General features: G+C 47.8%; 8 protein-coding genes and 5 long non-coding RNA genes across 27 annotated transcripts in view; 3 read left to right on the plus strand and 10 right to left on the minus strand.

The window, feature by feature from the left end:
- LOC114001306 overlaps window positions 1-1,528 on the plus strand; it is a 1,640-nt gene extending 112 nt beyond the window's left edge. The window contains exons 1-4 of one of the 4 annotated variants that reach the window (XR_005562466.1): window positions 1-62; window positions 618-702; window positions 1,137-1,210; window positions 1,323-1,528. The exon at window positions 1-62 is cut by the window's left edge and continues 112 nt beyond it. This is a non-coding gene — a long non-coding RNA (uncharacterized LOC114001306). Of the gene's footprint in view, window positions 63-617; window positions 703-1,103; window positions 1,211-1,322 lie in introns of all 4 variants that reach the window. The other 3 variants (XR_005562468.1, XR_005562467.1, XR_003545506.2) reach the window with 3 other exon arrangements.
- A 22,433-nt stretch (window positions 1,529-23,961) lies between these two features.
- EDEM1 (ER degradation enhancing alpha-mannosidase like protein 1) lies at window positions 23,962-37,026 on the minus strand. The gene is made up of 12 exons (XM_027746436.2): window positions 36,662-37,026; window positions 35,853-35,925; window positions 34,361-34,464; window positions 33,393-33,564; window positions 32,069-32,252; window positions 31,409-31,583; window positions 30,721-30,841; window positions 30,114-30,284; window positions 29,436-29,509; window positions 28,658-28,754; window positions 27,734-27,919; window positions 23,962-26,811 (listed from the first exon to the last, which is right to left on the minus strand). The coding sequence occupies exons 1-12, from the start codon at window positions 37,024-37,026 to the stop codon at window positions 26,722-26,724; spliced, it is 1,812 nt and encodes a 603-aa protein (XP_027602237.1). The 3' UTR covers window positions 23,962-26,721.
- Window positions 37,027-38,211: 1,185 nt separating this feature from the next.
- On the minus strand, window positions 38,212-54,803 carry ARL8B (ADP ribosylation factor like GTPase 8B). Its single transcript, XM_027746417.1, has 7 exons — window positions 54,502-54,803; window positions 46,016-46,096; window positions 45,357-45,430; window positions 44,844-44,937; window positions 44,178-44,245; window positions 43,879-43,949; window positions 38,212-43,097 (listed from the first exon to the last, which is right to left on the minus strand). Exons 1-7 carry the CDS (start codon window positions 54,622-54,624, stop codon window positions 43,048-43,050), a joined length of 561 nt encoding a protein of 186 aa, XP_027602218.1. The 5' UTR covers window positions 54,625-54,803; the 3' UTR covers window positions 38,212-43,047.
- A 1,938-nt stretch (window positions 54,804-56,741) lies between these two features.
- Window positions 56,742-69,581, minus strand: LOC120322646. The gene is made up of 5 exons (XR_005562463.1): window positions 69,529-69,581; window positions 66,726-66,874; window positions 58,864-62,762; window positions 58,301-58,355; window positions 56,742-56,959 (listed from the first exon to the last, which is right to left on the minus strand). It is a non-coding gene; the product is annotated as an uncharacterized LOC120322646 (long non-coding RNA).
- A 4,376-nt stretch (window positions 69,582-73,957) lies between these two features.
- BHLHE40 (basic helix-loop-helix family member e40) lies at window positions 73,958-77,325 on the minus strand. Its single transcript, XM_027746438.2, has 5 exons — window positions 77,058-77,325; window positions 76,892-76,961; window positions 76,521-76,628; window positions 75,850-75,973; window positions 73,958-74,867 (listed from the first exon to the last, which is right to left on the minus strand). Exons 1-5 carry the CDS (start codon window positions 77,135-77,137, stop codon window positions 74,008-74,010), a joined length of 1,242 nt encoding a protein of 413 aa, XP_027602239.1. The 5' UTR covers window positions 77,138-77,325; the 3' UTR covers window positions 73,958-74,007.
- A 3,937-nt stretch (window positions 77,326-81,262) lies between these two features.
- LOC114001355 lies at window positions 81,263-83,771 on the minus strand. The gene is made up of 4 exons (XR_005562462.1): window positions 83,474-83,771; window positions 82,609-82,706; window positions 81,693-82,156; window positions 81,263-81,578 (listed from the first exon to the last, which is right to left on the minus strand). It is a non-coding gene; the product is annotated as an uncharacterized LOC114001355 (long non-coding RNA).
- Window positions 83,772-125,470: 41,699 nt separating this feature from the next.
- ITPR1 (inositol 1,4,5-trisphosphate receptor type 1) lies at window positions 125,471-289,226 on the minus strand. Of its 11 annotated transcripts, none has more exons than XM_039378490.1 (61): window positions 289,147-289,226; window positions 274,703-274,810; window positions 270,951-271,021; window positions 240,701-240,816; window positions 237,378-237,464; window positions 236,189-236,347; window positions 235,218-235,316; window positions 234,614-234,697; window positions 234,391-234,537; window positions 233,026-233,121; window positions 231,943-231,987; window positions 228,941-229,092; window positions 227,930-228,029; window positions 227,310-227,470; window positions 226,418-226,559; window positions 225,773-225,931; window positions 225,019-225,191; window positions 224,650-224,769; window positions 223,181-223,375; window positions 221,007-221,258; window positions 219,012-219,153; window positions 217,943-218,096; window positions 216,882-217,069; window positions 215,079-215,217; window positions 213,571-213,643; window positions 212,835-213,000; window positions 212,566-212,736; window positions 211,551-211,616; window positions 210,743-210,880; window positions 209,113-209,238; window positions 208,550-208,750; window positions 206,605-206,856; window positions 205,950-206,075; window positions 205,110-205,238; window positions 201,741-201,861; window positions 200,658-200,842; window positions 200,284-200,432; window positions 199,256-199,367; window positions 195,623-195,649; window positions 186,691-186,726; window positions 185,084-185,131; window positions 181,584-181,716; window positions 180,734-180,924; window positions 167,023-167,203; window positions 166,172-166,425; window positions 162,009-162,209; window positions 160,652-160,762; window positions 159,273-159,368; window positions 158,382-158,504; window positions 157,290-157,394; window positions 156,145-156,337; window positions 153,993-154,115; window positions 150,725-150,900; window positions 149,079-149,243; window positions 147,459-147,654; window positions 146,837-146,938; window positions 144,716-144,855; window positions 143,698-143,863; window positions 142,661-142,821; window positions 131,463-131,624; window positions 125,471-126,849 (listed from the first exon to the last, which is right to left on the minus strand). In XM_039378490.1, exons 2-61 carry the CDS (start codon window positions 274,792-274,794, stop codon window positions 126,760-126,762), a joined length of 8,268 nt encoding a protein of 2,755 aa, XP_039234424.1. In that variant the 5' UTR covers window positions 274,795-274,810; window positions 289,147-289,226; the 3' UTR covers window positions 125,471-126,759. The 11 variants fall into 11 exon arrangements, with proteins under 11 accessions (XP_039234424.1, XP_039234419.1, XP_039234425.1 ...); XM_039378485.1 differs by having other exon boundaries at window positions 185,084-185,134; XM_039378491.1 differs by lacking the exon at window positions 231,943-231,987.
- Window positions 289,227-291,449: 2,223 nt separating this feature from the next.
- LOC114001346 lies at window positions 291,450-294,013 on the minus strand. Of its 2 annotated transcripts, none has more exons than XR_005562464.1 (3): window positions 293,760-294,013; window positions 292,879-293,002; window positions 291,450-291,614 (listed from the first exon to the last, which is right to left on the minus strand). It is a non-coding gene; the product is annotated as an uncharacterized LOC114001346 (long non-coding RNA). The 2 variants fall into 2 exon arrangements; XR_005562465.1 differs by having other exon boundaries at window positions 291,450-291,744.
- A 178-nt stretch (window positions 294,014-294,191) lies between these two features.
- SUMF1 (sulfatase modifying factor 1) lies at window positions 294,192-318,844 on the plus strand. The gene is made up of 9 exons (XM_027746389.2): window positions 294,192-294,325; window positions 296,253-296,426; window positions 298,153-298,227; window positions 308,248-308,330; window positions 310,263-310,385; window positions 311,238-311,352; window positions 312,228-312,341; window positions 315,265-315,324; window positions 317,142-318,844. The coding sequence occupies exons 2-9, from the start codon at window positions 296,253-296,255 to the stop codon at window positions 317,250-317,252; spliced, it is 855 nt and encodes a 284-aa protein (XP_027602190.2). The 5' UTR covers window positions 294,192-294,325; the 3' UTR covers window positions 317,253-318,844.
- A 1,769-nt stretch (window positions 318,845-320,613) lies between these two features.
- On the minus strand, window positions 320,614-323,045 carry LOC114001323 (histone-lysine N-methyltransferase SETMAR). Its single transcript, XM_027746390.2, has 2 exons — window positions 322,968-323,045; window positions 320,614-321,841 (listed from the first exon to the last, which is right to left on the minus strand). The coding sequence occupies exons 1-2, from the start codon at window positions 323,043-323,045 to the stop codon at window positions 321,059-321,061; spliced, it is 861 nt and encodes a 286-aa protein (XP_027602191.1). The 3' UTR covers window positions 320,614-321,058.
- Window positions 323,046-323,205: 160 nt separating this feature from the next.
- On the plus strand, window positions 323,206-429,104 carry LOC120322647. Its single transcript, XM_039378501.1, has 5 exons — window positions 323,206-323,499; window positions 324,243-324,330; window positions 391,576-391,677; window positions 422,034-422,138; window positions 429,022-429,104. The coding sequence occupies exons 1-5, from the start codon at window positions 323,275-323,277 to the stop codon at window positions 429,102-429,104; spliced, it is 603 nt and encodes a 200-aa protein (XP_039234435.1). The 5' UTR covers window positions 323,206-323,274.
- Window positions 349,178-356,819, minus strand: LOC114001325. The gene is made up of 2 exons (XR_003545511.2): window positions 356,577-356,819; window positions 349,178-349,585 (listed from the first exon to the last, which is right to left on the minus strand). It is a non-coding gene; the product is annotated as an uncharacterized LOC114001325 (long non-coding RNA).
- On the minus strand, window positions 405,185-424,170 carry LRRN1 (leucine rich repeat neuronal 1). The gene is made up of 2 exons (XM_039378493.1): window positions 424,034-424,170; window positions 405,185-409,023 (listed from the first exon to the last, which is right to left on the minus strand). Exon 2 carries the CDS (start codon window positions 408,790-408,792, stop codon window positions 406,642-406,644), a length of 2,151 nt encoding a protein of 716 aa, XP_039234427.1. The 5' UTR covers window positions 408,793-409,023; window positions 424,034-424,170; the 3' UTR covers window positions 405,185-406,641.
- Window positions 429,105-532,635: the final 103,531 nt, after the last annotated feature.

The raw sequence follows: 532,635 nt of genomic DNA on the forward strand, positions 1-532,635 counted from the left end.
CTGCTGAGCTGCAGTGTGGAGAACAGGAGGAGAGGACAGGCAGGACTTCAGGTAGAGCTCAGGTGGGCTCAAGTCTGGGCTCAGCCACCCCCTCAGGCTTTTCCCTGGGGCTAGAACTCTACTTCTGCCTCATTTTCCATGGCTACCAGGGTAGTGAAGACACCTGAGCAGAGTTGTGAGCCAAAATGTTTGAGTTGTGAGAAACACAGCTCGATGCCAGCAGCCAACCTGCCCTGGGAGCCTCAGCTTCCACTGGGTTTATTCATTTCCAAGGCCTGCACATGCACATCTCAGTTATTCAGAGTGTGGGATGCCTATAAAATGTCAGCAAATCATTTAATGGCTGTGGAATCATAGAATGGTTTGGGTTGGAAGGGACCTTAAAGATCATCTAATATCATCTTAAAGATCATATAGTATCATCTAGTTATTATAAGCCACTTTTTATTACTGCCTCAGCAACTATCAATTCCATTTGGTAACATCAATTATATTAATAGAAGCGCCCTCGGTTTGCTCATTATAATTAAAGCAATGCCTAAACAACTCAGTTAAGAGGAAAATGCCTTTCTTATCCCAACTAAAGCTGGGCTAATATTTTGTCTCTCCCTTGGCAGATTACTAAACCACAGCAAAGCACACAAAGCTCATCACCAAAGTAGGAGTTGTGACAGGCACAGTTTTCCACTAATTTAAAACACAGTAAGCAATTGGAGTGAACAGAGACTTTACCTTTCCAAAGGCATTTTGCAGCCTCCCCCAGGTAGATCAAAACAAAGAGGGTTAAATAGGCCACCTGGGTGGTCATTGGCCACTGGTGGCTTTAACTGAGAATTTGGGGGCTACCCCAAATGGATCACATTTATGTTAAGGGAGCCTTTCTATTCTCTTTCTGGGGGACAGGTCAGAATGATGTTTTTTAAAAGAACTATTATGAAGGAAACAAGAAGTGCTGGTGGAAGTTGCAATGACCAAACCAAGCCAGGCTTACCCAGGCTTTGGGTTTTTCACATGTCATTAATTCTTCAGCTCCTCTCAGCCCTTCTTCACCCTGCCCTGGGGCAACAACTGTGCTTATCAGCTTTTTTAAAGTGCTTTAGTAGAGGTGAGACCAGCAGTTCATTTTGCCTCTGCAGCCAGAATTGAATTGCAGAATCCAGAGACAAACAGCTGGTGCTCCACACTCGGGGCACGGTATCCTCTCAAAAAGGTTTGTACTCCCTTTTCCCAAACACACAAAAACATTTTCTCCCACTCTATATCCTTCTGGTCGAGCCATTCTTGCCTTTTATCTAAGTTTCCAAACCCTTCACCCTCCCCAGGTCCCAGGGACCACAGCCTTGCAGGGCAACTGAACAAGAACAAAGCCAAGAAAACGAAGGCAGATCTTTCCTTCCACTTGCACAGATTTTGACATTATTAGAGCAAATCCCACGATGATGCAAGGAAAAAAATCAGTATTCTTCACCCGAGCATCAGCATCTTTACATTTTAAGAGCAATTAAAGGCGAAGCTGTCTGTGAGATCATCCCTTTATAAAGGAATTTTTACTGTGTGCTCTCATAGTGTTTGTGCAGAGCTGGGACAGCCAGAGATGTGGCTGTGCAGGGACAAACCCCTCTGCACGGGGACCTCCACAGGGGGCTCAAACAGCATTCTCAGTGTCCAGCAGAGCCCTGGAGCCCCCACCCCCCTCACGTTGCCTGCCCCTCCATCAGCTCCTCGGGCTTCCCTTGAAGACTTGGAGGAGCAGAGAACTCACCGGGGTGGCGGAGGCAGCGATCCCGTGGCCGTGGGGGCTGTCCCTGCTCTCCTGTGCCCATCACAGCACTGCTTCCTGCAGAGGGACGGGCCAGCAGCACATCTTCCACCTTCAGCTTTAATCACCTTCCATCAGCTGAGACTAGAAAGCTTCTTTAACCTATTTTGGGGCAAATAGCCCAAGAAACAGAAACTGCTGCACACAGACATCTCCCAGCTGGTTACATCAGGTGCAGAAACGGGCTGGAAAGAAAACTTCTCTCCCAGTTCCCCACTTTTCCTCATCCTCAATTGTGTGCAGTTGTAATTCCATTTGACCTGTGCCAGTGTAAAACCCACTTCCTTTATCTTTAAAGATATATCTTCCAGTTTATGCTGGTGGTGCTGATATTCATCTCAAATAACATCAGCAAGATGAATCCACCATGACTTTTCTTCCTCAAATATAGTATTCTTGTCAGCAGTAGAGAGCTTAAGTGTTCTTTCTTTCACACCTATTAGGTTGGAACAAGTTTTAAAAGCATAAATAACCTTCCCCATGACATAATGAAAGACCTTGTTACAGCCTGGGATTAATTTTTTCTAATCTATTTACAAGCAAAAAGGTCAAACTCAAACTTGACAGTGAGGAAGGGAGGCAGGATTCATTATCTCCAGAAAGACTCGAGAAAATGGATGAGCATAAACATATGATAGTTTTGGAGCTTGAATCCCTTTCCTGGCTTCTAATTAAAAATTATCCAGCAAAGCACTCCATTGCAAACACCATTAGCTACAGAAAGAAATGAAATTCCTAAGTACTAAGCAAAAATGTTTTGATCTCAACAATTTATTTATTTATTTTCAAGTCATCTGAACTGCTCAAAACTGTGTTCCATTTCTATTCCTTCTCCACGTAGAACTCTTTATTATCCTCTCATTATTAAAGGACCATCGAGACACAACCAAATAGAGAGCACAGTTTTCCATCAAGGTGCTCTCACAAACCTCATCTTGCTGTCCATGAATCCCATGGAATTCCCTCTTGCTGTGGTGCAGCTGTGACACTGGAGGCAAAGCTGGAGGAAGGACATTCCTCAGTAACAGCCTTGCTGTTACAAATCTGAACAATCTAAAAATGGTTGAACTGGTTGTAATTGGCCACCACGAAGAAGAGGGCTGTGAAAAGGGGACAAGCTCTACAATTCCAGCAACTGTTCTACCTGGATAGAGGGAAGCTTGCTGGTATCAGCCCGAATAATGTGGAATCCTTGAGACAGGACAGAGGGCTGGGGCAGAGGGAGGGGATGCTGCAACACACTCTTAGGTGGGTACCCAGAACGGGCATTTTTTGCCAAACAAAACTCATTCCAGAGATTTGAGGTGTCGGTCTGTTCAGCCTGGAGAAGAGTGAGGGAAGACCTCACTGCAGTTCCACCTTCCTGGGCAGGGGCAGAGGAGGGGCAGGGACTGAGCTCTGCTCTGGGGGGACCAGGGACAGCACCCAGGGAAGGGCTGGAGCTGTGTCAGGGCAGGGTCAGGTTGGATCTCAGGAGAAGGTTCTTCCCCCAGAGGGTGGTTGGCACTGCCCAGGCTCCCCAGGGCAGTGGGCACGGCCCCAAGGCTGCCAGAGCTCCAGGAGGGTTTGGATGATCCTCTGGGGCACAGGGGGTGACTCTTGGGGAGGGTCCTGTGCAGGGAGTTGGATCCTTGTGGGTCCGACCCTTCCAGCTCGGCACATTCCGTGCTCTGGGAAGGCTGTGCCGCCGCTCCGGCCGTGCCGTTCCTGGGGCTGTGCCTCCCTCTCCAGGCAGCCCCGGAGCTGCAGCGCTCCGGCCCTTCACCGCCCGCGCTCGGAGGGACCGGCTGGCTGTGCCGGGTCGGACGGGCTGCCCGTGGGGTGCTGCCATGGAACGGGCTCCCGGAGCCGTGCCGGGCCGGCCCAGCTGCCAGCCGCGGGATGCACGGGGTCACTCCCCACCGCCGGCATCGGAACCGGCTGGTTCTGACCTTTGTCGAGTCTCCGGGATGTTCCCCGGCAATGTCTCAGTCACTGTGTCCCCACGGTGTCCTCCCCAGTCCTGCTCTCCGGAGGGTGCAGGGCAGAGGCACAGCACCCACGGGAGGATGGGATATGAATCCTGCCAACACACCCCCCTCTGCACCAGAAATCAGGATTCTTTCCAAGTTTACCTTCCCAAAGAATTCCTTCCCAGGACAGGGATGTCACAGAACCATGGAATGGTTTGGTTTGGGAGGGACCTAAAGCCCATCCAGCTCCACCCCCTGCCATGGGCAGGGACACCTTCCACCAGCCCAGATTGCTCCAAGCCCCGTCCAACCTGGCCTTGGACACTTCCAGGGATCCAGGGGCAGCCACAGCTTCTCTGGGCAACCTGTGCCAGGGCCTCCCCACCCTCACAGGGAAGAATTGTTCCTAATATCCCATCTAAACCTACTCTCCTTCAGTTTGAAGCCATTCCCCCTTGTCCTGTCACTGCCTGCCCTTGTAATTATTTTCACTAACATAATACTTGCATTATTTGCACTGATGCTCCTTGAGTAGCTCTTTACCCTCCCCGGACATCCTAAGGAGTTCATGTACAGAGACAATACGTATTTATTCAGTGTGTTAACTGTATTTGTACATGTTTATTGCATTTACGTGTGCACTTAATGTATTTACTTAACTCTATGAAAAACAAGCCAGGAGATTTTTCGGTTTGTTTCCATCCTCACCAACTGTAAATAAACCCAGTCTGGTTAGGAACCCTGCACAGAGCACTGCTCCCATTAGCACTCAAACTAATGCTGCCAAAATTGATATTATCTTATTCCTGCCACAGGAATCACATGAAATTACGCTGCCTAACAAAGCAAGAAATAAATGCAGTAGGAAAATAACGTCCAGCAGTCCTGGAGTTATCAGTGCCACCTGTGCAGAACCAAGCACACCATTCCATACAATTCCTACTCTAAGAAATATGCAATATGCCACTTATTTTTATGAGATGTTTCTTACCAGTGTCAGGCTGTGGGCACTGGGAGCATGGAGGATGCACATGCACCTCAGTGAGCTGCATTCTGTGAGCAATCTGGGGAATCATATTCATATAGACCAGTTGCTTCTTATATTCTTTTTAATGCAAAGAAAGAATATTTCACTTGCTTGAGCAGCTGATCTTTGAAAAGGGTGGGAGAAGATGGCTCGGTCTCAGCTGAGTTTTGCCTGAGAAGTGGAAATAAGGACCATGAAGCAAGAAATCCAACAGCTCCAGGGAAGAGCTCAGGGAAATCAATCCCCCCTCAGCTGCCCGAGCACAGCCCATCGCTCACCCCCCCCCCTTCCTTCCCAAATCCACATCACTGCAAACATGGAACGTTTGGGGTAGCTGAACCTCACAGAGCAGACTGAAGACACTCAAACCCTTTTACAGACTGTGGGGATGTGCTTACATGGGACATCTCCCTCCTGCCTTCCTCGGGCTCTTACTCCCAGAGGATTGAAGTACCTGGAGAAAAAGAAGAGGAATTCAGCACTTAGTTCTCTTGCAGAAATGTTGGGGTTTATTCTAAATCACGTTGGGTTTCATTCTAAATAGCTCTTGCAATTCCTGAATGCTAAAGAAAGGAGGAGGAGTTAAAAAGAAAAACAGAGATCATGAGGACTTTTCTATCCCAGACTAAATAACCACGCAGGATTATGCAGGATTATGCACACTGTCTGAACTGAACAGGTTTCCTGCCTGGGGCAGGGAAGGAAAGGAAGGTGAAAAAACCTTCCTGCAGCACATGCAGTGGCATAAATCCGAGCAGCTTTTAGGTACAATCTGTCTTTTCAGGCTCCACACATCCCTGGAGTCTCGAGTGTGGCCCCACGGCCGCTTGGCTGGGCATGGAAACAGGTCTGGAACCAGAGAGCCAGATTTCTGGATCTGCTGCAGAAACTGTACTTTTGAAAACTTCATCCCTGCCGTGGGCATAATCAAGGGATAATTAGGACTTAGTGAAGCCTGCAACCTTTCTGCTCTGCTCTTTCTCTGTTTTTCATGAAAGGGAGAAGATAAGAGCCTGCACAGCATGCAAACCCTGTTCCTTTGTTTTTGTTATCACCCTGCTGACTCCTCTGTGCTTTCCCTATGAGGCTACAGACAAGGCTCCCCTCCACCTCCTCCCCACCCCCTTCCCAGAGCACAGGAAAACAGCAGCAGATTTCTCCTGGTTATCACTTTTTCACCGACATGATTATCAGAAGATGAGTCTCAGTAACTATTTGAAAGCATTTTCAAAAATCACTTTTAAGTAAGGTTTATGAAGCCTATAAAATTCCTTTCCAAAATTCAGGCACCCAGTTATGAAAACAAGCCTGAAATCACCTTTTATCATTATTTATGGCTTCATTTTTTTTAAGTTGCCAGCTCATTTTCTGACCTCTCTCCCATGCCAGCCAAGAGAACCCAGCCCAGCAAGAGGGACCAAATGCTGTGGGACTGAAGGGAGCAAGAGGAGCCAAAACCTCATCCCTGAACGTGTTCATCAGATTAATGGGGCATCATTACACCCCAGGCAATACACCTTTCCTTTCTGTCGGGTTTATCAGCTCCACTTGGTGGCAGAACATCCATTCTGGTGACTGAAGAAGTACCAGGGTGCAGGGAATGCCCAGGGCTGGGGACTCCCAACATCCAACCCCAAGGGCTGCAGCAGATACTGGGCTTTTGGAGCACAGAAACATCCTGGAGCAGAGCTCTGACCCAGCAGGTTGCCTCACTTTCCCCTGCCCTCTCCAGCAATCCTCAGCTATTCCAGGCTGTTAGGGTGGCTCTCACAGTGTTTAAATGTTTGGCTGTGTCCTCTGGATAATTATAATGAGCTACAGCCTCCCCAGAACCCCCCAGAAAATGTGATTCGACTTATCTGACTACAGCACTCATCCTCCCTCCTGGAATATGTACAAGGAGTAGGGAACTTGCCAAAACAGGGAGAAAAAAGGAGCCAGTTGTCCTTTTTGTCTCACCTTTCCATCCTTCTGCCTACCTGACACCCACAGGGAGGGAAAACCCCCTCCAGACCACAGCCCTGTGCCTGCAGCGACACATCTGCCATTTATTACCAATTAATTTAGTGTAAAGATCCTTTTGGACTTGAAAATACTGAATGTAAAGTGACTATAAATGTGATTTACCAACCTTTGATAAGCCTGAGCTCTCTGTACCCTCCAGTCACTTCTCCAAGAGCCGCTGCCATGACCTGATGGGAGCACAGGGTGAGGAGAGCACATGGACATTTTGCCCCCTGTGCTTTTCTTTGTGGCAGGGCTCGATTTTCACTTGCCTGAGATGGCTGCTCCATCTGCCAATCCAGAGATGGGATTGCCTCCCTCCCCTCAGCAGGGATGCTCAGAGCTGGCCAGTGGCCACCAGCCCTGGGGCTCAGCCCCTGCGAGGCACCAGCACCTCCCCAGCCTGAGGAGCTGTGCATCTTCCTCCCACCTCAGTGGAAGAACAATCTTTAAAAATCCTCCTGGGTGGGTGGTTGTGCTGTGGGAACGGGGCTCTGGAGGCACCAGAATCAGTGTCATCCCCCACAGGGATGTAATTCCAGCAGAGCTTCCCTCCCACCCAGGGAGGAAATTCAGAAACAACCACTCAGCTCACATCCAGAAACGGACCAGTGGGTTCTTCTGCTCCCAGGATGAGCTGGACTTGGGATTTTCCTGAAGGGAGCCTACAAGAGTGATGGAGAGGGACTATTTACAAGAGCACTCAGTGTAAGGAAAAGTGGGAAAGGTTTCAAACTGAAGGAGAGATTTAGATGGGATATTAGGAAAAATCCTTCCCTGTGAGGGTGGGGAGGCCCTGGCACAGGTTGCCCAGAGAAGCTGTGGCTGCCCCATCCCTGGAAGTGTCCAAGGCCAGGCTGGATGGGGCTTGGAGTAACCTGGGCTGGTGGAAGGTGTCCCTGCCCATGGCAGGGGCTGCTGGAATGGGATGAGCTTTAAGGTCTTTCCAACCCAAACCATTCTGTGAGTCTGTGGTTTTCCATGGCGTGCCCACTGCTGTTTGCCAGGACCCTGAGGGGACAAGAAAACATGGAAAATATGTGGGATGCCACAGAACCATCTCATACAGCAGAACTGAAATGGGGAATGATTTAGCTGGACAGGACAAAGAATGGCTGAAACATCTTTCTGCAGCAGCAGGAATCACCAAAGGACACATTAATGCCAGTAAAAACTAGAGTGTACAGTGGTGTAATCCATTATTATTATTGTTGTTATTATTATTATTATTATCATTATTACAAACACAGCATGGAGCTGGGGACAAGGATTCACTAATCACTAATGGATTGGGCTGACAAGGCCCTGCAAAGCAATTCCTCCCCAGCCCCTCTCCCCATCACCCTTGGGCAGCTGCACTGACTCCAGTACTGCAGCAGGAAGAGCATCACCACCAATCCATGACCTGTGGAGCACGGAATGTGTTTTCCCAAAACATCTGCGAGGCAGACAAACAACAAATTAACTTGCTGTAATTAAGGCTGATAATGTGATGATTTGAGCACAACCTTTGTAGAAGGGCACAAAGAGTCTCCCATCACTCATTAATGTTAATAAAGCAGTGGAGCTCTTCACTAAATGGGTGTCCATCAAGGCTGCTCTGCCAAATTGCTACACAAGGAGTCTTAATTAGTGTCTAGCAGGGCAGGTCATGCTACATGTGGGATATACAGTGATGAAAAGTTTGGGGTTAGGCATTAAAAATTGTATTGATATCAGAGACGAGATGAGAGTGGTTTCCATCCAGTTTGTCCCTCAAATCCAGATGGAAATGCCTGAGGTAACACCCCACAAACACCCCCAGAACAAATCCAGGGGGAAACTGCAGCTCAGAGGGATGGGAATTAACTGTGGGAGGGAGCAGAGCGAGGTTTTACAGAGGTGGCACCACCCATCCAGTGACCAAGCACAACCAACTCCAACCCTGGGCAAACAGCTGCTCAGATCCTGCAGGAAAAGCCTTTCCAGGAATTCTTTACATATGCCTTTGAAAAAAACCAAAGAGATGGGACTCTGTTTAGATGTGTCACAGAGCATTTTAGGAAGAGGATAGAAATCACCTGGACTTCTCCTGTATTTGCCACTCTGGGGAAGGTGCCCTGGCTCTGGTGGAGACCCCTCACTCCGACCAGGGGCTGAGCCATGAGGAGCAGGCAACCAACCATCAACACATTACACCTGTGGGAGCCAGGAGACCACCCAAACATGCTCTGAAACGATGCCAGCAAAGCAGAACTTCATCCATCACCCGGCTGGGTCCGAGGGCTCCTGCTGCCCTCCTCTGGGCAAGCCCTGGAACACGCTTGTCAGCAGAGCAAGGAGAACAGATGGTGTGAAAAAAGCCCTCTCTGAGGTGCTGTTTCACTGCCCAGTTCCTCGGGTTTGGTGCCCAATGGTTTGGCACCACGAGACTGAACTTTCCATTTACCTGCAGAACCCAACCAAAAACCATGGATTGCAGAAATCCAGAGCCCACCAAGAGACACTGTGACTACTTTGATTGATGGCAGGACCTTCTCTCCATTGCTCAGTTCTGTGGGACAAAGAGGTGACTTCAATGTGTTTCACGGGTGGATAACTGAGGAGAACTACCAAGTTATTAAAAACCCCTTCTCTGTGCCCAGGAGCCACCGAATTCCAGTCCTGGCCAGCACATCATGCCAGGGAAGCAGGATTGTGTTGTGAGACAGAAAAAAGGAACCCTTTAAATCAGGGCTGTGCTGTGGAGGAGTGCAGAGGGTTCATAAAACCTGATTTCCTCACAGGTAACTTTGGCTGGGTGAGCAGACCCGAGGTAGAGCAGACACTCCCCTGTCAGAGTGATCTAATATTTGTTACTCACCATTGCTCTCGTTTTCCTGTGGCATTTCAGTGCAGGGCCATGGTTATAAACAATAACGGGGCTTTATGGCCAAATGTCAGAGCTCTCTCACCTTCTTACTGCCAACGTTTCTATTTATCCACTGGAGAGGGAAGGAATTGGAGGTGGTGGCATTTCCAGCACAAACACAGCACTAAATTCACCTGAGAACCACCAGGCTGGAGTCAACGAGGGCTTTAAAGTAAGAACGAGGCAACAAGTCTGTTAAAAAAAACAAAATGAAATTAATTTTGTTCAGAATGAGAAGAAAGAAGTTCTATGGAAATTAAATAGGTTCATGGCCTGAGGTAGAAAACAAACCCCACCTTTAAAAGAGTGACGCGATGTATAAACCTAAAATATTATTTTAAATTATTATAATTATATTTTTCTGTGTTAATGTAATGGATACCTTACCCTAGAGGGCCCCTCAGAGGTCTAAACAAGCCAAGTTTTATTATCCTCTGTTTAGAATGGTAACAAGTCTCAATCTCTAATTTCACAGCAGAAACACGACCAAGGCCAAGAAATCCCTGCTGCCTGGAAGCCCTGGAGCATCTGGAGCTCCAGCTGCCTCCTGGGGCTGAGCCAGAAGGGGATCCCTGCTCCACAGGGCTGGGCTGCACAGCAGGGCACACCTTTGTCTAATTTAAAAGCAAACCAGACCTTGGCTGGTGGCTCAACCCTCTTTCCATCAGTGCTGGGATGCCCAATTCCTGGGCTGCACCCCGGCAGGAGGGAAGGACCCACGTGCTTTTCGCCCTGGAAAAAAACAGGAGAACATTTACAGATTCTAAATATTGTTTTCAATATTTCTATTCTTTCAGATATCTCTTTTCTGTGCAGGCTTTTCCCACCCCAGAGCCCAGGGAGTTCCCGGGAAGGGGTCTCAGCAGCTGCACCAGGAAGATGCTCCAGTGCATCCACTGATTTTGATGACCCCACATCCAGCACCACTGCCCATAACCAGAACATCCCCCACTAAAGCCACAGCAAACTCCTCCTTTGCTGCCTTTCATCCCAGCAAATTCCCAGGGACAGCCCAGACCCCCAAACCACCTCGGCTTCGGAACAGCCCCAGGCTGCGATGGAGAACACAGCCACTGGCAACCAGTTTGGGATCAGCAGCCTGACATCCATGGAGTTACACGCCCAGGAAGAACCCCCCTGAGCCACCTGCAGCAGGAATAGGTGCTCCACCCCCCACCAGGCACAGCTAATAAATATATTTATCTGTTTAGAAAAGCGAAATGAGTCTGTGAGCCTGTCCCGTGTCATTGCCCTCCCAGAGTGTTTCTCCAGATAAATATAAGGAAGTTGAAAGCTTTTCATCTTTGTAGCTTGTTAATAATCTAGATTTTTTTTTTAAGAAAAACTACTGAAAAATAAAAATCCCAGGGTCTCTGCAGGGTTTTGTTCTAAGGCTCACTTACTGCAGGAACATCCACACACAGCCCTCTGCTTTCCCCTGCTTTCAACTTTGTGAAGCATCTCTTGAGTAAGTTTGTTCATTATTATTAGGTTTCAAAATAATGTATGGAAAGAGGATTGTGGATGTAATAATTTATGGAAAGCAGGTCTGTGGTACAGATAAGATTTCTCTGTCTGTGGTGGTGACCCAACCTGCTTCTTCTCAGTGAAGGACAAGGGCTGGTGGCTCATCCCCATCTTTGGGGAAAAGCATCAAGTATTTATTGTAAAAGGTGGTAAAAAGAGAACTTTTATAAAAAAGCTAAAGTTTGATTTTTAACTCCTTTAAAAGCAGCTTGTCCCCCCAAAAAATTATCCAAACAAACAGGGCATAAAAGTAACTGTACTCATATCCATTTTGTCTTCAGGAAAGGACTCCTGAGGATATTAGCCTTGGACTGGGGATAGAAAACAGAGGGAAAACAGGTTTCCTCACCCCTTTAAGTGTACTTGCCTTCCACTATCACACATTGCTCCAAGCCCCGTCCAACCTGGCCTTGGACACTTTCCAGGGCTCAAAGGGTAAGGTTTGCAGGGTGAACATCTGTTTCCACCTTCAATTCATTCTCTGTGAGAGAAAAGGGCCTGGTCCTGCAATGACAAACACACTCAAACCACTCAGAAATGAATTTGTTTGGGCAAGTTAAACCATCTGCTATTAATGTGAGCGAACCAAGTTCCTGAAGTTACTCAGGAACCAGGCGGTGCAAATGATCCCAGTTTAACTGAGATGTTCCAGCAGAACTGTACAGTGGAGAGGGGCAGATTCCCCCCAGGTGAGAGGGGACACCTGTCCCCCCAGTGTGCCCAGCTGTGGGTGGGAGGGGGGTTATGGGCCTGCCCATGGATGCCCACCCCACATCTCTGGGAACCACCCACTGGGGGCTGATCAGGCCAGTTCTACTGAATTTTCAGTGTTACCAAAGTCTTGGTGGTTTGCATGGTTTGGCACCATCAGCAGTGAGCTGAGCCATGGAGAGCCAGGACCAGCCAGACCTGCTGGATGCTGCACCAGGAGATGCTCTGGGAAGGTCTGGAGGCTCCTCTCACCCCAGCCAGGACTTTGTGTGCTCAGAGCATTTTAAAACATGCACCTAAATACTACATTCCTGCAGAAAAGACAGACCTACATAATTATGTGTCCTCTGCACTGCCAGGCAATGTATATTACACAGTTTCAATGGAGAGTTCTGCTGTAAGTCCAGTTTTGAATTATTTTTTACTTCCTGGAAAGCACATACACCAGAAGTGAATAGAATAACCAATAAAAGATAAAAATTCTCATCTTCTTTCTTTTAAATTGAGGTTTACTTAAGTTACACAAATGCAGCATTTTAGCAGCACCTTTTACACTTCAAAGGATTTCTATGCTTATATGAAAACCTTGATCAGTGGGATTTATTATTTAACTAATTCCATTTGCAGGAATGAACCAGAGAGACAGCAGTCTCCATTGGCTGGGTTTTTCTCCATAATATGCTTTGTCTGGAAAGCAGAGGGAGGGAAACCATCAGTCACCAAGCCCTATAGGTCATTTTATCAACCTCAGAGCTTTGACTAAGTGTCAACATCCCACCCTGAGAAATGTAATTGATACAATTATTGATCAATCTACCAATTGTGGAATGGTTTGGGTGGGAAGGGACCTTAAAGCCCATCCAGTGCCACCCCCTGCCATGGGCAGGGACACCTTTCACCAGCCCAGGTTGCTCCAAGCCCCGTCCAGCCTGGCCTTGGACACTCCCAGGGATGGGGCAGCCACAGTTTGTGCTCTACATTCCCCACTTAGGGAAGCAAGTCCAGCTCACCTGGTTCATACCCAGCAATCCCACTGCGGGGTTGGGGTTGCAGATGTCACTGGTGGTGCCACAGCCTCCAGCATCCATGGCCAGCACTGGACAGTTTTGCTGTAATTATATATCTGAGAGAGTAAACCAAAGTCATAGAGTTGTTTATTATTTATACTAAGCTTTCTTTTTTTGTTGTTGTTTTTTTTTGTTTTGGTTTTGTTTTTTTGGTATAATGATATAAATCTCTAAAAAAACTAAATCAAAACCTACATAAGCCAGAACTTAACAGGGGTAGGTCAACGAAGCTCACCTTAGTGCAATGGATCTTACTGCACTTGTCAAGGCTTTTATTAACTTTAAAATGGCCTGTTGACCACAACATGACCTGCTAACTCACTTTCTCAAGCAGGTTGTCAAAAATGTCCCAGGGAATGAAGTGCTGAAGTTCCCTGGGTCTCAAGTCACCCCTTTGCTCCCTGTACACAATGAGGCTCCCCCTGTACTGGATCCCCCAAGAGTCACTTCTGATGAAACACCAACATTTAGTTGCCCCTGGGTCAGATCTTTCCTCTTGGGAAAGCGTCTCCAGGCAGGATTTGCCCTTGGAAAGGTGGTGCACTTGCAGAAGTCCTTCCCAACACTCCTCAGGAGGTGGCTGGTGCTCATTCCCTTAGTCATGAACAAATGTTTCCCCTGTCCTTGAGATCTTCCCATTAAATACACCCCTGTCTCTTGTAGAAAGCAAGCTTGACCTTTCCCATGGAATTAAGAGCCAATTTATTACATATTTTAAATTTATAATGAGATCAGAAGGGATAATGCTCAGATGACCTGGAGATCAGCCCAAGACACGGGAGATAATTGTTTCCTTAATTGCGACGCCTGAATTAAATTACTTTTGCACTCTGTGTACTCAGATGAGATGTAAAATGGGGTGTCAGAGCCCGTGGTCATTAATACTCCCCTGGCAGCTCCTGCAGGAACAGGGGAGCTCCCCTGGGGCTGCGGGTCAGGTGGTCACATCCCTGTCTGTGCTTCACTTTCTGCTCCCAACGCCTGCTCACGGCACAGCCACGTGTGCCAGGGCCACCAAACCCCAGCCTGGGGCAGCTGCATTCCACACTCCATTCCTAGGAATGAAATTTTATCCAGACTTTGCTCAGGTGAGGGAAAAAACCTCACACAGGTACAGTGAGAGGTGTTGGGAGAAGGACCAGAGGCTTCGCCCATCGCCCACCCTTGCTTAGGAAAGACAAATTTTAATTTAATTTGAGAGTGACACCTGGAGTCATTCATTTTTGCTTGGAAAACACACAGACTTCTTAAAAGCAGCCAACTGTTCTGTATCAGGGAAAACAAGCCCCACTGATTGTGGGGCAAGTTCTTTTCAGCAGCACAAATATCTCCCAGAGAAACCCCTAAATTATTTGGCACCCACGGGCACTCACCTGGTGGAAGCCACGTTTGCTTTGTGAAGTCTTGATAAATCCTTGTCTGAGGTTTCAAGGAGTGGGAAATCCAAGGAAACAGGCTGGCTGGGTGCTTGTGAATGATGCCAAGGGTCCTGCTGGGGCCCTCCCCACCCTCTGCAGCACGTGGGGCACTTGGTGATGTGTTTGTAGCACCCATGGACTGTTTATTAAACACGTGCACTTCTGTTTTGCAACTCTCCTGTTTACCCAGGGAGAGTTTAATAAACAAGGAGGGAGTAATTTACCACTGGAGAACAGACAGATCCCGCTGCTGAAACTCCTTCCTGGAAAACAGGACTCCGGGGGTCACAGCCACTGGTTTTCAATTCATCCTTTGAAAGCTGGATCTTGATCTTTGCAGGGATCCTCTCTCCAAACCGTGGTGAAAAACCAGAATTATCACACAGACTTGCAGGTACAAGCAAAGTGGTGTTTTGAACCCATCCCTACCAGGTGATTTGCTGATATTTGTTGGGCCAGCAGTGTCAAAATGAGAGGATTTGGCTCCATATGGAAATCAACCTCCAATCAATGTGCTTTAGTTCATGCAATTCCTAATGAGTTCATAAGCACAAGAGTAACTGGTGAGGATTATGGACCTGTACCTGACACCTCACAGCAGTGTTACAGTCACAGAGGTTGAATAACCTTTTAACACCAGCCCACTGCCACTGTCCTGGGAGAGGGAAGGACCTGCAAAGTCATTACTTTTAACCTGTTATTCCTATGGATCATTTGCACAAGGAACTGTTTGTCCTGGAAGGAACATCCTCTCCTCACCAGGGGCACCAGGACCACAGTCACCCTGGCAGCACTTCCATCACACCACGTGTTCCCCAGAGATTTCTCATAAATCCCTGGGGATAGGAATTACTTGGCTTCTTCCAAAAACTTGGCTTTCATTGACCAAACATCCTGAAGGTCAAACATCCACCTCTGAGACCTTTGGTTTCTGCTTTGCCTGCAGAGAAACAGCTGGACTGAGCTTCAAACCTGATGAGAACATTTTGGATCTGAGAATCCCAGAATGGTTTGGATTGGAAGGGACCTGACAGGCAGGAGCTTCACCTTTGCCCACAGCCCCCAGCACATGTTGCCATGAAAAGGTGGGAAACACACTGATATTGCTTGTTACACTGCTTTTTATACATTATTTATCAGTGGCTAAGGAATTGGGACTGTTAGAAACATCCACATTAATGTGGATGACATTAATTTTAAATAGCCCCTAATAGCTATCAGGTGGTTACAGAATTTATTATAAATAACTTACAGATTTGCTGAGTCCTCAGAGCTGCACAAACAATTGATCATTGAATAAAAACATTAATTTGAAGTGCAACTGCAAGTTATTAACCTGCATATGAAAACCTCTTTAAACCTTATAAGAAGGCCCAATTAAAGATAGAGAAGACATAACAGCCTGTCACTGTAGCTCCAGTGCAGGTGATTCAAGGAATAAAGAATGAGAAGATAACGTTAAAATGAATAATATATTAGCAACCTCTTGCATATTCCAGGTCCCAAGCTCACAGCCAAATGAAATCCATGGAATTGCATCAATTTACACCTTTGTGAGGGGGTTGACCCCAGACAGAGGCAAAGAACTTCACACCCGCGCTCCCGAGGCAGTGGGAGTGCTGGGGGGAAGGATAAGGTCAGGCAGAGCCTCAGGTGGGAGCTGAAATGCAACTTCCAGGTGGGAAGAGCTCCAGGGGGGTGACAGTTATGGGGGTGACAGTTATGGGGGTGACAGTTATGGGGGTGACAGCAGGGAGGTAACAGCCAGGGGGGTGTAAGTGGCTGTGAGAGGAAGACAAGGACAGTAATGAGGTAGAAGGACCAGTTCATCTTTCCTTATGCAACAGCACCTGGGCAAAGGAATAGGTAGGAAAAGAGCACTGGAAATACAGCCATGGAGGCTGCTCTGGAGGCAGCACAGTGTCCCCCCTCCATGGGCACAGCCTGGGCAGCCGCGGCACCAGGGGGCACAGGGACACCCCAGCCTGGGCTACCCCAGACACAAATGGGTTCCCTCCCTCCCTGCTGGGCTCATCCAGCTCAGCTCCTCTTTGGGAGGCAGCTGCAGCCCCCCATGGTCTCTGTTTCCTTGGCAGTGCCACCCAATGACCAGGAATGGGGTGGATCCAGTGGCACAGGAGCAGCCAGCAGGAGCAGGGCTGGAGGAGGAGTGAGACCCGAGGCTGGCATCACTCAGCACCTTTCTGTGGGATCCTACAGGCCAATCCCTGTCACCTCCTGGGTTTCCAGGGCTCTGAAGGTGCCCGTGGCACTGTGTGCACCCACAGCTCCCTCCCACACCTCACACTTCACAGATCCATTGAGCACACACCAAACCACAACCAAAGATCACCTGAACCGCCCTTTTGCAACTCAGAATTGCATTTTTGTTCATCTTCTGTAGGCAAAAGGTTTATTTTTATACACACAGTGGTGGGAGCACCCACAGACCTGCGTGTTCCACACTCCCACCCACGGGAGCTGATGAGAAACCACCCAGATGGAAACAAGATCACATCTTACAGCTAACTGGGTAAATGGTGTGCAAAACACGGAATAACAAACCTGCAAGCTGGCTACAAAGAAGGATTAACAGCAGGTAAATTGCAGGGTTTGTGGGAGGCTGATCAGGGAAAAAAGCACTTGGATAACTACCATTAAAACATCCCCAAAGCCTCGACCTGGAAGTCCAGCTTCAGTACAGGAGGGGGAAATCACAGCAGAAAACAACGTTGGTGTTGTAAAGAGTTTAGAAATCTGTTATAAATCAGATAAAAATGCTGAGATCCCCAGGAGATTACTATTTCCTCACTGACCACAGAGAGGAAATAATTGCTTTGGAGGAGGTCAGGGCGGAGCTCTTAAAAACCCACTGAGCAACATAAACCACATTAAAATGGACAGGGACACCTTCCACTAGCCCAGGTTGCTCCAAGCCCCGTCCAACCTGGCCTTGGACACTTCCAGGGATCCAGGGGCAGCCACAGCTTCTCTGGGCAACCTGTGCCAGGGCCTCCCCACCCTCACAGCCAGGAATTCCTTCCCAATATCCCACCTAACCCTGCCCTCTGGCAGCATGAGGCCATTCCCCCTTGTCCTGTCACCCCATCCCTTGTAAAGATGTGAGACTCCAAGTTCTCTCAGGGAGCAGCTTTAGGCACCCACATTTATTGTAACATCATCTAATTTTGGTCCACCTGTATTTGCAATGTCAAGGGAAAAAATTTTCTTTTTTCTAGAGATTTGAGTACTTTTTACCCCAGATATTCCCTTCACCACCAGCTGCTGTCCCTGGACATTCCCTTTAAATAAGTCTTGTGACTCCATGGAGGAGCAACTCCAGCCAAGTCTCCCAAGACACCAACTCCTTCATTGATCTCACTGCATTATAAATAATTTCCATAGAAACTGGAAATATTCCCTAAACCAACAGAGGCTCCCTTATTTCCAGCAATTATCTTAAGGTCTGATTTGCATTTTAAATGTCACCTGTATAAATTAAAACTGTTTACTGCTCACACTGTCATTATTTTGAGTCATCTGGCAACAGCCAGCTACAGACAGTCTTTGTTTCCTCCCGAAAGCTCCACGACAAGAACAGCCCCTGAAACACTCACTGGGGCTGCCTCCTCTGACACAGGTGCCTGGCTCCTTCTCCAGGCAGTTAAACATCCCATTTTCCCCTGAACTCACTAATTCTGCCAAGGAAACTATTCCAGAGCAGCACTCGGGGTGCATTTTGAAGCTGCTGCTGCAGATCCCGCAGCTGTTCTTCTCTCCTGAAGGGATGCCCAGGTAGCAACAGCCTCACTTATTTTCCAGCACTGCTTTGGATTCTCCTACACTCATTTTTTGAAAACTTCGAGCCATTTTTAGGTTATAAATAACGGTTTTTTTCCTTATACTAAACTTCAATGACAAACAGAACATCTCCCCATTGTTTCAGTAACAACAAAGTCCCTCAAAGACCAGAGAAGCTGGAACTGCAGGTCCTGACCACCTGCAAAGACCTCCTGCTAATTAGTCATTAATCACATCACCTGAGTCTCGTTATGTTGTTGGAACAACTTGCAACAATTTTCTTCAATTCTCACGCTGGTTTTTTCCATCCTTCAGACAAATTCTGGCAGTTGACCCCGACTACACTCGGGACTAGAAACTGGAGAGGAGCTGCTAAAATCACAATTCCTTCTGGGAAATTGAAAACTGAGAAGAGAAACCCACTTCCCTTAAATATTCGCCAACCAAACCTTTCAATTAAAACAAAGCAAAACAAAAAAAAAAGCAGAAAAATTGAAGCTCCAGGGAACCCTCCCACAAGGTCTGAGCCTCAGCACCCACCCTGAGACAAAACATTCCCGTTCCTGTCTCTCAAAAACAGCAGCTCATTTTCCATCCCTCTTCCCAGATGCAGCACACGTGGGCATGGGAGCCCCACAAGGTTACCAGCTGATGTCCTTCAGCATAATTGTCCAGGAAAATTGTTATTCTAAGGAAGTTTATGAAATTATTATTTTGTCCAACTTTCCAGTTCAGCTTCGAGATCAATCTGGGTGAACTAATTTCATCTCCCTAATGATTAAATGCTTCATATTAGTCTAACCCTGAGAAGGAGAGTTCAAGAAGGCTGGTTTTTTTCATTCCCTGCAATAATTAGATCTGGAGAATAATTCTGTACCTCCTTGCCTTTCTCCAAATTTATTGTTTCTTATAAAAGCTTTCCTGCCCCTCCTGTTGCCATCTGTCCTTATGGGCAAAGGCTGAGTTTAACTGTGCCCAGTAAAACCACGTGTGGATTTACAGACTGAATGCACCGGGAAAGCAGTGGAGAGCCAGGTTGGAGCTGGAGTGATTCACAGCAGTGCCACAAAGCCAGAAATCCTGGAATTTCAGCTCCATCCGAGCTATAACCACAAATGTTTTGACACCAGAGGGTGAAACACATAAAAAGAGAACCTCTGGATTTTTCCAGCATTAAAACCTACAAACTGCTCCTGCAACAATTCCCTGAACTTTTATCACAGTGAATCCCAGTGAAGCCCCTGGCCCTGGGCAGAAGGGGAAAGGCTCTGGAAACACTCCAAAAACAAATTTTTTTCCTGGAAAACCAAGCAGAGCCTTGTTTTATCCCATCCCTCCCATTACACGGGAGGCAGATTCACTTCATCCAGCACAAACCTGTTCCCAACCTGCTGGGACCAAAGGGACCACAAAACATGGACACAGGGAAGGGTTGGATGCATCCAGACTGTGAAAATTCTTCCAAATTGTGGGGTTTTCCTCAGTCCCTTTGGGATTGAGGCAGGTCTTGCCCCCACTGGAGCCTCCAGCTGCCCCAAGCTGGGCTTCCCAGGGTTCTCAGCCTCAGGACTGGAACCAGTTCTTCACCTCCAGGGAGAATTTTTTCCTATGAAAACAGGTATTCGGTGTCTCAGGCTGGACTTTTTTAACAACAATAATACAAAATGCCTGGAACAAATTGATTTTGCTGCTCCTGTATTTATTATGCAGGAAGAGTTGTCCCTAATTAGATAATATTAGATTTCTTGGCTCACATAAAGCGATTCAAAAGAAAGAGATTCGTTATTGATGGGACAAACCATACAAAGAAACAGAGCAGGGTTTAATAACGTGGAAAAATATCAAAGGCAGAAAGGGTTTAATTCTTAATAAGTAGATCCATAGGTTTCATTAACCAGCATTCAAGGGGTTTTTTTTAGGGTCACCTTTATTACCTAATTAATTAAAGCCTGACCAATAAGATAGATTAATCTAATGGAATCACATCTTGTATTAATAGCAATACTAATTAGTCACTGAGTGAAGCATTCCTCGTGTGCTGAGGAGAAATTTTTTCCAGTGCAAAGCTGGAGAGAACACTGGGAAAAGGAAGGGAAAGGGTGTTCCATCTCCACATTCCCAGGATGAGGGAGGCTATGGATAAACCAGGACTGCGCTGAGACACAGGGCATCCCGGACTATTTTAAAATCTCCAGTCACACACAAACTGCCTGAATTCCAATGAATCCCAGATTTGACATCACACCTCCTCTCCTCCTCCCTACCACACATTCCCAGCCGGGCCAGATGCTGGGACTCCAGGATGTTTTTAAGGAGAATCACTGGGAGCTGAGTCATTGCCCTCATCAAAGCATCAGGAGCTGCTTTAGAGTCTCTCTGGGCAACCTGGGCCAGGGCTTGAGAAGGAGGAGGAAGGTGGAAAAAGAAGGAGAAAAAAACAGAAGGGGGAAAAGGGGGAGAAAAGAAAAGGGGAAAAAAGAAGGGAGAAAAGGAGGGGGGGAAAGAGGGGGAAATAGGGGAAAAAAGAAGGGGAAAGAGAAGGCAAAGAGAAGGCAAAGAGAAGGCAAAGAGAAGGCAAAGAGAAGGCAAAGAGAAGGCAAAGAGAAGGCAAAGAGAAGGCAAAGAGAAGGGGAAAGAGAAGGCAAAGAGAAGGCAAAGAGAAGGCAAAGAGAAGGCAAAGAGAAGGCAAAGAGAAGGCAAAGAGAAGGCAAAGAGAAGGCAAAGAGAAGGCAAAGAGAAGGCAAAGAGAAGGCAAAGAGAAGGCAAAGAGAAGGCAAAGAGAAGGCAAAAGAGAAGGCAAAGAGAAGGCAGGGAAAAAAAAAGGAGGGAAGAAGGGAGGAAATTAAAAAAATAAAAAAAAAATAAAAATTAAAAAAAAAAAAAAAAAAAAAAAAAAAAAAAAAAAAAGAAAAAAACCAACCCCAACTCTTTGGATCTGATGTTCTGTTTTTTCTGTCACCAAATAAAGGGTGAATTATCCTTCCTGCTTCTCAGCAGGTGCCCCCCTGTGCATGGCAGCACCTGGCACTGCCCAAAAGCCCTTTGGTGTGCAGAAAGCTCTGCCATGGTGCATCCACGCACTCAACTGCAGGGATGGAAGCAAAAGGGAAGGTGAGGGAACCATTTGTAAATAAAAATTCAAAAAAGAAAATCTACTGCTGCCACATAATTTTTTTTCTCATTAAGCAGCGTCAGGAGCACGAGGGTATTTGATCTATTAAAAATGCTTATTTAAATACTCCTGCTAGAGTTAATTTTTCCTCCTGAAGGCTGCTTTCAAAAAAAAAATCCATCTCCTCTGCAACAGAGGAGGGAAAAGGCAATATTTTTGCAAACCGGAGCTTTGTATTCCAACTGAAGTTAAGGAAAGGCAGCTCCGTGACAAAACCACGTTGCTGGCACTGCACCACAACGTGGTGATGATGATTCATGGTGCCCTCCAAGAGCTATTAACGTTAGGAATTACTTACTCCACCAAATGAACATCATCAATAATTAATAGTATGCAGATTGCCATTATTGGAAAGCCTCTGGGCCTCACACAGCGAGTCATTTCAATTATTCAAAAGTATTAATAACGGAAAATAGTCTCTTTTTTTTCCTTTTAATTTTTTAATCTGTTTTTTACATTTTTAAAGCACCTGCCTTGAGTGTGCAAATGCCAAGGGAGCGCTGCCCACGATGCCCAAATGCCAAGGGAGTGCTCCCTGTGATCTCCACTCTCCCCAGGGCAGTGGGGCACTGGAGCTCTCCCAGTCACACCAATTGCTCTTCCCTCGCCCCAGTAAATCCACAGCTGATCACTAAGCCTGGCCTGGCTGGTCCCAGCTCTCCCAGTTCACCCAGTCACCACAGCAGCTCCAACACCCAGTGCCGCTGGGAGTGTTCCCAACTTATGCAGGAGGTTGGAGCATCTTCACCAGCTCCAGGCTGGGACATACAGGTGCTTTTTCCCCCTTCTCTGCACTACCTAAATAAAAAAATAACTGTCCAGAAAGCCACAGAGTGACTGTTTTAGAACCAGCCCTGCCACCCCCTCCTGGAAAACAGGAGCAACCGTCCCTGGGATGCCAAGTTGTGCTGGTGAGGGTGGAGCAGCTCCCCCAGGCTGTCCTACTCCATGGCCATGCCAAATGTAAGGCAACAGAAATCACATTCTCTTGGGGGTAAAAAAAAAAAAAGATGTTTTTCAGCAAAATTGCTCCAATCCAATGTTTTTATCATCAGTGTGAGGGACGTGGGGACAAAGGGGGACAAATGAGGCAGAAGGGGAAAAAAGCAGCTCCCAACTTGTCCATCTCTTTTAGGTGTGTGAATGATACAAGTGGTGATCAGTGAAACAAAATTTCTCTTTAAGAGCAGCTTTGACCAAGGATGAAGGCAAATAATCTCTAGGAATTAGAAGGGGTGATTTTTCTACGCTGGCAGGAGCACAGCTGGGAACACCCAGCTTTGCCTTCCCCACTCCTGCAGTGACACTTTGTAGCTCCCCCAGGGAATTATAAAACTGCATTTCCTCCACAAAGCCGTAAACCTGCGTTTCCCAGCGCTCCACCTTCAAGATGCTGCGGTTTTCCTGCTGCTGTGCCACAGGCAAAGCTCCAAACCGTGGCACAAGAGTGGTCTCTGGTGGAAGGACATTGGATCTACAGCACTGATCCCAACTCAAAGCCCTCAGCCCGAGCCACCACAAGGCTCTTCTGCTGGAACACCACGTCAGCCCCACGCATCATACCCTAAAAAGAGGGTTTTCAGGAACACTTTTGGACTTTAAAACCAAAAACGGAAGAGTGGCTTATTTTGGGGTAATTTTTTAAACGTGGAGAAACTTGGAGAAGCTGTCATCAAAGCACTCAGTCCCACTTCAGAGCTGCAACACACCAACCAACCTTCTGAGAGCAGATAAGGAAGCAAGAAAAGATCAGGAGTAACAGCAAATAGTAGCTCAGGGCAGTGACACCACTGCAAATGTGCAACCCCTGTGAAAACATGAGAGCTGTGGTTCTTCCCCCAAAGTCAGGGTATCAGAATTGGCACTTGGAAGTCTGAATGCAGCAGAAGTAGCACGAGATGATGGACAAAAATCTCACCTTCCAAAAATCCAGAGAAACTTTAAAAACACTGCAAAAATCTGACCACCAACGTTCCACAGACCTGTCCTTGGAACTCGGAGTTTGATCAAGACAGACACAGCAAAAGTCCTGTCAGCTTCAAGAACCTTTGGACCAGGACTATAAACCAGGAAACAACACAAGAGATAAAGTCAAACAGAGAACAAATGCAGGAGGGAAAAAGAGCCAAAGAAAAGCAGTAAAGTGATGTCAGACAGCTGTTTCCATGGTTCTGTTTGCAAGCACAACAAGCTGTGTTCCAGGGTATTTATCCATCAACTGGAAAGAGCCCAGCAAAGGTTCTCAGAATTCCCACCTGCAGCAGGTTGTTCATGGACTGGACAAAGCAGCATCAGGAACCACAGGCAGGTCAGGACCTACTCAGCCTCGGGTACCAACAGCTCGATGCTTCCAGAGTTCAGTGCATCCCACAGCAATCCCTGCTCTCAGCTGCCCCTCCAATCCTAATGCAGAGAAAGTGGAAAGGGGCAGGGGGAGAAGGAAGAGGCCTGTTGGAGCCATTCCTTGATCTAACCACATGAAAATCCAGCACACAGAAGGTACAGGGGAATCCCCTGCAAACACCATGATGGCCTTAGAGGAACTACCCTATAAAGACAAACACACATGAAAGTGGTCAAACACACTATTTTTTTAATGCAGATTTGTAAAATCTTAGCCAAGTTTTGAAAATTCAGGACATTTCATGAAAGCATATTTGGTCCTCTCAAAAATCTCCTGTCCTCCATTAAATACTTCACGGATAAACAATTAAGCATACATGGCACTTTTAATTAGGAAAACTTGATATTGCACATGATACCACAAAATACAAAAGCCTGTCTCAGCAAGTCATTCCAGCAGTGTTATCAATTTTGTTTGGATATCATTGACTTACACAAAAGTTTTCATTTTAGTGCATAACATGTGCCCTGCTACAGAGTAAAAACGGACCCAAGCATTTTTAAAACAAAGAGGAAGAAGTGGCTCCTGAAGGAACACAGAGCCTTTTACCACTTAGTCAGCACCAGCCTCCTTGAGGATAAAGACCATTCCTACTGAAAGATGACTGTCACATCACCTGGCAACACGAATTCCAAAGCAATGCCTAATGGGAAGCTGATCGTATTTGGCTGAAAGGCTGAAACATCTGCCTGTGCTGCTCCCATTCCACAGCCTCCTTTCACTCTTTCTGGCAATCAAACAAGGGAAAACACGATGGCAGAACAGTTGTGCAACTTCATCACAGTAGTGGAATTCTCTGAGGAAAACTCTGGAACAGATTCTGTGCATAACACTGGGCTGGACCCCTCCCCTGGGTCCTTCAGAAGGCACAAAACACTGAGAGGTGATGGGAAGGTGTAACACAGACACTCAGAGCTGAATTGGGAGTCAGGGACAAACCAAGACCTGAAAATGCCACCACCACACCCAGGGCATGTCCATCCTGGCATCCGCTACTCCATGATTTTAGCTGGCTGCTGTGAGATGCTGTGCTGGGCTTCCACACTACCAACACTTCTCATTCCAGAGCTGGATTACAAGTCCTGGCCCAGGAGAGGATTTCAGAGCCCAGACATCTCTGCCTCCTGCCTCCCTGGGCGGGCAGAAGTCCTTCCCTCCCTTTATCCATCCTCTGCACTCCCTTAGCCCTGCACAGACCTGAGTGCACACTGTGAGCACGGGGCAGGAACCAACACCCTGAGCCTCCCCCAACACCTCTTGGGATCACACCACCTTCAGTTCATGTGTTCCTTTGAAACAGGCAACTCAGACATTCCAGTGATATGTTTGCAAGTCCAATTCTCCAGGAGCTGGAATTGCCAGCTGCTCAAACATCGAGGCAACCCATTCTACTGCAACGTTTTGGGAAATTTTAACATATTTCCCTCTCCCCCCTCCAACTCTTCACCCCTTAAAACAACACAATAAGACTGAGAAGACTTGATTATTCAATTTTTTTTGCTTGAATGAAAGATTCAACTCTCATGGAATAGAAGATTCAACTCTCATGGAATAGAAGATCCTACAACCAAGTCCCTGAGATATGTCTGTATATTAAAAGATTCCAATAACCTCTCCAGCACAAACTTCATATTTATTAGAAATGTTTTGAATTGCAACACGTGGTTTATGAAAACCAATGCTGTTGTAAGAAGGTGAAAATACAGACCAAGTTCGTCCTTGTATTTAAGCTTCAATTTAAAAAATAATTAACCCAAAAGTAACATTCTGCTACTTCAACTGTAGTCAAAAGTTAAAAACATGTAAGCAACGGGGAACCACTGGAAAAAAACCTGTTATATTCAGAACAAGTTGTTTTGGCCTCAGTTTTTTGCCATCCCTCAATCTTTTAACTGCCTCCTTCCTGAAGGTTCACAGATGATATTTTTCCAGTATCTTATAATAAAAAAAAAGAAAAAGGGGGGGAAATCATCTCTTTGTAAGTGGCTTTGGGTTCCTTTGTATCTTGCAACCAGCTCATTAGAAATACTGTATCCATCTTCCTGAGGAAGCTCAGTTTCCCCTGCTAGTGAAGAAAACGTAAGGCACTAACACATCAATGCTGTCAGGAATGTGAAATAGTTTGTTCTTCATGTACTGTTACAGCAGTTCTTAGCAGCAGTCTCCTGAAAAGGCACTAAAACATGGCAAACAAGGAAACTTTGGGAACTTCTGCTCAGCTGAGTGCTCAGCTGCCTGAAAAGCTGAGTGGCTCTGCAATTTCCCCCTTCCCTCCCCCCATTCCCTTACAAAAAGGCACCTGGATTTGTTTTCTCACTGGTTTCTATAGCTACAGGCTCTTGCAACACTGCAAGTTCCACACAGCTGTATGAGGGATATCAGACTATACCAAGAGCTTTTTACACCACCACGAGTTATCTTTTCAAGACTAAATGGAGCATTTTTGTTTCAGCAAAACCCAGTGGGCTCCTACCTGAGTAGTACTTAAGGTTGTGTATTGCTAGTCAGAATAATTCTATAATTCAACTTGGTGTAAGAAATTGCACTTCCCCATTCCTTCCCCAACCCCGAGATCGCTTCAAATTAAATAGCAGACCCTTCTCCAGAGGGACATTTGTAATACAGCTACAAAGAGGTAGCTAAGTGGCACATGCCAATTTGCTTTCTTTTTCTTTTAAAACTTATTCAGCCTTCATTTGCAACAACATTTTTCATAGGAAGTCTTAAAACAAGAGATCTCTGTTCAGGTGGCCTGTGAGGTTACCACAGTTCAGAAGGTTGAACTCGATCTCCCTTCATGTCTAGAACTGACAACAAGCACAGGGGATACCCAGGAGACTCAGTGGATGCAGGTGAGTAGCTGAAGGGGGAGGAAAGTCTGCAGATAAATCCCACACTCCTCCTGATCAAGGTTTCTCTGGAGAGCCCCTCAGATCAGTCCCACCATCTGATCGATCTGTCTCATGTAGTTGCTCTTCAGTGGCAGCAGGTACCTCCTCTCGTCAGGAACTCTGTTACACTGTTGACAAAACCAGAGTATTCTTAAAAACTCCAATCCAAAACCAGGCAAGCCTACCCCTGCTGCAATCCTCTCAGCAGATTTCCTCCCAGTACAGAAAAATTGTAGCTCTTTTTGTCCCACCTTCCCCTCACTCTTCTCAAACTTCCATCGCAAACCCCATAAATGAGCAGCAAGTGTCTCCTCAGTGCAGGCTGCAGCTCCCAAACACACAGCACAGCTTGTTGTTCAACTGAGACCTCCTTCACTATGACAACTGTGAATGTTTAAAATAATGCTCTTTTTCTGGAGGACTGGGGGGAGGAGGAAAGGAACTCTCCCAGAACCTACCAGCAGGGATTTAAAAACATTGTTCTGTAACCTGGGCTAGTGGAGGGTGTCCCTGCCCACGGCAAGGGGTTGGACTGGAAGATCTTTAAGGTCCCTTCCATCCCAAAACATTCTGTCATTCTACAGTTAAAAACAGATCTCTTTTGGCTGGTGATTGGCACTGGGGCCATAGCTCTGTGCTCAGTTGAGGCCTGGCTAAGAAAGGTCACCTTTACAGGCCTCAAAACCACTCTGAGGAAATAAAAACTTCATTTAAATGACCTTCTGCTTTTCTCCCCAACAGCAATAGTGGAAAATTTTAAGGGTAAAGAAAAGGGGAAGGGAAAAATAACTGGAAATAAATTAACAAAGGAGAAAAAATTGCTGCAAAATATTCCAAAGGGAACAGGTTTCATCTTCAATATAATCACACACATGATCCCAACCCATTCACTCAGCTGCTGAAAGTGCTTTCCACAAGGGAGTTTCTTAGATATTTAACATTTATAAAGGAAACACTGCAGAGCTCTACAGTAACACTTCCAAATGGCTCTTTTTCTACTGCCTCACCCTTCCCCAGCCCCCCAACAGGACCAGCCTGTGCATTGCTTACGTTGGAGCTGAAGTTGCCTGCCTTCAACTCATTGGGTTTGGTTTTCTCTGCGCTGTCCTCTTCCCCAGGGAGGATGTCTTCCCACAGGGAGTTCCGAAAACGTTCATCCACAGACACAATGTGCCCCTCAGTAGTAAACATAAACTTATTTCCAGATTTATGCACTGGATTCTCTTCATCAAACAACTAAACAAGAGATGGGAGAGACAGGTATAGCATGTGTGCAACATCCTTCACATCCCAGAAACAAGTTAAAAACGCACACAAAAATAGGTTTTAGTGCTAAATAACGTTAGGGCAAATGGAAATAAATAGTCTCAATGCAAGGGAATGATTTTAGCAGCGAAAAATCAAAGGGGAGCAGAAGAAAAACTTCTCACGCAACTTAAACTGCCCTTATTTTTCTAAGCTGCTCTGTGCAGGCAGTTCTAGGCTGGCATCCACTGTTCCTGCTCAGTCACAGATTTATTTGGTTTTCTGCACTAAAGGAGATTCAGAACAGCTCAGGCAATGTCAGCCCAAATGCTTCCTCTTGTGACTGCCAAAGCCCAGTGGGGAGAAACCAGAGGCTGCTGTGAGGCAGGACAGCTACAAGCAGCCATTTGGCTCAGAGCTGAGCAGCACCTTCCTTCACTTTGCTCCCTCCTTCCAGTTTCCTCCCACACGACCTGCAGCTTCTCCAGGTTCAGGACACCACACCTGGGCAGCTGCCAACCCTCAGAGACTGGGGTGAGATCAGAGCTAGAGGAGCACACTGATACCCCCCAACAGCTAAACCCCTCCCTTCCCCAGAGCCTAGCAGCTTCTCATTAATGATGCCCTGCCTTGAGCCCAACTGTTTCTAATTAATAGTCAACAACCTCCTGCCTCCTCCCTCTGCCATGGTGGTGCACAGCAGCCTGGAAATGAAGAACATACACATACCAGGTACAAATATTTACAGGTTTCACTGAGAAAAAAGCTCTCCATTCGATCTTCCTTCGTCTTCTCTACCACGTGGTGCAACGTGGCATAGCCACACCTGCAAGATTTAACATTAGGCTGGGTTTAGTTCCCACCTATTCTGCTCTCAAAGTGCTCCCCAGATACTGCTTTACTTCAGACCACTCCAGCTGTCAGGGGTGAAGTTCAAATGAAACAAGTCTCTTGCACTCCCTGATTATTGGTTCTGGTGTTCTGATGGGTCTGTAATCATGTGAACCCCACTTAATTGCAAGGTTTTAATAGTCCAACAGTTAGTACACGTTTGTCTACAAAGTGAGTAAATTAATAATAATGAATTAAAAAAAAAAAATCACTGTCTTCCCTCTGAGTCTAAGCTCAGAAATGGAAGCTGCCTTAGAGGTCATCCCTCCAGTTTTGCTAAATACCATGGGGCCATGAGGTTAGAAATATTCTTGAAGGATCCATGGGAAAAATCCCAGCTACTATTTTCACCAGTTTTTAGCAACTGGTCATCAATAATACATTTTCAAAGGCACTTATAAAATTCTGAATGTAAAAGTTGCCACTGGACCATAATTGCACTTTCAGATGGGAAAGAAATAGTTGCCCAATAAATAAATCATCAGTTGTGGCTTTCATGGAGGGTTGGGTTTTCTGGTTTACCTACATGTGGCAGACTGGATTCTATATAATATTTGTATAATAAAATGTATATATATATAGCAGTGAGAGAAGACAAAGAACATTGAAGACTGACTTTGCTTTTGTATATTTTTCCAAACTCTGCAGAATATCCATTCCCACATGAAGGTAAAACGGGTTCTTTGTGGCCTAAATAAGGAAGACAGACAAGAGTTAGAGTCAGCAGTTTTGAAATCTTGTAAAAATAACACTTACAACAAAGGCCTCGTGGTACCAGAGTCTCGTGTATCACTGCAAACTTATCTTTACAGGAACATGACTTGGATTAGTCTGTGCAAGCTTCTCACATTTGCTCTAGTGCAAATCCTAGTAAAACCTGTAGTAAATCCAAACTCTTTGATAACTTTCTGGTAGCCAGTTATTGTAGTTTACTGCATCTTCTGCCAGCTGGAGACTGTGCCTGGACAGTATTGCAAGGAATGCTATTACATTTACTTTCACAATTTTGATAAAGAAGTCACAAGTCTCTGCCTTGTAAAACTCTGCCAGCAGCTTTTTGAAAAAGTTGTCTAGTCTCATTTTTGCCTGTCTTATAAAAAAGGCTATTTTTGAGGCAAACAGCACAACAACTACATTGCACAACAACCTGGTGCCTGAACAGAGACCTCCACATAACAGGCGGATCCAGAGGCACCAAATTTCATCTGGCTGGAGGTTAAGGGTGGAAAAAGTGCCTTCTAAACAAAACCATTTTTGCCAAACTGTGATTTGTAATGTCAGAGGAGTCAAGTACCTGATAGAGAAGATACGTGGACTCCACCAGCTCGGGCCTCAGAGGGTAGAAGGGAACGTCGGGCGCCTGCAGTTGCCAGTTGTACCTTTCTGGGAGAGCTCCATAACGTTTCCAGATGGCATAATAAAAAGCATGGAGACAAATAGCATCTTCCACATCTCCTATCAACACCTGGGTACAACAACAGCCATAAACATGCCTGTTAAAGCTGCAAGCCAGCAAATCGCTCTCTGCTCTGTATGAGAACGCGGCACAGAATTAAACACTCCCCTCATAAGAGACAAAAAAACCCCAACCCCCCCCAAAAAAGCACTAATGTATTAATTCCTTTGCAGCAAAAGCTTTAGCAGAGCTCAGCCTCACAGCACAGAATACAAATGCTGAGGTTAAATGAGAGAAGTGTAAAGTATCTCCAATCTAGCAGAGCACAGGCCAGGGCTGCCCACATTGTTATGCTGACGCAGAGGCTGAGCTGACACTTATCACAGCAGCCAGATGCAAACTCACAGATGGAAGCTCAGCTCAGAGCTGCTCCGACTCACTCCCAGCCCAGGATCAGAACAAGCTGAGATCCCTCTACCTGGTGTTGAACAGAATGGAAGCTTACCTGCAGCCCAGGAAAAAAGGCTTGCAGAGAGTCAATCCAGGTGTTCATGAGCTGGCCCGTGTACATGTTCACGTTCACGTACAGGGGAGGGTCACCCTCACCTTCATTGCAGGCCTCTCGACTGCCAGGAACAGGAAGGACATGTAAATACTCTCTATTCTAGAAGAACACAATGCATGTTCCACTTCACAGCTCTGCCACCAGCAAAGACAGAGCTTTGCTGGTGGCAAAGGAGCCACGGATTTACAGTGCTGGGCTCAAAGTAATTTTGAAAAGAATCAAAACATCAGTCATGCCCTCAGAAAAATTAATTCATAAAGGTATGCATATCAAATCCTAAAGTTTTGTCCGAAGAATCTCTATCAGAAAGAGCCAAACCAGCCAATTTAACACATCTCCTTTGCAGTGCCATAGCCTTCTCTCAGCCTAACATTTAAAAACTGGGACAGGAACCAGTTTAACTTCCCTGCACCCACAATGCTGCACAGATCAGCTGAGTAAGGAGTAAAAAGAGCATTACAATTTATTTCCACTCTGACTACCATGGAAATAAGGTTTTCTTTTTTAAAGAGAAAAAAAAGAGAACACAGATTTTCTAGGGCATGACACAAAGCATTATATCCAGTCTCTCACATCTTGCTGGAGTATTCACTGCTTAAGGAATGGATGCTGAGATGAAATAACATACCCTCTTCTTAAGTGGTTCTGGATGTTCCGATAGGCATCGTTGAACATCTCCAAGTCTTCCTTTTCTCCAAAGAGGATGTAGGACTTCAGCAGGTACTCATAGAATGAATCTGACCCTGCTCCCAATCCACTTTGCTTTCCAACCCAATGGCCAGTTTGGATATTCACAACATTTCCTTTCAGAAGAGACAAAAAAAGTTTAGCCTGCAGTTGCCCAGTACACCAGAGAAAGATCATCATGAGTCAAGACTTGGAAATATTACGTGTTCAGAAAGTATCGAGGAGGAAGGATCAAAGATTAACATCAAAGTGTTACAGTGGATTCAACCAAGGAACATCCACAAGTGCAGTTGTTTTAAGTACTTTTAGTCATCTGCCAATCTAAATTATATGAATGGGGATACAAATCAGCACCTTCAGTTTCACTACAAATTTATCTTTGAAAACCTGTGCCCTAGGGAGTCATTCAGAGACTATTTTTCTCACAAAGTGCCACTTGATCAACACAAACCACAAATACACAAGGAGAACATGACTGAAAAGCTACAGAGGAAGCAGATGGACAAAGCTGATGATATAGAAGAAACCTGTAGCCTGATGGCACGAGACTGAGGCAGGTTAAACATGGAGCCAGTCAATACAGCATCACCTCAGGGATTACCTAACAGTCCAGTGTTATTGCTCCTGAGGCTCCAGAGGGCCTTGACAGCTCTCCTGGCCACCCATTCAAACGTGGAGTCACCAAGCAGCCTGCTGAGGATCCCAAACTCCACCAGCAAGGACCCAGCTCCTGCTGTGCACGTCTCGTTGTGGCTGTCTGCAGGAACCCCCTTCTTCAGGTTCACCTGTGGGCAGGTACAGAGTGCTGAAGGGACAAGGCTGGACCTACTGCAGCTGTGCTCACATCCGCACTCTCAGATTTATTAGAAAGCCTTCTCACTAGTTTCTGCATAATATATAGCATGCAATGTGTACAGAGATAGGAAGGCAACATACTGGTGCTTGTTCAAAAAAGTTTCCTGTAGAATTCCTGAAATCCATCTTCCCACCTTATAACATCATGCTCAGAATGGGAAATCCTAATCTTCCTACTCTTAGACTTGCTAATTCTTCCAGATTTCAGTCCATTTTTTCATCCTTTCCACTATATATTCAGGTTTTTCAAGGGTGGTGCAAGCACTGCTCCCCCTCAGTTCGTGCTCTTGAAACCAAGGGCTTCCTCACTGAATGCTCCTCCACTTCCCCACAGAACACAACGTTGAAGGGAAGTTACACCACCTTCAACTGCTTTACCTGACTTAGAACAGAAGTGAAAATTCATGTTTCTACAGCCTGACAGGTCTGGAGGAAAAGCAGTACTGCTGTCCCCAGGAATTAAAAGCAGCCAGGCGAGTGCTAATTGTAGTTTTACAGTTTAGGGTTGTTCCATTAGAACTGACATCCCTCTCCTTGCCAACTGCCTCTGCTTAAAACAGGAGGATGCAGCATCCAAGAATACCACAGCGTTGAGTATTCAATGAGCATATTCAATAAAATTACAAATTCCAAGGCCCATATGACAAATATTTATTTATGAGTTTTATTGTAACACAATTGTCTCAGTAGCAAGTCACCAATAAAGTCACATTCCTCCACTCTTTGTCTTTACAGTGTTTCTTTTTAACTTTCTTAATGACAGTATTGTTTGTTGCTGTGTGACACAGGGAATGCTCCAGCCAAACAGCACAGAAACAAATGGTTCCTGACCCAGAGGGAACAATAAACAGAGTGAAAAATCAGCCTAAAGAAAACATTTACTACACATAAGGAGTAGCTGAAGTATTGCCAGTGTCACCAAAACTTAGGGCAGGTTCCCCTCATCACTTTGAAGTAACTCTGAAAAGGTTCAATACCCCAAGTGCACAAAAAGGGGCACAAATTCCAGTTGTTGGACAGGTGAATCACTGCTCTGAGCTGATTTCCTCAGGGGGGGTGTGCTCACTTACCCGAGGGTACGGGATCCCAGTTTTGGTGTTCTCAAAGGCTGGGAGCAGCCTCACAGCCAGGTCATGAGCCAAGTGCAGCAGCTCATTGTCGTAGTCCTTGATGGTCATATCACCAAAAGGCTGCTTGCTGTCTGTAATTATGATATGTGCAGACAGCAGGCTTCCCAAAACCCTACGGGAAAAGGAAAATGCACTTTTTTTAGTCTGATCTGAACCCAGTTGTTCAGCTAAACCCTTACAGGTGTCATGTTAAATAGAATTATTACTTTGTGCACCTTACAGGCACTACAGAAAATGATCTGGTTTTCCCCCCAGCACTAGTGAAAACATGTAGATTCATGCTGCTTGTCAGTCACACTATCCCAAAACCTGGTCCTGCAAAATTCACCTAACCCAGCAGTTCCTTGTAACAATATGCCAAGTGTATTTAGGAGTAAAGACCTCCCTGGTCCTGCAAATGGCAGGAAGGTTACTATATAAAGTGAGTATTCAGAAAAAAAGAAATCCTATCAGAAATAAAAACTGTTTAAGACACTCAGAAAATGAAACCATTTAAAATCAGACAGTATCTAAACCCATTTCCAAGGTAGACAGGCCCGTTTTTTCACGTGAAACGAAAGTGAAAGTGAGAAGTCCAAAAAAGGAAACAAAACCAGGGAAAACCCGTGGCAGGGTTGTTTGCTGTGCACAGATCTGAGTCTCTGCTACAGAGCAACAAGAAAAAAGCAGAGTCTGCAAGCCAAGCACAGGTGAGACAACCACTGTCTCACTGCTTCAGGTCACACTGACTCAGTAGAATTATGGAAGGATGGAATATTTTCTTAGAAGGTTAAGGAACAACTTACTGGATGAATAATTACAGAATGAAGTCCACCAAAGACATCCTTATCACTGATTTTACTTTGAATTACACACACCAAGTCTTTAACCTTGTTACTGTTTTAAAACTGAAACTTAGCACAATGTACCTGATTGTTGCCTCAAAAACTTGGACTGTTGAGTCTTTATCAAATGAAACTGTGTCAATCACCAACTTCACTGCCTTCTGGAATTCTGAGGAGTTTCCCATTACCTTTAACAGAAAAACAAAGCTGTTTTGTCTAATTGTTGCTTCAGAAGAGGGTTGGGGAAGAGAATAGCAAGTTCACATCTTAGACCAAGAGTCAGATTTAGCACAGGAGTGTCCAAACTGCCTGAACTATTCATTTAAGACTTAAGTTCAGCTGAAAACATAACACAACCTGCAGAACAATGAAGTCTGATTTGATGTTTATTTGATCAAAGGTGAGTCCAACTTTTCAGGCTTCTGACCCAGCACTGCTCATCCAGGGGCTCCCTCGGGCCAGTTTTCTACAGCAATTCATTTCCACTGCATCCAGAGACAGATGTAAATTCAGCCTGAGCTTCAAGGAAGCAGGAATGTGGAAAGAAAACACAGGTCCCTGCTTGGGTAAGTTCATGAAAAGGCTGGGTGTACAGGGACCAAAAGCATGTGCCAGCTCTCCCCATTACCCACTCCCAGTGGGAAAGCATCATGTGTTAGATCTGAGCAGATGAGGAGCAAAACAGGCTTCCCCCATGCAGAAGTTTCTCAAACACAAAAAACTCCAGGAACCATAAGGTTTAGATTTGAGAAAAAAAGGTTTGCAGTGCCCCAAAAGGCCACTGGCGACTGAGGACGGGAAGGCACTGTTCAGCCACACACCATCAGCCATGTAGCACAGATCCCAAAATATTGTTTCAGTTAAATATTCCCTCACTTCTGCTTTCAGTTCTGCTCAGCACTGCCACGTTCAAGCAACTGAGAGCTTCTCACTACTGCTGCCATCCCAGAGTAGCAATGGGCAGGGTTTAATAACTCAAAGCCACCCCCTGCACCACAGGAGAGACACACAAATCACATGGATCCAGCACATCAGTGAGCCCTGACACTCCAAAAGGCCCAAAACCTGCCTTGGCTGCAAAAATGAGACTAATGAAACCTAATGGGGTCTTCTAAATATGTATAAGGAGTTCAAGGAGGGGGCTCTTCCTCATGACACCACACCACTGGTACTCCTGACATAAAACTGAGTTCAGGCCCTCTCTGCCAAGCAAAACAACCAGAGCTCTTCCAGTCACCTTGAACAAGACAAACTCTCCTCCTGACGGATCTCTCAGCAGTGCACACCTGACCCAGTTCAAATCCACCTTTTCTGAGCACCAGAGTGATGGCAGTATCCCTAAAGAGCTCTCACCTGAGCCTTGAGGAAGAGCTCCAAAATTTCCTCTGTCTCTTTTGGAAATCCCTACTGACTCATCTCCAACTACTCTTTATTATCTATGTGTGACACTGCTGGCTCACGATCCAGCTGTTTGCTGCCACACACCCAGCACCCCCTGGCCAAGCCTTGGGGAGCACCCACAGCCCAGGCAGGTCCCAGGGGTGTCCCTGGCAGTCCCCCCAGCCCAAGGACTCACCGCCAGCGTGTCCAGCGCGTCGATCAGTGTCAGCGAGTAGTTCCCCAGCACATCGTTGATGTTGAGGTTGGAGCTGGAAGAGCAGAATCACAGAATCATAAGGGTTGGAAAGGACTTCTAGAGATCATCCAGCCCAACCCCCCTCCCAAGGCAGGGTCACCTGGAGCAGGTGACACGGGAATGCGTCCAGGTGGGTTTGGGATGTCTCCAGTGAAGGAGACTCCACACCCTCCCAGGGCAGCTGTTCCAGGGCTCTGACACCCTCCATGGAGAGAACTGCATTCCAGTACCTGAAGGGAGCCGACAAGAAAGACATAGAGGGACGTTTTACAAGAGCCTGGAGTGCCAGGACAAAGGGAAATGGCTCCACACTGACAGAGAATAGGCTTAGATTAGATACTACCCCGAAGTTCTTGTCTGGGAGGGTGGGGAGGCCCTGGCACAGGTTGGGCAGGGAAGCTGTGGCTGTCCCATCCCTGGAAGCGTCCAAGGCCAGGTTGGACGGGGCTTGGAGCAACCCGGGTTAGTGGAAGGTGTCCCTGCCCATGGCAGGGGGTGGGACTGGATGGGCTTCGAGGTCCCTCCCAACCCAAACCGCTCCGTGGTTCCCGCTGAGATGGGACTTCCCGTGTTCCCGTTAAACGTCCGCCACTGATCGCCCAGCGCTGGGAAGAGCCCGGCGCCGCCCCGACAGCCCTCGGGGGCATTCCTATGGATAAACGGATGTCCCAGCGCCCCGTCCCCCCCGACACCCCCGGCAGCCATTCCTATGGATACGTGGGCGCCCCAGCCCCGTCCCGGTCACTCACGGGTCCCCGCGGTCGGGCCCGCGGCCGCGGCAGTGCAGCGGGTCGAGCTCGTCCCGCGGGAAGGCGTGCTCCATGTAGCTGTCGTAGCCGAACACGAACATGCCGCGGGCCGCGTCCCGCAGGCGCGCCCGCAGCTGCGGGGGGAAGGCGCGGCTGTAGCGCCGCTCGTACTCATCGCCCCGCGCCGGCCCCCACAGCGGCGCCGCGCGGCCCGCGGGCAGGGCGGGCGCTGCGGAGCCGGGCCCGGGGCAGGGCGGGCGAGGGTGCAGGCCCAGCCCGCGGGCCAGCGCGGGGAGCAGCGCCAGCAGCGCCTGCAGCCCGAGCCGCGCCAGCAGCAGCCCCAGCACCACCGACCGCCATCGCATGGCCGCCCGCGCATGGCGCAACGGCACCGCCCGCGCGCCGCCGCGGCCCCTTTAAGAGCGGAAGGGAAACGCGGGCGGTGAGCCGTGAGAGGCCCGCCCCCGCCGCGCCGCTATTGGTGCAGACAGAGCGAAGGTGGGAGGGGCCGCCGGCGATTGGGCGAGAGGCGCGTCAATCAAGGGCGGTGCCGGGCGCGGTAAAGGGGCGGGGCGGGCGCAGGGCTGTCGTGGCACGGCCCGGGTCGGTGGTGGTTCCGCCTGGTAGCAGGGACAGGGCGGGGGCGCGACGGGGGCACAGGGCCGGCACGGCTGCCCCAGACAAGTATCCCCAGACAAGTGTCCTCAGACAAGTGTCCTCAGACAAGTGTCCCCAGACAAGCACAGCGTCCCAGGCCCAAGTGCCGGGTCCTGCCCCGGGATCACCCGAACCCCCGGGAGGTCCAGGCCGGGGCAGGGGGCTGGGAAGGCCCTGTGGGTGCCGTGGCAGCCGCTGGGCACGAGGCCGATGGCCCCCGGGGCTGTCCCGGCCATGGTGTGGCACAGCCCCCGGGCCCTGTGCTGGGCACGGCTGAGGCACCTCCAGGGCTGGGCCCTCAGACAAGACACGCTGAGGGGCTGCAGCGTGTCCAGGGAAGGGGCTGGAGCACCTCTGATGAAGCTGCTCTTGCAGCTCCTTTCCTCAATCCGTGGAATTCATGGATCTTTCAAATGTTATTCACATCCATTATTGACTCTAAAAATCAAGGAAAACTCCTCATCCTTGCCAAGTGTCCACACTCCAAGTTAATACACACAAGCAACTTACCAGCTTACTCCACTGAGACTTGTGAAAACCAAGCTTATCTTTTAAGTTTCACACACCACAACTTTTATCTTTCTCTACTCACATATTTGCTTTGTTTGTTAAATGATAGCTCAGGAACTTCAACCCTGTGGGTCTTTTCAGAGAGAAACACAAACGAGACCAACAAATGCTTCCAGCACTTAGAGCAAAAATAATCAGAAATGGGAATTTCACAGACTGAGCTCTCCAAGTTGCCCCCACGGAGCAGGAGGCTTATGGTCACTCTCTCAAGATGAAGTTCTGCAGTTAAAGCCACCAAATGTTTCCCACAGTTAAATAATGAGGCTTCACATATATTTCTAATAAAAGCAGCTGTCCTACTACAGATGAATATGCAAAAAAAATGGTTTTCAACAACACTTTATTGAAGCACTTCAAAATTATCACAATGATAGATGTTGCCTTTAACAGAATAAAACTTGTCATGTCGTAATTAAAAGGCACTAATCCTGGCACAAAGGTCTACTTACCCACCTTCCACTGTGAGGGAAATAAAAACATCAAGTATTTCACTTCTCCTTTTAAAGAGTATGTGCAAACCTGCTCCGAGTGCCATTCTGTGTTTGTCACTTGAGTGACACGCAAGAGAAAACCCCAATGTTTCACCAAGACACACTTTAACATCCAGCATCTGCAGCCCTAAAGCAACAGAGCCCTCATTGAAGGTTCATGATCTAGTGAGACAAGTTCTGCACTCACTTTTGGGGAATAAAAGCCCTGAAGCACATGAGTGTCAGGCACTCACACATCACTTCTCCTTTAACACGACTGACTGCTTTGCTGGCCATGTCATCTTAGAAATCTAGATAAAATAACCTGATTTACACTCCCTTTTTGAATTCACACTCGAGTCAGGGTCAGTGCAAGGGCAGGGCAGTGGGGAGCAGTGCTGGGCATGCTGCTGGAGGAAGCACAAAGCAAACCATGACATGCCATTGCACAGCCACAGCAATGACAAAATGAAACCTCAGGAAAGCTAAAAGCTCGATAATCCAGCTAAGCCATACTTCAGGTTATTAGAGATCCCTGCACAACATTCCTCTAATAAACAGAGAGACTGTTTAAGGCATTTTCTTTGGCCTTTCTTCTAGCAGAAAGTGAAGATTATGCAGTTTGATATGTCAGCATCCCAAAAGGACCATCTTTCCAACCTGTTTCCATCAAGATGCAAAGAGAAAACATAAAGCAATGAGAAACTAGACTATTCCACAGATCATGAAACAGCTCCACCTTTGGGCATCATTCCTGTTGCCAAGTGGTGGGACTGAATTGCTCTGTGCAGCTGCTCAGACCCTCAGCTGTACTCGGTGACAAGGAGAATTACCCTGCACTGTAATTGCACTTAGAGAAACCACCATCCACACAGAGCTGAGAGGACATGAACACTCCAAGGAAACGTTTCACACAGCCTGGAGCTGTGAGTGCCAACACAAACATTCCTAATCCAATCACTGCTGCTCCATGACCACTTGTACTGAATAAACCCAACACCAGGGACTGAGAGTTGATGGCTGGTGTAAATCACCAGGACACCAGACAATGCCGACACACCAGGGGCTCACAAAGGTAGGACTGCTGCCTAACTTCATGTATATTCACCACCAAAAGTTCTCTCTGGCTCAACATTTGCCTTTTCACAAGATGTGCATTTCTTATTTTGCCAACAGCCAAGGCCTCCATCAGAGGAGAGTCTCAGGATTATGGCTATTGATGTTAAGTACAGTAGTTTATGTTATCAAAATTCATCCCCCCAAAAGCAACTTTCGTTAGGAGAATGGGACATTTAATCAGCCTCTTTTTACTGTCCAGACTCACTACAGAGCCCAAGACATGTAATCATCATGAGATTTGATGACTAGAACAGAGCTCTAGCATCCAAACTCAGCAAACAGCACTGCTAATGCTCTACACCTCTGCTAGGACACACAAGATTTGACCTTGGCCATAACTGTGCCAGACGAGGGAGCAGTTTTTCCAGTCCAAGGCTGAAGGTGCTGAGAACAGCCTCCCTTCCCTGGAAAGACTCACCACACTTCCTGTGTCAAAGGGAAGGCAGTTGGGGAGTTAATCAAGCCCTGAAACAGGACCAGTGCAATCCTCTGCGCTGGAATCCAACAGCCACTCCGAGCTCTCCTTCCTGCCACGCGAGGAACCAAGGACATCTGGGAGAACAGTACAAGAATTAGCTGTGAAACCCAGGTGGGATTATTTTGTGAAGTAATTTTAGAGCACACACATCACAGGTGGCCCCTGTGGTTCTCCCTATTTACACATAGAAGTAGAAACTATTACTGAAATGCCACTGAAATCAAGCAAAGGGCTGTTGGCCAGTTCATACCACAGCTGATTTACTGAAGTGACTGGTTCTGGTATCAGACCAAGGTCAAAACCAGGGTGACAAAGCTTAGTGCACTAATCCTGTTCTCAGATTTGTGTCTAGAGGCATTTTGCTTTGACTGTGAACTCCAGGGAGCTGGTTTTGCATGCAGGAAACTCCCAAAGAAACACACACATGTTCTTTTTTTTACCCAACAGTTCACCAGTCCTTCCCACCAGCCAAGTTACATTGAAGGATGCTAAAAGACCTGCTCTCAGTACTAAAAACTAACCTGTTACAGTTCAGTAAGTTTGGAAGCTTATGTGGAGGCAAGCCCTGAAACAAGACATCCAATTTGTTACCATTAATTGGAAGATGATGACATACAGTCCTATAAATTATCAGTGACCTAAGAGACATTAATGCAACAAAAGCCTTTGGGAAGAACAGTCAATGAAACTCCAGATTACAATCACAGCAAAGACTTTGTTCCAGACCTCAGTCAACAAAAGCCTCACTTCCCACTGAGATAAGGATCTTTCTGCTTTAATTGGCAGTGAATGATCAGGCACTGCAAGATTTGACACTTGTGCTAGAAAAACAAAGGTTTTACTCTAGGCTTGACAAGAAAGAAGCTTGCAGACACATGCATGTCTCTCCTGAAAACAGAGCTCCAGAAGGCTGCCCCTACTTCTGACCCCTCAGCTGCCCAGTGCTTTTTATAAACATAAAAGAGCACTGACTTCTGCTGAGACTGACTAGCTGAGCTTGCTCAGGTAAGCTGAGCAAACCCCAGGCCTCAAAGGCAGCTTTATGAGCATTTCAGTGGAACAGTTGAGCCACAGAACCTAAATCAGCTCAGGTATTTACCAATCCTTCTTCCCCCACTGTCATCTCTGGGAGAGGAGACACACATCCCGTCATGTATTTCCATGAGTTCGGCCACATCAACTCAAGTCAGTCAGTTAAGTGTCAATACAACCCTCAAAACATAAGTTTATTGAATAAAGCTGAAGAGCAGTAAACCAACATATGCATCCACCTAAATAAAAAAATTCACGTATTTACAAAGTCCGGTAATTGTATAAGTTGTTCACATGCAGAGAGTAATGCACAGGTTAACAATTGGTAGTGTTTGGATGCCATAAACGCTGAAAGCAGTGAAGTATATAAACACCAAACACATCAAGTTTAGCTATAGGCCAGTTAACTAAACAGTGACCTGGTCCCCCACAAAGATTCACACGTTCTAGTTTAGGTTCCTTATTTTAGGCACAAGCAAGTTTGCTAAATAAAGGTAACTGTAGCAGTTCCTGGTGAACTCGGGACTACAGTAGCAAGATAATTTACCCTCTCCTCTACAGCACCAGAGTATGAATTAATTGAAATCATGCTTCAGAGAACTGAAAGGGGACAAAAAGTTAAAATGCAACTTCAGACTGAACGCAGGCAGCTTGTAGTGTCTGTGCAACAGTGCCAGAGGTGGTACAGAACAGTAAGGCCATGGCAGTCTGCATTAAAACTGGCTTGTCACAGCTGACAGGGACTAAGCAGGTTCCCAACCAAAGGCTCCCACGGGATGCAAACCACATTGAGGTGAGGAATCACACACAGTGTGAGGCAACACAGGCAGGTGTACCATGGATCTGCACACACGAGTAAAGCTACGCTGACACTGCTGGGTGAGCAAACCAGTCTTAACAAGTCTGTCCCTTTAAATAGGCTGAAGTCATTGAGAAAGTAAAGCTGCAAAAACATTGCAATCTTGAGTTTATACACACTTCCCTAAGCTGCAGGAGCTAGTCAAGAGACAGGATCGTTGGCTCTCTTGTGCTTTGACACAGTAGAACGTTTCATCTGGCATCTTACAGGCTTTGCACATGGTTACATCGAAAAGCAGGCAGGTCTAGAGTTGTCACAATAGCCCAGGTATTCCATAGCACCAGGTGAAACTGTGCCCAGCCATTCTATGAGCAGGAGAGACACTAGACAATTACACAGATAGTGTGCTACAGGGCAACAACCGCCTGGGTACAAGAACATCAGTAACTGGGGTCATGCAGCTGCTCACAATGCATGTTCTGGTTTCAGACAGAGACCACGAGTATCTGGAGATAGAAGAATGTATTTGAACAAAGCCTGATGTTCCTAGTAATTTGTTTTCATGCTGGAATACTCCAATTTTCAAAGGTTTACAGAACAGTCCATTCCCATCCCCCACACAAATGTTAAACAAAAGCAACAGAACGATTTTAAAAGATGACTCTTTCCTAATTCATCATGAGAGTTTTCTTTTTCAAGTGACAGGATCTCAGCTGTAGATTAGTGATGCTGATCTATGCCTTGTGCTCCCCTCTGCAAACAGTTTCCATTTCTCTGCTTACATACACACATCACATGCATTTGTGAGATAAATCAGTATCCCACAACTCACGCTTAAATGTTTTCTAACTACTGTATGTGGCATCTTACAGAATCTTAATGCTGTCAAGCATCAGCATCTTCAAGCCACTAAACACTAGAAATAAAACACTTGCTGAAAATCATATAAAAACCTGGCCCTGAAAAACCAGAACAGAGTGTACCATCGTAGTTAACATGGTAGAGATAATTTTTTTTAAAAAGCCCCCCCCACAACCCTCCCACCACAGATGGTTGTAAAATAAATATTTGTGCTGACTTTATCATGACAACTCTAGTTGTTTTGTGACAGAATAGGAATACAAGTCTTCAGCAGTGCACATGAGAAATGAACCGTGAAAAGGCAGATTCTTGATACAGGATTTTTGGGTAGTATCTCATTATGGAGGGAAGTGGACAATTGAGATTATGGCCAACTGGTACTGGAGATTCCAGGAAGACTTCAGCTTCTTCTAGATTTTGAATGCTGAATAAGCCACTGAAGCGTGATATCTACAGAGAGAGAGAAGAGACGTGTTCAAGTGCCTGCGTTTGTATAACTGGCATGGCTTTGGTACAGGAATATCCAAGCCCTTCTCTAGAGGATGGTCCAAGGTAGATCAACAGGATAATTTTTTGGAATGCTTGCTGTCTGTGCTTTGGTCCTGTAGCTGCCCAGCATCCTTCAAGTAACAAACAAAGTCACTGCTCCAGAAATCCTGGTTCCTCAGTCACCTACACCACTAGGAAAAGGACATCCCTTAATCCGATACTTCCCCATGGCTCCAATAATTTGCCTTTGAACTCCACAAGTTTTAAAGCATTTGCTGTCAGTGCCAGACAGATGAACTGTTTGGCTGCAGTGATTAGCAGATTCCACAGCACAAACAGCAAGGAAAGGTGATTATTTCAAGGAAATGACTTGAGGAAAAACTTGCTGCAAGTACTTGCCATCCTCCCCAAGTGAGAAAGAGGTGAGAGCACCTGATAAAGTATAAAATCATTTAGGCCAAGCTAATGGTGAGACTGGTCAGCTATTTCCTGCAACCTAACTAAAGAAAGGAGCACATTTCACAGGGACTGACATACGTTTCAGTAACTACAACCCTACAACTTTAATACCAGTCAAGCTTCCTCACTGCCATCAGGAGTTATGCTGAATTCACCCACTGCACTCACACATTTGATTCTCTGATTTCCTGAAGTCAGGAAACGTGTGTATCAGAAGTTGCAACCCCCCAGCCCATCCTCTGACAGCTCTTCATAAAGCTCAGCATTTTGGGTTAATAGTTACCTATATTATCTTTCTCTTTGCAAGAAATTGAGTAGCAGCAGATTTCTCTGTCCTGAATAGCAGCGAGGTTCCTAGGAAAGAGAGAACATTTCAGCATGAATTTCTCTTACACAGGGACTCTTACTGAGAACCTAAATGCTCCCCTTCACCTTCTCCACATAACTTGTTTCTGTACAATGTTGTTACCTCCTGTTGCTGGGTTTTCTGCTTTTAAATGCAAGCTTCCTGATTTAATAACAACCTTATGTACATGAAATTACTGAGTTAAAAAAATGTTTCTTAGGAAGGGTTAGACTTACATCTTTTCAATTAGCTGTTTCTCATCCAAAGCATTAGGAAGGTCTCTCTTATTTCCAAGTACTAGAACCTGAAATCCAGAGAAGGAAATGGTTGCAGCTTTGCTTCAGAAAAACAACAAAAAGACAAAACCCATGAACTCCACTTTAAAGGAGTCTCACAAACGGTCTGCACTTGCCTATTAAATATAATGGAATGAGATATTCACTATTAAACCAGATCAAAAAGGCAGCCTGACCTAGTCACGGGGAAAGAAGGGGTTCAAATAAACTGTTCTGTGCAAAGAGCAACCACAGAAACACATCAGCTGACAAAACTGAGAATAATCCCAGCAGACTTTCATCTGATATTCCCCAAACTTACTTTACACTTCTGTATTACACTCTGGTTAACCTTTAGACAAGAGCATCAACTCATACTGTGGAAACCTCTAAACTACTGTTTTAATTTTATTTCTTTTTTTTTTGTGGGCACTGAACAAAATAAGATCACTGAAAGATGGACTGAGGTCAACAGTTAGAGTTAAGGCACTGGGGGCAGGTGTGGTTCATGCCTACCCTGACCAGTAAGGTCGGGCCCTACAATTAAGAGTTCAAAGCAGACTTCAGAGTTGCTCAAGTTATGACATTCCTCAAGCATTTAATACTGTTTAAGGTGATAATACTTACAGGGATTCCTTGTAACTGTGGCTTATCTAGAAGGTTGTGCAGCTCATTTCGAGAGGCTTCTATTTTTTCACGATCTGCAGCATCTACCATGTAGCTTTAGAGAGAATTTCAGGTTAGGTCAGTGAGACTGAGCTCCCTCAGAAACATCAGTCTTTCCTTTACACTGTCAGGTTTGAGCACATTCAACAGGGCTTTAAACAAAGCCAGGGCTTCAGAGCAAAGAATGTGGTTCTTTAAAAGAAAAAATTCTCTAAGACCAGAGTAGAAGGAAGATGCTTTGAGTTAGACAGCACTGCCACCCAGTTCAGACAGGAAGGAGTTAGTACTCCAGATCAGAAAGATAAAAGAACAACCCATCCCGAGCCCTGAACTCAGGGGTAGAACAGGTCAATCTGGCTGCAGTACAGTCTCAGAATTACAAGGAGAACTAGGGAGTGAGGCATGCTCTGTTAGGAGGCTCACAGAGAAGAGCAGCACACTGGAGGTGAGTAGGAGCTGAGGGAAGGCACTTACACAATAGCATTAACTCCTCTGCAATATCGCTCCCACATGCTCCGGAACCGCGGCTGCCCTCCTATATCCCAGATCTTGAGGCGAGGGAAAAAGACAATTTAGCCATGCACTATTTTAAACGTGTCAGGCACAGATAAGACAAGAAATCAAAACACAGTTTCTCCTTTCTCCTTAACCAGCTGCTGGACCCCTCCCATGTTGAACCAGAACTAATCCCTTGTACAGCTGCTCGGATCTCACAGCCCACAGCAGGGGATGCAAACTAGAGCACCTTGCAGCAGCTGCAGGAACACACCTGGGGACTGAGGTTACACACTGAGGTACACAGGAAACTCTGATACATTGACTTAAAACTCTGCATCTGAGGTAAGCAACCCTGATGAGTAGAAAAGCAGTATCTCTGGGCCCTAAACACTCAGATTAAAGCCAGACAGCCTTATCACAAGATTGCTTTAACTAGTCCATGAACCTGGAAATCACACACAGATTCTCATTTAAGAAACTCCATAAATAAACATAAATGTCTTCTTAAGCTACTTGACAGATTTAGCTGAGCCTCTTCAGTTTTCTATATTTGTCCCAAGGCTGGAAGCAAAACAGAGCAAGCACGTACATTTTAAACTAGAAGCTGAAGACAACAGTCAACAAAGGCAACATACCTTTATTGTAACATTACCCTTTGTAACTTTCCTCATGTTGAAGCCCACGGTAGGAATCATATCTTCACTGAACTGACCCGACTGGAAAAAAAAGAAAGTTAAATCTGACGCAGCTGGTTTACATAGTAAAATATCACAAGCTTTTTCTAACCATTTGCCTTCCAACTGAAGGCTTCACAGCCAAGAAGTCCTAAATAGTATATCCATGTGTATTAAAGTCAGTCAAGTCATTTCTTACAAGCACTGAAATAATTGTTCAAGCCTTGAGGCAGTCAGGGTGCAAAGTTACCTGGGAGAAGTGCTTTGCACAGCTTAACAGATGGACAGCCAGGACAAGGACAGGAAAAGAACCATTCACCTACTTCTGCTGGAGCCAACTCAGGATCTCCCAGTTACCTGGGAGCTAGAAATATCCAGAAGCTCTCCCTCTAATGCAAGCTACTCCACAGACAGCATTCACAGTAATAAATCACCCACTGGAGGAAGCCTCCAACCCACAAGTATGGGGTAACTCCCTGAGGAGTGTTAGAAGGCTGCAAAGTGGAAGGACCTGCCGGGTCAGCTTCCTGCCAGCCTGCAGTGTCCAGCTTGTTCAGCACTGGGAAAGGCAATGAAATGCAGCTGGACAGTATTTGAGCCTGCTTCCACCAGGCATTCAGCATCACCCCAAGCTCTGGCAGAACTGCTGCAAACAGCATTGCATTAGAGAGGTTCCCCAGTGGCAGATGTTTTACCGTCTGTTACCCTTTTATCTGTAGCAGCTGGAGAGCCAAATTCCCAGGTTCCCAGCGATCTCCTGCAGCCAACCCAGGAGCCATAACAAGTGTTATCAACACCAGATTTCTGCCCTGCTCCCTCGGCTGTTTGGCACAAGGTGAATCACCACAGTGGCCATTATGAAGCTCACTACATCCATTATGTGTAATAGAACCAGACAGTCAACGAGATTGGAGAAAATTAAGGTCGATCCAAAAGCATTCAGTTGTTTAATTAGGGTGTGATATCACAGCAAAGTCTGCATCTCTCCCTGATCTTGCAGAGAGAGGCCACCCCGGGTTTAAAGCCCTTTGGGATCTCTGGAGCAAACATCACACACCCCAGTTAGGGCCCAACTGCCACCAGCTGCAAGTACCAACTAAGTGTGGCCAGGTGGCCAAGAAGGCCAGTAGCTCCTGGTTTGTATCAGGAGCGGGGTGGCCAGCAGGACCAGGGCTGCACAGAGGAGTTTGGATCAGGCTCCTGCAGCACTGCTCCTGAACACACTCTAACCTTTCTAACTCAGCAAGGTGCCCGGCTGGATGCCTGTCCATCAGCTCCCCATTCCCGAAATCCCCGTGTCCGAGCTGTCCATTCCATCACGTGCAGCTCAGCAGCTGGTGGTTGGCTGTGCTTCCACAGCTGATGCAGCTCAGTTTGGCTCCTGGAGCCAGTGTTGCCTCTGAAGGGTCACTTGCCAGGTTGCTCAAGCACCACGGCATTCCTGCCTCCACATTCCTGCCTCCACAGTCACACCCCACACCCACAACTCTTCTCCAAGCTCTCCCAAGCTCTCCCTGAACCTCCATCTCTGTGCTACTGCACATTACCACGTATGCTGCCAGCTATTCCCACTCAGATACTTCCAGATCCTTCACTCGAGAGCTGTTCCTATCAATAGGAACTCCAGGAATCTCCCAGACTGTGTTCCCTCTGCTGTGTTGTATTTCCAGCAGATATCTGGGAAGTTGAAGTGTCCTATGACAACAAGGCCTAGTGATTGTGAGACTTCTCCCAGCTGCTTAAGGAGTATTTTGGTGCCTCTTCTTCCTGGGTGGGGTGGTTTAGAACAGATTCCCACCAGGACATCTGCCTTGTTGGCCTTCTCCCCGATTCTTACCCATAAACAACCTTATCATGACCATCATCAAGCTCTACACAGTGCAAACACTCCTGACACACAAGCCTATCCCAAAGCCTCTCCTTTCCTGCCCATCCCTCTGCAGGGTTTATAGCTCTCCACTGCCATCCCACTAATTACAGCATGTTCAGTATCAAATTCTCTCGCTGCTCTTTTAGGATACAAATTCCTTCAGAGTGGATCAGCACCTCATTTACCACGTGTTTAATGTAACATTGCAGAAATTACTGTGACCCACCACAAGAAAGCTTTTACAGAATATTCTGGAAAGCTGCTGCACCTTATATTCCTTCCCAAGTACTCCCTACCCACGCTGCACATCCCAAAACTTGTTCTGACTTGCTTAAAACCTCCACTGCAGAGTCCTCAGTTACACTTGAGTTTCACTGTCTGTTCTCTGCTTTGCAGAGGGACAATCCAGCACTGCCATGAGCACACTGATCAACTCGGCCCTTCTCTTGGAAGGCCTCCCTCTGATGGGTGGGTGTTCCTCTGCTCACAGGCACTGTACCCAAAGAAAGCTACTGGCAGTCACCTTCTCTTTTCAGACAGGTCAAAAATTGGTTAAAATAATTGTAGAGGATTTAGCAAGCAGGCAGTGATCTCCTTTGATGGATTCTGCTACTGCATTCAGCTGGCTTGGCCCAGAAACAGTTCTCTAAACCCAGAATTTAGGGAGCTTTTGTTTACTACCTCTACAGAAGAAAAAAGCCAGGAATTCAGCTGCAACTTAGAGTATTCATATGCAAAAAGCTACTCACACAGCATAACCAAAGGAATATGCCTTTATTGGTAGGCAGTTTTGCTTGAATCACTTCCCTCCTAGAGCAGATTACTCAGCCCTATCACTGTGTGCTCACAATATGATGCTTTCTCCTTCTAAAACAGGCACCAGCTTTAAAACACATTTGATATGCACAGCAGTACTTTCAGTTCCTGATCACAAAGCCTTTGGCTGCTGTCACACACAGCAGCACTGCCCAAGAGTGGTGCTGACGAACCCAGAGGTGCCTTGTTTTCAGCACTTGTGCCCGTCCCACCAGGCAGACACTGCACTCCCTGCAGGGCTCCTGGCAGAGCAGCCCTGTGTCCCACGAGTGATTATGAATGAAGCCCAAGCTCCGAGGTCACACGGACCATACAGAGCTAACACAAACTGAAGGTCAGCAAACAAACTTAACTCCAGCCCCTGTGTGGGAGATAAGGAACAGGGAGACTAAACAGACTGAATTTCAGAGGCCTCATGCAGAAGGAACCCATGGGACTGATCCTTGAGCCTCCTGGTTTAAGAGATGCTCCCTTTTGGATACTCAAAGCTCCTGGAGAACCTAAACGTGATTTTAGTGCAACATGAACCCATTTATGTGGATGAGTACTTCTGTTGGATAAGGATTATTCAGAGCAGCAAAACTGCTTCCAGACTGAACTAAGTCCCTGCACTGTACTCCATAAATCAGTTTGGGTTCAGCTCACCTTGTATCCAGTACCAGCACTAATCCCCACAGACGCCACAGCAGCATCAGCTACAGGGACAGTTCATTTCCCAGAGGAAAACTTGGGACAAGAGTTTAACTTGCCATCACCTGACATTCCAGCACTGTAAAAGGGATGCAAGTTTAGTCTCTTTTGATACTTTGTTCATATTACAACACGCTGCTTACTAAACCTACTATTTCCAGTTGTCTTGAGTCAAAAAAACCAAAACAAACAAAACCACGCTCTGGCTACTTCATCTGCCTCCCCACAGCCATAAGACTCAATTTCCAGGGACCTACAGAATGACAGATTGGTTAGGGTTGGAAGGAACCTTTAAAACTATCCTCTTCCGCTCCCTGCCATGAGCAGGGACACCTTCCACTAGACCAGGATGCTCTGAGCCCTGTCCAGCCTGGCCTTGTCACCCAGACTGTCAGCACCAAGCCCCCTAAGCAGCTTGATTTTGATTCCACAGCCTGCACAAGGACATTCTTTCTATCATCAGAAAAGGTCAGGGCAGCCTTTAGTTTGCATCTCATAAAGCTGATGTGATTCATGACTGTTATAGGACCAATTTCTTCACATAGGCCTTGTTACTACACAGTAGAGATTGTTCTGTCTTTACTCATATTACTTTTCATCCAGCTAGAAGAGATCACAAACAACCTTAACCAACTAGGAGATAACATCAGTGGAGTATGGATTCCAGCCAGGACACTCCCAATCCACCTGAACCAGCATATTACATTAAACCCTGCTGTTCATCCCTAAATTTCTCTTTTTTTCACACTAAGAAAAAAACGCCACATCTCTCAGAAATCTCCTCTTTAAAAAATAATTTTAAAAACAGTGTAATTTTAGCATATCAAGCTACCCCTACACTAAGCCTCCTCTGCAACACTCATAGCCTCCACCAAGCAGTGCATCATAGATGGACAAATCAACTGTCTGTAGTCCAGTTTCCTTCTGGAAATACTTCAGTGTTCCAGCTACTTGTGACCAGTTCAGAAGCCTGACCTCTAGTTTAGAAGCTTCAATCCCTGTGATCTCACAGTCCCTTGAAAGGCTTCACAAGAGCACCTCCATGAATGATTGCTGCAGAAAGCAAAACAACAGTACATGACAAGAAAAGGCATTTTTAATTCTCCAACCCTATTCCATGGAATATTTAAAAGGACATGGACCACTTATCATGTAACTACCACAAAACAGGCATATTTCTCTCTAGAAGTCATTCATGTAAGAGCTCATTTCATGCCTCTGACAGTCCCAAAAACATCTTTATCGAGGTGTTACTACTTAGAGCTCTTCCATTTCTCACAGAATGCTCTGCAGGAACTCAGGACCACGATGGGAAAAGTAGATTCCAATTTCAGTCACCTGTTTCAGCCCACCTGGGGGTACAGCAAGCAGGACCTCAAAGACAGAGCATGAGTCATCTCCTGGTAGCTTTATTAGCTAATGAAGTGATGCAATGCATTTCAAGAGACTTCTGCCATTAAGGAACACAACACTTCAAAGTGTATCACCCTTCTCCCCTAGCTACTCTGTGTATGAAGTGACAACACATGGGATTTATGGCCTACCTGAGTGTTCCAGAAGGCACTAAAACAGCAGTGGAATTCTCTAGAACAACCTTTTTCCACACTTTGCCAATGTGGCTTCTTTAAGTCAAAGTTACTTATAATACTCATGAGGCCAGAGGGAAGTCACAGCTCCCAGCTGGCCAAAGGAACCTTTTGTTGAGAGGTGCTTCAGGAATTGCCTCTCTCTAGAAACCAAGGCCTCAGTCCAAGGCGTGTTGGATATTCCAAAGTTAAAAAAGCAAACCACACTAATTCAGGCTCTGATACAAATCCTACAAAGGGACCTTATTTACCCTGTCACCACAAACAGGCTGAGTTTGGCTCTTAAGCCTAACAACTGTATGGGAGGATCAGACTAATGAGCTTCAGTCTTCCCGTGCCAAACACCTGGATCGAGGAACAACCTACCAGGCTTCAAGCAAAACTTCTAAAAAAAGCCAGGAGATGCCACTCTTCCACGAAATACCCCTTTGAAAGGGAACAAGTGCCCCATTCTCCAGCAGCACATGCTGCCCAGGCTGGGAGCAGAGTCAGTTTACTCGAGTCATGTTTCAGTTGCGTCACGGGTCGAGGAGGAGCTGGGGCCCCTCCGTGCCTCCCCACACCAGCATGGCCAGCACTCCCAGCTCCACAGCCAGGCTGCAGAAAGGCTGGAACACCCACGAGCTGCAGACACGCAAACAGCACCAGATACTGCAGCCTCTGTAAATAATGGGCATTTCCAGCGCTCGGATAAGGAGCCGACAATTCCAGAGGCGATCCCGGGATGACAGGCAGTTTCTCCAAATAAGAGCCACAGGCCTTCCACATTAGGGAAATTAGGACCAGGAAGAAATGATATCCTCCCTTGTGAGCAAGTTTACTCACGCACATGGAAAACTTAGGCTTAATATCTAATTAGAGACAGTGACTAATGTGGAGCCTCAGCAAAGCAGAAACTGCATTAGCCACATCCAGCTATAACGAGATTGCACTGCTAAGGCTGGGTTTTAAACCTTCCTGTCAAACTGATCCCAGAATGGTTTGGGTTGGAAGGGACCTTCAAGCCCATCTACTTCAAGCCCCCTGCCATGGGCAGAAGCACCTTCACTAGACCAGGTCTAAGCTCCAACCTGGCCTTGGACACTTCCAGGGATGGGGCAGCCACAGCTTCTCTAGGCAACCTGTGCCAGGGCCTCCCCACCCTCACAGGGAAGGATTTATCCTTAATATCTAATCCAACTTCCCCATCTCTCAGTTCAAAGCCATTCCCCCTTGTCCTATCACTCCATGCCCTTGTTTGGTCTGATTACAAACCAAGTGCTTGTTTACACTGAAGGAATAAATATGGTCCAAACCCAGTACCAATCTAGAAGATTATTCTAGAACTGGACTGTCTGCCTCTCATGCAGCAGTCAGGCCTCCCACTTCAGCAGCAGTCAGGCCTTGCATCAAGCTTCCTTGGTTGAGTTTCCCTCTAGTTCCATATGCCTCACTTGATGGGCAAAGATTACATTAGAGATTTATATTGGATTAAACTCACTATTGTCGAGACTGGTAACAGCCCTATTAGACAGAACACAACCTTCTAAGCCATACCAAGTTCCTGATGTGCAATCCAGCTTTTAGAGGTATCCTACAGGACATCTTGCTGTGTCATTCCTTTCATTTTAGTTTTAAGGAATCCCAACAGCCTCATCCATCCAGACCATTAACAGGCCTGCAGAGAGCACTTATTCTTTTCGCGCGCTCGTTCCCAAATGCAGACTCTGAACTAAAGTCAGTCAGGGAAGCAACTACCAAGTTATCTCTGCATGCCATGGGCAGCAGTACTTCTCTAAAAAGCAATATTGCACTGATGACTGAAGCTTATGCTATTATTTTTTTAAAAATCAGTAATAAAACCCTGAGCAAGTCCCCTCTCTCTGTTTTTTGTAAAGAGTTCATAGATGTCCTAATTAAAAGCTTCAGAAACGCAAGTTGCTGCTTCCAAACCAAGCCAGCCAACGAGGCTGTGTCAGCACACACAACAGCTTCCCTATTTCACTGGGTTTTGCAAGGCTCTTTGAATGACAGTCAGATAAATGTCTGGGTGTGATCCTAACACATGGCTGAAACCTTGCAAAATTCAACCCCCGGCAAAGGAAGCTGGAAACTGATGTCAGCTTTACTTAGGAAAACTTCTACCACTTGAGACAACTCAGATGGACCAAACTGATGTGCAGCACTGCTGCAATTCTGAACTGCTCCACATATCTGCATAGCTTCACATGTAACTCCCTGAACATGTGCTGCTGGCACTACAGAGAGGCAAAGCAGTTCTTTGTCAAGTACCATCACCATGAGGACTCCAGCACACAAAAAACCTGCAGGGTAACCTCAGAGCCCCAAGCTGCAGGAACACTCCGAGCAGTATCAGCTCAGCAGCCAAAGACCGAGGTTGTTCAACAATTTCAGAGCTCCATGTTTAGAAATCAAAGCCCAGAAGTAGTGGCAGTGTGTGAAAGAACAGGCTTCTGGCACTCTTGGGTTAGTTCAGCAACTTTCACATAAAAACTAGCCAGAGAAAAGTGACCTTTGATGGGGGCAGACCCATTTCCCATGATTATCAAGGAGCCCACTGAGTGCTCACACCTGAGCTACACAAGACCTTGGTTACGTTTTGCCAGGGTGACCATCAGTGTACAAGGATGAATTTATTCAAGAGAATAGAAGTCCTTTTCCTATCCAGCAACTCACTCACCTGACACTTAAGTAAATACATTCATACAAATATTCCATAGTGTTATGGAGACAGCCTCAAAAAACCCCGAAAGACAAGCTGAAGGTCTTCTCCCTGTAAGGCTGGAGACATCAGCTCTCATTCCAGGGGCTCGGGACTCAGATCCCTCATGCTCCCTGCAAACCCAAAAGGCACCTCAGCTTCCCATTCCAGTCTCCCTACAAGGGCTCCCAAACTTGTCTCCTGGAATGTTCTCCATCACATATATCCACAGAGCAGGACGCTGGTGGAGCCAACTAAGCCATTTAGGTAAAGCTACTCTTTATCTCATTCAACAATGGAAAGCTTCGTGTAGGAGGAGTTCCACACCCTTCCTTCACTTGCTCCAGGCACACCACCAGATCAGCAGGCCCCAGTGCAGCACTTTGCTGCTCTCAGGTTTGTTAGGTGTACTTCTGAAGCAAGATGTACCTTGAGAGAAAGGAGATTATTTGATACAGGCTACAGCAATCAGCATAAGCAAACAACTGAGAGGAGAACCGTGAGAGGGTGACACCTCAAACCATTCAGGCTCACTGACACAGTCGAAGGGAGGAAGCAGCTGAGGACACACAATGTTATCTCCACATTCGCTAAGCCCAGCCACACCGACACACGGCTGTAGGGCCGTGCCCTGGTGTGGGATCCGTGTCCCATCAGCACGCGAAGGTTCCCGGAGGCACAGCGGCTCCCGGGGCTCCCATCCCACCCAGCGGGGCACACCCGCTGCCCCCCGCCCCATCCCGGGGCTCCGGGCCGGGATCAGCCCCTCCCGCCGCCCGCTCACCGCGATGACGTTCACGAAGGTGGTCTTGCCCGAGTACTGCAGCCCCACCAGCGTCAGCTCCATCTCCTCCTTCCAGAAGAGGGAGCGGAACCAGTCCAGCAGCCGGGACAGCAGCGCCAGCATCGTGGCGGCGGGCGGGCGGGCCGGGGGCGCTGCGGGCCGGGCCGGGGCGCTGCGGGCTGGGCCGGGCGCTGGCTGCGGCGGTCCGGGCTGTGCCGTGCGGAGCTGTGCGGTGCCGGTCCGGGCTGTGCCGTGCCGTGCGGGGCTGTGCCGTGCCGGGCCGGGCCGGTCCGGGACACCCGCGCTCGCCGCCCGGCTCCCCCCGCCGTCACGTGACCGCGCGGTCACCGGCACGGGCCGCGCGCCGCCGGCCCCGCCCCGCCCCGCAGCGCCCCCTGGCGGCCCCGTGCCCCGGGAGGACCGCGGGGGCGGGGCCGTCATGGCGGCCGTGAGGGAGGCGGGTACTGCGGCCGCCTCAGCACCGCATCGGGCAGGCGTGCCAGGGTGTCCGTCCGCACCCCGCGGAATCACAGCATCACTGAGGTTACCAATGACCGAACACCACCTTGTCATCCAGACCATGGCACTAAGTGCCATGTCCACTCTTTCCCTGAACACCTCTAGGGGTGGTGATTCCACCACCTCCCAGTCCATTCCAGTGTCTAATCACCCTTTGTGTGAGGAAATTCTTCTTGATGTCCAACCTGAACCTCCCGTGTGCAACTTAAGACAATGATCTCTCGTCCTCAGCCCACCATCATGGACAGGTGTGGGTGAAGGGGTGTGAACTCACACCCCACACCATCACAGCATCATTAAGGTTGGAAAAGACTTCCAAGACCATGGAGTCCACCCTGTGCCCAATCCCCACCTTGTCACCCAGCCCAGAGCACGGAGTGCCACGTCCAGTCCTTCCTTGGGCATCTCCAGGGACGGTGACTCCACCACCTCCCTGGGCAGACCCTTCCAGTGTCTACTCACCCTTTCTGTGAAGAAATTCCTCCTGATGTCCAACCCAAACCTGCCCAGACTGTGTCCTCCATCGTGGGTGGGTGAAGGGTGTTTCTGATGACACCCTCAGCCCCACCATCACGGTGAGTGCTGTGAGGGGGAGACTCGTCCCCTCAGGGCTGCTCCAATTCAGAGCCGCCCGCAAGCCCAATCCTGTCTTGCAGAGGACTAGGGATTAAAAAACATCAACCATAATATTTCCAGTTATTTGCTGAGTGTTTTTAAAGCAAGTGCAATACAAAACTTTTTGTGTGCTCATAGAACTGCCAGAACTGAAGGGAAAGCCCATTTTTAACCTCATTATTCCCAGTTATTCTCACATAACTAGATGTTCTTTAGAAGTTCCTACCAGGAATCCGTGCATTTTGCATGGACCTTTTTGGGTGATTTTCCAAGGATCCTGCTGCTGCACTGGTCAGGTCACTGTAACTGGTTAATTCCCAGCCACATTATGCCCAAATTTACAAATCGTGCTGCTCCAGCTCTCTGGGGAATTACACAGTGGTTTGTGCAGTGAGGGGCCAGGCAGGAGGGACACAAGCTGAGCAAATGGAGGTGGAGCTGAAAAAACATCATGAGAAGTCTACAGGATACCCAAAGAATATTTTCCATTCACTTGAAGCACAGTCTTTTTCTTCGGGATTTCTTATCATGTTGCTGTAAAACTTTCATTACTCAAATTAAGAGCTATGAATGGATATTAAACAGGATTTTTTTGATTGCCAGTGGGTTGGAAAACAGCTATTGTTCTGCACTGGTTCTCAAATTATTTTACAAATATTAAAGAGCTAAGATAATGCGTGAAGAATGGAGTGGGCTACCTGGATATGGACATCCCAACTCCAAGGGGGGTGGGAGAAGAAAGTTAAATAGTTTTATGGAGGCTGAATAATGAAGAGAGAGGGGCCAAGCAGCTCAGATGGTGCAGAATAATACCCAGGGAGGCAGTAGCATCAGCACCTGGGAATTTTGGGTTGTTTAGTATTACTTACATTTGCAAAAACCAGCAAATACAGCACCAGGTATAACCCAGAGCCAGCTGATGCTAATAGGCCTTTCCCTTTCTTTTTTCCAGAGGAATGCTACAACTTTGCTATCCTAGCCCCTGGCTAACAAAAATCACATGCAGGAACTGCTTTTAAAGACAGGCAGACTTTAAAATAGATATTTTGAAGATATTATGATATTATTTATTTATATGAGAAATTACATATTTAATTATCTGATAATATTATTTATTTTATCTTTAGAGTATAAATTTTAAAGATATTATGTATGCAGCTGGCAGACGCCTTTCTACTCCAGGATGGAGGGAGAGCAGCAGCACCTGCAGCTGATGAATTTGGGGAAGCCAAGCACAGTGTGCACACTCCTCCCGAGGTTCCATGCTGTTTCTGGGACACTTGCAAAGGCTTCTCCTTCTCCATCGCTGCCTGAAGGAAATCGTCTAAATCACACAGAAAAAAAGGTTATTTCTCTGAGCCAGAAAAATGGGTGATATAAATTTCCTCTTTAGTGAAACAGGCGTCAAAAAGCAACTAGAGTGGGATGGGTATAAGAACACCAGGACTGCACACTGGGGCATGACAGTCTGGAGGATGTGGATCCGCATCCCAAGGATCCCCAGTGCCCAGACTGGCCCTGGATCCCCCTGGCAGCTCCCTGGCCTTGGGAGAGCTGCACTAATTGGTTCTCCCTGCAGGGCCTTAGGCGGGAGGAATGGCAAGTGCTGCACACAGAAAATAAAGCCTGTTCCCACCCCTCTCCGGCTGACAGCATGCGGGGAAGGCGCTGCCTTCAAATGCCATGGCTCTGCCCCGCTGAAATTAGAAATTCCCAGCTTCCCAGTGGCAGGGAAGGCGGCTGTGCATGTGCTTTTCCACCCCAAAGCATGGCTTTCCTTTGTATCCATAAAAAGCCAACTAATATACTCCTTCCAATTAAGCTGTGATATGAACTGCACTTTGAAAGTTCTTAATCCATTCTCTGGTTCATTAACTCGGAAAATTTCATCCCCATGGTTAGCCCTATCAGAGAGGATGGAATGCCTGGCACCAATTAGTTCTAATAACGAGCTAAATTGTGCACAGATTTCTGAGTCTGTCATTAGTATGAGAAAATGGGACAGCTCCTCTCAGAATAGAGGATCTTACTGGACGTTCCTTTAATTTTTCTTTGGCGAACAACTCCTCCTGCAGACAAAGAAACTAATTGATTTGATGAGTTACAGACGCCTGCTGGGTGGCACCTCCCCTGCTGCCGAGCGAGGAGCCACAGCCAAAAAATAGTGTCAACATTACTCTGAGATGTTGCTCTCCTGCTTGCTCACGTTCCGTTGCTTTAAGGAGTGTCCTGTTTGTGCTGCCAGTTTGCTCAGACACTGATTTTCTTTCAGGGGTTGAACTGGAAATTTGTGAAATAAAGAGACTGTGGGTGCCTCCCAGGCCAGGAGGCTCCCTTGTCGAGCGAGAGAGAAGCTCTTGGATTTGGGGAAGCTGAGGAGCTGTGAGGACAAACCGGAGCCTTCCTGGGGGCTGTTTCTAGCTCCTCTTTTTCAAGGCCCACTTAAAATATTCTCAAAAGAAACAAAGGTAGATGATAGTGGTTGTGAGATACGTGTCATCCTTCTCTTACAAACACATAAAGGAAAGGGTAAAAGATTAGTGGTCACTTCTGAAGAGATGGACATTAAATAACTGATGGTTCCTAAACCTACCACAGCCTGTAACACAGTGTCTTCACGTCATTTTACTCAGGATTTTTGGTACTGCCACAGTTTAATACTCACTAAATAACCTGAAGAAGCAAAGGAAGGATTTCACCGTGTCTTCTTCATTGCTCTCCTGAAAAAAAATAAAAGTGTCGTGCTGTTAGTGCTTGAGCTAAACCAGAAATATCCCTTTGCCACTAAGAAGGAGACATGCCATGAAAACTAAAAGATAACTTATTTCCTCAGAGATGTTTGCATGCTGCCAGCATGCCCTAAAGTCCCGCCTCTTTTCTGCAGCCCAGGACAGCACCAAGTCTTTATCACAGTGGAGAGCAGAGGCAGAGAAGGGGAGAGAGGTGTCAGTGAGGGCAGCCCAGCCCTGCTTCCCCAGGGATGTGAGGCGGGCAGCAGCGTGACTCCTGACGTGAGCACACGGATCTCATTTCCCGGTGTCATGGGATCACGGGGTGACAGAACGGTTTGGGTGTAAGTCAGAGGGGTGCCTGCTTGAACCCTGGGTTTCCATATCTCTAAGAGTGCTGCCTGCAGGTGAACCCAGGTGAAAATCCTCATCTCGTGCCACTGAGGCGACCTGGTGTCAGGTTCCTCGGGAGGCATCGCCTTTCATGCACCTCCTTTACCTTCGAGCAGTGTAGCAGCCTGGAAACGTGGCAGCTCCTCAGTTGGCAAGCTGTGGATTGTCTGTCACTGCCAGGGAAAATATAAATGATCGCAGGCACTTTAGCATTTCGATTTCCTAGATGCTGGCAGACACTCCGCAGTGTGAGCTGCTGCATGCAAGTGATGACCTTCAGGAATGCTGGCGTCTCCCAGTGGCGAAGCAGCAGGAGCATGAATCAGCAGAAGGGAGCAGGGGGAAAAAAAAGATGGTTAAAAAGGAGCCTGCTGTTTGCAGTAAGTTTAAAAAAATTTCCTCCTGGTCCTCCAGTCAGATTTATTAGCAGCGACCTTGGCACTTGCAGAGCCCCCTGCGCAAAAGCCAGGCCCATGCTTGCAGATTTATTGCACAGTCGGGGCCTTCGCCAGCCCAGTCACCGCATTTCACCCCTGCTGTAATTTAGATTTTAAATCCAAAAGGAAACAAACCCATTCTTCCAGTCTAAGCACAAACAGCCTCCAAGTGAGGCTCTGAAAGACGAGCACAGAGCCCGAGGCTGTGCACAGGCACCTGTAGGACCAGAGGAAGCAGCACCGCAGGGGAATCCAGAGCAGGGACTTCTCAGGAGTCCTTGGTTAGACTGAGCCATGAGCCACCCACCCAGGGAGCAGGTGAGGGACGAGGAGAGGCATTTTCTCCAGCCTCTGGTTTGAAGTAGAGCTCCCTACGAGCTGTTTGGCAAGAACCAGACAGCACTGCAGCCCCTTCCTGGCAAATGCCACTGCCCATGGTTGCCATAAGTATTTCAGTCTCCCCAGTGTGTTTTGCACCTCATGCCCATCACCTGTGGCCCCTGGGCACCACCTGGGCTACAAAGCCTCTCTGAACCCAGTGTCAAAGCGCTGCCTTTGTCTGTGCAATTCTGTTTAGTAACAGTCACGGTTCTCTGCCAGCTGTGAGACCCTGCCACATCGTCAGGACCTGCCTGACCACACTGTCAGGTGCTGCCCCTGCCCCACTCGCCCATTCCCGTGATGGGGAGTGGGATTGTGCCTGGCACAAATGCGACATAGTCCCAATTTCTGCTCGGGGTCTGGCTGTCCCCAGCAAGAGCCCTCTCAGCACAGCCAGCAGCAGATGAACCCCCAGTACAGCCCAGGCTGGCTGCCACGATGTCCCTCCTGGGCCCTGGGGACCCTCGGGCCTCACTTGTGTTCTTTGCACATTTATTCCCGCTTTTTCTCCCCGGCCAGCGGGTGCTCTGCTGCCTTTGCTTGGATTTTCCAGCAGAGGGGGATGCAGCCTCACCGAAACCGTCCTCCTTGCCCAAAGCCTTCGAAGATGCCTTCACCTTCCTCCTCAGTCAGGACCTCCCCTGACCTGGCAGTGCCCGCACCCACACCCCAGCCCTCCCCGGGCACATGGGCACCGCGGGGGCCAGCAAATCTTGCTTTGAATTGCACAGAATAAATCCAAATCAGGGGATTTGATCAGTGCTGAGCTGTTCAAGAGACACGAACGAACACGAAGAGCAACACCATGTCCCACGTCAGCCCCAGCCTGCCCGGTGGGACCATCTTTGGGGCTTTGTCCCCAGTGTTGTCACAGACAAGGGGGAGAGAACTGCGTGGCCCTTTGAAATGAGGGGGGGGAGAGAGAGGGCTGCAGACCAGGTGCTGTGAAGTGAAGCACAGGGAGGTGAGAGTTTTCGCTCAGGTATCACTGATGCCCACGCTCCTGCCTTGTGGGGAGGGAGCATCCAACTTGCTCCAGGTGTGAGGGGCAAGTCCCAGGTGATGCTTTTGCCTTTAGTGGAGGAAGAAGCAACACATCCACAGGTACAAACAGCCTCCCATGAACCCAGTCAGTTGAGCTGCACTGATTTACCAGCCAAATACTCGACTTGTTGTCTCAGCACTTGGTAGGAGTCCTGAACCAAGCAGGGGGAACTTCATGTATGTTGATGCTGAAACCACTTCTTGCTCAGGAGCAGCAGGGAGCACCCAGCCCACTCTGCAGTCTCTCTTGCACTGGATTTTGGGTGCTCTGGTGTCTGTATTGTCCTTTGTCATCTCCTCTGGAAGTCATGTTCCATTTCACAGAGCAGGGCTGTCTCAGGGAGCTGGGCACCTCGCACGCTGTCATGTCAGAGAGCTGCACTTCAAGGCTATTTCCTATCAAAAGCTCCTTCTTCCAGCCACCCAGTTATTTTCTCCTTGGCTAAATCATCTGAAAATAGTCTGCAGCCATCCTAGTTCTTCCTGCTTTGTATGCATGAGCAGGAAAGAGAATTTAGGATTTTGCTGTAATGCCATACACAAAAGCCTGCTGGAGTGCATCACTTTGATTAGCTCTTATTCTACAACCAAGAAAACAGAAAAGAATAAAAATAAGGGAGAGCCCAGCATGTGGCTGCTGTGTCTTGCTGCTTCAAGGCTGCTCGAAAAATCTGCCTGGTTGCTCAGGGCCCTCATCAGTGGCATATTTGTGCATATTCCAATAATTGGTTGGTTTTTATCCTCTTAATAATAAGAGAGAGAAGGGCAGGAACACTGTAATGATTTGCTCACTAGCACATCCCAAAACTTTGACTCTGGCAATAAACCAGCCCCATGCCTGACCCCAAGGCCTCCCCTTGCTCGGTCACTTACTGCAGGCAGGTGACCCCTCTGACACCTCAGCACTCCACAGAGGGCACAGCAAAGCTTCCCAACCGCAAACAAGGCATCCTAGCTTGTGGAAGTCCAGGATGGAAAAATGTGATTTAGATCTGGGAATTAAATTAGCAAAAGGGATGAAAAAGAAGAAAAATACCTCACATCCAAGCACACATCTTTGGCAGAATTCATGGCTGGAAAAAAGTGTTGGGCTGTGAATTTTGCAGACAGCTCTGATGTGTGATGGAATGGACCGAACTCCTCGTTCTAAACTGCCTGAACTTTGAGGATTTGATGCAGATCCAGATTTTATATTTCCATTGGGGCCTTTCTCATTAAAACCAGAAGTAGAAGGATCTCGTTTCCCTGCAGAGGCTGTACCAGATATTAACCTGTCCCCTCTTCCTCTGTGCACTGGCCCCCTCCTCCTTATCCTCTCAGTTTTTGTGAGTCTTTGTCACAAGGCACTGACAAACCAAGTGGTCCTGGTTCTCAGACACAGAGCACTGCAGTTCTGAAAAACTGGGCTACAGAAGTCAGTGCAAGTCTCTGCATATGGATTTTTTTAAATAAACCTAATCCAAATAAAGCTCATCCGAAGCTGTGGGCATTCAAATCATGTCTAAAAACACAAGAACAGAGCAGAGACAGAATGTGACCGATGCTTCCCTGCTTCCCACCCAGCCAGGCGAGCACCAGTCATGAGACTCACACAGCTTAAATCCCACTGTTACACTTTCCCACCAGACAAATCCTACTTTATTAAACCAAAGTGCAAGGGAATTAGCAAAACCGCCTGTTTCCTTCACACTATAGTATATATAAGCAACCTAATCCATACGCCAAAGCTCCCACTGCTCTTAAAACCCCTCAGCTGGGAATTCCCGTCAGCAGCTCGCAGTCTCCCTCCTGTCAGCTCGGGATTACCTTTCCCTAACAGGGCACGGGAAGGAGAAAAACACGTGGGCACCTGCCAAATTCATCCCTGCGGCTCTGCTTCCACGGTGACCCCCGGCTGAGGGAGAACTGCGGGGATGGGCGCTGGGGCAAGGGGCGCACACCAGACTAATTAGTGCTCGGCTTTGCTCATTAAAGAGGCTCCTTTGGCTGACCTGACCAAATGCTTCCCGTTGTTTCAGTCTGTCCCACGGCTGCTGGGTCTGCTCAGCGGCCCGGGGAGGAGGGGGATTGATGAGCCAGGGAGGGATCTCCATCCCCTGCCTGCCCTGCCCGTCACCCCGCCTGGCAGGGGCAGCCCAAAACTCTGCGGAGAGAGAAAGGAAGTGCGAGTCAGTGCGAGGCCCGATGTTTCATTTACATGAGATAAGCGCCTTCATGTAGCAACTCGAAATCAAGGGTAATTGGCGGGGTTGGGAGGACGGTGTCTTTTGTTACACAAGGCGTAATGGGCCTCTTCGGAGGGAGCAGGAACCAGCCCTCCCGCGAGTGAATATTGCAGCCTGGAATAGTGATGTGCTACATCCTATTTCTCAGGAGGGAGGAAGGAAGGAAGGACACGTGAAAAGAAAATAGCAGTAAATGATCCCACTTCATCATTTTTTTTCCTGTAACCCTTCTGGCCTTACAAACAGGAACTTCATTTTAAACTAAAAATAAAGCATGATGCCTCTGTCGCAGTTGCGGTGGGTGTTCCCGAGGGCGCCGCTGGGCTCAGCCCGTTCCATATGCAGCCTGGGCAAGGCACGCTAGGAAAGTGCCTCCCTTTGCATTTGCTATATTTACATATCATCAGTTAGCAGGAGAACAGGATGTCCCAGGGGATCTGAAATAGGATATACCACACTCCAGCTCCTGGTCAGTTCAGCCACGGGCCAGGCCCGTATGACTGATCCTGGTCGCCTGTCAGCCCCTGCCCAGCAGGTGTTATCCATCCCCATTCCTGGCTGGCACACGGGCAGAGTGGCTGCGGCATCCCCAGCCTTCCTCAGACACGTGTGGCTGAGGCAGAGCAGAGCTGGGGAGGGGTGGAAAGCTCCTATTTCTCTTTCTACCACACTTTTTTTTTTTTTTTTTTTTTTTGCAAGGGCAGGGGAGATTTGTTCTGCTTTCAACAAAATCAGGTCTATATTCTCCTCTACACGTAGTTTTTCGTAGTAAACCCCCAGCAGCCATCAGGAGCCTTTCAGTACGAGGTGATGGAGCGCAGCAAGGCATATCCAGGCAGGAATGCCAGGGCAGGAGCAGAACCCCAGCACAGCTTCTCACAGGCCTTTGGAGGGTCTCACAGGGGTGTAATGAGCAGAGCTGGAGAGGGTGGGTGGGCAGATGAGGGGTGGATACCCCATTCTCTGCTAGAAGGGTGACACCTGGGACTGCAGCCCCTGCAAGGCACGAGCTGTCCTGTCGGAAGCACGCTGGGTGCCCTGCCTACCTCACCACCTTGGATTTAAATGCCTTTCTCACACGCTGGGCGTAGCTGCCAAGTATTGTGCCTTCAGTACATCACTCCACCTTGATTTCAAACCACTTCAGCTTGTGTTTGGGAGTGGTTTCCAAGCATTCAGCTCACCCATATCTTATCCACACTGGTTTCCTTTATGAGCTGCACCCAGCACAGGTCCAGAGCTTTAAATGCAAACCCAAACAAATATGTGGTAGCGCTTCCCATTCCCACTGGACTGGCCTGGAGTGGGAGTGCAATGAGTCAGGAGTACCATAAAGGAAAGTGAAATAGATCCACCCTGAGCAGATGATAGGATCAGGGCAGATTAGTAGCCTTGGATCAGATTCAAGGGTCAGCATAAATCTTTAATCTTTGCAAAGTCCTCGAGCCTCCCTCCCCTCACTGTCTCACATGCACACACACCAGGCATGACTAAACAGCTCTCTGTGGGGATGGCAGACGCTTCAGAAACTCCCGGCTGGTTTTGGTTTGCAAAATAAAACAATAAAGCTGCTCTCTGCTCTGTGAACATGAGAACTTCCCTAGGCAGGCAGGTCACCACTGGATGCTGTGGGTGCTGCCCTGTCACACCATGGCCACGGGGGCTGTGCCCACAGGGCACCTCCAGCCTGCCCTGATCCCACAGTCAGGCTGCAACACACTCAGCTGCTTAATGCATCGGGGAGAGCCAAGTGCAATCCCCACACTGGGCCTGATTAGGTCCCGACTACATGATCTGCCAGGACGTCATTACTTATTATTCCTCTGTATTTGCTCCCCACTGACGCTGTGCTCAGTGGCCATAATCTGGATAGTTCCCAGGCTTCACGTGGAGCTGCAAGTGGTTCACTCAGGGAAATGCCAGGCTGCCCTGGGGGCTGTCCCATGGGGATGCTCTGTGGGCAGTGGAGGGGCTGGAGGAGTGATGGGTACCAGCTTTGCACCCAACTGATGCGCTAAGGGAAAAGAAAGGAAAAAAAATATAGCAAAAAGCCCTGGCCTAGTTTTTGTTAGTTTTTGTTTCACTGTGCTGGGCTCAGGCTTGAAGGATGTGGTTTGGTGGTCAGCGCATAAGACAGCAAATGAAAAAAAAAAAATCCTTTGATTAAATCCAGATCAGGTCTATGCAAGCTCCTCCTACAGCCATCGGGAAATCACACGAGGGAAAACCCTGCCCACGGTTGCTGCCTGTGGCTGGGCACCGCAGGATGTGACCCAGGTCCCGTGGACGCCCTGTCCTGCTCCGAGGGGGCCTTTGTCCCACGGAGCGAGGCATCCCGTCCCAGCACCAGGAGCACTCATTCCCCACGGGGGCTCCAGGACATCTATCTCACTGTGCATTAGGCTCCATCTCAAGCTTTCTTGATAGATTTATAACAATTCAAGTCACTCTCACCACTGCTCTGTGCACAAAGGGCCAGGCGAGTTCTGTATAAGTGAATATTTATATATTCCCATAAACATTTTTAATGGGAAATTGCCTAATATGCCTTATTAGAGGGAAAGCACGAGCAGCTGGCCAGGGGCGCCTGGCAGAGCTGCTGATGGTGAATGTGCTGTTGCTGCTGCACCTCACAGCTCTAATTGTTTCAGGAATCCTTTGACTCATGTTCTGAGCAGCTCCAGGATCTGCACGAAGATCTGTCTTGTCAGTCTCCTTAAAAATACCTTTGCCTCGCTCCTGGGTTCAAAAAGCTTGTGCTGCAAATGCCTCCTGACCTCAAGTGCCCAAGGTGCTTGCCGGAGTCCGGCTGCAGCTGGAAAACCCCTGTGCTGTCCTGCCTCACCCGCACACGGCAGCTGGACCCGGCTCTGCCACAGCAGGTGCCCAGCTGCTGCAGGCCCTGGGGACAAGGACCTGCCATCAGCCACCCCTTGCCCCAGGCAAGGTCCTGCCAGGGCCTGGCCAGCCCCACACCTGCCCGTTCTGTCCTCCTGGCCGAGTTCTGTGTGCTTTCCCAGGGCTGCACAGACAGTGAGTCCCTGACACACTCTGCAGCACAGGGAAGCTGTCCCTGTGCTCGTGAGCTCCACTGAGGAGTTGGGGCACGGACCACGCAGGTCCTCGGCTCCCCCCGGGAACCGGGGATGTCACCGAGCACTGCAGTGCCAGCCTGCTCTGTTACTATGGGGACGAGCACTGCAGGGACAGCAGGAATAAATGTACAAAAATCCCCGGCAGCTTTGCTCCCAGGGTGCCATGACCTGCCCTCCCTCCCCACCCCTTGCCCTGCTCCGTAGCCTCCCACCCCTTTCGACACCCGGCTCCTTCCTATCTCGTCCCGATCTGCGAGGCTGACAACTCAGAGCTTACACACAGCTGTGGTTATGGCCGGAAACGCCTCACGGCCGAGGCGGCGTGCCCGCTGCCCTGCCCCACGGGATGGGCACCCGGCTGCCCCGGGAGCATCCCTCGGGAGCACCAGGGGCCTTGTGCTGGGGCACAGCACAGAGGCAGCGCAGGGTCTGTGCTCCCCACCAGCTCAGGCTTTGCCATGGCCGCGTCAGCACGGGATGCAAAGCACCCACGGGAGCAGAGCGAGTCAGGCGTCTCACACTCACTCCTTATTCACTGGGCTACGTGAGCCAACGGCAGAGGCTGAATTCCCCTGACCTTTGGACACTCATTTAAACCATGGAAAGGGTGACAGGCGGGCAGAGAAAACAGGCAACGGCCTGGCGAGATGGCAGCAGGTGCTGCTGTTGAAGCATCCACCCCAGGCTGGTCCCCGAGCTGGGGGTGTCCATCACCCCAGAGCCTTCCAGCACCCAGTGTACTCATGAGACAGCTCGTGAGACAGCTGTGTGCTGGTGGTCCCATACCTGCTCCTCCTGGAGAAAGCCACTGCTCCGATGGGAATGGGCCTGCAGAGGGATCAGGACCAGCTGTGCTGCCCGGAGGAGCCGCTGCTTGGCGAGGCTGGTGACAGCTTTCCCGAGGGCATCGTCTTAGAAAGCGGCTCTTGGGAGGCCTGGTGATTCAAGGGGAAAGCTCTGCAACACTCATTCTGGGAAGTTTCCATTTGAATTGCTGCAAAGAGCAGTTTTTCCATGATAAACAGATTGCTTCAGTTCCCCAGTAGCACTGGGGGGGTCACCACCACCCCCTCCCTCCACGGCCCTTCCCGCACGGGGCCCTGAGTCATCCTCCAGCCCAAGGCTGGGCCGCGGGGCCGGCGCAGTGGGGCTGGGGCAGCAGGGCCCGGCGGGGCGGCGATGCCATGTGCTCCCAGCAGCCTCCCACACCACAGGGGAATTCAGCCCCAGAGCAGCCGGCACCACTTTGAGGTCAAATGTTTGTCTGAAATCAAGAACCAGAGAAAACCCCTCCCCAGCCACCTCCTGACCAGCATGTGCAGAGCCAGGGCCCCTCTGAGGGTCCTGGGCTGGGACTGGGCTTCTTCATTCCTGAATGGGACTCTGACACTGGTGGGTCAAACACTTTGCGCACGCGATGCTTATGGGAACCCTGCCTCCTGCCAGCCACGTCCTCATGCCACCAGGTGCTCTGGATCAAGAGGGGCTGCCCAGCACCCCACATTTCACTGCACCCCCAGAGCAGCACCCCAGCCTTGGCCGACCTTTGGGAGCAAACGCCACCCGTCTCCTCCCTGGGTTGACACCAAAACCAGGTCGGGGGCTTTGCGTCCCTGCCAGCTCCAAGGCAAACATCTAAGCAGTAGAGATCAGCGAGGGAGAGGAATCCCACTCCCTGTGCCTCTCTAATCCTGGAATAATGCATCCCGTGAAGTGCAGGCTGGATCCGGTCCAGCAGTCACGGAAGGCAGTGACAGACCTCCCACTGCTTTCAATGGGAGCAGAGCGAGCTGGGGTTTAATCAGCGTGGTACCAGCAGCAATAGCTCGTCAGCCTGAGCGCTCCTGAATACATTAGAATGCGTTGCCTATGCCCATAGGTCACATTTCATCTCAAATCACACCAATTTCACAACACACGCACTAATTCCATGTGATAATCATCAGCAACCGCTTCCACTGGGGATGAAGCGTTGCCCTGCTGTGCCCCAATCGATAGCTGGAGTCAAAGCCTGCCAGCAGGTCCCATGGCAGTGGGAGGAGGGCACTGGGAAAGGCCCCCAACATGGCCATAACCTTATTAATGATTCGGCATCCAGAATAGAAATAAGAGTTAAATCTTCCCTAAGCTGCTCAGCCCCACACTGGTGTTGGATACATCCTCAGGCAGCAACACAAACACGAGCTCCGTGCACACCCCGTGACAGGGATAAGCAATATTTCAGCCCTAATAGTTTGCATATTCATCAGGACTTTCAAAGCAGAATAGATCTCGGCCTTTCCTTCAGCTGCCACTGCAACGAGGTGATCAGGGAGCAGCACCAGAGGAGGGGATGCCACTGTACTTCCAGTAGCACCAGGGGCTGAAGGAAGGATAGAGCTGTACAGCAGAGAAAAGCTAATTATTCCTCTTGTGTGACAGCTCAGGCAACCACAGACTGCAGCCACCATTCCTCGGCCGGAGCTGTTGTTAAGGAAACAATAAACTGGGATCCCATCCTGGGTACTGGAATAATGAGCAGAGGTCAGGAGAGCAGGTAAAATGGACCTCTGGGGACAAGCCCAAGGCTCAGCGGCCAACACAGCTCTGCCTCCTCAGCATTTTCGCCCTCACAGATGGACATGAGCAGTGCTGAGATGGCCGAGGGTCCGGCACCTCCAGCAAACACCCACCTGCCTGAGCCAGACCCGGCCTGAGCACTGGGCAGGGCTGCAGCCCCACAAGGGGGGAGAGTTGAGTGCCAGGAACAACCAAGACAAACTTTATCCAGGTCCCACCATCCCATGGGCAGCAGCACACACAAGAGGAGATGGGGATCTGCCTTTTATCTCCAGGCACTCCCTCAGCTGTGTGGTGTTACCCAGCCTGCCCCCTTTGCAGTTTTTAACTTGACACATGTGGTGAAAAACCCTTCCCTGGCAGAGCTTTCCCGTTTGGCCATTTCCAAAGGCACTGGATGTAATGGCAATAACTGACTCCATGGCGTGATGTGCCCGGGGCAAAAACACACCTGGGGAAAAGAGAAATGTCTAAGAAATAAATTATTCCAAAATAGGTAGAAATGTCAGCCTTCATTTCCAACCCCAGCACAGCACATGGTGCCCTGGGAGCGTGGGCATGAGAGCTCCATTGTTCCCAGTATTCCCAGTGGTGCAGAGGTGCTGCTTGCCCAGGGCCAGTAACTGAGTAGTCAATGAAGGGGCCAATTAGCAGCTCTCACCTGGCACCGAGAGGCATTTGGGTAGTTCTCAAAGTTCTCAAAGTGCCGTGAACTGCCAGGAGAAGGGCAGTGGGAAAGGTCTGGAACGCAGGGGAGCTCTGAGAGCCACGTCTCCTGGCTCGGGCAGCACGCCGGGAGTCAGGGTTACAAAACATGGACACCCCGTGTCACATACCGGGGTCAGTGTCACCGGCCCCGTGGGTAGGGTTACACCAGCTCAGCCCCGCAGAGGAACTGTGCCTGCAGCCCTGTGGAGATCATCCCACCCCTGCCCCCACTGCCCGGGCATTCCCAACCCTCCTCTTCCATCCCGAGCATCGCACCCAATGTCTAAAGGAAAAAAAAAAAAAAAAAAGACTTGCTCAAGACCTGCTGCTTTTTCCACGGTGAAGCAGAAACAGCAATTATCTGGTTCAGTCTGGTGCTGCTGGCCTGGAACATGCCATGACAACGTGTTTCTCGTTTCAAAGCCTCTTTTGTACTAGGACACAGTTCAAGGGATCTTGCAATGCCTGCATTTGTAAACACGCCGCACTTGCAGCTACACGCTCTGCAGATGAAAGCCAAGGCGGAGCACCAGGGCCCTCTCCCTGTGTCACGGCCGGGCACCGGGAGCTCCCCCTGCTCCCCCGCCGCAGCAGGACGTGCTGAATCAGGGCCTCGGCAGCCCCGGGGCTGGGCAACCATGCGTGGTCCTCAAAAGTCATGGCACGTTCAGAAAAATGGAGTCCTGGAAAAGGGAGGGGGAAAAAAATCACAGCAAAAAATGTGCGTCACTGCAGATTATTTTAGGCCTTGGTCCATGCATAATGCAAATAAGCAGCTCCCGGGGTACATGCCTGTAAAAACCATCCAGTCCCACAGCACTCGGTTATAGGAGCTTTCCAAACAGGTGGTGAAAAGCTAAAATTATGTGTCTGTGTGTCCTCACCGGGGTTAGGAAAGGCCCTGGCTCCCGGGAAGGCTCTTCCCCTGCCTCCACAGGGCTGGTATGAAACGGGACCGAGACATTAAAAAATTCAGGAGCGTTTCTTTCCTTTTGAGGCAATCCTGGGCTCCCTCTCACCAAACCACGCTCAGCACCCCCACGGCACCCTTTGATCTGCCTGAACCCGCTGCCCCCTCGCACCCGCTCTTCACACACCCTGACTTTATATTTTTGCTTTTTCTAAAAATCGTTGTATCCTCCTCGCCTGACTTCAAGGAGTCGCTCGGGAAGCCCTATTTATGGGTTGAAATGCTGCTGAAAGAGTTATTGCCGTGTTATTCAGCTGTTGTGCCAAGCCTGCATGGGGATCGGGTTTCTGCTGAAAGGGTGCCAGGCACGTCTTTTTCCAGGAACCAGCAGCCGTATTTAGCCTCCGGCTGCACATGAAAGACTGCAGTCGGAAACGTGACATTGTGTCAACATTTGAGGCAGGTCAGAGCTGGGTGAGACCATGAAAACAAGTCCAGGGAACTCTGCACACCCCGCCGGGGCTGCCCGGCGCTGGCGCCGTGCCGGGGGTCGCCCCTCCATCGCCCTCCTCCCTGGATGCCCCCTTGGCTCCGGGATGCAGCGCCGGGCTCTGCCCGCGGGGAGTGCGCAGGGCAGGGGCTGTTCGGGGTCCCCGCCCGGTGCCACCACAGGGGCAGCCCCTGCCCCACGACGTGGCCGGTGCCTGCTCTGCCCCACAGAACTCACCTGTCCCGCTGGCACCCCGCCAGGGCAGCAGAGAAAATCCCTGGCCCGTAATTATCCTTTGCTTCCTGGATAAATGTTCTCTCTTCCACTCTTTTTTTACAATTCTCCCCCCCCCCCCCAACCCCCCCTCCATAACTGAAGATCTGGGGTTGCTGTGAGTCCTCCCACCATGGGACAAAGTGGATCAGGAGATGGAGACCGAAGGGGAGTAAGAGCTGTGAAAAGGAGCCAGAAATCCAGCGGGTCCTGAGGCTGGAGGTGCCCTGTGCTGAGCACCAAATGGGGGTTACTACAGTTGCCTTCAGTGAGATCAATATTTAGGCCTAATTAAAACAAACACAGCATGAACGCCAGGAAGTGTAAAGGCCCCAAACACATTAAGCAGCCCAGCACTTTTTTCTAGTATTACTTAAGCTAACATTTCTTTGAGCTAATTCTAACCACAGTCTAACAGCAGCCCCTGGGCGCCTGCCTCTCTCTGCAGGGTCCCAGAGGTGCTGCAGCCCAGGACTGAGCAAAGCTGGACCAGTTGGGCCCTTAAACACTCCCCACGTTTTGTGCTTCATCTGTGAAAACCCAAAATCCCCCCCTGAAGTGCCTGTGCCCCATCCCCACAGAGGCAGCACTGCCAGGAAACCGAGTCCTCCCACCCATCCCTTCGCTTCTCCCATCTTGTGCCTTTGGGAGAGGTTTGGGATCAATAACATCTTGTGCAGAGGCCATATGTGGCTCATACCCCCAGCCCTTGCAGCAGCAGTGAGTGAAGGCACGGGGCTGCTCCACCACCTGCTGAAAGTCCCAAACCAGGGACACCCGGGACATGTGGAGGTAGCAGGGATTGCTCCCAGCCACGGCAGGACCTGGCCCTTGCACCCCTCAGCCTCAAGGGGCCGGTGGGCACCGTCCTGGCAGTCCTGTGGCAGCTCTGACACAGGCTGAGGGCACTGGTAAAGCAAAACCAGTTTGCAACAAGCCCATTTTCCACCAGGTACCAGGCAAAGCCTGTGGAGACGCTACATCCTCCATGGCGAGGGGCTGCCTCCTCCCCATGGAGCTTGGGGCCCAGGAGCCAAATGCCAGACACAGGGAGCACAACGTGACATCAGGAGAGAGCAGGAAAGCCAGCCAGGCTCTCCTGGCACCTCCTGCGGGTTGGAAGCAAAAAAAATCCCTGGAGGTGCCAAGGGAGTTAAAATAAATAAATATCTCTGGTGACAGGGGTAATGGGACCCTGAGCTCCTTCGGGCACCCACGGCAGAGGAGACATGGGGGCAGCAAGGAGAGTCCTGCTCCCCCCTGCACCCCGAAATCCCCACTTCTGCCTGCACCCCGAGATCCTGCTCCCCTCTGCACCATCCCATTGCCATCCACTGCTGGACCAGACCACATAGAATGACCCTGCTCAAATATTTCAAAGCACAGGAGGCAAACCCTTATCTTCCACAGGAAAAGAATTATTTTATTAAGCATTTTTAAACAACTACTTAACATTTACTCAAGATAAAAATATGTACAATATCCCACCTTGAAGGCAACTCCAAAATATAAACACTGTACCTCTCCCGAGAGAAAAACGGAATATTCTTCTCTTAAAAAAAAAAAAAAAAGACAACCCAGAAACAAGAATACATTCATATTTCTCACTTCTTTATGCTCAAGTAGTTATACAAATAATAAACATCTGAAACGTTTTACCTTTTAATATATTTATATAATATATATATATTTATAACAGGATTTTACAAATAAAGGCAACAACTGTTTACCAAAAAAACCAAAAAAACAACAACAAAATAAACGTTAGAACACAATCTGCAATCAAGCATAGTGCATCTCAACAGCTGGTGCAATGGGAGGGCGACAGGAGGATCCAGACAACGGGGTTCTGGTCACCAGTTCTCAAAACCAGTCAGAAAAAAACCACCAAAGAGCACTGCCTTTTGCAGTGAAGTTTGGGTTTTTTTCCTTAAAAAAAAGGCTAAATGGGAGATGATGTTCCTCTGCAGAGAAAGCCCCTTGCAGTTTAACAGTGTCACCAGCCAACCCCTCTCTCTCTAACACAGGGATGTGAGCCAGGGTTTGCCAAGGAGACTGAGGAATTCAGATGCTCAAACCCCGCCGGGATCGGACTCCTCTGAAAATCCCAGCCTTTTCATTTTCCAAAGGCACTGACAGGGGCACATTCAGCAGGGATTGTGCTGCCCACTCCAGCTGAACTGCTCCCTCTGGCACAGAGCTCCCCCCTGGCCCAGCCAGGAGCAGCTGGGCCGGGAAAACCTGGAGATTCCCGACAGACCCTGTGAGACTGTACAGCAGCAGTGGGAGAGGCCGGAGTCAGGTGCAACAAGCCAAGTGATCCATGGGATATTTCCTCCCCAACCCGGCCCAAAGTAGCAGCTCAAGTTACAGGAAGGGGCGCAGGTTAATTGATTTATTAGATGTATGCCATGGAAAGCTCCAAGCAGCAGCTACCTTTTATTTCTGAAAAACAGATAAATGCATCAGCAAAGAGAAACCCATCTTAGGTCTACCTGACCCTGCATGACCAAGCAGTGACCACTGCCCTGCTCCTCCTGGTGCCACTGCCACCACCACAGTGACCACTGCTCTGCTCCTCCTACACTCCTGGTGGCATTGCCACCACCACCACACCACGCCTGGGGTCACTCAGACACTGGTGACCAGTGGAGCACCCACCAGTCCAGCTGGAACTGGACAGGGAGCCGTTGCCTTGGGAGCCGTTCAGGGAAGTACCGTGTTTCACGTCCAGGTATTCTGGATGTGCAGACCCTCAAACCAAGTCTGCCCAATGGAATATTTTTTCACAGCTTTGCAGTACAGTCGCAGCTGACCGAGTCAACTGTTGCTCTGTAGATGTGGAGAGGGAAGAAGGGCAGGGGTAAAGCACAAACCCCTTCTTTTTACTTTTTAATCTTTTGGAAGAAGTTGTGAATCGCGGAGCTGGGCACATCCTTCATCCTTCTCCAAGCTACCTGACAAGTCAGAGAAAAGGGGATTTAGCTTCCTATGTGCAGTGAACCTTATCCCCACACCTCAGTCCAGCCAATATAGAAAAGGGAAACAGTCTCAAACTAAAAAAAAAAAAAAAAAAAAAAAAAAAAAAAAAAAAAAAGAAAAAAGAAAAAAAACCAGTCACACTGTGCTTAGTCTTTGGTTTCCAAGTTCAAAGGAGGAATCTGCTTCAAAGCTTGCAGCAGAGCTGAGGAGTCGATGGGGGAATGGGCCGGGACAGGAGAAGGGAGTCTCTGGGGCATCAGCAGAGGGGGGGAGATTTTGTCGGGGCTCATGAAGCCCGTGAGTGCTGCGGCAGAGGCCGGGAGGCTGGGGTACAGCACGGGCACCGAGGCCGGGTACCAGCACTTCTCCAGCATGGGCAGGTAGGCGGTGGCGGACGGCGGGATCAGGTAGAAAGGCAGGCACAGGGGAGGCTGGTGAGCGTGGGGGCCCAGGAAGCTGCTGGAAGAGCCCATCATGTCGCTGCCAAAAGGGCCCTCGTCCTCCGGCGACTCCAGCCTGCTCCTTTTGGCCGGCGGGTCCTCAGTCTCTTGCTTAATAGAGCTTATTCTCTCCTGCACGGCGTACTTGAGGTCGGTATCCTTTTTGAAATAGGGCTGCTCGGGTTTGGAGTCACTTTTCTCCAGCTCCCCCCCGTACCCGCTGTCCGTGTCCGTGTCGCTGCCGCTCTGCTCCCCGCTGGAGTGAGCGAATGTCCGCTGGATCACGGGCACGCAGTTCTTCCCGTGGCCCTCGCCCGCCGTGCTCAAGGGCACGGGCTTCTCCTTCAGGTCCACCATTTTGGGGGGGATGTCCCCGGCCTTGCGGGCGGCCCCGCCCTGCAGCACCTCGCTGGCCATGCGGTGCAGGTGGCTGACCAGCTGCGACGACTTCAGCTCCTTGCCGTTCTCGTGCTTCGCCAGGTATTGCAGCATTTCCTTGGCACACATCTGGAAACCCGATCGAAACATTTCCTGGCTGGAATCAAGGTTTCTCGATGACAGGTCACCTAAGGGAACATTAACAGAAAGAAATTAAAAATTAACAACATGCTAAATAGTTCCACTTCCATTTCTGAGGAGGACCGGAGATGATATTGAACCTGGGGTACAGCACAGCCAGAGGGGACTGCGATGGTCAACCTGGACTCTAGGAACAGAAATCCTGGGATTCCTGCAAAAATGGACATTTTCACTGGAACATCCACCTGTCCACTTTTACATAACAACTTTAAGCTTATTTTTCATTCTGTATTTACTGTAAAATCCACCTTCAACAGGTGCTGGAGTACAGAGCACAGGAGTGAGTCAAGCTGTGCCTTCCCCAGGAACCACCCCTGGGACCTCAGGGTGCACCTCACCCTGCACCTCCGGGCAGGGAGCTCCGGGAGCTGCTCCACCAGCAGCTCCACCAGCCCCGGGCAGCTCCACCACCCTCCCTGTGGCTGCCGGGGCAGGGACGGCTCCCCCAAAAACTCAGTTTTACTTTATCAGATTCACGTGAGTGCCACATGTGAAAACAGGAGGAGGAAGTATATCTAAAGCTGATAAGCTGAAACACCGAGTCCCTTCTGTGTGCAGAGCACAGGCCAGCTCAGTTATTTAGAAACTTAAAAAAGGTGTGTACAAAAAGCAGATTTGTTTTCAGAAAAAAACACCCAAACAAACCCAACTGGGTTATGTAAAGCTCATGAACACAAACGGGAAGATTTAGGTAGCTTTGGAGAGAACCTCACAGCAAACCTGGGCTTTAACTACAACTACTTAAAACCCAATTTGATTGCAAACAACCCCACAGGGCACTGACTGCCGTGAGAAATGCATCTTTTTTTGCAACAGCTCGTAAGTAAAGCCAGAGAAAATGACAGCGATGAAAGGCCAGAGCTCCTGCCTCCTCCCTTCCCAGGAACGAGGTGTCACAACCGCGTTTCACAGCCTCCCCAGAGAGTCCCTCACACACAGGGGCTCACACGGTGCCGCAGGAACACTCACCTGCCTGCAAACCGTTCTGCAGAGCGATGATCTTCTGCTGCTGCTGCTCGATGAGATTGGTCAGTGCCTTCACGTGCTTCAAGGTGAGCTCCAGCACCACAGCCTTCTCCAGGTGACCTAAGGTCTGGGAGCACAGGGACAGGTTGGCGCCTGCTGCGGGGTTGGACATGCAGGCAGCAGCCTGTGGGGTTGCCGGAGCCCTCCCAGGAGCCGAGGGAGGACGGGCACGGTGTGATCCTGAGCAGTGCAGGACTATAACCGACAACATTCCAGGAAATAAGTTAAAAAGCGGGCTCCGGGAAAGGCTCTCACAGAACCCTATGGGTATTTTCGGACCAGCCGCATAGCTCAGGAGAAGGCTTTTATTTATCCGTTCTGCTGCCCCTGCTGGCACCGTGACTTGAGCCCGGGAGAGCCCTGGGGAGCCCGGCCGGGGGCTCCTCTCGCCCGGCAGCGAGGGGGGGTGTCCGGCGGGCGGTTCCCGTAGGGACCCACACTCATAGAGCCACCCGAGAACATCCCTCCCGAGAAAGTTTGGGATGCGCTTACAGCCCGTCCGGGTGTGCAGCACCACGGAGCGAAAACACAACCCTCCCCAAATCCGCGGCGAAACGGCAGCAGAGCCCCGTCCATCCCCCGGCCCCGGCGCTCCGCCCGCCGCTCGCACCTACCGTGAGCTTGAGGTGCTCGGGCAGCAGGTCCTTCAGCTGCGCGATGCACTCGTTGATCCTGTCGCGCCTCTTCTTCTCGATCAGCCGGTGCGGCAGCTTGTAGGTCTCCTGCGGGGCCGGGGGCAGCGGGTCAGCGGGGGGAGAGCCCGCACGGCCCCGCTCCCGCTGCTCCTCCCGCCCCGTGTGTCCCGGGGAGCGGCCGATTCCCATTCCCGCTGCTCCTCCCGCCCCGTGTGTCCCGGGGAGCGGCCGAGCCCCCGCCCCGGGAGCGCTGTCACTGCCACTGCCGGGGCGCGCACTCCCCGGTTTATCCCGCTAACCCACAATTTTACCTTATCACCCCCCAATTTACCCGTCCGCCCTCAACTTACCTTGTTGTCCTCGCTCCTCTTCAGCCCCCTCCGGGGCTTGTACACCTGGTACATGTGCGCGAAGTCCAGCCTGCACGGGGGAAAGCAGAGCAGCGCGTTACCCCCTGCCCGGAGCCGCTCCCCCCGCCCGGCCGGACACCCCGGACCCCCCGGACCCCCCGCTTACCCCGGCAGGTCCGCGCCGTCCAGGGCGGGCAGTTTGCCCAGGCAGGCGGGCGGGGGCTGCGCGCTGGGGATGCGCTCCATGGCGGGGGCGCGGGCGGTGCGGGGCACGCTCAGGGGCTGCGGGCGATGCCGGCGCCGCTGCTCCTGCTCCTGCTCCTGCTCATGCCGCGCCCGCAACGCGCGGGCTGAGGAGCGGCGGGGCGGCCGCGGGCCGGGTTAAATGCGGGCGAGTGGGTGGACGGGAGCGACGTGCGGAGCCCTGTGACCGCCGGCACGTCTGGCGGCCCCGGCGCCCCCGCCCCGCCGTCACATGAGCCTCACGTGGCGGCGGCGCGGGGGGAGGCGGGGCCGCCCGGACCGGCCCCCCCGCCCGCACGTGTGTCCCGGCGCGGCGGCACCGCCGCTCCTGTCCCGGTGTCCCCGCCGCTCCCGCTGTCCCGGCGGCACCGCCGCTCCTGTCCCGGTGTCCCCGCCGCTCCCGCTGTCCCGGTGTCCCCGCCGCTCCCGCTGTCCCGGCGGCACCGCTCCCCGCAGGCGGCAGCCGCGGTGCCAGCGCTCCCACCGTGTGCGCTGAGATCGGGATAAAATAAATCATTCCCCAAAGCGACAGAGGCGCAAACACGGACCCGGGGAAACCGGCGGCTGCGGAAGTTTGGAAGTGTGGGGAAAAAAATAACTGAGAGTCACTAAAATGTGGCTCTGGGGAAATGTCGGTGCTGCGGGGAAGTTTAGGGCTGGTGGGATCCCATCACTGGAAGTGTTCAGGGCCAGGTTGGACAGAGCTTGGAGCAACTTGTTCTAGTGGAAGGTGTCCCTGCCCGTGGCACAGGGGTGGAATGAGATGGGCTTTAAGGTCCTTTCCAGCCCAAACCATTCTGTGATTCTATGAGGAATTTTCAGGAGGAAATCCTTCCCTGTGAGGCTGGGGAGGCCCTGGCACAGGTTGCCCAGAGAAGCTGTGCCTGCCCCTGGATCCCTGGAAGTGTCCAAGGCCAGGTTGGACGGGGCTTGGGGCAACCTGGGCTAGTGGAAGGTGTCCCTGCCCATGGCAGGGGGCGGCACTGGATGGGCTTTAAGGTTCCTTCCAACCCAACCCATTCCATGATTTCCCATGCTTGCACCAAGGATCTGCAGCTGGTGGACACTGTTGCAAAACCCTGAGTGATGATAATGGTGTGTGAGTACCTGCCAAGGCAAAGCTCTCCTGAAGGGCCGTGGTCACTTCCCTGCTGAATGCTGAGCAAGTAGAGGCAGGCTCATCTGATAAAGGGTGCACTTACCCAGATAAGGAAATAGCAGAACTCCAGCCCAGAGCCACTGCTATCGCCTGGAGAGTCCTGGCCTGCTCCACCTCGGGAGGAATCCGAGGGCAGCAGGTACTATGTGAGAGCACAAAGATTTTATGCAGGCATTAACAGCGCAGCACTGTACCAGTGACACAGAGCTCCCTGAAAGCAGATGCTTGGGTTGTCCCACTCAGTGTGGTCTTCTCGGTGTTTGGCAGCTGAGCCTGCAAACCTGGTGATTATGGCCAGGATTATGGAATCACAGACTGTTTGTGTTGGAAGGGACCTCAAAGACCATCTAGTTCCAACCCCCTGCTATGGGCAGGACCTGCTCACCAATCTTGAGAGTCGCTGTGGTGCTGCAGCCCCACCACAGAGGAGGGGACGTGGGGACTGAAAATGGAGCACTGAGTACCAAAGGATCACAGCTCTGGGCTGTGAGCCTCTCACAGCAGAGCTCGTCTTTCCTTCAGGCACTGAAAAATTCAGCAGTAAACATCAGAAACATGGGAGTGCTGTGTTTGTCCCTGATGCAGCTCAGGGGACCATAACCAGCCTCAGTAACGAGCCCTGGATCAGACAGTTCGTTCTCTCTCTGCCCTGAAGACCTAAGCTGTTATTTTCCAAACAAAGGGTGAAAAAAACATGAACAATTTTTCATCTGTCCCATCACTGACCCTCTGTCCAAGGCAACAGAAATAATTAGAGCTTGCTGAAGCTGATTGCTAATGAAAAATGAGGTTTGGGGCCAACCTGCTCTTCATCTGAAGTTCGGGCTCTGAGAGTACGTGGACAGCTTCATGCCCGTGGATTGTCTGACTCCTGCATGCTCTTTGAGATATTCGGTACATTCCTGCAGTGGGTGGTGAGCCACAGATCAGGGTCAGAGGTAATCCCCAATTATTTAGCCCTTTTACTGTTCTCGTGCTTGCCAAACAATTCTCCATATCAGGATTTGCTCATGACCTTAAGGGACGTTGCCAAGGATTTAGGAGTCCCCCTAAAAGGAGGATCCAAATGAAGTTATTGCATTCTTGCGCATCAAGTTAGATTGCTCGAGAGTTGAGTTACATTTTCCTGGGGATCAGTTTTCAGAAGCGAGGGCTGATGCAATCATCAATTTGCCTTCTCGCTTGTGTTTGCTGAATTATTTCTGTGTGGAGGGTTCCTTTACAACGTATGATTCAGGCAGTAGCAAAATGTTTAGAAAGGCTGAATTTCCTGAAGGCACTGGTGCAGCGGGTCTCCCGAGCACTCCTCCAGAAGGGCTGGGAGTCACAGGACCGCGGCAGCGCGTGGCCAAGGGGATTTGCAGTTATTTACAGAGGCAGGAGAACACGAGGGGCTGGGGGCTGCTTTGAGGGTGGGCTGGAGATCCGAGCCCCAGGATCTGCCCCTTCCCTGGGACTGTCCCCTTCTGACCACAGCGATTTGGGGGAAACGTTCCGAAAATCCCTGGCACCGCCGTCTGATCGCAGCCTATGTGGGCAGCGCCGGGAGTTAACAGATGGGTTGTGGATTCGAGCTTACGATAAGGTTACTGAGGGTGGTTTTGTTTTAAAATGTCTCTTACTTAATATATCCATGAAGGCCAGGCATGTGCCTGTGGCCTGTAATCAAATCGCTGACTCTCCCTCTCTCTCATTTCCAGCAATCCCGTTTCGGGTTACTGGCACCGGAGGTGAAAGAACAGCCACGGCCCGGCCGGGCTGGACGCTGTGCCGGGCAGGATGCACTCAGCCCTCCATCCTGACACCCACTGCTCTCTGCAGTGGGAGTCTTTCAAGGAGCAGGGGAGCAGGGTGCTCTCCTGAGCTCAGTAAACGTGACGGCTCTTCTTCCGAGCCCGGCAGCTCTCCAGCTGCAGCACCCAGCTCTGGGATGGGTGGGAGGCAGTGGGTGCTGTCAGCCAGGGGAGACAGTGCCTCTGTCAAACACCCCCCACCATGGGGTCTGTGGTCCTGCAGTGTGTGGGTCGGTGTGGGATGTATCCAGCCAGGAGCTCCCAGGAGACCTGCTCGTCCCATTTCCCGTAGCGTCCAAGGCGGGCTCAGGGTGTCCCGCCCCCCTCAGCTGAAGGCTGAGTCCCGAGGGACATGTGGGACCTCACCGTGCAGAGCCTGAGGAGCAGCTTGACGCCCAGCAAGGCTCTGGTAGCTGCAGAAGTCTGAGTTCAGTGTGAAGCCTGGTGGTTTCAGCTGTGCCTGTGACTCACTGTCGATAGCACAGCTGACCGCGCTCGCTGCAGGATCACCCGTGAGTCGGGAGGAGAGATTTAATATTGCAAATATGTGCACCCATCGCTGCTTAATTACATTGGTTTAGGCTGCCACGGGCTCTGCTTGGATAAAGCACTGGGAAAACCCAGCGAGAGCTGTTGTCTCTGTGCCCTCCCTCCGGCACGACCCTGGAGCACTGCCGGGCACGTGAGAGCTGCGGGAATGACGCTGGCATCGCTCAGCGAAACTCGCCTGAGGACTATTCAAATGAAAGCCATTCCCCTCTTTGAGAAGGGATGTTTGCCAGCACCCAGTGCAGCAGTGGGAGGAATATGTAGGTGGAAACTATTTGGAAGTGGCAAAATTTGTGGACATTAATAAGAGACTTTAGCCCACTTTGATACTGTGTTTAATAAAACATGCCGGCTTCCTGGTGACATCCTGCCCTGCCAAGCCCGGGCAGCCTGGAGCTCACGCTGTTTAACCAGTTCCCTGCTGGCTGGTTGCACCATCTCGTGAGAAAGAACCCCGGGCGAGCACACCCGGCACACCCCGGGGCTGCGCCGGCACCGAGCACGGCCCAGCCTCCGTCTGCACACGGCCTGGACAGGGAATAGGGAATGGGGGGCTGGAAGGGACCTTAAAGGTTATCCAGCTCCAACCCCCTGCCATGGGCAGGGACACCTTCCACTAGCCCAGGTTGCTCCAAGCCCCGTCCAACCTGGCCTTGGACACTCCCAGGGATGGGGAGTCCACAACCTAAGAGCCATTTCAGAGGTGACATCCGGGTGCTGCGCTGGCTGGGTGGTCTCTGCAGAGCTCAGGAGGAGCAGGGGATGGTGAGGGCTGATCCACTGTTTGAGGGGCTGGGAGGAGCAGGAGTCTCTTTGCCTGGTGACGCGTTGTCTGGTGGCTGCTCTGCACAGAGGGATCTGATCACATCTCTCCTCCTGCCTCACATCAAACAGTGAGTCAGCGCTGGAGCCCCATCAGATGTCTCTGCTTCGCCTTTCATATCTGGAAAGCAGAGAGGATGATGCTCTGAGTATGCAAAGCAAGGAAAGCAGGGTGCTTTCAGATCTGCCCCGTGGAAAATACCACGGTATTTATTCTGCACTGGCACCCACGTACCCCAGCAGGAATCAGCACCACCGGGGCTCAGAGTCTGGGGAGATGTTGATCTTTCTGGGGGATGCAGGTAACAACAGCCACGGGGCCAAACTGCATCACCTCTGAGTCAAATATTAACATAGAAAATACTCTGAACTTGCTAACTGGGTTAAAAAAATTAACACACACCCCTAAAAATAATAATAATAAAATAAAGAAGAAGAGCCCGAGAGTGTGTTCTTCCTGCAGTTCATGTCAGGACATGGATGAGTCCTCTCGCCTTGACCTCTGAACCCCAAGGCTCTGGATGTGGCACTTGGGGACATGGTTTAGGGCTGGCTATGGTGGTTCTGAGTTGATGGTTGGACTGGATGATCTTGAAGGTCTCTTCCAGCCTTGATGATTCTGTGGTTCTGTGTGGTTCTGGGAGGGGGCACATGGGGAGCCCAGCTGGACTTCTGCCAGGATGCCACCGACTCCTGTGGCTGGAGATAAGAGAGAACAAGCCTGAGTGCTGCACGTGGACTTGCTCATCCCAGCCTGGTGTTTGTGTGTTCCTATGGGATCAAGTACCTGCTTGCAAGTGTGTGGGATGCCCCATGGCTGGCCAAGGGCTGCAGTTGTCTGCGTTAACCAGGGTCTGCTTAAGGCAGGTGGATGTCTGGTTGGGAGAGGAAAAGGGATCATTGGCACTCCAACTCATCAGGACTTAATTAACATTTGGCCCCTTCCAATAAATGGATGCAAAGAAAATGAAGTCAGAAGGGGAAGTGCAGGTGCACAAGCTCATTCGCACCAGGCCAGACAAATCATACACATTGTTTCCTAGTCAGGCAGACTTAAAAAACCCTTGGACACAAATATCATTCAGCTCTGGGGCAGTCTGGAGCAGCCGTGGGAGAATGCAACCCGTCATTTTCTAAATAAGAAGCCAAACCTCTGAATCCAGATCCTCCTCCTCCCAAAGTCCCGGTCTGATCCCATGTGCATCACGAGCCAGATGTGGCTTGGGCATTACTGCTGCTGCAAATTCAGCTGAAATAAGCACAAACAGGAATTAAATGGAATAGGAAATATTCACGGTGGATTTGTGCCTAATCAAGATTACACACAGCTCTGCTGACTGTGCTCCTCTGGCAGGGAGCCGGACCCCTCCTGGATCCCTCCAGGATCCCTCCCTGACACACAGAGCCACCTAAACTGCACCTCGGGTGGAACATGCCCGTATTTGGGGAGAAAATACAGCCCACTAGGACAGAGAGAAAGGCAAAGGACACCCAAGGCATCCCTACGAGCAGTAGTAGTTGACAGGAATGTCTCTCATAGTGCCCTTCCCTCTGTATCAGCAGGGATCTGGCTGAGAAGTCCTGGAGCAAACCACAACTGAGGGTGTTGTTGTCTTCCCCAAATACTTTCTCTAATGAGGTTTTTAAATAGTTTTGCCCCGCCTACACTGGCAGCCAGAGCACTTTCATCTCCAGGTGAATGGGAACCGAGGTGGGACTCAGCTGTCTGCCGGGAGGATCATTTCCATATTGCAGGAGGCGGGAGGAGAACCCGCGCAGGGGCAGGGAACGCTCCGGCTCCTCTCGGAGCTCATCCCGGCACAAATATTCACCTCGTGCACCGCTGTTTGAAATGCAAAGAGCTCCCCGGCAGTGTGGGCCGGCGGGACAGGGGGTGCCTCTCGGTTACACCCTCACGCCGATGAGAACGGCCAGGAGCCAGCAGGTACCCGCTGGAAAAATGAGGTTTGTGAGCAGGACTCAATTTGTTACAACCTGCTCCGAGTAACCACACACCTTTCGTTCTTAGGTGGCAAAGATCACGTCTATCCCAGAGGGTTCGTGGTGGGTGTGGAAGTACTTTCCAGAGAAGCGCCTCTCGCCCCCTCCCCAGCGCTGGCTGCCGGCGGAGCGGCGCTGACGTCGCTGGAGGCGAGTGCTCGCCCACCCGCTCTCAGCAGCCGGGAGAGCCCGAGACTCACAGAATCACCGAGGCTGGAAAAGACCTTCAAGATCATTAAGATCACCCTGTGCCCGGTGTCCACCTTGTGCCCCAGCCCAGAGCACTGACTGCCACGTCCAGTCCTTCCTTTGGCACCTCCAGAGATGGGGACTCCACCACCTCCCTGGGTAGCCTGACAGCCTTTTCCAGGAAGAAATTCCTCCTGATGTCCAGCCTGACCCTCCCCTGGCACAGCTTGAGGCCACGTCCTCTCATCCTGTCACTAGTTCCTGGGAAAACAGGCCGACGCCCCCCTGGCTCCACCCTCCTGTCAGGGAGTTACTGAGAATGAGAAGGTCCCCCCTGAGCCTCCTTCTCTCCAAACTTGTCTCCACAGAGTTGTCTCCCATGGGGATCATGAAACTATAGAATAGCCTGAGTTGGAAGGGACCCACAAGGATCATCCCGTCCAGCTCCTGGCCCTGCACAGGAGGACACCCCAAGAATCCCACCAGAGTAGGCACCGTGTTGGCCTCACACAGCTGCTCTGCGGGGCTGAGTGTGGGGTCTGACAGGTCAGACAGGGCTCTGAGCACTTCTTCTAAGGGAAAAGGAATAATTTCATCCCAAAATATCCATGTGGGCTATATCTCAATCATCTGGGGAAATAGAAACGGCCACACAAGCTCATTACAACTGTCCCTTCTCATTTTATAAACTGCATGTCCGTGGGATGGAAATAAAGTCCCAGCCCTGGACAGCTGTGAACATCTGCAGCTGCTGCCCAGATGTGGTTGCCTGGAGCCTGTGCAGAGGTTTCAGGGGAAAACCCCCATCTGCCTCTCACAGAACACCAAAACAGAGGACAGAGGTTTCGCTTCATAAACCTCGACCAAGGAGACATTAAGTGCCTTTGATCTCCAGATAGAAAGATGATCTTTTGATTTCAGATTATGAAAAGGAATAACCATCTGCTAAGGAACAGCTCCGGACCCACGTTTTATTGAGGCCAGATGGTGTCCAGGGTTCCTACGTATGAATTCAATTAGCTGCTTGTGTCTGCGTCAGTGAGTCTGTATCCACCCAGTCATGTTTTTGGAACAAATATTGTAATATTCCCATGGATCCTCCAGACAGTGGGAGGTGTTTCCTTCACTGTGAAGGTTTTGGGAAGTGATGACTTTGTCTCATTTTCATCTTGCCCTCTTCTGCATTTCTAGTCCCTTGGTTCTCAAGGCTCAGGGCTTTCCCTGGATCTCTGAGCCAGCTGTGCTGAGTAAAGACATCCCTGATTCCAGTTTGCCCATCAGGGCTGACATTTCGGCCCCAGGGAACCTCTGCCATGCACCTCTCCTACCCTGGGACTGAGTTTACAGGGTTATTTGGAATATAATCCAAATATTATATTCCTAAGACAGACCTGCTCCAATCTCCTTTCCACAGTGCTTACCAGGGGTTTACTCAGGGCTTACCTCTGCTGAGGGTAAGGTACCTCTTGCCACCACCTTGCAATCTGGAAGGGTGGCACGATGGGAAGGCCTTTCCCAGGATGCAGAGGGTGGGAATGACCAGTTGCCTGACCAGCCACCACCCCCGGCATGGACAGACTTCCTGCCCGGACAGCCTGGCTCTGCAGAACCCAATTAGCTCCTCTCATCTTTCCAATCTAATAATCTGGAACTCCCTGTTGTTTTTTTTATAAAGGTGTGGCTCAGCACCACATGATACACTCAACAAGCTGCATATTTGCACTGATTTCCCTCTTTACAGTGTTGGAAGTGGGGGAACTCTGTTGTGGGAATGGGCTGAGCAGCAGCCCCGAGAGCAGCAGGTTGTGATTCATGGCTGGAAGGGCCTCACTCACAACTCACACCTTCCTCTGCATCCTGGGAACTCACCTGCACAAGAGACAGCCTTGCAAAAGGCCCCTGAGTAGGAAGTATCCTCAGCAAAGGGACCTCGCAACTTGTTGTTTTTTCTTGACTTTCTGGGGAGGGAAGGGGCTGTGAAGCTAAATTGTTATTTATAGACACATTTCTCCCAAGGTTTCCTTTTCCCCTCCTCTTTCTGTGCACACACAAGTGCACACAGACGCTGCAGGTCTCACCACCCCCAGGCCTGGCTCAGGGGCTGGAGTCAGGGTCTGCCACTGCCCACAGTCTTTGTTTCAGGGTCTCTCACCCGTGACCTGTGTTTGACTCTGGTTTCACATCACGGGGAATGCTGGAAGGTCCATCCGCTCCCTGCCTTTCCAGCCATGGAATCCATGGTCCATCTGGGCACGCTCTGGCTGCTGTGCCTGGGAATCCCCGAGGGGCAGCTTTCCGGGCTGGCCCTGCTGCTCCCGCTGCACGGCTGTGATTAGAGCCTTATTACCAAATTACAGGATTATAAGCATAATAGCGCACAGAGAAACTACTCATGTCCAATGATTTCTCCTGTTAAAAATGAAATACAAGCCCTTTAGCAGATGGGTTCCTAAAGAAGAGCTCTGAAGGAGCAGCCATGAGGGAAGAGCTGCAGAGAGGAGGGATGAGAAAATAGAGCAGGTTCTCATTAGGGTGCAATGCGTGTGATAATTACTTGAGGAAGCATGAGGGAAGGCAGGGCTCATTTCATCCTGGATCCCACAGTGACTGCAGGCTCCCTGTGTGCAGCTGCTGCAAACCTGGAACACGATTTTGCAGCTCTGCCCAACCCAAGTATCCCTGGCTCCTTCCTTCCCAGGAATTCTCAGGAACCCTTATCTGATCCAACACGCCACTCGGGGATTTTCCTTCCCCTTGATGCTGAACTGCTCGATAAAGCAGTTATTGCTCCAAAACCAGGATTCCAGGCAGCTGGAATCATAAGTCATAAACACAGATTACTAAACTTCACACTGTACTCGTCACCTTCCATTGAAAAACTCCTGCTCATCCCACCATGCCATTCCCACAGATCCTGGATTTCCATCCTCACACTGTGTCTTACTCAAGAGACCCACCAAAGCTCCTTGGATCTGCTGGCAGGTCCTTTGGGATTCCCTTACCACAGCAGGTGGCAGCTTTTGGGCTCCCAAACCTCGAAGCAGAACCTTCCAGAAACGCTAAATCCACCCACCCCTCCCCTCTGCCATCACACGTTACCAACGTCACCCATTTCAAACCATTTTGAGGAAGGTTAAGAGTTGGCTGGTTGTAGCCAAAGCTGTGACTAATATTTTTGGGGGAAAGTACTTTATGTCAAAACAAGTGAGTAGTGAAGTGGAGACATGTGGTGCAGAGATGTGGGAAGGAGGGAGGGGCTTTTTGGTGCCAAATTTCCCTGTTCCCTAAAGGGAGAACCCAAGTTGCCTTATTTCTTCATGTAGAATGAGACAGAGAAGGAAAACTTCCTGCTTTATTTCTTTTAGAACCTCATATTTCTAGAAAGCTGCTGAATCACCCCCTTTATGATATGTCGTCATGGAAAAGGGTCCCTTGGCTTGCACTGGTGGCCTGGGCCAACCCCCCCTGTGGGCTCCAGAGCTGTTGGAGCCATCGGAGCCCCTCACAGTCACCCCCAGAGCCCAGCCCAGCGCAGGCTGGAGCTGCCACTGCCCCAGAACAATCCCTTTTCCTCATGGCTCCTTCCCACAGCCAGAGGCTGCAGCTTTCAGGCTTTCCAAGCCTTTTTCCCAGCCACAGCAAGGTGTGCAGGCACCTGGAAAAGCAGTCAGTGGGCTCCATCCCCAGGGAGAGCCGATGCATCCAGGCTCATTCCTTACAAGCCAGAGTCAGGTGTGTTCTACGGAAACATGTGGGCTCTGTGACTTTGTCAGTGAAATATAACCAATTAGTTTTAGTCATTTAGAGCAGGCAAAGGACTCAGCCCACAAAACTGCTTTGCTTCCCAAAGTTATTCAAGCCCTATGGAGCCACATACATTTGCTTATTAACGAAGTGACTGTGCTGGCCGAGCCTCCTCCCGCCCTCCGGAGCCGAGTGTGGTGTGGGAAGAGGCAGAGCCCTTCATGTCCCGGTGCCTGCGGAGGCTCAGCTGCAGAGCTCATTTCCTATTTACATCCCCAAAAAGCCCAGTTCAGCACAGGCTGCTGCCTCTGCAGCCAGCAAGGTGCGTTCTGCAGGTGTGGGTGGGTGATTCACCCACAGGTTATCTGCGTCCTCCGGCTCCCGGTGCTTCCCCAGCCCAGGCAATTCCAAGCACACCCAAATAAAGTCCCAAATCAGTCCTGTCTGGCCTCACCCTCTTTCTCAGCAGAGGGTTTGGATGGTTTCCACGTCTCATTTTGCCTTCCTCCCAGAGGAAGTCCGCCCTACAAGCAACTCCCTGTGAAGGCCTGAGCCAGAAGGTCAGACCTCGCCTGCTGTCCTGCTCTCCTGATTTCTCCTGATGAGAGTAACAACCTCCAAGTCTCTCCTACATCCCAGATGGGTTTTCCTCTTCCCCATACACAGCATTCCCTTCCCGGAGCAGCCCAGTTACCTCCTCCTGCCCCCATTAACCCCTCTCAGCCCTGACACTCCCTGCTCTCAGTGGCACAGCCTGGATGGTGGGAGTCCCAGGTGAGCTCTGGAGCTGGGGGGGTCACTGGGGGGCTAATACCTGTCCCCACTGATAACTACAGTGAGACAGCAGGGAATGAGGAACTGCACGTGGAAGTGAAACCTCCCATGGCATCCCCCTTTTAGCAGGGCCTGTTGTGACATGACAAGGGGGAATGGCTTCCCACTGTCAGAGGGCAGGGTTAGATGGGATACTGGGAAGGAATTCCTCCCTGGGAGGGTGGGGAGGCCCTGGCCCAGGTTGCCCAGAGAAGCTGTGCCTGCCCCTGGATCCCTGGAAGTGTCCAAGGCCAGGTTGGACGGGGCTTGGAGCAACCTGGGCTGGTGGAAGGTGTCCCTGCCCATGGCAAGAGGTTGGAATGAGATGATCTTTAAGGCCCCTTCCAACCCAAACTATTCCATGATTCTATAAACAGCTGCCTGAAGCCTGTCAATTTTGGCTACTCTTTCAAAACTCATCGGAAATACTAAAATACACTGATTTTGGTTTGCCATCCCTGGGGAACAGTGGTATTGTTCCCAGCCAGCAGTGAGGAGCTGTCAGGATGCCCAGACCATGACATGACTGGCTCAACGCCTCTGACAACCCCAGTTTCACTGGAAATGACAGGGCTGGGCTGGACATCCCGGTGCTGTGGCTTTGCCAGGCTCCAGCCCTCTCAGTGCAAATGTGCAGCAAAAGGCACTTCCTGGAGATGGATATTTTACAAAATGAATGTTATCACTGCCAGCTGACCACGACCAGGACTCATTCCAGATAATCTTCACAGAGAGGTACAGGGACCTCAGGAACAACCCACCTGAGCAGAGGTTGCTCCATTAATCACTTTGGCTACAACCCAGCGTCACCAAACCGAGCGAGGTTTGAGGTTCACTTCTCCATCTGAGACTCCGTGTCACAACTGTGACTGAATACTGTGCTGAAATGCAGCTGCCGGAATTATGGAGGTGGAAGACCTTTATTTAGCCCAATCTTCCATCGTGAAACCTCCCCCAGACTTCCAGCAACCCCCTGCCAGAGCGCTGAGTAACAGGACCGGCGCAGCTGCCTGCCGTGACCTCCCCCGAGCCGCTGAGCCGTCTGTATTTTGGAGACCAAACTATTTCCATCAGAAAGTAACTTCCTCAGAAACTTAGTGGGAGATCTTTGGTTTAGTTTTCTTATGGTTGTTTTTTGTTTTTGTTTTGTTGGGTTTTTTTTAATGCAGATAAATTCTGTTTGTTTGCACAGAAAACTCCAAAACCTCCTTTATCCATGAAACGATCTGGAAGCACGTCCTGCCCTCGCTCCAGCGCTCCCGGCTCTCCCTGGGCCAGCCATGGCTGGCGTTTTAGGCATCACTTAGCAACGCCCATGAGCAAGAGTTTGTGCTGTGCCGGGGTCACCACACCCACCACCACATCACACATCCACACAGCCAACTTTCCAGATAAATGAAATTAAAAAAAAGAAAAAAAAAATCAACTCTTTTGGCGTCTCATTCCCACTACTCAAACGGTACCGATTTGGGGTGGAAATTCCCTGGCAGGAGCTTCTATTTCCATTCTGTGTGTTGTTGAGAAACGTGGTGAGGAGGGTTTTGGGAGATGAGCTGGGGTGTGCCAGAGCTGCAGCCTCACCCTGGACTCGCTCGGTCTCCTCAAACACAACCCCAGCACGCTGGGCACTGACGGGACCCTGTTGAGGTGCTCGTTGTTGCTGAGCTGCAGGTAATGGTGATCCCTGCTCTCCTGGACAGGGATGCCACGGAGCTGTGCTGGTGCCACCAGGGCTGGCGGGAGGTGATGGACAGGTCACATCCCCAGTGGGACACTGGTGACCCACCATCCCTTGCCACCCCTGTCCTGTCCTGTTTCTTTCCAATTGCAAGACACGGAAACCCCTGGAGCCTGACCCAGCAATGTAGTGAGGACAGCTGGGGAGGAGAGCAGTGACTCAGAGGAGGGGGTTCCAGGTCAGCACCCCTGTTTCCGGGGGAGTGGGATGGGGAAGCGGAGTGAGTGGGCACCGTGTCCAGTGGGCACACAGAGGCACTGCTGGGATGGCTTCCAGAGGAGATTTGGAAAGAAATGCTCATCCTCGTGTCTCTCACGAGGGCGTGTGACGTGGGTGTGTACATATGTACGTCTGTCCAGCTGCCCCCTCCCTCAGCATTCAGCATATAAAGGTTTTCCTTACTTTTATTGCCGGTACTATCCCTCAATCGTTGTATTTTAGCTCCATGGACAATTTCTGTATCAAATTCTCTGCTCTGGGACTTTTTAGGATGAAAAGTCTGTGTAAGTTTAAAACTATCTCTCAGTGCCATTAAAATTACGTATAAATAATATAACCCCTTCAATTCTGGAAACTCATCTTGATGCAGGACTTAATCTTTACCTGTCCCTGGCCAAGCACAGTCTCGTGCTCCACCAGGATGTCTGAGCACCTGCACTGAAGTGACACCACACCACAGTTCTGCTGTTGGGCTGATGACTGATGGGTTTTCACTGCTTGGGTAAATTAAGGAAAGAAGTGAAATAGTGAAATGAATAGAAGCAAACCCACAGCTTCGTCAGAACTGCATTACCCCCCTTCCATCAAAAATGTGATTTCTGCAGCCTGGATGGCAATGCCTCGTCACTTCAGTGTCACATTATGGCCCACGACACCCAGAAAACCACAGCAGTACAAATCCTGTGCTGTTCCCTGCCTCCCTTCCCCAAGGCAAAGAATTAGGAACAGCGAAAACAAAATCATGGGACTGAAATAATAAGAATTAAAAAAGAAAAGAAAGCAATCACAAGACTGGTGGTTTGGAGCCGGGTGGTGTAGGGGGGAAGCCCACAGCCACTGCCCCATGGACAGCACACACACCCCTCTGCCACACTGGCACCTCTGCTCAGGCTCCCACCACCTTGACACACCACACAGAACCTCCTCAGCTGGGATTTCTCCCTCCTTTCTGCCCTTTTCCAGCTCCTCAAGTCTGCTACTGAAAAGAAGGCACAGAGGAGCCAATCTGATTTACTGAATTTTATCCTTTTTTTGACCCTATAAGGAAACATCCTTTCCCCCCCATGAACGTTTCAAACCCTGCACATTTTGGGAACGAAAGCTCCTCTGTGTGTCTACAGCTACAGAGAGACTTTGAGTCCCCACCTGCCACTCTGGGACTGATGCAGGCAGGAGAGCGAGCGAGTCGACTCCTATTTCCCAGGAGACGGTTCAGCCAGATTTAGGAAAAGCTGAGCAGTCTCCTGTGCCAGGCCCCATGGCAGATGCTGGGGGAAGGCAGGGATGGAGCTCAGAGCCTGTGCTGAGGCTCGTTGCCAGCGATGCAGCACAGAGCCCGTGCTCGGCAGCGTGCGCAGACACCGCGCTCGGCTCTCCCGGGGACCCAAACCCTCCGGGTCTGCACCCAAATGTGTGAGCTGGGGTCCCCTCACCCTGGGCTGTGTGGGGAAGAGAGACCTTGCCTGGTAGTCCTGTCACTCCCCAGTGACTATGGAGGGACCTCCATCAACCTTTCCCTTGCCCCGTGGCCTCTACGTCAGAGGACAAGCTTGGCCAGGTGTGTTGTCCACTTCATCACCACAGCTGGAGTCAGGGAAAGGGACGGGGTGACACCTCAGCCCAAACACACCTCACCTCTAGGGCAGGGTTTTATGGTGGGACAAGCACTGGCCTTGCTTGGGATGCACGTGGAGACTGACTATTCATACCTACTTCACCTCCCTCCCTCTGTTGCCCCTTATCCATTGGTCCTGAGGGCCATTTTCCAAAACTGCAGGCTAAGGCCACTAAATGCTCCTTGGTTCCATCACAGCAGAGTTCATCACAGGCAAATTATTTTGCTAAATGCCTTGAGCAGTTATTCCCTCCACAAGAACAGCACAAAGAACCCCAAATACTCTGCAGTAGAAGGAACCTGCACATTCCCGGAGCGCCTCTGCCTCCAGAGGTGTCAGGACTCTTCACTCACATTGGCAAATCAAAGTCTGCAGTAACCCAGATCTCCTGACTCCTGGTCTTGTGCCTTGATCACAAGATGATCTTTCCCTCTGCAAGAGCACCGGGAGCAAGGGATGAAACACCACTTGTGTTGCCCAACACCTCCCCCACGGACATGCTCCACTTAGACCTTGGTACGTGGAGAAGAGCCAAAACCCAGGGCAACAACGCACACGCTGCCCAGGCAGCCTGTGTGGGGCTCTGCCATGAGCTCCATCACCAGCTCGGAGCCACCAAGAGCTCTCACTCCCATCCTGGTAATCCCTGATATTTGCAGCACAGATTTGGGACTGAGGTGAAGCTCAGGCAGGCAAGTCTGCACCGTGAGCAATACCAGCTTTGGCCTTGGGAAGTCTTGTTTTAGGGGAAAAAACCCAAGATAACATCCTAGAAACTAAACACAACCTTCTGTGTTCCCTATTTTATTTCCTCTGAGGCCCGCGAGGCCTTTCTGCATTCTTGAACAAATGCAGTGCCCCAAATTAATTTATATGAAAACTGACCCCAGCCTACGGTCAGGATTCAGTATCAGGATAAGTTGTACTCAGTGGAGCATCTTTATAAAATGAAACCTGGTGGATTCGTCTCTCCAGGATATTCCTGTTTCCTGTCCCGCCCCAGAGCCCACTCGGAGGCTTTTCACTGGCTGCAGTGGACTTTGGATCAGATCGGCCAAACAGGGTGGTGATTCAAACTGCAAACTGCAGCAGACCAGTCAGCCCCAGGTCCTTAGGGGTCCTTAGGCACTAAACTGGGGCCAAACTGGTGAGAACTGGGGAGCCCAGCCCCGCTGTCCCTCCTCTGTGGATCCCAGCCCTGGTGCTGCACAGGCACGAGCTCTGCTCCTCAGGGACCAGAGATGCTCAGGCTCTCTGAGTGCCACAGACACACCTGCTCCTTCTTTGGTTTTAAGTTCTAAACTGTCCCAACAAAAAATAAAGATCTATGGGGGCAGAAGCAAAGGCAAGGAATGTGTTGTTGGTAGGGATGCTCCGGGTCAGGTGCTCACTTTGCCTGTATTTACACGCTTTGGGGATTCATTCCCTGCCTTGCAGAACTGCTTCCATGCAGTGTTAATATTTCCCAAGCATCCTGGAGCTCACTCCACATTCTTTCTCATTAGTGAAGTGACTTTTTCTTTCTGCAATCAATAATGACCCTCATTGTCTAGATCATCCAGAACTAGATAATTTGATATATAATAAAATTTGATCATTTCAAAATATAAATGTTTTGTTGATCGCATTTTTACTGATCCAAACTGAACTGTCTCCTTAGGAGACAGACACCACAGCCTTGCATTACCCTACTCTCTCCCCCTCGGCTTGACCCATTTTTCCCTCTCTTTTCAGTGGAATCAAACCCTGCAACTAACCTTTAAGGGTTCCTTAGTCTTTATTTTGTTCCTATTAACCTTCTGTTTCTCTGGATAATTCTGCAGCCAAGAGTAGGTGTGACTCCCACGGCACAAGTCTCGCTGTGCTGTTGACTCATGTGCTGTGCTCGCTCAGCCAGCTCCTGTGATGGGGAGGCTTATGCAACGTAGCGAGGTCTCCCAGAGCATATGCTCTTACTCGAGCTGTGAGATCTCGGCGTGTTCCCTCTGCTGGATGAGCCCCACGGTGCTGGTGGGACACCAGCCGCGGGCACACGCGGTGCCACGAGCCCTCCCCGTGCCCTGAGCACGCACACGAGTCACCAGGCCCCCGCAGAGCCCACGGGAGAGGTGCTTTGGACACATCCCCCCTCCCCTCTAGACCTGAAAAGCACAGAGGTGCTGCTTGGCTCTGCTTGGTGGTCCTGCAGGACGCTGCCCTGCCAGGCTCCGGCAGCTCCCAGCGAGGAGCCCTCCCCGGTTTGTTAAAGGCCACTCGGTTCCATACTGAGATTATATAAAGTGAACTTAACAGACGGTCAGATTTGGCCTGTCATGTTGGGAGGGCTCTCACACAGATTTTTTTTTAGGAGGGAAACTAGCAAGACATGTGGTGAAAAACACCCTATAGCTTGTAACTCCTGTTTCTGAGATCCAGCCATCTGTTCCCATGAACTTCAAGTGAGAAGCAGCCACCATTTTGAAGAGAGACACTTAAAAAAGTGAGAGGATCCAGCCCTCGATTCCTTGGGCAGAAACCAGCCCCCTGCCCATCTGAAAGGCCAGTGCAGGAACTGCAAACCTCTCTGGGTAAGATCATATCCCTGCAGGGGTAAGCGACAGCTGGGCTGATGGCTACAAAATTAATAGAGCCACAGGATGGTTTGGGTTGGAAGGGACATTAAAGTTCATCCAGTGCCACCCCCTGCCATGGGCAGGGACACCTCCCACTAGTCCAGGTTGCTCCAAGCCCTGTCCAACCTGGCCTTGGACATTTCCAGGAATGGGGCAGCCCCAGCTTCTCTGGGCAACCCGTGCCAGGACCTCACCATCCTCACCTCCCTCAGTTAGGGAAAGATTTCTCCCTGATATCTAATTTAATCCCTGCTTGTCCTATCACCACCTGCCCGTGTAAATTCCTGATGCTTTGACCTCCGTGCAGGAGGGAGCGAACCGGGGTGGATGTGGGGGACACCAAGCCCCCGAGTGGGGCCCCGGGACCGGCAGCAGGCAGGACACACCGGGATCCCCGGCAGGCAGCTGGGGCCGAGCGAGCCAGGGCTGCGCAGGTCAGAGCAGCCTCTGCTATTTCCTGCACATCTCGCTGCCACCCAGCCCATAAACTCACAGGATTCATAAATACAGAAATAAAACCTCCTTGAAAGCCCCGCTACAGAAAGGAAAAACCCCTCTCCTGCTGCCCAGCCCGCTTGGTTTCGGAGCGAGGTGTTCCCACAGCAAGGCTGAAACACCAGGTTTGGGGCGAGGTGTCACCACGTCACCGCGGCCCTTCACTGGAACTGCTGTGAAAGGCGGCTGAAACATTAACCTGGGCTCGCCGTGGCACCTTTCCCACCAGGAGATGAAAGCCAGCAGCTGCTGATATGGAAACCAACTGTTGGAGCCGCCGAGCACTGACACATGCGAGCGCGGAGCCACCGGCTCCTGCAAACGTGCTGCAGGAAATGACTAAACATTTAGTGCTTGTTATTGAGCAGGATTCCTGGAGACACGTAGGTGGTGTGGACAGCGTGGTATGTGCATTAAAGTGCAATTTAGGTCAATGATTCTTTGAAAGGACCATTCTTCCTTTCTCCCCCCCTCCTTTCTCCCTTCAGGGACGTTCACTATTCAAAGATTAACTTTTCCAGTTCTCTTTTCCAAACAGTTCCCATCAGCACAAAATAAAATTAAAAAGGGGGAAAAGACAGTAGGAATTACCCTGCTTTAATATTGAAATCTCTCTGCAGTTTTTTCCCATTTTATCTATTTTTAATGCTAAAAAAGAATTCCGAAGAAGCTTTAGAGGCAAGAGCGCGTGTTCAGACAAAACCAATCGTATTTCACGAGGTGTCTGAGACTCACTTTTTAACAGGTGAACCCAAAATGAGAGCCAACCCCGGGGAGACCGGCCAGATCGGGGCTGTGGGAAGTGTCAGCACAGCTCCAGCTCATGCTGTGGCGTGCCAGGGCTGCGATCCACCTTTTCCATGGACCCTCCGGTGCCCAGCGGTTCCTGAAGCACCTCCAAGAATGTGAGGCGGTGCCTCCAGCACTGCCCCAGCACACAGGGACCTCATCAGCAAACACAAATATTCTCCAAAAGCTGCTAAAAGCTCTGCTGCATAAATTCAGCATTATCTCATCGATCATATTCACGTTACTGCAAGAGGAACTGGTGCATCCACCACACTCTTGGAGCCAGAGGCTCCCTGCCCTCCTGGGAGACACGGAGACCCAGGGGAATGCCACAGGGCTGCCATGGAAAACCACTGCATCTCCTGCACTGGGAGCAGAGCCATGAGACCCCCAGATATCTCCTCACCATGGAGGGACCCTGAGACTGTTTTCAGTGGGAGCCAGAGAAATCCAACCTGGAACTGGTGGTAAATCTGCAGCAGGGCTGGGGAAGAGAGCTGGGTTTGCCAGAGGACAGGCCTCTAATGCCAAGAGAAAAGGTCTCTTTGCTAAAGAAAGATGAATAAATTATTGATGGTGATGCAATTTCCTGCAGTGAGAAATTCCGAAGACCCTTTCCAAGCAGGAATGAGAGCAGGCAGAACACTGGTCTTCTCAGGACACCTACTTTTTTTCCTCCATCCAAGGACCAGCTAAACAAATCCCAAGAAAGCTCATTTGTATCCATTTAATTATTTAATCAATAGCTCTGCTTTCAAAGCTCCTCCTCACTCGCTCCAGCAAAGCCTGGTGTCCCGCAGATCCTGGGATATCCAGGGGACAGCAAAGCTTGTTAGGTGGGGATTGTTATGGGAGGAAACCTAAATAAAATTCAGTTTAAAAGGCACGAAATTAAATAGTCAGAGCAAGGGGAAACAACAGCTGGAAGGCTTTCTGAGGCTGACCCGTGTGTTTGGGTACAACAGCTGGCTTTGAGGAGGGCAAGTGCGCGGCTGGGATGGACAGGTTATCCCAATGTCCTTCCAAAAGCTCCAAGGGTCCTGCAGCTGCCAAGCAGGCAGTGAGCAGGGCAGGCAGGAGGGAGCTGGGTGGATCATCTCCTGGCCAGGACATCACCTCCAGCAGCCTCATGCCCCGGGCATGAACTCGCCCCCTCCTGACCCCACAGATCCCAACACCAGTTGAGTCATCCTGACATTTAACGGCGCAGACTGGCCGGCTGCTCCTGGCTGTTGTTGAACCAGGAGAGGGATCACAACAAAACATAAATCCCAATAATTTTTAAAAGCTTTTTACTTTCTTTTGCAAGTCTCTTCCCCAAGTGTTTCCCGCATTTGGAGTGAGGGAATGGCTGTGGCTGACTCTGAGGTGCTGCCAATGGTGACCAGGCAGTGCTTGTGTATCAGGGAATGTTTTCTGGGAAGAATCTTTCAAATCATTGGAAAATCTCAGCTGAACTTGAGATGTGTCTCTGGAGGCTCCCATCAGCTGGGATGCACATTCCCTTGGTTAGGGGGCCCACAAGAGACTGTGAGAGGGAATTTGGACAAGGGCCTGGAGTGACTGGACAAGGAGGAATGGCTTCCCACTGCCAGATGGCAGGGATAGATGGGATACTGGGAAGGAATTCTTCCCTGAGAGGGTGGTGAGGCCCTGGCAGAGGTTGCCCAGAGAAGCTGGGGCTTCCCCATCCCTGGAAGTGTCCAAGGCCAGGTTGGACAGGGTTTGGAGCAACCTGGGCTAGTGGAAGGTGTCCCTGCCCATGGCAGGGGTGGAATGGGATGAGCTTTAAAGTCCCTCCCAACCCAAACCATTTTGTGATTCTGTGGAGTCAGGATGGGTCAGACCTATGGTAAAGGGATTGTACTTGTGCATGAACCACAGTTTCAATGGAACTTCCTCGTGGCAATGGACTACATTGGGTGTGAATCTCACAGGAGAGTCAAGGGGCATGAAAACCCACAGTAATATGCAAAAGCCCTCAAAACAAGCCCTTTGATGATACAAAACATAACACACAACTGTCATTAGTTTTCTCATGTCTGATATTTCCTTCCCCACCTCTCCCTTGCTCCCTAGTTTTGGTTTGCTCCTGATTCATATTGCTCCTGAGGTTGGGAACAGACAGTGGCACCACCAACCTCTCAACAGCAAGCTTTTCCTTGGCCAATTTTCCAGCACTGCCTCCCAAGGCCATTTGTTCTGAGGTATAAAGCCTTTTTTTTCTCTGGGAATTGATCTGGCAATGCTTTCAGGACTGCTGCCAGGGAAAGAGTGTCCCTATTGCTCCTTCATTACCATCACAGCTACCAGGACCTTTGCTGCCTGTCTCGGGATCTTGGCTGCAGTTCCCGAGCCTGAACAGTCTTTCCAAATGCAGGGAATTCCCTTTGTATAAAGGGAGAGGGACATTCACAGGAAAGCTCTGACTGCCATTCCTCAAATGTATTCCTTCATGTCCCTCCAGGCAGCCACAAACACCACCAAAGCCAGTCAGCACCTCTGTGCTGGCTCCATCAGGCTTCAAGCCTGCCCAGGATATGAAGGTCAATAAAACCCCCAGTTTTACAAGTGCAGATGCAGAAATCACCTTGCACCAAAATCAAAATACAGGAGATCTTCACTTTTTTTTCCTCTTAACCCACTTAAAGGCCTTATACAGAGAAAAAAGCATTACTGGAGAGAAAAAAAGATGTGCAAATACTGAGTATCATCAAAATAGGAGCAGCTCACACAAACGTGGTAAGGAAAAGGAGCTCCTCCATTACTCCTCCTAGGACAGGAGAAGCAGTGGGGATCACTGCAGAGTTCCTGCTCCCGGCAGCTCCTCACCCTGGTGTCTGGATCAGAGGAGCAGCAGCTCTCTCTCATCTGCTCTGTCACCACTCTGACCTTTCCCAACCACCGCTCAGTATCTTGCCTGTCACTGCCACGTACTTTTCACTCCAGACACTCTCTCTGGAGCAGTTATTACTCAGAGACATAATTGCTTAGTGCTCCCTCAAGTCACAGACACAAGACATCAGAAGACATCTAAGACTCCTGCTTCCCTGAGACCCCAAAGCAAGAAGACAAAGAATGCCTTTTCCTAGGAAAACTTCAAGAAAAATCATAGCTGTGCTACTTGATTAAATCACAAAACCGTCTCGATTCCATATTTTAAACAAGGATGACTTTGCAATAAGAATTATGTTGCCCTTTTGCAATGCATCAGCTAAACACCTCAAGTTTGGGGTTCACAGAATCACCTAGGTTGGGAAAGACTTCCAAGATCATCGAGTCCAACCTTTAAGCCTTGGTTTGGGCCCAGGGGTGGTGTGGTGTGGAGCTCACGTGCTTCCCAGTAACTGTGCTTGACCACATGACTCAGCAGCACGGATCCCACGCTTCCCAGCCCCGCTCAGCGCTCCACACACAGATCTTTGCTTTCATCTAAGAAACATAACATGGGTGGGATCTGTTTACACTGGGTGGAAGGATGTACGAGAGCCAAGCCGGGGACCGCAAGTGTTAGAAATTGGCAGAAAGGGCAGCAGCTGTTATGATGCAAAAGTACATATTTGCCTGAAGACTCTGGCTAGAAAACCATCAGAGAAATCCAGACTGATTCATGCTCTGCACCCTTCCCAGATGACTTCCGCCGGCCACGCCAGCTCCTGCAGCGGCCGGAGCCCAGCCGGAGCCTCGGGCCAGCTGTGCCACGCGGGCCATCGGCCCACACCACGGCTGGGACAGGCACTGTCCGTGCCAATTAAACACGGGCTGCTGGGCCAGAGAGATTTCTCTTTAATCAAAGTACAGCAGTGAAGTCAGATATTAAACGATGGTTTAACTACAGCATCAACAGCTGAATCACAGCGGCTGAGCAAGCAACCAGTGCCAGACAGTCCCTGCTCCCCCGGTGCCTGGTGAGCCCCAGGGGAGCAGGTGAAACCAGGCAGGAAGGCTCAGGGCTCCAGCACCTGCACTGCCAAACCCACCCAGCGACAGTCCCGTGGCAGGGCCAGGAGAGAAATGCCCACGTACTCCCTATTTGCAAGTGGGAGTAAAACACTCTAAGCCTCATCTCTGTGACTTGATGCAGAACAAACCTCCTCGTTTGAGGGACAAATGTCAGGGAAGTGGGAGAAGTTGCCCTTCAAGATGTGAAGTCTTGGAAATGTGGGCTGAAGTTTGAGCTCATCAGGAGACTCCACAAGTTAATTTACAGTCTCTAAGCACGCCCCTCCCTCACCCTTCCGAGGATGAGGAAAAGACAGAGAAACACTTCCCTGGGGTTTCTTTGAGGTTCCACTTCAGGTTTCTCTGTTTGCATGTGATATTAAATGAACATAAAATAGTGCCTGAAGAAGCTTTCACCATCATCTGTCCTGGTTTCGGCTGAGGCAGAGTTAATTTTCTTCCCAGTCACTGGTACAGGGCTGTGCTTTGGATTTAGGATGAGAATAATGCTGATAACACACTGATGGTTTAGCTGTTGCTGAGCAGTGCTTACATTAAGTCAACAGCTTTTCAGCTTCTCACCCCAAAATAATTTCCCCTAAAATGTTCATAAAGATGACAGTTAGCACGGATTGATGGGGTTTCCCAAGATTTGCAATTGTGGCTGCCACATCTCAACTCTCAGTGAAAGGTGTTTTTTCCCCCCACTAGCCATACATTCCAGTATTTCTTTGCTAGCAGCAACACTTTTGGGGGGCTTCTAATTCTACCCAGCAGTATTCTCAGAATCAAGCACCAGTCCTAGATATATCATATTGACCAGCAGTTCTTGCAGAGAAATAGCAGCAAGCCTCTCGGAATGTCCTGCCTCTACAGAAATGAATGGGAAAGACTCCTTGGGAATATTTGGTTTGAGTAAAACCTGCCCTAGGGTGACTTGCTCTGTTCTGTTGGTGGCAGAACGACCTGTGGAGCTCCGTGTGTGACAGCAGCAGGTTGAGCAAGACCACCCCGGCACGAGGGGTGAATTTTATGCCCATGTTGTGTTCCCAAGGTATCCTCATTCCCTTCAAGTCAGGAGCAGAATTTGGGGGAACTGGCTGCTATTTGCTGGGGGGCGGCAGCCTGTTTTTTCCCACAGTGCTCACAACAAGGCCTCTACTCACAGTAACGTCAGCAAACTCACCCAGCCAGGACTGAACGCCTGAGCATGTTGCTCAACCACACCACAGGCAACAAAGCCATCAGCTGACAAACCCTCCAGCACAGCCCTCTGAGCAGGATGGGAGAGGGCCAAACACCAGTGCCATCAGCAGCTGAACCACTTGGCAGCTGCTCTGCCTTCCCTATCTGATGGGGTTTGCCTGCACAGCTCGCACAGACCTCCCCAGACCACCCGTGTGTGGAGAACCACCTCACCCCTCTGAGGGCTCCAGCACCAGCACTGGGGCTGAAAAGCTCTGGTTCTAGGCTTAGTTGTCTGGAGGGACATACTGCCAGCAGGGCAGGGGACCCCTGGCACAGCTGCCCTGGTCTCCTCCACCAGTGAGGAGCTCCGTGCCCCACAGCCACCACATCCCCCAGCACGAGGCTGCCTGACTGCAGAAAGCAAGTGCTTGAGAATCCAATCACTGAGGGTACCACGTGCACATTCCCACATAACCATGGCCCTTTGGGTTGTGCCCTATGGAATTTGGATGAATTGCAATAAGGAGTCCAATGCACAATAAAGAAATGCAAGAATTTCCCTGCTTTTGTCTCCCTCCTCCTTTTCAGTTTTGCATCAGCTTTTTCCCCTCTCCTGCATTAATTTCAAACTCCCTCCCTTTCCCTGCAATTACAGCACAGAACCTCCCAGCAATGCAGTGATTTCTCTCCAGCCTGAGTATACTGCCCACACTGGATTTATGCTGTGTTTGTTTATTTGATGGCCCAGTTAGGAAACTTGGAGTGGGAACTGTGCACGGGATACACATGGATCACAGCAAGACCTGGCAAGAGCACCTGGGAACTCTCTGGCCTCCAACCAGTGCAGCGTCAGGCCATGCTGCATTCACAAGGAAAACAAGACAATATCACTGCCATTCTCTGTGAGAAAAATCACCCATTTCAACAAGACTACAGACAGAGCTGGGTGACCAGTGCCCGGCCTCAGGCCACTGACAGCCACAAGGTTCCCAGCCCTGGTTTCTCCATGGGCTGCAGCCCTCAGCACCAAACTTCACTTTCTTCATGTCTGTCTCATTGCTGTGAAAACTGCAGCACAGAATCAGAGAATCCTAAAACAGTTTGGGTTGGAAGGGATATTAATGCTCATCCAATCTCAGCCCTGCCATGGGCAGGGACACCTTCCACCAGCCCAGGTTGCTCCAAGCCCCGTCCAGCCTGGCCTTGGACACTTCCAGGGATCCAGGGGCAGGCACAGCTTCTCTGGGCAACCTGTGCCAGGGCCTCCCCACCCTCTGAGTAAAGAATTTCTTCCAAACATCTAATCTAAACCATCAAGGATGCTGGTTCCATGTCTCCAACCTTTGTAACTAGTCTGTAGTTAATCACATCCACCTCACAGGCTTTGCTAGTGCTGACAGTCCTGCTCCTCCACTTTCTGTCCCTTCTGTCACAACAAACTGTTTGGATGCTGTAGGAAGCATCAAGGACATTTCTCTTAGTTTTATATAAACAGAAACTCCTGTGGGACTCTCTGCCTGGTTTAGTTTTGTTTTACATGACACAGAGCAGCACAACCAACAGAGAAGAACACAGAATCTGGCCCACAGGTATGAAAATCTGCCATGAAGGAGAGTCTCCATCAACCCTCCCTGCTCTGAGTTCAGGTGCTGGCCAGGCAGGCACAAGAAGAGGTTTCTCCTCTGGCCACCACCCAGCATTAAAGAAAAGCCAAACCCAAGCACCTGGTTCCTACCACACTCGTACCATTTCTGCTCCCACCTCCAAGGCCCACGACTTACTTTGATGCTATTCCGAAATCTCCTTCTCCCAGCTCCAAACCAAGACTTGAAATTATTAGAGGGAGTAATGCCTCTCAGGGCAGAATGCAAATTTAAAACACTTGTCCCAAATAACAGGAGGTAGTAATTAGGTTCCTGCACTTCCCAAGCAGCATCCCTGAGCTACACCCTTTCGTGCTCTGCTCCACTGATGAAGGACATGTGCTGTGCCATGCTGTTAAAACACAGACTGGTTTTCCTTATCTGTGTCATAAATCAGCTGCTCTCTTTTAATTTTCCTCCTTCCCTCTGTCCTGTGGTCTCTGAGCTTTGCTCTCTGCATGTTTCAACCTTTTGCTTCTTGTTGCTGTCCTTTATCCTGGTCCTACTTTTTTTTTCCTTTTCCCCTCAAGGTGCCTGCTTCCTTAAATAGTTCCCTCTCTCTTACTCCTTCCTCCCTTTCCTTAACATCTTCTCTTTCTCACAGTTACCCACTGTCTCCTTCCTCTTCCCCGGGCTTTCCTGCAAGGCCAATTTGCATTCTTTCTCAATCACATCAAACAGGAGATTTCAATTTAGCAGCAATCAGGGAAACACCTCAGACATCCACATGGCATCAAAGCCTTCTGCCACCTCCGTTCCCAAAATCCCACTGAACTCTTGGTTTGTGAAGCAGAAGCTTGGATTCACCTTACAAGGAGGTGATGCTGCCATCACCCCCTGGCACTGAGCCATTCCCAAAGCCACCCCTCTGCTCCGGGTGACTGTGTCTGGTCTGACCATACACACATCATCCCACATCTCTTCAGGCCAGGAAGGGCAGCTCTGCTGCTCTTGCCATGCAAAAAAAATGAAGTGAAAGATGCTGATTGCCAGAGGATGAGGCTGAGCTTATGGCTGCAGCAGGACCAGATGCCTGAGGCAAAATAACAGGGACACTGGTTCCTTGCCCAGCTCGTGCCTGTGCCCTCAGGAAGGACAGAAAGCTAAAGAAGACAAGTCTTTGCGTGGCTTTTCGGAAGTAAATACGTTCATTATAATCTGGTTACAATTCCTTACAAATACACATTAAGGTTAGCTCTGGAATCAGGGAATGGTCATGGATCTCCTCAAGCACAGGATTTGTGTTTAAGAAACTCCATTGTTACAGTAAATCTACAAAGAAAGTGTCCAGCTGGGGTAGTGCTGCTACAAGAGCCTCCAGTTCACATTGTTCATCCCCACTGCCATGTTAAAGACCAGCTGAAACTGAAATTCCAGGTAAAATATGTCAACCTAGAAACAGATGTTTTCAAAAAGGCAGATGGAAGCACACTGAGTATGGTTCTACATATCACTTTTTCACTCTCAAATTCTTTAAGGTAGAATTTACAGGGAAAACCATCTCCAGACCCTCTAAATAAAGTCTCAGCCAAGGGTTCATGTGCTGAGAAAGCAGAGGGGAAGCAGCCTGGTGCCAATTAAACCCACCCAAAGGTCCAGAACTTGTTCTGCAGGCCGGCCAGAAAATTCGCTGGAATGATGTATCAGTTGCTATGTTTTTTTTAAGTTTTCTAATTAATCTGGACATTTACTTGGTCTGACTTTTGAGACGCTCGCCTGCACTTTGATCCTTCTGCAGCCACCAGGACAGCTGGAAAACAGCTTTGTTTTAAGCTGAAAGCAGAGCTTTTGGGTCCTCACCCATCAAGTGTAGGGGCTCTGGACGTGCCACGAGCCTTGCAAAGCCAGGACGGTGCTCCTACAGCAAAGGTGGGAAGATCCATGTGCCAAGGATGTGCCATCACTGCCGGTACTGGGGGCAATGAGCTGTGTCAGCCTTATCCTGTGCTGGATGGAAGGGTAATGGTGGAGAGGGCTGCTCTGCACCCTGGAGCGAGGAGGGGGCATGGGGACACGTGGGGCAGCACTCCAGTCTCAGCTGCAGCTGCAGGGGGGGTCTGAGGGACGCTTGTTCCAAGAGTCCCTGACACATGCCTACTCCAGGACCGGCAACCTCCTCCCACCCAGCCCAGGGCTGATTTCACATCCTTCCAGCCCGGCATCCCTTCCCAAAGCTGCGGGAAGTGCTGTAACGCAGCTGCTACAGCGGTGCTTCCCGACATGCGGCCAGCCCGCTGCCCAGTCCCTCCTGGTGGCTCCCCGTGTGGAATCGTGGCCAGAGGCCCGTGTCCGCTGTGCCCCCGGGGCCCCCCGCCGGCCCCGAGCCCCAGCTGAACAGCGAGCGCACGGGAGCAGCGCCGGCACCTCCGGCAGGAAACACAGCGCAGAACTCGCTCTATTTTAGTCCCGTCAAGGGTCTTCTTGGAAGCGAGGCAGAGCCCGGCTGCGCAGAGTTAAGAATGAATCCCTATTTTTAGCCTGTCCTGGGTGAGGTAAGTGCGCGTGAGTCAGACGCCGGCGTGGGATGTTGCATAAGCCGGGCCTGCGCCGCAGCTCCCGGCGCACGGGGGTGCGAGGAGGAGGATGGAGGGAGCCTTCCCTCGCCGCTTCCTGGCATTGTCGTTTCAAGACAGACCCTTCACGGTATTTAAATGCAGGGTTCTTTCTTCCCTTCCCCCCCCCCCCCGAAAAATTTAATTAGAAACAGCAGTAGGCTGGTTATGTAATGTGATTAATTGCAGCATTAGAGTGAAAAAATATAGGGCATACAGGTCTTAAAGATTCACATGCAAAGTCATGTGTGGGAGTGAGAGAGACAAGGGTGAAACACAAGACTTATCTGTTTGATTAGGTGCTTTTCACGGGGCAGTGATTTATTCCCCGAGTGATTTCGTCAGAGGAATCTGCAGATAGCTAAAGCAAAAAAAAAAAAAAAAAAAAAAAGGAGCAAATAAACATCCAGGAGACAAGGGACCAAAAGTGCTTTCACAGCACCTCTAAAGGTTAGTGCTGTACCTGTGAGCAGGACCTGCCCCTTAATAGTGCTCACTCACACCAATAAAAAGGAGGTTTTCCACTGAGTCATGATGAAGAGCTGCAGACGCACGCAGACACTGCAGCGAACTTTCACTATGCTGGAACTTTATCCGACGCAATATGTGAAGCTTCAGGATGAGTTTTTTTTCCCCTGCCTTTTGTGAGCCTCTCTGCAGGGAAGCCCCGGAGCCCAGGCTGGCATTCCCTCCCACCGGTGACCTCCAAACCGCCGGCGCTGGCGGGCGCAGCGCTGCAAATGGTGCTGCTGTTGATTAAATCCAACCCAGTTCAATAGTGGCAAGAAGTCACCGCCGTGTTTGATTGCTCAAGTGTCCTATATGTCCATGTCTCCGTTGCAAAACAGCAGCTGTCTGGGTCTGACTGAGCAGCCCCACCACAAAAAGGAGCCTGGCGAGGCTGAGTGAGTGCTGCTGCGACTCGAGGAGGCATATCTGGCTGGATTTTAGCATTGCAGTTTTTCAGAGTGAAAGAACTGCTGTTAATATTCATGGAAGGGAAGATGAAAAAGCACCGGAGAAGGGAGCTCGTGGCAGGGTACCAAGGATGTCTCAGCAGGTTTTATCCTGTGCTCTTGCTGGGAAGAGGAAGGTTCACAGCCTAAGTGCGGCTGTTCTTACACTATAGATATTCTCCAGGATTGCCTTAATGCCAGCTACCCCTAAACTCAAATCAGAGGCTCCGGTGAATGAAGTATTAATTTAAGGCAGCCTGAGCTCCCTCTGAAGTGAAGGCTCTCCCCTTGGTGAGCTCAGTCTAGTTCCACAAAGCTTAATTCCTGGTAGCCTTAGCTGTAAAGCCACGGTTGGAAACTCAAAAACCTCTAGACTTGATCTCTCCTGAATAAAACTTCATTTGCTACAGCCGTGCAATGATTTCCGAGGCTTTGGATTTGTCAAGCCGCAAAATGCCAAGATTAATTTAAAAACAGCTTTAAAATTACCTCAGGCTTGTGTCTTGTTTCTTGCTTTACTAATAAGAAAAACACTAAATGATTCATATTAGAAAATAGATTTCAACAGTCTTCTCAGGCAGGCCCGGTGCTCACTCGGAGTCGAGGCACCCTGAGTGATAAACACAGAAATTCCCTCCCACAAGGCTTCCAGTCTTACTGGAGCCATAATCTAGGGCGAGTGAACTGGCCAAGAAGTCCCAAGCCACAAGCTGGGTTGTGCAGCTCCATGGCATTGCAATATTCCTCAGCTGCTCTCCTGCACTGCTAAAGCCTTCCTCCCCCTGCACAGGGTAGCCAAGCACAGAACACAGCTGTGGAGTCAGCATTTGACTTCATCTGTCCCAGTGCATGTGTTAGGTATCACTTGAGCACATTTCCTTCTGCAGGACCTGTTTGTACAAAATTATCAGGCCAGATCCTGAAGATGCTGCTCGCTGAAACTTTCCCTGGAACCATTTTCCAGTGGAAAGTTTTTCGTCTCTTAGAAACTGGACAAAGCAAAACTGTTCAGGTCTGTCAGTGCTATCTCAGTGCACAGTAAAATATCTCTTGAAGAAATCAAGATCAAAGCTCGTACAATTAGAGACAAACCAAAAGCAAGGGCACCTTTACTGAAGCTCATTAAAAACATCCTTTGTACTGTTCTCCTGCGTGGCACCCAAAGTCTCACGAATGTGGTCTAATGAGAATGCAGTGAGGGTTTTTTTCCTTCGGTATTTTCCTTTTCCATAGTTAGCAAATGTCATAGTTTAATTAAGGGATGTCAAAGGCACAGAGCGCTGCCCCGAGATAATCGTACCCTGCTGCTAAATAAATGCTGAGGTGAAGACAAGCAGGAACAGCCACCGTGCAAACGTGAAATCATCAAGAGAGGACAGAGTCCAAAAATGGAACTGACAACCCTTCACTTAGAGAGGTGGGAGATGCTTTTGCCACCTTTGGAATGGGCCCCTCCGCCTGCATCCCCATCACAGCCGACTCCTCTCCTGCCTGTTCTTGCTCCCACGTTGTCCCTTGCAGGAAGGTTCACTCCCGAGTGTCTCCCAGGTGTCTTCAGCACCAGGTACACGCTGCTGCCACAGCCCTGTTGGAGCAGCCAGGGACAGGCAGGAACACTGGCTCCCGGCTCCCAGCGCTGCCACCCCTCTGCTGGGAGCCCTTTGCCAAACCCGTGCTGAAGTCTTGACCTCCAGCCTTTCAAATCATCACAAAGGCTCCTGCTGGCTTCCTTCAGGCCTTACCAACAGCCTTTAATTTAGTCTTTAAAAGCATGCAGGTCTTGATTTATCAATATTTACCAAAGCCCTTCCAGTCTTTGGCTCTTTGATTTTACAACCTTTTATGATTCTGGCTAGATAAAGTTTTCTTTTCCTGAAAAACAACCTAACCAACTGTCTGCTCCTCTCTCTTGCTGTGTGAGCTTGCTCTCATGGGACGGTTGTCTCCCTCTCCTTTCCCTTTTCCACTATTGATCTGATCCTTCCAGCAGCAGTTTTGAGCTAACAGCTGTCTCTGTGCTGTGCCCTCCGATGAATCCATGACCTGCAAACCATCCTTATTTCTTGCTTGTCATCCTTGTCTGGGTTCATTCATGGGTGACTTCATAGAACATTTTTTTAGAGGGGTGGTCTATGCATTATTTCACCAATTAATCCCATTTCTCAGCTTCTGTGGAGAGAAGACGGTACAATATCTTATGGATTCCCTGTCTCTTCAAAATTATCTCAAAATTAATATACAGTTACTGTATTTCCAGCAAGTATTTTCTTTTAATAGAAAACGTGCCCTAAAAATAGCACTCTGTAGAAGTTCATCAACACAAAGTGCTCTGAAGATGGCTGGGCAGGGCTCAGGTCCCTATTAGGTCTCAATCTCTATTCCTGATGAGGAGATCATCAGCCATGCAGAAATAAAAGAAAACATCTTTGTGGAATCACAACACCTCCTACAACTCCCTCTCAGCACTCCAGACAATGCCAGCATGGGGTTACAGCATTTCCAGACTCCACAGGGCAAGCAAGATGGATAATTTTTCTTGGATCCTGACTGATTTCTCACTGCATTATTAACAAACAGATGTATTATGTAAACTTTATTTGACCCACTGGTGAGGTTCTTCAAGTGGGACCACCCCACAGAGGTCCCTGGGCGAGGGGTTCATTAAGCGATTGTGCACAACAAAGAGGAGCCAAATTAATTCCTTCACACTGAAAACCAGCATGTCTTCTGAGCCAGGAAACAAAAGGATTTCCATGGCATTCCTCGACAAAACTATCAATCATTTCATTTCCGTGAAACCAGCTTCATAAAATATTCTGTGGTTTTACCAATAAACTGTGATTAAACCAAGCCCCCATACTGCTTAATTGCACTTATTAGCAAGCCAATTGTCTGTCAGATTTATTTTGTTATGTGAGCCACGCTCATCAGAAAGAGCATGAGATTTTTAATCAAATCTGTGATACTCGCCACAAGACAGACTTTTGAAGGGCACAACTTTACCCAAACAAGAACATTCATCATCTCTGGGCACAGAGGAGAGATGGCTGTATCTTGGTATATATCTGGTTGTATAAAGATTTATCTCCTCCATCATGCTCTGACTATAATGTATCTGCAGACCTGCTTGATGGACCTTCAGGTGAGCCCGAGGCTGACCTGAAGCAGCATCTCAGGTTCCTGCCCGGGTGGGGGGAGTCACAACACACAGCCAACCCCAGCACATAAATCCTTGACAGAAACGCAGATTTACAGCCACAACAAGTAGGACTTTTAGCAGAGTGCTGGGAATACTCAACCCAAGACTTAATGTGGGGAGTATCTCAGTAAGAACGGCTTCCCTGACACACCAACTGCTTCCACGGAGGACGTGCCACGGCAGGCAGCTTTCCGAAGGCACCCATCCCTTCTGTGATGCTCCACAGGGCTCTGTGGGCACCTCATCTCCCAGGGAGACATTGAATGTGCCTGCTGTTACCATGGCTTTGTGAGACCTTAAGCAACCACACTGTGCTCACCAGGAAATGGTGCCATCGGTGCAGGCACTGCTCGGTGCTGAGCCCAGCCCGACGTGGCAGGACCACTGCTCTGTGCAGCCTCCACACCCTGCCACGGCACATCCCAGCACGGCCTCTCTCCATGTCCTCCCTTACTCATACGCCTCTAGTAACATTTAGGATCAGAAATTCAAGTTAACTCTTCCCTAAAAGTCTGCATGGCAGATTCAATTCCACAGTTAGTTAGACCCAAGATTAATTTAACCCGCTTTTCGTTTCAGTGGGGTTACTCAAAGACAGTTTTCAGTGGAATACGAGCCCTCAGCTTGAAACAAATGCCTTGTGTTTGCTGACAAGGAGGTGAGTGAACCATGAGACTAAGGAAACCCCATTTCTTGCAAACCCAGGAGAGTTCCACTCGCAAGAGTTTGGGTCCCGCAAAGCCACAAGGATTGTAAATGTCACAAAGTCAAGCACTTCAGTATCACTCTGCCTCCATGGGTCTTTCCCTCCCTCCCTGGTGTGAACACGCCCATGCCCAAAGACTGTCACTGTGCTTCTTTCCCAGCTGGGACAGCTGGATGGCTCACTACCTGTTCCACCAAAATTCGGCTCCACAGCTTGGTCTGCTCTGTGAAATGTGCCTGGTCCAGCACAGAGGTGCTTGGTGGGCTCACGGACACGGGCAGAGGTCACGACAGCGTTGGCTCCCTGGCAGACGTGTTCTCTGTTGGACTCTGGCCTCGCTCCCCGCTGGCACACAACCCCTGTCACTGTTGGATGGTGCCTGTCATTAAGATTTCTTAGGTCACAAAAACGCCATGATTGAACTTTCCTTCCAGACATTTATCTTAATATCCCACATGCATCTTTAACATGCCACCCTGTTCTTATTGCTTCCACGAATGTTCCAGACAGGACTGGTACACTGATCACAAAGGTTGTCCAGCACTTCCCACCGTAAACTCCCTGTTTTAAGTTGATTATAACTTTGAAAAGCTTCACTGGTTCTCTCAATCAAAGAAACAGGCGGGCAGGGATATTTTATCCACGCTAAAACAATTCTACAGTTGTTTTTTGTGGAAAAGTCGGATGCCAACATGCCTTGCACCCAAAGCCTGGCAGTGGAGGGATGGCTGAGCTCTGCCATTTTAACAACACAATCTGCCTGATGAGCTGATAACTGCTAAGCTTCTGAGAAGCTGCAGCTTGCTCACTTCTCAGCAGAGGTTTGCTAGATGCTCCCAGCTAAATTCTCCAAGGATTTCATCCGTGTGAGGGCCAGCAGGCTCTACTCTGCAACTGCAGATGGGCTGGGCTCAGTCCAGGCACTTGGACTGAAGATGGGACATTTAAACTCCTTGTGTTCCCGGGGACCCTTGGGGGTGGAAGCTTCCCCAGCTGAGCAGCAGGAGGACAAAAATCTCCACTTGCATTTGAGAAACTGCCATTTGTTTTACCATAAACTCATTTTTTTCAGAAACTGGTAGAGAATGGTAGGGCTAGAAGGGAGACTGGGAGCCAGGCAAGGATGTAAGAACAAGCAGCCATGAGAGGTGAAGGCAGAGGAACAGCCTGAAGGACAGAGTCCTGATGTCCCCAAGACCAGTGTCTGGCAGTTCCCTTTTAGAGCTTGGACCAACTCTCACTGCTCCTCCACCATCTGCAGGTGTCCATGAAACCTCCTGGCACAGTGCAGATGAGCATGGCAAAACGTGCCCCAGAGCTGGGCTGGGGGCACGTGGGGCTTTTACAGCCTCAGGCCACACTAAATAGCAAAGGTAAAGCAGAACACTGATCCTTATTCATTAAGGAGCACCATCCACTCTGCTTGCCGGCGAGACAGGGCTCTGTGCAAAAAGCGGGAGATGAATATCTAATAAGATTTCTAATCCATGCCCAGAGATAAGCCAAATTAATTTTGCACAGGCATCTCTTTTCAGTCCTGGATTTGGCAGCCACAGAATTGGCCTTTGAGGAGTGTTTCGTGTCTGTACATTAATCATCTGGGGCTTCACAGCGTCAGCTGTGGTACAGGTGGGGACAATAATGACCAAGGAGCCATTTGTGTGTGGAAAAAAACAAATGGTGGAGACAGCAGGACAGCGAGGTACCACAGGTGGGTGAAGGAGGGTCACCAATCACACCTGGAGGTAATTTGAAGGTTATGTGGAGATCTCCAATATTGGAACCCCCCAATATCTGAAGGGGGCCTACAAGGAAGCTGGAGAGAGACTCTTCATCAGGAACTGTAGTGACAGGGCAAGGAGTAATGGGTAAAAATTGAGGGAGGGGAAATTTAGGTTAGATATTAGGAAGAAATTCTTCCCTGTGAGGTTGTGTGGGTGCAAAGAAGGAAATTTTACATCCATTTTACGCCATTTCTCAGAATTTCCAGAGCAGGACGCTCTTACATCAGCAGGAATGTTGCCTGGGCCAAACATCCACCATGTGTCCTTCAGGTGAGGAATTCACACAATTTCTGTGGAAAGCTGAGGGGGAGGGTGGTGAGATGAGGGAGCTGAAGGGTCCGTGAGGGTTTACACGGTGTGTGAGGGGAGGGATCCCCTCCTGCGGGTCCGGGAGGGATCGCACAGTATGTGAGGGATGGTTTTCTCTCCCGCGGGTCCGGCAGGGATCGCACGGTGTGTGAGGGATGGTTTTCTCTCCCGCGGGTCCGTGAGGGATCGCACGGTGTGTGCCAGCCCCAGCCGCCCCTGAGGCGGCCCCGCGGGCGGCGGTGCCGGCGCTGAGGGCGGGCCGGAGCCCCGAGCGTGCCGGGCCATGCGGAGCGGAACGTGACGGGGCCGGCCCGCGGGGGGAGCGGGGGAAGCGCCGCCTCCCCGCCCGTCCCGATCCCTGTCCCCGCACGGGGCCGGGCAGGCGGCCAAGGCGTGTCGCTGGCGGGCGGGCGGCCAGCGCTCCCTCCCTCCCTCCGTCCGTCCCCCGCGGGCACGGCCCGTGTCCGCCCGCCTTCCTGCCGCCCCCGCCGCCGCCTGGCAGCCGCCCCGCGGGGGTTTCCAGCCCCGCCGCCTCTCCCAGCCCGGGGGCAAAAAGAGGAGACCCCCCCCCCCCCCAAACAAGGAGCTGGGTCCGCCCCGGGGTCCCAAAGGGCTTTGGGCTGACCCCCGTTCGACGGGGTGGGGAAGGGGGTGCAGCCCCCCAGCAGCCGGGCAGGGACCAGCTGCTTCTCATCGCCGCCCGTCCCTCGGGCCCGCTGCGAGCCGGGCTGTTCTCACCCGGTTCAGGATAAAATATAAACACAGCACTGCCAGGTTTTATAAGTCGAACCCCAGGACTGTCTCATGGGCAGCGGGCAGAGGAGAAATGTCCCCCCGCGTCCCCGTCCGGAGCCCGGGCTCCCCGCACGGCCGCGAACGTGCCCGCTGTGCTGAGCCTGGCACGGCGCTGAGCTTCGAGTACAGTCGTGCCGAGTGTGTTATTTTGGAAATGTTGAGCTCACCTTTTGCTAAGCACATTCCCCAGAGACTTCGGGAGGTGCAGCAGGCATTTAAAATAGAAGAACATGTGAGACCTTGTTCTCTCCAAAAGGCCTAAGCGTGCGCTTGCATAATATTCAAGTGTTATCCCCGTAATTGCATTAGATTTTACTTTTCACAATAATAATAAAAAAGTTCAGCTAGAACTTCAGTTTGCAGAAACTAATACTGCTTTTTAACATTTTATAGATAATCTGCTTTTAAAAAAAATAGCTTATTCGTGAGAAGCTCTGTTTCTCAGGCTGTTACCTTGCAGTTTATTATTTATCAGTGCAGAACTGCAGTTACTTGAGATCTGACTGATCTACTTGACTCGGGCTTGCAAAGATGATGTGATTTTCCAGACTTTTTGTAGTGGGACTTATATATCTGGAAGCCAGTGGGAGATTTATGGCTGTAACATCACGTCTGATGTGTCAGTGCCATTAGTGGCATTCCAGGCTGGTCTTAGAGGCAGCTTCTGCCACACTTGATGCATTATCGTGGTTCAGCAGGAATTGGTAATTTAGCACAATCGATGTCTTGCTTCCTTGAAGAAAGAAACCTTTCATGGTTTTTAATTCAGTGCCTCCTAATCTGCTGCAGGTGTTGTATTTCTCCAATATAAGCCTGCAAGTTGTTCCATCTCTTAAATAAAATATTCTTAATATATAAGTGATGCCTTATGTAAACCTCCTTGAGCCCTGTCAGTGCACAGCAAAAGTGTCTGACACAGTCTCTCTTAAAAACAGTATGAAATGTAGTTCAAATTTCTTCGTGTTTGTTCCAGTAATGAGGGAAAAGCAATGATGGTTAACAAGAACCAAGAGAAAAATCCCCAGCACAGTCATTTTTTAAATCAAACAGAGAGGTTGTGCCAAGCCAAGAGGGAAAAGATTTTCTACCGTATTTTCACATGACTCTGGGATATCGAGGGGGTTGAAGGAACTGCTGCTGCCCTTCCTTGCACCAGAACCATCAGTGGGTTAAACGTGGGCATACCTGGGCAGGTGTCCTGGCTGGATGCATGAAGGCGTCTGTGCTGGGAGCTGCTCCTGCATCCCGGTGTCCCCTCTGTGCAGTCAAGCCTCCAGGGGGCTGGCCAGTGCCTGGATGTGCTACACAGGGGGACTGCATCCATAATTATATCCATAAATACATCCATAACTATTAATAACTGATTCTGTAAGAAAATAGAGCTGGTGGAGATGAGTTTATATCAATTTTTCTCCCTAGCAGCAATTAAAACTTCCATGGAGGCAAGCAGAGGTTTGGGAAGATATTTATATGTATTTTAAAATATATATTATATTCAATTATATAATGAAAATTACATAGTATATATAACTGTTATATATTAATATACTTATAGAAATATAAAACATGATAAAGGAAGTTTAGTGCAACGTGGGGCTTCTTACTTCAAGAGAAAATGTTGAAGTGTTATCAGCAAATGGTTACTGCAAGTACCAGCGACTTTGCCAAATGTGTTTTGGTGACTGTACCAGCTTTCCTACTTGATGGCCGCTTTTTATAATACATGTGTTTTCTGGGAGCAAAGCTGGCTGCTCCTGCAGTAGAGGACACAGAAGGCAGCGAGGCAGAACTGGCAGCGCTGTGCTCACCCTCACCCTGACCTTCGCTCTGCGGTACCCGGCGCCTTCCAGCCAACAACGTGACTAATAGTGAGCAATCCTACACGGCCAGAACAAACCAGGCTGGGGATGTACAAAGGATCCGAAACTCCTGCTCTAGAGCTGCTGGCAGCTAGAGAAAACAACCTATTAGAATCTACTAATTGCCCAGAAAGTGGATCAGTGCTGCGTCTTCGTAATGAACTTGCAGCTTTTTCCGTAGTACAGGAGAAGGGAAACCCAAATCCCAGCAGTGCTGGTGCAGAGGTGATAGTAATATGGAGAAACCTGGTAAAAGTCTCTTAACATCCTATGCCAGGAATCTCCCTTCCCACCAAAACATGTGGAAAAGAAATTGGTAGTACAGGAATGGAGAAGGACAAAAAAGGTCTATGAAATAATTGGCCATTTCGTATTTAAATCACTTCTCTGCAGCTTCTGTGCAAAGTGTGAGCCAGATGCGAATCAACACTGCTGAGTCATGGCCAGTGTGGGGGGGGGGGAAAAAGGTTATTTAAAATGGGACCCAAAAACTAATGTGAGGGAGAGAAAAAAAATCATCCTGAGCTTTTGAGTTTGGAATTTGAATCACTCCTTCACAACAGTCCCAGGGTACAGTTAGGGGATGTCAGTATATATATAGGGGACATCTTGATATATAGCATATCAAGATAAGAAATGCTTAAACAATTTAAACACTTAAAAAGCCAAAATTATTGTAAATAGCAGAAAAGAAATAGTAAAAACATTTTTCATCTCAGCATCTTAGAAGAGCTTACCAAAAAAGTCTCCAACTTCTTAAAATCAAAAGTACAGCAGAGTAGATGAGAAAATCTGAATAGTAGTGAAACCAGCTATCGGCTCTAGGGATGTTTTATATAAAATAAGAATGTTTCAATGAAAAGGATATGATTATCTAAGCCATTCTGGGTTCCTTTCTCTAAATATTTTGGGGTTCATCCTGCAGAGGTTCTGGTTTAAGATTAAGACAGACATAGACTGCAAGGTTTATCTTCTCCCTGTTTTTTCCCAGTACTGAGGACACAGGATGGTGTTTGTGGCTCCGGGGAGAAAATCTGCTTTGCTGCTCCAGGAAAACAACACTTAGCTTTCCATGCCATTCCCCCTGCCCGTCTCTGGGAGCGGCGTGGCCACTTTCCAAGGTGGGGAGGCTGGGGCTAGCTCAGCCAAGGGCTTTGGTGCAGGGATGGATTGGGAGTGAGGGTTATCACTGCCCTCTGTGGCTCTGTCTCTCAGGAGGGGGACAAAGTCCTCCTCGTCACTCAGGCGTCACTCCACACTTATCTTCAAAGGCCGGTGGTTACGGAGCTGTAACAGGGCAGAGGGAGAGAGGTGGGAAGGAGGACTTTGGGCTGAACCATGGCCACACCAGCCAGCGTTGAAGTTGGGGTGCTCAGGGAGCCTTGGCCAGCTCCCTTGAACTGGCATGAACATTCTGGCTGTTGGTCCCTGGCACAGCTCTTCACTTGAATTCCCGTCCTGGTTGTTCTGGTGGCTGGGGTTTAGAAATCTGATTGAAGACAATCTTTATCTGGGTTGTTTCTTGCCAATCACATCCTTCCACTCGGGCATTTTCCCACCTTCCCCTCTTAGTTTCGGCGAGGCCACCTGAGGAGAAGCATCCCTGGCCAGGTTTGGGCAATGACTGACTCTGAGTGGGTGTCAGGAGAAAAACCCCTGAGCATTCAAGTGAAGGGCAGGAGCGCCAGCTGTAGTAGGGTTTATATTCTACCGATCATGGGACTTTGGGTCGTTTCCTATCTGTTTTTCAGTAACATGTCTGGCGGTTATAAAATGAGCAGTATTTATCTGACCTGGGAGGCAGAGACGTTACCTCATTGTCACGGGGTCAGTGGCAATTAGACTGCAAAGCCCAGCCAAGCAGTGCCTCTGGGTACAATAGTCTGTGGCAGCTTAACCTTTACGGTCAGCGCTGCTGCGTGGGGACAGCCCGGCAGGGCCCCGCTGAGCCAGGCTGCCACTGGAATGGCCACAGCAGAGAAGGCCCTTTCCTCCCCAAACCCCTCCCGGGCGGCTGACACACACTTACCTGTGTGTATGGCAAAAGACTGCAATATATTCATTTAGGCAGGATGGATGGGTTAGTGGCTTGTATCGACTCAGCCTCGATTTTGAGTTAAAAATTAAGTTCATCCCCAAGAAGGTGTAAGTAAGGACTGAGTGTAACGCAAGTACAGTAACTTATAGACGTCACTCATCCCATATTTACCGTAAACACGGTGTCCAAAGGTGAGGAGCCAGGTCAGCAGCTGTGCACAGCGTCACCAGCTCGAGGGGAGAGGCAGCCGAATTTCACCTGCCCCTGGAGAAGGTGGCAGTGACAGTGGGGAGCGGTGAAGGGGCTGGAACTGCTCCTGCGGCCGTGCTGTGCCCTCCAGGGCATTTAGAACTGAAACCAGGTGCTTTTGCTTTCTGGAGGTGGCAACCTTATGTTTCCGGTCTGTTAACGTGAGTTATTTGTCACACACAGTTCCTGTTTGTGGGCGACACGCTTGAATCACAAGCCCAAACCCAACTCTGAATTTAAGGGCCATTCCCTTGCAGGTAGCAGCACATTTAATAGTCACCCCAAACGAGCCACCGGCTGGAGGATGCTGGTCACCAGCTTCCCACCGTTAGTCATTAGTGCCTGAAGGGGTTTGTCGGCCAGGCGGGCAGGATGCTGTGGGAATGCAGGGGAATGCACGCCAGGATGCTGCGGGAATGCACGCAGGAGGAGCTGTGCCTCAGCCTGGCTGCCTGCCACGAGGGCTTTCCTCCTCCACGGTGTCACCAGGCCCTCTGATTCATGCTGTCTGCCCAGCCTGTTCTTGCACAAGTTCAAGCACCACCTCTGGGGTTTTTTTTTTTGGTTCAGGAAAATGTAACGTTCTGCCTCTTCATTTTTCCACTGTATAAAATTTGGGGTTTGGCACAGGCTGAGGTAATCCTGCACTTCCAAAGAGAGAAGCTGGCAGAGAGGGGAGGGGGTAGCACTGTAGGTATTTTACAAGCATGTAATCATCCCTTTTGCTTTACAATTCCAGTTGCTCAGAATTAGGGTGAGGATGTGAATAAGGAGCAAGGCTTTCCCCTCCCGCCCTGTCAGGCTGAGCGCTATACCCACAGAAAGATGAGGAACTAGGCCCAGAAAAGCTCTGAAAACCAACAATCTGAGTGTTTCAGTTCTTACCTTGTAGGCAGCAACTCAGGCCCCGAGTTTGGGGTCTTGGTTCCTAGACAGGCAATGGGGTGGTTGTATTTGGGAGGCAGGAGAGCCTCTGGCAGAGGGACGCAGCCTCTGGTCAGCATGGAACACGCTTCCAACTACTTTTGTCCATGCTGGAATGAGAACTGGGAGCTCTGCCCAGGGATGAGGTGGAAAGCAAACCGCAGCACACGCTGGGCAGCAGCGTGGAGGAGCCACACAGCACTCCCAAAATGGGAACCAGGAGCAATGCCCTCTCTTGCCCAGGGAAGATTTTAATCTAGTTCTTCCAGAGAAAAGCTCTAACTAGCAAGATATCCCTGAGATAGGAGCTCCTTCATTCCTCCTTGGCTGTGCCCTCCTTTGAACCCTGTGACACTGCCCTGCTCCCCAGGTGAGCCTTGCTGTCTGAGCCTGCTGCAGGCAACAGCCGAGGGCTTTCATTCAGTATTCCCTGAAACAGCAACTGCACACAGGTCTGCTCCCTGGAGTGCTACCAGAGCACTCATTGCCCTCTTCAGTCCAGTAAATGCTACCAGATGCAAAGCAGAACAGTTTCAGGAGAAGGTGGTGGCATCTTGTGGAAATGACTGAGGTTTCATAGAATCATGGAATCACAGAATTGTTTGGGTCATTGAGTCCAACCATTACCAAGCAAACCCACCACTAACCCATGTCCCCAAGTGCCTCATCTACACATCTGTTAAGTCCCTCCAGGGATGGTGACTCCACCACTGCCCTGGGCAGCCTGTTCCAGTGTTGAGGACTAGCAGCTGGTAGAGCATTCCCTTAGTAAATGGATAGTTTTATTTGGGATGGTACAAGCCAGGCCCCCTCCTTCAGGGCCATCCATCCATCCATCCATTCACCCACCCACCCACTTGTTTTATGCAGAAAATCTTCACAGGGCCATGAAGAAACTTAGGAGTGGCCATGACTGCACTGACATCAAAGGACTGTGAAGAACCTGCATTTCTACCTCTCTTCCCAACATTTACATTGAGCAGGTTTTGGAGGCCACCATTTCCTTCTATTCCTCCCACTTCCTAATTTTAGGGAAAAAAACCAGAGCAAGCTCTGGTTGCCAACCACAAACACACACCTTTGGGAGAAAGGCTCCTGACGCAGCAGAGCAGGATGTCTGGGAGCACGTTCAGGATGAGCCCATCAGCAGCATTTCCCTGTGGATGACTCATCCTGCCCGGCCAGCCCTGCCTGTTTGAGGTTTTCCGTGGCTCTAATCCTGCCTTCTTCCAGACGTGGAGCAGCTGTAGGTTTGGGGGTGTCTTCAGGGTGAGTCTGGATTTCTAAGCATCTGCATTTTGGGTTTAAATAGTTTAATCTTCTTGTCAGCTCTAGATCTAAGTGGACACAATCCAGGTTGCTCCCTGCAGAAGTCTCCTGACCATCAAGGTGACCTTTCATGCTGGAATGAGATTCAGTGGCAGCAAAAATTCAAATTAAAGGCAATAAGTACATTTATCAGTAAAGCCAGTCAGTCACGGGGACACATTGCAAAGGTCTACACCAAACTTACCATCACGTGGAAATGTTCTTCTTGAAGATGGGGGGCAGTTTTCCCACCAGTTTGGTGTTGGACACTGGGGAGATATTCCATGACTTGGATCCTGCAGGTGATTGTGCTACTGCACAACCTCAAGGTGCACCAGGGGAGGTTCAGATTAGATATTAGGGAAATTTTTTCATGGAAAGGGTTCATGAACAGGCTTCCCAGGGAAGTGAAGGAGTCACCACCCCTGGAAGTGTTTCAAAAACACATGTGGATATGGCACTTGGGAACAGGGTTTAGTGGTGAACATGGTGGTGATTCTGGGTCAATGGCTGGACTTGAGGATCTTAAAGGTCTTTTCTGACCTTAACGATTCCATGATTCTACTTGATTATAGTGGTTTATGAATAATGAATCATCCTGCGATTAAACTGATATGAAAACTCCCATGGTGTGCAAACACAGGCAAACTGCAGGTTTTGACTCCTTTTGGGGTTGCCAACACCGAGGGGATGGAATTTTCTTCCTGTCATTTAACTGCACACGATGTTTGCACTCATCATTCATAAGGAAAAGTTCCTTACAGACTTAACAGATTGTGTTTCCATCTCTGTTGCGTAAAAACAGTGTTATGGACACAAGGGAAATGGAAATCATAACACAGCATCTCCACTATTTTAAGAGTCATATTGGAACACATGGAACAGATATGGAATTCTACTCTGTGCTGCCTTCACATTCAGTGTTCTGTGTATTTACTTAGTGCTAGAAAAGGAAAGTGAAAACAAACCTGTGTCCTCAATAAGGCCAAGGAACAGGCTTTGCTCCTGCCCATCCCCTTGGGATCAGGCGCCATTTCCAGGCAGGGGAAGGGCTCTGGGCAAGCGAGAGCTGCAAAGTCATCCCTGAGATGAGACAACAGAGTGAAAGGGGAGAAAAAGGGCCGAGTGTCAGGGTGAGGAGAGCCAGCTGAGGAGCACTAATGGGAGAGAAAGCTGTGAGACAGGTCTGAGCGATGATAGTGCTTCTGGAGGGAAGGGCTGACTGGAAATGGGTCTGGCTGTTCCTGCTCCGTGGTGCTCCCGGGGAAGCACCTGCCTTGAGGCAATTTATCCTCCCATCAGCTTGTTTTCACACAGACTGCAAATGCATCCTGGCATCATGACTCCAGCCAGGCACAGAGGGCTCTTCCCATCTCGTGAAGTTTCAGGTGAAATTTCAGGCCTTTTTCCTGTGTTGCACTGGCTCAAACTGCTCCCATTTGTCCCACGGAGACCTGAGTGCAGGGAGAAGAGGCTCCAGCTGCCAGAGCTGACCTTCAGCAGCAGCTCCAGGCAGCTGGGGACCATGGAGCACGTGCCATCACTGTATCCTTGTCACAATCACAGGATCACAGAATCTTCAGGGTTGGAAGGGACCTCTGGAGATGATCCAGTCCAACCCCCTGGAGCAGGTGACACAGGTTAGTTTGGAATGTCTCCAGAGCAGGAGACTCCCTGGGCAGCTGTTGCAGTGCTCTCCACCCTCCACGGAGAGTTCTTCATGTTGAGGTGGAACTTGTTGTGCTTTAGTTCATGGCCACTGCTCCTTGTCCTGTCCCTGGGCACCACCAAAAAGTGTCTGGAGCCATCCTCCTGATACCCCTTGGTGCTATTTGTATGGACTGATGAGATTCCTTCTCAGTCTCCTCTTCAGCAAGTCCTTGTGTAGGTGTGGGTGTTTCCCTACCAGCAGTTAAGCTCTAAATCAAATGGAGTCTCTGGGGTTTGTTTCTGAAAACTTCTCTTTTGTGCATTCCCAGAGTTACTTTGACTCAGTCCTGAGTTACTCTCATTTTTTTCCCCTCTAGCCTTACATAATTTCATTTCCAAGTGTCCCACTCACGCAGGTACTGCATCTCCCGTGTGCACATCAGGATTTGTGTGTGACTAAGCACATTAGCAGTGGCGTTTGATGGCATCTCTAGAGCACTGCTCCAGAGCTGTCTTTCCTTCCTCTGTTTGTCTCCGCTTAGAAGAAAAAAAGGGGTTCAAACACTGTATGCTGACAAGACTTGGCGACTGTGGATGGCAGGAGGGGTACGAGCTCAGCGCAGCCAAGGACTGGAAAGATATTTGTCACTGCAGATTTTGCTTGTCATATGCAGAGATGACATGCAGATCTCCCTCTGACAGATTGATAGTCATTCCGAGATGCATCCACCCACAAAAACCACAGACATGCTTCTTGACTCAAATCTTGACTTTAACCACAACTTTGTGATGCAAAACTGGTGGAGTTTTTGGTACTTTTTGTTAAAAATGAAATCTTTATAGGGGTTTTCCAGCATCCTTGCTAGTTACTAAAAACAAACCAACATCAGCCTACTGGATGGGACAACTCAGTTTACTCGTGGGTGGTTTTGACATTCAGCTCATTAACATGTTTAGTCTGAAAGAAGGTTGGAAAGGTAGTAAATAAAAAATTGGACACAGAAGTACAGCATCTCTCCAGAAGTTACTCCTTATGTCTCAGTTACAATGCCAGTTTCATGTAGACGGAGTCTTTGTCCTGGTTTTACTCCAAATATCAACAGCTCTTCCTGCCCAAGGTCAAAGCCTGGCACCAGGGGTCAGTGTGTTTGTGGCAGCACATGCCCCCTGCTCAGTGTAAAGGTTACGCCCTGCGCTCTTCAGGCCAGGAAATTCTCAGCTCAGGACGGAACTTCCACGGCGGCGTGTGAGAACCTGGGCACGCTGGCTCACGGCCAGGCAGTCTCCAGGGAAAACAAGGAGCCACCCCAGTCTGTCAGCAGGAGCTTACGGCCCCTTTGTGTCCATGTGGGAGCAGGTACTTGAGGTGGAACTTGTTCTGGCTGTTCTGGCATGGGTGGGCTCCGCGGACACCCCCGTGGGACCTCGCCTGGGGCAGTCCTGTGTGACGTGCTCTGGGACGAGCAGGGGGGTTGGACCAGGCGACCCAGTGTGACCCCGTCCAACCTGACCCGGTCTGTGATCCCATGCCTGCCTGGAAGACGAGCCCGTGGGTCTGCAGAGCACAGAGAACACACACGGCAACGTCTTCAGCTGCTTATGTTGGAAACGTGAAAAGGAAAGTACTCCAAATAAGTTTCTCTTGTTCGGAAATACAATGGGCAATTTAAAAACCCCTATTAAGCTTGTGTGTAGGAGCATTTCCCATTCGGGGAGACGACTGGAATTGTTCTATGGAGCTGTATTACGACTCCCCCGAGGTGGATCAATCAGGACCCCATTATGTGCCGAGGTCTCCATCACACGCGCCCCACGGCGCGTCCCCGCCGCGAGCGCGGAGCCTGCAATCCCCGTCCTTTGTCCTGCCCTCCGCCAATTTGCTGCAGAATTGAGGCCGAGGCTGGGATTTGCCATTGTGGCGGTGCCGGGCCGTGCTTTCAGAGCAGTTATTTGCATTGCCTTGATTAGCATGTCACCTGCTTCATTAGCGGAGAAAATGCTCCTCCACAGAGCCAGCCCTTCATGCAAATTGGAGAATGCATGGAGATCCTTCCCCTACAGGACTTTCCATTATTAGCAGAATTGGTAGATTCGGTTTGTTCCTTCCTCTTTGGAAGGTCACTTTCATTTCCACCTCCAAATGAAAGTTCTTATTTAAAAGACAAAGTCGTCGTCTTCCCAAACTTTAACAGTCCTGCTTAATGAAACCTGATGCCAAAGCCAAACTCCAGGTGTGTGCAAGGCAGGTCCTCAGCTTCAATCTAATCCTTACACCAACTGCCACCTGTCACCAAATCATTAATGACGTCAGGGATGCATTTTTAGAGCCAAAAAGTTCCCTCCTGTGCAGGACCTAAACTTTCAGGGCTCACCTGAGCAGTTCCTTCTCACATCCTCAGCAAACATTGCCTCTGCTCTGAAAGCACATGGGACATCACCTTTTCTTACTCTGTCCCTGTTTTCCAGACTACACAGTCACAGTTCTTCACAAACCACCTTTTCCCAAATCCGGACGCCCTTCTTGCTTTCCCTTGGACATGCACACACCATTTCACTGAAGGTGGGACCAGGTCTCCAGAAGGGCTTTGGGGGCACAAGCCAGAGCAGAACAGGCACTTTCTCTACTTATCCACACCCTGCCCTACACCCAGGAATGAGCCACCTTCATCCACAGCAGCTCCCCCTCTCTGGTGTCCCCTGGATCTTCTCTGGGGGTGCTGCCCAACCAGTTCCCCTTGCTCTCCACCGTCACTGGCACCAAGAGGAGCTGGTTCCTCCTGGCCTCCCCAGCACGTGGGCTCTGCCTCGAGAGCACAGCCGCTCCTGGGCCCTGGCTGTGGTCTGCAAGTGCTGCTTTTGTTCCTCGAAATTGCCTTGTGATATTTGTAGCCATTCCACCCTGTTAACAGCACACACCAAACTGACACTGCGGGAGGACTCCCCTGTCTGCTGTCCCTGACGTGCCACTGCAAACCTCTCTGCAGAGATGGACAGTGAGAACTATGTGCCATATCTTACAGCATCTCCAGAGGTGATGCTCCCTCTCCTGAGCTTAAAGAAACTACAGGTATCATTACAGATGCCTATCTCATGTTTTGGAGGGTTTTTTCACTTCAGAGTCACACAACTGTGAATAAGGCTTTTTGTGATGTCGATACTCAGCTTTTGTGGAAAAGAATACCCCAGTGTGGAAATTAAACAGATCCCTCACACAGCTTTTCTTTGAGATCAGGAAGTTGCCATGAGGTGCCAGATCTCCATCCAGAATGGGAAAGTCCTGACACAGCCCTGACCTCGGAAGCTGCAGGGTCAGAACCACCACCAAACCGAGGGGGTTTCTGGCCGTTCCTCGCCTCTGCTGCCACGATGGGCAGAGGAGTTCAGCCAGAAAGAAAAGTCCAAGAGAGTACTGAAAACCAAAGAGTGCAAGAAGAAAGAGGAAAAATGTGATAGTTATGTGTGAAATGTCATTGCAATAAAGACTCTGCAGAAGCAAAGGACCTGTCAGTGGGCAGAGGGGAAGAAGACACAGTCGCCTTCCTCTGCTGAGCAGCTGACACGGCTCTGCTCGGGCCAGGGCTGCAGTGTGACCACAGATACCGTCTGTGCCACCCCCCCAGAGCCAACCCACCTGCCCTACACGAGTGCATCCCACTGCCAGGGCGGTGGCCGTGCTCTGCTTCACTCACCACTGCAGCTGCACCAGAGGCACAAAACCTCCCTCTTTGCATCTCCCCACCCGTGCAAACACCAGGTTCCACCCCACTGCTTGTCACAGGGATCACTGGGCAGGCCAGGGCTGTGCCTCGCTGAGGCACCAGGGCCTTTTGCCTTTTTAAGGTAAAGATGAGGCAATAGTGCACATTCCTTTGGGATCCCTCTCGGGCTGTGCACAGCCACCTCCCTCTCACCTGACCGCTGGGCACTGCGGGAACCTGACAAATCTGTGTGTGTCTGCTCATCCCTGGATGGCAGGAAGGGAAGAAGTGAGTCAGATACGTGTCTCTGCTGCTCAGGGAAAATGAAATCTTGTTCCTCCATTGCACAACCCCGGTGGCAGCTGCATCCGTCACGCTCCCTCTGCATACACCTTGCTGCAGAGGGAAGACAGATTTACCAGGAGATATATATGGAAATACATGTGATTAAGAAGGCCCAATCTCTCTGATAAATCTCTGGCTCGGAGACGGCTGGTCAGGCTGCCCTCCTTCCCTTCCCTCCCGCCGCCTCCCGTGCCCTCATCCTGAGCTTTCCTGATGACCCGTGGTAGGGACACGCACCCACCTCAGACAGTTGTGTGCACTTACCAGATTAAAGATGATTAATTGTACCAGGTAGTTCCTGCTACATCTTAATCAAATAGACATAATCAGCAACACTCCTGTGCACACCATACTTGGAGCTGGCAGGTTTTTTAACTCTCTCAGACTCCAGCCTGAGGACCACAAGCCTAAACTATCAGTGTGAGGTATCCCCAGCCGGGGTGACCGCAGGTGAGGTTCCCTGGGTGCCAGTGCCCCTTGCTGCTGGAGGAGGAAGGACTCACTCTGGTTTTAAAATAATCAACCTCTGCCCCTGTGGGCTCTGGGAAAAGCCCCGTCCTTACCTGCCAGGCCCCCGCGACGCGTGGGAAGCGCGACAGCCACCGCCACACACCTCCTCGGAGGGACACAAACCACCAGCAGCCTCTGACCGTAGAGTATTTTGCATCATTTATTTAAATACCTATATTTATGCATTTACAAATTTTCATAGCTCTGTCTGTAGCTTTTTTTCTTTCCTTTTTTTTTTTTTTGTAGACAGTATTGCAAGAAGTCAGCTTCTGTAAAATGAGGTCCATGTATAAAACTATGCAACAGATTGGAGGAAAAAAAAAAACCAAAACAACAACCCGACAAGTTTCCTTTCACACTCTGGAGAATCAGAAACCAAAGTAAGTGACTGAATGGAAAGGGAAAGGGAGAGGAAGGGGTGGGACAGACCAGCCTCAAACCAGTGGCTCTCACACAAGCATTACACACGTCAGTGCTCAGCTACAGGACACGTTTCAGTCGGTGCAATGCCTGTTTGCTAAAGCTTTAGCAGGCACGTAGGTCTCTAATGAAAAAATAGAAGGAAAGGATCCTACACACTGAGAATGCAAAGCCTGGACAGCCTCAGGATCGGTTTTGGGAGACTGCACCGACTTGCCAGCAGTGCATCCTCATCCCAAACTTCATTTTGCATAAAAAGTTCCCTTTAAGAAATCTTAGCATTTAAAAAACCCGGTGTCTGAGCTCTTCTAGCCTCAGTACTCTAAAGAAGTCTCTTGAAAAATACCTCCTCTGCTTTCCTCATTTGGAAGCTTCAAAATAATGTTTTGCTTTACCTGATACCAATTGAACAACTCACGGAGTCCCAGCGTTATCTCTGGGAGGAAGAGGCAACAGATATGGCATTGCAAGATATTTACACACATGGTACAAAAATGTCCAAGGGTATGAAAAATCACCAGTTACACAATTTTGCAGCAGCCTCATTTACACCTGTAATTTTATACCATTTATTACATTGTACTAACACACCAGATCCAAAGATGTGCACTCCCTTTAGGACATTCAGGAGTTCCAAATATATTGTGATTGCATAATTCATATTGCACAATTGTATAAAAACATAAATACTAGCTATTCTATTTTTTCTTTTAAATACAAAATACATGTCACATAGTCAAATAATCTTTTCAAGTGCAATTCAGGTGCTCTCTTTAGTCCTTCCAAGAAAAAGGCAATTTTGATAGTTTTGGCACAAAGTTTAACCTCTGTCCCGTGCCAGCAGTTCTAATTACACTCCGTACGCCCCAAGCTGGATAGAGTAGCAGTCATATACATACAGTATAAAACCAGGGTATTTACAGGATGCACAGAAGGTACAGGGAGCAGCCTCGTGTGGGCCCGGAGCTGGGGGATGCTTTGGGTGTCGGGGAGGGGCCGGGACCCCCTGGCCTAGGCCGGCTGCTGCTGCAGGTTCACATTCATGGGCGGGGGGTGGCCGAGGAGGCCGATGCGCTGCTTCTGCTTCCTCTGCTCCGTCATCTGGAAAATTAACAAGTTTGCTCATTAGGCCCCGGCGCTTCCTGTGTGTCAGCTCGTCCAAGGGCCGGCCCTGCCTGTCGGGGTTGCACTGCTAACGGAGCAGGGGCAGCTCCAGCCCTGTGCCCCCTCGGGATGGCCGGGAGCCCAGCCCTGGGCCTGGCTACTGTTCTGCAAGGGAAGGGCCCGGGAGCCCGGCAGCCAGCGGGAATTAGTGCGCAGAGCAGAAACCTCCCCCGTTAGAAATTCCTTGTAACCGGTCCAGCAGCCGAGGCAGACGAGACGGAGAGGGCGGAAAAAAGGGGCGAGCCCTCCAGTCAGGCTGGGAATACCCTTGCCTTTGCTGGAATAGACTTCAGCGCTCCCAGTCTCATCCGGAGCGAGCCAACATCCCTCCCTATCTGCCAAAAGCCAAGGCAGGACTTAACCACCTCACTGCCAGGCAGCCCCACCTTCATCACTGCTTCCCAGCAGATAGAATGTTCCTCTGATCAGGGCAACCAGGAATGGAAAATGGTTTAGGTTTGTTATTACTGATCTTGAGAAATGGTCACAATCCAATGCTCCACTCTGGTTTTTTAAAAGTTTGGGAGGTTCCTGACAACTTACATAAGCCGACGGGCCATGTAAGGAACAGCTCCGGAGGGAACAGCTGGATCACTGCACAGCTGGATCACTGCACAGCTGGATCACTGCACAGCTGGATCACTGCACAGCTGGATCACTGCACAGCTCCTGCTGTGACCACTGCTTGGCTGCAGCAGTATGGGAGGGGATGCCTTGTCCCTGGACCCCCGAGGGCACAGGGCTCCCCCAGAGCCCTGACCCCCACAGGGCTCAACACCCCACAGCACGTGATCCATGGTGGAATGGAGGCAGCGTGCACCAACAGCCACACTCACATCCCACTCCTGCTGCTCCTCCCCTTGGGCTGAGGGTGCCCAGCAATTGCTTCTCCTGCAACATCTACATCCACCATCTAATTTTTCAGTTTTATGATACTTAATGACAAATGTCAGCCCATGTAACTGCTTGTGGCAATAACTCCAGGAGAAGGGACATGGTGTGAGCACGTTTGGTTCACCTGTAACACACTTAGAGTCACAAATCTTTAAGGTTGGAAAAGACCTTTGAGACTATTGAGTCCAACCATCAACCCAGCACCACCACCGTGTTTGCCACTGAACCACTTGAGTGTATTTAAAACCCCCACTCTCAGCATTGGTGGATAGTTTCCCATCTGGTGCAGGGTATCCTGGCATGCCAGGTGCCTGACCTCGGGTCTGGAGACCATTGTGAGGAATGGAATTGGTCCAAACAGGCAGTTCTGGGCAACCTCCAAAAGGTCCCTGCATGTGCGCAGGCTGGGCAACGCTGTGCACCCCACGGCTCTCACTCTGTGTCCACTGACACTCATTTAACCACCAGGGAAAGGGCAGAAATACCTTAATTCCTCCTAAGACCATAATTAAACTTGACCTCAGCCCAGCACCTTGCTCGCTGCCTGACCCCAGGGGAGGCAGAGCTGGTATTTTCCCTTTCCAGCAGGATGACCGCAGCCTCCCGGGGCCAGGTCGCTCCTGCCGCTCCCCTGCACCACACTTCTGGAGTTCTCTTGCCACAAAAGGCTTCCAAGGCTTCACAGGGAACAGAAACAGGAGGAGAGGGACCTTCCCATTGCTCCCTGGAGACACACAGGCTACTCCCTGCTGAACCTTCAACCATTCCTAAGATAACTCACAAGCGGGAATGCAAAGAGGCCACGAGGACTTGGTTCAAAATGCCCATTTACATTAATTAGCTTCACTGAGCAAACCAAGAGTCAGCACTTCACACCACCAATAAAGTAATTCAGAGGACACACGGAATGAAAATGGAAAGAAAAGAGAATAATGAAAAGGGACTGTAGCGGTTATTTTTCATGCTGTAGAAAAGGGACAATGCACCCTGATGCAGCTGTTTGTAGATGTGGCTTTAAAAAAAGGGAAGAATAAAGCAACCAAGCATAAATAAGAGGGAGAAATGCAATTGTACTGTTAATGCAGAACATTATTAATGCTGCACAACACATATGCTTGTGTGGAGGGCACAGGGCAGCGGGAGGGAGCAAGTTACTGCCATCACATTTACCTGGAGAGTGAATCTCTTGCAAAAGCTTTCCAGTGACAGCACACCTGGGCTAACAGGCAATAAAAGCCACACACAGTGTATCTCCAGGGAGCTGCCAGCCCCTGGAATAGTGCTGATGGGATCAAAACACAGCCCCAGGGGCCTGGGGTTCATCTGGGCCGAGCTGGACTCCCCGATAACGCCTGTGACTGCACAGGGGCCACGGCCCCAATCCAAAGGTCACGGGTGAGCTGGAGCGACCTGCAGGCACAGGGCACAGGTGAGGGGCACGAAAGGATCCCAGCTGGACTCCACGTGCCCACGGTGCTGCTCCAGCCCGAGTCACAGCTGTGCTGCCACAGCTCAGGGCTCCCGGGGGTGGGGGGGCCGTGCCCAGCCAGGTCGGAGTCCAGGAGCGATGCCTCACACCTTCCGACACCGGAGCCGCACCGGGGAGGATTTCTGGGTGATTACATCTAATCCCCTGCTGCTGCAGACAATTCCGGGGTAATCTTTTTGCACAGAATTAAAGCGATCAGGATTTTAATGGCTCTGGGTGCACCCTGGGAGAGCAGGCGGGCTGGAGCTCCGGTTCTGACAATTACAGTCTCCAGGAACCTAACGAGCTTGAAGAACAAATGAATGAGAGGTTTTCCCTTTATTTAATTACAAGAAAATAAATACAAATAAAAGTTCCCTGAGTTAGTTCCTTTTCCTGGAGACAGTTCCTGATCAGGAGGAGGGATATACTGGCTTTGGCACATAATTGGAGCATCCTGCATCTTCAGCAGGGCTCTCAATAATGGTACTTAGGGGAATTCCTAAAAGCTATCACCACATTAACGAAGCTGGTTTCCTCTCTTGCTTTTACAGTCAAATAGCTCTCTAAAAGCTAAACCCTTCATTCTTATTTTCACAAAGAGCGAGAAGGGGTTTTAGTGCTTGGTCAGCCAAGAGGGCTGCAAGCTTCAGAAATAAATGTGTCGTGAGCCAGCGCTGGCTGCGGCCGGTGGAAAGACTCCTGGTGACTGCAGACCACTTTGAGTCAGACCCTTCAGCAGGGAGACACAAGACACATGTTTCAAGATAATTGCTTCCAGGCAAAACAGCAAAACCACTGCCCGGCAAGTACTAAAGCCCAGACAAAAGAGCAACTGCCTCTGCCCTCCATCCTCAGACCAACTGGAGCAAGGGGCTCTGTGGCACAGTGCCTGAGAACTAATTACAGCCCAGAGCAGCGAGGCTGTCTGCTCCCAGTCCCACATGTTAATCCCTTCCTTGTGCTCCACGGGGTGTTCGGGAAAAGGGCCCAGCTCCGTCCCCACTGCAGAGTGTGATCGGAAGGCAGGGAGCTGGGATCTGTCAGCACTGCCTTCCAGAGACTCATTCTCCCTGAAGATAACTGGCTTATGGAGCACCCCAGCCAGCCCGAGCAGAGATGGAAAGCAGGGGCTGGATCAGCACTGGCAGAGCCATGCCAGCTGTGCCACAGCAGGCAGGGCACATCTGAGGAGATAATGCCCAAAGCTGCCTGGCCTTTCCTGCCCTGGGCAGCTCCATCGACTGCCCCAGGTGCAAGTCAGCAATTAATCTTATCCAGTGCTGATACCTGTATAAATGTAACTAATTGAACCATCTGGCTCAGGTTATTAATGCACAAAGATAAGCAGCCACCACAAACAGCTCCCGCCAGCGCAGGCAACAGCATTTTCCCTGTTCCTCCCCGTTAAGCTGCAATCCCTACGGACAACACGAGCTCAAGCCCTGCTGCCTCTGTGGCTCTGACAAAGCCATCGCTGGGCTTGGGCTGGGAACCAGCCCCATGATGCCCAGCCAAGCCAGGAGTAAACACAAGTCCTCAAAGCCCTGCTGCAGAAAACCTGCTGCACCAAAAAAACACCCCGAGGTCTGTGGAGCACTCACATGTTACGCAGCAGCAACACATGGTGCAATGCAAAACATCTCGTGGGGATGTCTATGCTGCAGGCTGGAGTGTGGCAGCAGCCAAATCACATCTGCAGTGGCAGTGACAGCACAGAGGGACCAGCACCAGTAACCACTCGAGCGCTTCTCCAGTTTCTCGGTGGGTTTTGAGGTCCGTGCAGTGACACAGCCCCTGTATCGGTATCACACCCTCTGACTGACAGGAGCCTGATAAGTCCTCGGGTTAAAACCCCAAACAACAACAACAACAACACACACAGAGGCTCCCTGCCCCAGCCAGGACTGATTTAAATACATCAGTGGTGATTTTTTCAAGGCAAGTTTTCCCTCTGTGGAGGTGCCCACTTTGGAACACGCTGGTTGGGTCAGCACCAGGCAGGTCAGCTGGGGCACGGGGCACTGGAGGGACATTTGGTTTGTTCACTTCTTTCCTAAGTTACTTTAAACAAGTTGTCCCTGGGGTGTGCAGAAGCTGTGGAGCTGTGAAACACCCCTCGGTGTGAGAGGCTGGCAGAGCTGTGTCCTGCCCCCAGGGATGTGAGGCCGCCCATCCGCTCCCTTACCTGATCCTTCAGCTCTGACAGCTGGCCAGAGAGGTTGGTCACGAGCTTCATGGTGGACTCCAACTTCTCCTGCAAATTCCTCAGCTCGTTCTGCTCTCCTTCTGAGTCACTGCTCACCAGGGACATGGCCCGCATCCGGGGGAACCAGTCCAGGTTTCTCTCCTAGGAATCAACAGCAGGTCACAGTTAGTGTTTACCAGGTGAAAACCTGCACCCCAGAGAGTGCAGGGCTGACACAGACAGAGCTCTAATGACACACGGGGCCATTCCTTGGATACACAGCTCTGCAGTTTCTGAGTTAACTGCATTTGCATCTTACTGGAAAGTTTGCAAAATCGCCTGCTTGGGGCAACGAGGCGCTGCAGCCACGACTGCTGGAAATTAGGGCTGCTCAGTGCCAGCTTCTCCTCCCAGCAACTCACCCCCCAGCCCTTTCCCCTTCACAGACACTTCAGTATAAATACACTAACTCTGGATATTAAATCAGCCCAGATTTCACGTCTGGACAAGCATTTCCCACTGCTAGAAATCCACTGCCACCTTGTAATCTTTTCATTTGTGTTTATGGAACATTTTCTGCTAATAAAGCTGGTGCGCTTTTTTGGTCAAGCAAAGCTTGGTTGTGCTTTCTGATGAAAGAAACCTTGTTCTTCCTGGAAATGCTTCCATGTTTGAAATACTTCCCTTTTAATGAAAAAGAAAATCATAATCTGACTGGTTCAGGCTAAAACAGATACGTCACAATGTATCGCTTATAGTAAAGTTTTCATTCATCCATACTAATATTCTAATATTTCACTTTGCAGTTACTGTTGGGAATGTCAGTGGACACACACTCAGTTTGATGGGCATGTACAGAGGCTCACACATGCACTGTGTACATGCCAGAGACGTTAAAAATAAAAGCAGGAGCGGAACAGAAAGCCACAAGAGAGGAGGAGGGGTGCACACCGCGCCTTGACACCTTACAGTTCAACAGCAAACTGGTTTCCCATCTAGTCTGGTTCTCCTCCCACGCTGGAGATATGCTCTGAAATGGAAGCTAAACTGGGGCTGGCTGAGATAAGGCTGTGTGTGGTCTCACAGGTGACACTGCAACAGCTGGTGAGGCTTTAAAGAAAGCAGAGCTGCTGATGGGCGACTGCAGTGACACCATGGGATGCTGGTAACCAAAAATAATCCCCATCGCTGAGTAACGGCGACCAAAGTTCACCCCACTGCGCTGGACAGGCTCTTTGCTGGGCTCAGCTGATTTTTAGGGCATGGTAAACTCTGGCTTTTTGCCATTCCCAGCCTAAATCTCCAGCTTGAACCCACTCCCTCCCCTGTGCTCCCCCATTCCCAGGAGCATCCATCCTGCTTAAAGCAGGGCTGTGCACCTCTCCACAGAGCTACAGTCACATCCCCTCTGCAATTCAGATGCAATGCCAAGACTCATCAGCTTAAATTAGCTGCTTCTGATGTGCCTGGAGTTTCCTCTTGCTGGGATGAGAAGGCAGAAAGCAGGCCCTTTCCCATGCAGGCACCACAGCATCCCCACGTGATACAGAACTGCCAGCAGGGCTGTTTGCTCCTGATCTCTGTTTACAGGGCAGATGGTTTCTGCTAATAAAAGAAAAAAAACTATGTACCAAAAAAATATGCCTTTATCAAGACAAGTGCCAAAATATTTTGGACTTTAGGGAATGCCAGTCCCACAATTAAGGTTTAATAGTAGGAACCGGCAACATTTCACTGCTTTCTTCCAGCTGTAGTAAAACCCTCATTAGGGAGGAGAGGGCAGCTCAGCACTCGTGCTTGGGTCCAGCAGCTCCCCACCCAGGGAAAACAAATTAAACCAACTGTTCTCAGCCCTCTGTTCCTCCAGGCTGGGGGTTTTCGAGGACAAAACAAATTAGACTAAAATGCAATTTGTATTTGTAGGTTTGCCTGGACCCTCAGGCCCATGTCCTGAGGTTTCTAGGCAGACATGAGAACCCTGAAGTGCCTTTCTTGCTCCAGAAATATTATTATTCTCTTCCTTCCCAAAAAGGTGAGCTTTCCAAGGCCATCCCCAGAGCACTCCCAGGCCCCATCCTCAAGAATGATGAAGGGGGTGAGGGGAGCATCAACCTTCCCTACCTGCAGTGTGTTGTTAACAAATACCCAAGCACTTTCAGGGTTACTTTGCAATATAAGCGAATGCTGCTGCAGAGGCTGCGACTCGATCGTTCCAGGCCCCGGAGGAGCTGGGCAGTCTCAGCTGGGGAACTCAAACCACCACCCACAGCTCCTGCAGGCTCCTCACAGGTTTCAGACTCTGGGTTTCTGAAAGCCCCAGCTCTCAAAGTTGGTAAATCTTGGCTTTGATTTGGAAAACCAACAAAGCACCTCTCTAGTTCTCACGGCAGTGGTCAAAGATTGAAACCAAAACTCCATGTGAACTCCGAGGGCTGAGGAAGGAGAATGCTGACGAAAAGGAGACACAGCCCTCCTGGTCCCCTGCTGAGATGGAGAACAGGGCTCACCGTTCACTTGGAACTGGCAATACCCCTGGCTAAGTGCTGATCCACCTGTGGAAGAGTTAATGGGGCACCTGGAAAGTCCCTGTGCAGAGACAGAGTGACAGTGACAGGCCTAGGGAAGGACCTGGACATCACTCTGCCTACCCATGTCATTGGGCTGTGTGTGATCTGCTTCCCCATTCCCATTCCACGTAAGTCATCAGCACCACTCAAACCCAGTATTTATCTGGACATGTCCAGCTGCCACCCAGCAAGAAATAAGGGAGTGTCCCCTCACATGGCCTGGGAAAACACCCTGTGTGAGGGGCCATGGGGACAGGGGTGCAGGTAACGCTGGCCCAGTGCTGCTGCCCTTGGCGGTGCCGGGACCCTCTGGAGAGGGCAGCAGGGAAGCTGCCTGCACACAGGGGCACACCTCCTCCTGCACACACTATCCTGCAATCCCACCACTCCATGGGAAACCTTCAGCCTGTTCTTCAGCCTCCCCCAGCCCTGCAGAGAGGAGCTGGATGTGACCAACCTGCTGACACAGAGTGCGGTCTGAACACCCGTCCCTGGCCCTGCTGGGGGGTCTGGGGTTGTTTTCTTATGACCAAACAAACACTGATGCCTGAAGCAGAGCTGGTGCAAACAGAACTGGGCAGGAATGCTGGGAGGTCAGGGGCTGTCCATCCCCCAGCACTGCCCCGGACAACGATGCCATCCAAGGGTCAATCAAAGATTTATATCTCACAGTCCAGTTTCTGCTGAACTTCAGCTCAACACCCACGGGGCGCCTTTAAAGACACAGCGCCACGACCCTCGCGGCAGCTCTGGAAGCGTTTCAGAGGCACCAAGTGAGCCGTGAAGGGAAGGGCTGCCCCGTGATCCCCGAGGGGCTGCTGGCACCCACACAGCGATGCTGTTCTGCACTGTCTGCTGCGCTCCTGCCGGGGCTCCTGGTGTGCCAGGCTCCCTCTTCCCGGTACCGGCAGCTCCCGCCGCAGCAGCCGGAGCGAGCGGAGCCGCTGCCGGAAGCCCCTGACCGCAAGGGCTGGGTTTCGGGTTAGCTCTTTTCTAGGTAAAGTTGGAAAAGTCCCTCGTGTAAAGCAAATATCGCTCAGTCTCAAACACGGGGGTGATGCTGACCGTCCACGCCTGGAAATGTGAAAAAGAGGAAGCGGTGCTGCATGATGCACATGCGATTCATTCTGAGAAGTGCTGGCTCCTCCCGGCTTCTGCCGAAGAGTTGGTTCTAGGAAAGGCTCTGAGGCAACCTCAGCGTGAGCCGTGCCAGGAGAGCACCAGCCCTGCTCCCGGGGCACGGGACGGTGCTCACAGCAGGGATTGGGGCTCACCCCGCTGCCGGCGCCCCGAGGACTCGCTGCTCCTCTCCCGGGTCTCTATTTACCCAGCTATCCCTGTGCATAACAGTTATGGGGTGCTAAGGGCTAACTCAATGCTCTCCAAAATAAATCCCTACAGCTGCCAGCAGAAGGCTGCCCAGCAGCATCATTTACAGAATCACAGGATCATTCAGGGTGGAAAAGACCTCCAAGATCGAGTCCAGCCTGTGACCCATCCCCACCTTGTCAACCATGCCAGAGCACTGAGTGCCTCATCCAGTTGTTTCTTGAACACAAGCAGGGGAAGGTGAGAGCAGCAAATTTCAGTTTCTGTCATGTGAAGTTAAAAATCAGACCCACACATCTAATAAACAGCTTTGTGAAGCAGTTTGAAAATTAATCTGTTTGTTTGTGGTGAGATGGGAATCCTCCTGGGTCTTTTCTGTCCTTCCTGGAAAAAGCCCCACGTCAGGTTCTTTCTCTGCTGCAAAGGGCTCACCATCACTTCTTCCACACTGAGCTGCACTTCTTCCCTCTGCATAAAAACCAGCACTTGACACTGTCCCTCTGTCCCTCCTCCACACTCAGAGCCTTTTCAACTCCTCACACGCTCCGTGTCATTAACCAGGAGGCTGATGACACAGGGTTTATGGTGTACCAACCTCCTCTGCACTGGTGCCACAGGTTAAATACCTAAGTGCCACTTATACTGGTGCAGAGCAGGGAACCTGGAGACAGACACCATTCCCAAGTGGAGGATGACTGTCCCTGCACGAAGTGATCCTCCCTGGCCATCCCTGGGAGTTCTGCTGCAGGTGACTCACTCGAGCTGAGCCAAGCACCACCCAGCCTGAGGGGCTGCAGGGCACGGCCCTGCTGGGGATCCCTGAAGCTGGGGATCCTGACTCCTGCTGGAAGGACAAGGCCACCTCTCCACACCAACCCCCTCTGGGTGTTTGGATCCCCGCTTGGGGTGGGCCATGTTACACCACCACATTCCAGGGGCTCACGGCTGCGGCACTGCCGGGAGGGAGGCGGCAGCGGTGACTCAGGACAGCTCAGCCCAGCCCGGGACACTCCTGGGCACACACGGCCCCCCGGGGCTCTCTGGTCCCACCCAGCCCCACAGACCCAGCGGTTCGTGTTCCCCAGTGTGTCACCCTCGATGGTTTCCCCTCTCCCAGGCAGGCGCTGGCAGAGCTCCAGGAGCGAGGACACGGCACCCACCCTGCCAGCTGTTTGGGACCCACCCAAACCCCAGCACATCATGCTAACATCCCATTCCCCACATCTAGCCCCAAGCTTTCCTCCTGCTTTCATCCATCCAGGCCCTTTTCTTCCACACGTTCAGCCAAAGGGAAACCTTTGCCTGGTCAGTGGGGATGCCCAAGATTCCCAGCATGGATACCGGGTGGTTTATCAGGGAAAACCAAGCACTGGGCCAATGTGAGGTTACTGCCAGCATCCTGCAGCCCACCACAGGGCAGCCAGCTCACATACCTCCCAAGAATCTCAGGCTGGTTTGGGTTGGAAGGGACCTTAAAGATCATCTCATTCCACCCCCTGCCCTGGGCAGGGACACCTTCCACTAGCCCAGGGTGCTCCAAGCCCCGTCCAACCTGGCCTTGGACATTTCCAGGGATCCAGGGGCAGCCACAGCTCCTCTGGGCACCCTGTGCCAGTGCTGGGGAAGATGAGGTTGACCAACCATTTCTCCCTGTGCAGCTCCTGGTTTGCACCTTAACCATGATTCCAAGGGTGGAACAAGTTCTTTCGCTATCTGAACAAGAAGCTCAGCCCGTGCCTATGACACAGTGTTTCCAGCAGCCCAGGGCCTGCTGCCAAACACACCTCTTGGCTCTTCCGTGGCTCTGCCATTATTTGTTGATTAACCCTGTAATTATATTGGCTAACTCTGCCTAGATATCTCAAGATGCAGCTTGTTGGGAGGACACCACCAAGTTCAGCACTGTCAGCTCCAGTTCACATCCTGACCTTCTCAGTCCTCCTCCTCCCCTCCCAGTCTGCACCAGCATCACTGTGACGGGGAGCCCCAAACCCCCAGTTTCCTCATCTATAACAGTTATTTGCACGGGCTGTTCTCTACTGGTTTGCAAAGTATTGATATGACAAATCTTTCCTATTTGACTTTGCCCCCAGGTACAGGATTTCCAGGCACAAATGTCAGATGAACATAACTAAGTTTTAACACTTTCTCGGACTCTAATTTCATGTGTATGCATCTGTCACCAGTGCTGGAATCATTAAGCCCCTTTTGAAATGTCCCAGTTGTGAAGCATCATGGCCTGCCCTTGTCATGCCTGCAGGTGCTGCAGTCCAAACCCAGTCCTGGCCACCTCCTGCTGAATTCTATTTCATGGAGAGTCTGGGACAGTCACCCTGCAAAGCCATCATGACCTGAGCCTCCTGTAGGTGCTGAATCCCACACTCTTGCTGGGTTTCAGAGCACAGTGACTGTCAGGGCCAATGATTAACTCCTTAGGAGAGGTTTCAACTCCAACTTGCACTTCTGGAAGGACATATTGACACTGACTGATGGAACCTTGTCTTTGATTACCAGGAAGCTCTGCCTTGGCACAAGTCACACTCAAACCAGGAATCAGAAGCACTTTCCATTACAGCACAGACCTCAAGAGACAAGGAAAAAAGCCCAACAATATAGTTAAATCTCTAGGTTTTTACACAGAGGCGAATTAGGGCACAAAAGGAAGTCTGTAGCCTTCATTTCCATTCCAAATTTCTTGAAGGATATCTCTGCCATCACTCCTATTTGTAAATGGTTCATTTTCAAATGACAACACAATCCAGACGGGACTCAGCACCCTCGCTCTGCATCTTGGAACTTGGGCAACCCTCACACCTCTGCCTCATTTTTGTAATAAAGGGTGTTAATGACACAGATCCTGCCTGGATTAAAAACCTGTGGAAACTGCAGGAGCTCGGCAGGAAGCTTTGTGCTGGAAACTTTTCCAAAGCAGCCTTTATTTTTTAATAAGCACATCTGTGTCACAAAGCCCCCGACAGTGGCTCGAACCCACGCGGATCAAGGTGCAGCTCAGGGTATGCAAGAGCTGGGCATGCAAATATTTGTCTGTGCTGTGACAGCCCGTGCAGCTGCCTGCAGACAGCTTAGGAATGCACACAAAACCCAAGTGCCTGTGTGGTTTTCTATGTATCGAGCTGCAGAGTGAGAAATTTTACATATTCTAAATGCCTGCACACAGCTGGTTGTGGCAGAGCTCTGCCAAGGCCCTGGTGACAGCTGTGCTGGCCAGGCTGCCACAGCCACTGCAGGCAAAGGCAGAAAACTCCAGGAGGAATTCTCAAGACAGGCTGGGAAGATAAGCCCTTTAAATGAACTAATCTGCAGGGAGTTGCAGCGAGTTCACATTAGTCATCTGGGTGTGGATGTCAATGTCTGGCCAAGGCGATAAGTGGATCCCCCCTCCCACACACAGGGTGTTATTCAGACATCACCTGATCTTCCCTGGTGACTACAAAGCCACAGGAATCGGGGGCCTTTGTTCCTGGGAAACACAGGAGGCACTGGGCTGCCAGCTCTGCAGCACCATCAGCATCCTTCCCACATAAACACCCCTCACAGGACATGGATTCATCCTGATGTCCCACTGCCTGCAGTGCCCATCTGGAGGGATGAAGCCAGGTGGGAAGTTCAGTCAGGAGAGCTTTATAAACACCGGGAATTAAAGAGCATCTCTGCTACCAAGAGATGTTTTCTCACATCCTGCAGCACTGCCTGTGCTATTAAATCCATATTAGGAGGTGGCTTGAGGATGCATTTCAAAGGGGAGCTGCTCCATGCCAAGCTGCTGAAACCCATTTGCCATCTCCTGACATGCACGAGGTTCCAGGGAAGGGAACTGCAGGGCAGGGATGAGTCAGGGCAGCAGCTCGGGTGTGACCACACGCTCAGCTTCCCCAGCAGCCCCATTCCCCCCTGCACTGCTCCAGTGACTCCCAGCAAAGATTCCTAAGATATCCCGAGTTTTACACAGTCTATCACAGCAGGCACATGCTCACCTTGCTGATGAAAGGGAATATTATCCCTATTTACGGGGGAAAAGCTGGCAGTGAATTCCAGCCTCCGATCACAGCCTGGACGTGCAGCTACAAGCCCAGGGCAGCCCAGCCCACACACACGGGACCAAAGCAAACCATCCCGAGCTCACAGACCCACCAACACACCCACCCTGGCACCAGAACATCGTGGCACTGGGAGCTCCGGGGCTGCAAGGTCACAGCCACACACCAGCACTGTCAGTGCAGTGCATCAGATTCTGTTTTACACAATCCCAGAACCCCAGAATGGTTTGGGTTGGAAGGGACCTTAAAGCACATCCAGTCCCACCTCCTGCCACGGGCAGGGACACCTTCCACTAGCCCAGGTTGCTCAGGTCAGATCACTGCTTTTTTTTTTTTCTAGTTTTGATTTTTTGGTCAGTCTTGCAGTGCTCAAAATGCTTCTGAAGATTCAACTCTGTTTTTAAGTGTACCTGTTGACTTCTTTCCACATGCTGTGTATTAACTTAATGAGCTTCTGTCCATGAAGAAATAAAAAATTCATTAAAGAATTGTAGTTAATCATTGATTTTCAAGGCTACAATTTCTTTTCATGTGTGGTCAGGCTCCTGCAGGGTGCAGGGTGAACACTATGAGCCTGATCCAGCTCTGCCATATCCAGTACAGTGGGAATCCTCCAAACTGCCTTTCTACACACATTATTTTTAGTCAAGAAAACATCAAAATTCAAGATCACTCAAAGCTCCTGAATATTCACTAACCTCCATAAATGAAGTTGTCCAGGATTCTTCTGATACCACAATGCTTAAAATATTTTTAAAGCACTGTACAAGCAGCACTGGATGCAACTCACAAACTGATGGTGGATATAATTTTAGTCTCCTAAATTCTTCATTTTTTTTACTCTTCTGTGGTGTTGGAACAACCCACAAATACTAAATGGCAAAGGAAATTTTTTGAATTCTATTTTTAATTTTTTTTTCTTTCAATTGTTAAAGGGCATAAATCCAAGAGTTTTCTCAAGATATTTTGTTGGGAGTCAGAGCACAGGTGAAACACTTGAGGTGTGTTGTGCCATCACAGGATATGATCTGGGCATGTGATGTTTCCTACCCTCAACTCCTAAAAATGGGCATAAACTGCAGCTGAGCGATGGTCCCACCTGACAGCCCATGGCAAAGCCATGCCCCATCTTTGTCATTATCCAAGATGTTACAGTGCCACCTTCAGTCTGAAATACGGGAAGAAAATCCCTTTAAAACCCAGTCATGCCCTAAGGAGGCTTTCCAAGAGAATCTGGTGGCTGGGGACATGACCCAACCACAGGTTCCCATTGGATCCCATCACTTCCACAGGTGAATCTCAACCTTGGGAATCATGCACATATTTAAGGCTTTTCCTTGGCCTGTCCTTCTGGATTCATGGGACTTTGCCCAGAGAGGCTGAGGTTGTGGACTCGCCATCCCTGCAAGTGCCCAAGGCCAGGTTGGACGGGGCTTGGAGCAACCTGGGCTGGTGGAAGGTGCCCCTGCCCATGGCAGGGGGTGGAATTGGATGATCCTGAGGGTCCCTTCTAACCCAAACCATTCTGGGATTTTATGAAGACAGAAGGCTTGAGTACCATATGGACCAGGCCCCAAGCCACCCCTAAATACATCTTAAACAGAAGAAAACATTTCTGACTCTTACAGGAGGATTTGAAACAGGTCTGGTACAGAAACAGATTCATCATGTTTTACACCCAGATTTTCTAGGGCAGAAAAGAATGTTTTTAATGTTAAAGGATAATGGAAAGAAATTGCTCTCAATTTGCAGAATAAGATTTGCTAAATCACTCCTAAGGAATACAAGGACTGCTGAGAACTCTGGAGTCAGGACACAGCTCCCTGAGCCCTGGACATGCTGGGGCTGTGTCGTGACTGACCACTGAAGTGCAAACCAAATTCCCTTCCTATTCCACACCCCACCCATTCAACAGCACCTGGGGAGACCCTGCTGTCAGTTCTCCACTGAAAACTGGCTCATGAAATGCAAAAAACCCACCAGCTACAGACACACTCCAAACCTCCACCTAGAGCACATGGTTACATCAAACTGCATCTGCATGAGACACTTGGGCTATGCATAATTTATCCCTATTCCCATCCACACAGTAATTAGCCCTTGCTGACACTTAATGAATGGGAACTCTGATAAAAGTTCTCCAGTTTTTTGTGTTTCATGCAAACATATTCAATGACTAATTTTTGGCTCTTATCTAATTTGAACTGTATCTGAAGTAATCTGAAATAATAAATTGGCAGTTAATTGAAACTTTTTTTAAAACTAGTTTTAACAGCAGCAAAAACCACAACACAAAATTGTCTTTTCTAAGCAAAAAACCACAACACAAAATTGTTTTTTCTAAGCAAAAACACTTCAGAAGTGCAGTGCTTCCCCCTTGAAGTCATGCATGCTGTGGGGGGATAAAGAAAGGGAGCAATATAATCAGCCAGGCTGGAAGGCAGCAGTGATGCACTTGGTTATCTCACTGTGCTAATCCTCTATCAGGTGACTGCTCACAAGATTTCTTTAAGCCCTCATTACTGAGGCAGGAATCCAGAACTAGGACGGACACTTTGGTGACCCCAAAATAACGTGTTTGACCTGCCCGAGGTCTCGGGGGGATTTACAGCCCGGCCGGGACACGACGGGTCGCCCACTCAAAGCCTGCTGGGACCTCTGGTAGGAGAGCTAAAGGCAAGTCAGAAAAGTGTTCTGCTCTTAAAAAAATCACTCCTTGAAATGCTATAAATCAAACAGCTTTTGCTCCCCAGCCAAAAGACACACAAATTAGTGATTGGGGTTTCGGATCTAATTCCACGAGCTCTGAACCCGCAGCTTGGCAGAGACAAGGCTTTTAATTCTCTCATTAAAAGCTCTTCCAATTGTGTAAATATTAATTGTAGTTCTTTCCAATAATAAGCTCAAATCATATGACAATAAATCCTACAAGTCAGTTGGAGGTATTTAAACCAGGATAGGTTATAACCTGTTTGTTGTGCTTCAGACACTTCCATCAGGCTGAAAATACTCTCCCTAAATGTGGATTTAAGACAGAACAGCTTCTCTTCACCCGATTTAAAACCAGGGAGGCTACCTGGCTGTCACTACTCACTGTCACCTGCTCCAGCACACACAGACTGTTTTGGAGGTTGGGAAGTCACAGGTACAGTGACAAAATAAATCCAACATAGAGCACTACACCTACCACATATTCCAGCAGATCGGGCTAATCTATTAGAAAACAGCAAAACTGCAAACTCACCTTGATCATTTCTGCCACGTAACTCTCTGGTCCTGTGTATTCTGTGGAATCTTTGACTTTCACTAACACAATAAAGCACAGATAGTGCCACATGTTGTGCTCCTCTTTGATGTGCTCTTCAAACGTGACTGTCTTGTTGTCAAACTTATCTCTCTCCAAACCTACGAGAGGGACACACGTACAACCCTCAGTGTTGCCCAGCTGGGGACCAGCAAAAGGAGCTCTAAAGGACAAAGCTCATTTCTACAGGCTGCTACACTTGTTAAAGTCACAACCATTCTGGAATGGACACTGAATAACAGGGATAAACTCTGACAAATGCCCAGGAAGAGAAGAGGGGAAGGAGAAGAGAAAGGGAAGGAGAAGAGAAAGGGAAGGAGAAGAGAAAGGGAAGGAGAAGAGAAAGGGAAGGAGAAGAGAAAGGGAAGGAGAAGAGAAAGGGAAGGAGAAGAGAAAGGGAAGGAGAAGAGAAAGGGAAGGAGAAGAGAAAGGGAAGGAGAAAGAAGGTATAACAAGTACTGCTCATATTTATTATATGTAACAGAAAAATGTTGGTTAAAAAAGGTAGCAGCCCTGTATGCAACCACTTTGTGGTTTTGATAACACATCTCCTATTTTTAGGCAAACTGATAGCAAAAGCAATGTTTGCTTTGCAGCATCTTCCAAAGGTTCCCCCTTGCCAGCTGTGTTATGCAACATGGCAGGACCATGTCAGTCAACCACAGCACCTTCATTCCCAATCTCCTGACCGGAAAAACTTTCACAGGACAGGCACCACTCAAATCAACCCTGTTCCAATAGGAAACTATTCTTTGAGGCAGAGGAGGAACAGAAAGTAAAGATTTGAGGAAAAATGGTATCCTGAGCATTCCTTAGCTCTTTCTGCTGCCAAGCTCCAGTGCACGTGGTACCCAAGGACTGGCTGGGAAATGCAATGAGGAACAGCCAGTAATTCCAGACTTTTTTCCTGTGAGTTTGCAGCTATCCCTGACTCACACAGAGTAACCCCTTATTCTTAAGTGTGTCTCCACACTTACCACAAATAAAGCAAGTAGTTTTTAGAATTTCTTCCTTCTTCTGTTTTTCACTCCTTAAATCAGCAAAAGTGTCAATGATCACCCCAAAAATCAGGTTGAGGACAATAATGATGACCATGAAGAAGAACAAGAGATCATATATCACTCTAGCAGCAAAGAGAGGTTCCTGCAAGACAGAAACTTTAATTATTACCAACTCAAATAGGTGCCCACCTAACCCCTACCACTGCACTACCCCACACCCCCTCCCCTCAGAGGATCCATTGCTGATGCTCTCCAAGGGTAACTCACAACTCAAACCATTAAGTGAAACTAAAATGCAAAGCCACTAAAGAAAAACCAAATTAATCAACTACCAGTGTGGGATCTCTACAAAGCTGCTCTTCCTGTGTCCAAGTTTTTGGACTGCTCTCATTTTCACAAGAGGAAAAACTCTTCTCACACATGGAAATTTGTTCTCACCCCTCCCTGAAGCCCATCCAAATTATATCCTTATATTACCTGCTGTATATCAACAGAGCATCAGTGTGGACCATAATGTATTTTACTGGAATTTAACACCATTCACTGAATTTGCTCAGTCCCTTGTCCTCTCATCCATTCCATTTGACACATGACCTTTCCCTAGGGATGCTCCCACAGAAACTCGTGCCACTGGCATCTAGCAGCTACCACAGCATTTCCATCTGCTGCCTCTCACAAGCTTCTACCTCTTCCTTCAGCTCCTGAACTCCCAAAGCACAGACTGGTGGCTGCCCCATTTCTGTTCTTTTGGGCCCCGCTCTGGACAGCTCACAAGCTAAAGAATCCCTAAAATAGAATGGGTAGAAGCTTGTATGAACTGGCTGCTGTTCCATCTGATCCCACGGAGATGTAACCACGTTACAAAGACGAGCGTGGTCCCTCCTCGTCACTGTTCCTACATGTGTTTCAAGGCAGTGTACACACATTTTCCCCAGCAGAAGATCCCAGCCCTACACGGTTATCACTCTTCCACCCCCAGCCAGTGCTAATTTACCTCTTTGGAAGGTTTCCTGAGCACATCACCTACTCCACCCCCGCTCCTGAGCCCGTGACTCAGTACAGTAACAATGCACATCAGCAGTGTCTCGCACGTATGCTCCTTGTTCTCTTCCTCCATTTCTTCAGTGAGCACTTCTGTGAGCACAGCAAGCAAAGACACGTTGCAAAGCCCAGATTAGCTCTAAATCATTCTCTCCATTCTTTGCTGGGTATGCTCTCTACCCCCTCAGACTGCCAGCCCCTGTTGCAAACCCCTGGGGTTCCCCCAGAGCATCCCAGAACGGGTGGGGTTGGAAGGGACCTCTGGAGATCATCAGTGCCACCCCCTGCCAAGGCAGGACCACCTGGAGCAGGTGACACAGGTGGGTTTGGAATGTCTCCAGAGGGGGAGACTCCTCGACCTCCCTGGGCAGCTGTTGCAGTGCTCTCCACCCTCCATGGACAGAAGTTCTTCCTCAGGTTGAGGTGGAACTTCTCGTGCTGAAGTTCATGGCCATTGCTCCTTGTCCTGTCACTGGGCACCACAGAAAAGAGTCTGGAGCCATCCTCCTGATACCCCTTGGGGACATTTATATGGGTAGATGAGATCCCCTCTAAGTCTTCTCTAGACTGAACAGTCTCTCCTCATTAGAGATGCTCCAGACCCCTCATCATCTTTGTGGCCTCTGCTAGACCCCCTCCAGAGCCACCATGGGAGCAGATCTCATCCCTGCCCTCCTCTCCCCACCACTAGTTTTCTTTTGTGCTTGAACTGCTGCCTGTGACTTGGTTAAATCTCTCTTCCCATCCCTGTTCTCATGCACAGCTCAGATCACCAGATGCCTGTTTATACAGAATCCAAGCTTTTTGACAGCTCAGAGGACAAAGTGTTGCCTCTTCCACTCTCCCTTGGTGCCTGACAGATTGCACAGCCTTTGGGCTGCACTCAAAATGGCAACTTCCACTCAGAGCTTTCAAATGGCTAAAATATCACTGCTTGTGGAAACAGCATTTTGCTAGAAAAGCAACACACTTTTTTTGACCTTCTCTTCACTTGGCTGAAGGCTCCAATTTCACAGTTTCACTTGCAGAACTGCTAGAATTAAAATTCCCAAACCTCATATACTCTCCCTGTACCCATAAAAGCCTCATGACCTTCATTTCATCACAGAAATGCTCAGGAGCAGATCCCACCTTCCCACAGCCAGCCTTGGAAAGGCCCAAACCCCTGTGCAATCCTGAAAGAGCCAAAACCCAAGAGCAGTGGCCAAAGATGGGGCATCATGAACATCCCTGGCCACACAAGACTCTGGTACCAGGTTGATTATTTGTGATATAAAAACATCTCTGGAGCTTTCCTTCCTGCAGCCAGAGTATAGGAGATGAATAAAGCAGCTTTTCTTGTATCCAGGCTGAATTTTAGTTTCTCAAAGAGGACAGTGGAGCAAAGCAGAGCCCTCTCCTCCTGTGAGCAGGGGCTCGTGGCCATGGCTGACCTTCGATGGCCATGCAGGAGCTCCACTTCTGACAGAAACAGTTGTGCCCTGTCTGCCCCTCCCAGCCAGCACTGTAAATCTCCAACAAGGAAATAACATTTTCTAGGAAATAAAACTGAAATATTTCAATACCCAAGTAATATCTCACTTTTTTGATCTCCAAACCCCCCAAACCTATCCTGTCTACTTAATCCATTGAGTACTTCCTGATATGATATTAAAAACAGTTTCCTTAGTTTGCCAGATAGAATAATGCTGCCAATAAACCATATTTCACAGGGCATTATCCTCTGAGATCACATTTAATAGCCTAATGTTTTAAAATAATAAACTTTGCAAAGAGGCAAACTTTATCGCTTCCTTCTCCAATTGATGGAGAAAATTAAAGAGTATGGCAGTGTTTTATAAAGTCTGGTTTGCTCCTAAGTTTCTCTGGTTTAATCACTTAATGTAACAAATGTTATTTATGCTGTTGGCCTAAATTAATGATATTTCAAGTTCGTCTCATGATAGCTTTGTTTCCAAATTTATTACATAGGATTTTGTAAATAATTTTTTTTTTTTTTAAATTGAAGGTGTTTAACTGGAAAAAAAAGTGAAAATTCAGGGTTTGAGTTAGGAATTCCAGAGTGGACACTCACGGTCTGAAGGAATGATGGAAGAGCAGTTTTCACTGCTCCCTGCTTTGCAGACATCTGAATAGAGGAACTCGCCAGTCATGGTCTCACCTGGCTCTGTGCGATCTAAAACCAGAAAATGGGCAATCAAATGGGTGGTTTGACATCTTGACTTCTCAGATACCAAGGTACCTCTTCATATTCAGTGTGTAATTACGAGGCATTTAGAGCAGCGTATTGTCCTTGAGTTTAGAAGGGCACAGGACTTTGATTTACACATTTAATGCTTTTAAATTCAACCATAAAAGCATTTTTATTTCACAGAATCCCAGAATCACTGAGATCACCGAAGAAAGATCACCAAGCCCACCCTGTGCCTGATGCCCACCTTGTCCCCAGCCCAGAGCACTGAGTGCCATGTCCAGTCCTTCCTTAGGCACCTCCAGGGGTGGGGACTCCAAACCTCCCTGGGCAGCCCCTGCCAAGGCCTGACCACCCTTTCCAGGGAGAAATTCCTCCTGCTGTCCAACCTGACCCTCCCCTGGCACAGCCTGAGGCTGTTTCCCCTTGTCCCGTCAATGCCCCAGGAACAACAGCCCGTTACTTTCTGCAACATAACCCATGGAAACGAGCCACTGGCACCGACCTGGCAGCAAGGTTTCATTAGGGAGCTTGTCCACTTCCAGGATGAAGTCATCTTTGAAGAAGAGGTACCCCACGATGGAGAACAGGTAGACCAGGATGAGGGCCAGCACGGCAGTGAGGATGATGGAGCGCCCGTTGCGGGTGACGCTCTTGATGACGTTGAGCAAAGTCTCTTCCCGGTACACCAGGTCAAAGAGCTGGGGGCAACCAACAACAGCACGGGTAGCACCATCACCACTGCTGGCACCATGTGCTGGCATTTCTTGTGCTGTGTGCACTTTGAAAAACGAGGGGTGGAGGCAGCTGTGCCTCCTCTTCATCAGCACTGCGTGGGCTCCAGGCCTGAGCAGCAGCTTGGGAAGAAGCCCCTGCCTGCTGAGGGCAGGTGTTTCTGCTTCAGTGCTAAACACACAAAGCTGCCAACACAGGCTGTTATTACCTTTTTTATAGATACCTGCCTCATCACAGTCTCAAAACAGCTCATTTCAAATTGCCATTAGTTTTAGTTTATTGAGCGTATAATTGCATAATATCTTTCCCCCAAATTCTGTATTTAAATTTCTCTGCTGACATGTCCTTAATTTTTCACTGCTCTGGGTCGGGGACAACTCACAGCAGAGCCCAGGCAGGTTGTGGCTAAGCTGGTTGACAATGACAGAACAGGTATTTGTTAAATTGAACACGAACACAGAAAATACCCAGTTCAGGTACCAGAGGATGTGGCAAACACCCAACAAAGAGCCAAAAATAGCGTGTTCTGAATGGGATTTAAGGTTTGCCTCAACAATGACACATTTTCTCCACCAACACTAGATCTACTCCTTCAGTGCTTATTCTTAGCAGCATTGTGCTGTGCAGGATGAATTCCACCCCAAACAGGAGAAATCTCTGCCAGGATCCCTGTCCATAGTGTCAGGGCTGGAGGCTGGATACAACCTAAGTTATCCAGCTGCTCAAAAAGCAGGGATGCTGCTACAGTTATTGCTAATAACACAGTAAAGCATCTTAAAGACTCTGTGTCTCTTCCTCATAGCATGGTAACTTCAAGAGTGCCTCCTGTTCCACCAACATTTCTATTTTCCTCTTGAGAAGAACGAAAAGGTCTTTGTTTGCCGGTACAAATCACAGAATGGTTGGGCTGGAAGGGACCTCAAAGCCCATCCAGTCCCACCCCCTGCCATGGCCAGGGACACCTTCCACTAGCCCAGGTTGCTCCAAGCCCTGTCCAACCTGGCCTTGGACACTTCCAGGGATGGGGCAGCCACAGTTTCTCAGGGCAACCTGTGCCAGGGCCTCACCACTGTCACAGGGAGGAATTTCTTCAATATATCTAAGCTCAATCTCTCCTCTCTTAGTTTAAAACCATCCCCCTTGTCCTGTCAGTATGTGTTCCTGCAAAAAGTCACACACCAGGAAGAAGGAATGTGGCAGGAATCCCAGAGTCTCCCACCATAACTTCTCCCAAGGAAAACCTCCCATGTATGGCTCTTCCCAGTGCCTGCACAGCAGCTTCCCAGCAGCAAAGCAGAAAGTTTTTATGTGACATATCTGGATGTGCCAGAGATGGGACTTCACAAACACACAGACAGGAAAACATTCCCAGGGCCAAGTGAACACCTACCAGGAGGCTGTAAAAGAACTCGTGCACGAAGAGCCCCAGGGCACAGATCAGCAGGTACAGCAGGTGATAGAGGAACTCCACATCCATGATCATAGCCTTGTATCCTCGAGTGAAGGTCCCACAGTTACCCACAAAACTCATCAGAAAAATGATTTTATTACAAACCTAAGGAAGAACAAACCGTAAATTAGTTACAACATGTGGCTTTTCGGGAAAAATATGCAGTTTTTCCAGGCTGGAGATAACTCCAGGATGGTACCAACAAACAGTGTTTCCCACATCAGTATAACCTGCTCCCTGTGGTGTTTTCTGCCCAGCTGAGACCAAGCCCAAACTCAAACTACACATGTCCAGTACAAACTGTGCCCTGGCTGCTCTCCCCAGCTTGGTGTCAAAGGGCATCAAGACTAAGACAAAGAAGAAAGTAAAAGGTTCTAAGGACTGGAGCAGGTGCTCCAGATTCCCTCAGCAATTCCCTCTGGGATAACACACCCAGAAGTCCTCCTGTGTGCCATCAACACCAAGAAATGCTGCCTTAACTTACTGGGAACCTGCTAAATGCCACAATTACCAGTAACCACCCCCATCCCCCTCATACACATCCCCGACTGGGAGGGGCCTGGCACTCGGGGGCGTGTTGGAAGACAAGAAATGCTACTAAAAGATGCACTCAAAGCTGGGCAGTTGGTTAATAAAAACAAGGGCTTTGAAAAGATGCATCTTTGCAGAGTTGCTGCTGACTCAGCCAGAGAAACCCCTTCAGGCTTCCTCGCCACGAGAGACCACAAGTATCCGGGTTTGGGCACTCATGAAGCTGTGGTGGCTCAGCTCACACAGGACTGCAGCAGAACTGCTGTGTGGCAGGTCCTGCTGGCACATGGGCTGGAGCCAGGCCTTGGGCACATCACCCAGTTGTTTAGGTTGGAAAAGACCTCCAAGCATTGAGCCCATCCTGTGCCCCATCCCCACCTTGTCCCCAGCCCAGAGCACTGAGTGCCACGGCCAGGCCTTCCTTGGGCACCTCCAGAGGTGGGGACTCCAAACCTCCCTGGGCAGCCCCTTCCAAGGCCTGACCACCCTTTCCAAGGAGAAATTCCTCCTGATGTCCAACCTGACCCTCCCCTGGCACAGCCTGAGGCCGTTCCCTCTCCTCCTGTCCCTTGTTCCCTGGGAGCAGAGCCCAACCCCCCCCCGGCTCCCCCCTCCTGTCAGGGAGTTGCAGAGCCAGAAGGTCCCCCCTGAGCCTCCTTTTCTCCAGGCTGAGCCCCCCCAGCTCTCTCAGCCACTCCTATGAGATACAATGCAGCATTTAGTGAATCTCACACAACCCCATAAACTCTGCAGCTCAGTCCATGAACAGATACAAGCTTGGGTAAATAACTGTGTGCTTTAGCTCACAGACTCCCTGTTTCCGGCTGGGGTGAGAGCTGTTTCTAGACTGAGCAAAACCTTAGAGCTCTGCCTCCATCCTGGGGAACCAGCATTAAATGAACAACAGCAAAGCACTTCTGGTAGGAAGAGCCCGAAGAGGGAATTACTCCTCCCACCAGTCCCAGCACAATGTCCCAGGCTATTTTTGCCACGCACAGGTAAGGAACCCTTACATAAGGTGCAAGAGAACATCAAAAAGCCCACTCAGTTCTTACGTTGAATGCACCCAGAAGAAATAAAGTAGGTTGTAAACCAACTGAAAATATCAGCCGCAATATGGTGGAGGCGATGAGGGCGCGGATGCCGTGGGGCTTGGGGAGGGCGATGACGATGGCCAGGGAGATCAGCATGGCTGTCCACAGCAGCCCGGACAGGTGGGGCTCCAGGGTGCCTGGGGGGGGAAACAAACCCATTTCAACACCTCTATAACCAAACTAACCAAGTAAGTGCCATTTATGTCATATTTGGTGGGGCATCCTCCAGCCTCGTGTGCAGCCATCCTTGATTCCAAACTAGCGAGTGGAACATCTGAGCCCAATGCCTGCAGCAGCTTTTAATTACAAACTTGTTACTCAGTTATTATGTAAATGATACGTATTATAGGATTCCTCATTCTCGTGTTCATCACTGGTACACCTGAATGCTGAGAGACCTTTTGCAGACGTGTTCCGCAGAGGCCCTGCCTGGGCAGGTGAGGATGGAGCCGACGCTCCTCCGGGTCTGGAGCCACAGAAGAGTCTCCTGAAATCCTTTTGGTCAAACCCTCGTACTAGTTTTTGTCATCTCTTGCTATTCCTGGTTCTATTTCGACTGTCCCATGAGACTGGCTGCTTACATAACATCGAGCCCGTGTTCTAAAAATACACTTCCCTGAAAGAGCCGTAAAAAATGTTCAGCCAAAAATACCATTTACCCTGGGTTTATGCAGAATAAGACACTTCTTTCTTAAAACTGACATAATTTTTGTCTTCAAGCAACCTGTTCCTCAACAGACAGAAAGGCCAGACCCCCCAAATTTCACAGCACCCTGCAGCCCTTCTGCAAACATGTACTCAGAGAACTTATGTCTTACTGGCAGGATCCTCACTAAGGGCTTTATCCTCCCCCTCCCAAATTCAGGCAGCTTAGGAAATATTACTCTCATCTGACTACCACGAGCAGCCATTTAATTTTGTTCCAAATCACTGTAGATTAATAAAGACAGCAGAGGATAGATGGAAATTAAAACTTAATAAGCGTAAAGTTGAGCAGCTGTTTCTGCTGCCTGAAGGGAGCCTGGGATCCCGGAGCAGCGCTGCCACCGGAGCTGTCACACAGCACAAGGTGCAGAGCCTGGCATGGACTCACCCGAGCGGGAACAGCAACAGCACGGAGAGGGGAGAGAGGAAAACGGGAGGCAGCTCGGTTAGGAATGACTTAGGAATTGCCAGGAGGGGCAGATCCTGAAGGATCTCACATACACAGGTGTCTGAGCATCCCAGCTATTACACAGCTTGGGAATATATTTGCTGTCACGAGTTGCAGCAGTTCCCAGCAGGCCTGAAGAAATGCCTGGAGCTCATGAAGTCCTCAGGTGTTGCCTGAACACCCACCCAGGGCTGGCCTGGAACTCCAGGCTGTCCAGCAAGGACAATGCCAGGACTTCAGCAGGACCCAGGTCACTTCCAGGACAGAGCAGGGCTCAGGGCACAGGCTCCTCTCTCCTTCCCAGGGGCAGAGAGAGGCTGGGAACAGGCTGGGAGCAACGTCCTTGCCCTTGGCACCTGAAGCCAAGGGCTGGTCAGTCACCAACTGTCTGCACCCAACCCGACACCAAAGCCTTGCTGGGAGCACGGGGGGTCATGACACGACCGCAGGCAGGAGGAACGTGCAGCCAGTAGGAAGTTCTCCCTGTCTCTGGAATTCTCACCATTCCAGTACCGAATTCCAGGCATCCAGTTTTGTTTCTGCTCCTCAAGTCAGAAGTTTTACAGCTTCTGCTACTGTCAGATGCTCATCAGCTGCTCAGTTCACCGTGTCTGAGCAACTCAAGACACTGACAACTTCCCCCAAACAGTCTGTTTGGAAGAGTCTTTTTTTTTTTAACCTAAATATAAGATACACATGTATTTATTTTACTTTTTTTATTCTAACTAGTAGAGGAAGAGATTTTATCATAATGTTGCCTGACAAAGAATTTCAAAAATGTAGGGTAGGGCACTTCCAAAATGCCAATGATCCCCCCAAGTCTTGCAATTTGTAATCTCAACAAACTCATTTAACCAGCAGCTTTCTCGGCAGCCACAAATAAAGACCTTTTAACTTGTGATCTTCGAAAGCAGAGAGAGAAAATTCAGTTGCTCTTTGGGCTTGTTGAAACCTTCCAGGCAGAAGGGATCTGGGCACCCCCACTCTGCTGATGGTAGCACAGCCTAGTGGCACTGATGGCAGAAGGTAAAACTATTCTCTTCCCCCTCTCAAGAACACAGGACTTTGGTCTAAAAGATCCTTCTGACAGGCTTTATCAGGATGCAAACCCTCTAAACACAAGGAAAAAGCTCCCACCTGGACATTCCCCTTACACCAATACACACGATACAGATTCACTACAATATTTGAGTATTTCTCCAGATTTCCCAATTCCTGATGACACAACTCCAGCCCTCGACCTGCCCTGGGGTGCAGCTGCTGGGAGAGGCTGGATCTAGGGATGAGCAGCTGGATCTCATCAGGATTTACTGTGCTGGCTCCAAGAGCCACCAGTGTCACACAAACCCCCGGGCTGGATCAGAGGCAACTTCCACAGGACCTGTTGCAGCGGGACTGTGAAATCCCACAGGAGCCACACGTGTTATCCCATAACTTGTGTCAGCAATGCTGCAAGCCCTGCTGCTGCCCACTCATGGCAAGGGAGCTCAGAGCAGCAGGTTGGTCCTGAGCCAGGGGACATGGAGGCTCCTCGTTCCCTATGGGAAACCTCTGCCCTCCATGCTCCTGGGGGTGAGGGAATGCTGGAGTTGGGCTCTTTTTCCATATGCTCCATCGATTTCTAATGGCACAAGGCAGGTCACTTCACCCCTGTACACCTCCCCTGCCAACACAGGGTAATGTCACCCACCCCCAGCACTCAGAGGCCTCAGAGAACCACGAAAACTGTGTGGAAAATGTCATTAATGAAATGCAAGCTCAAGGAAAACAACAAATATAACATTTTGCCTATTTTTAGTTCAATACTTAATTGCAGAACTTTAAACCAAAGTAGAACATTCAAGTAATTAAAGGTGGATGTTTGTCTTGGATAATTTTTTCCCCTAGGAAAAAGCACGGCTCTGTATTTTCCCTACAAATGCCTCAAGAAAGAGTAACAACAGCACAATTTAAATTGAGGCAATTAAAAAAGCCAATTTCTGTTCCCCTATTCCCACTGAAGCAAACAGTGAGGCACAGAGTTTGGCTCATTGTACCTTCTTTGTTCACGTATTTTTGTATGTTAAATACTGGTACCTCCTCGAATTCCTTTGAAGGGATAGAAAAATGCCACGAGCAGGTTCATGAGGACAGCCAGGTTAAAGGAAATGCTGCTCCAGAAGGACATGTTCCGAGCACACCAGTACAGGAAAGGCTGAGCTGCAAAAGAGAAAAACAATTCTTTTAAATGGAGGGTTAAAAAAAAAAAGTCTATATAGAAAATTATCTCCACCAAAACTTCAGTTTCTTTTCAGTTTGCCCGAAAGCACAGCATCAATAGTAATAAACTTCAGAACAAGCCATGAATATTACTTGATTATTCTTCATCTTGGGGGGAACTTCAAGTTTCCTAGATGGTGTTTTAAGGCAAAGGATTCATGGTTTAGCAGTGGCCAGAGAACAAGTTCAGAAATTGCAGAGACCAAGGACTTCAGGCTTCCCCTAATAATATACTTTGTACTCAGTCACCCCAAGAACAATTAGGAGGAGGAAAATGAAGGGTGAGGTTCAGCCCCATCCCTCTGTGTTCTGCTGCTGCCAGCAGCTCACCTGCACGAGACATTGCCCTCCTAAAAATGTATTTTTTGCTGGTAACAGCCCAGAATAGCCCCAGAATGATCACAGGCTGGAGCTCTCTGACCCTCCCTCTGCCCGGGGGCAAAGGACCCAGCACACCTGCAGAGAGCTCCATGTACAGTCCAACAGCTGCACACTGAAATTCTTCATGTTACACAGACATACTTTTCAAAAAAAACTCCTGATTTGAATAATCCCTGCACAACCAAGAGGCAGAAAGCAAAAAGATTCTTTGTCTGAAGTGGTCGTGGACTGTAAGTTGACAAGGAAGGCAAGAAGCTGCCTTGCAGTAATTCCCTCTGCATCCAGGCAAAATCCCCCTGATTACTGCACAGCAAATTGTGTCCTCCTGAAATCTAGAGCAGTGGAAAAAATCTATTAAAAATGCTCTCAAAGAAGAGATAGAACTGTTTTCCCTCCTTGGAAGGAGGCAGAGTGTTTAGGTATCAGAGAGCAAAGAAAAAGCTCAAAGCAGAATTCAGAAACAAGCTGAAATAAAAATCTAACAGAATATATGGATGATGCTGAAGTTGCCAATTTGTTTAGGATGGCATATATTCCCCTATTTCTTGCAGACCTCTTAGGTGATTTTAGGCAGCACTCCCACATGTGCCCTAGGAGGAGATTCCAGACCAGTCTGTGCTCTTAGACTAAAACCTGGAGTTGAGCTGATGCACAGGAGGAGAACAGCAGTGGTATCAGATGGCAGGAGCTGACTGGAGCAGGAAGTTACTGCCTTATCTCACAATTTAGAGGGTCACTGCTGGCAAATTCTGACCACTCACCACTGCCCACTGAGGCTGAGCCTCAGCTGCAACATTTGGCCCTCAGTAAAACAAGAAATGAGCTTTTAAAAAGAAAAAAAAACCCAAAGCAAATGAGTTAGAAAGTTTATGGGGGACGTGGTGGCAGTGCATGAATTAAAATATCATTAAAAAGGATTTCCTAGCTGCCAATGGGAATCTCAGAGGGAAATCAGTGCTTGAAAATGCTTGCTTTCAGATATTTTATCATCACAGGGCTGGGAGTGACTTATTAGCCTGTCAGTCAATTCCTTGCCCAAAGAAAGAACCAGTTCTACTTCACTGTCACTGGGAAATGCATGTTTAACCTGTTCTTAAACAGCTCCATTGCTGGAGATGCCAAAGTCCATAGAATCATTAAGGCTGGAAAAGACCTTTAAGATCATCGACTCCAACTTTGCTGCATCACCCATCCTCCCCCCTCCCTGGAACACGTGGGAATTCAGCACAGGGAAGGAGAATGGGCCACTGTTCCCTTCAGCTGCGTCCTCTCCCTTTCTCCCTGCCACATTCTCATTTAAGCAAAGCCTCCACAGATTTGTTCCTTCCCACTGGATCTTAAAAAAGACGACCTGTGCTCCTTCCTCCTGCTCTCCCCTGGATCCCCTCCAGAGGGTCCATATTGCTCCAGCATTCATTGCCTACATCACAGCATCTTGCCATCATGCAGAGGAGTAGCTCTTACAAACAATTATCGAGGTTGGTGCCACACTGGGAACCATCTGTTACCCAGCCAACGTTTCCGACCCCCAAACCCCGACCCCAGAGTTCCGCTGGCACCGCTCCCCGCGACCACGACACCGACCCACCTCGCAGCTTCTTCTGCCAGTTCATCTCGTTGAAGAGGTCCTCTGATTTTAGGAAGAAGTCATTGATCTTGCTGCCCTGCTCGTCCCTCTCTGTGGTGTAGTAAATCCGCAGCTTGGACTCCTTGGTGAGGAACTCGCAGATGCTGGGCACGGGGAAGACGATCTGCTCCATGGTACGGTCCGACCTGACAATCTGAACAGCAGCCCCATGAGTCCTGCCTTGCTCTTAAGTACTTGTATTTCTTGAGTTTCTGCCTTTTTTTCTCCCCTTTGAAACATGCAGAAACTTGGACAAATTTCTGTACAACAGCAGCCCGACAGAGGTTTCAGTTAATTTACCTTTCAAAGCAGGCCTACATTTAGCCCCAAGGCTAATTTCTATGCCATGGTCTAATCCCAGTATACTGGTCTGAGCTGGGATTTCCAAGGGGCCCAGTGGATCCTGCACCAAAGCTGGGATGGATTTCAGAGCAATGTGGTTGCCCAGTTCAATAATATTGGTAAATTTTAGCCACAAGGAAGTATGAGGAATAACAGTTATATCTGCATTGTTTACTAGAGAGTTTTGTGAAGTCATATAACCACAGAATGGTTTGAGTTGGATGGACCTTAAAGCCCATCCAGTGCCACCCCCTGCCATGGGCAGGGACACCTTCCACTAGCCCAGGTTGCTCCAAGCCCTGTCCAACCTGGCCTTGGACACTTCCAGGGATGGGGCAGGCACAGCTTCTCTGGGAAATCTCCCTGTTCATGAGAATTTTACTTTTACAAAGCTCTTAGATGGTACATGAGGCCAAATTGCCATCAGAATCCAGAAAGAGTGGCAAAAGCTCTGACAAACTTCATGGATTCAGCAACAGCACCGGCCAAATTGTAACAGAAGTGAAGCCACACTTGTGCTGCCAAGAGAGCTCTGCTCAGCTCCATCCCAGAGCCCACACACGACAGCTCAGGAACAGCTCCCCCCGCCGCTGCCAGAACACCGAGGGAAGAACTAAATGCAGGGATATTCTGTGTCAGGGATGGCAGTCCACACACAGGTACCAGTGCAGCCACACTGTCACGTGTGATGTCCAAGGGTTAACTGCACTGCTTCTCTCCCCAGGGGCTCATCCCACTCCCGGCAGGCTCCGGGTTCCCCGTACCTCGATCTGTGCCGTGTGCTTGGCGTAGAACTCCAGAGCCTCATCCCCCTCGATCTGACCTCCCGGCTTCAGCATGTTCTGCAGCTCTTTGTTGTGACGAGCCAACTAAAATAAAGGAATGCACAGGGAGTGGGAGACACCAGATGTCTCTCTGTGATATTAAATTTCTGATTTTTGGCATAAAAAAAGAAATAGTACACAGTCAGCTGCTAGGAAAGGGCAAAGTTGACAGAAGGCTTGTTCTGTTCCAACCAGACACCCTGCAGCTCTATTTTGGGAGCAAGTCAGAATGATTCAAATATGTATTTTTTTAATACCAGTGTTGTATTCCTCTTTTCCCCACCCTCTCCTACCCTTTGCCTGGCTTGGGAATCTTTCTGAACGTTCACATTCGGTCTATCCTTCTCCACCCACCCTAACCCAAAGGGGTGCTCATCACCCAAAGATCCAGGCAGGGACAAAGAGAAAATCTGCATCAACTGAACAGCAGATGCACAGAGAAGTGCTCCAAAAATGCTGCTGGATGCTCCAAATCCATCCTGTAGCACAGTGATGGGCTGTCTGCTCAGATGCCACAGGAACAAGAAGTCTCTAATGCAGTAAGAGATGCAGCATCAATGTATTAAGTAGATTTAGATATGTTTTTCTCCCCTTTGGTTTTTTACCTTTCAGACACACATTTTCTCAACACAAAGGCCCTGCTTGGCTCCAGCAGAGTGTGGCAAGGACTAAGATTTCTGCTCACACTTTAATTGATCAGTGAGGAGAATTTCTTTGGGAGTATAAAGTAACCTTTGATACAGCTCAAAAATAATACATTGCTGCTCAGTGCTGCCAAGAATGGAGTCACACGTCTTCAAAACTCAGTCCAGAGCCTGCCTGCTCCCCATTATAAAAGAAAATTTCCCAAATTTTCTTGTATTACAGAATTTTTGTTTCTGATTAAGGATTGGGATTTGCTCTGATAAGAAGGGAACGTGCAGTGAGTTTGTCCCAGAGATGAGCCATAAAAACAGTTCCAGGGAAAAGCAGACTCTGGCTATTCCCAGTTTGTGACTCATGGTGCTACAAAACCTGCAGGTGAAACTCTACCTGATGAGCCAAGATATAAATGTTGTGTCCCACGTTCCTTGGAGATGCTGCAACATCTTCCCCATTCTCTCCATCCTCAAATTCCACTTCTCCCTGCAGATAAGCCTTCTTGATCACTTCCACCTAGAAAAGGACACAGAGGCCACTGAAGAGGAGGCTCAGGCAAAGGGTGGAAGAGGGTCAAGGGGAGCAGAGCATGGACATGTCTCTTAACATCCAGGATAAACAGGCCTGACCTCAGCTTCAGCCCAGCTCACTGACACAAGAAACTAAGCTTTTGGTTCCCCCTCTTCTGGGCCACCCTCTCCTCGAGCTCTGTCACCTCCTGACCTCTGGCCACAGCTCCGAGCTCTGACACATCAGCAGTGCTCCAGCTGTACTTGGCACCTCCTGGTTGTGTTTGCACCAGGTAATACATTACCCAGCCCCAAACCCTGCCACGGTCTACTGGACAGCTCTAAGGCACAAGAAATTTTCATTTCTCTGTCCCCTGTGCAAATAACTTCCACGTGTGGATACCTGCTCTAGTGGAAGGTGTCCCTGCCCATGGCAGGGGGTGGAACAAGGTGAGCTTTAAAGTCCTTTCCAACCCAAACCATTCTGTGATGATTCTATGATTCCAAAGTGTCAGATGATGCTCCTTCCCTGCCTTACACAGGATGCTGAATCTCTCCTCCACAGCACTTGCCTAATCACTTGTGATACCTGGGAACTGGGCTGAGCCATTCCCTGTGGATACTGTGCTCGTGCAACCAGTCCCTTGAAAGGCTTTCCAGTTGCCAGTGAGCTCCTGCAGCATCTCTGGGGTGGACACGGCCATCCCAGCGTCCCCAGTGCTGGAGCACCTGGCTTGAATGGAGTCAGGAGCTTGGGAGTGACCCAGGGACTCACCAGCTCCTTGGGCCTCATGTTGTAGAGGATCCTCTCGGCGTTCTCGCTGTCGTGCCTGCTCTCCATGATGGCCAAGAGCAGCTTCGAAGCATTGTTCTGAGGGAAAGACAACAATCACTGCCAGGAGCCAAAAAATGAGGGTACCCAGCTGGAGTGCCACCACGCCCAGTGCCAAGAAGGGCTTCAGAACCTGGGTGCTACCTGGGTGAGTCACAGGAAAGTATAATTGTCCCAGCCAGCCACCACAAGGCTCCTACAGCCTCACCTTGCCAACCTCCCTCTCCTCTAATTATTGCCCTATGCAACTTAATAGGATTTTTTACCAGTTTATTTCCAAAATCCTACTTATCGAGAGACACCAAATTAACCCAAGACAAGGTTTAAGATTTCTAAAATGCTGCTGTTTCAAGCTCGTGTTACTTTGTTTTGTTTTAAGGATGCTGCAGCATCACCACAAGCTCTGAGCTCCCAAGTGGTGCAGCACAGCTTTGCTGAAGATGCTGCTGATTAAATCAAGGGCCAGGCAGGGCTGAAGTCACAGACATGCTGTGCTGCTTTTAACTGAGCTCACTCTGCAGCCTCCTCACGCCAAGAAAACACAGGGAGGAAATGGGAAACTACCACAAGGCACCAGACTACTTTAATACGAACAATTAAGATTAAAATCCATCATGCCTGACAATAAAACCCAATAAAAGTATTTAATTTTGAAGTATAATGCTAATTGAGTCTAAAAGCATTTTTTATTTACAATAATAAAAACCCCACATTACCCATAATAATGGTGTGAGTCGGCAACGGAAAACAAGGAGACACTGCAGTGTAAGGCAGGGCAATAAGTCAGAAAGGAAATATTTCTCAAGCATAGGCTGAAGCAAGAGTGCTCTGGGACTGCTGTTGCTAGAAGGGAACCTGTTCCTCTATTTTGAAACCAGCACCAGGGCTAATTATTTCAGCATTAATATGAACAGCCCTAAAGAACTGTTGATGATTTAACATCAACTGATTAAACAACAACAATAAAGTATTAGCAAACTAGTTGTAACACGAGAAATTTCACTTCCACTGTGCATGCAGAAGCTCAGCAACAACAGAAAAGTTTTCATCAGCTTTAAATTTTTAACAGAAAATTATTTTAGGATTCCTCAGCATATCCAGACTGCCTGCATTCCCCACGTGAGAACTGGTGGCTCCATGTCATCATTTAAAAGATGAAATACCTGTGACAAACAATCTTTGGGCACTGCCTCCAGCTCTTTGAAGTACATAGTTTTTTGGCACTTAGGAATATTGGGATATAATAAACACCCACATAATTCCAACAATAAAATTATGTTTCATCTTACTGTGAATGTGAATTGCACAAAACATTCACTTGCCTTCAGTTCCAACACGAGGTCCATCCTCTTCTTTCCCAGAGGGTTGATGTCATTGAGAATTAAAGCTGTGATGATGTCAATGCCATTGGACTCGTGAGTAGCAATGCAGTTCTGGCCAAAGAAAATTCATCAGACTTCACTAATTGTCTACACCACAAACACAGCCCGGGCTGGTGACCCCGCCAGAACAGCAGAGTCCCCTCTGTCATCACCTCCAGATGGATAAACTGGACAGAAAGCTCCAGGCAGTGGAACAACAAAAGATTAAGGTATTTTCTTTCAAGCTTTTCCTCTCCTCAGCCATGGTCCTGCTGGAACCCCTCGACCTCAGGAAGCCCCACAGCTGATAAACGAGGCATTTCCATCCCAGAGTGCCAGGCTGGATGCGCAGCTACGGAAGAATCTGTTTTACTGAGATTAGGGAGAGCTTGCTTTATTTGAGGTGTGCCAATCAACACCTACTTCAGCCCTGTCTACCCAAAGAATGGGATTTTCCGGAACCTTCTGCTTACCCTTGAACCCTGCTTGTGGAATGATCTGGAACTAAAATGTTCCAACAACAGCAGCTTGCTGGCCTCAAAATCCAGAGCCCTGCTCTGTCATCGAGCTCCACACCTACATCTAAAGGGTTTTAGTCCACCTGGTTGATATAAAGGACACTCTCATGACCCGGTATTCACACCCTCACGTGTTCTCTCACAGACATGTGATTTCATCTGACCATTGTCACCTCCACTGTGTCTAGCTTTGTTCTAAACTCCTTTGGAGCACTCAAAGAAAAGGCATTTCTAAGGACTGATATACTCAAAGACTTTTTGAAAAGTCATATCCAGTCTTTATGGACAATACTGTGGTTCAAATAGCATGGAAATGGAGAAAACAAGCAGAAAGTGGCACAGGTTGCCCAGAGAAGCTGTGGCTGCCCCAGCCCTGGGAGTGTCTAAGGCCAGGGTGGGGTGTGGAGCAACCTGGGATAGTGGAAAGTGTCTCTGCCCATGGCAGAGTTTGGAACCAGATGGTCTTTAAAGTCCCTTCAACCCAAAGAATTCTGTGAGATTCTATGAAATACAAAAATTCCCCACTTTCCTTGTCTGTCAAATCTAATAAAACAGCTTAAATCCCAGCAAAGCAGAAATATCTCTACTGCTTTGAGAGGTTTGACTCCTCAGAGGAGGCCCTGAGAAAGGGAAGTTGATTATGATGGGTTTATAAAGAAAAAAAAAAATCCCCCAACCTGTAGGGCAAGTCAAGTGGGCAGCATTACAAGATAACACCAGTCTGGCAGACAGAGCCAAGCCCAGCAGAGCTGGGGCTCAGGGGGGAAGGGGGATGCTTTTCCCAGCTCTGGATGTGTTACCTGGTTCTCATGGCAGGGCCCCTGGCAGTACTCAGTCAAACTCTCCAGGGTCTGGTTGATGAGGGCCACGTTCTTCTCATTGATGTACAGCCCCAGCAGCCCAAGCCCCCCAGTTGTGCTCCCACAGATACAGTCCAGGAACTGCAGTGTCTCACACACCAGGTTGTAGTTTGTCTTGTTGTTCTGGCAGCGTAGGAAGTTCTGTGGGGAGAGTGACAAAGCCATAAGGGAAGGGGAAAAAAGGCATCCAAACTGCTGTTTGGTTGATAGTGTTTATTAAGTTCATCATCCCTAACTGCACTGCATGGTGGATTGCTCTAGGTTCACTGTACAAGCAGTTTAAGCCTATTCCAGGGCTTATTTTCAATGTGCTGCTCTCTTGAGCAGCTTTTTGGCTTCCCATTGTACAGAAGCCAAGCAGCAATAAACTGAGTGCATCCAATAAACAGTGCATCCATTAGAGGCTGAAACCCAACACGGAGCAGGCCCTTCACTGCGGATCACAAAGCTCTCCTGAGCCTGGAAGGTTCCCTCTGCCTGCTCCATTTCACTGCTAACCATCACTCAAGGCCCTCTCCTCCCCAGACCTCTTTCCAGGGGGGGAGCAGAAATCCCTGGCTGTGGCCTCACAGCAGCTCCACCTGTTCAAAAGGCACCTGACTGCACACCTTGAAGGAAGGAGCCTTGAAACACCATCCTCTCCACTGCATTTCTTCCCACATAATTACTGTAATTCCTGCTTGAAGCTGCTGATTAGGAGCAGCTCCTCTAATGAAATGCCAGATGTATCGGTGTGGATTTAACAGGTTTCTGCCCTCCTGTATTCCAAATGAAAAAACCCAACCAAATCCAACCAAAACCAAAGGACACTTAATGAACACCAGTTTCCCAGTGACTTGGACGTTGTCATTGCATTGCCAGCAGTGCTGCAAAGATGGACAGCCACTACCACTTTCTTTTCCTTGATGTTTCAGCAGGAAAACTCTTATTCTAGCAGGTAATTCTCTTAATTCTAGCAGGTAGCAACACTTCCAAGGTGAAAAACCCCTCAGAGGAACAAGAGACGTGGACTATGGAACCAGCAGGGTCTTTTCTGCCAGCCCAGAGAAGCCCTGGTCCCTGCCTGCCTCTGGTGTCTGCATCAGACTAGTCAGTCTTTTAAGGCAAACAGAGGGAGAAACTGCAGATTCAATGGAAGGCAAAGCTAAAAAAGGAAAATGCTGTCTATGAATGCAGACTAAAGGTGACAGTGATTCAGCACATTTCAGCTGATTGCTCATTTAATATCCTGACTTCTGATTAACTTATCAGAATGTAGAAAGGTTGATGCTACAGAAATCAGAGCTTGTGTCTTCCCTCCAGGAAAAAAATAAAAGATAATACTGAAAGTGATGAAATAAAATGTTCCCTGGCTGCAGCACAGCATTTGCTCTGCTTACAGCTGGGTTTGTACCTTAGCTGCTTGATCCACGGTCAGTAAACACAAAGGAGGGAGGAGGAATGAGGCACAAGAACAGTAGGACACTGTTAGATGGGCTAAAACAAGGAGAAAGAAAAAACTAGAAAACAAGACCCTGCTGCACTGTGAGAAACTGCCCCAGGGAGTGTCTGCTGCTGTCCCAGCCAGTACAGAGAGAGCTCTTCATTTTCTGTCCTCCAGAGCATCTCACAGGCTACAGAGTGGGAACACAGAGTACTGAATGGGCCATCCCACTGCTTTCCATGGGAATGATCCTGAGGGATGGACCATCTGAAAGACCCTGCACTCAGAATGAGGAGCCACAGAGATGCAGGTTCGGCTGGAACGTGTGGAAAATATGCATCAACTCATTCCTCCCAGTCCTTGCATTCATCTGAAGAAGGTATTGCAGCTCCTCCAGCCCCATGGAGAGAGCTGAAGGGAACAGCACCCTGTCTGGAGCTGTGTGTGGGAAGGGAAGCAGTGAGGGACACAGCAGGCACAGCACTGCAGCTGCTGGAGCAGATCCCTCCTCCTCCAAACACAGCAGCTCTCACGACCTGCCTTCCCCTGGGTTTGCACAGCAGCTCCTCACAGCTGCCAACAGCCTGGAAAGGCTTGGGGTGCCCGGCCCACACTGGCACCAGGCAGGTGATCCCAATTCACTGCCCATTCCAATGTAACCTGGCCAATTCTGGGAGAAGCACAGCTTCCAGAAGAGTCTTTCCTTATTCCTTCAGGCAAGGAATCCTTTAGTATTATTGTAAGGAGCTCAGCTACATACAGTAGCTGCAGACATCAAGAGTTTGGAGGATCAGACATCCTGCTTCTCCTTTGGGGCTGAAGGAGAAGGACAAGCCTCAAAGCAGTTAGAAGATTAGACTGGAAAAATTGTTCCACCTTTCCTTTAAAACAAAATAAAAAATCCTTTTTTCTCCCCAAGCTGACTACAACTACCTGCTGCTTGGGAAAGCTGATTGTTCAGGAGGGGGGAGAGCTCAGGCCAAGTTTCTGCACTGGCTTGACTTCAGCTCTACTCCTATAGCTGTGGGGCCTCGCCAAGGGCAGCACAGATCCCGTACATGTGGTTTGGAGCTGTGCCACAGGAACTGCTGCCTCTGACATCCCAATGGCACCAAAACCTCTGACAACACACACATCAAACAGCTTTTCTTCTTCAAAATGAGAGACACGCTGCTGTGTGTAACCTGGGCACTGACAAATGCTCCCGAGCAGCAGGCTGGGAGCACAGGGACGTCTCCCGGCTGGGATCCCACGTGCTCCAGCAGGGCATTCCCGAACAGAGGAAGCGACTTGGCAGGGCTGCAGAGCTCTCACACAGGGTCCCCACTGCTGCCGTGTGGGGAACAATGTGCAATCAAGGCAATTATTCCTCTTTATGAGGGCATTTAGCACATTGCACGGCGCCTCATCAGCTCCTCGGTTCCAGCCCAGCAGCAGTGGCTGCGCTGAACAAAAATCATCTTAATTGCAGCCCCTCTGTGGGCAGAAATCTGCTCTCATGTGGAGGCACGTGCTGGGGTACAGGGCCTGGGCTCGCTGCTTAAAATTGTGCAAACACACCCCAGGGCATCACAGCTGAGGCTGCCAGGACCTTTGGAGACTGCCTATTCCAATGCCACTCATGGGGCAGCTGGAGCAGAGCCTGGCCCTGTCCTCTCCACATCCCATGTCAGGTATTTGTACACACAGTGAGACATCCCAAGTTCTCTTCCTCTCTAGCAGAAGCCCTGGTACAGGGTGCCCAGAAAAGCTGTGGCTGCCCCATCCCTGAAGGGTTGGCTCAAGGCCAGGTTGGATGGGGCTTGGAGCAACCTGGGCTAGTGGAAGGTGTCCCTGGCCGTCAGATGCTCCAGTCCCTTGGTCATCTCTGAGCCTCCCTGCTGGACTCAGGAGTGCAGGACCGAACCCAGCATTCCACATGGAGTCTGGGGCATCCAGCTTGTTTAGATGCATGTCCAGCTTGTTTAGATGTTTCCTATCCCAATTCTCCTACACCAAGGGGGATTCTTCCTTGCTCCACACCTCACCACTGGTCTTGGGCACGTAGGGTTGCTGAAGGTCAGCCTTACCCATAAATAGCAGGATGTAGGTGGCACTGAGCACCCTGACCTTCTCCCTGTCCTTCGTCACCAGGGTCTCTGCCCATTTCCAGCAGATCCATGCTCTCCCCCTGCTCTGAACACAACCTAGAAACCCTTCTCATTGCCCTTCGTGTCCCTCAGCAGATTAAACTCCAGCTGAGGCTTTCCTGACATCATCCCCATGTGTCCAACTCTAGACATGTGAACAGACCCATGAAAACCCAGGAGAACCTGTTCACTGGAAAGAAGCATATACTCAAGGGCTGCTTTATTTTCCTACATGACTTTGTTTTTTCTTTCCTTCCCCTCTCAAAAGCAGATCAGTAGCTTTACAGCAGGAGACCTGCTTGTTATAAGCACATACTTTAAAAAAAAAACCCCACGAGTGTTGGTCCCATCACCTAATTATAGACATTGAAAAGACCAGTGAGCCCTGGATAACTGAACTTCTTCGTATCAGTCCGGCAAGGTATAAATACTTTTTTTGGGATTAACTTCAAGGCCAAAGAAAATAGTTGGTCACGTGACCCATTTAAAAAGGCACAGGATTAGGGAGAGAAATGGGACCTGAGCACACCTGCCCAGGCGCCAGGCGGTACCTGCAGATCCCGGTTGTGGTTTTCACAGAGCAGCTGCAGGAACCGCAGGATGGGCTGCATGATGGAGATGACAGCACTCATCTCCAGGTCATCCTTGCTCTTGTCTGCTGCAGCCTGGGCCCCCTCCCCTGCCGAGTAGTGCTCCTCGGGGTCGGCCTCCCTGCGGTACGTGTTGTACGCCTTGCGCGTGGCCGCAGACGCCTCCAGCAGCTGATCCCGGACCTCCTCCGTGATCTGGGTCATGGGCTCCCTCACTACAACACACAAGAGCAGACCTTCTTTATGGAAACTGAATCAAGGGGACCACAGCATCTCTGCACACGTTCCCCCTACAGCTTCACAGGCAGGCCAGCTCTTCACCAGCAGCCCTTTGGTGAGTACGTTTAGTGTGCTGTGAGGGTCTCGTGTCACACTCTGCACCTTGTATGCCAACCACAGTAATGTTATAAACTGGGTATTAATTGGTTAGGGCACACACAGTCTAGCTCTACTAGGAGTTACAATAAGAGGACCTGCTTTAGAAGAAAATTAGGATTTCTCCAGGTATTGTCAGAGAAGGCACTGACCACAACCCACAGTCCAGGGTCGTTACTAGGGATCAGATTTGGGCAGCTTGTCACGAGAGACAAGGCAGCAGAGTCTCATCTCAAACATTTTCATCGTTTCAATAGCACAACCTCCCAAATGGATGAAGAGGGGATGAAGCTCTTGAAATCCCAAGCCAGGGCGCCACTGATCTCTGAACTTTGCTGTGTGGGATCAGAGATCAGAGTATTATTGCATCAGCTGAAACGAGTTCAAAACACACTTCACTCCCTTGTCACTTCAGAAAGGGAACGACTGGGGATTACCTCTTTTCCTGTTGGGTACATCTCTGTCTGAGTCTTCATCTTTCTTTTTGTTTCCTAAGTCACTGGTGTTGACTGTGACAGTTGCCTTGATTTCTTGCTGTGCCACTTTCATGCGATCATAAAAAACCTTAAAGAACTTCTCGGATTTCTTGTCTTCCGTCAGTCGGCAGAAGAAGGAATGCTACGAGAGAAAATGAACAGGATCTGCAGCTGAATCCAGATTATCCCACCTTTCGGCACTGACTGGCATCCTGGAGGAACTGGAGGTTAATTAGTTGTCAGTAAACTGAAACCCAGAGCAATGGAAACTCGTACTTTATTGTTAAGGAAGCCCCAGTGTCTCAGCTTTGTTAACTCCCTTATTAACAACTTCAAATACATTATTAAAGAGAAGTGAGGGCAATAAATCACACCAGCCCTGACAGATTTGGGCAGCACACCTCTCTCAACAAGGGGACTAAGGTAAGTACCATGAATGAAGGTAAGGAAGGTGGAATTTCCTATAATTTGATTCTCAGTTCAGAAATAAAAGGGTATGAGCAAAATACAGAGGAAAAAGAACTGTCTTGCCTTCCCACCCTCAAATCCAAGGGACTGTGAGTCATAACACGCCACAGCCAATGTTAATCACAGTCCAAAAATGTACAAACAGGGCGATGGCGTGAGGGACATCTCGTGCTGAGCTTCCACTGCCCTGCCTGCAGCAGGCTCCTTAAAACTCCTTTTAATTCCCACTCTAATATATCATAAGTGACAGAAAAACTCCAAGCACGGACTACTTTTAAGAAGGTTTATTACTCTTCTCCTTCCCATATGTGCACAGAGACAGAAAGTTCTTCCTAAGATCGAGGGGAATACAAATCATGTACAGGTCAAGCAGGAGCCAACACAGTGAGTGATCAGACAACTCTTGATGAAACCAATATGGTGTTACATAAATCAGGACCAGAGCTTAAACACGACTGAAGGATGAACTTGTAAGTGGGTCACCTTATGCAGAGCATTATGAAATTAGTTAGCATTCTGCAGCGGCTCGCCATCCAACAGCTTTACACGATGAATAGGAATGAAGCCTGATTTATTGAGAAAACAAATTAAAATGGGAATGGCAGTATCTCCTGCCCGCTCTGCTCCGAGCGGAGCACACGAGGCCGGGGCTGCCTTTGATCACTCCCCAGCAGCTGCACGGGAACACACCGAGTGACTTTGAACGCTCCGAGCTGTGTCTTTGATTACAGGCAGAGGAGGAGTGGGGCTATTTAAAGAACTTGGTCAATACCCACAACACCCCTCCCACCACTGTGACATCTTCCCCCTGCCCACAACAGCTCAGGTGAACTCCTGGTTGTTCTCACTTCTAGTGATTACCAGAGGAGGGAAAGGAGCAGAACCCAGCACAGGCCTCCCACATCCACTAAAACCAGTCACACCAGTACCCCCCTCCTGACACCCATTCAAAGAGCCCAGTAAAACAGAGCTCCCAGAGACCTGCAGGACTTGCCCTTTGCCCAAACAGTGCTGGGCCTGTGACATGTCAGAAGATGATCTGGGTGCCCGATCCATTTAATAGCATTTGTACAACTATTCTCTAATCCAAGACTTCATATCAGAAATTTTAATGTTTTATCATCATGTTTGCTCATGGTTTTAAACTAAAAAAAAGGTCAAACTAGATTAGATATACCGAAGGAATTCTTCCCAGTGAGGGTGGGGAGGCCCTGGCACAGGTTGCCCAGAGAAGCTGTGGCTGCCCCATCCCTGGGAGTGTCCAAGGCCAGGTTGGACAGGGCTTGGAGCAACCTGGGCTAGTGGAAGGTGTCCCTGGTGGAACTGGATGAACTTTAAGATCCCTTCTAACCCAAACCAATCTGGGATTCTATGATCCTATAAAATACACTCAAATAAAAAAACATCCTTGGCCTGAATAAGTTCACTTATCCATATTTTTTATTTTTCATTCTAAACTGGTTTTTAGACCTGACCAGACCCAATGAACAGAAGATTGTCAAATTACAATCAGAACTAAGAGATGCATTAACTGGTTTCCCTGTGCTGCTGACCAGTAACCAAACCCCCAGATAACTGCCAAGCCTAAACTGTCTGTTACTTGGTGGCTACGAGGACAGACAGAGGAAGACTTTGCACCTAAGGTGCATCTTAGAAATTTTACTCTACCAGTATTAAACATAATACTACTACTTTACAGACAGACCAGCATAGACCATGGGCTCTGGAAAGGGCAATCACTCTAAAACATCCCGTTATTTGCTCATCAGGCAGTGCTGGGGGTCACCTGCTGTCACCTGGCTGCACATCCCCACAGCCCAGACAGGAGTTACCCTGTGATGAAGCTATGGTGAAGGAAAAGCTTTTTTTAATGAACCACACTAAGGAAATACCTTGTATGAGAGTAATTATTGCTGACAGACTCAATTTTTGTCATCCTTTCAAGCTTCTTTACTGACTTTCCACTGCGCTTCAGAGAAAAAACCCAAATGAAAGGAGCATTTCCAGTAAAGCTTTTAGTGCATGCTGTGCATACACTCAAGGGGTGTCACAAAATGATTGTTTCAGTTTAGGTCAGGATGCCTAACACCTTCACACATATGAATCAACCACATGCCAGCTATCAAAGATACTGTATTTTAAGAGGTGTGATCTCACAAGTTGCGCTTGAGCAGGTAACGGGTGGTGATAATTATGACAGAAATCCTAAAATTTTATTTACAGATATAGCCTCAAAGCAAAAAGTGGAAAAGTCTCCCTTTTTAAAATGGAAATGGAGTGGCCATTTTAGAGCACCGTCTGCTGGGGTCCTGCTTGCACACAGACACCCTGCAACCACAGCAAGGCTGCTGAAAGAGCAAGTGTGGAGGAACAGCCAACCTCCACACTCGTACGGGTGTTTGAAGAACAGAGCTCCCAACGTGCCCCTGACATCAGCCATCCCTGAGCAGTCAGTCACCACCAGGCTGGGGCTTGGGATCTCCTAAAAACCTACTGCAGGGCAGGGAATTGTGATCCATAACATCCACATGGGGCTGTGTCTGGCTGGCCCAGTATGAGGCACCAGAGGAGAAGCTGCCTGAAAGGTAAGTGGAGATAAAAGCTCCATCTCATACCTCAGACACTGGCAGCAAAAGCTGGAGACAGATTTGTGACAAGGGTCTGGGGGGACAGGACAAGGGGGAATGGCTTCCCACTGCCAGAGGGCAGGGATAGATGGGGTATTGAGAAGGAATTCTTCCCTGTGAGGGTGGGGAGGCCCTGGCACAGGATCCCAGAGAAGCTGTGGCTGCCCCTGAATCCCTGGAAGTGTCCAAGGCCAGGTTGGATGGGGCTTGGAGTAACCTGGGCTAGTGGAAGGTGTCCCTGCCCATGGCAGTTGGGTGGAAATAGGTCCCTCCCAACCCAAACCAATCTGGGATTCCTGGAGTGCTAAAATCATGTAATATGAAACCACTTTACTTCAACCTTGTTTTGTTAATGACTGTGACAAGTCACTTCCATTGAACAAGTGCCATGACACAGCAGCCCATGAGGTTTTCCCCAGGAACTCCAGGTTCAGCAGACAGCTTTACAAGTCCACACACCTCAACAAAACACAACAGATCTCTAGTGCACATCGACCAGCCAAGTGAATAAACCACAACTGCTCGGAGGTGACAATATCTGAGATAATGTGATGGCCACTAATTACACAGCCACCAAACTAAACTGAAAACCACCTGCATGTGACACGCACAAGGGTCTAACAGGACAGCTACGCTCACCATGGGCAAGGACATCACCACAGAGCTCTCCATCACCTTCAAAGATGGAGCAACCACCACCTGCACAAACTCACTCATTGTTTCAAGGGGACGGAAGGAGAAGAACCAGCACAGCACCATGTCTGCAAAGCCAGTCACACCATTCCTCCTCCTGACATCCAAAGTGATCTAAAATAAACTGAAGGCCAAGTTTAAATTGCAGCACACTGACCAGCCACAGCCTGGCCCACCCTGGAGCACCAGCAGCCCCTCACTCTCCCTCATCAACTCAGCCAAAGCTGTGCTTAAGTCATGCGTTTTTTTGAGAAAAGCATCTGGTCTTTCTTTAGAAGGCAAAGATGATGAACTATGTCTGACTATAGGCTATTCCAGTGGTAAATAACTGTTAGAAACATGTGATTAAGCTCCTTTTTATGTCACTAACTTCCAGTCATTGGTATTTTTTTGTGTCTCTTCTGTAGTTATTCCCAGGAATTTGGTCTCCGATCCCCTTCTAACTATTTACATACTCTGTGAAATGTTTACCTAATGTTTCTTGCTAAACTGAAAACACTATTTTTGCTTGCTGGCTTTTCATTTCAGCTTTAATATCATTTTCTGTGGTGGTTATTTTTTGGCATGTTCTTAAATATTGCAGATCATTAACAAGCTGGATTGCAGAAGCACATTTAAAAAAAAATAAATCAGCAAAGAACTGGCACGTTTCCTAGCATTAGCATTTCATTCCAAGACCTTTGACATATGTAATATACATAATTTCCAGTGATGAGTGAAAGAGAAGCTCAGCTCACTCCCCAGCGGTTCAGGGGAGGGGGATTACAGAGGTAGGATAACCAAGGGCAGGGACAAATGCTCCTTAGTGTGATTCCTGTACCAGCAATCGGTAAAAAAATGGATTTTAACCAGCAGAACTGGCATCTGTCCTCAGGAGAACAAAGCCATAAACCCCAGCAGCCCGGTACCTTTGTGTAAGGTGCACAGAGTACAGACTCAGGTGACCAATCCACTATAAATATAACTAATCCACAATAAATTCAATGATGAGTGAGTTTGTGCCCAGTGTAGGATTATTAAATGGGAAAAAAACCAGGAACCAGCTGAAGGCAGCTTATTTCTAGCTCTTGCCTTTGAAAGCCTGGCCCAGTTTGACCTGTGTGCTGTGTCACCTTTACTGGGAGCACCTTTCCCTGTGCTGTAACCTGGGTCTGCCCCGACGTCACTACTGTTTTGCCGGCCAAGAAAAGGAACAACTGTTGGATTACTTTGTAGGAACAGCTTGACTTTCTGCCCCAGACACTAATTCCAGGCTGGCCTGTCGGAAGGATCATGTGAGAAACAGAACCCAAACCTATCAGCAAGTGCTGGGTTTAAGCAGCAGCATCTGCTCAGCTGTGTTTCCTCCCAAGAAGGGGTGGCCTGACTCGAGGCGAGCCCTTGGCTGCCGATCCCACACGGAGAACGCGGAGCACGGAGCGCTTTTGGGACCGCGCCCTCTCAAAGCTGTTTCACCACACCACAGCACTAAGCCCTGCCAGACCATCCTACAGATCCCGCAGAATTCCCCAGGAGAACAAATATTTGATTACCAAGGAATAAGGAAAAGCAAAGCCCCAGTGAACACCTTGCCAATTAAAGCAGACTGTTGTCATGTCCTTCCCCATCTCCCTAATGCCAGGGAACAGAAAATACCCCGCGAGCTTGGCGAGCCAGGGAGATTTCAGAGAGGAAAGTCCCTCCAGAGAGAGAAGAAAGATCAGTGATCTGGCTTCAACTCAGGACATTTTATTCCAACATTAGAGAGGAATTCTTACAGGGACCTCAGTTTGCTCGGGGTATCCAGCCAGGCTGTTAGCACCAATGCAAAACTTGTGTGCTACTTCATCTCTGCAGGAAGAGTTTTCCACCCCCAGACTAGTTCTTAGAGCTGGACTACTTCAAAAAAGCCACATTTTAAGGGGAACTGCACTAACACAAGCACTGAATTAAGCACAAATGCCAACCCTCTACATTCTGCCTAAACATATTGCAAGGGCTTCCACTGCAGAAAATTCCAACCTAACTTTGCTTTCTCTCCCTCCTCATTTATTTGTTTAAAATATCACTAATCCCTCTCTCTTGAAATCTCTCATACGTCCTGGCTCGCTGAAGATCCCTCACTCTGGGTGTGAGTGATGGATATCATTAGTCTTGCACAGTTTAAGGAAATTGCAGCTGAAATACTTCACGCTGAACATACTTCACAGTTTGAAATAAATCCATAAGGAAAATCTGCCAGAACACCTCAATTGCCTGCATTTTTTTGCAAACTGTAAAATAAACTTCATCCCAAAAGCAGAAGGAGGACTTCCCAGCTCTGTTTTCCACAAATAAGACAAAACTCTCTCTGCCATGGGCATCCACACACCATCCCGCATGGCTCTGGAGGTTCGGGTCCACCTTATGGGGTGTGTTTTTTTGGTGGGTATGAGGGTACAAAACCTGACCTGTGGAAATGCTCATCTGTCCCCACCAGCTGTAAACGAAGCAGCAGCAGAACTACAGCAGGAAGAGCCTTTATATCCTATATGTTCTCCTACTGCAACACCCAAACTCTTGATGCAATTTGAAGTCATTTCACAGAGGGAAGCAAGAACAAGCCTCCAGAGATACGGTTCCCTCATGCCCTTCCAGAGCCAGTACAACCCCCAGGAGCACAAGGTGACATGGGATGATCCCCAGGATGTGAAGGCACACTGGGGAACCACAAGTACCAGTGTGACTGTGGGTTTGGGGTTTGTGCTCACAGATGGCCTCGGAGCGTGGGAGCCTCGGGGCCTGCCCTGCTGTCAGCAGGGAGCCTGATTTGGGTTCCTCTGCCCCCAGTGGGAACAGCTCCGCCGGGTCACTCGGCTCATCCGCAGGGCAGGAGCGCGGATCCCACTTCCCCACCGAGCCGGTGAGCACTGTGTAGGTGTGAGAAACAGGGAAGTCTGCAGACTCCCCAAAAGAAAAAAAAAAAGTGTAAGATCTTGTTGAGAGACAGAGGAATTAAAGAAAACCATAGCAACAAGTCAGTCCACCTACCCAAACCACCCACCCACCACCAGTTTCATTTGCTGACGCACTTCAAAAACAAGCTGGCTCCAACCCGCTCTGGAAGGTGAGCAAGCCCTGAGAGCTCATTAAATTCCCTTCTCAGCTACTCTTGTGTGCCTGCAGCTAGTGAGCAAGTGGGATATAAATAGAAGTTATATAACAGCGCTTTGTTGATTCCTGTGCTTACCAAAAAAAAAAAAAAAGGCAGCATGACCTTGTTTTGCTGAATAGCTTTGCCTCTGCCTGCTCAGGGAGGACTTTAATCCTGCTAGGGATCATCTTAAAAGTTTAGGTTGGACCTGGATACCACAGAGAGGAATAGGGAGAATTAGTGATTTGTGTCCCTGCTCCTTGCAGGACCAGGATCATGGTAGAATGCTGAGAGGATTGACACACAGGAGGTGGTACCAACAACCATGAACAACACAAGGGCACCAAGACTGGAGAGCAAGACACAGCTGAACCCTGAGGTAGCACCTCTCCTTTTTTTCACCTACACTGCTCAGTCACACAGATGGGCACCTCAAAATCCAAGCATAAAACCTTCCTTTGGGCAAAAAGACTGGAAGATGCTCTGCTACAGGAATCCTGATGGCCCAAATATACTTCAGAAAGCAGCATCAGCTGTAGCTCAAGTAGAAAGTCCAGGTGGTACTGTTATCATCTCACCTTTGTATCTCCCTGCCCTCACTGACAATGAAATCACCTCTGCAGGAAGGACTCCTCACACTGCATTATTAATGGGCCTTGTTTGTTTTGAACCTGGTGGTATCTAACACCTGTGGGAGACTGAGACTTCCCTGTGCTAACTGTATTAAAATATATGTGAAGGAGATGGAGCTCCCACAGGCTTGGCATCCTGAGTCTCCTCCTGTGGAGCAGCAGAGCATCAGGGCAGAGGTTTCCTCAGCACTGACTTCATGGCTAGTGCAGGTCCTGTGCCTTGTTTGGAAGACAACTGCAGTGTCAAGGACGTCAGGATTTGCAGAAGGTTTCATTACAGAGAGGGCTCTTTCAGCAAAGGACACAGCTGATCTTTATGATGCAGGTCCTTACCAACTCTGGCTTTTTATGTCATGTTCTGAAGTAACACTCAAAATGTCAAAATAATTATGATGTACTTTAAATTGAGCAAAACTCATTTAAATGGTGAAAGACACAGGTAATTGCTTAACACGTGCTAAAAGCTTCCTGGTTGGGCAGTAGTTTCCTAAACAGGTATCATTAAAACAATATAAAAAAGATGTCAACTGTATCATCAACTGTATCAAAGAATTCTGGTTGCTATAAATAAACAGAAAATTTAAAATTTGTTTCAAAAAAAAATTTTGTTTTATCAATGACCAAAAGTTCTCAAGTGCTATTTACAAAAGTTTAGTGACCCAAAGATATTCTTGCCTCCGAAGCCTTTACCATCACACACAATTGTCCGTGCTCGCCAATATCTGTCACTGCTGCAAATCTTCCAAGTAATAAATGTGATTTAAAAGGTCCAAGCCACAAAGGCTAAAGCACCATCGTGTCACTAAACCTACATTTCATCCCCCTAATACTTCTGTGACATTTTGCAAAGCTTTACCCCCATTTTGCAGGGCAATTGCAGCCACAGAGAAAAAGAAACAAAGTGTCTGGGCAACCAAATAGGACATTTTTGTGCTGGTATTTCACAGCCAACACAACAGTGAGCTCAAGGACACAAACTGGTCTCAAAGTCTTTGCTCCCTCCAACCCAAGGGCTGTAGCTGACCTGTACCACTGGCTGGTACCTCCTCAGCTCACTGGGCTTCCGTGGGGCTCCTAAGTGCCAGAAACACAGACAAGGACCGGACAGCTCTGGATTCAATTCCTTTTGTGCGGCAATCCTGTAGTTACTTAATAACTATCCACCATCTCTGGACAGCCTGAGGAACAGAAAAGGAGACCACAGTTCACCATGGTGGCGTTTCCTCACTGGTGGCAACGCATGAGGAGAAACGTTGACTGAGTCCAAGTCCATGTATGGCACAAGCCAGAGCTGGAGACAGGAGAGCTGTGTTAGTTCAGTGCAGCCTCTCCTCCCAAACCTGGCTGCTGGGGCTTCTGTACCTTGCTTCTTCCAAGCCCCTCGTTGTACCTGTTTGATGGGCAGCACAGCCCCCAGCCCTGTCAGGCACACAAAACACTCAGCTCATGGGTGCAGGCTGAACCAAAGAGCTCTGGAAGTTTAAGCAACCTGAAGCCACAAGGCTTTTTGCACAAAAGGAGCTTCACACACTGATGAGCTCCAAGCCACAATTCCACACTACACAGATTCACTGTTGCCATGCGGTGACAGAGACACAACTGCAGTCCACCACCACCAGCTCCTTGGTGCTATCTCCAGTCAGGGTGGCCCCTGGTCCTCACCCCACACTCAGCTGCTGCGGGACAGAGTGCTGTGTGCACTCTCCTCTGTGCAGAAGCTGTGACTTGCTTCAGCAGCAAAAGCCACTTCTTCCCTGAAAAATAATCACCTTTTCCCTTGGGTGCTGAGTCCCATCACCTCATTCCCTGTGTCTGCAGCCCACCTTGGGAAGAACTATGGATAAGGAAAACGAAGGCACCACTGCCCTTGAAGGGGCAGACGTGCCTCACGCCACTTTGGGGCAGTGCTTAAAAAACGCCTGCAACAAAACTAATGTCACCAACCTCATTTTACCTTCCCCGGCTGAAAATATCAACATGTGCGTGTGGGAAATTTGTCACGCAAGCTGACTTTGGAGAAGATCCCTAATTAAAGGAGCAGGGTCTCCATGGAGAGGTGTTACGTAAGGGACTCCACTTGCCATTAACTTCCACCGACCAAGGAAACCCGAAACCCCGCGGAGGTGAGGCAGAGTAACGGCGCATGGAATTTTTATTTAGCAGATGAGAGACAAGTGTTACAGGACAAGTCCTCAGCAATCTCCTCCGCTGTCAGTCATTTGCCAAGGTTGCTTTAGCAGAGCAGAGCTCCCTGTGCTGCCGCGTGTGCAGGGAATGGACCGAGTTTTATCCCTTCCCGAGGAGACGCAGTTCCACAAGCAAGGCACCTGCCATGCCAGCTCGGGCACAGGGAACCCAAACCAGCACCCCAGGGACAGGTGCCTCCCTGGATGCAGGGCATGCTCCCCCTCGGAGGAGAGCGTGGGGCATCCTCCCAGGGCTGCTCCGTGCAGAACCGCTGACTGCAGCGCTCCCGAGGTGGATGCTGAGGGTTATATAAATTAATAAAGGGGTTGATGTAATTTGCAGTTCAGTGAGCTGCACTGTTTGTCAGGTTAATTTGTTGGCTGGTGCTGACCCCGAGGTTCCACCTCTGCCTCTGTGTCCGTATAAATGAGGGCAGGCTTCCCACCGAGACCCAGGGCTCCCGCTGAGCCACAAGCTCACGGGACACAGCCATGACAATGCCACCACCAGCCCTGCTACCAAAGAACCTGACAGGGTTTTTAAGTGAATTCCAAAAACTAAAACCCAGAAAGTTTCCATCCAGAGAGGCCTAAGTGGGCAAAGACCTTCCCAGAACAGCTCATTTGCCACATTTACCCCTCTAGCAGAACACAGTGGCGTGGGATTCACTGTGCCACATACCAGCTCAGCCTCCTTCCTAAGGGAAACCAGGAATATTTTTTTCTTGTCCTGCTTCTCCCCCACATTAATCTTCTTAACAATACAATAAAAATCCCTCCTGCCAACTAGAATAAGGAACATCTTTAGATTTGCTTTCTTGCAAGAGTTGGCAACCACCTACTTTGCCTACCCTTAATATTGGCCCTGCCTCTACCTAATGAAACAGCAACACCTATTCCAGTTATCCCTTCCCAGCATCATGGGGATCTGTTCTCCCACTGAAGCTCATGGGAGTTACCCGGGAACTCCCATTATTAACCATATTACAATCATCATGTGCAAGTTCCTGTGTGTTGGTACAAACCCTCTGCTTCACTTCAGGCCGAATTAATTTCCCGTGTGAAAACCTGGAGTTAAGAAAATGCCATGCAGGGGTGACACATTTCTGGCCTTGCTGCCAAAAAGCCTTTTTTACATAACCTGTCCCTATCCCACCAGCTTCCTATTTTCAAAGGCCTGTAGACAGAAGTAATTGAAGTTCATTAAAAATTATTCAAACTGAGCACAGAATGAACTTGTTCAGAATACTATAAATCAAAAGCCGCTAATAATAGGGGAAAAAAAATCATGAAATGAAGATAAACTGCGTTAGACCTCAAAGAAAAGTTGGCTGGTTTGGCTAGGTCAACTTTCACAATGACAAATGGACGTGATGCAAAACGAACACAGTTATTAGTCCAAAGACTGAAGATGACTCTTCCACTGGTAGTTACTGGAAGCTGCTGAAAAACTTCAGCAAATCTACTCTGCAGGTTGCAGAGTCTGCCAAGCCCTACCTACCTACTCTGCAGAATTTACCAAAAGAACACAGATTAGAGAAAGATCAGGATAAAAGACACAAAGTATTGGGTTCATTTTTGTAAGTGCATCTAGTTTCCATAAGCAGACAAATGTTGCAGTGTATTTTGTAAGAATGAAATCCTACTAAGTGGGAGACCATCCCTTTGCTGCCCTCAGTAGATCTCGACTGTGCTGTAGCCAAAAGCTGCTGCCTAAAAAACATCAGCTTTGCAGACTAGCAAGTGCCCACAGAGCTCTCCTGAAAGCTGGGCTGCACCAGAGCCCTCTGCACAGAGCACATCAGCCACTCTTCCTACGTGGAGACAGCAAAGCTGGATTACCTGAGTTCACCGTCTCAGGATACCAGTCTGACTTGGCCATCACATCATTCAGCAATTACTTGGGAGATACAGACCCAAACTGATGATTTTACTAAAGAGCAAGCCTCCACCTTTTCTTTGATTCCCAGCTGTTCTCCCAGAAGTTAAGCTTTGTGGTTGGTGTTTTTCCCATTGAAGTTCTACTCACTTGGCTCTCATGACTAAAACCCTACTGAGAGATCAGAGTGCTGAGTACAGGCTGTTCCCAACTGCCATTGCCGTCATCCCCACAGGCCCTGACTGTGCCGAAGCCACTGCGAGGCACCAGAAAACACTCTCCCCACCACCAGCAGTTTAACCAATGCAGAGGGAAGCCAGGGAAACATGTCTGAGCGCTGATAAACCCTCTTTTTTGCCTTTTGCTGTCAAGCCCGTGGAGCGTTCCAGCACAGAATATCTGCATCCCAACCGCTCCACGGGATATTTTCAATAACATCTATGTGTGCTTTGCATGCATGAGTAAGAGCTCCTGGGTGTGTCCGAGCCCTCAGAGCTCCCAGCATTAGCTGTAGGCACCACGAGTCATTTGGTTCCTAAAACATTTTGTACTTAAAAGCAGCCCACACTACACCAGAGCCCCCTCCCAGCCCGTCCTGCCGCACCGGAGCACGTACACGCACCGAGTGAGTGCTGGCTGCCCAGAGCACGTCCTAAAGATACCTGCCAAGCACTTATTCCTGAGTGGGAAAGCACGGAAAATAGTTCCTCTGGTTTGTGGAAGCACCACGTATGTATACAGGCTGGAGAGCAGCAGAGCCTGGCAGGAGTGTGTGGTGCGGAGGCGTCACACGCTGCTCCGAGCATCCCCTGCCAACGGCTCCTTGCTGACCACAGGGTTATTGTACAGCCTCCCAGCTACGGACAGCAAATGCAAACCAAACCATCTCCTTTTCTGGTGGAAAAGACGTCTTTGGAGGCAGACTGCAGGTTTCCCTGTTTGTTCTGACCGGGCGAACTATGGAATCTGCTCCCAACACGGGTTCGTGCTCAGTGGGAGGTGACTTTGCTCAGTCCATCCGTGCTGGGGTCCAGCACAAGCAAAGGATCTCACCACATCAGGCTGGTGCAGTTTGTTTTTCCTTCCAGCATGACAGTGTGAGGTTACCTGAGGCTCCCTGAGAGCTGGGAATATGAAAGCTCAGCTTCCTTTACATTAGAGAAGAGCAGGAAATTTAAAGGAGTGACTGTCCCCAAGGAATGTTAATCCTGTCCTTGCAGTTTAAGGTGACGTAGGATTTTCAACACTCAATTCCCACTTTGTCTTCTACGAAGAAGCTTCACTTCAGAGCATAGACACAGGGGAAAAAAAAGGGGTACTGATTACAGGGACAAGCAAAGGAGCCCAAAGACATTCCCTGTCCTCTCAAGGGAAGTTTGCATGGACACAAGAGGTGCTGCTGTAGGGATCTAGTGTGTGTTTTAACCTCAGTGATCAATTATAACCAGTCAGGATTCAGCCCCACAGACAGTCTGCAAACACAGCACATGCAGAGCCAAAAGAGTAAGATACCACATGTACAATCATCTTTACAAGCATGTTTTTCTGCAATAAGGTTTTACTTTCTCTTTGGAAGAATAATGTACAAGCTTGTTGTTGTGTATTCATTACAATCCACACCAGGCACAATTTTCATTTAGGGAAATCAAATCCTTATTGAAAACACAAAAATGAAGACCAGCAAGACTGCAGGAGAACAGCAGTGGTCTGGAGTTTACCATACACTTATTTCAAATTCCAGTCTGAAATCTAACACCTCGTTGTAAAAGTCTGAGCACACTGCAGTTGCTTAAACTTATTTGTAAGAGCAGTCAGTAACTTACCTACAAAGCTGTTTTATTAGACATTCCTCTATACTGCCCTGGGGAACACCTCAGTTACCCAATGCCCATGCAAGCATTTAATAAGTTGACTTTTGCATGGTAGACACTAATATTTCCCAAAATTACAGGTCAAAGATCCTTTAGTCATTTCCCCTCCCATCTCCTTAAACTCCTCAAGTTTCCTGGATTCCATAATAACACTTCCCTTCCCAACATGGTACAGTCATGAGAAGAAGTTTTCCGTTTCCTTACCTGTATCGTGGTGTTCCCACCTTCCAGCAGGGCAATGGCTAACAGGATGCTCTCATGGAAGACTCTGTCGCTGGTGGCATTCATGATGAGATCTATGACCAGGTTGGATGCACCTTCTTTATCCAGATGACACTGGACATCTGCCAAACTCATCTCCCCTCTGCTCATTGAACTCGATCCGGAGCTTCCTCCTATAAAGGTGATCATGAGAAACAGGCTGAGATTGACCCCACGCTGATGGCACCTCTCTTCAAGGCCAGGTTGGACAGGGCTTGGAGCAACCTGGTCTAGTGGAAGGTGTCCCTGCCATGGCAGGGGGTTGGAACGAGGTGGGCGTTAAGGCCTCTTCCAACCCAGACCAGTCTGGGATTCCATGACTATTGACTTTTTGGCAGTGGTCTCAAATTAAATAAACTGCACTTTATAACTGACTTCAAACACAATTTTCCCTCATCCTACCCCTCAGTCTCTCTGGAATACCATGAAATGGTTTTGTTCCAGATACGGTTAATAATCTGACATCCTTATAAGCACATTCCTCATATATTAATTAAATTGATCGGGATTTCTGAGTACATTTATTCAAAGCAACATCACAAACTTTAAGCCAACCCAAGGCAGTCTCTGGAAAGCATAAAAAGCTGTCTGCTTCATTTTGCTGCCTCAAAGGCAGTCATCCATGTGGACGGCTTCCTTGGTTTTGGGAGTTCATAGAGGAGGACAGTGAGGGGGGGTGGATTTTAAAAATCCCTGTTTCATGTGTAAGGTGCCGATTTGTGGGGCAGACACAGCCACAGACCACGGGGCAGGGCAGAGCACAGGCCCCACGAGGAGCAGCAGCAGGTCCTACCTCCCGCCCCGGCCTTGCCGGTGCCGCCAGCGGACAAGGGCCCGTTGCCGAAGGTGGTCAGGCTCTCCCGCCGTCCCGCAGGCCGCACGTTGCCATAGTAACGGTTGACCAACACTTGCCTGAGCGCCTCACCCTTGATTAAAGAGGAGAATGAAATCATGATGTGAGCTTCAGGAACGAACAAACAAACCACTGCTGTTATTGTTTGCCTTCTTGTGGTGAGGGGGGGGGAACCGAAACCCTGGAGATTGGGAAAAATCCACCGAGTAACTCCCGCTGTGCTCGGGCAGGCTGGGACACCGGGGGGTCTCATGGGGCTCAAGTGAGATTACGGGTTCCCAGCACAGGAACAGCTCCAGGTCAGGTTTTGTGTAGAGCTCTCTAGATAGATTTTGTTCTCAAAGAGGTTGTTTTGTTTTTTTTTAAATTAAGTTCTACTGTCTTGGTCTTAAATGTAAAAAAGTTGCGTCTGTACAGTACCAACACAAAATTAAGAGGTGGATTAGCGCAAGAGGAACATTAGAAATGATGCTGTGAGGAGCAATCCCATCTTCCCACACCTATCCCATTTTGCCATTTCACCAGCTTTACAGGGATGTGCTCCTTTCTCCCTCCATCAGCAGCTGCTGAGCGGAAACCCGAGCGATCCCGCTGAATCCCAGCCCTTTGTTCCCTGCTGGCAGCTGCCCCAGCCGCCGCTCACGCCAGCAGTCAGCATCCAAGCACATGAGCCCTGGACTCCACAGGGCACCAGTCCTCAGATAACCCCAAATCCCGGGAGCGCCCGGAACGTCCCCCCCGCATGAGCCGCTGCGTCAGCCCAGAGCAAACCACCTCCCAGGGCAAACAACCCACGGGCCCTGCACTGCTCCCGCTCCAGTCCTTACAGGAATTCCCAGGAATTCGGGGAACTGGACAAAGCAACGAGCAGCACACAAACACCACACCGGGATTAACGGGTTTTTATAAGGTCTTTGTGCACAAAGGAAAACTGGGGATTATTGTAACCGGGAGCTGCTGCTGATGGCAGTGTGGTCACAGCAGCACCACCCTGGACAGTGCTTGACAGGGGAGGGAGGGGCTTTTTTGGGGATTCAATACATAAATAATAATTAAAAAAAAAAAAATCTAGCCAAGAATAATTTCATATTAAAAATATGTCAGGAAGAACTAAAGTATCTTATCTTTATCTCCACTCGCAAAACACACGCTTGTCACTGATTTTCAACTGTATTTCAAATGAAATTAGTTGTCTGACTACAGAGTCAAGATGTCATTTAATATATTACCTGACATAAAAATAAAGTCTTACTTTTTAAACTTTCACAAGAGGCCTTTAAAACACAAATAAGTAAATGGAGCAACATAAATGTGCATTAATGGGCTCATACAGAACTCCAGCACTGCTGCAGTCACACTGCTTTCATGCAAAGCTGGCACTCACGAAGGTAACTTCAGGAAATCCTTAAACCACCCCCCCAAAAAAAAGAAAAAGACAAAAACCTGTCTGGAAATTAAGTTCTTTACCAAATTTCAGGTATCACTTCCAAAGGGAGAAGCTCGACATGTGCCTGGAGCTGGTGAGGGATCACTGCCCTCCCTGCAGGGCTGGGGCTCAAACTGGGGCTCAAACTGGGGCTCCCACCACCTGCTCCTTGTCACCACAATTCAGCACCTTAAAAATTGTTCCTATGGATTATTAGTGTGAAAGCTGCAGCATGGGAGCTGCATTTTATGGGATCAGATGGGGAGGGAGCAAGTGCCAGGGAGACAGGTTGTAAAATAAACACGAGGAGAGCATTCCAATCAGCTGCTTCCAAAAGTCCCAAAAAAACAGAAAAAAAAGGAAAATTCCTGTGGAAGCAACAGTACAAGGAGATGAGCACTCTTCCAAGGGGCATACGCTTCCCATCACCGCTTGGGCCAAAGAGTGAACATGTAGGAGAGGCAAGAGACAGTTCAGGAGCTCCAGCAAATTCCTACCCCGGAGGAGCGCCTGTGACTGACAGCGACATTCGAGCGTTGGGTACACGATGTAGAGCTTTATCCATCCCCCTGCTCCCAGTCTGGCAGGTAAGGAAGGCAACATGACAGAACAAGGCCAAGCCAGACAAAAAAAACCCCTGAACTACACCTTCCCTCTACACATGTCCCGATTAGAAAGGAAACTTGATACCCACATGAGCCCTACGACAAAATGAAGTTACAAGGGAGTTCTCACATTACCTTTTCCCTCTGCTGTTGAACTAATTGTCAGTCATCATATCAACTGGCATTTAAACCAGTCATTTTTACTACTTACTACAGAGATAACACACATCCATCCACAAGAAGGGCTGCTCACTGAACTCCACCTCCTCCTGAATTCAGGGGGGTAACTAAAGCTCCTGGAGTTGTGTCCAGATTTTCCTTCTGGCCCATTGTGGAGCAGAAGGTGACTTCTATTCCATGATCAAAATAGTTGGGGTGAGTGGAGACACCTGACCAAGAGGACCTCTGGTGCCTGCAGGAGTTGTGTATCCAAAACAAGACAAAAATCACCGGAAAATACAGGTAGGAATAGGTGTCAAGCAGTTGCTTCTAGTCTGAGAACGTGCTCATCCATGGGTTTGGAGGGCTGGCAATACACAGTCACCAGCATCTCAAATTCTATCTGGGAAAAAAAGCTTTGCTTCCTCCAGATTTATGCAAACCCACCATGTTAGCTAATGAAATATCAGTATGTGATCAAAGTAGAGGGGAGAAGAAAAAAAAATCAGTGGTATTTAAGAAATGTTCCAATTAATTCAGCTGCAATGCTTGGCTCCAGAACAGTTCTTTAACCATCCTGTCAGTGCTGTGCACCACTTTGATGTGGGTAAGGTGCAAACAAATATCAGATGTTTGGCAATAATCAGAAAAATCAAATATGGTACCTCGAAAAAGCCCAACAACATCCAGTTTCATCTGTGTTCACCCTCAGGTAAACTAAGTCATATACAAACATTTCTGTGCATGTATCAGTAATGCAGATGCAACACACAACTCTAAGTGATATCAGAAACCTGATTAAAACAGAGAATCTTGGATAATATTTAAAAGTGAAGCAGTTATAAGTTGTTGTTGCTGTTCTGTTCCCAGCTACAAGAGTGGAAGAAATGGAGAAAGGCATTAATGACATGGATTTTGCAGCATGGGTTACAAAGAGGTGGTGTGGCCAAAGCAGCCAACTACACAAGCACTGATTAATGTCACTTCATAACTGAGTGATCACCACCAAAGGGGAGAGTTTTGACAGTGTGAATGGACTGGACCAGGATCTGAGGTTTAACTGGAGCTGCCAAGCACTTGCCCCTTCCATGTAACACAAGGGGCACCAGCACCCCCTTCATAAACATGGCTCATCATTTTAGGTTTTCCAAGAGCAGTTAACACACAAGTTTCTTACATAACTTAGGCTTCACTGTTTAAAAGGAAAAGGTTGAGGGTTAGTTCTGAACGTGCTTGACTGCTGTACATACCCTTCTATGATCCTCCAGTTGCCTCTGTGGTAGAGTTTGATCAAGCTCCTGCTGTGCGTGCAGAAATTTCATTTTAAAGCAGAAAAACACTCAAGAGACACCAACATCTTGGCACTCAGGGGGAATACTAAGGGAAGTCACAGTTGAATGCAAGGGGGGAGATGAAGAAGATGGACTGACAAGCTCTCAAAACAGGACATCTGCCCTCAGTTGGCCCTGGCAGCACTTGTCCTCTCGGACACCTTATCACCCCGCAGCCCACCACAGCATGCACGTGTGCCAACATTCCCCTGGAGTCAGAGGGAACACAGGGTCTGTCTCGTTGTACAGTCACCAGTAACACACACAAGTCCCCAGGAGCTCAGCCCACACATGCCCATGCACAGACACACAGGTACACCCCACCCCAATGGACACACACCTCTGGGGACGGGAGTGACTTCAACACATCTCCCTGTGGTCAGTGAAGCTCGTTTGAGACTGTGGAGGGCCCCTGGAAAAACCTGGGGGGTTCCCTTCCAACACCAGGGCCCTCAGGGGGTGTCACTGAACAGAGTCCCTCGGCACGTGCATGTTTCCAAATCAAATCTCTCTTGCTTCAGATATTAATTTTAAGAAATGGAACTTGCAGTTTGCAAACCTGAAGCACATGAAGGTTTTGTTGTTTTAAAGCATCTGAAAATGTGTAGAACTCTCCAGGGACCCATCTTAAACCAGGAGCCATCTCCAAAACATCTCAAAGGCCTTCGATGACCACTCAGAGTTTTGGTTTACATTTAAACACTATTCCACAAAAATTACAGATACAAAAGTCTGAACCACCACAAACATTTTTTTCCTTCATGATCTCAAAATATATTTACAACCTTCCTGTCTATATAGCTCACAGAATCAACAGTGTCCTCGATTAAGATTTTCAGGTTGTTTCACTCGAATTTGCACTAATTTGGCACTCAGCTGTACGATTTACCAATGCCATCTCTGGATGTGCCATTAATTTCCAAAGAATTTGAGATTTCATAAATTTTCAAGTCTTCATTTTGAAAAATAATCTGTTTTATGCAAACTGATACTGGGGTATCTCACAAAGGACATGCTCCCACACATCCAATTCCCCAGAGCCAGGGACCCTGAAGATGTGAAGTGACCACGAGCTGCTCCACTGGGACATTTTAAATGGGACACCAGTTGCTCTGGGGTTATGAAGCTTCCACTAATAACTTCTGACACCTCCATTTCCTTTACGTTTTTAAGTATGTTAGAAAAAGGGAAAACCAAATTCTGCATTAGGAGCCAGAGAAACAAGATCTCATTTTGCCAATGCAGGGAAATTTGAGAGGAGTCTTCTCACGGCGTCTCCCTTGGAGCATAAGGGAAATGGCTGAAAGGAACAAAGATTTGGGACTAATTTACATGGGTTTTTTATATTTCCAGACTACCACGCTGAGGCTGTACTGGATTAAGCCACTCGAACAAATCTACTTATTTCCACTGTCTAACACCACGCAGCAACACACATTTCACAGGGTTTTCACCAACAAGACACTCCACTAGGACTACTTAAACACCAATATTTGTGTGTTGTACAAATATAGGTGGTGACACACCTCTACAGGGCTCTCCGTTTCGGGAGGTTGCGGCAGCTAGTTGAAAGTAAAATGCAGAAAAATTAGTCATTCTCCCAGAATCTTCCATCCCAACAGCAATCCAGTGGTCAACAGAGAGGGGAAGGGAGCTGGCAAAGCGCTTGACTTCAGCTGAATCATCACAAATGACTTATAGCCATAATTACTGTTTACACCCTCCCACCCTGCTCCTAAAAGGGCCACATCTGGAAAATTTCACAGGTATCCTTTGAACATCCCAACCTGCTTTGCATGAACTCCGAGGCACAAGCAAAAAGCTTTAGTTGCAGGTGCCCACAGCACTTTTGGGGACCACACACCTGGGATCTGTGACTTGAAGGCAGCACATCCATCCCGGGGGGGGAGGAGGAAGCCAGGGCTGCATGTCACAAAGGCAGCAGACTTATAATTTTACTTTAAAAAAATTGTTTTCGGTGGATTCTCATCTATAAACATATTTTCCTTGAGATAAAAGATATATGATGCAGAACCAAACAGGAGCAATGAAATAAGGGCCTGTATGGTGACAGCTTTTCAAATTTAAAATGCTGATCATCACACTGAAACAGATGAAGACAAGCAACTTTTATCTAGTCGAGCGTAGACACACAACAGAGACCTGAACATTCAAATGCAGCTGCCTATGGAACCGTGGGGCAACTGAGTTAACTCCTCGGAGCAGACACTCAGAAATCAGATGCTGATGATACAAACACCAAACTGAGTCAGGCCCTCGCTGGCTGTGTCTGCCCAGAGGCCACAGGACAGACAGACAGATGTCCACGGGCTGGGAGAGCACTGTGGAGCTTAACCCAAAACCTGCTGGGGAATGCTCCAAGGGAGAGGGAGGCCACCAGATCCAGAGAGATTCCACTTCCCAGGAAAGAGCCAGAGGAGTGAGTGTTTCCCCTGCAGTGCTCCTTGGCCAGGAAAGACCCTTTTCCATTCTCCTCCTAACAGACTTTCCTCCTGGCAGCTCCCATGGCCTCTGGTCGGTGCTTCCTTGCATTGTCACCGCTCCTGGAACCTTCTCAAGCGTGCAAACCACTCCTCTCCTGCTCCAATGGAAGCAGGGAGTATTTAAGCCAGAGGCCCAAGAGTGAACAGGAAGAGCCTCATTTATGCAGAGGAACACACCATTCCTGCCCTGCTCCCAGGCTGGACACCGGGAACGCCGTCCGGGTCATTAGGGAGTCCAGGCACATTGTTCTGCCTGCACACACCGTCTGCACAACCTGCTCCAGAGCAAGGGAAAATTCCTCCCTTCTCAAGGAGCCAACAGCAGCAAGGAAATTGGGCCTGTTCCACTGCAGGGGAAATGAGGTCCCTTCCTGCCAGGGAAGGGGATGCTGAAGTTGGCAGGTCAAGTGGACATGACTGCCACAGGATAACATGCCTGGACTGGGGATCCAAACACAGGTTTCCTTTCTGGGCACTGGAACAGGTTGCCCAGAGAAGCTGTGGATTCTCCATCTCTGGAAATGTCCAAGGCCAGGCTGGATGGGGCTTGGAGCAACCTGGGCTAGTGGAAGGTGTCCCTGCCCACGGTAGCGAGGTGGAACAAGATGAGCTTTAAGGTCCCTTCCAACCCAAATCATTCTGGGATTCCTGGGGTTACACTATGACCCCATTTTAACCAAACGTGTGTAACATTTTGCAGTTGAAAGGCAGCACAGATGAAGAACCATCATGAAATTAGTTTCATCTTTCCCAACTTAACTGGAAAAGGAAAAATTATGAATTGCAGTTCACAAATTCCTGTGCCTTCCCTCTGTGGTACAGAGGGCACGTAAGAGCCAGTCCCATCCACCCACCAGGGAGGAAAAGCCACTGCCCTGAGCAATGCCCAGGTGGATCACTCCAAAGCAGCACAGCCCTCATCAAACTTCCAGTAAGAATATAAACTCCAAATACTGAAATTTCAATTCTTTGAGTCAAAATGGCTTCAAATAGCAAAGAATTATTGACCTTGTGCTGCAAAGTATCAGCTTGTGCTTTACAAGAAGGATTGAACAGGTTGGGTCAGCAGCCTGAGGTAGTAATTTTGCAAGATTTCTCCATATACTTCAGCTCTCCAACCAGAAGAAAGTGATGGTCTGAGGGGCAGGGGCAGGTTTGTGCAATACTAAACAACACCAGGTGAGTACCATGGACACTGTGGTCAGCTTTTCAACTGGAACATAGTGGGTGGCCAGGTCAGAGTACAACATCTGTGCTTTTTATTAGCAGTAGGGAAAGGTCCTTTCAACTTGCTCTGCCAAACCTTCTCTTCCTTAGAAGCTTCCGCTCCCACAAGACTGACCAATAAACCACTCATCATCAGCCAGAACAGAAGTACAGCCTCTGACCTGCTGGTGACCCAAATGCTTCCAGCACCCATTTCCCCAACACAGGCCATGTGGGCTTCCCAGAACGGCCTTTATCTGACTCACCAGGGGATGTATCCCCTCAAAAACCATCCGAGCAAGGGACAGCTCCGGTGTGAATTCATGGCATCTCAAAGGATGAGGTGTGGATGAGTTTTCCATCCTTTTCTTTTATGGCTTTGAGGAAGGTATAAAAATTTTCCTTTGCTTTCAAAGTAACAATCAAGGTTAAAGTTATCTAATCTGTCTTGCACAGAAAATTGAAATAACTACCACTGTGGATAAAGAGTGGAAATGGTTTGAGGAAAAGCAGGAAGATTTTCATTCAGGTTTGAAGCCTCGGGATCGCTTTTCTCTCTATTTTTTTTAAACTCAGCTCTGTAGTAGACATCCAGACCACCAAGCAAAAGGCTTGAAATGCAATTAACCCCAAGCACTTTGAGAAAGCTTAGTCAAACTCAACTGATTTGGCTCTGTGATGAAGCAATAGTAAGGAGGGAGATGCCCTGAGCTGTGCAGGAAGTGGGTTCAATCACTGACAGGTTCCGTCTGGTCTCAAAATCTGTGAATTCAAGAAGTGACCCAACTCCATGTGTATGGCTTATCATTACTGGGGTGTTAGAAGAAGAGGTTTGGCAGAGAGGAGGAAATAAAAATAACAACCATAGAGTCAGCCAAATATCACCCTAAGCTTTAGATAGCCAGCTTGTACATCCAGATGCAAGGAACTAGAGTGGAGATCTCAGATGTATGTTATTCTGAAACCTCTGCCTTGGTTCCTGCATTGCTATCTCCAGTATCAGCTGGAGTTCCAGTGGGAATGGCTGTTCAGAATGAGTCCTGCAAGTCCCTTTCCACTTTTTCCTCCCTTTTCTGAATTTCTCCCCTTTTCTCTTTGAAGCACAGTCAGTACAGTTCTTCCTTGAAAGACACACAGCAAAAGCATCACCTCATCTGATGACAACAGATCAGAGCACAAATTATGCTGCTGTCCTCCATAACCCTTCAAAAACACTACAAAACTCCGTGTAGCTTCCTTGCCAAGTCTGCTTTGTCGGGTCAACACTGTTACCTTGTGGAACTGAGGAAAAATTTGGACAGGAAATTTCTAGCCCCTGCAGATGATCTGTAGGTGTTTGTCAAACAAGCATTTGACTTGCTACGGAGAAGTTTCAGGGCAGAGGGGAATAACTGGGAACCAGGAGCACTGAACTGCTTTGACAAACTTCCCACGTTACATCTCCCCCTGCACAGACCTGAGCCAACGCTGCACAAATTAAGCAGCAGCAGATGTGGAGCAGCACCTTGTCCTGGCACAAGTCTCTCAGAAGGCATGTGGGATTTCTGGGGGGCACAAGCAGCCCCCCCCAGCTCCCTCCAGCACCCACCTGCTCCCAGTCCTGGCACACCCAGACTGGGGATGTGTCTGAACATCCTCCCCCCTTACCTCAGGGAACTTGCAGAGACTTTGTGCACTGCCAGACAATGAGGTGGGAAATTTGGCATAAGGGCTGTCAGTGCCTGCACTCAAAGGTCACTGGGATCTGCCTACAGGAACGCCTTCCCTCATTTTCCACAGTTTTCAGTGGAGAAAGCACGTTTTACTTGGGCTGGGGTGTTCCAGGAGCCAGAGACCTCAGTCTCTGCCCTTCAGTGTGAGTGCAACCACTTCCTCCTCTCTAAATCCTCAGTCTTGCAGGACTTCTACAGTAACTAAACCTTCACAACACATTTTACAGCAGCAGTTTTAATTAACGAGTAAGATGGCATAACTATTATTGGGTTTTTTGATGACAAATAACTACAAGCAATGTTCCAGTCTCCTTTTCCAAAGAGCTCACCAATTCCAGTTCATGCAATAAAAACAGTCCAAAGACTGCAGGATTTCTCAAGGGGAAAAAAAATATAAGGCAGCCCACAAAAATTTATGAGAGCCTGCATTTCCTCTGCTCGAGACATAACAAGTGAAGCACTGTCTAAGTGCAAAATACACAAGAGAAATGACTGGAGTGAGCTCTCGACAAGGAAAATAATTCCTAAGTGCAGCTCTCCAGCTCTGAAGAGGTTAATGCATTTCCCAATTCCAATCAAAAATGCATAAAATGGCACCAATTTTGCACCTTATTCAGCCATCGGAGTTCTATTTTATCATTGATAAAGAGCACTGTTAAGGTTAATTCAGGCAACCCCTTTGAACCAGCATTTTCAGTTCCCTTTTCACCTACTTGAAACCTCAAGACCAAAGTGAAAAGGTGAAAAAAACACAAACCTAAACTCTATTGAGTGGGACTGCAGGTGTATATTGCTGGATAAAGCTGCATCAAAAGTGTCAGTACTGAATAAAAACAGGTAAAACCCCAACATAACCCTAAAAAAAAAATAACTAATTACATGGGAAACTCCGTGTGCTTATAGAGTTTTGCTGGATTTGGCTGTTTTGGTGTTTGCCGGCCCCTGCCCCATCCCTGAGGGGTGGGGGGGAAGCAGCAGAGCACCCCTTTTTCACCCTGAAAGATGAAAGAGAGCTGCAGTGGGGTGGGATCAGCGCCGGGGAGCAGGAGCAGCCCCCGGGCTCGGCCGCTACCGGCCTGGGCAGCGCTCCAGGGCCGCGGTGCCCGTAAACATCCCCAGCGCCTTTATTGGCAATCGCCGCTGAAGGTCACACATCAGCAGCGGGCCCAAATTCCAGGAAAAAAACCCTCTTCTTATGTAACTGCCGCCTGAATGTTGGCAGGTGCCCAGCGGAACAGCTCACTGCAATGTGGCTGGGAGGGGAGAAAGGAGAAGGGAAAAAAAAAGAAAGAGGCAAAGTAGGCCATGAGGCGGCACATTCGGCATCCTGCGCGTGCCACCTGCAGGTCAGCGCCGAGCGCTCGGCGGGGCAGCAACCAGAGAGCCGGGTCTGCTCCAGGAACCGGCTGGTTTAGTACCCAAGGCTCGCACTGCAGGTGGAAACTGGGCCACGGTGTCCCCGGGCACGGAGCTGGGCCGAGGAGGACGGGTGGGAACAGATCCCAAACGCCTCGGCGGGGAGGGAGCGCTGCTGTGGAGCTGCCCTGGAGCCCAGGGAGCCCATGGTGAAGCCCATGGTGGAGCCCGTGGTGGAGCCCGTGGTGGAGCCCGTGGTGGAGCCCACCGGGGCAGCCCCGGGTGGGAAACATCAGGAAATCTGCATTTGCATCACGCCTGGACCTTTCAGCGGGCTGAGGGTTGAATTAGAAGTAAATGAAGCTGTTGTGTCTAATCGCAAGCAGGGTTTAGTTATTCCCGGTGTGAGAATAACACTCGAGGGCACTCAGGGAAAAATTTAACTCGGCCCTGAACCTCTTCCCTGTGACACCAGCACAGGAACAGCTCCACCAGGAACAGGATTACAGCAGTTCCAGCCCACTGAGGAGTCCATCAACACAGGCTCAGCCCGAGGGCTTTTAAGGACAACACACTGCCCTGCCCAGGGGGTTTCTACTTTATTACCTGACACCTGCACAGACCCAATGTCAGGCCCAGCTTACGGAGCTCTTCAGCTCCTGATGCCCACCTGATGCTCCAGGAGAGGCAAAGAAGAGCCCCAGTGCACCCCAAAAGCCAAGCTCTGAGCAGACAACCCACTAAGACCAGGACAGAACCAACACGGTTTCCAGTTTCCCACGGTTTTGTTCTCTCTCAAAACAAACCATGCTTCTCATCCATCTCTTAGGATACCTTTTCTCCTTTTTATTTTAATACCAGCCTTACACAGCCCCTATCCCAAAGGTCTGCACACCTTGACAAGTTTACAGGAACCTGAATGTTTGAAAATGCTGCAGGATGACTCTCATTCTTGGTGAATCCTAATTTCTGACCCCAGAAGAAAACCTTTTACGTAAATCCTGCCACAGCAGGATGGTGCAGAGTTCAAAACCAAAACACACGTACAGGAGCTTAAAGATGCTCTTTCTGTATTTCTGCTGGAGCAGTTCATGATCCTCAGATATAGCACATGGAACTGCACTACCCTTCCTCTTCCCTTGCACTCCACTCTTCCAGCACCCCAAAACCCCAAAGCTCAGCTCAGGTCACAGCATTCACCATCCTTCCTGCAGGGGATTTCCTCCCATCAGGGTGAATTCCAGCATTATTCACCCACTTCAAAGGGCACTCCCTTCTTCACTCACAGAAATGTTAAGGGGGGCTGGAACACCTATTTTCTATCATGACTTTCACTAACATCTCCTGGAATTTTTAATATCCTTTATTATTTGGACCCACTGCCCACTGGAATGACCTTACAGTACACAACTAAGACAAATAACCTGCATAAACAACCACATAAGTACCATGAAATCGTGTCATAAACAGCTACTTCAATAGAGTTTTTCCCCAAGGGAATAAGGAGAATTTCAACTGATCAAAACCATTAAGTTGTGCGTAGTTTGATACAAAAGAAAGTTAATAATTTCACTAATAATGGAGATTTTTGTATCCTTTGCCCTAAATGTGTATATAATTTCCAGGGCTGACAAGGGGAAAAAAATAAAAGCACAAAACCCCAGGATTTCTGAGAATTGCCAGTGGTTCAAACTCCAACTGAAACTCTTTCCCTGAGCAGTCAGTGCTCAGTGCTGATGGTTACACACACACCTGCTCCCTCCATGCACTTGCTCCATCAAGAAGCAATAAAATTCCTCCTTTGCAGCCTCCAGACCAAATCCTAAATTGCTCTGCACGCTCTGCCTGATTTATTGCAGGCAAACAGCCCATTACAGCCAGAAACCAAAGGGAAAAGTTTCATATTATGACTTAATTTGCAATTAAACAATTCAAGTTTCTCTCTGAAGTTTCTCCAAGCTAAAATTACATAGAGACATGTTATTTTGGGAAGCTGGAGCAGCACTTCATCCAAGGGGTCTGGCCTGATGGAAACATTTATGTGCCACAGGTTAAACCTTTCCAAACCAGAGTGAAGATTGGAGACACACCTGAGATGCCTCGTCACAGGTGAGAGGTGATGGCAGGGCAGGGAAGGAACTTGTACAACAAGAAATTTTGTCTTTCAGGCCAAAATCAGACTCTGCCTGAAACAAGTGATGGGAAACTCATGTCCTCACACATTCACTGGAGCTTCTGCTCCAGCCCAGAGAGGGATGACAGCGAGGGCACAGCAGGGCCTGTGCATCCCAACCAGAGATTCAGTCAAAAACAAACCAAAAAACCCACAACTCCAGTTTGTTCTTGTGAGGAATTCTGCTCCTCCCCTCCCCTAAAAGCCCTCCTGAACAGAAAAGACCCTCCAGCCCAACCCTGGGCCACATGGCCACTTTTTTTGTCTAGTCTTGTCACAAATAATTTGGATTTCAAACCCATTTCAACACACAAGGTCCCCAATATTATTTCATTTTCAGAAGGAAGTTTATCCAGTGAATTCAGGTGGTTAACATCAAAATTAAGTCCTACAGAAAGCAATTTATGGCCTATTTCATTATCTACTCCACTGAATAAAGAGCAGCAACGTTTTAAACGTTTTAAGTGGTTAAGCTTTGTTCCAAGTAAAAGGTTGGCTTGGGAAAGAATGCAGGAAACAAAGCACAGAGAGGGAAATATTTCTTTTTTCCGTGGTATTTCAGTAAAATAAGGTGCCAGTCAATCACTTTCTCAGTATTATACATTTATGCAAATTCCACACCCACACGAGGGTTTTTTTGAGCTGATGAGGAAGTTGCAGCAGCAGAGACAGCTCAGCTCCCTCCCTCCACCCCGAGCCCGTGCCCCGAGCAGACACACGGCTTTGCAGAGTCCTTAGAAAGCTGAATTTCAGTTAAAGTTTTCCCTCCAACAGGGCTCTTCTGCCCTTAGAGCAGCTCCATGCAGCACAAACACTGTGGCAGTGGCAGCTGAGGGCCCGGGTTGGATGGCAGGAAGCTTTTCACACAGAAATAGCTCCAGAAGTCACTAATTCCACGGGGTCACAGCACATGGTTTTTACAACCCTCCAACTGTCTGACGTGGCTTCACACACCAAACCCGACTGAGAAGGAACAGGAAGGGCAGTGAAAGGCTTTGGGGAACTGCATGACCGTCACCTTTTGGGTAAAACCACCACCACAGTGTCTGCACAAGGACCTGGCCCTCCCCAGGCCCACCTGCACCCAGGCTCTTCCAGCTTCTGCATGGATACCACCGAGCCTCAGTACTTGGTTTTCCAAATGAAAAGAAACATCCTGTTCACAAAGGACAAGGGAATGGGGGCCAAGTGCTAAATGCTGATGTTCAAATGGTGCTCATCCTCCAGATGTGATCCTAAACTTCACGGGACCTACCATGGCACCAGCTGACTGAAGGCTACCAAATATTCTAACTGCATTTGGACTAATATTCCAACTAATGACATATGGAATTAGTTATGGTAACTATTCCCAGTGTAGACACATGGTAGACTGAAAACTCCACTAATCCACTGACACAGGCACACAAACCAGAACGCTCAGGGCTGCAGACAGGACAGATCACAGGGCTACTGGTAAAACAAACACCATAGAAACAACACCGGAGAAAAGAAATAAAATTAAAACCTCAGCATTATCCAATTCAATGGTAATCTGCCGGGAAAGAAAGAAGGGGAAGAATTGAAAGCAAGGATTAGTAAGAGAAGTTACACATAAATTTCATGTTAGGCTCTTGTCAATCATTTAACACTTAAATGCTGCAAGCCAACACTATATTACACAGTGGGCATGAGGAACATCTGCCAGCGCCGGGTTAGGGAACAGACACTGCTGGGAATGCTGTGCCAGGGAGCTTGGGAGGCAGGATGTGCCCTGGCTTTGTTCCTGTGCCAAACCACGCGGGCTGGCTGACAGGGAGCCAAGGACTTCACCCCTGGGCACGGGAGACATCATGAGCAGAGCCGTGAGAGCAGCAGGAGGGCAGGGGCTGCATCTCCACTTCAGGCAGGAAAAATGGAGCTTTAAAATGTAGCCCTGCAGAGCTGAGGCAAGTCAGCTGGTAGGCACCCGGAGAGACGTGCATGAATGACATGTTTCAGCAAAGTAAAAAACTTGGGTCTAGCCTACACTGTCAGTGTAGTGCAGTTTTGTGCCTATTAAATACTGCACAGTCTGCTCCCCGTCACTGAGCCATCCTGAGCGTGTGCCAAGAGAGGAGTCTTCAGCAATATGTAAAATTTTTAAGCCTTCCCACAGGCTCCTGTACATCTGTGCTCTCCCCACGGGTTTTGCATGCTGCAGAGGAGCCCCAGCTGTGGGAGCAGGGCCCTCAGCACCGGAGCACAGGGCGTGTTCCCAGTGCTCCCTCCACGCCGTGCAGGGGGCCAGCAGGGCAAGGTCCTGCTTATCTGGGCTGGGAGATTAGGCAGGGCAGGAGGAGCACTGTCCTTATGTAATCCAGGGTGTTCCAGAGAGCACCACATGGGACTGCAGCAGAATCACAGGCCATGCCAAGACTTGCACAGCACTCTGCTGCTGAACACACTTTGGGGTGACCACTGTCAGCTCTGGCACACAGTGACAGGACATGGCGGGGGGGTCCCTCAAACTCAGAGGGAAGGGGTCGAGGAGATGTTGGGAAGAAATTCTTTACTCAGAGTGTGGTGAGGCCCTGGCACAGGTTGCCCAGAGAAGCTGTGGCTGCCCCATCCCTGGAAGTGTCCAAGGCCAGGCTGCACAGGGCTTGGAGTAACCTGGGAGAGTGGAAGGTGTCCCTGCCCATGGAAGGGAGTGGACTGCATGGGCTTTAAGGTCCCTTCCAACCCAGTCCATTCCATGATTCTGTGCCCAGCTGACCTATAAACTATACTGTTTATGAGATTAATATGCTGGTCACAAGGGTAAGTTTTGTCACCTTTATGTACAGAACCCACCTCCATGGAGGGACTCCAGAATTCAAAGTGGGTGCATGAGGGCTTTTTCCTTCCTTTTTTTTTTTTTTTTTTGTTACACTCCAGGATGATTTTAAAAACAAAAGGTATTGCCTTTTAGGTGGTGACTAAATTCAGTTCAGTGAGTCACGAGGGAGAATAAATCCGATTTCACTGCTCACAGCCAGACAGTAAAAGCTGTTCTACTACTACTCCCAGTCTATCCGTGAGCAATCAGCTGCTTTTTCAGACTCGGAAATCCACTTCACAGGCAGCACATTCTGATCCCTTATGTAACTGAGCTACTGCTTCAGGAGTTAATGCATTTGCCACAATTTGAAGATTTTTAGCATTTTGTGGGGTTCTCCATGGTCTGAATGGTGCATGGTAACTGCAGCTTCTAGAAACCCTGCTTTCCCCAAGTTGGGTGAATAAAGTCAAAGAACTCCTGAAAATTAATTTCCATTTAGGAAAATGTGAGTGGCAGACTGCATTTAAAAGGACAAAGCCCTCAGAGCTCTCATTTGGGTTTCACTGGTGTACAGTGTATATATGCTATACATCACCCACTGTTTTTATGGCTTAGGGTGACCTTGGACAGTGTCTCCTGGCTGTTTTTAACAGGAGAACGTGCACTGATGTGCTAATAAAGTGTAAAACATAGTCTACGGTTACACTTAATCTCTTACCCCCCCAGCCTTGGGCAAAAGGCACCATCAGCACTCTGCTCTCATCAGAGCATCCCCGAGCCCAGCTCCCCTGCCCAGGAGCACTGACAGCCAGGCAGCCCCTTCCAGCTCAGATGACTCAGTAAAGGGACCTCGAGGAGAGGACAGAAGGTCCCCACAGGGTTCTACCTCGTGCTGGGATGCCCCAGCACACGATTCTGCCCCTTCAGCAGAGAAGGACAAAGTGCTCAAAGCTGACACCTGCAGTTGCTGCCCTTCCTTGCTGACCCTGCTCCCCTCCTCATCCCACATGGATATGCTGCTTTCCTGCAGTTGATCAGGGCATTCCTGCAAGTCACTGAATTTATTCCACAACACTGCTACTGCAAAACGAAAAAATCCCCAGGCAGGAGCAGAGCTGAGCAGGATCTGGGCTGGGCTGGGCTCTGGCAGCAGAGGGGCAGCACGTGGGCAGAACGTTCCTGACAGGGCAGGGAGCACAGCCTAGGCCGTCCCAGCCCTTGGGGCATTTTCCTGGGAGTCTCCCGCTCCCTTGGCACTGCCACGTGCTCCCTGGGTGTGCTGGGTACCAGCCCACACACGTGCACGTGCACACCCGCATGTGCCAGGCTCCCTCCCGGGCCCTGGGCTCTGCCTCCCCCTGCTCTGGCACCACAGCACCGTGTTCTGCTCCTGCCTCCTCCTCCCTGCCAGCTGGGCTGGCTCACGTGGGACATCCCAGCTGGCCAGGACGCTGCAGGTTCCTCTGCCTGCAGAGCATCTCCCTCCCTCACGCTGCCACAAACAGTTATTGCTGTTGTGAAACTCTCATCTCTGAAGTTTTCACCCTTTTTTTTTGCTGTAAATCAAGCACTAGGCAACAACTCCAACCCCAACTGCACAGCAGAACTGGACATGAACAGCACCTGCTCTGGGTGCAGTGAGTGTCCTCCCACATCGCTGCTTCCCCCACTCCCACTTGCTCCCAGTACCTTCACTGGAGGGTGTACTCCCCTGTACCTACTCTGTGGCATGGGAAGAACCTCAGCTGATTAGAATTCCACGAGATAATCTCCAATTCCCAGTCTCAGCTGACTGTAGCAATGTCTAGATACACAAACATATGGGTGCATACACACTTTTCTGATGTAAATAAAGAACAGGTCTGTGCAAACAGAAGAATGTTCTTGTCAACCAAAGGAGTTGTATGCAGGAAAGGGAAAGAAAAAAAAATGGGTGGGTGTACAGATAGTTTCCATCTATAATTCACAACAAGATTACTCAGCTGTTTACAAATTAAAATGAATTACAAAATACCCTCTCTTGTTGTAAGGTTACAGGACCCGGTGAAGAGCCACCTAGACCCAGAAAGCAGATAAAGAGGTCACATCCTTCATAGAAAAGTAACAGAATTGATTTTTTGGATTGCCAGCAACTGCAGGAATTAGACCTAAACTTGCCAGGCTCACGTAGAAAAGCAACAGAAACAAGCTTAACTTCAAATATGATTTGAAAGGTATTAGTTGACTAAAAATGTTTTGTTCCTGCTCCAGCCCAGAAGTGCTTACACTCACAAAACAGCTGAAAGAGCAGGAATTTTATTTTCCTTTACTGAACAAAGACAGTGTTTAACACAGAGTGATGGATCATAAACACATTACCTTTTCTCCATAGCCTCTATCTTTGGTCATCATTTCCCTGAGCGTCTGTAGTACCTTAATACACAGTTTCTCCTCATTCTCCTCCAGTAGCTGTTTTGTGTGCTTAATTAACCTGAAAAAAGCAATCAACCACAGCTCAGGTTAGTGCTAATATTCTAAAAGCGGGGTAAGATATGCATGGTTATCTTAACTGGTTTATGCTGCAAGCAAGTTTTTTTATCATACCATTACACAACCACTTTGGGAGCATTCTCTCAACACCTGACCAGCTACCAGGGCAGCTGTGAAGGAACCTGCAGTCCCTGGGCAGGAGGAGAGCCAAAAACACCCTGTGACTACAGGTAGCAAGGAATCAGTGGGATTCAGGACCTGATGGTCCTCTAGAACAACCATTTAACAGTAAGAAAACTGTATCACATATAACAGTTTGGATAAAATACATATTGAGTGTCTTGGACAGTGCAACCCAAAATCCATCCCACCCAGCACTTGGGACTTAGTACTTAGTTTCTATAAACTCTGTGCATAACCCACCCTGTCAGGAGGTGATCAGAGAAGCTGGATCTGCTCAAATTGCCCTCTGAATAATCCTGTAACCTTTTCCTTTCTTTCCCTCTAACTGTGGGTGATGCACATGGTAACAACTGATCCTGATGTACTCCCCAAGCACCTCACAAACATTACTGGGGTGAGGGCAGGTATCAAATAACTGGGATTAGCTCAAAGCTGAACTCATTTATACCACTGCTCATGGCATTTGCATCCTGCAGTAAACAAGTATTTTTAAGCATTAGCTGTGACAGCACATCAAACAGTCTTCCCCTATTCCCACAGGCAACTTTTTCCCCTCCAAGGACAAACTGCATTTACCACATCACAAAATACTGTGTTTTACAAGTATTTCTAAGCATATCAAGTGTTTACCAAGCTGGACACGAGGGCCCTGTTCCACAGGGTACAGGAAAATTGGGGAAAAGCAAACTACAACAAAAATCCTCCCAACAAGCCGGAGTCCCAAGACAACTTACTTGCAAATGAAACCTCCACTTTCACATTTCCTCCTGGCATCCGTGTTCTCTGGGAAGAGCAGCTCAGGCCTGTGGAGCACATCTACCAGCACTGAGAGCTCTGCCTGCACGAGGGGACGCAGGCGATCCTCCAGGGCTGACACGATGTCCTGGAACACAACAAACATCACACACACACAGTTACAGGCAAGTTAATCTCACACACGAGGGAAGGACAAGAATCTTACAAGAAGAGGGACAGGACAATGAGGCCCATCCTGCCTGAATAAATGAAAGGCCTCAGGGTTTGGTCAGATGAGCCTTTCAGTTTTATTGTTTAATGGTTATCCTGAAGGAGAGGCAGTGTTCTCCCAGGGGAAGGGGTGTGTCAGCACCTGCAGCCTCTCGATGATGTTGCGGTAGTCCCTGGAGGCAGCGAGCACCGAGTCCCTGCGGGCAGCGTTCCTGGCAGTCATCCTCCAGTTCATGGCAGTCTTCTGCACAATGTTATGGGACTTCAGGAACAGATTGTTCACCTGGCTGTCCAAGTCCACAGGAATTGCAATCGCTCGGCTTTTGGCTGCAACAAGCGAAGTCAGTGAGAACTGAGATCTTCAGCCCATGAACCAACACGAGAACAAGACAAACCTCTACCTGCAACTCCTACAAACTCCTTCCTTCTACAATCTCTCCTAGACAGGGAGAAAGGAAATGTCCTCAAGTTGTACTAGGGGCAGGTTTACATTAGATATCAGGAAAAAGTTTTTCATGGAAAGGGTTGTCAAGCATCAGAACAGGCTGCCCAGGGAGGTGATGGAGTCACCACTCCTGGAAGGGTTCAAAAAACACGTGGGTGTGGCACTTGAGGACATGGTTTAGGGTGAACATGGTGGCGGTGCTGGTTGACAGCTGGACTTGGTGATCTCAGAGGTCTTTTCCAAACCTTAATGAATCCATGATTCTCTGAGTGCATTTTAACCAAGGCAGTGCTCGGTCCCTGTGCAGTGGGTCAGACCTGTGCAGGACTGTGGTTAAAGGCTTTCACACCTCAGAGCTGTTTACTGTCTCTCAAGTGTGGGAGGAGGAATCTGTCCCTACACACACACACTCCCAACAGCTCGTGCTGGCACACGTGTACACCCATCCAACAGAACCTGGCCTCATATCCAGTGCAACTTACTCCTCTTGATACTAAAAGTGGAGCAAATCACGGGGAGGAGTGGCACAAAATTATCTCCCTGCTGCAGAGTTTGGAGGCTGAACAGAGAGAGCACTTCATGTGACAGTCACACCACCTATTGCTCAACCACGACCATTTATCAACATAACCCTGGCTCTGTACACCTGGGCCACGACTTATCCACAGGTGACACCTGGGGGAAGGAAACTGCACTTTCCTCATGGAAGGACGACATGGAAGCAGCAAGTTCTGGATGACCACGCCTGAGCAGTTAGTTCTGCTCACGTTCACTTCTTACCTACATCTGAGAGGACCCGAATGCAGCTCTCCACAGAGGCCTTCTGGCTGGGCATCAGCCAGTTGCAGTGGTACACCCTGAACACCCCCTGCAGCAGCTGCACGAACACGGGCTGGCGAGTCTGCAACACAAGGGCAGAGAGAGTCAACCCCACCCTGCTGAGATGGGGCAGCACCACCTCGAGGGGACCCCAGTTCCCAGCTCCAGCTGGCACTCTCTGCACACCAGGCACTCCCAACTGGTCTGCAGCCACTTGCTGGGCAGCTCCAGGTTGTAGCCAGAGACCCTACGACACGATCACAACTGGGTGGGAAGGGTGGGAACCAGTGCTGGAAGGGAAACACGAAACAGGAGCTTCTACAGCATAAAGCCTCAGTAACTGAGGCTTGACTAAGCAAAGGAAATAAGCAGCCACCTTCATCTGTTTAATCAGGGCTATCAGCAACCCTGGCACACAGAGATCCTTGTTTTAGCACTGACCAGCAGCTGACTCAAGAGTCCACATGGAAATGGGACTTGGCTCCACGACAGTACAGCTCCAGAGTTGAAAACTCATCATTTCAAGCATTATTACCTGGTATCTAATTTACTAAGGAACCAGCTGTGTGTGTGTTATTTGGAACACAGGTAGTAGTTAGTGGCAAATGCTACAGACCAGCTAAAATCGAGGTGTGGTTCTCAGCCCTGAATTTCACCAGGTGATCTCCCACCACACACAGCTGAGCTGCTCCAACACACACATGCCCATGTTCTTTCATCTTTGCACCGGCCCAAAAACAGTGACCAAAATTCCCTGTTTGGTTTTGTACAGTGATTACCTAACAGAACAATTAATTTTACCTGTAGAGGAAAGAGTATTTTAAATATTTCAAACTGAAGGGAATACACCATGTCCCCGTGCCTAATAGCTATGGAATGCTTCTATCAGCTAAGGGAACTACACCACAGTGCAAAGACCACAAGACTTAGGAACCAGTGAAAAAATACCTCTTTTATTCTGGCCAACAGTAATTCCTGTTAGTAAGAAAGAAGTGGAGTTAGAGGAAAAAGAGAAATCTATTAGATAATTAAATCCATTAGATCAATTAATCAAACACCATTATGAAAGGTACAAAAGGAGAACAAAAATTCAAACCCCAAAAACTGCTAAGGGGCAAAGACATATTATCCTTTCTGGAATTAAGTCAAACACCAAAACCATGGCAGACAGCAGCATTCACCAAGGGCCCTGAAAATACCTGCATGTTTAGATTTAAACCACCCACATACTGCTTTCAGTTCAGGCTTAAAGACTTTTTGGTCTTAAAAAGCCTCCAAGATGTTTCATTTGCCTAAACTAGGTCAATAAATCAAACAGGAAATTTACTCCACGTTCCTCGTGTCTCCAACTCCACTTGGGAAGGAAAGCCTTGGGCAGCAGCAGCCTCAAGAGGCAAACAGGTGAAACAGGGCTTGTTAAAGAGGAGTTTTGGGCAGCTGTTCCCTGAAAAGACATTTCTGTTCTCCTAATTTGATATGCTTTGAACAGCATGACAGATGTACAAGGTGTTCCTTCAACGAGCAAGGCTGGCCCTGGCTCAAGGGAGGTACAATTTCAGTCAAGCCATGACATGAAGGAGCAGGAGACAAGAGGAGGCTTGCACAGGAAAGAACAGGATGACAAGGAGCAGCAGAAAGGACAGGGAGGGACTGGCCCAAAGCAGAGGGGCCACATCCCTCACCTCTGGGGACAGGGCACAGATTGGGCAGAGGGGCTGCAGCATCTCAGGTGGGAGGGAAAATCCCCCCTGGAGCAGGGATGGACACCAGCCAGGTGGTCCAACTGTCCACCTCAGGTGTTAGGATCCCTGGGGGTGGGCAAGAGACAGGCAAAAAAGGGAGAGAAACAACTTTTAACTTTGAGATGTAGAAGAAAGATGAATCTAGGACAAGAGACATCTATCAAGTGAGATGGGAAAAGAGGTGAGCTGAGTGACTTCATCCTGCTAGACAGAGGGGGAGATTGAGAAGCTAAGGAAAAACTGCTGATATAACATTAACAGATGGCTAAAATAGGATGGTAAAAAGAGTATTCAAATGGTGTATGCTCAGAGAAGACAACTCAGAGTAGGACAGCCCAGGTATATGGTACAGAGGGAAGAGAGAAGGGCAGAGCCCCAAGGACAAGGTTAATGATCTCGATTTCTCATTTCTTTGATGAACTTCCAACAAATGAGGGTGATACACAACAGCAGCTGAAATCACACGAGGAGCACATCAGCTGCTGCACTGCTCAGGTTTGGGTGAGGGGAGAGACAGCCCTAAGGAAGCTGCTCAGCCCCAACACTCGGAGAAGAGTTCCCAGGGTGACAAAACACTGGCACAGGTTGCCCAGAGAAGCTGTGGCTGCCCCATGCCTGGAAGTGTCCAAGGTCAGGTTGGAGCAACCTCGACTAGTGGAAGGTGTCCCTGCCCATGGCAGGGGGTGGGACTGGATGGGCTTTAAGGTCTCTCCCAGTCCAAACCATTCCGGGATTCCATAAAACCTGCAGTTTGCACTGCAAACATCTGCCTTTGGCACTACCAGGTTGCACCAAGTTTCAACAACTACCCCTCTCAAACTTGTGCCAGAGCTGCCAGGCACCTGCCCACTCCACCCACACTCCTCCCAGCAAGTTATTTATGAATAAAAGAACGATGTTATCTTTGTGCAAACACAAATATTAAGGCCACGTCCTGACAATGCTGTTCTGGTGTGGAAATCTCTGCCTTCTGCCACTGCACAAGAGTTCCAAGCTCCTCCTTCACATTTCCCCAACTTTTGAACAAGGAAAAAAAACTACTCAGCTTAGTGAGACAACTAGAGCTTCTGGATTCTTTTTGAATGTTCTTAAGGGAAATTAGCAGATTTTATAGAAATAGTCTTTCTTTAATCAATCATCTTGGCAAGCTCCGTAATGCAACACTCCTCCAGACATTTTCCAAAGCCTGGAAAGTTTGCCACCAAAGCTTGGGGCAACCTGGTCTAGTGGAAGGTGTCCCTGCCCATAGCACAGGATTGGACCTGGATGATCCTGAAGGTCCCTTCCAACCCAAACCATTCTGTGATTCTGTGACACACAAACTCTCTCCAAATGGCCTGTGTGGTGTTGGTAGCACAGAGCTGAATCCACTGATGAAGCAAAGCAACACTTCAACTTCTCTAGAAGAACTTGTACTCTGATCTACAAATCTTTCCATTTCTCCAGCGAAAGGTCACAAGGAACAGTCAGATACTTGTTCCCCCATCACAACACATGTTTCTTTTGACCTGGTAAACGGCACCCCAGTGGAATGAACAGAACTGCCTTGGCAGCATGTTTTCCCTTTTCTGTCTCTGCATTTTCCTACCTGCAGGGTTGTGCTCTGGTCAGAGAAGGGGGAGCTGAAGAAGGTGGTGACAATGCTCATCACGATCTCCGTCACGTACTTCTCCAGGATGGAGTCCGCGTGCTTCCTGTCGCTGGTGTTGTTACAGGCCTGCAGGACAAACCACCCTCAGCTCAGCAGCAGCTCACCAAGGCAGATCAACCACCCTTACAACTGGAATTCCTGGCTTCCCATTATTCCAGTCCCAGCAGTTCCCTGCCATGCTGGTGTTTGTGACACTGGAGCTCTGGACCTCCAGCACCCACAAGGGCAAAGCCAAGGGTGTCCCTGGTACAATGTGCTGGCACAGAGCACCTTCAGGGGGAGGGAGAGAACCACACTGCCTTGGAGGAGAGCAGGGGAAGGGTAGGGAGCACTGAGGTGTAATGCTTTCGTACGGGGAAATACTTGGAATCCCAGGCAAAAAGCCACAGGGCCGAATAAATGCCAGGCTTGGAAAAAATCTGTCCTGACCGGCCAAAAAATGTCGCTCAGGAAGGAGCTCAGCGATCCTGGCCAGAATAAGCAAACCAGGTGGCAGGACAGAAAAGGCACTGGACAAAGGAGCAGGGTGTGGGGCTTCACTGAGCTCTGGTTTGGTTGGGTTTTTTCTTTTAAAAAGGAAAATATTAATGTGTTCCATGGAATATGACTAATGGAATCCACAGGCATAAGGCAAAGAAGGCACACATAAATTTACAGGAACACAGAATTCAGGGAGCTTATTGCCTTGATGCACTGGTATGTTTTATTCTTACTGTTGTATATTAAATAGGCTCTTTTGAGCTTTCTGAATTCAGTTCCTTGGTACAGACACATTACCCGACAGATGTCAACCAGGAAGTTCTCAAACAGCTTCCACATGTGATTACTGGTGTAAATCTCTTTCATTTCTACTTCTGTGTCCACGTAGCAGTGGTTCAAGAAGTTGATGTAGGCTATTTTGACCTAAAAGCAGAGGAAAAAATTAATAAAGCATAAAAAGCTGAATGGTGGTACGGATGAATATAATGTCACATTAAAACTGCTACGTAAATAATCTGGAATTCCACTTCCTTTTATTTAACCACTGGTGAAATTTAATGCCATGAATAGCAAGACACCATCCAATAAAAAACCTCCAGGATAACTGCAGACCAAACGTCAGCATCATAATAATTTCCAGACCTGCAGAACCATCTGTTCAAGGTTAGCAGCACATCCACAAACCTCTCTGCCTCAAGAACCTTATAAAATAACCAAGTACAGCATCACATTCCTATTTTATGGCTAAGGAGTAAGTATAAAAGGATTTAACTTCACTATCCAGATTGACTGGGGGTGCTGACAGCAGAAGCAGGGAAGGAATCCAGTTTCCCAGCTCACTGCCCACCTGCACCACCCCCTTCCCAGGCCAGACTCAGCAATATCCAACCTCTCTCACCCAAAATCAGCACATTTCAAATAGAAACAGGTCAGTTCTTCTATCAGCCCTCACCTCAGGAATGCAATCCTCGTGGGTCACCACCCTCACAATGTCATCCAGGGGGAGGAGGGAGTTGCACTTGATCTCTGTGTAGACATTTTTGCCCTCAGTGCACACAGCCAGCAGCTCCACCAGGTGGATGTGGTACATCAGGGGGCTGTTCTCGTCCATCCGATCCCTCTCTGACCTCATCATCTGCACCAGGGTCTGGAAGGAGGCTCTGTCGTTGTAGAACACCAGCACATCTTCTCCTGCGTTCACCAGCTGCCAAGGACGGAGGACATTCCATCAGCAGAGCAAAGCCTGGGATCTCCCCACGGCATCCCCCTACTCTGGGGCTGCAAATGCCCATGAGCTGCTCCTCAGACACTCAAAGGAGCACAGCCCCCAGGTCAGCTGGGCACTGCTCCTGTGCTGTCTTCACGGGAGACAGGACACGAGTAGGACATTTTCTCCTAAAGAATTTACCACTTCTGAACTGCTGGAGAAGTTCAAAGCCAGTCCAGCTGCCTGCTTAGACAGAAGCTGTGCCAACAAACTTCTGACTTTCCATTGTGCTTTTTTATTTCATGTCCTGTTGCCTCAGTTGACTTTTTAATGCAGCTGTGGGCAGCTCTGTGCTGGTCAGAGAACTGCCCGGGGTCACAGGGATGGGAGAGCTCAGGGCTCACTCCTTCCACCCTTCTGAGCAAACACCATCCATCTTCCAAGGCACAAAGTGACACCTTAAGTCACACACTGGAGATTTCCATCAGCTTCACATCTGACACCCTGCTGGCCACGATTTCAGAGCAGCTCAGCCCTCCTGGAACTCCAGGAAAGGAAGGAGAATGAGCAAAGTGAGACCTGCCCCAGGCTGGGCACTGCTGAGCAGGAGGGGTCCAGGGCTGTCCTCCCCCAGGGTTTGGGAAAAACAGCAGGATAAAAGGCAGGAGGAAACCTCTCAGGCAGCCCCCTCTGCTCAGCACTGCTGACCACCTCACAAACTCAGCTGTGTGCTGAGAAGCTCACAAAGCTGCTTTCGAGCTGAACAACAAATTCTGGAAGATTTTCCATCAATCTACCAGGACTGATGCACAAAAGCCAGATTTGACAAATCTGATCCTGGGGCTCCCCCTGCTGAGGAGGCCAAACATCCCATCAGATGTGTAAATACACCGTCATGGATCACATCCAATATCCCACTTAGAGGCACTTAGTCACCCTTCTCTTACCTCTCCCTTCTACCCTGCCACTCCAATTTCCCAGTTACCCACACACCTAAGGAACACCCTCATCTTTTCCACCTTCAGCACTTAAACAGCTGAGTAAGTACATCTTGCTAAGACTATTTACAAGGGCCTGGAGTGACAGGACAAGGGGGAATGGCTTCAAACTGAAAGATAGGAAAAGTATGGGTGGGGAGGCCCTGGCACAGGGTGCCCAGAGAAGCTGTGGCTGCCCCATCCCTGGAAGTCTCCAAGGCCAGTTCTGAGCAGCCTGGGATAGTGGAAGGTGTCCTTGCCCATGGCAGAGGGTGGGACTGGATGGGCTTGAAGGTCCCTTCCAGCCCACACCACTCTGGATGCTATAAAGAATTCCCATCAAAACACTATCATGGTAAAATTCTCCTTCTGCATTAGTGATCTTGAAATTAAACTAATTCTCTTCGAGCCAATTTTGCTAGAGAAAGGCACCCCTGCTTCATAATCCCACCTGTGTACTGCTGTGCACACATGCTGGGAAGTAACTTGTGCCATTAATTATCAACCCCTCGTTACACCTATGAGTCAGGAGCTCAGAAAGCTTTTGGTCACAAAAAGCCTGAGCTTTCTGGGAGCTGTTTGCTCTTTTTGCATGGTGAGAGCTCACTGTCAGCTTCTTGGCAGTCCCCGAAGCGAGAGGATCAATTTGTCATGTTCACCAACTGCTATGTGAAAACTTCTGTTCAGACCCTGCAAATCCCTGCAGCTCTCACCTCAGCCATTACCATATCCTGGCATTTCTTAATGAACTTCCCCTCTGCCTTGACGATTGTCTGCAGGAACTTGATGTACTGAACGTTCCTGCCGTGGGTTTCGATGCAGTGGACGAAGTGCTGAACGACGCGCTCGTTGATCTCGCTGCAGAGCTGGAAGTTGTTCATGAAAATGTGCTGCATTGTCACTGCTTCCAGAATCTATGGGATGAAGGGAAGAAAGCAATCAGAAAATAAACAACCCACCGGGCCCCCCCAGAGGGCAGGGTAAAGCCAACGCTCCTGCAGGGCGCGGGGCTGGAGGAACATTTCTGGACCTCATCTTTCAACACCCCAGCTCCTATCTCAGTCTGTTTTTCACTCCACTTCAGCCTCTTGAACTTTCTACACTGAAATGGCCCTAAACAAACATCTTGCCAACCTTTAAGGCTTCAGAATGAAAACAAAATGTGACCTCTTCAACCAATCTTGCATCAGAACAGCCCCTGAGGCTTCACCAAGGACAATCCAGTCCCTTTCCTTGCTAGAACAAAAAATAAATCATGGCCTGAGGTTATTCTTACCCCTGGGTTAAGGAACAGGTTTATGTGCTTGTGCAGCAAGGCCTGATTCTGTTGGTTCCCAGCGCAGAAGTTCTGCAAAAACTCGTGTGCAAGCTTCATTATCTCCTGCATCCTCGTGTCTTCAGCCTGGGGTTGCATGACAAACAAGAGGGAGTTAAAGGGACTCCAAAGGTTCACTTTCAGGTGAGCACTGGACAAGCCACAGCTCCAGCTCTGCAAAGGAACTGTCACGTCCCTCACACTCCGAAGGAAAACAACCTCCACCCAGCTCGCAGACACTCGGGATGAGTTTGGCCCATTCCACAGTTCTAAAGAGCATCAAAATTGAAGTCCATAATAGAAATTACAGCAGTTTATTCCTTAAAACTGCCTACTCCACGGCCAGGCCTGCCAGCAACGTGCTTTAGTCACTTCTACACTTCTGAACATCCCGGCACGTTGGCCAAGCCACACATCATCACCTCGGGGCTGCCCAGGAACTCTGCCACGTTCCACTGCACAGACAGATGGGCAGCTCATGGCAAGGGAGACGTGGAAAGTTGTCACTGCACCAGTTCAGCCCAATTTATATTTACTGGAACCTGCACACTGCTTGCACACTTCCAAGCACTGCTGAGGAACTGGTGCCTCTCCTCTGACGTCAGTGTGGATCCCCGACCCACTGATGGCAGAAGATGCAGTTTGGAAAATCAGAGTATGTTTTTACTTTTAAGGAATTTCATATATTTCCAAGGGTGAAACCCCTTCCACGCTGCCTGTCCAATGCACATTCACATGTACAGGACAGAAAGGAGACAAGATGTTGGAGTGTCTTTGCTGCCCATTTTTTAGCAAAGTATGAAGCAAGAAACCATGAGACTTAACATTAATCAAAGCTACTGTCCAGAATTACTGGTTCTCAGAAACCTGTGGAGTTTGGAACAGAGGACAGCAGAGTGATCAGGAAACTTGTCACCTCTGCACTGATAAGTACCTGTCACCTGTGACTAATGGGCAGCCAACAGGAAGAACTTGGGCTGTGCTGCATCAGCACAACATGGGGCTGTGCAGGCTCCAACCAGACACAACCCAGACCCAATGGGCTCCAAACCAGTCCCAGTGGGCTCCACACTGCACTGTGATAACATGTGGCATCTGACAGGGCTCGTTACTGAGCCCTGACCTGGCGGGCCAGTTGGTATTTATTCATTTCTGAGGGGGGAGTTTGGGACTCTGCAACTCAGGGGGTCTGTGTTTAACTACTGGACAGACCTGACAAATCCCATGGGGACCAGGCACTCTGGTGTTCCCAGGATGGTGGGCATGCAGCTGCCTGGTAGCAACAACTGGGTCTTGCTTCCACAGCTCAACTCCACATGCCTCCCATGAAAAGCTCCCAGTTGAGCCTTGGTCTTACTCTGAGCTATGGCAGACAAATACTTCTTCAGGAAATAGTGCATAACTGTATGTTAAAGACTTCAAACAAACAGAGCTTGTCCAAGCTCCCCAAAGTATGGATATTTTACAGACTATGAGACCATATAAACCAGCCCCTGTGGATCCAATACATTCCAACATATCCAAGATTCAGAGGAGGCATTAAAAGCCTGCCAACGGGACCCAAAGCAAGGAGACAGCAGAGGAGCCCCACCTTCTCGTAGGGGATCTGCAGCAGCTCCAGCACCACGGCGTGGGCTCCCATGTTCCGCAGGAGTCGCTGCTGCTGCTTCCGGCTCTTCCTCACCGAGGCCCCTTCCTGCACACAGAGCTTGCTTAGCCGCAGCAGGATCTGCAGAGAGACTGGCTTTAGAGCCCAGAGCCTGGCTGTTCCTTCACAGAATGCCAGGTCCCAGAGAGCAGCAACGGGGAGAAACTCCTCTGTGTGGAGCAGAGCGGCTCCAGGCAGCTCCTCATGGCCCAGGCTCCATCCATGGCATCTGACTAAGGCTGGTGCACTTGGATGATCCTTGTGGGTCCCTTCCAGCTCTGGATGCTCTGTGATCCTATGCTCCTGCAGAACCCACCACAGGCTCCACACACAGGCCTGCAGCTCACACCACACCAGCACCAACACACACTCTCAGTCTGGTGTTTCCTAAGTTAAATTCCAACAGCACGGCGGGTTTGAGTGCCAGGTACTCAGGACCAGGGCAAACTAAATGGCTTCTCCCCCTGCCTCCTGCCTTTGTAGTCTTTAACAATAAAAATATTGTGTTACCATTGAAACAGCAGCAAAACCTCGCGTTTCTCACTAATCCATCCTCAAGGAAAGAGTACACACGTCGTGCTTATTATATCCTGGCTTCCCATTCAAGCTGGGATATGTTATTACTCAGCAAATAGTTTCCACAATGGCACAGTGACTCAGACTGTCCTGGGTGCCTCCCTCTGCCTGCAGCTCTCCAGAGCTCTGTTACTCATTTACACTGCCAGGGAACTATCAAGAAGCAAAGTTTTACCTCTTTTACTACCCGGTAGTTGTAGCTGCTAGTACTTTCAGGCTTTTGGGACTTGCTGTGACCTTCCTGAGGATAAAATCAGACAATTTATTAGTAGCTTATACTACTGCCTTCACAAAGGCTAAAATTACCGTTCTAGGACAGCGCCCGCTCTCCTCCTGGGAAGGACTGTCATCCTCCAGCTCTGACAGTCTCACAAAAATACATACAATTATCTTGTCAAGTCACACTGACCTCTATAACACAAAATAAGGTGAGGGTGGGATGATTTCAGAGACAGCAACTTCCTGTCCTTTCCTTTGGTTGTCACATTCTGTCTCTAATCAAGTCTCCCCCCCCAAAAAAAGTCCTTACTTCTCTTCCTCTCAACTATTATTAAACTGTCACTGCACACAGACTAAGAAATGCCTCTCAGGACCTGCACAAGAAAAGCAACAAGTAAATTACTTGTCTTTACTTCCAACAATGAATGTTCATAACCGAGGGACTGTTTCTTGGATTCCCTCACCCAGTCTTGTCTATTTGACTGCAAATTATACGGAGGCAAAATGTGTTTAATGAGTTCCAAGTCAGATGTGCATGTCAGGAAAGTCCTGGATTATCAGGCACAGATAAAGCACAGTTCTCTTCTGTCATTTATCAGTGGCATGACTGAAAAGGCATCACCTGAGCAGTTCACAGCTCTGCCCTTACCTTACTTGAGGTGCTTTTAACTGGACAAATCCCATGTGATTGGTCAGTGCTGGAAGGACAGAACTGGGGAGCCAGAGACAACCCAAACCAGCTCTGTTAAGACCCTAAGGGTGACACTTCAGTGGCTGCTAATCCTGAGCAGTCTCCACTTGGTATCAACCAGCTCAAGTTCTCCCCTTGCTCTTGCCTTAACTTAAAAGTACACAGCCAGCCTCACCAGGCTGCTCAGCGTGCTGGGAAGATGGGCTTCTGCCACAGCTCTGAACACAGCCACCCCCTCAAAATACCCACAGGGGAATCTGCACAAACACAGCCTAATTACCTCTTTCTTCTTGTGCTCGTTTTCACCTGGCACACTGTCCATGGCCTCGTCAGGACCTTGGCCTTTGTACACCCACAGCTCCGACTTCTCCACTATTGACCTCAGCTGGTCCAAGTCTTGTTTGATCTGCTTGTAGTTGTCAACATCTTGGCTGGTAACAAGCAGTTGAACCTTACATGAATGCAATCCATTAGTTGCACAAAAAGGGGTTGTTTTTAGCTGCAATACACACATTCAGATGAGGAATAGCTCTTGGAACTCACACATACCTGTTTGAAAGCTTGAAGGACTTCTTGCCTCTGGCTGAAGTGCCTGAAGAGGAGCTGCAGTGCTCCAGACACCAGGGGAGGGTAATCATGCATGGTTAAGTGCAACAGAACTCGGAGAAATGTTCTGCCACCGTGATCATCCAAATCCAGAGGTGTGTTCTCCTCACTGAAAACAGAGTGGAGGAGTTAACTGGCACATTAGACTGAGTGGTCCAGCAGGTTCTTAATCCACTTAGCAGGAGGAAAACCTCTTTTCTTACTTTTAAGTAAGGAGGAAATTTATCAAATCAAATGCTATCTCAGGACAGGGGGTTTTGGTGTGCTGTTAAGAGGGAGGCTATTCCAGAATCTCACTGCTCAGGGTCCACTCAGCTTGCATTACCCAATTTACAGTTTTGCCAATCCTTGCCTGCACAAACTCTTCCACCTAAGTAAGATTTCACTGCAGCACTGAGCTTAAGATGCCCTAATTCTCCACCCTGGCTTTTACCCATTAAGTGGAGCCCTCCCACGATGACTCTTCTGGCTGAAGGACCCCTGTATCCCTTATCTGTGGTTTTTAATACAACTGGACCCTACTTTGAGCTGCATTGAAGTCATTTTAAGAAAATGGAGCCTGAGTAACTGTGACAGCTGTTTTCAAGCTCTCCCCAGCCACCACCTCCCTCTGGACTGGAATTCCCACTCCCTGGGAGCCCTGCAGCCTGGAGACTCAGAGCTGCCCCTCGATGAGCACCTGTGAAGAGATACTTTCCTTCCTCCAAAGATCCCCTCAGCTTGTTCCTCGATATGTTCGAAGTCCAGGGCTCCTGAGAACACGAGACAAACACGTGACATCAGAGTGACATCAAAGAGGTTTTTTTCAGCCTAAAAACATTTCAAATGGCAAGTGGTGACAGGGGAGTGAACAAGGGGGTCATAACAAGCTGAAAGGGACACCGAGATCACTGAAGCAGCTGCTCAGATAACATAAGACAATAAATTAACCTGCTCCCTGCTCACAAATTAAACTGTGTAATCATTTCAGCAACATCCAGGCTTATTCCTCTCTTGCCTGTTTTTAGATTGCACCAGCATCATTCCAGGATGCTGAATGGGACCTGGTGTCATTCCAAGGGGCCATTCACAGTAAAAGCCAAACTTCACCCTTGAGAAGTTCTAAAGTAATAAATTCAGCCATGACAGCAATAAAAAGGCCTTTGCCTTTCTCAGTGTAAGGTACCTCATCACATGGGCAATGACCAATATTCTGAAATAAAATAATAAAAAAAACCCCAACAACATAAAACTGACAAAACAGACTTGGAGCCTCATTATTTCACAAATATTTGCCAAGGGGAACAGAAGGGAGCACAGGGATTTTATATCCTTGCCAAAAACATGTACCCCATTTCTCCCAAAGTTCAGCTGGCAGAAAGAGCTGTGGGTGTGCCCCCAGCCCCATTCCAAAGGCTCAGGTAGCCCAGGAAAAGAGTCAACACATCCCCCTTGAAGTGAGATCGAAAGACAGTCACACTTTGAACACTTCACATCTAAACCACATTTTTCTTATTATTTTCCTCTGCATCTGCAGATACAGCCCCCAAATTGGGGAATAAAAGCTGTTTGATGACTCCTAAGCTGCACACTTAAAGTTCAGTTATTCCTACATGGCACAGGTCCTCCTACAGGACACTTTTTGCCCTGGAAAGTGATATCCCAACAGACAACCCCCATTGACCCAGTCCACCATCCTGCTTCCAGTTCAGAAGAACACTGGACATGACAAGCTCCTCCACAGTAGCACAGAGGCCCAGACACCTCCAGAGGTCTTGCCTTCCTACAATACCTTTGGAAAAGAAAAATTTGGGTGGGTACAGGCATGAGGAAAAGGGGAAGAGATGGAGAAAACCACATTACTATGGGGACCATTTTCCTTCACCCAGAAACATCAACAGAAAAGCTCTGAGGTCGATGACAGGTCACACATGACAGTGTTTATTTCAGGGTTTTTTTAAAGGATGTAACTCAGGCTCTTGGTCACACTTAATACAATGGAAGCAAGTAGGTGACAGTATTTAGTTGGAAAATGCTGAACATATGGAAATGATCCTACTCATTTATTCCACTGTGAGCAGGGCACTCTACTCCAGTGGGACCATTTGTGTGCCAAAGCAAGAACCTGAAACAATTACTCACCAGCCCCTCTAAGATTGCAGAGTGTCCCCTAACCCACACCACCTCATTCCTTGCAAAATAACCAACCTGGAACATTAGCTGGCATTTCTTGACTGCTGCTTCCAGTGGGTGACTCGGACATCTGGGCATTGCTTTCATCAAACTCATGTTTAAATATGCAAAGCAGGCAGGAGATCCTGTAGTCCAGTCGCACGTTCAAAATAAACTGGGGATACAGAAGTAGGAAAAATGTTGAAATAATGTGCCCATTCCCAGCACACCTACCATTTACACACAATGCAGGGCCACCAACATGCAGCATCAACTGAGCAGAGATGTGGATTTCACTTGGAAAAGTTACCCAGGGTGAGGAGGCCCTGGCACAGGTTGCCCAGAGAAGCTGTGGCTGCCCCATCCCTGGAAGTGTCCAAGGCCAGGTTGGACGGGGCTTGGAGTAACCTGGGTTGGTGGAAGGTGTCCCTGCCCATGGCAAAGGGTAGAATGGTCTGGATGATCTTTAAGGTCCCTTCCAAACCAAACCACCCTGGGTTTCTGTGATTCCAAGAGGTATGCAAATGTTGTCTTACAAATCCCCAGGATTCAGTCATTTTCTCAGTGCTTTCCACGAGCACGATACACACACATAATAAAACATGAGTAAGGTGCTTTGGCAGAGCTTTGCTCCCTCGTTACTGCCTGATGCTGGCATCCACACCCCATCCCCCAGGGAAGGAAAGCAGCATTTCCATCTCCATTCTGAGCCAGCAGGAATCCCACAGACATGTGCTGCTGTTCTCCCGGGGTGCTGGGGCACAGGAGCAGGACGTGAGCTGCCAGGAGCCAGGCTGCTCCCATACAGCAGCTACACCAGTTCAGGACTAGCTGGTGCCAGAGTAACCTCCACCCTAGCAGAGACCACCTTCTCCATGATCTTCCTCTTGAGGAAGGAGATACAATGCCAAGAACACTCACAGTTCTCAGAGCTTTCAGGGAAAAGGCTTAATGCCAGTTTGAATAGAGCCTGGTAACTGGGGGGATACTGGCACACTGAACCACCCCTCTGCACATGCTGGGCCACAAGAGAAGCTGTGGCTTTAACTAAAATTAGCACTGGTGAAAGGAAGGATTGAAGCCTCCCTGTGTGCTGCATCTGCTGCTGAGGGAAGGGCAGGACCTCACCCCGTGCTCCGTGCGCAGCCTCCCACGGGGCACGGGGAAGGAACACCAGGGATCTCCTGCTGCCTCACATACTCCTGCCCACGAGGCTCTTGCAGCATCATTCTGATCTCCATGAACTCACTGATGAAGTTACTGAGCAGAAAAAGGACTCCTACAGTCAGAGGGGGAAGCTGGATTTCAGGGTAGGAATTCTGCAGTAACCTCTTGATCGAGGCAGTGCCGTGGAAAAGGGAAAAAACTGTGTGTGCCCCGAAGACTCAGGAGTGAGCCCATGAGAAAAGCCAGACAGAGATGGAAGAGACAGCGAGGCTGGCTAATGTGCATGCTGAAAAAACATGGCAGGCTGAGGGCTGTGCCAAGAGGAGTCTCCAGTATCCCCCCCTTCCTTGGGGCACTTGAGATGGCCCTGTAGACTCCAAGAAACTGGTCAGACAGTGGGGTGGAAAATGTCTGCTTCAAGTCACGTACTTCCTGTTAAATCACTGCTAAATATGCAGATGTCTATTGCAAGCTCTTTTCTAATAAATTGTTTCAGTAAAGGCATAATATTGACACAGGCAAGTTGAGAGCCAAGTGCCTGCAAGGTCACCTTCTGTAACGCTTTACTGGTGTAAGAGGCACATACCAGGCAGAAATAAATTAAAAGGCAGCAGGACCCTGTTAATGCTTACAGAGAGCACAGGATGCTGCATTAATGCATGTTGCTGGTACCTGAAGTATTTCAATGATCTTCAGCTTGGTGTCCATGACCAGGATGTCCTCCTTCTCCGGCTCGCTCTGCTTGACATTCCCCTCGGGAGCAGCAGCGAGCGGAGTCATGGGCAGGAACCCCCCACCTCTGAGCACCACCTGGGTCATCAGCTCTCCCACTCCATGGATTGACCTCATCACATTGCTCCCTTCAGAGAGGCAAACAGGTAAAGTTATGATGGTGTAATGGGGCTGCATTAACAGGGCAAGGACCCTCCACATCCTATGGAGAGAAACTGTCTCAACATTACACATCCAAATCCTTGGGACAAAGGGAAGCCAACAGAAGCTCTGCAGTACTTGGAGAAAACCCCTGCCCTTTCCCTCTTCCATTACAGGCATTACTCAGCTTTACAGCCAAGCCATGGACAGAAAGGAGGAGATTTCCAAGCACAGCATCAGCGTCTGGTCCAGGGAGGAGACTGTCCCTCTGCTCCACCCTGGGGCAGCCTCTCCTCCAGTCCTGGGGGCAGTTTGGGGTATCACAATAAAGGAAACATCTAAAGCTGTTGGAGAGTGTCCAAAGGAGGGACACAGGGGTGGGGAAGGGTCTGAGGGGCCACCCAAGGAGCAGCTGAGGGCACTTGGTGTGTCCAGCTGGAGACGAGACTGAGGTCAGAGCCCAGCAGGGTCTGCGGCTCCTCCCGAGGGGCAGCTCCAGCTCTGCTCTGGGTGAGCAGGGACAGCACCCAGGGAAGGGCTGGAGCTGGGACAGGGCAGGGGCAGGCTGGATCTCAGGGAAAGGTTTTTCCCCCAGAAGGTGGCTGGCACTGACCAGGCTCCCCAGGGCAGTGGGCACAGCCCCAAGGCTGCCAGAGCTCCAGGAGGGTTTGGACAACGCTCTCAGGGACAGGGTGGGATTGTTGGGGTGTCTGTGCAGGGCCAGGGGTTGGACTGGATGGTCCTTGTGGGTCCCTCCCAGCTCAGGATATTCTATGATTCCATGATTCCAACCCACACTGACATTTTGAGACAAACCTGAACCACCCAAGAACTTTCCACCCATCATTTTCCAGCCTTACCTTTGCTTTCCTCGCCTTTTGCCATCTTGGTAATAGGGAAGATGGTAGTGATGTGCACACAGTCTAATATAGCAAGGAGGATTTTGGTTAGTCTGAGGAGGTCACAGAAGTTGTAGAAACCAAAATATATCAGATTTCTGGCTAAGTTAACAACCTACCAAAATAACAATAAAAAGCCTGATTAATACTAAACATTTTGCTTTCACAATCAAGTTGTTCTTAACACAGTGACAAGATCAAGAACCTGGCTGAGTCATATTTTATCACAATATCTGGGAATTCCACAAGACTGTCTAATTCTACATTACATCAGAAGGTTTTTTGCCTACAAAACTGCAATGCCTGGAATAATCTCTGTATCTGCAATTGATATTCTACAGCTACAAAATCAGACCACATTTGTCTCATTACAGAGCAGGTAAGACAGAGCAAGACTAGAGGGAATGTACTGATGATTTTTATCATTATCTTACAAAAAAGATATTGTAAAGTTTCCCCACAACTCCTCCCCGTGCACTGCTTCGAGATCCACACAAAAATATCACACACAGGGCAAATATTTAACGTAGCCCCGTTATGTGAAGTATGTTCCCTCAAATATGTTATTTTTTTAAAAGAATATCATGTTTCCTCATATTAATGGTTATTTTGGGAAAGCTATTGCATGGATTTGCTACATCTCCTTTGCACAGACTATTTAATAGGTCAGTAAGTCACAGGACACTCTTGGGGAGCATCACTATGAGCTCTCAAGGCTCTCTGTGTGCAGACACAGTGTTTAGTTTTTGAGACTACTTATTCCAGTAAGGCCTGACTTTGCCATAACACTGAGAGCACAGAAAGTAAACAAGGCTGCTGCAAATCTAAGACAAACTCACATTCATTGATTGCATTTCAAGAACCATCACTGCAAACTCACAAACTTGCACAAGGAGAAAGGCTCCAGTGGAAAGGAGGAGCCTGCTGAGGCTCAGCACTCAATCTGTGCTTGCCAAACTATCAGGTGTCGAAAAAAGTACCAACATTCCACCACAAAACAGAAAAGGATAAATCAGAACTGGGTAACTACCTCAAAAGTGAGCTTATTTTTCTCTTTATCAGAGAAAGGGAACCTCTGACACACCACATCTCTTAAATATTCCTCTACAAATTCCATTGTTTGTGCAAATCTCTCCTTAATTTCATCTTTGGAAGTTCCACTGCTATCATAGCTGAAGAGGGAAAAAAAAGAACAAAACAAAAAAGAAAACAAAACACAAAGCTTAGCATGCAAATACACAGGGCTCCTTTCACCAGATACAATTTTTCATTGGTTTGTCAAAATCTAAGAGAAGTTAAAGGCTGGTAAATAATTTATCCAAACGAGGGAGTCAGGACACTGACACCATAATTTCCTGGCTTTTGCTGTTTTATCCCATATGCTCACTTTGTACTATTTTTAAATGTCTGAGGGGGAAAAAAAAAAAAAAGATAATTTTGTCCCAATAAATTAAAAAAGTAACCTTTATTATTAGAGTGGAAACAATGACAAGTGATGTGCAGCACTGAGGAGAAGGGCTGGCCAAGAGATGCTGACTGGGGATGGTATTTTTCCTCCAAATAAAACCCATCTATATGCAAAGCAGATATTAATATTTAACACAAATTCTAGGGGGTTTTTTCTCAGTATGTGCAGAGGGACTTTGAACAAGACAATCCTCACCTTCCCCCAACTCACGTTTCCCTGTTTGATCACTTATCACTGCTGAGCCTCTGCCAGAGCCCAAATCATTTGGGTTTGTGTTTTGGCATTTAAAATTGAGAATTATCTACTGTGTCTCTGTCAGCACAGAAAACCAGGCTAGAAAGGAGGGAAGAAGAAACTACTGAACACCAGCACTAACACAGAAGACTTAAATTCCTGGTATGTAACACTGATTTCAGGTGTTCGTTTTCTCCAACTGAAAAAAGGTCTGAACAGCTGAGTGCTATCAATTTTAAATCATTAATTATAAAGAGTTAAAATAAGTGGTCAGGAAACCACATCCCTGGCCAAGCTGTGGTTTTGTGTAGGTTTTTCACCACTGTAACAAGAGGATTTTCCACTGGAGGTTGAGGAAAGGGACTGTCTCCAGCACCTTCCCCTTGTTTTTGCTGCTGATGGTGTGAGCTCCCACGAGGACAGTCTGCCCTGAGGAGTCCACACTCTGAGGACACGAACTCCACTTATCCTGGGGAGGTTTAGATTGGATGTTAGGAAAAATGTCTTCATGGAAAGGGCTGTCAGTCTCTGGAAGGGGCTGCCCAGGGCAGTGGTGGAACCCCCATCCCTGGAAATGTTCACCCACCCACACGTGTGGGTGTGGCAGTTGGGGCCGTGGTTTAGTGGAGAACAGGGTGTTAGTGCTGTGTTGACAGCAGGACTTGATCTTAAAGGTCTTCAAACCTTAACAATTCTACGACTGTTCTCTAATCAGACAAGGCAGGAGGAAAGCTGAAACCCTCCTCCCCTGCCTTCCCACCCCAGGGCCAGGTCACACCACCCAAAATCAGACCTGCTCTATAGCCAGTCTTAAAAATAGTGCATCCTGAGCTTCTGGGTGTTTGACTTGTTTTGCAATAGCTGTCTTTAGCCTTTCTGCAAAGTCTATGAATGGTTCTGTTGGTTTCTGTTGTACTTGTGTATATGAAGGTGTATGTTCGGCTGCCTCAGCGATGGTTTGAATAGCTTGGAAGGCCAGATTTTGTCAAGTGTCCAATTCATTCATAGGAATCTTGGTTTGGGCCTCATTGGAAATATAGGGTCCCACTCCACAGAGCTTGTCACTGTGACCGCCGGGCGTTCTGGAAACAAACCCCCACAGCCCCTCAGAGCCGACCCCACACACAGGGAGGTTACTGACCTCCCAGGAACACGCTGTGGGCGTTTTTGATTTACTTTACTTCTAAACAGCGCCAGCACAAACAATCTATAACAACACCACATAAACAAATACACAACAACGCCCGATTTCGGGTCGCTCCGGTCCCGCTCCCAAACCCGCCAGCGGGTTTGCTCTCCCACACCATCCCAGCAGGGACTTACTCATCGATGGCGATCTCCGAGGGGATCTCGGACCAGAGCCGGGCGTACTTGACGGGGGTCACCTGCTCCTGGGGGTCCCTGTCCACGTGCATGTGCAGCATGAGGCGGCAGAAGGAGGCGCGCAGGTCGTAGGGCAGGTTCTCGTCGGACATGCAGCGCAGGATCAGGTCCACGTCCAGCTGCCCCGAGATCTCGTTGATGGCCAAGTACTGGCGGTCAAGGCACATTCTAGCAAAGAGGTTCAGCTGGTACCTTCAGGGGGGAAAAAAGGAAAAAAAAAGAAAAAAAAAAAAAACCTTGAAAAAAATACTTGAATTTCAGTAAGTCTGAAGTTCACACTTTAATTTCCGGTATGCTGTAAAGTACAGGAGAGGGGTGTGGTACTGATACACTCATGGATTAATAAAAATAGTATTATATTTTCCAGTAATACAAATAATGCTTACTGTGGAAAGGATAAAGTGCTTATCAAATGGTAACAGTGGAAGAACAGAATAAAAGGAGGCATCATTTTCCCTGATGAAGCATCACAGAATCACTGAACCACAAAATGGAAGGGACCCTCAAACTCATCCAGTCCCACCCCCTGCCATGGGCAGGGACACCTTCCACTAGCCCAACCTGGCCTTGGACACTTCCAGGGATCCAGGGGCAGCCACAGCTTCTCTGGGCAACCTGTGCCAGGGCCTCCCCACCCTCACAGTAAATAATAAGCAATGCTCTCTAGGAAAGGTACAACAGAATCCAAACAACACTTTAGGTAACTCAGTTTAAACACTGTATAAGGCCAAACACTTCTTACAGATGCTGAAGTCACAGTTGGTCACTGAGAAAACAACACAGATGGGTAAAGATTCATTAAAAATCAGATGTTTGATTATACAACTACTGAGCTCTGCTGCCTTCAGTGAGAGAATTGGTAAGGAAAGACTGAACTTAATTCCTAATCTTTTCAGTCCATGAACTGACCATAAGCAAGTGGCATTTGAGTTATACACATCCAACAGGCTGACAATTAACCTCTGGCCATAATGTGATGCCCAACACTCCTGAGTGTTCATACAGGTTGCTGGTCAAGAAAGGAATGTTTAATTGGAAGGAGACTCCTTTCACTCTCAGCACTCCCCATGGAATTTGATTAAATCATATTCTAAACGCTTCTTTTAAGCACGTTTATGAGGTATAACGTAGACTAAAAATAATGAACACTACCAATTATTATGCCAATATATATATACACCAATAATCAACACTACCAATTCTATTTAAAAACAAGTGCAAGGAAAAAAGTATTTGGAAAGCCTATATGATTTAAAAAATTTTAACTCAGAGGTCTCCTTTTGAGCTCCAACAGGCCCAAATAAAACCATGTATTAGGAATTCTCCTGCAAGAACCATTTCAATGGAAGAGGTAATGCAAATTAAGACAGCTATTAAAAAAATAATTTAGTACTTTCTGCATTGCCACAGCTGAGTCAGTCAAACAACTCCCAGGGGTTTCTAACCCAGACACAGGAATTTGGTCTGGGCTGAAACCTGATCTCACACTATGCCAAGAGCTCAGTGCCTTGTCAAGTCATCTGGAAACATCACTCCATGTCAGACCCTGCTCAAGGCACGGCCTGGGCTGCACAGAGCAGCTCTGCACATCCACCACACCAACCCTGAGGCACGTCCAGAACTTCAGAGTTGTCCTGCTCAGGACCACAGGACCACTAAAGGCTTGGAGAGAAATGCAGAAGGCAGAGAGAACAGCAGTGACTCCTGAAAACCAAAAGCAAAGCCACGTGCACACCCCAACCCTGTTCTTCCCACAAGTGGTTATTCACCCCAGCTCCCACCTGAACACAATGGACACCACACCTGTGCTCTCTTGACTCCCACTGCCAGGAAACCGAGCAGGAACACGGGCACAAAGTGCTGGGCAAATTCAGCACCTGAAGCCTGAACTCTTTTTTAAATCAGTTTAAACTTGCTCAAGCTGATAACTGGACTTCCCACCACGAATAACTCTGTGCTTTCAGCTCTCACTTCAAAGTGACTTCATCCTCCCTCTCTAGAGGCCGTTTTGTCTGTGAAACCAGCCCCTTTGTCCCACAGCACACCCTGCAGAGCACAGGCCTCCCCACACAGCCCTGGTGAACTCTGCCAGCCAACTCCTGCGTGGTGTTCACCTGTAGTAGCTGAGCACGTCCCGATCCTCCTTCTGCCCTTCCTTGGCATCCTGGGCCAGCTCTCGGATGCTCTTGCTGCGGATCTCCTTGTTGCTGTCTCTCCAGAACAACCACACTTCTTCCTCGTCTTCTCCAACGTCCAGGGCGTTTTCCCCACTTGACACTTCTTCGAATTCGAAGCGGGAGAGGACCAGCCTGCAGGAGGAGGGGGGTCACATCCCACACTGCCAGCACCCAGGCACCCCTTTGCAACATTTCAGACACCTGCTAAAATGGGGAGCTACAAGGAACTGATTTTATGATCTCGCCTGCATTCAAAAACACAGATTTTATTCCTCAACTCTGCCAAGTAAAAGCAGAGTAGTAAAAGCAGAGTAAAAGCAGTTACTCCTGCAGCAGTAGCACTTTACTACATAAAATCATTGGGGCTTATTAGGAGTTTTAGGTTAGAGTGAATTTAGATTATAAACATTCCATTCAGTCTTGAAAAGACAAACATTTCAGCTCCTTTCATTTGAAGAAACTAAAGAAACAAGGAAATTAAAGGCACATGTAACTGACTTTCAAAAACACCTTTGCAGACGTGGTTCAAAGATCATTCCATAGTCCAGGAAAAGATCTGGCAAAGAAAAATACCTTTAAAAAAATTATTAGTTCTGTATCCTGTAAATGCCAATTGGATCAAAACTTTTTTCTGGCTTATGTGGTGGAATAACCAGAAATAAATCACCTGCTGATACTAAAAGGGCTTTTGGGGTTTTTAGTTCTTCAGCAAAGAAAAAAATTGCACATCTGAAAAAACTCAAACTAAATATACAAGGATAAGTATGAGTAAGTGATGTAGCAACACTGAGTGCTGGTGGAAATAAATACAGCCTTTATGATTTCATGAAGAGAATCAGATGTGCAAGAATACTCTCACCCATTTTTGTTTTAAATACTACCTGGCTTCCCTTTCACAGCATTTTGATAATGGTTATCTATTCTCTAGTGTATATATTGAATAAAGACATCTTTATCAAAGACAAGCAGGACCTGGTGCCTGCTATGAGGCCTCAGCAGTGGCAGGGCAGTGCTGAGAGCTGGAGACCAAGATCCAAACCTCAGAGGGAGGAAAGGGTGGCAGGGATGGATCAGGGGCTGCCCCACTGCCAGCTGAGCTCCCTCCCGAGCTGGTGGAGGCCAGGCTGGAGCCCAGAGCAGGATCAGGCCCACGGGAGCCTGCACCCCTTCCTGCAAAGCCTGTCTCCTTTGGATCAACCATGAGACAGCTCCAAGATTTCTGCCTGCAGGGCTGAGAACACCCCTGACAGACGTTTGCTGTCGTCAGTCCCCGGCTCCCCTGTGTTTGAAGAGGACCCCGCACACAATTCCCTGCTTCCTCTAGACGTGCCAGCAGAGTGCTCAGCTTTGAAGCACCTTCCTTCTGTTTCACACCAGGAAAACCAGCTCTGCAGGCATTAACTTACTTGGTTTCAATGAGAATGTCTGCATTGGCTGGATTCAGCACAGCTTTACAAATCAGCTCCTGTGTCACCGGAATAGACTTGTTCATGGAAACGCACAGATCAGAGAGGTAATCCAAAAACCTGGTGGGAAACATGAGCCAAAGGGGTATCAATCACTGGGGAGATCTAGACTGAAGCAATCTCCATTTCAGGAAGAAAACAGTCAGAGCTCCATTTGAACAGTGCAGAGCAGGAGTGCTGCCCGAGGGGAGAAGGAATGGAGTGTCAAAACAGAAGGAACTAGCTGTGCTTCCTTCTGAGCAAGCTGGCAGGTACAGACTTTTCTCAGAAGGAAAAGGGTAATTACATACTCAAAAGTGCAGCTCTCACCTGGGCTCCCTATTTTTCCTCACGAGACTCACGAAGGTGTCAATCTCAGCAGCTGTGATGTGCTTCTCCAGGAGCTTGCGGTTGTTGTGGAGCAGGGCTGTGATGGTGTCCTCGGCCAACACGTCGTAGCCAATCTGCTTCTGCATGAAGCCAAACTGCTTGGCAATGTATTCCTTCAAAACACAGAGGGAAGGAGGAGGGGGTTGTAACTAACCCTCAGAATTTAAAACAATAAGAGAAAACAGTAGGATGTTCATCAATACCAACATCCCAGGGAGCGAATGGATTAGATCCAAACTGTTCTTTTGAAAGAAAGCAAATGACAGACAAATTTAACACCTCCCTCCCTCCCTCCCAGGCTAGATACCAGCAAGGCAGCTATCCTTATCTGAGTTTGTTTTTAATACATGGCAACAAAACTGAGCAGCCTTGATTCACAGGACAACTTTCAGCGGAGTCTGTAGTAAGCGAGAACGAAGAAAGTCTTGTAATTCACCTGGATGTGACAACTAGAAATCTAGAAATTCTGTTGTTTTCTTAAATCCCACTTGGAACCAGTGCTAATTACATTATAGTCTCTGGGAGAGATGAAAAAATCCAGATAGGATAAAACTGAGCCATCCCAAAACTTCTTGCTGACTGTACAACCAAGTACAGCAGAGCAGGGTTTCATTAACAGGATGCAGCCTTTTTGTTTTTTTCAGAGCACATGAACAATGCTGGTGCCATTGAACAGGACAGACATATTTCCAACCTGATTCTTCCTGTAGTCCTGCTGGGAGTGCCTGAGCACCCTGTAGCAGAGCCTGCAGATGTGCCTGAAGGGTGCGTGGCGCTGGTCCCCCAGCTCCTCCAGCCGCAGCATCGGCCCATCGCCGCTGTCCGTGAACGGCGCCTGCAGCAGCTTGAAAATCTGGATGGTCATTAAAAACAAAGACACAGCCCCATGAGGCACTGCCTTACCTGGGTAAAAACAGTGCAAAAGCGGTGTCTTTAAATATCTAGAGGTACATGAGAAATCCATGGCAGTCACCAAGCTCCTGGGCCGTGGAGCAGCCTGGACAGAAGATGTTGGTCACCTTTATTCAACACCATATACTCTAATTTTTCCTTCTGGCAACAGTGGGCCTACAATCCCACTCCCCACAGCCTGCTGAAAGCTGGCAACTCAAAGGATCTTTTAGTCCCAATAAACTGGGACCAAAATTTCATAGAACCACAAAGTGGTTTGGGTTGGAAGGGACCTTAAAGCTCATCTCGTTCCACCCCCTGCCATGGGCAGGGACACCTTCCACCAGCCCAGGCTGCTCCAAGCCCCCTCCAACCTGGTCAGGTTCTCTATTAACAAGTTCTCTTTTCCAAAAACCCTTCTTGTAGGCAGAGTTTAGAGACAGCCCACCTGCTTCAGAATATTCTGTTCTCTCATCAGCTTTTGCCGTTCTCTGTTAGGTTTAGAAAACACCACTTCAAGGACATCTTGTCCAGAATTAGTTCCACCAGTAACAAAGTAGACCAAATCCTCCAGCAGTTTGGTAACAGATCTACAGAAAAGCCAGAAATTGTTAACACCAGACTGCAAATTCTGTGTGTTAAAAGAACAATGCCAGGGTAAGTTTACACAGCTTTCTAAATGCTAAGTGAAAAATGAGCATCAATTAGAGACTGGATGAAGCTCAGAGGTTTGTACAGAACTTAAAATTAGGAACTAATGCTCCCCCATTGCTACAGCCTCAGGGTCCAACAGCTAAACAAGAGCAGCAGTAAGACAAGAATATCACTTCAGGGCAACTCTACTCTTGCCAAGTTCTATTTGGCAGCTCTTTCAATTGTCAGAAACAATAAATCAGGTGATAATCTCTGCCAATGCCAAGTAAAAGGCCTTGGCTGTGGAAGCACACGGGCCCTGGTCTGACACAGCCACCTCTGTGCTCTTTTTGTGTGGCCACATTTTCACAGACACAGTCAGAGGATTTGCAACAAGTCATATGTTCAGTCTTCACAAGATGGATTAGGAATTCCCACACTCAATTTGCAAAGGTATGCTGGGGATTAGTCCCCCAGGCTCACAACATTTCTCATGCTCTCACTTCACAGAGGACAGGGAGGGCTGGACAGACCAGGCCTGAGAAACTCCATTGTCCACACGACAACAATGAAACCACCAATTTTTTAAAATCTCATCAAGGAGGAAACCAAATCCCTGTTCTACTGCATACACAGATAGAATTTTCAAAGGAACAGTTACTGGGTAAAGGAAGCAAACTATGTGAACCCAATTCTGCTTTCCTTACCTTCTTTCATTCTGGGTTATCGTTCCCTTTTCCAACTTGCCAGCAATGGAACCTAAAACCTTACTTGCATCATTTGCAAAATCCAAGTCCCGAACCTCTGCAGGTGACACTGGTACTATAGCAAAAGCTTCTTTGTCCTCCTTCACTGGAGAGGTACCAATCTGAAACCCAGACAAGTTTTATCATCAAACCCCAGGGCAGGAACAAAGCTGTGGTTCACACACCCGGTGATAACGAAACAGGAGGAAAGCCCCACCCTGCTCACACAGCATGAGACTACTGCTGAAGCCAAACTTTGAGAACACTACCCCTCTGTGCAAGCTGAAAGCTGCTCCTAAACCCAGAGAAACAGCAGGTGAGATGGCAAAACGTTGTACACAGTGGTAAAAACATCCTCCTGATGATGACTGTTGTGCAGTGGACATTGAACAGCATAACTGGTAAACTACCACAAAACAGAACCTTTAAGAGCAAGTGTTTTGCATGGGCACTGGTCACCACTGTTACATGCTTGGTGCGTGACAGACCCAGCATTCCCAGGGACTGGAACTCCTGCCAACATCACCTTTGTGGAAACACAGGAATCAAGGGATGTGCTTACATAAAGTAACAGAACTTACTTTAAGCATCACGGGTTTCTCCTCTTCTTTATCAATAGGGATATTGGTGCTGTGAACCCAGGTGTTGGTGCAAAGGTGCCTGAGCCTGACATAGGAGTTCCTGAAAGAAAGCCAAGAGTTCCAGAGCTGAGTCAGCTCCCCAGCCAGGGAATCTTCACATTGTTCGGATTGCGAGATGTTGGCAGGAACAAGTGGAAAAGAAGCGTCATCCCCATCCATGCTGCACACCACAACAGGAATAACATTCTTCTTGCCTCAGTTCATTCTATAAATTCACCTCAGGAAGTCTTCTGTAGCGAAACAGATTCTGCTTTAAAACAGAACCACATCCACATTGTGGTGCTGTAACTCAGCTGCTGCACAGCAACAAATTAAACCTCTTCCCATCCTCACATTTCCACTGATAGGGTGTATCTGAGCTGCCAGCTTCCTCCCTCACCCTTGGAGCTTTCAGCCCAGAACTCCCCGGTATCTTTATTTTGGAGTATCTGATTTAGAGAGTTGCTACAGTAGGTGAAACAAATTTGCTGTGCTTTCTCAGTGGGAACAGACAGCAAAGGGACATCATGCAGATCGTGTGTCTTTGAAGGGTTCAGCATCTTATAAGTAGGAAGATGTACCATATGAACAGTAAAGAACATGTAAACAACAGAGAATGAAGTGCTAAATACTTGATATTACATCTTAACTAGCTTAATACAGACAGGTCACAGGAATGGCTTGACAGGACACCCAAGGCTTTTAGTCCCAGGTCGTTCCCTGACAAGGAAGTCACTTAATCTCAATTTTCCCATCTATAACACGATGTTCTCATCATAACTCATTTGTAAAGTACTCATAACTCAATTCCAAAGCACTAAAGTGAAGCTTCAGGCATTTTTAAAGTATCTTTACAGTGACCTGAGGAAGAACTTAATTCCGAAGGATAGAAGCAAACAGCGTGAGGCAGCTGTAAGTGCACAGAAGCCCCGAGGTGCAGAGCAGAGCGAGCCGTGCCCGTGTGGGCCGTACCTGGGGACGAGGCTGTCTCCCCCGCGCAGGGTGGTGGGGTCCAGCTCGAAGATGGAGGAGATGTCGTTGCCCTCGGGCACGGACACCAGGGAGTAGGCCATCTTCTCCTGGGCGCGCGGGCCCCGCCGCGCCGCGTCCTGCTCAGGGTCCAGCTGGGAACGACACCCCCACCCCGGTCAGGCCCGGCCCCCAGAACCACTGCCCAGCCCCAAACACCTGGGACTGCAGACGTGGCTCTGCATCACCTGCAGAGCTGCAGGACACGGGGCACACGGGCGGCTGCTCCCGCCGAGCACTCTCTGCTTCCCCCGCTGCAACTGGGGAGGATTTCTGGCTCACAGCCACGGCAAACCCCACATCACGGACATTGTACCTCACACACAGTGCCAGAAGGGACAAGAGCCCCCAGCCACTCGCCCCACACACACTGGGAACTCTGACTCTGGTTTCAGGTGACCCACATCTGCTGAGATCCCCACCCCCGACACCACCAGCTCCTCACACAGATTGCAATTATCCCTCTAACAAAGTAATTAGTTAGAGCTGCAAATATAAAAACCCCACACACAATGCACCAACAGTCTTGCTGGGAAATAACCACCTTCAGCAGCAAAAATGGGACTGGCATCTATCAATCCCAGGCAAGAGAAACAAAGAGCTAATCAAGGGGTTGGATGTCTTGCTGTTCACACTACGGCCTGTGGTGCTCTCAAGCACATGTTACAAGGGCCATGGCACCAAAGGGATCTTTATTCCCAAGGTGCTGGCAAATCACCAGCCCCCTTCAACAAAATAAAGATACTGACACCAACTGGACAAATCCCTGGCTTGTCAGATGAAAGGACACGAGGGTAGGAAAAAATGAAGATTGACTGAGAAAACGGAACAACAACTTTCTCCAAAACCTTCCCTAGGGCACTCCCAGCCATCACTAGTCCATCAGTGTCTGGCACACAGGAGCCAGCTGTGCATGTACAACCATCTCCACCCTGGATGCAATTTTCAAGGTGATTTATCCGTTTCTCTGGGATGGTGGCACCAGTGGAGGGAGGCACCCAAAGCAGTCAGCACTCAGTCTCTGTCTTTCACAGTCCTGGCGGAAGGCACTGCAATCCTTAAACATATGGGAAAGGTATCCAGTGTTGCTTGTGCCTCAGGATACTCTGAAGTTCACATATTTGCAGTCAATGAACTTGGCTGCAAAGCAGTAACATTTCAAGTCTGATTTTGCACATGGGAACAGGCAGCTATCTGTATGGAACCTAAATACACTTTGGGAGTGTGCCTTCGAGGGAAGAAGCAACTCCAGGAGTCCATCTGGAGGCTTCACACCGGGAGAAATTCGCTCACTTGGAACGAATTCTCCGAATTTCAGCTGTCTCCCCATCCCCACAGCAAGGGGATGGAACACAGCAAGGAGCACAGCTGCTCTGCTTTCAGTTTGTACTCCAGGACACAACTGGTCACTTAGTGAAACTGTGGCAAAGCTGAACAGTGAACCAGAAAGTAGGAAATGGGGCAATTTAGGGAGCAGTGAAACTTCAACCCCAAGGCTGTGACAACAGCAGCCCCCTTTGCTGCTCAAAGGCAGAACTGGCACCTCACCCATGCCCATTTAAACCCCTTCTGGTACAGCTCCCTGAGGGATAAGGAGAAAACAATAAGACACAGAGCTGTGCACAGGAACCCTGTAGACAGCTCACATTTGGAGCAAGCTGGAGTTTGGATAAACTTGGATAAAGCAGCCTACACCCTCCTGTCAGTAGTGAATGTTAGAGGATGTGGTGATGTCACGTCAGAACTGAATTATGTGCTCCTGATCCTGTTCTTTCTGGTCTATTTTTGCCACCTAGTGGTAAAGAGACAGAGCAGGGAAAAGTCAGGAGAGCTCTGAGTGCATCAATGTTATCCTGCACATCAGAGGAGGATGGATGTCTACCTGAAAGACATCAACACTGATTAACTTCCAGAAGTTGAGCCAACAGAATAGCTCAATATTGGATCCCACTCCCACCCCCCTCCCAAACAAAAGCTATGGGTGGGTTTTTGTTCATATTTTTAGTATGTTTACTGCAGTTGAGCAGCCAAATGCCACTAATCAGGATAACAGCTCAGTATCTGGGGGCAAGGGAAGCGTTTTAACGGCCAGGCTCCAATGACAAATCCTTTTAGGAGGAAAAATCCAGCCTGCAGGATTTCAAAGCATCACATTTATCTCAAAAAGGGGAGGAGTAGCTCTTTGTCATCTCCAAATGGAGCAAATCTTCCATAATACAGGATAAGTGACCAAGAAAGCTGCATAAGCCTGTGATCAAACCCAACTAAAGAAACATAATCCACAATGGAAAGTGCTGTTCCAGTTTTCTCTGTTTTCAGTGCTGGTTCCCTTTGACACCAAAGAGAAGCTTCTGTCAATACAAAGCATCACACACTCCATCTTTGACACAACAACATTTACTGACAACACCACAGACTTGCTTTCACAGGAAAATCAGAGGAATGGCACTCAGATCACCCTCATTCCTGCTCTCTAGACCCGTATCCTGTTTTCCTGTGACAAGTACAACGAGAGGGAATTTGTTTCTTAAACAAGGAGGTCAGACAAGTGACAGGCACAGCGCCGTGGGATGTCCCCTCAGGGACACTTCCCACCTGCTGTCAGCTGGAACAACTTGCTTTTCAGACCCACTCAAGACAGTGCTTCAAGGAAACAAAGGTTTAAGAAACAGAAGACAGAAAAAGAGATGCCACAAAGGGGGGAGGCGAGGGGAGGGGGTTCAGGTAATGTGTAAATTCAGCTGCAAGCGCATTGTTCTTCTCTAAAGCCTAATCCAGTTAATATCCACTCCTCTGGACAGGCCTTAAGAGCCTTCAGAGCATCCTCAGGTTTTTAGTTTCTTCACTACCAAGCCTGGCCCAGCTCTGCACTGCCCAGGTAAACCCTGGGCCTGTGCCAAGCCCTCCTCAACCAGGGGCAAGATCATACTCTTGCCTATACTTACTGAGGATTGACACTCCAGGTCATCTTCCTCATAGTCAGGGTTTACCTGATGAAACAGAACCACAGGCACGTCAAAACTCCAGCACAGGTGGAAGTGGGAAACAACCTCAGCACCAGCTAAACTCGTGTTGTTAAAAATCCCTGCACTGCCACAGCTCCACCAGGCATGCAGGACACACTGCCCAAACCCAGTACAGCTCATCAGGCCCAAAAATTCAGAATTAAATAGTCTGCGAACACGCAGAGAGATTTAGTTGTTCAGGATAATCACTACAGTAGCAAGAGTAGAGAGTTAACAAGTTTACGTTTGGGGTTTTTTTAAATTCCAAGTGGAATTTCCAACTAGAAATTAACTGGCTGGGTAGAAATCTTTTGGAACAAACACTATTCTAACCAGGGATCAGGTGAGCCATTTCCTCTGGTATATTCTTGCATGATGTAAGACCATGTTTTTGGTTTGGCTGATTAGAAACCCCAAGATTTACTGGAAAAGCTCTACACTGGATCACTACTGAAAAGGATTTTCAAGTGTGCATGTGACAAAATGCTGCTGGTTTTCCAATCTGCTTATCAGATGAATATAAAATGGGATATTTTCTTTATCTGCAGTTCTTTCACACTGGTGTGAAGTCTGGCTGTATTTTCATTTTATACTCAGTTCTACAATTCTGCTCAAAAATCAGTGAATCAAGAGAAATTATCAACAGTTGAATTCATTTTCCCCCCAAAGGCTCTCAGCCATTTACCATTTATTCATCTGTTAATAAAGTCATCTTGATTCTACTGCCCACATGACAGGATACTATTTAGTGTCTATTCTCTGCAGGAGAAGCTACTGCCTCTAGAATTCGTACAGGAAGTAAAATCAGCTCCAGACTACCCCAGACCATGGTATTCTTTGAAGTGTCTTTCACCTCATTTCCAGCCTTTAGCATCTACTTTGGCATTGACCCGAACGACCCCAACGCCGCTGTCCCGCTCCCCTCCCCGTGTCTGCTTTTAGGGCAGGAAATGACAGGTTTGCAGAAAGTGTCAGAGGCAGGAAAGGCTGTGTGAGGGAGGGCAGGGCCCCTCGGCCCCCTACCTCTGCTGCCAGGTAGTGCCCTGTCGCCAGGTGCTTGAACCTGAAGAGGCTGTTCCAGTATCCGGCGCCGCCGCGGCAGGGATCGTGCTGCACCACCTGCCAGGGGGAAACCATGGTCAGGGCACGGCACAGAGCCCTCCAACAGCACCCACCTCACTGCACGGGCAGCTGGGAGCAAACAGAGCTCCAGGACAGGCAGACCCACCGTTCCCCCCTGGACACACAGAGCAGCCCATGCCCTGAGCCGGCTGCCACGAGTTCAGTTTGTCCATCGCAGCAGGAAGGTTACGGTGCAGGCTGGCAGAGAAGGAATTCAAGAAGGTGCTTTACATCTACATGTGGTGCCAGGTCTTTAAACACTTCCTAAAGCAATGCAACAAATCCTTTACTCTTTCTGGTCTGATTTTTGACCATCTCAAAGCGGGTGAGGGAAGACACTGGGAAATATTTCCAATGCAGCTGAACAAAAGAAGAACAGTTCTATTTACTCCCTAACCTCTGGGGCAGGCAGAGCCTCCATCACCTGATGATCTGTTACCTCCTATCAGGTGCCTGTGGATACATCTGCTTCCTTAGGGAGGACCCATCACAGCCCAGCTGTGCCTGGCAGAGCAGGGCTACCTCACCTGTGCCCACATTTGCCACCAGGTGACTGCACACACTGCACAGTCACCACAGACTGATGTGCTGCACCATGTCCAAGTAATGTGCATTAGAGTCAGGCTTTCATTTCAAATACAGGAGAAGCTGAATGTCAAAGCAGATACTTCTGGAAGGAGAATATAAACACCACCTACCCACCATTACAATTAATTTTTTGATTCTTACATGCAGCTCACATTTAAAATCATAAACCAACTCTAATAACACCAATAGATTGAGGATATTTTAAGAAGCCAGAGCTGGCCAAGGTGTTAGTCACTCTGTTTAAAAGCCAAGTAGAGAAAAAAAAAGCCAGTTCAGACAGACCAGCAAAGGGTTGCAGCCTCCTATCAAATGAGGATATGCATAATCACATTATTCCACACCAAAAATAGAGTGTTCAGTACACCCAGCGGGACAGTGGAAATTATAAGCTGGTGTTAAACTTCAGTGACTGGTAAGAAAATGACTTCATAGATGTTCCTCTGTCCCTCTTTTCTGAATTGTCAAGCACCTGAACTTGAGAGCTCTGTGTTGCACCATCAGAGAGCAGAACTCCATTGTGACTGTGCACAGAGACCACAGCCAGCAAAGGAATTTTAATTTAAACTCAGAACATTGGGAAGACTTCCACCTAAAAAAAGAATTCCAGATGCAGTGCTTTTAAAGAGCAGCAGTAATTGTTCCTACAAAGCCACCCCCAGCCTGGGTTACAGCCCTCACCTCCACTTCCCACAGGGCCTTGGAGCTGGTGGCAGACGTGGCCGACTGTCTGCCCGTGGTCCTGAGGAACACGTGCTGCTTCTTCCTGTGCTCATCACACGTCAGGAACTTCTCCTGCTCCGCGTGGAACAGCCTCACCACGTCCCCCTGCCAAGGCAGCAGGGTCAGCAGGGGCAGCACCCCCAGGGAGGGGGTTACAGGCAGGCAGGGCCCTGGGTCTCACCCCTTTGAGGATGTCGTCCTTGTTGTCGCTCCATTTCATGAAGAGCACGATCTTCCAGCTGGTGTTGCAGTTCACTGAGTTGACCTAAAGGGAGAACTGAACCCATCAGTCCCACTGTCTTGTGCCTCCACAAGATATGAGCCACTGTCTTGCTTTCTAGACCATTTTCACCAGAATCCTGCAGTCCTGGCTGTGTTACTCTAGAGAAGCAAAGCCCTTTCTGTACCTACTCCAGAACAAGGAACTTCAGAGCTGACTTGCTTGCAAGTCACAGGTACACATCTGTGCTGGTTTTGGCTGAGGGTGGATTTAATTTTCTTCACAGTGACCAGTATGGGGCACATCACTGTGCCACAACTTTTGATTTTGAAGGAAATCCTTACTTTTAGCCAGTCATGCAAAAGAGACAAACCTCTGCCAGCGCCCAACAGATACGACAAAAGTCTGTGAGCTCTGGTAAGTCACTGATCACCAAGATAACCATTCCTAAGCAATGCCACAGGTACCAAACAACTTGCTGGATTTCATAAAACGTGTACAAACAGCTCAGCTGAAGCACAGAGAGGTCTGTCCAGCTGCTCCAGCTGTGCCCATGTCCCCTCACCTCATTGCATCCCGGGTTATCCACGAGCTGATGGCTGCTGGCGTGGAGAGGCTGCCCAGCATTGACAGGATTCAGGACCACTTTGTCTCCAATGACCACCTGGAGGGAAGGGCAGCATCAGACAGAAATTTGCACACTGGGAAAACTCTTTTTCTTCCATTGTTTTAATGGAAGTGATGGGAGGAAATCACCTTGCTGCACTTAGGAGAGATGCCAGTCTGAGTGTTCTGCCAGGGTTCTGTTTGGTTCAGAATTTACCTCACCAAACTCAGCCACTGAGGCAAAAACCCCGGTGATGCTGGTCTCAGAGCCTTGCAGAAGCAGCAGACTGAGTTCTGGTGCAGAGGGGCTACAGGATAAATTATTGCTACTCGATAAAGCTCACTCTGTTTAGGTGCCAAATATATACCTGGCCTAAACCCCAGAGCACACTGACACTTATTACCTCCTGCTTTTAGGCAAATAATATACCCCAGCGACTCACATTTTGCAAGAAGAAAACCCAAGATTAAGAGATTAAAATGGCAATGCATTTAATCAGCACCATTTTTTCCAGATTTCCCATGAACAGGAACATTTGACTTCCTTATTACCTCATTCCTTATATCCGAAGTGATGATGAGTTTTGATTCTAAACTGAAAACACTGAAAATCAAGATGCTAATTATTTCTTCCAGGCCTCCTGAAGGAACTCAACATTTCCTACCATTTTGAATTGGGCAGGAACTGTGCAAGGCCAGCCTAATTAGGTCCCTTATTCCCTCCAATGTTAGATCATTCCACGTTTCCAAAATACAAGTTACCATAGCGATTTTCCTCCCCCTCATGACAGCATAGGAAAAAGGTTGTTCCTGCATCATCACGCACCGAGAGATCTGTGCATTTCATTAATTGCAGGGCAGGATTCCCAAGCCCAGCCTGGCCAGGCTGTGCCCCAAGGAGCAGGTGAGGACACTGCTCCCAGCACTTACGCTGTCTCCGATGGACCGCAGTTTGTAGAAGGGCTGGATGTAGAACCAGGAACCTTCATTTCCAGCTTCATCCAAGGTCACCCTCATTGCATTCTTCTCTAGCAGAGCTGGCAGCCTCTTATTTACTGTTAAGTATTTGTTACTTTTTAAGTGAAGCAGCTAGAATAAGAATCAGAGTTCCGTTCTAAGAATGCTCATCTTCCTCCCCTCAAGAAACCGAGCGTGCACGAGACAACTACATTTCTATGCAGGAGTTAAAACTAAATTATACACGAATATTGATGGGCTCAGGCACAATTCCACTCACAGATACAGTGCTACAGCACAAAACATCTTCAGTGAATCCAACCGTCCCTTCCCCAGCAAACAACAAACACTCAGACATATCCACGTCACTTTACAACAGCCAGCTCGAAAAACCCAGGACCAAAAGCTGTGAAGTGCTGGGGACTAAGTGGCTCTCTCTGTAAGAGGTAAAGCTGCTCCTATCTTGCTTTGCTTGGTCTCATTTAAGAGAAAATGTGACTATTCCTAAGGACTTTCCTCCTCTGTGGCAGTTTGTCATTTGTGGTGTCAGCATCTGACAGTGAGAGGTATTTAGTGTTGTGCACGTGCCACCTTCACGTGGCCAACTCTCAGGAAGGCTCCAAGGATTTCTGAAGAAAGCAATCAGTGGTGACACCAAAAATAAACACAATTAGCCCCTAACAAAAAAATGACCTCATCATAGCTGTACACCCAGGCCCTGCTTCCCAGAATCCCACTGCAGGGCACGGTCAAAGCTGGCAACACCACAGATCCTGGCCATGAACTCCACAAATTTAACATCCACTGAGCAGGAATTTTGACCAAAATCCTCTCCAGCTGGCAAAGATGCTCACAGCCCATGGGGATCCCACTGCCACAGTGGCTCACTGTTCCCACAGCCTACCTGGATCACATTCCCATACTGGATGACTGTTCCCACAGCCTACCTGGATCCCATTCCCATAGTGGATGACTGTTCCCACAGCCTACCTGGATCACATTCCCACACTGGATGACTGTTCCCACAGCCTACCTGGATCACATTCCCATACTGGATGACTGTTCCCACAGCCTACCTGGATCACATTCCCATACTGGATGACTGTTCCCACAGCCTACCTGGATCACGTTCCCACACTGGATGACTGTTCCCACAGCCTACCTGGATCACATTCCCATACTGGATGACTGTTCCCAGCAGTTTCCTGTTCTCGGTTTCGTTCTGTTTCTTCTCCAAGTCGGCCGCATGCTGAAATCAAGGGATAATAATTTAACTCCCTGGGTTTTTACAAAAGGGTGGCCAAACACCTGAGGCTCTTGGAGAGTATTTCAAAGAACTGGAACAACAGTGAGCAGCTGAAATAGCCCAATTTCCTTTTTTTCCAGCTTCCAACAGCATAATTTCCAGTTCCCTTTTTCAATTGCTTAGGAAGACTGACACACATCATTTAAGTAATTAGGGTACAATTTGACAAAATTTTGGAATAAAATATGAGATGAAAAGCTCAGACAGAGTAGAAGGCAAGTACCTGTGGGGGGAAAAGATGAAAAGGGATGGGTAACAACTCCAGTCAGGAATTCTATGCTCCTTTCTACTGACTTCTATACAAATGGAAAGGAAAGAACTGCAACTTTGATTTTTTATTTTCCTCTGCCAACACAGGCTCCAACTCCTCTCCAGCCTGTCTTTTTATAACATCTCCAATCCCCCCACCCTGTGCAGCAGGATCATTGAGAAGATGTGTACAAATGCCCACTGCAGCTCTGGGTAACTGAATTTCCAACTCCCAGCACCAGAGCTCATCCTTCCCGAGGCTGTTGGATACTCTGTGCTACAGCTGAGCATCCCTGTATCACACCAACAGGGGAATAAAAGGGAAAGCCCCTCCAAAACTGAGTGATTAGAAGAACACATAGTAATAGTTAATAATTTATAACAAACCTCTTGCACTTTTTGCTTTAAAAGTGAGTTATTTTGCCCAGGTTGTTATTAAAACCATTTCATTTGGTTAAGAAATTCTCTCTCACTTTAGATGAAAGATGATTTTAATTAAAAATAGAAATCTGTATTTGCTTTAACTGCTATCTGGTGGTAGAGGGTAATTTAAAACTGAATTTGTTAGGAGGCTAAGGATCAAGGTTTATGGTTTGGGTCTCAAGGACTATGGCAGGTCCAGTTCTCTCCTGGAGGAGAAAAGTGCCCACAGTTCCTCACTGTGGTGAGGTGAAGTACCAGTAACACAGGACAAAGCTCAGCTACCTCAAAGGAAGATTTCTCTGCTCACTGTTACAGAATTTCACCATTCCAGCTCACTCAAAATGTGCTATTTTTAGAAGCTGTGTTAGGTATCATAACTGGCTCTTGCTCCAGGAGAACCTGAGATACAGCTGCTCACTCAAATTCAAAAGTACACCCGGCAACGCACAATTTTCTCCTTAATGCTGAAATATAACTTTTTTTTTCTTGATTTCCAAGTAGTCTGTCAAGAAAGGATTTCTTTAAGACACCAAATCCCTCTCAACTACCAGCAATCACAGACAGGACTTCTCTACCTGCCACATTGATTATCAATACAGAAAATAATGTATTCCATGAAAACACGATTAGGACTCCGGATGTGCTTCCCGAGCACACACCAAACCTGACAATCATCCCAGAAGAAGCACTTCTCTGGCCACTAGATGTCAGCTCCTCAACCAGCACCGAGATGGGACCAGGGACAGACAAGTGTCCCAGATTTTAAATCCCTTAAATGGCATTAACTTAAAATAACCTGACCTCAGCACCGAGCGCTCCGTGGCACACAGTAAATTCCACCAGCAGACAAACAGAAGCCAAAAAAGGCAAGTGGTGATGAACCCATCTTGCATCATCGATTGGGCTGGAAATCAAAGGCACTGATAAAGAAACCTCCCCCTGGGCAGAGCTCACACCCCTGAGCACGTGGACAGGGCCCCACACAGACCACACGGCGGTTTGGTGCATCCCCCGTGCCGACACATGGAAAAGGTGACACGTGGGCCCAACGTGACAGGCAGAAAGAGAAGTTTGGATGTGAGTGAGGTACATGGCCCCCAATTATTTCCGAGCCCCAGGTCACTGATTCAGCCCGTCAGCCTTCGTGTCAGAGCGATGCAGATGAAACGATCCCCAATGACACTGAGAGCACTCAAACCCCGCCACCAAAACAAGCAGTTCATGGCAGGACATTTCTCTGCAAACATCACTCGGCCGGGGCTAATTCTGGAAAAATCTAATCCTGTATTTCCAGGACACTGGCACAAAAGGGCAAAGTGTCACATGAGCGGGGACAGATCCCAAACACCTGCACTGGGAAGGGAAGACAACTCCCAGTGACACTATAATCCAGGACAATTCCAAAGCCTTTTTTTTTTCCTGCATGATGCAGTATTTATACCATAATTTCTCCTAAAATCCATGAACTCTCCCCTTTCCTTATACACCAAAATAACCAACCCAGAATCCCCATCACTTCCAACCTGCTGCCAGTGTCTCCTCTTACCAACATGAGAAACACGGCCCAGGTGAGGGACCTCTGTGCTACAGCCAGTACCAAAATAGCTTTGTCCTTGCCAAGTTAATACTTCTAGCTTATAAAATTGTATTTTCAGAAGCAAAATGAGTCCAACAGTGGGTCTTTGTGCAGTGCAAGAGCAAGGCAGCCATATGGCAATCAGCAAGTGACACTCTCCTACGGGGCCATTCCGTATTTCAGGCTACAATGAGCTTAATATAGGCTTAAAGAGACTAAAAATACCCAAATTGTAATTTTGACATGAAGTACTCCAGCTATGTAATTTTAACATAAACATGGAGTTTATTTAACTCTAAAGTCAACAGATGGTATTTAAGTTAAGTTGGCTTTTTTTTATATAGGAACTCTAAAAACAGCAATCAACTGCCTTACCGAGTTTTCAGCTGCTGAATGTCAACATTTTACCCAGAAGATATTAAATACTGCGAGCTAATATGGAAGGAGAGGCTGGCTGGCCTTCTAATTACTCATAATTACCCATCAACCTTCACGTGCAGCAACAGCAGCTCTTGTTTGTCTGAGGAATCCCAATGGGTTGATCAGACCAGCAGCTCACGGTTTCCCACGTCGAGATGAGATGCCTGAGAATTCTGTGCAGTTGTTTCAAGGGTCCCATTTTTACGCTGTTCCCACCCAAAATGCCCACTTAGAGCCCCGTGACATTTAGCACAGGTTAATGACAGGAGCCTCAAGGGCCACCACGGCTCCAAAGCAGCACCATGGACACCAGCACTGGGGGACACAGACCTTGAGCAGCATTTTATATAAATGAGAGGATCTGACCACCTCCAAAGGAGTCCTGCACATTGATCTTTATGTACTCTGCTGGTGTCTCCCTGTTCATGGTGTCCAGTTGACTGGAAATCCTTGTTTAAATCAGGCTGGCTGAGTGCTGCTGGTGAAGAGGGGCCCGAGGGTGAACACTCACGTGCAGTTTATTGAGCAGCACGGCGTCCGTGGTGCTGTTGGCTCCCGGCTTTGCTGCCTTCCAGAACTGCTTCTGAGCCGAGTACCGGTTCATGGGACACAGCTTGAACAGGCAATCTATAAAAACAGGGAATAAACAGAGAGATGGCTTTAGCTACTCAAAATTATCTGGGCTTTTGCTGCTAACGCCGTCCAAATATTCCAGCGGCAAGGAAGGGTTTATAAACAAATTCTGGAAAGCTCTTGATCAGACAAATGCTTTTTTGAGCAACAGGAATGTTGCCCCATGAATGATTAAAAACTAACTGCTGCTGCCAACATCTGATGCAAGACCAGAAAATTTATAACTTGTCCCAGTCGAAAACAGTACCAGACTAAAACGGGAACACGTTCCAGTGCTTTCCCAGGCAAACACATTTGTCTTAGGCACTCTCAGCTTGGAGTTGCTGTCCTTCAGCAGGTACACAATGTCAGGTTGGGGGGCTTTGGTTTGGGGGGGAGTTGTTGCTGTTGCTGTCTGTTAAGTTTTTAAATCTAATCCCTTCTATTTCTAGGGAACACAGGACAAAAAAAACCCAGGAGAAATTCACCTAATAAAGTGGCAGCAGCATAAAACCCTCCCAAAGAAGAGCCTGCACAAGCACAGCCACTCAGGGCATTGCTCGAGGTGACATCAAAGCCCTCGGGGTATCAGGTTCTATGCCCAGTCCATCAACAGTTTATTTAACATTCTGCCTGGCAAAAGCCAGGAATCACAGCCCATTAGTCTTATTAAAAATACATTTCTGTATTAGAGATGCTAACTTATCAGCAATGAACCCAAATGAGCTGCAGTGACTGTTTCTCCTCCTCACGGTCTCCAAGCAACGGAACACGCAGAAAAATAAATTCAGCTATTCAAAGGCAGCGCCGAAAGTAGCAGCTCAGAAGTTCAACCAAAGTGCCAAAAGAGCCAGGAGGCTGTTCCCAGCCTCTTTGGCAATGACATGGATATAACACTTCAGGCCTAATCCACAGGGCCTTCATCAAGGTTCCTGGTGTATCCCTGCAGACAATTCTGGAAGTAGGAAGGTGAGGAGAGACCGACTTAGGGGTTTGTCTTCACTGCCTGGAAAGCAGAGCTGCTCATTGGCTGCCTGGTTAATGGACACTCTGGATTCACATCAACCAAAAAGGGAAAAATCCAATACTGAAGACAAGCCATCTCAGCTCTGCCAGAGGTTGAGACAGACCGTGGTAATTTTACCTCAGGACACCATTTGAGATGGACACGTTCACACTTCTAATGCCTTTCCTAAAGAAAAGCCCCATTTGATGCCACCCTGCCTGTCTAATCCATCCCCAAAGCAACACCTTTCACAGGAGGACAAAAAATCATCAAAAAAACAGAAGGTTTGGACTGGGAGAGACCTCAAAGCCCATCCAGTGCCACCCCCTGCCATGGGCAGGGACACCTTCCACCAGCCCAGGTTGCTCCAAGCCCCGTCCAACCTGGCCTTGGACACTTCCAGGGATGGGGCAGCCACAGCTTCTCTGGGCAACCTGTGCCAGGGCCTCCCCACCCTCACAGCAGGATGGTCTTCAAAGTCTGTCCTAAAAATTAACCCCACTCCTAACAGGGTGGATGAAGCAGCGGTGGCAGACCGTTGTTTCATCTCAGTGAGGCACTGACTGCCAAGTGGGTTGATCAATCTGTCCCAAACCAGCACAGGGATTCCTGCAGCCTGCTTGGCTGGGGACCAGTTCACCTGCCATATACCACTACACCGGCCCAGTATACCCACAGAGATATGGAAGGACCCAGGTACAGCACTGGTGCCCTTTAACAGTGACACTGGGGACAGACAGAGAGCTGAGGGCTCCTGGAAGGAGGTTTAACTGCAGCTCTCCAGAAACACTCAGCTCCACTTTGCCACCACCACCCCAAAGCTTCTGAGCCACGAGGGAAGCGCAAACCACACTTCCCAGGTTTGCTCTCTTCAACGGCTTCTTCCATTTACATAAAGATGATTCACAGAGATTGACAGCACAGAAGAGATTCAAAAAGCCACTGCGGGCTGGCACTTCAAACTAAGACTGCATTGTAAGCAACACACCAGTTATAAAATTTTCTATTTTTGCTGAAACCATCAGTTCACACAATGACAGCAATTAACACACAGAACTGCAGAGAAGAATTAATTGTATGCTAGATTTAGTCACAGTGAACTTCTTTCCATCCTCTTCAGTCAAGAAAGTTGTCAAGTTAGGCTTAACTTCTAAACTGTTAATGCAAGCAGCCCCCTCTCCTCCCTCAGGCACCAGGAGAGGTCTCCAAGAGTTTGACCTTGTCCAATGCAAGAAGGGAAAACATAACGTGGTTTTCTTAGTTTTCCATCCCAGTTACAAAGCTACAGATCTAAAACAAACAAGAAAAAGCACCCAATCTTTTCATTTCTAGTATTTGTTCCATGAAATCTATTTCTGAAGTGGTTGAGTAGTTCAGCTGTGCCTTACTCACTTTAACATGCCTGCCAAAGGCTGATTGTTCCTGAATGTAGTTCACCGTGGGTCGAACTACATCAACTTTAGGGTCAAACTACATCAACTTTGTGGTCAAACTACATCAACTTTGTGGCCAGAAGACTTTCAGCTCTCCAGGTCTCATGGGCTTCTATGTTTATAACATCAAGGATGTGCTACCTGAGCACCACCACGGTCAGGGATGTGCAACCCACAGTAGTGGTGACTGTGTAAGATGAATCAACTCTTCCCAGACATGATCCTTATGGAATTTAGGTCTAAGATCCCAAATGAAGCCAAAGCAGCCCAAACCACTGGCTCTCTGCTCTGATCAAAGATTCAAGCAGATTTTAGCCACATAGGAAAGGTGATAAATAAAGCAATTACTGCACAGTAACCACATCTTTTTATAGACTGTTTGTTGAATATTAACCAGGAAGGAATGCATTTTCCTTTCAGATCTTCATGATATCCAGTGAAAAATGGCAGAATTGCACAATGAGTAAGTATAAAAATAAAACAGCACGTCACTGTTGATGAAATGATGATACATCAAGCCTGAACACCCAACAAAGGTCCCGCAGGAAAAAGCGATTGCATAATCCTACACCACCCCACCAGGATGATGAATGTTACATGGGCATGTATTAAATGTGCATTTCAATGCTCCCAGGCTAAATCCTGCTCTCCTGTCAGCGATTCCTCTGCACGGAATAAAGCAAGAGGGAGCACGACTGTAACTGCACCCCATGAGGGATGAATGCTCTCCCTGCTGGGACACCGAGATCCCACGGGGGCTCTGCCACCTGCAGCTTCAGGAAATGTCACCAGCAAGGCCCGGCTGTCCCCTGCATGCACCAGCAGCACAGAGCAATAGTCACAACCAAGGATACTGGGAATGCCAGAAAACCCCATGTCCCGAAGTATTCTGGAGTTCATAGAATCATAGAATCGATTGGGTTGGAAAAGACCTCCAAGATCATCGAGTCCAACCCTTGGTCCAAATCCAGTCCCTTTACTAGATCATGGCACTCAGTGCCACGTCCAATCTGCGTTTAAAAATCTCCAGGGATGGTGAATCCACCACCTCTCTGGGCAGCCCATTCCAAGTTCAAACCTGCCAGCAACATTATTCCAACTACAATTCCTTCTCCTCCATGTTTTTAATTTTCTCTTCTCCCTTTTACATTCCCTTCTCCTGACTAGACCTTGCTCTTTTCCTACTCAGAACAGTCTCTAAACTTCCAACCCTTCCTGCCAGTCCAAGCCCAACCAGTCACATTCCCAATGCCCAATTTTTGCTCTCATAACACAATTAAAAACCTGACCAGGCTGACCATTTTCTGTCCTTTTTTTTTTTTTAAGTCACATTTAAGTAGTATGTCAAGATTATTACACTTGTCCAAAATTGCAGATAACAGGTTTACAGAGGCTGGAATGATCTGGAGAAGGGAATAAAGCATTTCAGAGCCCACCCAAGACATCATCACCTTCTTTCAGACCAAGCTGCCTAGAAATGCATAACTCAAACACTCCCAGCAATTCCAGCCTTCCCTTCAGAGGGTTTTCCCACCTTTTGGGGCATTAAGTGATGTCATTACATCAATCCTACTGCTGGTACACGAGGACAGCTCAGAAAGTTGCTGCACAGGCACTGCTGACACTCAAAGCTCTTCATGGTGCCTGTGCTGGTGACAGCTAGACACAGCCACTGTTACAACCTTCCACCTGGGATGCTTTGGGCTGGAAGCTCATCCATCCCACCCCCTGCCATGGGCAGGGACACCTTCCACTAGCCCAGGTTGCTCCAAGCCCTGTCCAACCTGGCCTTGGACACTCCCAGGGATGGGGCAGCCACATCTTCTCTGGGCAACCTGTGCCAGGGCCTCCCCACCCTCCCAGGGAGGAATTCCTTCCCAATATCCCACCTAACCCTGCTCTCTGTCAGTGTGAAGCCATTCCCCCTCGTCCTGTCCCTCCAGGCCCGTGTAAACAGTCTCTCTCCATCTCCCTTTCAGGCTCCCCTCAGGTGCCATCTCTGCTCCTGTTGGATCAGCTCAGTTCTGGAGCCAGAACACCATTTTCCTCCCTCTGCCATTCCCAAAGTGCCCAATTCTGAATGATCTGGAAGCACTTTCAGCCCCAGCCTGGTTGGTTGTATAACCCAGCACTCATCATTTTTTCCAAATCTCCACTCCCTATTTTAAGCATTTAGTAGAAAGTCTTCCCCAACTTTTCTGCAGTTGGAGGAAGCAAGAATCAAACACTTTGTTGGCAACAAAAAGGTGTGTCGGTATTTCGGTTTTTAAACCCAGACTCTACAAGATGCCAATTGGAGAAAGGTAAGAACCAAGAAAAATTACTCCCCCTCACAAAAAACATACTTTAGGGTGCTCTCAGATGAGGGAAATCTACAAAGATGAAGATCTTTAAATAAGTCACTTACAAATCCACTGAATATTTAACACCAACACAGCTGTTTCTTCGTTACTTGGAAAAAACCAAACTCCTCTTTGCACAGCAATACTAAAATTAAAAGAAAATTAGCAATTCCCTGTTGAAATTTATCGGTTTCTCTTCAGACTTTTCTATACTTAGGTACCTGATATTTCCCCAAGGCCAAAGCCTGCTCATAGGAGAGAAATATGCGGATAGTATCTTTTATTTTAAATATAAAAAAATGGCTGCAACGAGCAAGTAACAGAGCTGGCAATGATAGAAACACTCTGCAAATAGACTTCTTGACTTCATATTTATGAAAGTGCCCAGCTTCAATACACTCACAAGGATGATAACACTTCACAGGATGAAGAGTTTATTTATTTAAAGACAAAATGAAGACCTCTTTTGTACTTAAATGCAATATTTTCATGCAGGAGGCCTAGAGAATAATACAAAATGCCTGTGTTCAATCACAGGCAAGTTTCACCTCCTCAGAAGCCCTTGGATTACTCCATCATCTATTTCTATACTTGTTCCTTCTGAGATTTAAAATTAATAGATGACAGCCTAAGAGGTTCAAAGAATAAAGAACAAAAGCAGCTACAGAAATGTGTTGATTATCAATCATTCCTGCATTTCCATGAAGAGGGAGAAAAAAGGAACCTGATCCTCCTGAAAGACCTCTCTTTGTGCTGAGAAGACATCCTTTCATTTTCAATTTGCTGTGATCAGGCTTTGCTGGGAACACAGCAGCTCATTTCCAGCAGGGATTTTGTGAGGATCCAGCCCTGCTGCCCCAACGGAGCTCCAGCCACGGCTCCATCCCAGCAGGAAAACAGCCTGAACCCTGCATGGCCAGCCTGCTGGGAGAACTCGAGTCAAACCCTGTGTTACAAACAGCTCTGCCACTCCACAAGAGGGGAAAACTGAAGCACAGATGAGCAGGGCTGGGATGGAACCCAGAGAAGCTGTGGCTGCCCCATCCCTGGAAGTGCCCAAGGCCGGGTTGGACGGGGCTTGGAGCAACCTGGGCTGGTGGAAGGTGTCCCTGCCCATGGCAGGAGGTGGGATGGGATGGGCTTTGAGGGCCCTTCCAACCCAAACCATTGTGGGATTTTATGCCAAGCCCAAAGGTCTCGCAGCAATCCCATCCCTCTGCAGAGCAGCCCAATCCCTCCGGATTCCAACACGGAACTCCTTACCCGACACAACCCCTGAGGTTTGTGCCGTGGTGACGTCTGTCACCTCCCTGCTGTGCTGCTGCATCCTGGTGTTCCAAGGGCTTTCAGTGCTTTGCTTTTTAAAGCAGAATAAAGGAGGAAAATCACCCTTGCAACCAACATTTAAATACAGAGCCTGCACCATTTGTGATCTAAATACATTTTAATTTTTATGTTAAAATAACCACCCTCAGTTCCCATCTGCAAGACACGAGGGTAACCACCCTCCTGTATTAGCTTCATTTATGCAAAGTCCCACCAATGGGAATTGCTGCTTCGTTTGTTCAAGCTGTAACAACACAGGAAATAATGTAATTGTTATTAACTTGGGGCTGAGGTATCAAACCAAAGGGAGACAAGTGTAACAATGATTTCAGAGACAGGAAAATTATAGACCTGAGAGGTGGACACTGAATATCAATGCCTGCTAAAGAAACATTAATTAAAAAGTAACGGTTTTTTGGTCATGTAATTAATTAGCATACAACTCCACGTTACCCTGTTAGTAACTTATAAATAATAAACACAGCATTTTAGATGCACTGAAATTTACTGTGGGAAAAGCTGTCCTTGGAATCATGGAATCACGGGAGGGTTTGGGTTGGAAGGGACCTTCAGGCTCATCTAATTCCACCCCCTGCCATGGACACATGGCTCCAAGGCCCGTCCAAGCTGACCTTTCCTCCAGTGTAAGCTGAGCAGGATAAGTTTATGCCAGCAGGGAAGAGCAAACACCTCGCTCCTCACCTGCAGGGTGAGGCTCTGGACACACTGTCACACCTCAGGGTAAACTCAGAGCCAAAGCACAGACAACTCACATCCCCACGACCACAATGCCCAAAAAACCACCCAACACTGACTGGAGAACTCCCCCTTTAAGGGAACACCTTCGGCACCCAAGAGTTCAGGATACGCCACTGTTTGTTTTATTTCTCCACGTAACCTCTTTGGTCTCCTTCAACAAGAAAGCTGCTACTCAAAAAGAGAGAAATATTTAGACACTGGATACACAGGCAGCTCCAAAAGGAAACATTTGCAGGAAAGACCAGCTGCTTTTTTCTATCTCTGGTACCGAGGGAAGATGCTGCGTGAAAACACAGAGCCAGAAGGGAGAGCAACACAAGGAGAAAGGAAAAATCCTAAAAAACACGGATGCATTTCAGTACAATGTGTCCCATTTGACACCCAGGTTAAAGAAAGCAAGGAAACCATCAGCCTCCTTGTCACCACGATGGGTAAAGTTATCCTGGATGGGCAAAACAGGCTACAAGAGAGCTCAGAAGGCAGAAAACAGGGAGCTGCCTCAGAGAAAGCTGTAAAGGACACAGTGAATGCTCCACTTATCCTTGGAAGCTTCAAGGAACAGTCTAATTTATGGACACAATGGATAACTTGGACCAAGAGAAGCTACTTGAGAATAAACTCTCTAGAAATTGCCAAAGCACCACGAGCCAAAAGAGAAACCTCTCAGTGCTGAGGAGAGGGGGAAGGAGAAGGAAACAATCCTCACAAGAAGAGTTCAGACCTGTACACATCAATTTGGGCTAACCCAGGATCCCAAGAAAGCCACAGGTTCCAGTGAGAGCTTTTAGTCTTAGCTCAGCTCCACCTCTGGTCCAGCACAAAAACAAACCCTGGACTAGAGGCCAAGCAGGCCAAGAGGTAAATTCAAAGGCCAACTCCTCCTCTCTGCCACAAGCCCTGAAACTCAACTTTTACACACTACAAGGAGAAGGATTTGTACTTTACACAAAGGGAACTCAGCAAACTGGTGTGTGTAAGAGTTGCAGGAGCAGTTTTAAGTAAACTCTTGTGGCTTTCAGCCCTTGTCCCAGGTTTGAGAACTGGATCCTTGATCAGGAAACCACCCTTATCTCACTTTTCATAGTTTCCATGACAAATGTCCCTGCGAGGCACTATAACACGATTCTCAGGACAGGAATCCTGGCACATTCTTCCTCAGAATCTTTGGGTCTTTTCAATCTACACTTTACCCCAGCAGTAAACCAAAGCATATCCATTTTCTGGCCAAATTTCATTTTATTTCAGCTGCTCGCCCCTTAAATTTCTTTTTCACATTTGCTCCTTCACTTATTCTTGCTTTTCTGGATTAAAGTTCCTGCAGAAAATGGGGCAGGAAGTGGGGGTAGGAGGCAGGGAAAACTTGGACAGTCCAAGCACAGGAAGAACAAGGAAGATCAAATTTCAAACCCCTCTGGAAGCATCAGTGTTGACCAGCATGGAAAGAATACAGTTGTGCTGTTAGAGCTGACAGGACTGAACAGCATAATAGGAGTTATTTCTATTTAAGAATGTTCTGTGTATATGTTATAAGAAATGAGCCACCACAGCATCACACAGAAGAAAAGGCACATTTTTCAGCTGTTCAAAGTTACTCAATTTTCAGCTCTGAAACACATTTGGCTTTAAGAGAAACCAGATTGCCAAAAAAAGATACAGGGCCTTTAAATAAATATTTGATAACGTTATTGAGGTCTAATTTGGAAGAATGGAAGAAATAATAAAACTGAACTCGGTGCTTCCATTTTTCTTGCACTAATGAAGCACTTGGGATCCCTTCCCTGAAAGGATTATTTGTTTCTCTCCTCCTGCACCAGGTGCCATCCTCCTGAACTCCAGGCCCACTGCCTCCTGCAGAACTGCCAAATCCACAGGTTCCCAGGGCTGGCAGCCCCCAAGAGAGCTTCCTGAGCTCACCCCTCCCTCCCCCAGGCAGAATTAGCCATGGCTGCTCCATTCCTGACACAGCTCCTGAACTCCTTTCTTCCAGGGCTCCACTAGTTCTGCATCTAACCTATTTATTTTCACAATGTAACCCCACAACTCCCTTCCCTTTCCACATGGGGATGCAGAGAAGAACTTCTCCCTCTCCCAGCAGCATCTGCAGGCTCCTCTGTCCCACAGCTGCCGAGGTGCCAAACTGCTCAGTGGTGTTCCTGACCATTTCCCTCCCCGTCGGTTCGTATCCCTCGGGAAGCATGAGGTCCTAAATAAAAAACTTCACTTGAGGCTCTGCCAGGAAGTAAAACTGGAAAAAATAATTACTCTGTCTTTTGGCAATGTTTCTTTTTATATATTCCAAGGCAGCAGTTGCACTTTTTGTCACAGCACAGCACTGACGACTCCTACTCCACCCGTGACTCCCACAGTCCCCGACCCTTCCTGTGGCACTGCTGGGTGCCCATCCTCCTCCTCTCTGGATGCAGCCAGCTAAGAGTGGTCTTGGAGAAGCTCTGAGTGAATTCCCAAGCTGGAAGGGAAGCCCTCCTTCCTCTGGAGGGCTCACAGAGCACAGCCAGCTGTGGGAGATGCCATGAGCAGCCACAGACACCCGGTGCCACGCAGGCAGCACCGTGAGGTGAGAGCTGCCACAGATGCTCAGACTTCCACAAACTGCCTTAATAAAGCAAAGACAAATGCAGAAAACCCAGACCTGCCTAATTACAGAAAGAATCATGGTGGAGTTGAACAGAGCAGAGCCCTGCTGCCCAACTGCCCTAGAGTGTCAGGTAAAACACCACTGTCCCCATCTGTCCCAAGTCCAAAAGCTTTATTCCTTGCTTTCTGCTCCTAGGCTTGGCTTGAGTCTTTCACCTCACTAAGGCCTCTCCCTCTCTCTACTTTAAACAGTCCCCATCCTCTTGGCAGGGGCCCAGAGATGCTCTTGCTGAGGCCTATCCAGTGATGCTGCTCAATCTGTCCAAGCTCGCTCCGCCGCCACTTCCCTCCCCGGGAACAGAGCATGGAAAACGCCAACAAATCACACAGCTAATTAAAACCTGGCCTCCCTAACGCAGGCCTAGCACAGAGGGCTGCACTCTGCTCGGCACTTTAATGAGCAGATTATGCTGACAAGGTACATACAGACTGTAAACACGAGTTCTGCCATATATTGCCTCTGCAGCAGCAAACCAGCACATTGCAGGAGGGAATAAAACATCCGAGCACTTCCACAGAGCGCAAGATTCCAGCCTGACAGCACCCAGGAGCTAAGCTATGCCAGCAACGCTGCTGGAACACAATCCGTGGCTTTAGAGATCAAAAATGAAAGTGGAAAATAGTCCCTAAACTAGTAAAACAGCCCCTTCCAGGAACGGCTGGAGGGCTGTGTGTTACCAAATAAGGGAAGTGAGTGCTGGGAGCCAAGGCAGCACAGCCACGCTGGATCCGGAGCGCAGACAGCTGGAGAATGGGAAGGGGAGCAAGCCAGCTTCCCTGGGCTGGACTGCAAAGGGGAAGAACAAATGTTCCAGGGCCATGAGCGGAAGCAGATCCTGCCAGCAGAGGCCTGGAGCTGTTTGTCCCGCAAGCAGCACCTTCTCCCTGGGCTTGGGGGAGTCATCCCACAGGCAGGACATTCTCTCTGGGGTTTGGGGGAGTCATCCCACAGGCAGGACATTCTCTCTGGGGTTTGGGGGAGTCATCCCACAGGCAGGACATTCTCTCTGGGGTTTGGGGGAGTCATCCCACAGGCAGGAAGTTCTCCATGGGCTTGGGGGAGTCATCCAGCAGGCAGCACGTTCTCCCTGGGGTTTGGGGGTTTGTCCCACAGGCAGGACATTCTCTCTGGAGTTTGGGGGGTATTAATGCAATGCTGTCACTGCAAACAGGCACCTCATCCCCAGAGCTGGTATCAAGCACACACTGGTGGGGCACCTGCCATCACCTCCAAGTGCTTGGCACCAGAGCCAAGACACAGCCCAAATCCTGGGAGTGCACCCAGTATCCCTGAGGGACGTATTTCACCTCTGCACAGAGCTGCCAACATGCTGCTACACCAGGACAAGCACAACGAGGAGTTACTAAAGGGAAACTGTTCCTTTTTCAACTTCAGAACAAACTGAGTTGTTTTCTCCTTTCTCTCTTTTTTAAAGGCATGGATGTCATTCTGTTTATTTTCTCCTGCTCTACTACTTCACTGTCTTGCAGAAATAAAACGAAGTAGAACACGCTCTCATCCATCTCAGGGATGTTTCATGCAGGCTCCAAGTGTGAGCCTTCTGCAGAATAAACACTCTGTTAACTTGGGGTCTATTTTCCACCAGGAAGAGCAGCTTCTCTGACTCCTCAGTTTATCCCAACTGTTTACACCCCTGGAACATGGACAGTAAGAGCCCACAGGGACACCAACACTTCATACACTAAATCATGGATTTAAATCACACCTCTACAGAAAACCATTGGTTTCATTTCTTTAACTCCCTGTCCAATGTGAAGCAAAGAAGTTTGGGTTTAGGTGCTGTAACTGCACATGGCAATGCCTCTCTTATTCCCCTGAAACATTTGAGGAAAAAAAACAACCAAAAGCCCCCTTTATGCTGATACCACAGTGAGAATATGCAAGCAACTGCCCTTGAGGCTTCTCAACCCTCTGTCACAGCAGCTGCAGCAGCCAAAATAAGGGCTCACCTGCCCCTCAGGTGCCCCCTTCTGCAGTGTTTGGTTTCTAACCTGCACTCCCTCCCTGCAGTCACACAGTCACTCCAGCCAAGCCAAGCCAGGGGTACCCAGCTGTGTTCCATCCTGAACTCCCCCTGCTTCCTGGCCCAATTCACCTTCAAACCCACAACATTGATCAGTCATTGAATTTCAAAGCCCATTAATTGCTGCCTTCTCAGGGCTGTGTGAACAGACAGCTCCATTCATATCTGTCCCCTCTCCTGCAGCTGCCAGGAGATGAGCAGGTCTGTGCACTCCTGTGGCCTTGCACAGCCACAGCTGGGCAGCCTTCCCAGAGTGCTGAATCCGCTGGAAAACGGGAGGGGAAGAGTGATGATCAAACCTTTCCCATCTCTGCAGCACGGAGCACGTTCTTCCTGAATTGCTCCTTGTGGTGGAAGTGGGATGCAGCCCTTGGAGCACAACACAATTGCACCCGGACTGTCAAAAGGGACAGTGCCCAACTCGCCCTCAAGGCATGACCACTGTCACCTCCACACACCTCCAGGCCTGGGTTTGGGTCTGGAAAGTCTAGAAAAAAAATAAATTCATTCCAACCACTTTGTGCTACAGCCATTTAAAAAACAATTTCCTTTTCTATAAAGAACAATAATTAGGTATTTTTTTTCTGTTTTAAGCCATCTTTCAAGCTGCCTTACTGATGTAATAACACATCAATCAGTGAGGGAGAAAGCTGGATTCAAAAGTGATGGATGGGCTGGTGAGAACTATTAAATAACACCAGCTGCATCACTGAACCATCCTACACTCACATCCACCCGGAGTCAGCAAACACAGTCGTCCTGGCTCACAAACACCACCTTTGCCAGCAGCCTCAGAGCAGAAATAACCTTCCAAGTTCAGAAAAATGCACTGAAGTCTTCTTTTAACATGGTCTGCTCCTGTCCCTTCTCTTCCTCCATTTGTTTCAATCACTGTCTTTATTTCCAATTATTATTTGTACCATAATTGCATTAAAAGTGTTCTCTGGCTGCGTCACTTGGTCCAGCTTCTGCTTCCAGACCTACGTCAGGTTTGTGCCTTGACTTTCAGGATTTCAGGTTTCAGATTAATTTAATCAGGTTTCAGATTGATTTTCCTTTTCTACACAAAATCCTGGCATTCAGAAACTGCAGAAGCAATTAAAAAAAAACCTTAATTCTATCCAACAGATTTGATAATATCCATGTGCAACTGTTGGTCTGCAGAGCAGGATGGAGCCTGGTGGATTGCAAGTGTTCCCAATGTTAGAGAGGGTCAGAAAATAGACCCAGAAATAAAGACTATTTTGGCAAATCCCAAATGAAACCCAGACACAGGCTTCATCATGGAAAGTGCCAATTGTCCTGATTAAATATCTGGACCTCATTCAAACTGGCACAAGCAAAACAAAAACTCCCCTCAAAACAAACACCTGAGGAGACAGATCTTATGTGAAACAAAAATCTATGTGACAAAGAGGAGAAAAGCTGATTATCTGCATTTCTGTGAGCTTTTAGATCTGGATAAGCACTTGGGACTTTCCTCATGGACTTTTCCCTTTACTAAGTCACTCATGGTATGAAGAGGAAGCCACTGGAAGCAGTGGGGTAAGTTCTGTCTGCCATGTCTCTGGATTTTTAGAAGGTGAACTTCAAGATATCAACCATGTCTTCTCTTTGCCCATTGAAAATATTCCAGAAGTCTGCTACTTTTCCATTCAAATCCATGAACTGCACATTAGGTATTTCCAGAACAAATCCATTCTTTTCCTGCTAAAGATCGGAGCACTAACAATACTACACATTAAGTTAAATGAAACACCCTTTTTACAGAAGGATTATGAGACTTCACCAAAAGACACTGCCTGGTACAAACTCAGTGAATTGTATTTCCATGATTTTCAGCTGCAACAGAAACAGAGAACTATTAATGACCTGAAGTGGTCACTGGGATGCCCTGTGGCACTTCCACCGAGCAGTTTTCCCCTCCTGGTCATTCAAAAAGCTTTGAAGGCTTTTACAAGGTGAAGCCATTGAAGGTGTGGTTAAAAATGTCACAAAAACTCAACGTTTGAAGAGAAAGAGATGAGCTGCTGCAGGACAGGGCACTGCAGAGCAGAGTTTGAGCCAAAACGTTTCTATGACACTTTGAGAATGGCCACATTTCTTCTCTAAGGGAATCCTGAGGCTGGGATTGTGATGGCAGGTCAGAGCACATGTGCTGTGGAGGGAGGGCACAGCAGAGACTTTGCATTCCAGCCCTGAACTTGCACTACTACAAACACTGCCAAACACCCTAATTTCCATGCACATTATCTCCGTTTCTTTGCTATAACATGTCTTTAAAGTTGTCATCAGCCAGCCCACACTCTCAGACATGGTGTCCCACGTCTGGGGACACAAATGACCGCTAAAATCAGAAAGCTTTCAGCCTTCACTCAACTGACTGACTTCAAAAACTCCAGCCTCGCTCCAGAGAACAAGTTTTCCTTGTCAAACACGCCCATGTGGTACTCTTACTAATAAATACACCCAAACAGCTGCTGAGTAGAAGCCTTAAGCCATATGCCTCTCATGTGTACAAATCAACTCTTGTTTTTTACTAAAAATGTTTAAACTGAGACTGCTGATATACCCACTGTGATGTAGCAGATGGATCCTTCAGTTCAGCAACAGAACACCCTTTGCTCTACTCTAATGGAATCTCATGAAGGAACTATCCCTGCAGTCGCCATTTTTAAGGTCTAGTAGATTAATGAGGAAAGTTTTCAGAAATAATTAGAAAAGGGTGACAAAAATGGGTCAAAACTATTGCAAAAAGAGATACCAGAAAGAATATCATGGAATCACAGAATGGCTTGGGCTGGAATGAATGTTAAAGCCCATCCAGTGCCACCCCCTGCCATGGGCAGGGACACCTTCCACTAGCCCAGGTTGCTCCAAGCCCTGTCCAACCTGGCCTTGGACACTTCCAGGGACATATCCTATTACACTCATCCTTGATCTCTTGCTTCCCTGGTTTTCCATTTCCTAATGCATGGGAGTGGTTGAGGAGCACTTCTTTGATCAAACCTTCAGTCACCCCCATGACTGACCACTATGTTATATTTACAACAAGAAGCAAGAAAAGGGGTGTCCAATTGCCCACTGGTGTCTCATGTAATTCCACCCCTGCATCCAGCCCTGCACTGTCAATTTGTTGCTCTGTGGGGATAAGACCAACAGGAAAAAGCCTCCTAATCCATGGTAAATGAGCCTCAGTCAGCACACAGTCACCCAACATGAACTGCAGGAACAGTGACCTCACCAGGAGGGACAACACACACACACACAGACACACACCCAGCTGGCCAGGCCATCCCTGTATTCCAGGTAAAGCAGTGTTGCTTAATTATCAAAAAATCTGTCATGAAAGCTAGACTAAAAATCTGCAGATAACTTTTAAAGAAGTCACAGAACTCTGCACATCCTTGAAGGCCACACCATCCAAGAGCAGCCCTGGTCTGAACGGTGCAGAAATGCACACAGGATGGACAAGGCACTCAGCTAAAACCACAGGCCTGTGAGGACCACTATGCCCAGCAGCTCTGTAACTTCTTCCCAAACCATGGGGAGAAAGCAAATTCCCTCACTTCAAAGCTCCACCCTTCCCTATGTGCCACCAGAGCTCTTCCCCAAGGAATGCACACGCAAGAAATTCCTTGGATTGCTTGCAGGAGCAGCCTTCATGTGTTATCCTCCCCCATCCCTCCCAGAGTGGCCCTAAAGCAGCTGGTTCCTGCCCACTCCCACCCCACGCTCTCCTCCATGGCAACACTTCCCTGCACCACCAGGGAACACAGAGAGAAAGGAGGACGGGATTGTTCCCATGTCCTCGGCTCAAGCAGCAGCACCACAGTGCCCAGGAATGGCTGCAGAGCAGGATGGCCACTCCAGCAATTCCCTTCCAGGCAGCATTTCCAGCTGGGAGGTTGCTCTGGCTCCATGGGAGTCTCCAAAGCCCAGCCTGGCAGCTGGCACAGAAAACCCACACCGGGCTCAGCCCCACAAGGCTCAGTCCTGGATTGTTAAAAGTCCTGCAGATCCCTCTGTCTTATGGAAAGGTCATTCCACGGAGCACCTTCCTCTTCTAATCACCACAAACACCCAGTCCTCAGCATCTATTCCTACCACCCTCAGGCTTCTGCCTACTAAATAGGGATAAAAAGATCACTGCAGCCCAACCACACTGAGGAGCAGCCCGAGTTCCTCCCTGTGCAACCTGCTAGTTCCAGTTTAAGTGTACTTACTAGTTTAGGTGTATTTACTAGTTTAGGTGTATTTACTAGTTTAGGTGTATTTACACAGGTTTGGCTCAAAATTTCCCCGATATATTGAAAAGCAGCTCTCACCAGGTCACCTCACAGAAGCTCTGTCCAGAACCAGCTCTTTCCCATGCCATCCACACCATTCCCAAGCCAGGAGCCTGAGGCTATAAAACCCAGGCCAAGGCAGGCCCTGCCCTCCAGAACATGCAGTGTTGTAGAGAGTAACACAGACTTCATCTGAAAACAAAAAATCTAGATAAACTCACCTTTGCACTTGCAAAATAATAAATATTTATATACAACTGTTCTCCTTTCTACTCACCAATATTAGGGCACTATGCCTTTACACTTGAAAAATCTAAATATTGAGAGTCTGTTTAAAATTAGGACGGTGCAAAAGGTACTGCCAGTGAATTACCCACCAATGAAAACCGTCCTTGGAGGCGGGAGAAACTCTTGGAGCTTCCAACACAGACCACAGAGCAGATATTCAAAGGAGCTGAGTCACTGTGGTTTTCTTAAATGAGCCTTTAACCACGACTTGAAGGATGGAACACTGACAGGCACTTCAAAGTTTTTCTTTTAAAGTTACTGAGTTTTTAAGTCTGAGGCTGTAACTCATTTCCTGACACTTTTTTTCCCTCTTTTATTTTTGGGTTTTGAATACTTTGATATCTAGCTCCCAACATGATGTTTAACTTCACTCCTGCCTCAGACATCAGAGCAAGGACCAGGTTCACCAGACTTCTAAAAACCCAGAGCAGACAAGCAAATATAGCAGTTTCTGCATAGAAAAGGTACAAGAAAGAAAACAGAAAATGTAAATATTGGGAATAGCTGAAGGGAACACAAGGTACAGCAAGATGGAATTAATTCAGTGTGGGATGCAGAGAGCTCTGTCCAATCCCTTCCCAGGTTTAGGCAGGAATAAACCCCAGTGAAGCACCACAAAGGTCCTCACAAAGGTTTAGAGCCATCAGGTAGGAAACTTTAACACAAAAAGCTGAAAGGAAGAAATGCCTGTAAACAGAAACCCCCTGTCCCTGGAAAGTGGCTGAAAACAAGAACCAATCTCTCTGACTTTTTTTTTCCTCAAGAACTTTTAGTTTTCTCCAAGGTCTTGGTTGGTGCCTCTTTTTTTTTTTTCTGTTGAATCTCAGAAAATGAAAAACTTGAATATATTCACATTCTTTCTCATTAAGGGATTCTTGGAGAAGTTACAAGAATAAAATATCTTCTCCTGTTTAATTCTGAACATTCAGTTTTACACATCAGTGTGAAGAAGAAGAGTCCCACATGGACTCCCCAGCTCCTCCAAACCCCGCTGAGGGCTTCCCTCTCTTCCTTATTCCACTTCCTCTCCCCCCATTCCTTCTCCTTCCCTATTTAATGGGTGCTGCCTTGGGGTGCAGAGGGAATTGTGACACTCCTCTGGAAGCACATCCTGAAATGAGCTCAGCCTCAGCTCAGCTGCAGGGTTTCCTCTCAGTCAAACCCTTCATAGAGCAAAAATCTAATTGCATTTGTTCCCTTTATGGCTTTCTCTGCTGCTCATCTGCCTTCAAGGTCCTCACAGCTCAGCATGGGGGGCTGGGAAGACTGAACAGCTATTGTGAAAAAAAAAAAGCTTCTGATCTTCCAAGGGAACTCCAGCTAAATACTAAAAAATAAATATGGAAACATCCTCTCAATTTTTTCCATCAGATACAAATTAGAAATTAAATGGCAGCCGTAATATTAAGATTGAAAGAAGCTGATGTGAAATATTAGTGGATATTCCTAACATAAGCTACTACAATTAACTATAAAATAACCTATATATATATAGTGCACTCCTCCTGCAATATTTATCTGTACACATGTAAATATGAAACTGTGAGGAGAATGTAAGACAAATAAGCTGTTAAACTGCAAATTGTTCTCTGCGGGCAAATTCTGATCCCAACACAGAGTTATCATCTGTCAAGTTCCCCAAATCTTCACAAAACACAGAAACTTTCAGCACATGACTGACTGCATATGGAAGAAATTATATCTGGAATTAAACCTTGCAGATCAGACTTGAAGGATCTTCTGCTCATTGTCATTCTTCATGACCAAGGCCTGATGAGGAGTGGGAGGATGGAAATTCACCACTTATTTTAAAACTTGTCAATAATAACCCAGAACATTATCTGTAAAATCTATATTGCCTTCAGATTTCCCTTCCAATCCCTAAGCCATGAGCTCACAGGGCGCTGCCATTCCTGCGGGGAGAGGATGGATTTCCATTCTCCAAACCAAGCACACACAGTCCCATTTCTGTTGTCAAATTCTCCTACACCAGCCAGCAATGACACAACTTTGATTTCCCAGAAAAGCTTGGTAATTGAGTTACTCTTACAGGACCTCAAGTTCTGATCAGCTTTTGTGGCAATCACACGAGACAAATTATCTGCTTTTTAATCAATAAGGAAAAGGCACTTTTGAAGGGCAGAACTGAATAAGTCACCACAACCCCCAGCAAAGTCGCACGTACGTGTCTGCTCCAAAAAGCAACTTTCAGTACCAATGTTAACACACAAGTGAGAAGTCAAAGTCTTGCTTTTGCCAAGAACCACCAGTTAAAATGCCATAAAAATGCCATAAAAATGCTTCTGCCTGTGCTGAAGTTTTGGGACCAAGAAACATCACAGATCCACCTCCTGGTCCTTCAGCCTTTGTCTGAGGCCTGTGGTGCTGGTAAATCAAAACTCTGAGCCTGGACTGGTGGAGCATTTGCCAGATCAGCACTGCAATTCCTGCTTTTGGGAGGAGTTTGGGAACCCGCTGACGTCAAAGCCAGCTCAGCCCTCCCTGGTCCCTTCATCCTGAGCTCCAACAACTTCCCCTCACATTTGCAGAGAGGGGACTAAACTCCTCCTCTTCCCACAGAGGTACCAGTTACATTCCAGTAATACTGAGATTTATCCCCGTTTCTTTGACAGTAAAACGCAGCTCTATGGCAGCAGGAGCAGCTGTGGACTGGAATCCTTAACCCAAACCAACCCAGAGAGTTCTGGGCCACCACCAGCCTAAACTCTGCCTCCTGGGGCTGCTTAAAGCCAAGTGGTGCTGGGTGGACATCACGTGCTGCTCCAAAGGGGAGGGAAGGGATTTTTGTAGCTCTAGCTCAGATTTTTTCCTTTTCAGGATGGCTGCTCCCTCATCCAGCTCCCTCACTTCCTCATGCCTGCGAGTTCTGTGTTTATTTTTTTCCTTGGATAATTTTTAACCTCGACAAATAGAAGGGTTGACATTCACCGAACGCAAGGTCTAAGTGCCACCAGATTGCTTTTGCACAGCACAGCTCTCCAGAGCTTTAATAAAACCCAGCTCGGGGAGAATTTGTTCTGTCAAAGCAGGGAGGATCCTGCAGCAGCATTTTCAGCAGTGTCACTGTTTCTCTGCTGTCAGCAGAGCTCGGGGTGATTTCTGACTCTGAAAATCTGACTGAGAGCTCCAGAAAGGCTCTGCAACCACCACACAAGGAGTTATGTTTTCACTGAACTCCTGTACATGATGTAATCAGAACAGATGATAATTGCCAACACCCAGAGCTCGGGGCTGACTGTTTTCACAAATTAGGAACGAAGGAAGTGTTGCCCCTCACACATAAGTCCCTCTCTGACTGAATAGCTGCTCATTAGAATACAATTTTCGAGGCACACTGTGCTCAGAGTCAATCTGTAATGTCTCACTCATGTGAGACATAAGGCTTCTTTTACACATTTCTTAGGGGCCACTCAATGCTAATCCAGGATTTTTGCAACTCCCTCCCCCCCAACCAGCCAGTTGCCAAGCAAGGGAACAAACAGACATTTCCCAGTTTATTCCTAAAGAACCAGTAAGGTGCTTTCCAAGGCAGACCTCAAAGCAGCAAAAAAAAAAAAAAAAATGCAAAGCAGTTTTTCAGAGACAAGAACCTTCACCAACAGCTCACTTGTCTCCTGGTATTTGGATAAGAAACTTTAAAGTTCTGCAGGAAAGACTGGAGGTTTTTCTACAGACAGGCCCCAAATCACAGGGAGTTTGAGGGATCAGCTGGGGGTGCTCTGAAGGCAGCACTCACTGAAGCAGAGAGCTCACACTCAGGTGTTGACACACTAAGCACTACACTTCATCTTGAAAGAGGAATCCAAATCCTGCAAGGGGAAGGACAGGATACTCCATCTCCAGCAGCAGTGTGGGAGGGGAGGAGGATGTGAGTGTCACAGCCTGTTTGCTGAAGACACCTGGCAAGGTCTGGCTCTCCCAACAGCACAGTTTTAAGGCTGGCTGTGCTGGCAGCCTCATTATTTTCCTTCTGACTGCTCTCAAACACAAGTACTTACAGCTTTCCTTCCCTGAGACACCACTGCTGCAGTCAGGGCTCTTGCTCAGTGAAGAACAGGCTGCCCAAAAAATGAGAAGTGAAATTATTTAACTTGGGTTCCTCTTTGACTAATGACTTCCATGTGGCACTTGGACACAGTGCCTGGAAGGCCTCCTTTGGTGTGGGTACTTAGCCCTAAATTGAAAGTATTTTTGAAATGGAACTGCTTTCAAAATATAAAGCCTCATTTTTTAAATAAAATAAATCGAAGGTTTTAGGGTAACTTACTGCTACTGCAAACAGCACAGAACTGCACTCTGCCCTAAAAGCAAGAGATGTGAGATGAGACAGAACAGACTCTCTGGGGAGTCTGACACAGATTAGCTCCTCAGGGGTGTCACAGTGCATTCAGCTGCTCCCTCTGAAAAATGAAACACCTCCTGAGCACAGCAAGCCAAGGGGTGAGAGGAGATCAAACCTGGACACACAAAAATGCAAAGGGGAAAGAACCTGAGGAGCCTGGTATGATTCCCTAATGCTCACTGGGGAAGGCAGAAAAACAAAAACCCTGAAGCATCAGTGCTGATCCGAGTGTGCAGTGGAAGATCCAAGACTATGGATCACACCTCCCTGTGACTGAGCTGTACCAGGAATCATCAAAGCAGGGAGAGCCAGGAGGATGTGCCTGAGACAGCTCAGCTATGGAAGCATCAGCACCTTCCAGGGGAGAAGTGTTTCTGTGAATCAAACTCAGCTGTTTGTCACCCCACACACCCAGGACAGTCCAGAGCTCAGTCCTGGGGAAGGTATTAAGTGAATTACGGTTGATTTTGACTAATTACAGGCACTTTTCACCTTAACTGCAAAGCCCTGCCAGGAGAAGTGACGATTCCTTGGTAACCTGCTCTGGCTCACAGGAACACCGAGAGCCAGCACCAAACTGGGGAGCATCACTGAGATGCTCCTTGTCTAAATCTTCCTCCCATGTATTTGGGCCTCTCAAGCACCAAGTGGTAATGGAACACAGCTCCACAGAACCTCAGTTCAAAGCAAAGTGAAGAACAGACAGCTCACTCAGCATATCACATATTTTTTTATATTAATACCCAAATAACCAACTTGCACATAAGAAAACAATAACTCATCAGAGCTCCCATATTGCCAATTATCAGTCTTTGGCTCAAACCACAGTTTGATACAACCTCACTCAAGGCCAGGTCAGTGAGCCTTGGGCACAGTAAATAACCCTCTCATTCAGGTGTTCTGGACTGGCAGCAGTATTTTACACACCAGACTTTACCAACCAGTGTCTGATTCTCTCCCTTTGATTGATCAGCACTTCTGATAACCAGTGAACAGCTAAAGATGTTCCCAATACCTGGAAGATTGCTGCCCTCACAAACAGCTTTTTTTATTTCCTCATGAACTTCATGACTTTCTCCATCTGTTTGCATCCTTCTGTATGAGCAAGACTCATTCCCCTGCAGAGCCCTCAGGCTGTGCCAGCAGAAAGCACAGCACCAGCCCTGGAGTTGGTCTGAAGTCCCTCTGGAAGCACCTGAGACTTGCCAACACTTGGATCTTCCCAGCTCACAGAACACACTCTGAGAGCCTTCAAAAGCAACAGAGCAAAAGAGATGGAGAAGAACCCAACAGTTGAGCCACCCTAAATATTAAGCAAGGCACAAATTTTAATAACTTTGCTGTATTAAAAAATATGCACCAATGTCACCCCACCCCCACAATTCATCAAGGCATTTCACTCCCTTGGGCTCTTGTGACTAAGTATAATATTTCATTAAATATCCTGTTCATACTGGCTTATGTACTAGGGAACACACTAATTTTAGAAAACTGATTAGCTAGTTCTTTCTAACCGAATGTTATTGTAGCTAAGGTCAGATTTTGCTCTGAAACTATGGCAACAAAGCCACAGTACTCCTTTGTCTACAAGGTTGGGGTAGGTTTATTAACAGAACTGCTATACTTAATAGCTCAGCACTGCTTTTTGGCAATCCCTGCCTTGATTCTACCTGAAATACCCTCAACTTTCCACAGGGGAAAAGCCTCGGAGCTGCAAGAGTTGAGAAGGGATGAAACGTTCAAACCAGCATTTCGCTCATTTCTTCATTTTTGGGACTCGGTCACCACAGCAGCACCTTCCCCCCTTGCCCTGCACGGAACTACAACCCACATTTTCAATGGGCAAACAAAGTTCAAGCTTCTCACAGATCAAACTTCTCACTGGAGTCCAAATAAATCCCCCTCCTCCTGCAGTGCCTGAACCAGCAGATCGGTTTTCACGCCACGTTCCCAGTCTGTGTATTAATGGCACCTCTGTCTCAAAGGGGCTCTGCTCTGCCTCCATCTCCAGGCAAAACATCCAAGATGAAAGCACCTGAAAACCAGAAGCTGGCAGCAGCTGTTTGCCCACAGGACTCTGGGCACAGAGCAGCATGAAAACACGACTCAGAACGTCTCTACAGCCTGTGCCTTGTGCTCCAACAGACCCAGCTCCTCCTCACTGCCCACAACTTGGTATGACAGAGCTGAACAGACCCTCCTGATCTGTGCCATCAGACCCTTCCCAATGGCCTTGGAACCTCATCACCAGGACACAGAAAAAAACATGGTAAAACACCTCAGTTAAACCACTGACTATTTAGCCAGTCATGTTTCCACTGTTCCAGCTCAGCACATCAGCACAGAATCCCAGACTGGTTTGGCTTGGAAAAGATCCTTTCCAACCTTTTAAGATCCCAAAGCCCATCCAGTGCCACCCCCTGCCATGGGCAGGGACACCTCCCACTAGCCCAGGTTGCCCCAAGCCCCATCCAGCCTGGCCTTGGACACTTCCAGGGATGGGAATCCACAAGCTCTCTGGGCAACAAAGGATCACTGAGTCAGGATGTCTTTGGGATGTCCTGGTGCTTCATGACAAATATCCACTAACTGCACTAAAACTTGTGTGACTTCACAGTAAGGAACCACAGTGCAATAAATGTGGGAAATTAAATACAAGCAACTTCCCAATTCACTCTCCATGATAAAAAAAAACATCCTTCCCTTTGATTCCTGCATCCCTCCTGATCAGGACTCCTCTCACAGGGTGCCCCGAGCCTTAGCAGGTACAAAGCACATTTGTCTGTAGGAAAATGCAACACTTTCAACTTCCCAGTCTTTTTTAAATACCTAAATGCCACAGTGACAATTGTCCCCAACATCTGCCCGTCCGTGGGCTGCAGTGGGCTCAGGATTCACAATTCACAGGCAGGATTCAGGAGTTCTCCATCATATAAAGGGCAGTGCATTCAAATGTGTACGAGCAGTTGGCACTTTTCTAGTGCAGTTCTATAAATACTGCGGATGGTACTGAAAGACTCCTCGTCGAGGCAGCAAAATGTATTTTAGATTTTCACAACATCCTAATTCATCAAGATTGAAGGATTTTTTTCTACTCAAAATGCCCAATGCTTCAATTTCCAATTAAAAAAAAACTACTGGCATACATTAAACTGTATTTTCACCATTTTTCTCTTCCATCACAGAAACCTAAAAGTTTATTTTGATTTTACACTGAATCATCATATTAGTGCTCTTTTTGAAACAGGGAAAGGGACATAATTCTTTCTTTTTATAGTGATTGGCCATAAAAGAGAGAAGTTAGTTAAGAGGGTATTTACTGTTGTGACTTCATTTCCTACTTTTGGTATTCAGAGTGTACCTTTTAATGTGTCTTAGATATCCCCAAAGCAAAAAGAAGTCACTTTTCCACTGCAAGTGATGGATTTGATGTATTTTTCTTTAAGATCCTTGTGCTAAGCTTTGGCCTCAGCACTCAAGCAGCCTCAAGTGTTCTGCCTCCTGCATGAGAAACGAATCCTGCTATTTGAGCTGCTAATATCTGGTTATCAGAGTGAAAAAAGGTCATATTTAGACATTACTTTAAATATTCCTTAGAGGAATCCAGGCACCTTAATAATTAATGTACCCAAACATTCCAGCAGCACTAGAAACTCCATGTTCAGGAAAGAAAAGGAGCCCAAAATTGGCTGTGAGCTCAGGTCTATCCCCGTGTTCTCCTCACCACCATCCCAGGAACATGCCCGGAGCAAAACACCCACCCCAGCTCTTCTGAGACATGCAGAGAGTCCAGCAATTCGGATTATTTCACATCAAAGTTTAAACAGCTGATATAATCACTTTATCCAGAGTAGGTTTGGAAAAGTGTGCATGGAGAGCAACAGGACTCAAGGCCACACTTTTTTGGAAGCTGAACACAGGATACCTGAAGGCTGACACCACAGAAAACCCTTGAGGAACAGGGGATGGCACTGAACCACCTCAGTGCCTACAAAGTGTTCTCTATATGCTGATCATATTTTTCCAAAACTATCAGGCAGCAGAATCTGGTTATTTGTTTTAGTTTGCTTTTCAATTTTCTGAAGTGTTCAGGAAAACTACGTCTGTGACCCTTCAACTGAAAAAATCCCTTAATCTCAGCCCTAATGCCAAAGCACAAACAAGGCTGCATTGACTAAATAAGGGTAAATAATGCATGTATAAGCAACAGAGTTCCAGAGCCCCTATCAGACCTGCATAAATCACATTTCCTTCATATTTTTCCTTCACATGGAGTTCCCTTCACGTAACACAGAGCAGGAGTGCAGGGGCTTCAGACCATCGATGGCCAAGCCAGGAAGGACAAAACATAAACCATTCCTGCTGTGGAGAAGCACTTTGACTTCCATCAACAACGAGCACAGGGATAATTTAAGACTTACCCATCAAAACTATGAGGGTGGGGAGGCCCTGGAACAGATTTGTGGCTGCCCCATCCCTGGAAGTGTCCAAGGCCAGGTTGGATGGGGCTGGGAGCAACCTGGGCTAGTGGAAGGTGTCCCTGCCCATGGCAGGGGTGGCACTGGGTGGGCTTTGAGGTCCCTTCCAACCCAAACCATTCTATGATTCATACTAAATGTATTTTTATGCATATATATTTCTGCATTAAAGCTCTGTAGTGCCCAAGTGATTTCTGCTGCTGAGGATGAACCTGCAGCCCAAGGCTGAGCCCCTCAGTGCTGGCCCCCAACCCCTCCAGGCAGCAGGAGCACAGGGAATGGATTGGGATCAAAAGAACAAACAGAATTTGAACTACTCATCTTCTGCTTCGCCATGAGGGTATTTTAAGTCTAAGATATGGGTTCATTCCTTGAACATCTTGCCAAAAAAAGAGTGTTGCCCAGCAACTACTAAAACAATGTTCTGGAAGGAGGGAGCTGCTGGACAAATTAACCCAGTACATGCCCTTTTCCCTGGAGTTTCGTGCAGCTATTGCAGAGCTGCTGGATGGCTGGCAGGCAGCTCTGCATCCCAAATCCGAGCCATAAGGAATTTCCTGAGCAGGCTGTCAGACAGCTTGTTTTGTTGTTTTGCTGTAGTAGCAGCGTCTTGCATTAAACAAACACGTTGGGCTGAGCTCCAGCACAAAGAAACACAGAGCAACCCTGCAAACACACCCAGGCCAACTGCTGGAGCCCAGAACAGCAGCTGGGGCACAAACCAAACCAACTGATAGAGCACAAAGCAACTGCTGGAGCCCAGAACAGCAACTGGGGCACAAACCAAACCAACTGATGGAGCCCAGCAAGAGCAGCTGGAGCACAAACCCACCCACCCCGGGCCCTGCTGCACTTTCCCCAGGTCACAATTTGACTCTGGAACACGGATCTGTCTCCATGCATTTAGGCAGGAATGATTCCTCGTGAGAAGTGGGGTTTTAGCCAAGCTGAGGGTCAGCTCCAGTTCACTCTTTCCACACCAATCCATTCCAGTTCAAAGGAAATTCATTTCTAGCCACTCTTCACACACAGTCACACTCCAAGGCAGCAATCAGAGCAGCGGTTCCAGCTTCATACAAAACATAAAAGGCCTTTTCTGTTCACAGAAGTGCAGATAACTAAGGAACTGTCACACTCTTTCTTTTTTTGGAGGCTTGTACAAGTGGGATTTCTTCCAGGAATCTCATCTGTACACATTTAGAACAGTTAAGGAAAAAAAAAACCACCTCTTTCGCAAGAGTTTTCATATTAACATTTTTAAAAAGAAACACCCTAATAAAAGTAACTCTCCAGTCTTCACTTTTTGCAAGGTAGTTTTAGAGGGCTTTTGAATCAGCTGGAGCTGAAAGCACGAAGGGCTGGAGAAACACTGCACTTGAAAAATACCAAACACCCCCAAAACACCGTTTGTAAAGTGGATTCGGAAGGCCAAAATAAAAAACACCACTGAAATCTCACAGACCATAATTCCCATCCAACCTCAGGTGCTCTGTAATCCTGATTGGGATGGGGTGAAGAAAGAAAAACTCAGCCTCCATACCTTCAAGTGGTCAAAGGAATATTTTAAGGACCAAGAGGCACCACAGCATTTAATATAATAATAACTGCAGGTAAACACTCACAGGAACTTGAGGGTTCTGGACCAACACCTTCCTTTGGAGTTCTTTCATCTCCAGCACTTCACTTTTTTCCATCTAATACATTGAATTTTTATTTATTTTTTAACATCTCATCTACACTTTTACTCCAAACCTTACCCGACCATTTTCTCTCTTGCATTCACTCCTTTCAGGGCTCCACCACCACCAGATCCCTCTGTCAGCCTCTTCTGTCAACAAAGCAGGCCCTGGGGTCCTCAGGACGCCTCTGCCTCCCCTCCCAGCAGCCTGGATGTTTCCATCCCTCCCATCCCTGACTCTGTGCTGCTGCACATCAGCCTGTTCCACCCAGCACTCCCCTCGCTGCATTTTCCCCAGGACAACTCCAAGCCAACCTTTTTTTAAAGCAGGGACTTACTACAAAAAGCCCTCCTCCGTTTCAGCTGGGAAGTGGCTGCTTTTAGGAACACACTCCCCAGGCAGGGACTGTTTTCACACCCCGAGCAGGTTATCAGTGTTTGGTGACAGAATATACTCATATTTTAGCATTCCTGGCAAACCCTCCTCCCAGGAGAGGCTCTCTCCAGGCAGAGGGATGGTGCACACACCCCACCACTTCGTGCACAGCAGCTCTGCTCTCATTCAAGGGTCTAAAGTGGAAAGAAAAACCACCACCCTCTAGACCTGGGCCTTGCTGCTGCCTCGAGATGCAGGTGATTAAGTGTAGCCTAGGCAACATCATTTTTTAAAACCTGAAACACCTATGCCTGAGGAAAAAAAGCTGGATGGATTCCTCCTGCCACTGGATAGATAGGTTTGGTTTCACACTGAATTTTCTTGGAGTCATGTCTGCATATCTGAGCAGTCAATCTTCCTCCCAGAGATCTCTCATCGCTTCGATTAAGCATGAAATTTATATTTACAGCTCTTTTACATCTGCCCACAGAAGACAGATCTGCTCTGAGAAGCTCGGAATGACATTTCTTAAAATCACCACACAAGGGAAGATTCCCAAGCCTGGCCAGAGGTCAGATGGGACTGACCTGCACACCCAACAGCACAGCTGCTTTGAAAGGGGAGTCACACAGAGACATAAACCAGGTATAAATTCACAGCAGTGTTTTTCCAGTCCTCTGTGAAGGCAGAATGCAGGTCACTCCCACCTGATTCTTTTTGGTTTTGCTCTAATGAGATTTTTAAACATTCCTTCCAGTTGCAGCAATGCATCAGCAGGGGGGACTTGTATGAGTCCCATGAAGGTTTGTGTTGGAAGGGACCTTAAAGCCCATCCAGAGCCACCCCCTGCCATGGGCAGGGACACCTTCCACCAGCCCAGGTTGCTCCAAGCCCCGTCCAACCTGGCCTTGGACACTCCCAGGGATCCAGGGGCACCCACAGCTTCTCTGGGCAACCTGTGCCAGGGCCTCCCCACCCTCCCAGGGGAGGATTCCTTCCCAATATCTCACCTAAATCTACCCCTTCCAGACAATATATGAACACCCTCGGGCACCATGTTAAAGTTTACAGGACAGAACAACATTTGCCCAGCAGTTCCCAGCCAAGGCTGTCCCACAGGCACCTCATGCTGTCCCTGTCACAAAACTAAACACTGACACAACTGCATCCCATTTTCCCACTGCTGCTTTATATCCCAGATGTAAATGTTGCTGTTTGGGTAAGTGTCCCTTCGGGGAGGCCTCGAGTTCTGTGTGCAAGGGAGGGATTTTTGTGAGGGGCCATAAAAACTCCGACTGAGATTGCAGGGACACGGCTGTGGGTCCTGACCTTGCCAGGAACCCCCAGTGCAACCCCAGACCAGCCTTTGGGGGCCTTTGCTTCACCACAGAAAAGGGGTATTATCCATTTCTGGGGTGATAAACTTCATCATTACCTCTTCTGAACATACTTATCGTAGAAAGCATTTTATCTCAGACTACACTTGCAAAGTGTGTGTATAAATAACAGAAATGCCTCCTAAAATTTTATGACTTTTGTTGCCATTTACCATTAAGCATAAACTTCCCCATGAAAGCTTTACTGAACTAACTACAAAGGTTGGAAAAGGTTCACACCATTCTTCCTCCCTGTATAAATTATAAGTAATATGAGAACATTTACAATGTCTAACCACAATGTTTTATGTCAGACAAACGTCTCTCTGTACTTGCAGTTCCTAAACTGTGCCTTTTTTCATTCTTTTCTCTCTCCCTCTCTCCCTCCACCTCCATCTACACTCAGCAGTCTCAGTCAAACCTGGTTTTATTCTTTCCTGTGATTTTAACATCAAGAAATGCCTCGAGTCAAGGCTCTGGTTCACATAACAACATTGTTCTCTTTTCTAGAGAGCTTAACACTGAATACTGAAACTTCCCCAGGTTGCCTCTTTAGCATTTGAATTATCAGCTCTTTAGTTTTCCAGGAAAAAGGGAGAAAAAAAAAACAACAAGAACTCACAGACTGCAGCAACATTTTAAAAGAGTTTCATTATATGAGACATCTTCATGTCATGGCAAAAAAAAAAACCCAAAAGCACTTAAAGAACAGCAAGCAAAACAAGCAGCACAGAAGGTACATGATTTTCAAGGGCAATCACCTGCAGTTCTGGCCACACCTGAACAGAATCCTGGTGATTCTGAGACCCTGGTAAAGGCAAAGCATAACCAAGGGAACAAGATTCATCCAAAGAAACAAGACACACAGTTGCTGCTACATCTGAAACAACAACAAAATCCAGCTCAACGTTTCAAACTATTTGGCTGAGTTATCCTTTGGGTAAAAGATGCATCCAAGGGGTAGGAAAAAAAAAAAAAGGAAAAAAGAATTCCAAGGTCTCTGCAAACAAAATCCCAGCTAGTGCTTCTCTTCCTGTCTGAGACTTTTCTTAAACAAGTCAGGCCTTGCCAAGCTGTGCAGAGCACCAGGCACTCATTTCTTATCACTGAGCAGAAGTTTCCTGGCAGAGTGAAAGCAAAGCCTAAGGTGGTTAATATCCAGTTAGGTCAGACAACAATAGTTGTTGCAAACATTTGCTCCTTCTTATTTTCCTCTTCTCTGAGACAGGTTTGGTTCTGGGTAATTGAAAGGCACGGGACAGAACAGAGAAAAAGAAAAGGAAATTTCCAGGGATCCTCTAAGTTTGGACAGATCTGAAAGGCAGCCTTAACTGGCAGCCCCATCTCCATCCCCTCACAAAGCCTTCTTTTCACTTCCTGGATATGGCCAGACACCTGCCTGCCCATGGGAAGTGAGGAAAGATTCCCTAGTCTGCTTTGCTTGTGTGTGCAGCTCTTGCTTTACCCATTAAACTGTCTGCACCTCAACCCACGAGTTTCTCACTTTTACTCTCCCATCCCACCGGGGTGGGGCTGAGTTGCCAACTCAGGTTAAACCACAACAGGCATTCACACATAGGTATTTTTTCCTCCCCCCATGAGTTGTCCTTCATGGAAGGAGATGACACTAAAATATGCTCTAGAAAGCAGAGAGGTCAGGAATCGTTCCACGTGGCTGCACAAAGTGAAGAATCATTTCTAACCAGCAGGGTAACGAGCTGTCCAACCGACTTACCTCGGAATTTTTTGGGTGGGTTGTTAAGATCCCCTGCCTCTGGCTGCACAACGCACCGATCATCCACAAGGCTGCAAAGAAATGAGCAGCAAAGTGAGATTTTATCCCCCTGGCAGTTCCCCACGTCCTCGTTAGCAAAACCAAAGTGGTTCACTTGCAATATTTCATCCGAGTGGCCACTTGAGCAGAAGACATTCCCCAAATGCCATCTTATGCCAGATCTTGGTCAGAAGCATGCAGCTAATTTGTACTGTTGCCCAGAGCTATGCTCCTGGTAGGTGGGACAATAAATAAGTCATTGCTCCTGTGTTCTGCATCATCTTTATGTCCCCTCCTGGAGGTGCAGACAGAACAGCCCATATTCTAGGGAGGTGACAGACACCCTTAGAACAGCCACTGCCTCTTGGACAGATTTGAGTCACGCTCAAAATGTGTTTATATGGGCAGAGAACAGCAAAATATGACAACTATGCAAACTGGACACTGACCCTGTGGTCCCTCAAGTATTAAAAAATGGCAGAAACAGTCACTGCCACGGTAAAAATTGACTCCTGAGAGAAAGGAAGGCACAGACAGACCCTCCTGCTCCCCAGGCAAACACAAGGTGAGCCAAGGGGTCGAGCCAACCTCCTCCTGTTCTACCAGGAAGGAGGGGAGCTGGACAAGTGAGGCCAAGAGATTCCAATAGGGAATGCCAGGACCAAGCTTTGTGTGAATACACACCTGTAAAAACCCCAGAGGGTCAATTAAACCCCACAGAATGAAGGGAATAGTTAAGAGGCACCTGTTCCCACTGCTCTGCCCCCAGCACACTTTGGATCGGGGTGGAATCGCACTTTTAGTGACACCACCTCCAAATTGTGAAATTGCAGCTGTAACCAAACATTTCGTGGTTTGATTTGATCCTCAGTGACTCAATTTGGCCCCGAAAAAACAATCTGTCAAAGAGGCTTCTACACAGAAGTAGAAAGTAAAACTCCAAGGTCAAAGGTTTGAGAGGTCCATTCCCATGCAGAATCAACTTGAGAGAGACTGAGACCTAGAATATGAGAGTTGTTCCTTGCAGGGGCTGGTCACATGCAGGGAGCATCTTGAGACAACAACTACAGAAAACAACCAAGTGCATGAAAATTCAGAGATCAGAGACACTAAGTGGACTCAACAGTTCTATGCATCTAAAATTCGCATATGCAAAACATTCAGAGTAAACTGCTTTTTCCCCATGGATTTTCTCCCTATTCGGGATTATATAGACATAGAGGTGCTCCTGCATGAATGGTATTAATATTTGAGCTGAAGCACCTGCTTCTAGTGAACTAAGGGCCAAAAAGTATCAAAGGGGTTACTCTGATCATCCCACACAGAGATCATCTCAGTGCAATATATCCCTCTCATCTGAGATTTAACTGGAAGTGAAGAGGAACTTCCCAAACTACCGAGAGAAAAATTTTCCAGGGTGAGAAACACAGAAGAAGATATATCGTAGCCCAGTAATCACTGTGATGGCAGCACTGAGTTTGGGAAACAGCAAGAGTAAAGTCCTGATTAAGCAACAGTCATGTCATAGGAATATTAATTAGGAACACTCTTCAGAGATTTAGGACAGCATTAGAATGTGTAGTGGTATCTGCTCCTCAACCTTCAGTAACCACATGAACAAGTCATTACACATTGTTATGACATCAGACTGTCAAAACTCCACATGGGCTAAAGGACAATTACACCAAATCTTTCCTTTGCTGCTTTAATTTTCTCCAGGACAAAGACTAAATTAAATATGGGACAAAACTAATTAGATTATGAAGGCTTATTAAGATGATAATGCATTTCATGTTTCACATAGCAATTAGGATTTCTGGCTTAAATTAGGCTCAGAAGATATGTGGCCATTATATAATGCAGTTACCTTAACACAGCACTAACCAAATCAGAGAGGAGGCTTGGGAACACTGGGGGGTCTTTGGGCCTGCCATGAGAACGCCTCATCAAGCCTAGAAAACACACGTGCTCGGGGCCTGTGATGTCCAAAAGGACCACCCATGGTGAAAAATCTCTGCTCAGCAATGCCATCAAAGCCACAGCCACTGCAAACTGGTCATCATGCACCGGGTGGGGTCCGACACAACAGCGCGGCTTTCTACTCGCTCGGGGATTAGTTACTGCCAAACTTCAGGACTGGGGAGAAAGAAAAGAGCCAAATGTCCCACAGAGTTCATGTTGCCAGTGTTCAGCAGATAGTATTTGGCCAGTCACTGATCGAGTACTGCAGAGTGCACGTGGCATATTTGACCAGGGCCTGGGAAATCTGTCAAATACATTTTCGCCAAATACTATTCGACCGACCCTACTTACTACACCCCTTGCTTTTATCATACCTTCTTTCCTTTCTGGCAGCATCCCATATTTTCTTCTCTTTCCTATAATAGATCATGGTGCATCTTCAGTGTCTGCTTCCTTCTCTGCCCCCTTATTTTCCAGAATCCTAATGGCTAGAGGACTAAACCTACAAGTTAGTTCGGAGTCACTCAGGTGAGATTCCAGCCCGTGGTTTCCTGCCGAGACACTTACCAGGATGCTGTCTTTGTACCCTGCTTGGGAGCTCCATTTATCAGATGCATCTGGACAGTAGGCATCAAAAAATTTGCTGTCACTGTACCCACCCTGAGGCCCTTATGGCTACTGGAAATGAGAAAGAGCACGTTGTGTGTGTGCCCACTCCCCACAGCCACCTGCCTGGTGCCTCCTGGCTGCTCCTTCAGCACTGAGGTCCCACAGCCATGCACACTATTCCCTCCCTCTGATTGCTCCTGGCTTTGGGAGAAGGTGGCAGATGTGCTCCTGGAGCTCCTCACTCGACCCCCTGCAAGGTCTCTGCCTTTGGAGAGGTTTCTCCTCAGCAGGATAAAACAGCTCCTGTCCCTCCTCAGAGTCACCATCCAGTTCCGTGGCTTTGCTCTGCCAACTCTTCCTTTTCCCACGTGAAAGGCTACTTTTCTGATCACTGGAGGAGCAGGCACTTCCCACTGCTCCAGAGGAACTCTCTCCAGAGCCCCTGCTCAGTGTCTTCGGGAAGGAAGCACGTAGGAGCACTGTGGGAAGCAGGAGTTGGCACAGCACAGCTCCCACCACAGCTCCAGGGCTCTGCCACTGCCTTGGGCAAACACAAGGGTCAAAACATGTTCTCCTTTCACTGGAGAAGAACAACTTTATTTGTATGAGAAACCTCAAATTAAACCTCAATTTAAGACAAAACTAATCATAGTGATGAGTTAGTGGTATATAAACTATTTGGCTTGGGGGTTCTTTTTATATATATATATATATATTTAAACTACTTACATGGCCTATGCTACAGCCTCTTTTCCAGTCAGCAGATTGCACTGGGGTCTATTCAGCCCTGACTGGGGCAAGGGGCAGGGAGGGACAGGACGGGACACACGGATGGACATGGGACAGACAACAACACGAAAGTCATTTCATTGCATCCACTCCCTCTACCCACACCTTCACTTGACAAGGTCCTTCCTCCCCACCAAGGACATCCAAACCACACCACAGCCATTGATACGCTCTCCAGCCTCCCATCTACCCTGCCACGGTAACTTTAGGCCATCTTTAAATGCAGGGCCAAATCCATACATAAAGCTACTTTGCTTTACCCAGTATTCCCTGGGATCAGGCTCAGGAGAGCTGGCTGAGCTCTGCTAGCCCTTCTTACGTTGCTTTTAGTACAAGAGAACAGCTGTTCTTACCCCAAAGTGCTAATAAATCCATTTGTTGAGCCCTCTGCATAGAGAGAACAAATATCTCCAATATGAAGGAAGCTCGACATCTTGTCAGTCATCTCTGGCTTACTGCCCCTGGAAGGGAGAAGAGAGGAGAAAGCACAAGGTTAACGAGGAAGAATTTCTTGGTGGAACCAGAGGTTACAACAACAGGACCCTTCACTTCTGACTGTGCATTTGTTTGAAAAACTGAACAAGTTCTTGCACTGGAATTTCAGGTATCAAAGAAATCCCAGCACGGCACAGTGCCTGCTTGGAAAAACAAACAAGGGAAAAAAAACAAGCAGCTACTGGCATCCCATTCCATTTGGGAATGTTTTACAGGCAGCCACTTCCATCCCAAAGGATGCTCAGTGATTTCAGTCCAGGTGAACCAGTCCATTCCATGCCTCCAGTGGCAGGAAAGGGAGGGAAGAGTGGGATGCCTCCGTTTATTATTTGTATCTAAATCACAACACATTTCTCTGCCAGATCCTTTGTCAGAATCAAAGGCAGGTCCAAGCACATTTTAAAGGCTCTCCCGTGCTGGAATGGTGCTCCTGGGAAAGGGGATGTAAAATATTGATGTGATTCCTGTAGGTATTTTTTGGTCATGTCAATAATTTGTCACAACCAACACCAGCAGCCTCCTGCTCACACCTGCAGGCCCCAAGACAGAATTAGGTGAAGACCCACTGAATAAGCCTGACAACAGATTTTGCATGGAAAAACAGAAAGATTAAGATTTTTCTGAGTCAAATACTCTATTAGGCAGACAAATCCCCGTGAAATCAGCAATACTTCAATCCTGGGTTTAAAATAGCTGGCCTAAATGTAACACTGAGGAGACAGACACTGAGTGTTGTCAACTCCCACTGTATTAAGAAGTTTATTTTCTCTAAAACCCCAAATCCTGGCCAGAATGACACAGAACCCACCTGTCATTTCAATAAATATAGCAAAGCGAGTGTGGCTCTGTCACAGCAGGAGAGAGACAAACAACACGAGCCCGGAGAAAAAACCCAACTAAAGAAACCTTCAAAGACATCTCTTCCAAGCCCAATATTTCTGGTTTCCAGGAGATGCTCCCAAAGCCCTGCTTTTTGATCACCCAGTTCAAAACACCGAAATATCCTGTGTTTGAGGCCTCGAACAGCAGAAGCAACGAGGCTCTTCCAAGTTGCTCCTCCTCGCAGGCTGTGACCTGTTCCACGGCCAACACTGCCAGATTTAGGGGAAAAATAACTGAAAGCACTTCCACCCTCTCAGACATCACACCTTTAAACGGTCTGTGACCAGGAGAACTGAGCAGCAGGAAGTTCTGCTGATTACAGAGCACAGCCCTGACTTTGTACCGGGAGAAATATTCCCTTTCACTGAGCATTATCTTGCTTACCCAAAGTGTAAGATCAGTTTGCTAAGCAAGGCTGGAGCTCAGCAAGGACAGATTCAGGGAGATCTAAAAGGTGATGCTGATAATGCAGCTGGGAAAGTGCAACAAAAACCTGAAGTTAACAATTTTTCTCTGAAAAGCTCCAACCAGCTCTCCCTCCTCACCCCTAGAGCGTTGGTGCTGGTGGGAGTAACAACCATTTCCATTATTATTAAGTCAAAGCACATTGTAGACATTCCCATGCCTGTAAATCTGTGTCATTTGTACAATTAAAAACAAATTGAGGAAAATCAGGAGATAACAGGCCAAGCTGATATGCAGGTAAAGGGGTCTCAGCCCCTCTGGAATCTGCACACACAAGCAAACATTTGGCTCCAGGTTGCCTGTTTAATGCCAAGTCCTTCAGCCTCTGCATGTCACACAGCCTGTTCCCATTCTATCTTGATAAGTGGACAGAAAAACATCACTACCTATTTTAAGATGTATGCCACAAAACATACACAAATATGCAGAGGGACTGAATTAGCAGCACCAGAAATACAGCTCTGCATTTCCTGACTTGGATGGTAACTACCAACTTCAGACTAAAAAAACTTATTTTCCCTCAAAATTAAGCCCTGAATTAATACAGCCCGAAGCAAAAAGGTGTTAAAGTCAACAGGAAATGCAGATACTTCCAAATGACCCCTTCCTACAAGGGCATTAAGGTCTCCTGCTCAGGGTGTGAGGGGGATTACCCTTCCCTTTGCAAGAGGCAGATGTTCACCCCAGCTGTTCCCAAGGGAATGTAGAGGTCAAAATTATTGACTTCCATCTGAGATTTTTTTCTTGGCAAAAATAAATAATCTCAGCCCATTGACCAAACTCAGGCCCAGGGATGGACAAGCAAATTCCTGCATCACTTTCCAGGATACAGCCTCAATTTCCTTCTATTTTCTCCAGTGAGGAAGATCCCAACACACCACGATGCTGTACCCTGACAAACCACGACAGTGCAAACCCCTAAAATAAGCTCTTTTGCAATTCACTGACATTTCCACTAATAAAATCTTTAGCAGCTTCACCTCTAACCATCATACAGTTCTGGAGAACAGAAAGGTCGTGTTAAGCCTGGCAGGAGTTCAGATATGACTGAATTTCATCGCTGGGCTCTTCACCAGATCCTTTTCAGAATTTTCTGGGCAAGCTTGCAAAGCCACCCCTCCAGAGTTGGATTGTGCTTCCAAGCACCTCAGGGTGCAAACTGGAAGCCCAGGCCCTCCTGCTCCCAAACAGGACCAGCTTCCTGCTGGTCAGCAGCCTGGCTGGAGTTAAGCCTTACAAAGGGTTGGGCTGGCAACAGTAATCTTATTTTTGGAGGCTTAAGCGTGGATTATTTACCACATTAAGTCCTCACTCCCACTTTTCTTGTATTTTTGAACCCTGTTCTAACACCCATCAATGTGATGTCATCTCCAACACACCAGGAGCTGCTCGGATGGAGTTCCATCACCTCGGGAAGCACGAGCCAATTCCCAGTGGGGTGAGCTCTTTATAAAATACTGACTTATCCTAAGGCTTACCTACAGTCAAAACCAACGCTGTCTATATCTATTCTTTAATAACTGAATGGCAAAAGTCAGTCCCCTCGACATTTATCTCCAAACCTGCTGTTTCTGAGGTTGGCTGGTGCTCAGGAACATGCTGCACTGGCAGATGGAGCGAGGGACTCAGTGACCCAACGGGCCTCCCCACATGCAAGAGCTGCAAGGAAAGAGAATAATTTCTACACTGATTTATCTTCAAAGCTGGTTTTTGCCTCCTCAAAAGGGACTTGTGACACCTAACAAAATCATGCCAGTTATTTGCATTAAATCACTACATGATCAGCCACCACAAACCGAGTGTTTTCCACCTTTGACAAGGATAACCAGGAAACGTGAGGCAAAGGTTTTCAAGAGCACAATTTCCAAATATCCAGTTTAAAAACCTTTTAAAAGAAGAGGCGTATCAACAACAGCAGACCACACTAATCCTGCCCAGATCAGACCTCTGTGGGGTTCATTTCTGATTATTCTCTTCAGCTGGAGAAGCCAGAGGTTGAGGCAGCAAAAACCTGTCAGCCTTGGCACGCTCACCCCAAATTCAGAACACGGGGACTGAGGAGAGCAAGTTTCCTCCTGGACAGATCAGCCAGAGCATCTCTGTGTGTCCCCTGGCCACAGAGAGACACTTCCCTCCTCACTGCACCAGCCAGAGATGGGAGATGACCTCAAGCAGCCCCTGGGTACACAGGGCAGGAGGATTCTCAACCCTCCCCGTCCCTGGCTCTCGTGGGTACAGAACAATCACTGCTCATAAAGCAATTGTGCTGCGTAGACAAACACAACCATTACCCCACAGTTTATTTATTTTAGATATGCCCGTGCCAGGAGCAATTGACTGAAACCAGAGGAGGGGACGGCCCTAAAGGAACAGTTGCAGTTATTCCCTGCACAGTCCCATTTTTAATGGCATTCTCACACCCTTGCAAGAGGGGAGTCCTGCGAGAAACCCCTCCAGCTCCAGCCCACGGAGCATTGTCCTCCTTTTCTCCTTAACACTGAGGGAAAACAAGATTCCTTCTAGGTAAACTCACTTAAAACAAATCCAAGATGAAGCACTGATAAGCATGGCAATATCTAGTATAAATTAGGTTTTTCCAAGCAGCTGAACTCAGGTGGCAGCAATATCAACAGCAGCTACACTAGTTTTCAAAATAATGTTCTTCTCCCACTGAGCTGGAGGGTCTAATTTTGACAGATAGAAAGACTGACTGAATTTTTCAAAAGAAACCTAAACTAAAAGTGGACTGTACACTGAGAAGTAAACTATAACTACCCATAGACATCAAAAACTACCTGAGAGATAAACATATTCTATAATACTTTTTTATGCCTTGAAAGCCTAAATTTTTATAATTATGCTGGTGATGATTGCCTCATGTATATAAAAAGGTTAGTGTGTCTTTAGATATGTTTATATCCAGTTTATCTGCACAGGAAAACAAAATGAAGTTTCTGTTTAGGAAGCTACCAAAATCAATAAATAAATACAGCAATCTGTTGAATTTCCTGGGAATTGCAGACACTGATTTCCGAGTCATTTGGCTCTATGGGACTGGATCTGAAAATGCATTAGTGAAATCCAGGCAGTGAATTAAACCCAGGAAAACCTGCTGTTCACCTCAGGAGCCTCAGGACTTGCCTTTCCCCTCCTGCTCTGGTGAACACAAACCTACATCACAACCCCACGAGTTCGATCTTCTGACTGAACACGAAGTGCCACAATTCTGGGGGTCAGTTCTGATTATTTCTCACCATAGATTATCCTGTGTGTGTCCTCAAAGCAAGCTGGTTTCCCTAAGGCAAAAGGGGCTGAAAAGACCCAGTTCTGAAATGCAAACTGGGGATTTGAACAAGCCCTTGACCACCAGCACCTTCCCAACCCAAAGACCCTCCCTCTGGCTCTCAGGACTATTTTGGGGCACAAGCAGAGCACAGGCTCAGCCTGATGGCCTTGAACAAGCCAGTATCAGTTTGGTGTAGTCACTGAAATTCAGTCCTTTCTCTCATGCAAACACATTTCACAGTGGCAGTTACAGCAGAATTACCAGTGAAAACACGGGAAAAATCAAACTGACTGTTAACTATCAAATACCTTAATGAGACAGCTGCTTTCTGAAAACCTCAGAATGGGAAATGCAACTGCTTTGTAAACATTTCACACTAATTTGCCCCATCACTCATCTCGATCCTGACGCTAAATGAGAAAAAACAGGCTCCAGAGTGACACTGGAAGTTTGCTTTCCTTGAAGAGCAGAGTCAAGGCCCCGTTTGAAGTCCCTCCTCACGGGGACTGTTTGTGACAACACTGCTGCACTGCAGTTATTCCTCATCTCAATTGTTTGCTGAAAGGCTTTTCAAAGCACCCAAAGCTATTTTCCCCATTTCACGTCTCACACGCCTGCTTTTGTGTGGGATTTTAATTCTTTACCTTATGACTGCAAATCCTATTTGTAAAATAAACGAGAGCGAATTTGTCTCGGTGCCGATGGTTTGATTTCCAGCAACCGGGATACAAATTACTTAATCTTTTTAAGATGGTTCTAATGATGTTTGTTTGGAGCAGAAAAAGCTCCTTGCTGTGCCTTGCAGTCCCATGATGCACTCGGTTCTCTGCTGGCATATTTTCACTGTGCTTTAGTGCTCAATTAAATAGAGATTGGCAATTTTATATGTACAGGGACCGAAGCTACACTTCATCAAAGTCTTTTTCACTATCTTGGTGGTTTAGTTACCAATAAAATCTCTAACTGTACTGAAGTGCTTCAGCTTCATGACTGCAGACAGGAAACTCCATAGTGAAAGTTTAATTTTGCCTCAGTTTTTGACAGAAACAAGAGCAGAGTTTACGGGTAGAGAGACGACAAAGAAGCAAACACAGAGAACTGCTTAATGGCATAAGCATGTGAAGAATCATCCAAAAACTAACAGATCTGAGAACCCCCAAGACCAGGGAAGTCTGTGTTTGAATTAAATGGAATTGGGTCCTTAATATTTGTAAATTAGGCCAAGCAAAATAACATTTTTTAACTGCAACCAAACCCTGACTCCCTGTACTGACCTGGAAGTCCAACGCTTATACAACTTGGTAAACCCACTTTACAGCATTACTTGGCTGAAATTTTGGCCCTACAGACTCGATCCAACGTTTCCAACTAACATTCCATGGTTTTTTGGATAACACCCACCCAACATTCTGTATCTATTTTCACAGGTGCAGCTAACTTGAAAATCTGAGCCCGGACTTGATATTTCCAGTTCTTATTTCAGTATAAAAAGGAAGGTTTCGTCCCCGAGGGCTGTGAGAAAGATTCCTAAGAATCCCATTAAAACTGCCAAAGCAGGGAGGAAGTGCTTTATTTAAAAGCTCATCCAGTGAACAGTCACCGTGCTGGGGCTGAGGGACGAAGCTCCTCCGTCATCCGCAAAGCTTCTGACTTAGCAAATCTAAAAGGAGCTCTTTGCACACGCCAGGAAAGGCAAATCCAAGGGATTTTGGGTACTGGGATATGGAGCTGAAGGTTGGGATTCTCGTCCTGGCTCACCTGCAGCAGGAGGCTGCTCAGGAAGGGTGTTGGATGCCGAGAGGGCTCAGCACGTGTTTTATTCACATGCAGTTACATTTCAGAGATTAAACATTAAAAAAAAACCAAACCTATCAGCACAGGACGTTTATCTACCACGGGATCTTGTTTTCCATTTAACTGCAACCTTTCATGCCCAGGAGCTGCTCTCTGCCAACACATGGCACCTGATGAACCGTTAGATTAAAGGGCACAAATGCACCTTCTCAAACCAAGCATTCTCCTCCTGAGAAGCAGATTTCCCTCCCCTCTCCAGGCTGAGCAAGATGGAGCTGTGGCAGAGGGGAAGGAGGAGCAGCACAGCACCGTGACTTTCTCAAGGACATGCAGCAGGTCAGACTCAGAGCCCAGATCTGAATCCAGGTCTCCTGAATCCCCAGCCAGCAGCCCTGGTTCTCCCAGGAGGGAGCTCAGTCTCCCTGCACAGCTAATCAAGCACACGCTTCCCCTTCCTCCAGAAATAAGCTGGAAGAGGCGTGGAAATCCACACAGCAGGATGAGGGCCAAGTTAATTATCTTCTATTCATACTATTTGCCACTTCACAGATAAATAGATTTTTTTATCACATCAGTGATAAAGTTATTTCAGAAGTTACTATTTCATAGGTCCAACAGCAGTTTAAGAAAAAGGGAGAAACAGATAAAGTAATTCATTTTGTTAACTTTAACCTCAATAAATCCTCAACACAGGAAAGCAAACATGCACAATGTCCTTTTCTCCTCAGAAAGAGCACCTGCATCTTTTTATTTGCCCAGTGCAACCAGAAAATTCAGGTCAGAAGCACAGAAGTTACACTGACAGTGCTATCTTACACAGCAGCCCAAGACTGAGGTAACAAATACAACTGACAGGTCCTAGTGACAGGCACCTGCAGGGAGCTGGAAAGGGAAAATCCATTAGAGAGGCACTGTCAGGGGGAAAAAATCAGTTTTTGTTCCAAACCAAGTATGAGCTGACAGCATCTTTTTATTGCCATTAGAAGTAAGGAGCACTTCCTGGAGCTGATGTGGACTGAGGGCTGTCCTTACTGCTCCAACTGTGCTGGGAGGAGGCAGCCCAGACATCAGCCTCTGGACAAGGCCCTCACGAGGAGGCCACAAGGTTTTCCACCACTTTCCTATCAGAAGGAGAGAGTTGGAACACACCAAAAGGACCAGGACAAGCAATGTCATGGGGAAAGAGAGCAAGCTTGGTCTGTAACACCAGCTGGGGTTTGGCCAAGGAAGAAAGATGGCCAGGGGAGAAGAGGGTACAGAACAGTCTCAAGTTCATTTGTTGTGGTCATGTATCTACTGAGGGTTCACCATGGCAGGGGTGGCTCCTGCAGCCCTGCTCCTCACACCACCCCTCCACACTTCCCTCCTCACCAGGAACAGTCTCCCCATGTCAACCCTCTGCCCTTCCTTCCTCAGACTCTTCAGCAAAGGAAACACTCCCTAAATTTTGCCAAGCAGTTCCCTTGTCTCTCCGCCTCGGTAGCCTTCATCCACCTGTATCTCCCTCCGTCCCTGCTGCCCAACACTTCCCCTGTCCCCCAGTCCCACTCCCCCTCCTCCAGCACTGCACCTCGGCGGGGGCTCCCTCTCCTCCATCGCGGCTCCGCTGTCGGAATCCAGGGCTGGGCTCTGTAGGATGTCCCCTGGCACACTTGGGTCCACGCTGGCAGCGAAGTCAGCGCTTCCCTCCCGCTGGCAAGTCTCTCCCACAGGCTCAGGAGTGTCCCCGGCTCCAGAGGCAGGACCCTCAGGCTCCCGGCTCTCCCCTCCCGGACACCTCCGCAGGCTCCCGGGTCTGGGCTAAAACCTCAGTGCCTGGGACAACCAGCCCAAGAGGAGGAGCCTCTGCCAGCACATGATGGGCACGTGTGGAGAACCACTGGTGGCCTGGGGACCTACTTTGAGCCCTGCTGAGCTAAAAACCCCGATGGGCCAGGCTCCTTCACAGATGAAGGCTCCGGGTCCCAGGAGGACTTGGTCCTGTTGGCCCCCCAACAGTAATTTTCTAGAACTCGAGCACAAGTCACTCTTCTGAGGCAAAGGTTCAAAATACTGAACCATCTTATCTCAAAGAGCATTAGCAGTTGAATCTGCTAAACCCTTACAGAGGAGCAGCCAAGTACTGCAGGATTATTTTAATTAACCCTTCAGATCAAGCATCATCAGCCAGCTCAGGTATGTGTCTGCCTCCACGTCCATTGCCTCAGAGTGGGATGACACAGGACGTACCTGGACTGCAACAAAAGCTTTTTTCCCCTCAGAACTTTGTGGCAGGTTTCTGAATTTCTGAAGAAGGGGAAAGGATAAGCCAAGGCACGAAAGAAATGTTTGTCAAAGTTTCATGTGAAACTGCTACTAAACAATTCCCACAAATTACCAACAAAAAGCAAGCTCCAGCCTTTGGGCAGCAGCCATTTTTTGGCCTACTGTGATCAGACATTTCTTCCATGTACCTGCACAGAGACTATGATCTTCTGACCACAGACACTGTGCACAGGACAAGACAAGGAAAGAAGGAACTGTTTGTGTGCATCCTGACACTGGATCCATCCCCCAAGCTGACAGTTTAGAGCTTAGCACCACCTTGCTCCAAAAGCAGAGGCACTACCCAACATCCTAACCCAGAAATTTGCTTCATCTGACATTCCAATTTCTCAGAGCTCTTCCCCATCCTTTGATCACCTATTAGACAAACACGCACAGAATTCCAGACTGGACTAGGTTGGAAGGGGCCTTAAAAAGCTCATCTCATCCCACCCCCTGCCATGGGCAGGGACACCTTCCACTAGACCAGGTTGTTCCAAGCCCTGTCCAGCCTGGCCCTGGACACTTCCAGAGAAGATAATCACTGAGCTGTGAACACTCATCTTCCCACAGCACTCCTCACACTGGCATCTGGCACGTGAGGGTGCACTGCATTGCCACAAGCCATAAACCACCAAACAACACAGGCTTCCAGGCACATTTCCAACCTATTTTTCCCTCTAGAGGGTTAACTTGCTCAGATATGAAGTGACATTTTATTCCCCATATAACACTTAGGAAGCTCTGATCCAAGTTTTGACAGCCTCAACCAAAACCACAGCTATGAAAACGAAACTCCTCTGAGTTCCGAATCCACAGCTGAACGTCACAGCTTTCCTCGCCTGAGTTACAACTCCTGGAGTTTCCATTTCATCTTCATTTTTTTCATAGAACAGAATCATGGAGTGGTCTGGGTTGGAAGGGACCTTAAAGCTCATCCAGTCCCACCCCCTACCATGGGCAGGGACACCTTCCACTTGGTTGCTCCAAGACCCATCCAACCTGGCCTCGGACACTTCCAGGGATGGGACAGCCACAGCTTCTCTGGGCGAATTTTTCCCCAAAGGAATTTGATCCCATAAACCACAACTGCTCTGAAGACCTGGAAATGTACATTCTCTACAGGTACAGCCCAAGCAAGAGTGACACACACTGCCCGTGGTTGCCTCTGCCAATCCAAGCACAGCTGCAGCACCCTGGAAAGAGGGATGTGCCTCCAGCCCCAGGCAATGCACAGAGCCAAGACAGAGAACCAGGCAATAACTGCTGGAGTGCTTTTGGAGTGTCCGTGGGGAACAGAAATCAGAGAGGGATACTGAGCCAGATCAAAGCTCGTGCTGTTCTGGCATCCTGCCTCCCTCAGCAGCCCCTGGGAGATGCCCGGCGGATGAGCACAGGAATCGTTTGGAATAGCTGTGGACACGGACAGAATCCGGCTCCCAGCCCAGGGACACTTTCTGCTGGCTCTTCCAGTCTGGTCCTCACAGTACCCCATGGAGCAGCCCCTGTGCAGTCCCAGCACAGCCCTCTGGATGAAGCTCAGTGGCTTTTGCCTCCCCTTGTGCACTGTCACACACAAGAGGCACAAAACAGGCTCCAGGTACCAAAGCACCTCCAGATTCCTTTGCTATCTCAGCAGAGGAAACCACTTTGGAACATACAGTAACACAGATTTTTAGGGCTCAGGATTTATACCACAGTCTCATCGTGACAGAGACGTTACATTTACATAACTCGGCAGCAGCACAGGATTCTCTCCCTCCAAACCCCCCTGGTCTCCAGGAGGCTGTGGTGGAGCTGCCTTCCCTCACACACACCCACGGGCGAGCCAGCAGCTCGTCTACCAGCTACTACAGAGCCACTACCCTCATCCCACCTCCCACGGCATCTGAGCATCCTCCCGGCTCCAAGACACAATCCTACAACTACAACTGTCTTGTATTCATGGGGTAATAATGTCTCAAAGACTCCCAGCACACTCTGCAACCTGACACACCCGATACTCCAGAGGAGTTTGCTCTGCACTGAGGAACCACCACACACAGCACCACGGGGGAACAGCCAACAACACAACCAGGATCACAGGACCATGAAGGCTGGAGAAGACCTCCAAGATACCAAGTCCAGCCTTTGGCCAATACCACCAGTTTACTCAATTTCTGAACATCTCCAGGCACGGGGACTCCACCATCTCCCTGGGCAGCCCCTTCCCATGCCTGACCACCCTTTCCAGGGAGAAATTCCTCCTGATGTCCAACCTGACCCTCCCCTGGCACAGCTGGAGGCTGTTCCCTCTCCTCCTGTCCCTTGTTCCCTGGGAGCAGAGCCTGACCCCCCCCGGCTCCCCCCTCCTGTCAGGGGGTTGCAGAGCCAGAAGGTCCCCCCTGAGCCTCCTTTGCTCCAGGCTGAGCCCCCCCAGCTCCCTCAGCTGCTCCTGCTGCTCCAGCCCCTTCCCCAGCTCCATTCCCTTCCCTGCACACGCTCCAGCCCCTCAGTGTCTCCCATGCCATGAGGGCCCAGACCTGGACACAGCAGTCAGGTGTCTCACCACTGCCCAGCACAGGGGACTGTCACTGTGGTCCTGTGGCCACACCAGTGCTGGTACAGCCCAGGTGCCATTGGCCTCGTTGCCCATCCGGGCACAAATGAGCCCAAGAGCAGCTACACCTGCTGGAAGGGTTGTCAGGACGAGATACACCTGCTCCCCTGACGGCCCCACCCGGGGGCAGGCACCTGAGCAGGGCTCAAGATATTCCCAACCTGTTTTAATCCAGCTTCAAAGTACTGAAACAGAAGTTCCACCTCAATACTCTCCACTTCAGCTCACCTTACATAAAGCAGCCAGAAGGAGCTTCTGCTTCCAGAAGGGATTTCTGGACCTCACCCACTTGACCAGCCACTGGGACTGTTCCCTTGCACGCACACACACACACACAGAGCAGGGGAGGAGCTGGAACCCTGCTCACACATTGCACTCCAAACTGCCACCCTTGCAGGTGACCAGCCCTCTTCTCATGCTATCACTGTGTCATGGTCATTCAGCACTGCCCTTACCACAGCAGTCACTGTAAAATCACACCAAGACCTGCCACCACAACAGCAGGACCTCATGGTTTTGAGTCCCGCTCCAACATACAGTGACACCTGTGAGCTGCCAGCACCCCAGATTAGTTCTTCACTTGAACTGGATTTTTCCACTTCCTACACTGCCCCACACCAACACAGGTTTGCTGAGGTGACATGAGAGGACTGATGGTGCCATGAATAAGATGACATCACACAGTCATTTAGGTTGGAAAAGCCCTCTCAGACCATCAACCTGTGCCCAATCCCCACGTTGTCCCCCAGCCCAGAGCACTGAGTGCCACGTCCAGGCCTTCCTTGGACACCTCCAGGGCTGGGGAGTCCACCACCTCCCTGGGAAGCTCCTTCCCATGCCTGACCACCCTTTCCATGAAGAATTCCTCCTGAAATCACTTCCCATTTATAAGCAGAGACCACAGCTGCCCTTTACACCCTGTTCATCAGGCCCAGGACACCTCCTCCACCCACCTCTTCTTACCCACAGCTGCAGCTCCAACAACCATCACCAAAGAGGCACACCAACTGCTCACCCCTTCCGTGCTCTTCACCAGAGCCTCTTCCACCCTCCACTGATGGGGTTCAGGATTAGCAAATCTTATAAAGATATACCATTTCCCCCAGTAAAGCTCCACCCACGATTGCAAAGGCAAACCAAAGTTACTCTTGCTGCTTGTTTACTTCCTAATTTATGAACCCCTAAGTAAGAGGAAACTCTATTTTCAAGACTTAATGCTGCAAAACAGATGGGGTAAAAAAAATCTCATCCAAGCAAACACTTTAATCTCAGAGGGAAATAAGGCATGTTAAGAGAAAAAACCCTGTTATTGACAAACAAGAGATTAAAGAAAACATTACAAATAATCAGCTCAGGATCAGCTTACTTGACAGCTAGTTCTGAAACACACTGTAACTATGGTTTTACTTCCACAGTGACTCCTTTTCTGGTTTAAACACACTGAGCTCTACACCTTTGCACCAGTTCAAGACACTTGGTTTCCAATGTGGTCAACTTTCACATTTGTGTCATCAAGTTCTTACACCAGAATTTATGGCCTGACTGATGCCACCACCTTTCTCCATTCACTGAACCACCAGTGCTGAGCAACCAAAGCTCTGCTCCAGCCATGACACCGTGAACCCCATTATTGTTCCAGGCACAGACCTTACACTGGCAAAACCACCGGGCACTTAGAACTGGAATATTTGCTGTGCGAGGAAATTGGCTTCAATTAAGGTCCAGAAAATCAACAAACAGAAAACCCAGTGCCTGGTAGCCCATTAACTTGGCCACAGAGAAACCACAGAAAGAAAGGAAGAGCCAGTGGGTTTATATCACATCCCATCACAGAGCTGAGCCCTGCAAGGAGAGCAGCTCCACTGAGGGCCTCTGGTCTGGGCTCAGAGTCAGCCAGGCCTTGGCTCAACAAGTCTGGAAGTCCTGGGATAGCAGGCAAACTTCCGAGCGCAGGAAAAGAAGCTCCAAGGCAAACAAAACGCACATTGACAACACAAAGCACACGCACAGGTACCGACCCTCGTCAATACATAACATGAAGGGCTCCCTCACACGCTACTCCATACACGACTGCAGCCACTAAATCTTCATCAGGCAAAGATCTGGATTGTATTAGCCACGTTTTCCCTTCCTGATTTGCGAGCAGCAGGATCGCAGCCCGATCCATCTGTGCTGAGCGGGCACAGAACTGCTGCACGGCACAAATCTGAGTCAAACCTTTCACCTGTTGGACTGTTTTCCTACAAACTCCGAGCCAGCCTGGCCCCACGCGGGGCAGGGATGGAGAGGCTGAGCGAGCCGAGCTGTGCCCGCTGCGGGCGGGCAGAGCCCCCGGACCCCGCACGGCCCCGGGGCAGCTCCGGCCCCGGCACAACCCGCAGCACCGACCAGGCGGAGCTGCCAGCACCAGGGCGTAAAGCCGCTCGGGATTATGGCACATCCCACATCCCTGGATGGGGAATGCACATGTGCCCCCACCCCTTCCCCCGCTCCAGTCCAGTTAGTGTAGTCCAGGAAACAGCCAAATATTTGGGCTGTCGGGCCAGTCCCCGGGACCCTCCGAAACATCCACCCACCGCCGCCCGGCTTTTGACCATTTAAGAGGAAGATCGCCCGTAGCCAAGTCCCCATCGGCGCTCGCCGGTGTTTACATAACGCAGAACATCCCTCGCGGCTGAGCCCCGGGTACGGGGGGAAAAACACGGGGAAAGTTGGAGCGGACACGGGACTGCACCGCCGAGCCCCCGGTGGTCCTGGGGAGGGAACCCCGGCCCGCCACCTCCCGGGACCCGCCGGGAGGGCAGAGGGTCCCTGCCGCGTCCTGCCAGGGCTCCGGCGGCCGGGCATCCCCGCCGAGCACCGGCTGCATCCCGCGGGCATCCCCGCCCAGCACCGGCTGCATCCCCCAGGCTGCGGCTCGAAGCTCTCCCGGCGGTCGCTCGCCGCCCCCTTCCCTTCTTCCCCGGCCGTACCTGGCTGCGGAGGCGGCGGGGCGGGCTATGTGCGGCTGGACAACCCCATCCCGGTCCCGCTCCCGAGGCTGCGCCCGCACCGCCTCAGCCGCGCGTCCACATGGTCACTGCACCCTGCGCCCCGCGCCGCGCCTTAAGTACCGCGCGGGGCACGCCGGGAAAACGAGTCCCGCCACCGCAGCGCCAACTACGGCGGCGCCCCCCAGGACGACAACTCCCAGCGTGCCCCGCGCCGCACCCCGGGCGGGGGGAGCGGAGCTGCCGGTCCGTGTGCTCGGGGATGGGGATGGAGGGATGGATGGATGGATGGATGGATGGATGGATGGGATGGGATGGGATGGGATGGGATGGGATGGGATGGGATGGGATGGGATGGGATGGACCCCCCCCGTTGGGGTCGGGAGGCTGCGCACAGAGCCCAGAGCGGGCGGCGCGAGGCGCTGCCTGCGCCCGGGAGTCCCGGGGTGCGGCGGTGCGGGGGTACCGGGCACAGGGGCTGCGGGAAAACCGGCCGGGAAGAGTAAACACTGAGTAAACGCTGAGTAAATCTGGTGTCGGCAGCGCGGGATAGCGGGGAGGTGACGCCTAAACCCTAAACGTGAGGTCTGAGGCTGCAGCTGCTGGCACACGTGGTGTCACTTCTGCGGGTGCTCAGGTGGGAGCCCTCGGTGAGCAGGGCGGGAGTGGGGAAACACGGCTGTCCTGAGAGAAACAGCTCAGAGCTCGGAGAGAGTTTCACCGGGTTTCCTCTGCACTAGAACGGTGTCACAGGTTTGTCCCTAACGTGACAGCCTGTCTGCGTGTGATATCACAGCTTCAGCCAGGATGAACAGCAGTGATTAAGATTATAGTACTATTCCATTCATTAATTGCATTAAGCAATACTTTGTCCTTAAACGTTAACCAAAGCTATTTTCCACAATCACACCCTGTTTTCCATGCCCTCTGTGGGGTACACGTGGCTGGCTGGCAGCACCAAGAGCCATCTAGAGATGGGTGCAACGTTTGCCTGTGAAACGACTGTATCACCTTTACTGGCAGCAGGTGAAGGAAACACTTCCCTGTGCTCATTTCCACCCACACCCACGTACTGTGTGGATAACAGGGAATGGTGTGGAACTCCTGCCAGGCTCCTTGCTTGTTGCTCTCCACAGCAGTGGGATGACGCTGGAGAATGGGAACAAGCCTGGATCAGCCAGTGGCTCAACTCAACACACCCTCCTACGGCACTGGTTGTCCATTAAAAACAGCTCCAGAGGAGCTGGAATTGTGGCTCGGGAGCAAGGACGTGCAGGAGCAGAAGGCCGTGACTCAGGAGCTGAAGCGAAGGTCAGTGCACGGTTTTATGGTTCTCCTCCATGGCTGCAATACTACAAGCCATTACTCATCAGGAATTTGGCAGAGTAGAGGTGCCTAATATCATTAGATAATCCTAATGAATTCTTGTGTAAGCAAATCTAATCTCTGGATGGTTCAGCGGGTGGAGGCTGTGAGTGGCTGCAGCCAGGGCAGGCGGTGACATAAGGACTGTCACCAGAGCCAGGGCAAAGCTGTGCCTGCTGCACACCTTGAGCAGCTCTGCAGGCAGCGTGCCTGGAAACAGCTCCAGAGCTGAGGGAGAAATCCGAGCGGCAGCAGCGTGGGAGAGCTGGAACAGCCTGCCCAGGGAGGGCGTGGAGCCTCCCTCTCCGGAGACATTCCTCCTCCAAACACCAAAGGCCACATTTTCTCTCACGGACCACGTTTGCTTCTGGGCCTGAGTTCTTCAAAGGCCGAGGAGTTCATAGAATCACAGAATCCTGGAATGGTTTGGGCTGGAAGGGACGTTAAAGCCCCTCCAGTGCCACCCCCTGCCATGGGCAGGGACACCTTCCACCAGCCCAGGTTGCTCCAAGCCCCGTCCAGCCTGGCCTTGGACACTCCCAGGGATGGGGCAGCCACAGCTTCTCTGGGCAACCTGTGCCAGGGCCTCACCTCCCTCACAGGTAAGAATTCCTTCCATAAATCCAATCCAAACCTCCTCTGTCAGTTTGAATCCATGACTTGTCCTGTCACTACATGCTCTTGCTACTTGGTAGGTATCACTTCAGCCTAGAGATGTAGTAGAGCTGTAATGTGTGTTTGACCCAAAACCAAATGTGATTTCAGCCACAGGAAAACACCTTGCAAGAGATTTTTATTTTTTGCTATTGACGAACTTCGCTCTCTTTCTCCTTTTCAAACCTTATTCTGCTCCATCTCTACCTCATTTTTAGCAATTATGGCAATTCAGTGTTGATGAAAGACATTAAGATGAGATTTGAAATCTTTTACTTGCTTTTTATTTATATTATCTTGCTTGATTCTGCCAAATTTTCAACTAACCATTGACTTTTTTGGACTGTTTTGGATGGAAAGGACTCCAGCCTGCAGGGTGGGTTTGCACAGGTTTTGTCTCTGCTCTTGGTTCAGCTGCACAATGAACAGCCCTGGAAGAAAATGAGAGAAGATATTCCAAGACTGTGAGGATCAAACTGTCTCATCCTGCTCGTGGTTGGTCTTCACGATGAGGGAGAGGATCACAAAAGCTTCCTGTCTTTAGTGAGATCCATGCCAGCCCTGGGAGATGAAAAGCACCCCTGACAAATGCTGGGCAACACCTCAGCTCGCAGAGAAGGGCTGGAAATTCTCTCATTTCCATCATATTTTAATAGCAGTGAAATCAGAAGCGTGGTGCACTCGGTGTGAGGAAAGAGAATAATTAAAGCCTGTGTGGAAGAGATGAGCTGCCTGAGCACAGACATGATCAATAAATGATCAGCAAAAGTTCTCCAAAGTCCTCAGGATCACAAACTGGAAGTTGGATGTTGTTCAGAAGCAAACTGTAATTATTTCATCTCATCTCCAGAGAGAATAAGGAATATAAACCCTCCTGATGGGAGCACACAAATGGTGCACAAAAGAATTCTGGGAAAACGAGCCATGAGAACAGCAGAGCTGTCCCAGCTCACTGGGAATCAGCTGATTTTCCAGAATTCCATCATTACACAGCCAGAATCCCATGGCTTTATTAAGGAGAAGTGATCCTGGCAGACTGCTTCCAGTTCTGGAAGTCTGTAGTACTGAGATTCCTACATTTTTGCTGCCATTTCAGTAAATCGTGTTGGAAATTTGGAAGGAGAAAATAAGTTGGATTTAATTTTCATTTTCGGAGAGATTCTTTCATTAACACGTGGGGCAAAGATCCCCCTGTCAGCATAAAAGGAATATTTATATTTTCTGCCCCCGAAGCAGCGAGGGCTGGGTTTATAATTGAGTTTACATCCACTTGTTTTCCTGCACTCTGATGCTTTTCTAAAGCACGTCACGGGGCAAAAGGGACTAATGATGGATAATTGGAATCCATCCCTGTGAGGCCTCCCAGCACTGCCATTTTACACACAGTAAAATTTCATAGAGCAAACACAGCTGAGTGGAGTTCCTTTGAGTACTAACACAAAGCAAGCAATAAAACCCCTCCTTCACTCTGGTCGTGCTTCTTTTTGCTGCCTGTATATGCAAAAAATATATTGAATATTTCAAATTAATATCCCACAGGATGAGTCAAGATTTCTCTCAGCATAGTGAAGGAGGATCCAGAGGATCCATTGTGTTGAGTCCTGAAGCTCCCACAGAAAGTAAATATTTACATGACAGAGCAGCAAAATCTTCAACAACTACACGGGGAAAAATGTAGGAAAACAAGGGAATTACCAGGTCCCTGAGGTAGCAGATATTGACAGCTCTGGGTAGAGGCATTTCCATCCCTGACCTGTTGGCTCACACAGTGGGCTCACCTGGGTACAAACTGCTTCTTGGTGACCTGCACTGAAAACTCCTGTAAAAAAAAAAAAAACAACTAAAAAACCAACCCAAATCTGCATTAACAGCATTTGATTTCACTTGGAAAGAAAAGCAGGTTTCTCTTGTTCCCCCTCCAGTGCTATTTCTCCCCTCAATGGTGATGTTTTTGCCACGAAAGTGGCTGCGTCATCCTTGGTAAAACATGTTTTTAGGCGTGAAAAATTGAAATCCAGAGTGGTTTGGGTTAGAAGGGACCTCAAAGCTCAACTCATTCCACCCCCTGCCATGAGCAGGGACACCTTCCACTATCCCGGGTTGTTCCAAGCTCCATCCAACCTGCCCTTGGACACTTCCTCTCTTCTCCTTAAACATATCTACGTGGTTTAAACTTGCCCTTATTTTAAATACTCCTGAATAACATCATCACTCCAAGCTGGAGCAGGTGACACAGGGATGTCTCCAGTTGGGTTTGGAATGTCTCCAGAGCAGGAGACTCCACCACCCCCCCGGGCAGCTGTTCCAGGGCTTTGCCACTTCCATGGAGAGAAGTTCCTCCTCGTGTTGAGGTGGAACTTGTTGTGCTTTAGTTCATGGCCATTGTCCTCACCCTGTCACTGGGCACCACTGAAAAGAGTCTGGAGCCATCCTCTTGGCATCCTTCGGAGATATTTCTATGGATCAGTGAGATCCCCCTTCAGGTGAGGTATTTGTGTGGATATTTGAGATATTTCTATGGATTGGTGAGATCCCCTTTCAGGTGAGGTATTTGTGTGGATATTTGAGATACTTACGTGGGTTGATGAGACATTTGTATGGATTGATGAGCTCCCCCCTCAGATGAGATATTTGTATCGATATTCGAGATCTCTGTATGGATCGGTGAGATCCCCTCTGAGATTAGATACTTGTGTGGATATTTGAGATGTTTCTGTGGATGGGTGAAATCCCCTTTCACTTTTCTCTAGACTAAACAGGCCCGAAGCAGCCCCTCCTCCTCAGGGATGCTCCATGTCCCGCAGTGAGGGGACAGGAGGGGCCATGCCGGGCCCCCCTCCAGTCCCGCCCCCTCAGGGCGCGGCGCGGCCCCTTTAAGACGCGGGCGGTCACGTGACGGCGGGCGGCACGTGATCCCGGCGCCAACATGGCGGCGCTCAGCGGGGCCGCGCGCGGGGCGTTCCTGCTGCTGGGAGTGTGGATGGGAATGGGAATGGGAATAGCGGGATCAGCGGGGGCTGCCGAGGCCGGGAGCTGCGGGTGCGGCGCCGGCCGGGTCGCCGGGGACGGGAGGGAGCTGGCGGCGCGGCGCTACTCGGCGGCGGCGGCTGCAGGCAGCGGGTGGAGCGGCGGGCACGGGCCGGTGAGCGAGGGTCCCGGCGGGGGTCGGGAGGGTCCCGGCGGGCGGGCGGGGTGGTCCCCGCGGTCTCAGGCGGGGTCCGGGCGCCCTGAAGGGTCGGTCCTGTGGGCAGGGCGCTCGGGGATAACGGAGCAGCCAGAGAACTGCTGCGGAGAAACAGCCGGTTCACGGCTCGCACGAGAAACTGAGCTTGGAGCAGGTGCTTGTGCTCGTCCCAGCTCGCTTTTCTCTCCCGGAGAGCTCCGGCGGCTCCCGCACTCCTGGGGTGCCGCTGAGGATGGGGGCTCCGGGCAGCGGTGCCTGTGCCCTGCCCGGGGTCCCGCTGCTTCTCCCTGGGCTAAACTGGGCTGTGACAGTGCCAGTCCGGCTGTTCCTCTCGTCCCTCTGTTTGGGCAGGGCCGGGTAACCCCGGGAACAGCAGTTCCAGTGCTGTGTTCCTGGGGCTATGTGTTCCTTTCGGGTTCTACTCAAGTGAAAGTCTCTTTAATTGCTTGTTTCTTCTCTTGCTGCTTTTCTGTGAGACCCACCCAGAGGTGAATGTGGCCCTTGCTGAGGGCAGTGTGTGAAGGTGCTGAGGCACTGCCTGGTGTGAAAGGACACTGAGACCAAATACCTCACTGGATGTTATTAGAAATTAAATTATAAAAAATCAGATTGCTGTTTCTTTTTATGAAGGATGCCAGTAACCTTTGGCATACAAAATTCTATCCCAGCAGATTTGGGTCTTTTTCTTGTGTGGGATGGCTTGGAAACAGTGAGAATGTGAAGGGCTGCTTCTGTGATTGCCTCTTTGTAACACTGGGAAGCTGCATCAGCCAAGGCAAGGAGGCACAGTGGTAACTGTGACCTGGTTATTGCAGGCTGCACTTCAGAAATTGGAGAGTTTTTAAAGAGTATGAGTTAAATAATCGTGACTGTGCTTGGGGTCCATGTCATTGGTACACATTTCATGTAACAAACCTGAGCAGTTCACTGGGGTGTGTAGGATGAAAAAATAATTTGATTTCATGCAGCTGGCAACTGCAGCAGTAGGCAATTAAAGCTAATTGCTGCTGGTTTAAGTTATGCTCAGACTATAACTTGATGATGTTCAGCTGGAAAGCCTCTTTCCCGGCAGGGAAGTGAGGGGAGAATTGGGCTCTGCCTCACCCACAAGTGGGATTAATTATTCCCACTGGGTTTTAGAACCGGGAGCCAGCAAGAGTTAATTTTTTTGCACATGGGTTTAGACCTGAGCTCTGAACCTGAAGGTTGCTTCAGGGAGTTTTGGCTGCAGTGGGTTGAAGAGAGGTTGGAAGGAAGTGGTGCAACTTTGCACCACGTTGTCATTTGCTAAGTCCTAAAAAATGTAAGCAAATTTACCCTAAAGCCCCGTTATGGATTCAGTTACAAACAATCTTTAAGGGCTCAGATTCTTCTTAGGGGAGAAAGTTCTGAGGGTGCAGCAGGAGGAGAGATCTGTAGTGGAGAAGAAACAATGAAATTGGGTGTGTAAGGTCATGTCAAATCCTGCAGTTGCCCTGAAGAACAGGGAGAGATACTGGGTAGGATGTAATGAGCTTATTTACTGCTCTTATTTCAGTAAATGAGCTTATTTACTGCTCCTTTGTGCGCTGGCAGGGGTGTAACTGCAGGAACAACAGCAAACTGCAACATAAAAACCAGTTAACATGTTTCTCCTCGTGGGAGCACTGGCACTGCCCAGACTTCGTGTACAAAGAGCTGCAAATGGGGGTTGTTCTCAGTTCAAGTTCCACTTGCTCCTTGCCCCAAACAGGGGCTGGTCAAGGAGCTGGTTTGTTGTGCTGTTTGCAAGTGAAACTCTGCTCAGGACAAAAACACCTTGCAGAGAGGAGGAGGAGGGGCAGCAAGACCAGCTGAGGCTTCTCAGTCTTTGATTTCACCCTCTTGGGGGGTGTTTGCCCTGCAGATGGTGGCGATTCCGGGAGGGGTGTTCACCATGGGCACCCAGGAGCCTGCAATCCCGCAGGATGGGGAGGGCCCTGCCAGGACAGTCCACCTGAAGAGCTTCTACATGGATCAGTACGAGGTCAGCAACGAGCAGTTCGAGAGGTTTGTGAACTCCACTGGCCACGTCACTGAGGTGAGGCATGGGGGGCTCCAGGCTCCTGCCATCATCCTGCTTTGTGCTCAGAAAGTCCTCATGAAAAAATCAAAGTTTTCCTTTGAAGGATGTCACAATAATGCTTGGGATTTGTGTACTCAAACATTCCTGGTGTAAGCAGTGGAGACAAGGACTTTTCTTGCCTTGCTGCCCTGGTGTGTGTTGTTATCTTTTATAAGTGTCTTGACTCCTGAATTCATGCCTTTCCTGCAGCCTGGCTGATGCCAACGGGTCTCTACAGGGTTTTTGGGTTGGTTTGATTGGGTTTTTTTTGATCTCTGAGTGCTAGAGCTGTTTGTACCAGTACAAGTGGGTTAGATTTTCCTCATTTTAGAGGGTCAGGGAGGAGGGATTTAACAACCTGTGATGGCCAAGGACCCTGCAGGGTGGTTCAGTGCAGCTGAGAGCAGAGAGCCCCGTGCCTGAGGAGGAGAGAACAGCAAGTGTAATGACAGTTTTGTGCATGTTCCTGGGAACAAGGGACTAGGAATATGTTAAGGTTCTTCCCAGAAAGAAGCCACCTGTGCCTGGAGCTCTGATCCCTCCTGACAGTGACTGTTCCTAAGCAACTTGGAGCAAACCCTGACAGCCCTTTGAGGCAAATAAAGCCTCGCTAATGATCAGGTCTCAGAGGAGGCACTTTGTGACTTCACTTGAAAAACTGGTTCTCATTTGGAAGGCAGGATCCTTCTGGTTGGATGAAGGGCTTCTTTTGTCTCTATTTCTGTTTCTTAGCTCGATTATTATGAACAAAGGTTGCTTAACTCTTTGGAACAGGGTTTGCTTTTTGCAAACTGGGATGAGCACGTGGGGGGTGGTGTTTAAATGTGGAATCACAGAATATCCTGAGCCGGAAGGACCCACAAAGATCATCAAACCAACTCCTGGCCCTGCACAGACACCCCAACAGTCTCACCCTACCCCGAGAGTGTTGTCCAAGCACTCCTTGAGCTCTGGCAGGTAGAACTGAAGAGATAAAAGATTATGGTCATGTGCTAAAATTTCTTGTAATTTGGGTGATCTTCTTTCAAACTGTGCTTCTTGAAGAGTTCTGGGTGTGCAGAAACAGCTCACGAGGATCATTCTCATTCTTTAAATACCTCAAATAAGATGAAGAAATTGAGAGGGGCAAATCTGTTCAATTCTGATAACGTGTTTTACTTGCCAGGTGTATCAATTCACTCAGAGTTTTTTGGTATCATGTACTGTGGTTCATTTAAATTATTGGTGGTTTTCATTCTTTTGGCTTTATATGATGCTGGGTATAATGACTGAGTTACTTTTAACTCTTCTATTGCTGTAGCAGCACTTTAAAACATTGATGAAGCAGCAATAACTGACAAGGCTTGTCTTTTATTGGGATTCCCAATGGAAAAATAAGAGAAATGAAATATGAATTGAACGTTATATTACTGACTGTAGCATTTGAAAGCAGTTGGGACAATTGGAACTGCATTTTTAATTAACAAAAGGAAATACAATGTGCAGAAGCTCTGTGAGCTGCCATCTGCCCAGTGGCTGCTGAACAACAACTCAGGCCTAAAATCCCTTCTCTTCTGTTCCAAAAGAGCTTTCTTGAAAGAGAACTCAAAATCACTATTAGAATGTCCTTGTTCTTGATAAACAGAGCTGTAAATGTGAGTGGGGTTTTAAGAATAACCTTCCTTTGATGACATAGTGGCTGAATCCTTTGTTCTTTCCACAGGCAGAGAAATTTGGAGACTCCTTTGTGTTTGAGGGAATGCTGAGTGAAGCAGTGAAGGCTGACATCCACCAAGCAGTGAGTGACACAGCAGGGGAAACTTCCTGAGCCATCCCTGGGCTGGGTGTGTTAGGAATTACCCAGTGATGTCTGAATTGTGTGGTGTCCCCAAAGCCAGGGACAGAAAGGGGGTTTTGGAGGGTGTTTAGCCCGGAAGGGGGAGGAGTTACAGTCTAATCTCTGTCCTTTTTTTTTTAACAAACAATTAAAATACCTACTTTTGATTAGCAGAAGTTGGTATGAACCCCTTCTTGTCTCTCTGTGCCCCCCGGGTGAGAGGTTTAGGGCTGTGCTCAGTGGGGCAGGTCCCAGGCTCGTGCTCTGTGTGGGATGTGATGCCTCAGGAGTGGCTGTGCAGGCAAGAACAGGAATCCCTCTGGCTCCAGAGCATGTGACTGGCACACTGAGCCAGTGCCCTCTGTGTCCAAACCAAGTGGGTAAATCCCAGATCCCACAGATTTGGGAAAATGAGGATGCTCTGTGTCTCTGGTCTGATGACCCCTCTTGCACAAGTGCTTTTTCTATGTTAACTACAGGCAAATATTCCAAAGAAATGCCACTCCTGTGCCAGGCCTGAGTCTGTAACACTCCTTATGTGGTGCATGGCTGTAGTTTATGGTGTTCCCTCCACCTCTGTAGCAGATCCTGTGAGCATTCCCTGCTTTTTCAGCTCCCCTCATCCCACTGGGGCAGCACCATGGTCCTGCTGGGGCAGTGCTGCTTTCACTGCAGCTGACCCACTTTTCTTGTTAAATGGAAGAGAATATTGGTTTTAAATAAAAGAAAGTCCCAGAGTAAATCTTCCCTGCCCTCCCTTTGCTCGCTTTCTGTTGTGAATGTGCTGCTGAGCCTTTCTCAGCCTTCATTTACCTCCTCCTGAACACCTTTACAGCTCCTGGTAATTAAGCAGGTTATGTCTTGTCACCTCCTGGGTGAATTGATGTGCTTTGAGCACAAGTTTGGATAAAATGATCTCCTGAGGTCCCTTCCCATCGGAATTATCCTCAACTCTGATGGAAACAGTTTGGGTTTGGCCTTCAAGGGGCAGACTGGGAGATGGGAGGTTTTAGGGAGCCCTGTGAGCTGTGAGGGACTGGCAGAAATGTGGGGTTTGGGTTCCTCCTGCAAGGAAAGGGAGATTACAAGTGCAATTTGTTATCTTTTAATTCAGGACTAACATTTGTGTACTGCAGAGATAAGGAGAGTAAATTGGAGTTCCCAATCCTGGAGTAACTGATGCTGAAGGTAGAATAAATTCAGATTGGCTCCTCCTATCTTCACATCATCTCCTACACTGATGGAGAAATTCTTTTTCCTGTGTTGTTGTGTGCTGCAGAAATCCCTAAATTAGGCTCTCTTGTCTTAAAACAAACAAACACACCTCAGGAATGTTTGTGTAAGCTCAGCCTTGGCTATTTGTGTAAACACAGAGTGTTGGGAGCCACTTTCCTGGGTGTGTCAGCCAAATTTCCAAGTGTTGGCTGCAGTGCTCACAGGGCAAGGGTTGTGCCAGAGGGCTGGAATGGAGCCCAAACGGGTCTTTATTGCTGCTGCTTTGGGAAGGTTTTCTGTAGTAGTTAGAACTGAACTGCTTAAATCACAACTATCACCATGAAAAGGAGAAATAAGATCTAAATGTTGGTGTGCAGTAACAGCAACACTGAAAATCCTCCACCAGGCTGAAGGGAGGAAGGTCTGTGTTCCTCCTCTGCCTCAGTGGGCTCAGAAGTGTTCTGGTGAGGATTTTCTCCAGCTGGAGCACAGGGATGCAAACTGCAAATGTGAATAGAGGGGAAGAGCAAAGGGAATGTGGGTTTTGGAAGCAGCGTTTCATAAGCAGTGAAAGAGTTGGGTGAAGGTGGAAGTGAAGATACTGAACCAAATAATTTATAAAGCTCCTATAAATAATGAGCCACGTGTGTCTGTTGGAGTTTTGCTCTGTTTGGCCCCTTTGTCTCCTGCAGTTCTTAAACCAGACAAATTTATCACAAATTTATCAGACAGCTGAATTGGAGAGGTGGGGCTGGGAAAGCTGGGCAGGAGCAGCCCAGCTCAGCACGTAGGAGGATTGTTGGAGCTGTGGGTGTGCCTTTCCTGGAGCTGAGGTGGGCTCCCAGATAGCCTCTGACAGGAATGTGGGCTGGCCTAACCCTCCTCTGGAAGGGAAGCAGTAAAACGGGGTGTAGCAGCCAATGATGGAATTGTTGTGGGTTTCTGGGAACTCAAGTCTTAGTTTTGGCCCCTTTTTTTGTGGTGGTAACGTGGCAGAGAGGGAGAATTCAGCACTGCAGCAGATGAGGGTGTTACTGATGGAGCTGGCAGGGGCTGGCTTAAATAAAAAGGGGGTTGTAGGGTGAAGGTCCTTCAAAGCCAAAATGTTTTGTGTGGGTTTAACAAGTTTTGAGAGCTTCACAGCTTAAATCCTTCACATTCAGCCTGGAGAAGAAAAGGCTCCTGGGTGACCTGAGAGCCCCTTCCAGGGCCTAAAAGGGCTCCAAGAGAGCTGGAGAGGGACTGGGGACAAGGGATGGAGGGACAGGACGAGGGAGAAATGGCCTTAAACTGAAGGAGGGGAGGTTTAGATTAGATTTTAGGAAAAAATTGTTTGCTACAAGGGCAGTGGGTCTGGAATGCAAGGGAATTGTTCACTGGCAGCTCAAGCAAACACTGTTAAGGAGTTCTGATCAGTCTGGAACCATGGGATGGTATTTCATCCCTGTTTACATGGAAATCTCTGCACTGTCCTTGAGCTGTGCAGTATTTATAGCAGTGCCTGGAACTCCGAGGACAGCCCCACTCTGCAAACAAACTGGAACATTCTGCATTTCAGCTGAGAAATTCTAATTACTGGTGAAACAAGTGCTGTTTGCAGGTAGGGCAGTGCCAGTGTGGGCAGGGGGAGCCTCTCCTTGCAGCTCCCCCTGCTTCAGATGTTCCCTACAGGGAGCTGGGAGGATGGAGCTGTGGAATTGTTAATCTCTGTTTTCTTACTCCCACTGTTGGGAATAAAGCTCAACTCTAAAGCAGGGCAGGGCTTGTGCCTCAGGCTGGGGATAAATAAATCCTTGCTCACCTCGTTGTCTGAAAGCTCCTGTTCCCCCGGGTTTGGAAGGAATGAGCAGCTGGAGGGCAGGTTTGGATGTTGGCTGAAAAGCAGACTTCCAGCCGTGTCTGCCTTCACCAGGAATATCAGTTCCTCAAAAGGAGCTGCTTGGGAGTCCAAAAATTGCACTTAATGAATCTTGCTGGATTTTAGCATTGCATATTTTTGGTTATTTTTCTTGGAGGATGGACAGAGCTGTGAAGCTTTACAGGGTCTGAATTGAGGTTCAATGACCTCTCCCTATGCAAAGGAAAAGATCTCTTCATATAAGTGCTACTTTCCAATTAAGTCTGAAATTTTTTCTCTAGCTGATGACTTAAAATGTATTTATTTTTTAGTTTGTAAAGCTGTTGCCTCTCCTTGCATGCAATTTCAAACTACTTTAAAATTCTGGGATTTAAGGCAAATAATACCAAATTCAATATGAAACAAAACCCTTTGTTGCTTTTGTTTCTGAGGGGATGAGGGAGGCCAGTAACCTTAGAAAATAAGAGTGAGAACAGATTCTTCTGTAATTAGAGCTTTGGGGGAGCTGGGACTTTTAATTGATAGAATAAATAGCATGGGAATTGCAGCAGCTGGGAAAATGAGGTATTCCCTGAATCCCAGGCTGGTTGGGGTTGGGAGGGACCTCTGGAGATCATCCAGTCCAGCCCTAGTGCAGGTGGGAGTCACCTCCTGGAAAAATACTCTGCTGTCTAATTGAGGCCTGTTTGGGGGGGTGGAGTGACTGATTCCATGCAGGAATTCCCAGTCCTTTGGGTTTATGTCCATGATTACAGAGGTTTGTTCTCTGCAGAGTCTCTGGGAGTACAAATAGGAACTGGAGCTGCATCCTGGTGCAGCTGGGACAGCCTGGGGAGGGGCTGGGAAGGATCTGCTGCTTCCAGAGCTCGGAGCTGGCCCTGCCAGGCCACTCACACTGCAGGGCTGGCTCAGCTGGGCCAGCCTAACACAGCCTGCTGCTGCAGGGATGAGCTGCTCCACGGGACAGGGATGAGCTGCTCCACGGGACAGGGATGAGCTGCTCCACGGGACAGGGATGAGCTGCTCCACGGGACAGGCTGGCCCACGGACAGGTGCGCTGCTCCACGGACAGGGATGAGCTGCTCACGGGACAGGGTGAGCTGCTCCACGGGGGGGACAGGGATGAGCTGCTCCACGGGACAGGGATGAGCTGTCCACGGGACAGGGCTGAGCTGCTTGACAGGATGAGCTGCTCCCGGACAGGGATGAGCTGATCCAAGGGACAGGGTGAGTGCTCCACGGGACAGGGATCACGGGTACTGCTCAGGGACAGGATGAGCTGTCCACGGACAGGATGTGAGCGGCTCCACGGGACAGGGATGAGCTGCTCCACGGGACAGGGATGAGCTGCTCCACGGGACAGGGATGAGCTGCTCCACGGGACAGGGATGAGCTGCTCCACGGGACAGGGATGAGCTGCTCCACGGGACAGGGATGAGCTGCTCCACGGGACAGGGATGAGCTGCTCCACGGGACAGGGATGAGCTGCTCCACGGGACAGGGTGTGTTCCTGCCTTCGCAGGGCGCTGGGAAAGGAGGAGCAGAGCTGCAGCCTGGGGAGGGGGACCAGGAGCCTGAGTCTGCCCCAGGAGCTTTCCTTGAAAACCCAGTGGGACCATTGCATGGCTCTGGCTCGTGTCCAGCTGCCCCTCGTGGTGTGAAGTGTCCAGAGGTACCTGGGAGGCTGGATCAGAGCAGGGGCTGTGCCCTCCCTGTAGGGACCACAGCCACCAAAATCCTGCTGGGAACCTGCCAGCTGCCTAGCAGAGCTGCTGCTCTCTGGGGCTGCTGAATCCCAGAGCTGGGCTGAGCTGTTCATCCCACAGCCCTGCTCTGCAGACAGGGGTGGGTCACCTGGGCCACAGGGAAAGAGGTGCCAGAGGGATCTGTGGAGGGAGCAGAGACATCTCTGCCCTGAATGTTGGTGAGGGAAGAAGTTTTGAGGTTGTTGGAAAGGCCCATTAATGCTACTTAGTAAATAGATGTAAAATTACTTGTCCAGAGCAGCTGGACTTCCATCCCTGGAAGTGTCCAAGGCCAGGTTGGATGGGGCTTGGAGCAACCTGGGCTGGTGGAAGGTGTCCCTGCCCATGGCAGGGGCTTGAACAAGATGATCCTTAAGGTCCCTTCCAACCCAGACCACTTTGGGATTCTACTCATGACCACCTGCTGTGGTTTCTGAGGGGACAGTGACAGTGGCTCACCCACTGCACAATATTTTTATTTCTTAAACTCCCTGCCCAAGTGAAAATGTTCTATTTTCTGTCAGCTTCTTTCTTCAGTACTTCATTAATCAGCTACTCAGGGTTTAGGATCTGGCTTAGAGGAGGAAAAACTGGCAGAGATTTATGTGCCTTACATGGATAAAATAAAACCTCATCCAAAAGTTATGTTCTTTACTGAATAACTAATTTTTTCTCACATCCTACCAATGACAGCAAGATGCTTCTGGAATTTAAAGATGTGCAGGGCTTAACAGCATCTGAGTCAAAGAGATGTGGTGACTTCTGAACTGAGGGGTGTGTTTCTTTGAGAACCCACTGCTTAATAAATGAGTCTTAAAGTCTCTTCCAGCCTTGGGCTGCTTTTCACTCAAAATCTCTTTTTCAGACAGTTGATTCTGAAATTGCTGAAGTTCTTACTCTGCAGTAACTTTTGCTTCTTCCAGCTGTTTATCTTGACCCAGTGTGAGGCCTCATTACATCCAAATAGCATTAAAATGCTGAAGCACAAAAAAAATTACATTTGGTCCTACATGCCTGGACAACAGCAGGAATTTGTCATCATCTCGTGGGCCTGACTTGAGGTTAAAATGTACAGCTTTGTTATTTCAAGGGACTTGCTGCATGTTAGAAATGCTGGAGTTGGAGCCAAGATGGAGCTACTTGGTTGAGTTTATTTTTGGTAGTTTTTCTAATACATGAATCTGATTTGAATTGGAGATTTGGAGCTCAAGTGGGGGTTGTTTTTCTCAAACATGGCCAGTGCCGTGTTAGTACAAGACTAATACTTGTTTTTATGGTTATTGGTGGGGGTTGGGTGTTTTTTTAAGGATATTCCCCCCTGCAGTACCAGTAAGGGGGTAATACTGATGATGACACTCCCTTTGTCACGTTCCCCCCTTTCGTTTCTTTTCTGCACATATTTAGGAAGGAATTTTCCTCAAGACAATTGTAAAGCAGTTTAAAAAATCTTGAAATCACAAGTTAATGGAGCAATTAAAGTTAGGCTATCCCAGCCTACTTGGAAAAGAAAATGGAATACTTAGAACTTCGGGTTTTATGCAGGTTGCTGGTGGGAGGAGAGGCTTCAGCTCTGCAAATTGCAGAGCTCGTGGGTCGGAATTATCTGCAGATCTTCCCAGTGTTATCCCTGGGCTCTCTTTTCACAGTCTGTGATAAGCAGAACAGTGAGTTCTGAAAGTTTAATCCTGGGGCAGGGAGGTGGATAATCCACGTTTTCCCCTGGATCAGACCAGACGAAGCCTTTTTGTGCCTCTGCACTGGGCTTTGCTCCTGCAAACACGTCCCTGTGTAGGAGCAGTTGTGTCAGGACTGCAGGGACGGGTGCCAGGCTGTAAGAGATAACCAGAATGAAGGGAATTGCCCTCTAATTCGGGATCTCTGCTGCTGTTTTGCCAGGAGGAATCTGCTGCCAGGGCACAGAACGTGTTTTGGGGGGAAGCAGGAGAACGCGGAGGGTTATGGAAGTAACTAAGCTCATTAGTGGCAAGGGAGGGCTTTGCTGTATTAACTGTGATGTTGTAATATCTCTGCCTAATTACCTCCTCTACTAATTAGATTTAGAGCAATTAAAAGCTTTAAAGACTTGTGAGAAGTTTTGTGAAAGGACTGTAGTTTCAGGTACCCAACTTGTGGAAGGAGCAGCTCGGTGGGTGTTCGCTGGGGCCAGGGGCTGACTAGTAGAAGTTTCCAATTAATTTCTGGAGGTTATCCCTGTCCTGGTCCTGGCTGTGTAACTCCTGGAGGATGTGGGTGTTCTGCATTGCCTGGCAGCCATTTGGAGCTCAGTTCAGCAGCCCCAGGAGCTGTGCACACACAGTGCTCTCATGTGGAGACGCGACGTTTTCCTCGGTTTAAAATAAACCACTCTGATTGAAAGCATCTGCTTTTGCTTTTGCATCACAAAAATGTTTTCCAAAATTCGAGTCTTCTCGAGTGTAAATCTTTGCAGTCTCCTGCAGAGATGTTTTTATCCAAAAGCCAGCAGTTTAATTTGCAAAAATGTGTTGTGCTTAGAAACTATCAGGATGAAATCTAACTCGTGATCTTTCAGATTTTATCTTTAGCAAATGTTCTGCTGCTCTTTTGCTTTCCTTAAGGAGCTTTAAAATGCTAAGTTTGGATTTCTGTCCTATCTTGAGTGTAGTTTAAAGGTCAAACCTCAAAATAGGCAAGGAATTGGTTAAATCAGAGTGGTTTTAAACGTGTTGGCTGTAATGTCAGTTTAGCAGCCAGGTTTAGTGCTGGGAGAGTGGAGCAGAGCAGCTGAATGAAGGTCCCAATTTTGGGGTTTGAATGCTCAGTAACAGGGCTGTAGGTCATAGTAAGAGACCAAATATTTCTCATGCTCTTTGCAAAGGGTAGGGACTCTGCTCATGGTGGGAGCCAGCCAGAATTGTGCCTGATGTTGTTAATTTAAGTGCTTGTCACGTTGGGGAAGTCAGAAAGGGTCTTTAAAAACTGGCATTACTTTGGTTGTTTGCCTGGAGGGTCCTGCTGAGCACATGGACAGACCATCTGGGTCATCAGCAAGCTGAGAGCATCTTTATTTCTGTGGTACTTAACACTGATGTCTCCTCCTCACTCCTTCAGAAGGAGTGATTTACAGGGAGTTTTTCCATACCCAGATGTGCTGCAGGCACAATCCTGTGTGCTGAGGGGAGAGGAGGGAAACTGTGGAGGAGCTGTTACAGCACAGGCTGATCAGATGCTTTAAAAACAGAATAGTCTGTGTTTGTGCATTGGCAGCACCTCTATTGCTTGGGCACTTCTGTTTATTCTCCCACTGAAACATTCAAATGAGGCATTTGATGTTTAATTTGGATCAGAGTTTTCCTAACAATTTATGTGTGTCATAGACATTTTTCTCTCTCACACATGTTAAGTGCCCTTCACTGTTGAAGGATGCAGGTTCTTCCCCTTGGAAGTTGCTGTTAAAACTGTGTGACCCGACTGACTCTGGGTCTCCTGGGTGACTCCTCAGCTTGCAGGGACTTTTTGGACTTTTCCGTGAAGGATTTGAGGAGTTCAAGGATAACACTCCTGGCACAATTCCAGCCCGTGTGAGTGACACTCGACAAAGTTGGTTTAGCAGCACAATGAGGAGAAATGAATATTTTAGTGCTCCCTTGGCCATGTCTGAGTGGGGGAGGCTGAGGGGCAGCAGAGAGGGCAGAAGGTGCTGGAGGCTGTTGTAGAGCCACTGTTGGAGGAACAGTGGATCTCAACTCTAGGACTAAGCTGCTGGGTTGTTTAACTCCTGAAGCAACCCAGGCTTATTTCCTTTGATTTTTGTTCTTTATAGACTTTATCTTTGCAATAAGAGTATTTTGGAAGTGAGCACTTCTGCTGCTGGAATAAACCCACCGTTGATGGGCAGCATAAGTGTTCTTTTTTGCCTCAGTGAAAGGCCCCATTATTAAGATAAGTATTTCTAGGTGACTGGGAAGCAGAACAGTTAAGCACTTCTCTGCTTTGAAGTAAGCTTAATAGAAGAAATCCTTAAGGAATGTCTTCCAGGAAAAACTCCTTGCTGTTGAAGAACCATATTTGGGACTTCTGGTTAGAGAGAAGTCCTGCATTGTTACAGAGTAATGAAAACAGAAAAGAGGCTTCATGCTTCACTTCCCTTGTGTGGTTCTTCTGTCTCCACCCTCTGGAAGCTGAGAGCAAATAATTTCAAATCAGCTTTACTGGGTTAATGACCTGGAAAGCAAATGTGTCCCAAGCTGCGAGTTCTGACCCTGGTTAAAGGGCATCGTCAGGGGGTTGGTTCAGCTGTGCCAAAGCACTGAGTTCAGGGAGCAAATAACTGGGATGAAAATGCTCTTCAAGCCAGAGTTGTCTTTTTTTTTTTAATGGTCTCTGTGGAATGTGTCAGACCTAAGTCAGCCAGGAGATTTGAATCACACAGTCCAGACTGGTTTGGGTTGGGAGGGACCTTAAAGCCACCCAGTGCCACCCCCTGCCATGGGCAGGGACACCTTCCACTAGCCCAGATTGCTCCAAGCCCCGTCCAACCTGGCCTTGGACACTTCCAGGGATGGGACAGCCACCCCCTCTCCCCATGGCTGGTTTGACACTGTGTTGTTGTTGTGAGAGGTCTGAGCCAAGTGTTCAGCTGAGCTCTCCCAACCACCCCCAGGGCTTCTGGGCATATTTGCAAGGGTCAAGAATCGAGAATTTGAGAGGACTCTGATCCACCACAGGTGATGTGCTGAGGGCTGTGCCTCCAGAGAGAGCAAATGTGCCTTGTCTCAGACCTGCAGGTGAGGGAATTCAGGAGGGAAGGAGAGGCAGGCAGAGGGCAGTGATTTGGGGAAGCACAGTCAGCATTTGGTCCCCCTCTTGCTTGTTTTTGGGTGATTTCTTTGTGCTGTTCCATACCTTGGGCTATTCCTTGGCCAGCAGTGATTTAAAGTGCATCAAATGATTATCTTGGTCTCTCAGAGATGATGTGAGTGTTGAAGGAAGGTGTTGTAATGAGGTGATCTTTAAGGTTCCTTCCAAACACAAACCATTGTGTGATTTGGAACTCACAGGTCACTTGGCTGCGGGCAGAGCCAGGAGCTGTCACTGAAAGCTCTGAGCCCCTGCTGCTTCTCCAGAATATCCTTTAGCTGGGAATTTAAGTCTCCTTCCCTATCCATTCTTGTCCCTTTTCAGGTTGCAGCTGCTCCCTGGTGGTTGCCTGTGAAAGGAGCCAACTGGAAGCATCCCGAGGGTCCTGACTCCAGTATCTCCAGCAGGTAAGCCCAGAACAGCCATTCAGTGCTTGTAGAACACCTGGAACTCCCACCAGGAATGGGGGTGCAAGAGAGGGGTTTTATTTAGTTATCAGTTTGCTGCTGCTTCTGGGACTCTTTTCCCATTTTCTAGGCAATATTCCAGGGTCATTTGGGCAGTGATGTAGTAGGATTTCAAGAAGGTCTATAAGAAGTTCGCACCCAAGGGAAAATTTGTGTATCAGCAGTGAAAGAGCAGATCCTTAGAGGTCAGGACCTTCAGTGCAGATGTGGTGTTGGAGAGGAAGAATAACTGCTGGCTGCATGCACACTCCAGGAGTCCATGTGGGTGTCCTCTTCCATGTGGGATTTGGAGCCTCTTTGTGGCAGCAGAAGACTGAAGAGTTTTGTGCTTTTTACTATACTCTGACTTAATGGGCTAATTATTGCAGAAAATCAATTGTGGCTTTATCCAGAGCCTCTAAATGCTTTGGAAGGCTGTACTTTTCCTTAGCAGTTAGTGCTCTTACAGTCAGGGCCACGCTTTGCCTGCATGAACCCTGGGACTTGCTGCTCCATGTCTTGGGCATCACTTTCCATTCTGAACTGGAATGAATTTTAGGCCTAGAAAACGAAATTACTGTCTTCATTTGGGACCTCTGACATTGCAACTGCTCCTCTCACTAGGCAGGTGTCAGTGAAGCTGGAACTTCATCAACTAGTTAAAGTTTCTAACAGCAGTTTTGAAATGAAATCAGACTCTCTAGCCTAGATCTGGTGTGTTTCTGAGTCCTCTAAGGACAGGGCTGTGTTAGTGCACCATCATCTGATGGCTGAACTGCTCAGTAACGAGTCCGGTGTCTGATCTCCAAGGGCAGGGAAAGAATTATCTGAGGCAAAAATAGAGATAATAGCTGGAGGCATTGTTAGGGGGAGCCAGCAATTGAGGTCAGAGCCAGCAGACAGGAGCTGGAAACCTGCCATGGAAATCTAGTCTTGGGCAAGCGTGGTGCAATCCTGGCCTGGCACAGCCCCTGGTGAACTTGCACATGGAAGTGGCCTCAAGGATTAACAGGGATACTCTGGCTTCTTAAATGGGGTAGGGAAGAGAAGTTAACAGCAAGTCCTCTGTCTCCTGGACCAGTACCCTCAGTTCTGGAAGTGTCTTGGCCTATTGGAGGCTTGGAGGGGGAGGGTCCTTCTGCAAAAATGCCTAGGCATTTCTCCTGTCTTTTTCTGGAAAATGAGACCAGGATTTTAAGGTCAGTCCTGGAACCAAACCCCAGGAAAGATGGGAGCTTTTGTGTAAACTGTGGACTACTTGAAGCACCCAAAGAAAATCACTTCTGGGATAAATTTCTGCAGCCTCTTTCTTGGACTGGGTGCTGCAAAAGCTAATGCTGCTAAGAGTGGGGACTCTTCCTCGTGTCACATCTCCCTCAAAACCCAGCAAGGAAAGAACCCTCAGCAGAGAGAAACAGAGGAGTGAAGAGCAACCACCACTGCATTGCAGTGCACATTTTCCTGTTGAGAATCTTGGCTCCTGGTTCAGCTGCTCCTCGCCAGGCTGGTTTAACAGGAGTGGGCTGCAGGCTTTGGGTGCCTTCCTTTGGGTCTCTGAGCACCCCCACTCCACAGGCACAGGGTGTGGATGGTTCTCTGCTGGCTCCTGAGGTGGGACCATGAGAAGGCACAAACCACAGATGTCTTTAACTGCAGAGCCTGATGAGACAAACAGAAGTTCGTTATTTTCTCTTCCTCGTTTTCCTCTGTCTTGCTGCCTCCCCTTAAATAGTTCCTTCCCTGTCCAAGTCCTCTGGGGCCTCGTCCAGCTGTCCCTGAGCTGTGCCCTTGTCACCCCTGTGTGCCCACCGTGAGTGTCACACCGTGCTCTGCTGTGCAGCTCCGACTGCCCAGCTCTCCTGAGGAGCCTGTCCTGTTCCTTTTGTCTCCCAGGATGGATCACCCAGTTCTCCACGTGTCCTGGAATGATGCTGTGGCTTTCTGCACGTGGGCAGGGAAGCGGTTACCGACGGAGGCGGAGTGGGAGTACAGCTGCCGAGGGGGCCTGGAGAACAGGTACTGTGACAGTGTGTCCCTGAGCCGGGTCTGCAACTGGGATTTACTGCAGCAGGAAGAGTCCTGTGGGGTTTTATTACCCTCAGTGTCTCCTTCTTGTGCAGTGGTGCACAGCTGTGAGAAACATCCCAGTCCCGAGTAAGGTTTGGGTGGAGGAAGGACTGAGAGCAGCCCTGGGGAGAAGGAATTTGTGGGTTTGTGGATAAGAAGCTCAATAGGACTCAGCGAAGTGCAGTCACAGCCCAAAAACCCCCCATGTGCTGGTCCCACAGCGAGGGCAGCAGGAGAGGGGGGATTCTGCTCCTCTGTTCAGGTGAGACCCCCCTGCAGTGCTGCCTCCAGCTCTGGGTCCCAGCACAGGGAGTCTAGAGGAGGCTCTGGAGATGCTCCAAGGGCTGGAGCCCCTCTGCTCTGGAACCACGCTGGGAGAGCTGGGGGGGTTCACCTGGAGAAGAGAAGGCTCCAGAGAGAGCTGAGAGCCCCTTGCAGGGCCTAAAGGGGCTCCAGGAGAGCTGGAGAGGGACTGGGGACAAGGGATGGAGGGACAGGAAAAGGGGGAATGGCTTCCCAGTACCAGAGGGCAGGGATAGATGGGATATTGGGAAGGAATCCTTCCCAGTGAGGGTGAGGAAGGCCCTGGCACAGGTTGCCCAGAGAAGCTGTGGCTGCCCCATCCCTGGAAGTGTCCAAGGCCAGGTTGGAGCAACCTGGGCTAGTGGAAGGTGTCCCTGCCCATGGCAGGGGGTGGCACTGGATGGGCTTTAAGGTCCCTTCCAACCCAAACCAGTCTGGGATTCTGTGTAACACTGAGCTGTAGTTCAGAGTGTCTGACAGCTGTTCTGTCCTTCCCAGGCTGTTCCCATGGGGTAACAAACTGCAGCCCAAAGGTCAGCACTACACCAACATCTGGCAGGGGGAGTTCCCAACCAACAACACTGCAGAGGATGGGTACAAGGGGACTGCACCTGTAAGTGTCTCACAGACAGCTCAGCACATGCAAATGAACTCAGTCTTCCCCAAATGAAGCTCTGTGTTCCACAGCACCGTGGCTGTTCCATCCCTGCACTCTTTCACTTCAGACTTCAAGTTACTTTGTATTTCACTGCAGGCTCGAGCATTACCAAGGGACACTTTCACAGGCTAATTGAAAAGTAAAGATCACTTTCATTTTAACTTCTAGTTCCTCTCAAACTGACCTCTTTTCCCCCTTTCCACTCAGTTTGTAGGCAGAAGCTGAAATACTTTCTGCCTGAACTTTTGGCATTACAGTTTTGTGAACTCAAAAATCACACAGTAGTTTGAAAGAAATTCAGCTTCCCTTTTTGGGAAAGGTTTAGGCTGTCCAGTGTAACAAACAGAGTGGAATTTTAAAGGCAATCAAGAATGTGAATGAATTATTTAATGGCAGTTAAATAAGTCCAAAAGTTTCATCAGCATAGAAGTCTGCTGATGAAGAGGATGAGTTGGCAGCCACTCCACTTTTCCTTGGTGGGAAGGGGAGTCTGGAAGCTGGAAGTGGGGGTCAGGTCACTGATGCCATGCCTGGGTCTGTGTGCTGGTCAAACAGTGCTTCCCTTGAGAGGGTCAGTGTGCAGAACCCCCAGGAGATGCTGTGTGTCCCAGAGGAACAGTGGTGCTGAGGACACAGAGGGTCGTTATTCCCTTCTGTGTTATTTAAATGGAATATGTACAAGTGTTATAGTCCTGCACTACTGATTTGGTGCCTGCTTTTGAGGCAGGAGCCCCTCAAAATGCACCTTCAGCAGCCGGGTGTGAGGATTAAAACCCTTCTTCCATGTGGAGTGGTTCCAGAACTGCCCCTGTGCTCCCTGTCCTGTGCAGGTCACTGCCTTCCCTCCCAATGGATTTGGGCTGTACAACATGGTGGGCAATGCCTGGGAGTGGACATCTGACTGGTGGGCTGTCCAGCACTCCTCACAGGAACTCCACAACCCTGTAAGTGTTTCATTGGCATCCTGGGAAGTGCAGAATTCCCTCGGGGGACTCTGGTTTGCAGACCTGTTCTTTGTTCCTCTGCTGTGGCTGGGCTGGGCTGTGCTCTGGGGAGTTGGGAAGTGTCACCACAGCTCATCAACCCTGGATTTACAGTGTTCTAGTGCAATGTTTTTGTTTCTTTGGGGAATTCTTTGTTGTTTGCCCACATCTGATCAGCTGTTGAAATGTCCAAACTGGCATGACATTCCATAAATCAGAAATTTATGGAATTACTTCTTTAAAAAAGGGAAGGGTTTTAGTTCATTTATATTGCTGCCAGCTGTACTACTTCTACCCTCTCCAGGTAGAGAACAAACCATGAGTTATCTTCATGGCTGAGGTTTGTGGGGAGAAGCTGCTTTCCAGGTGGGGAGTCTTTGATTTCCTTTGTGGGAGGCACAGAGGGGGCCCTTCAGGCTGAGCTTTGGTTTAAATTTGATTTAAACCAGGAAGGACTAGTCTCTAATTGCTGCTGGTCATCAGTCCTAGTGGCTGAAGAGCCTCCTTTTCCTTTGGGACCGTGTGTGCAGAATTCCATCTGTTCCTTGTGACCAATCCCCCCTGAACCCCGGATCTCTCCAGTACTAGAAAGCAGCTTTGAAGATTTTGGGTGTTAAACTAAATATGTTAAAGAACTTTGCCTAAGCTCTGACCCTCTGGAAGAACTCTGAGTCTTTTCAGTGGAGAGAACACATCCTATATTTAGGTTCCACTGCCTTGTGCTCTGCAGAGACTGAAGGGATGGGCTCTGATAGATCTGGTGCTAATCAGTTCGGATGTCTCAGAAGATTCTGCAGCCTGGCTATTTTGGGACACCTTTTCACAGCAGGAGATTCAGTTTTCTTACCCATTTAGTCAGAAAACCCTTTGGAATTCACTTTGAAGTGCTCTGCCTCAGAGACTCGATTTTGACAATTACTTTGCATCTGAAAAAAACCCTGAAAGCATCATTGTTAACACCTAGTTTTTAAATACTTTCTGAAGTGTCTGCACAGTGCTTATGCTGAATTTAAAAACCTGAGCAAACTCAGAGGTGATTAAGCTTAACAGAGCCAAATTCACACAAGGCTTGTTGTCCAATTTCACCTTAATCCAGCACCAAAGCACTGCTGCATTGACATTATAAACACTGAAGTGTCTCACTTAAATAAGCACCTCTAATTATGCAATCAGACTAGAATGTGGCCCTTAGAACATTATGCTACAGAATAAACTTGCTAATATATGTATTATTTTTAAATCTGGAATCCAAGTCCAGACAGCTCCAACTCTTTACACAGGACAGGAAATGTCCCTCCCCTTCAGTACCAACTGGTGACTTCTCCATGAAACAATATTGTTTGATAGAAGAGTTTTGCTTGTTTTAATCAAATGTGACCTAAATTGCTGTGCTGTGCTGAGTTTGTGTGGGAAAGCACAACCAAAGCAGTTTCCTTCAGCTGTGAGATAACGTGTGTGAGCAAATATTAACCTTGCAAACACTGATGGTGTTGAGTGGTTTTCTGCTCTGCAGAGAACTTTGCCAGTTTTATGATAAACTCTTTACTTTCACTGATTTTAAAGGGTTGTTAATCAAGAGGATAATGCTTTGTAATAGAATAGATTAAAGGAGGGCACTACCTGAGATTTCTGTAGGTGGTGAAGTGTTTCAGTGCTTTAATCCTCCTTCAGAGGCTGAGGGGGTCAACTGAACTTGGGTTTTGTTACCAAATAACCTTTGATGCTCAATTTTTGCCTGGTAGAAGATATTTGTAATTATTAAAAAGAGCTTATGCACTTACCATGGCCTTTGGTTCACGGGCTGCTTCAGTCCAGGTTATCCCTTTGTAATTGCTGAAACATGAGAGGCTTGGGGCTGGACAACAAACCTTCTAACCCTAAATAAACATGTTCCTCTTTGTGACAGTGTCTTTGGAGCCAATAGCCCAGATTGCTGCTCAGGCTGTGCACTGCAGTGGCTGAGGGGAAATCCTGCTCCACAGCCCCATTGTTCTGCTTTGTCTGCTTCTGGGGTCACTTTCTTTTTTAGGTCAGTTTTCTCCTGGCTTCCCTTAAAATGAGATTAGCAGGCTGGGGGATGATTGTGCTTGTCAGTGGCTTATCTCAGAGTGAGGACTGTGCACCCACATGCAAGAGCTGTGAGGACACTTTCCAGAGGGGCTGGAACAGGAGCAAGGCTGTCCCGAGGAGGAGCACCTGGGCTGGGGACCGAGCGGATGCTGCCTCGGGGTGTGGGTTTCCTTCAGGATTTGTAGGGTATTAAATGTGGTAACAGGCCAATTTATTTTTCACATATGTAAATTTTGGCAGTAAACACGAAGCTGCTGCAGTCTGTGTGGTGAGCTTTCATATGAACTTATCAAACTCAGCGGGTGCAGGCAGCAGCTTCTGGAGTACCAGCACCAACCTTCAGGGTTTTCTGTCAGTCCCTGTGGCTTTTATGCAGTGTTACAAACGCTCCTCTTGTGTAGATTCTTCTAGAAATTCACCTCTGGTAATGCAGACCTGGGAGAGAGACAACTGTGCCCCCTGAAACAGGGTAGGAACCAGACTGGTCCAAAGTGGTCACTGAGGGAAGCTGGATTTCCTTCCCAGTGAAATCCCCTCTTTAGGACCCTCCTTGTTGTCAGGGGTTTTACAGAACAAGGCACTCATGGGCAGCAACCCCAGCATTCAATATTTGCAGCAGTGGAGGGAGCACAGTTCTGTCCCCTGCACGTCCTGCACAGCAGAATGGCTTCAAGCTTTCAGCTGAAATTTGTTAGCTTGGAATATATATCCTTAATATATATCCTTATCCATGTCCCTGTTCCCAAGCTGTTTACCCTGTGATGAGCAGTTGTTCTTCCTTGAGCACTGACCAGTGTCCTCCCTCCCTCCCCAGCAAGGGCCGTCCTCGGGCACGGACAGAGTGAAGAAGGGAGGATCCTACATGTGCCACAAGGTAACGGGGGTTTGCACCTTGCCCTTTCCTCTCACAGCACCTGAGCATGAAGCGATCCTCTGACAGAGTTTCCTGGCAGCCTGGATGCTTGGGAAGGGGTTTCATGGAATATATGAGGAGCAACACCTGATCTTTCCAAGGACTTCTTTTTGGTTAGCCTGCAATTCAAATAAGTCGTTTTACCCAGTATGGTTTTTAGATGCAGAAGTTAAAACTGATGCAGCCTCTAGCGCTGTTCTCCTTACAGAGCTTGAGTGATCCCTGTCAGAGCAGGAAGTATGGATGTGACTTTGTTTTTCAGTTTTACAGTGACTCTTGATCTAGAAAGGACATGGAGCTCTGAGCAACCTGGGATAGTGGAGGGTGTCCCTGCCCATGGCAGGGGGTGGAACTGGATGGGCTTTAAGGGGCCCTTCCAACCCAAACCATTCTATAATTCGATCATTCTCTGATGTCAGGTGCTTGCAGGAAGCTGGCTGGGAGATGAATGTTCCAGCTGAGTTGATGGCACACTTGAAAATCCTTCAGAACACCCTGGATGTCACCCCAGAGCAAAGGCTGTTCATGACACAGAATCATGTTTTAAACTCTGTTCATGCAGTGCTTAAAACCCCTCATTGTAGATCTCCTGTTTCATTAAAGCTGTCCTGCTCTTCTTCCCTTGCAAAGCCTGCAGCTGGCAAATCACCCTCATAATTAGATTAAATTTTCTACAGTGAGATCCCATTTTCTACACTGATTTCCTTCTTAGGTGAAATCAATGTCAGATGTTAATTAGCAGTTTTGATTAAATTAACACTGGAATAGGCTCTTTAGTGATGAATAACGTGACCCATTTTCGAGGGTTGTGAAGATTCTGGTCTGCCCTAGTCTTTTTTGTAGGTGATAAAACTAGGCTGTGTTTCAAGACAAAAACCCACTGAATACTGTTAGTACAAGGGCTCTTTATTAGGTGCCTACAATCTATTCAGACTGATCTTTCTGTGCTGTTGCTCTTCTCCCCTCTCAGAGCTGACAGAGGCTAAAATTGCACCTTTTTACATTCCATTCCTGAGTCTGGTTCAGGGCCTGACCCCAGGCAGCTGCACCAGCCTGAACCCAAGTGGTGGCTTTTGGCAGAGGCTTCTGTGGGAGGCCAGGGGCAAAAACCTGAGCCAGATCTTCTGAACTAACAGAAGAATGGGGCAGGATTTGGATGGATTGTTCAAAGTGCTACCCCAGTGCTCAGTTAGTGCCATTACCAGTGTTCTGCCCTTCCTGCCACGCCACAGTGGGGAGCTGCTGCTGGGCAGCCTTGCTGCCTGTAGCCAACCACTCACACTGCTCATCATTGAATTATCCTAGGGATTATAAATATCCCTAGAGTGCCAGCCATAGGAATACTGGAGTTTGCCTCCTGTTATCCATTTCTTTTTGTTGCATCTCATTCAGGGAAGTGTTTTTAGGGAGGTGCCAGTACCTGTCCATTCCCAGTCAGGTGTCAGTGCATGGGAGCACAGCTCAGGGCACTGAGCTGCCCTCTCCTCCTCTGAGGGGAAGCAGAATGGTTGTTGTAGCATTTTCCCAGACAGGATATATTATTAGCTGACATTTTATTGGGCACTTTGCCATTCAAACTATTGTTTTGTCTCAGCTGGTCAGTAGGTTTCCCTTCCTTCCAAGGCAGCAATTTCCATCCCTGTCAGCTCATGGATCTGTCACACGGTGATTGCAATGCTCTGCTGTATTAATCGAACTAATTAATCTGCTAATCCAACAAACCCTTGCCTGAGGAAGCCCCAGCTGTGGTGTGAAGCTCACTCTCTCTTGCCCTGCAGTCCTACTGCTACAGGTACCGCTGTGCCGCTCGCAGCCAGAACACCCCCGACAGCTCCGCGTCCAACCTGGGCTTCCGCTGCGCCTCCGACACCCCCCCGGAGCCACAGTGACCTCCTGGCTGCTCCACGGACTCAGGAACGGCTGGATTGCACCCAGGGAACCAGGGATGAGGGCGGTGTCACCTGCTGATGGCACAGAATTGAAAATTCTACCACTTAAAGTTCCTGCTGGGGTGGAAAAAATCCAACACTAAATGTTGCTTGGAGAAGCTTCATGTTCATGGGGACCTGGCCTGGACTCAAATCCTGACCAAATTTAGCAGTTGGTTTTGGCAAGAGTGTTTTGGGTTCAATTGGAACAAAACTGTTTTCAAAGGCTACTTAATAGAGGCTGGAAAAGACCTCCAAGATCACAGAGTCCAACCTGTGACCAATCCCCACCCTGTCACCCAGACCAGCTCCTTTAGCAAAGATCTTTCTTAATTAGTTTTATTTATGTAGAGTTTGAGTTTCTACACTTACATGCAATAAAAAACAAGGACTTTATAAAGTTCTAGGCAGCTTTAAAAGAAATTTGAGGCAGTTCAGAAGTTCTAGGCAGCTTTAAAAGCCAATGAAGGAATCAAGAGTGAGGCCTGGGAGATGACACCTCTCCCCCGGGGCAGCTCCCACAACCCTTTGTTACATTCCTGTGCAGTGAAAACTTGATCAGAAGTGGGCTTTTCTGGGGAGATTTGCTGCTCTTTAGGAAGTGCCTTCTGCACCCCCTATCTGGGGGGTGATAATCCTCAGGGCAATGATGATTAGAAATCTTGTACGTGTTTCAATAAAATGTAAAGCATTTGTTTATGCCAAGGACTCTTATTGATGGAAGAGCAGCACTTTCCTTTGAATGTCTTGGACACAGGAAGCTTGATTTGGGGACTTGGGAATTGCAAAATTGACCTAATTAGAAACTGAAGCTCACGAATGATTCCACTTGAACAGAAGTCATGAAAGTGAAAAGATGGCAGATGGAACTGTGAGCCCTAAGGCCTCACAGGGTAAATTCTGAAACTGTTTGTTGGGGAAAAAAAACAAAACAAAAAGACAAAAACAAACAAAAACCCAACCAAAACAAACAAAACCCCAAACAACCAAAAACAAAACAAAAAACCAACCAAACCACTGAAAAGGAGAGGAATTTCTGCGAAGAATTTTAGCAAGGAATAAAGGAAATGGGAATAATTGAAAGCCACCTCATTTTGGGATCTGAATGTAACGGTGGATTAACAAAAACCTTTGCACTGATGTTGGTCCTTGCCAGCATTGTCTTTTCTGTAGTAAATTGGGTTTGGGTTTAACACAACCTGGGGTCAGTGCAGATCCATCACTTCCCTGCTCCTTCTCTGCTTGTTTGATGTTGAAAGGAAGAGCCAGGAGAGCCTCTGGGGAACCCTTCAAGCAGCACCAGCCTCCAGTGGGTGTCCAGGTAAGTCCAGCAAGCAGAAGAATCTGTTCCAGAACACACCATGGCTTGGCACAATATTGGAATATGGATAATCATTACTGCACTCAGAGAGCAGGAAGGAGGATTAGAGGGAGCTCAGAGGCTTTTGAGCTGCTTGGATTCCTTGTGGAAGAGCACAGAGCTGTGAGGGGCAGACTGGGACTGTGCAGCTGAAGGAACCCAAAGGAAAAAGTAAACAGAAATTCAGATACAACATAAGGTCTTAATTTTTTTCTAGTTTCACGTTGGGGAATTTTTTTGGGAGGATTTTGGTCCCCTCCCCAGGCAGCTGCAGTGCTAAGGCATGGCAAGGCATAATGGGAGAAGGCCAGGATGGTTTAGAACTCAGTAACAACGTATTATTTTGGTTTTGCAAGGCCTTTAGCGTGGCTGTTTTGAACAGTACAACACTGTTGTTGTTGTGTGCTGTGGAAGTTTGTTCTAACCAGATAACTGCTATCAGATCACTCCTAGCAGCTGCATCAGCTGAGGGGGTAGGATTGCAGGGACAGGGCTCAGCTGTGTTCTCTGCTGGAAGGCTGGTGATCAAGGACTAGATATTGCTGAAGGTGGTTTGTTTCTTTTTTAATTTACACTTCCTTAACTACTCAGAATCGTGCCAAGTGCATATTCATAACAGGAAGGTAACAAACTGTGCCATCAGCCCCAACACCAGGAATGCAGGTGCTGTAAAACTCATCTTGAAACCCTTCCCAGGAGGGAAGGAGGAAGCAGATTGGATCATCTGCTCCCAGCCCCGTGCTCTCAAAGTGCATGGGTGGCTGGCAAGATGCCTTTTGGGGGAGAAAACCAGAGAAGCCTGTAAATAGGACAAGGGGCCGTGTAATGCAGGCTGTGCTCTGGTATCTGGTGCATTCTGAGGTGTGGGATCTGAGGGCTTGTCTCCTGGAGCAGCAGGAACCCTTAGTCAGGGAATGGCCACTCAGCTGGGAAACTGCTTGAGACAAGCAGCTGAAATCCTTGGGAAAGTTTCTGTCCTGACAGAAGTGACACTTAATCATGTGATTCCTCTTAGGGGTAATGATTATCTTAACATAAACCCACATCCATGTGGAAATCCCGTGAGCAGCACGAAGGCACTGAAGTGGGGAGAAGCTAAGACTGCAGTTTATCAAGGAAACACAGGTAACAGACACCAAGTAAGATTTTGTTTAGCAAATAGCAAAAGCATAGCAGCAAATTGTCCTTTATCCCTTGGCAGTATCAGGTTAAACACAGAATGGTTCGGGATGGAAGGGAACTTAAAGCTCATCTTGTTCCAACCCCCTTTCCCAGGGCAGGAAACCTTCCTCTAGACCAGGATGCTCCAAGCCCTGTCCTTGGACTGATATGATCATATTTCAGTTGGAAAGTAAATCTCCAGATGAATGAATATACAAATATTGATAATCATTCCTGCACTTTGAAAGGATTACACAGAGCTCCCAGTTCTGAGCTGCTGGACTGGCCTCCTGGTGAAAGCACACACTGAGCAGGGAGCTGCAGCTCAGTCGTTCAGTGGCACCAGTTTTTCAGGTCCAAATCAAAGTTGTCTGAAATTAAAAAAAAAAAAAAAAGGCTACTGATGGCCTGCAGGTGCACTTTTGTATTTTTATTTTCAGTCAATTGTCAGGCTCATCCTGCAGGGTCTGGATTTGCTCCCTGGGTACTGAGAGGGCTGGGCAGTAACAGGGCTGTGCTGCTTGCTGTTATTGCAGAGATCTGAGATAGAGGAGCCTCGGGGCTGATGTGATTAAAAAAGATGGGATGTTCTGCTCCTTGGAGCCTGCCCCACTTCACAGGAGCCAAATGGGAATGGAACAGCCAGTCACTCCCAATCCAGTGCTGGCATGCAGCTACGTGGGGCTGGAGGGGGGAAAGGGGGACACAAAGCCCTCAAGCTACTCTTATTGTCAATAATAATTATTTATGCTTTGTGCAACAAAAAAATGTATAGCAAGTAATTTCAAAACTATAATTGAATGAGTTTTAAGAAACCAAATGCCTTTATTGCAAATGTCAGGATTCTCTGGTGTCATTTTCTTGTGTAATTTTCAGTGATTTTTCTTGCTGTTATCACACATCCTTTCCATGTACAAGTGTTAAAGGTACAAATTCTTTCTGAAAGAAGGTTTCTCTCAAACTGAGAGCTGCTTTAATAGATACCAATCTGTTAGAGGAAAACAAGACAGAAACACCAGACCTGGCTTAGTAACTGATTTTGGACCATCCTGAAGCTCCAATAATCCCCTGTATCATCTACCTTGAAAAGGCTCCAGAATGTTGCATGAAATTATTCTCAAAGCCTTATCTTTTTGCTGCTACTCAAACCCACATGGGCTTCCTTGTTGGAACACAGAGTTTTATTTAACAGCAATTTAACTACTAGAGAAAATCCAATTTTCTAGGTAAGCTTGAGGCTGAAAGGCTATGGGGAACCGTCTGGTGTGGAGAAGAGGGAGCTGTCCCAGGGTAAGAAGGAAGCACACATGGGGGAACCACAGTAGCAGGGCTTTCTCAGTCTGTTATCCTCCTCCAAAGGGTTGTGTTCTCTGCTGCTTCCCGGTGAATTATGGAACCTCCCAGAATAATCAAAGGACAGCTCCTCTCCAGCAGGAATGTCAGTGGCTGCAAACAGTGCCAGCCTGGGCACCATGGAGTCCACCCGGACGGGCACCATGAACAAGTTTGGCTCACAGGAGTGGTTGAGGAACCTGCCCACGTTCCCCACGCGCGTGGGGTCCACGAAGGTCTGCAGGACCCGCCCGTCGTGCAGGTGCTCCCTCACTGCTATGATGTAGTTGGAATCCTGGGGGCTCTGGGCCCGGATTCTCCTGCGTGCCTCGGCCATGCCCAGCACCTCCCCGGCGTACTCACAGACGAAGGTGCCCCGGGGGACGGGCTCCAGGGCGCGGACGCCCCAGCCCTTCCTGGGGGTGCGGAACACCTGGAGCCGCAGCCGCAGCCCCCGCTGCACCAGCCTGTTGGGGCACGACTCGCCGCACTGGCACAGGGCGTTGCACTCGAACACGGGCCTGGCAAAGCCCTCCTGCTCTGCCCCCCGCAGGCACGGCCCGATGTAGTTGTCACCGCGGCCCAGGCAGGAGCACTCGGGGGCCGCGCAGGAGCTGCTCCGGCAGGAACATCCCGGGAAGGTGATCTCGGTGGGGTCGATCTCCCCGTCTGCCCCGGCCACGCTGTCCGGGCTGTACTGCAGAGAGAGCGACAGTCAGAGCTGGGCATCGCCAGGGCTTCACACCAGAACCTGAACGAGTTTGTGCCTGGCAACGAGCGAGCTCTGAACTGAAACCACCAACACTTCATGGCCCTGTAAACCTCCGACTCCAAGCCTTAACTTCTCGAAAATGTTTTAAAGGTTGCAAATCACGTATTCCATATGGACTGAAAAAGAATCAATAGTCTGTCAGTGCCTGAATTCTCAAAATAGTCTCTCAGCCTGAAAAAAAGGCTTAGTGGAAAAAACATGTCAGCTAATTACATCTAGTCTACTATATATGATTTTTATGTATAGAAATATCAAATGTGTTTATTTATAAATATATTTATACATAATATTTATACGCAATATTTATAGATTTAATTATTTACAGAATTATCGAATATCATTAATTTCCTCCCCTTTCAAAACAATGACTACATAGAAGGTTAGTTTATACCTATTCTTAGCCACAGAATTTCAAATAGCCATTTATGTTAAAAAGGAAGATGCTTCCAATTTATCTCTTCAAATTGTTACATTTAAAATCCCTCTTAATTCCGCCAGAAAACCAGGTTCTGCAGTTACACCAATGCCCCCAGCAGGTGAGTGGTTACAGAACCACGGAGTGCTGTGAAATAAAAGCTGACAGACTTCGCTAAATTTGAAAGCCAAGATATAACGACAGCTACGTGTGTATTCTTATTTCCTTCTCAGCATTCGGCATGCAAAGCTTTATTTAGCAGGCTGGGGGACGTGCTATCGCTAAATATTACATTTCACAGCAGGTTGTGTTCTGGGTGTTGTGAAACATGGCGGTGATTCCCCAAGTTTCTTTTTTTTTCCATAAACATCAGCTTCTCGCTCGCTTGGCTTTACTCACAACTAAGTTTAATAGTGCCTGGCCTGTCATATATTGCGCTGGCAAGGCCTCTCCGAGCGAGGGTTAGGTGAGATATTAGGAAGGAATTGTTGGCTGTGAGGGCGGTGAGGCCCTGGCAGGCGTTGCCCAGAGAAGCTGTGGCTGCCCCATCCCCTCTAGTGCTCCAGGCCGGGCTGGAGCCCCCCCGGTGTGCGGAGGGTGTCCCTGTGGCCCTCCCCACTGTGCCCCGGTCGGTACCTGGAAGCCCGGCGGGCTCTCCCCGGGCGGCCACAGCGGCACCGCCACGGGCTCGCTGCCGCCGCTCAGCTCCGCCATGGCCCGCCCCTGCCCCGCGCCCATTGGCTGCGCCCGGCCGCGGCCGCTCGCTGATTGGGCGGCGGGAGTGACTGACAGCTCCGGGGGGGAGGCGGGCGGCGGCCGCCATGTTGTGGCGCTGCCCCTCAGAGGGGCGGAGCTGTGAGGGGAGACCCGCCCTGCCCGCCCACGATGGTCCTGAAGAGTGCCGCCCCCTCGCAATGGTCCTAAAGAGTGCCGCCCCCTTCCAATGGTGCCGCACCGTTCTACGCAGCCCCCCATCACCCTACAAACCCCCGCATCGCCCGGGCAAAGCGGCTGCTCTGGGCCAGGGCTGCGGGAAGGTGCTCGTGCAGGACTCTGCCCCTCCAGGCACCGAGGTGGGCTGTGCGTCCTGTGCTTGCACAAGTTGTCCTTTAAACTGCTGAGTTGTTTTAATTCTTCACGTGGCTGTGAAGCCTTGCGTGTTTTGAAGGTATTAGGGGTTGGTTTTGGTTCTTTTTTGGGTTCGTTTTTAGTAGGTTCATGTGTCCCCCCCTCTGGGGACGGGACAGCCCCAGCAGGTGCTGTACCTGCAGGAACAGCCCGGCCCGACCTTCCCTGGGCTGCTTTGGCAGGGCATAATTCCATCAGTTTCCTTCCCTGGATAAAGGAAATTGCGAGACCATGGAACCCAGTTCTGCCTTGGAATCACAGACTGGTTTGGGTTGGATGGACGTTAAAGCTCATCCAGTAATGAGCCATGCCCTGGGCAGGGACACCTCCCACTAGCCCAGGTTGCTCCAAGCCCCGTCCAACCTGGCCTTGGACACTCCCAGGGATGGGGCAGCCACAGCTTCCCTGGGCAACCTGTGCCAGGGCCTCACCACCCTCAAAGGGAAGGATTTCTTCCCAATATCTAACATAAACCACCTCTCTCTGAGCTGTGTCTTGGAAAAACAAAGCCATGCCTGCGTTCTTCACATGCTGGTGGTTCCATTAGCTTTTGTATTTACCCTCTGGGTCAGTTGTTTTGGAGGTTGAGGAAGCTCTTACCATCACTTCACCTCCTTTCGTCCTTTGTGTGAACCAGGTGTTTTCTGTTTGAAATCAATTATCACACCCACAAATAAGCTCCTCAGACTTGGGAGACAGAAGTCCCTCCAAGAAGGTGTTACTCGTGGCTCCTTTTCCCTGTGGTGGTTACTGATGTGACTTTTCTGATCCCTCTTTCTGCAGCATCCAGGGAGTAAAAAGAGTCATCAGCTGTTGTGTGCTCTTCCTTCTGCCTGGGAAGAGGAGCTGAGCAGCACCAGGAGAGCTGCAGGTGAGATGAGTGAAATCTGTGTTTCTAGTTGGCAACAGGGATAGCAGAGTTGGTGGGAAGATAATGGATGGGTTATTTATTGCACTCAGGCTTTAAGGAAAGGGAAGAGGCACCTCTGGAGGTATCAGTTCCTCCCAGTATCTGGTCAGTATAATTTTGGGGAAGACTTTAATCAATTTAAACCTCAGATTAGTGCATGCTCCTGTGTACCCAGAGCATCAGTGCTTCAGAACTGAACGAGATGCACCTGGTGGAAGGGTTTAAACACACACAGCTGTGTCCTGCTCCCCATGGTGCCTCCAAGCCCTGCCTGCTTGGGGTTGGTGCTCTCATCCTGTGAGCACTTCCCAGTGTGGGGAAGGTGGCAGAGCAACTTTGAGACATGCTGAAATGGTGAGTGATTGGAGATATTAAAATGCACTTTAGTTTAGGGCTTTCTGTTATTACCAAGTCAACCTTTAGATCAAGACCTGTGTAATTTGGCTGCTAGTCCATAATGCCAGATGGAATTCTCTTCCATTTTGAAATGATTGAAGTAATGAGTCATTACTCTGAAGTAAAAGAAAACAGATTACTGGTATGTGAAGGAGATGGGGTTTGGAAATCTGCAAATGGTCATGGAGAATCCTGTGTTTTCCTCCTCCTTATCCCACCCAGGGCTTCTATTATGTTGAATTACAAATAGGCTAAACTGTTGAGATGTCCATGTTGGGTGAAAAATGGATGAAAGCTCATTTTCACTTGTTATGTAAAATTGTGGAAGGAAAGCTTAAAATGGAGCTGAAAGAGTCAACTGGAGGTGAACTTTGTGATGCTGAGCTGAGGCACCTGATGCAGCTGGAATTTCTTGTGCACCACATTTTGCTGTCTGGGATGAGACTACAAATCATTTTTGTTACCTTGCAGGCATTGGGCTGTTGGATTTTCTGCCTATATAAATAATTATAATGATTTTTGTGAGCCTTCTCTGCACTTTTTGGATTTCCTTATATCCATCTGCTAATTGAAATGTGGAAGGTTAAGTGTGCCTGAACTGGGAGTTCTGTCTTCCTCTCCCTTCCCTGAGTTTTGGTGGCTGAGGCAGTGTGTTGTAACGAGGTGGTGCAGCTCAGGGGGCTTTGGAACACTCTCAGGGCCTGAGAGTCCACAGCCTTTCAGGGCTGTACCAACCTCCCAGGGAGAGTGATCAGAAGCCTTTTGCCAAAACAGCCTGTTTGAGGGATCCCTTTGGCTTTCTGGTTTCCTGTGGAACCAATCCCTGAAAGAATAAGGTGTTCCTTTTAGGTATTTTATATTATGTCACACGTGGATTCTGTCTGACTTTGTTCTGAACAGCCTATTCAGATAGTTTTCAGATATTTAGACTTGCTGTTTTACATTAAAAGGAAGCACATCTCCTGTGTGAGATACTGGAGATACCTCCTGAAGTGCTTCTTAAATTGTGGCATTGAGTGCAGGCATTCCAAAGGGACTTCAGGCTGTCATTCCCTGGTTGAGAGTTTTAGCTGCCTTATCCATGCCCTCTTTAGGTTGTGTCTGTAGTTAATCTTAGAGACTTTTTTTTAACTCCCTTATTTAAAGACTCCTCACTTTGTGCTGTTCCTCTGCTCGTGTCAGTTTGTCCTAGTTCTGGCTGGACACAGGTTTGAATTTTCCTTTGATTTGACCTTTATTTTTGGATAATCATCCCCATCAGGTTGGTGGCAGGTCCTCTGTGTCCTTCTGCCTGTCTGTTGTGCGTCAATTAGGATATTGGTTTGGGGGGAGTGAAGAATAAAAAGCCACTATCCCATGCAGTGGAGCAGAGTGACAATGCTCTAAGGCTGGACAAGTGCAGATTGGTGTTTGCATACCAGGGGAGTGCTGGCTGGGTAAGGTAAAACCTCTGCATTTGTTCACTTGTGTTCGTGGCTGGGAGAGTCACTGCAAACAGCCACAGTTGGCAAAGTGTGATGCAAAAACATGCCTTGGTTTGTTAAGACACTTGCAGTTTATTGTTTTTTAGTAGTAAAGCAGTAAGATATCAATGTTCTATGGTGTATTTAGGCAAGATGTATGGACATGAGCAATCTGACACTGCAGAGCAGTGTCTGCTCAGAGAATTGTGGCAAGAGCAGGTGTGAAGGTTTTGTTCCTGGTTTTATCAGTGTGAGGTGCCTGCCACACACAGGTGGTGCCTCAGCACTCTGCCATGAAATGGGGAGCCAAAACACAGATATTTCCATTTCCCACTTTGGAACCATTCTCAGAGCAGTCTGAGGTTATTTTACCATGTGCTACTTGTACTTCAGTGCTAGTCACAAACACCTGATGACCACAGGTACCACTCCTCCATGTGCATCTGATTAAAATGTAATAAATACTTTAATACTCTCTAGTATTTGCTTAGCCAGGAAACTGGGGTTTGGCCATCTCTAGCTCAATTCAGTTGTGCTTTGCAGCCTGTGAAGTCCATTAAAGAGCTGTCTGGGCTGAGGGTTTGGAGTGATGAGTCCCTGCAGCCTGTGCAGGGGCTTTGGCTGGCACTGCCCACTCACTTCCAGGCCCCCTGGCCCTCCCTGGGATTGGGAGCAAGACCCGGAGGGTCATTTCCCAGCCCCACTCCTGCCTGCTGGAGCTGTCTCCTGCTGTGTGCTAATGAGCCGGCTAAATCTTCCGTAAGGAAGTAGATGCTGGAGTGAGAGCTCTGGTAATGATGTTTGTAAATCCAGAGAAGTTGAGGATCAGTCTATTTAAGCAGTGTCTGAGCTGTGCAGAGAGAGCTGACCTTGGAAAATGCTGTGTTTGAATAACACAGTTTATCAAAATATCTCCAAGTGCTTTGCAGAGAGAGATGAACTTTGTTTCCTTTCTTGTACAGATAAGAGAACTGACGCAGGAGCACATGGGAGAAGTTAAGCAGTGGTTGAGCTCCTGGTTATCCCAGGGCTCTGCATTTCATCCCTCCCCGAGTGCTGCTCCTGCAGCATCGATTGGGTGACACGAACCATAAATCTCTCTGCCAATACAGGAGCACTCACAGAGTCTTGGCTTTCAGATGAGTAAAGTTTCATAAGATTTTGTCACATCACTGGAGATAAACAAAACAAGTGTAGAACAATGGGAACAGCTCAGCTCTCGCCATGCAAATTGCTTCCTGATTAATAGCAGCATAGTTCACTGAAAATTAGTCTCAGGATGTATTTCAGTTAATTAAATTCACATCCACGAAGTATTTTGGCCTGACAGCAGTAGGTGAGCCACTTGCAAAGACTAGATGGACCACCCATCTCCTGGCTAAAACCGTGATGGTGTTTTGCAGGGAGTCTTTCCTGAGTGTATTCTCTTTTTTGTTAACAGAGGATGCCCTGTAACAGCATTCCAGTTAAATAGACTTCTGTGTAACAGTATTTCTTCAAAAGAAACTCATTACTAAGCGACACACAGAACTGCCTTGCAGACTGGACAAATTTCTTCCCTTTGAAGTGCACATCAACTTCCTCCTGTGCTCCCTGTCTGCCTTGTCTGAGCAAACTTCATTTGACACCGGTGACCCCTGGCATTTCCCTCGGGCTGAGGGAGCTGGATTTGCTCACCACTCAGGTCTTTTATGAACTACACGTGCAATGGGCAGTTCCAGGGGATGGAGCCAGTGTTCCAATGGTTGTATTAGCACTACATTAGCACGACATTAGCACTGCAGCAGGCTCAGCAAACTCCTGCAAAACGGGCTTTGTGCTTTCGCTTAATGCCAGAGACACAACTGCCCGCTGCTCGTGGGAAAGGGGGAGAGGAAGCAGAGAGAGGATCCCTGGGGGTTTGCCTGTCCCCAAAAGGTGTTGTGCAGTTCCTTTGGCCTGTGCAGGGTGGTTGGTTCATGGTTATTGTGCCTCAGTGGCTTTTGCATTTTCACAAGGCTGTGCCTCCAGTGTCTGCAGCACCAGATCTGTTTGTCAGGCATGATGGATCAGGGAACAGCTCCTTCCTGTTCTCATCACACGTAGCATCTTGTTCTGAGCCTTTCCTTTATTAAATGATTTGACAGTAATAAAAATAGGTTAGTTTTCTTTTTTCCACAAGCAATATTTGCTTAATATACTACAAATCTTTCAATGTGATGATTCTGTGCTATTTATGCTCTCAGAAAGATTTTGTTTTGCTTTTTTTTTTTTCTATTTGCATTGTTGAAAAAGATGTGTCTGGAGAATAAAGAAGTCCCTTATCTTGCCTTGCTGCTCTACAACTGTACTTTGGTTTAGATTAAATCCATAATTTTTCCTTGTTGGTATGACAACAGAAAACATAAATGTGAAATTAGAATAAGAATATAGATTAATGGTAACTGTGTGTGCTGTGGTTAAATAAATCACTTAATGATTACAGAACAATAATTCAGCATGGCCTGCAGTCAGATGCTTTCAAGGGGGGAGGAGCAGTATAAAGAAAGAATTATGAGTGTTTAATGTAGTATTTCACTGTGATAGTAAATCAATTCCCCTCATCAAATTATACAAACAAATTTATGACTGTGTGCGTATCCAGGGCAATTAATAAACCATCTTCTATGGCACTAAGAGACGTAGTTTTGCACTGTAACCTTTTAAATACAATTTATCTCCAAGACATAATGCTTAAATGTTAAATGTTCCTTCTCACAGAACATTTAGGAAGGAAAAAAGAAATAATGCCTTACTAAAAAAGGAGTTAGTTTCCAAGAAACTGAAATTCTACATAAACTAATTACCCTTCAAAGTTATTAATTTTGATGTAATCTCTCAATTTTTATCTTAGTGTTCTCTGCAACACTGTTTTTGGGTGGCTTTAAACCAACAGAGAGTAGGTTAAAATTGGATGTAAGGACGAAGTTCTTCCCTTGAGGGCCCTGGCACATGGGAGGGGATCAGCACCTGAGAGGGATCTCTGCTCATACCTGGCCCACCTGGTTTGGAGAAACCCTTCAGTTGAGCTTAAAAGCACAAACAGGCTCTGGCATCCAGGGGTCAAGAGCTCCCTGGGGGTGTTTTCCAGCTCTAGTAAGGATCTCACAGCAGGTGTTTGCAAACACATAAATCAGATGTAAAACCACAGATGTGAAGATCCCAGGATTACTGTGGGGAATCTCCAAGTGAACTTTTTCGGAGTTTATCCCTGAGATCATGAATCCTGCTCTGACACTGACCTCCAGAAGCATGTCCTGTGTACACAGCCCACATCCCAAAGTGCTGAGCAGGCAAAGGGGAAGGAGTGAACACTGCTCCTGTTTGGAAAGCCTTCCAAACCTGTTTGGTAAACTATTTCCAGCACTGTGGAAATAGTCTGCTCTGATTGTAGGTGAGCATTAATTGGGTTTAAAGACTCTAGCATAGCAAGGTCTTCAGTTCCTCTCCCTATTACCAGGGTGAAAACACTGACAGAACTGTTGTAATACAGATGAGCAGAACACTTGGTTGTGCCAGCAGTCTATCTGGTTATTTTTACATCCTTGCTGGTAATTTTGGTGTGTCTGAGGAGGTGATGAGCACTGCGGGGAAGGCTGAGCTGCCCTCCTGGCCAGGCAGGCTTTGTTGTGGACTAGTCAGCTCTGATGACATTATGTGAAAGGTGGAAAAAGTGAAAAGCAATCTTGCTTTCAAAGGCTTGTTGGTGACCTTTAAATTAGGGCTGGGAGTCTCATCATAAACTGCCAGTGCAGGATTCATGACTTGCTCCCCTTTCCTTTGGAACCGAAAGGTTGTTTTCACTGGAATTACCACTTATCACAGAAAGGTCAAACCCATAGGGCTGTATCTCAACAAGTGCAGTGACCTTGTGTTTGCAACTTCATAATTCTGGGTTTGTTTTTTGTACAGATCATGCTGCTGTCATTCTTTTATAACATTGCAAAGAGCCCCATTTGATGGACTCGATGCTGAACTGCTGCAAATTGTTTCTGTTCACTGAGCTGGAATAACGGGCAGTGACCCCGGTGCAGGGTTTGGTGCTTTGGAAGAGCTGTTGCTGTTCAGCTGCTCTTTGCTGTCTCCCTAAAAACCAGTGCTTGGGGACTGGTTCAGGGGTGCTGCCCTGTTGGGCCTGCCAAGGCTTTGTCTTTTACTGCACAGGGTATTTATTAAGCTTGTGTTGTATATTGTAGTTGATGACTTGCACATAGTTACAGACATTATGGATAATGTTTATAGGAGTCCCTGAGGATTCCAGCATGACTAAATTCCCAAATTGTTTTAGGGACTTGCTCTGAGATTTTACAGCTCTGAGTTGGATAAAGAGCTTGATAAAGAGAATTAGAAGCCCAGTTCTCTGCTATCTATGATTATTTATGATTTTCTATACTTTACCAAGAACTTTAGGCCATGTTTTTGCCCACAGTTCTGCTGGCAATTTGATACCGTTTTGATCAAGTGAATAAAATCTTGGATTCAGGATAGTAGTTGTGTGCTACTTATATAAGCTGGCTTTAAAAATTAGTTATTCTCTTCTGGACAAAAATTTTTTTTTTAAAAGGGGGTTTTTAGACCATATTTAAACTCTTAACACTTGCTTTTTTAGGTGTGCCTAACATTACATACAAATCTCGAGAGTCAGGGAAATAAACTGGATATAGACCACTCCTCACCTAGACTTTAATATGTTTTTGTTTGGCTAGTATATTTATATATATATATATATATATGAAAATATATATGTTTATCTTCTAAAGTCTTGTTGATGTCAGTTTTTTTCCTGTACTTGCTAAATTGTTATCTCAATGTCTGCCAAGAGATGGCGGTGCAATGCTGCTCCACGGGCTGGGTGAGCCTGTGGGAAGGTCTAGGATTTGGGAAAATACAGAGGCTCCTTCCCGGGGTTTTCGGTGGCCTCTCCTAGAACAGACCCACACATTTAACAGCTCAATTCGTACCTGCCGTGGTTGAGAAAATAAACAAAATTCAAACCATTGTCTGCTTTGCAGTGCTCTGCCAGCTCTGGGAAAGTTTCTCTTCCACCTTGCAAGCAGGGTACATGTTTTAACCTGTGCCGTGGCTTGTCCTGCCCTGGGCTGGGATAATTTAATTTCTGTGTTAGTAGTGGTGTTGTCCTTCTCTCCAAGACAAATCCAAGGGCAGCTCTCGGGCTGGCATCACTTCCATCCCAGCTGATGTGATCCCCTGGCAATAGTGGTGCAATTCTGATTTCTGTTAGCCAGGGAGTATTTAAAAGATAACCCTCACTCCCCAAATATGAATCACCTTGTACTCCTTCTGGGTTCTGTATGGATTTAAGTGAAGCAAGGCTTGCAGGGAGAGGTAATCTCTCCAATTTGTCAGAGTTCAAGCTTTCTGGTTTGAAAGCCCTTTTCCAAATCTCTGTTGTGCAGTCAGACATTCCAGGTGCACCAGAGCACAGAGCTGTTAATGCTGAAAAACTTCCTCTGTGTCTTCTGAATACCAAAGTGTTTCTTGGAGAAGGTGGGTGGGAGATCAGAGGGATGGAGCTGCAGTGCCCTGTTTCCCTGTTAGGTGGCTGTGATGTCTGAGGGAGGCTTTGTTCAGTGCTGGGGGCTGTGTCTGTGTGACTGGGGGTGTGAGGTCAGTGATGGTTTGTCAGTGCTGGGACCTTCCTGTCCCTCCCAGTGGGATTTAGTCCCTGCTGTCAGTCAGGGCAGGCTGCAGGTTATAATTGTTGGATGGTGTGTTGGTGGAGCTGTCATGGGAAGAGAAGTCCCCAGGAAGTAACTTTTTTTGTTTTTTAATAACCCCTTAATTTACTACTAGTCCAGTTGCCAGCTGGGTTCCTCAGCTTTCTGCTCAAGAAACTCTTCTAACCCCAAACATTCTCATGCATTTTCCTTTTCCTTGTTTCCTGCTGTTGCACATGAATGACCTGAAAGTTCATCAGTGATGAGGACAGGCAGAACAGTCTGGTAGTGAGCCTCATTTCCTTCCTCTCCACCATGGTGTACCCAGAGCTGTGCTCCTGGCTCACCTTGGTGGAGAGCTGGTCATCACCTGCCCCACTTGGGCCTCTAACTTGTAGTGTAGTGGCTCTTTTCCAGGCCTTTAAGACGGATGATAATGAACTCAAGGCCAGAAACAAAACATCCTGGTGCCTGTGATGAGATGTCAGAAAAAGGACCTGAGGTCTGGGCCTATTTTCAGTCCAAAATTGGTTTTCATTGTCAGTTGAAGAGGCTCCCTCCATTCACATGGGATGTTATTTCCTTAATCAACAGCACTTTGTCTGGATGATTTTCTACTACTCAGTCTGAATTTTCTGTCTTAATACAATCTAGTGTCTCCCTTACTATAATAAATATTTTATACTCTTATTCCAATTTTACAGCTTTTCATAATTTGTGCTTCTGAGTGAATGTGAAGTTTCTTACCCAGTGCACATCCTGTCTTATTTTTTCATGTAGCCTTGAATTTCATTGTTCTTAAAGCTTTAATAAATACTCCAGTCATTCTAAAGACATTCTTCACTTGAGGAAAATGAAGGGATAACCTGTGTAATGAGTGGGAAAAATTTATAGCATTTGAAAAGTAAACCTAAGCCATGGTGTCTGTTCTAAAGCCAGGACTGGAATCAGGCTCTCAGTGGTTTCGTGTCTCAGTTCAGCTCCAGGGCAGATGGCTGGCAGGGACACCAGAAGTTGGTCCTTGGCCAGCAAGACATAGAAGTGGGAAACTGAACTCTGAACACAAGTCCAGAGAGGCCTGAGCCTTGATCCTTGTCAGCAGAGGCTGGTGGAGCTTCACTCTGCTGTGCTCTTGATTTTTTTAACCACATCAGGAGAACTTCAGAACAGAGACAAGTGAAGGACAGGGGAAGTGAGGGCTGGAGGACAAATGACTCATCAAAGATTCCCCAGCAGGATGTGGCTGAGACTTGGGTCTTCTGAGTCCATGCTGATCTCCTTGCCAACGTGCCAGAGCTGGAGCAGAGCACTCAGACCTGCTGCTGCCCTGGGTCTCCTCACCCGGGCTCCAGCAAGGCTCTGCTTTCCCTCTGTTCCAGCCAGACACTGCTGAGGGCAGGGGAGCCCTTCCTTGGCATCAGCAGGCTTTGGGTTAGGCTGATTCTGCAGAGGAGGGAACATCAGCTTGAAACATCTCTGCAATTTCTGTGGTGTTGAGGGGGTTTTAGATCAAACAGTGACTGAATCCCTGCTGCTTGGGAATGCTGGGGTGTGTTGTGTCAGACAGCATGCCAGGCTGGGGACATGGACACTGGGGACAATGGGCAGGCTGTGCTCCCTCAGCCCAGATAAACTGTGCTCAGCACTGGGAATCATCCCTGCCTGGATTATCTGCACATATGCCAGGGTGGCAGCCTTTGAATGGTGTGGGTGTGCAGGGGAGCAGAGACAGAAGAGCCTTTTGTTGGTGGTGTCTCTGCAGGCTCTGCTGCGAGGGGGGCATTATTTAGTGGTGACTGCGTTTTGTATACGTGCCTGGACAACCCTTGGGTTCCTCCCAAGTTTTTAGGTGCTCTGTTCACAAACCTGTGGTCCTGGAGTGCTAATGAATAAAGTGTGTTGCTACTGCCATCACAAATTTATTTTGATAGCAGAGTATTGAGAAACTTTTAAGATTAAGGGCGGAAAGCAATTCCTATTGATAAGAAATCTGAATGCAATTACCAGGGCTTTTGCAATCTGTCAGCATTGTATAAATACATATATATATTCCACCAACTCTGCAGTCCTTTTGCAAATCACTTTGCATTTTATCCCCATCCGTATATTCTCATGGAGTGCCCTGCTCTTTACCTTGGTTAAATTTTATGCTGAAACCTGATTTGTTTACATTGATGGAATTAACTTTGTGTCTTTGCTGCACTCTCTGGTTTAAAGGGCTTCCAACATGAGTGTATTCATCTGTGGCTTTATCTTTCATGTCTGCTCAGAATATTTTGGGGAATTCTTAGGATCCATCCTTCTCACTTCAGAACTTTTTACTGTAGGCAGTAGTTAAAGGGCAAAGAAAAAAAATGCCTTGACCTAGTTCTGGAACTAAAGCCCGCAAAATGTGCCCTGGTGGGGAGTCTCCTTGCTGGAGCTGTGCATTTTGATTCCTGCCTGGCTTTGTCTTTCCATCTGTTCCTCTCATCTGCAGCTCCCGGGCCGTCTCTCCGCGAAGCTGTGATTGCTGGTGTGTTTTATTGTGTGCCAGACTGTTTGGGGACTGGCTGCTGACTTCTTTCTGCTGTGCTGATCTGCTTTTGTTCCCCTGACTCAGATCTGCCTCTCAGCTCCTCTTGCTCTCTCTGACAGACACTTTCCTTCCCGGGAAAACATTCTGACAAGATTTCTATAGAAAGGAACAAAGCCAGAATATTTTTTTTTTTTTTTTTTTTTTTTTTTTTTTTATAGGATCTACTTCTTCCTGTGGCCTTTTATCTGCCTTTGCTCTTGTCTTCTACCTTCACTATGTCATTGCCAAACTTTGTGTTTCCTGTAGTTCTGTCCCATAATCCGAGTGTGATTTAGGATGTTTTCTGTTAGGCTTGAAATAGCTTTTATTTCATTGCTGTGAATAAGGAGTCAGTTTGAGCTGTGTGTTGGATTTATTCCCCCCACTATCACCCTCCAGCAGATTTCTTCCCTCCTCTTCATTTTGGAAGTGGACTTGACTGAGTTTGCTGCTGTATAAATGCAGAGCAGCCAGCCTGGTTTCTGCTGGGTTACAGCAGAGATCTGGCATCACAAACTTCACAAAGAAAATCAGTAGTTTTGTTTTCCTAATGCTTTATGATTTTGGCTTTTGAGTGAAGATGCTGCTGCTCAGGCTTGGTTTATGCTGAGGAGACCAGGAAGTGCTCTTGGTTTTGGTTTTTCATTCCAGTCTCCTGAGAGGGATGCACACTGTGGTAAAGGAATTTGACTGAGAGTTGACATCCAAGATTGACATTTAAAAAAAAAAAAATGGAAAAGAGCTTTAAACTTCATACTGACAATGTTTCCTTTTGTCTTATCATGCACCCACTTTCCATTGTTTCCACCAGGGGCTTTGGAAACTTAATTAAATTCTAAGTAAATTTTTCTATCACAATTGGCACACAGTGCTATTGACAATATAAACAAAGCACACCAATTGTTTAATGCAGGAGGAGGAGATAACAAAAAGGGGGAAATGAAGCCTGGCTTGCTCCCAGTGGTGCAGCAGGACTTACTTTTCCAAACTGTGGAGCTCTGCTGTTCCTCCAGTCCAGGCACAGTGTTGCTTCAAAGCCTTTCTCTGATACTTTACCTCTCTTATGCCTTTAAGAGGAGAGGGAAACTCAGCAGCTGAAAAGCTGCTGAGCAGGACATTCTCTAAATTGCCATTCCAGAGGCTATAAAGGAAAAAAGGACCCTGAGGTGACCTACCAGTGTTTGGTTCCTGCTTGTACAACTTACTGAGCGTGTCAGGTGTTGGTGGAGCAGTAACAGCAGCGTCCTGTGCTGTTCCTGGAAAAGTGGAGTAAGAACAAGACAGGGAGTATTTAACAGTGAAGTCAAAATGTGACCCGGGCTGGTTGTGAAAAATTCCAGTGGAGTTCAAATCTAAAGATGTTTCCTGACAAGCTGTGCAGCTGTATTCTGGGTACAGGTGTTTGCATAGGTGTCAGTTACTAAAACAACTGAAAACTGTTAAAAGCAAACTTGATAGTTTGAGGAATATATTAAAAAGAAACCTAGACCTGAGGGGGGAAAAAAATATAACCGTGGCATTGACTGTCTTTGTGATAAGGTCTGAGATTTTTCTCAAATAATTAGCAGGATATAAATATATCAGTTCAAAGAAATGTGCAAATCTCTTCTGACAAACATTATTATCTAGAGGCATCCTTTTTATCTGCAGGCATTGTTTCTGTGCATCCATGGTTACTTATTCTCCCAGAAGGGGGGGAAAAAAAAAGATTTATCTGTTCCTAGGTATCGTGTTTTACCTCTGGCTAAAGCTGTGCTATGGGTGAAAGTTTTTCTGCATAATCTATCCTGGGAAACGGTCAATAACTAAAGCAGAGTAAAAGTTAATTACCAGCCGGTTGGTGAGGCCATTAAAGCCATGCCCAGGGGGAAGAAGAGGCACCAGAGACAGGAAGGAGGTAAGAAGTGAACACTTCCCAGCAGGACTGTGTGTGTGAGAAAGGGAAGGCAGTAGTTCCTGTACATGAAATAAAAGAAGGCAGAAGTTTGTGACTCGGTGATTCAATCTGATACACTGAAGGCCTTTTAGTTTTTAAAAAATAACGATTTTATTTCAGACAATCATAGGGTGGTTTGAGTTGGAGGAGACCTTAAAGCCCATCCAATCTCCCCCCCTGCCATGGGCAGCTTCCACTGTCTGCCAGCTGAGCTCTGTGGGTGTTGTTATTTGGGCTGTGTTTGGCAGCAGAAACAGCAAAAGGTGACCAGGCTGGCAAAAACTGGTCTCTGAGATACTTGGCTTAATTTTAGTGCTTTGCTAATGTAAGAGTTTGATTTAACTGCTTGAGAAGGATGCCTGGATCTTGTTCAGCCTAGGTAAGAACTAGCCCCATTCTGTCAGATAGTCTGTATTTTAATAAGCCTTGTGTGAGGAGTCTGTGTGTTCCACAGCAGAGGTGACCTAAGAGTCTGGTGGGTAATAATTTATATTCTGTAATAATGAGTTTTCTCTAATTCTCCTTCCTGCTTTCCACCTGCCTTAGGTTGTTCACTAAGTAAAAATTAAGGATTTTATAGATCAGAATTCAGATTCTGCTTGGTGTCATAAAGGCCAAACATTTGCTGTGGGATGAGACACAAGATGTGCTGTCTTGCTGAAGGTGTCCATGGTCCTGCTGCTGCCCTTTGCAGGGAATGTCAGGGAACTGGGGCCCTCCTGGGTGTGAGCAGAACTACTGGATTTAATCCTAAATTAAGATTGGTAGGTCCTGATGAGTCCACGGGCTCAGTAGCTTGATGATCTTGGAGCTCTTTTCCAGCCTTAATGATTCTATGATTTAATTATTTTGTAAAAGTCACATTTAGATCAGCTGGCTGATAATTTGGACCCGAGCTTTCTACATGTGACAAAAAGAAAAATTGAATCTGAAAGGCAACAAGAGTTTTGCCATAAAGGATATTTCCCTAAACCAAGGTACAAGTGGAGCTGAGATATGGCATTAGGGGAACACAGATAACCTTTTTAAGCCTTCAATAAAGCATTCTCTAATACAAATTAGTCAAAAGAAGTCATTTAGTTACAAGAGCCTAATTAAACTCTCTGATATGAACAGAAATGGACCCCACAGAGCAGTAAATGAGCCATTATGGTCCCGAGAAGTACATTTTCCAGGGAGAGCAGAGTCGGTGACAGTGGGTGCAGAGCCCTGTCCCAGAGTGCTGTCACCTTGGGTGTGTCACTGCCTTGGACCTCCCTTCATTCTGGGTTGTAGCAGTGCTCAAATCCTCATGATGAACTTTGTGAAAGCAGAGTTTGATTTGTTGAGGACTGTATAAAAATTATTTTGAAGTAACACTGTCAACAAGGATAAGAATAACCAAGCAGCTTTTGGGTGTGCAGGTACAGCTTTGGGTGTTACTTCAGAGTTTATATGATCCCCCCTCAGTTTTATCAGTTGATTTTATTAAATGGCAGTTCAGAGACCATAACAGATGTGAGATTGTGGAAAAAGGTTACAACATTAACACTATAGAACATGGAATCTGGAAACCATTTGCCTCTGCTTGCCCTTGGTGCCACTGGCTGCACTGAGGGATTGGAGCTGGGGGAATGTCACCCGGAATTTGGGTGGCTGTCCATGGCAAGGTGGTCCTTTGGGATTGAAGGTCTGTTTTTCCTTGTGATCCATTGCTGTTATGTCAGTGTTTGAGTTGAAAAGCCTCTTCTTTAATGGAAAAATCAACTTTTCTCCTTTGCCCTTGAAGACTGTAGCAGGTTTGAGGGTCAGGAGCTGAGCAGAGCTCACGTGCTGTGGAGGAGGGTGAACCTGCCCAGCTGGGCTGGCAGCACCTCCAGCCCAGGATGTTCTGAGGGCTTGGATTTGAGCTGCCTGTTTACCTCAGGGTTTTTCTGACACACACAGAGTAGATGTAAGCATTTCAAACAACAGATTGTTGGGCTCTTGGTGGGGAACAGCGAGTGGGAGTCAGCAAATTCATTACTGAGAGAATCAGTTTTCCTGCTGTGATGATGGGTAGGGCCTGTTGTGGCTTCAGGAGCTAAAACACATCATCTCAAGAGTCCTTGTCATGTTCTTTTTGGGGTTCTGGGGTCCTTTTCCATATTGAATTATTTTGGTAAGGCTTCAGTCTGAGCTTTGGGCTGTGTTTCATCCTCTCCTCCCTGGGGAGGCAAAGACACAACTTTCCAGTCATTGTTCCCTATCCTTACTTTTTCTGTCTCATGTGGAAACTCATGTCCTGGAATATGCAGCAAACACGGATTTAATTTCTGATAACACATGCCCAGCACTCCAAATCCCAAGGGAGGGATTATTAAGCTTGCACTTCTTAGTTGTTAATGGTTCTCAAAAGGTGATGAGATTAGTTATCTTAGGAGCATGAGGTAACTGTTGTTTTTATTAGTTGCTGGCAGATGGTGGCTGGGTAATGAATGTGGAGGGAGTGACAAGCACAATCCCAGGAGTTCAAGAGAGAATTTTTACTCTCCAGAGAGTGGAAATGGGTCTGTTCAGCATCTGTGAGAGAAGTTCCTGCTGTCCATAGGAAATCCTTTTGTCCAGGAAACCCCTGAGTGATGAAAATTATGACTTTATTCTGCTGTTTTATTCTTTCTCTTTCTGACTTCTCTGAGCTTCACAGAAATTACAATTTCTTTTTTGAGAAGGGAAAATTGTATTTCTCAAATACCAAGATCAGTCTGCTTTAGATTTATACCAGAGGAGCTGCTCTGGACAGTGGCTGAGTGATAAACAACAAGTGTTTTTTCTCAGTTTAATACTGACTTGCAGAAACTCTTCCACATATGTCCTGGGAGACAAATATTTGTACTCATTCTCTCTAAACAGGGGAAAATCATTTACCTTTTCCCTTCCTCAGCCTATATGAGTGTGTTTCCCACGTGGAGTCACAAAAAAGCCTGTGTGATTTTCAGTGTGCTGCTCCAAATGAGCTCCACTGCTTTGGAGCCTTCCTCCTCCATCCATTGAATCCTGTGGCTTTCCCCTGGGCTAAGGACACTCTCCACACTTCCCAGGAATTGCAGGCATACAGCTTTGTTCAGTCCCTTGCTGTAATTAAGGGAGAACTGTCCATTTCCTTGGAGAATGGGAGGCTCAAATCCATTTTTAAAACATATTTTCCTGTGTTTCTCAGCGTTGTTTTTGGGGCAGCATTATGGTTTGGGAGAGTTTGTGGTCACTGGATGCCAGTTCCACTTGTTCCAGGGATTTTCTCTGTGTTGCTGGACAGGTGACTGTAGATTGTGTCTGTATTATAAAAAGATGATGCAGATTTGCATTTTTAGAGTGCAGTGAGGCCCTTTCAGAAGAGCAATGAGTGTTGCAAAGCAGCATTATGATGATTAAAGAAGAAAGATGATAATCTTGAAAATACCCAGCTAGAAATAAAATTGAAAATCAAACCTTTGTGTGTAGATTGTGAGAAGAGGATTTTTTGCTTAGTCTGGTGGCTCCATTAGTTTAAAGACCATTTCCATGTACCCAGCAAAGATTATGCCCCCAGAGCAGATGTAGAGTTTGGAGTCCTGCTGAGGTGAATCATCTCTGCAGAGCTTGGCTTTGCTGGCAACAAAAAGAAGGAAACAGCTGGAGAAAGCTCTGAGAGGCTGCTGGGGGGAGGCTTCCTATAGATTATTCTCCTAATTGCTCCAGCTGAGCACACAAGAAGAAAGGCAGAGCCAGGGGAGGGGGATTTATGGAAAACTTGTCCTTTCTGGGAGCTGATTGCTGGCCTTCTCACAGTGTGCTGGGGGGGAGCTGGGCTGCTGAATCTTATCATGTAACAACTCAAAACATGCATTCTTTAGCAGCAATCTCTCCTGGCCACAGTTCACTTTCTCAAGGTATATGGTGTCCTAGTTGCTATGAGGTAAGGAAAAAGAATAAATCCAAACCCAAACTATAAGAGACTTGTTAAAGATTTACAATTTTCCACCTCTTTCAGTTGGACTTGGCAGGAAGTTTTTTTGTCAAGTAGGCAAGAGAGCCCTAATTTTGACTAGTTTGTGCTTGGTGTCCAAAGGAAGGAGCTGTGGCTCATTATCACTGAATGTGTGGGAAATAAAGACAGAGATTCTCTGGCTGGAGTTTTTAAGGTACTTGTTGCAAATAACAGCACATAACAATAATTCTTGTGTGATTTATTACTGTTGGTTTCTGTCTGATACAAAGCTGCTGCTCCAGGCTCAGCTCCATTTTTGTGGTTGCTGCTTCCTTGGTTTTAAAGTCCTCTAGATAATCAACTAATTGCTTTCCAGCCAGGGTTACCATGGGAAAGGATACTCTTGATAGAGGTTATATATCAAGATACAGGAAAATAGTTCTCGGTGAAGTCATGAGCATCTGCACCCGACTGCTGTGCCAGCAGTTCAGAGAACAGAGCCAGGGAATGGTTGGGGTTGGAAGGGACATTAAGGATCATCCCATCCCACCCCCTGCCATGGGCAGGGACACCTCCCACTGTCCCAGGTTGCTCCAAGCCCCGTCCAACCTGGCCTTGGACACTCCCAGGGATGGGGCAGCCACAGCTTCTCTGGGCAACCTGTGCCAGGGCCTCCCCACCCTCACAGGGAAGAATTCCTTTCCAATATCCCATCTAAACCTGCTCCCTTCCAGTTTGAAGCCATTCCCCCTTGTCCTGCCCCTCCAGGCCCTTGTGGATAGTGGGGCAGTAGGGAATGTGGAAGTGAACTCTCATTTCCAGCCTCACAGTGGCCCAACCCTTTCCACGGGGGCAGAATTGTCCACAGGGACAGTATGAAGGTGCTGAGTGCCTGAGTGAGATTTAGGATCCTGGGATCCCCCAGCCATCCCCTGTGGGTCATGACAGATGTCAAGGCACAGAAATGCAGGTGGGAGGAGAGACCTGTGTCCATGTAGAGCCACCAGCCAGGACCGTCCCCTGTGGAGCTCCCCAGCCTCTCCTGCCCTGCTGAGGTTGTCCCAGCATTTCTCCTGGCTCCCTCCCACTGAGGTGCTGCCTGCTGGAAATCAGAAAAGAGGGAGAAAACAAAGGACTTGCACAGCATCATTGCTTTGGTGATCTTTTCATTTAACTGTAGGAAAAGGGAACAAGTTGGAATAAACACCAGTGGCTCTTAGCTTTGTTCCTTGATGCAGATGAACCAAGTCCATGTGTTTTTTAGCACTGGTTCAGTGTGTTTCCACTAATAAATTCAGCCTCCTCAAGAGGCACTTCAGTGAAGATCTAATACAGGCTTCTGGAAATTGTTATTGCCCTCAGATGGAGGGAAAGTTTGGGGCTGTAACAAGAAGAACAGTTAGAAATCTGAGCACATCTGGGGTGGGTTTTTCCCCTCTCTCTCTGCTTTTAAATCGTGAAATCATCTAAATGGCTTTATGCATTTTTAACATAAGAGCTACCTAAACCACTGCAAGAATGAGTAGCATTTTGGGAACCTCTTAGTATTATCTGCTCCACTTTTTACCACTTATTGAAATTGTAATGCCAGAATGGTCTGAAGAACATGATCACCTGTTTTTTGATGTGTTCTGGAAAAGGTATTTCACACATATTCCAGTGCTGCTGTCTTTACAGGGAACTTGCCTTTAATTCTTTCTCCTCCCTGAGAAAAGACTTCCCTTTCTATTAAAGCAGTTGTTGCACTTTAATATCCCAGATGTAGAGTTGTTTTGGGGCTTATTTTTGAAGGCCGAGCTGAAACCCTTCTGATGACAGGTCTCAGGAGGTCCTGAAACCCTGACTGAGACTCAGCTGCACGTGTGCCCTGCCCACTAATGTCACTTTGCTGGTGCCTGGACACGCTGCTGCTGGCAGGGAATTGCTGCCATCTCCCCTCTGCTTCCCTGCTGGCTGCACTAGCTTTGTAATGGCATTTTCTTCAGCCCCATGGTTTGTGTCTCCCTGCTTTTATGTTAGTACTTGAGCTCAGTTCATTTAAAAAACTGATAAGGAACTGGGTTTCACTTTTTTGCAATTGTGGAGGTATTCAAAGAGCTTTTTATGCTCATAAGAGAGTTAATAACCATGACTAGTTGGGAGAATGTGTGAAAAACGAAGACCTTTACACACATCTCTCCTGCATATGCTGCAGTTAAATGGCAGCACTGTTACATGTTGGGAGAGACCATACTAAACATGGCCCTTGGCCAGGTTAGAAGCACAGTATCCCAAAGAGGACTTGGAAGCTTTTTTTTGACTGGGACTGTGGATCAAAAGGGGAGGCCCAAGATGGCAGAAGGGAATTGCAGGTTGGTCTGTATATTGAATTAATTTTTCTGAGAAACTCGTAGGGAAAAAAAAAATCAATGTATCCATCTGTTAAAGTATCAAAACAGTGAAATGGAGGGAACACATAAATCTCCAAGACAGTTTGGTGGGTGATGGTGGTGATAGGTGCAGTGTCCTGGGAAATTCCTAATGATTTTAGGGGTGTGGGTTGTTCAGTCATGTACTGTTTGCCTGGATATTATTATAATACTTAATATTTCCCTTTTAGATGATTGAAATACATTGAGGTAGCTTTGACAGCAGCTTTAATTGCCTCCAGTGATCGAGAGAAGCTCCCAGAGAAGTGTGTGTGTAGGGAGTTGGGGCTGAAGCTCAGTGAGCTCCTTCCCCACAGTCAGTGCCCCAGAGCTGAGATGCCTTTGCCAGCCTTGTTACTGTTTCTCAGGGCAAGTCAGGGACCTTGGGCTCCGGATTTGAAGGTGCCTCCCTGCCTGGATTTAATAATATGGGGAGGGGGACAGCCTCCTTGCAGGTCTGTCTCGTGAGCATGGGCAGATTTCTGGGAAAATCTGTTTTGGAGAGCAGGACATCAGTGATAGCTTTTGTATGTAGCTGTTCTGGCTACAAATCCCTCTCTTCCCCCGCTCTTCATGGTGCATTTGCTGTGTATCTTTGGGACTGCTTTGTACAAATAGTTTACTCAGTGCTAAGAGTCCTGTATACACATCATTAATTTCTCGTAGTATGGGATTTGTGCTCAATTCTTTATTTTCACGTAATAGCCAATAAATATTCTAAGCACTGTGTTAAAGAGTATTCTACAGAGTGAATTCTCAACCTTTTCTACTGAAGTTGTTCTACTTATTAGGGAAAACTCAGTCTTTGAGAGAGAAGTGATGGAAAAGAGTGATTATAGCCAGTGGGGTAGAGGACCCCTGGGATGGCCAAAGTGAGGCAGAGAGAGCCTGGATTCTAATTCCGTGTCTCCTGAATATTTATTTATGCAAAAAAGAACAGGTTCAGTAGGAGGAACAGAACAAGGTCTCTCTGGCAAGTGTTGTGGGGTTCAGCTTTGATGGGAGGCAGCCGAGTGATCGCGGGGGAGGAGGAACCAGCAAAGCAGAACGAGCGCTGTCCCAACAGCAACTGGAGTTGAACACAAATTGCTTTTTTTTTTGCCTGTTTTTTTTTTCCTCTTCTGTCATTTATTTGATTTAGATTTTAAAGCATTGGGCAAACCAAAATAACCTTGTTCTCCATCTGCCCTCCGCTCAGAGGTTGCATTCCTAAAGGAACAGGGTGCCCCAGAGTGTTTCTCTGGACGTCCTGTGTGCCCTTGGAAGCTGTTGGTGTGCTGGACCCAGTGGTCAGAACTGTGGGTGCCATAAATCGGCTGCCTCGGGGAGGTGTGGGGGGTCTGTGTGAGCACAGAGCATGTCTGTGCATTTCTGTGTGAGACAGAAATATGGCAGCCTGAGGTAGAGCAGCAACAGTTTTTTAAATCCCAGGCCTTATTTAGAAGAGCCTGTAAGTGTTCTCAGTTTGTCTGAAACCCTAAATCTGTCCCTCATTTAGCCCCAGCCCCAGTGGGGGAATGGAGATGAGTTTATGTAAGCTTTTGTCACTGCAAAGTTAGATTTATGCAGTGTAGTTAAGTCAGATTTACAGGACACTGTTAACTCTGAGAGAATGACCCAGAGGATATAAAGAAACTTCAGCTGAGGAAATGTTTTATTTTAGTGTCTGGAGGAGTTTTACACCAGACAGACACTTGCACCCTCACGCTGCTGAGAGTTACACCAGCGTATTTCTGGCTGCACAGCTAATGAGGTTGCTGGAGTGCAGTTGAAATTCTGGGAGTGTAATTGGCTGCAAACACCCAGGTTAACACTTCCCCACTGGAGCTGGGCTCTGGAGCTGGCAGGGCTCGTTCCCTGGGCTGGGAACGCTGCTGTGCCTGGTGTCTGCTCTGGGCAGGTGGCCGGGCACCTTCACAGGCGGAATTTCACAACAGCAGCTTGGTTTTAAAAAGTAGGGGTTATGATTTACAGATCCCAAATAGCTTCAGAATGTCTGTGCTCCTCATATTGCTGTGTGTAATCAGGGGAACTCAGTGTGATTGAACGAGCTGCAAGGGAGGAAGAGGCCCTTGCCTGATTTCCTGGTCCTTGTGCCACCATAAAACAGGAGCTTCCTTTGCAGGGCTGGATCCCGTCCTCTTCCCTTCTCCTCCCAGCACCTGAAGCTGGGGGGCTTGATGGAAACTGTGATTATTTGAAAAAATATATCAAGAAAGGGCCTTTCTTATCCCTTTCTCTTCTGTGGACCAGAGGGATGCCAGCTATTCCCCTGTGACACCCACTCTGGGAACTGCCCATGGGGGGTGTGAGTAGAATACTCTGATCTCAGGGGTTTTCAGGGCTGAAATGTTGTGTGCATGATAACTCTGAATTACATTAGAGCATATCATGCAAGTCCCTGCTAGGGCAAGCATCATATACTGCTATTTATTCTCCAAATCAAAAGGGAAGTTAGTTAGAAAGGTGGTCTTTTTCCAGGGTAAAAATTATACAGGATTGGTTTAGCAGGACATACTATGGGGAATTGTGCTATATATATATGTATTCATTCAAGACAGTTTCAAGTCAAATACAAATTATTAAAGTGCATTAAAAGGAGCTGTGAAATTTTATGAATAAAAAAATGGGTAGAAAGATTACAATTTTGAGACAATGACAGAAACTATTGTCATGATACACTGATACTGTCCATGGAAGGCTCAGAGAGATCAGAAAAGCTGCCAAAGCAGCAATTAATTTGCAATTATGGGTGTATGGGCTGGGTTTGGGGCTGAAGATAAGATTTAAAATCTTACAAACCTCTGGTATTTGCAGCAAAATAAATAACCTCATCTGAAAAGGCAAAGCAGATCTTGATTAATCCTGCATAGGAGACGGGGCACAATTCAAGATACTGCCATGAGGTTTGTCATCATTTTATTCAAATTCGACCTCCTGGGAGAAGCAATAAATCCAGCACAGCAGAGCATTTAACTTCAAAACCCACCTATTTAGGAGCCTGCTTAAACATAATTTTAAAGGAACAGCTGAGAGTATAATGCTTTGAGGCACAATGACTCGGAAAGGCCACCAGAAACATCACTAGAAAATGAAGTAAAAGATGTAATAGCAATGGAAGGAAAATTTAATAAAACATGCATTTTGATTAATCTAAATGCAAAACCACAAGAAAAGCTAAAAAGATTGAGGTATTGGCAGTCATAATTAAAAAAAGTAAAGCAAACACTCTGCAAACAAGGCTGTGCCAGCCTGGCACTGCTGGGTTTGAGTTCATGGGTAATCGATGGTAAAGGAATAAACAGTAACACAAGTCACATTCAGGGGCAGGAATGTGATAGTGGAAGAGGAAATGCAGGATTTGCCGTGGCACACAGGGGAGGGAAGCTTGGGAGGCTCCTGGTCCTGTGGGAAGAGTCTCAGGAACTGTCACAAATGGATGTGTCAGGAGAAGATGGTCAAAACAGTCCATAAAGGAACACAATGACAGGAACAGATGGCAGCATCCTTGGTGAGAAAGGAACTTAAACGTGGGCTATTAACTGTCACTTAAATCAGCCTCAGTGTTAGGAGACAAAAAGGACATTCTTTATGTGGAGGAGAAGGAGAGGTGACGTGGGAACCACAGGTGTGCCTTCTGTACCTGGATAATAAAGGTTATCAGACACATACATAAACATGATATAGAAGGAAAATAAAACTTTTCAAGGGATTCATGCCTGACACATCAGTCAGATTTGTCTGAAGGAGTTAATGGTTGTGTGGATTAGGGTGCTCTACTCAATACATTGTGTACATGAATTTTTTCAGAGCGCTTTGAGCAAGGTCCCTTGAAAAGAACAACACATTTTATTTATGGTATAAAATGGATTAGTAAGTTGCTGGTAGATGGGAAACAGAAGGGAAGAAGAAAGGTCTTCATCGAGGGAGGTTTCCAAGAGTCAAACAGATGGATTTTTGGATTTGTGCTGGTCACTGGATTTGTAGCCTTTTCCCCCACCTGCTGTGGCAGTTCCCAGGTATCCACTTCCAGACCTGGGGATGATATTTGGAAAATGTCTTTGGGCAGGATGATGTTAATTTTGAAGCGTATTTTCTCTTGGAACGAACTGGCAACCTGAAGCTATTTTTAAATTCTCTCTTTGTTTGTGGGCAGAGGGTGAACTGCTTCCCACCATTTCGGGGAATGAGCAGCTCTGAATTCCTGGGGTGGATGCTCTTGTCCTGCACTCATCCAGTGTGTTTGTCTGTGCCAGGGACAGACACAGTCATGCTTCCTGCAGTGCCACTGACCCACAGAGATCTCCAGAAAGCTTTCCTTATTGGAGCAGCCAAACCTCCAGTCCTGGTAGGGTGTGAGGGGGCAGAGCTGGGCAGTCAAACATGGCATACAAGCTCCTTACCTGCTCCCTGGCTGTGTAACCACTGCAGAATCAGCAGTGTCACTGTCTGCTGTCACCTCCTGGCACTGGAAATGGGAATGTTGGTGACAAACTCTGTGTTAACGCCTGAAAAATTATTTTTAGCTTTCCACCTGCAATAAAACATCGAGTTTGAGGCTGGTGGGTTGAATGTTTTCTGACACATTAATGAACAGCCTCGTCGACAGAAGGATTATGTTGCTATTAATAGATCTGTACCTCTGTCTCAGGAAGTTTTAGGCACCTTTGTGGTCTCCTCTGAGAGGAAGACTTGAACACACAGACATGTTTTCTGGCTTTCAGTGTTTGTCCTTGGGTTTTCAGCAGCATGTTGAACAGGATTGTAAGGGCTCTTGGTGATCAGCAGTGTCTTCTTTATACCGGTTTCTTTTCCTAATATTCATTACTAAAATATGCTTTGATTTAAAATTAAAAAAAAAAAAATAAAAATCTTTTAACATTCATTCTTGACCACTTCAGCCACTGAATCCTACAGTCCAGTTCTACTTTATTGCCATAACACACTCTGTCACCTTTTCTTTTTCACTCCTTTTCACCTTTAAAAAAATCAGAAAATAGAAAGGATTTGATTTTTAGGTGGAGCTGTGTCCAGTGTTTGAAAGTTATCTAGTGTAGTAGATTCCCAGGAAGAAGTCCTGGAAAAAGGTGTATTTGCTGTGTTGAATTCTGGGCAATATAAATCCATTGCCCTGGGGACTGTGGCCAGTTTTAATGACAAATTCTGTCAGACTTTCTCCCTCTGTGACTTGCTGTTTGCTTGCCAGGCTCATCCCAGCCTTTCTCCCTTTCCTCACTCCATCCCTCTCTGCACAGGGAGGGAAAATAAACCAGGCACAAACATTCTTCTTCCTGGAGGTGTTATTGCCCATAACTCACACAAAACCACCTCCAGCTTTTGATAGTCTCAACCTGCAAGGAAATGACTGACCTTGGAGAACGATTCCTAACAATGCACTTGTGGGAATTTTTCTGTGTTCAGAGCCACTTGATTTTTTTCTCTGTTAAAAGGTTACCAGTTAATCCTGTAACATTTCCTGCTCTCCTGGCTCCCTGCTGTGAAGCAGTGTGGCTGGACATAGAGAGAATTAAATTTGGGATTGAGGAAGCTCGGTGTTAAGAGAGGGAGACTCCAGCAGTGTCAAACCAAAGGAAGTGTTCTCTGGAGTGACAAATGTGTGCAACCACTGTGGCTCAGCTGTTGCATTTTGTATTCCAGTTCCTTGTTACAATTGTTTCCCTTGCTTGCTGAGGGCTCAATTCACTGTCCCCCCTTCATGGTGATGTGCTCCCAGTGCTGGTTAAGCAGGGGAAAAAACCTGATGGTACACGCTGAAATTTGCTATTAAACCATATGACTAATTTTAGTTTTGATATATTCTTTTTTTTCCTCTTTTGTAGCATAAGAGGCTTATTTTACCTGACTTCAGGCTTCCCACACAAAGCTAAGTGAGCACAGTGTGGAACAGCTTATTTTAAGGTGGAAAAAGTCATTAGCTGTCTCCTGCTGAGATCTTGTATTGAGAAAACCAAATTATAACCCACTGAAGTTTAGCATGAAGGAGAGGTAAATTATTGTTTATGATTTTACAGTTTCCTGCTTGGAGCTCTCAGGCTTGTTAGCTGAGCAAGGTACATGACCTTTTGGGGTGGTCAGGGATGGGGCAGGAGCTGAACTGGAAGAAGGAACTTGTTAGAACACTTAAATTAAGCAGTTGTTTCTCATTTCCTTGCAGCAACTGAACATCCTTAGCAAAAATACCTTGCAGGCAGTTTGAGACCGAGAACACAAAATACCAAGTGTTTCAGGGTCTCTGGAAAGATCTGTGCCTGCCTGAGCAAATGAGATGTTCTGTGGGGCCTGAGGAAATAGCTCAGGATGCAGTCTGGAGGATGATATCCCACTACAAGTAATGGCTCTTCATTGTTTTTTACAAGCTCTCTCTAGTTATAAATGTTTCAGGCCTTCGGGGAATATTTCCTAGGAGTAGTTTCTGCAGATTTTATTAGGTTAAATGTATATTTGTCCAGCACAGCAGAGGTGGATAGATAGAAAAGGATGTTCAAAAAAAGGACTTGTGGCTCTTGAAAAGTTTTCACCTAAGAGGGAGGGTTTTTATTCATGATTTCCAAGTCAGGCTGGAACCATGAATTGCTCCCCTGTCCCTCGGTCCATTGATAGTTCTGTGGTGAGTGAGGGTTCCTCACTCCTCTGATGGCTGAGCTCAGACTCTGGTGATTTGCCTTCCAGAGCCTCTGCTTTTCTTCCCCTCATGTTGCAGGGGGAGGGTGCAAGTCCTGTGTGGCTTTTCCAGACCTGCCTGTCTGTCCTGGTGCAGAGGAGGGAGAGATCCCTCTTGGATGGGGCTGCAAAGGGGTGGTGTAGGATGATGGATCTGTAAAGAGAATCAGAGGATGAGTTGGAAGGACCTTAAAGCCCATCCAGTGCCACCCCTGCCATGAGCAGGGACACCTTCCACTAGCCCAGGTTGTTCCAAGCCCTGTCCAACCTGGCCCTGAAGCAACATGAGGGTATTTGGGAACCTGTTTCCTGTTGGTAGCTGTTGGAAATGAAGATTCCAATACAGACAGATCTGCAGGTGAAACCCTGTTTTTAAAAGGACGTTAAATTCATCTCTGTGTGTTTAGTGGTGGGAAGATGGGGCAGGTATTTCATCTGTTAAAGACAGGCAGATGCATCTCAAGTTGGAAAAACAGCAAAGCATCGCTTTCTGTTGGATCACCCTCATTATTTAAATGGAAAACATCAGCTTGTGTTAACAAGGGGTTTGGCCAAGACTTTGTGCCTTGGACAGCAGTGAGAGACTATAACCAGGAAACTGTAATACACAACAGATATATTTTCATAAACTAAATTCTTGGCTTCTTTAACTGTAACCTGAATATGTACAGTCTATAATTACAATGCCTTCTAAGCATTTCTTAACAAGCCATTTTTTTGAGCAGTCACTAGAGCAGCAATTGGTGATAAAAACGAGGGCATTAGCACTCAGACCACAGGAACAGCATCATTAAAATGCAACTTCTGAGGTGCACTACTTTAAATTTGCCTCATTATGTGTGCAATTAGGGAACAAACAATAAAATGACCATCATTTTCCTGCAATTTCTTATCCTAACTGCCTTTTTCAAAGCTTAATTAATGTTAAAAAAAGGAAAGGAGAAGGTGGTGGGCTGAGCCCGAGCTTAACAAGCAGAACCATCCTGTAGAGTGATGGATGAGCTCTGCCTGTGCTCAGCCCTGCGAGTCCCTGGCTGTGGCAGGAAAAAATGGGGTCCTGCATTTTGGAATGGGCTGGTGCAGTAAGGAGGGAGTGAGCCTGCCCCCACTGAAGGAAAGAGCAGCATTCCCACTCCTCCAGGGAAGCGGGAGCAGACCTCTGGAGTTAGCATTTCATTCTGCTCAGAGGAGATGTTAATTAAGATAGTGATGAGGCTGTAATGTATATACACTGCTGTGGGTGTCTCCATCCCTAATCCATCATTTGGGGCCGTCCAGACACATCCATCACCTGTGGGCTTGGCTCTAACAAAAACCAGCAGGGAGGGGCCTTCTGGAGCCAGAGCTGTTCCTGCAGCAATAAATGGTGAAAGTGTCTGTCTTTTCATCCATATCTGCTAATCCTCTCCAATATTCATTTGGAATACCATTGCAGATGTTCCATTATAGACATTTTGATGTTATTTATTGCTGGTAACTGTCATTTCAATAGATATTGGATATTACGTGGATCAGCCCCTTAGCTTGGAGAGCTTTCCTTCCCAGTTGAAAGAATTGACCTGTTGTCTCACTGGTGGGAGAGGTAGAAGGGGCCAATTTGGGGAATAAGAGATGAACTTCCACAAAATCCTGGCCGTCCTTCTGATGTACCGAGATTTTCTTTCCTTAGATGCAGTAATTCCAAACTTCCAGTGTGGTTCTCCTCACTGAGTGGAGTCTGTTCAGGTGCACAGAGCTGACCTGTCACTGGACAAAGCTGGGTTACCTGGAGCATCCTGGGGGTCTCACAAGGAGAAATCCCCTGGGAGGTGGGACATTATTTCAAAGCTTTACCAGGAAATCCTAGGCTGTGAAGAGCAATGAGGAATGGCATGAAATAAGATCGGGTTTGACGCTGGTTTTAGCTAAGCGGTTGTCACTGAAATTTTGGGATAGGCTTAGAGATTTCAGAGGCTCAACCTTACAGGTCATATCTAAGAACGTTCTGCCAGTCTGCAGGAAAGCCAGACCTTCCAGGACCATGTTATCTGAGGGGCTGCCACTGCAGAGGCTCTGCACACCTGTGTCCGGTGGTGCTGCGGCTCAGGGTGGCTCAGGAAATCCTGTGGAATGGTTTGGGAAAGGAAGCAAATGGTACTGAGTTAACTGGAACCACAGAAAGGAATTGGAAGTAGAGGACAAATAATTACCCAAGGTAAAATTGGGCCCTAAGATGGTCTGATGGAAAAGGCCTGAGCAAGATTGTGGAGCTGGAAATACTTGAGAAATGCTCTCTCTGTAATTCAAGAGGTGACTGAGGGACATTATTTTGGAGTGATGGAGAAACTGAGGTGATTCCTTTGCAGATAAGGAGGTAAATTTATTTTTGCAGCTAGTCATGTTTCCAGGAGATCTTTATCTATAATTGTGTTTGTCTGCAGTGTGCAGATGGATGGGAACGGATCCTGCTGCGCTGGGAGAAGGGGTGACTGACACACCGAGTTTTCAGGTGTTGCCTTCAGGAATCCCCCTCCCCAGAGCAAATAAGAAATAAGAGATATTAAACAGATAGGTGAGTTTGCAAATGCAGCATAAAGGGCAGCTTGGGAGTATCAAGCAGCTGTGCAGTGGGGATATTGTGACATATTTTCTGTACCTTGGTTAGATATCCAGGTATATCTAAATCTATAGGAATAACTGTCTGAAGGCTCCTTTGTAACCCCGAAAGTACAGAATGAGGACAGTGAAGAAGGAGCCATTAAAATTGCGGACGAAAATCCCTGCTTGTCATGGAAAGGGTTCGATAATTTTGCTTGTTTGCTAAAGGGAAAAAAGCCCCAACAAATGGATGTAGACTCAGGTACTGACTTTAAATTAGCTCAACTTGCTGATGCCTTAAGACTGGGGATTAGTGAATTTAATTATGGGGAGCCAGGAAGCACATTAAGATAACATTGGGCCTTAAACGAAAACCCACAAAGCAACGAAATTACAGTGGGTGGTTTGTGTTCCATCTTCACAATGTCCTTTTCTTCCTGCTCTGTGTCACAGGAGGCCACTCCTGCACCTCAGTATCAGCTTTTGGGTCCCTTGTTTTTAATGACTGAGTGACCTTTATGAGCTTTCCCGTTGCTCTCCTTGCCTGTCACAGTGTCCAGGGCTCAGCTCTGCTTTGCCCAGTAATGATGCAGCTGCTGTGGTCAGGCAGGGCAGGTCAGCTGGTCATCACAGTCCAGGTCACAGCCCTGACCTCCGTGCTTTTGTGAGGGCTCCAGCAAAGAGTATTTGGCTTTTCTGGTGGAGACAGGTAGTTAGTGTAATGCTGACAGAGTGTCTGAGGAAAATCTGATTTTATTCCTGCTTTGCTTCTACCTTCCTGTTCAGCCTGGTCTGCTGTTCATTACTGGGGTTTGTGTCTGGACTTTGTATTTACTTTATATTTTTTAAGAGAGAGACTCAAGATTAAACCACTTTAAGACCACTTGTACAAAAAGTTCTAATTCTGAGTCTGTTTGCTGATGAATTATGCAAGACTGACCTTTCTCTGACACAGGATGATGATTTTTTTCTTTCACTTGCTGGTATGGAAGTCACAGACCCCTTACCACACATTTAGAGGCTTTTAAGTCTTACAAGGCTTTTGGTTGAGTTGTGACATGAGAAATTAGAGACTGAAGTTGAAACTTGGGACTGTCCCACCTCCTGGTAACACAGGAAATGGTACATTGCTCTGATATATCTGGCTTCTGAGTTATTCCAGAACCTCATAAATATGTTCAGAGACAATATTAATCCTTTAGTCTTCCAAAGAGAAATCATTTTAAAACCTCCTATCTCTACATTGGTTGCTAAAGTTGCCTCTTTATTCTCTGCTTAGCATCCATCTGTTCTTCTGTGTGTCCATTTTGAAGAACTTGTTAGGCCAATAAACAGTTTATTCCCTTTCTGGCTGATGTTTTTTCAAGGACCTCATGGTCACTACACGATATGCAACTTTCTTCTCTTAGTATGCAAATTTATTCTGTTTTCACAGAGTATTTCAGGGAAATTCACTTGATTTTTGTTTTATTTTGTTCCAGATAATTAAAAAGTGTGGAATGGCTTAGTAGTTAAGGTGGATGTGACAAAAACACTTGGGTCATTCAAAAAACTAATTAGTGAGCCTGGCAGGGAGTGCAGGAGAGAGAGAGGATCATCCCATGCTGGGCCAGATGGCTTTGATCCATCCTGGAATCACTGCTGATCCTCACCCTCAGTACTGAACAGGGCAGTCACAGACTGAGCTTGCTGTGCTCCAGGCTTGGTTTGAGATGCTCAGAGTCCAGGACAGTGGAATTTTGACACTACAGACACCCCCTTGCACTGTGCTGGGGGCTGTTTCAGGATTTGGTTTGAGCTGTAAGCCTTGGAATTCTGCTAGTGAAAAGCCTGGCAAATGAATCCTAGAATCCCAGCATGGTTTGGGCTGGAAGGGACCTTGAAGCTCATCTCATTCCATCCCCTGCTATGGGCAGGGCCACCTTCCACCAGGCCAGGTTGCTCCGAGTCTGTTTTCCTGCTTCTCTGTGGGGTTGTTGGGGATCATCCCATGCACCAGAAATCCTTCAAAGCTGCTTCCCTAAATTAGTCTTCCCATACATGTCTCTTCTAATATGGCCCATTCTAGAGCAGATCTTCCAGCTTTCCTTTTCCTGTATGAGTTCTGGGATGGGAAGCTGTTGATGTTTTTGCCTCATCTGTGAAGCCCAAGGCTGACTTTGGACAGTCTTGTCCCGGTTGTTTATCCCATCCTGCTCACTGCCCTTCCGTGCTTCCCTGCCTGTTGGGGGCTGGATGGAGGTGGGAGATCCCCCGTGGATGTCTCAGCACAGCAGCAGCTCCCACAGAGGGTGCCTGAGGAATTCAGGACAGGGCAGCACCTCTGGCTGTGTCTCCAAACACCTTCCCAGCCTCCAGCAGCCTGGAGCTCCCCCCCTTCCCACCATGGATGCATTCCTGGGAGCCAGGGTGGGGACCTGCCTGTCACCTCCTGTGGCAGCAAAGGCAGCTGCTCCTCCTGGGTGTGCAGAACCCCCCCATCTCCCAGTGCCCCCCAGTGCAGTGCCTCTGCTGTCCTTCCCTGGCTGCAGGGGCCTGAGAACCCCCTGCTCAGCCTTCTGGCTTCACTTTGAGGGGGTTATTTATTGATCTGCTTTTGCCACTTGGGAAAATGCCAATTTTCAGCATTAGCTGCTGGCCTCGTTTTATTGCAGCCTTATAAAACTTTTATTGTCCCTCTTCAATGCTGAGGATCTGTAAATGTTTCTCCTAGAATGCTTTGGATGTTCTGATATTTTCTGCCTTTAACCCTTAAAACTCTCATTGTGAGAGATTCCCTCTCACATCCTTCTTGCAGCATTTGAAAAGGGAATCTTTTAAAGCCTGTCTGGAACAGTGGGATGGAGGGCAGGAGAGGCAAGAGGACATTCAGAATTCCTGAATTGTTAATAAGTTAATAATAAACAAGTAACAGCTGCCCAAAAATTCTTAGCTAACTCTTGTTTTGTAAACTATTGCAACACAACATGTTTTAGAAAGTAAAGGTTTTTTCCTATGAATATATAGATGCTAATTAACCTTGTAGTGAGGAGAGAAAGGTGCAGGAGAACATCTGGCCTGGGAATTGTTTTCCTGCCACAGAAGTGTTGGAGAGCACTCCAGGGTTTCTTGTGCCACCTGGAGAACGGGAGGCAGATGTGGGGAGAGTGGCAGAGCCTGTTCCCAGTCAATCTTGCTGGGATGTTGCTGTGCCACTGCCTCCTGCAGGGGCTGGGGATTGATAAAGAGAATCTGCACAGAACGGTTTAATAAGCTCTGCTGACCCTAATTGCTGGAAACAGGTTTGTTCTTAAGGAATCTTGGAAGAATTTCAGCAGGGCTGGGACACAACAGTTTAAAGGAGAACTGTGAGCAGATTTGTGATTAGTTAAATACCTTGTCATTATGTAGTCCAGCTATTCTGTATCTGTTTTTTTATTGTTTAGTCCTCATTATCTTTATCATGAAATCACCATTTGCATTTTTGTTGTATCCTTGTTACCCAGTTATATTGATTAATCCCTGTTCCAGTGAAACACTCCCAGCAGAGCTGTGTAGAATTTCTGCTGCTGTAGTCTGGTCATACTGCTGCCAACTTCTCTGTGTTTGGCCTGACCTGTTCCTTGATGAAACTAAACATTGATAATTTTAAGCCTAGACAAAGCTGTAGTGGTAATGGTGTGTGACCTCAGTGTCACAAAAGCCTTTGCCTTTTGCTGGGTAAAATAATTGTTTTGCTTGTGTCCTGTTGGAAAACTGCCACATTGTGTGGATCAAAAATTACCAGTAAAGAAATAGAAAATCAAGGGCTTGAAAGCACCTATTTAGGTAATGTAAGCTGTTATTCATCATTTAACTTTGGACTTGAGTTTCCTCTCATTATATATGGAATAGCTGACTTTCATAATCTCAAGTGGGGTAATAAAAGAATAATCAGTTGGCAAGAGCATAAACCATGGGAGACAGAAGTAGGTTGTGACAATGTTGAGAGGAAATGTTAATTTATTTCTGATAGTGACTGACAACTGTTTGTACCCAGTTACAAGGCTCTGGTGCCAGTTTAAGTTGCAGAGTTTGGTTTAGCTCCATGTAGGTAACAGAGACACCTGGCTGCAATATCCAGGAATTCTGCATCATGTGGCTCATCCCAAAGAGTCAAAGAAATTAATAAATACCCTCACCCACATCCTCTGTGCACTTGTACTGGAGATAATACAGATGACTTTCCCTTTAATAAGTGATGTAACTATTATTTGTGGTGAGTTGTGTCTGCTATTAAAATCCCAACTAATTCAGTGTAATAGCAGGGAGCAGAGTGAGCCAGCAGACTCTGTGCCCATTCCTCTGTCTTGTGATGCTTCCTATTTCTCCTGGAGAGAAATGGGAATTAACTGTGGGTTTCATTTGGGTTTTGCTGCTCAAGGACGGAGCAGCCCCAGCAGCACTTTGGGAGAGCAGGGTTTGGGCTTGATTTTTGTTTTAGGCATTTCCCTTATCTCCAACCCCTGCAGTCCTGCAGAAATGGCTCTGGAATGCTTTGTGTAGGAAATCCTGGCACCAGATCTAACATCAGCCTGTTCATTACTCACCTTCATGGCAGTGATCAGGGAGCCCCAGAGCAGAGGGGTTTGTGTGATGCACAGCAGCACATTCCAGCTGGGTCCAAGCAGAAGGGAGCAGCAAACGATGAGCAGGGACAAGGATTGCATGTCCTGTGTTCCTTGTAATCCATCTGAGTGCTGAGTTGCTGTGTGTATGTACAGAATCAGTCCTCATCTCGTTTTAGGAGCACAGTTTGTTTTATGTTTGGTGTCTCTGCAGCCTTTGGCTTGTCCCCTGTGGCAGGAGGAATATAATGAATTTTTTTATAGAGCTCTGTTTGCTTTTGTGTATTTCTTTGCAGCAATTAAGTGCTTTAATTTCTTATCTCCTAAGTAGTTGTTTCTGGTCTTAGTTCTTCCTGTCTAATCCAAGCTGCTTTGCTGCAAATGTTATCTCTGCTATTCATAGGCAAGAAAAGGGTTTCACTGGCACCGTGATAAAGGGCCAAAGATCAAACTACTTAATTCAGTCTTGCATCTTGTTACACCAGGATCAGGTAAAACACAGTTATCATGGCCAGTGCTGCTGGGTGTCCAGGAGTCACTGCCCTAAAGTTTGGGTTGATTCTCACACAGGGACTCCAAAATTCTTGTGGCTTCCAGAGCTGCTTGTTAGAGGTTGAACAATTGAAGTTCATTGGTGCTAATCAAGGTCAAGAGAAAAGAATTCTCACTCTGTGGATTGAAAGCAGCAAAATGTTAGAGTTGGAAAGAAAAGTCATGGCCAGAGAAGAACCCAAAACCCAACATGAATTAGAGGTAGTGTCTGTTGGCAACTGCACTGAGTGGGCAGGCACTGGAATGAGGTGCCCAGGGAGGTGCTGGAGTCCCTGGAAGTGTTCAAGGGGTATCTGGATGTGGCACTTGGGGCCATGGCTTAGGGGTGATGATGGTGCTGCTGGTTTGATGCTTGGTCTCGATAATCTTGAAGGTCTCTTCCAACCCTGAGGATTCTGTGATAATGATACAAAAGCTCTGTTTGCCCAAATCCGTCCAACTGGACAAAGCAGCTCCCCTGAGCTGTGCCCACCAGGGCTGGTGGGGGGCTGTGCTGATGGCACTCCTCTGGACATGTCCCTTCTCTGACTGCCATGAAAGCCCCTGGGGGGGGTTGGAAAGCCAGGGATGGACCCCATGGACTGAGGCACGTTCAGGGCTCTGGGTCAGGCCTTGCCCTGTGACAAAGGCAGGGGCCTGAGGTGACAATGTCACCCAGGAATTGTGACTGTCCGAGGGTGTGCTCTGCTCTGTGCAGAGTGCAGGGCATGGCTGTGCCACAGGAATCCAGGTGATAAACGAGCACGAGTTATTCAGAATCTGTTAATTCTCCATTTTGGTGGTACAAAATGAAGAATCTTGCACAACGTGACCAAATATTCATACAGATAAGATCTTAAATTGTTTTTCTCCTTATGCCACCTGTTCTAGCAGCTAAACTAATACAGAATTTGATCTTGTATTATTACTTGGAAATGGAAACAAATGAAACAGCTGTGGAGCAGCATTTTCAGTCTGTGCCACCCCTTCCTGTCAGGTCTCTTAGCCCTGAGCAGTGGCACTGCAGGCAGGGCTGCTGCTCCTCATGTCTGTGGGTAAATGTGTGCCTTGGAGCTCATTGATCCTGGGAAATGGTAATAGAACTGATACTGTGCCTATTCCTGGGACTATTTACTTGCCTTGAGTTTGCAGAGGCTGATGGAGCCCGAAGATAAACAGTGCAATATTTCCAGCACAAGTATTGGATGCTTAAATCTTGTGTTCTTTATTCTCTGAGATGTTCATATTCTGTAAAGAAAAGATGGTAGATGGAGTAACCAACATGTGGAACAACCTGTTCAATCAGTTCCACTGATTTTCCTGGGATGGAATTACCCTTTCTCCTAGTACTCTATGAGCCTCCCCTGTGTGTGACTCCCACGTACCAACCTGGGGTTATCACATTAAGGTGCAGAATTACTGTCAGAATAATTTCATTTTGAAATAAGACATTTATGGTCACTTAGAAAAATCAAGACAGTTCCTTGCACCGAGGGGTTCCTGCAGGTTTCAGTGTGGATTTAATTGCCAGTATGACAATTCTCATGTCACTTGTTGACTTGCTGTTCTGTTCCTGACTCAGCACGTTGGCAGCTGCTGCCTGTTCCACTGGGTGCAAAGTTATTGAAAGGTTGATGTTGGAAAACCACCCCAAACGTACAACTGTGTGTGACTGCTGAGCACTGAAGCGTAGCATTTATCCCTCATTAGATTATATGAAATTTTCTGGATGTGTTGCCTGAGCATTCAGGTGCTGAATGTGCTTGGCCGTGTGCTGGGCACACAGAGGCACATCCCTGCTGCTGCTGTGGCCCTCACAGGAGTGAGGGATAAGAAGATCCCTTTAGGATGTGGAGTTTTCCAGCTATAATACAGATGATCTGGACTCGTTTCATTAAATGAACCATTCTGACTCATCTGCATCTCTGGTTTTAACATTTTTTTTTTCCCCTGCCAGTGCACTAACAATGAGAAAATGTCTTTCTCATTTTCCCTTTTTTTTGTGACAGGGGTTCTATTTAATATTCCTCTTATAAATGATTTAATGGAGAAAGTCATCTCACTGCAAAGAAAGAAGATCTTCCCATAACTTCATTGTATAAAGGTCAGGGATTGGTGTTGTTAACGGAAAAGAGAAAGGAATTGTAAAATCGAGAAAGGAACTGTAAAATCCTTTTCCAAAAGGAAAGGTTTAAACTACTTATTATCATTTGCAGGTATTTGGAAGAGCTTTCCTCCATTTGTCTGTCTCTGATTCTGTTCTTTTCCTATATATTTATGTGCAGGGCTGTGTCACTGACCCCTTGTCCGTGTTAAACTTCCCCGAGTCCTCCAACTCCTGCGATGGGAGTGGTTTGTATCCTGGGAAAAGGACTCCAATGCCATCTGGAATGGCTCACAGCCCTTGTTAGAATGTGCCCAATTTTTATCTGCCACAGGAGGTTACAGGAACAGTGGTTTTTCAGTGCTAACGGGAATAATTTGAATTCCAGTGGGCACAGCAGAGACATTTTTCAAAGAGTGGGATGTTCAGGGCTGGCTGAGGTGTGGGTGAGCTCAGCAGGACGTGGGGAAGGCTCAGGTGTCAAAGAGCTGCAGAACAGAAGCCCTTGGACAAGGGCAGCAGCCTTTAATCTGCTTTTCATCTCCTGCAAATTTGGACTGTTCTATTCCCCTGCCATCCCGTGTTCCCTGGAGCGTTGGGGACCATATTGATAGTCCCTGGGCTGTCCATGGTGCTGCAGAGCTCGTGTTCCTGCTCCTTTGGGGCCTGTCCCAGCACAGCCCTTCAGCCCAAATCCTGGAATCAATCCCCATTTACCATATAAGCACTTAATATACTATTGCTACTGCAATTAACGTGAAAAGTAATTTCTTAGGACAATTTTTTAATGATCTTTAGGACAAGATACTGGATGTTTACAGGTGATTATTTTTATTGAACAGTATTAAATTGTAAATTATTGAACAGTGTTAAATTGTGGAAATACTGATCCTGTTCTACCTGTTCACCAGTCTGTGCACCTTGTTATGGACCAGCTCAATGAGAAGGGGAAAAGTAGGGTGTGTTTAAGGGATTTTGGGCATTGCATGTTTAATATGAAGAATATACCTAAGGAAAACCTTAGTTCAGTTATTAATTTCAACTTAGAATCCAAGCCAGTAATCCAGCAGAACCACAAATACTGGATTTGGAAGTAAAAGTTTCCTTAATCGATGTTCTTGATCAACCTATTTCTTAGAAAATCATCTAATTTTAAGAGCAAAATGACATTAAAAAGCCTCATTTCACTGCCAGTTTTCCTTTGCTGCCTCACTCATAGTGTGCTGTTGCTTTCCAACAGAAAATTGTTTTGACAGTGTCAAATACCGGGGTTGGTGCTGGAGTTAAATCGGATTTTAATTCCTCCCTGTGCTGAAAGCGAGCAGATCTGTTTGTTCACCAGCCACTTAGCAAATGACCTTGAGCAAGGCAGCAGCAAGGGCTGCACTTCCTCAGGAGTTGGCTCTAATTAGGAGGATTTTATTCTGTGCCGCGTTGCCTTGCGGGGCCTTGAAGCAGGAGGCTGGAAAAACTCACTGGTTGGGCTCTGTGTGTGAGGAACACCAGGATCTCAGGGATAAAGGAGCTCTCCCCGAGCTCCTTGAACAGAAGCACAAAGACAGTTTTCAGCAGATGAACTCCTGCCATAGGTTACATCCCAGAGTTCCCACGGAGCTGGGAGAGGGGTGGGAACATCTCCAGGTAGCTGTGGGGCTGGTGGGGATGTCTCCACGTGGGAACCAAGGCAAACACCTGTGGTGGGCTCATTCCCAAGGTTTGTTGGTGCTCCACAGCTCCTGGTTTTCTCTTTCCCCACCCAACACACCTCAGAGGCTGGTGATCCTGCTCCAGAGGAACTCATGGCACACGTGGGCTGAGGAGAGAGATCCATCCCCAGTGTAACCCTGGAGGAGATCAGCGATGTCACAAACACACTGAGGGTGTGAGGGTCAGGCGGTTTTGGGGAAGTAGGTGAAGGAGGCCTTGAGCTGATCCTGCCAGTGTTCAGTTCTTTGGAAGCAAAGCCAGAGCACACTGGGCTTGCCTGTGTTAAACCACGGGATTTAATGGAGCCCGCGGGACTTGGCTTGTGGTGCCTGGAATATCTGCACAGCGATGGGGCTTGACTGCATCAAGTTACAGAAATGTCCTAGAATTCCAAGGAGCACTGGTGGGGTGTCACTGTGGTAATCCTAGGAATATTCTGAGCCATGGTGTGTGAGGCTGTTTCGGAGACTGGGAGTCCAGGACCAGATTATTGGCTGCTTGCAGCAGTGAGGGCACAGTCCAGTCATCTGTCCTTAATGCAGGGACTTCATCCGGATTTATGGACACCCTGTGCTGGATCGAGGCCAACATACCCTACTCTTTGTTAATTAAATTCCCCAGGTTTGTATTCCATGGAAATGTAATCCATTCCCAGTAAGGGCAGTCAGTTTTTTTACCATCACTGGCCGGTCCAACCTCTCCTCTCTCTTCTCTTAAGCGCCAAACATGAAAATATGGGCAAAAAGTACTGAAATAGGTGAGAGGCTTAGTCTGGTCTTAATGTACAGTAACATGTGTCTCAGTTTTTGTGCTTTATAAACCAAGAGATTTGCCAGAAACTGGTTAGATCCTCTGCAGGTACCAAGCTGGAAGGGACTTCTGTCCAAATTTGTCATGTTTTCTGAACACTAAAGGATAAAAATGGCAAATCTGATGGGGCACGGAAAACTTCAGCAAGATAAACCCAAGAGAATACCCCTGACACTTGTATTACTTCCCTGACTATTTAAAACATTCAGCACCAAGACTTGCATGCGTTCCCTGCGTGTCTCAGGGATGACCTGTCACTAATGTTTAAAGCTTGTAATCCATGTTTTTGCTGAGCAATGAAAAGGGTTATATTTGGTTATTTTTTTGCACGTTTCCCGAAGGCAGCAATTCATTCAGGGTGCTAATTGCTCCAATAATCTCACCTCCCTGGTTTCCAGCAAAGCCATGGATTGACACTTCAACAAATTGGAAGTTCAGTGTGGAATAAAAGCCGGTGACAAAGCCAGCCTGCCTCATGTGGGGATGTGAGATTCGTGGTCCCCATCACTGAGCTGCTGTGCTTCTGCTCTGGGAGAACCAGAGCCCAAAATATCCCCTGTCAGAGCTGGATTTGCCCCCTCTCCCCCCACCTGGAACCACTTCCAGTTCAGTCTCTTGGTTTTTCCTTTCCCTGGCCGTGGTTTGCCCCTGTGGGGGTTTGTTTGGAGATGCTGTGCCTGAGGCATCAGGAACTGGGCCTCAGTTCCTAGTTCTTTGAATCCACACTGGGGTGGATTCAAACTGCAAGGGGGTAGATTTAGGTGGGATATTGGGAAGGAATTCTTGGCTGTGAGGGTGAGGAGGCCCTGGCACAGGTTGCCCATCCCTGGAAGTGTCCAAGGCCAGGTTGGAACAACCTGGGCTAGTGGAAGGTGTCCCTGCCTGTGGCAGGGGTGGGACTGGCTGGGCTTTAAGGTCCCTTCCCACCCAAACCATTCCATGATTACACACACATGGATTGGGGTTGTTGTGGGAACCTGCTGCCCAGTGGGTCTCCTTATTTTTATGCAGCTGTTTGTGAATAACCTTTTAAAAACTCCGAGAGGTGACTAGGGCTGCAAAATCGATAGCAGAGCTTTGTAAGGACATAATAGAACCTGGCACAGAAGAGAGACCTTCCTCCAGGGCTTCCCAACCTCATTATGGAGCAAATATGTAACTGTACCAGAGCCTGTTGTTGAGCTGTTAAAAATTCTATAGAAAACTTAATATTTTCTGTTCAATTAAGAGCAGATTTGGCGTTTTGTGTGGCTGCCAGTTTTACTGGCAGGTTTATTAACTTCCTTCCTCCCATAGTTATGGCTTAGTAGACCTTATTTTTTTTCCTCTTTAATGTGATTTTTGTTATTGTTGGGGTTTTTTTAACCAGCTTTCCTTAGTCACAACTATAACACCTCAGAATCCTGATGGGGCCAGCACCCAGTTACACCGAGGGCTGTGCTTTAAAGGAATGATGTGTAATGTAGTTAAATAAAACTTCCTTTAGGCACCCACAGAACTGAAACTTTTGGGTTCAGATTCAGTCTGTTGCACGTGTGTTTTGCAGTGAGGAAATATCAGATCTGACTCATTAAAGTAGTTACAGACCAACTTAATTGCAAGTAGGTGAGAAATCCCAGTGATTTGGGGTAGACAAGTGCTGATGTACAATCCCTGAAGTACAAAGCACACATATACTGGTTTGGCAGGTGGATCTAAAGAGAATCATACACTTGGGATACATAACCTGGAAAAATTATTGCTTAATTATGACTTATCCATACCTCCAGCAAAATCTCATGTACCCAGTGATACCAGTGGTGTGGTTTGGGATTTTCAGTGCAGGTTGTACAGTCCTTCCCTGCTCACAGACAACAGGAACAGTGGGTGCCTGATACGTCTAAAAGCTGATAATAAAGTTATTGTTGTGTCCTGAGGAATTAGTTGTGGTTTCACCTGATAAAAGTTTAGCCCATTATTAGGAGATAGAAACAGTTTCAGTACCCAAAGAAAGAAATGTTTACTTACACAATGTCCAACCTTCCATGGGAAAGAGGGTGCATTTTCGTTCCCCTTGTTGTTTTTAGCTTCTCTACAACCTTTGTTCTTTGTAGAAAGAGGAGAAAAGGAGCAGGGTTGTAGCAGGAATAGAGAGAAGAGGCTCCTGCCTGCAGATGGGCAGGATTTTGGACAGGCAGTGATTGGACCAGCTGGAATACTTGCTGTCTGCTTCCCAGAGTTTGGAAGCTGGACTGGAGCAGTGTTACAGAGAGACTGTTTGTGTGTGCAAACACTGCTGAAGTTAATAATGATTTCTGGGATCAGTTACCACTGCAGTCAGTAGTAGCTAATTCTTTCCTTCTGAGAAGGATGTACAATCTTTTGTTGCTGTATTATGTGATTGGAACATGGCAATTCATCCTCTGACAAGCACAACACTGCTTGGAAATATTGCTTGTGTGAGTGTTTGTACATGTGTTTGTTTTGCATTATTAGTACACGGGCTTTCTTCAGCAGCTTTTGGTGAATTACTCAGTTGTGGCAGCAATAATAATATTTACTTGGCATATCTGTCTTTTTAAAAAACCCTGCTGTGTCCTTCAGAGTTTGAGCTCTCATCTCTTAGATAAGCCTTCCCAGAGTGTTACTAGAAAGATGAGGATAAATGTACTAATAAAATGACTAATTTCATTTTCTCACAGTAACTCCGAGTTCACACTAAATAAATGAGTCTGTGCTTTTTGAATGATTTTAATGATTAACACATGACCAAATCAAGACAGTCAACAATTAGATGTTTGCATAAAGGCAGGATATTTTTAACTAGTGGACTGTTGGGAATGGTCCAGGCATCAGTGCTGCTGGGCAAGAGCTCCCTGAGCTGTTCCTCCATGCCCAGGGGCCAGGCCTGGGGAGAGCCCCGTGTGCCTCTCCTGGAGGGCACAGGGATGAAACCCTCCCTTCCCTTTGGCTCTGCTGGAGGGCACAGGGATGAAACCCTCCCTTCCCTTTGGCTCTCCTGGAGGGCACAGGGATGAAACCTTCCCTTCCCTTTGGCTCTGCTGGAGGGCACAGGGATGAAACCCTCCCTTCCTTTGGCTCTGCTGGAGGGCACAGGGATGAAAGCCTCCCTTCCTTTGGCTCTGCTGGAGGGCACAGGGATGAAAGCCTCCCTTCCTTTGGCTCTTTCCCCGTTGGAGCCTGAGGGCTGTCGGGTGCTCAGCTGGGCACAGAGGGAGCATTGAGAGCCGTGCCAGCCCTGGCTCCCAGCGCCGCAGTCCCGGAGCCGGGAGGGAGGGAAGGAGGGAGGGAGCACAGAGGATTGCTGCGAGCAGGAGGGGCTGGCACAGCATCCCGGCGCTCTCCAGCTGGAGCGTGGAAAACTTGTTAACTCCCTGATGGAGACGGTGCAGCCACATGGCAGGAGAGGGGGCAGAATCCCCCTTAAAATCCTCACAGGCACATCTGGCAGCTTAGATGGAATGCTTTGTTATCCTGGTGGGATGCAGTTCAGTTCTTTCTTCTTTCAAATCTGTAGAAATTGTTGCCCTCAAATATCTTGCAGTTTAGAGCCTTCCTTTTGGCTGGCTTTGGGAAGTTGTGATAACTTAATTCTTGCTGATGCAACAGGACCCTCTTGGCTTTGTGGGTCTGGTGAGTGTGAAGGTACTTGAGAGGTTCCTCTTCTCCCACTTAGGAGAGCTGAAATCCCTGAAAAAAGTCAATCTCATCCAGGCCCTCTCTTCAGGGAATTCTTCAATAATTCCAGCACAGTTCAGGTAAAATCCTGAGTAAAGCAAAGCAAAGTCCTTGCCTTGCCCAGCCAAAGCCACAGGCACTTTGTTCTGCCTCCCTCCATCCCATGCACAGGACCCACCACTCTCCTCTGCCCCATCTTCCCAGTTTTGCCAGAGGAATCTTGGATCCTTTCCTTTAAAATATGATTTTCTTGACTTTCAAATCTCAGACTCTCATCTTTGCCATTTAAGTATGTTTTTCACTGTGTTTATGGAAAAGTTTTTAGGTCAGGTGAGGTAAAATATCCACTGACAGGGAATCACTTGGGAAACTTTCCCATTTGGGAGGGGGATGGATTCGTACTTTTCTCTGTAGAACATGGTCATAATCCATAGGTCATAGTGTAGAAGGTGATCATAACCTCATTGTGGGTGAGGTTTTTGAACTCTGATGGTCATTATTGTCAGGGCTTTTTGACAAATGTAATTTTCAAAGTATTTCTGGAAGTTTTGCTCTTGTATTTTTGTTTCTGTTGAGTTTTGACAGTTGATAAACACCACAGAGGAAGATCCAGTAAAGAGACAGATGCTGACTTAGTGGGTTACACAGTTTGAATGACAAACCCAGATCAACAGATCATTATTTTTCACAGCAAGCACAGAGAAATGGCTGATTTCAGTACCAACCTGTGTGACAGCAGCTCTTGTGCTCCAGAATGCAGCACAACAGGAGCAGCTCTTGCACTGTTCCCAGGTTTGCTCTGTTTGATTGCAATTATACTTCTGATATTCTGGCCATTACTAGTTTGCTTCAAGTGCTGCCACTGCAAAAGGAGGCTGATGACCTCACCTGCTCTCATTCCAGTGAGGGAGAATATGTTGTTTAATTTTCTGCATTTCTACTAATTTTTGGGCTTTATTCCCAAGTTCATCAGTTGATGCTTAGAGCAGGTTAATTAAGCATAGGCAACATGGTCTTTTATTCTCTTTTGATATCCCTTATTATGGAACTAACAGCTCTAGACTAAATCTCGATTTAATTCAAAGTACTCTGATGCAGTTGCACATTATCTGATGTCTTCAGAAATCTCACTGTGTCCTCAGCTTCTAAAGGAAAAAAGTATTTTTTTCTAAAGGAAAAAAGTATTCCAGTGGCTCGAGATTGTACCACGTTTTCTATTCACCACCTTGTTCTATCTATGGATAACAGTGTAGTTTGTGATGATGAGATGGGTTAAAATAGCATGTGGAAATGCCAGATAATTTTTATTTTACACTGTTGTGTTTGACTTGTGAGGATGAAGTGGTGGTTGGCTAAAGGAAATCCTTGTTTCTGTTCCATTAATCCCGTGTTCATCATCATCAGGACATTCATCTGGGTTTTTCACATCTCTCTGCCCTCCCTGGCAGCTGATGAAATGCACTCACTGGCTCAATTTTAGAACCGCTTTTTGACTTGATTCCCCCAGACAGGAGCTGAGGAGTTTGCTCTGAGCAGCTGCTCTGGTGGGAGCTCTTGGAAAGCACAGTCCCAACCTGCCAGAAACTCACAGCTCAGAGAACTGGGAATGCTGGAAATCTCCAGGACCCACTTCCCTGCTCTCCTGGAGAGCAAGGGCTGTTCTACCTGACTGCACTCGTGTTCTGCTCATACACACTCAGCACTTGGCATTGGTGAGGTTTGGGACATTGGGATCAGGTGGCACTGCCTCAACTCTGCACATTTTTCTGGCCCTGCTGCTCTGCTGCCCAGCCCGTTATCCCCCCGGGGCCCTTCCTGGCCTGGGAAGGTTTCTCTGTGAGCGACGTGAGCAGGTAACAAAACATTAACGTGTCACTGGAGCCAGCCTGGGCTGTCAGGCCATTGGAAGTGCCCCAGCACACATTCCCAAACGCTGTGAACAGAGGGACTGTGCTGCCCTGACAGCCATCACTGAAGTCAGTTATTTATGGGGAGTGAAAGGACTGAGAGCCATGTGTTACTCCAGAGTCCTGGTGTTCAGGTACAGGCAAGAAATTGTATTGGCAGGTGAGGGATTTGGGCCCACAGATCACCATGTGGGGCCATCACATGGCCACTGGATCAGTTAAATGGCAAGATAAACCTGGGTGGTGGAGTGTGAAGGCTCTGCCTGGCAGACAGAGCTCCTGACACCTCTGGAACACTCATCCCTCACATGAGTGGCCATGTGCTGGTGGAGGCTGGATCTGTGTGAATCCAACTGATGCTGCAAAAGGTCGTGGTTTTTCCTCAGTCTTCTCTTGCTTTTATTCTTTGTGAAAAAATGACACTTAATTTAAGCAACCTTAATATCTGGAATTAACCAGTAATTGCATGAGCTATTAGGTGTGAGTGTTTAGCACCAATCCCACCTAAAGTGGAGGAGCAGTCACTCACCCCCTGTCTGTGACTTTATGCCGTTGCTCTTAGAAGAAAATTTCTTCTGATAAATGGCTTTGAGGCAGAAAAACGTGTTTATTGTGGTGTTGATAGTGTACATGGCCAGGGGTGTGCAGGAGGACCCTGAATCACTGCAGCCTTTTTCAGAATGCTCAATTAAAACCCAGGGAAATGGATGGCAAAATTAATTTCCCGTTGTAGTTTAGATGACAGATTATTGAAGATGTTTTGAAGAAGCCGTAAATCTGGTGCTGGTAATTAAACTTTTGAACCAGAGGGTTGGGTTCCATCAATATTGATCAATGGCCAGCTGGATAAACCATAAACATCAGGAGCCTCAGAAATGGGAGGTGAAACTTCTGAGCAGCTCCTGAACTGGGTGTGTTGAGGAGACAGCTCTTGTTTGCTTGGACCTCTTTATGAACCTCCACGGGGCATTTTCATGATACATTTGACAACTTGTGAAACCAGGACATGGGTACCAAATGGTGCTGGTGACCTTCGTGCACCTTCCCCACTCCCTGCTGCTCAGAGTCCAGCGTGGATGCAGCCAGCAGTGCTTCCAGAGGCTGCTGGGGCTGGAAGTGACCTTCTGCAAGTAAGCAGCTCAAAAAGTGCATGATGTTTTAAGAGAGAACAGATTCTTTTTTAATAATCAATACTTGTAAGATAGTACAGTATTTAAAAACTGCTTTGTCACCCCTGAAATAGTGCCACAAGTGGCCCAGTGACCTTCTAGTGGAAGGTTCTCTGCCCATGGCAGGGGGTGGAATGAGATGAGTGTTAATGTCCCTTCCAACTCAGGGCATTTATGATTTCATGAAATACTACGAAGATGATGAAGAAAACAGACCCTGGCTTTTGGCCTAAATTTTATTCAGTGTTGAGTGTTTCAAGATCAGGAGAGTCCTAATGCGAAATGAAGAGATGACTTCAAAAGGTGTAGTAGGAAGGAGGTGTTTTGTAGCCTTTTGATTGTGGTGCTGATGTGAGTAGAAACACCCAGATGTATTTTGACATGCTGGTTGGAAACAAAGCTAACTCAGTTTCCAGAGGTGTCAATCATACCGGAGGCAAATTTATTTCCCTCTGTCATAAAATGATACCACCCACTGAAATTAAACCCCTTTTTCTTTGGTGTGCTGCTGTGCCAGGTAGAAGCACACCTTGAGCTGCATTCCAAGCAATCCTTGTCCCTTTCAGTATTCAGCTTGGATTTGGGGGGTATTAAGATGCGCTGGGAGTTGTGCAGTGACTCCTCATTATACGTGTGTGCTCAGAGCCCCAGCGTGCACAGCGAGGGTTGGTACTCACAGAGAATATTTGTTTTCTGGTTTTTAACCTGCTCAGATTCAAATGTGACTCTGTTCTTCTCGCTGTTTAACTTGATTTCAAACAGTTTGAGCAATTGAAGGCTCCTGTTGCAGCACAGAGTGCAAACCATGCCTGGAATTTGTTAGAGTTTGCAAAAGTTTGCTTTGATCTCAGATTACAGAATCCCAGAATCACTGAGGTTGGAAAAGCCCTCCCAGCCCATGGATCCCCCTGTGCCCCATTCCCACCTTATCCCCCAGCCCAGAGCACTGAGTGCCACGGCCAGGCCTTCCTTGGGCACCTCCAGGGATGGGGACTCCTTCCAGTGCCTGACAGCCCTTTCCAGCAAGAAATTCCTCCTGATGTCCAACCTGCCCCTCCCCTGGCACAGCTGGAGGCCGTTCCCTCTCCTCCTGTCCCTTGTTCCCTGGGAGCAGAGCCCGACCCCCCCCAGCTCTCCCCTCCTGTCAGGGGGTTGCAGAGCCAGAAGGTCCCCCCTGAGCCTCCTTTTCTCCAGGCTGAGCCCCCCCAGCTCCCTCAGCTGCTCCTGCTGCTCCAGCCCCTGCCCAGCTCCATTCCCCTCCCTGGACACGCTCCAGCCCCTCCGTGTGTTGTGAGGGGCCCAGAACTGGAGACAGCCCTCGAGATGTGGCCTCAGCCCTGCCAGCCCAGGGGGATGGGCAGTGCCCTGGTCAGGGTTAAATAGAAGTAATTCTGAACCAAGCTGCAGCCTGGGGAAGGATTCCCTTTGGAAAGGATGATGGACCTGTTGGTGTTCCTCAGCCTTCCATATATACCTTCTTGTAGCAAAATATTCCACTGTAATTTTTTTACTACTTGTTCTGCTTCCCTAATTGCTTTAAATATAGTTTTTATGCATTTGTAAATAAACCCATTTTCTCCTGCAAGATGTTCCCATTTCTGCTCAAATGTCTCCATATCACTTTGTGTGCGTGCTGCACTCAACTCAAAAAGCATCACAGCTATTTTTCTCTCCCAGGAATTACCAAACGTTACTCATAGAGCAAAGGCATTATTTAGTGGAATAGTTTGGAGCCACTCAAGGGAAGGGGCACTTGTTGCTTTTGGGATTGTCTGCTGCTGCCTTTGCCTGCAGCCAGAGAAGGGATGGTTTTATTTCCCTGGCAGAAGGGTGCTCTCCTCAGCTGTGCCCGTGTTGCTGTTGACATTGTACCTTTGTGTTGTGCTGAGTTCAAGGCTCATAAACCTCTGCAAGTCCGTTACTCACCAGTTAATCTCAGCTGGATCTCGCTGTCTGATCGAGTCACTTTGTTTCTGTCTTGTAAGACTTCCCCAACCTTGGCACTGGTGCTGTGAGCCCTCAGCTCGGGGGGACTGTGGTGGCATTTTGAAATGTCACCGATGACACAGTTGTTGCAGCCTGGCCTGGCTGTGTCTCTGCTGTCCCAGTTGCACACCAGTCCTGGGCAAGGTGATGCACATGTTATGGGACAATAACATTCCGTGCTGTCAGTCAGGAACTTCTGTTGGTACCAAAGAAAGGAAGGAAAAAACCCCAAGCTCTTCCCTAATTAATGAGCTCAGGAAATTCTGGAGCATGCTGGGTTCCTCTGTGGAAGATCCAGGTAACAGCAATAGAACTGCAAATATTTATTATTGTAAAGAGGAGGATATTTTAACTGCAACTTCAGCACTAACAGGTGAACAGCAACTGTTGGAGTTCAGCCAAAATCAGCCTCATTTACGGGGCTCTGATTCCTGGTGCTTCCTGTAAACTGCTCTGGGAAGTTCACTGCAATTGGAAATCAAGGAGGATTATCCTTTCCATAATGAAAAATAAATTATCTTGTGTTTCCATCTTCATTTAACTTCTCAATTTCTCTTCAATTAGTGTCCTTAATTACGCTGTCATTTTGTCCTTGTCAGTCAGACACCTTTCTGAGTTCTGTTTAACAACCAGTATGACAAGACATCTTTTTCCTTCACATCTGACACTTACTGGGCGGAACTTTAAAAACTTTTGCCTCCTTCCCTGCAGGTCTGAACGAGTCCTAACCCTTCATTAAATCCAGCTGCACATTGCAGTTCCGAGGGCGATGGGAATACTGCAATCCTTCTTTTCCTCAGAACAAAACTCCTTTGACTGTGTTGAGCCGAGCTCTCTGTGGCTGGTTGCCTGCCAGTGGCGTGTGCCAGCAGATATTTTGCATGGAGTTATTCCATGGCTGGCTTCGGGTTTGGCACCTGCCACGTTTTGGCCGTGTGCTCCTCCCTGTGCTGGTGCCCCTGGAATTCCCACCCTTTCTGCCAGGATGCCTCAGAGAGGACCAGAGTCAAGATAACCTTGGGATGACTGTCAGAAATGGGCTGTTCCAGCTTGGAATTTCCCAAGGGTTGGTTGAGCTCCACGCACATGCTCAGCTGCACCAGGGAAGGACACGGAGCCTCTCCAGGCAAGGCAAGGATATGCAGGAGAGTCTGGAACTGCCACCAGGCTACATCCACTTGGGAGTTAGAGCCTCAGCCTGAGCCTGCCTGTAGTGCAAGGCCTGCTCTGGGCGGGCTCGTGAGCCCTGAGATCCCAGCTTTTGGAATCATTTAAAAGGCAGCTCATCTGTTTGTTCAGAGAGCCCGGCACTGGGTTCTCACTTGCTCCTACAGAAACATTTGGGTGGCTTCCTGAGTTACTGATGTCCTGATTTTCTTTTGAAGGTTATCAATACAATGGATACTGCTTGGCTTGGGAGCTGTGACAAGGCAAGAGCCTAAAATACATCCAGAAATGACAAATTCCATTTTCACACGTTACTGTCTTGCAAATATACTCAGAATTAGGTTAAAAAAGAGAAATAGTGATTTACTACCTGGCAACACGTGGTTTCAGAAAGAATTCCTGGGATTACATTATTCCAGTGTGTCCCCACTGTGAGCAGCTCTATTGCAGCTGCACACTTATTGTTGGGAAGACATCATGCCCTTAGTAAAAAATCAGATAAAGGGAATAATATCTGAGTTTTTCCCTCAAATCACAGAATCCCAGAATGGTTTGGGTTGGGAGGGACCTCGGAGCTCACGTAGTTCCCACCCTATGCCATGGACAAGGACACTTTCCACGCCTCAAGCCAGGTGTGCTCCCTTTGAACTGTTTGGACTTTGATTTGCTGTTCAGTGAGAGCTGGAGGGTCTCAGGTCCCTGCTCAGCTCAGGTTTCAGCTCCAGAGCCGGATGTTAAGCCCTGACAGTGCAGAGAATGTTGGCCATCAGTGGCTCAGTTGTGCATGAAGGAGGATTTCCACCGGCGAGCGGAGCGTGGGAATGTGCTCGGAGAGAAATCAGCCTCCTTGGTGTGTCTGCTCTGCGTGTCAGGCTAATGGAATAAGGGGAGATGGCAGCAAAATAATTGCATTCTCCTTGTAATGAAAGAGCCCTTCAAGTTGCTGATGGTTTTCCTGCCTTAATTACTTTGCAATGGCAATATTGAGTGCCTTTGATTTGAGTTTTGTAATAGCAGTTACATACACTTATTAGTTCCAGGTGAACCAGGCGATTCTTCATGCAATTACATTGGAAATTTGTTTAAGTACATAAGGAAAAGGAGAGAGAAAAGAGGGAGGTGAAGTAATTAGTGAGCAGGAGGAGTGTGCTGGGGGGAGGTCCCAGAGAAGGCCAGGGCTGGGTTTGCAGCTCTCGCTTGTTCCTCTCGTGGGTTCAGTCCCATGGTGGGTTCAGCACACTGAGGTCTTCTGAAGACACATTGATTTATTTAGCATTAACTTTTATGTAGAAATAAAGTCCCATGGGATGAATGGAAGAAAATGAATGGTTGGGGGGAAAGAAACATTTTTAAACTGTGTTGTTTCAACCCCCTTCTCTTAGTTTGTGAAATGTGGCTGTGGAACTCCTGCTCTTGTGTCATCACTGAATTCAGTACTAAACCCAATGTGTATGTTCAGCTTAACAAACTGTGCAGTGTGTCTCATGGGCTGTACCTTCCTGCCTTGTCTAGCTTGCAATTCCATATTCCTCCTGAGCCTGTTTTCCCCTGTTCAGGAAGGCTTTTGTTCCTGTGCAGAGCCCAGAGCCAGCCCCAGGCTGTGCATTCCCGTTGTTCCTGTCCCTCTCTCTGAGTCTCAGGCCTGTTTGGGATTGGTGGGGTGGGGTGGGATGGTGCCAGTAGTGAACTGCTGGGTTCAAAACCAGAGGCAGGCACTTCACCACGGGTTTATTTTTAGATCCTCCCTTTCTCCCTCTTGGAAGCCGTTTCCCTCTGCTCTCCTTCTTGCCAAGCCGTGCGAGGCAGCTTCAAACTGACATCCAACCACAGCTTGAAATGTGCCTTGAAATCTGTTTTAATTAGATATGAGCCATAATAATTTAATTACGGATCCACCCACTAAATTGTCTGTTTTGAATTGGAGCAGCCACTTTGTGTACAGAAACAGCAATGTTTGGAGTCGGTACCTCACTGGTTTCTAGCGAGGGCACTCAAGCTTGGAATGAAGTCCTGGAGTTCTGTGGCTGCTTAACCTCCAGCTTGCTAATCACCCACAGCACTTGTAAAATCTGCCACATTTATCTAATATAACTCAGTCTGACTGAACTGTTTGCTCCTGGGGGGATGTCTGGGACATCTTGAGCTGAGGATGCTCCTGAGTGAAGGGTCACAGTGGTGAGGAGCAGTGACTGGAGCTTGAGAAATGTCTGCTTGCTTTGAGGACACACCTTTCTAAGAAGTATTTACCATTAATTTGAATTAAATTCTCTACCTAAGATGGGATTGCACCCTTCAGAGCAGATACACAGAGCCAGCTGTCCATGAGGAGTCACTGCTGGTGCTCAGTCCCCTGGTGAGGAGGATGAGTTACTGCCAAACACTGACAGAGGAATTACTGCATCTGTGTCCAAATTAAATATGTAGAGTAGGTTAAATCCCTTGGGAAGCTGGGATCATCAGTGCTGTGTGCTGTATCCAGAGGCTGTGTCTGAAAAACCAGGGACGAGCAGACAGGTTGGTTAATGGAAACTTCTTGTGTGATTCTGTTGCAAAACACTCCTCAGAACCCTCAGAGTGATTGGATCAATCAGTCAATGAGTGTCTCTGTCTGTCACAGATACAAACAGGGGCTGCTGGAGTTTGAGACAGCAGTGGGATGGCCTTGGGGGAAAATACTGGGAATAGGCCAAAGCTACTGCATGAACACACCTAAAACATACGGTGCTGCTCAGACTGGGAGGATGCATTTTATTCCTTCTGGTTTATCAAAAATAACACTTTAAGTGCATTCTGGGAGGGATGTGTATGTTGTAACTGCTACTGCAGAAAATACTGTGGTTGATAGCACAAATTTTCTTTACTTGTCCTGGCTCCTGCCCCTCTTCTCATCAGCACCATGGTATGGTTTCCTTCCACTTTACAGGTAAAAGATGAAAGGTAATCTTTAGGTTTGGAATGTTTTTTTTATCTTCATATTCACATGTTAATAGTTTTTAGTTTGGTGATTCTTACTTCTGTCCTAATCCTTGGGATGATTCATGGCTATTTTTACCAAAGTTGTTGGACAGTTACTCTGGTGAAATCCTGTTAGTGGAATTTCTTAGGGTTTAGACTTAGAGAGAAAGCTGTAAAACCTAAAAACCATCTCTGTCAGAGCAGCTCCGGAGGGAGATCATAGAACCACAGACTGGGTTGGGTTGGGAGGGACCTCAAAGCTCATCCAGTGCCACCCCTGCCATGGGCAGGGACTCCTTCCCCTATCCCAGGTTGCTCCAACCTGGCCTTGGGCACTCCCAGGGATGGGGCAGCCACAGCTGCTCTGGGCAGGATGTTTTCTGTTGTTTCTAGTGGTGGCTAGAAAGAAATAATTTGGCATTTTCATCATTATTTTGATGAACAATTCTCATTAAAAGCTCCCTGCAAGTCAGCACCAGGGTGATGAGGGGCCCAGTGGTTTCACAATTAATTTGGCCTTCAGCTTTTGCAGGATTGGCCCCAACTGCTCTGATGTGCTGCCTCTGGAGGAGGAGGCTGGGGGATAACACCTGTCAGGTGCTGCTGTTTCCTTGGCTACCAGATCATTTCAGTGCCTTCCATTTTATTGGCATTAATGAAAATCTGCTGGGAAACACATCTTTGCATGATCTGCACTGATTTCTTTGCCATCATGTGCTGTGTTCAACATTAGCTGGAGGGATTGGGGTATTTTGGGGACCAATTTATTGCCTCTCCAATAGGAATAAATGCTTTAGGAAGGCAGAAAGATTAATAATATGCATTTCTCTCTATTAATAATCCCCTAATGACACATTTTATTGTTTGAATCTTTCCTTCCATGACACTAATGTGGCATCAAGAAATTTTTCCCCTGAAAACTCAAGTGTGTGTTTCTTAGCAAACACCTATAATTAGGTCAGAATTTTAGAAAAGGCTTTCTATTTGCATAGAATAGCATTAATTTTGCATTCCTCTATCAGATGAAACACGAAGAAGGAACGAATAATTTATTCATGCAAAACCAACCCACATGAATCATTTATTTACCTCTTCTGGTGATTTCACAAGCTCACTTTTTATGCATCAAGCTGCAAATTAATCAAAATTTTCTAGGAGTTGATTTTGTCCAGAAAAAAAAAAGTAATAGTGATATAGATATTTTCTCCAGTACAAAAAATCATCATGTAAATTTGGGCAAAAAGTCTGTGCAGTTGCTTTGGGCTTCTTTGGGTGGTGTTTTGTTTGTGTTTTGGGATTTCCTGTGGTGTCTTTTTGTTTCTCTGTGGATTTTTTGGTTTTGTTTTTTTTTTAAATTAAGTAACTATCTGAAAGAGCAGCTCTAAGGGATACAGTTAAGGGTGATTTGACTGGAAACAAAAGCACTTTAAAGTTTATTGGTTCTTCACAAGGCCCAGTTTCAAGGGTAATTAAACATCTCATTATATCTGGTAATGCTAATTGCATTTTTAATTTTATTTGCATGCTGACATTTGCTTTGGGTAAAAACTGTGAATGGGAACAAAAGGGGGAACTGGAGTCAGATATTTATGAGGTGGTGAATTATAGGGGAGGGCAGAGCGTGGAGATACCTGTGACAGAAACAAAGCTGCCTGTCCTGAGGGGCCAAAGTGTTGGTTGTTAAAAAAAGGGCATTTTAAAGAGTAATTAAAGTGATCCGAGCCACACTGTGGTTATTTGTATTTAAACGTGGCTAACACCTTCTTTGTGTAGATTTAAACCCACCATACTTAAATACCATCTTTAAATCCATCACTTTGCCTTAACTGACATCAGCAGGCACCTCCTCCTCCTCTGGAAAGGTGTTGTTTGTGTCGTTGAAGCTTGAAGGTTTTAGGTTTTACAAATAGGACTAAAATCTTGCAGATCTCACAGGTGAGAAAAGGGTTTCTGTTCCCATCCTGTGCTTCCACAGAAGGCAAAAAACCCAATCTGAATTACCAGTGCTTGGGAGACTTGACTTTAAAAGGGAAAAACGTTGACGTGTATTTAAAAGCCACGAGGACAACATGAAACAGAGGAAAATGCACGTTTGAAAATAATTTATTTGCTCTCTGAATAATTAAAAAGTCACTGTAAGGTACATGATAATGCCTGTCAGTGCTCAGCTTGTTGGCTCTGCTAATTTATTCAGGATATTACAGTTGGCAATTAATGTTCCTCTCCTCACAGTGTGCCAGTTAGACATTCTTGCATTTCGTTGGGAATTTCTCTTAGTTCTTCTGGGGATAAACATGACAGAGCAGTTTTCCCACGTTCCCAGGTAATCCTCCTGAGGTTCATCTGTGAGCAGTTTGTTCCCTGGGATGGGGCTGCCCCATCCCTGGAAGTGTCCAAGGCCGGGTTGGAGCACCCTGGGCCAGTGGAAGGTGTCCCTGCCCATGGCAGGGGTGGCACTGGATGGGCTTTGAGGTCCTTCCAACCCAAACCGCTCTGGGATTCTGTGGCTGGTGAAAACAGCTTTTGAAAGGTGAATCCTGCTAATTCCCAGGGGAAATTTAACCTGGCCATGACATCACCCTTTGTGTCTATTCACAAACCTGTGAGTGACCTCCCTGCCGTGGATGTGACACGGCCGCTGGTCCCTTCATTCAACATCTGTGTTTTCCCAGTGACTCTGTTCTTGCTTTTGGAGACGTTATCCCAACTTTTCCCATATCCAGGTACGGGATTTTATCCTCTGGCACAGTTATTTCTCCTCAGATGTGTTTTGTAGATCAGCATTAGGCTCTGCTGGTGTCTGGGGGCAAATTAAACCTCTGGTAGGTGGGAAATTTCTTGTCTCCAGAGGCCCCCCCAGGAATTGGCAGAGGAGACCTGAGGGTTTCACGAGGCTTCCTTGCAGGAACAACACAGGGGGTTTGACGAGGGCTTTGCTGCCTTCACTTGCAAAATGATTCAGCAACTGCCAGCAATATTCCTGAAGACGTTCCTGTTGGAATAAGGATGTCTCAGCATGTCTCTGAGCCTCCCTCTCTCAGCCAGTGCAGTTTGTGCCTCCTGTGGTGCCCATGGTCCAGGACCAGAGCAGGGGGAATGTGGAGCAGTTCAGGCCCCAGTTTAGGGCTTTATCTCAGCAGCATCTCGAGGGTTTCATGACAAATGGCTTTGCTCTGGGTGCTGGTTGCTGGCTTTGCAGTTTGCTTTGGAAGCTCTGCAGAGTGTAAGAGACTTTTCTCTCTGGATAAATGTAAAGCTGGGTTGTTCTTTCTGGGAAATGGAATTGGGTGGCTTTGGGCTGGTGTCCCCTCTTCTGAAGTGATGGAGTGAGAGCTGGTTTCATGAGAGCAGGGGAATTATCTTAATTGACATAAATCATTTGCAGCACTGTCAACAGAATATTGCTCCTAATCTGCTCTTTCTGTTTCCTTTAGGGATTTCTATTTCTTTCTAAGGATTAATGCAAATCACACATAATTACAGATTGTGGAGGTGGAGGCGAGTCCTTTTGATACATTAAGCAGTGTCAGATTTAGTTTTTCACATAATCCTTGGGCTCCCATCTATGGGGCTGTGTGAGACACTCAGGGAACACATTCAAAAATGGGTTTCAAAGTTCTTGCTCAACCACTTTCTCCACTCAGTGTATTCCCATTGTAACTGAGAGCGTGGTTCTCAATGGTAAGACCCACTAATCCCCTTAAATAACCTAATGCTTAATATGATTGTGTTAAAGAAATCCAGGGAAGTGATCAGCAGTTAAAGCTGAAATACATAAAATGAGCTTTGTCCACAGAAGGCAATTAAAATGTCACCAGGAGAAAGAAAAATGCCCGGCTGGAAGATTTATGATCCCAGCAAATCTGTATGAACCAGGAGCAGTTGATCTGCTCTCAAACATGGCCCAAGTGACAGCTAAAATGATTGAAATACAGCTGAGTTAAGTAAGTTTTAGACTCCTAATTAACTGCAACCTCCTAACACAAAACCTAAATGATGGAGCTCGTCAAGGCAGTGACAAGGCAGCTCTCCCAGGGTGTGTGGGGTCAGGACAGATTGTGAGGAACATCTACTAAAATTGGGGCATCTTAGATGTTCAGCAATTTACAATCTTGTGTAGAGGATAAACTGCACCCTGGAATAGCTCCTGGCTATGTCTGTCTCCAGCACTCCTATTTATAGCTCCAACTTTGAAGCTGATTTTTAAAAAAAAAAATAATAATTTTTAAAAAAAGCCTTTTCACTGATTTAGAAAACTGCATTAATATTAAACAGCAATTAAAAAAATCTTTGTCTGGATGCAGAGGAACACCGTGAAGACGTTTAAAGAACAAAACCCATCATCCAGGAGGGGATAGTGCTCAGTTAAGGAATGGGATATGCTGGCTTGGTGCCAAGGCAGACAGCAGCTTTTAGTGCAGAAATTCAGCCCCAAACCCAAAAAGTGTGTCTTGGGCCTTGAGATTCACAGCAACAGCAGTGCTTTTTAAACTGCTTTTCTTTTCCTAATGGGGAACAAGCTGTCTGCTAACAAGATCCTTCAGTATTTCTCTCCTTTCATTACACAAGGAGGGAGCACATGATGCACATTCCTTAAGAGATGTTCCCTACCCCCGTGCTGGAACTTTAGAATGTATTCAGTAAATAAATAGATAGCATAGCATTTAGGGCTTTGATCTCCCAGCCAATTCATGGGGAAACAGTGGAGGGGTGGAACCAAAGGGCTGATGGTTTTAATTGCTCTGCAGCAGAGATGCCTGGAGCTGGAGTCAGGGAATTCTGTCTCCCTCCAGCGTGAGAACTGCAGGAGTCACAGGAGCTGCTTCCTTGCTGTTAGAGCAGCAAATCCTGCTTTCACTTCAACACACCTGAGTGTGTTACTGGGGTCTAAAGTTATACCAGAAGTGTGAATTGTGCCTCAAACCTGTGTGTGGTCAGACTTCTGCAACCAAATTTATTGCCTGTGATACCTAAAAAAAGAGAGAAGGTTTGCATGGGATATTGGGGATAAATTGTTCCCTGTGAGGGTGGGGAGGCCCTGGCACAGGTTGCCCAGAGAAGCTGTGGCTGCCCCATCCCTGGGAGTGTCCAAGGCCAGGTTGGACAGGGCTTGGAGCAACCTGGGCTAGTGGAAGGTGTCCCTGCCCATGGCAGGGGGTGGCACTGGGTGGGCTTTAAGGTCCCTGTCAACCCAGGCCATTCTGGGATTTTTGAGGAAATGAAGAGGTTGTGCTCCCTTGGTACAAATTCCTTGAGCCACAATGTGGAGCTGTGTGAGTGTGAGGATAAAACGTGGGCAAGAACAACTAAGTGCTCTGTAAAACTCGAGTTAAGACTAATTTCTTACTCTGAACTGGAACAATGTACTTAATACTATATAAATATAACTAAATGAAAGATTTTATAGAGCATTAAAAATTTATAGCACATCAGCTGCCTTAAAAATGCATTTCCTTTCTCTTCCTGTGCCTTTTAGCCACCTTGTCATTGCCTGTGACTGGTTTATTGTGGGCTCTGATTTCTGAGCAGGCATTACAGATGCCCTTAAGTTTAAGTGAATGCGTTTGTGGTGGTTGCTGTGTGATGACTGTTTTACTCTGTAAATAGGCTATAAATTATGTATGGAGAATTTATGAATTAATCTATAGTATATATCTTGCACTCATAAATATTGTAGAGCACCTCGCAGCCTCTTTAGAGCTCGCTGGTGGAGCTCTTTAAGTGCAGGGTTTTCATGCTGTTCTCTTGTATCAGAAATAAGTAGTTTTGATTTTCTGCAGGACTATTTTCGTTCATCTTTCAGTTCTGCACTTTGCCACGAGCAGAGCAAAATTGTCCAAGGGTATAATGGAGCAAGGGACGTGCCTTGCTTCACCTTGTGTGTTGAAAGGGAGATAAATCAGGAGTTTGGTGCCTCTGGAGCTATTTTTCCTTGCACCTTGGTCCTCTGAATAATAACATGTTTTCCCCAGGCGGCTAATTATGGGGTGAGATTAATATGGCAGCAGATTGTAACCACAACTGAGGAGCTCAGGAACTATTAAAACACTTCATGTCTGTCGAGTGCAGCACTAAAACCTTCTGTTCATTGGAAATAAGTCTTAGATGAGGTGGTGTGTGAAGGAGTATCACAGCAAGGCTGGGGATGCTTCAGAAACCCCACTAACCACGGGTCAGCTGGCTCTGTGTCACTTAATTGTCTCTTCAGTTCATTTGTCTGAGGCAATTGGAGACTGTAACCTTTCAGGGAGAAGTCAGTGATCTCCAGGCTGAGTTTCCATCCCCATTCCCTGCAGGACCTGCTGTGGTGCCACCCTGGGTCAGGCCCAGCTGGGCTGTGTTTATGGTCAGTGCTGAGGTGCAGGGTGGTACCTGGGCTGGAAACTTACTCAAATGCCCTGAAAGAAAACAGCCAGAGCAGCTTTCCCTGGGAATTCTCAGGTTTGTGGGATGTGCTGCTGGTCCTGCCACCTCCTCCGCCCCACAGCTGTGCCCACAGTGCTGCTGCAGCAGGCTGGGGCTCAGCTGGGCAAGGGGGTGTCCCCTTCCCTCACAGGGGAGAAACTGGAGCAGAAGAATGGGAAGAGCTTTGGGAAGACATCTCAAAGAGCCAAGAATATAATTTTAGTTTCTTGCCACCAAGCCCCGTGCTAAAAGGGGAAGGTTTCCCTCCCAATATTGCAATAACTTGCACCAGTGAGTTCTCTTAGTTAGGCTTCCTTATCACACACCTTCAGTGAGGCTGTTTTAGTTAGAGGGAAATATTTAACAGATATTAGGAAACATTTCTGCACTGAAAGAGTGGTTAAACATATTGCAGTCACAATTTGGGGAGTGTGTAACCAGCAAACAAAGCCAGAAGGAACACGAGGTGCTCTCTATACCTACCCCCTGTTTAAGGCTCCTTCAGCTGAGCTGCCAAGGTGGAAACCAGGACCAGGAACGTGGCTCTTCAGCAACATTTTGCTTTGTTGGTATTTTCTGTGATTCATCTCATACTGGCACAAATATGAGTGATTTGGTGACATCCCAGGATGGATGGTTAATGCTCATTGGATGCATTTCTCTCACTCCATCTCTTCCAACAACCCGTGTTTTCCTCTCTGTTGTCAGCTCTGGGACTTTACTAATGCTTCAAACTCTGGAATTTGTCACCAGGCTGACAGTGCCTTGTTAGAAGATGTTTCCTTTATCCCATACCTGTGCAGGGACCCTGCTGTGCCAGTCATTCCATGGAATGGGAGCCCTGCAGGGAGGCTGCTGGGGAGCAGGATGGGGCATCCCAGATCCAGCAAGAGCAGGAGCTTCCCTGGGCTCAGCACAAGGACTGAGAGGGCAGGAGAGGTTCTGAGGGGGCTGTGTACAGGAAAACCATGACATGGATGTCACTGTACTCTTCCCATCATCCCAACAGTGATGGACAGAATCCCTCCAGAGATGTCAGTCTGTTGATCCCTGCTGGGCTGTAAATTCAGGGGGATCATGGGAAGGATTTATCAAACCCTTGACTTACTCACCAAGGCAGTTGGAAATGGAGCAAGGCAAGTATGAGCAATACCATGGATTATTATTTTATGTGTTGTAGTTTTAGATGATTTATATTGGAACAATACACCTTGGAACAATAATCAGATTCCAGATGGATTTACCTTGTCATATTGCCAGGAAAAGGGGATATATTTGATTTATCTGTAGTGCTTGATGAGCATAGAAGAAGGTGCAAAATGAGATTCTAGGTCCAGATTTCCTCAGAAAATGAGGGATTGGAAGGTATCTGGAGCCAGGCAGGTGTCAGCAGAGGGGAAAACCAAACCCAGCAGCCAACAGGGTTCTCTCTGTTCCTTTCCTGCCTTTCCAGTTGTCCCCAGGAGCCCGTGGTGGTTTTAATGGGTGTATTTTGTGCAGCACTGGGAGCTGAGCCTCTCCCAGGGCTGTGGTGAGGGGTGGGGTGAGCAAGGTCTGTGCACTCAAGTCCATGGAGTGCCTGAACATCCTGAACTGGGGGTTTCTTTGGGTAGTTCTCATAATCCTTTGAATTTGGGGATTCACTCTATCCAGCTCCACGTTCTGCAGAAATGCCTTGAATACAGGGATTGTTCTTCATCCTTCTTTCAACTCCAGCTGTAAAACTGATCTTTCAGTGGCATTTTTCTGAGCGTGGGGAATTTACCACTAGTGCTTAATGGAGGAAAATGCTTCTTGAAATACAGAGGGATTTTTTTTATGGCCATTAAACAAGAAATAAGGTGCAAAAGGCAATTTTTGTGCCTTGGGGCTGGATCTTCAGTTGTGCTCAAGGAGATGGGTTTTGGTGGGACCCCAGCCCCTGTTCTCCTGGCTGTGCAGTGAAAGGTGATGTTCCTGTGTGGGATTCACAGAGGGCTCAGGTGAACCTTCACAGACACCCAACTGAGGCAACTTTGTCTATTTTGCTTTCAGTTTACTAAACAAACCCTCTGTTGTTTGCACAAAGCAGTAATTTTGCTTCCAGCAAAATTAGAAATAACAAATTACTTAGAAATAACAAACATTCCTGGGGAGATTTATCTTGCCACACAATTCTGCAGGTGCCTTTTTTTCATATATTTGGGATCTTCTCACATCATTACTTAATTTCTAAACTCTTTCTTTTTGTGCATCTGGAAAATAAATGCCTGTCTACAGGTTCTTCACAGAACAAATGAGACCAGCAGAGAGTGACAGAGAGGGGTGAGGGTCCATTTCGGCTCTGTGCCTTCAAAATTTGGGCAAGAGATGGCTGGATAAATGCAGAACCTCAAGCTAAACCATGGTTTTCCATTAATTCCTTCAATCGAGCTCTGAAGCACATTTCCAACCTCCAAGACAAAATTCATTTCATCTTCTTTAAAAAAACTTTAAGTAAATACTCTAAAAATTGAGTGTCTCCTTAGACACCAGTGGAGAGTAAAAATCAGCAGCTCATTTCCAAACAACGGGTTCAGCTCTGGTTTCAAATCCTGCCTGATTCCAGTTGAACTGGAGCTGTTTTCCAGAGTCCAGGTCAAAACAGAGCCCTCAGCTCTGTGTATTGATATCACAGGGAGGTTAAAAAGACAGAGGAGAAGGCAGGGATTAGCTGGAGAGCATGAACCTGGATTTCTGCCTTGAGCCCAGGAATTCTCAGGAAAGAGCTGGGGGATGGAGAGGGTCCATACATACTGCATGAGGATTTATCCACTGGGATTAGGGCACGTAGCTCTGGACATCAGCCAGGATCGTGTCCGTGGAAATGGGTCTGTTATTGGTCCCTGAGAAAAATGATTGCCCAGCCCTGAAACAATGTTTGATCAGTCTCAGAGCTTGTTGAATAAAGGAAGTTTAAAAAAGCAAAAAAACATTATTAGTGTAGTAGTGATGAAATACTGCATTTTCTAGTCTGCTTTTTCCTTAAACTTACAGTAATCACAGAACCACGGGATGGGACCACAGTGGCTCATCTGGTGCCACCTCCCTGTTTCAGCAGGGCCATCCCAGAGCACATGGTGCAGGATTGTGTCCAGATGGCTCTGGAATATCCTCAGGGAGCAGACTCCACACCCTCTCAGGTCTCTGGTCAGTGCCTGGTCCCTGCACAGGGAAGTTCTTCCTCATGTCCAAGTGGCACTTCTTGAGGTGCCCTCTCAGTGTCTGCTCTGGAGGCTCCCTCAGCCTTTCCTGCTCCCAGGGATGCTCCCATCCCTCCATCGTCTCTGCAGCCTCTGCTGGACCCTCCCCAGGAGCTCCCTGTGCCCCCTGTCCTGGGACGGTCCAGATCCATGGGCTGTGCTCGAGGACCACCATGGCTGGGTGTCAGAGCCCCCTCCACGGCACAGACACTTCTACATGTTAAAGATTTTATCTCTGCCCTTTCCATCGTGGGTTTTTGGCACCTTCAGCAGCAAATTTTGGAGGACAAACTTTTCAAGGAATTGCTCTCATTCCCTGCTCCATCCACCTCCCTGTGCCCTGCAGCTGGAGGGAGCTTGAAGGGTGGAATTAAAAACCATTGAGGGAATGCAGCTTGGGAAAATAGCAAATAGGATGCTCTCAGGGTCTTTCCTGACCCCAGACTGAAGCAAAAGCTGCAATAAACCACAATTAAATCAGGTATTGATTTGTGTATCAGACAGGAGTTTTCTCCTGAGCTCCAGGCTTGATTTCAGGCTCATTTCTCTGGTAACTCAGCAGGGCTAAGGGAGGCAGGTGTTTTACAAACCATGGCATTCTGCTTTCACTGCAATCAGACCTTAAAAATGTTATTTCATTAGATGGCACTTTGATTTTTGATGATAATAATGTTATGAATAATTTAAAAAGAGAGTCTTTCTCATTTTCAGGGGATGATATGAAGGAGAAGCTATTCATATCCCAGGCTGGGGGAATTACTTGTGTGGACGACAAATTCCAGACAGCCTGGAAGGCTGAGGGTTCCTCTGTATTTATAGAACAAATGCATCAGTGCAGAGGAGTTCAGGATTCCCCACAGGTCTCAGGAGAGTTCCCAAGGGTGTCCTCAAAGGACAGGAGCAGGACCCCTCCTGTGCTGGGAGCCCTGGAGCTGGGGGTGCTCCCACGTGGGCTGAGCCCATCCCGTGGTTTCCCAGGTGGAGCTGCCCATTCCCAGTGAGTCCTGACACAAACCAGTGTGGTGCTTCAGCTCCTTCCCTGGCCACTTAACTCATCCATCACCCAGTCCTTGCTCTCCACAGCAGTGCTGGCTGATCCACTGCCAAACAACCTGGAACTGCCTGAGCTTCAGGAACTATTTCTGGAGGTGCAACCTGGACCAAACTCCTGCTAATTCCAGGGATGGAGTCAACAGCCTTGTGGCCTCAGTGCCTTTGTGCCAGGAGCTGTTACAGAAGGAGCACCATGAGTGGAGGGTTCCTGGGTGGGACTGATGCTGGTGGTGGCTGCAGACCTGGGACAGCAGCCCGAGCTGGGGCAGAGCTTGACCCTCCAGCGAATGGGAGTTACTGGCCAGGCTCACCCTCTGTTCTGGGGCAAGGTGGGGCAGTGCCAGTCCAGGGATCCCCAGTCCTGCACACACACGGCTGCTGTGATGGGGGCTGTGGTGTAGGACAGGCATCCCCTAATCTGTGCTTCCAGAGGCAGATAAGGTTATAAGAGGGCTGCACACGAGGTGACTCCTTTTTCTGCTGATAAAGCTTTTGAGAGAAGTTATCTTTGTGTGGAGAGATTTCTGTGTTGCTGAGAGAGGCAGTGCTAAGTGTAGTTGTGTTTTCCCAGTTACACAGAAATTTAAACTGCCAGATCTGTCCTTGCTGCAGGACCCTGGTAGAGCTGGTGCTGCTCTGGGGACTGTCCCTGAGCTGTGGTCACCTGTTCTGAAGGCAGTGATGTATCTAAACCTCCCTTCCTTCAGTTGAAGGCCATTTCTCCTTGTCCTGTCCCTCCATCCCTTGTCCCCAGTCCCTCTCCAGCTCTCCTGGAGCCCCTTTAGGCCCTGGAAGGGACTCTCAGCTCTCCCTGGAGCCTTCTCTTCTCCAGGGGAACCCCCCCAGCTCTCCCAGCCTGGCTCCAGCCCTCGGAGATCTCCGTGGCCTCCTCTGGACTCGCTCCAGCAGATCAACATCTTTCTTGTGTTGGGGTTCCCCAGAGCTTTTTGTTTTGTCCCCTGGTGCCCTACCATGTGTCCTAGGGAGGGATCTGAGGTGAGGTGTGGAGAGTGATGGGCTTTCCAGTGCTGCAGATGAATTACTTCAAACTCAGTGTCATTGTTTGGGAACACACCTGCTTTGCTCCTGATGTGGTTCATTTAATGAAGCAAACACACTGCCTTCTATTTTTGAACTCAAGAGTTTGGACAAATTCAGCCTATTCCACCTTCAGCGTTAGAGGATGAGCTCCCAGGTGATAAAGTTTCCCATAACCCCCCCAGCCCTGTGCTGCCACGGAAAGCAGAGCATCGGTAATGAGTGTGTATTTTTCAGCCTGCATTTAGAGCTCTTTTGCTTTGAAGGACATCAGTGTAATGAGGCTTAATGTGTTCCCCCTGTGAGGGGAGGGTTTGGTTTACAGGCTGTAAAACGAAGGCTCTTTGAGGTGTGCTTTTAATCCAGCATCACTCTACTCCAGGGAGAGAATTCTGACATGGTTTTACCACCACGCTTCTTGCTAGTTAGCATGTTATTTTCTGCAGCTCAGAGAGTGAAATCTGAAGGTGGCAGACAGAGAGGTTGAAGCATATGGTATCCAAATAAAATACTATTTACGTGGAGTGTGAAACAGATAGGACAGACAGCTGTCCTGGGATTCTAGCACTTCCCTGGGCTGGAAATTCTGTAAAAACCTTCCCTTTTGGAGGAATATAAAATACAAGCTGATGACACGGGAATTTCTTTGTGTATTTTTATATACAATTTATACACGTGAATGACTTGTTGAATATAAAAATATGGATTGGTAGGGTGTTCTCATGTCTTAACCCAGTATTGGCCAGGCAGTGCTGGTACACTGCACTGGTCCAAAAAAGGTACATTGGTGGAAGGGAAACACTTGAATTGAAAGATTTTTTTACTCCTTGAAAACTTTAGTCAGTTTATAATGGCACATTAAGCTCTGTCCATACTTATGTTTCTGGTAATTCTTAATGAAACTTGACAAGTTCTCCACTCCAGTGCTGTGGAATGGATTAAAAAGGAACCCACTGGTTCTTTCCTTACTGAGCTCTGCCAGGTTATTCTTGCTGCAGGTGCTGCTGGTTTGGGCTTCTGCAACCTCTGCTTCAGCCTCTGACATTTCTTAGCTGATAAATAAAGAATTAATGGTTAGATTGAGTGGGGTCAGTGAGGGGAGTCCCACACAGATGCCCCCACCTGGCCCTGAGCTGAGCCCTGGTGCTGCTGTGCAGACAACAAGTGTTTATTAATGTGCTGGGAAATGATTCCAGGGGCCCCCAGGGAGCACCAGAGAGGGGCTGAGTGGCTGCTGGTGCAGATAATCCTGGAATTATGGAAGTGTGAAACGCCTGTGATAAGATCTTGGTGCCTTCTCTGGGAGATAAAAGCAGCCACTGTAGCAGTGAGCCTGTGCAGCCTCTCCAGCACCCACTGTTACCGTCACAGGGAGAGGCAACGGGAGAACTCACATCCCACTTGTGGGCATTTACAAATGGCACACTCTTGGATCCTTTTCTTCTAACATTTTCTGTCTGCTTATTCAAGAGCTCTTTCTCTCTGATCTCAGTTGCCTTCTGTCTCTCAACTTTGTTAACTGTGTTTCACTCGGGATCTTATCACGAGAAATGATTCTTTTGCTTTACGTTTCAGCTGCTTTCTTTATGCTATAAATTAACTGTACTGTGAGAATCTAAAACACTTGCAGGTTTCTCTGTGTGGAAGATGCCACTCAAAACAACTGTATTTCCAGCCTGGTTCATCTGCCCTTTCTTAGGGTGATGCTGAAGTTTGATTCCAGGCCAGGTTGGACAGGGCTTGGAGCAACCTGGGGTAGTGGAAGATGTCTCTCCCTGGCAGGGAGTGGGACTGGATGGGCTTTAAGGCCCCTTCCAACCCAACCACCCTGGAATTCTGGGATTTACTGGCTGCTCAGGGGACCTTTCCCTTCCAGCAGCACAGGAGCCCAGCTCTGGTTGTTGGCTCCTCTCTGCACACACCAGTTCACATGGCACAGTTTGGCTTTTTCCAAAATAACTGATTTTGCTTCATCTCGTTGGTTTAACCCATTGCAAAACAGTCTGATCTCTGAGGCATCATAATTAACTGGAATCTCCAAAGTCTTCGATCAAGATCTCAATCTATTTTAATTTGCAAGAATATTTTTGATGCCAAATTCTTTTTTGTCCCCTTTTTGATTAAATATACCTGTTTTCCTTTCTTTTTTGCTGCTCTGCTGGTGGACAAAGATTAAGCCTCCAGTCTCCATCCTGACATTTAACCTTTACTTATCTCCTGCTAATTTTATCAGCTTTAACAAAATTGTCTTATTTTCCCCCATGCTGATAGACAGTGGAGGTCCTTCAAATTATTCAGAAAAGGGGGAGTGGATAGAAAAAACTGATGCCCTTCAATTAACTTTCTTTTAAATGTTACATTGAAATGATTCATGTGGAAATTGGTCAGTGGTAAATGTATTTCTACATCATCAAACAAAGCAACTTAAACAGATAAAATAGAACTGAGATTTGAGGTTGGTCCCAAGGATGTTTTAATGAAAATATGTGTTGTATTCCCTGGTTTATTTTCTGTATGTGTAAACACAGTGAGTATTATAAAATACATTTACAACTCCTGTTATAAATATGCATTATTAAAAGATAGAAATGTTGGTGTTGGACCCAGCAGAGGAATGGTAAATGAGTGAGTGTTTTGTGTAAAATCAGAGAGGATGGAAGAGCAACCAAGAGCTAAAAAGTGGAAAGGATGCATTTTATCAGTGGAATTGGTTGCTGTGTTGAGATGGGAGGAGATCAGCAGGGAATTCAGAGCTTTGTCCACAGGGCTGGTATGCAGGATCCGGGGTAATATTGTGCACCATTAACTTGAGCAAAGAAACAACTTCTGTAAAAACCTTGAGTTTTGTTAATTAACTGCTCTGCACCCCAGGAATGGTGAGTCATTAGCTGCTCACATTCCCCCAAGGAGCTATCTGTAGTCCCTGGGGATGCTGGGCATCAAGGGCTGTTTGTTTGCCAGGGTTAGATTCACCCCCTTGTTTCAAGGAAAAGTAAAAAGATGAAAAAAATCCTGAAGGAGCTCTGAAGTCAAAGACAAAAATGAAGCCGTTGTGTCGTCTGGGGTATCCCTGTCCTAATGAGTGGGATTAAATCTCCACAGCCCCTTCTCTGGCCTTTCATTTTAATGATGGCCAGATGTTCCCAGCGTTAAAGCTTCATTACAACCAGCAGAGTGCAAACCCTGCCATGTGAACTGCTGGGAATGCTGGACCTGGGCGTGATGATTGACTTTCTGCCGTTCCTGGGTTTGCTCATGGGCAAGGCAGAAAACCTGAGAGCACAAACTATGGCAGTGGTAAACATTTCACTGCTTAGTTTCACACTCCACTGAGCTCAGGCTGCTTGTTTTCATCTGCCTTTTCTTTTATTCTGTGTTTGCTGGGTATTGGGAGTGACTTTGGTATCGACTGCAGCAGATCAGCTGAAATTCTTACTTTAAATTCCAACTAAAAGTCTAGGATGAGTCCAGTGTTTTAATGGGATTCTTGTCAATTATACTGAATTATTTGTAGGAGGGTTCAGACTAAAATAATTCCCTGTGGGAATTTCTAGTGTTTTCAGCAGATTTCCAATCAGTTGTTTCCTTAAGGCTCAGATCCAGTGGACAAACCAAAGGCTGCTGCTCCTTCGTTAGGAGGCCCCGTGGTTAATGAAGGTGGTTTTGCTAAGGCCCAAACTCCAGAAGCCAGCGAGTGAACACTGAGTTCTGTGCCTTCTTTTTCCTGTAGGCCTTTAATCACTAAAAGTCAAGTGCTTTGAGCATAATTCTCCCTTGATCTCACTTGATCTGCAAGCAGATGTCTCCAAGTCCTGATCCTGCAAGGTCATGAGCTAAAGAGGAGTCATAAATCTATTGTAAAAATCCCTGAATTGTGCCACATCTTCCAGAGGTGTCCCTGGCACTGAGAGCTGGATCAGCACTCACTGGTGTCACACCCACTCCCAGCTCTTACTGGGAATCATAGAATGGAATCCCAGGATCACTGAGGTTGGAAAAGCCCTCCCAGCCCATGGATCCCACCTTGTCCCCCAGCCCAGAGCACTCAGTGCCACGGCCAGGCCTTCCTGGGACACCTCCAGGGCTGGGGACTCCAAACCTCCCTTGTTCCCTGGGAGCAGAGCCCGACCCCCCCTGGCTCCCCCCTCCTGTCAGGGGGTTGCAGAGCCAGAAGGTCCCCCCTGAGCCTCCTTTTCTCCAGGCTGAGCCCCCCCAGCTCCCTCAGCTGCTCCTCACAGGACTGACAAGTGTTATTTCCAAGCCTGTTCCACGTGTGTTCCCGAGCTCACACATTCCTTGGCTGCAGGAACAATGCTGTGACAGGATCAGGACGTGCAAATGGAGCGATGAAAGCAAACATGAGGGAAGTGACAGCACTGTGGGGCAAGGTCGTGTCTCTGGGGGTGAGACAGTGGGGAAGGATCTGAAATACTGAGGAATTTGGAGGCTGAAGGAGAGGGGAATTATCAGCCTTTGCCAATGGGCAGATGGGAGCAGGGGGACAGAGGGGGTGTTGGATGTATCTGTAACCTGGAGATGCTTTATTCTGGATTCCAGCAGAGTCACAAAACCAGCCGTCCCAGCATCTCTCCAAACCAAAGCACAGGTTTTATACAGGGCTAGAGCATTAAACATTTGAGAAAAGGGTGGCCTGGTATCTGCCAGGGTTCCTGCTCAGCCTGGCTGAAGGATCATTCCTGGCCATAGCATTATACCTCCCTTTCAGTGATTTTCAGGAAAGGGTGGGCTTGATTTATCCCACCCTGGGCTTTTCTGAACTCTTCTTACTCTTTGTGCAACTTCTATAAATTCCTAATCGTATTTGCTTTAGCACAGGAATGTCAGTGAACTAATTATTCAAAAGAATGTGTTTAGGAATAGTTGTTGGTATTTTTTTTCCCACAAAATACAACCTGCAAGAAATATCATGTCTCAGTGTGGCTCCACAGAACGGATGAATAGCCAGAATTTGTTATTAATTTGAATGTTAAATGTTGCAGGAATCTGACACAGCAGTGAAGCTGTGCATTGTGATAATCAAAAATGGGAGGGGGGTGTATTGTGACTTCTAGAAATTTTACTAAAAATATATCTAGGCTATATCTTTGAAATAAATAAGTGAAATATTAAATGCTCGAGCATTTGGGGTTTATTTTCCCGTGTCCCACACTGTGAGCTCTAAAACCTGTGTTGTGGCAGCTGTTTCTGTAGGTTGTGAGCTGTAAAACCTTTGTTTTCCTTCCACAACAGGTGAGATGTGGGAAGATTTCCCTCTTCTTCAGGTCAAGGAAAAGCACCAAGCTCCAAACTGTGATCCTTCATCCCGTGGTGGATCGAGGCCTTTCAGGAATGGTATGTAATAGTGTGTATTTATGAATATATTTATTAAGCCCCCAGTTCCAAAGGGCTGTTTGTCTCCTGGGACAGGTCTGGATGACTTCTGAGAGATTACTCCTGGCTTTAAAACATCTGGAAAAATTGAGGCCAACATATGATGGGATTTGCACAATTTTTCCTGCTTGGATTATTGCTTCTCTAAGGAAATAATATCTGTAAATCCTTTTGTTTCATGAAGAGCAATGTACAGGATAACTGGTGCAGATGGGGAAGGTGAAATATTGAAATCCTGATAGGTTTTCCTGTTATATTTATCTTTTTTTTAAAAAAGAATTTACAAAAAATCCCATTTTTGAAAGATTATTCATCACTCCTTCTAAAACCAGGCTTGAAAAGGAGATAATCCTGTTCTAGTCCCAAGACAATAATACAGTGGACCTTAAAATACAGAGTGTGTGGGTTGTCCTGCTCCCTTAAACACTTGGATCATCTCTGTAGGAGTCATACAGGCTCTGGAATCCTGGCCCATAAACCAGCATCTCTTGGCCAAAATCTTGCTACTCTGTTATGAAGTTTGTGTTAATTTTTTTTTTAATTTTATTTTGGTGGTTTTGGTTGTTTTTTTTTTTTGTTTTTGTTTTTGTTTTTTTTTTTGTTTGGTTTTGTTTTTTTGTTTTTGTTTTTGTTTTTTTTAATTTATTTTATTTTATTTTTATTTTTATTATTTATTTTCACTTACCTTAAAGCTACAAAGACTCATTAAATGCACGATAACCTTTAGAGGCAGCAAGGGAGTCTATCAGGATACAAAAGCTCTACAGTTGGAGGCTAAATTTTCCAAATGATTACAATCCATGCCAGTCACTTTTATTCCCAATTACTGCCAAAAAAAAAATCTATTTATGGGGTGGTTGCTCCCAGTCAAGAGAAGAGATGAAACGTCAGGGAATGTAAAGAGTGGAGGAGGACAGTGAGACACTGATAATTAGTGCCTGGAGGGAGAGAATTCCCTGGGCCTGCTGCTCCTCCAGTCAACTGCAGTTCCACAAATCCAACAACTGCGTGTTCCCTGCACTCAGAGCAGCTCCAAAGCAGCAGCTAATGGCATTTGGCTGTGCTGTTTTCAAAGCAGGCTCGTACAAAGGTTGTCCCACTGAAGGTCAGGCTGTGACTGCGATCCATGTCTTGTGGAAGTGCCTGGAGAGGTTTGGTGTCTCAGTGCTCAGCTGGTCTTTGTGAGCTTTGAGGTCAGAACTGTGCAAAGGAGAATCTGACAGTGGGTTCCTACAGAGAAAAGCACGTGAAATTAGGAAATTAAATATACACCAGAAGCAGCCTTGACTTGGTGGTGCTGAGCACAGTGGATATTTTATATTCCACAGTGTATGTTTTATATTCCTCATGAGCTGCAATAGACTGAGCCGTATTTAGCTGGAGACAGATGAACAAATGATCCTGGTGAAGGTGCCTCTGTGTTTGTGCCCTTCTGTGGCTCATCCCAGCAGCAGTAAGTGCCTGGCTCTTACCTGCTTATTTACAGCAATTAGGGAAGGTCGGTGCAGTTTTCTTCTCCTGGTTGTGTTTGAAGCTCGTTAGTAATTTGAGCGGTTTGAAGTCTGGAGACAGTTTCGCAGAGCTCAGTTTGCAGGATTCCACCTTATCCATTCTTGTTGTCCTGAAAGCATTTTTCTCCTATCAACCCCCGCTCCCAAGATTAAAGAAAAATACATATTTGAGCTAAGTAAGTACTATTTCCCATTTATATTCAATAGAAAGTTTCATTTAGATATCCAGAAGTGATTGAGGGGAGATTGAAGGTGTGACTGCAGAGAGCAGCAGGGTTTTACTGTGCTGTCCCAAGAGCAGCTCAGGGAGGGAGCTGCAAATTGCACCCTGGTTTTTCTTTCTCTGCACTCAGAAAAGAATCCCAAGCCCCCCCCAGCCATGGAAAATCACGTCCAGAAGGAATTGTTTCCATATCTCTGTGTTCAGTGCATTACACTGAGCCCTTATGCGTTCCCCTGCCGACTGGGGAGTGCTGTGGGGTCCCACCCTCCACGGGAACACCAGTGGGGAGCAAAGGAACCTTCATCCTCCCATCTGTCCTGCCCACACAGATCCAGGGGGGCACTCTGTAGCCCATGGAAAAGATGGAGGAATTCTTGTCAGCCCTTGGCAGTGGCAGCAGAGCTGGGACCCCCTGGGCTCCCAAATCCAGGGCTGGGTGCTGGATGCACCTGGAAGATTCTTTGCCCCTTCTTTTCTGTTTGAAAGCTTAGAAACACTAAAAGAGGTTGAATATGTGTTTTTTCTCCTGGGAACAGTGGGCTGAGTGGCCTTGGCTGTTGCTGTGTTCTCACTGAAGGTGCTGTCCCTGAGCCTTGGGCTCAGATCCCGGTGTGACTTCCATCAGCTCCAGTTATCCCTGCAATGTCCCAGGCCAGGTTGGACAGGGCTTGGAGCAACCTGGGCTAGTGGAAGGTGTCCCTGCCCATGGCAGCAGGTGGGGCTGGATGGGCTTTAAGGTCCCTTCCAGCCCAAACCATTCCATGATTTCTTGCAGGATCGTGGCTGTGGCACTGAGGGTCCCTGCAGGACCCGCGTGGTGGGAGCAGAGGCAGCCCCACCTTGCAGGGCCCTGCTCTCCCATCCTGGGTTGTTTGTGTCTGTTTGTACCTGCTTTCCTCATGGCACAGAGGAAAGCTTTTATCTCCCATTCCACAGAGCAGGAATGACAACCTGCTGTCAGCTGGGCTGGCCCAGTGCCACGGGAAACGGGATAGAGGGTAAAAATCCTCCCTGAGCTCCTACAGCAAGGGCTGTTTGCTTTCCTCCCCAGCTTTCCTCCTACTGAGTGGAGACACACAGCAACTGCTTTTGCTAATTAGTGCTCCCAGCCTTTATACTTTTTATCTGATTTATAGAGAAAATCAAGGTGGTTCACCATGAAAAAGCAGCGAGTGTTTTGTTGAGCTGTTCCTGACAGTGTCACTGCTCGGGTGCAGTGATGGCTCTAATGACAGCCAATACTTGTTACTGAGGCTCTGCCCAGGAGGGGATGCCAGGGGGTGGATAATTGGATGTATTGGAACCACTTAGGAACTTTTATATTGTTTTATGTTGAAAAGGTAATGACTGTTTCTGTCTTGAAGTGACCTATAACCTGTAGAAAGGCAAGATGCCAAAGCACACGGATTTTGGGTCCTGTCCTCCTCCTGTGGGAGCTGACAGACGTTTGTCAGAGGTTCCCATATCAATCTGGGATACATTTAAATGTGCTCCTGGTTGCATGCTAATTTTGGGTGTTCATGCCTGTGACAGCCTGGAGTGCAGGCAGAATGAAAGCTGATATCTGAGTGGGAGCATTGCACATCATCAGAAATGGGATTGAAAACATAAAGATTTAAGAGGTTGGGATGTGGAGCAGTTCAAGAGAGTGGGAGCCTTGGTCACTGCAAGACCCACCCTCTGTGGGCACATGGAGCTGGGATCCAGGACAGTGTGGGATATCCTGGCTGTCACTGGACTGCACTGAACATTCAGTCACCTCCTTTCTCCCAGCTGTGTTCATGTGAGACTGAGAGTCCCGGCATGGTTTGGGCTGGAAGGGACCTTAAAGCCCATCCAGTCCCACGCCCTGCCAGGGGCAGGGACACCTTCCACTGGGCCAGGTTGCTTGTTCTCCTCCTGTCTGGTTGCAGTTACTGAATTAGGAGTTATTTGTCATCTGATACATGTTTAATTCACTTTCTTGTAGCATTAATAATTGTAGCAGCCAAAGGCAGGATGATTTTTCCCTTGTCAATGAGAAGAGAATGTAAAGAGGTGCCACAGAAGGGGATGCTGTGGGAATGAGAGTGGAGGAGATCTGAGTGGATCTGCTCCAACACATTGGATACAGTCCTTTGCTTTGCTTTGGCTGCAGATCTGGGGACAACTGGAGGGTGGAAGTGGAACCTTTTAGTGGAAGGTGGAAGTGGAACCTTCTAGTGGAAGGTGTCCCTGCCCGTGGCAGGGGTGGGACTGGGTGATCTTTAAGGTCCCTTCCAGCCCAAACCCTTCTGGGATTCCGTGTTCTCTGAAATGCCATTCCAGGCAGTGCTGGCTGTGCTGGCACTAACCCAGCCTCGAGGGAATGTTTTTTCTGCATCTCCAAAATGACATTTCCTTGGAAATGGCAGGGGCTGATCCATGCCGGATGTGGCTGTGACAGCCACCAGCTCCACACGTCACAGCTCTGGCTCCTTAGGCACGGGGTGCCCTTGGATCAGGGCTGGGATTTTGGGGGCCAGGCAGGCTGAGTGTTTGGCTGACTTCCATAAACCCAAGAAATCCAGCAGATTGCAAATCTGTCGAGGAAATTCTCCTTGGAGATCCGTCACAGCCACGGTGTCCTGTGTCATACCTGAACAACCCTGCAGGCAGAGCGTGTCTATAAAGCCCAATTTAGGCTGTTCCCAGCACTGTGCAGCTCTGCCAAGCCCTGTCTGTAAGCGTGAGATTCCCAATACTGGTCCCAGCAGGAATTTTTGTACGTTTTTTATTAATCTCCAGGGTTTTTTTACTTATCCGTGTATGGACATATACATATTTTCTATTTATGTGTAGTTAAATGTCTTGTAAGTGGTTTAAGGGAACTCTCTGGCATATTCCAGCCAAGAGTTTACTGGTTCTTTGTCCCCAGGAAATGTTAATTGTGATGGGATTTCCAGTTAAGTGGGATCCTGTCTGTGTGTCCCCCTTCCAGCATTGGCTCCTTTTTATTCCCTATTTTCTTGTGTAATTGCAATGGATTTTTTTTTCCCCAAAAAGTCATTTTGTACCTGGGGCACTGAAGCTTGATGATATTTATACATTCCAGCTCTTTTTTAAAATGCCAACTCAATATATAATGTGTAGTTCTTTTTCTGATTTTGAGATGTTACATAATAGAAAGTCTGACAAAAATATTGAGCAGGAAGATTGCAGCAATATATTTGTGAGTTCTGGAGTGTTTGATGATGTATGTTCTATGTGTAGTGCAATTATACAGTGTGTGTATACAGTGCTGAGATATAGCTCTGTATAAATGTATAAAGAATCCAGATGTGTATCATCCCTGTTCCTGTGTCCTGCTCTTTGTGTCCCATAAACTTCAGGCATGTCCTGCTCCTCCTCACTCTTCCCAGATATGCAGGTAAGAGTGCTCTGAGCAGGAATCTGCCTCAGCCTCCTCAAACTCTGCAGGGAATATGATCACATGGAATAAAACCAGGCAGTGGACTGGAGACAACAACCAGGATTGTATCCAGAGGGAGAGGGGCTTTCCTCCTGCATGGATTTAGCTGGGAGTAGAGACCTTTGTAGCTGAGAAAAAGGCTGTGACAAAGGTCATTTTTTATCCTCTGGAGAGACATTTGAAAAGGAAAGAAATGTTATGGAAGATATGTGGGTAATGTCAGTGGATGTCTTCCTAAAACGTTATGGAGCCCCTGGAAATAGTTCTGTCAGGGCTTCCCAGACAAATGCAGTGCTCTGCATTTCCAAAACACTTCAGAGATGATGGGAACAAATGGTTTGCTGTGGGAGAGCTGGCTCCTGATCCATCCAGCATCCTGTCTGTTCTAGTGGTCAGCGAGAGTTTTGGGAACGGAGGGGTTTGGGCAGCACGTGGAGGGCAGGAATTCCATGAGCACTTGGGAGTGACTGGTGACAGCAGTTGGGCTCCTTCTGCTTCTCTGATGTCATTAGTATTGCCTCCTCCTTCACATTTGTATGTTCTAATATCCATTCCAGGACCACGGGATGAGTACACACGGTTTTGGTAGCTCCGGAGCTTTTTGGGGTTTCATTTGTCGCCCCAGCCCTGCCTGTGCCAGCCCAAGCCAGCAGTGCAAGTGCTCTTTATCCTCCCTCAGTCACAGCAAGGTGTCTTCCTGCCCTCGTGCTCTGCCTAAAGACTGGAACCAGTGGCAGCGTTCAGTTCTCCTTGTGATCCCATCTCTAAGGCATGTGGCATTTACTGGACCGTGGGAGAATTGTGCTGTTTGCAGATACAGTTTCTGCTCTTCCAGCACGAGCTACGGGAAACTCTTTTGTCTCACTGGGACCCACATTGCTCCTGAATGGCCAGTGGTTCAGGCAGAAACCCCCTCCTGGTTGGATATTCACTGGCAGATAAACAATGAGATTGTTTTCCTTGGGTATTGACCAGTTTGGGATCATCACCCAACCCGGGGCAGTATTGATTGGTTCTGCTGCAGAGCACGGCCCAGAGCACGGCCTGGCCATATTTAATCCAAATTAAATTGGATTCAGCTGTCACTTTTTTCCTAAGAAGATGCAGCTTTGCTCCCTGATGGCAGTTTGACTCCTCTTTTCCTCCCCACTGAGCTCTTGTGTTGGAAGGCTCTGGATGAAGAGGGAGCTCTTCAGCAGAGCTTGGGATCATCAATAACATCAGCTCCTGCCCCCCATCCATCAGTCAGATACCTTCTCAAATAAAATGATAAGAAATCTGTTTAGCTCAGAGTAGTTGGAGTAAATCAGGGCCGTGGATGTGCTGATTGAGAGGCTGGAGCTTTTCCAGACTTCATCTCCGGGATGGACTGGGGAGGATTTATTTGGCTTTTCATTCCTTGACAGCAGTTTCTTCCCTTCATGGCAGAGGTTAGAACAATCACAGGCTATTGGGGAGATATTAAGATTAATGATTTTATGTGTAAACTGGTTTTCCTCAGTCAGAACATTAAGGGATAACAAAATGAAGAAGCTCTTTGAGGAGATGAGGCCTCAGAGGTCTTGCCTCTCTCTCTTCAGAAAAGGAATGGAAATGGTTTCCAGAAGGGCTGAAGGTCTGAAGCAACTTGTGCTGAGAGGGTTGTAAATGGTCGTGGTTTAGGAGCTTCAGAGGGACAAGGCCTTTAGAGTCCTGGAAGAGTAAATGCAGCAGAAGGAGGTTCTGGCTGAAAGGTGTCAGAGAACATTAGGGCTCTTCAGATGAGGAGACCTGAAATATTGGTAAACCTTTAATGCAATTTATTCAGTGGCTTCTGCCACCCAATGCTGATGGTTTCTATGCAGACATCCCTTAGAGATAAGAAAACTTGATATTAAATACTAGAGCAGTCTTGTTTTGCATATTATTTGAATTATTAAAGAGCTTTTTAATGATTTGCTGTAGGCAAAATAGTCAAAGTATCTATTTTATCTGTGCTGATCGTCTGACCTTGTGCTATCAGGCTCGTGTTTGCTGACTGGATAAATGTGAGGGTGGAATCCAGGGAGAGATTGGTGAGGCTGCTCAGTTTGCAGTGTGAGAGGAGGAAAAGGCTCCTTGGCTGTGTTGACACAGGTCCTGTCCCTTCCACTGGAGAACTGGAGTGTTTGCCTTGCTGTGGATCTTTAACAGAGACAGGTCCCACCCTTCTCACCTCAGCAGAGCGAGGGAGGGCAGAGCTGTGCATGGAATTTCTTTGCTCAGAGTGTGAGTTTTTAGTGTAATTACCTGTAAAAACCATGCTATAGGTATGAATGGGTTATGGATAATGTTTGGATTTAGCTTTTTGGTTCTGCCTGGTAGCCAAAGACCAGCTGAGGTCTTGACAGAACAAAACATTGTCAAGGGCTCATCCTGGGAAAAATAAAGTAAGTAAAGTTGTGTTAAAAATGTGAAAAGAGGAGGAAGGAAGAGGAAAGGACTGGAAAGAAATAACATGCCCTCGTTCATGGTTCGTAACATCTTTTTTGGTCTATTTTCTGCTGCTTTTTTCCTTGTCTCTGTCTATCAAGGCACTCTCCTAAATAAACTCTCTGGGGCAGTTCAGGAAGGCTGTGGAAATGAACTGTTACTTCCAGCAGGAGCACAGCTCTGATTGACTTTGGGAAGATAAGGATCAGAGCCCCTGTGTGAGTTCAATTCATGCAATTATATGAAGGAGAATGAATCACTGGGGAAAGCAAACTAACTGAGAGCTCTTCTGAGCTGGGGTTTTCAGCCTGGGCCAGAGGAAATGAGGTGTCCAGACTCCATTAAAATATAACCGAAGCTGCAGCATAACTCTCCCAATCTTTTCTGATAAACAGCTCAGGAAAAGCTCCCTGTGGTTGATAACCTTGAACATTCACAGCTTCAGCCTTGACATGCCAGGACGTGGAAGCCACAGAAGCCACTTGTGTGCCATTGGTCCCCTGGGATGTGTGACAGCCAAACTGCTCCCAGGGGGAGGCTGGGGAGCAGTGCAGGAACTGCTAAAGGCAGCATTCTCCACAAAACCCATTGGAATCTGCTGCTTAGGGACCTGCAAATGGCCTCAAATAGCTGCTGCCATTGCAGGAGCTCCCTGAGTGCTCTTCAGTGGAGCACTTAAACATCTGCACCTTCCTTTGCTCGTTCTCCAGGACACATTGGGGTCACTCCTGAGGAGCTGCCGTGTCTGATGGTTGTGCTTCCCCTCGGCAACACGGGAGGAGGGGCAGGAGCAGCCAGATGCTCCCTGGGCTGTGCTCTCACACTAAGCCTTGCTCCATAATTGCTCACATTTGAGCCTGTGCAGATGCTCCTGCCGTGATTTCCCTCCTCCTTTGTGTATTTAGATCAGCAGAATATCAGGCCATGGTTTACTCTGCAGTTTGTGTAGGTTATGGCACAGTCTCCTGGAGCAGCACTGGGGTTCAACTCTGCTCCCTAAAAAACTGGCAGAGGTTTTCCTAAATTCTGTGAGTCCAACCAGGGCAGTGGTACTGTCAGTACCAGATTTATTGATGCCTTTGTCTCCAGAGCCATGTCCAAACAGCCACGGGTTTGTGTCACCAAAGGGGAGAGGGGCAGTAAAATCTGTTATCATGGAACTGTGGAATGGGTTGGGTTGGACGGGGCTCGGAGCAACCTGGGCTACTGGAAGGTGTCCCTGCCCATGGCACGGGGTGGACCTGGATGGGCTTTAAAGTCCCTTCCAGCACAAACTACTCTGGGATTCTGGGATTCCATGATTCTGTTTGTCAGCACTAGGGTGATGTCCATCCATGATCCATTCCTGGTTGGCACTGTGACTCTGGGTGGGTGTTCTGGCAGCCTCAGGACATGGGAGTGACAGGTCACTATTTAAAGCTCAAACGTGTGGATTGGGGTTGTTTCTTCCCAGTCTGGCTGCAAACACTCCTGCCAGGCTGCAGCAGCTGCTGGGCACCTGCATCCTGAGTGTGCCTTCATTTGCAGGGAAATACAAACATGTCACTGAGTCGAGGGTGTAGAACCCTTTTTTTAAAAATATTATTATTATAGAGAACTCTTCAACTGGAATGTGAAGGATAAAAGGGTAATTTCATACCTGGAACAAAACAATTAAGGAACACTTTCTCTTGTTGATGTTCAGAGCAGTGGGTTTGTGAGTGACCTGCACTGGGAGGTCACACAGCCCTTCCACACTGCACAGGGAAATGATCCTGTTCCAGCTGAAAGCAGGCAATCCTCAGGGATCTTTCTTTGTTGTTCCCCACCCTGAGCTTTTCTGATACATCCATTAATTTTTGGAATGCAGTCCAGCAGAATATGCCCCAGTAGGAAAAGCTCCCATTTAAAAAACCTGCCAGGAACTTTTATTCCAGTTGTGAGCAGCAACCTGGAGCTGCAGTTTTTAAACATTTTTTTTTACCACCTTTAATCACTGCAAATCAGTGACTCCACTGAAGATTATATGATTTTAATCCCATCTCCCCACCCCCGTAACTGAGATAAAAATTATGGTTTCAAGTGATTTTTGAAAAGTCTGTACTATAAAATTCCGCAGAAAATGTTTCACAGCTGCTCAGAATTTAAGGATAGGTAAAACTTCCAGATGCACCTGAGAAAAATCTCATTTACCTGGTTTTGAACCTACTGCACCACTGAAGTTAATGAGCTGTAAGCTCTTAAGTCACTTGAAAATTTTACTTAGTGATCAACTCTAGATTTTCCAAAGTATTTATTTTCATGTATCTTAAAAAACTGTTGTCTGATGCTGTTATTGTGCCCCAGCATTCCTTTGGTCTACTTGACATAAGTATACAGTAGTACAAATTTCATGCGAAATCTCGTTTATCTCACTAAAAAGAAAAATGAGTCATTTGTTACTTCCATACAGGTGGAAAACACAACAGAGGGTCATGATGTGCTGAGGAATAGGGGTGGGTGGAGAACTGGAGCAGGGAGACCCGGGAAGGGGGTGTTGGGTGTGAGCAGGGAGGTGCCCCAGCTGGGATCTGTCACTGCCAGCAGCACTGAGGGCTCCAAAACGGGACATTTAGGGGAAGGGGAAAAGGCTGGTGGAGAAACGCAAATAAAGTCCTCGGGTGAGAGCTCCTGAGGTCTCGTGAGGAGCAAGGTTGGGGAGCAGGGTGAAACCAGGGGAGGCTGATGCAGGAGAGCTGGTGAGGGGTAGAAGTTCTCCAACAAAAACCACTGCAGTAGTTGGAAGGAGCAGATGAGAAGGGTGACAGTTGAGGGGAAGCAGAAAACATCCCCTCTGTGTGACACAGAAAAGACACATTATCGGGGGGCTGGGAGCAGAGGATCTTCTCCTGCAGGGATACAGGGCTGTGCTTTAGCAGCCCAGCTCAGGCACTCTGGGTTCTCCTGAGGACAGAAGTCCCCTGGCAGCACGTTCCCTTGCCCCTCAGCTGTGGGGGTCTGTAGCTGAGGGCACTGGGCTGCAGTCCTTGTGCTCAGCACGGGGAGGGGGAGGAGGCCAATTCCAGCTGCAGCAGAGATCCATGGCATTCCCTGTGGTGAAACAGGATCCCAGGGTAACAAACAGCCACCCCTGGAGCGTTGGGCGGGTTGGGAAAGGGCTCCTTCCAGCTCCAGTCCCACATCCCTGTGTGCTTTCCCACCACTGTTGTGCACATCCATTGCGATGCTTTGTAGGATGGTGAGATGGTCACAGAGATGTGCCCAAGTGACTCCTCCTGTTCCCACCAGGGCCCATCAGCTGTGTGGAGATGTTGCAGAACTAGCCCTCAGCTGCTTATCCCAGTAATTTCAGGAATTTCCCTGTGCTTTGTCCTCAGTCTTGTTTTCAAGGTTGCAGCACAAAGCAAAAGGAGTTGCCTGATTTGAACTCAAAAAAGATGCTCCTTTATCCCTGATGTCCCAGATTGTCAGTGACAATAGGGTGAGTTTATGCCCTTCTCTCTGGTCCCAGATTCCCTGACCTACTTCCAGTTTTAACCCTTTCAGGAAACCAGTGGCCCAAACTGCTGGTCTTTTCACAGCCTTCCTTCAGGAACTCAGGGAGTCCTCCTGGGGCAGGGCTGGAGGGCAAGTTGTGGGGCTGTGCTCTTCATCCCACCACCATGTCCAGTGTTGGTTCATGGGTGAAAATACCCTCAAATCCAGTAGAATATTCTGATTTAGGTGAGGAATGAGAAGTGGATTTAGCAGGAATGCTGCATCCCACAGCTGAGCGAGTTATTTACTCTTCAGGGGACTGAAATATTTTACTGTTGGGCAGCCAAGGGGAAGTAACAGTGCAGAAGTTTAGTTGGGTATGAAATGTCTCCTCTTACACAGCATTGTTGAACTGTTACCCAAATGAAAGCTAACAATGGCCTTCCCCTACTGTTTTCCAAGTGGCCAGTCTCAATCCCTGATTCTGAACAAACTGGGGGTGTTTTTTGTTTTCAGTGAGGAGTAGATGCAAATATGTTTTGAAGGCAATTAGAGTGTTTTTATTTTTGCTCACAATAAACTGCAAGCACAATAGAATTGCTGGCACGAGGTTGAAGGTTATTTACTAAGATTATATGCCACATGTGATTAATCTCTTCCCCACTTTTTAGTCTTTTATTGGCAAAATTTTAAATATCCAGGGGATCTCTACAGAATTCTGTGGGGTCAGATTAAAAGGCTGAAAACGCTGCTCACGGGTGGCTGTGTGTGCAGAACACACTGCCTTAACTAGGTGCTTCTGGCTGCTCTCAGGTAACTGCATCTCCCTCCAGGATTCCCAGCAACAGCAGCTTCCCTGGAATCCTGCAGGTCAGCACATCCCAGGGAAGAGTGTGGCTGTTTAAAGCCATTTTCCCCTGCAGTTCTCCGGCAGCACCACTCTAGAAAGATAACAAATGACAGCAAAGTGCCAAACAGGGCTGCAGGGAACACAAGACCCATTATTCCCCGGTGGAAAGGAACATGTTAAACGTGGCTTTCCTTCCCCTGCAAGCTGCTGGAGTGCTGCTCTGTCCTCCTCCATGGCCACGTGTCCCCACCACAGTCCTGTTTGCCAGGCACTGCTTCTGCAGCTGCCCAGATGTGCAGAAGAACTGGGTGAGAATCCCCCAGGGCAGAGCTGGTGTGGGCTGGCTGAGAATCCCCCAGGGCAGAGCTGGTGTGGGCTGTGCCCACCAGCAGGGACAGGTCCTGTGAGGGTGCTCTGAGGGCAGGAGGATCCCCACGTGGTTTGGAGCCAAGGATGGGCGGTGGGGACAGGGACTGGAAGAGCAGGGTGGCTGTTCTGGGGGCAGCCCCGTGTGTAGGTCAACTCAGGGTCACTGAGGAACCAACCCCTTGGACCCCAGAACTCAGCAGGATCCAGGCAGAGCCGTGGGCTCTGTGTGATCCTGTGCAAGGGCTGCAGAAAGCTGAGGAGAGGATGGAAGGGGGGCCTTGCTCTGCACCTTCTGACACCTGTTCAGTGGTTGTTTTCCAAAGACAATGTTACAGTGTCAGGCAAGCTGGAAGCCAACATTTTATGGCCAACCTTGCCCTCAGTGTCCTTTTCTCTGGCAAAAGTAGAGTGAATCTTTACTGCAACAGAGATGAATTCCCCGTGCCTGCAGTTTTCAGGTTAGAACAACACACAGACAAGATGGTAATTATTGCTCTGCAGCTCTGCTGGAGAAAACGCCAGGAGGAAATTTCCCATTAACATTACAAACAAATACAGGAGGAGGTGATGAATAAATCCTTCCACCCTGTGACTTCTCCGTGATCAAAAGACACTTGTCTGATCCCAACATCTAATTGTCACATGATTAAAAATGTATGAGATCTCATGAACATAGAAAGACTGTGTAGAGCAGCACAAGGAGTTGATTTAAATGCAGGATTAGCAGCTTCACCTTGAAACACAAGATCAGCAAGGCAGGGGGCCAAGGGATGGACTCAAGTTTTTGCACCAAAGCAACTTATTAGTGAAACTCTGCTGATAATTTTTCACTTTTAGACAAGGGAAAAGAAGTTTGAACTTTTCTGTAAATTTTTTGGGGGGGTCTTGGATATATCTGAGAAGCCAGTGAGTTAAAAACTTCCAAGAGTCCCAAACCCCAGGCACATCCATGGTTTGAACAATGAACTTTGACTTACCAGGAATGTATTTGGTCTGTAAAACATGTAAAAATTGCACACTGACAGTGGTCATAAAGTGTAGAAAATGCTGTGCTTGTGGCTCAGGGGCCTGGTGTGAGTGTCACCACGTGTTCACCAGCTCCCACCCTGCCGTGACCTGCGTGCAGTCCCTGTGCAGAACTTCCCTGGAGTCAGAAAAGACAACGGACAACAATTCCGTGGGTTCAGCTGTAAATGATGCCTTTATGTTGTACCCAGTGCACACATCACACCCCTGCTCTCTGAGGTTTGCACTTTTACCACAGCATTTCAGTCAGGTACTCAGAATTTTCAGCCTGTAAAAAATACAGTTCAGTGCTGGACCCAAATATAACTTTCTTGTTAGTTTTCATCTTAACTTCTGCTTTTAAAGGAATATGAATCCAATTAACTTTTTTTTTTTTTTTTTTAAGTATATGCCAACTGGTTTGTTTCCGTTTGGTAGCACTGAGTTGTTTTTTTGTCCTAACTGATGGTAATGACAGCTAAATGTCAGCTTCATTTTGATCTTAGCTCAGAATATAAACAGAAAAGTAAAAAAAAAGGAAAAGGGCCTGGTACACAGTCTTCTCAATTATTTTTGCTGTGTTCCTGATGCCAAACAGTTTGGATTCTGCATGTGACTCTCAGCCCAAAAGCCATACCGAGACATTGCTCTCATTAAATTACTTTCAGTATTTTGCATCTAACGCAGAGAAAACACTGCTATAACAGAAATGCATAAAAAAAACAAAACCTGGAACTTTGCTGAAACGTAATTCCATTAAGAAAAACCCCCACAATATTTTTATATAACATTTTGGATATATTTTATGTCAAAACATGATCACCAGTCAAACTAGTGACAGCTAAACCCAATACATTATTGTGACTTCTAAAATAAAAAAAAAATCAGAACCAAACTAAATTTATTATAGCTCTGCCTTCATTAAACACCGTGTGTTGGTGATTTAAACACAACAAAACTCTAGTAATTCTTCAAAAGTGTCTACTAAATAGAATAAAAAGAAGAAGAGAACAAATACCATTTAGTCTGTTACATTAGAAAATCGGATGTACATATTCCTATTGCCTGTTAGCTTTGCCTAAGCCTTCAACTACTACAAAAATAATAATAATAATAATAATAATAATGATAAAAAAGGGAACTCATTGTTCAAAGTCAAAAACATTCAAATCAGTTGATACAACATTACAGTACAGTCAACTAACATCCTTCAGGGTCTCCTTCTCTCAGGGTCCGAGTCCTCAGACCGGGCTCACAATCCCAGTTCACCGCAGGTCCCAAACTGGGGTTGGCTCGGGAGCTCCTGCACCTCGGGATGGCTCCGGGACAGCCTCTCATTCCTCTGTCAGCACTGGAGTTAGAACAGCAGTAAGTCGAGCACAAGAACTAAAAAAAAAAAAAAAGGAAAATAATATAAAATACCGGAGAATTGGAAGGCGGGTGAAGCTGCCATTTGGGTCCGACCGCTGCGATACGCTGTACGAAAAACTCCTGAAATATCCACCTGTCCCTCCGCTCTGCCACGCACCAGCAAAGGCAAAAATACAAAAGTCTTCAACTCGTCGTTTTTGCAGAATAAAGCAAAAAAGTCTTTGTGCTCCTTACTACCAGAAGCAAAATATCCTCTGAGTTACCACATGTAATAGCTTCTGGATGTGTCCACTTGGGTCGGCTTGGTCTCTGCAGAGCCGTCCTTGTCCTTTTCGCTGTCCCCTTCCCAGAGGTTAATAAGGGGAGGGTAGAGCTCGTTCAGGGGGATTGAGGAGGTCTTTTGCATATATTTTTTCAGTGAGTGGTGGTAGTTTTTTCTCTTGAACCTTTTTGCAACATAAACGGAGACGGAGGCGAGGCTGATGACGGCGAACATGGAGCCCATGACGGCCGCCAGGGCCGTGCTGGTCTCCTGGTCGGAGATGTCCAGCGCGAAGGCCGCGTTCTTCGTCGTGACGTTGACGCAGGATCTCTGTGTCTGCTGGTGGATGTTGGACACGGTCAGACACACCTCGTAGTCCGTGGAGGGCTGCAGATGTGTGAGGTTGTACTCGTGGACGTCCACTGGCACCCTGGCGGTGTACGTGATGTGGGGGTTGTCAATCTTCATCGTGGCCGACGACCATTTCAAATTGGAAGTCATGACGTTGGAATTGACCTTCCAGGAGACCAGGATGGAATGTGACTCGGCTTGTTTGACGTAGATTTTCAGGACCTGGGTCCCATCCAGGAGCGTCCCGTTCACCCGGATGGTGGCGACCCTCGTGTCAGCCCCTTCTATGTTCTGAGCAACACAGGTGTATCTCCCAGAGTCTTCCACCTGGATGTTGGAGATTTCCAAGGTGCCCTCGCTGCTGAGCTTGTATTTGTCAGAGAGGCTTTCCACAGTGACTTTATTGCCCAGAGGAGTGACCCAGTAAATTTCTGGCTCCGGTTCTGCCATGGCCCGGCAATCCAAGAACACCGTCATGCCGATGTCCAGGTTGAGGTGATTGGGGAAGGTCTCATGGGAGATCATTGGAAGACACTGTTCGGTGGAATCCTGTATTAGCACTTCCTTCACCTGCTGGCCCCGGTATTCCGGAGGCATGGCACAGAACATGGAGAGGGGCTCCATGAAGCGGATGTTGGTTTTGTTGGAGTTGATCCAGTGGATGACGCAGTCGCACCGGAGGGGGTTGCTGTGGATGCTGATCTCGCGCAGGTTTGGGAGGGACTCCACGGTCTTTTGGTAGACTGCATTCAAGGCATTGTTGTTGAGCATGAGGCTCTCCAGGGCGGGCACGTTGCGGAATGCCGAGCGGTGGATGTAGGACAGCTTGGGGTTGTTGGTGGCCTCCAGCTTTGTGAGCTCGGGCAGGTTGTCCAGCGCGTACCTGTCGACGGAAACCAGTTCTCCCATGTTGTTGATCCCAAGCTCTTTCAATCTGAGCATGTTTTTAAAATCCCCTTCTTGAATTTTATGAATCGGGTTTTTGTTGAGATCCAGGAATTTTAAATTGGGAACTTTCTCAAGCGCAAGCTGAGGAACTTTTACCAGTTTGTTGTCATAGAAGGAAAGACTTTCAAGACTATCCAAACCTACCAAGGCATTGCCAGGAATGTCTGTGAGGTACATCCCTGCCAGAACCAGACTCCTTAAATTTGAGAGCGGCTTGAAATTCATATCCAGTATTCCAATCACTGGGTTTTCTCCAATCATGAGAATCTCTAAGTTGGGAGTCGAATCAAACCAACGGCTGTCAATGACCTTTAATTTGTTGGAGTTGAGGTGTAATCTCAGCAGATTCTTCAGGCCAGAGAATGCATTTGCGGAGATGCTGCTGATCTGGTTGTGATTTATGTAGAGCTCCTGGAGGTTGCAGAGGTCCTGCAGGCAGTAGTCGGTCATCTCCGTGATCTGGTTCTCCTCCAGGTGCAAAGTGGTGAGTTGGGTGAGATTTGAGAGTCCCACGTCTTTGATGCTTGTGAAGTTATTTTGTGAAAAATCCAACTCTGTTAAATTAAAGAGCTGCTGGAGCTCGTCTGTGGTCTTTGCAATGTTGTTGCTCTGTAGCAGCAGGACTTGGGTGTCACTAGAGAGGTTGCTGGGGATCTTTGTCAGTCGAAGGTCGTTGCAGTCGACCGTCGTGGCTTCCCTGTACGTGGACTGTGGTGTGAACCAGGGCCTGATTTCACAGACACAGAGCTGGGGACATTCACTGCTCTGCATGGAAGACTCAGTCAATGAATTCAGTAACAATTCTAGCACCAAGTGGCACACAGTTAAAAGGGCTCTAACCTTTGCCATGCTGGCCAGAGAGGGAGTTCAGCTCCCCAGCTCCCTAAAATCCCAACGGGGGAGAGGCTGATCCCTTATCAGGCAGAAAATGTAAAGCTTGAAGTTTAAGGTGAAAGGCTTGGACATCCAGAAGGTTAAAGATGACTTGCTGAGTTTAGAGAAGAGGAGAAACACACTGAAGACCCTCAGCTGCTCCTCTGTGCTCCAGAATCTTCTGCAAATCAGTGTCTGAAGATGTTCCTGAAAACAGATCAGGGTATATGTTATGCTCAGCTCACACACAGTTCATCTATTATTTAGTTTCTTCGAGCTTTGAGGAAAAATACCTGAAAACAATCATTATTTGAACACTAATCTCTTACACAAATTCCAGTTTGGTATCAGTAAGTTATGCAGGGTTTGAAACTCCCTCCTACTTGGTGTTGTGTGAGAAATATCTCAGTGAATTATCTAAACCTAAAACTCTGGGATACCTTCCTGTTTTCCTCTGCATCAGTTGTTTGAGTGGCTTGGGAAGTGCTGAGGGAGGAGGGTGTGCTGGGTCTGAAGGAGTGCTGGAGCACAGTCCCATGGGAGTCAGTGCCAGGGCCGGCCCCAAGCTCGGATTTCAGGAATTAAGGCTCAGGAAGTTGTTGGTTTATAAGTTTGAAGCTAAATGCATATGAACTTTGCCAAAATTCATCCCAGTTAATCAAATCAGTTCCAGATAACAGCTTAGATTTAATCCAGCTCAGCACCAAACAATAACAGTAAATTTGATTAAATGAATGTAGTGCCCTTCTTTGAGCTGTTTGTACTGCATTGGGATCATATGGACTGTTCACCACAATTCCTGATTGCTGTGTAAACCACACTTTAATATCTGCTTAGCCTGAGGTTCTTCATGCAAGAGTCCATTTAAATTAACCCACCAGTGTCCAGGTACCTCAGAACATCTGGGGTGTCGAGGGGCTTTAAACACATATTCCAGGAAAATCTCTCAGTAAAATCTTCCTCAATCTCACTTTACTGGGAAATTGCTCTGGTGGTTGCAATTGAGGCTTCTCAAAATAAAGTTTTGTCTTTTTATATAGATAAAACAAACAGGGATTCCCCATCCCTGGAAGTGTCCAGGGCCAGGCTGCACAGGGCTCGGAGCAACCTGGTCTCCTGGAAGGTGTCCCTGCCCATGGGGGTGAAACAAGATGATCCTGAAGGTCCCTCCAACCCAAAGCACTCTGTGATTCTGGGGATACCTGAGAGAACACAACAGTGAGAAACAGTAAAGGCAGAAAGCAGGAAAATGCATCTTTGTCAATTAAAATGCAGTGAAGCCTCAACTGAGTCACAGCCCACAAAAAGCAGTACTATAAAAAATAATAAAACTAAATACAGCTTTTAAAAATAGGTTTAAAATAGTCATTTGGATAAAGGTGACAGGAATGCCATTTATACTACACTCTTCCACATCTGATCTGCATATTAAATAATGAAATGAGTGTTTTATTTCAGATTATGATACAGTGCTGTAGGTGGAACACACCAAACAGCATCTGCACATTTATTTTTGTGCTGTTATTCTGTGGTTGGGCTTTGGGGGAAGAGAGAGAGGAATGGGAGGTATTGACCCTGTGGAATCAGCTTTTCTGAGACTTGAATGAGAGCTGAGAGGGCTTTGCTGGAGAGGGGAAAACAAGTTGTAGAACCAACATTCCTTCTCTAGTAACTTCTAACTGATGTAAGAATTGACTGAGACATTGACTGCATTAAAAAATCAAATCCTAACGGGATGGGAACAGTAGGGATTGTGTTACCACGGGGTGGTGGAGCTGTGCTGACTCTGAGGGATGTTTCCCTCGACAGCAACACATTTGTAGCTGACCCGACCCAGGCAGTTCTAGGAAAATTGATGAAATCTGGAGTTTAATTGATTTAATTTCAAGACTTTTCAAATGGCAGCATTTGCCAGTTAATAATGCAGAGCTTTCACCCCGTGAGGATCTTGGGCAGGTCCAGGAGGTGCCCCCAGAGTCTCTCCTGGACCTGGTTTCTCAGTGGGTGAAGAGAGGGAAGTCTGTGCCTTACACAGCTGAGGGCCCTAATGATGCTTTCCTACTGATTTAGCCCTGCTGTGTCTATATGAATCATATAATACTCTAAAAATCAAACTACCTGAAAAAGACTTCAAAGGTTCTTTTAAAATATGTCAAAGCATGTCTAGATGGTGCAAAAAAAAAAAAATCAAATTCGATCCTTTCTTTGTTGAATATTTATATCCTCTTACTTGCACGTTGCAGTTATTGTTCATCCTTGGTAAGAAGGCATTTCTGGGTTTACTAAACAGAGGTCTGGGTTTATGACCACTGCAAATATATGATTTTACAAGTTATAGCAACTCTCTCTCTTCTCCAGCTATTTTCTCCTGCAAATGGATTTAATTTTCTTTAACTGCAAATGTTGTTCAGAATGACCTGCACGTTGCTGTCTCCAGCCTCCCCCAGCCCAGGGCAGCTGGGACGAGCCTATAAATGAAAATCCAGGGTAATGACAGAGTAAATTCCAACCAGCTCCATCAGTGCTGTGCTGGTGTGAGGGGCAGCCCAGGGACCACAGCAGGAGGGACAACCCCAGTCCTGGACCTTTGCTTTAGCTCCTTCTGATGTGTAAAACCTCATCCCTCGCTCTGATCAGAGCTAAAGAGGCAGCAGAGAGGTCACCAAAAGCTGTCCCTCTGCCCCTGGATTGTCAGCTTCCCAGTCTTGCCAGCACTGGCAGAACTGGTCCCAGACACCTCTGCGTGTTTGATGTCTGAGGGAATAAAACAGCACAAGGTTTTTTGCTGGAAGACTGTGGTGCTGGAATGTTGGACTCCTCTCAGGTTCTGAAGTCCTGTCTGGAATTATAATGATGACAGGAAACAGCCTCAGGTTGTGCCAGGGGAGGGTTAGATTGGATATCAGGAAAATTTCTTCACTGAAAACACTGTCCAGCCCTGGCACAGCTGCCCAGGGAGGTGGAGTCACCAAAACACATGGGGATGTGGCACTAGAAGACATGGGTTAGTGGAGAGCAGGGTGGTGCTGGTTGATGGTTGGACTGGGTGATCTGAGAGGTCTTTTCCAACCTTACTGATTCCATGCTAATCACATCTTTTCAAATAAAACCTAGACAAGTTCCATCTGTAGGAATATTTTTTGTATGTGTGGATAAGCTGGAGGACAACCAGGCTTTGAAAACAACATCTGACAGTGAGCAGTTCCAAACAGGCATCAGGGAATAATCACCAGCCCATCTGGATAAACCAGGGGTGGCTCCTGGGAAAATGCCCGGCTCCCACTGGAATTGGTGAGGGTGAATGGAGAACAACAGGAACATTGAAGGCCAGGGAATGTTTCCTAAAGAAACACCAGAAGGGGCAGAGCAGCAGCTCTGGGCTTTCTGGATTAAAGGCAAATATCTGTCCTCTAAATGTCCTCCCTCAGCACAGTCCTAGCCCACATTTGGTTGGGTTTTTTTCTGAAAATGGTATTTAATATTAACACGTGGCTGATGGCACTTCTTTTAATTCTGTCTTAAAAATGTCTTTTAAAAATGGTGGGTGAGGAAACTTCCCCTGAACAGGAAGGGGGTGTTAGAGCTCCTTTCAGGAGAGACTGAGTGTGTGAAGGAAATGTTTTAGCATTCTCTGCCTTCCTTCTCATTTGTTAAATTCCTATTTTCTAGTGTTCCAGCCCACAACAGCAGTTGTAACAGCTGGTAACTTGATAGCAGCAGAAATAATGGCTAATTTTATGTGAGAGATACAGAGGAAATTATTTTACTCAGAGCTCAATAAATGTATTTTCCATGGCACCTCCCAGGACCCAGGGCAGTCAGAAACCACATTTCTGTCACCAGCAAACCCACAGCAGCTGACTGGGACATTGGCTTGTTCCTGTTCCTTGGGGACAGAAATGAGCACCATCCCTGTCTCCCATCCTGGAAATGCCAGGGGAGGTTTGTCCAAGCATTCCCTTTCCAGCAAGGTTCTGAACACTGGTTGAGAATTTGTCTGGCCTAAGATTATGAGGGCGGGTGTCTGGTGATGGAGGAGAAGGTCCTTCCTTGCAGCTTCCCTTGGGAAGAGGGGTGTGCTGAGAAGAGGTGGGTACTCCAGCCACAGCCTTGCTGGTGGCTCTGGGAGGGTTTGTCTGGTTGGGTGGGTGATCCAAAGAAAAAGTACATTCCTAAGCCCCCAGAGCAGTGAGAGGAGAATATGAAGGGACAAGCATGAAATAAACTGTTCATTAGAAGTGTTCAGAGTTAACCTGCCAACTAAAAAGAACAGATAAGAAGCATTTTTGCTTGGTAATAGGAAGACAAAGTGTTGTCACTTCCCTGACAAGTGGATATTAATGGTCACTTAAACATCGCTGAAAAGAGAAACAATATTGTTTGCACTTGGATATCTGGGTGTCTGCTCTGGAACAGTGATGCTGCCACAGAAACCTTCCCTCTCCTCCCTGAAGTGGTTCATGCTTGCAAGATTTCTTTTCTATTGCAGCAGCGTCACCCAGGTTTTGGTCGGGAGCCATCTGAACTGGATGTGCTGAGGGAAAAGTTGGAGGGATCAGATCCACAAAGAAAATTACCTCGGGCTAAGACAAGCAATTTATTCTGCAGTTGCTGTGAGCCAGGAGCACACACTGATCCCAGTTCCTCCCATCTCTCCACAGAAACATTTTCCCAGATTGAGCCTCCATTGGAGCTAGTCTGTTGGAAAATTGTCTGTGCTAATGTTCTGCTAATGACTCGTGCAGGCTGTGCATTCCCATCCCCAGCCTTTGGGAACTGCTGCCATACCAACACCCCCATCCATCAGCTTGGGAAAACCTGTCCTGGGCTGCTGCAGCCTGGATCCTTGGGGGAATGCAGGTTAGACAGCCCAGCAGCACCCAGGGCTTGTGCCAGGGGTGAGAACTGGTGGAGCTTAGAGAGAACCAGGAAAACCGAATTCAGACTGGGATCAACACAAGGTGCTGTTCCAGGCTCTGCTCGGGGGGGCCCAGCAATGGTTCAGGGGGCCACAGGCACAAAGTGATGCCCAGGAAGTTCCACCTGAACATGAGGAAGAACTTCCTTGCTGTGCAGGAACAGGTTGCCCAGAGTGTCTGGAGTCTCCTCACTGGGGATATTCCAGAACTATCTGGACACAATCTGGAGGAGGTGGGACCAGGTGGAACACTGTGATCCCTTCCAGCCCAACCCATCCTGTGGTTCTGTGGAACGAAGGGCCTGTTAGAGAGGGGACACCGGGAGAGGCTGGGAAGGATCTGGGCTGAAGGTCTGACTCCACTGGGAGCAACTCTGGAGATGGACTGGGCCATCAGGAGCCCAGGCTGGGACACTGCAGGCAGGGAAAGGCAGCTGGACAAGCTCAAGGCCAGGATGCTGCGTGTATGTTGTGGTAAAACAGGACCTGCTTTGCTTTGAGCTTCAGCAGAGGCTTTAGTTCTGGTATTTAGAATAACTAGTATTTAGTTCTGGTATATAGTTCCGCATCCCCCCCTTTTGTGTGGAGAAAACGGATTGGTGCCGTGCTCCAGGTGAGCAAATCACCTTTGGGGCTTTAGGAGGGAGAGGCACTGGAACAGGGGCACCACCAAATCACACGGGTGAGCACAACACTAAACCTGGTGTAAAATGCTGTGTTCTAAAATCAGCCTCACTCCAAGAGCAGCAGTGACCTTGGACATCCTAGAGAAAGGGGACTTGGAGTTTAAAACCCAGGATATTTACAGCTAACCTATGGAATGGGCTCCTTTCCCAGGGATTAAATTTCCAAGTGTCTATTTAGACAAATATTGTGGAATTGTGCTTGATAGGAAGCCTTTTCTACTGAGGTTTTTAAAGCCTCCGATGTCATCAGGAAATAAGCTATTTCCAGGTCTGAATTGTGTAAAATACAGACAAATCAAGCTGCAAATGATGTCAGTTGAAAGAGCTTCCAAAATCTGGACGTGGGAGTTTGGTATTAAAAGGAAATACAAAAACAAGGGCCTGTAGGACATGTAATAATGGTATAAAGCCTCAAAACACATCCTCAGGGATTTATAATATTTAAGGTTTGGGGTTTTTTTACCTGCAAATAATGCCTCCTTTTTCTTCTTGTCTGTACACATATTCCATCAAAATAAAGTCAGTGTTTAATTTTAGGGAAAGCTCTGGTGAGAAGGTGATTTGCTGTATCCCAAGACAACCTTAGACTGCTTTATCTGTGTTCTTTTGAAAAATACTACTCTTATCTCCCCCAAAGAACTGCAAAGAGCATCCTATTCATAATGCCTGCCCCGCAGACACAGCATATTAAATCCTGAAAATGTGTAATTTATTGGGCTTTATTCTTCAGACTTGCATCTGATACAATGTTTTTCATTAAAATACTGAAGTAAATTTGCAGGAGAGGGAAGAAAAGGTTTTCATTCACAGACTGCTGTGGAGCACAAGGGGCTGGATCCCCTGCAGGGGGATTGATGGTCCGTCAGATCCCCCTCAGAACTGCAACCCAGCTTCTGTCCTCTGCCTGAAAATCTGCCTGATTGCCATTAACCAGTCACACAGAAACCTCAGGGATAAGAGGTGCCTGCCAACCTGGGGGCTGTCAAATTAGAGAGGCTGCTTGGTTCTTGCTTTAGGAGAGAAAAAAACTCCTAAAGCCGTTTCAAAGCCCTGAGAACCTGAAAGGAGAGAAGTGTTTGTACAGTAGGAATATTCTGGCATTAGGAACCCAACGCATTATCCACTTCCTTCCTATGTTTATCCTCATAAAGTAGTTTAATTTGGGGAATATCTGGGCTGTTCTGTTGCCTGTGGCTTGTTTCATGTCCTGCTCTGAGGGGCTGCCCTGTTCAATATTAGGGCAGCAGCAAAGCTTTGATTTCATTCAGGGAGAAGAATCCAATCTGTGATTATTGTCCTCATTCCATGGAATTACCAGGTCAAATTGTTTGACTGAAGCACCATTCCTGAGTCAACCAATTCCATTGCCAGGTTAAACCCCAGTTTCCTGAGACCTTCCCAGCAGCTCTTCCCTTCTGCTCTGACCCGCAGGGGATGGAGAAGTTCCCTTCCTTCCCACCTGTCTGTGCTCTGACCCATCCACAGCCTTCTGTGGATTTTAAACAAGAGGGAGAATTTAAACTCAATGGGTTTTAACTTGGACAGTGTCTAAAATCTACAGAGTATAACTAGTTTGGGAAGACCTATTCTAACTCTTTTTTTGCATTTAGTATCTGCTGGTTGAAGAATGAAAGAGAACCCAGACTAGGAAATACTGCTTCAGCTTCTGATCATATAATCAATATATTTCTAAAATAATAACCACATAATCAAGAAGTGGAATGAAATCTTGGCATGCTTGAGATGTCATAACCGCATGGAAGGATCTTGAACATCCTGAGGGCACCAACCTCCCAAGGATTCCATACAGAACAGCTCAATCTCTGCTTCCTATCAAAATCAGCACCATTCAAAGAAAATTAAAAAAAAAAAAAAAGAGTGAAACAGCTCTGAAAGAGGAACAAGGGCATGAAGAGATTGGGCTGGACTTTGGAGTAGAATTCCCTTACAGGATTTTGAGAGCCAGGGAGCTTGGCCAGTGGAAGGGAAGTGTTAATGATAAGGAAATAAGGAGCACACGAGGAATATTTTTAAGCAGGAGGAAGAGGGATGCCAGAACTCCCCAGGATTTTCATGAAGTTACAGAAAATCCTCTTCCTCCCTTTTTTGCTGACTGGCTTCTGGCAGCGTGTGATTATTTTGCTTCCCACACAGTTCTAGATCAAACTCCAGTTTTCTGAGTCACTCAGGATCCCCCACAGTTGGGAAAGACCCCGTGTGTACAGAGCTGTTACTACCACAAAGGATGCCAAAAACCCTCTGCTAGAAACTGGAGCTGAGAAATCAAACCCAGAGTGAGTCAGGATCTCAGTGGGTATTTATAAAATCAACTTAATACTGGTGGCTGTAGGGAATGCATAAGGCCTGTTATTAAAAATCAGATGTGCACAGAGCTTCAATTTCTTCAATCAAGAAAAAGTTCTTTTTCTGGGCCTTGTTACACTCTATTTTGATAGTTCTGTTTCCTGTGGCTGTGTTAACTTTTCAATTATTAGTGATTAAGTATTAAACTGTATTTTACTATTAGCCCAGATCTATATCTACATAGTTTCTACATGTAGTGTGCTGACAGACTTCAGCCCTCAGAATAAAACAGGCTTTTATTGATTTTTTTTCTAAGAGGTTTTATGCTTACAAAATCAAATTCTCTATTTTTGAGCTATATTTATATACAAATGTTAATAACCCCATATATTGAGTTGAAAGATCTGATATGAAAGACTGTGAACATACCACTAACCAAGTAAATGGATTTAGCAGGGGAGGTGCTGAGATCTGATGTAAAGGCTGTCAGCACCAAGAGAAAGATCTGGAACTCAACCAAGCTGAGAAGGGAGAGAATTAATTCCATTAGGAGGCCACAGGTTTGGGGTTGGACCTTCTCTGAACTCAGGCTTTACTCTGGCCTATGGAAAAAGTTGTTTCTCTCCACTCAGACAGATGAACACATGACCCTTTCCCACAAGTCTTTCTGCACTTTTGAGCAGGCTTCTACCTCAAATATGTGTTTTCCATCACTGTTTCATTCCAAAATCATCTCAGTGGCATTGCCATGTCATCAGGAGAGGAGAGCTCAGTCAGCTGGAATGGTGGGAATGTTCCCAGCCCTGGTTTAGTTATTTCTCTTTACCTCAATTCTCACTGAAATTTCCATACTAATTTTGTTTCACGCAGAAGTTCATGCTTTGGGAAGTTCATGAGATCAAGAAAGAGGGAAAATACCTCATATTTAATGCACTGGATGTTTAAGAACAGCCCTATAAACTGTGCCTTCAGCTTTAGCCCTCAGTCTCATTGCCATGGGTGGGTTATTCCATCAGTGCTCCAAACTGCTGCCTGGTGCAGGAAACACAGGAGAGGTTTTTCCTCGTAAAAGTTCGAGTTATTGATGCTTTATAGATGAAATCTTTACCTAATTACAGCGATTCTTTTGGGCACAGAAGGAGAAAGGAAAACTTATTTGCCAATGAACTTACAAAGAATCCCAGGATGGTTTGGGTTGGAAGGGACCCTAAAGCTCATCCAGTTCCACCCCTGCCATGGGCAGGGACGCCTCTCACTAGTCCAGGTTGCTGACCTGGTTTTACTCAGTGCTTGAAAACTATCATGAAACCATTTTAAAGACCTATTTTCAAGCAGCAATTTAAAAAACTTTTCTTTTTTGCAACTGGTTGTTCCCCTGTGGGTGAAATAAGTTATTTTTCAATGCATTTACAAGGCACTGCAATGCCCATTAGAGTGGCGGAGCTCTGGAATTATCAATATTTACTCTGTTTCTGTTACAATGATGGATCATTTGTAATTTAAAAATGTAGCAAGGCCAATCAGTGGCTCATCTGCATCCCAGTAATTATATGCAGCACATTAGCAAGGTATGAATTTACTTGGTACTTCTGGACTTGCTTAATCAAATAAATGATGTGATGCATGAAATAACAGAAAATGTAGGATCCATTATGTCAATGATAAACATTTTCAAATTACAAAAAAGACAATCCAAGCTTTGATTGATATTTTATTAAAAGAATGTAAAATGTGATTCTACCAAATTTTGGACAAGCTCAGGAGTTCTCTCTGAATAACTTTTACATGCTGCTTAGTCTGATTCTTCCCTGTGTTGCTGCCCAACCCCTGAGAACTCCAGAAAAGCTGGGCTTGCTCCAGGTGCACCAAGTCTTTGGGATGTGTGGGAATGCTGGAGCTGCTCCCAGACATCCAAAGCCCAGGAGCTGGGCTGGCATCACGGGGCACGTCCTGGATGCAGCTGTGTGGATCCAAGTCTGGCACAGACAGATCCAAGTATGGCATTTTGCTTGATGAATTAAGTTCCAGGGACTGTACAAAAGTAGGTATAAATCAAATAAAAGTAGGCATTGAGGAGTGTCCTCCAGGCTCCAGTGTGGAGGAGGAGCCCAGGGAGCATCTCCCATGGCTTCTCCAGGCCAGGAATATTGTGTTCCAAAGCTCCCCAGGCACTGGTGGGGACAGTCACCCAGCGCTGGCTCACGCTGGACTAACCACCAGGCAAACCTTGCCAGGGACCTGGAGGGGGCTTGGCTTCCAAAAGCACTCGGTTCTCCTGCTCTAATCAAAACTGACAGATGCATAAATTGCTGGAATCACCAGAGTTAGTTAAATTAAATACCTGGAAATGAGTTGCTGACTGACAACCTCTAAAATTTCCAACTAAAACCCCAAAGTAAGCTTTGCCTCCGTGTTAAACCACTTCAGGTTGAGGAGTGGCCGGGAAAATACTGCCCTGGGTGAGCACTGGGGACTAAAGGGCAGCACCTCAGGACAGAGAATTATGGAGCAAGGCTGTTGTGCCCAATAAAGTAAGGGAAAGAGCTGTTTCTCCCTGGCACTTTTATAACTTGCGTGCATTCTCAGTACTGCACCCTGTTAAATTTTTCAAGCCCATTACTTGCAACTGCTTTGCCTTGTTCTGTTAGTTAAAAAGAAAAGAAAAAGGTAACACTCCACTGCAAATACTTGATCTTTAGAAACTGTGCTCCAGGTAGAAACCAGGGCTGTTCTGTTAATAATTCAGCCAGATGGAACATTGAGAAAACGCTGGCTTGGATCACCAAATTAAGGTCTTATGAATAGAGGGTGAAGCTATAAAAACATTTTGCAGTAGAATTTAAGGGCAGAGACTAATTTTGTTCCCACTGATGCCACAGACTCGTCCTGCCTTCCTCAGGAGGAGAATTAGGCCAAACCAAAATAGGCCAGTCCAGTATTTTCCTCCGGTGCCATATGTAGAAATATGAAATAGGACATCTAAAGAGCCAAACCAAATTTGAATAAAGTTGCAGGGTTTGAAGCAGCAAAGAAGAGGAGAATGGGGTTCAGGACTTTCACGTGGGGACCTCTCAGCCCTGCATGGAGGAGTGTTCCACTCTGACCTTATGGAGCCCATTAGTGAGGGACTTAATTACTCAGCTAAAGGAAAAGAGTGAGCCTGGGCAGGTCTTTGAATAACTCAGCACATCTGCAGGGACTGGTTCTTAGCAAAGCTGTCCCGTGGTGTCTCTGTGCAGAATTTACGCCCTCCCAGCCTCAGGGAAGCACCATTAGTTCCATCAATAAAACCATTCCTAAGCCAACTCCATGATTTCCTTTACTTTTGCCCATCTTTCTTCCCGTGGTGGGCACATGTTAATTGTAGAGACAGAACAGAGTATGGGTGTTTTTGCAGTGGCCTTGCTTGGATTTCTGTCCTGGTAGAGCAGATGTGGGGTCTGACTCCTTTCCTTCCCACCTCTCTGCTCCCCCAGGAGCCCCACAGGCACTGCCAGCTCCTGTAACACAGGAAAACTATCCCAGCTCCCAAGTTCCCTTTTGTGGAGAGCTCACAACTTATTTTTAAGAAAGATGTGTTTAAGGCACGACCCTGCTAATGACTTAACTGCTCTCACAATTCCTGGGAGCATCCTGCATCTCCACAGTGGCGATTCCAACTGGGAGAAGATGCAGGAACCAGGCGTGGAGAGGCAGCAGAAAGGCAGGTTCCCTGCCCATCAGCCTTATGCCAGCAGAGAGGAGGAGGGAGGGATTTCTGCGCTTCCAAAAACTTTACATAGATTTTCTTCAGTTCCGTGTCTACAAAATGTCTGCCAGGGAAAAAATCTGGAGCTTGGCAGGATGAAGCCTCACACGTGTATTGTTCGTGTAACTATGGTAACCTACAAATGCCACCAGTGTTTCCATTTCATACACAAATGAGGGGACAGCTGTGGGGACCACATGTCTGCCAATGGAATAATATATGTGAACTAGGATGGCTTGGTCACAAAATTACAACTCATCTATATTAATCAGGGCTTCAAAGAACAGGCACCTCCAAGGCGACAAAGTGCCCTGGGAGAGAGGGGGGGGTTATTTCTGGAAATCTTTGGCTCCTCCGTAAATATTTTCAGCATCTTGCTACTTTGCTGGTTGAAAAAATAAAGTCAAATAAATGCTGTTAACAACCAGGACTCTTCTGCAAACGTCACTTAACTCTTTTCCTTTGGTTTTGTCTCTTTCTGGTGCCTGAGCCTGGTCTGAGCCTGACACAAAGCCCAGCCTGGGACCAGGCATGTGCTCCAAGGCCTGGGGAAGGAGCAGCTCCTGAAGAGGCAGAACTAACGTGGCACAGAGCTCTGCAAACAAAACCTCTCTTTTCACTCATTGATATCATTAGCAGAAATAAGAGCTTCAAAATAATTCATACAAAAAACTTAAAAAAAAATCTTAAAAAATATTGTTTAAATGAACTTGGGGAGTTTATATCATCCCTGACAACAACAGAAAGAAACCTGCAGGCTCAGTGATGCAAATAAATCCCCTTTCCAGCAAATACGAAGCCGTGGGAGCTGCAGTAGCAGCAACACTTGACCCGGGTTATGATTCATCCAAGGTGCTTTAAGTGTCCCTACAAATGAAATCATGGAGAGGGAATTTGCTGCCTGCCTTGGCAGCAGCAGCCAGCCGGGAGCAGCAGGAATACAGCAGGAACACAGCCCGCCCGTTAGGAAAAGTTTTCCCTGGCTTCTGCAGTGCCCCGACACTGTATCGCTGGGAAACAAAGGCTGCGGCATCCCCCGGGCGTGGGCTGTGCCTCCTGCACCCCCGGGCACAGCTCCAGGCACAGGCTCAGCCGTGGGATGATGGCAGAGCTTCACACGGGCTTATTTAAAAGACCCCGTTTGCTCCACGAGCTGGAACCAAATGCACAGACAGAACCATGGAATCACAGAATGGTTGGGCTGGAAGGGACCTTAAAGCCCACCCAGTGCCACCCCCTGCCCTGGGCAGGGACACCTTCCACTAGCCCAGGTTGCTCCAAGCCCCGTCCAACCTGGCCTTGGGCACTTCCAGGGATCCGGGGGCAGCCACAGCTGCTCTGGGCAACTGGTTTTAAGCCTGGGCTCCGTCGCCTCCGAGGTTGTCTGAGCCCTGGTCAGACCCCTGAAGCTTCAAAAGAAGTTTCTTTCTGCAGCCCAAGTTTGGACATGCTCAGCATTATTTATGGCAGTAAAAGTTGGTTATCCCTTTTATAACTGTACAACTTGATGCAAAATCCTCCTTCCTTCAATAACCAGCACCGTTATTTGTATCTGTTCCAGGTGAATGGAAACGACTTTATAGTCATCCCAGCAACTGGTCTGTTCAAGTCCAAAATTCCTCCTGGGAGAGATCATTTTGCAGGGACTACATCAAATGTCGTGCAGGTAACTTTTAGCGGTCGAGGCAGAAGTTAAAGTGGAGCTTTTGTCGTGGGGCAGTGACACACGTGGCTGCAGAGCAGAGGGACAGGGGGCACTGGGGCACCAGCTGTGCCCTGCCCAGGGGGTGAGAGCCATGGGCTGAGGGACAGAACAGTCCTGCCCTCTTCACTCCTCCCATCTGGGAAGCTCCGGGCATTGGTTTGTCTCCCTTTCGGAGTGTCTGTCTTTTAAATTACTGTAAATTCCAACTTGCAAGACTTTGGGACATACTTGGGTGGGATCCTTTGGACAACACTGGGACTGATGCCCTGTGTGACTTGGGTCATTGGAAACCTCTGGGAGCTCCCGTGGGTACATCTGAGCTGTTCACCAGAAAAGGTTTATGATTTCCTTCAGAAAGATCATGTTCCTTTTATAGCGACCCTTTAAGTCCGTAAGGAAAAGACTTAAAGGTTCACAAATTAGTTTTTATTGAAGGGCTATCATGCTCTTCATTACCAGGGAGCTATCACGTAGCTCCAGGACAAAAATAGAAGCTCCCTGTGCGTGATCTCTCACCTCTGGACAACATTATTGTCTACTTTGAGTTTAATTCTGTTACTTTGCCTTTCATCGCCTGGTGGGAAAGGCGCCCCGAGTAACTTGGGGGAGAGCTAAAATCGCAGGCCAACATCTGTTGTGCGGCCCCGGTGATGCTGAGCCCGCGGCACAAAGCGCCTCGTCCTCTCCCTCCTCCTGCAGGGGAGAGGGGCCGGCCCCGCGCTCAAAGGGCCCTTTGACAGGGGCGACAAAGGGGCGGCAGCGGGGTCGGTCCCTTTGTCCGCCCGCGGCTGCGCGGGGAGGGAGCGGGGGCGAGAGACCCCCAACCCCGGGGGCCGAGGGGACCGCCAGACCCCGAGCTAGAGACCCCCAAACTCGCAGGGAGAGGAACAGCCAGCCCCGGGGGCAGGGGACCACCAGAGCAGGGGTGACGATCCGCGGCCGCCGGGCCGCTGCCCCGCGCTTCTCCCCGCACCTTTCCGGTACCCGACTCCCCAGATCCCCCCAGCCCGCAGGTGCGGTGCGGCAGGGCCCCGCTGGAGCATCTCTGCCGTGCCCCGCGCTCTCCGCTCCCGGTCCCGCAGCCCCAGGTGCGGGGCGGCCGCTCCGCCCGCAGCGCCCCGCGCACAAAGCCGCGGCCGCGGGAGGAGGCGGCGGAGCCGCGGCCGCGCTCACACTGCGCCTTTATGCCGCTTTCTGAAGGGCCATTGTCACACTGAAGGCTCCTTGTCTGCTCGCATTCCTGCGGGTGAATGGATGAGGCAGGACATCTGCCGGGATCCGCTCCCATTCGCATGCAAATAGGGACGCGGGCAGCGCTGCCGCACCGCCAGCCCCGCGCCCACCGCCGGCACCCGGGCACCGATCCGCCCCCAAAACCCGCGATCCACCGCCAGACCGGCCCGGGGGACAGCGGAGCGCCCGCGGGGAGGAGGCGGGCGATGCTGCAGCCGAACCCCGCAGCCCCGGCGGTGCGGGGCGGCCGCAGCCCCGGGGCGGTCCCGGCGCGGTGCCGAGCGGCCGAAACCCCGCAGCCCGCGGGGACTCCCCCGGCAGCCCCGGGGGGCACCGGGGGGCGCGTCCGCCGCCACAAACTTTGCTCCCTCCGCGGGATCTCCCCGGGCGATGTGCGCTGCACATCCCCGCATCCCAGCGCGCATCCCCGCATCCCAGCGCGCATCCCCGCATCCCAGCGGAGCGTACCGCATCCCAGCGGAGCGTACCGCATCCCAGCGGAGCGTACCGCATCCCAGCGCACATCCCCGCATCCCACGGCACATCCCGCATCCCATCGGAGCGCCCGCACCCGCGCAGCTCCCGGGGGTCCCGCTCCCTGCCCCGAGCCGCTCCGCACTCACCGCCGGCCGGGCGCTCCCGCGGGGCTTCCCCGGGGCTGTACATCCGCCGCTGCCGCCGCGCTCCCGCCGCGCCGGGATGCGGAGAGGGGCGGCGGGCTGGGTGGGTGTGTGGATGGATGGATGGATGGGTGGGTGGGTGGGTGAGTGAGTGAGTGGGTGAGTGGATGAGTGGGTGGGTGGATGAGTGGGTGGGTGGGCGGCCGGCCGGCTCCCGTCCCCGCGCCCCGTCCCCCGCCCCGCCCGGCCGGAGCTCTCCCGTCCCCGGTCCCGCCCGCTCTGGAGCCGCTGCCGCGCGCACCTGGGAAGGCGCCGCGGGTCACGTGACAGGCCGCGTTCCCATTGGCTGCACCGCGCGCCGCCACCGGCTGTGAGGGGCGGGGCTAAACATGGCCCCGCCCAAAAACCACGCCCACATGGTATGGCTCCGCCCCCTCGGGCCGGTGGTTGATTCTGCGGTGCCCAAATCTCCAATTGTCCGTCACGGGGGTCGGGGGGAACAGCCCCTGCCAGTGCCTGAGCAGTGTCAGTGGTGCCCTGCACAACGTGCCCTGTCACTGACACTGTGCAGTTATTTGGGATGACCTGACCATGACAATGTCACCATCACAAACCCCAACCTGTGTCTGAGGCAGATCGTGGACCTGCCAGGGGTCTTTCCACCTGCCCTTTGGACCCTGCTTCTAAATTTTTTCGGACTTTGTTAGAAGTGACACAGAGGGGTAGTGACAAAGTGCTGTGGCTTGCCAGGATTCCAACATTGGGGTTTCTGTGCTGTGTAGAGAGGAAAACCTCGAGCCATGGAGATGGGAACTCACTGTGCCCCATGACTGAGATTGCATTTGTGTGTCCTCCAGGGCTGCTCAGTGAGGGATTGATGAGTTAGCCAGGAGAAAAATAGGCTACAATGTCCACCTGGTTTCAGCCTGGAGAAGAGGAGACTGAGGGGAGATCTCACAGCTCTTTACAGCTTCTCCTGAGGGGCGGCGGAGGGGCAGGTCTGATCTCTGCTCCCCGTGACCAGGGACAGGACCTGGGAACGGCTGGAGCTGTGCCAGAGCAGGGTCAGGTTGGATCTCAGGGAAAGGTTCTTCCCCCAGAGGGTGGTTGGCACTGCCCAGGCTCCCCAGGGCAGTGGGCACAGCCCCAAGGCTGCCAGAGCTCCAGGAGGGTTTGAACAATGCTCTGAGGGTGGGATTTGGGGTGTCCTGGGCAAGGCCAGGAGTTGGACTTTGATGATCCCTGCGGGTCCCTCCCATCTCAGGATATTCCATACCTCTGTGATTCTGTGAACCCTGGGAGTCATTTGAGCCTGAAATTCACGGATTTGGAGCTGTCTGGGTAAGCCCTTGGATATGTTCCACAGCCCGTTCCCTCCTGGTTTGCTGACTCTGTTTTCACTTACCTTAGTTTAGAGTTATTGACTTGCACATTTCTGCACCTTTTCTTGTCCTGACCTTGCTCCTCACCCACTTCTCTGGTCAAACTCCCTGGGTGCACTGGCTGGAGCCTCACGTCGGACTTTAAGAACAATTAGTCTGTTAGACGAGGAGTCTCTGGCTGAAGTTTTGGCACTGATATAAAAATCAGCTTTTCTTCTTACCTTAAAACCTTTATTTCCTGCTTTTTTTTATTACTCACTTAACCAACAGAAGACAAAGCTCTGCTGGATGGTGCTGTGCTGCCTCATCCCTCATGCCCTCTATTAAGATAATGGGAATTCTGTGTTCCTCAACAGGCACTGGTGCTTTTATTGACAGGTAATTGTTGGGGATATTGTTCACCCTCCAGCCCTGCACAAAGTGTTGCAATCACCTGAGCACAACCTGGATGAAAAGGTGCTGGTTCCTCATCAGGCTGAGCTCAGCACCTCCTCCAGGCATGGCCCAGAGTGGCACCTTCCCAGGAAATGATTTTAAAGACTGGTTAAACAGTTTTTAATATGAGTTAACAATAAGTTAAACACATGGCAAATACAGTCTGCACTTAATGCTTCAGATTTCCTCCCAAGGCAATGAATTTTTTTCTGGGAGCCCAAAAGGTCATTTGAGTAACAGTAAAAGTGAAGTTTTTCATACATAAGGAAATTGAATTTTCAGAAGGAACTCATCAATGTCCAAAAGGCCTCTTTTCCTTCCACAGGGCCTGTTCTCATCCGTCCGGATGTTCCCTTCCCTTCTATCACTTATTCCTGATGTGGAAGTAATTCAGTAGAGGATGCATCTTGGAAAACCCAGTGTTTTGAATGGCTTCAGTTCTTTGTTTCAGGGCAGGGAATTTATTTTCTTACTTTCTCAACAGAGTAGACCCATCCTTTCACACGGTTCCAGTTCCATGGGGTCCTCCTGCAGCTCTCTGCACAATTCCTCTAACCCCAGGGAGAGCAGTGGGACCTGCAGCCCCCACAGCCGTGTCCTCCTTGTCTCCTGACAGGCACTGGGGTTTGAGGGAACTGTCTGAGCCTTTTTTCTCACACACACTGATGATGGTGTTGGTGTGAGGCTGCTCTGGTTCCTCAGGAGGCTCCCGGGCCCGTCCTGTGTCTGTACAGCCCAGAGGAGGGCCGGGGGTCTGGAACTTCCCAGGGGACAGTGTTCTCTGTCTTTAATTTTCATGAGCAGCTGAACACTTGTCTGTCATTGCAGCGGTGCTGTCTCCACTCCAGGCTTTCCCTGTTTTAAATTACACACACAACAGGCCCCTCCCCTTCCAAGATCCATGAGGAGCTTTGCAATGATCACAAATAAGGTTCCAAAGCAGAGCTCACACCTCCAAACCCCAAAGCAATCAGAGATGGTTGGAAACTGCAGAGCAGCTCCCCAAGCTGTCCAAACTCCTCAGGACCACAGAATGGAAACCTTCCTTCATGGGACAGGAGATTTGGGGTGTCCCTGCTGAGCCATTGGGTGCAGAGCCCTGAGTGCCACAACCAGTCATTCCTGAACACCTCCAGGGATGGGGACTCCACCACCTCCCTGGGTAGCCCCTGCCAATGCTGGAGAAAAATCCTGCAAGGCACAAATCTGGTGGACCTAAAACCTACCTGCAAACAAAGAGGAGGAGAAATACAGTGAGAGTTAAAATTTTAAAATCTTGAGCCGGTGTCTTCGTTTCTAGGCAGTTTTCACAACATTGAAACACTGGGAATGAGAATAATGTTGAGATGGAAATTAAAAAATCTTTCATTCCTACAGGATGCAAATGAGTATTTTTGTGCAGTAAAGAGCAGTGGAAGTTGTTTCTCTCCCAGGTTGTGAGGTATCAACAGCTCAGGAGTAGCTGCTGCACAACCTCTTGGACTAAGGGGAAGGTTTGCACTCAGGGAGAAAGGCAGTGAATTTTCCTCTCCATGTTACCTCCCATGAGCTGATCGAGGTACAATCTCCAAAAATGTTTTCCTGTCATCAGTATCAGTCAGAACTAAGTGCTCTCCCACACACTCCTGCTCAAGGGATCTTGAAAAAGAAGGTCCCAGGAAAATATGAGATTTATGACTATTTGGGCTGCACATTGCCCTTTTTAATTGCCTCTTTGTTTTCATCTTCTCTCCTGTACCCTCTGACTTCATCCCCTTATTCCTCCATTGTCTTTGCATTCAGCTGCTTTCCTGGTTCATTTTCATCCCTGAAAGTGCTGTGGAGGGAGTGTGACATTTGCTGTGTCCACTCCATCCTGTGTCCCCTCCTCCTTCCTGCCCCAAACCTATTTGCAGCTCCAGGACAGAGACCTGTCTGCTGGTTTGTGTCTTCACAGTGCCTGGCATTTTGGGGACCAGGCCTTTAAAGCTTTGGAAGGGTCTAAACAACGTAGGCTGGATAATAATAAAACAATGGAGCTCTGGGTGACCTGTCACGCACGTCGCTGCCTTTTCTCTCTGAGCAGACATCCTGCCATTAAGCTGCTTAACGTCCCAGTGTGTGCATAATCCATCCCCTGAACTGTGCCACGGGATCCTAAAGTGCCTTTTTGGACTGAAATATCAACTGGGAAGAGGGAGCCAGTGGGACTGACAGGTAGAAGGGGCACCGTCAAAAATAAAAATAAAAGAGAAATAAATAAATAAAATTAAAAAATAATTTAAATATAAAAAATAATTAAAATATAAAAAATAATAAATATAAATAAAAATAAAAAAAAAGAGACTTGCTACTGAGCATGTGAGAATCTTGCTGTGTCCCAACAGCAGCAGCTCCTGAGGGATGGGAGGTGGAAATAAGTCTGTGAGCAGTTTACAACAGGCAGGTGGAATTTTTGGAGAAGTATTCTTGCTGAAGACTTGTTTGTGGGTCAAGCAGAGAAAGAGATATTACAGTTTGACTGTTGTTACAGGTTTCTTAGTGTGGGTGACACTTTTTGTGAACCCAGCAAGGTTTTCTCTTCACCCAGGGTTTGGATGTGGACGTTTATTTTCAGAATTGCCTGAGTGTGCTGGATTTATTCAGAAAGGTACCAGCACAGCACATGCAAATCACCCACCAGTAACTGTGTAAGCCAATGACCAATTACCTCAATAACTGGTGATTTGCATAATGCATTCCCAATTATGCATGCAGATATAATAATTGCATGCACAAATGGGGTGAGTGATTGCAGGTGCAGAGTGGGGATATGATCACATGTGCTGGGCCCACAGAGAGCACCTGGGTGGGAGCAGCAGTGCACCAGCACCAGGGGATGCTGCACACCCAGTTTGGTCCTGGGAAGATCCTTCTGCCTGGATCACTCCCTGGAATTGCACGTTTTTTCCAGGAGAAGTGAAGCAGCTCTCCAGCAGCAGGGTTGTCGTGGTTCCCCGTCCTGGCAGCGGCAGGAGGGAGGCAGATGGGAACAGCTGGATGGGTTTATGTGGGGAATTCTGCAAGAAGGAGCTAAGATGACACCCAGCAGTGCTTTTAAAGCAGGTCATTCCTTTCACATGCTATTCCATCTCACTTCTCTTATGTTTTATTAATTGGGAAGCTTTTTCTTTTGGTTGATGTTTCTTTCCCCAGATGATCTGTCATGTGAATGTTTCATGAGGAGGGACTCTAATCTCATTTCATCACTTCGCAAGGAACCCCCCAAAGCTTCTTAGAAAGCCGAAGCTCCTTAAAGACAATTGAGGAGCTTCATTGCAAGCACATCTTTTGTATTTACTCCAAGAGTAAGACTGAGAACACACGGGGCACGAAGCTCCTGTCCGCTCAGTTCCTGTCATGTGCTAATGGATGAACAGCTGTGGAAACATTCCCTTGCATCTCCTGATACAAGAAGTGATGCCCTGGGTCCAGCCAGTCAAAAACCTGCTGTTCTCAACCACCTCCAGCACAGGTTGTGCACAGACAGGGCTGAGTGTGCAGCTCTCAGAGAGCTGGGCAATTCCTTATGAGCAGGATGTGAAGGAGCTTCTCTGGGCAGAGTTATTCCTTTCCACTTAATTCAGCTGCTGCTTTCAGCATGTCCAGCTCAAAAACCATCTTCTGCCCCCCTTTCCTCCCCCCTACTTCTCTACCATGAATATTTTGGCCGTGTCAAAGAATTCAATATTTCTTTTTCAGGGTACTTTTTTTTCCTGTGTCTTGCTTGTTGAAACCTTCTTGGTGTGAAATTAACTTCGGAGCTCCTGGACCTGAGGAGGAATTGAGTTGACATCTGTATCTCTACAGACCTGCTCTGTTAAGAGAGGAATCCCCAGTGGGATGTTCCTTGCTCAGACTAAGATCTTTTTACTCAATAATTCTGTGTATTAGAATAGAGCATCTCAAGGATTGTAGTTTGAGGACTTTTTCCCTGATTCTGTATGAAATAAATGAAATTACTGTGCAGCATGTAAACTTACGTATTTAAAATGTTGGCTGTATGTTTGCTGCATAGTGGCATTTTTAACAAAAACAACAAACACACCAAACCCATCCTTTATTGCTTTCATTCTACCTCTGAGACAAAGGTTTGTGTCCAGGAAAGAGCAGCATGAAGGTCAAAGGTTTGTGTTCAGGGAAAAGCAGCGTGAAGGTAAAGCTTCATGTGGGGAAGGATCTGAGGCTGCTGGAAATCCATTTTACTCCAGGGATCAGCGATCCACAACAAAAATCCTGTGCTCAAGGTCAATGGATACAGTGGGAATTTGGGGAACTCTACACTATATTAATGAATATATCGTGTGTGCACGTGCTGGGGGCTGGGCAGCATTGTTTTGTAGCAGTACAGTGTCAGTTCTATTTTTAATAGAAATAATGTTCATTTTAAGCTTCTCCCGTGCGTGTAGGGATGGGTGGCAGTTCTGGAGCTCCTGGGGTCACACCTGGCTGCCCCCCGTGCCAGGCAAAGCAGTGTCTGGGATCCTGGACTCCTGGAATGGGCACCTGGGCCAAGGCTGAGCACGGGGAGCTGTACCAGGAGTCACTTGGGGTTTTTCTCTGCAGTTGTGATTCAGGGGTGTTGGTTCAGTCCCTGGGTCTGACACAGGCATGGCCTTGGCTGAGCTGCTGAACTGCTCCTCCTCTGTAAACCAGGGCTTACAGCCTTTGAACTTCCCTCCCCTACCTGTTGTGGTTGTAGACCCTCAGTGCCCTCAGTGCCCTCAGTCCCTGCGCTCTTCCTCCCTGGGAGGAAGCAGAGACCGCTCTGAGAACTGGGTTCCTCGTGGCTTTAGCCTGAACTGTAGCTCTATTAATACAAAGATAAACAGAATTTAAATTCAATTTGACCTTAAGTGGCAGCTGTGACAAAGCATGGCATGTTTGAAGTCTGGATACAATTATTTGGAATTGCTAAACACTGCACTCCAATCCTGACCTTTCGCTGGCACCGGAGCCAGAGGAGGGCCCTGACTTTAACTTCTGAACTGCAAATCACCCCATTGGAAAGAGCCTTCAGAAGCCATTATAATCACAGGGAATGCTGAAAAGTGTGTAGAAGCTATAAGCAAAATATTTATTTTACACACTCATCTGCATTAATCCATAAATCTGTCTACTACGAGAGTGTTTTACTGGTGTAGAGGAGACAAGTAAGCTGAGATCATAGCAGACATGTCCTATAAGGCTTTACTGGAAATCATTGCTTTTTAATCCCTTTATCCCTGTTATTTCCTACCACTGTGAAAATCCAGCGGCAGGGAAAGCTGGCACAGTGTAGGACAGATGCATAATGTGTAATGCTAAGCAGGCAAGAATCCTTCTGTTTGTGTAATGCTCCAAACACATTAGAAATGTCAGTGTTAGTGCCGTGTCCTACATAAATAAAAATAAATTATCAATACTCAGCCCCCTGTTCCACACCTTTGGGATGACCTTGTGGCATGTGCTGCCTTGATATCAGTGACTAGTCTTCTAAGCAGTGTAGTGGAAGATGTCCCTGCTCCTGGCAGGGGGGTTGGGATGAAGTGGTCTTTAAGGTCCTTTCCAACCCATCCCATTCTCCCTGATAATTGGAGCTAGCCAGGAAAGTTGAGCTGGACTAGTTGATATGAAGAACAGGTACCACCCAAGTGGGCTGTAAAAACTGAGTTGTGTGCTTCATGGAGTATAACACCCGATCTCACACCTTTAATTTTTAATTTCCTTTGCATTATTTCTTCCCTGCATAAACACTGCAAACACGCTTAGGCAGTGGGATTGAGCTGGAATGTCCGGAGGGCATCTAGAAATATCCAGGTGCGTGATTGCTTCCCTGATCTTCCCATTAAAGCCTCCTCCAGGCTGTAGTACAAATTTAATCAGCTGAGCTGCCTCCTGGAGCCCTGGAATGTGGCTGGTCAGGGCGCAGTTGGAGGTGTCTGTACCAGGGTGACAGTGGCTGCAGTTGAAGTGCTCGAGGCGGGCTCGGGGCAGTGCTGGGGACAGCGGGACACCCTCATGTGCCAGGGGTTTGGGAAGGGGGCGGTTCATGGGAATTTCTTTTCCTTACATGTGTGTTTTGCAAGGGAATGTTTGAGGATGCACGTGGCTGTGAGAGCAGAGCTGTGTGTGAGGGATTTACGTGAGCAGCAGCAGCAACAGTTCCCTCCCAAAGGGAATCCCAGCGATTCCAGGTCATCCTGCCCTGCTGGTGCCGAGCGAGGACAGAGCCTGTGCCCAACACCCAACTGGTCTTTGCTTCAGGGTGGCATCAGGGGCACCCCCAATCCTTTGGGTTAGAAAGTGTTCAATCAAAAAGATCAAAAATTGTGTGTTTCTCTCTTGTTGCCCAGAGAAGCTGTGGCTGCCCCATCCCTGCAAGTGTCCAAGGCCAGGTTGGAGCAACCTGGGCTAGTGGAAGGTGTCCCTGCCCATGACAGGGGGTGGCACTGGATGGGCTTTGAGGTCCCTTCAATTGTGGGATTTTATGATTCCATGATTCTCCTGCTCTCCAGGGAGGAGATTGGACTGATGGCTCTTCCGACATGCTGAGTGGAACGCAATTCCTGTTGGAATCAGAGGTTTTATTGTCCTGGAAATAGAAGTGCAACGAGGCCTGATCTTTGCTCACCCTGGTGCCTCCTGGCCCAGCAGTGGGACAGCCTGTCCTTGCACACCCCCCCAGCATTCCCCGTGTCCATCCTGTCCATGCAGGACCCGGGCACGGAGTGACCCCATCCCTGCTGCCCCCACCTCCTCCTGCAGCAGCCAAGGGGGTTGGTTGCTGTTTCTGCAGTTCAGGGCTGCAGGTTGGAGCCAATTAATGTGAGCACAGCCTCCTCCCTGAGTCATTAACCACGAGGACAAAGCCTCGGAGTCCCCTCTTCCTCTCTCGCCCTGTTAACACTCCCTGTGATTTCCTGGCAGCTCTGCCAGAGCTCCCAGGCTGGAGCCCAGCTCTTCCAAAGGGGCAGCTGTGGGGGCACAACCCCACCTGGATAAATCAGAATTTATCTGATCTGTTAATCTGGGGCAAGAGAACACATGGAGCATCGGGGCAGAGCCAGTTCAGGGTTTTGACAACAAAAATACGGGTTCTTTCAGCCAGAATAATTTAAAACAATGGCTCATTTCTGTGCTGTTCCTGACATTCAGGAGAAATTGTGGGAGAGTGACAGGTTCTCAGGCTGTTCTATCTGACTTTAAAACATGGGCCTTAGGAAATGACTTTGTACCTAAACAACGAGCAGTTTTCCAATTATTTTACTAAACAAATATGAGTATTCTGTAGAAACAGCTGCGACTCTCGGAAGGTATTTTTCCATAAGGTAAATTCAATCAAAGGGAATGTGCTGCTTTTAGATAATGTTCCAGGGGTGAATGCAGAGAGCAGAGCTGAGGAGCTGGGATACTGAATCCCAGAGCAGAGGAGCCCCTGAGCCCCCACTGCTGCAACGGCCCCGGATCTCCCTCTGCCCCCTGCCAGCCATGACTCCTGGATTTCCTACAGCCCCTCCAGCTCCTGCACTGCTGGGAGTTTGATTCAAAGGGATACAGACAGTTTGCACTCCATGTTGCATTTCAGCATCCCACTGTGCACATCACTGGCAGAGGTTGGGATATTGGATCACAGGATGGTTTGGGTTGGAAGGGACCTTAAAGCCCATCCAGTGCCACCCCCTGCCATGGGCAGGGACACCTTCCACTAGCCCAGGTTGCTCCAAGCCCTGTCCAACCTGGCCTTGGACACTTCCAGGGATGGGGCAGCCACAGCTTCTCCAGACAACCTCTATGGAGAACAAACCCCTCTGGAGCTGAGCTGTGTTTGGCCACCTTCAGATAAGAACTTTGTGGCAGGGCTGAGAGCTGAACCCAAAGGTTTTGAGTCACCAATCCAGGACTGGTTGATCACCCAAGCCTGTTAATTTTCCCAATACATTTAGAGGTTTGTAGGTCCAAGCTGGTTCTGTGGAAACCTGCTGTTGGTGCTCGGGGGGGTGGATGAACAGAGCTGCCTCCTGCTATACTGGCTGTGCCTTCCTCATGGGAACCTTCCAACCCCAGAGGAGAGGCTGCTGGGCAAGGCCACCTCTGTATTTACGTGCTGTGCTATGGGGGAATGTCTATCACCCCAGGAGGACCACTGAGTACCAGGTACTTGGGTCAAATTCCAGCCGAGTCCTACACCCAAACTCTTTGATCTGGGAATCCACACAAGGACACCAGTGGCCTCCTGGACACCTGGTTGCCTGTGAGGAATGTCAGAGCACAGGCTGAGGGTAAACCCAGCAGAAGAGGAAAATATCAGTGAAAAATCTGAGCTTCCTGTGCATTTTTAAAGCATTTACTAGAACTTAAGAGAGCATTATCTCCCTCGCTAAGCAGTGATCAGATGCCTGCAAGAGCACCTTCTATAGATCTTGCTCCTATAAAATCTAATTGGTTTCATATCTTTTAAATTCTAAAGGCCTTTCTTTAGAGTTGTGGTTTGTTGGGTTTTTTTTTTTAAAAATCAAGGAATAGATTTATTCTTGATGTCTTGAGCACATTATTGCAGTAACCTCATCCTTGGACCGCAGCTTTGGCAGAACACACACATCCATAATGAGGGACTGCGTGTTCTGGGGAGGTTTTATTACAAAAGAAGTGAACAAGTATATTAGGAAGAAAGGGGGAAAACAGAGAAGACTATTTTTTTTGGCCAAGCTTTGTATTACAGATCTCATTTCTCTGGTTGCAGCTGCCTTGAGGCTCCCATTCCAGCGAGCTGCTCTGTTCTGCTGAGCTGGAGATGCTTCCCAAATTTGCTCTTTGGTGAAACAGGCACTTGTGCAGGTTCCCCATAAAAATGACTGATTTGGGTTTTACCAAGAGCTCTGGAACTGCTCCAGTACAAGAAAGAATTACATTTATAGAGAGGTTTATCAAGATGGGAATAGTGGAACAAACATTTGAAATACCCGGTGTAATCCTCTGTCTTCCCCCAAACAAGCCTCCCTGGGCAGGATTTGCAGCTGTTCTGGAATGAAAGCTTCCTGAAAGGAATCTATTTCCCTGTGGGACTGCCCAGCTTTCAGCCCTGCTTCTGGGGGAAGGTAAGAGAGCTCTGTTTTCATTTACTATTTATGAGATGTGCATTCAGATTGCCTAGTGACCACAGGACTCGGTGCTTTTAAGAATCTGCAAATGAGATGAAGCTCATTATTTTTTAATGTGAAAGGGATTATTGCAATGTGAGTGCAGGGATATGTAACCTCAGAGCTGGGGCTTGCTGGGGGATGGATTTGGAGGCTTTTGCTTTAGGAAGCCAATAAAGAGCACACAGGATTTCCCAGTCATTCTGCTCAGCATCTAAAAGCAGTGTTAATTAGAAATAACACTAAAGGGGATTTTTTTGTTTAATTGCAGACCACCACTTGTAGGAAATTGCCCTCCTTGTGTGTGCATTTCACTGTACAGTGTTGAGAGAAATGCAGGAGCACGTTACCAAAATAAATCTTTTTCTTAATAAGCAAAAATTCCTGGTTGTCCCCTCCTGCCCCCATGCGCCAGAGCCGGGCTCGGGGTCCCAAGGGAAAGCAAAGGCTGAAAGCACAAATCCAACTTGCTCCCGTGATTGCTGGATGCCAGGGAGGCTCTGGTCACACACAAGGTTTGTGCACAACTGGAATATTTTCCAGGCCTGTGTGTCTGAGCCAGAGCTGTCAACAGGTGGCAAAGGCACCTGCAGGAGAAGGCTCTGAGTTATCAACGTGTGTCAGTGACAGTTGGAGCTGTTACAGAAAACAGTGAATTGAGGGGAAGCAGCAGAGCTTTGCTGTGTGGGGGAAGGATGGAGGGGCATCGAGCAATTGAGCAGCTGCCAGGACTTCACAGAGCCCTGGGAATGACATCCCTGCTCCCAGCAGCAGCCTGGGATCTGCAGGGAGGAGGCACAGGACACGGAGATGCCCCTGCACACAGCGGCCACTGCCTCCTCTCCAGGGCAGTAAGGCAGCATTTATCCAAATGTCCTCAGGGAACTGGTGACCAGCTGCCGGGGAACAGGCACTTACAGTCCTGAGGTGCTTTTTAAGACCCCAGACTAATTTCCTTGCCTGTGTTCCTGCTCTCCTGAGCTCATGCTCCACAAATGCAGTAATTGCAGGCATTTGTTTCAAGCCGCACGAGCCTGAGCTCCGGAGCAAGTTTTATTTACTGCAATTATATCTGGCAGGTAATTTCTAGTAAAGCCAGGGAAATGATAAACCTCTCACTAAATCCATGAACAGAAAAATAGGGTAAATTGATCAAATAAAAGCTGTTTCCTACCTAATAAAAAAATTATTACGTGCATAACATCCTGGAACAGAAATAGCTCTGATGAAAGCATGAAGACAAGCAGGAACCTGCTAGAGGCATCTGTGCAGGGTTTTTAAATTTGGGTCCACTCCTAGCAAAGAGACTTAGAATCTGCTTTTGTCCTAACAATGAATTATTATTATTTTACCCTTTGATGGTGGTGGAGCTGCTCCAGCTCTGCCTTGTGTCACAGATGAGTGATTTAGGTCCCTTAAAGAATCCCTGACAAAGGTATTGGCAAAAGGGGATTTAATTTGAGTTTGTAAAGCGTGATTTAACAAAGTTTGATGGCAAGTTTTAGTCTATCATTTATTGCATGGATGAAACCTGCAAAGGGAAATGGAATTAGAATTGATTTAGAATGATTTACACAGAGACTGAAGAGCCAGAAGGGTCAGGGAAACCCTCCTGTTGAGTCTCAAGGTGCAGGGTAGAATTTCTTTCTCATTTGTGTTTGGATAAGGGAAAAAGACAGCCTGGGACATGAGAGCATCCATTTGGACAGGTTAAAGAAAGCTTAGAGCAGAACTGGACCCTTTTGATTTCCACAGCAATATCTCTGCATTCCCCCCTCATGGAGTGTGTTAAAAGCATTCCCAGGGCAGTGGTTGCAGGAGCTGCCCCAGGGTTAGGGAGGCCACAGGCAGTAATATACAGCATTCCCATTTTCCAACGTAAAGCATCCTTGTGTGTGACTCCATGTCGCTTCATGCCTCATTATCCATCACCCTCTGTGGGCTGAGGGAAGCTCTGTCCAAGCCTGGGTTGGGAAGCAAGGCAGAAATGGGAGATGAGGAAGGGCTGCTTATCACTCATGGAAAGGCTTTTCTCTGGATCCTCCCTGGTGCTCCCCAGACTCCACACTCTGTGGGCCCAGACAGAGAACAGTGTCACTCAGAGGTCCATATATTCCTCCTCCTTTGGAGTGATGGGAACCAGGAGTGACAGGCTGAGAGCTGGGAATTGCCCATCATGTGGCACCTCCATCCTCCTCCCAGTGCCCCGCTGGCCAGTCTGGGCACGATGTGATTCCAGCTGGTCTCTGCTTGCATTGAGATGGGAAACCAGGAGATATGTCACTTTGGGAAGGGCTCTGCCCATTCTCTGGGACTGTTGGGTTTGCCCTGCCCAGCTGCCATCAGCCCTGGCAGGTCCCTGGTGGGAAGGTAGTACTAAGCCCGGCTTTGCCAGGCTGGCCTTGTGCAGGTTTGGGGATTCTTTGTCCTTCTTATCATCTCCTGGGCACGGGGCCCTCCCTGAGCTTGAGTGGTGGTTGATCCCTGTGAGGTTCCTGAACAAAGAGGAGCAGTGAGGTCTGGGATAACACCCTGGGCAGCCCGGCTGTGCACATCAGGATATCCCTCTATCCCAGCTGTGCACATCAGGATATCCCTCTATCCCAGCTGTGCACATCAGGATAACCCTCTATCCCAGCTGTGCACATCAGGATAACCCTCTATCCCAGCTCACCCCTGCCTGGCTCAGCCTCCTCCGGCTGCACAGGGGCTGCTCCTGCTGGGATGGAGGGGTGGGACAGGGGAGCAGGGAAGGGGTGGCCGATGTGCTGAGGGAGACAAGGGGGCACGGGGAGGGAGGGCTGGTCCCTCCCCTGCACACGATGGGGAGGGAGGGCTGGTCCCTCCCCTGCACACGATGTGCTCCTGTGGGGGGAGCAGGGACAGCCCGAGGGAGCTCTGCTCTCTGAGCACTGTCCAGCTTCACACTGAACCAGCCTAACCCTCGCCCTAACCCTTCCCTGGGTCCCATCCCAGAGGACACTGCTCCTGGTCTCCCTGGAAAGGTAAAGCAGATGTCAGTGTGTGATTTCAAGGGGAGCACCCCTGACACAGCACTGCTTCCATGTTCACATGGAAGAGCTCCTTCCTTGGGCACTAAAATGAATTTGTGTTACAGTTGTGCCAGGTTGGATATCAGGAAAAATGTCTCTGCTGAAGGAGTGGTTGAGCTTTGGTACAGGCTGCCCAGGGTGGTGGTGGAGTCACCATCCCTGGAGGTGTTCCAACAACACTTGAGGACGTGGTTTAGTGGGCATGGGGGTACTCAGGTGAAGGTTGGACTTGAGGATCTCAAAGGTCTTTTCCAACCTTGATGATGCTGGGATTCTATGGAATCAGTAGGCATGATTGGCTGGAAGAAAAATATCTGCAGTATCTTGTTAGAAATGCTGCTCTCTGGCCCTGCAGGAAGGTTTGGAAGGCATTGTGTGTTTAACTCACATATAATACTTCATAGTCCTGACATTCCTTGGGAAGGACATCTTAGGCACCTTACCTATTCCCCTGTTATATTCCTGCTGTTATATGTATCTCTTCCATCTCTTCCAGGCTCCAGCCTTTTGAATGCTTGACCAAATTCATGATGAAATAAATTCTGTGTATATTGCTAAAGTTTATTGTGCTGTGAAACATTGCACAGAAATCCTTTGTCTGTCCCGAAACTTCAAACAAATCTTTGCTCCTTTTAAAATAACCTTTGAAATGTTTTTCATCACAATGAGTGAAACAGCAAGAATAATAGATGTTGTAGGATTTGTAGCCACGATAGTTTCCTGCTTCTCCAAATGCTTTTGGAAATGCTGATTGATTTGTAACAAAGCTTGAAATGTCACCAGGAGGAATGAATGAAAAATGCACTGCTCTAATGTATGTTGAAGTTGAAATTGGCTCAAAGTTTTAACCTTTAGAGTTACCTTTTTTTTTTTTTTCCTTTTTTTTACGTTTTCACAGCAGTCAAATAGTCGGGAAGATAACTGGGAACAAAATGCACATAGAGAAAATGAATAAATTATGCCCTTATTTTTGGCACATTTACAAGAGAGACATTTTAAAACTCCACTTCAATGACAAAAGAAAGGATTGCTCTACTTAGAGTAAAGCCTGTTCACTTTGGAACAGAGGGATGTGTGGTCTGAGGGGTCCATGGCCTGGCTGAATTCTGCAGGTGGTTTTCTTGAGAGGTGGAAACCCCCCTGACTGTACCCATGAGCACCCTCTGAGCCTGTGGAGATGGCTCTGCTGGGACTGGTCCAGGCAGGATGGGCAGGATGGGACCATTTGTGTCCTGGTCAGTGGTGGAAACGTGGCTGGGAGGGCGAGAGCCACGTCCTGGCAGTGTTTCCTCCCCAGCTGGTTCTGTTGGTCCAACTGGCAGCCAGTTGATCAGGAGCTGGGGGGGGGTTTGGGCAGGAATAATAACAAGGCTTTGCCTGCTCTAGAATTTGCAGTAATGGGAACTGTAAACATGGTTTGAAACTCAGCCAGTGTCTGATCCAGCAGGATGACCCTTCAGGGACTCTGAGGCTGCTGCAGGGCCACCAGCTCCTCTGTGCTTTGTCCCTGGGCCCTTTTCTCACTGCTCGTGTTCCAGTTCTCACAGAGCTCAATGCGTTGCCCTCCTCAGCTTAGAAATGGCTGGTGCTTTCTAGGACTTGCTGCTTTTTTTTTTCCTGATGAATTTACTCACTGGAGTATAAAACATAATAACAAAAGCCTGGGGACCTGTCTCTGAAATCAGTCTGTGGTTGCTGCTGGTGGGGGAAGATGTGCAGCAGCTGGAGCTGCAGTGCTGGGACACAGCACTGCTTGGGCCTCACTCTCTCCTTCTTCCTCAGTAGCTGCTCCTCTCTGGGCAGTTTTAAACCCAAATGGGTGCCAAGCAGTGAGGGGGACCGAGTGCATTTTGTTGTCACTGAGAACCAGCTCTGCTCACCCTCCCAGAGGTGTCTCCTCCTCCCTCCTCAGCAGAGCCCGTGAGGTTCCATCGCTCGGCACGTCCTCGGTGCTGCAGCAGGACTGGGTAAAACTGCTGCCAAATGTGGTGTTACAGCTTTTGCCCAGGATTTTGGGGCTGGAAACCAGGGCCTGTTTCTTCATGCAGCTCCCACTGTCCCAAGAGCTGTTCCCTGTGCCATGGTGACGGTGTGATGGCGAGGAGAGGTGGGAAGCAAGAGGTGCTGAGCACAACCACGTCCTCACGTGCTTGTGGTGGCTCACAGGGAACACCAGGAAGGAAGAAGGCAGGTTCTCAGGTTCCAGTTTGTGCTGGTGCTGAAACTTGCTGCCCCATCAGAGAGGGAGCAACCAAAGCCCATCCCCGGGGTGTCTGTGAATGCTGATGTTGAGGGAAGGTCAGGAGGGAGCTGCATTGCAAATGAATGAAATGAATCCCGGAGCAGTAATTACAGGGCTCTCTCACCTTGTTCCTAGACATTTTTTTTAGCAGAAAAAGGCTCAAAATGAATCCACCTATCTCATTTCAGCCTCATGATGTGTTTGTTCAACATAAAAAAATCGATGTTGAACTAGAATTTTGTGGGGAAGGAGAAGGTCCGTGGGGATTACATTCCTGTTCAGTGCAATTTCATGTTTTAGTGCTGCATAGACTGCCTGGTTAATAAGGTCTCCTTGAACAGGAGCTGTGTATTGCAGTTATTGCTGTGCTGGTGTGTAAAAATCAATCCTCGTAATTTTAATTGGTGGCCACGTGCTGTCTTTGGTGTCATTATAATTGGGGCTGTCGTTGACTGACAGCAGCCAGTAATCAAAAGCAGGTTTGTAGTTCTGATCCCATCAAACCCCAAGGACAGGGAGTGTTCTTGTGCTTCATGCTCCTCCCTGGCACTTGGGCCATTCCTCACAATGCCAGTTTGCTGGGATGAGGAAAGCTGGGACTGGGGGGAAGAGCTGGGATGGCAATGGAAGGTCTGCACCTTTGGCCAAGACACCACCAATGCAACCAAAATGCTTCCCTTTGGTTGAATGAATCCTTTCTCCCTGGGTTCCAACATGAGCACAGAAGCACCTGGCAGTAATTCTCTCCCTGAATTTCTGTTGGGATAATGGGCAATTAATAGTTTGTACTTGTCTGGGGAAGGGTGAGAAGGAGAGGAAAGATTGCATCCTTTGGAAGCAGCACATCCGTTCCCTGGATCGCTGTCTGGGCTGTTTATCTGATCTGGGCAATGAACAGGAGATGAGTGCAGGGAAATCTGAGTGTGATAATCTCCTTGGAAATCAGAGTGAGGCAGAAGCAGCCGTCTGGAAGTCTGGAAGGGGATCAGTCCTGGCCTTCCTGGATGTGTTGGCTGAGAGATTTCCAGCTCAGCCAGGGGAACTCCTCCGAGAGGCACCAGCTTGGCTGCAGGGGCTCCATCCTTCATAGTTTCACATCCCTCTGAGTCAACTCAGTTATGACACTTGATTACCTATTTAGCTCTCAGCATCTGATTAAAAAGGTTTGGTTACTGAATTTGAACTCAGATTACTTTGGTTAAGGCACCAAATGGCATTTACATGAATTAGCTTTAAATGTCAAAATCTATGCATGACATAGAACCTCCAACATGCCTGTAATGAGAAATACCTGCTATAGATCAGACCTGTAGGAACTCAGTTTAGCCTGTGGTGCTCATGAAAAACAAATCTGCCTTTACCTGCACACGTTACATTTCTCTTCCCTTGGCTGACAATCCCCTGCGTGTTGGCATCTGACTGCTCGGAAGATTTTGGAATTAACGTTGAAATTATTCCTTTGGGTGGCAGAAGCATCTGTTCCAACATTACATCCTTGTCTGGTACTCCTTCATTCCACATGGGATGATGCACTAGAAAGGCACTCAAGATGCAGGTTATAAAAATACCACAAAAGCATTTGTTGAAGAGTCATCTGTGACTTCCATGCATTTCATTCTGGAGAGATCCCGTGTGGATGGGTGATGTTCACTGTGCTTCCTTCCAGGGCCACAGGGATTCATTTGGGAGTTTCTGCAAGGGGTGGTTCCCATGTGGGGCACACTTGTTCTGGGGGGTGGCTGTGGGGGATGATGTGCTCAGCACAGCTCTGGGCTCAGGCAGCAGTTCCATGGAACCTTCAGTTAAGATTAAATCTCTTCAAAGACAAAAGGCTTGCACTGAGTGTTATGTGAGCTGTAAATCACCGGGCTCTCCTTGGGGCTGAGGTGAGGTTTTGGGTCAGGGTTCAGACTAACATCCTCAGGAACCCATTTTACTCTTGATCCTCTAAATGCCTGCTGGGATAAAAGGCTTATCATCAGTTATCAAATGATAGCCATGGCTCCCTGGGCTGTTTTTAAGCCCAGGTTTGGTGCAGATATTACATGAATTTTCAGAGGAACAAAGTGCTCAAGAACTTGATTCATGGGTAGAGTTTGGCCCATGTTTTATAGGTCTTCAAGGAACCACCAGAAAAACATTTTTCCCAGCTCTTTGTTTTGAAGTTTAACCCTCTGGTACAGGAACTGTTGGCAGAAACTCAACGCAGAAGAAAATATGAGCCATTTGTCAAGGAAAGGAGCAGCACATATTTTAGCCCTACAGCCCTGCAGGCTTTCAGATATTACCCAATAAAACCAGCTCGTCCACTCTTTCTTCTTGAAGCCCCAAACCCAATTTTAAGTCTGTTTTCTCCTTAGAGTTCACCCCCTACCTTTTCTGCTTCTGGAGGCTGGGTGGTAACAAAGGCTGGAAGGAATTTCAGGGTGTTCTCATCTTTCCCAACCTCCAGGTCTCCTCAAGGATGCAAAATGCACAGCTGAGAGCCACTGATCTGCACAGCCTGAGGTTTTCTTGGCTTGAAATTCTGATCTGGGCCAAATTCCAAGCATTTACTCATTTAGATGAGTAAATCTAAGAGAAATTAAAGATGAAGATGTATTATCAGAGCCTTAACTTCCGTGTAATATTGGTGCATGCCTATGATTTTGTCATTACATCAGTTCTTGAGATGTAGAAATTGCTTTCAGTAATTTAATTCTCACTCTATTTTATTGCATTTTTGTGTTGCTTCCTTGACCCCGGGTCTCTTTGCTGAGTTATAAGTTGTTGTTACAATTTTTCCTTGAATATCTGTGTCTTCAGGAATATCAAATATGGCATATCCATTCCCTTTCACTGGGAACCAACCATGAAAACCCATGACAGGGACAGTGCCTGGGGTGAGGCACAGCCAGGGTGGCTGGGGGGGGTCATGCTTTGAAAGCATCTTTTCAAGTAAATGGGATTTTTTACCCAGCAAGCTCTAACTTCCATTCATTTGGTTTATCCCGAGTTTGGTTTGATTCAAAGCAAAATACTCTTGGGGGCTTGGGGGCTTGTTGATTTAATGATCTGGAGAGTTGGTTTGTGTGTCAGGAGGTGGTGGGGTCCCCCTTCCTGGGGGTGCTTAAAGCACGTGTGGATGTGGCACTTGGGGACAGGGGTCAGTGCTGGGCGTGGCTGTGCTGGGGGAACACCTGGACTCGATGGAATTGCTCAAGGAATTGCTTCCAACCTCGGTAATTCCACGAGTCTCTCATAAAGGGCCTGGCTCACGTGCTGCCCTAAAACAGCCTCTCCTGTCACCACTGTCAAAGGCAGGACAATGTGCTGGGAGGGCCACTGGAATGATCCAGCAGAACGTTTCTTTTGTCCTTATTTTAGGATGTAAAACTTGCGTTCTCATAAAATTCCAGTGACTCCTCAGGCAGTCCTGTGGCTCCCTCCATGACAGCCTGTCCCAGCTTCCCAAGGACCAGGACATTTGCTCAAGGTTGCTTTGCAGGCTCCTTTCATCAGGCACAACGTGGCACTGGGCTTAATTAAAATATACACTCCACTGGCAGGGCTGGAACAGAGCTGAGTTCATCTCCTGAGTTCTGCTCCAGAGGAAAACACCGTGGGCAATCATGGATTTTATATCACTGTCCTTTATGGGGTGGTTAATAACCGTGATTATTGGAGAGCTGCAAAATATCTCTCATATTCTGTCCTTTAAACAAAAGGCTTGAAAGATTACCAGCCCATTAACCTCCCCCCTCCCTTTTAGGGAATAAATAAAGCCTCACAGCTCTTGCTGTGCAGCTCCGAATGGGCTATTTGATGCTTCAGAGTTTTCCAAGAAATGATTCTGTGACGGGTCATTAAACACTTCCCCATCATGAGCAAGAGCATCACTGATGTGGATGTTATCCAGGCTCACCTTGCCATCCCCACGGACACACTGCCACACCTGCACACATCCAGTGCCCGTGGGGATGGGGTGGAATGCCCTGTGCACGTGCCAGGGTGTCCTTTTAGCATGGAATTAAGTGCCAGCAGTCTGTTGGAAGCCTGGCCCAGCTCGTGCTCTCCAGCCCAGGCAGTGTCCATGTTCCTGAGGAACCAGCCCCACCTCCTGCCCCAACGTCCCCTCGGGCTGAGGGGCACTGAGGGTGTCCCCGTGCTGGACAGGTGAGGTGTCCTGTGGTCAGTGACACTGCACATGTCTGTGTTTGTCCCCAGACACCCCCTGGGCAATGTCCCAGCTGGCACTGCCCCAGTCCGTAGCAAAAGGGATTATGGATTTAGTTCTGAGACGTGTCTGAGCCTCTGCGAGGCAGCTCTGCAGGGGGAGTGTCCCCCAGCCCAGCCAGGGGCATCCCCTGCTGCCCTGGCACTGCCTCTCCTGGGATGCACCTGGGAACAGCCCGGGAGCAGCAAGGACGTGGCAGTGCCTGCTTGGGAATGCAGGGCCATCCCCGAGGGAGTCAGACGTGCAGGACTCTCAGGCAGTTTCAATGGCTGTGTGTCTTGTGAAAATTAACTTATTTCTGACTGCTTCCAAGTGACTTTTAGATTCTAATAAGCCCACGTGTGTTTAAATGCAATTTAAACCTGGTCCTGCTGGCACCTGCTTTGCTGCTGCCTCGGAGGTTCCTCAGGTGCTCCAAGTACAGTCCAGGGGCTTTTTTAGCCTGAAACCCCGAAGGATCTGAGGGCCGGGCTGATTCTTTATTTCTCCCACCTGGCTGGCATTAAGCAAACCCCCACTCCCCCACTGCCTGGAAGAGCAGAGCCCAGCTGGGGGACGTTATAACCCCTGAAACTTCTTCAGCAGCAGCTTCAGCGGGGCCTGGAGGGGCTTGGCTTAAATATCTGCTGAGAGACATCTCGAGCCTCTTAGTCCTTGCCCTGGTGTGCTCTGTGCTGGACCTTCAGGAGCTGCTGCTGCAGTTCAGGTAAGGCTTGGAGCAGTTGAAGGTCACTGTGATTCCACTGTGTGATCCTGCTGATAATAAGCAAACCGAGTCTGTCTTTTTGCTGGCGGTGAAGGGGATGCCTGGAAAGACATTAAAAATAGCTGCAGGGAATCTGCTGTGCTCCTTGCAGCTTCTCAATTGTTGTGCTATTAATAACATGCTCCAGACATCCCCAGAGCTCCCACCCCTCCCTCCAGAGGATGTCAAGGAGCCACAGATAGCCCAGTGTTATCAAATTTGTGCTGCCGTGCAGAACCTTGTAGGGACCTGTGCATTGCTAGGCTGGAAGATAAGTACATTATTACCAAGGGTTTCATGCAAATGAAGGGTTATTCTGCTGTAACATTGTCAGATCATTACAATTTTCTGCTTTAATAACTCCTCAAAGGGGTTTTAAGATCCCAGGTTGAATTTGAGGGGGAAGCTCTGTGTTGCAGGTGCCTGTCCCTTGGTCTGGGTGTCCCCCCTGGGCAGCACAGTGCCCTGGGGTGCAGTGGGGTCGTGTCCTACCAGGCTGGGCTGTGCCCACCCATGGGATCTCCCTGTGCAGCACCTTCCATGCTCTGTGTATACACAATCACTTGGGTTAAATGGAGAAAGTGATATTCTATTCATTTAAATGTTGTAACATCTGACACAGCTCTGATATTAATGACCCACTTGGGGCCAATCCTTCTCCTTGAAGGGCTTTTTGGTTACAAATTCATCACACAGGCATCAGGCAAAGAGCTATCACTCACTTTTTTTTTGGGGGGGGGGAAGGACAGATATTGATATTCTCCCAAGATGTGAAAATAGATCCCCTTCTCAGCAGTGCAGAGTGTGCAGGAGGAATCCCCTGGGACTGAGAGGGCCCTGTGGCTCAGGGAGCACTCAGGGAGTGCTCAGGTGTTGCAGCTTCAGCCTAAAAACCTGCTTTTTTTGTTGAGTTTTGTGCTCTTCCTTCCAGTTTGGTTTAGGTAGAGTGAGCTCACTTTGCTTGTGGTTGGAGACAAGGACAGATAACTTTTATTATTTTGAGTTGCTGAGAGGAAGGAGCAGAAATAAAATGCAACCCCAGCGTGTTCTGTAAGCCGGTGGAGGGTTTCTGTGCTCAGACTGGTGGGTTTGGTTACAGTTTTGCAAACCTGCTTGCTGGGGGTGGTTACCTCCAGAAATAGTACAGAAAAGCAGTGTTGCTTTTAAGGAATGGGATTTCCCTGTGGCAGCTGCTCTGGGATTGGCGCCTCAGGCTGAGGGAGCAGGGAGGGGGATGTTCTGTTCTTGCCTTCAGAAGTTGTTGCAATGTGTCAAAAAGAGCTATTTTTCGCCACACAGGGAGCGGTGCTGCCTTTGGAACGTGACCTATATAAAGATATGGTCCAAGTTATTATTGTTACATGCTGGAGGTTTAGTGTTTCTAGGCTCAGTCAGGACAAAAAAATCCCGTTTTTTAATAGACAATGAGCCTGGAGTGCAGAATCCAGCCCAGCAGCCTTCCTGCCTCTTTGAGGGTGCAGATCAGCTCCTCTGGGTAATGCCCTGCAAATGCATGTCTGTGCCATGCCAAGTCTAAGAGCTGGACTGACTTTTCTCACAGCAAAAATAATGATAATTTTCAAAAAGACTGAGAAAAAGAAAAATAGTAGCTGTTAAAATCCTGGCATTGCTGTTCGGTTGTCGCCTCTGAGCTGTCTCCACAACCCATCTCTCCTATTTTTCCATCCTGGATAGAGCTGCAGGACCCAATTTATAAACCACAAGTCCATAGTGAGTGTCTTGGGTGATCGTGTCATGCCCAGGCAGCTGAAAGTTGCTGGTGGTTCAAAACCATCTCCCTGGAGTCCAGATCTGAGGCCTTCAACAGCACAAGGACGTGGAGCTGCTGGAGGAGGCCATGGAGATGCTCCCAGGGCTGGAGCCAGGCTGGGAGAGCTGGGAGGGTTCACCTGGAGAAGAGAAGGCTCCAGGGAGAGCTGAGAGCCCCTTGCAGGGCCTAAAGGGGCTCCAGGAGAGCTGGAGAGGGACTGGGGACAAGGGATGGAGGGACAGAGGGCAGGGATAGATGGGATATTGGGAAGAAATCCTTCCCAGTGAGGGTGGGGAGGCCCTGGCACAGGTTGCCCAGAGAAGCTGTGGCTGCCCCATCCCTGGAGGTGTCCAAGGCTGACTTGGAGCAGCCTGGTGAAGGTGTCCCTGCAGGTTTATTCCAGCACATGGTCACGTGGAAGCAGCTTTGTGACCCCGAGTCTGTCCCACTGCAGGCTCAGGGTGTCCCTTTGGGCATCAGGTACCATTAATTTGCAGTCTGCAGCTTTGAAATGCAATATATTTATTAGCACAGGGCTCTTCTCCTGGCAGTGTAATGGTGCTGATTCAGCTCTTTAGTCTGGAGAAAACTGTCTTCTCTGTCTAGAGCAGCTCTGCTCATCGGGATATGGGGAAGTTGTTGAGGGACAAAGGCTGTTTCTGGTCAGGAATGGATTCCCAGAGAGCTTTGCCAGCACTGCCAAACCCCTGGGAGCTGCTCTGAAAACATAAAGGGTATTTCCTCACACTCATTTCTGTGTGTTCAAAGGGAGGGGAAATCATTAGAAACCCCAAAGTGAGTATGTTTCCTTGCCACCCATGGAATTACTCATTAATCTTAATTTATTGTGTAAATTATGAGCATCAGGGGTGACTGAGGAACCTGCAGTGAACCTCCCTCATGAGGCTTTGAGCCGCCCTTAAATCTCTTGAATTGTTCTCTCCAAACTTGTGATGTATTTAGAGCCCCTTGAGCAAATAACAGATTTACATTAATTCCCTATAATTTTCTTTATAAGCACATGGTTGTTGATTCTGTTTCATTACAAAAACTCGTTTATTAGATATATAATTAAATGGTACTAATGAACCTCCATTCTGCTCGTGGTTCTGGGTGGATCTGATTTCACTTGCACTGAGAAATCCTACCCTTCCTTTCCCACTCCTGATTCTCCTGTGATATTTCCATTTAACAACAGGAATAGAGTTCACACCAAATTTGTTACCATCCCTCTGCCTTAACACCTTCACTTCCACTGTGGTTCCTGTGACAGTTTTGGAAGCACTTTGGAATTTGTCCTGGCACGGCATATTCCTACAGAGCCCTGACATTCTTTCAGCTCTTCTGTTCTCTCTACATAATTAAAGAAGTTGAAATGTGCAGAGATGGACACTGAATCAACCCAGAGAGATAAAGATGTCTACTTGTATTTATTTCTCCTGCGAGATATATTCTTTATAAATCCTTCATGGCACATTAAATATTGACTCTTCCTTTTCTCAGCGAACAAAATAATTGTGCATCACCCAGTTCCTCCTTCGAAAGCACAGGATGGATTGCTGGGGCACTTTACTCAATATTTAATTAAATCCAGTTAAAAAGACCAGAGAAAAACTCCCAGTGATGTATGAGGGACAAGGAACTTCAAAGTGCAGCTGGTTTAGCAGCAGCAGAGCAGTTTGCTCAAGGATGCTCTGTGGATTTGGATAATACAGGCTGGTAGGGAAGGTGGTCAGGGAATGTGTCAATATTTGGGAACTGTGACTGAAGGATCTTAATTTTCTTAAAAATATCCTTCCTCTGTTCTGTGCAATTGTGTTGTTTATGTGCCCAAGCCTGGATGTGGCCTTGCTCTGGTGGCAAGTGCTCGTTATCCCTGCACAGCCCCGGGTCCGGGGGGCTGGCACTTGGCACGCGAGGAATGAGTCATTCCTGCCTCTGGGAATTCCCTTGGATGGCTGGGAGGCACCAGCCTCTTTCAGCAGGATATTTGCTGAACACAGAGTCTTTCAGAAGGAAGGAAAAGGTGATTTGTCTTGTTTGAAGGGAAATCTGAAAGCATAACTCACACTGGAGCTGGGAGTCACCTTAAGTTTTCCTTTAGCTTTTTTGGAGTGCAGGTTGAAGAAGGGCTGGTCTGGAGGGAATGCAGAATTCCAATGAACCTTCAGCAAGTGCACTGTATTGGGGGGAAAATTAAATAGTGGGATGTGTACTCCTGCCAGGAAGTTTGGCACTTGCCACCCTTTCCTTTGGCCTGTGTGTGGGGTTGTGCCGGGGTCCATGGGGACACTGTTCCCACATGTGCCTTCTTCCCAGGGCCTTCCTTGGAGAGGAGAAGCCAAGAGCCCCATACATGTAGGAGAAATGTTCCTGTTTGCAGCAGGATCTGACTCTGGAGATCACTGTCTCCACCAGAGCTCTGTCCTCAGAAGCAGAGCTTGTATTCCAGAGGGACAGATGGGATGGTCATTTGGTGTCTGCCCATGGCAGGGGGTGGAATGAGATGGTCTTCGAGGTCCCTTCCAACCCAAACCACCCCCTGGGTCTGTAAGGGAACACCAACCAAGACAATTCCCACACAGAGCAGAAGGCAGCACCAAGGTGGAACACAGTGTCTCCCAATGGATGATCCCACTGACACTCTGGGAATGCTGGGAGGGGCTGTGGGGCTGTGGAGAGGGAAAAAGCAGCTGTAAAAGGCTTGGAATAAATGCCTTCCATTGCAGGCTGAGCTTCACCTCAAATAAATAAGGTCAGTCGTTTTGTGGTGGAGTGAACACAAGATAGAAAAAGAAGTGAAATGTCAGTTTTATCAGATCACAACATATTTGTGGGAGTATTTAAACAGTGATATATATAATGAGGTATAATATTGAATGAAAGTGGGTGGTTTCTCTTTCTCATTCTTCTTTTCAAGTGAAAGTAATGAATTAAAATAGAATTAATAAAAAAAGGAAGAAATATTCCCGGTGTTGAGTCCTTTGAAAATCATGTTGGGACTTAACAAAACACTGGATTAACTTAAATCTCAATATTTTAGAATTTAATTAAATTTTGTTTCAGGAAATGGTGGGAACAGCCTCTGGGGTATTCCCAGGTAGTGCTTTGAAACTTTCTTTCTTCCACTGCAGAAAGCTTTAAATGGGTGTTTTTTATAGAATTCCCAAATGGTTTCCTGGGAGGGACCTCAAAGCCCATCCAGTGCCACCCCCTGCCATGGGCAGGGACACCTTCCACTAGCCCAGGGTGCTCCAAACCCCGTCCAACCTGGCCTTGGACACTCCCAGGGATGCCCAGTTTTAGGACAACTCTGTGCCTGAATAAACCGTGTTCCTGGCCCTGTGGTACCATCATGGTTCCATCTCTGTTTATGGAGAACAGGCAGTGCCATTCTTAATAAATAATCAGCCTTCCCTAATGTGCTAAATCATTAAATGAATTGACCCAACTTTCTGCAGAGAGTGTTTGCAAACACATTCCTGTGATCCTGGCGTGTGCTGGAATCTGTGGGGAGGAGCTCAAGGAAACACTGCCAGCCTGGGGATTTATTATTTATGTCGGTTTTTGAAGGTTTTCATCTTCCTGGGGCCTGTAAGCAGATGGGCTTCTAACATTTCATTTCCCTGGGTCCTAATTAAAGCTGGAAACATTGAAGTTATGGAATTGAGTGACCATTACTTAATATTTCTCCTGTTAAGATTTTTTTTTAATGATTTTTTTCACTCTTTCCAAGGCTGTGCTGAGTTGTTTAAATTCCCAATGTCTTGATCATATTTTCTACATCTTTTTCCTGCTTTCTGCTGCCTTGGAACCACTCAAATCCCACAAGCTGCTTCCAGGGCAGGTCTGCTGCCCTTTGATACCAGCTCTCCAAATAAGACCTGATGTCAATACTCATGGAGATCTGCATTTCAGGCACGAGGAATTCAGCTGAAATATTTAGAAGTGAAGAAATTGAAATTAAAAATAAAAAAAACAAACCTCTTCCCTGTGCTTAGCCTGGCTATTTACCTTTGGATGCCCAGTGCAGCCTTGGAGGTTGTTTTTCAGGTGGAATATTGGAGACTGAGGATGAATATTCAGCAGTTTGTGGATGTGCACACAGTTGTCAGCTGTGGGAATGGGGAGAATGGGAATTCTTTAGTCTGTGCAAGCAGAGGGGCTGGGACCAGTGTGAGCATCCCCTTGAGATGTGGGTGCTGATATTCCCATCCCTTGGCATTTCTAGTTCTGTAAAAACACAGGCCCTGCAGGGAGAGGGGAAGGGCCTGGAATGGGAATCATTTGATGTGCTAAGAATGAGCCCAGTCTGGTTCCTTTGCAAACAGCCAGAGAAATGGAGAAGCCAGTACCAGTACCCTGGCAGGCCTGGTGCTGCTGGCATGGATTTTTCCCTGGACACCAGATGATTTCCCCAATTAACCCAGGACTGTGGGCCTGTCCTGCCCCATTCCAGGTGCTGGATGGGCTCCCCAGCATTGGCTGCTTCCAAGTGAACTTCCCATCAGGATCCCACCCCATGGAGATGTCACAGTGCTGCAGCTCTGGGGCTGAGACCAGCTCAGTTTAACTTGGTGCCAATAACACCAAGGGCACAGTTCAGCCCCCTGTGTGGGCCATTCACTGAAGGGTTGGACTCTGATCCTCGTGGGTCCTTCCAGCTCAGGCTATTCCCTGATTGTCCTGCCTGTGCCTGTGGCTCCCGAGCCATCTGCAGCAGATTAACTCCTCTAAATCCCTCCTTCCTGTGATCCCCCAGCAGCACTTCCAACCCCCCAATTTGTGCCCCCCAGGTTGCCCTCTAAGCCTGCCTTACCTTAGCTGACCTGACCCATGACTCTGGTCCAGGCTTTGCCGGGTTTTACCGGCTGAATTCCCACCATATGGTGCTTCCTCCACAGCCACGTCCTCGAGAAACTGCTTAAAGGTGCAGGGATCTCACTCTGGGGCTTTTGCCAATGTTGTTTTGACTCCAGGGAATATTTTTATTGACTGTTTCTCTCTTTTCTCTGCAGCTATCAGCTGTTGTGCTGACTTCCACTTTTTTTTTTTCATAGCTGAACACTCAGACTTGCCTTAGTAACACAGAAAATCGAATAATGGCTCAGGTCAGAAATATTCCATTTTATGACCTTTGCAAATCCTCTTTGCTCGTGGGTTTTATGTGATAAGTTAATGCTTCAGTGAGAAATGGTCTCAAAGTAGGCACATTAAATAGCACTTGTTTTTGACCTGTGGCATCGTTAAGTCAAGAGTTTTCCAGATTTTCCTGCACACGTGTCTGGTTGTTCGCTGGGGTTGCAGCTGATATGGTTCTATTCATTTGGCTCTGTCAGGGAAGCAGCTCAAGGACTCTCAAGTGTGAAATTCAGCCTCTGCTTTGTTTTTCCAAGTACAGATGATTTGCAGTGTGGGATCAATGGGAACAGGGGACCAGCAGATTCCATCTGTGGCTGGTGGGTGCAGCAGGTGGAAGCTCCTGCTATCCCTGGGGTTGTGGGGTGGGTTCCCCCCCGTTACTTGGTGTCTGGATGTTTGTGTTGCCTTTCTTCCCCACACATGTTTGCACCTGAATTTAAAGCCAAGTGAGACTGTTGTGCAATATTAATGGCTGTCCTGTCTCTATATCATAGAATGATGGAATGCTTTGGGTTGGGAGGGACCTTAAAGATCATTTCATGTCCCGTGGGCAGGGACACCTTCCACTAGCCCAGGGTGCTCCAAGCCCTGTCCAACCCAGCCTTGGACACTTCCAGGGATGGGGCAGCCACAGCTTCTCTGGGCAACTTGTGCCAGGGCCTCACCACCCTCACAGGGAAGGATTCCTTCCCAATATCCCATCTAACCCTGCCCTCCAGCAGTGGGAAACCATTCCTTGTGTCCTGTCCCTCCATGCCTTGTCCCCAGTCCCTCTCCAGCTCTTCTGGAGCCCCTTTAGGCCCTGGAAGGGGCTCTCAGGTCTCCCTGGAGCCTTCTCTTCTCCAGGTGAACAATCCCAATCTTTCCTTATCCGTGCTCCTCCATGGGGAGTGAGGACACTGTCTGAGCTCCTTACGGAGGATGAAGCTGTGCATGAGGAGGATGATCAGCTGCTCCATGGAAATGAGCACCGGGCTGTGGGAATTAGGACACCCAAGGCAGGAGAAGGGCCTTGAGGGCTTAATAGGCCACTTTATGTTTGCCCAGGCAATCCTGCTGAGGATTATTGAAAGTTGTCCCATGAATTTTTAAGTGCAATTCCAGGGATTGTTAATGAACCCACATCTGTTGGAGGTGCTGCCCTGTAACTGGAGACTGACACAGGGAATACTTCCCTCTTAGAAAGAGGCAGCTGCAGGTCAGGGCTCTGCCCAGTGTTGGAGTGGAAGGAGAGAGAGGTCAGAGGCAAATGGACAGTGAAATATGTTATTGCTGCTATTGCACTGCAGTTGGAATAATAATCACTCATAATTTGAGGGGGTTTACAATAAAAGCTTTTTTCTTTAAGACTAGGATAACTTGGTTGCTAAGCCATTCAAGGAGGAAAGCAGAGCACACCTCCCGTGCAGTCATGGCATGAGCTCTGTTACCATTTCATCTTTGTGGGATCTGTGTCTGTTCATCTCTCTGCCAGTTCCTCATCACTTTTCATCCTCCATCCCCACTGGATTTAGTCTTGCAGCCCTTTCTCTGCCCCTTTCCTTTCTGCAAAGCATAGTAGAAATGTTGTAGTCTCAAGCTGGAGCTTTGGAAGCCAAGCATTTGGTAAATGTGCAGTTAAAACAGAATTAATTAATTTTGCCATAAATGTTAGATTAAGGTTTCATTTATGTATTATAGCAAATAGGCTCAAAGCAGAGATTTATTTTTGTCTTGCAAGACCATTTTGATACAGTTTATTGACATAAACTGGAATCATTAGAGATGCCTCTCTTAACTTGTGGCTTGAAATGCAAATGAAATGATCAGTGCAGTGGCCAATTAAGGGAGGACATTTGCAGTTGAAGTTTGCTGTGTGGCTCCAAGTCACAGGGTAGCAATGATAGTTAAAACAATATTATGAGAAATGGACACTTCCATTCTGGTGATGAAATTGTGAAATGAATCCACCAATTTGAGGTTTAACAGTGTTGTCAAGGGCTGAGTGTGATGGTCTCCCCTGGCCATGGAGTGCTGTCCAAGGGAAGCTGCTTTGACAGGAGCTCATTTGGGCTTTTATTCAGCAATTCAGTTGAAAGGGGCTATTATCTGATATCACTTCAACCTGAAATGAGTGCCAGCTCAACTAGCAGGGAGTGAATTAAATTTGATTGCAATAATGCACATAAAAAGCCCCCATAAACCTGAAAGTTAAGTGCCCTTTTATTGGGGTGAGGGCTGTTAGTTCTGTGGAGAGAATTGTGACATCCTGCAGGAAAGCAGGTGCAGGTTCCCTCCAGCCAGTCCCTGGGGGTGCCCCAGGGGTGTCCATGAGTCAAATAACTATAAAGGAAATAAGGAAATCACAGTTTGTTTATAAATTGTTTGTAATTAGCTTGTGAGCATAAAAAAGAGGTTCTGTTTCTTGACTGAATTATTCACAAAGAGTTATTTACTCAGTCCTAGTTAGGAACAGATTTACAATAACATCTTCTCTTTTTCTGTGTTCCTCTAATCAGCCTGATAGTTGCTTCCTCTGTGGTTATTATATTAAAGTCTGCAAGTACAGTAAACACAATTCCTTATTGCAGACATTTATCTATAAAGCAGAAATAAAAATTTAAAAAAATTAGAGGAAAGAAAAAGGCACTGTGAAGGTTGATTTCTTTTATATTTATAGAGTTAAAACTTGCAGATGTGAACAGAAACAGGGTCTCATTTATCATCACACTTGGTTGCATCTTTAAATAACCCCCTTTTTATCAAAATATGTTCACAACATAATTCATGAAAGCAGCAATTTGGCAGGTTGAACTATATTTTTCTGAATTGAATCTCTGTTCTCTCTGGTTTAATATTTAATAACTAAAGTATATCTGCTCGTGAGCTAGATAGAAATGACAACTCTTCCATGTGGGCTGATTAGGGGAAGAAAATCCTGCAGGCAAGTAATAGCTCAGCTTTCAAAGGATGCTCTTAAGCTGTTCAATTCTTATTCCTCTTTGAAATTTTTATAATAATTTGAACAACTTTGAATTAACAAATGTAAATGAGTGTTCCAAATCACACTTCTTAAATACTTACCTAGATAACTTCAGAGAAGTGAGTTCTGACTTCTTGCAATTAGATATTTCTAGAGAAGATCCACAACTTCAGGATCTTTTTAGCATTGCAGGAAGTGCATAAAATCTTTTGTTTGAAATAAAATAGAGTGGTTTGGGTTGGGAGGGACCTCAAAGCCCACCCAGTGCCAGCCCCTGCCATGGGCAGGGACACCTTCCCCTAGCCCAGGTTGCTCCAAGCCCTGTCCAACCTGGCCTTGGACACTTCCAGGGATGGGGCAGCCACAGCTTCTCTGGGCAACCTGTGCCAGGGCCTCCCCACCCTCACATGGAAGAATTCCTTCCTGGTATCTGAGCTAAAACTCTGCTGTTTTAGTTTAAAATGAAGGGAACAAACCAGAAGAATTTCCCGCCAGCTTGGGCCCAGTTCAAAGTGAGAGATTAAATGTGCTTACTGATGGAATTACACAGCATTTCAAAATACAGCAACAGCCATAGCAGTGTTAAAGAGCAAAGAGCCCTTTGGCTTTTCCATTAAGCTCCCAAAAAATAACAGATTCCAATTTGCTTAATGCACAGTTCCCCCCTGCCCGGGGCTGGCGCTCCCCAGCCAGGCAGGATCTGGTGACAAACAGCTTCCTCTTCCCTCCTGTTGTTACTCCATTGGCAGCTCCCAGCTTTGGCATGAACACTTGAATGCAATTAGAATAAAGCAATATTAAATTGTTGTAGTGGGAAACCAAAATCCTCCACTTGAGGGGGAGCAGCTCCTCTCACCCTCATGTGCCAGCCTGGACGTAAGGTGTCCCCTGCAGCTTGCCAGGGAGCAAGGAACAGCTCAGAAGTCTTGTTGAGGATTTTTTCCCCCCCCTTAATTGTGCTTATTCTGGTCTTCCTTCAGCATGTAATTGATTACTGCATCTTGCAACAACATCTTCCAGGCCTGAAGGGCATCAGGGTGGTGTCTTGCCCTCTTCCATTGCCCGGATCGAGCCCTGGTAGGGTTTCCACAGTGGCAGAGCTGTGACTTGATAAATGCAAAGAACAATTAACTGGCAGTTTCTAATATGTTAGTTAAATTGTAGGGATCATTTCCCACCGGTGCAATCTGCAGTAATACCTGTGTGCTGTGGTGGGCAGGGATTGGTGGTCCCTGTGGAGGGTCCACAGCCCATTCCTGGGGAATGAGGTCACTGGGATGTCTCATTTTAAAGAGCAATGGGGAGATTGGGGCTGGTGAGACATGGGGGGTCCCCCTGTGCTGGGCACTGGTGGGGCCTCCCCTTCAATCCTGGGGTCAGGGCTGGGCCCCTCATGACAAGAAGGACATGGAGGGGCTGGAACGTGTCCAGGGAAGGGAATGGAGCTGGGAAGGGGCTGGAGCAGCAGGAGGGGCTGAGGGAGCTGGAGGGGCTCAACCTGGAGAAAAGGAGGCTCAGGGGGGACCTTCTGGCTCTGCAACCCCCTGACAGGAGGGGGGAGCCGGGGGGGGTCGGGCTCTGCTCCCAGGGAACAAGGGACAGGAGGAGAGGGAACGGCCTCAGGCTGTGCCAGGGGAGGGTCAGGTGGGATACTGGGAAAATTCCTTCATGGAAAGGGCTGTCCAGCCCTGGCACAGCTGCCCAGGGCAGGGGTGGAGTCCCCATCCCTGGAGGGGTTTAAGACCCATGTGGATGTGGCACTTGGGGACACGGGGCAGTGGTGGCCTTGTGGCTCAGTTGTGCTTGTGCTGGTCAGTGCTGGGAGTCCTGCAGACAGAAACACAATTCCTGCTGCTGGAATCCTGAAATCAGTGTCAATAAAGCAAGGCCGTGGAAGGAGCAGACTTATATATGGCATAAACATATATATGGCCACATATATATATATCTCAGACCTATATACATGGCATAAACAGGGTGGTCCCCCTGTCTGCAGACTACCAGAGCTGCTCTGGCAGAGCCATCATCCCACAGCCTATTTTTTGCATCCCCAGGCATGTGCTCTCTCTTAAAAAACCCTGAGAAAATAAAAAATAGCTCTTCCCAGTAATCCTGGGACAGGGGAACAATCTAATCCCCAGCCCAAATGTCCAACAGGGATGTCTGGGCAGGGAAAGCTGGAAATAAAGCTGTTGCTGGGGAGAAATGAAAGCTCCGGGTTGGGAAGTGGAACAAGACTTGTAATATGTAATGAAAATCAAATTTAGCAAGGCCGGCACTCATTTCATGGGGTTTGGAGGTTTTTTTTTCCAAACTCCCAGAACCATGAAGTTCTTTGAGAACTTCAGTGATCAATAACCCATTACAACAGTGACACCAGCTTGGAACCTAATTACTAGTGCAGCAGAGCTTCCCTAATGAGTTGCAGGAGTTACTGGAATGGGCAAAAGTGAGCGTGGGGGGATTTAATATCCTTTTTTTTAATATACGTTTTTTGCTATGTACCTTGATCTCTTGAGCACAACAGAATTCAGGCTAAAAAGGAGGATAATTAGACTTTTATCAAACCTCAGACTGCAAGTGCAGCACCTATTTCTTGCTGCTTGGCTAAAATTCTGATTTTCTGGAATACAAGAACCCCCGTGTTTTACTTGCACAACTCTTAAACCTTCACTGCATTTTCTTCTAAATAAAGCATACAGATGTTGATTTTTATTTTTAATTCTCCTTCCCATATATTATATTGTGTGTCTATACAATATTATGTTGTATACTATATGTGTATAATCACCTATTGTCCAAGCTGGCCTTGGGCACTTCCATGTATCCTTGATGATATTTAGAGATGCACCCATAAATTATCTAGACACCTCCTACACCTGAGGCCCTGAAGATGAACATGTAACTGCCCAAAAATGCTAAGCCAGGAAAACTTCTGGAGTTCAGCCCTTTTTTCTCAGGAAGCTGTGAGCTTTGTATTTGTAAAAAGGCAAAAAATTCCCCCCCAATTCCAGCTATCAAAGCTGAATTTGGCTTCTAAGGTTCATTTAATCACTCCAATGGCTTAGTTAGAGAGAACGCTGCAGAGGGGTAATTTATCTTTATTTGTCAGCTCCCTAGGGCTGAGTTCTTTTGAAGGGCAAAAGTGAATAGGAGGTGAGGATAAATTGTAAGCTGTCTAAGTTCTGACCTGTGATTTCTTTCACACATTATGTTCAGGGAGTTTTTGAGCAGTGGTGCCAGGAGACCATCAGTGAACTCACAGGGTGTTGCCAGCCTGGGGTTTGGCTGAGCCTGGGAAGCATTTTACACATTTTAACCCAGGAAAATGGATTTAAAGAGGACAGGAAGGAGTGGAGTTCTCTGCAGATCTTCACTTGTGGTGTGTTAAGTTAATTTAAGCACTCTAAATTGGCTCCATGAAGCTCCCTTTGCCCTGGGTTTCGGTGTGGCAGCAGCACCAGCCTCATCCCACGCCCCCCAAAGTCGATGCAAGGGCTCCTATTGATTTCCAGAACGCTGGAATCTTATTTAATGAAAACTTTGCTGAAGACAACTCGCCCATGGCCTGACTGATGTTGTTCTAGGGGAAACTGCTTCCTGCTGTGCATTTAAAAATGGCTCTGCTCTGTGATTAATGCTGATTCCCAGGAAAGTTCTCCTTGCACGAGGTCACCCGTACGTGTGGCAGAGCACCTCAGCTCCAGGGGTGGCCAAACCCTCTGTCCATCTGACACCTGAACCCCCACCAATCAGTCATGTGGTTGCAAAAACAAAATGAGATTTGGGATTGGAGTGTTAACATTTCTGGCAGTAACTTTGCTCACTTGTGCTGTGTTCCAGGGTTGGGTGGTGGTTGCCTTGTCCTGCTCTGGTGCCTCTTTGCAGGTTCTGCTCCAAGCACTTCACTCAGAACCTTTTTCTTATTTGGCTTTTACATTGAAACTTCTGAATCCCGAGTTTCACAAGTGCCATTTCCAGTCCCATTGCAGGCAAAGCTGAAACACTGACAGGTTGATGGTGATCTTCCAAGAAGGGTCATTCTCTGTAGGTCCTGGCTGCCAAAAATGAACATTAACACTTGGGCTACAAACTGGTTTGGTGGAGCTGATAATCAGGTGGGTTTTCCCATTGTGGCTGATGAAATGCTGCCTGTTCCCAGGATGACACTGCCATGATTCAGCCACCACCAAAGCTGCTGGATGTCATGGCCCAGCCGGATTTGTCCATGAGATGGTTAATGCACTTCATCTGTCTCGCCCTGAAACTTCCTGCCTTTACTCACAGTGAAGCCAGACAGCTCTGAATTTCTCACATGAACTCAAATGCCACCTAATTCCTGTCTCCTGCAGGAATTGGAGTCTCCTTAGAGGATTAACTAGACTTGCATATAAAGCCTATAAATTGCTGTCAGAGCTCTGTGTTTTGGGGAGCTCATTTCTGACTCTGTTTCGTTATAAAATGAGGCCAACAATAAATATTTCTTTGATTCCCTGTGAAGTGCAGCTAGATATGTGTGGGGAAACTTTATCTTAAAATTCACCTTTATTGCGACTTGACAAAATGCAGTGAACTAATACTTACCAGGGACATGATTTTAAGTACAAACTCCTAAATTTAAGCTTATTTTTGGTAAATATTGATCACATGTGGCATTCCTTTGATTACACCTCCCAGAAATTGTTAAGAGTGTATAAGCAAAAATTGTTTTCCCAAGACAGCAGGAGGAATTTAGCTGAACTAATAATAGTTTGAATTAGAATATTAGGCTTTGATTAGAGGCAGTACCTTGCAGTAAGGACTCACAGGGTCTGCTCTACCACATCATGACATTTATTTTACATTCTCTCCTTGCTCTTTGAGTTTGGTTAATGGGATTTAAGAGGTAAAAGTCATCTTGACTGTTTCCTTGAAGAGGAATATTCAGGAGGTAAATCTGATTTTTTAGGTGTTAAATTGTGGATTCTTTAGTTCCTCCTTCACTTTTCTCTCTGTGTTTCATACTCTTGCCCACATTAATTTTTTACCAGGGACATACCAGAACCTGAACAAGTTCACCCCATTATGTGGTGAGGATTCAAGCAGAAAAGGTGAGCAGTGTGTGGCACCGTTTGTTTCTAGCACACGATCAACAACAAATTGCTGGTGGATGCTTGGTTTTACAGTGCCTGTTAAAGCAGTTTTATCCCTGGTGCTGAGCAGGCAGCACACCCAAATCTCCAGGTTAAAGAGGTTCATCTTCATTCCCTTTAATGGGAATTCTCAGTTCTTTCTCCTCCATCCCAGAGGTGTCCAGGAGCTCCTGCAGCAGCAGGGAGCTGGGAGGGATGAGAAAAGCAAGAGGCTGAGAGCCCTTTGGGAAGCTGGGACAGTAATTAAAGGTGGCAGTAATTAGCTGAGGCAAGAGGAGATCCAGTGCCATCAGCAGAGCTCTGGGCTCTCCCCCCCGGTGGGTGGGGTGGGACCTGGGGGGAGCTGGTTCCTGCCTTGGTGCAGTCATGAAACTGCCCTTCTGCCTCAGAGCACTCCAGTCACACTTCTCAGTTGCTTTTGTCCTGGCTGTGTTTGGTTTTCATCCAGGAGTTGGGATATGAAGCAGGAGGTCCTCCAAAATCCTGCCCCTGGCAGCTCAGGTGGGGCTGGGGGCTCCTCCACCTCTGGATGCTCAGCAGGATCTTCTGCTCTGTCCTTGGCACTGCCACGAGAGCAGAGGCCTGGGGGGGCTGCAGGATGTTCTGGGAAGGCAGAGCAGCTGCTGGGACCTGGGTGTCTGTAATGGGGTTGTGTCTGAGGTGAGCTGCTCTCTGAGCAGAGTGGTGTGAACTGGCTGAAACAGGCACAAAATAATGCCAAGGGTCATCTCTTCATTAAAATTGTCTTAAAGTTGAGGATGTTCAGGTGAGGGTAAAAAGCTGCAGCCAGTGACAGCCCTGGGAGAGGAGCAGCAGCAGGAGGGGCTGGGGCTGTGCCCTCCCTAACACCCAGCCCTGCTCAGCCACCGCTGGTAAATGGCTCCAGAAATAAAGATCTTTGTTCCAAAGCCCGTTCCAGGTTGCTAAGTGACAGCACCGGGCTTGCCTTGTGCATTCCTTACCTCACCCAGCTCCAAGAGCAAGGCAAGGGATCGTTAAAGGCAGGATAACGGTTCAGGGGGCAGGAATTAAATACATCGTTCTTGTGGGAAATAAATGCACGTTTTTGCTCATCTAAAGAACAGGGAGCACTGAGGGAGGAAGGGGAGGTGGAGCCCTTCAGAGCTCCATATGCTGACAGGCCCTTCCAATGGGAGATGTTCCAGAGAGGAGAGCTGGGACATCCCACTTTTATCACTCTGTGCCCTTCTGTTCCCTCTGGATGTGCAGCTTGTGGTGGAAGTTGCTCCAAGATACTTTTCTGTGTCCTACTGTTGGTTTCTACTTTTGCTTCGCTCCCAGAAATCCCAGGTATCCCTAGAAATGAAGGCATTTTTAAATGCTGCACTTATTCCTCCCTCCAAAGTGTCTCACAAACACCAAAATTTGGGTAGGTCTCATCTCCTTTCTCTAGTGTGATTTTCCTTAGGGGTAGAAAGATATCAGTGCACATTTAAAACATATAATAATTAAAAAGAAAGTTATCTAAAAGCAGGTTTCCAATTAGACCCTTGTTCAAGCCAATTGGCATCATTCCTGTGCTCCTTAGCAAGGAGAGGAGGAATTCAGGGCTGAAAAACCTGAGCTAGTGGAAGGTGACCCTGCCCAAGGATGAGCTTTAAGGTCCCTTCCAACCCAAACTCTTCTGGGATTCTGTGATTTTATTTTACCTTTCTAACATCCTGGGGGTAAAAAAGGAAATCCAGGGGATGATGCCTCAGCTCCTGCCTTGAATTTGGTTCCGTGATTTAATTATCTTGGTGTATAAAGGAAAATAAAATGTGCCAGATAAACATCTTGGACTCCCTATGGCCTCTCTGGAGGAAGGGACTGGAGTGAGAGGGACTAAAATAGGATTTCTTAATAAAAGCTCATTAACAGAGCCTGTGTGGCTGCCTTAACTATGACAAATATGTATATTTGATGATCACAGGAGAGTGCTCTTCAAATCTAAATAATTCCTGCTGTACAGCTTGCCCAGGAAAAAAATTGTCAGATATTTTCAGTCAACAGCAGTTGGCTTTGCCAGGCTCCTCGTCAGCTGTGATGAGCTATTAGGGGAATGTTTATGGACACAGCAAAAATAAACTCCAAAAAGCATCCATCATCTTTACTGCCCCTTTCCAAAGTGAAAGGGGCTATTTTGTCGCTGGAAGAGTTTGCAAAGGTCTGATAGAAGCTGGGAAGATGGAGGTAATTGAGGGGGTTTAGTGCTTTTCCACCCATGGCATCAGGCTTTGAGAGATGAAAGGGGAGATAACTCATCTTCCTGTGGCACTGGCAATGCCCTGCAAAGGCTCCAAAGCACAGAACTGCAGCAATCATCTGGTCCTTTGTTATTTTGGTTCAATATAGATCTTAAAACCTCACTTATCCCCCAAAAAGCTAAATTTTAGCACCCTTCAGGTCACTGTCCCTCAGAACTGTTGGCAAAGGGAAGGGGCTTTGTCATTCCTGTGGTGTTTTGGGGTGTCCTGGGTTGGGTTCCAGAAGTTTCCAGGGCCTGTGTGTTCCTGAGGACAGAGGTGCTCTGTGGTGTGGGAGGGCTGTGCCTCTCACCTCACTCTGAGCTGTCGAGGTGTGCCCAGGTTAATTGGATTTTAATTTAACTAATCTCAGTTTAATTTAATCTAATTTTATTAGAATTAGTTCTCTTCAGAAGGCTGAAGTTGATAAAAATTACAGTTGGTGTGGAGTGGAGAGAGAGAAGAAGGTAACAAAAATCCCACTCTGTCCCACTCAGGGGCTTGGACCACAGTAAAAATCCTTGTTCCCAGGCAGGAGGGAGGTGCTTAAAAAGCCACAAAAATTGAAATGAAGCTTTAAAATAATGATTATATTGGAGGCTTGTGCTGCCATCCATTGTGCTTTACCTGATGGGAAAATTACCACTGTTACAGAACATTTTAATTACAACACTGAGTCAAACTTGTGCAGCTCCAGAAAGCACCTGACTGCAGAAACTATATTATATATGCAAGATACACTTTTTCTACTCATATTTTCCTTCCTTTATATTTTGCTGTTAACAGAGACCAGTTGCTGCTGTCACATCTCCTGCTTGTTTACAAGTTTCAAGGTTTTTCCAGCGTTGTGTGGGAAAAAGAAATGTTTTCTTTATAGACCTATTAGATTATCAAGGGACTCTGATTTTTATAAACGTGCTTTTTAAATCCATCTGGGCAGAGAAACTCTTTGATAAGGTGACGCTGCAAACTGAGAGTGAGAAAACTGCAGATCGGGGTCATTTAGCAGATTTATGAAGGTTTTCTCAGGGTGAGATTAGAAATGATGCTGGGCTGCGAAGGCAGCTTGGAGAGCAGGACCGTGAGCAGCTTTTCAGAGCAGGAACAGGGGAGTTTGGAACAAAGTGATACCCCCCTGCTCTGCAGTTGGCTCTGGAAACAACCGTGGAGAGGATAAATCCAAATTTGTTCTGTGTGCCCTGGGCAAGCCTGGCTGGGAAGGTGTGCAAAGCCTGGTGCTCTTTCAGGTTTTCTTTTGGCTGAGAAATTAAGTAGAATTTGCCATTTTTTATAATTGTCCTTTTGGTTTCAGCCTGGGTTACTGATCATTTTTCCTGTGAGCACCTTGCTTTGGCTTCCAGCCTTCCCCTCCCTCTGCCCCACACGCCCAGAGCTGCCTTTGCAAACCCAGCACTGCCTCAAACCACATTTACAGCACAGCCTGGGCACAGAAAAACCCTGGGGTGGGACAGGACCTGGATGCTGAACAGCGGGTGAAACCCAAGGTGGGATGGTCCAAACCTCCATGGGGCTGCAGGGGGAGCAGAGCAGGGCTCGGGTGAACTCTCAGTGTACAATATTTATCCTGAATATTTATAAATCGGTATTCATGAGCCCATGCCTGTTCTAGGAGAATATCATATATCCACAGGTACTTCCCTTTGATGTTTCTTTAGTCTTCAAGATCAAAATCAACCTTGTGGCAAAAAAAAACCCCATTCTTTGCAAAAAGTCCTTGGCCATTTGTGAGGAAAAGTTGGGTTTTCTAACCCGGTGGTGGGTGCTCAGCATCCCTCCCTGCTACAAACTGCCCAGCAAGGAGGGGATGGATATACCTGGTTTGCATCCTAAAAAGCTGATTTTTGGCCTGAAAACCAAGGAACTGGTGCTTCATTTGCCTCCTTGGTGTGCAGGTGGTTGGGTGGGTCCATGGTGGAGATGAAGGAGCCCAGACAAGGGTGTGTTGTGTCAGCTGGGGGTGTTTGGGAGCCCTCAGCAGGAACTCCTGAGTGGTGGTGATGATGATGATGATGATGAAGAAGGAGCCTGTGGGCCTGGGCAGGGTGTGCTGCAGGGATGGAATGAGGGAACACCATTTTCAGGAAGCAGGAGATGAAAGGAGAGGGAGGTGGTTCATTTATAGAGCCCCAGAGTGGTTCCCCTTGGGAGGGACCTCAAAGGTCAGCAGATCTCCCAGGGAACAAGGGACAGGAGGAGAGGGAACGGCCTCCAGCTGTGCCAGGGGAGGTTCAGGTTGGACATCAGGAGGAATTTCTCCCTGGAAAGGGTGGTCAGGCCTTGGCAGGGGCTGCCCAGGGAGGTTTGGAGTCCCCACCCCTGGAGGTGTCCCAGGAAGGCCTGGCCGTGGCACTCAGTGCTCTGGGCTGGGGACAAGGTGGGCATCGGGCACAGGGGGATCCATGGGCTGGGAGGGCTTTTCCAACCTCAGGGATCCTGGGATTCTTGTTCCAATCCCTTGCCCTGGGCAAGGAAGGAGTAACACACAGACCCTCACACACAGGCAGGACAGTGATTCCAGCAGATTCCCTAAAAGCAGGGACACCTCTGGCCGTTGTGTGTCATTATTTATTTATGACTTGCTGCTTTATTGACACGGAAAACTGTTTTGGAGAGCAGCTGACACAGGTTTTGCAGTTGAATTTTTAGCTGCATGGGGTTGGTGTGTGATGAGAATTTCACCTGATGGGTTGGAAAAGATGCCTCTAATATTCTGTTCTTTGTTACCTCTCTGGAAGGTTCAAATTGTGCTTGGGAAAATGAAGAACAAAAATATGCACAATGACTCCATTAACTCCCTGGCAATTACACTCCAGCTCTTTTCAGGATCACTAAGGAAAATTAGCTCCTTAAAACCTGCCTTAAACCCAGCAAGTTCTTTCCTAAGAAATTAAGGAAGAGGTTGGCAAAAAGGAATTGTTAAATGCATCCTGTTATTAAATCCATCACACCACCATGAAATAAAGATTTATAGTCGTGCAGTTTGTCATGGGAAGGTAATTCTGTGTTTCATGGCTTTACCAGGGAAGGGGTTGTGTTCAAAATCCATAGATTTTTTTTTTTTTTTAGGGACATGGATAGTGGACCTGTTTCTGGTGGAAATTAGCTGTTGGTTTGAAAGCTGCCCAATTCCATTAAGTCTCGTGGAAACTTTGATGGCAAAGCAGCAAATAATTATTTTGGTTTGGGTTTCACGTTTCTATTCTTTGTACCAGCACAAAGTAAAGGGTTTCTTTGAAGGGGAAACTTTAGTGCAATCTGCTTCTCATTCATTCTCTGGATCCTTTGACTTCTTTTGCCTGGGGTTTTCCAAGCTGTGTAAGGAGTTTGTCCCGTTCCAAGCATCCCCATGGCCTGGGTGCCTGTGGCAATCCCATAGTGAAAAACTAAGGAGGATATTTCTGGGACACGGGACAAAGGGAGAGTGAATGGCTCTATATTTTAGAGTCTCCATTATTGTAATCTCTTCCCACTGTGAAAATCTCACTTAAAGTTTCATGGGAACATCTTTTCCTTAAACACAAGTTCCTCACTTTAGCTTTTACTGGGGGGTATTAAAAATACGTGCAGGAAAAGATAACACTTTGTGGCTGTGTAGTAGCTGTTAAGCAGAAAAATCTGGATGTGGATGTTGATGGTTTGCAGATACAGAAATTGTACCACCTGCTGCTGGAAAACATGGAGAGTCCATGAATATTATGGGAACTGCTCTGACAGCTGCTGGAAGGGGAGGGCTGGGAGCAGCTGCCAGCCAAGCAGAGCACTGAGAATATCAGGGAGGCATCGAAGCTCTCTAGGAAACAGGAGCTCAGCTTTGCACCTTGATAGAAATATGTCCAAAATCATGCTAAAAAAGGCAGAAAATGAATTTTAACTGCCTGTTTTCTATGCACGGGAGCTTGCTGAGCTCACCTACACACTGCTGCTGCGAGCACTTGGTTTTATCTCACTTTTCTTCAACTAATACCTTTCTCAGAGGTTTCTGCACCTTTGCAGTGTCCACACAGCGTGTGCCTGTTGTCCCGAATAGGAATTCCCAGGATGGTTACCCCTGGGTGCTCCCTTGGCCTCACCCATTGCTCTTTGAGCTGCTGATTGTCTCCTGCTCCGGCCCTGACCTGCAGCACCTCAGAGTGCTCAGGGGTTGTCAGGTGAGCTGGTCCTTAGAGCCCTTTAATGCATTTCAAATAATCCCCTGCTAATGAAAACCTAAACTGCTTCCACTGTTAATAAGATAAATCGGTGTTTTCTTGATTCTTATGCACAGTTTATGGTGATTTTAAGCCCTGCAGAAAGTGGCTCTTTCCACGAACAAATCAGGATAATTAGCCGTAGATAGTTATTATGCAAATTTAGCAATCTGCACCTTTGAATGGGAGTGGAGGAGCAGGTTGAGCATCATGCCCGAATTTGGGATGCAAAGGGAGAAGCCGTTCTGGTGTAACCTGTCCAGGTTGTCCCGGCTCGGGATCAGCTGCAGGAATGAATTTGGGAAATGAGCCCCAGCCGTGAGCTCAGCCCGTTCTCCATCCCCAGGTGGGAGCGTGGCTGGGTCGAGTGTCCCTGGATGATTCCAGCGAGCACTTCCCATCGCAGCTGTGAATGGAACAGCCCCAATTCCAGAGGGGAGCGGCTGGGCAGTGTCGCAGTCGATGTGCTGGTAATTACGGAGAGGAGCTCTAAGGAGCTGTGCTGCACAGCTCCGCTCCTGCTTTTCCATTTCCCAGCACGGATGGGGCAATAAAAGGATCGGGGGCTCGTTCTGAGCCTCAGCTAATTAGTGACTCCAGCCGGGGGCTGAGGGATCTGGGGGTTCCCTGCTGGGCTGCCCTGATTTTGGGGCCCCGGCTGGGCTTTGTCAGAGGCTCTTTGTGCTTTGAGCAGAGCAGTGACAGCGCTGGGGGGCTGCAGGAAGAGTTTGGGCTCACACAGAGGCCGTGCCTGAAATAACTGTTGTGTTTCAAAGAGTGTCTCTCATCCTTGTCGCTCCTCCTGCCTTGGAAGGGCTGCTGGGAAAGCCCTGGTGGGGCATTTTTTTTGACCAAAACCTCATGTCGGTGACATTGCAGAGTTTGGGCAAGTATTCATCTTCCGAGGTTTGCTTAGAAAAATCCTGACTGTGTGGACAATATTCAATTTTAATGCTTTTACTCCCATATCTTTTTGTTTAGGTTTCTTTTGAGATGTTTTTTAAAACAGACATAAATACCGTCAACGTGGTATTTATGAAACAGAGAGGAATGTTTTGGCTTACGATACTGCAACATTCAAGCCCCAAATTGATTTATTTTTCCTTGTTTTTTTTGCAGAGTTCGCCACAGGACACCTCGTGTATCTGCTCTGGTTTGAAACCAAACATACTGAGAAATGTTGAGAAACCCAGGTCCCAGCCATCACCCACTGCTGGAGCCTGTGGGGCTGAGCTGGACCCCCGGGAGGAGCACTCTGTGCCAATGCCCTGCCCTGTGAGTATGGTTTTACACTCATTTCTTTGATGTCAGAATTTCATCCATCTGGGCTGTCTCAGTTTTGTTTTTTTGAGTAACCAAGAGCTGACTATTAATTAACACTGAGCACAGTAATTGAGAGCAACCTGCTTGAGATGGTTCCTATGAGGGGCCTCAGCTCTGCTCCTGCTGCCACACAGTTTGTGACTTCCAGAATCCCAGGCTGGTTGGGGTTGGAAGGGAACCTCTGGAGAACACGTGATCCAACGCCCTGCCCGAGCAGGGTCACCCTGAGCAGGTCACAGGGTCACATCAGGTGGGTTTGAATATCTCATGGGAAGGAGACTCCACAACCTCTCTGGGCCCCTGTTCCAGGGCTCTGTCACCCTCACAGTAAGGAAGTTTTCCCTCATATTCCGATGGAACTTTGGCATTCAGTGTGTGCCCTTACCCCTCATCCTGTCCCTGGGCACACAGAGAGTGTGGCCCTGTCCTCCTGGCACCTGCCCTGAGATCCTTGTGTGTTGGTGGGATCCCCTCGGAGCTGTCTCTTCTCCAGGGGATCATTTGCAGTGGTTTGGGTTTTAATTCCCCCAGCTTGGCTCCTGGCTCCCAAAAGCCCTGTCAGAGTGCACCAGTGAGGGCTGAACTGCCCTGCCTGGCTCAGGCTCAGCTTCCCCACAGTGACCTGAGAGCTCAGCTTATCCCAGCCCAGCATCCCCTCGGCCTTCCTGGCAAACCTCAGGAGCAGCTGGGCCTGGGGAGCTCCTGGATCATTCCCACCTCCCCCCAGGGATGGGAGCAGCAGCTCCTCCCCCCGTTCCCTGTTCCCCCCCTGCACATCAGGGTCCACACTAACACCAGCTTCGTGAATGCAGAATAAAAATGCCTTATGATGTTTTCCCTCAAAACAGAAGGGAAGTCAGATGGATGTAGGATACAAATGAGGGCAGGACATCACAGGCTCTTGTTTCTCTGAGGAGGACAGAGCAAGTTATATTTACATTATGTGCCACGTGCCCTGACTGTCAATATTTTGAAGCTTCTCCACAGACACGCCGAAATCTCCACCTGAACTTTGTCAAACTGTATTATCAGTCAATCTTTTGATTATCATTTGGGGGGAAAAAACCTACATTTCCCTAACAATGGCACTTAAAGACCGGAGATGGTGAAAATTCGAGGTCTAATTTTATCCCTGGAAATAAAGATGCGACTTCTCAGGCGAAATATTCGAAACTTGTTTTAAGCAAAGATGTTGGTGGCGAACAGATGGCCCTGTCCCTCCATCCATATTCATGAGTGCATTGATTTCATTATGTCTTCCCCTAGGAAACTCAGCATTTCAGCTTTTATAAGTCTGCCTGGCCATCAAATTGAGCAGTCAGGAGCCCTCTGTCACAGCTCTGTTGCTGTAGAAATTGGGGAAAGTATGTGAGAGGCTTTAGCACTTTTGTCTTGACTTTTATCACCGAGACACCTGTTGTTTTGGGGTGGAAAGCCGAGATTTTTATCATGTGTAACATATGTTGGCTTTGGGTGGATAAAGTGCCACGTTCATTTTAACTGAATTGCTTTAATTTGGTGATGTCCTCATGCTCTTTAATAACTTTTAGAGGGTTCAGACCTACGGGCAGGAGCTCCCAGTGCAACCCAGAGCTGCCAAAACCTCTTTGGGGAAATCAGTGGTGGGATTCTCTGCTTGATATATTAATTGCCCAGGATAAATCTTACAAAGCAGCACTCCCTCGGCTCACAAAGGGAAATAAAACATACAGACAGCACTGCAAATCCAATTTGAAGGGTCTTTTCACACAGGGAGACGTGGTGTTAAGCACTAGTGAAAGCCGAAAATGTTTGGAGGATTTTTTTTTTTTAAATCAATTTAGGCTTCTGTGTGGAATTTTTGATTTTTTTTTCAAAGTTTTGTCCAAAGAGAGAAAAAAAATTCCCCCCCTGTTTTGTCCCTTTCCCAGTAACATCTAATTCCACAGGTGAGGATAGCCAGTGCTGGCTCTAGATACTGACCTGTGGCTTTTTTGCTGCGGTATTTGGGCAGCCCTGCCCATGTTTGCTGCAGAGCATCCTCTGGAGGGGCTGAGCCTCCTTCCCCAGGGTGAAGCCCAAGAGGGCTGGGAGGTTCAGAGTGGGAGCCCATCCGTGGTGTCCTGGGTGGGTCCAGGGGTGGGGAGAGCCTGGGTGGGGGCAGGAGGACCCGAGGGGCTGATGGATGGATGGCAGCACCAGTGTCCCTGCGCTCAGCCCTGCATTCAGCACCCACCTCTTTTTTAAGGCAAGTTCAGCAGCTGCTCCTTTGATTTGCAAAATGAGGTTTAGTTCTAAAGAATAGGCCAAGGCTGAGGGGATTCTGTAGGTTTGGGACTTGGGATTGCTTTTATCTTCCTCTTTTTGTCACTTCTCTCCTTTCTTTTGGCCCAGAAGTATTTCTGTGAGCTCTTCAAAAGCCGGGCTGCTGTTGTACCCGGGCTCCAAAGAGCCTTAAAAGTGCCATTTAAATTCAGATCTTTTGCAAGGCTTAAAGGGAGAAAAGTTTTTGAGACGTTTCCTGCTCGGACATAATCGATCAGCAGCAGGGGGGGGGAACCCAGAAATGCTCTTCTGGGGACATTTGGTGAAGCCAGATGAAATTCCAGCAGCGTAAGGTGACACTTTAAGCTGTCAAGTGAACACAGACAGCATTTGACCATAACAATAGAGCCTCCATTTTGCTATTTTACTGCTTTTCTCAAATTAAAAAGAGGTTTAATATTCTCCTGTTTGGTTTCTGTGATCAAAGGTACAGTTTAATTAATCGAATCAGCACAACTACCATATTTTTTTTGCATTTTGGAACTGTCAGTTTAGTGTTCAGCTCCCAAAGGGTACTCGAAGGATCATTTAATTTTAAAATGATTGTAGCTTGAAATAACTTTAAAGGCACTAATATATTTAATCAAGGGAGGTAACTGGTAATAGAGAAATAAATCATTCATGCATATAAATAGCAGGGCTCCCACGAGTGTGGGAAGCCAACAGGGAAAATATTTAGGGCTCAATTGTTTCCTCTGGCCCCTTTGTGCCCGTGTCAGTGGAGCTGAAAACCCTGGGATGTTTTGTCAAAGGGCAAAATTAGGGTTTTTCTGTACCCAGTGTACCAGGATGTCCTGCCAGGTATCCATGGCCAGCCTGGGCATGTTTTATCCACACTGAGGATCCAGTGTGTTCTGATGTGAGCAGTTCACTGCCTCTCCAAATGTCAGTGTTGCCTGAACAGCCCTAATTTCCCTCTCTCTTCTCCTTCACTGAGTGAGAACAGATGAAAAGAGCCTCCTGTGGCCCTGCAGTTCCAGCACCTTTGCTGAGCCCAAGTGGGAAAAGTTGATTTACATCAGGTACCACTGAATTTACTTGACTTTGCTGTGTCAGTGATGCTCTCCAGCAGTGCCTTTGCTGGAGTGCTTGGTTAGAAAAGGCTCAGGAAAGCTCAGTTTAGCACGTGGAACAGCAGGGGTGGGCTTGGATTGTGCCCTGAGAGAGCTGCCACTGAACCCTAAGGATGGCATCACCTTTATAATGTCACCTTCCTAATGATGGCACCTCAGTGTTCCCAAAAGTCCCAGGGGAGGCCTTGGCCAGGCCAATCTCCTTGGAACTGATTCCTGGTAGTTTCTGAAATCCACATTTCTCTTGGTTCTTAGTTGTTGCTTTATTTTGTGCTTGTTTTATTTTTGACAGATTTAATTATTATTTTATATTTGTATATATTATCATATATTATTTAGATGCATTTTATATATTATATATATTTTATATGTCTCATATATTATTTAGATGTGTTTTGCTATATTGATTGTTATGTAGAACATTATGCATATGATGATTCAATACAAGAGTATTGTACTATCTGCTGCACTCCCAGCAGTCTGTCTCAAAAAATTAGGGCTCACTTTCCCCTCCCAACTATTCCAAGGCAAGTCAGGTCCCCATCAGGTGGTCCTTATTTTATATTTATCTATACTATGTTAATTACTTTCTATAATATGATGTTTTACAGCCCAAGAGGGTTTCTCCCAGCAGTTTGCCACAAACAACTGGGGCTCTCTCTCTGCTCCCAGCTATTCCAAGGCAATTCAATTCCCATCAAGAGCACTTCCCCTGCACTTGAACACCTGAGACACTCCAAACCTGTGAATCTTTTGACAAAACACCCACCACAAACTTTCTGTGTGTGTGTGCTCTGCAGGAGTGTTTTCATCTGTAATTTGCAAATCTCTTGGGGGGCAGAAGCAGCAGGTCCCAGTTCCTGGGATTGTCCCCTTCTCCTGTCCCACTTTCCCTGTGACCCCATTAATTAACACTCGTGGTTATGAACTATGTGCAGGAATTCACCAAGGAAAATGAGGCAGGGGGGTGATGCTCCCTATAAAAGGGACCAGAGACAAGGAAAACTGATTTAACCAGAAGGGATAATCCCACACCTTTTATCCAATATCCAGAGGGTCGACTTGCTGATTAATCAAGCACAAAGAGTTTTCTTAAAAACTGCCTGTTCTAGGTTATCTTTCCCCCTTGAATGAAGTTATTAAGTTAATTCAAAGATTTTTCAAAGCGGTTTAATGAAAAATTAATTTCTAGGAAAAAAAAAAAAGAAAAGAGAGATGGCAGGTCATAAATATAAGAGAGCTCCCATCTGTTCGTGGCCCATGACTCAAGGCTGTGTGCACACACCTGGAGGAAAGATGAATAACCTGAAAATCCTGCCAGAAGAGCTTTTTAGAACGTTGGGATCAGGCAGGAGCCTGATGAAGGTCATTTAGGATTCCCATAAAATACCAGCTTGTTAGGAGTGACATTTTGGTGGTGTCAGTGCCTCCCTGGGAGCATTAATGGGAAGGAGTGGGACTGCAGTGGCCTGAAACAACCACTTGTGGAAAGCACTGGAAATCAGAGGGGTTTGGGGTTTATTGGGGCTGGAATCTGGATTTAACGTGCTGGAAGTGTCCCATCCCTGGGAGTGTCCAAGGCCAGGCTGGACAGGGCTTGGAGCAACCTGGGCTAGTGGGAGGTGTCCCTGCCCATGGCAGGGGGTGGCACTGGATGGGCTTTAAGGTCCCTTCCACCCCAAACCAGTCTGTGGCTCCATGATGATAATAATAATAATAAGGGGATTTGTGCATGGAAATGTTGAAGATGTCCAAAACAGGGACAGGCAACACAGGCTGAGGGTTCCAGGGTTTCAGTTCCTCTTCTCTGGTGAAGCTCTGCAATCTCTCTGTGTTTTCTGATTTGTGTTGACCCTCCTTTGGAGGGAAGGTCCAGTTCTCTGCTCCCTTAGTTTTAAATGCGCACAAACTGCTTTCATGAGACAGGGATTTCATGGGTAGAACTCAAGTAATTCCATAAAAGAGCTGGAGAAACTTCTTTCCTGCGTATCCCTCACGTTTCTTAAAGTAGCATCCCCAAATCTGGGCGTGTTCCATGGAATCCCAAGGCTGTGGCTGCCATTCCACCCGGGCTGGGGGATCAGCCCCTTTTCTGGGCTCTCCAGCCCACAAATCATTTTTACCTGCAGCAAACAAGGCCAAGGCAAAGCTGTCTGACAAACCCTTTGCTAGACTTTATCCCTGTGTGTGGAGGGGAGTGTGGCAGGTCCTGTGCTGTGTCCCTCCAGAGGGTGGGAGGGTGTTATTCTCACTGGCATATTGTGCGTGGGAGAGTGGGGAAAAAAAACCAGCCACCAAACTGAAATGGCATTTCAAGTTAACCAGGCTTTCCAAAGGCATCTCTGATTAAACAGATGTGGGTTAAATAATTTAAATTCTCTGCACCCTTCAGCATAGAAATGGAAAAATGTGGAAGTACCTTCAGCTTGCTGAAAGTCTGGAGGAAAGAGAGTCTGAGGTGACTTTGGTTTGGTGTATCCTGGAATAGAATCATGGACTATCCAGGGTTTGAAGGGACTCACCAGGATTATCAAGTCCCATAACAACAGAAGTGGTGCTGGCTGTGCTGTCAGGCCTGAAAAGTAATGATTGATGTGTGAAAAAAAAGTCTGCTGTATAAACTTTAAGGGTTTTTAATTTAGCTTTGTTGGTTTGGCTCTCTCATTCCTCTCTTTGGAGACAAAAAAAGAAAAGCACATGGAGGGGAGTGACCTTTTCCATGAGGGGGAATTGAACTGGAAGAGGTTTTATCCATCTTTGTTAATTTTTGGGTTGTCAGAGCATTATGTTAATGTTTCTTGCAAGGTAAAAGATGATCAAAATCCTGTTAGCCTTGGAATGCTCCACCCTGGGCAAGTCTTGAGTGATGTCCAGGTCTTTGTGGGTTCAGAAGGAGGTTTGGGAGGTAAAGTTTTCGGTGAGGAAGGCTTTTAAAGAGACTCTGTGAAGTGTTTCTACGTGGAAAGAAAGAGCGAGTGCATTGCTGGTGGCTTTATTCCTGTTCAGTTCTGTCTCAGCAAAAATAAAAGCAGCTTTTGGTATTGCATTCTCATTTACAGGGCAATAAAATTCCAGGGTAAAGCAGCAATGCTTCATAAAAGTACAAACAAAGCAAATGCCTCTCCTGGGATGTGTCCAGCTAGCAGAGACTGTTTGGAAGGAGAAGTGTTTGGCTTGGGTGGGAAGTGCAGGATGGTGACGTTACAAAAATCAATGGACATGAAATGAGTTAATAGAGGTGGAAGTTTTCCCCTCTGGGCACTGCCAAAGGGTTTCAGGGCCAGAATTTTCCCAGGAAACTTTTCATCTGATGCTGCTGATGGTTTTTATCTTGATATTAATTGAGATTTTGGTAACATTGAGGTGACATCTCCGATGTGCTGTGGCCACACAGGGTCCTGCCTGTCAGGGGGTGGGTGCTGACAGGGGAGTAGGGTTTGGGTGTAGTTTTGCTGTGCCTCCAAGCCCAGGGAGACCATGATCCATGATGATGCCAGGCTGGAGCTGACTCTGGGAGTGTGCTCCTTTAGCTGGATAAACCTTGGATCCATCCATCCATCCATCCATCCATCCCCATGATTCCTTGTGTGTTCCCAGCACGTGGTGCAGTGTTTTGTGTTGGAGCTGTTCTTCCAGCACACACTGGTGTTCATCTGGGGAGTGTTTGCAAATGATTGAACATTTTAATCTCTTTCCTGCCTTCCCTCTCGTGGATTCCAGTGATGTGCATCCAGCAGCAGCCACAGGGCTCTTACCCCAGAGGGATTTATGGGCTGTGGAATGAGGCATTCCCACTGTAATTTCTTTCTCATCTTTATCTTCTCCCACTGTATCCTCATCTCTGGGCTGCTCTGAGACAGCATTTCCAGCACTTCTGCTCCTGGAGGCTCCTTCTCCAGCCCAGCCCTGGGCTTTGGCAGGAGCTTCCCAAGAGCCAGTGCTGTTAATGCAAAGTGTGACTCCTTCCCTGGGGGTTGTCAGCACCTCTGGGTGAGTGTGTGATGCTGTGTGAGTGAGTGCAGAGGGACCAACACAATGTGTCCCCTCCCAGCCATGCTTTAAACTGCGTTTTCCCACCTGGGCAGCCTCGTGCTCAGCAGTGATGCACTCATGGTAGAGCTGCTGGGGAGAAATCCTTGCTGGGAATGGAGGAATGGTGGAATGTTTGAATTTAATCTGAGTGAATTTATTAACCTGCCCACGGAATGGTGGCCAAACGGCCACAACCATTGGGATAAAACTTTTGTTCCTCTACCCTGCCCTCTGTGGCCCCAGTGCCAGCAGAGGTGTGATTCCAGAGAAGTGCTGCTTTGGGCAAAAGGCTCATTGTCCTGAAGGCTGAGTCTGTGTGTGGTGAAGTGGGATCACTCCTGGATTGTCCCTCACTGCACAGCCCTGGGTGTGGCTGTGCTGACACTGCTCAGCTCCCTTCGGCCCCACAAGGGCTGGTTTGCTGGGTTGGCCCACTCTGGCCATCACATGGGAGGCAGTCACCTCCCATGTTCTGTGGATCACTCACTTTCCACTCTAAACCAGCTTTCTCAGCAGTTTTTCTTCCCCAGTGGTACCAGTTTTAGCTCTGTATCATTTTCTCCTGCAGACACCAGTCCTGAGCCTCCTTCGTGCAGGTGTGCGTGTCTAGAAAATGCATTTAATGCTTCAGAGTGTTCCACCTCCCTCCAGCCGGGCTCAGAACCCACCTGATCCCCAGCACTGGGTCTGATATTTTAGTTTCTGGTTTCTTGTTCCCCAAAGCCTGCAGTCACAGTGTCTGTTCACAGAGGCTCAGGCTGCTGCCTCTCAGGGGGCTTTGCTTTAGTTTCGGGGTTTTTTTGAGGCAGTTGGCAAGAACAGCTGGTTCTAAAAGCTAAACAAATTTTCTTTCTAACCTGTGGCTCTACCACCTTCCCCCCCAGTGTGTGTCTGAGCCAGGAACGCTGCTCATCTGCAGGGCCTTTCCTTGGAGACCTGGCTGATGCCCCTCCAGCTCCTGCTGTGGGAATGAGGTTGGGTTTGTGCTTGGGTTTACCTTCGTTTGCAGGGCTGGGAACAATGACCTGTGGCTCCCTTCCCAAAGAATGACACGTTGCCAAAAGGAGAGGCAGGACTTGCTTCAAAATGCAAACCAGCAAACTCCCTCCAGCCCACCAACACGATTCCCTGTCCTGCCTGCATGGAATAATTGCAGCCTTTCCTCCACTCTCCCATCTTGGTATTGTTCTCCTGAATATCCCCTGGGACGTCTTCACTGTCATGACACTTTTTCTTAGTGCACAACTAGAATTATAACACCTTTTGCATTATCCTCTGAAAAGCATTTGATATAATTAAAGGGCCGGACTTACTCTGAAATAACAAAATTTTGGCAAGGAACAGTGTTCCAGATGAATTGTTTTTAAGGCAGATTATGCTGGCAGGTGGGGCTGTACCTCAGGCTGGAGAAGTAGGACACATTCCTTATTTGCTGTCAGCTTTCCTTTTGTGCCTCGTGCAGATTTGTCTGATTCCAGCACTGGAGAGGGAAGCCTTGATTTAGGAATCTGTGTCTCAGTAAAATGACAAATGTTGGTGGGAGGCTCTCACCTTTCTCCCCCAGTGACTCTGCTGCCTTTGCTGTGATTTGAGGCAGAGAAATGGATTAATTATTGGGAAGGGTGACAAATGCACCCTGTGCAATCCCACCCTATCCCATGGAGCCAGCTGGTTCCTGCTGGGATGCTGGGCTGGAATAAAGGAAACCAGCCAGGTCCCAAAGCCCAGCATTATCCCTGACCTGCCAGAGTTGAAAGGTGTTGTCATAGCCCTGTAAAATGTGATGTCATACGGGTGTTCCAGCTTCCACTTAGAGAGAAAATCAAGCTCCTGTTGAGGGGGGAATAAAAGGTGCCTCAGAATCCCAATTGTAAAGACAATATAACTAATTAAAAAAGAATAAAAACATCCTGTGGTGATTAAGGCAACCTTAAAATTTGCAAGGGCTGGGAGGAGAGCAGCCTTGGGCCTGGTTTTTGGCTGCCTGGGGCTGGCAGCTGTTTTTGGGAATGCCTTGGGTACCGTTTTTCACCTTCTGTTTGTATGTCCAAGTCTTAGTGAAATGAGTTTTAGGTCCAATTTGAAGTCCTGAAAATCTTTGTCATGAATAAGGCAGCGTTTATTAGGTGGTTCCATACTAATTGGGATTTTCCTGTTTCTACCCTACTTTTAGAGCCCTTAAAAATCTTACCTTATTCTTCAAACTGCACCGAGTTATCTCCATACTGTAAAACACCAGGGGGAAATTCTGTGCTTCTCCTGGTGACCTGGATAACACTTCTGACGAGGTGCAGGCTCAGAAAACATGAAAAGGAGTTCAAGGGAACACGGGAAACTTCCCTCAAGGTTGTGGTGAAGAGCAGCTGCTTTGGCAGAGCTGCTGGATCCCGGGATGCAGCCAGAGCAGCACGTGGGGCTGAGCTGCTCCTGTGCAGCCTCAGTGCAGACAATGAGCTGGGGACCTTCAGGGAGTGCTGGAAGGCTGGGACAGGCATTCCCTGTTGTGTGGAGCATGGGAAGTGTTGGATGGATGTTCACATTCCTTGTTCCTCCCTGGAGCGCTGCAGTTTGGCTTTCCAGGGGTTGGAGGTGGGAATGGCTGTATTGAGTGTCCCTGGAATCCATTCAGGGTGATCAGGTTATATCAGATTATATCCATCTGATCTGGGGATCAAAACAAAGAAAAAGAGAATTGAGGCACTGTTCAGCTGCTGGATTTTCTTCATTTTTTCTTTCATACAAGGAATCAAATCCCATCTCACCGTCCTGGCAGAATGGATTAAAATGAACCACAGTGTGTTTGTGCTCAGAAACCTGCCCTTGTGTCCTTTGGCTGCTGGAGGTACTTCCATTTTCTCTGAGGGTGGAGTTGATGAGGTGTATTTTGCTGCAGTATCAGCTGCTGATAATTTAACTTCCCTTATCCCATTATGGTGCTAAGCAACATTTGAAGGGATCATGAGTTTCCTTTTTGCTATGGGTGCCTGGAGAGCATGTACAGTCTTTATAATAAGCTTTAAATCTAAATAAAAAGTTAAGTATATAGCACTCTAAGTCTTCCCAGCACTTTAATAGATTTATTTAATCATCCTTTATGAGCCAGGCCAGCAGTTACAACCTCCCTGGTCCCGAGGGGTGATGATGGATCAGCGGAGGGAGGGATTGCTTTGCTCAGGAGAAATGGCACTGGAATAGGAGGGCAGTGGGAGAATCTCCCACTTAATGACCCTGGTTTGACATCAGTCCTCAACCCTGGTTTGGAGCAGGTTTTGCCCCTCCTGGGGGTCAGGCAGAGAGGGAATGTAGCATCACACCGGGGCCACAGGGAAAAGCAGCCTCACAGGCCCCTGCTGGTTTTCCTCAGGGCAGGATCTGGCTCATGATTTGCCAGCTCTGCCAGGCTAAATTAGCTGCTGATTTGTCATCTAGTCAGGAGAGCCCCAAAAAGGTTTGGAAATGCAGTTCCCACCCTGCATATTTCCCATCTGATTCCCACAAAATCCACAGCACACCAACCATGGTGAGTACCTGGACAGGGTTATTTAATCACCTCATAAAAAAATGGAAACAGATACTTAATGAATCAAAGTGCACTCAGATTAAATGATCAGAAATTCCTAGTTAATCACCAGAAAGGAAACTAATTAAATTACCATTCAACTTTTATGGGGGCCTTGGGATGGTGAGCTGAAATAAGTCCCTTCAATCACTTTTTTCATTAGATGGGACAGGCATATTCAAGGTTAGTGAAGATAAATGGGATGTTCTTTGCTTGCTCTTGAAATTATAGTATTTAAATAGCATTTTATGCTTCACCACTTAATGCTAAAACTGAGGTAGCTGCAAGGAGAAGCTGTGGCAGAGGAGGCTTAGCAGGGAGACACGGGAGGAAGGTGAGAGTTGTGGGATATGTGAATCGAGATTTACGAGGCTTTCATTTAATTATTATTTAAATTTCTAATTGGATTTTGCCTTCAGGAACGAGGTAGATCAGTGATACTGGAAGGGGATGAGACAACTCCTGTGTTGACTCAGGCCCTTGGGAAGCACTGAGGGGTTAAAGGTGGTGTGTGGTGTCCCACTGACTCCGATGGCATCCAACCCTTCCCACGCCAAAGAGGGAAAGACTGTGATGGTGTATTTTGTTCAAAGTGTGGGGTTTTAGTAGCAAAAGAGCAAATTACTATTTTTTGGGGCAGCTCTGTGTCCTTGGGAGCCACCAGTCTGGCTTTGTGGTGATGGAACCTCAGCGGGTGGGTCAGGTTCTCCTCCAGCAGGTCCCGCCTGCCTTTGGGTTTGTCCTTGGCTTTTTATCCCTGTCATTTGTTCTGATGTTGAAGGGAATGTCCTTTCAGGGTTCTAAATGGAATATCTGTGGTGTCAGTGGCAGCAGCTCCTGCTGAGCCCTGGGAAGGCAGAGGGGATGCTCCATCCTTCCTCCCTGCCCGTGTCCCCTCCTGTCCCCTGCCCTGCTGGGTCCCTGCTGGGATGGTACCGTTGTGCTGTTTCAGCACACAGGAATTTTTCTGTCCCTGGACTTCATCCCTGTGAGATTTCTGAGAGGCAGAGCTGCTGTTTCAGGGCTGGGGAACAAAGCTGCTGCAGCCCCAGGAGGTGCTCCCTGAGTGGAAGGGAAATCTCCCAGCGCTTCAAAGGTGGAGGTAAAACACTCCTGGAACACGTAAGGGCTCCTACAGAAAGCAAAGAGGAGGAAATCTTACTTTAAGCATGAGTCTGCATATTTTGGTGTTCTTTTGGTTGGTTTTTTTTTTAAAGGTAAACCTTTACAGGCTCACAAAAGTAACAAAAGATCCAGTGATATCCCTTCAGCTCCCTGAAAAGGAGGATTTTCAGCAGAAAGTGAAATCAGTGAAATCCTTTCACTTTCTTTCTTAGGTTTTTAACAACCGTACCCGAGGTTTCTGACACCCAGAAAAGTTAAGAAAAGAAAACTCAGCTGCAGGGTTTCATGGGTTTCAAAGCAGGGCACAATCAAGTCAAAATAATCTAACTTTAAAATCTGGGGGCTTTTCATTCACACTGAGCTTTTCTTGCTAAGGGAGATGCTGGAGAGACACCAGGTCACTGAGATTCCTTGTTAAATGGGTGCAGTTTTACTTACAAGAATAATAAATAGCCTTTTGTGGGGAATGATCGACTGTGACAATATTTGCTATCTGAAGCCCACAGAGCCTTGGAGTGCTGCTGATTTTGTTTTCTATTAATATGGGTAATTATGTTTACTCTGCCACTTGGGATCGTATCATCATGGAAATAATTAGTACATTTCCAGATACTTTGACAGATCTCAAAATTTCCTCTAAAAGCCTCAGAATACAAACACTGAAGACAAGAAAGGCGCTTAATAATATTATTGTTCAATTTAAATATATTTAGATCAGTATCAGCATTGGGAGGGAGGTGGCTCATGGGTTTGAAGCAGAGCTGAATATTCCTTCCTGAGTTAGAGAAAAACACTGTCTCATGTTCTTCTAGCAGGGATAAAAGACCTGGAGGGAAACTCTGGAGCAGGACTGTCAGCTGGAGCCTTCCTCACCTCCAACACCTCCTTCCCAGCCCTTCCCGTAGGTTTAGGTGCAGGGAATGGCTCCAGATGTTCATCCAGGTGCTGGCTCTGCCCTTTCACACCCTATTCCTTGGGAGGTGTCTTTTGGGTGGGGAGGATCCAGGAGTTGCATCCTGGCTCACTGTTTCCTTGGGAGAGAATTTCTCTTTTTGTCTGCCTAGGAGGGATTTGGGAGTTTTTTTTTCCCATCTGTTCCTTTGCTTTGTAACCAGAGCAAAGGAATTCCTGAAGAGTTTGGGTGAGCCCCTCCTGTTGGTGACCGCTAACTGAAGATATTTTGGGGGGATGAGGGATTAGCCATGATAATCCATTAGGCAAACTTCCCACGTGCTTCTTGCAGTGAGGAAAAACTCTTTTTGGATGTCTTTTCAAACATCTGGTTATAAAACAGGATTTGTGTAGCCTGGTTTCCACAACCTCTTGCTTTAATGATGTGGTTTATGTCTCCATGGCTTTCATCCATCTTCAGTGGTAATGAGCAGGGAGCAATTAGCAATTAGTTAGCTCAGCAGTTTCTGGGAGAAGGGCCTCCTGCCCCCCCCCCCAGCCCCCCCCCGGGGGATGTTGTGGCCTTTCTTCAGCAGATTGTGCTTTGAAGCTCCCAAGGACAGTGTGGCTTTTGGGATCTGGAGAGAGGACACTGTCCTGGGAGCTGCAGAGCATCTGCTGCCCCAGCTGCTCCAGCTGCTCACCCCCATCCCTCTGGGGATTTGGGCCCCACAGGTGTCCCCTGTGCCTGGCTGGAGCTGCAGGGGGGTGGCTGGACCCTCACTGGGGTAGGAGACGGGGTGGGGAGCTCTGGGAACCCCTCCTGGGCAGCCTGGGGTGAAGGGTCCTGGTGGCTCCACTGATCCCCCTCCTGAGCTGGCTTCCATATCCACAGGGTCTCTGAGGCTGGAAAAGACCTCCAGGAACACTGAACCCAACCTTTGGCTGATCCCCACCTGCAGCTTTCTGTTCCAAGGCACCAACACAGGCTTTAGGAAAAAATAACCCTGCAACAATGAGGCGTTAGAAGATGGTCTGTGGGTGCATTTTGTCTGTAGGTGCCATATTCTGTTAGTCACTGTTAATGATACAGATGTAGGTGAGAACATCTGCACATTTTACACAGATATATTGTGCTGTTGCTCTGTCCTCCTGCTCTGCAAGTAAAGTTTTAGTGAGGGCAAAAAGCAAAGAAGAGACTGGAAGGAAGAATTAAAAAAAAAAAAAAATTCAAACATCCCCTAAATAAATTTCAATAGCAAGGCATTTTGAAGAAATAAAAATGTTGCTCTTTAAAACCTGGAGACTGGAAGTAACCCAGAAACACACATTTTGAGCAGAAATGCCTCGGGTTTTTCCCAAGTATGGGGATGCTCCAAGCAGTTAAGGGTTGCAGGATGCTCTTTGGAAAGGCAGGTTTTTCCCTTGGGTTGCAGCTTCCAGCCAGGAATAAGAAAAAGAGGTGATTTTAAACAGTTATGTGCTAGAAGTGCCTCATTTTATTTTATCTGCCATTCAGAAAAAAAGACTTGCAGGGGAGTAAAACTGTTTAGAGTGCAATTCTCCTGGACAGAAGCAGCTGGAATCTTTGTGTTAACTCTGAGGAATGGAAGCCCCAAGGCACACAGTTCTTGCTTTATTAACTGGGGACGTAGTTTAAAGCAAAATTTCACCTTTCCCATCATTAAGGTAAGCTGGAAAAAGCCTTTCCTTTGCACATACAATGTTAAATTGTCCACAGGGCTGGTTTGTGGTTAGGTTGTTTCTAAAGCCAGACTTTTTATGCAGGTTTAGGTGCTCACTGATGTCACCCAGCAGGAGATATATTTTTTTTTTTTTGTTCCACTGAAAATTTTCCTGTAACACAGAACACTTTTTGATATAAGGAAAGTTTTGAAGATGCCATCTGTGTGTAAAATACACTTAAAATACAACTGCCTCGTCTGGCTCCTGGTGCTGCACAAATGTCCCCTCCCTGGTGGTGACACCACTGCGTGGTGTGTCTGCACAGCTTTCCTGGCTCCATCTCTGCTCGTTTTCTGGGATCTCAGTGGACTCTCCAGACTGTCCCTCTGCCATGGGAGCAGCAGGAGGCTTTAGGGAAAAAGGGGGAACCTCCCTGCCGTGATGGAGGCTGAGGCAGCTTCCCCAGGGCAGGGAAAAGAGCTCATTCCTTATGGTTTAATGATATTTAAATAACTCTGACAGCTTTGGTGAGGGAATGCATTGCAGAGCCAATGTCTGAGGGGTTGCAGTAAAGCATAATGGAGTTATTAAGTTAATAGTTTCATAAATGTCACCTTGTTGTGAGCAGCACAGGTAGGGGTGGTTTCACAAGGGGCCACATTAGCTGGGCTGTGCTGAGCTCTGTGTTTGGGAGTACTGAGTTTAACCCAAAGTGCTGCACATCCAACAACTGCCCAGCATTCCCTTCCCTCTGCTGCATCCCACAGGTGTCCAAGGGCCACAAAACCCTGGCCTGGCTTCCCCCTGTCCCTCTGAAGAGGCTGGAGGAGCTGCAGAGAGCCCGGGCTTGTGCAAATCCCAGCTCTTCTCCTCGCCCTCCCTCCAGCTCTGCCCAGGAGAGGAGCACTTGAAACATCACAAGTCATTACATTAATTAGCTAATGCCTAAAAAGTGCTTTGAAGAGGAAAAGCATTAAATAAATAGGCAGTAGTGATAATATTATTTTTAATAAATAGGAGAGCACATTCCATAAGGGAGGCTCGTGTGGTGAGTGCCTTTCACTGTGTAATATTAGCAACTGAAGAATTAAGAGTCTTTTCTCATGATAAAAGTCTTTCTCATGATTTCAAGATTAGTCTTTAGGCACTGTAGAGAGGTCAGGCTTATATTTTGCTCAAAAATAGGTTAAAAATTGAAGCATTTTTCTATTTTATGCTTCAGGAAGATGAAGGAGGGCAGCATGACAATGGTCTGCACCACATGCCCCCTGCTCAGACACATAATGGGGCTGGGGAGGCTTTTCTGTGGAAACACTCTGGTCCTGGATTGAAATCCTGCCCAGCTCCCTTGGAATGAGGTACAAAGGTGGATAAAGAAATCTGGATCACAGTGATAAGCTCCTGAAGGGAGGACCAGGCCCAGCAGCGTGAAAAGCAGTGGTGTTATGTAAGTACATTATTTTAATTGAAAAGCAAAACGTCCTCACATTTTTTGGGAACTGTCGTGGGTTGTAAGGGGACACAAAAATGGAGGGCTTGCCATCCTCTCCCTGTGGAGACTGGATTGTCTCACTGGAGCCAACAGGACTTAAATTAGACTTTGGATTTCATGCCTTAGCTCCGAGCCTGGGGATCTGAGCGGGGGCTGCTCTTCCTTCCTTGGCCCTCTCTGGCTCAGTGCCCTCCTTAACTCCTGCTCAGCACATTTTTGGAAGGGGAATTGCAGACAGGAGGTAGCTCAGTCTTTGGAGAGAACCACTTGAGTGGAAGACCTTCCAAAAAGCTGCTTTGCTGGTGCTAAGAGGCTTCTGAAGGGCCACTGGGCCTTCCTGGGAGTGCTCGTGTCCCCCGTGGCCGTGGCTGGAAGGAGGAGCTGCTCTTCTTCCAAAGCACAGAAGGAACCACAGCCTCGTCTGACTCCTAAAAATGTCCCTTATGGGTTTAACATTTTCCTGGCAGCAAAACATGGAGCTCTTTCTGTAGCATGTGCCTGGAATTGTTTTGTTCAGGGAAACATGTTGGGAGAAGATCCACTGTGTGTGTGTAAATAAGGCAGCAAGAGAGAAGAGAGTTTGTGTTTGATTTTAGTCACTGGAATGATTTTCCCAAGGCAGCTATCAAGAAAACCTCAGGGGGAGGTCACCCTGCCCAAACCAGGCTCCTCAGGAATCTCCCTGTCCATCCCTATGTGTGTCCTGAAGGATCCAATCCCTGGCTCAGACTGTCCCAGGCAGCCCCAAAGACTGCAGTTGTTTCAAGTAATGCTGATTGGGCCCCATAAATCCAGTAAGGTGACCCAGGAGTGTTCATTAGGATTTATTTGAGCCGCACTTATTGTCACTTAACAGCCTAAACAAGAGGTGCTGGTTCTTGGAGCAGTAACAGTAAATTAGAGTTATGGAGAACACAAATGCCTCATTACATCCAGTCAGGCTCTATTTCCCCTTTACAGCCACAACTGCAGGAAACATTGATTTTAATTTATGGATAAGGGTGCCCAGGAATCTTCACTTCCCTATTTACATAAACACCATAGACAATTAATCTTCGGCAAAGTAACCAGAGTGGTGATTGAAGTGTAGAGGCTCCTTCCAGAGCTCATTCCAGAATGCCCATGGGCACATCCCTATGGGATATCCCCGTTTTAATGATCATCTGTACATAGATAAGTACAAACAGCAGGAAAATAGCCAATTTATTTCCTTTTTCAAGTGCAATTTTATGCTGTGTGAGCCATTCAGTCAAAACTGATGTGAGGATTTTTATTTGCTGAAAGATTGGGGTGAAAGTTCTGACAGAGCAACAGGAACAGCCAAGGTAGGAAAAAATGATGAATTTTTATTGCAGTGTTATTTGTCTCATCTTCCCCCTGGGAAATGTTGTGTGATTTCCAAAAAAACCCCTTAGACTAATGTTGCAGCATCAATAAAACTGAGCTTGAGTGTGGGATTAATCCTGCTTGATAAGCATCTTTGGGGTTTAATAGTTTACTGTGCTCTTGATGTATTACCCACCTATATTCTGCTTTAACAGCCTTATGACCTACACGGAGTTTTTGTGCATTGTAGGAAAAGGGGAGGGAGGTGCAGCCTGGTTGGGGAGAGGAAAAATGCAGAGAACTCAACAAAACCCCTTTTTATGTTTTATTCTTCTCAAAAAGGCTGATTGGGCTCTTCAGATACTTAATTAATTTTCACATGTGAGCGAAAACGCAGGTCAGCACAGAAAAGGAGCAAATTAAAGAGTATTTAGAGGCTGGAAATATTCACAGATCAGGAGCTGTTTTATAAATTTTTGCAGAAATGGGCAACTTCGGCCAAAAATCTTCTTTCTCAAGCTGTTGCACGAGCAGAAAGGAAATGAAGGTGGTTTTCAGAGCTCATAGCAAGGCTTTTGTGTTCCTGAGCAGGCAGGGAGAGGATATTTACCTGTACATTGAATAAACTTCACCTCAATATCCTCCAGTAATAACAGAAACAACTCCAAGATGCTCAACCAGAACCTCATATTTGCACACCCCGACTGTGTTTCGAGAAGAAACCAAGTTTGGCAATAATTCCCTTTTTTTTCTGCTCTCCCCTAAAGGTTTGTATTTCTCAGCTCAGACCTTTCTCTCAATCCCATCCACATTTCAACCTCTTTTATTGTTGCTGCAAGAGATAAATTTTGGATATTGCTCACATGAAAGTGCTGCTGCTATTTTTTGATCCCTTGGATGTGGCCCAGTTGTTCTTTGCCCTCTCCAGGACTTTCAAGCTCAGGAATTCAATGTATCTTTGAGGGCACAGCTCATTTTTTAAGATGAATTTTCCCATAAAATGTTTTGACACTAAAAAAGTTCGGAGTTCTTGTCAGCCCTTTGGAGAATCAGAGAGAAAAAATGACTTTGGGAGTTTTGTGGTTCCAGTTTTAATGTGGGGTTTTACCAATTTGATTCTGTGCTTGCCTGGAGCAATGGAATCGGTGGAGAGGAGCCTGTGGATTCCATTTGGAAACGAAATTCGTATTTCTTTATCTCAGGAGTTCTCCAAATTGTTGTTATTTTTAGAACTTTTTTTTGAATTTTACAGGTTTGCTGATTTTCTTCCAGACAATCATTTACATTGGTGCCATGAAAATGTCTTGTTAATTCTTTTTGGCAACTGAAAAGTTTAAAAAAGGTCCTTTTCCCAGAGCAATAGTGTTGTAAAAAGGCATTTCCTACTTGTCCAACCCCTTTCTGGTGGCATTCCCAAAAATCTTCATTCCTGTCCCGTTCCAGCTCAGTCAGTGGCAGCTCCTCTGTGCACACATGGATGAATTTATTAAAGCTTTCATGTGATTTACCAAATAAACACGTTGAAACTGAGCTAAGAAAATGTTAAATTTCTTTAACTGTTATCAGTTAAAGACAAAAATCAATAGCAGGGGAAAAAAGTGAGAAAATCCATGGAAATGCTTTAATTTCCTTGTTCTTGCTGGTTCCAGGAGTGTCATGTGCAGTCGTGCAAGGTACAAAATTAACCTGCAAATGTCATTTTGTCCTGACAACGGTGCCTGGAAATGAGATGTTTCCTGATGAGAAAACATTCAGTGCCTGAGCACTGAAGTTCTTGAGGGAAGACTCACAAAATACTCTTTAAATACCAAAAGACCCCAACTTTTGGTCCTTTTTTTTTTGAGTTGCTGTGTTTGCATCCTGGCTGGAGCGAATCCAAATGATTCTTTTACTCTTGTTAATTGCTGCAAATAATTCCAATTCCTTCAGGTGATCATAAATCCCCTGCTCACAGCAGAGCCTTGGACGTGGCAGGATGGATTACAGGCAGAGCTTTCCCCCTCCTATTGATTGATTCTTTGCAGTGGACCTTAAAAATCCATTAAGGAAGGAGTTAGATGATGGGCATTAATTCCAAATCCTTTGTTGGTATGTGCAGCTGAAAAAAAGCCTTTTCAAAACCATTAATCATAACTCAAACCAGACTCACTTTAAAATAAACTTTACAGTAAATTGGAGGACAAAGCCAAGGAAGGTGTTTAAATTCCCTGTCCCACCATGCACTGAGGATTTTTCTCAAGTGTTTTACTGGATTTATTTTCAATATTTTTCAGTTTACCTTGTTCTGATAAGAAGATGTTGATGTGCAGCCACCTGTGCCAATAATGAAGAAGATGTTTGCTGTTTAACAGATAAGAGATGTCACCACTTTGGAGGCATCTGAGGAATAAAATAAATAAAACTTGCCATCTCCTCCCAGGGAACACCATTAATCAGGCAAAACTTTGTTTAGAATAAAAAAAAAAACACCTCCTTCTGAAATCTGCAACCATTATTAATTGTTAACTTTAATTTATACTGAATGGTTTGTGCATCCCTTGCTCCCACCAACATCTCAATCTTAGCAAGTTTGGTTGGACTTGATCTTCCAAGGCTTTTTCCAAGGCCTTTTCCAACCTAAACATTTCTATGATTCACAAAGCTGTGGATCCCCATGGTATATTTCCCCTAAAATTCTAAATTCTATCCAAGTGAGGAGAATCAGGAACTGCAGTTTCCAAAACTTGAAGGTGAATTTGAAAAAAAAAAAACAAACCAAAAAACCCACCCTTGTTTCCCAAAGGTCCCATATCCAGCAGTAAATCACCAATGGAATTGGAGCTAGTGAGTTGTGCAATAAAGATTAATCCTCCCCCACTCCAAGAACACTCCTGGGAGAATCTGAGACAGCCCCTTCATTGCCAGGTGGTTACTAAAATTCATGAGTGCTTTGTGGCAGCTGGAGAATGAATTTCCACGTTGTTGGATGTATTGTAAGATGTGAAGAGCTGTGGAGCAGTGGCACAGCAAAAATAAGTGTTCCTGACAGGGTGGGCCAGCTCAGGAGCTTCTGCCCCTGCAGAAGTTTTATATAATTTGATAGGAGTCCACAGTTTTGTTCCCTTAATGGTGTTCCACACTGATCATTAATTAGCATTATTTTATATATATGTATATTTTTTTAAAATTTCATTCTGTGAATTGCCTCAAAATCTGAATTTTCTATTAGTGATTTTTTTTTTTCCGAAGTCCTTGCTTTGGAAAACATGCAACAATCTTTGAAGGACATCATCCAGCACCAATTATAAAGGAGCATCCACAGCAGCTACACAGGGAAAGGGATAGGACTGTTAAACCAGAGTTTATTATTTCTGCAGAGATTTGCTGTCCTTAATTTGCATAGAACTGTCTTTGATTAAAAATTGCCTGTCACAGAAGCACCTCAGTGATTTTTTTTTTGGAGCAGTCATCTCTTCTCCTAATGAGGATATATTTTATGCAAGGGTATGTTTTTATTTCTTCTAAATGTTCTCTTTATTTTATTGATTGCTTGCATCTCGGAGTCTTCAATTAGAAAGCTGTACATCCTGCTGTGCTGTAACTGTTGGTAATTGAGCTGCTCTGCTGCATTTCTGTAGTGCAGGGCTGGGTAGGGAAGGCAAATGTGGATTCTTTTATCTGCAGCGATTTGGTGCAGCTGGAATAAGTTTTGCTCCAGAGAAGCTGAAGTTTCAAGTCTTGGAGGTGTTGCAATGAGAGGACAGCTTTGCTATCAGTGGGCAGAGCTGGGAAGAGACATTTCTGCAGTGGTTGGGTGAGCTCTGAATTTCCATATTTCCTCCTATCAACTGCTGTCCAGAGCATTCATTGCTAACAACAATGAAATGGGTGAATTAAAGGGAGGCTCTGGGAGGAGTCAACCAGAACACCGGGAAATTCAGGAGCCTGACCCTGCTCCTTCACACACCCCTGTTCTTCTCTAGGTTTTCTAATTCTCTTAGTAAATAAACGAGAAGTTATATGGTTATAGCAAAGGTCACCTTCTATTCACAGGTGTTTTTTGGCCTCCTGACCTGCCTGGAGTCCCTGAGCACCTCAGACAGTGGGAAACCCCACGGCTCTGCCTCCCTGAGCAGTGTGAGGAGCTGTGCCCAGCTCCAGGGGGAGGTGGTTACACAAGAGCTGCATTGCAGCGCTGCACCAGCCCAGCCCTGCCAGCAGCCCCTGGGGCTCAGCACCTCCTCCATCACCTGCAGAAAGTGCTCCCTGTGGTGCCCATTGCAACAGGTCCTGAACACCAGCGGGGTTTTGTGGTGCTTTATTTTAACTTGGTTATAAATACTCTGATGAATTTTTAATGCAAATGCAGAATTTAAAGCAGCAGCCAGTGGATTTGCTCTCCAAGTTCTGTGAGTTGTCTGATGGGTTTCTCAGCACACCCACCACTAATGATTCCTTCAACTCCTTTTGCAGCACACAGGGCCTGGTTTTGTGGCTGGTGATGGGTATTGACCACTTCCCTCACTTCTGTGTTTATTGGCTTCCACTCCTAAAATCTGTCCAGACAGTTGCTCACAACTTGACCTTTCCAAGCTCATCCCAGTGCTCTGCCCAGTGTCCTAGAAAACTGTCCCCACTGAAGCTCTGGAGTTGTTATTTAAACTGAGCTGTTTATAGACTTGCAATGTAATCTGCATTTCCCAGTGCTGAATGCATTTCAGACATGCTCTGTGCTGAGCAAATTGCCTTTGTCTGGGAGCTCAGGGAGCTGCTTCCTCAAGCCTCACAAAGCCCAGCAAGGTGCTCTGTCTGTATTCCCAGCAGTGGATCAGGCTCTTCCCTGGATTCCTGCAGGACACAGCTGGGCCACTCACAGCTGGCCAGATGTTCCCAGAGGAGAGGTGCCACCAGCTGGTGCTGGGAACACTCCCAGGGTGAGCTTTACCCACCAGCTCAGTGCCAGCAACAACCTCCACAGCAAACACCTCATGAGCTCCTCCCCTGAGCCCTAAACCCAGTCAGCACCTTGCTCGGGGAACTCAGAGCTCTGGCATTTCCTAGTTTTTCCTTAAAATGTGCTTTTTGAAGGCTAAAATGAAAGTTTATAGAGTTATAATTGCTTCATGGCTAAAAAAAAAATACATTTTAGTGCAATTTTCCCCACTAAAATCTAAAATTTCTTATAAAAGAGAAAAAGGCAGTGGAATGGAGCAAAGCAGCTTGATTATTGGTATTCTGAGACATGTCAGTTTGAAGCCTTTTCAAACAGATTTTTTGGTAGTTCTCCAAGTGCAGTCACACCAGTGTTTCTTAAATGTCCACAAATACAAAACAGGAGCCCAAAGAGCAAAATAAACCCGTTGCAGGGTTTAACCTCTCAGTCCCACCTTTCTTCTGAGAAACATGGGAAGTGCAGAGGGAAATGTTTTGAGTGGTATTGGCAAAATAGAAATAATCCCAAGACACAGAGAGATCTGAAAGAAGTCATTTGCATGATTTTCTGTCAAGTTTTGAAGGTTATTGTGACAAATTGGGAGTGTTCTTTGGACACTTGCATCGATCAGGAGGAGATTTTGGAATGCAGATGGCAATGTGAATATGGGATGTTATTTCATCTCACTGCTCTGACAGCTGAAGTAAGATGTGGAAGTCAGAAAAAAACCCAGGATGAATATTTGCAGGGCCAAATTTCCACTTAGTTTGGAGTTTGGATTGTTGCTTCCATGGTTTCGTTACCCTGTGTGCTGGGAGAGAAGTTCATCATTTCTTCTCAGTTCTCCTGTTTTCCACCAATCATTAATCAATCAAGAGGGGAAATCAGCAGTGAGAAATGATGGGAAACTGGGGACACCAGCCAGGGAAATCACTGGGTTTCAGGCATAGCAGGGATTGTTGGTGCCACGTGGTGGGCTGCATTTTTACTCCCTTGGATCTCTCTCTCCAAGTTGTCACAGAGTCATTGAATCCTGAAGGCTGGAAAAGTGCTCCAAAATCACCAACCACGTCAACTAACCTGTGTCACCAAGTGCCGCCTCTGCTTGTTTGCTGAACACCTCCAGGGATGGAGACCCCACCACCTCCCTGGCAGCCTGTGCCAATGCTGCACCACTCCTGCTGAGAAGAAATTTTTCCTGATATTCAGCCTGACCCTCCTCTGGCACAACTTGAGGCCGTTTCCCCTTGTCAGGTGTTGGATGAACCAGAAGGCCCCGTATTTCTGCACGTGGTCAGCAACAAATGTGCCTCCTGCCCATCCACCCCCTGTTCTTAGAGCAAGAAACTTCCACGGGTTGATCTGTAAGTGTTTCTGAACCTAAATTATGGTTTTATTCCCCTGGGCCCCCCATGGCCCCCCAGCCTTTGGTTATTCCAGTTTGTGCCTTACATAAAAGAGCAGCCAAGTGGTTCCCCTGCCCACGTCCTGCTGGAGGCACATCCTGAGCGGGGCTTTCTTCTCTGTGCTGCTTCCCGGGATACAAAGCTTTGCTGGGAATTAGTTAAACCTCTGACTCAGAGCGGTAATGAGTGGTTCTCAGCAGCATTAAAAGGCAGAGAGGGCCCAGGGTTACTCTGAAGTGGATTTGCCTTTCTCCAGGCTGGTCTGTCACTCAGACACGGCGTCTTCCAAATGGAAGGGATTTCACTCAGAAGTGCTTGTACTTCCCAGGTCTGTAATTGCTCCTGCATTAAAGCAGTGCTCCAGCAGCCAGCTGGTTTAACCAACCCCTTCTACTCATGGGTATCTTCAAAACTCAGCCTTTGACTCCATCCCACTTGCAATCCTCCTCTTATCATCCGAGGGGACCCCGGCTGGGATTATGGTGTTCCCTTCTCTGCCTGACACTGGACTCGCCTCCAAATCCCTCTGTGATACTTCAGAGCTCCCAGGCAGAGCTGGCTGGAAGGGTGACAGCCCTTCATCTGCTCTTAGAAGGAGGTCAGTTGAGTAATTTGCACAAAATCCCCCAAACGACGGCGTGGGTGTTTCTGCCTCCCTTTGTCAACTGGAAACTAAGGACTAAGGCTTAACTTTTATGTTTAATCCATAATGAGGTATTGATCTCGTGCCAGGAGTCGCTCCCTGGGTGTTGCCCCTGAAGTTTTTGTATCTTTATAGGTGACAATCGGATACAAAATAATTCACATCTGCTAAAAAAGCAGAATTGTCTCCAGGAAGGTAACAGGCCTCTCTCTTCCTTGAGATTAAGGACATGGAGATTTAACTGCAGTAAAATTGACTTAGATTTTTTTTCTTTTTTTTTTTCTTTTTTTTTTTTTTTGGTGGCTTCTGGAGAGCTAAGCACAGATGATATTTAAATGATCTTAAAAATAGGATTATTTCTATAAAAAAAATTCAAAAGTAGAACAAAATGAGCTGCCTTCCCTCTGAAGGCTCTGTCAGCAAAGGTCCCCAAAGCTGTGCCAGCCCACGTTGCTGAAGGCTCACGGTGAACTTCAGCTATTTATAGCTGAGAAATTGTAACTGGACTTTTGCTGGATGAACCCCTTTAGGACTGGGATATTTTATGGCTTTTCTTTGGGCTGTGCAAAGCCTTGGGGCAGGATGAGCTGGAGGTGGTTTGGAGGGGCTCAGACCACATCCCTCTGCTCTCCTGCTCCTGCCAGGGGGTCTGATGTGACCTTGGAGTTGTCTGTGTACCACCAAAAGAGCCCAGTGACTCCAGGAGCTTCCCTGTGTCTTTCTGCATTGCCTGATGCCATGGGCCATGTTTAATAACCCAGAAAAAAATTAGAAATATCTGAGTGGTTCTTTATTTTTCTCCTTCCAACAAAAAGTCTGTGGCAGTGCTTGGGAAGGTCAGGGCTGTTTGACACTGCCAGGATCCTGATATTCTTGGAACAACCATCTGTTCAGAGCACAGTGAAAAATTGGTTTGTGACTGCCCAAAGTCACTTCAGCTCATGAATAAAATTAAAAAGAAGAGAAAGCCCAGCAGAGTTGTACCAGTAACAACAGGGAAATGACCATTTGGAGAAATCAGTGTTTGTGTCCATGGCTCCAGGAGGGACAGTCTGTTCCTGAGGGGGGTCAGGGATTCTTGGCCAAAGGGAGGATGTGGAAAATGTCCCCTGTGTGACCAGGAGGATCTTGGGGAACAGCTCAGCTGTAATGAATGTCCCAGGAGTGCTGGGGAGGGAGGGCAGGACGTGCCATGGTGGGCACATCAACCACCAGGGCTTGAAATCAGAAATAAAATCAGAAATAAATAACCTGTGTGTTCCTCTCCCAACCCGGGCAGGGACTGCCTGGGAGGTTATTCTCCCTTCCTCTCTGCTACACTTGTACATCTTTATGAAATTGTGAAAACTTTGCTTTACTGAGAGTCTTTTTTCCATGTCTTTGTTCCTTTCTTTTTTCTGCTGGCAACTTCAGTGTTTCCTCATCTCTGTCTTATTCCTTTTTATGATTTTTACCAGCTGCCGCATTCTCAGCTCTTGTTCTGCTCTTCTTCCCTCAAGGCATGAGCCAAAAATACGATCCAGTGACTTCTGCAGGTTTTGTACTTTGCTGATTGGCCCCAGAATGTGCCATGTTTGCATCATTATGTTTTACAAAGCAAATTGGAGGGGGCAGTCAGGTGGGGGTCGGTCTCTTCTCCCAGGTAACAAGTGAAAATGGGCTCAAGTTATACCAGGGGAGGTTTTGATGGGATATTAGGGAAAATTCCTTCACTGAAAGGGTGATCAGGCTTTGGAACAGGCTGCCCAGGGCAGTGGTGGAGTCACCATCCCTGGAAGTGTTCAAAACACGTGTAGATGTGGTTCTTAGGGCCATTATTAGTAATGGCCTTGGCAGTGTTGGATTAATGGTCTTAGAGGGCTTTTCCAACCTAAATAATTCCATGATTCTACTCACAGAGCAGCCGTTCTCTGTTTCTTCTTTGCTGATTTGAGATTTTATTGCTGCCTAATTAGTGGAAATACTTTTCCCTTGAATATTGTGTTAATGAATGTCTGTGTGTTCCAGGGATGCTGTGACTTCCCTGGCCCTGCCCTGCTCATCACTGGGATACTCAGCACTGCTCTTTGGGATGGAAATGGTGATACAGTGAGTAGAAAATCCCAGGTAAAATATTGGAGCCTTTGTATAGTGGTAGAAGTCCTTGGAATGTCCAAGGCCGGGTCGGACAGGGCTTGGAGCAACCTGGGATAGTGGAAGGTGTCCCTGCCCGAGGTGAGAAATTGGACATGGCAGGAGGCTGGAAATTATTAACATCACAGAAAAGCTTCCTGGTGTGGAAAGTTTCATTAAAAGTTACAGCTCTGGGTTCAGTCCCAGTTTAATAAGAGATAACGTCTCTAGCTTCTTAAAATTTAATTTGATAGTTTATGAAGGAAATAATTAAAGCATATTGTGGCATCAGTCACTTTTTATTTCCTAGAAAGCCTGTATATAAAAGTCCCATTCATAGAGCAGGCAGAGTTTATATTGGCCTGCAGTTTCATTTGTCCTTATTGACAGAACATCCACTAATCCTAAATAAATGGGAAGGAAATGATGGAAAAAATGATAAAGGGTAATCTTGACCTTGAGGCTCCGGAAAGTGAAAGTTGGTGGAAAGTTTGGAAAAGTTGCAGCTCTGTGGGGAAGGAGGATGTTTCTGGTACCCAATAGCAAACTGCTTCTACCTGTCACTGGCAGATAAAGAGATCAACCAAGAGTTGCTTGGCACACTCCTGTTGCCTTTGTGCACTGACTTTCCTAGCACGGTTTTGCTTTGGGAATCCAAAACTAAAACACCTTTTATTTGACATAAAACTCATTTTCCCAGGTCTCTGCCTCCTGCTCTGACCATAAAAAGTTCAAGTGTCTCTCCTGCAGGCCATAGCAATATGTTTCAGAGAGTCTCCTGAAGGTTGGATTTGCCTCTGGAATAGTTTTAATCAAAGTCTTTTTTTCTGTCACTTTTTGGACACTTTACAGTTTTCAGTGAGTGCCTTGAATCAGGGCCATAAGTACGGCTGACAAGCCAAAAATAGATTAATCTCCAGCCTCTGTTACAATTACCACTCTGGATTTCTGTATCACTCACTACTTAAGTGGTTTACAAGCAATTACAGCCTAAGCCTTCCAGAGCCTCTTGGAAGGAGCGTTTCCCATTGTGCTTTGGAGAGGGAGAGACGGAGCGTCGGAGACGATCAATCCCGGTTGGAAACGCGCTGAGTCAGCACCCACCCCCCTGAAGGGCAGAAGGGAGGTTGCTCTGCTGGTAATCCAGCTTTAGGAGACTTGCCCAAGGTAATGTGGGAAGACAAGGAGAGTCCAGGCTCCTGGAGTGGCTCAGATTTAGCCAGGCTGACACCCCGCTGCTGCCAGGCCTGTTTGTGTTCTGGCTGCTGCTGGAAGGGGGAGAAGCCTTTAAACCAGGTGGATGGAAGGACAAAGAGGTGTTCAAGTCACTGCTCAGGTAAAGGCATCATCTGATGAGAAAGATTTAGAGTGTGTTGGGCTAAGTCCCAGTTAATCCCTCCTGGTGGCTCCGTTGTACTAAGAGGATTCCTTGGGAGTCACAGAACCTGGTGCTGTTACATCCATGGCCTTTCCTATGGTACTACCTGGAGGAGCTGATAATGTGAACATGAAATTTAGAATTACCTGAGGATTGTGTTTAATAAAGCAGCTGGGAGTGTGCCAGCAGTCAGGAAGAGAGATCGAGGTCTTTGCATCCATGTTTTCATAACCATTTTTTTTTGGATTTAAATAGATATTTGGGTGAGATCCATGGAAATTAATTTAGTGGCTAATCTCCCGTTATGTCAGGATTCCTTTGGAACTGGAGGATGCATGGGGGTGTCAGGTCTGCTCTGGTTATTTTGGCTGGATGCAGGAAGGGCAGTGGCGTGACCATGCCTTGGTTCCATGGCACTGGGAGAAGAGCAGGACAACTGGAATGTTGTGTTCCCTGAGCCCTGTCACCACATGGGAGCTGGCAGCAGGGGGGCAGAAGGGCTGAACAACTTCCCACCAGGGCTCTGCCTCTGGCTTTTGCTGGAGAGACCCCGAATTAATTCCCTGTGCCACTTCCACTGGTGTTCCTGATTTGATTAAATAAGAACTGGGGACACAGGGAGCCCTGGCCTTGTATCCATATGAGTGGGGTTGGAATGGTGGAGAAGCAGGACCAGGCAGAGGAGCCTGTGGAAGTACACAGAGTGGGAATGGGAGTGTGTGCCAGTGTCCAGCCTGTGGATAACCCTTGTTAGGGGTGGAGAGCTGGAAACCAGCCCTGCAGTGCTGCCTGTGGCTGTTGGGTGAAAATTGGACAGCATTCCTTTAAACCCTCTTAACAGTAGTGATTTTTAAAATGCAGGATTTGGTTCACTTGCTAAGATTAAATTGAAACATGGCACGAACATCTCTGCTCCCAACCCTCAGTGCCAAAAGGAGTGTCAGGAGGACCTGAGAACCTTGGTTCCTCCTGGAGCAGGAACTCCAGGGGGTGTTTGCTGAGCTGTGATGCCACGTGGGGCAAGGACTGAGGGCAGGAGGGATGGCAGCAATGATGTTCTGAACATACATATGTATATATTACCTGATATTCAGGGCAAATCTTCAATAGCAAAGTCTCAGTTCTTCTGTTTCAGGACTCCCTTTCCCACCAGTGATGCTCCAAACGTGCCATTTCACAACTGAGCAGGGTTACACCATTATTCTACCTTTTCTTCCCACAAAAATACAACATGCAGCACTAGAAACCTGAATAATCCAAGTACTGTTGGAAAGACATCTTATTTTTCCTCTTAGGTTGCTTAATTAATTTCTTTTGACTTTTTTTGTACTGTTTGATGAATGTTATTTCAAACTACTGTCAAAGGGAATGTGAGGAGGGAAAAATGAGCCACCTACACATGGCTTCTAATACAACTGTATCACTCTTGAAAAACAGGGAATTCATAAAATAGGTGTTAGCCCATGTGCTTGACAGAGAGCATTTAGAATTGGCAGGCTTGTTTCTGGTCTAATTATCCTTGTTGGGCCGTTTTGTAAACTGAAAAATTCTGTAAGTTAAATAAAATTCAGAGCCAGGCCGAGATATTTAAAGCTCCCCTTTCAAACCAGCAAACCAGAAATTGTTCTTGTTTGGGTTGTTGCCTCCCACCCAAAGACCTTTCGTGGCTTTTCATGTTCCCACGTGGAATTACTTGGAGAGGTTTTCATGCTCTTTTATTGTGATGATTAAACTGAAGGGGCAATTATGGGATATTGCTGATGCTTCAGGTTCTGTTGGTGTTTGGAAGTGTCTTCTCAGAGGCACTGACAGAACAACATCCTCTACAGTGGTCACAGTGTGGTTATGGAAGGAAAAGGGGTGATTCTGTCTGGTTTTAGGGTGAAGAACGTGGCTCCCTCAGTCAGAGGCAGGACCGGGGGTGGTTGGATCGTGGTGACGCCACCATGGCAGGGGGGGTCTCTGTGCACACCCCAACAGCAGCTCAGGCTGTGCACAGATAAAAAAATCAGGTTATTAGAAATTAATTAGGAAGATTCTTGGGCTTTAGAGCTTTCAGGCATGTTCAGCTGCTGGTTGCAGGCAGTGAACACGCTGTGGCTGCTGCTCCCAGCTTGGCTCCAGGTGGCATTTCCCCCCTCACAATTCTAAGGGAATAATTCATGGGCGAAGTTTGTCTTTTTCTCACGTTTATTCAGAAATCTGTGCTGAAAAATTTATCCCAATAAGGCTGTTTCTTTAGTTCTTTTCTGAGGAGACCATAGGAAAAGCTTCTGCTGCCTAATTGGAGGTTCCCAGAATCATCTTTCTCCTGTGAATACACAAAATATTCATGTTGTGAATATTTGCTGTAGCTTGAGTGGGTTCCTTCTTCAAAACTTGCTGTGCTGATGAACGTTTCTCCCAGGAGAGTTCCCCTTTCAATATTTGTGGAAAAAGCACAAAGGACAAGGACACAGTTGAAGTCTCCTAATTTGCAAATGTATCTGAATATTCATGATGCCTATTTTAATATTCACCCATTTTTCTCCTCTCGTTAATGCAGTGTGTCTGTTTTAAGGTAGAATGCATCTGTGGCACTTTGTTTTTTGATCAGAAACATTAATATTGGGAAAAACTAGCACAAGTTTTATCGTAGAATGACAGGACGGGTTGGGCTGGAAGGGACCTTAAAGACCATCTTGTTCCAGCCTCAATTTGCCAGCAGAAATCCTGCTGTCTGCCTTAAATAAGCTCCTAGTTGGTGGAGGTTTATTCCCTCTCCACGTGAAGGGCCCAAATGATGAGTGTTGTGGCCAAGCACATGGGGTGTGAGTGTTGGGAGGGTCACAGTGACCCCAACACTGCTCAGCAGCTGGGGCTGCCAGGGCTCTGTTGGGAAAGGTCCCTCCTTTCTTTCCTCAGTCACTTCTCATCCCACACTGCACTCAGCAGAATTAAATCACGACATGTTTCCAGGAAGGACAGGATGAAAAGCACTTTGGATCCCATCAGAAAAAAACATTAATTTTCCACTTGAAACCATTCCCTGCACAGTGTCCAGTGTCCTCTCCATCCATCCGCTGCCTGTCAACAGCTCCTCAGCTTGGCTGGTGGGGAAATTTCCTCCTACATGTTATTGGAACAGGTTTTTTTCTCTACCCTGAGGAATGTTGTTGCCAGCAAAGATTATTTCTCTTCGGTGCTGGCAAACACTATTTCTTACCTGGTGGCTGATTGGGAATACGAGAGGAGAAAGCATGATAACACTTTACAAACAGCAGGATGGAATAAAGGGAGGAGGGAGATGTTTTATCTCCTCCCCAGTAGCTGCAGACAGAGCTCCCACTCTGGTTATCTGCAGTGTGCAGTTTTCAGTGGACCTGCTGGTTGGGTGTTGAGCTGACAAGCCCAGAGTGTCACCGGCCATTGGCTTCCCAAGGTCGTGGTGGTGGCACAGGGAGGTCCTCACTGTCCCCTCGTGCCTGGCACAGGCTGTCCCCCCTGCTGTGGTGTGGTGGGGAGCCCAGCACCTCAGATTTTGCTATTTCCACGTGCCACATACTTGGTTCCTGTATTTTCTCCTTGAAGGCACAGGTGTTCTTCCCCCTGAGGTGTCCCCACGGCTCCTCCGTGCGCTTTGGGGTTGGGTGCCCCCGAGGGTGGTTTGGTGCAGCAGCTGGAAGAGCTGCTGTGGTAGGTACAGGAGGGCATTTTGCCCACCTGGGAGCCTTGTGAATCCTCTCTAGAGCTGAGCTTATTTGGCATTGAGTTTGTTTGAGAATAACAAGAATAATCTCTGTTAAATCACTGCTGCCTTGTAGGTGCTCTTGGTCTCCAAGATGTTGAGCACAGGGGGGAACACCCACAGCAAAAGAGGGTTTGCTCAAACCAATAGAAATTTTTCAATTTATAGAATCATGGAATGGTTTGGGTTGGAGGGATCTTAAAGCCCATCCAGTCCCAACCCCTAGCATGGGCAGGGACACCTTCCCCTATTCCAGGTTGCTCCAAGCCCCGTCCAACCTGGCCTTGGACACTTCCAGGGATGGGGCAGCCACAGCTTCTCTGGGAATTCCAGCCCCTCACCACCCTCACAGGGAAGAATTTCTTCTAATATGTAATTAAACCTGCTCTCTGTCAGTTTGAAGCTGTTCCCCCTTATCCTGTCTCTGCAGTTCCTGTTTATTCCAGTTACTCTGTGTTTGGGGGTGGTGTGGCACTTGTTTTAGCTGGTACAAAGTCATCACTACTGGAGGTTAAGCAATTTTTCTACATGCTTTGTCTTCTAATCAGATTTTTAAAATTATTTAAATAGCTCTAATGTCCTATACATGCAGGAAGTTCTCAGAGAGACCTACTCTGATCTTTTTCTGGAGATGTTGTATACACCCTCCAAAAAGAACCTGTTTTCAGCTGCAGATAATTCATCCACTGTTTCAAAGTATAATCTCAAAACTTCAATACCTTGTTTTATTTCTTACTCAATTATATCAATAATCCCTTAATCTACCCCTTACTTGCCTATTCATGTATTCATTGAACTGCCCTGGGAAAAATACCTTGTTGAAGAAGTTATTTTATTAGGAAATACCTTTTAGAAGTAGTTATTTTGTTCCTCAGTATAATTACATGATAGCAGATGCATACTGGAGGAGGGAGAATGAAAAGTTACTTGTGAAGGTTATTTGAAGTCAGCATGAAGCACTATAAATATTTGATTTCCAGAGCCAAACAAGTGCCTCTCCCCCAGTCTGCCCAGTGGAAGAAGCAGCCGATGACTGGAAATCGTGGCCAGAGGATCACTGCGAGGTGAGGGGATGTTCTGGCTGCAAACAAGCACAGGAGGGGAGATGTGCAATATCCTCAGCTTGGTCCTGGGTGAGTAAAATGAATAGAGAACTGTTCCCTGGTTTCCATGTTGGGTCCTTGGCAGGGGAATGAGGAGGAGGAGGAGAACAGCTGTGCACTGAACTGACTTCTGCCAACTCAGCACATTTACCTTGGACACCATCCTGACTTTCCAAATGGCAGGGGAGAGTGATCAGTGCTGACAACTTAGACTTTTAGGCTGTGTTTATTCTCCCTCTCTCCTATTTCACTTCCCTAAACGTTTCCATAATTCAGGCATTGATTTCAGCAGCACAGCTACAGACCACACGCCGCATTCCCTTTGCTGCGCAGCACATCACTAACAAAGCAACCACTTCTTTATTGCAGGATAAAAGCACATCTCACAGCTCTGCTGTCAGTGGTAGCAGGAGGAATGGGGCACTCTGCACCGTTTCTGGGCATTAATACTTCCATTTATTCCCAAATGCTTTGCAGAGCAGTTGGTACCCGGTGTATGGACCGTGAGCCGTTAAATCACATTGAACACATCTGAAAGAGTTTAGGGAGTTACTGGGCCATCCAAACCCTGCACTGTCACTGCAAGGCAAAAGAAGAAACATCCACTATTAACATTTTTCTTCCAGGAGCAGCTCAGTGGCCTGTGCCCTGTTTGCTGGGCACCTGAGGGAAGGCCTGGCTGTTCTGCCCAGCACCGCGGCACGTCCTTAACTCCCACTGAAATATGGGAGAGGACAGGGATTACAAGTCCTCCCTGAGCAGCCAGAACAGAAGCCATTAAGGTATTGCAAACCACGCAATTCAATGGCCCTGAGAGTATAATTTGATTGTAATTCAGGAGGTTACTAAAAGGAAATCCATACCAGGCTGGAAGATAAGCGAAGGCGAGGAGTGTATTTACTGCGAGTGGTGAAATGTGAGGTGTGTGAGTCCCTTATCTCCTCTGTCTGCACTTTATCACCACTGAAGGCAAGTAAAAGGGGAATAATATCTGGTTCACAAGAGAAGATTGGATTAAGTTTTCCCAAAGGTCTTGTGGGAGTTATTTCCACTTCAGTCTTGTCTGGATTAGCCTAATTCCTTCAGGCTGTTTCCAGATCTCTACAGGAGTAGGCCCTGGCTAATGGGAGGGAGGGAAGATGGTTGGGGCATTGTTTTGTCATGGAGAAATTTGCCTTTGAGCTCTGTAAAGGACTTAGGAAACCTACAACATCCTACCTGAGTGCAGGACTTTTTTAATATGGAAGTTTCTTTTTCAGATCTCTTTTTGTTATGGAAATTATTGCTTGGTAATAAGTGTCTCTTTAGAGGTGTTTCTTAGAATCATTATTTATGAGAAGAAACTGGGTGTGCTGATGTCTTGCTGCTGTTCCTCTCACTGCCCTTATCTCCAGCTCAGCCCCTTCCTGCAGAGCTCTGATTGACTTGGGAACAGCCCCAGGGGTTTTATCTTGATATTTGATCTCTGAGGAAGGACTTGGTCCTGCTCCAGACACTCAAAGGATGCTGCTGCTTCTGCTCAGGTAGGATCTGGTCTCCGTCAGTGCCTCCATCACCTGTATTGTACCAGTTTTAGTGGCAATGCTGCAGTCTGGGTGCAAGGTGGTTCTCAGCCAGGATGGGCTGTCCAAGCAAAGGCTGATTATGCCCAGGAGGTGACTTTTTGTGGTTCATAAGCATTTACTGTCCAGATATTCCAATTTTTTCCTAACCTTTCTCAAATAGATTATAATTTGCTGTACCTGCATGTGGGTGAAAAGGAGAATGCACTTATGGACTATTATGTTTTGCTGTTGCAGAGATGGTTTAACTCAGAAGAATTGATCCTAAACAGGCACTCATCACTTCCAGCTAATTCTACACTGTTTGCAAATGGAACAGAACATCTCTGCAGCTCAGAGGCTCTGACAGGTACCTGCCAGGAAGTGTATAACAGCCCTTGGAGTAAAAAGAAGGGCTGCTTTCCCTGCTTTTTCATTTGGAGGAGGCAGAAGGTGATTCTTTACCCACTAATGGCCAGTTCTGATCAGCACAGCATCTCCCACTCCTGTCAGAGCTTTGATTTCCAAGGACCACATGTTTCTTTTTCTAACACTTTTCTCATTTCTCTCTGGTTACTCTTGTAACTGCTGCATCTTCTTGGAGCTCCTGGGCACTATGAGACATCTCCTAGATGTGGAATCTTGTCATTTTTGATAAATCTCTGTGAACCACAGAGCTCAGCTGAAACTGCAGCTCAGCATCCTGAAGTGTCAGTTTAATCTATTTCTAGCACTGAGAAAAAAAAAAAAGGGAGAGTAAAAAACCTCCCAGCTTTATACCAGTAATAATGATGGGAACGAGTTGGCTTTCAGAAAATAATTTAATCCCTGGAGTATTGGAGGTGGGTTTTGAGTGTCGTGTGTAACAGAGCCTAAGGAAGGGCAAATGTCCTGTTATTGTGGCTTGTATTAAAAAAAAAATAACAACCAACCTTTTTCCTCTGAAAGTTTATTAAAGTGCAGTTTTATTTTATTATTTTCCAGGCTGAAAGCACAAGTGGAACAGGCTTCTCCTGGAAATCCTGAGGATTGCTTTTGGCTTAGCACTGTCAGAGCACTTGGGTAGGTGCCCTTCATATTGTTTTATCTCAGCTTGTGATGTGGAGGGATTAATTGTGCTGGTGGAGAGGCCACTGGCTGTGCCTTTAGGAGATGATTGATCCCTCACCAGGAGAGCTGGAGAGAGCTTTTCAAGGCAGAAATGGGTGCTGGCTCCTACTTGCCAGTGGAAAGCCCACAAAATCAGGTCTCCACGTCTTAGACTTTGAAATTTCCCTGTGGATTCACCAGGGTAAGAGGACAAATCTCACTCCTGTTTCCATAATCCCTCCTGGGTTACACAGCCCTTCACAGAAGTCGCCTTCAAATTAAATGTCACCGAATGCCACAGCAGAGGAGAATTAAAATTTGGCTGCTGTGTGTGCCTGGAGCTCAGGATCAGGGGGGATTCCCTCACAGATGCTGATCAGCAGCTCTGCTGGCCCTGCCTGGGCTCCAGCTCTCCACGAGGCCGTGGCTGAGGGTCGGCAGGTCTGTGGGGGAGACAGTCAAACCCATCCTGCTCCAACCTCTCCCTCTCAGGCCAGCAAATTTCATCCTTAATACACTCTGTTTGAGCTGGGTTAGGACAAACCCCTTCTTGTCCCGTAGTGTCACTTGTGGATTCCATCTCTTCTTGTGTGTTTGGGAGTCACTGGTTCAAATTCAACTATTGACTGTGATGTTTTGTCATGTTTGTGCCATTCAAAACATCAGCCCTGTTTTATTCTTTGAGTCACTTTAAGTTTCTTTCCAAATACCATGAGCTATCAAGAAAATCTGCAAGTATATCTATAATTATATAGAATATAGAGAGGTACAGGTAAACGTATCTATAAGTGCATTTAGGGCAGGAATTAGGAATAAACAGGATGACCCCCTGTTTAGCATTCAACTTCATCCATCCTAACTCCCATTTTCATTTGTACTCTGCTTGTGACACACAAATCAATGCCCCCAAAATGAAATTGCTTTGTCTAATAATCCTTTGTGCCAGGGTTATCAATAGTTCATTAGGCTTGCTTTGCATCTGTCAATAAAAGGTGAAATGGAGAAAGAGAGAGCTCCAGGGAGGCAGTGAGTGTGTTCTCTGTGGGAGACGTCCTCCACTTTGGCCACCCTTGGTGGGGGTGTGCTGTGGTTGCAATGCACACACAGGTTTTAGTCACCTGAGCCACTTCAGAACCTGCACAAGGTTTCATTTGTCCCTGAAGAGCCCAGGAGGGCTCTCGAGTCTCTGAGCGATTCACGCCGTGAAAACCCACGTCTGAGACACTTCCCTGACAGCAGCAGGAATGGTTTGAGCTGTCACTGGGTTTTGTCACTCCTACAAAGGCAGGCTGGCCCTTCCTGGCTGGGGGTCAGAGTGTCCCTGCCCAGGATGGCTCCGTGCTCACTAACAAGCTCTAACGAGGTGCTGCTCCCTCCTCACCCTGCTTTGTGTGCCTTGACATGAGGCCTTGGATGTTATCCCTGACATGAGGATTGGATGTTATCCCTGACATGAGGATTGGATGTTATCCCTGACATGAGGATTGGATGTTATCCCAGCGAGGTGGCAAAGCTTCAGGCCAGGATGTTTCACTCACATCGCCCTGCCAAGTTCCTCTGAGCAGCACTTTGTGTTCTGGGCTGTGTCACTGAGCTCACAACGTGCCAGAGTCAGTGTAGGCACCACCTTGGGTCAAAGTTGACCAAACCCTCTTAGACCCTTGGTAATTTCAGCTTTTTATTAATTAGTTTGAGCTCTGCATAGTTTGACAAGGAGGTCAACAAGCAAATTGTGTCATTCATTAGATACCAAATAATTAGTGATGGCTCCTGTGATACCCCTTGAGTTCTTTCACCACGATTTTTTCCTGGTTACAGCAAGTTTCTCTGACTATCAGCACACAACAGTTTCACAGCTCATCCAATCAGAAGCAAAACCTCTGCACCACCAAGGTTTGGAAGGCCCAGTGTGTGGACAGGGCAGGAGCCCGGGCTGGGTGTCCCTGGGTGGGTTCAGAGGTGATTTCTGGTCACAGAGGGACTTCCCAAGGTGGAGCTGTGGGGTGTGGGAGCACCACTGTGCCTGTGCTCCCCCAGCTGAGGAGCCTCTGGGTCAGCACATCCAGCAGAGGCAGAGTTTTCTGCAGCTCCATGAAGTGACTGCAGAGACCTCAAAGGATATGTAGAGTCTGCTCTGAAAGGAAAAAAGCAGCTAAATGAGACAAACCCCTCTGGCCTTCCGGTACTCCAGAAACAAGATCCTGAACACACACGTGCCATGTTAAGTAGGCCCAGGCAAAAGTTTTGACTGAAAAACTATTTTGTCAGCATATTGTTCCAATGAATGTTTCATGAAAGCCTTTGATTTCTTCTGGTTTTCCTGTTTGAAGAACATTGATCATGGCTTTGGGTAACTCTGGTGCAAGAAATTTCTTCCTCCAATTTGTTTTATGTCCTTTTCCTTTTTTTGCCACAGGATAAAGAAGATTGAAAAGTTATAATGTCTTCAGAATAATAAAAAGATATTCCTGTACCTTTTGTTTCACAAGGTACTGCTGAAAATGACAAGTGGGGAAGAAATTTTAAAGACCTCAAACTGAAAAAAATAATTTATTTTGAAATTTTTCACAAGATATATTTGCCTATTTTGAAAAGTTAGAAAACTGACCTGGCACCACCAGGCCACAGTCGAAAAAAGAGATTTGTGTATAAAAAACGGAGTGGTTTTAAACTTGTCCTCGTGTTCCAGAGTCTTCTATCAATAGTTCATCACAGAAGTTGGTGTGGTGGCTTTGAGCTGCTCTCTGTTCAAGTGCCATTCTGGCTGGTTTTCCCTGCTGATAAAAGTGAGCAAGGAGAGTGAAAGGGGCCAAATGCTCACAGCTCTCCAGAAAAGCATGAATGAGAGAACTGGAGTTCCTTTTGAAACAACATCTCCTCCCTTCTCTGCTTGAGTTGTGTCCCCCACGACCGATGCACCGACCGACGCCACGAAGCTTCTCTGTGGGCAAATATTGCCTGGGACCATCTTCTCCCAGGCTTGCCAGCTGGAATGTGGCAGGGAGAGAAGCAGTGCCATGAGCAGGTGATGCTCTGGGCTCACGAGGAATGCTTGGAAATCTGTGTCCGTGGGAATCAGTGATGGAAGTTCCTGATGGTTCCTCTGCTCCAGGCTGAGTGCTGCTGTGATTCAGAAAGGTTATCCAGTGAGTCAGCTTAAACTGAGCTTTCCTCAACTCTCCTGGATTTTTTTTGAATAAAACCCCTCCAGGCCAATAACTGAAGTGGTCCCTGGGGCTGCAGTGGTGCCACTTGGTTGGCTGACAGCGACTGCAACAGGCAGGGCTGAGCAGTGGGAAAACAGGACAGTGAGAAGGTCAGAGGATATTTGGCACATTTATCACTGTCTGCTCCTTGCCAGGCTCTTCCAAATCCTGACTGTAGCTCTGACTGTCACACCGTGTTTGAAGGCAGATCCAAGAAATGACTCAGGGCCCATCTGTGTTGCCAAATAACTTCACTGTGTTGTTTGCTGTCCCTGCTGGATGCTGGTGTGAAGTGAGCCAGCTCCTTCCTTCCAGGAGGGAATTCTCCAGGGCTGCTGTCCCAGATGCACTGTGTACTGTCATCATCATCCTGCTGTGTCACAGCTCTGAGCTGGGGAACATCTCTGGGACCATCTCACCGTCCTGCAGTGGGGGTGAGGCATCTCCTCCAGGAGGGAACTGCTCCTGAGCCATGGCCTCAAATCCTGGAGGCCAGAGAGGGAGGAAATGTTCAGGGTTGGACTGCTGAGAGAACAGCAGGGAGGTCTGTCTGCCCATGTGGCATTTTACAAGGGCCTGGAGTGACAGGACAGGGGAATGGCTTTAAGCTGGAGGAGGGTGGATTGAGATGGGACATTGGGAAGGAATCCTTCCTGGGAGGGTAGGGAGGCCCTGGCACAGGTTGCCCAGAGAAGCTGTGGCTGCCCCATCCCTGGAAGTGTCCAAGGCCAGGTTGGACAGGGCTTGGAGCAACCTGGGCTGGTGGAAGGTGTCCCTGCCCAGGGCAGGGGGTGGCACTGGATAGTTTTAAGGTCCCTTCCAACCCAAACCATTCTGGGATTGCTGGAGTTGCCTTAGTTCTGAGTTACAGAGTTTGAGTAATAATTTAAAGTTTATAGCACACTGTGAAGGTAACTTTGGATAGGAACCCACAGCTATATTACCTTTTTTTTCCAGTTTTATCAACAAATAGAGCCTTTCCCAACAGCCTTCCACCCTTTTCCCTCACAATTTATTTTCAAATGTGCTATAAATAGCCAATGCTCTGGATCAGGTCAGCTCCCCAGGGAAATAAGTGCATCCCACTTATATATTAGAGGTTAAATTCTTCCAGCCTCACACTCTCTGAGTAGAGCATTAGGGGAGATGTAAGGCAGGAAAGAACTTGATACTGTGTACAGAGAATAATTTAATGAACTACACCAATTGCATTTTCAGAAACCTCATTATAAGGTCAATTTATTTTGTCAAGTGACCAGTAATTAATTTTACAGAAGATGTTAAAGAGAATAAACTCCAAAACCTCTGCTCTGACTTGGACCTCGACATTGAAATAGAAGACTTGAGTGAACTGGGCTTTCAGAGATGCTCTTGGTGTTGGCTGAGTGATGTGAGGAGATGTCAGGGCAGGGGGGGAGCTCTGAGTGTCCTTTGAACAGCCAGGGCTGGGCCAGCACGGGCTGATCTCCCCCTCCAGAGGCTGCACAGTGCAGTTGGCTGCTGTGGCACCTTCCTTTTTGTGCCTCTAGTTCTCCAGAGGTTAGGGAGAGGGATTCTCCATGCAGGGAGAGACACAGTGTGAGGGATGCATGGAATTATAGGGGTGTTGTTCCCAGAAATGCTGACAGCTCCTCATCCAGCACGAGCCTCTGGTGCTGCTTCATCTCTGCCATGATTTCCCTCTTCCCCACCTCTCACGATGGAAGGATTGTGTTTTTCCCCATCCTGCTGAACTTCCAGGACAGAAGAGGAGATTGAGGGGAGACCTCACTGCAGTTACAACTTCTTGTGAGGAGCAGAGGAGGGGCAGGGGCTGAGCTCTGCTCTGGGGGGACCAGGGACAGCACTCAGGGAATGGCTGGAGCTGTGCCAGGGCAGGTTTGGGTTGGATCTCAGGGAAAGGTTCTTCCCCCAGAGGGTGGTTGGCACTGCCCAGGCTCCCCAGGGCAGTGGGCACAGCCCCAAGGCTGCCAGAGCTCCAGGAGGGTTTGGATGATGCTCTGGGGCACAGGGTGGGACTCTTGGGGATGGGCCTGTGCAGGGCTGAGGGTTGGACTGGATGGTCCTTGGGGGTCCCTTCAGGAGGCTGCTGAGAAGGTGCCCTGGAGCAGGAGGGTGTGGGGTGTCAGCACTGACCTCCTGCAGCTCCCCACCCTCTCACCCTTTGCTTTGGCTCCTCAGTCAGAAATCTCCCTTGATTCTAATAAAGAAACCAAAGCAAAGTGAGGTTTGAAGAAAGTGTCATCAGTCCCATGTACTGGTGAGACAAAATCCCTCTGCCCACTGGCTGGGGGAGCTGGACTCCAAAATTCACAGCAATACATTCTTTCATACTCCTGATATGTGTCATGTAATTTACTCCTTCTCCATAATGAAAAGTGTTTAAATACAGGTGAAAAACCTCACTTTGGGGCTTGGTTGTACACTTTTAAAAGTCTCTTCCAACCCAAACTATTCTATGACACTGCAGAAGGTGAAAAGAAAAGCCTGGCAGATGTACCTTTTTGAAGGATGCTTTTCATACTCTGGTTTAACAATGCAGCAAAGAGGAAAACAGCATGAGTGGAGCCAGGGAGAGGAGTGTGGAGAGTGAATAATGGAGCAGAATGAGCAGCACAGCACAGTCTGCTCCTGCACCTGCCCTGAGAGCCCGGGGCCAGCAGGGATGTGGCACAGGGATGGCACTGGGCTGGCATGGGGAGCACCATATGCACTGACAGGCTGAGAACAGCATTTGGCACTGCCCTGAAGAGGGGGGAAATATCCCTGTCCTTGAGGAAGGTCACAGGCAGGAATTGTTGAACAGTTCCAGAGTGCAGGATGCTTTCATTTAAGCCCCAGTGTGTTGGTGCTGAGGAGGCACTGAGGGTGTGCCCAGGTGGGCTCTGGCACAGCTGGGGGGTGTTTCTTTAGAGGGGAAATGAGGGCTGAGGTGCCTGCATCAAGTTTGCAATAAAAACCAACCCAGCAAATTAACCCCTTCGGATGCAAATTTTGGACAGCTTCTGTTCTCCTTGTTCACTATACTCATGTTTGATGCAGGAATTGTTTAAAGCAGGGATGTGGTTGAATCACAACTCAAAATGGCCTCTGCTCCCATTCTTTTTCTACTAAATGTATTTTCTGCCTAATTTTGAATTTCCCTAATTGGCTGAGTCTGTTCCACTTGGGATAAAATAGAAGCAAATGTATTCTGTGAAATCAAACCTGATTGTTAAATCCATGCCATGAGATGCAGGGGTGAGATCCCTTCTCCAAATCAGGCAGACAGGACATTATTGTCTTTTCTGGATTTTTTTTCCCCTACTTTTTGTTTTAAATGAATAGCACTGAGCCATGGAGGATGGGCCACTTCCGTGATTTGCTTTCACACCTCGGTCAGGGAGAGAATTCGTGGGACTAATGAGGATTCAGAGGGTCACAGAGATATTGGAGAGATAACCTGGTCAGAGCTGGCAGCTTCCCAGGATTTTGGTCTGGTGAACCTGCTTCCTCCTTCAGGTCTTTGCCTTTAATAAGAACATAAAATGAGGGGGGTTTTTGAGTGACCCAAGTGTTTGACTTCTATTTTTGCTTGGTCAGTATATTGGACTGGGGCTTGGAGCAACCTGGGCTAGTGGAAGGTGTCCCTGCCCATGGCAGGGGTGGAATGGGATGAGCCTTAAGGTCCTTCCAACCCAAACCATTCTGGAATTCTAGGATTATGTTGTGAAAAGTCATCAGGAGTTTGCTGTTGGCTCTAGTGGGAGTGGGAAGCAGCCACACACCCCTGACATCAAGACATCCTGAAGCCAGGCAGGGCTGGAAAAGCTCTCCCAGAATCCCACAGCTTTGCAATCCATTTAGTGGCCACTGCAAAATGTTTTGCATAGATTCCTTTTCTTCTTCCCTCAATGTGAGCACATCCAGATCAATCACCAGAGCTTGAAACCCATCCTGGCTCTTTTGTGAACATCCTGCTTTGTTATTCCTTTCATTTGTCTTGCACAGAACGAGGAAATAACTTATTGTGGCTGATCAGAAAGACCTTTTTCCCTCGTTTTTCAAAAGGCACTGCACATAAATCGAATGTTGTGTGTACACAGAGCTGCTGTTTTCCATATATAAGCAAGGTGTCACCCAGCTCATTATTTCAGCATGTTCAGGAAAAAAAAAAATCAGTGTCAACAACCAAGGCTCATGACTGTCAATGGGTTTACTGAAAGCAAAAATGTTTGATCGTTTGGAGAATGGAAAGAAATCAGCTCTTGTGTGTTTATCTTTTTTTCTTCCTCCACTTGGTCTTCTCTAAAAGCATGGAAAAAGTGAGAAATCCACAGTGACATTCCACGTTCTCCTGGCCCCTAAAAGCCAGTCACTCCACCAATTTCTCCAGGTTTATCTTTAATCTACTCCTCCCAAACTAATTAGGACCTGAATGTCTTTGGACTGATTTTCATTTTGTCTTGAGCTGTTGTGACATCTTTACTACAAATTCTTTTTCGGTCTAATTAAATTCCTGCAGCAGAAATGTCATTATTCATATCATCACCTTTGGTAGCCTGACTCTGCCTCGCTCTCCTGATGACTGTGCATTGGAGACTAACTCCCTTCCCTCCTGCTTAATGTTTGAAAAGTTTGGCTTGAAGTAAGAACATCTCAAGGCTCAGCAGAGACAGCAAATCCATTAATATCTAGTAATTCAAATTGATGGGTTTTTATTAAAAAAATCCCAGAGTTATGCTATTATATTAGTTTTCAGAAGAATATTTCAAAACTCATTTAAAACTTCTCTTTTTATCTTCAAAAATCATTCCTGGCTGCGAAGAATTGTAATAATGTGAGGATTAGAAATAATCCCCATTTATATGGCAAATTTTTCCAATCAAGTCGTTAATGCAGGTGAAAAGGAGACTCACTCAAAGAGTGTGTGTGGGACAGCAAAGGGCTGCCAAAAACGAGTGTTCCTGACCTTAAATCCAAGAGGATCCTCTGTGGGCAGAACCCCATCCCAGGAATGGTGGGAGCTCAACAAAGGACCAGTAGGTGAGTCCTTCTATAATCTAAAAAATAATTACCATGAAAAAAAGAACTATGTGAAAATTTCATGGTCTATCCATTAGCTCTACATTATCTGGATAACCTTTTGTTAATCATGGCTTTAATAATGAACTTTTTAGCTCCAAATCCACCAATCAGAGATTTTCTGAAGGGTGCAGGTAACAGTGAATTACTTTTGGTGGGAGGTCTATTAGGAGTAAATCAACAAATTGATTCCTGGTCTAGAAAAATGGATTAATTTATTAAAATGAAAAAGCTCTTTGATCTCTGAAGGTTTTGATGAGCATCAGTAGTGTGAGATTTGCAGGTCCAGACATCCAGAGCAACCTATTATGTAAATAGGCAGAAAGAGTTGGAGGTTGATTGTTATAATCACAGCATGAAAGCTGAAATTTGGGGCTTAGGTTCAGATAACTGGGCCACATTCTGGCCCAACTGCAGAGAACTGGGGACAAAAATTCTGCACTTAAATCCTGATGAACTAAAAGGGGGAATAAAAAACTGTTCAAAAAGGGTGAGAGTTATAATTTGGCTCTAATAAAATAGTCCTAAGTTCTTCCCAAGCCCACATGAGTTTAGGCAAGCCTAACTAAGTACAGGAAGGCTCTTAACTTGGTGCTGGATCTCAAGCTTAACCTCCACCAGCCCCTGGAGAAGTCACAGGAGCCTCATGGGCTGTAGTTAATTAAGTGTCTGTAATCTCCAAATCAGTGGTGCCACTGCTGGGAAATCCCTCTTCCCAAATCCTGCCAACCCAGGGGATGCTCCAGGGGTCTGCTGGGGTGGCAGCAGCTCCAGAGGCTGTTCCTGCTGGAGCACCCCAGGACATGGCCAAGAGCTCTCCAGGGGCTCGTTCCATCACCAAGTTAAGTGTTGAAGGAAGTGCGTTTCAATAATTAAATTGCTCTGAGGCGGCTGCCACATTCCACGTTTTTTTCTTGTGCTCTTGCTCATGGTTTGACCATCCTTGGAGAAGTCCCACTTCCCTGGTGCTCCCTGGATTTTGTGGCTGAGCCCTGGATGTCGTTCCTTCCCCCCAAAGGCAGAGGGTCTGTCGTGCTCTTGGCTCCCCTGAGCTGGCCAGGCAGACAATCCCAGCACACCCACTCAGCCCAGAAATCCTCTGCTCTGCTTTGAAACATGGGGCAGGGGCTTATCTGCTAAATAAAATCTAAATGAGAAATGTTGATGCTTAATGAAATATAAGTTTGGGGGATTTCACAGAAGAAATCTGCTGTCACTGCTTTAATTTATTAGGGGAGAGTTATGTGCAGATGGTATATACGGAGTTATTTCCTGCCTGTACTCCAAAGTAAGTTGATTTGTGGTTTAATGACTTTTATCAAAATGAAATAAGCGTTTGATCTTTGGATTTGATCTGGCTGTATCTGCAGCTGCTCCACCACTACAGCAATTACTTCCAAACTGGGCTTTTTGCCCAGGCAAATGGAGTTCGTCCTTGTTTCATGTCTCATTGACTGTCCTGATAATACACACAGTGGTACTGGAGGTTTTTTTCTTCCTCTAAATTTGATAGGTGTGAAAGTAACAGAGTAATTCCCTTTTTATTTTAGTAGCAGTGTTGTTTTATTATAATCCATTTGCTACTCTGGTTAATTTTGTCTCGAAGCTGCCCCTAAGTAGAATTCAATACAAGAATGTGGAATTTTCTCCACGTAATCCTGCTGTGCCCTTCTACAGAGAAACAAGAAATTCATTTATGAATTGTAAATCCCAGACCCCTCGTGGTAATTTCCCATCTGTGTGGTTCAGGGATGAAATTGTAGTGATATGTTGTGTACCCACCCTGGATAAACCCATTCCTAATGGATTTCAGTGGAAGGCAAGAGCTACATTCTTGGAATAAATGCACCCCTGTGTATCCATCTCTGAACAGTGGGGTTTTTGCTGTTGGCTAATTAATCCCTTTCAGATTGAAGCTGTCAAGGTTGGCAATTCCTTTTCCAGGGTGATACTTCCACTCTTTATTTACCATTCAGGACAAGATTCATCCAAGTTCAGCCTGGAGAGCTCCTGGTGGGAGATGGTCCAGATTTCCAGTTCTCAGGGCTCAGCGCTGCCAGCTGGGACTTCCTGAGGAGCTCCAGCTGCATTTGGGAGGGGAGAGCAGGAGCAGGAGCCGAGGGGGGGGCTGGCAGCCAGCTCACCTGGCTGAGCACAGCAGGAGGAAGCTGCAGCTCTGTGGAACACGGTGTATTCTCTGCATAAGGCAGTGCTGGATGAAGATGCTCTGGGAGCACCTTGGTTCGGAGCCAGCAGGTCTGAAATCTGCCAGCTCACCACAGCGAGGAGCTGCAGTCAGAAAGAACTGCAAATAAATTAAAGATTTTTGTTCTGCCCTTTATTTTTTTTTTTGGTTTTTTTTACAGTCACTTCACGCTTCGAGGGGTTGGAAAGTAGATTTTAAATTGTCTTTTTTTTTTTTTTTTTTTTTTTTTTGGCAGGATATTTCTTCGAGATAAGTGATAAAAATGGCAAGAACTGGGAATTGGCTGGTGAATGAGCTGCCTGGAGATGTGTAGCACTCCCAGAAGCTCTGGGAGAAGGCGGTTCGTCCTCGGAGCTCTGGAAGGTTTTCCTGTGCCAGGGTTGCTGCTGCATCTTTAGCAAATCAAACTACTTGCATGGTACTTGCTTCTTAATCCAGGGAAATTAAACCCACCAGTGAGAGCTGCATTGTCCAGCCATCTGCTCTCCCAGGTGCTCCCACGCCTGCTCGGAGACGAGGAGATGTGACCCAGAATCCTTCTGCAGAGCTGGGATCATTCCCAGCACAGTCCAGGCTTCAATCTTCTGCGTGACATCAGCTCAAGTAAACATCAAGATTTGATGGGAGAGCATATGTCCATTGCATAATTCATTAAGAGTTCTCAGCAACTATTTTTAGGTATTTTTCAATCGGAATTAGAGGGTGAGGATTATTCGGGAAAAGAAAAAGAGAAGGAACTTGTGGGGGCTTAGGAACATGTCCAGGTGTTTCTCCTGGGCTGGGGCAGATTTGGCCATTGAGCTGTGTGTTTGTATTTTGAGGAGTTGTTTCTGTCTTGGACAGTCCCACAGTCCCTGGGAGCTGGGCTGGGAGATGGTGCAAATCCAGCAGCACAACGGGAATCCTGCTCCCTTCTTCCTGCTGCCAAACCCCCTGCCAGGTGAGACACCACAGCTCTTCCCTCACACCCATTTCAGACTGTATTAGTCCATCACCTTGACTGGGGATATTCCCAGTTTCCAAACACAGGACACCTTCCAAACCCTTTCCCTTCTCTTCTGCAACGTGTCTCCTGAACATTGGTGGGACAGAGCAGGAGCGTCGGGGCTTTCCCTGCTCGGGTTGTGCAAAATGCCCCCTAACTACAGATCACCCCAGCACTTCCAGCTCCTGCTCCTGTGTCAGGAAGATGGGAAATGCACTCAGGCTGGGAGGACACCTGGGATGTTCCTCTGTGCTGGAATTAAGGCCGCACACGCAGCCTTTGCTGCCTCATTTCACCTGACACGTGCAGCATGAGCTGGTTTGCTGTGAGAAAGTGAAAAAAAAACTATCAAAACCCCCAAAACTATGTTGTACAGCGTGAGTCAGTGAGAAGAGATGGAAGGAGGAGCTCTTTGGAGGGCTTTTACATCTTCCTTATTGCTAGGAGACAGCTTAGGGCGTGTGGAGCTCTCCAGGCTCCCACAGCTGCCTCTGTGCAGAGATTCACGGAGCAGCTTGGGCTGAGAAGGAGAAGGAAATTTGGATGGGAGCTTATTTTAATTTTTCAGTCTTTCTGAGACAAATGCAAGAGTGTGGTGGAAGAAACAGCAGGTGCAAGGAGGGCATTGTGCCTGAAATCAGGGATCAGGGATCTTGGTTGACCTTAGAATGTCACTCAGATTTGAGGACAACCATGGCTTGCTCTCTGCAAAAAGTGGTGTCATTATGTAGTTATACCTCATTTGGGCTGAATTCACAGTGCTGGGAAAGCCACTGGAGCAAAAATGTGGAACTGCCAGCCGAGGAGCCAAGTCCTGGCTGGTTCTTGATGTCAGTGCAGTTCCACCATCACCTACCAGCACCTGAGTCCCACCAAGGGCAGATGCTCCAGGTAGCCCTCAGAGAATGAATGACAGGTCTCAAAAGGCACCTGAAGTAAGAGTTGCTTGAGGCTGGGGCTGTAAATGGCCAAATCTCCTGGGGTTGTAGTCATGGGTGGGAAAAGCCTGGAAAAAACCAAATCTATCAGGAGAATGTGTGAATTTGTCATCACTGAGACAACTGTGTAATATCTCTCACTGTGTTTCTCACACTAATGCCAGATGGCCAGGAATGGGATCCCCCACGTTCTCCTGCAAGTCTGAGGAGACAAGAAAATAAACATGGAAAATGTCTGTGGTGATGGAATCGGATCGGCTCTGCCTCATGAGGTGAGTCAGTGCTTCTGATTGCTGAAATAATTAAGATTTCTTTCTAATTTGATTCCTCTGTTAACCCTTCAAGCCCCAAGAACTCAACCATCCTTTTAGTTCCTGCCCCTCCCCTGTTCTCCCTGTTTGTGACTAATATCAAGTTTGGGGACAGTGGCCACACATCAGGACCTGCCAAAGGACTGACAGAGCCCAGCAGGTGTAAAGAGGTGAGAAAAGTTTTATTCACCCAAAATTCCTACTTAGAGGGACCATCTCCAGAGGGTCCCAAAGGCAGCCAGCTGGTCCCCATTGGCACTGGAGCCCCAAGGACTCCCCCTTGGTGTCTTCACATGGGTGTGGTGGGTGCTCTGTGCTCCTGGAGGCTTCCCTTTTTAATTGCAGCTGGAAATTTAATTGTGGGTAGCTGTCACACCCTGGCACTCTGATCAGGGCTTAAACCACACAGGTTTGCCCTCACAGTTTTGATCAGGGGCAGGGCCCTGTCATTGCCTCGTGGCTGGATGGGCTTTGAAAGCACCTTTGATCCATCAGTGCCAATGAAATGGAGCTGTTCGAAGTCTTTGATCCTTTCTGGGCAAACTGTGCCCAGAAACTTGATGGCCTTGGGATATTTCTGCGGATTTCTGGCATTTCAGGGGGTTTAGATTGGATATCAGGAAGAAATTTTTCCCTGTGAGGGTGGGGAGGCCCTGGCACAGGTTGCCCAGAGAAGCTGTGGCTGCCCCTGGATCCCTGGAAGTGTCCAAGGCCAGGCTGGACGGGGCTTGGAGCACCTTGGGCTAGTGGAAGGTGTCCCTGCCCAGGGCAGGGGGTTGGAGCCAGATGAAGTACTAACATTCCGTGACTCTGTGATCTTTAAGGTCCTTCCAGCCCAAACCATTCTGGGATTCTGTGAAAAACAAGCTTTGGCTGCAATTCCAGTTGGTGTGTTTATGTTGCCTGGGCAGAGCCAGACAAGGGCATTTTACCCCAGTGGGGATGTTGGTGTGGAAACCCATCCCTGTGCTGCTCCCTCACCTCCAGGACCATCCTGGGAGTGATCAGGGCTCAATGACCTCCCAGCTACAGGAAAAGACTGTGAGGAATTACAGGTAAAGGAACACAGGGCAGAAATACTTGGGTGTGGAAACGTGGGTATGGGTGCTCTGCACTCAGGTTTATTTTGGAGGTGCTTGACACACCATACAATTCATGCTCCACAAGATCCCTGGGCTCATGCCATTGCAAGTCCTGTGCATTAAATACATTTATTTTTAAACTAAATGCCACACTTCTACCTGGCTGCTGTTCCAATGCAATTTTCTTCCTTAGCAAATAAAGGAAATAGCTGGGTAAGTAGAAATGTGTTTCTTAACAGCCTTGTTTTGTGACAAAACTGCCGCTAAATCTTCCCAGGACATTGGGCTGTGAGTATTCGAGTCACACTTGGGCAGCAGAGCCCACTGCATGCAGCTTTCATTACAGTGTTTCCCTCAGACACAGCCTGTCTCTCATGTTTTTCTGATCATTGTTTAAAGAACTGATGAAAGGGCTGAAAACTTTTCAAACTTTCCTTTTCTTGGGTCTCTCCAGCTCAGTCTTTCATCACTAAACAGTGGAGAAGGAACGTCTCTTCTGAACTGCAGTGGGAGCGAGGAGGAAGAGGGGAAGTTAATGATATCACCAAATTGAAACTCTTTCAAGTTCCCTCTAATTGCAGAGGGCACAGGGAGCTCAGTCAGCTTTAATTCTCTGATCTCTTGCTCTCCCCAAGGGATGAGTTTTCCTCTCCTCCCACGTCGCACGCGATTCTCCCGGGGTGTTGAGCCTGGCAGAGGGAAATGAAGTGGATTCCTGGCTCCTGCTCGGGGCTCCTCTGCTGTGCAGAGCCATTCCTGGTGGGATTTGGGCTGTGGAACAGCAGCCAGAGCTGCCCATGGTCCAGGGAGGGCAGGGCCAGGTCAGCAGAGCTCTGGGTGCTCTTCCCCCTCCGTGGTCCCACCTTCATCACCTGAGCTTTGCCTGTTCTTAATAACGTAGCAGCAGGGTCAGACATCCTCCAAACAAAGCTCTTCCCACTGGATTTGCAGTGGTGGGACCTTCCATGAGCTGTGAGCAGACCCCTCTGGGCAGTTGGGGTGCCCTGGCCCCACACCGCTGTTTGTGCTGGGCTGGGGCACAGCACCTCCCCATGGGATGCTTCCTGCTCATTTAGGCACCTGGTGAGCTGTTCTCCCTATATTTTTATCTTTCAGGCAAAAAGAGAAAGGTTTTAGGGCAGGATGGAGAGGATGTGAGAGGGCACATTGCATGGTTAAGCTCCATAACAAAGACCAGCATGTACACAGAAGCATTTTGACATTATTTTGGGAGTCTCCTTGGAGCAGTTGGTTGCCTTAGATAGAAATTCTGACACTTTTTGAAACTTTGTGAAATACTGCTCACCGAGGAGCTTCAGCTGAGCTCACCAAGTGTTCCTTGCCCCTCTTTGTCTCCTGGGAAGTATCAGAGCAACGGGCTGAAAACTGCTCAAAGAGCCATTCCCACCGTGGAAAAGCCTGGGGATTATCATCACAACAGGTCCCTGGGCAGAAACATGAAGCATAAAGCTTTAAATTCAAGTCACACTGATAAGAATAACAAATAAAGAGACCAAATTCCCTTAAAAAATGGGATTACAGAGGCCGTGGGGAAGAAATATTTTGAAGGAAGTTAAAGAGAAGTTAATCTGCTTTTATGTAATTTGTTTCCCTATTCTTCCTGAACTGGCTTGCTTTGGAGACAGCTGCTTTCAAGGTTTACAGCTGTGCATATGGTTTAGGAGAGCTGGAATTGGCAGCCCATGGCCTGACAGAATAATGGCTGCCTGGAAAAGTGGCTGGGGGGATAATTTCCGGATGATCCAACCACATCAAGCCCAGTGGAACCCAACCCAGTGGTTTTTCCAGCCTCCAGATTGCTGTCTGGGGGAATCTGTTCCTCCTCATGTCGTGGGGCTCATCCCCCCTCCCATCACTCCCACGGAGACAAACAGCCCCTGGTTTCCTAACTTCCAAATTGTCCAGGTTTAAACCCAGAAGGTGAAGCAACCACAAAACCAGTGAGAAAACTGGTGAAGACACAGAGCTTGGTCATGGCAACAGTCCTGAACCTTCTGCAGACACTCTTGTCTTCCCTGTTGGGAAACTGTCTGGAAAAAGTTCCCTTTCCAAAAATGAGTGCACTGTGATTTTGAGTCTGGGCATAACTCCCTCTTTGTGAGGTTTTTTCTCCCTCGGTTCTTCTCAGTGGGGGAAATGACAGGAAAAAGGGTGAGAGAGTGGGAACCATGGAAAGCAGACACGGAATCTGGAAAAAAAAGGGCTTTTTCTAAGAACTAGAAATATTTCACCTCCAAGTAGATGGCTTTCTGTACAAATATCCATTTCTTGTGAACATACCAGTTCTTATTTTCTCCCTGAAAAGAAACAAAAGGGGGTTTTGATAAGCCTTCTGTGATTCTCTCAGAAAACAGAGCTGTGGCAAAACCCAAGGACACTGAGGTGATTCCTGCTGTGGCACGCACTGTTCACTCCTGGCATTACAGAGGAGGCTCCTTTCCTCCAAAATGCCCCCGTTACCCCTGAGATGAGCTGTAAAATCCATCCTAACCTGTGTGTGGAGCAGTGTCCTGGGGGGAGGATTTGCTGAGGCTCAGCCCCCCCAGCTCCTCCTGAGTTCCCTCTGCTTGTTCTCTCTCCCTCAGCCCATGGCAGGGGTGGCACTGGATGGGCTTTGAGGTCCCTTCCAACCCAAACCATCCTGGGATCCCGTGATCCCACTCTGAGGTCTGTGTGTGCCAGAGGGAGGTGAGGGCAGAGAACAGGGATGCTCTGCCACCCTCAGCCTCTCCTCTCCTTGATCCTCCTCACTTCTGGTGAGCTCAGCCCCACTGCCAGGAGCCTGCCATGGCTCAGAGTTTATATTCTCTTTGCACCTCTCAGAAGGAGTTCTCTGAATCAGAGAATATGGCCTGTGAAGGGAAAGCAGCTCTTCAGTGCCAGCTTTGAGCAAGTCCATCAGTTTTCATTATATAAAAATAAAAAAAGACAACAGTGCTATTTCAAAAGGAAATAGGAATATGCTTAATGCTTCTCTGAGCTGGCCCCAGGTGTCTGAGCTCCAGTCAGTGGAAATTCCTTAGGATGGATCAAGACAACACTGTGGCCTACCCAGAGCTCACGTCCTTCAGACCAGGAGTGGGGTTCAGAGAGAAACAAGGCCAGGCTGCTCTGCCCCGACAAGGGCCAATTTTGATTTTCAGTTGCTTTTTTTCTGGTGTGGTTTCATTGTACAGGGGTGGAATGAACATTTAGAAGTATGGAAAGAGCATTGTAATGAGTGACTTCCAGCCCCATCAGCTGGGTGAGGAAACCACTGCCCAGCTGTGTGGGAATCAGTGGATATTGGAGCCATGGATTACTGCAGGGGTGAGTTATTTGTGTGGAGACAGGTGAGTGCTGGGTACAGACTTGAGACAAGTTTTGTGCCACTCTGACTTTAGTGGAAGGAAACGGAAGAGCAGAGAGTGCAAATTCTGGTGGGAAAAGCTGTAGATGATGTCCCTAGAGCCTGGCGTCCATTCCCTGTGCCACTGATGTGTAGGACCATGGTTTTGAGTTCCACTTCTCTCTGTTTGATCTGTTTAAACTGCTGGGAACAAGGATTAGTTTTTACTTGGTGATTTTAGTACTCAGAGACAGATTAAGACACCACCATCCTGATGTTATATGGCCATTAAATACTAAATGCTGTCGAAGTCTCCAGCGGCATCAAATCAAACCATAAATCCCAGAAGATTTACATTTTCTCCCCAGTAATTAAACAGAACCACCCTTGAAGCCACGTTGTTCTTTGTTCAGCACTAAAAGAGCAATTCCTGCATACACCAGCTGGAGAAGTCCGTGGGTTAGTCCTGGCTCTGCCTTGGCCAAGCCATAAGTGACAGGCAGGTCCTCGTGGCTGAATTACAGAGGCACTAAACAGAATGGAAATGTTGATGTTCATTATTGATTTTCTCCTTTGCTGCCCTGGAATGGTGCTAGTGGGAGCTGTTGGAATCAGATTACCTTAAAACTTACTTACAGAATGAAGTGCTTAATTTATCCCCCTTTTTTCCTTTCCCAAAGTGATACAGCAGAAAGGTATCAGCTGTGCTCCTTCCAGAGCAGCCCTTCTCCTCTTGCTTTTCTCACTGAGCTTGTGAAATTCATTTCTTATCACTCCCTATGATCTTTTTTTAAATCCTTTTGCATGTGTTATATCTGCTGAAGCAATCACCCATATTGGTTATGGAATAGAATAGACAGTGATTGTTGGAGATATAACTGCAAAATGTTTCCAATTTCTGGAAATATCTATTGAAAACCACATTTGCTAAACATTCATCTCCAGCTCCCCGTGCTGTCAGGTCACAGCTACGTGCCTGCACAGCCCGAAAGGCTTTGGGATTCAAGTCAGACAGGCTGATTCCAGTTTGACTGAGGATCTGGGAAGTGCTGTATTTTGAGTGATATATCGTCTCATAATCTGGGAGGTTAAATGGTTTTTCTGATTTGATTCTTTACTGCCTTCCCCGTTTCACACCCGATCCAATCGGCTGTGAAATGACAGCAAATCCAAAGGCACATTTGTCTGCCTGCCCTTGGCTGGGTGGAGGTGCTGGGAGGGATTGCAGAGCACAGAGAGACACTAATTGGGCTTTAATTGCCCCTGATGAGTCCTATGGGAGGCACGATGTTCGTGGCAGTTTCAATGGCCAAGTGTGGGAGGAATCCAGGCCCTGTCCTTATCCAGAGGTGTCGGGGGGCTGGGAGTGACTCTGGTGCAGGTCACCAAACTGCCCATTGCCTTCCAGTTCCAGGGTGAAGCAGCTCAGCAGAGACTTGGAAAAATGGATCCTGGAGGTTTTGCACTGGAGGAATCCCTTGGATGGGCTCAGGGAGGATTGATGAGAGTGATCCCAGAATCCCAGAGTGGTTTGGGTTGGGAGGGACCTTGAAGACCATCTTGTTCCACCCCCTGCCATTGGCAGGGACACCTTCCACTAGCCCAGGTTGCTCCAAGCCCCATCCAACCTGGCCTTGGACACTTGCAGGGATGGGGCAGCCACAGCTCCAGGGCCTCATCACCCTCACAGGGAAGAATTCTTTCCCAGTATCCCATCTAACTCTGCCCTGGGTCAGTGGGAAGCCATTCCTTGTGTCCTGTCCCTCCAGGCCCTTGTCCAAAGTCCCTCTCCAGCTCTCCTGGAGCCCCTTTAGGCACTGGAAGGGGCTCTGAGGTCTCCCCAGAGCCTTTTCTTCTCCAGGCTGAACAACCTTGTTCTTGTGGTGCTCAGAGTTCAAACTGATGTCAAATCTGGTCCATGGTGGGAACCCCGAGGGAAGCCAAGTGCTCAGGCCAGCCCATCTCCTTGCAAAACGACAGAATCATGGAATTGTTTAGGTTGGAAAAGACTTTTAGGATCCTTGAGTCCAACCATTAACCAGCACTGGTACAACTGGCATATTGTCCAGGGATGACCAGACTAGAACCCTGCCACTCCAGGAGAACTTGCCTTTCAAAGGAATAAACCTTTTCATCTCTGGATTCACCAAATTTAACCCTCCCCTTGCTGTGTCCTGGCTGCATTCCCTGCCACTGCATCACAGTGAGTGCCTCTGATCTCAGCTCTTCCCATCATTTTCTCCCTGACCTCCCACCTTTGGAAGGAGGAAGGAGGTTTTTCTGGCTTAGCTGGATGGCAGCAAATCTTGACACCTGCATTTCACAGCCCAGCTCAGGGGCTTACAGTGATGTATTTACTCCAGCACCTGGAGTAAATGAATTATATCCAACCCCTGCAAATGGTCATAAATATGATGGGGTGTGTGAACTGAGGTAATTGCCTGCTTTATATATGTGTTTATCTTGCCTGCATTGCATACACAATGTGCATTATGTCAGGCAGATGATAAAGAGCAGCCATAATGCTCCTCAAGTGCATATTTCTTCTGACTTTATGACTGAGGCTCAGAGTTATCTTATGCAGAGTTGGCTGCAGTGGGTTTAATATAAATTAACATACTTATAAAATGTCAAGGAGCATTAATTGACAATTTCAGAGGCCTACCTTGCTAAATACCAGTTCAGTTCTGAAACCTGTCTCTTCAAGCTTAATATATGGCAAATAATGCTTATTCATGACTGGCTTATGTAAGTTGGCATTAATTACGTGGCAGCTCCGAGCTGGCTGCCACAGATGGGCTTGCTGGAAAACCAGGTGCCAAAAATAAAGTTCCCAGCCCCACGAGGGAACTGCTGGGCTGGGTATTCAGCACTTTGGAAAACCAGGGCACGTCATCTTGTGTGTAAATATCGACTTACTAACCTAATTCTGGACCCACTTTTGGAAGAGAACTGGCCTATATAAAAATATTTCACATCAGCAGCTTCTCCTGCACCTCCAGCGAGTCTGGCAGAGGGCTTGTGCCAGGAACCCAGTGCACCCCCAGCCCACCCACTCCCCAACATTTCCTGCCTGGAAAACAGGGATGGCACTGAATATTCCAGCTGGAAAAGGTGAAACAAGCCAAGGTTTTTGATCTGAACCATCAGGACAGTGTTGGTGGGTCCTTTGCCTGCCCTGAGCAGCATGGGCTGGTTTGGAGCTGCTCAGCTGAGTGCTAATTGTTGAGTGCTAATTGTTGTTATAAAAAGCCCAGCTTGGATTTGGTGTTTTTCCCCAGGCACGGGGAAGGTGCTGATGTCTCTCCAAGAAGGTTCCTGCTCCTCACTCCAGCCTGTGCCCCTTCCAGCTCCAAGAATGCTCAGCACCACGCCACGCTGTGCCTGATTTTGGAGCTCCTGGGAGCTTCCCTGCCTGCCTAAACAAAGTTAAGGAAGGCTGAAAGATGAGATTTTAAAGCATTTATTGACTTTGCTTTAATATTCTGTTATTTCTTTCCCATCAGTAGACTATTTACTTTATGCAGTGCACTGTGGTGTAAGTACATTCCCAGAAATGATGCACATAATGGGATTTCATATATGAGCATACGGATATCAAATGAAAAATCAGCTGTAAATCACTTAAAATCGGGAATAGAAACAGCCCCCAGGAGCTGCACTCTGCAGATACCTGTGCTCTGGAGCCAGAGTGGCCAGGGTGGACCTTCCTGAGCAGGGAGGGATGGGTTTCCTTGGCATCAGTGGATGCTGCAGCCTTTGGGGCCCCAGAGCTGTACAGGGCTGGGTTTCTATGGCAACTGGCTGGTAAAGCCAGGGGTGGGGGACCTGCCCTGTTCCCCCAGATTTTACCTGGTTTTTATTGCCAAATAGACCCTTCCTTCATGTTTTCTCTTGGTTTTGCCTTGCTGCTGTTGAAATGGTTCCTGTGGTCCCTGAACTGAGCCCTCCCCTGGGATCAGGGCACAAATGAGCCTGGAAACACCCTCCCAGCTGACAGCAAGTGTTTATTCCCTGGCCCACCCTGCTTTTCCATCCCCTCCTTATCCCATCCAGCCATCCCAGTGGGGACCCAAGCTCTCCTTCCAATCCCGGAGTGGTTTGGGTTGGAAGGGACCTTAAAGCTCATCTCCTTCCACTCTCCCAGGTCCAGCCTGGCCTTGGACACTTCCAGGGCTGGTGACTCCACCCCTTCCCTGGGGAGAGCCAGCCTGACCACCCTTTGTGATCTCCCAGGTTACACCATAACAAGGTCTCATTTTAAATACAAATTATTTTGTCTCCTCCTGCTTAAAATGTCAAAAAAAAAAAAAAAAAAAAAAAGCTTTAATCATCAGCAAAGCCACTGCCTCAAATTAAATTCTGTGATAAAAGCAAATGAAGTGTAATTGAGAAGAGACAAGAGGAGTTTTCCCTGGGAACAGGGTGATAAGGAATTCCCTGGGATGGTGGTGCCATATGAGCTGTTCCTCTGTGTCCCCACAAATGTCCCCACTGGCACTGGGGCACTTTGCTGCTGTTCTTGTGGATCTTTCAAAGGTGTCTTTCCCCTTCCATGTGAGACTTTACTCATGGGAATGAAAAAATTAGGCTGAGCCATCAGGAATTAAGGAAAACTGTCCTGACACGTATTCCCAGAGATGCTGCTGATGGAAAATGTCTCTTGTGGAGCTGCTCTGCTGCAGACATGAATATTGCAGAGCACACAGCCTGTCTCTGGTAGTTCCTTGACCATGAAATTGCCCATGAAATAGGAATCTATTGTTTATCATGCTAATTAGGAACCCAAAAGTTTATTTAAAGGTCACTGGAAAGCTGTGAGAAATATCCTGGTATGGGAAAGAAAGGAAATTCAAGAAGCCACAGGGGGGTTGGGTTATTTAGCAGAATGTTATTCCTAATATTTAAGATGCTTTCTGAGCTGTGCATTAAATTAATAAGGGAGATGAAGGAGTGTTTTAATGTAACTTAGTTTGAAAGTAGGCTTCAGAATTTATTTTATTCATAGATTTTTGCATCAAAGGTCCTATAATGATTAATTTTCAAACTTACAGGTTTTAATAGCAAAATAAGAAATAATAGCACCAAAGTTCCTTTGAAATACTTAATAAAATGCTGTTCTTTAAGGCACTAAATGGCTTCCTAATGCCACCAGTACTTCAAAGAGCAGCATTCTTTGCAATATTTCTATTCAGTTTTCTACACCGTGCAAGGCTGACTCACTGTAACACGGAAATATTTTCAGATGGGCAAAATCAAGGTATTGTTGTATTCCAGCAAAGCCCTGGAAAACTGCACTGAGGGCTTGGCAGGGCACAAGTTTAACTGCAAGTTAATTTGAGGGTCCAGAAGGTTCCTTGGCCTTCCAGATTCCGGGACAAACTCAGACTATAACAGCAGGTAAGAGAGGTCGTTGTTCTCGGGGTGCCTGATGTGGGGCTGATGCAGATGCACAGAGGGACTGACAGAGCCCCAGATCTAAATGTTTTTTTTTAGGAAAAGGTGTGTCTTTCCCTCATGGACAAGAAGCCTCTTCGTGTCAAACCCAAGGTGTGTAAAAGCAGGGGTTCCATCCTGGTGAGTGCCCAAGTGCCCCCTCAGTGGGCACTGGAGAGAGAGAAGTTCCTCCTGGGATGCTCTAAAATAAAGGGGTTTTGCCTTCCTGGGTGCTGGAAGGGGCTGGATTTGGCCCCTTCCAGCACCCAGGAAGGCAAAGGGCAGCTGGAATCCCATCCCAGGAGGGCCACTAATTGTAAATTGGAGCAAGCAGAGGATTAATTGCCAGCAGGTGTCAACGATGAGAAATTCCTCTCTGATCTGGGCAGGGGGTCACTCTGAGTGTTTCCCTGCATTGTTCTGTTCTTGCCGTTGTTCAGGAGAGCAGAAAACAAAAATCTACGTGAGGAAATGGGATAAACAACTTTGCTGCTGTCAGAAAAGAAAAAAGCAGTGCAAGCCTTCAAAGGGCAGAGACTGTTAATTAGGGAATTACTGCATGAAAAAAAAATAATTAGGGAGGCCAGACAGTGGTGAGAAGCCAACCTGTAGTTTCACAACCTGCCCCGAGCCAAGGGTTAGACACAACCTGCCCCAGCAATTTACTGGGGTTCCTTCCTCCCTGTGTCGTGGGAAAATGAGTGCATTTAGCAATTAGCAGAGCTGGTGATGGACTCCTGGTCATCCCCAGGATGACCCTCTGGCTTGTGGCTGCCCTTGTCTCTCCATGCCCGGGCACAGGGCTCAGCCTGGGAGGTCCCTGTGGGTTAGGCAGGGCAGGGGGTGCTGCCACCCCCAGCTCTGCTCCTCAGGGGGAGGGGAGGAGATGCAGGGCCTGACCCAGCCCTTTAATCAGGGGGCTGGTGCCTGTGGAGAGCAAATGGAGCAAAAGGAGAAGGGTTCTCTCTAGAAGGGGATTCCCAAGTCCAGGCTGCCTGGTTTGTTGTCTGCAGGCTGTGGGGAGAGGGATTTCTGGGAGGGGTTGGTACGAGCAGAGTACACAGGGAGTGACCTTGCCATCCTTGGGGTGCTCTGGGAGAATCCATGACGGAATTGCTGCTGAGAAACAGCACCCTGCAAATTCCTGCCTTGGTCTGCTCTCCATCCACACAAACAAACCCTGGGAAGGTCACTCCTGAGGGAGCCCTGTGTGTGGAGCTGTGCCAGGGCAGGGTTGGGTTGGGCATCAGGGAAAGGTTCTTCCCCCAGAGGGTGGCTGGCACTGACCAGGCTCCCCAGGGCAGTGGGCACAGCCCCAAGGCTGCCAGAGCTCCAGGAGGGTTTGGACAACACTCTGAGGGACAGGGTGGGGTTGTTGGGGTGTCTGTGCAGGACCAGGGGTTGGACTGGATGGTCCTTGTGGATTCCTCCCAGCTCAGGATATTCTGTGATTCTATGAAGAGGCTCATCAGAGCAGTCTGGTACTGGTTTGGAGTATAAACCCAGCAGCACAACAGGAACAGCCAAGTCAGAGAGGAATGGTTTGCTTTGGGAGGGACCTTAAAGATCATCCAGTTCCAACCCCCTCCCTTGGCTCTTACAGATTCTTAGGACACATAAAAACTACACATTGGCATGGTGATTGATGGGGCTGTTCCAGGGGATGTGGCTTCTTTGTGGGGGTGTCTGATGCAATAGATGATGCCACAAGATGTGGAGGAAAAACTGTTGGTACTTGAAGTCATTACCCAACATAGCTTTAAGAGTTTTGCCATCACGCTCAACAGGAGCTGAGGCCCAGTCACTGACTGGGATCCTCTCTACAGCATTTACATGGATGCAAATGGACAATGGGCCTTTGGGATTTATTTAAAAAAAAGGAAAAAAGGCTTGCTGGAGCCTGGGGTGCTCTGTGAGCATAAGGCTGCCAGCCCACACACCCTGTCACAAAGGCAGAGCTTTGGTTTAAATTAGCACCTGAGCCTTTGCCAATGGAAACAGAAGGAGCAAAGCAGCCATCTGAGTTTGTGTGGCTCTGATCTCCCCACAGGCCCCTGGGGCTGGGGACCAGAAGCAAAATCCTACAGGGAAGGACATTTATTCAGGGCAGGAGACACGCACGACTCGCAGCATCTGCTCAGCTTGGAGTGTGGAGGAGCCAGGCAAGGGATGGGATCCCTCTGCTGCTCACACACCTTCTGTCACAGCAGGGCTGGCCACCCTGGGTGGGTTTGGAAAACAGAAACAGTGCTGAAATACCATCTCCTGTTTTCCTTCTTTCTGTAAATATCATTGTCAGCCCTCCTGAATTCCAGTTTGACATCTCAAGTTGGACACCACTGTTTACTCTTTTATGTCCTGCGTTGAGTCACTTCTGGTTAGAAGAGTTTTAACTGTTTAAGTCGACTTGCTTTGCAAGCAGAATAAAACCAGAGCACTTCTTAATTTCCAAAGGTTAATTGATTCCAAAAGCAGAACCGATTATAGTTAAAAAATAGAAATGTAAGGATTTGTAAGAAATTTTTCTTATATATAAGAAAAAAGGGTCATTGAAGTCAATGTCCAGATGCTTCCAGGTGGGCAAATGTCACTGTCCTGGCTCCTTTCGGAAAACAACTTAAATGTTCACGTAATTGCAATTTTCTGTGGTAGGTTCTCTGTGAGCTCCCCCTGTACAGTATCAGGAGTTAAAGAGAAAAGTCACTGGCAGTGAGTCCACTGGGTCCAAGACATTCAGGACAGTTTTTCATTCTTTTCCCTGAACTAAAACAGTTTTTTAAGGACATAATGGAAATCTTTACATTTTGATTTAAATCCTAAAGTAATTAAGGAAAAATTATATATTGATGCAACGAGGTTTTTTCTTTACTTGTTTGTTCACTCTCTAGACAAAGGGTGCTTTGAGGAGTCACTCTCCTGAACGTGTGTTGAACAAGGTCTAAATCTCCTGAAATAGCAGAAACTTGCCAGTGGTCTCTGCTCAGTCTCTACATCAGGTTTGGACCATGTTGGTGCATGTCAACAAAGTGAAATAAAAGCAGATGTGGTTGACTGAAGGGTAGAGGGAGCTGTGATGGGCATTTCTGATTTTCACAGCTGTCCTTGGCACATAGGACGAGGAGTAAAGGCTTTAAACTGCCAGAGGGCAGGGTTAGATTAGAGATCAGGAAGGAATCCTTCCCTGGGAGGGTGGGGAGGCCCTGGCACAGGTTGCCCAGAGAAGCTGTGGCTGCCCCATCCCTGGGAGTGTCCAAGGCCAGGTTGGACGGGGCTTGGAGCAACCTGGGCTGGTGGAAGGTGTCCCTGCCCATGGCAGGGGGTGGGACTGGGTGGGCTTTAAGGTCCCTCCCCAAGCCCAACCAAGTATGTCCTGTAGGGCAAAGCTTGTAGAATCCATTTTCCCAGCAGCAGAAGGGGCAGATTTCCATCTGTGTTGGTTTCTTTTCCTTTATTGCTATAAAAGGAACGTGCACTCAAGCAGAATTTGAAGTCACTGGCAGAAAATAAGGCAGCAAGAGCACATGAAGGGACTGTAAAGGTGTAAGTGAGGGACGGAATAGTAATGAGGAAGTTAGATAAAAGACAGAGAATATGTAGCACTTTGAAGAGTAAAAGATAAGCAAAGCAAAACATCCAGCAATGACAGTATCCCAGCAACAATAAATTCTGCCTGTGATAGGGCAGGCTGGGACAGAGCTGGGACTGACAGCTTTCTAATCAGCCAAAAAAACCCCTGGTCACTGGTCCCTCTGGATAATGCCGAGGGGAGGGTGTGAAACTCATCCAGGTACAGATGGGTTTGTGCAGCAGCTGCTGCCAAGAACGTTGTTCAGGGGACAGGAGGTGTCAGGGATGGGAGTTGGAGCCCTTTGATGATGGACCTGTTGGAATCAAGGATTAATTTGACTCCCCGTTCAGGTGGAAGGTGCTGACAAAGGAGTCCCTGCTGGATGGGCAATTTGGGGGTTATATTTTCTGCCCAGAAGTGATGAAGTCCTCTTGGCTTGTCTGCTCCCAAAGAAAAGGAATGGGATGGCTGGTTTCTGCATGGATCAGTTTATCAAGGGAACAGACTCAAATAAATGGGAATTTCCTGTGGATGAGCATCTGAGTGGCAGTAAATGGTATCAAACAGAAGATCTGCACATTTTTTTGAGGAAGAGGAGACATGAGGCTCGTGCAGGTGTACTTGGGCATGCTGCCAGTGCCGGGAAAGAAAGTGATAAATAGATGTCTTGGAAAAGCCTGAATGCAGGAATAATAGCTATCAACAGTGCAAGACACTGAATTAGATGGATTCCACTCCAGAAGCTTCCTGTGTTTATTATTGATGGCACTGCAAGTTTTATTCCTTTGCTTTCCGTACTCCTTCAGTACAATCTGGTCAGAGTTTCCACATGCAAAGGCAGGTGATGGAAGGACTCTGGAAGGAAAGTGAAAAATGACATAAATGAACTGCAACAACAGCTGTGCCCTGGCAAGGAGTACAAAGAACTGGAGATAATCCTAAATGACAAAGGCTTTGTTTTCCCATTTATCCCTAAAACATGGTGGAAAGAGTCTCAGGACATGGCAAGTCTCTCTTTCCACAGGATTTCTGAATAGCTGACTCTTTTTTTCCCCCTTCTTTAATATCTCAGACCTGATTTTAAAGGTACTTGAACACCAAGAGGTTTGTATTAGCATATAAAAAATTCACTGTTCCCCTCTTCAAACTCTTCACTCTCTTCAAACTCTTGCAAATGTGTCAAATTGGAAAACTGTGCCCTGTATCCTCCTTTGAGGGATGTTGAAATGGGCGCAGTGGGCTCTCACAGGGAGAGGGAGCAACATGCACGTGAGTAAAGGTGAATTTTTCAGGAAATTAATGGGGTTTGAACTTTCTAGAGGTCAGTTGAAGCTGCCCTGAAGTTTTACAGTTGTCTCTGTGAGATAAAAAGGAAGAACTATTAGTGCAGAGGAGTGTCAGTGAGGTGAGATGCCCTGAGAGTCGCCCTGGCAGGTCCTGCCCCTGCAGTGACAGCTTTTGGGAAGAGCCCTGTCAGCAGAGCTGCCTTCCCTGGTGGGGCTGAAGTGGAAATTCCATCTCTCCCTCTTGCAGAGCATTTAAGGGGAAGTTCACTGCCCTGATGGGCACCTGGATTTTATAGCTGACCTCTGAGAAGTTACTAAGCCAACCTTCTGCCTCCACTGCTATAAATTAAAGCTCAAAGTCGGGTTGTCTGGACTGGCTGAAGGCAGAAGTGGAAAAGACCAGCTGAGACCTGCCCCTGTTCTTCCAGGAGCTTCTTAGGGGCAGCTCTGGATGATTTTGAAGTGGCTCAGGAGCTGATGAGGCGCTGTGGTGCTGATATTTCTGTCCTTGGGTGTCTGACACTCTGCAGGTCTCGTGTTTTGAGTCCCTGCGGTCCCACAGGAGGAGCAGGTGGAGATTCCCATGATGGAGAAGCCTCCAGCTCCATAAGGAATCTGCTCCACCTGCAGATTTGCAGCTCAGGAATAGTCAGTGCCCTCATGGCACTGCCAGTCCAACGTGGCAGAGCCCAAGCCCTGCAGCACCAGGAGAGAACATGGACACAGCACAGAGCACTGCACGGAAAGGGATGTAAAGTACAGTGTATTTATCAAAAAAAGCAGAATTTAAAGCAGCAGAATATTGTTTTCCTTTGTTAGAATAATTGCAGTTCCAGGTATGTGGATTTTTTCCTGATTCTCCTCCAAATCTGCGCTCGGTGATTGCCAGAAATGAGGGATGGATTGGTTCTCCATGGTGCTGTGCCCCAGGTCAGCTTGATAACATGGGAAATGGCAGGTTAATGGCAGTTTAACACCAATTAACGGGCCACTTTATAATAGATTAGCATTCCGAGCCTGTTCAATTGGTAATTACAATAATTAACTCTCGAGCTTGCCTGCACTTGTGAACAGAAATGTGGCACCTCTGTTTACCCAGAGAAGGGAATGCACGGAGCAGACATGGATCATTTGGAGTGCTGGAGCCAGGCAGGATGGGAGGTGCACTAAATCTGGGCTTGCTCTTGAAATGTGCTTGCAGGTGACATCCCCGGGTGGAGGTGAGTCTGTAAGTGACTATTTCAGTCTCAGCTGAGCGCAGCTGAGATTTAATGTGGTTCACGGGAGCTGGGAAAGGCATCTGTGCTGAGCACAGCCCTCTGCATCCTTCCCCAGCATCCCTGGCCTCAGACAGATGGATTTCCCACTCCTTAGGCCGGCTATTTTCAGCATTTAGTGAAGTCAGGCTCCCAGATAAGTCCCTTCCTCTTGGGAACACTGATAGTGAGAAGTGTTTTGGCTCAAAGGAGCTCAACATCCAGCGAGGCAGTGCCCTGAATTCTTTGGGAAAGCTCCACTTGGTCGTGAGTCCTTCAGGAAATGCAAATGCTGCTGCCATAGAGATTCCTGTAACTGGTCTGTGGACACAATGACATTGGTTATCCATGGACTGGGATCAGGGCATGGAGCAGTCATGGATGGACCTGCTGGCTCTGGGGATCTGTAGCCAGGGCTCTGCTCCCGTTGTCCCTGGGTTAATGGTTGCCAGGTGACAATCCTGACACCCAAAGGTGTCACAGAACTCGGGCATTAAGTGATTGAAGTGAAAAACAGATGGTGTG

This window comes from Pipra filicauda, unplaced genomic scaffold (assembly GCF_003945595.2).
Source record: "Pipra filicauda isolate LSUMZ 115617 unplaced genomic scaffold, ASM394559v2 scaffold139_size1960392_pilon, whole genome shotgun sequence".
Lineage (NCBI taxonomy): Eukaryota > Metazoa > Chordata > Aves > Passeriformes > Pipridae > Pipra > Pipra filicauda.

Coding starts and splice junctions, on each gene's coding strand:
- LOC114001323 (XM_027746390.2), bottom strand. CDS start 323,045: ATGGCGGAGCTGAGCGGCGGCAGCGAGCCCGTGGCGGTGCCGCTGTGG. Junction 321,842..322,967: donor AGAGCCCGCCGGGCTTCCAG/GTACCGACCGGG, acceptor CTCTCTCTGCAG/TACAGCCCGGACAGCGTGGC.
- LRRN1 (XM_039378493.1), bottom strand. CDS start 408,792: ATGGCAAAGGTTAGAGCCCTTTTAACTGTGTGCCACTTGGTGCTAGAA.
- LOC120322647 (XM_039378501.1), top strand. CDS start 323,275: ATGGTGCCGCACCGTTCTACGCAGCCCCCCATCACCCTACAAACCCCC. Junction 323,500..324,242: donor AAGCCTTGCGTGTTTTGAAG/GTATTAGGGGTT, acceptor CTCTTTCTGCAG/CATCCAGGGAGTAAAAAGAG. Junction 422,139..429,021: donor CTACATCAAATGTCGTGCAG/GTAACTTTTAGC, acceptor TTCTTTCCCCAG/ATGATCTGTCATGTGAATGT.
- ITPR1 (XM_039378482.1), bottom strand. CDS start 274,794: ATGACTGACAAGATGTCGAGCTTCCTTCATATTGGAGATATTTGTTCT. Junction 150,901..153,992: donor CTTCAAAGGAATTCGAGGAG/GTACCAGTATTT, acceptor TTCCCCCCCCAG/GCACCCTGGAGCCCCACCTG. Junction 131,625..142,660: donor ACGTGGCAGAAATGATCAAG/GTGAGTTTGCAG, acceptor GTTGATTCCTAG/GAGAGAAACCTGGACTGGTT.
- SUMF1 (XM_027746389.2), top strand. CDS start 296,253: ATGGTGGCGATTCCGGGAGGGGTGTTCACCATGGGCACCCAGGAGCCT. Junction 298,228..308,247: donor AGGCTGACATCCACCAAGCA/GTGAGTGACACA, acceptor GTCCCTTTTCAG/GTTGCAGCTGCTCCCTGGTG. Junction 311,353..312,227: donor GGTACAAGGGGACTGCACCT/GTAAGTGTCTCA, acceptor TGTCCTGTGCAG/GTCACTGCCTTCCCTCCCAA.
- ARL8B (XM_027746417.1), bottom strand. CDS start 54,624: ATGCTGGCGCTGCTGTCCCGGCTGCTGGACTGGTTCCGCTCCCTCTTC. Junction 46,097..54,501: donor CCTTCGTGAACGTCATCGCG/GTGAGCGGGCGG, acceptor TTTTTTTTCCAG/TCGGGTCAGTTCAGTGAAGA. Junction 44,938..45,356: donor AGAGGAGTTAATGCTATTGT/GTAAGTGCCTTC, acceptor TTCTCTCTAAAG/CTACATGGTAGATGCTGCAG.
- EDEM1 (XM_027746436.2), bottom strand. CDS start 37,026: ATGCGATGGCGGTCGGTGGTGCTGGGGCTGCTGCTGGCGCGGCTCGGG. Junction 32,253..33,392: donor CTGGGATCCCGTACCCTCGG/GTAAGTGAGCAC, acceptor ACCTGCCCACAG/GTGAACCTGAAGAAGGGGGT. Junction 31,584..32,068: donor CAATAACACTGGACTGTTAG/GTAATCCCTGAG, acceptor CTCTTCTGAAAG/GAAATGTTGTGAATATCCAA.
- BHLHE40 (XM_027746438.2), bottom strand. CDS start 77,137: ATGGAGCGCATCCCCAGCGCGCAGCCCCCGCCCGCCTGCCTGGGCAAA. Junction 76,629..76,891: donor AGAGGAGCGAGGACAACAAG/GTAAGTTGAGGG, acceptor CCGGCCCCGCAG/GAGACCTACAAGCTGCCGCA. Junction 74,868..75,849: donor GCAGAACGGTTTGCAGGCAG/GTGAGTGTTCCT, acceptor ATGTTCCCTTAG/GTGACCTGTCATCGAGAAAC.